Source organism: Dasypus novemcinctus, chromosome 21 (assembly GCF_030445035.2).
Source record: "Dasypus novemcinctus isolate mDasNov1 chromosome 21, mDasNov1.1.hap2, whole genome shotgun sequence".
In the NCBI taxonomy this organism is placed as follows: domain Eukaryota; kingdom Metazoa; phylum Chordata; class Mammalia; order Cingulata; family Dasypodidae; genus Dasypus; species Dasypus novemcinctus.
In genome coordinates this window covers 83,035,428-83,592,233 of record NC_080693.1, presented here as the reverse complement: position 1 = coordinate 83,592,233, position 556,806 = coordinate 83,035,428, and the positions used below count along the sequence as shown (strand labels likewise).

General features: G+C 58.7%; 6 protein-coding genes and 5 long non-coding RNA genes across 22 annotated transcripts; 6 read left to right on the top strand and 5 right to left on the bottom strand.

Moving 5' to 3' along the window:
• Positions 1–130,452: 130,452 nt before the first annotated feature.
• On the top strand, positions 130,453–319,705 carry RBFOX3 (RNA binding fox-1 homolog 3). The gene is given in 16 exon segments (XM_058284832.1): positions 130,453–130,502; positions 188,917–188,956; positions 296,605–296,709; positions 296,711–296,806; positions 296,808–296,861; positions 303,219–303,236; positions 303,238–303,357; positions 305,030–305,083; positions 305,752–305,844; positions 307,227–307,287; positions 312,267–312,320; positions 312,541–312,673; positions 313,176–313,215; positions 314,104–314,165; positions 315,024–315,102; positions 318,349–319,705. Coding segments are annotated over 14 exon segments (939 nt in total). The 5' UTR covers positions 130,453–130,502; positions 188,917–188,956; positions 296,605–296,637; the 3' UTR covers positions 318,352–319,705.
• A 700-nt stretch (positions 319,706–320,405) lies between these two features.
• ENGASE (endo-beta-N-acetylglucosaminidase) lies at positions 320,406–331,110 on the bottom strand. Of its 2 annotated transcripts, none has more exons than XM_058284830.1 (14): positions 331,019–331,110; positions 329,302–329,369; positions 328,968–329,169; positions 327,938–328,086; positions 327,226–327,383; positions 326,589–326,737; positions 326,088–326,253; positions 324,974–325,077; positions 324,499–324,607; positions 324,082–324,272; positions 323,664–323,812; positions 322,684–322,792; positions 322,344–322,458; positions 320,406–322,208 (listed from the first exon to the last, which is right to left on the bottom strand). In XM_058284830.1, the coding sequence occupies exons 1-14, from the start codon at positions 331,102–331,104 to the stop codon at positions 321,780–321,782; spliced, it is 2,184 nt and encodes a 727-aa protein (XP_058140813.1). In that variant the 5' UTR covers positions 331,105–331,110; the 3' UTR covers positions 320,406–321,779. The 2 variants fall into 2 exon arrangements, with proteins under 2 accessions (XP_058140813.1, XP_058140814.1); XM_058284831.1 differs by having other exon boundaries at positions 322,684–322,789.
• Positions 331,111–343,662: 12,552 nt separating this feature from the next.
• On the top strand, positions 343,663–346,052 carry LOC131275108 (uncharacterized). Its single transcript, XR_009182565.1, has 3 exons — positions 343,663–343,750; positions 345,720–345,812; positions 345,905–346,052. It is a non-coding gene; the product is annotated as an uncharacterized lncRNA (long non-coding RNA).
• A 1,816-nt stretch (positions 346,053–347,868) lies between these two features.
• C1QTNF1 (C1q and TNF related 1) lies at positions 347,869–366,339 on the bottom strand. The gene is made up of 4 exons (XM_004460450.4): positions 366,244–366,339; positions 353,379–353,568; positions 350,949–351,091; positions 347,869–349,863 (listed from the first exon to the last, which is right to left on the bottom strand). The coding sequence occupies exons 2-4, from the start codon at positions 353,552–353,554 to the stop codon at positions 349,313–349,315; spliced, it is 870 nt and encodes a 289-aa protein (XP_004460507.1). The 5' UTR covers positions 353,555–353,568; positions 366,244–366,339; the 3' UTR covers positions 347,869–349,312.
• A 6,947-nt stretch (positions 366,340–373,286) lies between these two features.
• Positions 373,287–376,370, bottom strand: LOC131274880 (uncharacterized). The gene is made up of 2 exons (XR_011646964.1): positions 376,276–376,370; positions 373,287–373,599 (listed from the first exon to the last, which is right to left on the bottom strand). It is a non-coding gene; the product is annotated as an uncharacterized lncRNA (long non-coding RNA).
• Positions 374,658–391,197, top strand: CANT1 (calcium activated nucleotidase 1). 2 transcript variants are annotated; one of them, XM_004460449.5, is made up of 4 exons: positions 374,658–374,750; positions 385,052–385,704; positions 387,547–387,750; positions 388,992–391,197. In XM_004460449.5, the coding sequence occupies exons 2-4, from the start codon at positions 385,074–385,076 to the stop codon at positions 389,360–389,362; spliced, it is 1,206 nt and encodes a 401-aa protein (XP_004460506.1). In that variant the 5' UTR covers positions 374,658–374,750; positions 385,052–385,073; the 3' UTR covers positions 389,363–391,197. The 2 variants fall into 2 exon arrangements, with proteins under 2 accessions (XP_004460506.1, XP_071066935.1); XM_071210834.1 differs by lacking the exon at positions 374,658–374,750 and adding an exon at positions 379,971–380,097.
• A 55-nt stretch (positions 391,198–391,252) lies between these two features.
• On the bottom strand, positions 391,253–395,397 carry LOC105746296 (uncharacterized). Its single transcript, XR_001118730.4, has 3 exons — positions 395,124–395,397; positions 392,331–392,441; positions 391,253–391,812 (listed from the first exon to the last, which is right to left on the bottom strand). It is a non-coding gene; the product is annotated as an uncharacterized lncRNA (long non-coding RNA).
• Positions 395,398–428,039: 32,642 nt separating this feature from the next.
• LOC131274879 (uncharacterized) lies at positions 428,040–430,297 on the top strand. The gene is made up of 3 exons (XR_009182200.2): positions 428,040–428,264; positions 429,000–429,184; positions 430,044–430,297. It is a non-coding gene; the product is annotated as an uncharacterized lncRNA (long non-coding RNA).
• Positions 430,298–448,346: 18,049 nt separating this feature from the next.
• Positions 448,347–497,230, top strand: LOC101446238 (metalloproteinase inhibitor 2). 6 transcript variants are annotated; one of them, XM_058284827.1, is made up of 6 exons: positions 448,347–448,504; positions 448,624–448,865; positions 479,281–479,381; positions 481,362–481,470; positions 492,766–492,890; positions 494,303–497,230. In XM_058284827.1, exons 2-6 carry the CDS (start codon positions 448,736–448,738, stop codon positions 494,498–494,500), a joined length of 663 nt encoding a protein of 220 aa, XP_058140810.1. In that variant the 5' UTR covers positions 448,347–448,504; positions 448,624–448,735; the 3' UTR covers positions 494,501–497,230. The 6 variants fall into 6 exon arrangements, with proteins under 6 accessions (XP_058140810.1, XP_058140809.1, XP_058140807.1 ...); XM_058284829.1 differs by lacking the exons at positions 448,347–448,504; positions 448,624–448,865 and adding exons at positions 460,319–460,383; positions 461,279–461,416; XM_058284826.2 differs by lacking the exons at positions 448,347–448,504; positions 448,624–448,865; positions 479,281–479,381; ... (1 more) ...; positions 492,766–492,890; positions 494,303–497,230 and adding exons at positions 460,315–460,383; positions 461,279–461,416; positions 467,297–468,746.
• Positions 455,818–459,792, bottom strand: LOC139437186 (uncharacterized). The gene is made up of 3 exons (XR_011646963.1): positions 459,702–459,792; positions 458,949–459,037; positions 455,818–458,428 (listed from the first exon to the last, which is right to left on the bottom strand). It is a non-coding gene; the product is annotated as an uncharacterized lncRNA (long non-coding RNA).
• An 8,709-nt stretch (positions 497,231–505,939) lies between the features above and the next one.
• On the top strand, positions 505,940–555,234 carry USP36 (ubiquitin specific peptidase 36). 5 transcript variants are annotated; one of them, XM_058284819.2, is made up of 21 exons: positions 505,940–506,067; positions 508,012–508,166; positions 510,187–510,448; positions 511,001–511,222; positions 522,088–522,198; positions 523,070–523,172; positions 529,602–529,669; positions 530,108–530,178; positions 531,467–531,549; positions 532,586–532,697; positions 539,788–539,928; positions 540,544–540,644; positions 541,414–541,552; positions 544,255–544,926; positions 545,791–545,921; positions 547,889–548,416; positions 548,975–549,195; positions 551,137–551,238; positions 552,302–552,417; positions 552,793–552,944; positions 553,079–555,234. In XM_058284819.2, the coding sequence occupies exons 3-20, from the start codon at positions 510,196–510,198 to the stop codon at positions 552,922–552,924; spliced, it is 3,306 nt and encodes a 1,101-aa protein (XP_058140802.1). In that variant the 5' UTR covers positions 505,940–506,067; positions 508,012–508,166; positions 510,187–510,195; the 3' UTR covers positions 552,925–552,944; positions 553,079–555,234. The 5 variants fall into 5 exon arrangements, with proteins under 5 accessions (XP_058140802.1, XP_071066934.1, XP_058140803.1 ...); XM_071210833.1 differs by having other exon boundaries at positions 505,996–506,067; positions 508,012–508,224; XM_058284820.1 differs by having other exon boundaries at positions 506,039–506,141.
• The last annotated feature ends 1,572 nt before the right edge of the window (positions 555,235–556,806 follow it).

Sequence of the window (556,806 nt, the reverse complement as noted above, 5' to 3'; positions counted from 1 at the left end):
AAGCAGCACCACCTCTCAGTCCTGGAGGCCGGAGCCAAAACCCAGAGGCCAGCGCTGCTCCTCCTGAAGCTCCGGGCAGACCCCCACCGGCCCCTCCCGGCGCTCCTCGCTTGTGGCTGCATCGCTCGGTTCTGCCTGCGTCGTCGCTGGCCTTCTCCTCTGTGTCTCTGCATCTCTGTTCTCTGTGTCTCTGCTTCTATGTTCTCTGTGTCTGAGTCTCTGTTCTCTGCTTCTCTGTGTCTTTGCATCTCTGTTCTCTGTCTCTGTTCTCTCTCTCTCTGCATCTCTGTTCTTTCTGTGTCTCTGTCTCTGCATCTCTGTTCTCTGCATCTCTGTTCTGTCTCTGCATCTCTGTTCTCTGCGTCTCTGTTCTCTCTGTGTCTCCCTGTTCCCTGCATCTCTGTCTCTGCGTCTCTGTCTCTGCATCTCTGCGTCTCTGCGTCTCTGTGTCCACGCTCCCTCTCTCACACGAGGGTGCCCTAAATCCAGGATGATGTCATCTCGAGAGCCATCACTTGACATCTGCAAAGATCTTATTTCCAAATAAGGTCACGTGAGGTCTGGGGTGGACCTGAACTTTTGGGGGGCACGGTTCAGCCCCCACAGCCAGTGGGTCTTGCCCCTGCAGAATGGTAGAGTGAGGCGCGCAGGGGCTCTGTGGGTCTGAGGCCCGGGCGTTGTCTGCGGTTAGGGCTAAATTCCGGGGTTCACCGCGCGGCTGGGGCTCACTGGAGGAAGCGGCGGTGGGAGAGGCGCCCCCTCCCTCTTGCTCGGCCCTGTCCTGGCTCGCTCCGGGCTGAGCATTTTGAAGCCAAAGGGAAGGAATCCGAACGAGAAGAGGAAGTGTTTCTCCACGGCAGCGGAGGGCGGCGGCTGAGCCCGGGGGCCTTGGGCTGTATTTGTTGAATGAAAGAATGAGGTAACCCCATGCTAGGCCCTGGGGTCCCGGGTAAACAGGTGGTCCCTTCTCTGGGGGGCCGCCTCTCTCGTGGAGGAGGTGGACGTGCCACGGCTCACAGTCCTTCCTAGGACGGGCAGTGCGGTAACAGGAAGAACAGCCGCTTTGGGAGCCCAGAAGGAGTTTCTCTTCTGATCGGGGTCTTGAAGGACCCCGTAAGAGTTTTCTGGGAGGAAGAAAACTGTGGAAAAGGCGCGGCAGGGTTAGGAGGGGTGAGCGAAGCTGGAGCTAGTTGGGGGGAGGAAGCGACGAGGGTGGGTGGGAGCTGGGGCCGTCCCCTTTCTGGGCGGGGAGGGGAGTCAGACGCAACGAGCTCACGTTTTGGAAGCGGACGTGGTGGCGCTTGGTGGACGGCAGGCTCTCGAGTCCTTTCGGGATGTTGCTGCCAGAATCAGGCGAACTGGATGAGGCTGGGCCTCAGGTGGGGGCGGGGAGGCAGGGAGCGGCCACGGGGTCGTTCTTCATGGGGTGGCGCTCACGTGGCGTAAGAGGAGCCGTCCGCAGTGGGGAGCTCGTGGCGGCGCGCGCAGTCATGGCGGTGAGCGCCCACAGCTCTGACTAGTTCCAAGGCATTTTCTTTTTTTTCAGATAAATGGTTTTTTTTTTTCTTTATTTTTTTAATGTTATATTCAAAAAATATTAGGTCCCCATATATCCCCCTCCTCCCTCACCCCACTCCTCCCCCCCATAACAACCACCTCCTCCATCATCATGAGACATTCACTGCACTTGGTGAATACCTCTCTGAGCACCGCTGCACCTCATGGTCAGTGGTCCACACCATAGCCCACCCTCTCCCCAGGCCACCCCAGTGGGCCATGGGAGGACATACAATGTCTGGTAACTGTCCCTGCAGCACCACCCAGGACAACTCCAACCCCTGAAAACACCCCCACGTCACATCTCTTCCTCCCACTCCCTACCCCCAGCAGCCACCATGGCCACTTCCTCCACACCAGTGCCACATTTTCTTCAATTACTAATCACAATAGTTCATGAATAGAATATCAGTAAGTCCACTCTAATCCATACTCTATTCCTCCATCCTGTGGACCTTGAATGGTTGTGTCACTCCACATCTATATCAAGAGGGGGCTTAGATTCCACATGGATGCTGGGTGCAATTCTCCTGACCAAGGCATTTTCATCAGAAAGCCCCGAGCCTGTGACATGGCCGCTCCCCACCCCCCAGCCCCGGCAGCCAATCAGCTGTGTCTAGTCCCATGAACAGAACCGCGCAATATGTGGCCTTTTCCAGCGTGGCGTGGCCTGGACGGCGCCTTCGTTCTCGTATGACTGCACGCTCCCCCTCATAGGCCGGGCCCCTCTGGTTTATTCATTTGTCCGTGGGTATTCGGGTTGCTCCCAGCTCCTGGCTATCGTGGGGGGCCACATTTTGAGGATTTCTGGCAATTGATACGTGGTCTGTTGAATGAGGAGGTTAAAACGCGGACCTTCTGCTCTCACCCTCAAGTGCCTTGGTGCCCCTCACAAGGGGACAGATGGCCCCGAACCTGCCACTGTGCCGGTGCCTTAGCCTAGGGGACGCAGCTGGTGGCACGGGCAGCCCAGAGTCTCTAGGGGAGAGGCAGTGGCCCTTGGTGCCCCCAAGCACAGGCCTCACTGGCGCCTTGGCCTGGGTGCCATCTGCTCCTCCGCCGGCCGCCGACCCCTGAGCTCTGTGCCCTCGGGATGCCTCGGGGTCCCTGGGTGAAGGAACAGGGGGTCTGATGTCACGGGGAGTGGAGGCCAGAGGAGGTTGGCACACACCCCACCTTCCCGCTCCACCCAAGGCAAGCGGCGAAAGGAGGCCAGCTGCAGCTTCGCCCTGTCCCCGAGACCTCCAGGAGCCAGCCATGCCGGGGGGCTGCACCCAGAGAGGGGCCCGAGGACGGTGGCCAGCGGGGGAGGCGTCAAGGGGCTGCCTCAGCCACCAGCAGCCCGGGTCTGCAGTGCTGCAGAGAGGATGGGACCGGGAGCTCCGAGAAGGCAGGGGATCCTCTCGGGGGCTGGGACGCCCCTCCCCGGCAAGGAGACCCTCTGCCCCTTGCTCCAGCGCTGGGTTTCTCACTGGACCCCAGCCTGGCTCCTGTGCTGTCTCCAGGGAAGCCGGGGCCACAGACGCAGGGAGGTGAGCGGGACGGCCGGGAGGAGGAGGGGCGCGAACGTGGCGGGGGGAGGGGGGCAGACGCCCCCTCTCCTGCTCTGGGGAGCGGCCCCGCCCTCCTGAGCCCCACCTCTGCTCTGTGCTGGAGTCCTGGACAGTGAAATGTCCCACTACCAAGCTGTCCCCAGCCCCCATCCCCAGGGAGGCTGAGCTGCCCCAACGCCCCGAGAGGCTCCCCTGAACTGATATCACTGTTCTTAGCCCCCCACCCTTTGATGGTTAAAGTGAAACATAAAAACCAAGGCTCTTGTGACGACGGATCCATCCGTGCTGACTCTTGGTGGTGGCAGGGGTCCGCGAGTCCACGCGCACGATGGAACTGTATATCTCACAGGCCGTCGGGATCGGCCCCGGGGATGGCGCAGCGTCAGCCTCCTGTGCGGCGTGTGCCCCGCGAGGCGGCCCTGTCAGGGGAGGCCAGATGTGGGGAACCTGTGATGATGGCAAAATAAAATTGCCCATGTGGCGCAGTGGGGCTCAGAGATGTGTTCACCAAGTGCAATGAATGTCCCATGATGAGGGAGGAGGTTGTGGTTATAGAAGGAGTGGGGTGGGGGGTATATGGGGACCTCATATTTTTTTAATGTAACATTAAAAATAAATTCATTTTAAAAAAAAGTGAAAGGGAACTGGGGCCATGGCTGGGGGACTGCCGCCCCTTGTGTCGGCAGGGAAGGCTGCTTTGGCTTCGCCTTGCGCCCGGCCCTGCGTGGCCCCGTGGCCTTTTGGGGTGAGCCTTGCCTGCCTCTTTCCTCTCCACCCGGCCTCCCGCTCAGGGCGGCTCCACACTGGGGTCCCACACTCCGCACCAAAGGGCCTGGCCATCCTCGTGGATGCCCCGTGCACCATGGCGTGTGGCGCTGCCCGACCGTGGGAACCTCCGGCCACCCCGGCCCTGCTATGGGAACCTCCTTGCCACTGTCCAGCTCCCCTGACCCTTTCGCCTCCCTGTCCCCGGGCCTCTCTGTTGGGGGGTAAACCCTGCCTCGCGGTCCCCGCCCTGCCCTCCAGCAGCTCCCTTCAGCCTTGCTCGCCTCTCCCCGAACCTCCACGCACCCATCACCCCACGGCCCCTGCGCTGCTGACCCCGCATCCCGCAGTCACTCCTTTGCAGCATTTGGGGATCCGCTCGTCGTTCACCAACTCCAGGAGCCGCCCACCCCGTGCCGCCAGAGCCCGTCCCGTCCCGTGGGGCTCGTTCCCCCAGCAGCCACCCGCCAGCAGGAGTGCGCCTTTGGGGCTCTTCGATCTCGCTCGTCGTCTCCCTGCCCTGGCAGCCTTGGATGTGCTTGTTACGCAGCTCTTGTGTACGAGCAGAGGCGGGTTGCTGTGTCCCGCTGTCGGTGGTGAAGCCGCTCCGCTCTCCCCAGCTGGGCTGGCAGGAGCGGAGTCCTCCAGGGCCGCCCGCAGGGGACGGTGCCCAAAGCTGTGGGAACCAGCCCCGCAGCCTCGCCGGAAGAGGCCAGCGGGTCGTTTGAAAGGACACAGGCAGGCGAGGAAGAGCCGAGCGCCCGTGTCTTGGCTGAGTAGTTTCCTAGACCTCTGGAAGAGGTGTCGTCTCTAGAAGGGCCATCCTGGGCCCAGGGGCCGTGCTGGAGCTGTGCGCCCTCCTGTTGGCGCTGCAGGGGGCCACACCCCGGGACCAGCTGCACACCTGAGCCGTGAGGCTCATCGCTTCCAGACTTGGCTTCCACAGACAGCCTGTTTTCCCACTGCTTCCAGGGCCTCCGAGGCCCTCGGCCGGCCGGCCAGCCCGAGGATGTAAAGAGGGGCTGGTGAGTTCCAGGCACTGAGCTGGCGCTGGGCCAGTGGGGGAGGAAGCCAGCCTGGGCTCTGCCCCAGAGGCTGGGGACCCGGCTGCAGGTGACCGGAAGCTGGCAGGTGCCCCTGTACCTTCGCAGGGCCTGCCCTTACACCTTTTCCCATATAAGGATGTGTAATTACACACCGTTCTAAGGGTGCTGGAGGAAACAGGGGCCACCCTACTCCAGGGGTGGCTGGCTGGGGCGCTGCGACGGCGAGAACCCAACTCTGGCCTGGCCTGCCAGGTGCAGCCCTCCCTCTGGAGCCACGGGCCTCTCCCAGCTGGACATCTGCTGTTCTGGGGTGCCCTGGTCCCTTCAGCTTCCCCGGGCTCCACCTGGACCCTGGGGCTCCTGGAAGGAGTGGGGTGCCTGGTGGGCCGGGTGGGCTGGGGTTGAATTAGAGCAGGCCGCGTTTCTGCTCGGATTCCCGCCTCCCCGGCCACCCGAGGGCCCCCCGGTGCTCTCTGGGGCCGGTGCCAGCGTTATCATTACCGTCGGCCTCTTGCTTTCCTTGGCTCCCACCCAGGGGACGAGCATCGGGTGGGTGTGCACCCGCTCTGAGGTGGGGACGTGCCAGCAGGGGCCAAGCGCGCGGGGCCAGCCCTGTGCAGATGAGATCTGGGCGAGGGCAGGGAGGGGCGTCTCCACCCGGCATCTGGGAGGAGGGTACCCCTAGCCCAGACCTCGGACCAGAGCTGTGATAGGGGACGGCATCTCATCATGCTAGGCCTCCAGGTGGGACCCCGGCCAGCCGGGGATTCCTCCAGATTCTCCAGTGAGGACGTGGCTTTGGCTTTTGCGGGGGTGGGGCTCAAGAGCCCTGGGGAAGTTGCCGTCTCTTTTAGCGAGCTGTGTGACCCGAGCAGACCACTCACCCTCTCTGGGCCGTGACTCCCTGAGGATGTTTGGGGTGACCCAGTGCTCTCCCCTTGGACCTCCTCCCGCTGTGTCCACGAATGAACCAAGGCTTTCTGCTCAAGGACAGGCTGGGGGCACGACAGCTGAGGGAGTGGGCCTGGCATGAAAACAGAGACTGGCACAGGGATTCCGGGGACCGAGGACGCAGCTCAGTGCGGCCCAGGGGCTCGGCAGGGCGTGTTCCCTGCCAGCTCGGGGGCACAAGTCAGAAAGCCGGGCATGGGCGGGGGAGGGGCCTGCCGTCCCGCCCCTCGCGGTGGCCCCCCGCCCCCCGCCGCAGCCCCCCGCCCACCTGGCCTTCTCCCCTCCTCACGAGGACCCTGGCGTCCTGGCCGCCCGCCTGCCTCGAAGCTAAGTGTGTCTCGGGACCTCTTAGGCCAGGCTCACGGGGGTGGGGGCTTCTGGGGGGGCACTGTCAGCCGCCCCCCCAGAGGAAGACAAGAAGGGAGGGCGGGCTGGGAGCGGAGCAGGGCCTCCGCGGGGGCCTGAGTGGAGGCAGCTGGGCCTGTGCTCCGGGCCGGGGCCTCAGCCTTCGCGGTCCCTGGCACCGCTGCTCCGAAGTGACCGCCGGGCGGTGAGGCATGGGCGGTGTGTTCCTGCGCGGGACGTCCCCGCCAAGGCCACTGCCTCCCACAGACCAGGGGTCCCCGCCCTGCGGCCCCCCCCCCAGGGCACGTGGCCTGCTGCCCGCCACAGCCGTAGAGACGCCAACGGGCACGAACCCGAGCTTCTGGGAGCGGAGCTGGCGCCTTCTTCCCCCACCGCCCCCATCACCTCCAGCTCGGGGGGGGGGCCGAGGCGCTGGGGGGCCGGCCTCTGCCCTCCAGGCGTCCTGGGCGCAGCTGCAGCGTCGTCCTTCTGTGTGTCCCAAAGACCCCCGGGAGGGCTGGGCACAGGCCCCGGGGCCAGAGAGGCGGCCGGAGCTCAACAGAGTGGGGCACAGCCCTGCTGGTGAGGACCAAAGCGCGTCCCCCCAAAAGATGTGTCAGGTCCTAGCCCCTCCCCACACCCCCACACCCACACACACCCATATGTCTGCACACACCCACACGCCCACACACACCTGCACACACCCACATACACCTGCACACACCCACACACACCTGCACACACCCACACACACCTGCTCATATATACCTCACACACCCCCACACACACCTGCTCATACCCACACATCTGCACACACCTGCATATGCCTGCACATTCCCACACCCACACACACCTGCTCATACCCACACACCTGCACACCCACACACCCACACACACACCTGCACCCACACACCTGCTAACCACATACACCTGCACACACCCATACACACCTGCTCATACTCACACACCTGTACACACACACACCTGCCCATGCCCACACATCTGCACACACCTGCCTATGCCTGCACCCCAACCACCACACACCCCCATATACCTGCGCACACACACACTGGCACACCCACACACATCCACATGCCCGCATGCACCCACACTCCTGCACACACCCACACTCACACATACTTGCACACACCTGTATGCACACCCACACACCTGCAGACACCGACACACACAAGCATCCACACACCTTCACACCCCCACATACCTGCATACACTCACACATGCCCACAGACCCCACACAGACATATGCCTATGCACCCCACATCCTGCACACACCTGCACACACCTAACACCCACAGGCCACACACCCCTACACTTCCACACATACCACCCAGCCACGCTCTCCCCCATGTACCTGCACATCCCCACACGCACAGCTGCACACACCCACACACACCTGCACAGCACCCCACACGCATTCACAGGCCACACGCCCCCCCACACTTGCACACACCCACGCAAACCTACACACAGCACCCTGCACACACCCACACACCTGCCCACATCTCCCTGCACACCCCATGCGCCCTTGTGCAGTGTCACGTTCTCTCCTCAGGATGGATGCGGGCCCCGAGGTGTGGAGAGTGACCGCCCGCCCCTGCCCTGCTGCCCCGCCCCCCACCGTCACCCCTCAGGCCGCTCAGGGGCGGCCAGGAGACTTGGCCCGCCCATGCCAGGAGGAGCGGCCCACCCGCTGCGCTGCCCCCGCCCCAGGCCCGCCCCGCTGGCCGCTCTGTCCTCACAAGCCAGATGGAGCCTGGCGCCAGCCGCGGCTGCTCCCTGCCCCCGCCGTGGTGGTCGCCAGCGCCGCCCGCGGGTAGAGCGGTGCCCTTCCTTGCCGTGCTCCAGCGCCGCTCGTGCCCAATTCCACGTGTAGTCACTCTTCCTGCTTGTCGTATAGATGTGCTACGGCGCTCTACCTGCAGCCAGGCGCTGCTGCAGCCCACAGAGGCAGGCCTGGGAGCATCCCCACTTTACAGGTGGGGAAACTGAGGCCCGGGGAGATGAAGGAACCTGCCCCTATTTGCACATGTCCTTCGCGGTGAGGTGGGACCTGGGGGACCTGGGCCCACAGGGAACACTGCGCTGCGTGGCTCCCTCTGCCGGCTCGGGTGGAAGGGGCGTCCCCGTGATGCCCTGGGCTGTGCCCGCCTCCTCGGCAGGGGATCTGCATGGCCCCCGCCTCCCCCGCCTTCCCCGCCCCCGCCTCCCCCAACGTCAGGCACGCACGCTCGGCAGAGGCTTCGCGCCGAGTCGGGGTCTCTCCAGCTGACCTCCACTTCCTTTCCTTGGCTCTGTGCCCCGGCCGCCCCATCTCCTCCCTGGGGTCCCGGCTTCCCCCCTGCTGAGCCGGTCAGGCCGTTGCGCTGACCATTCGTCCTCCCCCTCCTCTCCCCACTGTCCGCTCGACCCCACTTGTCTGCGTGACAGGCACGTGGGGTCACCCGTGTGCCAGACGCCCGTGGATGGGGAGACACCCAGGAAGACGGGCCCCCTCTTCGGCCAGAGCCACGCCGCTGGATGCCAGCCACTGCCCCTCCCGAGACCCCACACATCCGAGGGCCGGCGGAACCCCGTGGAGGGTGGATGCGTCTGGGCAGGGAGGAAGGTGCCCCGTGGGAGCACGTGCCGGACGGCGTTCTCACAGCCGCGGATAAGGCGGGGGCCGGGGTCGTGGCCATTTTCCAGACGAGGCGGGGGGAGGCTTGGGGAGAGCAGACGGCTCACGGACGCCCCTGGCAGCGAGCGAGCGAGCCGCGGCGTGGCCCTGGAGAGCCGCCTTGCCCGCGGCAGGCTCAGAGGGCGCCTCCCGGATCCCGTTTGGCTCCTCGCGTTGGCTGCTGGGCGCTCTGCTTTTGAAAGCCAATGGCACGCTCCCTGCCCGTTTGGATTCGAGCCTGTGCCCCACCCCACGGGTCAGCCTGAAGAGTTGTGCCGGGGTCTGGGTGAAGCGCGTTGTCCCAGGGAGGGCTTGAACACAGACTGCCCCCGCTTCCTCTGTCCCTGAGAGGACGCGTCCGAGGCGTGGGCAGGTGCACCTTCTGGGCTGAGGGTAGGGCCAAGGTGAAGCGCCTTCCCAGGACATCTCGGCCTGTGCCGGACGCCCATATGGACAGGCCCTTGACCGGGCCCCGCAGTGAGCATCAGACATCTTAACGCATAGTTTTTCTCATTTGCTCCCCAGGTGTTTAGATTTAATTTCTTCCGAATCACGCACCTACGCACGGTTCTCTCCGCCAACAATTGTGCCTTGCCACGGCGCGGCGTCCTAGCGCAGTGGGACCGGCCTCAGGACAGGCTGGACGTATCTGGAGGTGGGGACTCCCGGGGCGCCGCTGTGCTTAGGGTTGAGCTGTCGGGGCTCCTGGGTCGCCAGTGCCCTCTGGAGAGGACGCCCGCCAGCGCCGGGTTAGCAGAGCCCGCTTTGTGCGTCTGTTTTTTTTGTTTTTTGTTTTTAGTAATTGACAACTTCTTTCATTAGTGTGGTACATTCATTGCATTTGATGAGTATATTTTGGAGCATTGCTACACAGCATGGTTAGAGTTTTGTTTTGTTTTTTAGTGTGATTCCCCCAATTTCATTTTTCTTTTTCCCTCCTTAACTCTTTCCCCGTGGGTGGTCACTGGGCCTCTCCTGGCATCCGGCCCCTCTCCATCCTCTTCCTCCACCGATAAGTCGCCTTTCAAGGTGGCCTCTGCCCGCTGCCCCACACCCACCCTGTGCTGTCACCAAGGCAGGTGCCCCCAGGGAGCTCGGCCGCAGGGGCACGCTGGACAGCTCTTGTGAGCAGCAGTGAGTGAATGAATGAGTCGATCAAGGAACCAATGAGCAGGCTGCCTCAGCACCCCTGCCGCCCCGGGGCTCGGGCACAGGCCAGCTCCAAGCATGAAAGAAGGGAGAGGTTTGGCTTCTTCCAGCATTAAAGTGGAAGGGGGTTATATGCTGCCCCTCTCTGGCCCGTTCCCAGGGCACACGGCAGTGCCGCGGCTTCTTGCCCCAGCAAACGGAAGCAGGAGGGTCCAGAGGGGCTGTGCCCTCCCCCAACACAGGACCCACCGAGTGATGGACCTTAGACCACCTTCTCCAGAGAATGTGCTTTTAAAACAGTGGTTATCAGAAACGTCAGTTTTACAAGCATTACCACATTCTAATTCTAGTACTTTCTAGAATGTTCTGGGACAGTCTAGTACATTGCCCCAAAAAGAAATCCTGAGCCATGTGCTGACCCCCCATTTCTCCCTCTCCCCAGCTCCTGGAAAGCACTAGCCTACTTTCTTTCTCTATAGAGTTCCCTGGTCTGGACTTTCCTCTAGTTGGATCTACAGCATATGGTCCTTTGTGCTGACGTCTTCTCTCAACATGGTGTTTTCTAAGTCCACTCATACCGTAGCACAGGTCAGAGCTTTGAGCCTCTCCAAGGCTCTATAATGTTCCGCTGCATGGACAGGCCACTTTGTGTTTGTCCATTCATCCGTCGAGGGGCAATGGGTCGTCTACACTTTGGGGCCGTTATGAAAAGTGCTGTGCTAAACTTTCATGTACAAGATTTTGTGTGTTTGGTTGTTTTCAGTTCTCTTGGGCCTGTGTCTGGGAGTGGAATTGCTGGGTCATCTGGTCACTCGAGGTTTGTCCACCAAGAACCAGACTGTTTTGCAAAGTGGCCGCACCGTTTCCATTTCCGCCAGCAACGTACGGGGTTCCAGTTTAGCCACGTTCTCGCCAGCACCTCTCCTCGCCGGTCTCTTTGGTTCTAGCCATCCTTCTGGGTGATGCAGCATTTAACTGGGGTTTTGATTCTGAGGTCAAGCACCTTTCCATGTGCTCGTTGGCTTTCCTTGTATCTTCTTTAGAGGAATGTCTATTCAAGTCCTTGGCCCGTGTATTAAATTGGGTTCTTTGCCTTTTTATTATGGAGTTGAGAGAATTCCTTACACATTCTAGAAACTGTAAGGTACGTGCTTGAGATGAGCGCGACCGAGTTGGGAGCAAACACAAGCTTGCCAGATGCACTTCCAAACACAGGCCGTGGCTGGCGGGTGTGGGTGGTGCCCGAGCGGGCTCGGGAGGCAGGGCGCTGCAGGGGCCAGCGCGGGCCCAGAACAGCCCGGGCGTCCGTGGGGAGGTAGCGGCAAGGAGGCCAGCAGCGGCGGTCGGCGTTGGACGTGGCCTGTGAACGTGCGGCCCCGAGCCGGCAGCCTGGGGTCCCTGCTCTGGCTCCTGACATTAAGGGGTATGGGTGCTGCCCTGAGCTCGGCTTAGATTTCTTGCCTCCAGAGAAGTGAGTTCCATGGGTCTTTGACAGGTCCCCAGGGTTCCCTGGCCCCGTGGGGCTCGGCGAGGGTCCCAAGGAGCGCCTGTGTGGGACGGGGACAGCTCAGTGTGGACCACCGCGGGGGCTTCGGGACCAGGGGTCAAGCTTGGTGGTGGGCAGTGCTGGCTGGTCCCCAACCTGGCAGCCGTCTTGGTCCTTCGTTCCCACGTCTTGGGAATTGGCAATCCTCCCCTGGCTCGGGCTGGATTCTGGCAGGTGGGCTGCGGTGGGCCTGCTCTGCAGCCCCCTCCCTCCCCTCCCTTCTCTCCTCTCGGCTCTCTCCATCTCCCCGTTTCTGTCCCTCCCAGAGTGCAGCTCCTTGCGCTCGGTCTCCCTAACGTCCCTCTATGTGTGCATTTAAGCGTGGCAGAATTGCAGGGGCTGGCGGAGCCTGTCCTGCCCGGGACGAGCCCTGACTTAGCTTTGTGCCTCAGTTTCCCACCTGTGAGTGGGGGGAGTGGGCTGAGTGCTGGCCAGTTAGTGCCTGTGAGAGAGCACACGTGGCGTGTGTGAGTGAGTGTGAGCATGTGTGTGATTGTGACTGAGATGAATGGGAGGGCCTGAGCGTGCAAGCGTGCCTGGGTGGATGAGTGTGAGCATGTGTGCGGAGGGGGAGTGAATGAGCCTGGGTCTGAGTGTGCGACTGTGCGTGCATGTGTTTAGCAAGGGCGCCCTAGCTCAGACCCCAGTCTCGGCCACTGCGCGCCTGGACTGGCCCCTCCCCCCCCCGTTCAGGGGTGTTTGGCGGCAGCGACCGGGGCCCCGGCAACCAGGGGCCACGGCCCGGCCAGCGTGACAGTGGCATCACAACCAGATGTGGGTGGGAGGACGAGGCGGGCAACCTGCCCGGGTCGGGGTCCCCCTTCGTGTGTCGCAGGCCTGCGTCCATCGGAGCCTTCTCCGCAGGCCCCCCTGCCGCCACCTTGCCCTTGGCCTCAAGGGGCCTCTCCTGGAGGGCGGCCGTCTTCCGTGCAGGGGCGAGGGGTCGATGCAGGGCCGGCCTGTGCCCCGGCCTGCTGCGGGGCCCCCTCTTTGGGGATCCCGAGGGGCCGCCGGGGGCCCAGGGCTCTGCAAGCCCACCTTTCCCTGGGGCCTTGGAGTTGCTCGGGCAGGCAGAGGGGGGGCCCCGAGTTCCCGTGCTGCAGGTGCCCTTCACCCGCTCCCAGCGCCCCCTCTGCTCCCCACAGTGGTCTGGCCCTGCTCTGCCCTCACCCACTGTCTCTGCCTCCCCCCTCCCCCGGGGTGTGACCTTCCCACCTTGAGTTTTGTCCTTCAGTCTGCACTTTGCTGTGAAATGTGAACAAGAGCAGCCCCTGCCATCTGCAGCACTGGCCCCGGTCACCTGGTCACCCGGCAGCCTCCTCGGTGCCCTGACGTGCACCCTGCCCGAGGCCCTGGGCGCTGCCCCGGGGGGGGCTCCCACCACTCTCTGTGCACCTCTCTGTCCCTCCCCATCTCCTTCCCTCTCCCCTCCTTCTCTCTCCGTTTCTTCCTCCCACCCCTCTGCTTTTGCTCCCCCCACCTCAGGACCAGAGCAGGAGGGGGCTGGTTCCTGCAGCTGCTGCTGGAGGCTGAGCGAGGGCCCCCTCCCCTCCAGGCCAGCCCGGGGCCCAGTAAAGGCAGCTTGGAGGGGCTGGACTGGGGGGTCTCCCAAAGGCACCCCTTCCGCCCTAGCGCCCTTTGAGAATGACGTCTCTCCACTTGGAAGGTTCCCTGAGAGGTTGTGGCTGGAGCCCGAGGGAGTTGTCCCTCTGGATGGCCCTGCCAGGTGCTGGCCTCTCGGGCTGTCACTCGTCCCTCCCCGTGGCTGTGGGTCATCCCTTCCCGTGGCCATTGCTCATCCCTCCCCGTGGCCATTGCTCATCCCTCCCCATGGCTGTCGCTCGTCCCTCCCCGTGGCCATCGCTCATCGCTCCCCATGGCCGTCGCTCGTCCCTCCCCGTGGCTGTGGGTCATCCCTCCCCGTGGCCATTGCTCTTCCCTCCCCGTGGCCGTCGCTCGTCCCTCCCCGTGGCCATCGCTCGTCCTCCCCGTGGCCGTCGCTCGTCCCTCCCTGTGGCCGTCGCTCATCTCTCCCCGTGGCCGTCGCTCGTCCCTCCCCGTGGCCATTGCTCTTCCCTCCCCGTGGCCGTCGCTCGTCCCTCCCCGTGGCCATCGCTCGTCCCTCCCCGTGGCCGTCGCTTGTCCCTCCCTGTGGCTGTCGCTCATCTCTCCCTGTGGCCGTCGCTCGTCCCTCCCCGTGGCCATCGCTCGTCCCTCCCCGTGGCCGTCGCTCGTCCCTCCCTGTGGCCGTCGCTCATCTCTCCCCGTGGCCGTCGCTCGTCCCTCCCCGTGGCCGTTGCTCGTCCCTCCCCGTGGCCATCACTCATCTCTCCCCATGGCCGTCGCTCATCTCTCCCCGTGGCCGTGGGTTGTGCCTCCCCATGGCCATTGCTCATCCCTCCCCGTGGCCGTCGCTCGTCCCTCCCCGTGGCCGTCACTCATCTCTCCCCATGGCCGTCGCTCATCTCTCCCCGTGGCCGTGGGCCGTGCCTCCCCGTGGCCGTGGGTCGTGCCTCCCTGTAGCCATCTGCTTGGGTCCAGCATCGAGCTCTTGCACCGGCGGCCACCGAGCTGAATGTCTGGCAGGACTCTCTTGGGCTGTTGTATTTGTTTAACGCTCATCACCCCGTGAGGCCATTGTTGCTGTAACCGTCCCTTCTCCGACGAGGGCACTGTCTTGGTTCTCTGGAGTGACCGAAACAAGTGACCGCACACTTGGTGGCTTTAGACAAGAGACATCCCTCCTGGTTCTGGAGGCTGGAGGTCCAGAGCAGGGGTGGGCAGGGCTGTGCCTTCTGGAGCCCGAGGGGGCCCCTCCAGGGCCTCATCTTCGGGGGGCTCTGGCCGCTCCGACCACCCCTTGGCGCCTCCCCTCTGTCGCCGTGTGTCCTCCCCTCTCCTGAAGGGAATGTGCGTGTCAGGCGTATGGTTCCAAGTAAGGTCACGTCAGGGGCTCTGGTGGAATTGGGAGGGGGGTGCACCACTCAACTGCAGACACTGAGGCCCCCCAGGCGCCAAGCGCTGCCTTCCAGCACCTTCCGTTCCCTCGTCCGTCCTGCTCTCAGACTCCTCTCTCGGGGGGCTGCCTCCCACTCCTGTGCCCCATGCGCCCGGTGGCACAGACCCCTCCCGTGTCCCTCTCACCACTCCCTGGACGTCCCTTGCGGGCAGCCTGCTTCCTCCGTGCCTCCCATGTCCCCTGGCGTGTGGTCTGCTTGGGAAGCTGCGCTGGGGGCTGCGCAGGCTTTGGTGTTGCATTCGGCAAAGGTCCTTGGCAAGCCCCCAGCCTGCCTGGGCCCATTGTTACAAGATGGGGCGAGCCTCCCTGCCTCTGTGGTCGCAGGGGTGGCGATGCAATGCTGGCGGGAGGCCCCTCTGCGGAAAGGGGGGACCTGGAGCGTGGGGCCCCTTCCCAGGGCGCAGTTCTTCCTTTGGCTCAGGTGGACGTCATCGACTCATGACAACGGGGCGCAGCGAGCCCTGCCTCAGCCCTAAGCTGGACCGAGCTTGACCACATCCCATAATCCCAGCTGAACTGGGGGGCCCCGGGGTGAGTGGTGGTCCCTGGGGCCAGTGCTGGCTGCAGGCAGGGCTGCCCAGTGGGGTCTACCCAGATACCACTCCTCGAAGCCTCTTCCTTTGTCCTTCTTTTCCGACCCTGTTCCTATTTCCCTGTTCTCACATAGGGGCCTTTCCCTACTCCTGGAATGTTCTAGAATACACATATCAAACTCAAGGTCACCAGAGAGTAGGGAGGAGAGCCCAGGTGCTTTCCCTCCTCGCTGGCCAGCCCGGCACGTGTGTGTGTGTGTGCAGGTGGGCGTGTGTGTCTGCATGTGTGTGCACATGTCTGCAAGTGCGCATGTGCACGTGCTTTGCACATGTGCTCACATGCCTGCACACGTGTGTGCATGTGCTTGCACGTGCGAGTGTGTGTATGTGCACGTGCCTGGGCACGGTGCTTGTATATGTGTGCACATGTGCATATGCACGCATGCGTGTGTGTTTTGCACATGTATGTGTGCATTGCACACATGGGTGAGCGTGTGTGTGTGTGAAGGAGGCAGAGCGCCTGGATGTCCTGGAAACCTCTCCCCAAGCCCGGGCCGCCCCGCCAGGCACCAGCCACTGCTGCCTCCGGTCGATGGAGCCTGGGGGCCAGTTCCTGGAGATCTGGGCGCAGGAGAGGAGAAATGAAATAACTGGGAGATTTGCAGCATGTTACCCGCTTTGATGAAAAATCAATGACACAATAGAGCAATTCCACTCGATCTTACTTTAACGGCCTCGGAGCCAGGAGGGGCCAGAGGCCAGGTGGGAGAGGGATGGCACTGTGGGGGCCGCCCCGGGGGCTCCAGCCGCCTCTTCTACCACCCCCTCTGCGAAACAACCAGCTCACCTCGGGCCCGATCAGAGCCGAGATTTACGGCGGCGCAGCCCGCTGCCCACCGCACATCTCTCCGGGTTTCATTCCTACCATTTATCACCGGCCCTGCCTCGGTGCCAGGGGCGTTAATCAAGGCAGACTTTTCGCCTTGTCATCCCCGGATTCTCCCGGGAGAGAACGTGAACTGTAAAATTAGTCACCGGAGCGCAGGCATTTGTAAAGAAGCCGGCGGCTGGGGGAGGAGGGAAGGAAGCCACTCCCCCAGCCTCCTGCTAAGGCCTGCGCGGACCCCAGTCTCCCCCAAGGCCGGGGCGCCTTGAAAAGCACCGCTTCGAGCCCTGAGGCGCCGGGCGCCTCCGGCCTGCCCTCCTTCCCGCTGCCCGCTCACCGCAGCCCTCCCTTCTGGAGGAAGCACGGGTGACGGCCATAGAGGGACAGGCAGGGAAGAGGGCGTGGGAGCCCCGGGGGCTACTGGCGGGTGCACAGGCCCCAGGCGGGCAGCCTCTCCTGGCACCTGGAAGACCCTCCCTCTAACCTGTGCCCCCACTCCGGCCACGGTCCCGGCAGTCTCGGGCGACGGGAGGGAGAGGAGCCACCTCTGTGCAGCCCGATTGTGGGGACAACTGGGTGGGAGAACTGTCCAGTGGCTTCTGGAGATAGAGGGTCAGGAGCTGCATTTAGAGATGTCGGAAAGCAGAGAGCCCTGCTCGGTGAGGCTGGAGCCATCCACGGGGGGATGCGGTACTGGCAGCTTCCAGATCCTTCTAGAACCTTCCATGGAAAGGGGGGTGGGTCTTAGACAACGTTTAAAGCCATTGTTTATGGGGAGCGGATCCAGGCACACTAAACTCAGCAGAGCCCCCTGCCGGGCCTGCGGGTCTCGGGCCGAGTCGCGCAGTGGGAGCCCCGGGGACTCTTCGCCCGCAGCACAGGAGGAGGCTTTGCTTTTAAATGTGAAGTTCGCGTCAGCTCCGTTTGGCACCCTGGTGGTGGCAGCGTGTGTGTGCATCGTGTGTCGCCTAGGCGTGCTCGAGGCATTAAGGAGGGAGTGATGGGTGCTGGGACAACTGGTTTCCCAGATTCCCAAAGGGCATGGCAGCGGGAGGGAGCCCCGGCCTTCTGGAAACATCCTGTGCGGGAGCGGTGGACCTGGGGGTGTGCCAGCCCGCTCCTGCTGGAGCAGGGGGCGTTTGAGGAGCTCGGCCTTTGCGAGCGGGCTCCCCTGCGCTCGGGCTGCCTCGGTGGACCCCGGCCCGGGGCTTGGGGCCGGTGAGCCCATGGGTGACACTGATGGGCAGCGCTGCTTGAGGGGCTGCAGGCTTTCCGCTCCCCGCGCTCGTTCTTTAAGTCTTTACAATTCTAGAGGAGCTGCAGGAGAGGGGTGTGGAGGGCAGGGTTGGAGGAGGGCCGGGGTCCCCGGGTGGAGCTTGATGGACAGCTGTCAGTCAAGTCCCTGCCAGCTCTCCCGGTGTGGGCAGGCTGCCCAATTCCGCAGCCCACGGAGGCCCTCGCGGAGGGGCGGGGGTGACTGGCCTGGCTGCGGGGCCGGGGCAGCAGGGGTGGCAGGGGGAGCCGGAGGAGGCAGGGTCTAGGGCAGGTTACCCCGAGAACTGCTCCAGCTTCCAAAGTCCCTGGGAGCTGGGGGCCTGGGGAGGGAGTCAGGGCAGCGTGGGGGGTTGCAATCGCAAATGGCACAGCCACAAAAATAAAAGTCTCGATTTAGACTGCTGTCTGGAGCCCCCGGCGCTGGCAGTTGTTAGCGCACAGCAGAGCGTGCACCTGCCTGGCATTGGCTCCAGGTGGGCGTCTTCTCTTGACCCCTGGGGGGGCCCAAAGCTATCACCAGGGGCCACAAATGGAAGTGGCGCAGAGGGAGGCGGAGAACCTCACAAATGAACCCTCAGCCCTGGGTATGGGAAAGGGACTCCTGGAAGATTCCAAGGCACGAGGCCCTGGGGCTTCCACCCTCTGTCCCTGGCCTCGGACACTTGGACGCTTGGACACCTGCACCAGTCGGAGCTGACATCAGCTCGGTAATTTCAGCTGAGACCTCGGCCCTGCGACGGGGCTTCTCTGGGCTGCGGTGTCCTTGGCTGCCCAGCGCCGCTGCCAAGAGCCCCTGCTCCGTGGGTGGCTGGGGGATAAGGCCCATCCGTGCCAGCTTTTCCTTCTTAGGAACAAGCGAGGGCACTTGATTCTGCAGCCTCACCAGGTCTTCAGCCTCCTCTGCCCACTCTGGCTCTCCACCAGGCCCAGGGGTGCTTCCGGCACGTGGCCCGCAGGTGCGCTCCTTGGCACGGTATCCAGGCTCCACGTGCTTTCCCAGTGTGCCTTCCCAGCCCTCCCGTCTTTCCCCGGCTCTAGGAGCACCGGGCTGGACAGCAAGTGTGCCTTCTGCCTGGCCTCGCCACACCCTCCTCGTTCCTTAGACACACCCGTGGCGCTCAGCTCGGCGTAGCTGCACACACACGTGAACATGCATGCGCAGACACACCCGTGGCGCTCAGCTCGGCGTAGCTGCACACACACGTGGACATGCATGCGCTTCGGAATGGGCGGGCGCAGCTGTGCGGCCTTAGGGCAGTTGCTGCAGGACCTGCCCACCAAACCTCACACCCTGTCCATTGTGGCACCCCCTGCAAGGTCAGCGCACAGCAGGTGCCTGTGGCATGAATGGTTGACAGCATTTCTAGAAGCCTCTATCCGCTGTGTGCACCTGCCTGGCATGTCGAACACCGTGTGGGCCCCAGGGATCCAAACAGCCAGCTCTGCCCTGGTGCAGGCTGCCGCCTCCTGGGGAGGGCGTGGGCAGGTGATGGCTGGGGGACCGTGCGGCCATCACAGAGGGGCAGGTGCTTCTGAGGGTCCGAGATCGCTGCCGTCCCCCAGTGATGTGTCCTTGGACTTGGCACTCAGTATGCGATTCAGTCGTGGTTGTTGATTTACCTTCCTAATTATGTTTGCCTTTGAACAATGCTAAAATTGTTTTGCTTTCCCTGGGAACACGGGGGCGGGGGGTGGGGGGCTGGGGAAGCGCAAGGGGGCCGAGGGAAGCCGTTCAGGGATTTGAAGGCTGTCACGGATAAGCCACGTGCCCCGGGAAGGAACCGCCTGCGCAGAGAGAGCCTGGAACAAACAAGTGCCCGCGAACGTGGATGCCACGGCCCGGCACAGGCAGGGAAGGCCTGGGCAGCCCGGCAGCGTCCACTGAGCACCCTCTGCGTGCCACGGACCGTTTAGGCACCTGCCTTGCATTGGCTCACGTCCGTCCTGACGCAGTGGGTGCACTTGTCACAGCACGAGAGGTAAAGCGAGGCACAGACAGGGGAGGATCCAGATCCCAGGGCCTAAGGTGGCACGTGGCAGAGCGGGGGTCCCGATTCCAGAGCCCGAGCTCGAAACTTCTCCATCAGACTGTCCTGTGGCTCTGCGGAAAGGACAGGTCTCCTCCTGACCCGTGGGCAGGGTCCGAGGCCAGGAGCACGTCTCGCCCTGGCCTCCAGGAAGCGTCTTCTCCTCCCTCTCCTCCCAGCCCGGGGTCTCCTCCCTGAGGCCCTTGGGGGAGTCATTCATTTCCAAGAGGCTGCTCTGCACCTGCCGTGTGGGGGAAGCTCCGGCACATGTGAAGCATGCAGTGGGGCCAGCTGCTGGGGTCCCAAGCACACGCAGAACTGGGGGGGGACTTTGGGCCCCGTGCAGTGCAAGCCTCTCCGTTTTGCAGAGGAGAAGCTGACGTTCACAGCGGCACTGCCTTAGTCGGGTGGTTTTGTCTTTTGAGTCAGAACTGGCTTTCTAACTTGCTTGGATGAGAGCCGGTGCGGTGGTAAACCATCACTCTTTGAGAGTTTTCCCATCTTCCCGGGGATTCCAGCTGCACTCGGCCTGACCCCCTGGCAACTCAGCCCCTTCTCCAAAGCAGAACCGCCCTCCCCACCAGTGTACTTCGTCAGCTACAATGTTTCCTAAGCCCAGACGGATACGAACTTGAAGTGCTGGGGATTTAATCGTCTCTTCCTAAATGAGATACAGATTGTGGATGGGCCTCTGCGCCCTCCTGGACAAGTCCCCAAAACAAGTATCAGCCCGCCAGCCCCCTCCTGCCCAAGCCAGCTGGGTTCACGCGCACTCTTCCCGATTCCGTGCAATCTGGATATTCCGGGAGAGCGTCAGAGTGGAGTGATGCTCACGCCGACGGAGGTGGCCCGTTAATCTCGTGGCCTTCACTCGTTTCATCTCCCGGCTCTGCAGTTCTGGCGAAAATCAAGTGAGACTCCTCCGGCCAGGTCTGTGGTTTCCAAATGGGGAGGCTCCTGGACGGAGCCGCTGGTTCTGCACGGCCAAGAATCAGCGCCGGCTTCATCGTCAGCCTGGGCTGCAGCGACAGCTGTCCCTTTTCTGATCTCCGTCTCTCTCTGCGCTTGCATTCCTGCTTAGATTTTGCCTTTCACCCTGCAGTGATAAAGAGCTTGGTCACGCTCCTAGTCGGGGCCGTCTGGGACAGAGATGCTTCCACCCCTTCGAATCCTAAAAACCGAGCCTAACACCTCCAGTGGATGGTCGGAGAGCAGCTGCCGAGATGCTCCTCTCCCGTTGTCAAGGCGACACAAGGATATTGGGAACCCCTGGAGGCTCCCTGCCTTCTGCATTCTCTGCCGTGTGCTGATCTACCTGGGACCCGCCGGCAGATGTAACTCAGCTTCAGGGATGAGGAGAGACGGGTTGCCTGGGCGGCGGGGGTGGGGTGTTTCCTGCTGTGATGTGGCACTGGGGTTTTTTCCGTGTTGAGGAGTAAGGAGAACCCTGGCTTGTTTCACGCACGTTGGCCTGTCTTGGAGCTTTCTATTCTGGGTCCCAACTCAAGGGGCAGCAGCTTCCCAGGGGAAGTTCTGGCAATGGCAGGGGCCTCAGAGGGTGAGCACGAGAACAGATAAGTCTGTTAACATCTCGTTGGCCAAAGCCATGAGCCACCAAGTCACATCACGGAGGGGACACTGGGATGAACGGCTAAGGCCACACCCCGCAGATTTTACGTCTCGGTGGTGGAGGGACAGCAGGCTTCCTGGGGGGAGGGTCTCTAGGTCAGCTGAGGGAAAGGGTGGGGATGCTGCAGGGGACCCTAACCCGGCACCCCCGGTGGGGTTGGGGCCCTGGGGAGGCAGGTAACCGCGCACCTTTCCCTGCCTGCTCTGGGGCCTTCTCTGGTCAGCAGGGCTCCGTGTCTGAGTCCGTCCCAGTGGACGATGCCCTCTGGCCCCTGCACGGGTGACTCCCAGCTGGGAAGGAAAGAGGGCGGGGCTGGCTACCTGGGGGGAAGAGGCGCGGTGAGGGCGGCAGGCCCAAAGCGGCCGTGTTCCAAGTGTCTTCCTTAAGCACGTCTTTTTGCACACACCCAGCCGAGCGCAAAGCCCAGGTCTGCGGGGACCGCTCTCGCGTTTCAGCGGTTGGTCCACAGACCTTGTTTTACTAAGACAAACCGAGCAGAATTTCTAGGATCATTCCAATTAGGGCTCCTTTGAAAGCTTGTACTACGTTGGCTATTTTTTTCCACTTTTCCTGCCTGAGGGCATCTCCCTGGTTCCTTGTCGGTAAATGAATCTGTTCGCTTCTCGTCTGGGATGCGGGGCCTTTGATACAGCCTGTGTGGGAAGGCGGGAAGAATAATTATTAACAAATTAATTAATTGTCCTTTATTTCCACTTCAAACAAATAAGGTGATTTTTTTAGCCGAACAAATTGTGCACGAATGAAAGGCCACTCATGACCGTTTACCATGAAGTGGTGCTTCCGGCGAGTGCGCGGGCGTTTGCAGGCTTCCCACCCCCTCAAGGTCCAGCCCGGGTGACAAGAGCCGCTCCCGGCCCCAGAAGCCGGGCTCCACGCTGCCGTTTGTTTCTATGAAAAAGAGCGCTCTACTTCTAGCTAAACGGCTTACAAATGAGCCCCTGAGAGGCAGGTTGTCCAGCTCAGCTGGGGTTTGCGTGACTTCCAGAATCAGGCGCAGGTCAAGCTGACTCCTGCTTCCCGGCGCAAGGGCCGGCTCCACAGCCCGGAGCACTCTGTCCCACGGGAGCGCCCTCGTGTCGGATGCAGGCCGCAAGGTCGGGGGTCCCCGGACCACCTGCACGCTGTCCTGTTGCCAACAAACGCGGGTTCCACCACCCCCTCAGGGTCGCCAGGTCACTAAACACTCACAGAACTCAGGCGAGGGCTGTGCTTACAGCTGCAGTTGTATGGCAGCAAAAAGAACACTACTACTAATAAAAACCAACAAACAAAAGACTACAGGTCAGAAGGAGTCAAAAGAAGAGACGCGTCAGGTGAGGTTGCAAACACAAAGTGCCTGTGTCCTCTCCCGGTGGAGTCAGGACATGTCACCCTCCTGGCGTGTTGTGATTTGTCACCGACCAGGGAGGCTCGCCCGAGCTTCAGCATTCAGGGTTTTCGTGGGGATTTCATCGGTACGCTTGAGTGATGGGGCCAGAGCCCCTGCCTCTGGGCTGATATGAGGCAGCTCAGCTCCCCAACCCCACCGTCGCATGCTTGGCCTTTCTGGCATGGCCAGCCCCACCCTCAGACTACCAGCGTGGCCAGCCTCCACCCTCAGACTACCCGCGTGGCCAGCCTCCACCCTCAGACTACCCGCGTGGCCAGCTTCCACCCTCAGATTACCCACGTGGCCAGTCCCCACCCTCAGACTATGAGCATGGTGGCCCCCCCCCCAGGTCGTCTTAGCGTGGCCCCTCACGGGTGGCCCGAGGCCCCCTGGGGATAACAAGGACACTCCCATCTGGCCTGAGTTTTCAGGAGCGCAGAGACCAGCCAGATCCCCTGTGGAGGCCAAATGCCAGCTGTCCGTGGATCAGTTCTTCTGGAAGCCCCTCTCGGTTGGAGGCCAGCACCCGTTGCCTCAGCACCACACAGGGGTCGACGTCCAGGAGAGGAGCCCGCGGTGCCGCGTCCGCGCCTGCCAGCCTGTGGCTCGCGCTTCAGCGTCATTAGACGCACGGAGGAGAAGAGCAAGTGCCTCCCTTGCCATCGGCTGTCGCTTCTCGTCGCGTCTGATGCCGCTTTGACTTAACCAAATGTTTTCTTTCCATTAAAACCCGTATGTCTGAGTACATGAAATATCTTAAAATACGTTTTGGTTTCTGTTTGTCCTCCGGGCCCCAGTCTCCCCGTCATCTTCACGGGCTAGAACGTGGGGCCAAACATCAAGCCTGACTCAAAGTTTTCATAACTGACTGTAAAGAACGATTTTCTGATTTGATCCGGGAAATTTCAAAGTCGTCCTTCCGGCAGCGGACGTCAACTTACTTCCAGTCTCTGACGCGCGTCCGATTTGTTTCTAGCTAAAGCTCGTCAGCAGACTGTCGCCAGGCAGCTTTCCGAATGTAGAGGACGTGTTGGCACAACGGTTCTAAGCTCACGCCCGACCTTCTAATGACAGAGACTCTTGGCAGATGAAAAATATTTGTTGAACCAAGCATAAGATAAATCACGTTCGTACTTAACTTGAAGGGTACAGACTTTCAAAGCGTATTTGATCTTGAAATCGCCTTTCTGATGAAGAGACCCCGCAAAAGGAAAGTTCAATCAGCCACGGATTAGGAAGACGCCAAAAATGGAGGCGGGGCTTTTCCATTGCTTGATTTGTGGAAAGAGCTTAGGCAGGAGATGTTGAGTCCTTATTTTCCTCCTTTTTTCTTACCTGTTTTTCTTTTTCTTGGAAGATGTCTCAGACCAGGTCACACCCCCGCGGTTATTTCTTGCTCTGGTGAAGACGTTGTTGAAATCAGACACCTTCCCTCTGGAGTTGTTGTCGCAGCCGCGGCGGCTCAGGCTGCCCGGGTGCAAAGCTGGGAAAGTTCCGTTACCGGAGCCGGGTCGGCAGACGCGTCTCCCCTCAGCTTCTCCAAGAATGTCCATCCTGGGAGGGCAGAGATGTCGCTGGCTTGTCCACGAAGGCTGCGCATTGGCCATGGGGGCTGGGCTCACGCCGCCACAGGCGGCCGCGGGTGGCCACAGGTAGCCCCTGGGCCGGCCCCGTCAAGGCTGCCATCCCGGGTTCACCCTGTGGGTGTTTTTGTTTCCCAGATGCCAAAGAAAATACCAAGCCCTGAGTCAGCTTGGACGATGGGAACGTGGGGCCTTGTGGTTTTGAGGCTCAGGGTCCAAACGTCAACGTGGGGCTCCTGGGGCTGGCTGCCGGCCGGCCTCGGGCCCGGGCTCCTCTGTCCCGTGACAGTGCACGCGGCGGCTGCCCCGGCCTCTCCTTTCTCTTCCTGTCACTTCCAGCTTCTGGCGCTCGCCGTGGCTTCCTCTCTCTGTCTGAACTTCACTCTACTTATAAAAGAAAATCCTGTCAAGTGTTGGGATTCAGCCCGATCCCGATTGGGCTGGGCCACCTCGGCTGAAGCTGTCTCATCAAAAGGTCCTCCTTAGTGGGCTCCCACCACGGGAACGGGGTGCGGTTAAAAACACGCTTTCCTGGGGTGCAGTGCTCCCAACCCCACACAGGGTAGCTAGCGAGTGGCCCAACAGGGCGCCCTCAGCCCAAGGGGCTTCTGTACATGCCATGGGGACCCGCTCGCTAGAGAATGGGGGTGGGAGGGGACAGGCCTGCCGGTCCCCGGGGTCCCGGGTGCGGGCAGCGACTGGGTCGTGGGCGTGCAGCTGTGATGTCAGGAGGGAGGGAGCCCCAGGGTGGTGCCTGGGCAGCGGGACAGGGCAGGACGGCTGGGAGCAGGCGAGGCGGATGGCACCCCCCACCCAGCGCAGCTCAGCGGCTGCACCCCAGGCGAGGCTCCAGCCGGGCAGGGGCCGCCTTCCTGCCCCCGCGTCGGGGCTGAGGTCCCTGCTCAGGAATAAACTCAGGCTGCACCCTGCACACTCCACCTTCCGGGGATCCCGGGCGCCCACGCCACCTTCCGGGCGATCCCAGGCACCCACACCACCTTCCGGGGGGTCCCAGGCACCCACACCACCTTCTGGGGGTCCCAGGCACCCACACCACCTTCTGGGGGTCCCAGGCACCCACGCCACCTTCTGGGGGTCCCAGGTGCCCACACCATCTGGCTGAGAAGGGTGTGGAGAAGCTGGGTGAACCCCGGCCCAGGTGGGGAGCCCGGCTCTGTCTGTTTCTCGGTGAGGACGCCTTGGTGTGCATGCGCTGCTCGGAGAGCCAGCACCCTCGACACGCCCCAGGGAGGGTATTGGGGACGGGCGAGCGACTTACGGGGACCCAGCGGGCAGGAGATGAGGACCAAGCTGAGGCCACAGGAGGAGCCAGAGCGGGGCTGGGCGGGGAGGGTCCAGGCAGAGAGATTAGGGAGGGCCAAGTCCCCAGGCCTAGAGAACGTTCTAGAAGCTGACAGGAGACCTGTGTGCCTGAGTGAGGGGGACCGAGGCAGGCACAAAGGGCCTTGGTGGAAGAGTGGGTTTTCTTTTTTTCCCAGATGGCACGCCTTGGAGGCTTTGAGGGGGCAGTGGTCTGATGGATTGGCTCTTAAGAGCTGGGGGCGGGGCTGGGAGGCTGCAGGTGAGTGAGGGCGGGGCTTGGCCCAGGTGGTGAGGGCAGATGTACAGACAGGTGCACCGTGCAGATGTGTTCATGGACTGAATGGGGGTGGGCGAGGAGGGGGAGCTCCTAGGGCTTTGGCAACTAAGTGGATGGGGGTCTTTGCAGAGACAATGACAGAGCAGGGCTGCGGGGAGCAGGGCGTGGGGAGCAGGGCTGCGGGGAGCAGGGCTGTGGGGGGAGCAGGGCTGCGGGGGGAGCAGGGCTGCGGGGAGCAGGGCTGTGGGGGGAGCAGGGCTGCGGGGAGCAGGGCTGTGGGGGGAGCAGGGCGTGGGGAGCAGGGCTGCGGGGAGTAGGGCGTGGGGAGCAGGGCTGTGGGGGGAGCAGGGCTGCGGGGAGCAGGGCTGCGGGGAGCAGGGCATGGGGAGCAGGGCTGCGGGGGGAGCAGGGCTGCGGGGAGCAGGGCTGCGGGGAGCAGGGCGTGGGGAGCAGGGCTGCGGGGAGCAGGGCATGGGGTGGGAGCTGGTTCAGGGGCAGCTGCGCTGTGGGGAGCTTGCTTGGGGGCAGCCATCACCAGTTTGGGCAAGTTGAGGTGCAGCTGGGATTCCAGGAGCCTCGAGTGGACAAGGCCCCAGGTGCACTGGTGGCCCCTCGTCCCCGAGCTCGGCCCTGGACGAGGGGGCTGGGCGAGGAGAGGCCCGGCTGCACCCCAGGAAGTGCTGGCACTTAGAGGCCTGGGGAGGGCGCCACGGGGGTGGGGGGGCAGGAGGAAGCCCTGGAAGGGGGTGCTGCCGGCAGGGAGGAGAGCAAGTCCTGGAGAAGGGGGGGCCCAGCTGGCTGGGGCGGCCAGAGCTCAAGGGTCAGGGGTCAGGGGTCAGGGGTTGGGGGTGCCCACGGGGCGGCTTGGGGGGTTGCTCTTTCCCCCTGAATTCTGCTTTGTTTCGAGGTGGGGGGCCTGTGGGCCTCGGAGGGGGGCAGTGAGGGGCAGACGAGCTTCTCCTGCGGGGGCCAGCCCAGCTCTGATTGCCGGGAAAGGCCCTCGGGGCCTTCATTTGTTCGTTCATTCACCAAGAGTGCATGCGAAGGACCCTGTTCCTGCAGGGGGGGAGGTGCGAAATGCAACACAGAGCCTGTACCCGGGGAGGGAGCAGACGACACGGTGCCTGAAGGGGGTCAGCAGGAGCTGCCGGCCCTGACCTGTGCTCCTAAAGGCGGTGCCTCTGCCGGCGCTGCGGGAAGGAAGGAGAGGTTTCCAGGTGGGGCGCAGCAGGTGCGGTGGGGAGGGCCACGGCCTGCTCGGGGCTGCGCAGCCGCTGGGAGTGGCTGGGGGCCGTGCGTGGGGGTGGGGGCCGTGGGAAGGGACGGGGCTGGAGGACCGCCAGGGACTGGGTCACCTGGGGCCCCTCTGCGAGAGGAGGGAGGAGCCAGCTCTGCCCAGGCCGGTGGCACGGCCAGGCTGTCCCCTGCTCTCTCACCTGTTACACCTTCAGGTATAAAAATGGCTGAAGTCCCCTGTCCTCGTGGGGCTCCTGCTCCGCTGGAGGAGGCAGCACGTCACCCGCTGACTGCGCCGGGTCTTAGAGGGGGTGGGTGCTCCTGGGAACACAGGCAGGACGGGGCAGGGCCGCACCCTCGAGAGGCGGCCAGCGTCAAGCCTGTTGGGAGGTGACATCCGAAAAAAGTGCGGAGATAACGGGCCCCCGTGGCTCCCTGAGGGAGGGTCTTCTGGGCAGAGGGGAGAGCAGGTCCAAGGCTGGTGGGGGCGGCGGGGGGTGCCTGGGACCCCTGAGGCCTGAGCATCAGGGCCATGCAAGGTGACTTCTGTTTTAAAGGACTCTTCTGACCATTGTGTTCAGAAGAGCCCGGAAGGCTCCGGAGTGTAGGCAGGAGCGAGGGGTGGGCGCTGAAGGACGGAGCGAGGGCACGGCGTGGCTGGACACTGACCAGTGCTGTGCTGACCGATTGGGCCCGGGGTGGGGACGCGGGAAGAGCGAAGTGAGGCCAGGGGTCTGGCCCGAGCGGCAGAAGGCGGGGTTTCTGGGGGGGCCCGTGGGAGCAGTGGATGGGGCCGGGGAGACCAGGAGCTGGATGTGCGTGGCCTTAGGTGCTGATGGAAGCCCCAGTGCAGCCGGCGGTCACAGGGCAGGTTCCAGCTGGTGATGCGTGCCGGAAGGGGCAGCACCAAGACCCGTGAAGCAGGTGGGGTGGGATTCCTAAGGACCTAAGCGGGAGAGGAAGGACGGGCCGGGGGCCTGGGAAGGGGCGGGCAGCAGGAGGTGGCCCTGGAAGCCAGGCCCTTGGACTTGGTGAGGCGGAAGCTGCTGGTGAACTTGCCCGGGAGGCAGTGGGCAGGCGGGGCCAGGGGCTAGGGAGGGGGCAGGGGCCCGGGTCGGCAGGTGGGGGTGGGGGAAGGTGGCTGTCCAGGGGCTGCCATGGGGCCCATTAGTGAAGGGGCGAGGGCAGCGATGGAGGGGAGGAGCCAGGGAGAACCCCGGTTTTCCAGCACAGCACCCCGACAGTGGGGTGCACCTGGGCTGATACCTGCAGTTCCGGGCAGGGGAGGACTCGGCGCCTCCCTGGCCGGCTCAGCCCGGCCTTCTCGGGGCTACGTCTCTGCCCGACAGCCACACAGGGTGAGCAGGTGCAGTGGGCGGGGTGGCACCTGCACCTGGAGACCCTGGAAGGAGCTACCTTGGACCCCGTGGCCAGCCCCAGGTGGGGTGGCCCCTTGGCTTCCTGCGTGGCCCCTCCCGGGTGCAGGGCTCCCCTCTGCACACCTGAGCAGGTGGGGTGCAGGCACAGGGCCTTGAGGACGGGCTGGTTCTGCTGGGCAAGACCGAGGGAGGGGCCGAATGCGCCCTGCAGGGGCTGGGCGTTTTGATGATCACATGCCACGGGGCTGGTCGGGGATCTTAGAGGGAAAAAGCGTCTCACCCGGTGCGTGCCCGCCCACCTGCCGCAGCTGCCCCTGCCCCTGCCTTCCTTCGCCCCTGCCCAGGACCCTGCTTCCCCGGGTGTCTCACCGCCTTCTTCTCCCTCCCTGGCCCATCCCCTCCCACCTGGGGCTCCCCCAGAACCACGGGGTGCTCACCTGTTGTAAAGGCCCTTGCCCACCTTCTGGCTCTGTCCTCCCCTGCTCCCCACCGTGGCATCCCTGGCGCCCACGCAGCCCCACGAGGCCGGTGGTGTTTACCACGGAAGCCGGCCCCCTCCTCGGCCTTCTGGCCCCAGCTGGGCCCTGTGCTGCACCTTCCTGCCCCCAGAGGGGGGCCATTGGAGGGCCCTGGGGGCCTCCTGGCCGGCCCAGCACTCCCTTCTTCCCCAACGCCCCAGGCTTGGAGGGGGGTGGGTCGTGCTGGAGAGCCCCCTCCTGGGGCCTGACAATGGGGCCTCTGGGGAGTCCAGACCCCCAAAACGAGGGGACTGCTTGGCTTTGGCTCATCCTCTTGAAAAATGGGGCATATTCCTTCAACTGTTTTTTCATTTTTCTGGCCCTCCCTGGACGGGTGGGAGGGAGTCCCCTATAATTCGGTGGCATGGAAGTGAAAGCAGGGGGAGGAGGCAGCTTGCAGAGGACTGGAGGGGGGTGCAGAGGGGCATGGGGTGCTGGGGGCCGCCAGAACGCTGGGCAGCGGGGCCGCCCGGCCTCCTGCTCCACCTTTGCCGGGAGCCCCATTCCGTCTCCTCTTCTCCGCCCGGGCCTCGGCGTTGCCTGACACGTTCCTTTGTGGGTAGAGCTCCAGGGGCGCGGGGGTCACCAGAGCTGAGAGCAGACCCCCTCCTTCCCTCCAGATGCCCCTCAGATGCCCGGGGTGGGGAGCTGTGAAATCAGCGGCTGGAAAGCGGAGGGGAGCCCTGGCTCTCTGCCCCCCAGGCCAGCCCTGCCTGCGCCTTTCCAAGCCCCCAGAAACCTCTGTGGAGACCTCACCAGACCCCGGGCCACTCTTCCTGGATGGGGGGTCCGGCCCGGGTCACCTTTCACCCAGGACACAAGATGTCCTGGATGGGGCGGGGGAGGCTGTCAGAGAAGGTCCAAAGGGGCGTTCTCTGTACAGCGGGGGGAGACCACCCACGAGCGACCATCCTTGGGGACCACCGACCCGTGCGTTAATGCCCATGTCTCCTGTGGCTGGGTGATGCATTCTGGGACGGGGGACCCTGACTGGGTGCCACTTACACGTTCTGGGAAAATGTGTCGATGAGCAAGTCCACCTAAAACGGCAGAGTCTTCAAATGCACTTGGGACCTTCCTGTTTCCACGCTAAGGAAACCTGTTGGGAAGTGAACCATCAGCCAGTCTGTGTTTCTTAAACAAGGGATGTGCCTAAAAGGAGGCACCTGTTGGCAGTATTCCTCCTCTACCGTGCTCATGCTACCAGGGAAAACGGCGTCGGAACGGCAGGGGCTTCCAGAGCCGGCGCGAACGGAGCAGAGCCTCTGATTTCCCCGGTGCTTCCTACCTCTCACCGCTTTGCAGCCTCCCACCACGCCGCGAGGTGGGCTTGCAGGTGGGATCTAAGTAGCTTTTCCCCCCGTTTGGAGATGAGGACACCGAGGGTCAGGGCGTAAGTGGCTTCCCCTGAAGCATGCTGTTTAACCGTGGCAGAGCTGCCTGCATTTGTGTACCACGCCGCCCCAGAGCGTCCCTGGATTTTGCACACACGCAGGCGTGCGTGCACACACAGCGGCTCCTGTGGTTGGAACCCACGAGCAATTGTTGCTCGCTGTGCTGCCCTGGTCCTCCATTCGCATGAACCTGCACTCGCACAGGTCTTGGTGGCGCTGGCGGCTTCCACGAGTCCCGAGCTTCCTGGAAATATCTCCGATGGCCACTTGCAGGAGTGAGGCCGGCCAGGGTGGTATTTGGGGGCGGTGGGGCACGCTAGGCCTGCTCGTACCACGGAGGGTTTCGAGGCACAGGAGAGCTCCATCCATCCTGGGAGAGCCTCCCAGGAATCTCAGCGAGCAGCTGAAGTGACAGAAGAGCCATTAGCAACAACATATGCCTGAAACACACACTCAGGCGCGTGCGCACGTGTGGCAGAGCAGCCTACAGGGGCAGGGAGGGGGTGCAAGGAAAAATGAAATCACGGGTAATTGCTTCGCTGCCACGGGGCTGCTCCCTGCTCATTTACGGCTCTCGGGCGACTCAGGGTGCTTTCTTCTCTCCAGCCTGGGTGATCCGCTCTCGCGACACCAGCAGCCATAATTACCCACATTTAACTGAGGGCTGGTAAAACCTATTTGTCAAGCAGTATGTGAGTATAATTGCTGTAAATTAAATAAGTCTGCATTGTAAGTGGGCTGCAGCCCTATCCGAGTGCGCGTGGAGCAGGGCTCCAATCGCCTTTCAACCTGGTGCCCAGGCCCTGCTGAGGCCCCGCCCCCACAGCCGGTCTGCACCTGGGGCGACCGCCCTGCAGCCCGCTCGCCTGTGCCACGCCCTCCACTTTGGGGGCAGGATCTGCCCTCACAAATCTCGTTTCCACGCGGCAGGTCTGAGCAAAGTGGATTGGTTCCAGCCTTGGGGCCCCTCGGGCGCGTCTCCTCCGCCTCTCCCTGCCTGGGGCTTGCTGTCCCTCTGGTTTTCTCTCTTCAATCCTGGTCTTCCTTTTGGAGAAGTCTGGTTGCTACTGTGGGACAGAGCCACGTGCCTAACCTACCCCGAGGCGTGTGGGACCCGTGTGTGGCTTTCTTCTCGTTCTCGGCCACAGGTGGCGGCACCTGGCTGGCACATGGCGTGTCACTCACGGGGGGGGGGGGGGCAGCTGGGAGCTAACGTTCCCACTCAAGAGCCCCTAGGACAGGCTGGCATGGTTTGGGTCCTTCTTTGCAAAATTGCTTTGGGAGATTATCTGATGGAGTAAAGCTCGAGGTGGCATGGGGGTGGGGGATAGGAAACTTTCTTTCGTTAAAGAACTTGCATGATTGTTGGGTGGAAAACGTGTGTGCATATGTGTGCACACGTGTGTGTGTAAGGAGGGAGGAATCGGCAGCGGGAGGCTAGCTGGAGGACGTGTGGGGCATCCAAGTGGCCTTTGAGTCTGGACTCTCCTGTGGTAAGTTTCTCGGACAGAGACTTGGGGCACTCAGGGCCAGGCCAGGCCACTGGTGGTCCCTGGGTGGGATTGTGCCGGGGCAGGGGTGTCCTCTCTCAAGTCTTCAAAGCAAAGAACACAGCGCAGGTCCCGCCTTCCCCGGGGCCTCGCTTGCGGGGCCCTGGGCTGAGAAGCTTCTCTGCCTCTCGTTTCGCCGCCTTCTGGCCCCCATTGAGAGGACACCTGCAGGTGGATTCGCGGCCACCTCTCTCCTTTCCCAGCACCTGGCCTCGAGCCTGCCGCTCTTCCGCCCTGCTGGGAGGGAAGTGCCCACGTTCCATCAAGGTGGAGGGAGGGGGCAGGTGGGGCCGCCTCTCCTCTCCCTGTCCCGTGAGCCATGCTAAGCCACGCCAGGGCTTCTGGGACAAGCCAGGCCACTTGGCATTTCCACCTGTGTCAGGGTAAAAGGTGACTCCTGCCCTACCTGCAAGCCAGGTGAAGCAAGGTCTTTGGGATGTAGAGCCCACGGAGCAGCCAGCTTGGTGTCATCCACAAGGGCTCAGCAGCCGGCAGCCAGGGCCCTGTGGCTTTTAGAATCTGAGTGGGGCGAGGGCAGGCCTCCGTGCCCTTCCTGGAAGGCCCCTCTGATGGGTGCAGGCCCCATCCACCTGCTCAGGTGCCTCCTCTGCTGATGAGGTGACCCCTCGAGGGGTCCTTTGTGGGCAGAGGAGGCGCGGCCACGAGCCGGTGAAGCCGTCCCTGCCGTGAGTTGTGAGTGACGAGGGGGCTGGCAGAAGGGGGCGTGGGTGTGCCTGGGGGGCCTTGTCAGCCTGGTGGAGGGACGAGCAGGACGGGTGGCTTGGCAGGGGCTCCGGGGAGGCCAGCCAGCCGGGAGGGATGACGGACCCTGTTCAGGACCCGAGGGCTGCAACGCCGGCAGCTCCTCGCGGAGTCCCCCAGGTGTCCTCCGGCTTTGAGAGCACCTGTGGGCAGCCCCATCCGGCCCGCGGCCACTGCAGGGCTGCCTTCCGGGGCCCCAATATGGGACAAGAGGCTGGAGGAGCACCAGCATTTCCCAAATCCCCTTTGGAGCCCTTTGGGGCTGCAGGTCCACGGAGAAAGGATCCTCCGGGCGGGGGTCCCGCACTTGGGAGCAGCCGGCCCCACGTCAAGCCGCCGTCTCTCCTGTGGACTTGGCCCTTGCATCGCTGAGCCCCGGGCTGTGGGTGCAGCTGTGGGTGCAGCGGCTTCCTCTGCAGGGGCAGGCGGGGGGCGGGAGCCCTGGGGAAGGAGGGCCAAGAGCACTGCGCCTCCCGCTTCGGGCCGCTTGGGGCCCGGGGAGCGGCTGCTCCAAGGCACCGGGAGTTCTGGAGCTGCTGCCCTGGAGCTGTAAACCGTCATCTCCCCTGTGAGCTGAGTCCAGAGCGTGCTGCTCCCGGCTGGGCCTGGGGCTGCGCTCGGCCCTGTCCCCTGAAACACACGCCATCGCAGGCGGCCCCCCGGCTGGCCCATCCTCCATGGGGGAGGGCTGGTGACAGCGGCCCCTGCTCCAGCAGCCCGGCCTCCTGCGCCCATTCTTGCATTCTCAGAAAACCTGGAGCAGACAGGCAGACGGACAGACTGACTGAGCCCAAAGCAGGGAAGACCAGGTGGGCTGGAAGGCGTTAAAGCTCGGCTCCCACCCCCCTACCCTGGGGCTAAACGGCAGAAAGCCGCTGGCCTCCACTTGCACATTGGAGTGTCCCGGAAAGGGGCTTCCTCCAAAAAGTTCTGTGTGTTCATCCATCTTCCTATGGAAAGGAGGAAATTACTCATAATTAAAAAGTAATAATAATGTGGTGCGAAGGAGCGCAGCTGTACGTTACCCAGAAAGAGGCGGGCAGGGTGGCAATCTATTTTTAATGGTCTCCATGGCGACAGAGATCGTGTTTACGGTGATTTTTTTTTTCCTCGCTGCTGTCTTCGGGAAGGCAAGCGCGGGTTTGCATTTTATTAGAAAATGTTGTTTGCAGGTCCCTGTCGTGGCCTGGAGGGGGCCCAGAGGGGCTGGCCGAGGGGGCGAGCAGGAGGACATGGGGGGCCTCGGCTCTGCCGGGACTTCCGTTGGGGGCTCAGCAGTGTCCCTGAGGCAGGGGGCCCCCGGAAGCTTCCACCCTTGGGGCCCTTCCCCCATCTCCACCGCACCCACCCCAGGGGTCCCGGGGCAGCTCCCAGGGCAGCCCATGCGAGGCCGGAGCGGCCAGCTGTGGCGCAGATGGGACGGCAGCTGTGGGCCCCTGGACGTGCGCGGACGCTGGCCAGGCCCCCCCCCAGGCTGGCGCGGGCTGGACGCACAGGTGCTGGCGCTTCCTGGGCCGGGGGCCCGAGCGGGCCGGCTGCCAGCGAGCCGCGTCCACCTGCTGCTCCTCCCGCCGTTGCCCAGGGGTGGGCGCTCTGGGGAGAAGAGGTCAGTCTCCTGTCTCGCCGCGGTTGTGGCTCTGCCGGTGCCGAGAGCCTTCTCCCTGCGGGCTGTGCCTCGGTTTCTCAGGGCTGCCCGGCGGAGTGCCGCAAACCGGGGTCTCTCAACAACAGGACGTGAGCCTCACCATTCTGGGGCCAGAAGTCCAAACTCAGGGGGTCAGCAGAGTGATGCCCCCTCCGCGGGCTCCAGGGGAGGGGGAGGCTTCCTTGCTTCCTCCTGCTTCTGGGGACCCAGGAGGTGCTTGGCTTGTGGCCGCATCACTCCCTCCCTGCCTCCCCGTGGCCCCCCCATGGCCTTCACGAGGCCTCCTCCCCAGCAAATGCCTCTGCTTTATCTTCTTAGGATGACTCAGGCATTGCATCCAGGCCCCCCGACTCCAGGAGGGGCTCATCACACCTGCAAAGACCTTATTTGCAAAGAGGGCCACCTTCTGAGGTCCCAGTGGACGTGGAGCACGGGGCCCTTGCCGGCCCGGTACGAGGGGCTGGTTCCCTCATCCAGCCACTGATGAGCACCGCTTGGTGCCAGAGGTGCTGGCCCAGACCCACGATGCCCCACCCTGCCTGTGGGGCCTAGAGCCCAGCAGAGCAGCCTGCAGGCACAGCGTGGACAGGGGTGGCCACGTGTGGGTGTCAGGAATGGCTTGATTTGGGCTCGTTACAGCAGAACAGACGCAGCATAAAGACTCATGAAATCTAAAGACTGAAGGCCATGAGCCCAGCCCAGCTGGCTCTCTGCTGAGGGTCTCACAGGCTGAAACCAAGGGTTGCTCAGGCTGAGTTCTCAGGAGGCTCCGGGGAAAAATCTGCTTCCAAGCTCATGCAAATTGTTAGCCAGGCCCACCTCCTTGCAGTCCTTAGACTGTAAGGCACCCCAGGGTCTGCTTTCAGCGCCTTACAGCTGCCCGAGTTCCCTGCCACATGGTCCCCCACCTCCGAGCCAGCAATGGGCAGAGGCTGCCCTGGGAGGTCCTGGCCGCTGGGGTCAGGACAGTTCAAGATCGGGGGTTGCTGTTTGCATTGGAGCCAGGGCTGTGCTTCAGGGTACAAAATCCCTCCCCCCGCTTCCAAGCTCTCAGGCTTCCCCTCTACCAGCAGTTGGAGGAACCGCTGTGCTCTGAAAGGGCTCTCCTGCTTAGGTCAGGCCCACCCAAGATAATCCTCCTATTTTAAGGCCGACTGATTTGGGACCTTGATTTCCTGTGCAAAGTGCCTTCTAGCAGCACCCAGGGCAGCCTTTGACCGAATAACTGGGAGAAGGTGTTTGCACCTCAGGGGCTGGGGCCCTGGGGGCCATCGTGGAATTCTACCTGCCACAGCTGGGAGAAGGGCAGGCTCCTGGGGTGGCCGGAGACGTGGGAAGAGGGGTCCCTGTGCTGGAGGACCCTGGCTGCAGAGGCAGCCGGGCTCCAGAAGGAGCCGTGCCTGGGAGGACCCGCCTGGGATCCTAAGTCGGGCCGAGCTGGACCAGGAAGGCAAGAGACACCAAGAGGCCCGCGAGCGACGAGGTGGGTTGGGAGGGGGGCTAAGTGCGGCCGGAGGGCTGACGTCCCAGTAAAAGTCACGAGGCAAGCTTCGGTGGCATTAAAAATACTGCCCGGGACCCCGGAAGATTGCCACCCACCCCTCCCTCCCTCCTCCCACCCAAAATTGTCACCCTCTCAGCTGAGACCACTTGGCACCATCAGTGGTACACAGAGGGGTGGGGTGAGCGACGACCCCAGAGGCCAGCAGGACCCCTCGAGCCAACCACCTGGCCGACAGCAGGAGGAGGGTACAGGACCGATGTGCCCAGGTGGGTCCCAAGCACACCTGCCCTGGGGGACTGGACGTCACCTCCCAGCAGCTGCCCAGGCCTGAACTTACTCTTCCTCTGGGCAAGGGGCTTCCTGCCTGCTGCCCTCTGCGTGTCCCTTACGGGTTTTGGAAGGTCAGGATGGAAAGAGCCGGTTGGCAGAAACCGTCTTCACTCAAAGCGAGGACGGTGGCTTTACATGCTCAGGTTGACCTGCTGTTACAATCCCAGCCACCGTCGTCTTCATTAGCCGTGACTGCTCAGGCGGCTTCGGTGTGGGTGCAGCCAAACCACGTGGGCCTCGTGGCCTCAGTGCATTTGAATCATCGGCTCCCCGAAGACTCTCCCAGGGACCGCACCTTCTGCCCAGCACCCCTTAGGAGCTGCGCCCAGGAGCCAAGGGCCTGGGGTGGCAGAGGCTGTGGCTTTGGGGCTCTAGTGTGACCTGGGGGAAGCCCCCCCTGGCCTGAGCCTCGGCAGAAGAGAACGCCAACTCCTGCTCGGCGCCCCACCTCTCCAGGAGCCTCCCAGGACTGAGCGGGGTGATCCCAAACCTTTCCTGCGCAGGTTATCTTGACGCTTCCACCAAGCAGATCAGCTCCTCGTTTTCGTTAACTTGGTGCCCACGTCAGGCTCACGCACCCTTGCCATCTCGAGCTTTCACAGGGTGAGGGCAATTGTTTACCAAGGGCCCCTCACCTTGCCTGTGTGCTCACCTGGGCCAGGTGCGCTGCTGAGGGCTTCCCGGGCATCCTGGTGCATGCCCACAGCCACCCTAGGAACTAGGCGCCCTCGTCACCCCCACTGTGCAGCCAAGACAGGGGACCTGCGGATGGCGGAACGTGCCACGCTCTCTCGGCGCATGGGGGCCAGGACTGGAAGCCGAGCCAGCTACCTGGAGCCCACCTGTGCACAGAGCCACGTTGACCCCGGCGCCTCCCGCTGGGCACCGCTCCTTGGTGGTGGAGCTCTCAGATCACCTTTGCATTTCCACCCCCCAGCCCCCACCCAGGGCCTGGCATGGGTGATGCCACAAGTAAGAGCGATTCCCCGTTGCTTCAGGTTTCATCCCGTGAGACCCCGAGCGACAGGGCCTGTTCGCACACCCCCTTGGGTGCCGCGCCCGTGTTCCCCTGGTCCCCGACCATCTAGCGTGGCTCCCGCCTCCTGCTGCCTAACTCCCACTCATCGCCTGAAAGCCTGCGGAAGCTTCCCTTTATGTGTCCACCACACCCGAGGTAGGTCAGGCCTAGGACAGTCGATGCCAGTCCCGTTTCTAGAGTCCCCAGCAGCTGGGGGAACGAGGCGCAGCCTGTTGCAACCGGGAGGTCCAAGGAGCCCGCAGGCCTGGGCAGGAGACGCTCAGCAGTGGACTTAGCCCTTCTCCATCCGGTTCACATCCTCCAAGGAACAGACTGAGAAAGTGGTTGTTCACAACAGACCTGTACGAGGACGCTGGCAGCTCTACCCCTAACAGCCAGACGCCCACCCACAGCGGGCGGGTCTGCTCATCCCGGGTGCTGTGAGCCTTCTCCCTCATGCTCCATGCTGGGTGCCAGGTGCTGAGATCAGCTCAGCGATAGGTTGGCTCGAAGGGAAGGCAGTGCAGAACTTTACAGCAATAAAGGAGAGAAAGAGAGAGACACAAGAGAGGAGATAAAGATGGGACCAGGGCACTCACGGCTTCTGGAACTGAGAGCCTCGACCCTAGTTTCCACCTTGTATTTATTGGCAACTACCGAGCAGCTCTTTGCTATCAGAACTGCAACATCATCTATAATAAGGAACAACTGCAACATCCACACCAATAGAAATACAGGTGCAACATTTACGATAAGGAACAGATAAACCAGTTTCCCACAATACCATGGGCTGCTACGCAGCTATGAAAAAGGCGCCAACGACGATGCAACGGTATGGGTGACCCTCAAAAACGTGCAGAACTAAAGGGGCCAGACTCAAGCACCTTCCGCCTCCTGTGGCGTTCTAGCACAGGCAGAACTGACCAGTGGTGGGAAAATATCAAAACAGCAGTAGCTGCTGGGGCGAGCCTGAGAAGGGGCACGCGGGAACTTCCAGCGGCGAGGCTCATAGTCCAAATGTTGACAGAGTCTGGGTCGCGCAGGCGTGGGCCCTTGCCGGATTGCGCCCGCTGGAGCACTTAAGATTTCTGCGTTTCATTTTAAGTAGATTTTACCTCAAAGGAAAAGAAAAGCCGCGAACACTGAACTGTAGCTAAGGAGAAATGTGCTCAAGGGGCTGGGGGGCGGGGTGGAACGGACTTTGGCCCAGTGGTTAGGGCGTCCGTTTACCACATGGGAGGTCGCGGTTCAAGCCCCGGGCCTCCTTGACCCGTGTGGAGCTGGCCCATGCGCAGTGCTGGTGCGCGCAAGGAGTGCTGTGCTACACAGGGGTGTCCCCCGCGTAGGGGAGCCCCACGCGCAAGGAGTGCGCCCCATAAGGAGAGCCGCCCAGCTCGAAGGAGGGAGCAGCCTGCCCAGGAATGGCGCCGCCCACACTTCCCGTGCCGCTGACGACAACAGAAGCAGACAAAGAAACAAGACGCAGCAAAAAGACACAGAAAACAGACAACCGGGGGAGGGGAGGGGAAGTAAATAAATAAAAAAATAAATCTTTAAAAAAAAAAAAAAGGGGCTGGGGGGGCGTGCCCTGAGGTCTGCAACTCGCTGTCAGCTGCATTAAAAATCATACAGTAGGGAAATGGATGTGGCTCACAAGATTGGGCTCCTGCCTGCCACACGGGAGGTCCCGGGTTCGGTTCCCTATGCCTCCTAAAGAAGACAGCAAGATGGCACAATGGGCAGGCGTAGTGAGCTGACCCAAGATGACGCAACAAGAGACAAAAAAATATAACAAGAGACACAACAAAACAGGGAACAGAGTGGCTCAAGTGATTAGGCACCTCCCTCCCACATTGGAGGTCCTGGGTTCGATGCCCAGTGCCTCCTAAAAGAAACAAGGAAGATGAATAGATGCAGCAAGTGCAGACAATGAGGGGCTGGGGAGAGAGAAATAAATAAATAAAATATCTTTAAAAAAGTACCGTAGATCGATGGGCGAACAGATGGATCGAGAGATGGACAGGTACGGGCCTGTGGGATAAAGTGCTAGAGCTGGGTGGGCTGTGTTGGCCAGGGCCTTGCAGGCCGCGGGCTCCACCCTCCCCGGCTTCGCTTCAGCTCCCTCCGCCCCCGCGGGGACTTAGACCCAGCAGAGTCAGCCTCGCTGGGGGGCGGGCGGGCGGTGCTCGGCCAGCTTCCGCGAGGCGGCCGGGGCTCCCGCCTGAGCGCCCCCCGCCCGGGAGCCAGCAGCGCTGGGGGACGTGGTGCTGGGCTCGGAGCTGGGGGTCCCAGGATGCTGGGATCAGAACCAGGGGTCCCGCCTCAGCCCAGCAGCTTCCGGTGGCTCGTCCTGCCCCCCTCCCTCCTTTCCCCCAAATATGGTGTCGCCTTCTGCGTGCGGGGGCTTGGACGACCCTGGCCCACGTGCAGGAGAAGGTTGTGGAGCGCAGGCGTGGCCGGGCGGGGGGTCTGGGTGGCCTGGATGTGGGGGGACAGGCGCTAGTTACGGGGAGGCAGAGGGCGGGGTTACTGGGGGATGCGGGGATGGTTTCGTTTGCAGGCTGCTGAAACAGACCCCACGAGGCGGGCTGCCGTGACCGTGGGGGCTACTTGGCTCGCGGCTTTGAACTAGGAGGGTCCAAAGTCACGGCGTCACCAAGGCCTGCTTTCCAGCGGAGGCCGTGGCGCTCCAGGCTGGCTGCCGGCTGCCCTTGACCTCGGCTCTTCTGTCGCCTGACTGTGCGCCGGTGGCCTCTCCTGGCTGCTCCCCGGCATGGCCTTCCCTTTAGGGGCTCACCCCACCCCAAACGCACTGGGCCGCCTCCAGGCGCCTCGTCAGAGGTCCTGCTCACGTGGGCTCACAGCCACGGGAGTGGCTTGTTTAAGAGGGCGTTTTTCCGGGGTGCACAGCTCCAAGCCTCCACGGGAGTGGGGAGGCCCGAGTTCCTTAGCATTTGGAGGGGGACACGTTTATAGGGGGCTGGGGGCTGTGACTGGAGGTGGGTGCGTGTTGGGGTGAGACGCTTCCAGAGGCAGGAAGCGCTGCAGACCCACCACGTTGGGTGGGACACTGACAGGCCCCCAGCCACGGGGGCACCTGGGGGTCAAGCCGGCGCTCCCGCCTGGGGTGCCTCCTCTGCTCTGTGCAGAGGCCCCGACTGGCTGCCAAGCCCCTGCTGCAGGCGCCGTGGCCCACCTGGTGAGGGCAGGGAGGGGCCGAGGACCACGTGGGAGGGGACCCAAGAGACAAGGTGGGCAAGGGGCCGCTTCGGGCGTGCTTCCCCTCTGCGCTGCTCACCTGTCCCTCCACACTGGCTCTGCCTCCCTGCAGGTAGAGGGAGGGGACGAGGGGGCAGGTGCCTGCTGAGGGCACCCCCCACAGTCCTTGGGGGGTTCAGCTTGCACCCCAGATAACATCGGCCGGGTCAGAGCTGGAGGGCCGGCCGCTCAAACCAAGGCCCGTCCAGCTCCACCCCGGGCTCCGGTGCCCGTTGGCGCTGTCCAGTGCCCGCACCTGGGAAGCCCAGCCTCCTGCCAGGTGAGGGGACTGGGAGCAAAGCCGGGAGCCGGCCGAGGCCAAAACCACCCCGGAGCGCCGCTCGGGCCCCGTCCAGCGGCTCGTTGCGGCCCCGCCACCCGTGGGGCCCCTCCCCCGCCCATGTCCCCCACCCGCAGGCCCACGCTGGCAGCAGCCCCCCCCACGGCTTCTCGGGGAATCATTAATCCCCGTCAGAGGCAAGCAAACACCCTCCCCGCTCCATTTATTTCACAGGCTCCCAATTTAATTAGGTTTTCCAGTTTTCCGCCTGTCCTGGGCCAATCAGTCCTTAAAACAGTGGAGAATCCATTTGCACCTGCTGTCAGAAAGCATCTCTCCCCAGTTAGAAAAATAATTAAGCCATCATTGCACATCAGGAGTAATGAGTCACCATTTTTCATTCAGTTCGCAGGTCGTTTGTTTTCTTTGGCACTGGCAAAGGAGGTGCAAACTAAATTTGAGCAGCTGCCAGGCGGAGGGGCCACCTCTGCCCCGCCCCCTCCACTTCTGTTCTCCTCTGCCCGGAGACCCCGTCCTGCTTGAGTGGCCTTTGGAGACAGCGGCCTCTGGGGCCACAGAGCCCCTTCAGCCCGGGCCCCGGGGGCGGGTGCCGCCTGCCTTTGTGGAAGGGGCCCCCAGGTCTGTTGTCATCCGCCACAGCCACAACCGGGGGGTTTCCCGCAGTGGACCCCGGCCTCTCGCCGTCCTGGGGGCCAGAGGTCTGCATCAGAGGCCGGCCGGCCGGAGCCTTCTGGAGGGTGGGGGCAGAGCTCCTGGTGGCCGCTGGTCGCCCTGGCGTTCTTGGCTGCGCCATTTTTTGTTCGCTTCCTCCCGTGGCTGCAGACACGTTGCTCCGATCTGCCTCCATCTCCACGTGGCGCCTCCTCTGCGTCTGCCTTTCTCTCGTAGGGACACCAGCTGCTGGATTTGGAGGACCAGCTAGTCCAGGGTGGTCTCCTCTCGAGATCCTTAGCTTCAGGGAAGCAGACTTGGCCCAGTGGATAGGGCTTCCGTCTACCACATAGGAGGTCCGTGGTTCAAACCCCGGGCCTCCTTGACCTGTGTGGAGCTGGCCCATGTGCAGTGCTGATGTGCACAAGGAGTGCTGTGCCACGCAGGGGTGTCCCCGTGTAGGGGAGCCCCACGCGCAAGGAGTGTACCCTATAAGGAGAGCCGCCCAGCGCGAAGGAAGTGCAGCCTGCCCAGGAATGGCGCTGCACACACGGAGAGCTGACACAGCAAGATGACGCAACAAAAAGAAGCACAGATTCCCGTGCTGCTGACAACAACAGAAGCGGACAAAGAAGAACACGCAGCAAATAGACTCAGAGAACAGACAACTTGGAGGGGGGAGGAGGGGAGAGAAAAAATAAATTAAAAAAAAAAAAAGATCCTTAACTTCACTATATCCACAAGGACCCTTCTCCCAAACAAGATCACAGGCATAGCTACCGGGCGTCAGGGCATAGGCGTCCTTTTGGGGGCACACAGTTCACCCCTCTGCAGGAGCTCAAGCTGGTACCCTTCAGATGGCTGCGCCCACCAGGCACGCCCACATTTGGGGACCCCAGAGCCCTTCTGCCTACACACGCCTGACCACCTGGCCCCCTCTCCAGGGCACCTGCAGCATCTGGGGGCTTGGGGACTGGCTGTCCGGCCGCTGGGGCTAGGGCATGTCTGGGTGGGGGCGGCCTGCAGCCTGCCCGGCCGAGCGCCCCGGGACCCCCGGGCAGGGGTTCAGCCACCATCGTGGGGGCACTGAGGCTCGAGCAGTGCCCAGATCCAGGACACAGGACATAGCGGGACACGAGAAATTAGTAGGGACGGGGCCAGGGGTCACCTGGGTTTTCCTAACTGCTGGCCCCTGGGTCACCCCTTTTTTAAAAGGAAAGAGAAGGACTCGAGGTCCCTTCCCCCATTTCCTCTCTATCAAAATGGGAGCACGATGGCCTGCTCCAGGGGTCTTCTCTAGGGTGGCTGCTCCGGCTGCCCTCCAGAGGGCGATGGCCATGCTTGGAGGCCCTGGTCCTCGCTGCCCGCTGCCCCCCGAGGCAGGCGGGGGGGGGGGGGGGTGGGCAGGAAACCTGGGCCGCGAAGCTACGGAGAAACAGTGCGCTTTAGTCTCCTTCTCGGCGCAGAGGCTTCGGCTCACACCGAAAAACATGCTCCCTCTCAGGCGCTGGGGTTTCCACTCCCTCGAGGTGTGTCGCCTTTCTCTTTGCACCCACAGTTCGCGAAGGAGGCTTTTCTTTGGGACTTCTTCCCTCTGGGCTGAGGGTGGACTCCCTATTTTGAGGTGGTAGTTCCCACACTCAGCCACTGGGGGGCGCACAGAAGCGGCCGCGGAGCCACGGGGCCCCCCTGTACAGAGGCCGGGGTGTGAACATCGGTGTGAATGGGGTTTTTGTAAATGAAATCCGACCGTCTCATCAGATGCAACACAGTTTGATCATTTGAGTACAAACTTATCTGCCAAGCTGCATAGCTGTCATTCTAGAAACCGCTCCTAAGTGAGCCGCGTCGGGGCCGACTGCAGGGAAAGCAGCCCTTGGAGAAAACTCGTGTGACTTAGATGAGCACGGCCGAAGCGCTCCGACTGGAAAGGGCATTGTTTTAGAAAATGGGTGTCTGTCTGTCTGTTTTTGTTTGGTTTCAGTGAGGTTTTCTTGGCAAGGCTGGCCCCTCCCTCCGGGGTACTGTGTGCCCTCCCCCCAGCCGCGGCTCTCGGGGTCCCGGTGCAGCTCAGGCGGGGGTGGCTGCTGTGGCTTTGGCTCCAGCAGTGGCTCTAATGCAGCGAGGCTCCAAGCTCAGGGTGGGGATGGGGCTGCCAGGTTCTCAAGGGGCGCCCCGAGGTCAGTGGGCATCCAGGAGCCGCTGCACGCGGGGTCCACCACCCTGAGACCCGGCTGGGGATGGGCCGTCATCACCCCGCTTGGGGGGGGATCCCCTGCCCGTCACGAGATCTCGTCAGCCCTGGCGCACTCCACTTCCTTGGTTCGGCTGAGCCTTCTGGGTTCCTGTAAGCTGCTTTCCTTCCCACGTGCCCACCCGCTTGCCTCCAGCCTCACCGCGGAGGGGCTCAGAGTTTGAGGGAGACTCTGGGTGCTGGGGAGAGCCTGAGTTTTGGGGTCCCTTGGGGGAAACCTGCTCCAACCCTCACGCTGCTGGCAATGGTGATTACGGCTGTTAAATCTGTACTCGTTCCTCATCGTTTCCAAGATCTTTCAAGCGTCCGTGAGTCGAGGTGCGCGACGGGGCTCCTGGGGCTTCTGACGTGGGGACAGCCTCCTGCGCGCCCAGAGCTGGAGTTAGGCTTTTCCGGCACCAGGGGTGAGGCTGCGCCCGGGGACGAGCCAGCCCCCTCCCACCTCATTTCCCGGGGCCGACTAGTGTGACTAATGGGAGCGTGTCCCTCAGCTCCCAGGCCGGAAGGCCACGGCATGGCAGGGCTGTGCTCCGTCCGGAGGCTCCAGGGACGCGCCCTCCGTGCCCCTTCAGCTCCTGGTGTGTGCCGGCCGTCCCTGGTGTGTCTCGGTGTTGGGGGGTGAATCTGTACCCCACAAAAGGCACATGCACTCCACAAAAGGCCTGTGTTCCCACAGGTGTGCACCCCCGGCAGGTAGCACCTCCTGAGGACGGTAGTGCCAGCGGACGTGTGGCCACGCTGACTCGGGGCGGCCCCACCACGACGAGCTGGAGGTCAGAGGGAGCCTGGGAGGGAGATCGGGGTCATGGCCACGGGACAGAGGGTGGAGGCCGGACAGAGGGTGGAGGCCGGGATGCCACTCACCATCTAAGTGCCCGGGTCGCCCCCGCCGCAAGAGGACCCTGCCCGAGCATCCGTCCTGCTAGGGCGGAGAGGTCGGCTACCTGCAGAAGGGCCAACACCTGAGCAAATAGCAATCAGAACTGCCGCTGCGCGGGGTGTGCCGAGGCCAGGCGGGGTTGCTGTCCGTATCCCACATCTGAACTCACAATCCCCCCACCACCCGCAAGGGGGTGCAGTTATTATCTCCACTTTGTGAGTGGGGAAACTGAGGCGCTGGGATTAGGGCTTCAAAATATCTTTTGGGGGGAAACGGACTTTGGCCCAGTGGTTAGGGCGTCCGTCTACCACATGGGAGGTCCGCGGTTCAAGCCCCGGGCCTCCTTGACCCGTGTGGAGCTGGCCCACGCGCAGTGCTGATACGCGCAAGGAGTGCCCTGCCACACAGGGGTGTCCCCCGCGTAGGGGAGCCCCACGCGCAAGGAGTGCACCCCATAAGGAGAGCTGCCCAGCGCGAAGGAGGGAGCAGCCTGCCGAGGAATGGCGCCACCCACACTTTCCGTGCCGCTGACGACAACAGTAGCGGACAAAAGAAACAAGACGCAGCAAAAAGACACAGAAAACAGACAACTGGGGGAGGGGAGGGGAATTAAATAAATTAAAAATATATATATCTTTTGGGGGACACAGTTCTACCCATGATATAAATCCATGTGGCTCAAGTTCAAAAGCAGCTAACTGCAGGGTGGGTGCAGCTCAGTGGTTGGGCACCTGCCTCACACATACAAGGTCTGGGTTCAGTCTCTGGTACCTCCTAAAACAGCTGCACTTGGGAAACTTGTGCTGAGCTGCCGTTCTCCAGAGAGGAGCCACTGCTTTCCGTGTGTGTGAAACGCCAAAGTAAATGCAATGCACCCACGAGAGGTAGAGACGGCCCCTCCTGCGCAGGTGTTTCGTCCTAGGGATCTTAGAGGGTGTATTAGCCAAAGGGGTGCTGATGCCAAATACTAGAAATGGGCTGGTTTTTATAAAGGATATTTATTTAGGGTAGCAGCTTACAGATACCGGGCCATAAAGCATAAATTACTTCCCTCACCAAAGTCTATTTCCACATGTTGGAGCAAGATGGCTGCCGACGTCTGCCAGGGTTCAGGCTTCCTGGGTTCCTACGTTCCTGGGGCTTGCTTGTCTCTGAGTTCAAGGTTCTTTTCTTTCTGGGGCTGACTTCTCTTTCCTCTGTGAGCTTACTTCCTGGGACTCCAGCTTAAGTTTTCAGCATCAAACTCGAACATCAGAAACCCCCTCCTGCCATTCCTTTTATCTGTGGGTCCCCACCCACCAAGGGATGGGGGGTCAACGCCCTAATCACAACTCAGTCATGGCCAGGTGCAGATCAGATTACAAACCTAATCCAATATTTCTTTTTGGAATTCATCAATTATATCAAACTGCTACAGAGGGCTGGTGCATGCAGCTACAGGCAGGCTGCCTCTTCCCTCCTGCAGTTTGCAGGCCACCACGTGGGATTCTGTCCAAGCATGGCCAGTGGGGGAAGGGCTGCCCCTGGACCACTGCCAGGAAAAAGCTGAGAAAGATGCACAGAGCTCCCTAGAAAACAGTTAGTCAAAACGCAAACCCTCTTCCCAAGCATTAGGTGTGAGCACTGCCTCTGCTCGGAAAGGGGAACAGAACAGAGGCTAAAGTGACATGCTGTGCCCGGGGCAGCCTGTGGGCACAGCACCCTAACCTCTCCTGCAGCAGAGGCCCCACCCACACAAGCCCCGCCCAGGAGGCCCCGCCCACACAAGCCCCGCCCAGGAGGCCCCGCCCCCAGCCTCCAGCTCTGCCCTCCCACCGCTCCGCTTTCCCCTGCCTGCAGCCTTAGGCCACGTCCGGGCCGGCCGCCAGGTCCGCCCGTGTTGGGGCTTTGGTCCAGCGGGCAGTCGCGTTTCCCCAAGGTGGCCCTGTTCAGACACTGGGTGGGAGGGGCGGCCAAGGCGAGCAGAGGGGCCTCTGGGGCGTGCAAATGTGAAGAGGCCCCTAATTGGCCTGGAGGAGGAGGCCAGTTTGGGGTGCCCCGTCTCCGTAGGACGTGGCCAGGACAGAGCCGTGAGGCCTGAGCTCCGGGGGCAGCACCGAGACCAGCTCCCACCACGTCCCAGGAGCCCCCCCCCCCCCGCCAGGGCTCGGCCAGGCCCCTTCCCGCAGGGCTTTGCCCAGTCCAGCCTGGACTTTTCCAGAAAGGACGTGTGTGTCCACTGAGGTCTGGGCAGCTGGCGGCTTTGGCAGGAGATGGGAGGCGGCTTTGCTTCCTGCTCCGTCTCCCTGAGGTGTCCACTGCCCACCGCTGGTTGGGGGTCTGGGTGCTGGGCTCCCTCCCAGGGCATTGGCCGGGCTGGACGTCCTTTTGCCTGTTTAGCGCCCGCACCTCGCCGGCTCTGGACTCCAGACGCTGAAGCAGGGGCCAGTGGCCACCCACGCCCCGAGACCAGTGGCCCGGTGACAGCCTTGTACTCCCCTCCAGAACATTCCCTGCCCAGCCGGGAGGCCCTCCATGTGCTTCCCGTGTCCAGCCTCAGGGGCTCGGGGTTCAGGCTGGAGCCACATCCCAGCTGTTGACCTGGGGTGAGCAGGAGCCTCTGCCTTGGGGTTGGGGGCCGTGACCCCTGTGAAGCGCCCTGCCTGGCACCCACGGGCATCAGCGCCCCCATCAGCCATGCAGGGACTCGCTGCCTCCCGTGCCCCCTGGCCGGGCTCCAGGCCCAGCGCTGGGGCTGGCTTGGGAGAGTGGACCCCAAGGGCCCCTTTGGCCTGCGTGCCGCTCGTCTGTAACCACGGAGGCACCTGCTCCTCACAGACGTGAGGGGGGACTGACTCACGGGCCAGGTGAATGCCCACGTGACGCCAGGCACGGCGTAGGCTCCCCAGAAGTGGGAGGCCCCCGGTCCCTGGAAGCTGGTCCTGGCAGCTGTCCACTGTCCTGAAAGTGGCAGCCTCGCCCTTGCCCTGAGCCCGCCGCTGCTCAGGGCCTCCCAGCGCTGTCTCCTCCCAGCTCCCCCAGCAGGATGCCTTCTGTCCACCTGCCAGCTTCCCCCATCCTGGAGGGGAGCAGAGCTGCCCAGGTGGGAGGGAGGACCCTCGCCGGCTGCACCTGCCAGCCCGGGCTTCCGGTCATTTCCCTCGCAGTCACTTCTACTCTGCATGCCTTGAGCACCTGCTGTGTGCCAGGCACACTGTTGGCTGCCAGGTAGAGGTGCAAGGGGGCAGGGGCAGCTCACCTGGCACCAGGCCCGGAACTCTCCGTCCTAGCCCCGACCCCTGGCCAGGCTCATCTCCGCTCCCAGAAGATACTTTTTATCTTCAACATTGTGAGTGGAATATTTACCTAATTGGTAAAACAGGAATGATATTTACCTTGGTGCACTCAAGAGTTGGGCCACAGATGGTTTGTTGTGGGACGGTGAGGAGGTTAGCTGAGAGCAAGGGACCGGGGACTTTTCATGGGTGCCCGGGGGCTCGTCTGGTTGAACGGGCTAATGAGTTGCTAGCCCCGATTTGAGTCCCCAGTGGCAGGTGGTGTCACTGTGATGGCTGGAAATAAACAACCCCCTCCCCCTCCTCCTGGTCATTTGAAATGCGGGAAGCCTGGTCTCCCCACTGGCCTTAATGTGGGTGAGGTGAAGCGAAGCGTCAAACCTGCCCCCGTGAGCCTTCGGCGTCCACTGGCGTGCTCTGTCCATCTTTAAGGCTATTCCAACCCCTGGGCTGTCAGACTTGACCCTTGAGACTTGCCTACCCCCTTTACATCATCTCTTTTTTGTTTTCTCAAGAATCATAAAGTTTACTGTTTCTTTTCCATCGTTTGGCACATATCCAAGGCACGTTAGAAATTAGAAGTTACTTTGTAGAAAAATAATCAGCCCCTCCCTGCTATACATAGACAAGTATATCCAAGAACACGCATAAAAGCTTTTTCCTATTACAAAGTTATTTGAAAACGCAATTAGGAAAAACCCGTGGTTATTGCTCTAGACCAGTTAAAGTAAAAAAATAACAATGTAATCTATAGAAATTTATAAAAAGGGATAAATGGTGATAAATGCTAATGTAAAGTAACTGTAACCTGGTTTGTGTTATTATTTTTTAATTTGAATCAAAAGACTAACAAAGATGTGCCAAATGAACCTGCTAGTACAGGACCCATCCCCCGGGTGACATTTAAGGGAGGTTCTTAGCGGAAAGGGATGTTTCTAGAGACACTGCTACGGGAGCTTGCGTGCAACGGGAACGTACCTACTTAGTCGTTGGAAGAAAGATTTCCCCATACAGGTGGTGTACGGGTCTCATGTCCATTGCACCAAGGGGGACACCAGAATGGCATTAGGCATCTTTGGGTTCCTTTGTTGCTTTGCAAAGGAACAATTTTTCCAGGATCTAAGTAAGATGTGACTTTTCGACCTGGCCTACTGTCCTGTGAAACCTGAAGTGTGGCCTCCTCTTTAAAACATTGGAGCTTTCCCGTTTGCACGTGTGCCTCTCAGGCTCTCCTGGGACCACTGTGTTCCATGTCAGCCGGGCAGGGCTGCTGGAGCCAGCGCAGGACCTGAGGCCCAAGCCCAGTGCCCAGGCACCGGCCGGGCCCCGGTCTCACGTTAGTGGGCAGTTACCTGGCGCCCAGGACTTCTCAGGAGGGGGGATGAGGCCGCAGCTGCGAGGAGCGGGGGCTGGCTGACGAGATGAACTCACACGGCCCACAGGGGCGCCGCACTCTCTCACCTGGAGTGACAATACGAGCACAGTGACGTGGAGTGTGAAGACGGGGTGGGGCCCAGCGATCCAGGAGGGGCCGTTGGGCGCGGGGGCCGGTCACTGTGCCGTGGCCGCGTTTCCCGCTTGCCTCCTTCGTCTACCTGTGTTGCTGGGGCGGGCTGAGCCGCCGCATTCCTGCACCCGAGCGTCTGGGCATCTCGGCCTGGACGTGGCAGGAGCGGGCCTGGTGGCCTCACCGGAGACCCTCCTTCTCTCGCTCGGGGAAGCCCCCCTGCCCCGGGAGCCTGGCAGGTGGGCTCCAGCGGCCCCTGTCCAGGTGGTGGCGCTGAGCCGGGCTGTGGCCTCGGGGCTCTGCTGAGTCACAGGTTGCTGAGAGCAGCCACGGCGCGCCTGGCCCCGCGAGGGCCTCGGGCAGCACGTGTTGCTGGCAGAGGCTGGGCACGTGCTCTCCCAACCCTGGAGCCCGTGCTGTGCCTGGGTGGTCCCGTTTTTCCACCCTAAGCCTTCCGTCCTTTCCCCTCGGATACTGGGACCCACACCCCACCTCGGGCCCAGGAGGCAATGAATCCGATTTCTGTGATATCCGCGTCCAATGCGCTCTTGCCCTGGCCAGGAAGAGCAGGTGGCGTTTCAAGAGCTGGCTCCAAGCAGTTCCGCCCAGCGCCACCAGGTGGAGCCAGTGACTGCGGCGCCCAGCGCAAGTTCTCCTGGGGGGGCTCCCCAGCTCTAACCCCAGGCTCAGCCGCTTCTCCTTCCTGGCATGCTGCAACCACTCGGCCACTTTGTCATCTAACAACCGAGTTAGAAGGGGACTAGGGAGGGGGCACAGTGGGTGAAGAGGTGCACCCAGGCTTTTGACCCTTTAATGTTGGCTGGGGTTTTGTGGGTGGGCGGGCACTGGGGTCGAATTAGGAACCCAGAAGTCAGCCTCTGTAAAGGTTCTGGAGCTGGTGGGAGAGAAGTGCCTTGTAAATCTTTGTTTCATTTCATTTCTTATTCATCTCATAGTTCACAATGCGCTTTGAATTATAAAGTTTGCTTGTGCTCTCGCTCAGTATCCCAAGTTTGGAGAAAGGAAACGTGAGTATTCATTAATTCATGTTTGTTCATGTATAATAAGTGCACATTAAGATAAACGAGAAGGAATAATTTCTTTTCAGAAAAGCACTGGGGGAGTCATGATGTATCAGTCAATATAAGCTAGGTCATGCTCAGTAACAAACACTCCCAAACCACAATACTTGTACAAATACAGGTTGTTTCTGGCTCAGCTTACATTGTGGGCAGACTGGGGTCAGCTCTGCAGGGTTGTCACCCTCACTCCAGGTCCCAGGCTGCGAGCAACCACCGTCTGTTGGTCACCATTTAGAGGGAAAAAAGAGTGTGGTGAAGCACAGGCTGGTTTTCTAACTTCCACCAGAAGTGATGCACCTCTGCACGCATTTCATTGGCCAAGGTGGGTCATGTGATGGCACCTGACTTCAGGTGTGTGGGTAAGTGCGTCCCACCCTGATTCCAGCAGGAGAGGGGACCGGCAGGCGGGGGGCAGCCCTGATGACCACCACCGACCCTGCCCCGGACCACACAGCTGCGATTGGCCAGGTGCTTTTCTCAGCCCTTCACGAGCACTAAATCCTGAACCGCCGCTGCTCTGCCGTGCACAGGCGGGCTAAGGACTTACTCAGGATTGTGCAGCTGGTAAACAGTGGAACCAGAATTTCAAGCCGCGGGGTCTGGCAGCAGGTTCGGTGAGCTGATGTGCCTCTGCCACCTGAGTTTGCGTTCAGGAGATCGGCCAGGGAGAGGAGAAACGAGGCTGCCTGTATTTGCTCTATTTCCCCATGGTTTACACCCTTCCTTGTTTCGGTAAATATTGGCGAGGAGTGGCATAGAAGGGGAGGTTAAAATCCAACGGGAAAGCACATGCAGAGAGAGAAAGAGGAGGAAGCAAATGGACACATAAACACACTTAGCCCAGCGGCTGTTGGGTCTAAAGAACATTTTTGTTCTTCTGCCTAAATTCTCAATAATATTAAGCTGTCCTCTATCGGATGCTTCCTGTGGCCGGGAATCAGCCAGGGGCTTTTCTCGTATCATCTGGGGGACACTCAGATCAGCCCCGACAGAGGACACGTACTGTTATGAGCTCCACTCCACAGCTGCAGGTGCCCGGACTAGGAGACATAAGGGACCGTCCCCAGGTCGGGCAGCGGGGACCACGTGCCCGGGTGGCACCAGTGTCGTTCTCCAGACCAATGCCCGGATCCGCGGCCATGGCGGGGCGCGCTGCCGTGCCTGCGTCCTGCCACCAGGTGGCAGCACGTGCCCTCTCAGCAAACCCCCAGCCGCCAGCCACCTGCAGGGGAGATGGGAATCCAAGGAGGCGACTCTGGGGTTTCTACTCGGACCCCTTCTTTTACAGGTAAAGAGACTGAGGCCCAGAAAGGGGCGTGCCACCCCCAAAGCGTGCATTGGTCATCACAGAGCCCGCACCCACCTTCACCCCAGGACTCAGGCGCCCATGCGCGCCCATGGGCACACACACGCGAGCCTCCGTTTGGCCTCGTTCCTACTGCATCCCACGCCTGTGGGGTTGGCATCGAGCCGGGGGAGGAGGTGGCCTTGCGCCCGTGGGGCAGACCGACCGTGCCCTGGACACGCTGTGTGATGATGCGTGGGGGTGTTTTTATAATTCCCACCACGAAGACGAGGAAACCGAGGGTCAGAGAAGCTCAGGCCCGTCCAGGTTCTCCCCAGTCAGTCATGAGAGACCCCACTGCGCTTCCCTGAGACGCAGGCCGCTGCGTGTCCAGCGAGAGGCCGTGCCCGTCCACTCGGGGGCTGGGCCGAGGGCTGTGGGTTTCCTTCTGGACACCGGAGGGGGCCGCGGAGGGCTGGCGAGGAGGGGGCCAGTGTGAGGCGGTGGGCGCCAAGGACACAAATCAGGGCCAACCTGGGAGAGAGCGCCGGGTGCGGGGCGCCCAGGCCTGAAGGGGTACAGAGCAGCAGGCGCGAGGTTTGACGGCCCTGGCGAGGGGTGGGTGCAGGGAGGATTTGGCGAGAAAGCACAAGAGACTTCCGGGGAAGAAGCTACAGGAATTGGTGGCCACGGCGGAGGAAGGAGGCTAAGACGGCATGGGCCCCGCCCCCCCGCGCGCCGGGAGGAGAAGCCAGCTCGCACCAGGGGCTTGTCCTGAGGCCTGTGGCCCAGGGCCCCCGGCCTCAGTGGTCCCCAGTGCTCCCCCTGCCCCCCTCAGCTTCCCGTCACCCACACACCCACCCCGAGCCAGGCTTCTGGGCATTCAGGGTGAACGTTCCCTAACGGCACGCTTCCGGATTCCCAAGGGCAGCCTCCGGAAGCCGCAGCGTGTGTGTGTGACGTGGTGCTTAGTTCCCAGCCTGAGCCCCGGTGGGATGGAACCCACCGCCTGGCACGACGCTGCGCACTCACCAGGCAAAACAAAACCCACCGATCGAGACGACTCCGCAGCAGAACGAGACCGTGCCACCTTAAGACACCCCAAAGACGAGGGCTGGACAGACGCGTCACCGCGTCTCCAGGCGGGGCTCTGGGAAGGTCCCAGGTGATGGCAGTTGGCACGGGATCCCGGAGCTGGACAGGCCTCGGAAGTGCCCGAGTCCAGTCTCCTTCCTGCTGCCACACCTGCCCAACAGCAGCTGCCCCTCCGGGGTGCCCTCGGGAGGTGGCGCTCGCTGCTCTGGGGCAGCTGCAGAGCCCAAGCTTCTCTGGCCGGTCGCTAAGCCGAGCTCTGCTTGGAAGCACCTGGAGAGTGTGTACTCCGGCCTTTGGTGTCCTGGCCTCCAGAGCCCCCTCCTTCAAAGCCCTTTTCTGTCCTCTCATTGAGTAAAATAGTCAGGTATGAACTTGAGCCCCCAGTTCTCCAAGCGTGGCCCCCAGGCCAGCCTCACAGGGGAGCTGGTTAAGAAAGACAAGTTCTGGTCATGCCCAGCCCCCAAATTGGAAACTTGGGGGATCTGGTGTCTTTGAAGAGCTTTCCGCCAGGCGGTGCTGATGTGGGCCAACTTGAGCCGTGCCGGGTAGGTGGCAGGGCGCGTTGGCACCTGTTCAACAACGGACTCGGCCCAAGGACAAAGAGCCTGATGTGCACTGGTGGCCGACTGCATGGCGCCGGGCCACCGTGGTCGAGCCGCGCCTCAGCGTGCTGTCCACTGGCTTGCAAAGTTCCAAGAGCACAGGTCCCAGGTCAGCTCTGCTCACTGCCAGCGGAGGGAAGCTAACCCCAAAGAGGACTGGGGAGCCGGGCGCTGGCGCAGCCGCAGTGGGGTTGGGGGGCTGTGCCCTGGAGGACCCAAGCCGCTGCTCCTTCAGGCACTTCATCCTGGGGGTCCCAGCCTCCGGCTGTCTGTGCCCCCTTCGTCCACTTGTCACATACCCGCTGGTCGTGTTGCGCTTCCCAGAGCCCAGGGCCCCTCTGCCGTCGTCGCTAGCGCTGGCGGGAGGAGCATGGGAGGAGAGCGAGGAGGGGGCACCTCGCTGCAATGGGAGCGCGCCCACCCTCTGTGCCCACCGGCCCTTCCGCTCAGCCTGTCCTCCCTCTGCACAGCCCGAACGTGGGAAGGTGAAGTGGTTCCAAATCCAGGGGGTTCGCTTTCCCCCAGGCCTCCAGAGCCCCCCCCCACAGAGTGGATTTCAGGGGAGAATTTTTGGATTTGGAGGGCCGGCTCATATATGGCCCTGGAATTGGGAGGGGGTGACTGCGAAGGCGGGGAGCACAGAGGGGGGCAAGGCTGGGCGGCAGCTGGAGCAGGCGGGGTGAGGGGGTGGGCACGGGTGCCAAGCAGGAGGGACGGGCTCGCTGGGCGGGGGCCGCTCAAGGCCGGGGCTCCTGGGACGTGCCCCCCGTGCCTCCCAGCTCGCGGCCTACCCCCACTGAGGCCTGCCTACCCCGCCTTTGTCTTCGCCCTTTTCCTCACGATGGGAGAAGGAGAGAGGAGGGAAGAGTTTCCTGGGGCGGTGGGCAGGTGGGCGGGAGGGAGGGGCGCCGAGGATGGAGGCGGGTCTGCGGGTTTGCCCCGGTGGGTTTCCCTGAGCCGAGGACCGAGACCCGGGGCCGGGCACCTGCCGAGCTCGGAGGGCTCTTCCCCTCCAGGAAGGGAGGTGGTGGGGAGAGCCTGGGCCAGGCGGGGGCGGATGCCCCCACACAGGGCAGCTGGCTCCTGTCCTGGGGGGTAGGGGTGGGGGTCAGCCTGGAGGTCAAGGGGTTGGGGGTGGGGAGCAGGGGCGAAGGCGGCCAGGGCGTGTAAGAGGGTCCTCGGGCGGCCGGCAGGTCACTGGCCAAGGCAAAGCGCGTGCAGGGTCGAGGCCGGGGGAGGCCGGGGGGCCATTTAAGTACAGGTTCCCAGGTTCCACCTCCGGAGGCTGCATTTGGGGGGGAGGGGAGAGCGTGTGTGTTCAGCCACTGCCCCCCCAGGGGGTGCCTGGCCCCCACCTTGTCATCCGGGCCTCATCCTGGAGATGGTGGTGTGCACGGGTCCTGCCGACCTCTGCAAGAGGACGGGCCTGAGCAGGTGCAATGTGGGGCGCGCAGGAACGCACACCTGTGCACACGCGCTGGGGCTGCCTCCGAAATGCTCGTGGCAAGAGGCACAGGAGGCTAGAGCTGGAGGCCCAGTGCTGATGCTGGGGACTGGGTCGCTGGGAGGGGTGGCGGCGGTGGCGCAGATGGGGGCGGGGGGGCGGGATTTTCTAGAGGAGGGGATGCTCGGCCGGGGCCACCAGGAGGCGGCTGGCAGGACGCCCGGCGGGGACACGGCCACCAGGGGTGTGCGGGAAGGCGAGGGGCGTGGGCACCGTGGTGTTAACTGTGGGAGCCCCGGGGCAGGGGCCCTGGCAGGACGTTCCACTGGGACCCTTGGAATCCTTTAAGCCCCCAGCCCTGCCCTCTCGTGGTTGCCTTTTTAAAAGTGCCCGACTCTGGTGACTAAGGAAGGAGAATGCGGGCTCGGGGGGGCCCTCAGGGCGCAGCTGAAGACTCTGAAGACTCGCTCTAAAATGTTTTTGGAAGAAATAGAGCCGGCTCTGTGAGTTGGGGCTTTCCCGACTCCTAGCACAGCCTGCGCCCGCAGCAAACCCTCGTCATGGCGGCTCAGCCTTGCAGGCGCCGCACCAGAGCGTGTGGTCAGCATGCCTGCGACACATGGACACACGCACACACATGCACAGATGCAACGCATGTGCTCACACATGCACGACTCACAGCACATGCTCATGCCTGTTCATGCCCGCATCACACACAGTGCACGCTCACACACACCTATGCACACACATACTCACACATGTACACACTCATGTGCACATGCGTGCACATGCACAAATATGCACATATACACATGCCTGCACTGCACACATATACACACTCAGTGCATGCTTACACACCTGTGCATGCACGCATGCATACACACATACATGCACCCACACATGCACGCTTACGCACGTGTGCTCACACATGCATGCCCATATTCACATGCTGCGCTGCACACACATGCACATTCAATGTATGCTCACACAGAGATACACATAGGCTCACATATACCCACATGTATACACGTGTGCATGTGTGTTTACATGTGGGTGCACATATGCGCATGCCTGCACTGTACTCACATGCACATGCCCTCGCATGCCTGCACACACTCACACACAGGTTCGCCTGGGCATGCACTTGGGGCAAGTGTGGAAGGAACAGGCTCTTCCCTTGCAGTCCCGTGCCTGGATGGCTGAAGTGTGGTCACACCTGTCATGAGGAACCTCCCTCCCCCTGCCACGTGGAGTAGCCACCTCTGTCCACCAGCCCCATGCCCCCAGGACGTGGCCGTTCCCCCAGTGCCCGTGGGGTTGTGGGCAGAGCCACGGCATGGAGGGAGCTCGCTGGCCCCTCACTTGAGTCTAACCTGGGCCTCAGGGTCCTCATCGAGAGGACGGTGGGCTGGACAAGGTCACCCTGGGGTCCCATTTCCATTGGTGGGACACTGAGGTCTGAGCGGATGGCACCTACCCCAGACCAGGCCCTGTTTGGAGCCGCGGCTGCTTTGAAAAAGGCCCGAGACCTGCTCCTGGGGTCTGAGGCAGCCGCTCCGCGAGCGTGTTTGAGTCCCGGTACTTTGACTCACATCTGTGGTTGTCGGGATAAGTTTTGGGATGAGAAGTACCCGCAGCTACACAAACCCTCTTACAGATGACGTGAAATCCGTCTTCACGGTACAAACGCATGCTCGTTGCTGAAAGCCACAACGATGAGGGTGCAGGTGTGCGTGCTAGAGAACCTTCCAGCTCTCAGAGATGCTCCGGGGAGCCCAGGACCCCTGTGAGCTCCTGAGCCCTGCTCCCCGCTCCCTGTCCAGCACTGGCGGCCCTGCCTGGGCGAGGCATGGAGGAAGGAGATAGTTACGGGCGGGGTTCTGTCCTCAGGCAGCCCGTCCTGACCCTGAGTCCCTTCTCTTCCCTTTGCCTTCGCACGTGGACTGGGAAGTCAGAACAGGACTGGTGCCAGGGGCAGTCCCCTGCCTGCAGCGTGTCAGCCAGGACGCAGCATCAGGGCCCTGCCGGGCAGGAGGCTGGGCTGGGGGGGCTCTGTCATCCTGTCCCTGCCAGGAGCGGCTCGGGACCTCCAAGGGCGGGGTCCCTGGGGCAGGAGATGGAGAGTGGATGTGGAGCGGGTGCTCGGGCCGCCTGGAGGAGGGCCTGGCCCTGTAGGGTCTGTTAGGGGCGATGACAGCAGAGCAGGCCTCTCGAGCAAGGACATGGCTGTGGGCAGCACGGGCTTGGGGCCCGCCCGGCCATGCAGCAGGACCTGCCCTGTACGTGCTGTTGCTGGTGACCCGTGGAGGGCAGTGCAGGGGGCTGGAGGGGCCTCCCCACGTGGACCCGACACCGTGGGTGGGTGGGCGGGGACCTTCTCTAGCAAGGCCCCCACGGGACGAGGATGCCCGTCTCCCCGGGCTCATCTGCCCGGCTCTGTGCCCCGCGTCCTCCACGATGGCCTCAGGGCACCTCGTTGGCACCTTCACAGGAGTCCATTCTCCAGCAGGAGGGCGTTGCGTGGAATGCCTGACTGATGATTGGCTGGCGGTGAGCAGAGACCCTGGTGCTCCTGACTGCTGATTGGCTGACAGTAGATGGGGGGGGCCCTGGCACACCTGACTGCTAATTGACTGGCAGGGGATGGGGTGTGTGTGTGGGGAGCTGGCATATTTGACTGTGATTGGCTGGCAGTAATTGGGGGGGGGCTAGCACACCTGACTGCTGATTGGCTGACAGTAGATGGGCGGGGCCCTGGCACACCTGACTGTTAATTGGCTGGCAGTGATGGGTGTGTGTGTGGGGGGGAGCTGGCACACTTGACTGCTGTTTAGCTGGCAGTGGTTGGGGTCCCTGGCATACCTGGCTGACCCACCTTGTTGGCTCTTCCTATTTGGGGGGGCCAGCTGACCCTGGACCACATACTCCACCTCTCCGTGGGACCCTGGGGTGTCCCTTTCCTGGCCTGGCCCCCTCCAGCCCTGCCCCTTGCCAGCTCTCCCCCCACCCACACGTTTGCATTTCTGGACAAGCTGCTTGTGTGAGGCGAGGGGGCCGAAGCCACCTGAGCACTCGGAAACTCCGCCGGGTTTCGAGGGCCAGGCTGGGGCCGAGCTGGCCATGGGCAGAGCGCCTGAGGCATCCCTCGGGGCATCCTCCAGCCTCAGGCAGCCCCGGCCCGGCCGTTTCTGGAGGGTGCTCGTGGGATTGGAGGGGGAGCAGCGGGTGCATCCTACTGATGTGAGGCCTTGCTCCCTCCCCATCCCACCCCGAGATGCCCCCAGATGTGCTGTGGCCGGGGGCCGGGGGTGGAGTCCACGGGGAGCCTTCATCTCAGCAGCCAGGGCAGCACTCAGCCTGCCCACAGTCCCCTCGTTCCATGTCGGGGTGGCGCGGGTCAGCGCCCCGCCTGCCGAGCCTGGTGGACCCAGGCCCTGGCCCCTGCGTGTGTGAATTTTCTTGGTCCCTGAGCGGGGAGCTAGCAAGGCGCCCGCCTCTGATTCCCACTCCATCTCTCCACGTGGGCCTGGGGGCCGGCCTAGCAGGTGCCACTGAGAGAGGACATCCTGAGGGTCAGAGCGGCCTCAGGGTCCCTCGGTCCTGCCTGCCTGACCTAACACCTCGACTCCCGGGCAGCCTCCCCGCCTTGGCTTGGACCCTTGCCACGCCTTCCCTGAAGAGGCGGCCCCCAGCCCCTTTGTGGCGTGGAGTGGGCGGAGCTGGCCCCGCCCAGCGTCTGACGAGTGGACCCGCTCCACGAGCGTCCTGCCAAAGCGCCCAAGTGAGCACCCGGAAGCGCTGTCTCCTGGGTGAATCGTGTCTTCCTTCCCCAGCTGGGGGTCCCCCTGAGCAAGATGCCTGGAGGTCAGAAACCCTGTCTGTCCCCATGTCCACAGCAGCGTGGCCTCTCCCCACCACATCCAGATCTCTGCCTCGGCCACGGCCAGGGGCACACTGTCCTCAGCCCCCCGAGAGCACCCCAGGTGCTGTGAGAACCCCTCCTGAGTCCTGCTTTGCTGCAGGAGCCTAGCCCCGGAGACCAGCCTCTCAGACCCCACGGAGCTCCAGCCGCCGTCTCGCTTCTCGTGGATGGGCGGCAGCTTCTCCTCCCGCCTCTCCCGCGGAGCCCTGGTTCCTCAACTCCCTGGCCCTGTGGCCTCCCATGAAGGTCCACCAGGGACCACTGCACCCCTGAGATAAGAGGCCAGGACCCGCCTTGGCCTTCCAGCAGCTTCTCCAGGCCTGCAGGTGCAACTCCAAGGACGCAGGGCAGGGGTGCCAGGTTCCCACTGTCCGAGAGGCACCCCTGCCAGCCAGCCATGCTCTCAGCGCCAGGCTTACCCCAGACCTTCTGGCCCTGCTGGTGCGGGGTGCCCGTGGCAGGTTCCCAGGAGCCCCCAGGTTGCCCCATGCCCTGAATCTACAAGGAGCATGTTTGACAAGTTGGAGTCCCTCCAGGGCAGAGAGTTTCTTCAGTGATGAAATTTAATCAGCAGCAGTTCATGCTCGGTCAAGAAAACCCAAAATTTCATGCCATGAGGGAGGAGAGAAAAGTGACAGAACCTTACCGCAGACAAGAGTGGGTCCAGCTGACTTTTCCCTGGTGCTTTGCTGCTGGGCGAGCCAAGGGGAGTGGCGCCTCATCTTGTTCTTGGATGGCCTGAAGGCAGCAGCGGCCACGTGGCCAGGATGATGGCCAAACAGGGAGCCGCTGTCCCTGGGAAGTTGGACGACGAGAGCTTTAGGGAGGGCATGGGTGAAGGAGGAGGGTGGCTTGGAGCCCCTGGGCTATGCTGTGACATGGTCCGGGGACTGATAGGCACTCCCTCCTCCTCGGGCACCATCTGGGGCCCTGTCCCCTCCTGGGTGGGGGTCCCTAGGTGGAGGGCAATGAGACCCGGAGGTCTGGGCACTGGTGAGGATGGCAGTTTGACTCTGCACCCTGAGTGTGTGTGCACTAGAGAGAAACCCAGGAAGTGCCTTGACCACACAGCCCTGGACGTGCAGCCCCAGCAGCCAAGGCTGGTCGTGGAGCTCCTTGAGCGCAGCCTTGGATTAGCTGCCCCGGCCTGAACTCCTGCACACATAGCAGGGCTCCCCCACCCTCTCCAGCTCAGTGCCCCCCGGGAAATGTCTAAGGGCCCGGCAGCGGGTGTGAGGAGGCAGCAGGGGCTGCCAGGACCGCTTCAGGCGAGTGGCCTGCGCACACTGCTCGCAGGGGCCAGCTCTGAAGCCTCGGAGGTGCATGTGTGGCTGTGGGTCGTGGTCCTTCTGGAAAGGCCCTTGGGGCAGAGAGCAGGCTGCCATGGGCAGACAGGCTCGTGCCCCCACAGTGTGCTCCCCAGCGCTTCCCGTCCTTGGGAAAGCCTTTCCTTTGGCTACTACCTCGCCACAAATTAGGCCATTTGGCAACACAATCGGTAGGACATGGGGCGGGGCAGGCTGAGGAGCACACCCCAAGTGTTGCAAAGCCCCCATCCCCCCAGCTGTGCAGCGAAAGCCTGAAGCGAGGGAGCAGCCTTCTAGACAACTGCCACCCAGCAGGAGCCAGGACTTGGCCTTCCGCACAATGCTCGCTCACATAGACGTGACTCCGTCCCTGTCGATGGTGCACGACAGCCAAGAAACAAAGTCTGGGGGGCAAGGCGTATCTAGACCGGCCGTGGCATATTGGCGGACAGATGGGTAGAGCTAAATGGATGGATACATGGATGGATGGATGGAGATGGGTGGATAGACAGACCCATAGACATAAAGACACAGGTGCAGAGACAGTGGCAGAGAGCCAGGTGTCAGAGCCTGGCGGGGTCCCGTGCTTAGCCGGGTGCCCATGTGCTCCACCCTTCCGGTTCCTTCTGGAGCCCCAGGGGGCATGGGCGGGGCGCTGCCGCCCTGACGTGCTTGTCACGGCCACGACGGGAGGTGCTGGGGAGAAAGGAACTGCTGGAGAACACGTCCTGTCAGGTAGGATTCGTGGTGATAGTGAAGTTTGGGCTTTGGCTTCACTTCCTTGCTGCGCTTTCAGGTCCCTCCGAGTTTCCTCGCTTTCTCTTTGTGTTTCTAAATAACCCGCTCTTCGGGTTATTGAGCTCAGGGAAGGAGAGACCAGCCTTGGAGCCTGGAAATGACGGTGGTGAGACCTGCCTTGGAGACGTGCGATGGCTGAGGGCCCAGCGGCAGGCAACTGGGAAAGGAGGGGACAAATTCCTTAGAAGGCGAGCCCTGCCACGGCCACGCTGAGCCGCACCTGCGTGGGTCATCTAGTCATGCCACAAGCCCTTAGGAGGCGCCTCATGCCGGCTGACTGATTCCCGAGACCCACAGAGAGCCCCTTCCTCTCCTACCCCCTGGCAATCGTCCTGCCGTCTGCGGTAGCCACGGGCTGCACGTGCCGTTCGACACGCGTACTGTGGGTGGTGCGAGCTGAAAAGTGCTGCCGGGGTGACGTGTGCCTCGGATCTCAAAGACTTAGCACGAGGAAAAGGATGTAAAAGAGAATAGCTCGTCAATGATTTTCATATCGATCGCATGCCATGTTACTGCTTAGGACAGACTGGGTTGAAAGAAACCGTTAGCTCGAATTTCGTCTGTTCCTTTTTAAAATATCTTTGGTACTTAAAAATTTCACGTTTACCATAATATGTTCCTTATAATTGATAGACTTTACTTTTTAGTACAGTTTAACTTTACGGAAAAATTAAGCAGCTACTATAGAGTCCATGTGCCCCACACACACACACCGGTTCCCTATGATGAGCCCCTTGCTTTCCTGTGGTGTATTTGTTACAATTAGTGAATTGATATTGATATATTGTTATTCACCCAAGTCCACAGTTGACATCGCGTTACTCTCTGTGTTGTGCGGCTCTCAGGGTTTTGCCAAATGTGTCATGTCGTGTCCTCACCATCCCAGACTCATCCCAGACGGAACAGTCCCATTGCGTGAGAAGCGCCCCCGCTCCGCCTGCTCGCCCCTCCCCTCCCCCACCAGACCCCCGGGACCGCCACCCTTCCCCTGTCTCTGTGGCCTTGCCTTCCCAAACGCCCCGTAGCTGGAGCCTGGTATGCAGCTTTTCCAGCCGGCTCCTTCCACGTGGCAATATGCATTCAAGCCTCCTCCTTGTGTTTTCATGGCTTCATAGCTCATTCTTCCTCTTTTTTAAAAGCTGTGGTAAAATAATGTTCAATTTGCCGGCTCACCTCTCCTTACTGCTGCATAATACTCCATCGTCTGGATGTGCCACCGTTTGTTTATCCACTCACCTACTGAAGGGAATCTTGTTTGCTTCCAGTTCTGCCACGGTGAACAAAGCTGCTGTCAGCATTCGTGGGCGGGTTTTTTGCGCCCTGGGGCCGGTACCTGCAGTGCCGTGGCTGGACAGCACGGCTAGCTGTGTTCAGCTCATAGAAGCTGCAAACCGTCTTCCCGAGCGGCCGTGCCACGATGCCTTCTCGGCAGCACCCAGAGCCCCTGGGGCTCCACGTTCTTGCCAAATACAGGTGCCGTTGTGTTCAGACTCGCGCTGCCCTGTGGTGGGCCCGGCAGCTCGCTGTTGCAGCTGCATTTCCCTCCTGACGTTGGAGGCCCAGTCCTCTTCACAGGTCACTCGCCATCTGATCTTCTCTGTGAGCTGTTTGTTCAGATCTTTTGCCCATTTAAAAATCGGCTTGTTTGTTTTCTTAGCACTGAGATACAAATCCTTTATCCGCTGTGTACTTTGCAACTATTTTCTTGCAGCCTGTGGCTTGCGTCTTCATTATCTAAATGTTTAGGATAGATTAGGCCAAATGAAATAAATCATTAAACTTAATTTCACCTGTTCCTTTTTACTTTTTTAATGTGGCTGCTAGAAAATTTTAAATCACCTATGTGCTCACACACACGCACGCGAGGTAAAAGCCCGTACAGAGAACTCCAGCACACTCTCCCACCCCAGATACACAAAGCCACCAATTAAAAACTCACTTCTGGGCAGCGCTGGCCCAAAGGCAGCAGCGGGCGTGTTTGTCGATGACCGCAGGGCCTAAGAGGATGCCCTGCAGGACGGACGTGCCAGCGGAGGGGTGTATAAGGTGGGGTGGGAGCCCGTCAGGAGGACCCTGGGGGCTCGCGTGCAGGCTGGGGGCCCCTGCTCCTGCGGAAACACGCTGGAGGGTGGCGCTGCTGGGCTGCTACCTCCAGCCGCAAAGCCCCACGTGCCGCACAGAGCTGGACTTGGCAAACTTCAGGCCCCTTCCGGGGGGCCCGCCCCACACCTTTCCCATTTCAAATGGGTAAGCCCACAGCAAGCGTCCCCCCACCCCAGCCTGCTGCTGCTTGCAGCCCCCAAGGCTCCGGCTCGACATCCCAGAGGCGCTCCCGGGTGGGCTGAGGGGGCCCCGGGCTGCACCTGGGGGCCCGTGCAGCTTCCCGGCGGGGGTGGCGGGGGCAGCTTGGGGCCCCGCGCGTCCGGGGAGGCCCCGATTGAGAATGCAGCGCTCGTCGGCCACCGGCGCAGGAACCTTGGATAAAGTGTTCCAGGGAAGAAGATAATTGAAAATCAAAAAAGACTTTGTTAATTTGATTAGGCAGAGCCGTAGTTGAATTGTTCTTCATCAAAAGAGATTTAATTTTGACACGCAATTAAATCCTTCTGCGGAGAAATCCACCCAGTGCGCCGGAACTGGGCTTGGTGGCCGGGGGTGGGGGGTGGGGGTGGGGGGAGGAGGTGGCAGGTGATGGTAGCAATTGTTAGGGGGGGCCAGAAAAAAACGGAGGCGAGGCCTCGGCAGTGAGGCCAGGAAAGAGGAGAGGAGGGGGCAGGAGCGGGTGGAGGGAGAGGAGTCGGCGAGGGGGCAGAGGGCAGTGCTGGGAAGGGGCAGCGGCCGTGCGGGGCAGGGGCCGGACGCGGAGACGCTTTCCCAAGGGGATGGAGACGGGGGTCACTTCTGGGGAGTTCTGAGGGGGCGCAGATCCACGTTTGCTTGAAGAATCGCTCTGCAGTTTTAAATATGGAGAGAGGCATGAGGTCGCTGGCTGTGAAGAGTCGCTGGTGGGAGGTCTGAGTCTTGAAACCCTGGGGCCGTGCGTGGCCTGGATCGCGGTGTGAAGGGAGCTGCGTGGGGGTGCTGGCGGGCTTCTGGGTGTGCCCCTCATGGGGCAGCGCAGCGGGGCGCACGTCCAGCCCCCGGCAGACCGGAGTGCGGCTGGTGGCCCACGTGACACTAAGGCGGGGGCGTCATTCTTTTTTTTTTTTCATTTCTCTCCCCTTCAACCCCAACCCCCACCCCCGTTGTCTTCTCTCTTATGTCCGTTCGCTGTGTGTTCGTTCTGTGTCTGCTTGTATTCTCGGCGACATGGGGAATCTGTCTCTATTTGTTGCATCATCTTGCTGCGTCAGCTCTCAGTGTGTGCGGCGCCGCTCCTGGGCAGGCTGTGCTTTTCATGCAGGTGGCTCTCGCTGCCAGGAGCACTCCTTGAGCATGGGGCTCCCCTACGTGGGGGACACCCCTGTATGGCACGGCACTCCTTGAGTGCGGCAGCACTTTGCAAGGGCCAGCTCACCACACGGGCCAGGAGGCCCTGGGTTTGAACCCTGGATGTCCCATGTGGTAGGTGGACGCCCTATCTGTTGGGCCATATCCACTCCCGGGGGCATCGTTTTTACCAGTTAAAAGGAGCAGAAGAATTGCATCCATCATCCATGTGGGATCTAAGCCCCCTCTTGACCTAGAGGTGGAGAGGACATCACCATCCCAGGGTCCACAGGATGGAGGAATAAAATATGGACTAGGGCGGACTTACTGATATTCTACTATAAAACTATTGTGGTGAGTAATAGAAGAAATCGTAGCATCAAGGTGGAGAAAGTGGCCACAGTAGTTGCTGAGGGCAGGGAGAGGGTAGAAGAGATGTGATGTGGGAATATTTTTGGGATTTTGAGTTATCCTAAATGATATTGCAGGGTCAGATGCTGGACTTTATATATCCTGCCATAACCCACTGAAAGTACTGGGGGAGAGTGCGAACTACAGGGTAAACTATTAACTGTGCAGTGCAGCAGTGCCCCAGAGTGTGCTCACCCAGTGCGATGAGTGTGCCGCAATGATGAGGGAGGTTGTTGGTGTGGGAGGAGTGGGGTGGGGGCGTGGGGGGTATACAGGAACCTCTTATATTTTTTAATGTAACATTTTTTTGTGATGTATGTATCTTCAAAATTGTAATTTACAAAAATGATGTGGTGGGGGGTGGGGAGTGGGTTATATGGGAACCTCTTATGTTTTTTTTTTAATGTTTCTTAATGTAACATTCTTTGTGATCTATTAACTTTAATGAAAAAAAAGTGTTAAAAAAATAAAAAGAGCTGTGTGAGCAACTCAGCCTGGACGGAGGGAGGGCCAGGGGGAGGGGGATGGGCGCACGGGGAACGGAGGGGCTCAGAGCCCCCCCTGCCTCCCGCCTCCCCCGGTCCTGCAGCGCCCATCCCGAGCGGGCTCAGCCCAGGGTGCCAGCTGCCCGAAGCACGCCCGGTTGTCCCGAGAGGTGACCGCACCACGCAGGCCCTCTGCCCCAGGAGGAGCCGGGCACTGGGGGGGCCGTGGCCTTGGCAGAGCGCCCGCGTCTTTAACGCTCTCGGTCCTGTCGCTGTGTCATAGCCCCCACCTGTTCACAGGAGGGAAATCACGGTCTGGAATAAGCCTCCGTCCCGCTCACGAATGACACACGTGCAGCCTCCTGGCTCGGGCCTCACACCACTTGCCTCGGCCTGGCACTGCTCGGGTGCCTGTCCCCCCCCCAACCCCGTCCCACCACCCGGGACCCCTGCGCCCATTGGCCGGGGTTGGCCCAGCAGGCCGGAGGGGCTCCAGCACCTGCCCGCTCCGACCCTGGTGGAGGCGGCAAGGACGCTGCGCTGCTGGCCTGGCCGGGGCCACGGCCCCCCTCCTGGAGACTGTCGCCTCACCCCCACTTCTGGGGACCTCCCTCATGAGAGGAGCTGGTGCCAGATAAAGCTGAACTGAGTTCCAGGGCGTGCCCTATATCACCCCACCCTCACCCCTGCTGCGCCCGCAGCACTTAAGAGCTTCCTGAGCTCTTCCTTGGTGTGCGTGTGTTCTGCCTCCCAACTGGACTAGAAGCTTCCAAAGGCAGGGACCGAGCTCTCTCCCCGCTCCATGCTGACCTTCTGCAGTCTCTGCGAGGGGGGTAGGGGGGCAGCAGAGCTCGTCCACTGACCGTAGACCAGGTCCCCTCCTCTAGGCTCTGGGGTCTCCTTGGGGAAACCTGCCCTTGCGCAAGCACTCGGGTGCTGGGGGGCCGGCCCTGGCCCCTGGGATGACAGGCCCCTGCGGGAACCGGGCCCGGAGAGCACAGAGGCCTATGGGAAGAGTAGGGGCTGCACTGACAGGGGCATGGCTGGGCACTGCCCAGCGTGGGCTCCCGTGGCCGTGGGCTCCCGTGGCCTTGGGGCTCCCGTGGCCGTGGCCTCGGCTGCAGGGCTGCAGGCCTGGGGCAGCTGAGGAGGAGGGCAGCAGCAGAGGCTCAGGGCTCTTGAGAGCAGGAGGCCACTGGGATGACGACAGGAGGCTGTGGGGGAGGGGGTGGGGGCTCCAGAATGCTGCATGTAAGTAGAATTTCTAGAAATCAGATCATGTTTCCACGAACGCGGGGAGGTTCTGTCTGTAGAGAAACCTGGCTGAAAGTCTCCACAAAAACCCTGTTCTTGATGCAAAGGATCCTTTTTCACTTTGTCCATTTTGATGTGGAGTGTTCAGAAAGCAGGAAACACCTACACATTAGTAGAAAGCCGGCAAACATGACAAGGCCTCGTGTGTGTGTGTTTGGGTGTGCGAGTGTGCATCCGCGTGCAAGCCCTTGCTCCGCACACCTGGACGCAGGCAGGGGGGCTTTTCCTCGTGGCTCTAGCTCAACTGGAATGGAAGGCGGCGTTGAGGAGCCCCCCCTTCCGGGTTTTATTTGCTGGCCTAACACTTCTCCAGCAATTAATTAGCTAAATGAGTTTTCTTAATTCTCGTCTAGTAGAGAACCATGTTTCTGCATGAAAAGCCGGCCGTTTCCAAGAAGAGCTCGGCATTGTTCTACCTGGGCCCGGAGCCACCAGTTCTGCTCCCCTCCCCGTCAATCGCAGTCACCCCTGCACCGCCTACATCCCAGAGAAGGTGGCTCCTGGCATCGGGGGCCCGGGCCGCTCTCCTTTGTCTCCATGGCCTGCCCTGGCCTCACACCTGCTCTCCTGAGCTCCTGCTCTCCTCAGGGCCTGCTGGAGGCTGCACGGAGGAGGCGGCCTCTGCAGGAGCTTAGAAACACACCCAGAAATGTGGGAAAACGGAGGAAAGCAGCGTGTGCCAAGCAGGTTCCTGGGAGGACGAAGGCCACCGCCTCTGTGGCCTTCTGGGGTGCTTGTGGGTTGGCAGCAGGTGGTGGGCCTGACCCCAAGTCCTGGCACGCAGCCCCCAGCGGGGTCTCCCCTGGGGGAGGAAGCCAGTGGCCTTGAGTTGACCCGTATGAAATGACGTCCAACCTCCCCCCAGGGCTGTAAGGCGCCTGGACAGATGCAGCCAGCGCTGCGCTGTCACATCCTCAGGCGTTCTGCACGTGCCAAATGCTCCCCCCACCCCCACCCGCCGCCCCATTTCACGGAAAAAGAAGCGACTCTCGGGCATTTGGATCTGAGCCGGCTGGGCCTGAAGCGCCTCTCTACTGGGGGTCACTGGGGCTTCAGCCGAGTTAACCCCCCGCCAGTCCCGCTGGCGCATCAGCAGTGTGTGGAGAAGGGGCCAGAATCTGCTCTGCCCCCAAATCGGGGGTCTCCAGGTGGCGGAGACCAGGCCCCTGCCGCTCCGTAAGTGTCCGGCTCAGCATCCGCGGGGGTAGAGTTGAGCAGGCCTGGCCTCTCCGCCCTGGAGCTGGGCTCCTCCGGCCCCTGCAGGACCTCAGCCCGGCTGCCCGCTCTCCTCTTCTCCCCTCTCCAACTTGCCCCCCTGCCACGCCAGCACCTCCAGCCATCTCTACCCCACAGCCCTGTGTTACTGAGGTTGGAAAGCGTCCAACCTTCACACTTTCTGACCAGAAGCAATTGAGAAAGAGTCTCACATTAAATCGCCTCAGCTTGCTCCCGCCATGCCCGTCACCACTCCAGCCCCATGGCACTGCCTCTGACCCGCCAGCGGCAGGTGGGTGAGCGCCCTGGGCCGAGCACACCCCGTCTCTTTGTGTAGGAAAGATTAGAGCCTCCTCCGTGGCTTCCCTTCCTCTGTGGGCGGGAGCAAGTCTCTAAGAAAAGGTGGCCAGACTTGAGAGGGGGCTGGGCGGGTCCTGACCTGCTTGTTTTGACTGGGGGCTTGAGGTCCAAAGGACCCTCCATGAATGGGAGCTCAGGCCTGGATTTTAGAGCACCCATTGCTTAGAGGCAAAGCCATAGAATCCAGAAGGACCCTCAGAACCTGGGAGGAGCCACAGAACGTGGAAGAGCAACAGAACATGGGAGGAGCCATGGAACATGGAGGAGCCATGGAACCCGGAGGAACCATAGAACCTGGGAGGAGCCACAGAATGTGGAAGAGCAACAGAACATGGGAGGAGCCATGGAACCTGGGAGGAGCCATGGAACATGGAGGAGCCACGGAACCTGGAGGAACCAAAGAACCTGGGAGGAGCCATGGAACATGGAGGAATCACAGAACATGGAAGGAGCCATTGAACATGGAAGGAGCCACAGAACCTGGAGGAGCCATGGAACGTGGAGGAACCACAGGGCCTGGGAGAAGCCACAGAACATGGAGGAGTCATAGAACCTGGGAAGAGCCACAGAACTTGGAGGAACCATAGAAACTTGGAGGAGCCTGGAACATGGAGGAACCACGGAACCTGGGAGGAACCACGGAACATGAGAGGAGCCACAGAACCTAGAGGAGCCATGAAACGTGGAGGAGCCACAGGGCCTGGGAGAAGCCACAGAACATGGAGGAACCACAGAGTGTGGAGGAGCCAGCAAACAGGAGTCCTGCCTGAGGAAGCAGCTTAGGATGAACCGACCTTTTGCCACACAATAAGAAGACTCACTAGAGGGGTCACCATGACGGCAGCCCCCTCCATGACCCTCAATCAGCCTGGGCCTGAGGCCAGGCACTGAGCACGTGTCCACGTGGATGTACTCGCTGAGCCTGGTCTGTGGGCCTTGACTGGTCTGAGATTCTCCTTGGCCTACTGTAGAGCTTTAGCCCCAATTGTATGCTCACGTCTCTGTAGTGAATGGGAAATTCTACTTAGTGAGACTGCTGAACCCCCACATCTCAGGGGCTAAACACAATAGAGGGTTGTTTCTCACTCATGCAGAGAGTCCCAAAACGGTGTGAGTGCGCGGCGGGCAGCGCTGCTCCGAGCAGTGCTTCCGGTTCCTTCCGCCTTGTATCCTGAGCCCATGGTTTCGCATTTGCTGAGAAGAGGAAGGGAGGACAGGGGCTGCAGGGGTGGCCTGGAAGGGGTCTGCATCCCTCCAGCGCCCCCACTGCTCTCGGGTGGCCGGGAAGCATGGCCCCGCTGTGCCCCGGAGGGTGGGGTCTGCTGAGGCCCCCGCGTGCGCCCAGGGGTGGCGGGGGGGCTCGGACTCGCCCCTCGCTCCTCCATCCGGCAGTCTCTGTCAGCGCAGCACGAGAAACGCCTTGTGGAGCCCGAGCCCGCCCCTGAGCCATGACGGAGCATGCGCCAGCCTCGACCCAGCGTGTACAGGTGGAGGTGAGTGCCGTCGTCCTGAGCGTCGCACCCCCAGGGACCAGGCACAAGGAAAGGCGGGCGAGGCGGTCGGCAAGCCGCGCGCATGGCCCCCGGGTTTCTCTGAAGTTCAGCCATGGGCGGAAGCTGCCTTACTTGGTTTGAAATTGTTCACAGCCCTGTGAATATGCCCGTTTTTATGTAACACAGCAGCCTCCTCCAAAGCAGCCCTGCCCGCTGCTCTGGGCGCCGGCCACAGAGATGGGGTGGCCTGGGCTATGCCATGTGGTGGCCAGCCCGGGTCCCTGAGGGACGGGCGGAGTGGGGCCGAGCCAGGCCCATGCAGCCCACCCCGCCCCTTGCATCCCGACGTCCTCCCCCCACTCCGTGGCACTGGGAAGACATGAGCCACGGTGATGCGCGCCAGGGAAATGGGGCACGCTTGCTCTGCTTCAGCCAGAACCCCACTTCTGCACAGCAGGTGCCCGGTCTCTGAAGGAAGCGCAGGGCCAGGGCTGGCCGTCTCCCCAGGATTCCCCTAAGGAAGTGCGTGAGTCCGTGGGGGCTTTGTGAGTGTCCTGGAGAGGGGACGGGCCGGGGGATGTGCGGGGGTGGAGGGGCCTGCTCACGCCCGGGCTGGCGGTTTCTGCCCCCGGCAGCCTGGACAAGGTCAAGGCGCTGCTGCCCAATGCCCCCCAGGCGCTCTCAGGCGTGGCCCGGAGGCAGGGACACCGGCTCGTCCCCTGAGGCCCGCAGGTGCGGCTGCTGGTGGCAGCCTGGCGGAGTGGGGGGAGCGCTGATGTGTGGAAGGGACGTCAGTCAAGGGGTCAGTGTGGGCCCGAGGATACCTCCCCGTCACCTCCCCACAGCTTGATAAGGGGCAAAGGGCACGGGGAGTGGGTGGGGCGTGAGCAGGGCCCCCCTCCCCAGGAGACCCGCCGTGCTTGCTTCCCCGTGGCCGGGGGCAGGGCTGCATCTGGCCCTGCCCTCCATCAAAAGGGTTAAAAATAGTATTTCTTGATTCTGCCCACGTGAAGGAGGATGTCCTCCTCGACCCTCAGTTGTCTCATGTCTGTGGCCCGAGTGGGCCGCGGGTCGCCCCCTCGCTGCCGTGCGGGTGCCTGCCGCGCCAGGGCCTCTTGCCGCTTAGACCTCGGCCAGACGGGCTCCCGGGCCGTCCTCGGAGGGCACCGCGGAGGGGCCTTGTCTGCGCCACACACGCCTCGCTCCCGCACACGCCTCGTTCCCGCACCCGGGGGGGCCCCGCGGCCGGGAGGGGGCCGCAGCGCAGGGCGCTCCGGGCGCAGCAGCCCAGTGGTGTCTCAGGACGACGCGGCCAGCAGCCCCGTCTGCCACCCTCGGCGGGCTTGGGCTGTAGACTCCACGGGTCAACCAGGAACGAAGCCCGCAGGGCGACCCGGCAGCTTCCCGTCCGCAGGCTGGGCGGCCGCCGCGCTGGGGACTGGGACCCCTGTTTGCTCCACGCCCCAGCCGGCACGAGTGTGCCGCTCTCCTCCCGGGCGGTGGCCTTAGCGTGCCACGAGGCTCAGGGATGGTGGACACAGGGCGTGGCATAGGCAGGCGCCAGGACAGGAAGTCAGTGCCCAACTAAGAAGGGGTGTCCGGCAGCCGGCGCCCCGCGCCTCTTGCCCCCGGTGGTGGGAAGTGGAAGCACATCACGCGGGGCCGGTTCTCCCACGCGTCGAGAATCTCCCGCCAGAACCTCAGGCTTCCAGGTTGGTCTTAGACGGAGAATTGTTCCCCACCGACGGGGGCCTCTGTGAGCGGGTCGTCCGCCGAGCCCTGGCCCAGCCGGGTGTCCTCGGGGGCTGGCTCGGGCCCCCCTCCCAGCCGCCGCGGACCCCGGGGAAGAGCTCCTTGGCTCGCTGCTGCGCGCCCTGCCCTCTCCGGGGTGTGTGGGCTCTTCTCTGCTCTTCCCACGGCACGCTCCCACAAGGAGAGCTCCAGTTGCTCCCTGAGAAGTCTCATCCGTGCACCCAGCTCTGAAGCTGGGGACAGGGTCCCTGGGGACTGCGTGTCGCTTCTCTCCTGTCCCTCCCCGTGCCTGTGACTCCAGGCACACCCTTGGTGATCATTAAGTACTGGTTGGCCATCTGGGCGACAGCGTTTCCAACAAGAAGGAAGCAGAGGACGGAGATCGGGGCACCTGTGGGGAGAAAGAGAAGGAAGAAGAGCAGGAGCGGGGAGGAAAGGAAGGGAGGAGAGGAGGGGGAGAGGAGGAGGGGGAAGAGGGGGAAGGAAGAGGAGGGAGAGCAGAGGAGGGGAGAAGGGGAGAGGAAAAGGAGGGGGAGCAGAAGAGGGAGAGGAGGGGAGGAAGAGGAGGGGGGCAAAGGAGGGGAGAAGGGGGGAGGAAGAGGAGGGGGAGGAAGAGGAGGGGGGCAGAGGAGGGGAGAAGGGGGGAGGAAGAGGAGGGGGAGCGGAAGAGGGAGAGGAGGGGGGAGGGGAAGAGGGAGGGGGGGGCAAAGGAGGGGAGAAGGGGGGAGGAAGAGGAGGGGGAGGAAGAGGAGGGGGGCAGAGGAGGGGAGAAGGGGGGAGGAAGAGGAGGGGGACGAGGAGGGAGGAAGAAGAGGGGGAGCAGAGGAAAGGGAGGGGGGGGAGGAGCGGGCGTCTGGCTCAGGGCCCTCAGGAGGCAGATCTGCCTGCAGGAGGTTCACAGGAAGTGGCCTGGGTGGAAGCTGGTGTGGGGGTAGAAGCCTCAGATTTTGGGGAGCCCTAGAGCTGCCCTACCCTGAGGCAGGGGTGGGGCCCCTGTATCCCCTCACCCACCCCGTCTCGGCCGTGGCTGCCCTTGGGCGGGCGGAGCCTGCCCTTGGTGAGGGGTGATGCTCACGGGGTCCTCGCAGCTGGACGGACACAGCCCAGTCTGCGCACGGTCCCCTGCCGCTCCTGGCATGTCCCCCTCTAAACATGGGCCTGTCGGCGGCGAGGTAGTCAGTATCGCCTGCGCAGGACGAGGCCGCAGTAGGGCGTGTTGGCAGGGGACGCACCAGCAGGCGGCCGGAGCTGCTGTTGGTGTCCGGGCTCCTCTTCTGGGGGAGCCTGGCTTTGGTGGACTGACGTGGCACCTGGCCCACGTCCCACGTCCACGGCAGCTCCCGCCCAGAGGCCACTTGGCCCCTGGAGCCCGCCCGACTCCTTTAAAATGGAACGAATACGCTTAGGAGAGATGGCGCCGCGGGCCGCAGCCGGCCGTCATTCAGGAAGTCGATGGCCGTGGGTCGGTCACGCAGGAAGTGCCCATGAAGTGGCGGAGACGCCAGGGTGGCAGTACTGTGCCCGTCGCCGGGGGGAAAGCAGGCTGCTTCAGGGCATGGCCATCAGCCGTCCTGCGTCTGACTAGTGACTGCATCACTTGCTCTGTTGCTTTCCCCGCTCACCAGGCTCACACCTGACGGCTGTCCCCAGTGCAGTTGGCACATGGCGGCCCCTCCTGGGAGCAGACCTGCCGGTGGCCCCCCACTAAGCCCCTCTTCAGGGTCATGCTTTGGGGACAGCGTCCCCAGGTACTGCCTTCTTGGCACGCTGGCCCCTGCCAGAGCCGTGCCGCGGCAGAAGTGCAGCCTGCTCGTCCACACAGGGGGCCCCTCTCCACGGCAGGTGAAGGGGCACCCGGGAGGACCCTGCCCGTGCCCCCAGCGGGCACCGAGCCCCTCTGCTGGGCTTCCCATCATGCCCCCCATCACCTGGTGAATTTTATGAGCACTAAATCAGCCAGCCCTGTAAGTAGAGACTGTGGGGTAGAACTAATCTACATGGCCAGAGTGGACAAGATATATTCCTTCAGTTTTATTTCTTTAGAAGGTGTTATCAAATGTGCTAGTGATTCATTGTATGGGAAATACATCCTGTTAAAGCATTTTTCACCCACGGCCGGCCGAGCTGGCTCTCGCCGGCACCCGGTGCCTCCTCACTTGCTGGGATTCATTTATCTGGCACTCGTGTGGGACCACGGGGGCCACTGGTGGAGCACCCTGGAATGAAGTATGAATTAAATGTACCATTAAAATAAAGTGTTATCCACAGCCATTTAATGAGTGCTATTCTCTAACAGTTTCGTTTTGCGAGTTTTGATGCCCAGGCAGCTTTCAATTTCATTTTCCTCCGAGTGGACTTTCATTTAGGACTTTGTTGTATTATAAACACCAAAGGGGTGCCACCCCCCCCCCCCCAGCTGCGGTCTAGCCTCTCTGCTCTGCTGGAGTGGATATTTTGTTCATAGTAGAATAAGCATGGAAAAAGCCTAAGTTATTTCAAAAAAGGGGTTAAAACAGGGGTTCTTAATCTTTTTTTGTTCCATGGACCCCTTTGCCAGTCAGGGGAAACCACGGACTCTTGCTAAGTCCACACTACACTGTGTATTATTTAATAAATAGATCACACCCCCACCAGCACGTCCCCACAAGAAAAATGTTTTTTAAAAATTTCAATTCAAGCCCATGGACCCCTTGTTAAGAACCCCTAGGTTAAAAAGAACAAGAATTACTTACTTGAATGTGGTTAAAAGGGGAAATTTCAGGTTGTGTATATATTACTAGAATAAAAGTTTTTAAAAATTCCATGAGAGGAAACAGACTTGGCCTAGTGGTTCAAACCCCGGGCCTCCCTGACCCGTGTGCAGCTGGCCATGCGCAGCGCTGATGCGCGCAAGGAGGAGTGCCCTGCCACGCAGGTGTGTCCCCGCGTAGGGGAGCCCCACGTGCAAGGAGTGAGCCCCGTAAGGAGAGCCCACCCAGCGTGAAAGAAAGTAGAGCCTGCCTAAGAATGGCGCTGCACACAACAGAGAGCTGACACAAGATGACGCAACAAAAAGAAACACAGATTCCTGTGCTGCTGACAACAACAGAAGTGGACAAAGAAGAAGAGGCAGTAAATAGACACCAGAGAACAGACAACGGGGGCGGGGGAGAGGGGAGAGACATAAATAAATAAATAATCTTTTAAAAAAAATTCCATGAAACTGTGCAACACAAGCAGTGAGACCTAAGTTGACACCATGGCCTGTAGTTAATAGTACAGTTATAAAAGTGTCCTTTCATCAGTTGTAAGAACTGTACCATACCACTGCACGGTGGTCATAGCACAGCGGTGTGTGTGGGGACCCTGCATGTGATGCGTGAGTTTTCTGTAAACCTACAACTTCTCTTAAAAAAAAAAAAAAAGAGCATGAAGCTCAGCCTTTCCCCAGAAACGCTGTGTGTGTGCATGGTCAGAAGCAGAAATTAAAGGGTTCGGGGGTAGGGCTGGCTCCATCAGGGCTCATCCAAAGCCAGGAGGCTAACCCCCTGCCCTTAGTCTACCCACTTACTATGGCCAGACTCTCACTTCATTTAATTTACTTTCTATACTTCTGTTTCCCACTTCCTCGTCCCTCCATAGCCCCCAGGAGAGTCCAGCCTGCAAGTGACAGGGCAGCCCCGCAGGGGGCGGTCAGACTCGGGCTGGGAGATGATGAAAGGGGATCACCACCACCAGCTGAGGGGATTTCTGGCTTGGACTCAAAACCCCTCTTACAAAATCAAACCACTTAAAAATAGCAAGGAAGAAGCCCGGAGATTTCCCTCCACCATCTGTTCATTTATAGGGTTATTGATGTCAGCAATTTAGGAGAAGTTAAATTATAGCCCAGACCCACTCAGGGTACTACTGTGGAAGCTTGGAAAGAGAAACACAGATTTTAATTGAGAACAATGTCTCCAGATCCAATTCCTTGGTTGTTTTTTTTTTCAAAGAAACAGATTAAATTATGTTGGGGGCGGATGGCAATTTGAGTTTTAAATTAGTTGTGATAAAACTGAGGTATGATTGTAAACCAATCTGTGTATTGTGTATTGTGAGTAATTATTGGGTGCGAGCTGCCTGCGTCAGTCACACTGACTGCTGCTGTGCATGGAGGGAAACGACAGCTTCGTGCAAGCGAGGGCCACTACTCAGGCAAAGAGAGGAAATGAGGAGATGGGATGAGTCCCTCCAAATGCCAGAAAAAAACACTTGCTTGGCTTCTGCAAAACCCAAAGATTTGGAAGAGGGGAGACTGACAGCTGTCTAACATCCAAGCCACACCCCCAAATGGTTATCAATCTCCCACTGAACCCATAACCCCCTGCCCCCCGGTTCATCCCGCCCTTGCCTCTCCTTCTGCCCCCCCTCCCGACAGCCTGACCGTTTCCTGTTGGTCTATGCAGCGACCCACCCTCTGGTTGAGCTAATCCACGCTCTCACCCCCCACACAAGCCCTAGGTACGCATTCCAGTTTACCGGAGCTTCCTTCCCATCCCCTACCTGGAGAGAGCTGTCCACCTCCCAGGTGCTGAAAGTACCTTCTCACTAACACCCCTGGCTTCATGGGATCCCAGCATCCCCCAAACCTCTCGACCACCATTCCTGTCCCTTGTGTGCCCAGTGGCTCTCCGTGGTCGGCCCACTGCGCACGGCTGCCACCCCCCATGAGCCTCTCTTTCTTTCTGTCCTCGCAGGGCATTTCGCTTCCTCCTGCCTTTGCCAGTCCTCGGGCTGAGGCTGCGTGAGCAGGCACGTGCGTGGACGCCAGTGCCGCCGTGTGTACCTATTCATTTATTCTGAGAAGCAGAGGGAGTTTGAGGTGCTGCTGTTTCTTGCCATTTTATCTTGATTTAGTCATTTTTATATGGCTTATAAGGCATATGCAGATTTCTCTGTTTCTTTATTTGTTCATTAAAACTTCAATAAAAAACGTTATAAAAATGTCTTATTTGGGTAGTTATTTGCCATTTCCCTTTTAATATGCAAGTGGAGTCGGCCCTCCTCCGAGATTCCCTGAGTGTCCCTGTAAATAATCCAGCTGCCTCGACGAATGTTTCCCTGCCTCCTGCGTATTTACCCAGCCATCAAAGCGCAAATGCGGCTGGTGTAATATTCCTGTCTAGAGAATTTTCTCCATCACCCACACACACGCCAGCCCTCTGCTCTTGCACTCCACGGTCATGGGACGGCCAGGGCCCTGGGCCAACAGGTGGGCATCCTGCGCCAGGCCAGGATCTCCCTGCTCAGAGTGGGCACCCCAGGGCCTCTCTCTGGGTCTAAGATACTCTCTCACCTTCGGGAAAAACGTGCTTCTCTCCTTGGGCCTCCTGGAGCCCGCACGGTCAGCTCTTCACTGATTTAAGTGAGGCGCTCCAGCCCAGAGCCTGACCTGGACGGGGAGGCTGGGTGCAGCGCCTCAAAAGCTAACCGGGGCTCCACGCTCCAAGGCACAGGCAGCAAATCGCTGCCAGGGGATGGGGACGGCAGGTGGAGGCATGGGCAACCACCTGCGCAGGGCCTGGAGCTGGGCTGCGAGGGAGCAGGCTGGGGGTGCCAGCTGGAGCCCTGTGGACACCCGGTGTGGGCACGGGCAGGTGCTACGAGGTGTGAACACCTGACGCTCCTGGACAAGGAGCCTGCTGGGCGACGGCAAGGCAAGCCCAAGACGGTTCCAGGAGCACAGCCTCCACCAGCCCTGAGCTGCATATTTCAGATGCTCTCCAGGACCTGCTGAGGCCCCAGCTTTCAGGAGAGGAGCTGATTCCCACTCACCCACCCCATTGGATCAGCTCAGAGGAGGCATCCTTTGGCTGGTACCAAAAACTCAGAATTGTTCCACGGCCTGGCCTTGGGAGTGGGTCTCAAACACTCTGAGACCCCATGGGGCAGAGGGACCCTTACTCCCTCGGGGACCCCCAGACTGTCCTGCTCTATGCCTGGCCTAGGACCCCCCTGAAGGTCAGAGCGGGGCCAGCACCATTTTGCAACTCAGAGCATCCTGTCCACTTGCAAAAAGCCGAGGACTGTGTGCAATTAAAAATGCAGAGGAGCTGAAATCTGCCCAGGCCACGGAGGGAAGGAAGGGAAACTGGCTGCACGGACGCCGACGGCTGTCCCGAGGTTATTTATACCTCCAGGTGCCCGAGTCCGGTGGCCACAGTGAGGTCAGAACACCAAGAAGGGACACGGCCCACGGGCAGCACTCGGGGTCGCCATCCAGAAGACCTGGGGCAGGCGTGGGTGGCCGACATGCCGGGGATGTGGGGGTTCCCTTGCCGCGGGGACTGGCGCAGCGCTGGGCCGGCGAGGGGCTTAGGCGCTGGGCGGCAGTCTCACTGGTGCTTCCGGCAGGGCACGGGGAGGCTCCTGCCCAGCCAAGGCTGACCCACTGCTCTCCTGACTTCCAGCCTTGTTTGTTCTTGCCAGGCTGTTGGACATCACGATGCAGCTCTCAGGACTCTCGTAAAGGCCCTGGAAAGCAGGCCCCGTAGGGTCCCGGTCCTCTTGAATTTCTCGTTTCTTTAGCTCTGCGTGCTTGAAGCGCTTTTTACTAGTTGTAATAACACAGATCAGGGAGGCTGGGACCAAGCTAGGCTTCTCTCCAGCTTTTCTGAGGCTGTCGTAACAAAGCACCGCCGGCCGGGTGCCTGAAATCAAGAGCAACGTGCTTGCGGTTCCGGAGGCGGACGTCCGAGGCCAAGGGATCGGCTTCCTCGAAGGCCATGGGGGGGCTCTTCTCCATGCCCCTGTCCTGGCTTCTGATGCGGGCTCGCCATCGTCATGTCCTCCGTCTCCTCGCCTGTCCTTGCAGGACACTGTTCCAGTGGATTAGGGCCGCCCTCTCCAGCGTGACCTCATTTGACCAGCCTGTAATGATCCTATTTTCAAATAAGCTCACATTTGTGAGCCCCAAAGAGGGCCCATGTCTTTTGGGGGATAGAATTCAACTCATAACAACATCAAATCACAGAGACACTGGCAAGCAACATGAGAAAGAGAAAGAACCAAGACACCCGAAGAGCCAGATGCAGGCAAGGGGTGAAGCTGCAGGGCCCTGAGATGGCCCCACCGGGCCTGCCCTACTCGGGGATGGAGAGTTGTCTTGAAGAAGTGCTGCCTGATGGGACAGCTGTTGGCCAGCCCGCAGACCGAGGCCACAGCCAGGGACGAGGCAGGAGGTGGTGGCAAGAAGAAGTTGCCAGATAAAATAGAAGAGGCCCCTCTAAATGTGAATTTCAGATAGACAACGAATACATTTTTAGCATAAGTATGTACAAAATATTGCATGGGACATACACTAGAAATACTCGTCATTTATTTGTAAGTCGGCTGTAACTAGCATCGTGTGTTTTATTTGCTAGCCTGGGCAGCCCTGGGGGCAGGTACTGGCCAGCGCCAAGCCACCCTGTTGTGGGAAACTGGCTGTTCCCTGTTTGTTGCTTCCTGTTATTGTAAAGGTTGCCTTATTGTAGATGTTGCGGTTGCTTCCTGTTATTGTAGATGATGTTGCAGTTCTGATAGCAAACAACAGCTTGTTAGTTTCTAAATAAATGCGATGTGGAACCTAGGGTTGAGGCTCTCAGTTTCAGAAGCTCTGAGGCCCCTGGTCCCATCTTTATTTCCTCTCTTATGTCTTTCTTTTATTTATTTATTTTTCTTTTCTTTTCTTCAGTTCTGCATTGCCTTCCCTTTGCACAGACCTATTGCTGAGCTGGTCTCAGTACCACCCCTCCACCTTGACCTGGGAGGTGAATTTGGGGTGGGTGTAAGTCTACCCAACCTGTCTGAACCTGGCTTTGCTCACTTATAAAATAAAGTTGTTGCAGGATTAAGTGTTGTATGACGGGTGCGTCGGCCTGGTGCTGGCCGGAAAGGGGCGCATCCATTGACGCTGGAGTTACCTGGGCCCGAATCTCTCCCTGGACAATGGGGGAGGCACTCAGGGAGAGACCCCTGGCCAAACAGCCTTGGGCTGCTGCCAGCCACTCGCTGGTGTTTGCTCTGGGCAGGGTCTGGGGTGGGGGAGGGGGAAGGGTCTTTCTTGGTCCTCACGTTACTCTGGAGAAGGCGCTGGGGAGGTGCGGCTGAGACGTGAGGAAATCAGGGAGCCTGACTGTATTCCAAAACGCCAAGCTGGGTGGCCGAAACGACAGGTGGGATGGGAGCTCGAAAAGGGGGCGGCCAGGGTTTCGGCCGATGTGAGAGGGAGACCCTTGGGTGGGCTGGATCCACGCCACTTGAGCTCCTCAGAACAATCCTGGTGCCCAGCAGACTTCCAGCTCAGAACCCTCCCTCAGGGCTGTCCTGAAATCGCACGTGAATAAACAGGCTTGTTTGGGATCTGGCAAGTGAAGTTTCTAAAACATAGAAGGGGAAAAGCCCCTCAATTAAGATTTTTTTTCTTGTTTTTTTTTTAAGGACATACTGGGGATTGAACCTGGGATCTCATACTTGTGAAGCAGGTTCTCTCTGCTCTGCAAGAGATTTTTAAAAAGAAGTTAATTCATAAACACTTCTATTGAACTGGAAAGCAGAGAGTTAAAAAAAAAAAAAAAAAGCAAACAAAAACCAGTGGAGTTAATAAAACATTTCTCTGTTTTTAAACTCACTCAAAGCACTTCCCCCCCACCCCTTCTTTTAGCTCTTGCCTTCTAATTCAATGTGTGGAGTTAAAAAACCCCTCAGGATGTTTAAAAGACTTAAATCAAGCTTTTCTCTTGCACCTAGCAGGTGTTGGTTTTGTTTTGTGCTGGTCACTTTGCAAGCCTCTTTCCACTGAAAGGCGCACGCACGTGTGCACACTCGCAGACCGGCCTGCTCTATATTTAGAGCCTGCTTCAGTTTGCATTTCAGAAAATGCAGACACGTTTCTAGCACAGCAGCTACTGCTCCTGGGGGAGGTGGGGAAGTGCCAGGGGCTCACGCGGGCGACGCAGAGCGGGGATGCCCAGGTGCAGTCACCGTCTCCACGTGGAGCTCTCGGTGGACACGTTAGAAAAGAGCTTCTCAAGCAAGAGGCAAGTAGCTGAGGGGCCCCAGCTCAGCTCATGGGAGCCTCCTAACCAGACAAGAGCCGGATGCCCTGAGGAACGGAGGGCCGTGGGCAAGAGGCACCCAGGCCTGGGAGGGCCCGGCTGAAGTGTCTTCAGATTGCCTTTTCAATACTTATTAGCTGGGGAGGGAGAACCAACTTTCATATATACATAAATATATTTTCTTATTAGTCAAGTTGTAGTTTCACAGAAAATTCAAGCAGAAAATAGTTTCCATATACCATCCCCATTATGAAAAATTTGCATTAGTGTGGTACCTTTTATACAATTGATGAATGAATGTTATTTTAAGTGTACTGTTAACCATAGTCCATAATTCACTTTAGGATTCACCATTTGTGTTGTACAGTCCTATGGGTTTTTTTTTTAATAACCCATATACAACCTAAAAGTTCTCCTTTTAACTACACTCAAATACATAATTCGGTGGTGGTAATTACATTCACAGTATTCTGCTGCCATCACCAACATCCATTACCAATGCTTTCCACCGCCCCAAACAGAAAGTCTGCACCAATTAAGCATTGACACCCCGTTCCCTCTCCCACCCTGGCCCCTGGTACTCTGTATTCCAATTTCTGACTCTATGAATGAGCTTCTTTAAATTATTTCATACGGGTTAAGTCATACACTACTTGTCCTTGTGTATCCGGCTTATTTTACTCAACATGGTACCTGCAAGGCTCATCCACTCTGTGGCATTATCAGGAGTCTTTCCTGTTTATGACTGACCAGTATTCCTTTTTATGCACATACCACATTTTGTGTATCCATTCATCTATTGATGGACACTTGGGTTGCTCCCATCTTTTGGCAATTGCCACTATGCACATATCTATTCGAATCCCTGCTTTGAATTCTTTTGGGGGTGTGCCTAGTAGGATTGCTAGGCCATATGGTAATTCTATACTTAGTTTTTTGAGGAACTGCCAACTTGTCTTCCACAGCAGCTACACCATTTTACATTCCCACCAACAATGAATGAGTGTTCCTATTTTTCTATATCCTCTTCAACACTTGTTACTTACTGGGATTTTTTCTTTATTTTTTTAAGGTGTCTTTTTTTTATAATTAGTTTTTTTTATTTTAAGAGAAGCTTTAGATTGCATAAGTGTTACATAAAAATGTAGGGGATTCCCCTATGCCCCACTCCCTTTCCCTCCCACACTTTCCCACATTAACAACATCCTTCATTAGTGTGGCACATTTGTTACCATTGATGAACACGTACTGAAGCATTGCTACTAACCACGGACTACAGTTTACATTATAGTTTACATTTTGTCCTGCACAATTTTGTAAGTTATGGCTAAGTATATAATGGCCTGTATCCATCACTGTGATGTTATGCAGGACAAATCCAATGTCCCAAAAATGCCCCCGTATTACACCTATTCTTCCCTCTCCCATCTCTCAGAATCTCTGGTGGCCGCTGCCTTTACATCAATGATAAGAGTTCTTCCATTGCTAGAATAATAATAAGTCTATAGTAGAATAATAATGTCTACTTTAGACCATTGTTCATTCCCCAATCTTGAGGATTTTTGGATGGTGATGCCCACTCTGCTTCTAATTGAGAGGGAACATAGCTCCCATGGGGCAGATGGATGGAACTATCTTGCTTGCAGCGGCAGACACTCTTTGTTCCTTGGGATGGTTGTTGTCCATCATAATCTCCTTGTTAGTTGTCCTGGGTGAGTCCAATGAACTGGAGAGTAGGTGTTGCAGCTCTGCTGAATTTCAGGGCTCAACTGGCACATGTATAGACCAAAGATTTAAGTCTCTGGGACATATATTTACCAAGTATAGTGCCAATTATGGATTCAAATAAAGGGGCCGAAGAGCCTTGTGTAGAGAACCTATAAATGAGTCTAACTATTAAACACTGGGGAATATAAATTAAAAGTAAGGCCCACTGACAGGGGAATCCCTGAGCTGTCAGCCCTGCTTATAATTTCTGGATGTCTCTAGATTTCTCAGGAGCCCCACTATTTGAGGCACTGTTTACTGTGGTGGTCAGTGAGATCCTGCTGAAACTTGCAAAAGTGTAACCTCTGGAATGACCTCCCGATTCACTTTGAAATCTCTTAGCCATAAAAACTCATTCATATATACCATTTCCCCCTTTTGGTCAAGGTCTTTTTTCAAACACATTGCTAGTTGGTGCTTTGTGCCAGGGAGGCTTATCCCTGGAAGTCATGCACCGTGCCAGGAGGAAGATAATGTGCTTATATGCTGAGTTTGTCTTAGAGAGAGGCCACATTTGACCAACAAGGAGGCTTTCAGTAGGTAACTCTTCAGCGGTATACAGTACTAGGCTAAGTTTCAATTTCACAAGAAAAGATTCATAAGTACAATCATCAATATCAAGGGCCTGTCATAATGGTCTGTCTTCCTTCACTAGACTTTGCCTTGCACTCGGGGATTCTTGTTGTCCTATCAGAGAATGTAGCAGAACTCCCCAGGAGGGGAATTCAATATTCTTTCAATTATTGGGTGGATCTCCACCCACCCTGACAATGTCCCATGAACACTTGAACATATTCATATGGCATGCCCCAAGTGAACCCCTTCCCATGCATCCCTACATCACTGACACTCCACATTAGTGATTCTCTCTGCCACTGCTATGACCTTTCTGTAATCCAAAACCTCTCCGAAAATGAAGCCAACAAAATAATTGAATAAAATTATTAAGAAAATGAAATGTTAATTTAAAAAATAACCAATAAAAAAAATTTTTTTTTAAGATTTATTTTTATTTATTTATTTAATTCCCCTCCCCTCCCCCGGTTGTCTGTTTTCTGTGTCTTTTTGCTGCGTCTTGTTTCTTTGTCCGCTTCTGTTGTCGTCAGCGGCACGGGAAGTGTAGGAGGCGCCATTCCTCGGCAGGCTGCTCCCTCCTTCGCGCTGGGCGGCTCTTCTTATGGGGTGCACTCCTTGCACGTGGGGCTCCCCTACATGGGGGACACCCCTGCGTGGCAGGGCACTCCTTGTGCGCATCAGCACTGCGCATGGGCCAGCTCCACACGGGTCAAGGAGGCCCGGGGCTTGAACCGCGGGCCTCCCATGTGGTAGACGGACACCCTAACCACTGGGCCAAAGTCCGTTTCCCAATAAAAATTTTTTAAATGTAAACAATTTGAAATAATTAAAAAATATATTTTTAAAATTTTAGACATTGTGTCTTTCATCACTGTAAGATCTGTTATCTTGATGTACAGTGACATTTCTTCCATATACCCCCCAGTGTCTTTTTTTTTTTTTTTTTCATTTTATTTCCAAAGGAGTTTTAAAACACAGAATGTTTGACAAAATTCACCTGTGAAGCCATTTGGTCCTGGGCTCTTCTTTGTTGGAAGGTTTTTGATTACTGATTCAATCTCTTTGCTTGTTATTGGTCTGTTGTGATCTTCTATTTCTTCTTGAGTCAGTGGAGGTAGTTTGTGTGTTTCTAGGAACTTGTTAATTTCATCTAAGTTAGTTAATTTGTTGGTGTACAGTTGTTCAAAGTATCCTCTTATAATCATTTCCATTTCTGTGGGATTGGTAGTAATGTCACCCCATTCAATTCTAATTGGTTATTTGTAATCTTCCTCTTTTTTTCTTTATTATTTTAAAGGTTTATCTACTTTATTGATCTTTTCAAAGAGCCAACTTTTGGTTTTGTTAATTCTCTCTTTTGTTTTTCTATTCTCATTTTTTTTTACTGTATAATATAAAGTTTTATTTTTTATCGTCTTTTTTTTTTAAAAGATAAATAGGTCACATACAATGTTACCTTAAAAAAACATAAGCGGTTCCCATATACCCCATTCCTCACCCCACCCCTGCTCCTCCCACATCAACATTTCCTTTCATCAATAAGGCACATTCATTGCATTTGGTGAATGCACCCTGGAGCATCTGCCACACCTCATGGACCATAGTTTACATTTTAGTTCACACTCTCCCCCAGTCCATCCAGTGGGTTATGGCAGGATATACAATATCCTGGCATGTGTCCCTGCAATATCATTCTGGACAACCCCAAGTCCTGAAAATTCCCCATATCACACCTCTTCCTCCCTCTCCCTGCCCTCAGCAACTCCCATGGCCACCATCTCCATATCAATGATACAGTTTCTTCCACTGCTAGAGTCATAACAGTTCTATATAAGGGGCTTAGATCCCACATGGCTGATGGATGTGATTTTCCTGCTTGCAGTTGTAGACACTCTCAGTGTGGTGTGGTGGTTGACCATTCTCACCTCCCTGTCGGCTGACCTGGGTAAGTCCAACAAACTGGAGAGTAGGTGTTGAAACTCTGCTGAGGCTCAGGAGCCAGCTGGCACATGGACAGTCCAGAGATTCAGGTCACCTGAGCATACACAAACCTCAGCACTGCGGGCAGCGGCGGGCCTCCGGGAGGGTCGGCGGTTGGCCAGGCGGGCTCTCCGGACGGGGGCTGCCTCGCGGTCGAAGGAGAGGAGGGGGTTCGGCACGAAGCCGTTGGGCCCTCGCTCTCTCCTCTCAGGCACGGGGGATGTGCGGTGCAAGCAAGAACACCACGGAGACAAGGTCTAGGCACAAGTCTACTTTATTGTTGAAGGGGACATGGTTTTATAGGGTCTAGGGATACGTAAAGGGACTTGATTGGTGCCAGCGGGTGCTGTTGCTTGCATAGGCGGTTACTGGACAGTAAGCTGGCTAAGAGGTTAGGAGCAAGGGAGGGGAAGGGGAAAGTGTGGGCTGTCTAGATAACGGCTAGGTGGAAGACAGAGAAGGGGAGAAGGAGGGGCAGCGCCTGCTGCCAATACTGGGTGGGAAGGAGACAGGGACAAGCACCAATCACAAGTTCAGTAAAAGTGACAGAAGAGGCACAAATAAAGAGGTCACAACTGAGTCCAACTCCATCACAATCAGGAGCACAAATTCCAAAGTAGGGCTAACTGTCAAGGCAATGAGCTCCAGAGCAATCTCTCATGACTGTAGAACCTGTATGTCTCTGTAGCACAAATATCTGGGGTTGTATCTACTTTGGCTGTCTCTGGGATCCTTCTGAGAAGTGCGTAAGCGTGACCCTCTGATGACCTTCCAACTCATTTTGAAGTCTCTTAGCCATATAAACTCATTTGTCTTTACCATTTCCCCCTTTTATTCAAGGTCTTTTTCTAGTTGCATCACCAGCTGGTGATGGTAGCAATCCCTTGGCACCAGGGAGGTCCATCCCTGGGAGTCATGTCCCACGCTGGGGGGAATGTAATACATTTACATGCTGAGTTTGGCTTAGAGCAACATGGAGCAACATGGAGGCTCTCAGGAGGTAACTCTTAGGCACCCTGCAGCTCTAGGCCTAGGTGAAATTTCAAGCACACAGGTTCATAAGCATAGTCATCAGTATCAAGGGCCCATCATTGGACCATCCTTCATCACTGGTCTTTGCTCTTGCACTTGGAGGGTTGTTGCTGTTCCATTGAGGAATGTGACACAGCTTCCCTGGATGGGAACTCAGCACTCCCTCAGTTGTCATGTGTAACTCTATCCACTATGACAATACCCAATGAACATCCAAACATATCTATATGCCCTATATGCATGCCCTGGAGAAATCCCTCCCACCCATGCATCCCCAATCAATAACACCCTACACCAGTGCTCTTCCCCTGCCATAGTTGAACCCCTCTGTGATACAAAACTTCAAAAATGAAGCCTAATATTTTGCCAAATTCAATTAGTAGGAAAATGAAATAGTATTGACAGGTTTAAAGATTAGAAATAGAATACATGATAATTTAGAAAAACTAAAATAAAGTAAAAAGTAAATTGGGGTATTAAAAAATGAAAAATATCATAAAACTTTGTTTTTGACATTTTGCCTTTCATCAGAGTAATAGCTGTTGCCCTACATGTACAGTGGCAAGGCAATCTCTTCCATTCCTTCCTCAGTGTCTACATCCTGTTTTTGTTTTTGTTTTTAATTTTTAATTTTGTCTTCTAAAAAGTTTTAGATCACAGTAAAGTCACATATACAGTATAGGGAACTCCCATATACCCCAAATCTAAAATTTTTCCCCTTCCCCAACAATGAAGTTTTTACATGTGGATGTTATATTTGCTACAGCTGATGTACAGATATTGAAACAATAGCTACTAACCATGGTTCCATTATGGTTTACATTATGGTTTACATTTTAGACTATACACTTTCATAAATTTTTGGTGAAATTTAACATGTCTTATATCCATCATTGCACAATCTTGTGGCACACTCCCGTTGCCCCCCCTTCCATCTATTCTCTTCCTCTCTCCTCCTCCCTCAAGGCCCACAGTGACAACCAAGCTTCACTGCTTGAAGGACAAGATTCATAGATACTTACAACAATGCTGAAGGCTTGACACTCTAGTCTTTCTTCCCCACTTGGTAGCTGCCCAAACTCTCAAGAGACACCCTCTCCTCTTTTTGAGAATATCAGGCCTCCCCAGGATGGGGGTACAACACTTTCCCACACATTGTATAGGTCTCCACCCACTGATATAACCCAGTATGACAAGATGAGCGCTCACACACTCCTTAGAAGCCTGCCCTAGGTGCACCCACAATGTACATTTTAATGTTTAAAAGTTTTAACTCTGGAATTTAGCTCCTGGATGTCTGTTCCTTAAGCTTTTATCCAGATATTTATACGACAGAGATTTCTTTGAGTGCCAGGAGCCAACAAAAACAAACCAATGCAAAAACAAACAACCAAACAAAAGCTTTCACAGTCTTTGCAAATTGGCTCTGCATTAGCTGTTGCTCTCCTGAGTTTAACTTCTGATCAGAATTTCAACCTGAGGTGAATGCAAAGTACAAGGTCCTCTCTCTTTTCTGAGCCTGGGCTTATGCCTGCTCATGGCCTTAGGAATTCCCCCCCAATACCCCATCTACTCCCTATGAAATAGACTTTCTGTTCCTCCCAGGTGCTCTATTGTATGACTTCAAGCAAGTCATTCTATGCCCTAGTCCTCTTTGGTGTAATTGTTTCTTATAGCGCTTTAGCTCTCTGCAAGCTGTTTCTGCCCACAGGATGAGTTCTGGGAGGGTGAGCCAGAGTCAACTTTCCTTGTTCAGTTTTTCAAGCTGCCATCCGATAGAGTGGCACAGGCATACAGGCACCCCAGTTTATGTACAGGGCTAACTCTACTCCTCCATAACTGGGCCAGAAACCCACAATGGGAGTGCAGGCTGGCTCCACACTGCCTGGGGAAGGGTCGGGGAAGGCCAGCAAGGGTGCCATGTGCTCCTACTACCAGTTGTAAAGCTGTGTTTTTTTATTTGGCCTTTACCCTATTACTGCAACTCCTTGACAGTTTTCTGGAGCTTTGAGAAGGATAGCTCTGCCAGTTTCTGCTAGTTATTCAAAGATTTCTTTTGGGGCAGGGGGAATGGCACCCTGGATCCCACCATATTGGTTGACCAGATGCCTAGAACTGAATTTTCATTATTAGCCCAGAAAATTCTTACCTTTAGCCTGCTTTATAATCTTCATCTCTTTGACCATGTTTCAGAAAAATAATTGACATTTTCAAAATAGTTGTTCGAATCTACCACTAAATTATATCTGTTTAGGATGATGTTTTAAAAAATCAAAACTTTCTTGTTTAATAGCAAAGGACCACATGTCCCACTAGAGAGGCGTGCCTTGGCAGTGCCCAGCTGGAGTCAGGGTGGCTTCTATTGGTTTCCCACTTGGTCCGCAGGTCTACTAGCATTTCCTCTTCCTGGGAGAGTATGAAACTCCCAGTTTTACAAACGGGAGCATTTGGACAGTAGACAGGACAAAGATCTTGCTCAAGTTTTGCTGGCATTCAGGAATTGAGAATGCTTGAGTCTAGAATTTAATTGGAGTCTACACCCCAAATCTATATCCCCAAGTCATTCTTCAGCTCAGGGTGGAAGGGAGGAGTAATATAAACACTCAGTAATATTTGGAGTCATGAGTAAGCCAGAATGTCTGACTATGGGAACTCACCAAAGCTCCTATTACATAATTACATTCTACCTCCTGTCAAACATTTAGCAGAGCTGGAAATTTCTTGCACTTAGAAGAACCATCATTTTAAAAAGTACAGTTCATCAGTGGATTTGGGGCACATTCAGCTCTTTAGTTTCCACCACGTGTTGAAAACATTAACTAGGAGCCAGGTGGCTTGAGAAGCTGGAGAAACCTCAGTTGGGGGAGGGGACAGCCTCCCCTGCAGTCCTTCCTAGCATTTGTCTTCACTTCCAGCAATGGAAGGGTGGATCCCAAGCAGAGAGGAAATGCTTGCTTGCCAAAGTCAATAGCAGTTGTGCCTGGGTGTCTGAAAACAGGACTCGATCTGCCTTGCAAGCAGTGCCTCTTCCCAAGCTGTTCAATGCTTTCTGCAGAATGGCACATGCTTTTCCAGAGTGAGGCTTTTGAGGCTCTTCCTTGTAAACCCTACTTAGTAGTAGGAAGAGACAGGTCCAACCAGGGGTCCCCCTAACACCACTGCCCCTCTCCTGCCACATGCTGTGTAACCAAGACATCCCTCTCTACGTTTTCCCCTTAGAACACGCTAAGTCACAGGGTCACGTACTAAACCATGTAGAAGCATGTGAGGAAGTGGAAACCATGAATCTGAATGATCCCATTCAGCGATACAAGAAGGTGAGGCTGGCCAGGAGGCACCCTCGTTAAAGGGGTGCTACTGGTAATAGCATCCAGTAGTGATCTTGCCACAGGGGAGAGGAGCAAGCCATTCCGTGGCAGGAGCCAGGTGCAATTCTCTATTAAACAAGCTAATCATATCCTTTCACTTTACTTTCAAAGGATCAAAGATACCTTGTGAAAATGCAGAGCATAACTCAGATATGACCTTTCTACACAAGCCTCTTCTGTTACTTTTACCGGACCTGTGGTTGGCGTTTGGGTTGGTGTATACTCAGGAGACCTGAAGCTCTGGACTGTCCATGTGACAGCCAGGCCTTGGGCCTCAGCAGACTTGCAGCTCCTACCTTCTGGTTTCTTGGACTTACCCTGGCCAGCTGACAGGGAGATGAAGAAGGTCAGCCACCACACCAGGGAGCCAAGAGTGCCTACAGCTGCAAGAAGGAGAATTGCATCCATCATCCATCTGGAATCTAAGCTCCCTCTTGATATAGAGGGGGACTGGACATAACCATCCCAGGGTCCACAGGATGGAGGAATAGCGTATGGATTAGAGTGGACTTACTGGTGTTCTGCTGGGGAACTATTGTGATTAGTAAGGGAAGAAATTGTAGTAGTGATGTGGAGAGGGTGGCCATGGTGGCTGCTGATGGTCGGGAGAGGGAAGAAGATATATGGTGTGGGGCATTTTCAGGATTTGGAGCTGTCCTAGGTGGTGCTGCAGGGACAAATGCTGGATGTTGTGTATCCTGCTGTGGCCCACTGAGTGAACTGGGGGAGAGTGTGGACTACAATGTGGACCACTGTCCATGTGGTGCAGCAGTGCTCCAGAATGTGTTCGGCAGGTGCAGTGGATGTGCCGCGATGATGGAAGAGGTGGCTGATGTGGGAGGGGTGGGGTGGGTGGGGTGGGAGGTATATGGGGACCTCATATTTTTTTAATGTAGCATTTAAAAGAAAATAAGAAAAAAAATAATGAATCTAATAAATAATAATAATTACAATAATGATTTATAATGAAATGTGGAAATTAACCCCACTGTGGGGGGGGGGGGCTGGCAAGGAGGGGATAACCAGGAAGAGGCAGAATAACTTCTTGCCTGCATGTCTTGTATTTCCGGGGAGGAGCCCTCTCCCCCTGTCTTGCGGCAGGAGTGACAGGGACGTCCCAGTGCTGTGGGCTGTCTGCTCTGCTTCCTCTATTTCTGTCATCTTCCTTCCACCCACTCATTCTGGCATCTCTTTCCTTCCTCATCGCTGTTGTGGAAGTGAAGAACTCCCAATAGAAGGCCTCCGGGGAAAACTTTGACCACACCCGGAGAGGTGAAAGGGACTGGAGAAAGGGACAGGTGGAGGGGCATGGGGAACTGGGTGAGCCACCCAGGAGGCGCGTCGTCCAGCACCAGCGCCCAGCAGGCGGCGAGGGGGCGGGTACAAGATGGCGCCCACGCCAGTGAGTCAGTGGGACTGGCTGAAGCCGTGAACAGTCTAGGGGGGATACCGCGTGCCCACAGTGGTGGGGTGAGTGTGGTGGGCTGTGCTCGACCACGCACGCCTGGACCAAGCAGAGTGCAGGTCAGTGGGGAATGGTGGTTTTGTGGTAAGGGGCAATCTCTGTCCTTTGGAGCAAGAAGCTTCAGGTCACATCACATCAGGGTGAAGTCCAGGAGCAGTCCCCATCCCCTGCTAACTCCCTGCTCTGGCCTGGAGCTCCCAGCATCCCTGTCTGCCTGCCCCAAGAGAGGGGCTTGGGTGGAGACACCCAGGGTGCTTCCACCTGTGCGACACACTGATGTGGGTCCAGGCCCTGGAACCCATCCGTGGGCTCCCCCAGCCAAGGTGCCGCCCACACTCCTGAGGGCTCTTTGCTGAGGATCCCAGGCCCCCCAGAGCCCGGGCCTCCTGGGAAGCCCTCCTTTCACTGCAGCAGTACGGGGTTCCCCAGAAGCACTGGTCATGCTGGTGAGCCAGAAGTGGCCCGGATGGATGGAGTCTCTGCCTTCCCTGGAGGTAACCCCGTGAGGTGAGCCCCAATTGCCAGGGACGTGGAACTTCTGCTTTCCCTTGGGACCTTCCCTTGGAAAAGGAGAAGCAGAGAATGGAAAGGCTGGGGTGCAGGCAGGGCTGGCTGGTGACCCTGAGGCTGTGCTCCTGGAGAGCTGCCTAAGCGCCTTGCTTGGGGAGAAGCTTGGACCCAGGGGGTCTTATGATACCCAAGCCATCCAGATTGGCCGGAAGGGCCAGAGCTTCCTAGAAGGTTCCCCAGGAAAAGTGGCTGTCAGGCAGGCCTTGGAAAGCAGGGTGCAGTCAGGGGTGGAAGGGGAGAGATGTCCCGTGCATGTGACCTTCTTTCTCCGCGCCAACACCCTCTCTGTGCTGACTCACGTCCTGCTCAGTAAACAACCCCCAAACCTGCTGCCTGACCCCAGGTGTTTGTCAGGAACCCTGAGGACCGAGCCCCTCCCTGCAGAGCTCTGTGGAGGGTGGACACGCCACCCACTTGGGGAGTCATTAGACATTCTTGTTTTCCCAGCAACCATGGAGGGGTGGGCATTCCGTGCTGCTCAGTCGTGTGCTCCCATGCCCTGCACAACAGCTGGCACACAGCAGAGGATGATGCCCAGGATTGGGGGTCAGGGGAAGCTTTCCTGAGAAAGGGGAAAGGCAGTGGTGGCCAGAGAGTGAGCAGGAATTGGGGGGGGAGAAGTTGTTGCAGAGAAAATAGCAAGTGCAGTGGCCCTGAGGCAGCAAGGAGCTCGACAAGTTGGAGTCACTAAAAATGAACAGGCCCGTGTGTCTGGAGTAGACCCAGAGGAGAGGGTGCCAGGCAGTGGCAGGAAGCTGTGTGCAGGGGCTGTGGGGGTGCACGTTGGAAGAGGCAAGTTGGAAATGGGGATGCCAAGGAGGAATGTGCTGTCGGCAGGGTGGGGGGCAGCGGTGGTGGCGAGAGCAGGTGGGTGCCTTTTGGAGATGGAATCCACTGGACTTGGGGTGTCTTGGGCGTGGGCGAGGCAAGGCCAGCTTCCCGTGGGATGGAAGCCATGTGGGACTGGCCAGGTGACTGGGGGTGCCGTTTTCTGAGATGTGGACTCAGAGAGGAGCAGGATTTCTTGGGGAATGGAAGGTCGAGAGTTCTGCTTCGGACACCTTGGAGTACTGGCTAGTTCTGAAGCTTAACTAGAAAGACCACTGACCCCTTGCCCCGAAATCGCCCCTGCAGAAGCATAGAGGATAACTGAGGTGGCAGAGCAGGAGTAAGGGGCTTCACACTGGCTTGCGCAGCTGCTGGCTCTTCTGGGGCAGGGCCTTCAAGCGTGGCTGTGGGAGGATAACACATGGACGGGCACTGGAGGTCCACTCCTGCTCTTCCCAGCTACTGCCACCACTCGCGGCATGCACCCCTGCCCCTCAGCTGTGGCCACACAGAGTTCCAGTGCTGGTATCCAAACTCCAGTGCAGCCCAGAGCCCACTCCCCACCTGTCTCCCTCCCTACTGCCAGGAGATGCCACGAGAACCATCCAAGGTGTGTCCAGTCCTAAGGACGTTTCTCTCTCGGCCTCCTTGGGGATGACTGAGTAGGACTTCCTAGTGCTGGGTCTCATGGGGCTGGCTGGGGCTGGCCTTTCTACATGGGCACAGCCAGGTAGACCAGCAGGTATCCACCAGAGGGCAGTGAGCTCCCAGGCCAAACAGAACAGCACAAGTATAGAAAGAAAGGAAAGATCTGGGTTGCAGATTCCGTTAGAGGCAGAAATATTAAAAAGGGAACCCAATGTTTTAAACTCAGCTCAATAAGCATCCTAAAAGAGAAGGGGCATTATTAGCAATACGAAGCAAGGAGAAGAAAATTTACAAAAGAACCAAGAAGAAACATTAGGTATTAAAATAGTAGAGTTGAGATTAAGAACACAATGCCAGTGAAAAATATTAGAATAAATACAGCTGAGGAATGAGTTAGTGAATTGGAGGGCAGCTTGAGGTATATGCCCAGGAAAAAAAAAAAAAGAAAGCACATAGGAAAAGCAATTATAAAGAGAAGCTATGACATAAGGAGGAAAACCTTATATCTAGGTAATGGGAGTTCCCCAAAAAAGAGAGAAAAAATAAGAATATAGAAGAGGGAGTATTTTTTTTAATGAGGAGATAAAATCCCTGGGATTAGAAAAAGAATGAGAGACCCCAGATTGAAAAAATCTTAGAGTTCCAAAGAGGAGAGATAAGGAAAAATAATCAAACCTAGACATGACATGCAATTTAAAAATAACAAAGAAAAAAGTCCAGGAGCTTCCAGAGAGAAGATCCCGTAGAAAGAACAAAAAATCATATGAACTTGAGGATTTTCAACAGCAGCACCAGATGCAAGAAGACAATGGGTGACATTTTCAAAACCCTGAAGAAAAAGAACCTAGAACATAGACTTTCATATGCAGCCAAACTGTCATTCAGATGAGAAGGCGTAGTAAAATTTTTCATTGTATATTTTCCTAGACAGTGCAGTTGTCTTGGCTTGGGCTGCCATATCAAAATACGGCAAACCAGCGGGGCTTAAAAGAATAGAAATTCATCATCTCACAGCTGCTGTAAGTCTGAAATTCAGGTTGTCAGCAGGGCCTGCTCCTTCTGAAGGCTCTGCCGTGGCTTGCCAGGGTCTATAACTCAAGCTGCCATCGCATGGCTGTCTTCTCTCTAGACTTTCTCTTCTTATAAGGGCGCTGGTCACATTGGATTAGAACCCAACTTAATCCTGTTTGGCCTCATTGTAACAAATAACGTCTTCAAAGATCCTATTTCCAAATAGGAAATAGGGGTTAGGACTTGGGCATATTTTTGAGGAACACACAATTTAATCCATAACAGCAGTAAAGGAAGGAAAAGAAACTATAGATATAATGATGAAAAGAAAGGAAAATTATTATTTTTTGTATAATATGTCATTTACATAGAAAACCTCAACACAACTACAGAAAAAAAATTGGAAGATGGAGAGTAGAGAATGTGGGCTGGATATTAGTATATAAATATCACTTATATTCTATACATCAGCAGAAAAAAACTAGAGAAAACATAGAGAGAAGACATCATTTATAGAGGTACCAGAATATGTCAAATGCATAGGAAAAAAATTAATAATAAAAGATAATTAAGACTTACACAGTTAAAATTATAAAACCTCATTAATGTAAGTAAAGGAGTTTTAGTAAATGAATAGGAAGACTTAATATAATAAAAATTGCCATGTTTTCCATATTGATATGTATAGTCAATATAATTTCTATCAGTATCCAACAGAGCTTTTATGGAACTTGATAAGATGAATATATATATATATAAGAATAAGGGACCAGGGCCCTTAGAAGGGAACAGCAGGAAAGGACACTTTCTTACCACCTGTTAGGGTTCATTATGAATCCATAGTAATGAAGAAACAAGAGTCCGCCAGTTGACTAATTCCTAGGATTCCCAGCAGCTCATGTATTTAGGGACTTTGGACTGTGATTTAGGTAGCATGTCAAATCACTGGTGAATGGAAGGGCTGTTGAGTAAGTTGAGCTGGAAATAAAGAGTTGTTGGGCATATTTAAAAATATGACATTGGATCCCTTCACACCATATTTTAAAAATCACCTCAGATGAATGAAAAGTTAAATGTCAAAAACCTTTTAGGGAAAAATATGGATGATAATCTAGTGGCTCTTGAGTTAGGGATGTACACAAAAATTGAGTATAAAAATAGATTGACAGATTTTAGCACTTTTGAGTACAAAAGAGAGCTTTTGTTTTATGAAAATATTCTAAAGGTTTTTAAAATATGAAAAGATCAGTTATAAACTAGAAGAAAATATTAGCAATAAACATGACTGACAAAAGGGTTGTTAAGAATATTTGAAGAACCCCTACAAATCAGGAAAAAAAGTACAAACAACCCCATAGGAAAAAGGGGCAGAAGATAGACAGGAGTTTCATACAAGAAGAAATATATGACCAATAAACACAAAAAGAGATGTTCAACTTCATTAATGAGGTAGGAGGTGCAAATTAAGACCACAGTGGGTACCCTTTTGATGGGCAAAGCTTAGAAAGTCTGACAAATCCAAGTATAAAGGGTGGAGATGATCAGGTTCTCTTATTCATTACAGGCGGTCATAAATTGGTCTAACCCCTTTGGAAAACGGGCATTATCTCCTAAACGTGAGCATTCACACCCCCAGGGACCACAATCCTACACCCCCATAGGTGCCCAAGAGAAACACTTGCTCATGTCCATCAGTGGCTGAACCATGTAAGAAAGCTCATTGTAGCATTGTTCATAACAGCAAAAACCTGGAAACAACCCAAACACCCAGTGGCTGGAGAGCAAACGATTACACTGGAATTTCCATGCAGTGAAATAATACACAGAAATCAAAATAGTTGATCAACAGCAATGTGCAACAATAGGGATGAATCTTAGCTATATCATGGTAACTGAAAAAAATAATGAAGTCCTAGAAGAAGACTTTAAGCATCATACCATTTTTATAAAGTTAAAAACAATTTTGATTTTTAAAAGACATTGGCAGAGTGGATAAACATGCAGTTTACAAGAAACTCACTTCAAATATGATATAGGTAGGTTGGAAGTAAAATGATGGGAAAGAAGAAAACTTTTTTTTTTAGAAAAGCAAATTATCAGAGACAGATGAACAATAATAAGGATAAAGTGTCAATACAATGGACGATATAGCAATCCCAATGTATGTGCACCAAACAACAGAACTTCAAAATACACGAGGTGGAAACTGATAGAATTGAAAAGAGAAATAGACAAGTCCACAATTAATGTTGGGGACGTTAGCATCCCTCTTTCAGCAAATTGCTAAAACTACTAGACATAAAATTAGTAATGATATAGAAGAGCTGAATACTCCACCCAACAACAGACTAATAGACATTTTTAGAACACTCCACCTAAAACAATATTGGAATACACATTCTTTTAAAATAGGAACATTCACCACAATAGACCATATCCTTGGTCATAAACATATTTCAACAAATGTAAGGAAGAGAAATTCTACAGAATAGTTTTCTGATCATAGTGGAATCAAAGTAGAAAGAAATAAGAAAAATATAACAAAGTCTCTAAACATTGGGAAATTAAATAACACACTTCTAAGTCCATGGTTCAAAGAGCAAGTCTCAAAGGAAAAATACATAGAACTGAATGAAAATGATAACACAACATATCAACACCTGTGGGATGCAGCTATAGTAGTGCTGAGAGGAAAATTTATAGCACTAAAATGAAGAAAAAGGTCTCTAATATATAATTGAGGTCCCATCTCAAGAAACTAGAAAAAAAAGATCAAAATGAGCCCAAAGCAATCAGAAGAAAGGAAATAAAAATAAGAGCAGAAATCAATGAAATTGAAAATGGAAAACAGAGAAAATCAATTAAATCAAAATCTGGTTCTTGGAAAAGATCAATAAAATTGGTAAACCTCTAGCAAGACTGACAAAGATAAAAAGAGGGAAGACACAAAGGACCAATACAAGGAATGAAACGGGATAATGCTACAGATCAAGCAGCAATTAAAAGGACAATAAGGGAATGCTACAAATAACTCTACACATGTAAATTCAATACCTTAGACGAAATGGACCAATCCCTTCAAAAAATCAACAAAAGACAATCCATGACAAGGAGAGATGAGCTTGCAGAGGACACTGTGGAATCAAGCTCTGAGGGACTCCCGTGTTTAGAGGTAGCAAGAAAATGCAAAGAATCAACTGGAGAGGCAGAAGACAATCAGTGGTATCATGAAACAAAGACCAAAAGAAGAAATTATTTCCAGAAGGAGCATGAACCCAAGTGTGGGAAAGCTGCTGAGCAGTTAAGTAGGATCTGAGGACAGGTAAGAGACCCTGGACTTCACAGTCCGCAAGTCAAGGTGACCTTGACAAGAGAGTCTTGATGCTGTGGTGAGGATGGAAACCGGATGGGTTGAAGATTGGATGGATGGTGGCAAAGTGGAAACATCATATGTAGACACGCTTTTGAGAAACTCAAGTAAGAAGGAGAATAAAAAGAGGATGTAGATCTGGAAGATGATGGGAGTCAAGGGAGCTATTGATTTGTCCTTGTTGTTATTGCTGTTTTGAGGACTGGGTCACTGGAGCTCATTTGAAAGCTGCTAGGAAAGGTGGGTCCTTCTGAAGATGCGCCCGGGGCATTCTGGACATTTTCTTTGCCCGCACTCAAAACAACCTGCTGAAAATAGTTAGAGCTCAAGGAATCACTTAGGAAAACGTATTTTCATTGCTCTCTTTGGCCCTGGCCCCTGGAAGGCTGCAGGATGTAGGCTCAGGACCCCGAGTGGGTGGCTCTACTCTGGGAGAATGTCCTGATGTTCAGATGTCCCCCCAACCAACTTTTTAAACGTTTTGGAGAATTAGCTTGCCTTTTAAAAATAAGTGTTTTCCTTTTCCATAGAAACATTAGCGGTGTCTTCTTGGGCATCCCCCATCGCCTCCCAATATGGGTGCCTCTGGGGAGGCTCTGGCCACACGCCAGGCCTCTGCTAAAAGGCGACTGCAGTGATTCACCAGCCGCTGGCTGGGTTTGTGTTGACCAGCGCCTTCTCAGCCCCTTCTTTAACTTACGGAAGGAAAGAAAAAGAAAAACACTCAGCAGTCTCCAGTGGTGTGGGATACAGAATTGCCCGATTCTCTTTCTTCCTCTTCTTTTTGTTTAATACATGTAAAGTCATGTAAAGGGATACACATTTTAAATGCACTTAGAAGAACTACTCAAGAAATATTGTGACCATGCCTCTTGGAAAATGAGTCATTTTAACCCTGGTTTTCTTTATTGTAACGTGGATCGTCTTATTTGGAGTTTGTGTAAAGCCATGCATTACCTGGTATTTATTTGTGTATTTATTTAATTTGTCGGGATTGTCTCTCCTTTCATTTTTCTCATTTGGACTTTAGATTCCACATCCTGTCCCTCTACCCTTTATCCACACAGCTGGGCCACCCTCACCTGTGGGTGCTCTGAGCCTTGCTTTGACCCTCTCGTCTGCACAGCTCGTGTATTCATTGGACACGTGCTCCAGGGGCTGAACTCTCAGACTTGGGCAGGTGTACTTCCCTCCTAGCGCAGGGATTAGCGGGGAGCGTGGGCTCCTCCATTAGCCCAGGGCTGAGGCTGAGCCAACCTAAACTAGCCCACCTCACCCTTCCTATTCAACAAATTACCTTTCTCAGCAACCGAAGGTTCCAGCATTTAATCAAAAGGGAAAAGAATCCGACTTGGACCAGCAACCCCCAGCCGAAGAGGAGGAAGGAAAAAAAAAAAACACACAACAGACACCGACACTCAACAAAATACAAATAAATTCTCTAAAAGTGCAGTCGTCGGGAAAAAGAAAAGGCAGTTCCTCAGGCTGACATCAGAGGGTCCGCTCTCACCCTGACAAGCTGCAAAGCCTCATGTTTTATTCACCAGGCCTGAAAAATAACTTCCCAATGAGGGCCCCATAAATAAACCAGTGTGATGAATATTACACGAAATAAAAACTGATAAAGCAAGGGCCCTAAACAAGAGCTGCACAACGAGGTTAGAGGAGCACACGGTTGGCATCGCCTCTAATACCGGGTGACAGGTTCGGCCGGGTGGGGGAGGCGTTTGGGGGGGGGCGGGCGACCCCCGAGGACGCCCTCCCTTCCCATCTCCAGAGGCCGATGGCTAAATTTTGCAAATGAATCCCATTTCTCTCATCTCTTTTCCTATTAGGATGTCACCTGCGCGCACTGATACAGACATTTCCATACATTAGGAGTCACCGCCCGGCTGCGAATCGCTTTTGCCGGCGCCCTGGCCAGGGGGGCTCAGGACAGCTGCCAGGCCACGGGCCCCTCCTGCTAGTGCGACTATCATGCAAAGAGCCGGAATCCAGCGAGGGATGAGGGAAAGGCCGGGCCTCTGGACACCCCCAGGTCTGGGGCCGGGGTGGGGGGGCTGCTTCTCTGGGCAGAGAACTGGATCCTTAACGCTTTCCGGGGGGGGGCGATGAGGAGCCACCCCCGCACAGTTAACACGGTGGGTAGGACAGCTCAGCGGGGGCCCACGGCGCCGCGCGGTCCTCGCCCACCTGCCTCGGCCTGCACCGCCGGCCTCCTGGCCGCAGCCTCCGACTGCTGCACAAGGAGGGCAGACCTCGGAGACAGATTGACAGATTGAGTAAAGGTCGGAAGAAGAGTGGCGAGGATAGCCCTGAACAGAACGAGGTCACCACCAGCTGCAAAGCCAAAGTAGGCCGTGTCTTTGGACGCAGACACTTCCGTGCGCCTGTACTCAAGGGCACGTGCCTGCTTTCCCGAGTGTGCGTGACGCGCACGCGCACCCCCAAACACCTTTCTTCAAATGACGCATTTGGGGGACCTGGATGCGAAACCCAAATGAAGCCTGCCGGTGTACAGAGCCCGGGCGAGGCGAGGATGCTTCTCTCGTGGCAGAGGCACAGCAGCGCACTCGGCGCTCTGCCGCCGTGAAAGGTTTTCAGGCAGGAAGTGTTGGGAGACGTTTTCCTTTCCTTTTAAATATTGCAGTTGTTTATAAATACACCCTTTCGCAGTCCTCTCCGGCATGCTGACTCGAAGCAGTTTGCTTTGCTGGTTGGTATCAGAATCCAGATGTTCATTACAGATGTTTTCATCTTTTTCTCAATTTTTTTTTTTTCCCATCAAAGAAAGGCAGGCTGTCGTGGAAAACGGCAAGCGCTGGTGTCTCCAGGTTTCCGAATGCCAGGCCTGTGTCATGAAGCAGCCAGTAATTACAGTCTCCTCGAACGTGTGGGTTCCCCTTCATCACCCTGGATTGTGTCACTTCCCAGATGTGCAGGGAGGTCCGGAGAAGGCAGGCTCGCCGATCCAGCGGTGCTGATGGGAAGGGGACACACTCTGTCCACATTCCCTCGAGTGATCATTAGATTGAGGGCAGCTCAGACCCCAGCCCAGGGGGGCACCTGGCACCCCATGCAGAGTCTACCGTGTCCTGAAGTTTGACTTCAGTGAGGGAAAGGAGTTATGAAAGAGTGGAAAATGGGAAGACTCTAAAGTGGGGCTCTAGTTACCTCTGGATTTTTGCCTCTGGTTACTAGCCATTGCTCTATTGCAGTGGGGTCTCGATGCAAGGACAGCGTGGCTGGAAAGGACCTCCGAGCTGGTCCAATCCAAGGCTCTCCTTCTATAGGCGATGAAATTGTGACTCAAAGAAGGACAGAGCCTGGAGCGGCCAGCCCAGGGCCAGCCGAGAGCTACAGCTGGGAGCACGCGCGGAGGAGGCGCCCGCCTTCCGGCCAGCGCTTGCTCTGCCGGCCCGGGCTGCGTCTTCTCGGCTGGTGGTTCTCACGGTGTGGCCCCCAGACGAGCAGCCTCAGAATCATCCAGAACCTTGTTAGAAAGGCAAAGTTTCGGGCCCCAGCCCAGATCCACTGAATCAGAGACCCCGGGATTGAGACCCAGCAATCTGTTTTCACAAGCCCCGGTGATCACCCTCAGGTCTGAGAACCACACGTGAGAATTTGCAGTTCTGCCAAGTCCCCGGATGATGCTGGCGACTGCACTTTGAAAACCACCGCCCTAGACTGGGGAGCTCCCCAAACTTCACTGTGAATAAAAAGTCATCTCGGCAGCATCTTCAGTAGGTGATTTTCAGCTTGACTCCCCACCCAGAAATCCAGCTTCGGTCCCTTGGGGCATAGCCCTGAAATGTGAATTTTTATGCTGCTGCCCCCACTTCCTTCCAACCCGTGACTCTGATATAATGTTTCAGAGCTCACACAGCCAAAAAATGTGGAAGAACCTAAGAGTGGAGGAAATTGGAAAAGTCAAAAAAAAGCAAAGCAAGTTTCAGCCTAGCTCTTCATTTTTCCTTCAGTGCTAACAAGAAAAGCCGCAGCCATGCAGAATGCTGTCCTCCAAAGCATAAAGCCCGGCTCTTCTCATTCTGCTTTTCCCCTGATGGTGTTTGAACACTTGGGGACATGGGTAGCAATTTTAATTCCAAAAAGGATGGGCGAACAGCATACTCAGAAATTCTCCCCTGGCTGCTGTGCTTCAACCCCTTGAGTGAGGACAGCGTGCTGAAAATGAAGATGGAGAGGAACTTTTTAGTGAATAATGTTCTCAGGCTAATAATAGTGGGAGAGAGGGGGCTTTAGGGAGGTGAGTTAGGATGGATCCAAATGCAATTCTGGAAAGTCTGTGCCACAGGCACTCTGCCCACCTCTCCACAATCTGCCTGAAATCCCATGGAAGGAGAGACACAAATTACAGCCACTGAAGTGCCACAGTGCTTCTGTCTAATAAAAAGGCTGCTCACTGCAGCACCAGGGCAGCTCCCCACACTGCCATCCTGGTTTTGGAGGAAGAAATCCCAGTTCCATCCTTTCCATTAAAAAATATCGGGAGAGATGTGCCAGCAAACACAGGACATAGATGTGGCGATTTAGCAGGAGGCACACATATTTGCCGGTTTCTTTTTAGAGGCAGGCTATGGTGTGTGTGTGTGTGCCAGAGAGAATGTACAATAAACGAGTGCATTTTCTTAATCTGACTTGTGGCCCTGCGTCCCGTGAACCTGCATACGTGCGCGGGACTGCGAACACGTGCGTGCCAGCTCACGTGCAGAAGGCTGCAGGTACCCAGCTGGAGCATCAGGGGGGCTTCCCGCTAGGACCCTGCGCTGTGAGCCAGCAGTGGGGCTCCCCGAGATAATGACGGTGGCAGGATGCTGGGAGGAAGCTTGTTGGGAGGGTGGGCTCTGCCCCAGCTGCTCCTAATTTTTTTGGTCAAGTAAGCACGGTCTTTCCTTTGAAAAGTTCCAGCCCTGAGCCTGATCTTCGGGGGAGCTGGGATGCTGCAGCTCTTCCCTGTGGTGTGAGAGTCAGGATCCTTGAAGCAGGAGCTCTCTGCTTTCTCCTGCGCCTTTCTAATTGCCTCCTGAAGGCCGTCAGCCGCCAGTGAGCGCCCCAACGCTCGGCAGGGCTCTCCTTTGTTTCTCATCCTGTGCTTCTCCTGGCTCCCAGCCGCCTGCCTGCCTGGTCCTGGTGAAGGGGCCACCTCTGGGGGGCACCCAGGCTGGGGTGCACCGGGAGGAAGAGGTCCTGGGATCTACCCCAGGACCAGGCTCTTCTTTGGAGGCGTTCAACCACTCAGAACTTCCGTCTCCTCCTCCACAAGAGGAAGGCGATAAGCATGCCTGCTCCCTGGATTGAAGCAAAGCTGGATTGAGAGAATACAGAGCCTAGCCCAGGGCCTGGCGTGTGTTTAGGTGAAAATAATAATAATAAACCTTGTGCTCGAAAACGGGAATGTGCGGGCGTACATGACAGGTCCTGTCTCGGCCGTTGGTAGGGTGAAAAAGGGAAGTCATGGGCAGCTATCCCCCAACTCTGTCACAAGCACTTGCTCTTGATCGCTGGTCAGGGCATCCGCCTGTTTTGTTGACAAATCAAGCCCACATGGATTGAACGCTCCTCTGTGCCAGAACCCATTCCCTGGAAATGAGAACCGGGGCCCCGCCTACCCCGGCCTCCAGGAGCTCTCCGTCTACCGGAGGAGCGGCCGCCGCATCCATCCCTCGACTGTAGCCCTTGCATATAGACTCAGGCATAATATGGCCCCAGTAATTCCTGGAGTGCTGAGGAGGGACTGGCCCAGAGCCTTAGAGACCAGGAAGGCATCATTAAGGAAGAGGAGGCGACGTCTGGGCCAAGTTTTGAAGGAGAAGTAGGCGTTCACCTGCAGAGAATATTGTAGGTAGAGGGAATGGAATGTTCAAGACTTGATGGGGCAAAGCAGCCCACTGTGCTGGAGGAACACTGAAATGTCTGTGCAGGTAAGAGATGAGGCACCTGCCCTGTGCCGGGCACAGCTCCAGGTGACTTACACGTGCTTCTCGAGGTTCCCAAACACCCTCGGAGATGAGTCCTGTTATTGCTCTCATTTTACAGTTGCAGAGACTGAGGCTAGGGAGAGGCATTGGAGCCCGAGGGTGGTGTGAGGCTGTGCTGAAGAGTTCAGCCTTAATCTGGCGGACCTGGAGTGAGGCTCATGGATGGGCTTCAGGTGACCCAGGAGCCTCCTCTAATGTTCGCAAAGTTGAGTGTCTATTTTTCTGCAGAGAGGTATCTCGAGGTCCCCTATGAGTCTAGAGACCCTGTGCAGGTGAGGAGGAAGTGCTGAAGGTGTTCAAGCAGCAGGCTACACGACCTGCCCACCAAGGACACTACTGCAAGAACAGGTGGGGAGTCGTGGGGTGGCGGCACCAAGTCCCGGGCCCCCACGCAGCAGGAGGAGGGAGGGAGGGGCTCACGATGGAAGTGGCTGCAGCTTGTAGCCTGGACTCCAGGAGGGTGCTGAGGCTGCTGGCTGAGACAGCAGGTGCAGGAGCAGACTCAGGGGTCTGGGGAGCAGGGCCTCCAGGTGGAGATGTCTGCTGGGCAATGGACAGCACAAACTGGTATCTCTGGAGGCAGGTCTGGGCTGAAGGGCATGACTTAGGAAGTAGTCGAGGCTGTGGGAAAGGATGAGGGCATCTAGGGAAGGTCAATGTGGCAGGTGGGGACAGGACAAGAGACCGTGGAAGAAATGAAGTGCCTCCAGGAGGGGTGAGCAGCAGGTGAAAGACAGCAGAAAAGAGAAATGGGGAAGGACTGAGAGGGGCTCTTGGGTTTGGCAATGAAATCATCAGTGACCAGGTGCAGGGCATTTTGGAGGAGACCTGGGCACAGGAGTAGGATTCCAGTTCTTAGGAAGGGATGAAGTGGAGATAGGATGTAGAGTTTTGGGAGGTTTTTTTGGGGGGGAGGAGACACGTGAGTGGCAGTGAGAGAGAATGTCCAAGAAGCAAGCTTGTTGAGGCTTCGGAGGCTGGAGCTCGCTCACAGATTGAGGGAAGGGCCCAGGGAAGAGGGAGAGCTTGAGGGACAGGGAGAAGTTGAAACAAGAGGGTGAAAGAAAAGGCCGGAGTTGGTGCTGGAGAACTCGGTGCTTGTTGAGCTCTTCTAGCAGTGTGGACTGATGGCTGGTGCTCTTCAGAGAGAAGTTCTTTGCTATCAGCAAACCCTTTCAGCGTCATGGTCACGCTTCCCAGGGATAGTTCCTCTTCTTCATTTTACTTTCCCCTTTGGACGCTTTGTCTCAGAACCAGAGGTCAGGCAGGGCCGGTTAGAGGATGCTAAGGTTGGGTGGCTCTGAGCAAGATTTTTGCCTGCAGCCTTCTCCACAATGACTTTTGTCTCCTCTCTCTCTTCTTTATACTGTTCTCGGTCTCCATTTCTTTTTTCTGGTGTAAAAGTAATGGCTTTGGAGGACATGACACCAGGTATTGATTTAAGGGATGAGAATTAAACAGTTTTGTGTCTCTGGAACAAAAGAAAGTGAAACTATTGCAGCCCACGAGTCTCAGGAAGGCTAACATGGGTTTCGTGAATTAGAAGGGCCCAGGGTGGGAACTTTTTGAAAAATGAAAGTACCCAGGGAAAAGAGAAAATGTCCCCCCACTCTGAGAGATGCAGCCCCCGTGGACGCTGTGAGACCACCTGCTGCATTTTAATGGGGTCTCTGAGGGTTTCCTCCCTCCCTGATAAGGACTTGCAATACCCCCCTCCCCTTTCTGTTTCTCTCTCTCTGTCTCCCTCCCCATCTCTCTCTGTGTCTCCTCTCTCTCTCCTCCCCCTCTCCCCCTCACCTGCTCATCTCTCCTCTCTTTTGAGCGTATTGACTCAGGTGCTCAAATCGGTCCTGTAACTAGCCTTCCTCCCCAGCACCCCGGGGCTCCCTATTTATTCCCTTCCCTCTCCCCACCTGGGCAACTTATTGATTTATCACGAAACACCTCCCTGGCAGCTGTGCTCAGCCTGATCCCTGCTTTGCTCAGCAGCATAAAAAAATAAAAGCTACAAATGGCTCCCTCCTAGGGCTCAAATTCCAGTCTTGTAAGGCTGGAATGATTTCCAATTTGGAGATGGAATTCAACCCCAGACAGCAGCAGGCGAGGACGGGGAGGTGGGGGGGATGGGGGGTGGGCAGGACAGGCAGCTGGAGGGTCTGGTGCTCACCTGCTCCCACGGGCCTGCTCCCTGTGGGTGGGAGGCAGTGAACGGTCCCTCTGCATCTTAGCAGACCCTCTACCCGGGCTGGGTGAGTGAGTGCTCAGACCTGAGGTGGACCTGGAAAAGGAGCAGGCCAAGGCTTCCAGAGCACCTTGACCGCTGGGGAAGACTCCGTGGTGAATTGGGATTCTGTGATCTTCTCTTGGGCGTGGCCTGGACCCTCCAGCACAGAGACAAAGGGGGCCTGAGTTGACGGGGGCGGGGGCAGGAGATGGGATGAGTTCAATTCCAGAAGTATTTGCCAATATCAGTCATGCCCCCAACCCCAGGAGGGGTGCACTGAGGGGCCAAAAAAAAAAAAGGTAAAGCAAATGTGACTGGGTCCTGTCTTCCAGGAGCCTCCCATATCTTTATTTTTTCTTTTTTCTTCTTTATTTTCTTTTACATGTTACATTCAAAAAATATGAGGTCTCCATATACCCCTCATCCCACCCACGCCACCCCTCCCCCTTCAACAAACTCTTCCATCATTGTGGCACATCCACTGCACCCGGCGAATACATTCTGGAGAACCACTGCGGCACATGGACAGTGGTCCACATTATAGTTCACACTCTCCCCCAGTCTACCCAGTGGGCCACGACAGGACACACAATATCCAGCATTTGTCCCTGCAGCACCACCTAGGACAACTCCAAATCCTGATAATGCCCCCACACCACATCTCTTCTTCCCTCTCCCAACCATCAGCAGCCACCGTAGCCACTCTCCACATCACTACTACAATTTCTTCCCTTACTAATCACAATAGTTCCCCAGCAGAACACCAGTAAGTCCACTCTAATCCACACTCTATTCCTCCATCCTGTGGGCCTGGGATGGCTATGTCCAGTCCTGCTCTACATCAAGAGGGGGTTTAGATTCCAGATGGATGATGGATGCAATTCTCCTGCTTGCAGCTGTAGGCACTCTTGGCTCCCTGGTATGGTGGTTGACCCTCTTCACCTCCCTGTTAGCTGGCCAGGGTAAGTCCAAGAAACCAGAGGGTAGGAGCTACAAGTCTGCTGAGGCCTAGGGCCTGGCTGTCACATGGACAGTTCAGAGATTCAGGTCTCCTTAGTATACACCAACCCAAACGCCAACCACAGGTCTGGTAAAAGTAACAGAAGAGGCATGTATAGAAAGGTTATATCTGAGTCCAACTCCATCACACTCAGGAACACAAACTCCGAAGTAGGGCCAGCTGACGTGGCCCTGAACTCCAGAGCCATCTGCCTTGACCATAGAACCTGTGGGTTGCTGCAGCCCTCAGGAGAACCAGCACCTGGGTTTCCATCTACCTTGGCTCTCTCTGGTACCCTGCTGAGGCATGCTTAAGCATCACCCCCTGATGACCTCCTGACTCTTTTTTGGAGACTCTTAGCCATATAAACTCACTTGTCCTTTCCATTTTCCCCTTTTTATCCAAAGTCAAAAAGCAGTTTTTAACACCTGATATTACATGTAGGCTGAGATATTCTGCTGGTCTGAGTTGACCTCTTTGTTCATGGTCTTTTTGTAGTTATGTCATCAGCTGGTGCTTGGTAGTAATCCCTTGGTGCCAGGGAGGCTTATCCCCGGGAGTCATGTCCCACACTGTGGGGAAGGCAATACATCTACATGCTGAGTTTGGCTTAGAGAGTGGCCACATTTGAGCAACATGGAGGCTCTCAGGAGGTAACTCTTAGACACCCCACAGTTATAGGCCTAGTTCATATTTCAGGTACACAGGCTCATAATTGGAGCCATCAGTATCAAGGGCTCATCATTGGACCATCCACCTTTATTGGTCTTTGCCATTGCACTTGGGGGATTATTGTTGTTCCATTGGGGAATGTGACAGAGCTCCCCTGTCAGGAATTCAGCACTCTGCAGCTACTTGGGTGAAATCCATGATAAGCTGGACGTAACTATTTGTACAGGGAAGGGATAAAATGGAGGCATAGGGATAACTTTGGGTGGGGCTGCGTGGGCTTTAGGGGTGCTAGGGATGGGAGAATGGGTCAGATTGCCCAAGAAATTCGGGAGAGGAGGGGAACATTTGATCATGGGAGATTGTCAGGTATGTGGTTGAAATTGTGGTGCAGAGAAAACTCTTTAGAGAATGTAATATGGAAGGTTGCCTGTTTGGGATGTTTGGGGGGGGGCATCTGACACAGGGCAAGCTACTGGGGAGTGTGTGAGTGCTCATTTTGTCATAGTGGATTATGTCATTGGGTGGAGACCCATACAATGAGAGTGAAGGTATACCCACATCCTGGGGAGGACTGATGTTCTCAAATGAGAGAATTGTATCTCTTGGAGAATCAGTGGCTCCCAATGGGTTAGGGCAGTCAAGTGTGTCAAGCCCGTATCTTTAGAGATCCAGAATCTACTCTTTGTGGAGACTTTCAATACCAATACTGAGCAGTGCATGCAAACATCAAACTGCAGGCAGGAGTTTCTCTAGAATTCAGGGAAAGGAACGATCTCTGGAATTAGGGGGAGATATTTGTGTTGGTGCCATGGGGCCAGCTCAGGTTGGACCTGGGGGTTATACCCCTGGGTAGAAGCAGTGAAGTCAGCAGAGACCTTGGGTGGGGGCGTTTGTTGACGCTGGGTGCCGTGGACAGGGTGGTGAGGAAGGGACAGCAAGAGCAGCGAGGCGGAGCAGGCAGCCAGATCACAGTGGTGACCAGGGTCCAACTGTCATGGAGACAGGGGGAATGAAGAGGAAAGTGAAAATGCAAGAGACAGCGCAAGTGGATGGAAGAGTTCTCCATGAGCACAAGACAGGCTGGCAAGTGACACTGATGTCTCCAGCTGTGGGGCTCAGGCAACACCGGTGCAGATGGCAGAAGCAGGCAGCTGCGAGCACGGGCTTTGCTCTTTGCACACGTTGAGTTGGGGGACCTGGGTTGGGGGTGAGCAGGAGGCCTGTCCAAGTGGAAGTGCCCAGTGGATGGTTTGAAAGAGGGGCTTAGAGCTTGGGGGATACAGAGAGTAGTTGTCGTCCTTTCACCGCTCCTTTTTTAATGTAAACATACAACTCGGTTATTGAGTCAAGACCGCCGTGGGAGTCACCTCCACCGCTAGAGGAGACAGCGCCAAGACCCAAGCGATGGCATGAGTTGGAATGGGATGAAGGGAACAGTGACCGTCCCAGCCGGCCAGGGCTGCCAGACTGTGGGCTTGGAGAAGGGGCTTGGGTGGGCTGCAGTGGCCAGTGGGAGTCACTACTCAGGTGATGGAGTGGACAGGACCTGGTGGGTCAGGGAGGGGATGGGGGGTTTTCGGGCACCTAGAAGCGACTTCCCGACCCCAAAGCCCTCAGGGGCTGAGTTCCCCCCACTGAGAATCAGGAGCCATGAAAGTCAGGGTGGGGAGGGGCCTGGGAAATGAATGGCACGACCACTTCCGGGTCTCTCTTCCCACCTAACCCTCCGCCGCTGACCCGTGGGGAAGTGCCCCGGAACCTGGCTGTCCCCCTCTCGTTTTGAGACTGTGGGGAGCTCTGGAGGTCTTCTGAGCTAAGAGGAGACCATGGCATCACTGTGTGCAGCAGAGGGCATCAGCAGTGGCCAGTGGGGGCCATGAGGAGGTATTGGGCTGTGCCTGGGGGGATGTCCTTGGGGTCCAAAGGCATTTCCAGAGCTGCCCAGAACTGAAGGGTGAGGCCCCCGAGCAGCAGACCCTGTGTGGAGCTCTACTTTGCCATCGGAGGGTAGCTGCCTGGGACCCTCATTGGGTGCTGGGGGGCAGGAGAGCAGGACACATGGCCCAAGGCTGAGCTGACCTCAGGCGGGGCACTGAGCACATAGGCACTCCCGCCCAGAGTTTTGGGGTTCACTGATGACTCGTTTTCAGGTCAGCTCAACTCCTTAGCTCCAAGTGGAGAGCAAAGAGAGAGAGACACCCCTCCCGTGAGCTCAGATGTGGGTGCACGTTGTTTTTGACTCTGACTTAGGGGTCTGAGCAGATATGATGCTGCAATGATGTCTTTGATTCTAGAAAGGTCCGAAGGCAAAGTCAGGACTGAAGGGTCTGAAAAAGTCTAAGAAGTAACCAAACCCCCTGGATCAACATACCCACCAAATGAAAAGTGGTACTTGATGGAGATGAACAGTGCTGGGAGTCAAGGTGTCCTGGAAAATGAGCTTCGGATGAGTCTCCATGCGGCGTGTCCCTGCGTGTCCACTGCCCCCTGCCTGAGGTCAGCTCAGCCTTGTAACACCTCCTCGTCCTCCCGTCCCCCATGGCAGATCTAGAGCAGAAGGGGTGCGCCACCTCAGCATCTGTGTAGATTCTCTGCATTTCCAAGGCAGCAGCAGAGGGCGGCCGTCTGCCGAGGTGGCTTCCCTGGGCTCCGCCAGGGAGAGGCAGGGACCTGCCCTGGTGGCCCCCATCGGGGCTGCAGAGCCCCTGCCAAGGAGCAGGAGGACGGCGCTGGGTTTGGAGAGGTTGTCGGGTTACAAGTGGGGTTTCAACGAAGGACGACGGCGTTCTTCTCAGAGGTGACATGCTCAGCGTGGCTATGTGAAATCACCAGCAGTGTTTTTTACCATGGCAGAAGTGGCCTGGACGTCGAGGCACTCACCCCGCCCTCTTGCTGGGTGGACTGAGGCAAGAGGAGGAGGCAGTTTGGGGAAAGGACCCTCCTGGGAGCCCCCTGGCCGTTCAGAGTGGACTCTGCATTCTATCAAGTGTTAATGAGGATGAGGCAGGAGGGGAAACTGTTTCCATGGAGAGCCGCCTTGGGCTGGAGATAATATGGATCCATAAATTCTCCTGCATCGGAGATGCCGGGAGCTCAGCAGAAAGTCAGGACTGATGCGAATGTCCCCTGGAAAGACCCTACCCCGTGGTGACAGTGGCCCAGAGGTCAGGATGACGGGGATGTGATGGGGCGGGGGAGGCCAACCTCCCGCCCTTGCCCTCTCAAGGTGGCTCCCCGAGTTTCCTTTCTTATTTCTCCTTCCCAGCCCCTTCTCAGCAGATGCGCGGGCACCTGCTGATTCAGCGGCCACTGCCCCTGCCCTCTTGCTCACCTGCATCCCACGTGCAGCAGCTGTCGAAGGCCTTGGCGCTCAAGCCTTGGCAGCCCAGGAGCCTTCCTGGCTTCCTCCCGCCCTGTGCCCCCACTACCCCGCGCTGCTCAGTCTAAGCCGGGAATTTAATTCCACAGAGTGCAGGAGCTGGCCGTGCGTCAAGTCGATGCTGTTTTCGCAGGTAAGTGTGGAGGGAGATGCACCCTCTCCCTCACTCAGTGCTGGCAGCTGGTTCCGTTTTCCAAGCCTCAGAACACGAGGGTCTCATCAGAACCTGTGCTTGGCCAGAGCTGGCTGCGGGCAGGCGGCCCGAGAGCCTGAGGCTGACCGCTGCAGGTCCCTGCTCAAAACCGTTCAAAACAGCGGCCGCCAGTCATGTGTGGAGATGGAAATGCAACTCACTAAGATTAACTGAATTGTTAAAAGTCAAAACTTCAGTTCCTCCATCGCACTAACTGCCTCTCAGGCGCCCCAAAGCCACACGTGGCCCATGAGGCTGGAAACACCAGTGCCGGGTGGCACCGCCGTGGGACGCATCATCTTTGCCCTGGGTACCAGGTGCCGCTGGCCCTTTCTGAGACCAGCTAGGCTGGGAGTGGCTCTTGCGCCTGTGCAATCAGCAGGGAGCGGCTCGTCCTTCAGGGAGAGAGGCGTAGGGGAAGGTCTATAAACCAGAGGCCCCAGCCCCTTCGCCCCACCTGACCTCATCCCCCACCGTCCTCATCCCTGCTCTGCTCCAGACACCCCGCCGGCACGCCCAGCTCCTGCCCAGGTTTGCGTTCCGAGATACCCCTGCCACCTCCTTCCTCACCCGGCTGCTTCCAGCATCCTTCAAGGCCAGCTCATCTTAGGTGCCCTCCCCTCCAGAAAGCCTTTATTTTATTTTTAAAGATTTATTTATTTATGTCTCTCCCCTCCCCCTCCCTCAGTTGTCTGTTCTCTGTGTCTATTTGCTGCGTCTTCTTTGTCCACTTCTGTTGTTGTCAGCAGGCACGGGAATCTGTGTTTCTTTTTGTTGCATCATCTTGTGTCAGCTCTCCGTGTGTGCAGCTCCATTCCTGGGCAGGCTGCACTTTCTTTCACACTGGGTGGCTCTCCTTACGGGGTGCACTCCTTGAGCATGGGGACACCCCTGCGTGGCAGGGCACTCCTTGTGCGCATCAGCATTGCACATGGGCCAGCTCCACATGGGTCAGGGGGGGTTTGAACCTTGGACCTCCCATGTGGTAGGCGGACGCCCTAATCACTGGGCCAAGTCCACTTCCCCCAGAAAGCCTTTATGACCTCAGGGCAAGAGAAGGCCTGTCCTGAAGGCTGGCATGAATGAGTGAGTCCGTGAATAAATGACTGAGTGGGCTCAGCAACAGCAGAGTATCTTTCCAGGTGAGGGAGCCATGATAGGCTCCCAGAATGGGGCAGGTAGGACTGCAATGAAAATATCTATGTGTGTGTGTGTGTGTGTGCACACGTGTGCGCGTGTATAGAGCAGCCAAAGCTCAGTGTTGGATTCCGCTGGCCTCAGCTGCATCTGGTCGTGTCTCAATTAAGTCCTGGCTCCAGAAATTTCATCAGCTGGGTCATTACTGCTGAGCTAGGGACTGCACAGGTCCTGACTCTCCCCTCAGAGCAGGGCAGGTCCTGATATTGAGCATCTTTGGGGTCTCTTTGCCCATGCCCGGGTGCTGGAGGACCTTTCCCCAAGGGGAGTGAACAGAGCATCACATTTTAAGACCTGGTCTTCTCCGCCGTGGCTAAACAGGGTGATGATTTGTAGGAGGCGGGGTCAGGTTCAGAGGCTTGGGGATTATAGAGGGAGAGCCGGGGAGGGGGCTGCTGGGAGAGTGGCTGAGCCCAGGTGGTCCCAGTGGAGGTCAAAGCTCAAGGGTGGCTCGGAGCAGGCACCTGGAAAGGCAGGGGGACACGGGGACTTGGGCTGGATTCCCAGCTTGGTCACTGGTTAGCTGCGTGGCCTCCAGGAAGCCACCTGAACTGTTTGGGCTTTAGTTTTCTCATCTCTAAAACGAGGATGAAAGAACCTGTTTTCATCTACTGCAGAGGGCAGTGGGGAGACCCAGATTAGGTCAGTGGAAAAGTGCTTTGCAAACTGCGAAGCGCTGCAGGGCTATGCGGTGGGTGGGTTTGTTTGCAGGGATCTTTTCTAGGAGGCTGGGGTGCAAAGGAGCAGGGCCCAGAGGGTCCCCATTTACCTCTTCACACCAAGGCCATCTTGGAGGGTGGGGAGCCCTGAGCCAGCAAGCAGAAGTGTCAGGAGATGTCCTGCTGGACAGAGCCCTCAGGCAGCCCTGGGCGCTCGGGCAGCGGGCTGGAGAGGGTCGGATAAACCCAGCTCAGCCCATGTCTCCATGCACCTTAATTCTGTTGCCTATAAAATGGGAATAAGATTGCTGGGGAACCAGGCACAGAGGGCTCCTAGCACAGCACCGGACCCGGGGCCCATGTCCCGTCAAAGGGCCCGCCCTTCCTTTCTGCTGTGCACGTAAATATCAGACTGCATGGGCCACCAGGAAGACCCGGATATTTTACTGCAAGCCTCTGCGTGGTTCCTGGCAGCCAACACATCTCAGCCGGATCCCGGCAGGGGTGAGAAGGGAGGGCCACGCGGCAATCCTGTCTTCTCAACACCAGTTGCAAGAAATCAGGAGCAGCGGTGCCCCAGGAGACACCAGAAAATGCTCCTGGGAAGCCTGCTTTGTCAGGTCAGGGATTCCTCTGCCCCCACCTGTGCCCCCCACCACCCTTACCCCAACGCCTTCAACAGCCGTGCCCTGGGGCAGGGGGTACCCTGCAGAAATATGTAATTGATTTCACCTCCTGCTAGCTCCTCACCTGGGCTTTTCAGTGGTAAGAAACACTGCCTGATTAGAATATCTCTGAAGAGGGCTGGGAGTTAGAGTGACGGGCACTCTTTGAGCTGCCTCTCCTGCCTATAAATCCAGCCCACCCCCCCCCCCCCGAAAGTGCAGATGGCCCATAATCGTCCATCACGCTGGAGTTCAGCACCGGACAGCTCCCGGGTGGGTTTTTCCTCGGAGGCTCCTTTTTCTGCAAGCTCAACGGAACTGCGACTCCGCCGGCCTCTCCCTGTAATGGAGTGTGAGCAGTCCAGCCGTCAGCAGTGATTTAGGAGGGAGCGGACAATAAATATCCAAGAGGTTGGTGCTCAGAGCAGGGGGGCAGCGGAGGAGGCGGCGGGAGGGGCCGGGGGGAGGCGGCGCTGCAGCCGTGCTGACATTCTCTTCTTTTTATTTACTTTTTCGTCTTTTGGGGAGAACAGGTGATAGCACCCTGGGAAGCAGTGGGGCTGCTGGACCCCTTCAAGGAGCTTCTTTTCTGCCCTCTTGCTCCTCCTTCCCCAGGACGAGGCGTCACTATGTCCTCCCCATGCAGATGACTAGGGAGCTGCATTTTGGGGTGACCAGATCCCCACGATGGTACTGCGCTCAGTGGCAACTCCGAGGTCGCGTCTCTTTCTTTTGTCTAGATGGCCCAAGTTGTCCCCCAGATTCCTGCCACCCTTGGCCCCAGGGAGCCATATCCTTGCCTTCTCCAGGCGGGCTCTGCCCGACAGGCTGCCCATACCCCCCCGGGCATCCCCCAGGGATGAGCCTCGGAAGCTCGGGGCACATGGAGGGCGGCCCACCTGTGCCACTCCTTGCGCAACTCAGTTTCTTCCAGCTCTTCCTCCCCCGTGCCAGGGCCTGGCCGCAGCAGGAATGAGGGCTGGGGTGGGAAGGCCCGGGCTAGGAGGCTTGGCGCGGCCCTAACCTTCCCGAAGGGCTTTGACATTATCTACAAAGCGCCGTGGCAGCCTAGCATGCCAAGCGCTTGGCATGTTGAATGTGTTGCGCCTCTGCCGGCTCCCGCAGCCCGATTGCGGCATTCCTTCCCTCTTCAGCACACTGGGAATCCTAAACACCTGGCCACCTACCTCTGCATGCGAGCCTGAAGAAAGAGGACAGTCTGGGGACTGTGACTCCACCGTGGGCTGTGAACAGCCTCTCTTGGCCATCCAGCCCCCACCCCTTTCTCTCCCCACCCAGAGGCAGAGGGAGCAGGACTGAGCTGGAGGGTGATGGAGGAGCACCTGCTCCTACAGGTGCAGCCTCGCTCTGCCAGCTGGTGCCCTGCAGCTGCACTGCAGTGGGAAGGCTGCCTGCTCTCCCCTGTCCCTGCTCCCGGCTCCGAGGATCTCCCTCCCTTGCCCAGGGCCTGGCTCCCCCGAGCTCCAGGTCCAGGGGGTCGGCGAGCAGGGGCCATTAGAGCTGCCAGGCCCAGTCCAGACACCTGCGGACTCACCCGCAGAGACGCTGACCGGTGTCAGCCGCCTGCCCCCGTGGAGGGAGGAGGTGAGCCCCAGGCCCTGCCCCCAGGAAAGGGATACCGCCCACGGGAGGACCTCGCTCACTAACCCTTGGAAATGGAGTTCACCTCGGAGGCTTCCTCGGCCCCCCCCAGAGCGGTGCGCACATGCCCTGGTAGCTAAGGCTGCGATGAATGCATTGCACTTCTGCCAGATGGCAGCCAGCTCTGGGTCACCTCTGGTCGGTGGCAGACGGCTCTGGAGGCGGAGGGGAGGCGCAGCTCTGCCATTCCTCTTGTGTGTTACCGTCTTGGAGACCCCCAAGCCAGCTCCTTCCAAGCCCCCTGCAGGGCGGTGAGGGGCCCCCTTCCCTCCTTGCCCTCAGCCCCCTCTTCCTGCCCCATTGCTCCAAGCTGCAGCTCTCAGACGGAGGCCCGGAGCGGTCTTGGGACGTTCTGCACCCCCATTTGAACGGAGGCCTGACCCTGCCACCGAGCGTGGAGGGGAGAAGGGTGCACAGGAGGGCCTCGGGCAGCGGCGCCGTCCGCTGGGAGGGGCTCCGTAGGAGAAGGGGCCGCCTCTCGCGGCTGCACCCCAGCCCCACCAAAGCTCTTGAATGATTCAGCATCTCTTGGAAACGGGCACCTGAAGATTTGCAAACAGCCTGGAAACGCAAGCTCCTGTGTTTGCATCCTGCCTCCCCAGCTCGATGGCAGACCGCCGGACCGAACGATCAGTCCCCACTCGCCCACTTGCCTCCGCGTGTTAATGACGCCTCGGTTTGGGCGCACACCGAAGCAGCGTGCCACGCATCGCCGGCTGCGGGCAGAACCCGGCTCTTTTGCCAGCTCTTGGCAAGTGGTTATCTCTGGCCAAGACCGAAGAGAGCAGAGCGGGACTGCTGCCTCCTCAGTAACGCCATCGGCCGTCGGAGTCCAGTACAGAAGGTGAGGGGTGCGCTCTCCGCTGCAGAGAGGCTGGGCGAGGGGTCCAGGAGGGCCGGCTGGGGGGCTACGGCACCCTCTTGGGCAGGCTGACCCTTCCTGTCTGTGTGCAGCCTTCGGTCTTGTGGCTACGGCACCGCACTCCCCAGCATGCTTGATTAGGAAAGCGAGGCTTAAGGACTCAGTTCACAGGGCAGGTGACCCCCAGTGACTGTGTTAAACCGCCCTGGAGCCTGTGATGAAGTTGGGGGAGCGCCCGTGCAGCCCTCGCCTCCTCCACCGCCGGGTATGGCCATTGCCTCCAGACGCCGAGGGACGCGCGCTTCGCCATTCCTGAGGAAACGGGCTTCTCTGGCCGGCTTCTGCTCTTCCGCCCCCGCTCTTTCCTGCTCCATGTGGGCAGGGAGGGGCCTGCTGGGGCCGGGCCCTGGGCGCTCCCCCCACGCCACCTCGTTCAACGGCCCGGAACCCTCTTCTGAGCCCTTCAGCTCTACAGCCACAGCGGGACCCTAGCCCGTCCCTGCCTCAGCTCCACGTGCGGGCCGCGCGCAGAAGCTGCCCTCGCCGCCCCTCACCGCCCCTCTCTTTCTAGCCGGAGCACCCTCACGTCTCCCTGCTGATCTGTTTCCATCCCTTCTAGTTCCACTCTGTCCACGCCCATCTCCCCTCTCCTTGTTCCCGACACTTTTCCATAAAGCATCGTGTCTTTTTTTTTGTCAAATGCCTTATTTTTTTTTATGTTTTATGTATTTCTAAAATTAAATTGTCTTTTTTTAAAAGATACATAAATCACAAAGTGTTACATTAAAAAACATAAGAGGTTTCCCACGTACCCCACCCCCACCCCCCACTCCTCCCGCATCAACAACCTCTTTCATCACTGTGGCACATCCATTGCATTTGGTGAATACATTTTGGAGCACTGCTGCACCGCATGGATTATGGTTTACACTGTAGTTTACACTCTCTACCCGAGTCCATTCAGTGGGTTATGGCAGGCTATATAATGTCCAGCATCTGTCCCTGCAATATCATTTAGAATAACTCCAAGTCCTGAAATGCCCCCACTTCTCATCTCTTCTTCCCTCTCCCTGCCCTCAGCAACTACCATGGCCACTGTCTCCAGATCAGTGCTACAGTTTCTTCCATTGCTAGTCACAAAGCTCCATAGTAGAGCACCAGTCAGTCCACTCTAATCCATATTTTATTCCTCCAACCTGTGGACCCTGGGAGGGTGATGTCCACTCCACCTCTATATCGAGAGGGGCTTAGATCCCACGTGGTTGATGGACGTGATTCTCCCGCTTGGAGCTGTAGGCACTCTCGGCTCCCCGGTGTGGCGGTTGACCATCCTCCCCTCCCTGAACTGTAGATACGCGTCTTCTCCAGGCCACCATAGTAAATGCCATAAATTGGGGCCTTCCAACAACAGAGATGCCCTCTGCCACCGCTAGAAGCCAGAGGCTTCAATGCGAGTGCCAGCAGGGCTGCGCTCCCTCCACAGCCCAGGGCGGTCCTGCCGACCCTCTCAGCTCCTGGTGGCCGCCGGCAACCCTCGGCCTGGCTTGGCGTGCGGCTTCGCCTCCTCCTCTGCCTGGCCTGCCCCTGGGCTCCTCCTGCCCCCGGCCATCTGGAACTCCCCCTGTCGAGAATGACACCAGTCGTGTTGGATTCGGCCCCCACCCCAGTATGGCCTTCTCTGACCGAATCCCATCTTCAAAGCTCCGTTTCCACATGAGGTCCCGGTCACAACACCAGGGCTGGCACAAGAGCGTGTCTTCTGGGGGGACACAGCTCAACCCGCGGCAGCGTAAAGGTCACGACAACTGAAAGGACACCCGCTTTAACTCCCGGTTAGAAGAGCGTCCCTTAAAGCCAGGCTGTGGCTCTGCTTCCTCACTTCCTCTCCTCCTGACGGCGCTCTGCAGCCGGCGGCGCTCGGCAAGTGTTTCCTTCCTTCCCTTCTCGCTCTTTCCTTCCTCTGCCCCCGTCTCTGCTGGGGCACTGGCTAAGGCAGCGCGCCCGGCGCCATGAGAACTGGGAGACGCCGGGGTTTCCACGGCGCGCGCCGAAGGGCTTCCGGGGCCGAGAGTGGGTGCGCCCTGTGGGGCTGGGCCGGGGCAGGTGCTTGAGCGGGGCCGTCAGTTTTCTCTGAGACATGCTGCGTTTGCTGTAGTATCCTGGCATTTCTTGTTTTGTTTTGCTTTTTTATGAACAAGTATTTCAGAGCAGTTTTAGGGCTGTGGAATAGTTGCTCAGAAAGTCCAGAGAATTCCCATGCCCCACCCCCCCTGCCAGGTCCACCTGTCCCGGGCATCTTGCCGGCCTCTAATTCATTTGCTACCATGATGAGCCAGCACTACTGCGTCATTATTAACCAAGTGCCCAGTCACACTGCATTCTGCTATTGGTTGTGTGGTGCTGTGGGTTTTGACAAACGCACCCCGTCACGCATCCACCGCTACGGCGTCGTACGAAACAGGTTCACTGCCCTAAATATCCTGCAGACTCCCCCCGTTTGTCCCTCCCTCCTTCCACTGGAACCCCTGGCAACCACCCATTTTCCCTGTCTTTATACTTTTGCCTTTTCCAGAATGTTCTATTGTCGGAGCCATACAGTGGCTAGTGTCCTGGCTTTTGTTTGTTTCCTTTCCCTGACATTGAGGAGTTGGTGCTTCCATCAGGGAGACCAGCGATAGGAACCCCAGGGCCACCGGACCTCAGTGGTGGGAAGGGCCCTAGAAAACAGCCCGCACCTGTGCCCTGGACACCCACATTTCACTGTTGCCCCGGGGAGTTTTATCCCAGCTTTCTTTTAAGCCCATTTGAATCTAGAAATTAAGGCCGTCGATCGATGTATTGACCTGTGTCTGGGGGGACGTGGGGGGTTGGCGACAGGCACTGGGCCCCTGGAGGGCCCGTCTCCAGGGAACGGGCATCAGGGAACAACCTCCACCTGCCTGAGCTGCGCCAGGTTTGGCATCCAGTGTTCCTGGAGAACGTTTCATAGTGGCTGAATGTGTCGGAAGGGGGCGTCTCGGAAGCCTGGGGAATCCACTTCCACTGATTAGTTAACGACAGCGAGAACCCAGCGGCGATCGGAGCATGGGGCAGCGCCTCAAAGCTGCTTTTGCTGCAAACAGTGACAGTTCTGCTCAGCGGGAGAATCAGAACCACACGGAGGACAGGCGGGCGGCCCGCAGCGGCGGGCACGGCGTCCTACAGCCCAGGCCCGGTGGTCGGCGCAGCAGACCGCGCAAGCGGCCGTTCCCAGCCACGGACGCAGAACTGGGGAATGAGCGTATGGCTCACCGTGAAGGGTTTCAGGTAGACACGGGAAGGACCTTCTGGCAGCGAGGCTGGTTAAATACGGAAGAGGTTTGCTAAGCTAGAGAGGGCACGGGGCGCTCCTTGCTGGGAGCACACTAAAATTGCTCCAGGCCGCACTGACGGAGGATCGTTCAACAGGGGTCCGCCCGGAGGCTGGGGCATGGACTGGGTGAGGTTTTCCAAGTCTCTCTTCCAAGCAGGAAGATCTGGGGATTCTGCCAAATAGCCAAGATTTACAGGTCCCTGCTTTTGGTCACCGCTGGTCACTCCAGAGATGGCCTGGCTGCCCGCGGTGCCCGCCTGGCCCCATGAGAGTCCCGTGGCTCGGGATCAGTCCGCATCAAGAGGGACACAGTCTTGGGGGTGAATTCCAGCCATGCCGCACAGAGCCCCCCTGTGCAGCACGTAAGGGGCAAGTCCTCCTTGGCCCTTTGCCAAGCTGTGTCTGAGGAGCCAAGGGCCCTAGGGACTGCTAGCTGGACTGGGAGCAGCTGTTTCTAGAGAGAACTCTCAGGCAGAGAGCAGGCAAGGGGCTCTCCAGCTCTGTGCCCCAGGTCATTGTCACTCCGGCCAGCTGGAGCCACGTGCGAGAAGGTCCCTGTTTCATCTCAGGCGCGGAAGCCTCTGCTGCCTCCTCCCTGCCCGCCCTGCCCACTCAGCCTCCTCCTCTCCAGCCTCTCTCACCTGCCTCCCACCCCACTGCCAAGGGTCCCGGAGCCCACACCTGTGCCCCTGCTTTTGGAGACATGGCATGACTCCCCTTCCTTCCCAGCTCCAATGTGTCAAAACTTTGTGGCAGAAGAGAAAAGCAGGGAAAACCATCCAGGAAGTAGGTCACCTGAAAAAGCAGCTGCTTCCAGGGGGCTGGCTCCGAAGAACCCAAATCCCGCAGCCCGGCTTCCTTCCCCCGCCCCCACGCCTTCCCTCCTCACACGGTCGAATTTCAAAACGCAGCTCTGGGCACAAAATTTTCCAATAAAACCCCATCAGGCATATAATAAAAACGTCACAACAGTATTGCCCAGACTGTGTGACTGCGTTTTTGAGAGAGAAAGCAGAATGGTGCAGAGCTAATGATTAAGAAAGTAAACTGGGGGGCCGTCCACTAGTTTCTGCACTTAGTTTTTTGTTTTATTTCACATAATACAATGTATTTTATTATTGTTATATTTTTAATTAGTGGAGTCATGTAAAAAATACAATGTTCTCATATACCCCCCCTACTGTTGGCTTTTTTTTTTAAGATTTATTTATTTTATTTAATTCCCCCCTCCCCCAGTTGTCTGTTCTCTGTGTCTATTTGCTGCGTTGACTCTTCACATTAGTTGATGAAAGAATATTAAAATATCACTGTTAACTATAGTCCATAGTTTTCCTTAGGTATTTTTTCCCATATACAATCCTATTATGAAGACCTAGTAATAGTGTCATGTATTTGTTATAATTCATGAAAAAACATCCTTATTCCTGGACTACTAACCCCAGTCCATTGTCTATAGCAAGGATCACTGTGTGCATCTCACTGGCTCATTTGTCCTCAGCAGTTTTATTTCCTGGATTTTAACATTTGATCGGTATCATCTTCTACATCGGAGCTTTAGGAGCCCCACGCTGGCCCCCTCTTCCTTGTTGCTTCCCTTATCCTGAGCTATGTTTCCTCTTGGCCACCGGGTGAATAGACAACACCCAGAGCTTCCAGATCTGTTATTTAACTACGCAATTACCTGGAGTCATTGCAAGGGCTCCAGCCAACAGCTCTCCGATGGTAAGCGTCTCTCTACCTATGAACTTGGCCAGCATCAGTTAACCAGTTCACGGATGTGAGAACTGATTAATGATTTGCTGGAGGTCTTTTCCAATCGATAAGACAACTGTTAATTTAAAAAAAAAAAAAAGGAGGAGGGGTGTAGAAATTTCTAAAATGACAAAGTGGTAATCCTACCCTTCCATTGCCAGAAAAATCGTCATGACCGCAACTGGCAACAGACATGGAGGTTGTCTGGCATGGTAACCATCGTGTGGACATAAAGGACAAGAATGCAAATCGGATCTAATCTCTTTCCTTGCCAGGAGGATGGGTGGATAAAGAGTGAAGCTACCCTGTGATACAACCTTGGCATTGTCAAAGCTTCAATTCTAGCCACGTGGCCAGTGCCTCAACCACCCACCAGGTACCTGGGAAGCACCTAGTTAGAAAGCGGAGCCAGCCTGAGCGCTCAGAGACTCCTTGCCAATTGGTGGACAATCTCAGGTCCAACTTTTCAATCCAAGAAGGCACACCTTTTGTCCTCCTGGGTGTGCGCGGGGGGTGGGGAGGAGCCTCTTTTCTAGAATGTTCTGCCACTCGTGTCATCGCCGATCCTGATACTTACTCAGAACTCGATGACCAGCACAGTGTCCCTCGCCAAACCACCAACCCTTTGACTCAAAACCGGACGTGCTCACCCACAGCCCCACCGAGGACACTGGACGAGGCAAGCCCTCTGGGGTCCTCTCTGGATAGGTAACAGCCCCTGTTGTCTGAGCCAGGTCCTCAAATGCGCCTGTTGAATCAACAGCTACTTCCCTGTGGCCTTGTTTGGAAACATATTTCCAAAATTTTATGCATTGGGTTTGGTTTGGGGCAGAGGTGGCAGATTTGGAATGCGCCTGGCCAGGGTGTGTGAGCTCAGCAGCGCCACCTGCTGACTGCGTGGCCTTGGGGAGGGGATAATCCCGGAGCCACCGACTCTGAGTGATGGGGACAGCCCGTGGGGGCAGTGCAAGGGGGCAGCCTACGAGAGGAGCTGGGCGCACAGTCCATCCTTGTGTAGTGTTAGCTCCTCGCTGCTCACGGGGAGGGTGTGTGTGTGTGTGTGTGTGTGTAGGCTGGGCTATTAGCTGAGAGCTAAGGTTGTCAAACCCCACTAAATTTGAATTTCAGATAAACAACGGATAATTGTTACTATAAGGATGTCCCAAAGATTGCTTGGTATTACTTGTTTGTTTGAAATTCAAATTTAGCCGGGTATTCTGTAATTTTATCCGCTCTGTCTGGCAACACTCTCTGGAACAACTCATCACGGCTGTAAAGTTAGGTCTCCCAAAGCAGGTCTGAAGGCTGTGGGCCGGTGTGGCCTCGGGAATGAGTGGGGGCTGGGCGAGGAAGGGTCCCAGGCCTGGCTGGTCCGGCGCCCCACCCCCATGGGGCCGCCCTCAGCTCCGTGCGCCTGCTGCCCTGGCCCTGCCTCCCCCCGCAGCCTTCCACCGGCACCCTGCCACCTGCTTCCACGCCCTGCTCAGCTCCCCCTGCCCTCTCCAATTTTTTCTTGGCAAGTTACAGCCCGGTTCTCCCCGCCGCCTGCTCAGCGGGGGCTGCCAGGCCCTGGTGGACTCTGGTGCCGGCAGCAGGGGGCACAGACTTGCACAAAGGGGAACTAATAGGAAATAAAAGTGCTTTCCTCCCCCAAAGATCCCTCCTGGCTCTAGGAAAAGACCCATCCCTTGCAGAGTGAATTGTTTGCAATCCAATCTCGTTTTTATTGAGATTTTCTCCAGGGTTAGCTCAGGAGACTTCTCCCCCTCGCCTCTTCCGAGTGGCCTTATTTACCAGAATCCCCTCGGCATGGCATTTAAGTGTCTCCATTAACATTTTGTGCATCTTCTCGTTGAGCATGGGCCCTGCGAGACCTCCAGGGTGGCGGGCATGGCGGCCGCCCGCGGAAACACCAGGTTCATTTTAATTGGTTTGAAGCTGATGCTGCCGACCACAGAGGGGGCCCTTTCCCTGAGTAATGACCTGGAATTTGATCACGCAGCTTTTATGAGCTTGTAGCACAAAGTGGGACTGTGTGAGATCAAAGCAAGAGCCAGAGCACACCTGCCAGCCGCGGCATGCTGGAGAAAGGGAGCACACACCCGCCAGCCATGGCACACTCAAAACAGGGTGCACACCTGCCAGCCGTGGCACACTAGAGACGGGGCACACATCTGCCTAGCCATGGCACACTCGAGATGGGGTGCACACCTGCCCAGATGTGGCACACTAGAGATAGGTTGCACATCTGCCCAGCCTTGCCATGCTTGAGACGGGGCACACACCAGCCCAGCCATTGCACACTAGAGACGGGGCGCACACCTGCCGGTCTTGGCACACTAGAGATGGTGCACCTGCCTGGTCTTGGCATGCTCCAGACGGTGCACCAGCCACAGAGGCCACTGGCAAGTGTGCACGTGCAGCCCAGGAGGCAGCAGCTCTGGGGAAATCCTCTTGAATGTGTTTCTGTCCCTGGAGCACCCTGGTCTCCAGTTCTGGTCTCCAGTTTCCTGCCAGAAAGTTCTAGGTGAAGGCACCTGGGTGTCAGCCTCTTGGAACAGAAGAGCCTCTGGGGGCTCTCTGGTCTTGCGCGGTGAGGGCTCCCATCCGCCTTCCACTCCTGGTTCCTTGTCTCCTGGAAGGACAGGGAGAAGCCGTCTTGGCCCCAGCAGGCTCTGGTGTCCTCGGGCACACGGGGAAGCTTTGCCCAGGAGACCGTGGCTGGGTCTGCAGAGGCCGCGTCTTGGATTTTCCTGGGAGGAGGCTGCTGGGGAGACCTGAGCTCTTGGAGATCCGAATGGTCTAGAACTAGAGTCTGGAGGGCATGGCCCATCCCGTGCCCGGGGCCCTCATTCAGCACTTAAATCTGGGTCCCTATGGCCAAAGACTGCATGAGTAGTCTCCTGGACCCAGCTGCTGCCGAGAGGGATCCTTGGTGGGCAGTTGAAGAAACCATTCCAGACGAGTTGATTGTCCTTTAAATGAAGGGAGTGTGGGCAAGGAAGGTCTCGGTGCTTCCTTATTGGAATTACAGCCGCTCTGGCCACCAGCCAATGAGATTCTACTGAGTCCTGAGCATGCAAATACCACTCAGCAGACGGAATGGACATGCGTGTGTGATCAGCGTCATTTACTTGCTCAAGGAGCTGGCAATTTAATGATGCTTTTCTCAAAAAATGTCAAAGAAGTTTAATAATTATTAAAGTAAAATATAATAAATACATAGGTTTCTCCACCCACAATTAGCAATGGTTAATATTTTGCTAGATGGCATTGATTCTTTACAAAAAAAGAAAGAAAGGTGAAGTTCAAGTCCCCTCTGAACCATCCCCAGCTCCCTTCTCCTCCCCCATCCCAGGGGCCGTTGTGAGCATCAATTTGATATCTGTTTTTGTCCTTTGAAAAGGCATTTATGTGCACACGCAACCATACAGGATGGATTACACTGACATGTCTTTTTTAAATGTACGTCTGTATTATTCAGGGTTCTCTAGAGAAACACAACCAACAGGAGATACAGATATGATTTATGATAGGAATTGGCTCCTGAGACCAATCCCATGGGGCAAGCTTCAAGTTGGAAGCTCCAGTGAAGGTGACAAATGCTCCAGGAGAAGCTGGCTGGCTAAAGTAGAAACAGGCATTCCTCTTTCTGACTTATGAAATCTGCAGTTCTGGCTTTAAGATCGCCTGCGATTGAATGAGGAGACTCCCCTAATTTCTGAGGCTAAACTTCTTTGTTGAGTGTAGATGCATTCGGCCATAGATGCAATCCACTGACTATAGATGCAATCCCTCTCTGAAATACCTTCACAGTAACAATCAGTCCAGAGCTTGCCAAACAACCAGACACCATAAACTGGCCAGGTTGACACATGAAATTAACCATCACAGTTCATCCCTTGTCAACTTGACATCCGTACACATCTCCTTAAACCACACTTAATTCCAAATAGAGACAACAACAGCCATACTTCCACCGAAGATGAGGAAACTGTCCTGCATACAACCAAAAACACTCACTTTTTCCCAACAGAGGCTTTGCAGAACCTTGGGTGCTATTGACCCTTCACCTTGATATCCTGAAGTGACATCAAGTCAATTCAACATATGTTAGGAGAAGGGGGTGAGGGAGGTGAGAGAACAAAGCTATTTGCCTTGCGTCCGTGGACAAACATGTTCAAGGAGGAAATGCTTGTCACCTTTACGGTCCTTATCGCTGCAGCCGGGCACGTGGTTGGGCCATCTTCCACGGTCCCCTTACCCTCAGCAGGCACCGCTGCCTGGATTGGGTGGCCACTGACCGGCCAGAGTGGTCCTGAGAGATGGCCCACCGTCCTTGACCTCCACGCTGTAGCCTCGGTCCTATTTCCCCCGGCACGTCAGGACCACCCAGCCCAGCCGCCACAGTAACTTCTCAGCCTGATGATATGGAGGAGCCCAAAGTGGAAGGGAGCGGTCAACGTCCGGCTCAGTGGGACCGCCGTGTCCCGCTGGGGGCCTCCTCCTTCTGGGCTAAGACCTCTAGACGAGCAGAGCTCCAGGTTGCAGGATGCCAGAAGTGTCCCAGCATCTCACAAGGGGAAGAGTGCTTTCGTGGCATCTTCCACAGTTGGCATCATTCGTTCGGCATTAGGTTTGGGAGGCTTACGTGTTTGCCGACTTACATGTTTCCAGTTCATTCCTTTTTCCCACTGCATCAAAATCTGCCTCAGGAATCTCTTCATCCAGACTTTTATTCACGAACGTTCTGGTAATTGACCAAGTTTGGCGCCCGTGGGGAATGCTGCCACGAGGGTCTTGGCGCCGGTGCCTGAAGCTCTGGAGCTGCGTACGCAGCTGTGAACGGCTGTGTCTCAGAATGTTCCGGAACCTTCCAATGGCTCTCCCAAGGGTCTGAACCTGTTTGTGCTCCCGCCAGCTGTGTGCGCGAGCTCCCTTTCCCCTCCCAGCCTCACTGTCCTTGAGATCGCCCATCCCATTCACTTTTTGTCCACGAGAGCTGAAAGACAGCAGTTTGGCTTAGTGTGAATTGCCTGGATTCCATGAGCCTCTTACCTGTTTATGGACTCATTTGGGGGTTTGTGTACTCCTGGAGGCTTGTCTGTGACACCCCGTCTTTTACTCTCCCACTCAGCAGAGCAGTCTGGCTCTCTGGAACGGCTTAGGGGCTAACTTGAAATCACTCTTCTTGGTCAGAATTCGAAAAGGCACGCCATCCACCAACTTCAGGACTTCCTTATTAGGAAACCATTGCCTGCACCCCAATCACAAGAGGTTGCGACCTGCGGCTGGATGCTGAGGAGCCCGAGGGCCTGGGCGAGGCTCCTGGCTCCGGCTCTCTGAGCCCCCAAGTCTGGCCACAGACCCCCGGAACCCTCCCAGCAATCCGAGAGAGGAGGTGGAGACACAATTGAGATAAGAGGGTCCCCTCCCTGCGGAGCCTGGACTCTCTGCACGGGCCGTGGGGGAGCTCCTGGAGGCAGAGGAGAGGCAGGGGAGCCCCATGGCTGCAGGGTATCTGGTGGGCTCTTGAACTTTGGAGCAAGCCTCCTCCCCAGGAGGAGAGGCCACTGCCCCCGCAGACCTGCTGGGACACTCGAACCAAAGCCACCTGCCGTCAGGTCCAGATGTCCTCAGCGGCTCTTTATATCCAGGAAGAGGGGCCGAGCCGGGTCTGTGGGCTCCTTCGAGAGGCCTCCTTACCTAACGCCACGGGCCACTGGGCCCACCTCCCTCCCAGACAGGTAGAGCACTGGCTGGAGCGGGGGGTGGGGAATTGCCAGACCTGGGGTCAGCAGGGGCTCTGGGGCGAAGACCCAGGTGGGAAGAGATGAAGTGTGATGGCTAAAGGAACAAGTGAAGGAGGGAAGTGAATAAATGCACGCTTGGAGCCCAGGGCCCTGCGCTCTCCCACACTGAGCCCGGGGGCCGGTGCAGGGAACGTTCGTGGGGGAACCTGACCCTCCGCACTCCTCCCACCCTGTCCCCTGCCACACCCCGTTGGATGAGTCGTGCCCCAGGGGGTTCCTGGGGCTATGCAAGAGCCCAGGAGGGATGGAAGCCAGGGGGCAGCGAAGAAGCAGCTCACATGACAGGTCACATGAGTCACCAGGAAGCAAGGGTGGTGCCGGCCGTCTATGGATGGGCCAGCTTCCCGCTCACGGCCAACCCCGGAAGCCTGAGGACAGCGTGGGCTTCCAAGTGGGATTTCCTGGGGCCAGGTCCAATCTCTGCGTGCCTTCAGGCAAGCCGCTCAAGTGCTCGTGCCTCAGTTTCCCTTAGAATCCCTGTAGGGTAAAGCGGGTTACACTACAGAAAGGGCTTTGACTTCACGTTTTCCCCTGGCTCAGGGACCTGGACGGCGTGTACGAGGTTCTGGAGCAGGTGCTGTTGGCGGGCGGGCCGGGGTCCTCTCTGGGCGGCCTGTCTGAGCAGCCTGGGTTCCCCCTGAGCCCCCCCTGCTGCTCTCTTCCCCAGGGAGCCCGGAGCAGCAGCACAGGACCCCTGCCCTCCTCACCTGTGCGCGGGCCCAAGGACAGCCTGCTGGCAGCGGAGACACACTTTATTAAGCCAATAAAATCCTAAGTGCGCGGCCCCGGGGACACCTGCGGCCTTTTTACGTGCTCAGAAGAGCCGGCGTTTCCGCAGCCTGCACCTTGGCCAGCCCAGCACCAGCTTCTCGAACCACGTGGAACAGGTGGGGGCTCAGTAGCCACCCCCTGCGCCCCCCGCCCCCACCCCAGGGGCTGCTGACACCGAAGGGCTGGCCCCGCTGGCCCCTTCCTGGGCCGCTGGCCTGCGCCAGCTGGAGCCCTCCATCAGGCAGCGCCGGGGGCTGGCCATGCTGCCCGGAGGAGTCTCGGGTGGGGCTGGCCGTCCTGGTCCCACCCAGGGCGCCTCGTCCTGGTCAGATGTGCCGGTTGGTCGAGGGAAGCGCCACAAGCGCTGTGGCCTTTGTCCCCGGCTGGGGGCACCGTGCGGGCCCAGCCCTGATGGCTCCAGTTCTAGATCGCCCCCCTTCGTTCTCCTGGGTTGCATCCGCGCAGGTTCATCGTCCCTCTCCCGCCCTGCTTCGTCTCTTGGCACCCCTCCCGGTGCGCCTAATTCCTCCAGGCTGCGGCGGACTCGGGGACGCGCTGCGCACACAACCCTGCGAATCGATTCCGAAAACGATTAGTTACAGTACAGCAGCGCTGCTAACTGTGGCATTTTGCTTCCCAGTTATTGATACATCATCAGAATTGAGAAGCCGTCGTCAGGAAGGGGGAAGAGCGACGCATCGGGGCGGGGGACAGAGGAGGGGAGGGCAGAGGCCACGGTCCCGCAAGACCCGGGGCTCAGGTGGCACCGGTGACCGGCCAGAGCTCGTGTCCTGCAGGCGAGCCTGCCCTCCCCCACCGCCTGCCCTTGAGGCCCTGGTTTGTGACAGCCCACGTCCCCGTGCAGATGCCAGCCTCGCTCTGCCTCCTCTGCCCTCCCCTTCGTGGAGGTGCTGGGCGCGGAGCCGGGGCTGCGTGCTGGGCAGAGCGTCCCTGAGAGGGGACGTGGCGGCATTTCTGACCTGCCGACGAACAGGTCAATCTCTGGGGCCCCAAGTCGAGGGAGACCCTCGAGTGCCCCAGACCAGAGAGCCCGTCTCGGGGGTCAGTGGGTGAGCCTGGGGGCGGCAAGCTCTCAGGGATGGGACGCCGCACTGCGTGTGTTTTATGGAAATGGTCCACCACTCTCATTGCATTTTCAAAGGAGTCCGCGGCCCCCAAAAGCTGGGAGCCCGTGGTCCCCGTTCTCCACTTGTGGCGTGGGAGAAGAGCCTTGGCCCCGGGTGGTGAGGGGGCCGGGGTCACTGTGAGCCCCAGAGCATAGCCCCCTTGCTGTAATGCATGGCTTTGCTGAGTCCCCAAGTCCAGGCAGTCTCGAGGACCCACCTGATGGGAGGGCGGAGGGTCTCCGTGCTCCCCCCCTCCACGCACCTGCAGGGATTGCCCCAGTTTCCTTCGTCCCCCACTGCCAGCAAATGCAGGAGTGGGCAGTGGCTGGCAAAGAGAGGAGAAGACAGAGGAGAAAAAGGGGGGGCACTGGGAGGGCAGGGGTCCCGGGAGCCCCCCAGGGGGGATGTACGAGGACCGTCATTGAGCGCGGAGGCCACCTGCTTGGGCCCCACGGAGGCCCTGCCCTCGGCCAGAGCGGTCAGGCGAGCTGAGGTTTGGACGAGAACCTGGAGGCTGAGCGGAAGTATTGGGGGGCAGGGCAGAGAGAAAAAATGTGGAGTGGCCAGCCGAGGGGCCCGGAGCTCGGGGCCCGGCAAGGACTTGCCGTTGTCAGGGCCAGGGAGGTGTGGGAGGTGGGCCTTGGGGGTCTGGACTTTACCCCGCGGGCCTCGGGGGCCTTTAAAAACCTAACTCCAGGTAGAGAAGAAGGGGGTGCAGTGTAAGGAAGAGAGATGGAAGGCAGGGGCTCCTACAGGGGTCTGAGGGACGGGCCTGGGCATTCTGGAAAAAGCAAAACCCTAGAGACGGGCTCCGGGCGAGGCAGGGAGGGGTGAGTCGGGGGGCGCGGGGGTTTAGGGCTGGGGAACCCTGCGTGGGGCTGCGATGGTGGGTAACGACACGGCGCGCTCGTCAAAACGCACGGAGCCCAGGACACGGAGGGAGCCCTGCACACCGTGCGCTTCAGCTACGAGCAATGGGGCTCCCTGGGGCGTCGCTGGGGACGGGGGTCCCACCCGGCGCCGGATGCTAATAACGGGGGGAAGTGGGGCAAGGGCGGGGGGCTGGGAAATCCGCTGTTCACACAGGTTTTCTGTGAACACTGCTCTCAAAAGTCAAGTCTGTTGAAAGAGTGCGCCTGAGGGATGCAGGCGTTCATTTCATCCCTTCCTCGTTTATTGAGCACCTACTGCGTGTGGCACTGTTCTGGGCACACGCGGCTGACTCCACCTGCCCTCGCGAAGTGTGTGCGTTAGCGCGGTGGTGCTGAGTGAGCAAATGACCCCGACCGCGCTGATTTCGTATCACGGTGATGAAGGCCTTGAGGAAACGGGTCCGGGTGCTGGGGAGGGCAGGAGACGGGTAGGTGACTTCGGGCTGGACGGTCGGGGCAGGCAGAGCTGGGTGCAGAGACGCTGTGGACCGTTGGAGGGTCTCGGGGAACAGAGTCCGTTGAGGGGGGGAACAGCATGTACAAGGGCCTGAGGTCACGCTTGGCAGATCCAACGAGCAGCATGGCACAGGCAGACGGGACAACGAGGAGAGAGGAAGGGGACGCGGCCGGGAGGGGGCGTCGGGGTGGGCTTGGAGGAGTGGGGATGGGAGGGGAATGGCTGGTTGGGTGGGGAGGGGCCAGGAGAGGCTGAAACCCCTGGGGCTACGATGTTCCCCCTTTTCCTCTCTCCCTCCCTTCACTCCCTCATGCACAAAGCCCACAAATTAGGAACGAGGCTCGGTCTCCGCCCTCAGCGACACAGGCCACTGGTGAGTGGCTAAGAGGCCGGAGCCGGGCCCCCTTAGCACTGTCCACTCGGCGTCCAGCGGAGAGCCCGGCAATCCGAGCCGTGCGCAGCCAGCTTCAGAGCGGGCCCCGGATGAACCAGGCCTGGGCGTGGCGCTGCCGGCCGGTGTGAGGCCGTCGAACTGGAGGCCAGCACTGCTGACCGCCATGCACCGGGGTAGAGGCAGCAGGGCCTGGTGCACCCCACGGAGTGCCGATGTCTCCCCCAGAGCCCAGCCCAGGACCACCCATGGGCAGAGGCTGGCAGCCCACCCGCGGGAGGCTCTGTTTGCTGACGAGAAGCCTGGGGGCCGGGGGAGAAGGGCCAGCGGGGCTGCCAGCTGCCACGCAGCCCCCTCGCCCCCCGAGCCCCCTCCCCTCTGGTCCCAGAATGGGCTCCCACGTCCTGCTCCTCTCCCGGGGAGCAGCAGAGCCGGGAGCTTCTCTCCCTGACACCGTAAATGGGTAGCCTGGCTGTCCCTTTCCCCAGCTCACCGCTTGCTCGTTCACGCTGCTCAAAGTGTGCGGTCCCCACGGCACCCCGTCCTGTGCTATTTGAGATCAGGTGAGCGGGAGAGTGTGTCCGGTGCATTCCAGATGATCAAGATGGAAAACGGGGGTGTTCTCTTGTTTTCTTTTTCAACTGCAGCGCTTACCCAGAGGAGCCGGAGGAAGCCCTGCCGCACGTCCCTCAGCCGGTCTGCAGGCCCCTTCGAGCGGCCCCTTCTCCCACAGGTGTGTAAACCCCGCTCCCCGCCCTTTCTGCCCCCCACCCCCACCCCGCCGCCTCTCCGATCCCGAGCCCAGAGGCCTGGGGCCCAGGGGCGCCCGTGACTGCTGGGGGGACAAGGATGCCGAGGTGCCTGTCACAGAGGGGCGCCAGCGGAGGGCTCCGAGGGGCGCAGAGGCAGCGGCGACAGCCGCTCCCAGCACGGGGTGCCGGGGCCCCCCTGCTTCTCACCTGCCCTTTCCCAGTCCCCTGGCTAAAATGCAAATCAGTGAGTGCAGACTAGATAATTAATAGACTGATCAGCCAGCAAGGGAGGTGAGTAGATAAATAATTTTAATTATCCTTGGGTTACTCATAAATTCCCTCACTGCCTTTTCATTAAAGCCTCTGTTTACAGGCGTCGTTGGGATTGCATGTCGTTTGCAGCTCCCTGCCCTCCGTCCCCTCGGTGCCTCCCGCCAGGGGTGACCTGGGGGGAGTAACCCAGTGCTCCCTTCCCGGCGGCCCGGCGGGTCCAGGGTGTGCGGCGCTTTGTCCGGGCGGCCAGGCGGGGTGGCGGCCCTGCCCCCGAGGTGGCCGGAGCCCCGAGGCGGGCTGGATGGAGAAGCCTTTCTCGGACTTGGCACCCGGGTCCGTGGGGCCGCCTCGCTCCTCCTCCAGGGCCGTGGGGCCGCCTCGCTCCTCCTCCAGGGCCGTGGGGCCACCTCGCTCCTCCTCCAGGGCCGTGGGGCCACCTCGCTCCTCCTCCAGGGACGGCCCTGGCCTATTAATAGCCTTGGCTGAGACTTCCTCATGGCCCCGGATGCCAGGAGAGAAAGTGGGTTAATACCTAGGAAAGAAAACGCCCTCTGAGGTCCTTGGGGCCAAACTCACAAGCGGGTCTCACTAAGAGACGGGCGAGGGGCCCCGCACCCCCAGCCTCGCCTGGCCTTCCCTGGAGAGAGGCCCGAAGCCGAGGCCAGCTGCTGACGACCAGCGGCGGGGGGGCTCCGGGGTGACACAGTCGGCGCAGCGGCGGCCTTGCTGCTGCCATCACAGGGGCCGACCGTCCCCACCGCTTAGCAGGGAAGCAGGGCAGCCCGGCGTCGGCCACCCGCCACCTCCCCACGCACCTGCGCCCGGCTCCCTCCATTGACTTAGGTTCTTCTGCGTCCTCTCCCGTCGGCACGGAAGGCCGAGGGGGAGGTGGCCCCGGGGACCGTCGTTGGGCGAGATTCCTCATCTCCTCGTCTCCTCCCCGAATCCTCGGGTCTGTGGCCCAAAGCGGTCAGCCTGGGTGGAAAGTGTTGTCAGCCGAGAGTGGGCTCCCAGGGGACAGAGCGGGGTGGGGGCGGGGAGCTGCGAGGGTGGGTGCCCGGGGCCATTTGATGGGCTACGTCGGGGCACGTGGGGCCGGCCGACAAGGTGGCGTGCCAGCTGCCCCCGGACCCACCAAGGTGCCAGCTGGATGGCTAGGAGACTTCTAGGCTCCCAGCCTGCCTCCTTGGCTCTTTTGGAGGGGCCCGTGGCCCCAGAAGGTCACCGCCCCTGTGCGTAAGTGACAGGGCGCTGGCTCGCAGCTGAGCTGTCTGCCTGCTCAGCCCGGCTCTGGGGGACACCTCCGTGCCCCGGGTCCAGGGTCAGAGCGTTCTCTGCAGGGCCCGGCTCGAGTGGTTCCATCCCCTCTGGGCTCCGATCATCAGGAGGGACGTTAGACCAAGTGCCAAGGCCGGCCAGGTGCCCGGCGGCCGCGTCCACACTGCCGCTGCCCCGTGGCTGGGAGCCGGGCCCTGTGGGGGCACCTCTGAACTGTTGACGCCCTGTGGTCCCTTCGCCCTCGGTGGACGGAGACTGTTGGCCCAGAAAGGGTAGGGGGACCGGCCTTTTGAGTCTCACTCGGTGGAGCTCAAGTCTGCAGAACGGCCTGGCAGAGGCTCCCGCCCTTCGGAGCCTGTGGGCGCAGAGCCGCACCGCCCGCCCCACTGTCCGCTGTGCACAGGCTGTTGGGGGGACCACCCCCGGGGGGACAGATAGAGGACTGACGGGGCGGTGGGCGCAGGGCACGCGGAAGGGGTGGCACCGGGCCATCTGAGTGGTCTGTCCGGGCAGGGGGCCGAGGCCAGGCGTGGGATGTTCACCAGAGCCTGGGGCGCAGCTCGAGCACGTCTCTCCATGGAGAACATGCTGCACCTCTTTGGCTTTCCTGACATTTTGGGGCTCTTACCTGATGCTGTTTGGGAAGTTGGGGTGGATGGATGAAAGAATGATGGAATCCCGGGGGCTCCGCGGTGCTGCTCAGCTCCCCCAGCCTCCCTCCCCTGGCCACGGCACGCGGCCAAGGCCACTGTGGCTGGCCCGGGGCCACTGCCCCCATCTGGCTCTCCCTCAGGAAGGCAAGAAGGAGCCTGGGGAGGGGGCAGAGGGCAGACACTCTCCTGAAAAGGCTAGTTCAAAGCCGAGGATTCGGAGAGGTCCCGTACCTTCAGGCGCTGCCACTTTAACCCTTGCCTGACCACAATGTCCCCGTGCAGCGAGCACCCGGAGGACAGCAGGTGGGGGCTGGAGCTTGAACTCAAGCCTCTGACCCCGGGCTCAGGGCTGCTTCGTGTGTGGCATCTGGCCGTGGGAATCTGGGCTGGACTGGCCTCCTCGGGCAGGGGCCGCCCTCTGAGCACCAAGTCCAGGGGCCTGGGGAGGGCAAGGGCAAGTTCACTGGGAACCACCCGAGCCTCCACTTGGAGTCAATGCTTGAAGCCTCCCATGGAGCTGAACCGTGGCTTGTGTGCACGTGGGCATGTGTGCACGGTGTGTGCGTGCCTCAAAGGCCCCTTTCCCAGCCTGAAATCCTCAGGGAGTGGGAGGGGGGCCATTGCAGGCCAGTTGCCCTGGAGCGGCCCCACCCACAGGTCATGAAATGCCATGGAACACTGCAGTTGGGAGGCGGTGGGGACAGTGTTGTCCTACTCCTCCTGCTTAACCAAGAAGGAGGCTCGGAAATGGCTGCGAGTTGACCCGAGACCCACAGCCGATTCTGCAGGCGGCTGCTGTGAATCCAGGTCAGGAGAGGGGCATGACGGCAGCTGCTTCCGTCACCACTCAAGGAGACGCAGAGATTCCACTCATGGGGCTTCCCATGGCCATCCTGGCAGGGCTGGGCAGGTGCAGGTGCAGGGCAGGTGCAGGGACCGGTGCAGGGACCGGTGCAGGGCAGGTGCAGGGCACTTGCAGGTGCAGGGCAGGTGCAGGTGTAGGGCAGGTGCAGGTGCAGGGCACTTGTAGGTACAGGGCAGGTGCAGGTAATGATGCAGAGCAGGTGCAGGTACAGGGCACTTGCAGGTTGCAGGGCAGATGCAGGGAACTTGCAGGTGCAGGTGCAGGACAGGTGCACACTCATTCACAGGAGCCACGTATTCAGCTCAGGATCTGTCGGCCCCTTGTCTTCAGGGACAGAGCCACCAGGGGCTGCCACCAGGGACCGCCATCTGTAAGGGCTCCATTTGGGCTAGAAAACCACTGGAGCCAGGCTCCCCCCACCAGGGCTGCTAAAGCAGACCCCACCTGAGTGCAGGGGCCGTGTACAGGGGTCGGGACAGAGAATGAGGAATGGAAGAGGCAAGCAGCTCGGCTCTCCCATGGTCCTGAGCTGGTGTCAGCACTGCCCTGTTCCCAAGCGCCATTCCCAGATTCGGGAAAGACCCTCACTACTGCAGCCTCAGCAGCAGCCCCCCCCCACACCCCCTGCCACCAGCACCTTCAGGGGCGCCTGGGGTTGGAACCAAGAAATGCTGGGCCCTTGGGTGGTCTTCCTTGGTCTTTTCTCCTAACGACACTTTACCTTCCTCTCCCTGGAGTTGGGAGAGTCCGGGATCTTCAGTAGGGTTGATTTTTCTTCCTTTTTAAATCAAAACTAACTTGGTACCTTTTTAAAAAATGTTGATAACACAAGAAATAGATGTCCATGATGGAAAATATGCAGAGGAAGAATACTGGGGGAGAACACCCATATACTGGCAGTCAGAAACACCCGCTTGTTGACACTTGGCTGTGTGCCATCTTCCCGGTATTTTCCTACACACAAGGGTGTGCAAAACATTTTGCAAAACTGGGATCGTGCTGTAAATATTGTTTCATTATCTGCTTTGTTGTTGTCTGTGCTGAATTAGTATTTTAGGACCCTGTCTCTAAGCTGTCATCTCCTCATTTTTAACGGTTGGTTAGGATTCCAATGCATGGGAGGACCATACTTCACTTTCCCTCAGGCAAGTTTCCGAGGATGAAAACAGTCATTAGCCACTGACCCTATTTCCAAAGCCCCAAGCCACACCTTTGGAAACCAGGAGATTATTTTCCAGACAGGAATGGATGATCGCTCAGGTTATAAAGGCGGCTGCAGGCATGACCTGCCACAACATATGAATCCCGATTCGCACCTGGCTTCCAGAGGACACACCCCTTCCGTTCCCAGGTCAACACCTGTGCACACGTGTGGAGGCACACACATGCACACAGGCACACACACATGCCCACATACATGCAGCACTCTGCACAAGTGTGCACACATACACACAAATGCACACACACAGGATCCGGAAGCTTCTCCCCACTGTCAGCTGAAAGGTGATGCTCGTTAATTCAATTCATTATTTTATTTTATTTTATTTTTAAGATTTATTTTATTTATTTATTTCTCTCCCCTTCCCCCCCCCCCACCCCGGTTGTCTGTTCTCTGTGTCTATTTGCTGCGTCTTCTTTGTCCGCTTCTGTTGTTGTCAGCAGCACAGAAATCTGTGTTTCTTTTCGTTGCGTCATCTTGCTGTGTCAGCTCTCTGTGTGTGCGGTGCCATTCCTGGGCAGACTGAACTTTCTTTTGCACCGGGCGGATCTCCTTACGGGGTGCACTCCTTGCACGTGGGGCTCCCCTACGTGGGGGACTCCCCTGCGTGGCACAGCACTCCTTGCGCGCATCAGCACTGCACGTGGGCCAGCTCCACACGGGTCAAGGAGGCCCGGGGTTTGAACCGTGGACCTCCCATGTGGTAGACGGATGCCCTAACCACTGGGCCAAGTCCGACACCATCTCAATTCATTATTAATCACATTTATCCGGTGGTCCCCTCCCAGCAACCATTCCTGGGGAAGAAATTGTCAGTTTTCTCTAAACGATAAGGGGAAGGAGATGTTGATGAGGCTGGGCAGGTCAGTGTTCCTGGGCCATGCAGCTTACTACTTAGTGAGACAGACGGTCAAAGATAAAGAAGAAAAAGTGCTTAGGGAACTTTTAATAAAACCAGGTTAAGAAAACACAAGTCACGGGCCTGCAGGGCAGAACCTCTGGGGGATGGTTTCCTGCAGGGGCGTGAGAGGGCGCCAGCAGCACCCTCTAGAACATTCTTGCCTTGGCGCGTCCAGCCGAGGAATCCCACGGCCCCCATCGCTTCCTTGGACCCCCAGAGGAGAAGGGCAGTGACCCACGGGTGGAGTATTTGTGGGTGTTCACACAGCCACACATCATCTAAACAAAGAAGCGCCTTCTTTTCAATTCACGTGCATTTTAGATGAACTTTTAGACTTATTAAAAAAGAAAGGCTTTCCCAATTACTACCCTTTATCACCCCCTAAAAAAAAAAGCTTTAAAAACTAGGACGAGTTCAGCAGTGTAGGAAGCCTGGGATCTGGCATCATTCGTTCATTCATTTGCTCGTTCAGCCCGTTTGTGGCGCGCCTGCCAGCGGCCAGGAATACCTGAGTTTGAACCTTGGCTCTGTCGCTAATTAGCGAGGGACCTTGGGTGTCTTCCTTAAGTTGAAGCCGCAGTTTCGTAGCCTTACAATGGGATGATAACATTGTTCTTGAAGGGCTGTTGAGAGGGTAGAAGAGATATTTATTGTACATGAAGGAAACATGCAACACCTGGCACAAAGAGAAAGCTCAACATGTGGACGCATTTTTACTAATCAGTGTTGACACGAGGAAACTGGGCTAACTTGGAAACTAGCCTTCCGCTGGGGCGCTCCTCTCCCCTCTCTTCTCACATGTGCAAAGACAAAACCCCCGCACACTCCCCCCGTGGAAGCCTGCCGGTCCCGTGATCGCAGCCGAATGCGGCCGGGAAGATGCCCTGCCGGTCTGTTCAGCCACCGCTCCTGGAAGCTGGAAGCGGCAGGCCCCAGACGACAGCCTTCCCCCTGGCTGTAGGCGGGGCTCACCTGGCCGTGTCACCTGGGAGGCTGTGTCTGCTTTAACCGCTAACCCCCGAGGGGTCCCGAGTCTGGGCACCGCCCAGAGAGATGAGCCGGAGGGGCCAGGGAGGATGAGGGGACCCAGACCACGTTCCCAAAAAGTGCTGTCTCGACGCGGAAAGTGGACTAAACGGAACCCGGGAGCCCGTGGGAAGCCGTCGTCGCAGGCTCCATGCTCGGGGAGTGTCTTCCGGCCAGAACCCCACCTGCTGGGCCTCAGTGTGGTAGAGCTGCCCGAGGGGAGGAAGGGCAGTGTGGGGCCAGCACGGTTTCAGGAGCTGAGAGACAGAGAGAGGGAGGGAGAGAGAGAGAGAGAGGGGGAGAGAGAGAGAGAGAGAGAGAAAGGGGCTCATTCTCCGAAAAGGAAATGCAGGGCCTAGCAGCCTGTTCCGGCTGTCACGAACCGCCTGCTCGGTTTAGGTTGTAAATGCTCCCGGCCGCCTAACGTGGAATTTTCTGGGAAGGAAGCGCTGCCATGGCCGCTCTCCTGAGGCCCACGCACCTCTTCCGGAAACGTAAACAAGAGCGGCTCCCCTTGACATCACCGTCTCCAGCTTTAAACCACGCACCCACGGGGTTTCTGGGCTTTTCCTCAAGAGCCCAGGTCGCCTGGACTCAGAACACCCTACGGGGTCATCCCGACGGGCCAGTTATTAATAATAATCACAACCCCGGGATAAGCCCCGCCGGCAGGGCTGTCCTGAAGCTCTTCTAACTCCACGCCTGACTGTTGGGGGGCACTTCCTCTCACCCACGTTTTAGGCTTATTTTACCCACAGATGGCTCCCCCTCCTCCAGGATTTCTCCCGAGGTGTCTAATTTATATTTCATTTGTATTAAGAAGCTAAAGGCACGTTGGGAAAACTCGGGGCCGCAATTCAGCAGGCTCGTGCCTCCCTGCTCCAGAGGGGCGGTCTTGCGCCTTCCTCTCCAATGCCCCTCACCTCTACAGGACCCTCGGCGCCCCCCGGGGCAGGGTCCGAGTGGTCGGGGCCAGGCTTGACCTTGTCCAGCTTTGCGCCTGGGGGAGCAGGGTGAGGTCTGCCTGGTTTGAGGTCAGGATGGTGCCCCCTCCCCCCGCCACCGCCTCCCCGCCGTTCCGTGCGGTCATTTTCCATGGGCACCCCACACGCCCTGGCCCAGCCGCACCCGCTGCCGGCCAGTATTCCGCAGGGCCGCGTCGGAACCAGCCTCTCTGGCCGCAGGCGCTCGCCCCCCTCCTCGGGGAATGCCCCCAGCAGGACGCCGGGGCTCAAGGCAGCCCCTGCCTCAGGCCTCGGATCGACGCGGGCCACCCGGCCGGTCTGTTGGCTTCTGTCTCCCCCGCCTCCCGGTCACATTACCCCCCGTTGGAGGGCGCCGTGTGGCCTCCGCGCCCGTGAGGGCCCTCGCCCTCCTCCGCTTCCTTCGGTGACAACGCTTCGAGCCCTGGCGCTTGCCCGCCCCCAGACCTCAGGCTCAGCGTGTAAGGGTGGGGCGGCGACGTGAGAGGCTGGGCTCCCCAGGCCCCCTGGACACTGCCCGCGAAGGGACGCTTGGAGGCGACGGCAGCGGCCTCTGCCGTGCCGCTGGCTGTGAGGTCACAGCCCGCGGGGCCCTGGGCTGCAGGGCGTCATTCCCCCTGCGCGCCGTGCTCCGGGCCTTGGTGACTTCCTCCCTGCAGGCGCTTCTCAGACAGCACACGTCAAAGGACGAGGGTCCGTCACCTCTCTGCCTGCCGCTCTTCTCTTGCCTGAAGACCCCTTGGCTCAGGCCATCCCCTCTGTCCCAGCTTCCAGGGGCTCCAGAACAAACCACCGGGAGCCGGGCGGATAAAGCGGCAGACGTTTCTTGTCTCACGGTCCTGAAATCGGGAAGCCCGAAGCCGCCGTGCCAGCAGGTTGCCCTTCCTGGCTCCTGCTCCCGGCTTGTGGCAGTGGCGTCCATCTCCACCTCTGTCTCCCCATGGCCTTCTTCTCCTGTGTCCGGGTCCAAGTCTCCCTCTCCTGTCCTTTGAGGTCAAGGCCATTGAATTTGGGGCCCACTCTAATCTAGCGGGACCTCGTCTTAACTTGATTGACATCTAAAAAGACCCAATTTCCAAATAAAACCACATTCCTAGTACTGGGAGCTGGGGTGTGGACGCATCTTTTGGGGGGACATAGCGCACCCCACAAGGTCCTCCGAGGAGCCACCCTTGACATCCCCGTGCCCCCCCCCCACCTTGCAGGCGTTATTTTGGTCCTGGGCTCACAGGTTATGCTCCTGGACCTGGCCTCAGCATTGGGAGCAACTAGAAGCAGAGATTCGTTCAAGCCCGCCTTTGCCGCCACCCACACCTTCACGTCAACGGTGCACAGCCAGACACTGCTGGCCAGGTGCGCCCGGGCTCCTCCTCTGTAGAGCGCGGCTCGAGGTCGTGCCCCCAAGGCCCCAGGACCCGTCCTGCTGCTAAGAGGTTTTCGGTGCTGCAGGGCTCCCTGAGTAGCAGTGGCCCCCATCTATTTTCAACTGTGTGTTTGCCTTCAACGCTCTGCTGAGTCACATGGCCTAACCCAAGTGCATTTTAGAGCTGCTTGACGGCAGAGTCTCCCCTGGGAGAAGCTGCCAGAAGGGGACACTCATACCAATTACCTCTTCCCAGGCCCATGCTTTGTTTGGTAATTCATACACTTTTTAAAAATAAATAACCATTGGGATCGAGTACGGCAAAGAGTCTCTTCTGCTCAACTGTCCAGAATGATTTCTAAAGAGCAGTCGGGGGCGGGCGGGTGCTCCAGGCCGCTGCGTCACCCGTCGGCCTCTGCGGTTCCTGATTCCAGGGGCTCGGCTTCCTGAGGACAATCCCAGGCTGCCAGGGTCTGTGCACTGGTCACGGACCGCAGACCGGTCAGCGCGAACACATGACCCAGGCCTGGCCCTTACGCCCCCAGGGGAGGACACGTCCCTACCGTGTTCATCCACAGAAGGCTCCAGCCAGCGCCGGGCCAGAGGGCTGCGCCACCAGAGCTCCCGCTTCTGCTCCTCCTTCAGGATTCGTCACGGGGGTGAGAGCTCACCCAGCCCCCGAGGACCCCAGGGAGGGCCAAGGGTGATAGGAAGGACGCTGGTGAGGCCAGGGGCATGGCCCCGGCAGGCCACAGGGGAGGGGGCAGCGTCCGTTGCCTACTAGAGCAGAGGCTGCCTTGGGCACAGAGTGGACCGCCCCACTTCAGTGGCCTCGTTCCGTCCGACCACACGTGGACTTTCTGGGAGCTAACCCCCCCAGGAGTCGGACCCCAGGGTGGCAGAGTCTGCTCTGGGATGTTGATTCTGCTCTGGTAGGACCCCAGTTCTCCAGCTTGGGGGGGCTCTACCCAAGCATCCTGCTCAGGAAAGAAGAGGGAGCCCTGCAGCACTCCAGAAAATGAACAAGGACTTTAAGAAAATGAACAGGGACAGCTGGACACTGGCCAGGATCCGAGGAGAAGGATCACAGATGCCGAGGGCGAGAGGAGAGGAGGGGGTCGGGTGGGCTCATGAGGGGTAGAGCAGCGCCCACCCCCGAGGGCCCCAGGCCCAGCTCCCTGGGGAGGGTCAGGCTGAGAAACACCTGTCCTCCGGTGAAGGGATTGTGCCCTTTCTCACTCGAGCCCTTTCCCTGATCGCCTCATGACACTCACTCTTACCTGTCTCTATACTGTAAAGTCTGCCCACTACGTGATGCCCCATGGTGTGACTGTTCCGTATGTCATGCTGTTCCATGTGCCATGCTGTTCCATGTGCCATGCTGTTCCATAATGAGACCATACAAGAAAATCAAAATCAGATGTGGTCTTTGTGTCCGTGTGCGCTGTGCATGTCTGGGGCATTTGGGGGCGGGTGGTCGAAACTTTTAAAAACTTTTCATTAAAAGGTCCTTTGCATTTTCCTGTTGCGTCTGTGCTCTGGAGCCCCGTACCTTCTGAGCTGTGAAGTCTGGCTGTGTCAGCAGTCTGCGACATACACTGATATCAAATGCAACGGAAGTCTCTCTAATTCACCTCGTCTCTGCCCCTACCCGCCCCCAACCCCGTCTCCACACCCCCTCTGCCCACCCCCTCCCGAGCTGTAATTGAAAAGCGCTCATCATTGCCCCGTGGAATTGCAGGACTCATCTATTATTCAAAAACCTCACTCGTTGTTCACAATTAGTCACACTTTCCCACTACCCCACCACAGACAGACATACCCAAACATGCGTGGGCACTGTGGACAGCCCAGCACGCTCATAAAGTACGACACCCCGTCCCCCACAGGCGCCTGGCCCTCCCCACCCACCCCTGCGCCCCGCGTCCAGAGCAGGCAGGGGTGCCGGAGCACTCCCCAAGCTGCCCCCTGTGGAGTGAGCAGTGGCCGATGAGGAGAGGAAGAGGGGAAGGGGCCCGAGAGGGAAGTGGGGAGAATGGCTGATATTTTAGGAGAAAACAAACAAGACAAAACGTAAAGCAACACCTTCTGATTCTTCAGCCGGCACCTCCTGTCCCTGGCTGCTCAGCCCCTGCAGTTTTGAGTTTTAATGCAGGCAGTGCTTACCGCCTCCCCTTCCCTGAGCTGGAAGTCACTTGCTGGAAAGAATTGGCGCCCACCCAAAATGCACAGGGAGGCCAAGGTGGCCGGCCCTCCTCGCTCCCTCACCTTGCCAGGTTACGCATTTATTTTTTCCTCTGGCTCTCCCTACAGAGCGAGTCTTGATTTAAGAAATCAAACCTGGCAGCTGTATCTCGTCCATAATATGCTCCAATTGCCAGGATCTGGAAAATCTGCTGTGGGCAGGCAGGCTTGCCTCCAAACACACTTCTAACGTGGTGGACGTGGCTAGCACGCCAGCGGCAGAAGGCATCCTCATCCCACACCTCTGACCGGCCCGGCCACTGGGGCCAGATAAACCCGTCGCCCCCCGAGGAGATCCACAAGTCCTAGCATGTCCCGTGCTGGCCACTCTCCCCCACCCAGACCCTGGCATGGACCAAGTGCAGGGATGTGACGTGACCTCAAGGGAAGCTTAAGCGGCCGTGATCTTGGTGGAAAAGCTGGCTGTGTGACCTGGTCCCCAGTCTCGTCCACAACAAAGCTTGAGCTGACCTTCCCCCCCCACCAAGCAGAATCTGTTCCTCTTAAAGGACAAAACCTGAGGAAGACATTCAAGTGGGGAAATGAATTAAAACAAGTGACAAGTAATCATGTTGCAGATTAAATGAAGGCAGATCAGCAGTGGGACGGGGCTTTTTAGCCCTGGCTGCTGTTTTCTGGTGATAATACTTGAGTGCGGCGTGCTTGCAGGCAGGGGAGAGAGATGCCCAAGGACACCCTCTAGCCCCCTCCCCAGATGCTCAGTGGGCAGCAGGCAGCCCCAGGCTCTGGGGGGTCGCTGGCCGTGGTGCTGAAGCCGTGTGCTCCCACACCTCGTTGCTTGCTTTTTCTCCTTTTTGGAAAAGTGAAGATGCCCACTGAGATAGCGTCCAGCTATTGATGCCACGAGCTGAAGAAAGGTGTGTCCCACCTAATCTGCTCAACTGACCTTCAGGTCAAGATTCTGCTGACGGTTTTCGAGTGTTGAGAAACTGCTAATACAGGCAGCGCCTTGTTTCCATTTGCCCAGGGTGTCTACCTCCTCTAGGCAGTTGAGCACCATGGCTGGAGAACGTAGTACCCTGCCGTGTATTCACCTGCTCTGGCAGCTGGACTTGGTATGAGATTATGTCATTGCTTCCCAAGCACCAGCTGCCCCCGTGCCCGCTGCAGGCTCTTTCCTGGACATGTTCCATTTCCCGCCCCGTCACAGCAGCTGGGACTGAAACGCTAACCAAGGAGCCCCCGCTAGCCCTCCCTGCGTTGCTTATCCCCTCCCTCTGGCACGTCTGTCCTCCCGCCCCAGCAGCAGATTAATGAACAAAGAGTGACTTGGTGTGAGCAGCAGATAGGGAACTTGGGAAAATCCCTGCCAACCCCTGAGTGACCTTGGCCAAGTCATTTGACCTCTCCAAGTTTTCATTTTCCTCACCTGTTAAATAGAAATCATGTACCTGCACTGCCAGCTTCCCAAGACTGGTGCAGGGATCAGATGAAGCCATAGACTTAAGTGATTTTGAAAAACCGTGAAATACAATATAAACATAGCAGTGTCGTTGTAAAAGAGGGGAGACTTCCGGGAGCCCTGCGTCTGATGTCCCAGCCCAGAGCTCTTCAGGGGCCTCTTTCTGGGTGGTGCTTGGAGGGCAGGGGTAGATATAAGACCCCATAAAGCCAAAGCAAAGCCTGCAGGGAGCAATCATCTTTTATACCAACTCCCAAAAGAAAGGCTGGATTCCAGAATGAGGTCTGTTTGCATCTTACCTTCCTAATATAAAGACAGCAGGAGATATTTTCCCCCAAAGCTGGTTTCACGTTGGTGGAATCAGAAACACAACAGACAGAGGTCTCTGGTGGCAGAAATGAGGGGAGGAAAGAAAGCACAAGGATCTGATCAGAGCCTTTGGCATGTCGCTGTTCCTTCATTATACACCAGAACAGCCCAGCAGCGGCCCTGGCAGCCTCCAATGCGTCTAGGGGCAGTGCACGGTGTGTGCGTGAGTGTGTGTGTATGCGGTGCTGAATGTAAGTGTGAGTGTAAATATATTATCATTTTTTTAAAGATTTTTTATTTTTTATTTATTTCTCTCCCCTTCCCTGACATCCCCCCCCCCACCCAGTTGTCTGCTGTGTCCATTCGTTGTGTGTTCTTCTGTGCCCGCTTGCATTGTTATCAGCAGCACCCAGAATCTGTGTCTCGTTTTTGTTGCATCATCTTGCTGCGTCAGCTCTCCGTGTGTGTGGCTGCACTTTTTTCGCGCTGGACGGCTTTCCTTACGGGGCGCACTCCTTGCACATGGGGCTCCCCTACACGGGGGACACCCCTGCGTGGAACGGCACTCCTTGTGCACATCAGGACTGCACATGAGCCAGCTCACCAGGGTCAGGAGGTCCTGGGTTTGAACCCTGGACCTTCCATGTGGTAGGTGGATGCTCTCTCCTTTGGGCCAAATCCACTTCCCATGTTATCATTTTAGACTAACATTTTAATTCCTTCCTTCAACCAGTATTTACTGAGCATCTTCTGTGTCAGGGGCGTGCTAGGGACCGGTGCCTGAGTCCCCTTGTCCTCTGGTTCCCGGTGCAATGGGGAGGGGGACAGAGACAATCAGGACAGCATGTAACGGCTGCCACACCTGAGGCTCGCCGTGCCAACGCCCTTTCCCACTCCACGAAAGGAACACAGTCCTGGGATTCTCCCTGATTTTTCTCACTGCTTGTCTTTCCCAGTTTCTCTGAGTCCTGTCTGCCAACTTCCTTTGGTGTTTAGACAACTCCAGTAGCTTGGTTTTGTTTGTTAGAAGATTCATAACAATTTAGAGCAACCCCGATAGACCAGTCACCAACGAAAGCCTCTGAAGGAGGGAGATTGGGGATGGGGAGCCCGTGGCTGGCTGCAGGGGTTCTGAGAGTTGCAGCGGCATCTTATGTTGTGGGAGCTGCTTATGGACTAAGGCTCCTGGCCAAACCAGTGTCTCCAGCCCGGGAGTGAGATTGGGCGTTGTGAAATTCGTGATTTAGCTCCACGGCCACGGTTCTACAAGGGAATTGTCTACACCGTGTGCTGCCCCAGGTTCACAGAGCCAATCTGCAGAGCCCGTCTCTTTCTTCCCACTGAGCATCGAAGAGCTGCATGGGGCCCCTGAAAGGTTGTAGATGTGGCCATGGGAAAGGAACCATGACCTTGCTGGGCTCTCTGGTGCTGCTGCCTATCCCTGGGGCAGAGATTAATGGAAACCTCGGGGGAAATAAGGAGCTCTGTCCTGCTCCAGTGGGCAGTGAGCCGTCCTCTCTGCAGGTCCTTCTGCAGTGGCAGAAAGGGACCATTAGGTTCAGGTGGTCTCTGAACAGCAGGGGTTCCAGAAATTGCCTTCAGCCCTGTCCCTCCTGCCCCACCCAGGAGCTTTTGCAAGGCACTTCCATCAATGCCCAAACTTGGAGCAGAGTGCTGCAAATACCTACTGTATTTAATTACAAATCCACGCGGGCCGGCTAACTGAATGCCACCCCACAGCAACCTTCTCATCTCCCATGCTCCAATCCAACTAACGAAGTTACCCCAGAATCCAAAATGTGGCACTGCAGGGAGAGCTGCGGCTCCCTCCTCATATGCAGGGCACACGTGACAGAAAATAACCTCACGAAGGCAACTCCAGTGGCTATCTAGCTTAATACCCGGCCATCAGAGCTGACATTTATGCTATTAATTTTAAAGCACGTTATTTCTTCTCTATTAACCTAGGCTCATTCTTGGCCAGCTAAATGACTCTCATCCTTAACTGCAGGCTGGCATTTTATGGCCTTGCGCTTCTCCCAGCCCCCAACATCTCACCTTTAATTTGCTTTTCCCCTCCAGAAGTCCCAGGAGAGAGCTGCAAAGCCTGGGGAGAGCTCAGGGAAGCAAATCCTTCTAGAAAGGTAGACGGAGCACAGGCTGAGCTCACCTGGTGGCAGAAAAGCCTGCCTCACCCTAGCGTGTGTTTTTCTCTGAACATGCTGGCTGTGTCGGTGAGAAGACAACACACCTTAAAAAGGGCAGAGTGGCCAGAGCTGAGGGCATGGAAGAACTGATTTTGCAGATAAGGTGGAACTTCTCCATGCGCCAGTGTTCACAGCCAGAGAAGGCCCTGGCGGTGAATGAGATGCGCGTAACCCAGGTCTGCCCATTTGCCTTGTCAAAAACCGTAACATCTCTGATTTGGGTAAATCTTCATCATTAGTACAATTTATTTCCCTGGTGTCTGATCTCAGAAGGCCCTTAGCGAGACTCAGTTGTGCCAATCTCAGATTCCGTTTGCTAACCACTTGTCCTCGGGTCCCTCCCTTCAGCTTATCAACAATAAGAATGGCAATGGGGGAAACAGACTTGGTCCAGTGGTTAGGGCGTCCGTCTACCACATGGGAGGTCCGTGGTTCAAACCCCGGGCCTCCTTGACCCGTGTGGAGCTGGCCCATGCGCAGTGCTGATGCACACAAGGAGGGCCGTGCCACGCAGGGGTGTCCCCCGCATAGGGGAGCCCCACGCACAAGAAGTGCACCCCATAAGGAGAGCTGCCCAGCATGAAAGAAAGTGCAGCCTGCCCAAGAATGGCACTGCACACAGGGAGAGCTGACACAGCAAGATGACACAACAAAAAGAGACACAGATTTCCGGTGCCACTGGTAAGGATAGAAGCGGTCACAGAAGAACACGCAGCGAAGGGACACAGAGAGCAGACAACTGCGTGGGGGTGGGGGGGAAGGGGAGAGAAATAAATAAAAAATAAATCTTTAAAAAAAAAGAATGGCACTGGCCAGCTTTTATCGAACCGCCAGCATTGCCAGGCATGAGGCTAAAATCTGCACATGCACTGTCTAAGTGCATTCCCGCCGCAGCCTCAGACGACGACACGAGCGTGAGCGGTGGCGAGTCTCCGTTTTCCAGATGGGGAAACGGAGAGTCACCGAGGCTGAACGGTTGGCGCCGATCACCAGGCAGGTGCAGGATGAAGGCTGGCTCCCGGGGCTGCGTTCTAGCCCCTGAGCTCCCCTGTCCCCTCCGTCTGTTCTTTTTTGCCTTTTCCAGTCTGCATGGCACACCTTCATGGCCACCTTCGAAAGGCTTCCTCGAGGCTACCCCTAGCCCGAGCCCTTTGCCCTGCCAGGTGTGTGCCTCTCACACGGGTGAGCAAGCACCCTCCTAGAAGCAGCCCCTCGTCTCCCACCCCCTGGCTGGGGTTGCCAGGGCCTCAAAAGGACATGCTGCTTCTGCTGGCCCCCCCAGGAGCTCGCCTGTCGGGGGGTGCTGTTACAGGTCAAAGCCCCTCTCCCTCACGTGCCCTCCCCAGGTGGGAGCGGAGTGGTCTCCGGCCACCGTCGCCGGTGTTATTAGTTATTTTTAGCAATCGATGTTATCGACGCCATGTTCACTAGAGAAGGCCGCCCGAGAGCTGTTCTTCCAACTCATTATATTTAGAGCTGAACTCTCCCCTTTTTATATAAATCCCAACACATAAAGATAAAATACACCGCTTTCCGGGGAAGCTCCGGGCCAGAGGCTTTGATGATGCCCCCAAGGGAGAAGCCCGAAGGCCAGTTCTCGGAGCCGGGGCCAGGGGCTTCCCAAGGCCCCTGGGCGGTCACCAGCGCTGAAAGAAAGAATCCAGAAGCGCTGTGGGTTGAACAGAAAATACAGGGATGCTGGGGGCTGGGGCTCTCCTCGGGCGGGCCAAAGGGCCTGGGCTGAAGGGTTGGGTGTCTGGCTTCCTTCACGGCCGCGATGCCAGCAGGGCCGCTGTGACCCAGGGCCCACCGGTCAGCACGGCTGGGCCGCATCACCAGGAATCCCAGGGAGGGACGAGACTCTGCCCTTCGCCCGCCCCTGTGCCTTGAGCCCGCAGCCTGCAGTGGACGGTGACTTGGGTTGCCCAGTCATCTTGGGCATGAGATTACAAACCGGGTGAAGGGACTGCGCCAGATGGACCCACAGGCCTGGGGCCCCTCGTTCTGCCTCTGGAGGGGTTCCTTCCGGGGTGTGATAGGGAGCAGAAGGTCTGGTGACTCTGCCCAGATTCAGAAGTGATAGGAAGGGAAGCGGCTTTGGTCAAGCAAATGAGCTCCTGTTTGCCGTATGGAGGACCCGGGTTCGATCCCCGGGATCTCCTGCTGGAAAAAAAAGAGAAAAGGCATCCCAGACCTGCGTGGAGAGACATAGGCCCCATGCGGCAAAGCAACACACCAAAAAAGATGATTACACAACCAGATTTAAAACAAAAAGCGATAGCAAGATGCCCACGACCGCTCCTCTCCGGCTGCACAGCGCTCGCCCACCGCTCCTCTCCAGACCTGTCCCTGCTGCCCACCCTGCGGGTTCTCCGTTGCTTTTACTCCTCCTAAGCCACCCAGCCCCGCTAGGAGCCCGCTCCTTTCTTTGGGGACGCTGTGCTTTTCATCACGGGCTCCTTCTCTCTAGAGCATGCTCTGATGAGCTCAGAACTCAGGGAGGATGTGAGGTCAGCTATATTTTGCTTTACGGGGTCACTATCCTTTAAGGGGAGCTGTGAATAAGATCGTCCAAATTGAGTGCCTGGGTGCAGAGCCAGGCCGGGGAGCTGAGGACAGAGCCCAGAGGCAAAGGAACCTAAGAGGAGGAGCCAGAGGTTGGTGGGGGGAGCAGGGGCCCCCAGAGGGGAGGGGGCGGGGCGGAGCGGCTCGGGAGGGCGGGAGTGGTCAGGGGAGTGCGAGGGGCAAGGCGGGCCTCGGTGAGGCCCGGAGGGCGCCTGTCGCACTCAGCAGCTGGGGGGCTCGTGGCTGCTGTTCAGCCGGAATGAGGTGTGGGCGTGATGAAGGCAGAGGGGCTGGGGAGGCGGGAGCGGGCAGCAGTGGCTATGGAGCCGTGCTTTCGAGAAGCAGGGCGTGCAAAGGGGAGGGCGGGGCATGCTCAGTCGTGGAAGGACTTTCTCTGGACGGACAGATGGGGCGTATTTCTGGATTCTCACGCTGCCTTGCAGGACGTTTGCCCCCAGTCCAGCCCTCGTGCCCCGGGAGGACGTGTCCCTTCACCCACTCACTTTGCTCAGTGTGTATTCACTGCCCGGGGCCGGGTGGTGAGCAGAATAGGCCAAAAGTACGACCCTTGAGCTTCCAGGATGGGCCTGGTTGGACTGTACCCCAAGACTCACCCACACCTGACTTAGATGAGATTTGGGGCTTAGAGCTGACGCCGAGAGGAGTTAGGACTTTGGGGGCTGTTGGGACAGGGTGGATGTGTTTTGCATGTGGGAAGTACCTGGATTTTGGGGGGCCAGAGGGTGGACTTCTGTGGATGATATTGAGCCCTCTCCCCCCAAAAAATCCTAACCCGTGGCTCCGTGAATTTGACATTTTTTTCAAAGGTTCTTTGAAGATACGATTGGTTAAGATGACGCCGCGCCAAATTAGAGTGGGCCCTGATTCCACATAACTGGTGTCTATATAAGAAGAGGCACAGTTGGACACAGAGACAGGCGCTGGGGGAGGCTCCGTGACAGCAGAGGAGGCAGAGGTGGCAGCGATGCAGCCACAAGCCACGGACAGCCAAGGACGGCCGGCACGCGGCAGAGCGGGAGGAGGCCCGGCAGGGCCCTGCCTGCAGGTTTCGGGGAGCGCGGCCCTGCCGACCCCTGATTTCTGACCTCCCAGAACTGGGAGACACTAAGCGTCTGCTTTTCAAGCCAGCCAGGGTGGGGTACCTCGCCCCGCAGCCCAGCCAGGGCTCCCCGAGAGGAGAGCCAGCTCCGTATATATACATCTAGAGATTCGTTTTCAGGACTCGGCTTGCACGATGGGGGGCGGGTGCCAGCGAGTCCAAAATCTACGGGGCAGGCTGGCAGGATGGGGAGGCTGGCCAAAGTTGCCGCCACAGCCTTGAGCCCACAACCTCAGGGGAGTCTGCGGGTGGGAAGCTGCTGCTGGAAAGAGCCAGGTGGCGACGAGGAAGGGCCCTGGTCGTGGCCAGGTGGAGGCAGGAGGGGAGAGGACACGCAGGGCCAGGGAGGCTGCGCATGTAAAGAGGAGGTCGGAGCCTCAAGAGAAAGTGGCATTTGAGCCAAGGTGGGCCCAAGGGTGGACCGGCGAGGAGGCCGGTGGGAGAGAACGGGCGAGGGGCGAGGTCCCGGGGGACGCGCGCACGGGCCTTCAGAGGACCTGGCTTGGCTTTGAGTGGAGCGGGGGGCCGGATGGGAGGCGCGTCGGGGGCAAGGGCAGAGGCAGTGAGTCCAGGTAGGGGCCTGGCCTGCGGGGAGGAGGAGGTGGGATCCTAGGTCCAGCGTTTGTTGGTGGCGCGCGTGTGGAGTGGGAAGGGAGACACACGTCACCTGTGAGCCCAAGCAGCCGGAAGTCATTGGGGGGAGACGGCGGCACAGGCGGGTTGGAGTAGGGGGGCACAGGGCTTTGGGTTTGGACACGTGAGGCTGGAGATACCTGGCAGACACGCAGGCAGGGAGGCTGCGTGGGCAGGTGGAGACGGGGCCTGGGGAAAGCCTAGCACGGCGCTTCGCAGGGGGGCTCGCCGCGTGCCTGGCAAAACTCGCCCGGGCAGCTGAATGCCTCCTGGGTGGAGGCTGTCCTTCGCTCTCCGTTGCCCCTGCCCCACCCGGCCCCCGTGAGCCCCTGGTAGCTGGGCCTCCCAAAGGGCCCAGATGGCGTGGAAGAGACCGGAAATGAGTGTGAGGCTGCCAGCCCTGGGAGATGCCTTGAGCTCTGGTACCTGCTTGGGTGATGGCTCACCTTGGCACGTGTTCTGTGACTCCGACGTGGCGCCATGCTGCGCTTCCTCCCTGTGTCCGCCGCGCAGCTCCTCCCACACCCCCTCTCCATCCCCTGCCCCGTCCACATCCTGAGACTCACAGCAGCAGAGATGAGGCTGGGAGGCGAGCGCCCGCGGTGTGAGCCATCCACCCAGGAGAGGTGCCGTGAGGTCTCCCTTGGCAGAGTGTCATGCAGAACACCCACTCTTGTGGGCTGAGAACCTTCTAGATGGTTCCTCAGAACCAAGGATAGGCTGGGTGCCGTCAGCAGCTCGATGTGAAACTCGCGGGCGGGGGACAGGTGAGCGCGCATGATCCAACACAAAAGATGCCAGTGGTCCTTTCCCTCCCCGAGGCCAGATGAAGGCGTGAGAACCTTCCCCGCGGGAAGAGACGAAGGGTGAGGGGAAAACAAGACACCCGCTCCCAGCCCTCACCCCCACCTCCCCATAGCTTGTTCCTCTCGTTTTTATGGAACACTTTTTTAAAAATTTACAAAATTTTCAAACACCCCATACCCACCAAGCAAAAGCTCGCCCTTCTCCCTCCCGGGTTCCCTTTTAATTCCAAATTGACTTGCTGTCTCTATAAATGGGTTATTCTCGGTATGTCGTATAAGTGGAGTCACGTGGTATTTCTCTTTCTTGTCCCTGTGTTTCACCTGGCATCATGTTTTCAGGGTCCACCCGTGTCGTGGCGGGGACCAGAGCTCGGTTTCTTCCTGTGGCTGGATAGCGCCCTGTTGTGTGGTAGACCACATGCTCTTCAGCCGTTCAGCCGTTGATGGCTCTTGGGGTGCTTTCGACTACTGTGAACGAGGCTGAGATGACCGTTAGCATGCAACCAAATGCCCGGTCCTTTTCCCCTTTCTCCAGGTGTGTGCCAGGAGCGGAATTGCCGCGTCAAGGGGCAATTCTGAGATGAACCTTTAGAGCAGCTGCCATCATGCTCTTCACAATGGCCACACCATCCTACATTCCCGGGGGGCTCCCTCGAAGACCCCTGGACCCCAGGGTGTGTTGTGGGGAAATGAGACGAGGAGGCTTATCTCTTGACCTCGAGGATGAGCCGCAGGCTGAGTGGGTGCTCTGGGGGCCGCTCACCTGTCTGTGCAGGGACGGCCCCCCGTAGCCGTGACGTGTGACAATCCTGAGAAGAGATAAGCAGGCCAGAGCTTACCTCCAAGAAGACACTGCTTCCAGGGAACGGGGAGGTAGCAAGCAGTCGGGACAGGCAACCAGAAGTCTCCAGAAGCTTCCGAGAGGGGCATCTCTTCTTCCAGTGGTCCCTGGGGGGTCCAACCTCCACTGACGGTTCTCCCCCTTTCTCTCATCCTCCCGCCAGTGCCTGCACTGGGAGCAAGGCACAGAATCACGCTTCTCGTGGTGGATAGGGGCCTCGGCCACCTGGCCTGGCCCGTGGGTCTGGTGTCGCGTCAGAGGGCCTGGGGCTGCCCCGGGGTCCTAGTGGGGTCTCTTGTTAATGGATTTCGCCACGCGTGTCATGGAGCCCCCGGAGAGTGGAGCAGCGGGAGAACGCTAAGCAGGAAAGCAAACGGCGTCCCCGCACCCCTGCCGCCCGCCCCTCCAATGCAAACCTAATCTAGAGGAAAACAAATCAACTGAAACCCAATTTCCTTCCCTCTTTGCACAGACACTCCACTCCCCAGGGTCTCCTGCAGGAAAATGCTGTTTGGGAACAAAAGTGTGGGGCTTTCCAGGTTGTCGGTCCTCATTCCTGCCAGCAGAGAGGCAGGGAAGCCCCCACCTTAGCGTGGGGGGCAGGAATCGAGGCCCCCCCACTGCCGTACCAAGCAGGCACAGGACACAGAAACACGGAGGCCGTTGTCCATCTGATGAAGCGCATCCCGCGCTCTGCAAGAGGTGCCGTCAGACATTTTCCAACAGCGAGCTGTCCCCGTTCACGAGAACCGGCGAGAAAGGCCGCCCGCGGCACGGTTTCCCGGGGACGATGGGAAGGCACCCCCGACAGCGTCCTGCCTTGTTCCACCCGCCCAGTCCCTCTCCCCAGGCCCCGGGGTCCGGAGGCAAGGGCGGCGCAACCAGGAGCTGCTGTGGGAGCATTGTGTCCCAGGACACGCCCCTTGGCCCATGACCCACGTTCAGGCTTCTGCCAACGCCCGAGAATGTGCTAGGCCCCAGGGGGTCCTCGGGAGGCCCCCCCCCCCCAGCTGGACACTCCCGCCTGTCCCCTGGGACCAGCCTCTTTCTCCAGCTTCATTTTCCATTTCCAAGCCCAGCCTGGATTTGTCCTCCCTGCCTGCCGCTCCACCCTCTCCTTTTCTTAAAAAGATGGAAGAAGAACCGGCAGGCTGCACAGCCGGGCCCCGGCCGGGGGCTCATGCCGGCGTGGCGAGGCAGGAGCCGCAGCACGTCAAGCTCCGTCACAGACCAGGGAGCTCCAGGCCAGGCTGGGCAGGGTCCCCTCGCACACCAGTATGTAAGAGGAGCAGAGCGTACGTGCCTCCCGCGCAGCTGACTGTCCAATGGGCTTCAACGGCCTTTGGGAACAAGCCGCGGAATGAGAGGAGCTGGGCTGGGGAGGCACCCTTTAGGGAAAGGGCTATGGGTGGCAGCCGGAGGCATGAGAAAGGAGACTGCGAGAGAGGGGGAGAGAGGCACCCAACTGAGTCTAAGCCTCGCAGCTGAAAAGCCAGAGATTGCCAGGCTGCTCTAAAAAGCAGGAAGCTCTGGAAAGTTCCAGGGGGCCACTATGGCACAGGTGCCAACCAGTCTCCACATGCCAATCCACGTAGCCACAAATGATGAGAGAGGGTCCTGCAAGTTCCCGACGAGGCCAGGCAGGACCTCCAGTCCACAATGGCCACCAGCTTGCACTTGGACTCTGACCTTGCCCACCGAGGGAGGCCACGGAGCCGGCTGAGCCAAGCGAGGCACGCTGTGAGACCGTCTCGTGCCAGTGGCTTCCCTGCCCATGACATCCTCTGTAGGACAGATGAAAGGACAGCTGTAGCTGTGGACAGCTAAGGAAGCAGGTGGATTTTGGCATCATCGCCAGGACTTCGAGAAGCCACCAGGACTCACAGCAGCACTTCTTCAGCATGAATTTAAATATTTGTTTACAGATCGTTACATCCTCAGTGGAGAGGCTTAGGGGCAGCACAAATGCTATGCGCGAGTATGTGCAGCCCCTGCTCGTTGAAGAGGGCCACCGATGACGAGCAGGCGTCTCTGAAACTGGTATACGAATTAGCGGGAATACGTGGTTGTGAACCAGCAGCGTTTCACTCACGTGGACCTTCTCATCAGTGTTTGCTCCATAAACCGAGGTTGTCTTGACCACGGACTGAAAACAAGAAAGGGCAATTGGGAATTCTTGTGGGCTTATTTGTTACATCCTGGCCGTTTCCTTTGGGTGGGTCAGAAAAGGGGGCAACCCTGCCACCAGCCCGGCCATGGGCAGCTGTGACGCGGGAGCCGGGAGGGGCTCGCAGCCCAGGGGAGGGCAGAGGTTCCCTGCCGCCCTCACTGGGCACCTCTCTGCAGGCGCTTCGCCAGTGGCGTCTCCCTCCTCCTCCTCCTGCAGGGAGGCAGCCTCACGCCCACGTGCAGATGAGAACGCGGCGGCTCCTGAGTCTAGACATTTGCCTGGGGTGGCACAGGAAGTAAGTACCTGCAGCGTCTCTAGCCTGTCTGTCTGCAAAGCTCGGGTCCTCTCCTGTGCCTGCCTGAATTCCCTCCAGACGCCAGGGCTGACCAGGGATCGAAGGCCAGCACCCCTGACCTCAGAGGCCTGGCGACGGCATTGGCAGGTGCATGTCTCTCTCCCCAAGTGTCTTTCTAGCCATCGCCAGTGGCCACTGTGAGCTTTCAGCCATGGGAGGGTCCCTAACTTGACCTCCCTGTTTCTGAACAAATGAAGACATTTGAATGGCGAATTTTGGGGTAATGAACAAAACATTATTATGAGAGTTATTAAATACCAGGACTCAGACTTTACTCTCCCCAGACATTTTTTCAACCCCAAAGGGTACAAAGACTATTATCCGGAATTCTCTGGAGCACTCCTCTATGTGAGCCAGGCTATCTACTTTGGGCGGATGCCCATCAACACAGGGCCAGGATAAAAATCAACTGGCATGGAGTATGCATGTCCATTTCCAAGTACAGAAATAAGCAAAGTGAACAATACAATTTCGGGGACAAAGAGAAACAGCTTGCCTTGGCAGCCGAAGGCAAACCCGAGGGTGACAGTGGAGCTGCCCGTCCCACATGACGCGCCCCAAAGCCAGCAGGATTTCGGGTCTGATGTCGGTAAGGGCTCTTGGCTTCAGATCAGTCCAGAAACGCAGCCCTGGGTGGCCGGCTTGTCCTCCTTGCACTGGCCACTGAAGGACGGGCCACAGATGCCTGCCACCTCTCTCCAAAGTCGGCTAAAAAAACAAATCACACCTGGACGGGGCGTGGTGCTAACAGCCTGGGAAGCTCATCTCTTCTGTTCATTTTAGAAGCTATGAAATGAAATGGTGAAAGCTGTAACTTCCATGAGCACCCGCTCCTGCACCCCCTGACAGAACAGCGATGGCTTTACCAAGAGTTTTCGCTCCCCACCTTTTTCTTTCCTGGATGTGGAAAGTTTAAAACCGAAGCCACATAGGTTATTTCCTGGAGGCTGCTTGTCTTCTCCGGTGGGGGTCTGTGTCTCCTACCAGTTCGGATACAGCAGGAACCGAGGGCTGTGTTACTTAACCTTGGTCCGCTTTGCAGACACGGGGCTGGTGAGTGCCAGGCAGAGCTGAAGGGCCGTCTGGCTTTCCAGAAGCCCCCCCGGGCCTCCCTCTCCCCCAGCCCAGGGCAGGCTGCCACCCCCCACTTCGGATCGGCTCTCTGTGGCCTGAGCAGCAGGTGGCTGGCCCAGCGGGGCGCGGGCAGCGATTTGGACCGTGGTTCCCAGGGGCGCTCAGGGTGTGAAGATAGCTTGCCTCAGACAGTTTGACGTCCTGTGGGGTTCAGGCAGAGATGGGCTTTCCTGCCAGTCTCGGTCCCCGCTTGTGGGTTAAATGTGCCCCCTAGGGAAGCAGATTTGGCCCAACAGATCGAGCGTCCATCTACCATATGGGAGGTCCAGGGTTCAAACCCAGAGCCTCCTGGTTGGTGTGGTGAGCTGGCCCACGCGTAGTGCTGATGTGCATAAGGAGTGCCGTGCCACGCAGGGGTGCCCCCTGCATAGGGGAGCCCCACGTGCAAGGAGTACACCCCGCAAGGAAAACCACCCCACATGAAAAATGTGCAACCTGCCCAGGAATGACGCCACACATATGGAGAGCTGACGCAGCAAGATGACGCAACAAAAAGAAATACATATTCCCAGTGCCGCTGACAAGGATCCAAGCGGACACAGAAGAACACACAGCAAAAGGACACAGAGGAGACAACGGGGGCGGGGGGTTGGGAAGAGAAATAAATCTTTAAAAAAAAAAATTGTGCCCCCAAAGAGACATCGTCAGGTCCACCCCCAGTCCTGCGAATGTGGCCTTGTTTGGAAGGAGGATCTTTGGCGATGCCGTGGGGCCAATCTGCCTAAGTGTGGGCCTGGGTCCAGTCTGACCCGTGTCCTTCCGAGAGGACGCAGCCTGGAGGACAGGCACCCGTGAACGGCCGGCAAACCCCGCAGCTGGAGGAAGCGTGGGCCGGCGCCTCCCCTCCAGAGCTCGTGGGTTCAGCCTTCTGGGAGGAGCTGTTCTGACACCACCCCCACCTGTGGCTCTTGGCCAAGGAACCCAGAAAACCCAGCCACAGCCACCTGAGTCAGCCACCCGCCCCCGCCCACCCGGCCAGCGGGGGCTTTACACCCCGCCACGGCCCCCCACCCCGCAGGCCTCTTCTGTCCGCTCTGGCGATGGCTGCTACGTCCAAGCCAGGCCAGGGGTCCCGGTTGAGAACAACGCAAAGGGCACCGAGCCAGCAGCCCATGCTGTGCACACACTGCTTGCCCAGTTTGCTCTCGTCGTTTTTCTTCCCGCATGAAATCAAGCTCCCGAGAGCAGAAAAGAGCTCTTTTCTAAAAAGGAGCTGCGTCGCCGGGTGCCTGAGGGGAAGACGTTTTGGCTCGGGCGTTTTCCTGTACCGTCGTCCGCCGCCACGGCCCGGCCCCCGCGCCCCCCCGAGCTGCCCTGCGCGCCCTCCTCTTCCGCGGCTGGGTTCCCAGCAGCCTTCTCGTGCGTTTGTATTTGTCGGGACATCCACCTCTACCCCGTCCCTCTGCCGTCCCCAGCTGGCCCCAGAGCGGCCCGGGTCAGTAACACCTACAGGGCGTTTCGTCAGCACCATCTCAGGACGCGAATAAAGCTGCGACTCACGCGACAGCCTCTGAAGCAGTGCCATGCTCCTGCCCTCCCCGCCCCCCGTGTTCTCTTCCCAGATAGAGTGGTCTCAGCAAAGCCCACGGACCAGCTCTACGACGGTCAAGTTAATGGGCTGTGCCCGTGTTGACATGTCCGTCTTCAGCCTAATGGCTTGTTGATTTCCTGGGTGGCTGCTCCCCTCCCCAGGACCTGTGAGCACCCAGCGCCAGGGTGCGCGAGCAGTGCAAGCTCATGCAGGCATTGCCTCTTAAGAGGCTCTGGGTACCTTAGAGGTTTTAATACCTCTTCTTTTTTTTTTTTTTAAGATTTATTTTTTATTTATTTCCCCTTCTCCCGCACCCCACTTGTCTGTTCTCCGTGTCCATTGTCTGCGTCTTTTTTGTCCGCTTCTGTTGTTGTCAGCGCCATGGGAATCTGTGTCTCATTGTTGCATCATCTTGCTGTGTCAGCTCTCCGTGTGTGCGGCGCCATTCCTGGGCAGCTGAACTTTCTTTCGCACTGGGCGGCTCTCCTTACGGGGCGCACTCCTTGCGCGTGGGGCTCCCCTACACGGAGGACACCCCTGCATGGCATGGCATGCATGTGCGCATCAGCACTGCACATAGGCCAGCTCCACACGAGTCAAGGAGGCCCGGGGTTTGAACTGCGGACCTCCTATGTGGTAGACGGACGCCCTAACAACTGGGCCAAGTCCCCTCGATACGTTAAAAGCCCTTGAGCTGAAGGCACACTTCATCGGCTGTGGATCCCACCAACAGCCACCAGTTCCATTCCTGAGCTTGACCTCATCCGAGCTGGACACGCGCCCGCAGGTGAGACGTGGACGCTAGTAAAACATCCACAAGGTGACAGGGCCACCCGGCGAGCATCACAGCAGCCGCTCCTCTGGGTTTGCAGCTCCTGGGGAAGTGTCACCACGGTGCCTAATCTGCCCCTGGCCCCGCGAGGCTGTTCCCAGGTTAGAAAGGAAGAAGCGCAGGTTCCATGATGACCAGAGGGCCCGAAGGCCACGCAGCTGGTCTGTGCTGGGAATTGGAACCCGATGCGCCTGGCTCCGAAGCTCCCGCTCACTCCCTTCCGCCCAGCCACCGTTGGACGGGCCGCGTGAGGTCCACAGACGGCCCAGCTGGTCTTCCACGGAGCCCTTTGTCCTCGTGCACGCGGTTCACTGCCTCTTCTCTTCCATCCTGATTTGTGGAAGGTTCTGCCTGGAATGGAGAGCAGCTCTGTTCTAAAGTAATGCAGGGCGGATGGAACAAGCCGTCGCCCACATGCCCCAGCTGCGTTGTAACAGAAAGGCGGGGACCCTGCCCTGGCCGCGGATCCCTCCCAGTCTGACCCAGGGGCACGGGCGGCGCGGAACAGCCGCAGCGACGCTGTTGTGTTTCCCTGCTCGGCTCTGACATCGGGAAGTCACACAATGAGCGATCTGATGCCAGCACGCCGGCCACTCCGTGACCCATTGTCCCTTCGGCCCACAAACGTAACTGACCTAAAATGCAGCCACCATTTAAGTCCATCTCTAAAGCGTGCGTTGGTCACAGGCGTGTGCTCCCTCCAAAGCTGTCACCCTGTGAGGCTAATCCCTTACTTCCAGGTGCTCCCGATGGCTTCAGGGCTGTGTGGAGGTCCCTGGGGACACTCGTCATCCTTTGCGTGTGCATGAGAGATGTTCCAGGAGCCCCTGTTTCCTCAGCCACAGCCTGTGTGTCTCACTTTCATTGCACCATCTCGGGCTCACTCTTGTGTGTGCTCCCAGTCAGACTTGCACGTGTTTTCTTTTTGACTAATGCTTTCCTTAGAGAATAGTGTTTACGCGTGTGTGTGTGTGTGCTTTAGCTCATGACTTCTCCCACACCAGGAGCTGTTGCTTTGGTCTTGGGCCTGATGAATTCTTAATGATGACGTGTGCACCTTCCCTCTGGACACCAACGGCCACTTTACATGCATTTTGTAAGGAGGACACACACACACACACACACACTTGTATTCTCTTGCGAGTCCCGAGGAGTTGGTGGGTGGTGGAGGGGAAGGGTCCCTTCTGACACATACTCAGTGTCATGGCAAAGATGGACGAGCAAGTCCTGGGCGCCCAGTGGGGAGTGGGGTCCTGTCCCCCATCCAGCCCTGGGCACCTGGAAGCCCGGGCCCCAGGCAGCACGCGGCTCCCACTTGCGTCAAGGCCACTGAGTGCTGGACGTAAGAGCTCTGCAGCTGCCTGTGTTAGGTGAAGCAAAATTCTTACAATCTCACAGCAAAACCATTCACTGTTCTCTTTACTGCAATTGGAAATGGAAATCTGTATCTTCCCAAGAACCATCGGTACGTTCCAAACTCTCCCCAGTCTCCGACTTGGCCAAAACCTTTGCTCAGATGTGCCTCTCCGCTCTCTGGTGCCCACCGCCCCATGGCTGCCCACTGCCCCACGGCTGCCCACCACCCCCTGCCTTGCCTCTCAACCCTCCTCCCTCGGACCAGCACCCTCCAGTTCTCCTCGCTGGGTGCCAGGCAAGGCTGGTCCATTTTTCTGATTTCTCAAAGACAAGCACTGAAGAGCGTCCCTGCTGGGGCTGGCGAGTGGGCAGAGCCCAGCGCTCTCTCTGGGTGAGGCCCGTGTCCACCTCCGGTGCTCCTGGCACGGAATGGACAGCCCTCAGTAAGGGCCTTGCTGATCATGCTTGCCGGCACAGTGGCTGCAGTGAGCTTGCATTTATCAAAAAAATGCCAGCTGGACAGAGAAGGGTGGCAAGGAAAAGCAGGCCAGGAATTATTTGTACTGGGTTAGGTGCTGTCCATTGGTCAGGCGCCCAGCGGTCACCAAGCACCTGCTGTGTGCCCAGCTCCAAGCCCTTGCCACTTCGTCCACCTACCAGGGCCTCGGGGTCCACTCAAGGTCCCAGAATACAAAGGCTTAGAAGACGGAAGGATGTAAAGTCATATGAGATGTGCAAACAAGTGCCATGGACTCAAGGAGTAAATATGAAGCACCTATTACGTCCCTACAAAATCTGAAAGAAGTAGAGACACATTGTCCTGCCACCGAACCCCATGCCCTTTTAGCCTGCTGGTTCCCAGTGACTGTGGTCTCCTTTCATGGCGACCCCCTCCCCCTTCTGCTGCTCCTCCTCTAAGACACTCTCCGCAGTGCGGTTCAAAGTCAGGCTGACTGGACGTTAGCCACGGCTCTGCCACTTAGTAACTGGGTGACTGAAGGTGCCTCTAAGCCTCAGTGAACTCATCCGTAAAATGGGGACAAGACTAGCACATGCCTCTAAGAGTTGTGGGAGGAAGAGTGAAGGGGTGGCTTAGATGACCAGAGCAGAGCAGTGGGCGCCAGGTAAGATCTTCCTCGAGGCAGGGATGGAGTCCGGGGCAGGCCCACTGGCTGGCCCTGCACGCCTTGGCCATGTGGCCTGGACAAGCCCCATCTGCTCCCTCTCTCGCTTCCGTGTCCTCCCCGTCACAGGAGGCTGGGCCAGGCGACTGCCAGCCCCCCTCCCATTTGGCATCCTGCACCCTGGCTACTTCAGTTCCCTGGCTACTCCTGCCCCCTGGCTGCTCCAACACCCTAGATGCTTCTTCCTGGCTACTCTATCCCTGTGGCTACTCCAGCAGCCTGGCAACTCCTGCATCCCAGCTGCTCTAGCTATGCAAACCGTGTGTGTGCCCCCTGCCCCAAGCTGTGGCCATAGCTGTCATCCTGCCAGGGGGGTTAGCTGGGCAGCGCCTCTGGCAGCCTAGCTGCCAAGCCCATGGCTTCCCTCTTCTTCCCAGCTGGGGCAGGGGGCACCTGCCCGAAGCAGCCAGGAGGAGCCCAGAAAGGTCTGAGCTGGGATCCTGACCTCCGGGAAGCTGGGACTGGGGACACCTGGACATCCATCTCAGGTCGCCATGCCCTTGGCCTCTGGAGCTTTGTCCCTGACCCCAGAGCCCGGAAGTGGGTGTGTGGCTTCTCTGAGCAGGGGGGCAGCACCTCTGCTTCCTTGTGATGCTTTTCTGCAGGTCGTCTCAATAGACGGGATGGGGAGAGCATGAGGAGCTTGAGGGAGCAGGGCCTGGATGTCTGGGGCTCCCCATCTCCAGGATTGGGGGCAGGGAGGCCTGAGAACCAGGTGAAGGGTTGAAGCCCCCTCCCAGCCCACAGCCAGGCCCCGTCACACGCGGCACCTCTGCGCCCCCACCTGCAGCCCGCCGTTCGCCCCGGCACCACGCCGCCCCTCCAGCCAGCCCCTCCCGAGCCACCTGCCTGGGCGAGCGGAGCCTCCGGAGCCCCCGCTGGGCAGGTCCACGCGTGCTCGGCCTCCCGCCGCCGCGCGCAGAGCCGGGCCGCGGGCTGATTTACGGCGTTTGAGGGAGCCGCGCGTGAAGTCGCCTGGCCTTTGAATTAGTCATGAACGCTCAGCCCCAGCACAATCAGAACCCTCAGCTAATGAGTATTTATGGGGTTTGGAGGCGTATTAACCCGATTATATTAAATATTAAACCAAATCGTAACACTTCCATCTGTAGTTACAATACAAGGTGCAGGATGGGGGGCCGCCTCCGTTCCCCTCACCGGCCACGTCCGGAGCTTTGAAGGCTCCAGGCAGAGCCGAGCGGGCAGGGACCGAGACAGGGCTGCGTGGGGAGCCGGGCAGAGGCCCCGCCGGCGGGGGGCCCCCCGGGCACGGCAAGGAGGGCGCACCGGGCCCTCCTGGCTTCCTCCCGGTTCTTAGGGGCCTGTGAGGCTCAGTCTGCCCAGGGCCCCCCTCCTGCTGCCCAGCCCTTCCTCCAGGCAAAACTGAGCTCCAGCCACCTCCCACCATCCTAGCGGACACCCTCAAAGCGGGCGCTGGGGAAGCGGTGATGGCGAGCCCCACCCAGGGCTGGCTCTGGGTTCGCAGCGCCCAGGAGGGGGGACCGAGCCGCAGGAGCTGTAGTCACCCGGGCCTGGGTGCGAATCCTGCCCCACCCTCACCAGGACATGCCGAGCCTCCTCGTCCTTACCTGTGAAAGAGCGCCGTGGCCGCCGCGCGGGGCCGCTGGGAGGAGGGTCGGTGAGGCTCATTGCCTGCCTGGGACATGCCTGGTGGGCAGGACAGCCCCAGAAACACTAGCCTCGTGGAGTGCCAATCCCCAGACCCTTCAGTCCACCCACCGCAGGCTCCAGTGTCTCCCAGAGTCATGCAGCCAGGGCCACAACCCACTGCAGAGCCTGTCGTTACCCCCAAAATGAGCCTCGTACCCATCCGCGCTCACCCCCTGCCACCCTGGCAGCGCCTGTCCCCCCCTGCCCCCAGCAGCATCTGATCTACGTCCTGTCCCTGGAGAGCAGCCTGTCGTGGACGTCGTGTGTACATGGAGTCGGGCTCCTGTGGCCTTGGGTGTCTGCTGTTCCACTGAGCACCGTGCTTCCAAGGGCGCTCGCAGGCAGCGCGTGTCCCTTCCTCTTTATGGCCGAACTACGCGCCATGCGCGCACACCGCGTGGGGTACTTTCACCTGTCGACGTGCAGGTGGTTCCCGCCTTCTGGGGACGGTGACCGTGGACTAACATTTGCTAGAACATCCACTCTCGGGCCTCTGGGAGTGAGCGCGCCAGGCCGCGTGGCCACACTAGGTTTCCAGGGCCTTCTGTCCAAGCCCAACGCAGGCCCCCGCCTTGGCGCTCGCCCACGCTCCCTTAACCCCAAGCACCGCCGCGCAGTACCTGGTTACAGTGTCCAAGGTGTGCCCCGTGGGCAGCGGGTCCCCAGAGGTCCTACCTGCTTCCAGGGACAACAGGATGAAAGGACAGCTCCGCCCCCAGGCTCCGTTCCTTCAGCGCTCTCTGGCGAGGCATCCTCTGCGTGGGGATGTCCAGGGTGGGCCACAGCAGCGGGCGGCGGGCTGGACACACGCGGTGTCTGAGCTCAGGGAGTGCGCGGGCTGGCGGAGAGACCCGCTGGCCATGAGTCCACAAGTTCCCAGATGAGAAATAGCCACCGAAGGACAGATGAGTGTGAGCTGAGCTGGGATCTGGGGGCCCGGGGGCCCCCCCCTGAGACCTCAGGGGCCAGTGGAGTCAGGGGCAGAACGTGCTGGACGGCGGTGCAGCTGGGGCAGAGGTCAGAGGGCAAGAGTGAGGTGAGGGCTAGGGGCACCTGTGATGGAACCGTAGTGGGAGCCAGTGGTGGGGGGGCAGGACAGGAGACCAAGGATGGAGGGAGGTAGGAGGGAGGGAGAAGGGATAGGGGGAGAGGGAGGGAGGGATAGAGAGAGGCAGGGGAGGGAGGGTGTATTGGTCAGTCAAAGGGGTGTTGAGGCGAAATACCAGAAGTTGGCTGGTTTTTATAAAGGGTATTTATTTGGGGTAGGAGCTTACAGATGCCAGGCCATAAGCATAAATTACTTCGCTCACCAAAGTCTATTTTCACATGTTGGAGCAAGATGGCTGCCGGCGTCTGCGGGGTTCCGGCTTCCCGGGTTCCCCCCTTCCACGGTCTGGCTTCTCTGTCCTCTGTGTGCTTACTTCCCGGGGCTCCAATTTGGCTTCAGTATCAAACGCCAACATTAAGAACCCCTAACTCTGTCCTTTGCCATGTCTTTATCTCAATGCCCTACTGGCACGAGAGGTTTTCATAATTACCTAATCAAGTAAACCTATGAATCTAATATAATCTAATATGCCCAGAGGAGAAGATCAGTTTACAAACAAAATCCAGTATTTCTTTTTTGGAATTCATCAATAATATCAAACTGCTACAGAAGGAGGGAGGGAGGAGGAGGGGGGAAAGGAAGAAGGGATTGAGAAGGGGAAAGAGGGAGGGAAGAGAAGGAGGGAGAAAGAGGAGGGGGAGGGAGAGGTAGAGAGGGGGAGGCAGCCCGGCTGCAGGGCAGAGCTGAGCGGGAAGGGCTGTGTGAAGGCAATGGAAAGCTCCTCACCAGGTGGGCAAAGGGGCAGGGAGGGGAGTGGCCACAGGGACCCCGGAGGGCAGACGGGAGGGAAGGCTGGGGTTCGGGCTGTTTAGGGGAGGGCGCTGTGGTGGGTGGCCGGGGAGGTGGGCGGCAGGGGCAGGAGAGGAAGTGAAGCCAGCCGCTGGGCCTCTGGGCGGGCAGTCGGGGGACAGCAGGCCAGGGAATCAGACATGCGAGACCCCTGTTCGCTGCCCCCCACAGCCTGCAGGAGAGCAAAGGCCCCCCACCCCCAGGCCACATCGACCATGAGCAAAGCCACCTGCAGCCAGGCGCCTGAGCCCGGCCCTGCCCTGGGCAGGTGCGAGGAGAGGGAGCTGAGCCGCCCACCCCCCAGATGCCCACCCAGTGCCTCGGCCCCCCCAGCTGAGGGGGCGCCCCTCTCAGGCCCACCCTGGAGGTCGGGGAGAGCTGGAGCACCTCGCGTTTCCCTCGCTGGAGCCTCGTGGCCCGCAGCAAGGTGCATGCTGCCTTCCCCATTTTACAGGTGAGGAAACTGAGGCAGCGAGGCCCAGCTTGCCCCCGTCATGCCGGCAGTAACCGGGCTCTTAGCCTCCCCAGGACCCCCGGTCTCCTGCCCATCTTGACAGTGACCACTGGGAGGTGACAGTGACAAATGGAGCGTGGCCTGGTGGGGCTGGGAGTGCAGCTTGGCCGGCCCAGCTCAGTGTCCCCCTGGCACCTGACCACTCTTTGTGTGGCCGTGAGGTGCAGGAGCTCACCTGGGGCAGCACCTCCCGTGCTGGGTCACCAGTGCTGGGCGAGACTGACCTGGGCGCTGTCGAGTGGACCAGCCCCATCCAGCTGGGGCAGGTCAGACCCCAGCCCAGGGACGGGCCTCAGCTCGCCCCTGGAGCCCTGAGGGCACCTGCGGGCTCTTTCAGTGCCATCGGCTCCAAAGCCCCCAGGCTTACGGTGGCACCCTCACCCTCCAACCTCAGTCCTAGGGGGGCTGAGCCAGGCCAAGCCAGCACCCACCCCAGGACCCCGGGGTCACGCTGCAGCCTCCGGCCCCTCCCCAGGATCTTGTCCCCGACCATCACAAGGCTCTGGGCCACCACTGTCCCAACCGCGGCCAGCCGAGCTGAGCCTGGTTAATTCACAGGTGGCCATGGGGGCTCCGGGCACGTGGCTGCCCATGCCCCCTGCCCCGTGCTTTCCCTCTGCACAGCCTGATTCGAATCTAGCCCACGCCAAAATGCTCTCCACCCCTTTCAGAGCCTAGAGCTAAAGCATTCTGGAAAATTCTTGTGATGCCAGGTTTTGGGCAGAGGGGTCTGGTCCCAGGCTTTTCCTGGCTCCAAAGGGAAAAAACTCTGGTCCTGGGCATGGCTGGCTGGACTCTTGTGGACTCAGAGGCTGCCTGCGGTCAGCCCAAAGTCAGCAGAGCACTGAGAACATTCCAGATCTGCTCTCATAGGCATGGAAGCCCTTGCCCCTGAGCCCTGGGGGCCTCTCTGTTCAGGGCCCCCCGAGCCCCCTGGATCTGGCCCCTCCAAACCCCGGCGCCCCAGCAGCCCAGCGCATTTCCCCCTCCCCCTGCCCACGGCCCTCACGGGCTTCTGGTACAGGGGGTGGGTCTGGAGAAGTGGGGTGCAGAGGGGCACAGAGGGCCCAGCAGAAAAGGGGACGCCCAGCCCGTCAGGCGGAGCACCTTTCTGAGGATGTCAGGAAAGGACCCAGGGTGGGAGAGCAAGGGCGGGGGACGGGTGCAGACCCCGTTTCCCACGGCCGGGGGTCCTCCGTGGTACTCGGGACATGCGGGGGACAGGCCCCACGCAGATGACAAAGCCGCCGCAGCCAGCAGAGCAGAGCTGAACAGAACGCCCGGCCCAACAGCTGCCACCGACGGGAAATGCCCGCCCGGGCGGTCTGCGTTACCAGGTGAAGGAACGGAAGGTTTTCCCCTCAGGAGGAAGCGGGCCAAGGATCCGCCCGGGGAGGGGGAGACGGGGTCCCGCAGACCCCACATTGTGGGGTCTCCACCGGCAGAGGGAGAGGCCCCCAGTCCCCCCAGGCCTCCGGGTTGGGAGGAAGCGCAAAGGAGCGCGGTCCACTATCTTGTGACTTTAAGGAAGTGATGACATCGCCAGCATCTCATGAGTCGAACCCAGGTCTTAACTGAGCAGTGCAGGGGCAGGACCACGGGGCCCGGGGCAGAATCTTCCAGCAGACGTGTTACCGGATTCTATCTAGATTCTTGGCTATGCTGCAGAAATGAATCTCAAGAGCACATCGGGCAAGCAAGGCCAGTAATTTATTCAGGTAGGGAGGAAAGCGAAATGGGAGAAAATAACAGAGCAGGGGTCCCAGGGAGAGAGGAAGGGGGGGAAAGAGATGAAGGGGGCTGATTTACAGGCTACAATTCCCCATTATAGATTTTAAGTCCCTAGGGTTACTTGCATGGCCACGTGGCAGAGGAAAAATGGCGAGAGCGGGCGCACAGAGGGCAGGACAGGTCCATAGGCAAAAAAAAGCCTACGCTCCGGGCTGCGCCTGGCTTGTAAAGTGCTGATTATTCCAGCCCTTTGCTAATGGCAGGGGAGGGGGCTCCAGCTCTTTGCTGTTTTGATTGATTACCCCACCCGTCAATCCCTCAGTGGGGATCCAATGTTAAAGTTTCTAGAGAACACCCGGGCTTTTCCTTGTTCCCAGGAAGAAGTCTTTGTTCTAGATAGCAGAATCCCAGGGGTGGGGGTCCCCCAGCAGCCACCTTGGGGGCTTCTGATGTCCACGGGGACTCCCTGCCAGGTTCCAGATCCGTCTATTAATTCCCTATCCTATGAGCCTGCTTCAGGTGCAACCCGAGGGTCCCGTCGGCCACCCTGAGAACAGAACCCGGCCCCCACAGCCCAGGTGGTTTAACCAGCGGCCAGCGGTCAAGACCACGTCCGCGCACTTAGGCCCAGGGTCTGGGCGGGACAGGTTCTCTTCCATGGGGCGCTCCGTGTGTCCCCAGAGCAGACACTGACACCCCCACCACCAGCCCTTCCTGGTGGGTGAGTCCAGCATGTCCTTCCCCTCCCGGACTCGGGGGCCTCTCCTGGAAAAGGGAGGCGAGGCCAACCGGGCCCACCTGGGCAGCTGCTCGGGGAACGAAAGGAAATGTGCTATGAGAAGGTCCAGCGCAGCGTCGCGCATCCTGAGACCTCTGTAAACGCTGGTGGCAGCTACGTTCTTTGAGCCACTTGTTGGACTGAACCCTTGGAGCCCCAGTAGCTCGTGTAGTTTGGAATTCCCCCTCCCCAAAAAAGGCAAGCCTGAACCCCTTGTGCATGACCCTTGGACATGCACTTCACCTTGATGCCTTGTTGCCTCGTGTAAAAGGGAGGTATAGCCGGTGCATAATAGATGCTCAATGGGCGTGGCCTTTGTGGACAGATGCCATGGCCTCTCCTTAGCACTGTGGGTCAGCTGCTTGAGAGCACGCAGCCTCAGCCTCACGGCCGTCTTTCCTTCCTCGGTCTCCCCACCTCGTTCTCTCAGACGCCACACGTGGGTCAGAGTGTGGTCACGTGAATCTCGGTGAGAAATGACAGCGCTTGTATTGGAGAGTGGGGATGGGAATGAAGAGAAGTGGGCATATGAAAAATAATGTAGGAGGTGGCATGAGGAGGACTGGGGCGGGGGGAGGGAGGACGTGACGGGCAACCCCGTGGGTGGTGGAGGTGGAGGCTCTCGAGACGGGGGGCACAGGGACAGAGGCGGGCATTGTCTCGGGGGGCAGTGAGACAAGCTGTGGAGTCCTGGGGTATCCGTGGAACCCCAATTGGTGTACCTGAAGCAGTGGCAGGTAGATCAGAGCTCAGGAGAGGGGAGGGTTCTAGTGGGAAGGAACCAGCCTCTACCTGTTCCCAAAACCACGGCAGGGAGGCCACGTGCGTGAGGAGAGCTTAGAGCACTCCTCCAAGGAGGCTTCAAGGTTTGGGCCGAAGAGGAGCGGTGACAGATGAGGGGCGGCCACCAGAAGTCTGGGAGGAAACCACGAGAGTGAGGTCTCCAAAAGCCAAGGGCAGACAGAGGGCTGCGAGGAGGAGGAAGTGATGGAGAGAGGGCCGAGAGGTCAAGCCAGTAAGCAAGAAAGACACCGCCAGATTTAGCAGCGAGAAAGTAGTTAGTGGCCTGGTGAGAGCCCTGGCGTGGGCAGGACAGAGGCCAGTCTGCGCTCTCAGACCCCGGCGTGTGGAGGCAGGGGAGGCGGGGCAGGGGAGGAGGGGTCCGACCCTGGCTGGGACGTGACCTTGCCGGGATGCTTCTTTTTTGTTTTAAAGGGGAAGCAGAGCATGTAAATGCTAATGACAAGGAAAGGTGGGTCAAGGAGGGCTGGAGAGAAAGAAGGGGGGGCGAGGAAGGGGGAAGGACCCCAAGAGCCCGAGGTCAGGGGATGGGGGAAGTTGGGGGGCAGTGGGCACGGAGCAGATGGCTCCGCTGCCCTGTGGCAAGCTGGGGGTGGGTGGAGGGAGCAGAGGGGCAGAGCACGAGGCACAGGGACTGGAGGAGGGCAGCAGGCCTGCGGGGTGCTCCCCGGGCTCTCTAGAGTCAGGGAGCAACACTAAGCACCTACTGTATGTCAAGGAATCCAGCACATGCGTCTCAGAGTTTTCCTGGGGCTGGTCTAACAAGCCCACCAACTGGGGAACTGCGCAGACCACCGTGTCGCGGTCCTGGCGGCCAGGCGCCGCAGAGCGCGCTCCTCCGACACCCGCAGGGAGGCATGTCCTGGCCTCGTCCTGGCCTCCTCCGGCCGCCCTGGCGCCCCTGGCCTGTGGCCGCGTCACTCTGCCTCCACACCCCTCAGCCATCTCCCCTGCGTCTGGTCCCCACGCTGGGGTCCTCCCTTTATAAAGACACCAGCGTCCTGGGTTTGGGGCCCACTTAGTCCAGTAGGACGTCATCCTCACTTAGCTCATTGTAGCTGCAAAAACCCTCTTTCCAAGGGGCCTCAAGGGGGATTGGGGGGCATTCAGCCCAGGGTCACCCCTAAGCCAGACGAGAAAGCGCGTGATGACAGGGGGCCCTGAGAGGGACGGGGACAGGGGCCCAGTGAGGCTGGAGAGCTGGCCGCAGTGGGAGTGGAGCAAGGACGCTGGAGAGAGGGGAGGACGTGCGGTGGGGGTGGCCGCGGCGGGCACCTGGGTCCGAGGGCTGTGGAGAGGGAGCTGCAGGGAAACGAGGGGAAGGATGCAGGGATCGAGGGGGTCTGGGCAGTGCGGGGGGCCTGAGCACTGGGGGGACGGTTCCCAGGAGGTGGACGAGCCAGGGGGAGGCCTGAGGGCGCAGGCTGGTTTTGTGTGATGGTGGGAGGGGCCCAGTGCCGCAGAGGGGTCGCCCGGAGGGTCACACCCCTGGCGTCCAGGGAAGGGGAGACTGCGCAGCCGGCCGGTGGGGGAGCGCTAGAGGATGTGTTGTGGGGGCGGGGGAGTGGGGTGCATCCCCCTTTGCTGTTCCAGAGGGCAGAGTTCGACCAACGGGGAGATCCACCAGAGGCAAATCCCAGTCATTCTCAGGGAAGAACTAGTTTTAATAAGAGATGTTTCTGGAAAAGGAATGGGAGGTGGCCTGGGAAAGTCGGGGGTTTCACAGTCAAGGTGATTTGGCGGGGCTGGCCATGACCCCTGACAGCTGCACCTGCGGTGGGTGCCAGTATAGGTGCTGGACGGCCCTCTGCAGAGTGGGAGTTTTAGCTGGAGTGGTACCGTCCGCCCTTCCTTCCTTCCTTGCTCCCAAGCACGGCCAGTTTCTCATCCTCCTCACCTGCTATCGTCCTCTGGTGCTGCCAGGACAAATGACCCCAAACTGGGGGGCTTAGAACAACAGCAGTTTCTCCCCTCCCAGTTCTAGAGGCTGGAAGTCCAGGTGGAGGCTCTCCAGGAGGCCGTGGCAGAGCCCGCCCTGGGCCCTTCCAGCCGCTGCCGGCGGCCACCCCGTGGTGCTCCGTGGCCTGCAGAGCCACCTGTGCTGTTGTGCGGCTCCTTCCTGGGTGTCTGCATGTCTTCTCCTCCTGCAAGGGCACCTGGCATTGACTTAGGGTCCACCAGGAGATCCTTACCTCGCTACATCTGCAAAGAACCTATTTCCAACTATGGTCATACCCTGAGGTCCCAGGAGGGCATGAATTTGGGGGGACACCATTCAACCCCCTGCTCCTGCCAATAGGTGCTCCCAGGCCTCCTCGTTTTCCAGTTGGGCTTCTCGGGGTCTTCTCTCACTGAGGACGTGGAGCCAGAGCCTGAGCCCGGCTCCTCTTTCCCCGTAACGGTGGGATGAGGACAGACGACTCCACAGCGTCACAGCATTTGACAACCGCGGGGGGGCTCGAGGATCGGCCCAAAGGTCAGGGGACTTGCCAGAGAACACAAAGCCATGGACATGGAGCCCGGACCCCAGGCCCCATGACGACGGACGTGATGCCCAGTCCAGCGGCCCCCAGTGCTACTCCAGATGGTCACAGATGACACGACTGGAGCCAAATGATCACCTTTGTGGCAATGGCCAACTGCCCCCTGTGAAAGGACAGAGAGAACTCGATGCCCGGACCAACCCCAACAGAGCACAGGAGTCACAGCCAGGTGGGATGGACGACCAGGAGCTCCCGCTTCAGCCGGAGCGCTGGAGAAAGGACGAGATGGTGGCCATCTGGCCCCGGGAGGCCACACCCTTGGAAGGAGCTGTGACGTCATCGAGGCTGGCTGCCTGATGTCAGCTGCAGCCAAGACCCCCGACACCAGTGCACAGGGAGCCGGTCAGCGCTCATCGAGCTCGTTTCCGCCTCAGACAGGCTGCTGGGCCCAGGACCCTGCTCACGTGGCCGCGGAAGTGGAAACTGCGGGGAGCAGGGCAGGGGCCAGCCCGGCAGGACGCCTCCCTCGGGCAGCCCCACCTGCCCCGCCGCGGGGGAGCAGCCCCGACGGGAAGGCCGGCTCCGGGGCCCAGGCCTCGCGGCCAGGGTGGACTCCCGCGGCGCATGTGCGGTGAAAGAATCCCAAGTCCTGAGCGCTTCACCATGAGCTCTCTTGACTTGAGCTGGGGCGGGGGGTGGAGGGCACCCCAGGCCCACTCTGAATCACCTGTCCCAGGTTATCTGGCACCCCAGTGGCAGGAGACGGGGGATGAGCTCTTCCCAGGGTCGGCGTCCTTGCCCAGCCCGTGGGCGCTTGGGAAGCTGCCTGAGAAACTCCAGCCAAGTAAATCTCCAGAACAGGAGAGGGCTCACCTAATGGAATTAGAAAGTATAAAATAGCAGTGATCTTGACGGGGATTCGGAAACTAAGCCCTCCCTGGAGATGGGAGAGCAGCTAACAGCCCGGGAGGCGCTGGAAATTACAGACCTGCAGGCCCGGAGGTAATGAGGTCAAATGGCTCCCAGTATCTAAAGGGAAATTGGGCTGCCTAACTCATCCGAGGGCTCTAAAAAGTGAATAAAATGGCACAACCCAGTGGACTTCATTTACCCGAGTTTTCAAAAAGCTTTTGATGAGGCCTTCACGAGAGACTCTTGCGGAAGGGGAAGCTGGAGAGAGGACAGAGGCTGGCTGCGTGGTAAAGCCTCATCCAGCGAGAGGCCGCGGGCATGCTGGTGGCCAGCTGACCCCAGATGCGCCCACAGACAGCGGGCAATTGTGGCCCCAGGGTCCGCTGCGGGAAGGAAATGGCCATTGAGTTTGAAAACGTGAGAGCCAGCGCGGGGAGGGCGGTTGCATTTGAAGCATTTCCACGGGCGGGAGAGGGGTGTGTTTGCCGGAACAGTTCGTCTCCTGCGTTCTGTTGGCGTTGCCCGGCCGGATGTCCCAGCGCCGAGCGGCGGTCCTGGCCGAGCAGGTGGCCACAGGGCGGCTCTAAGCGCTGCTGCCTGGGCCACTCTCTAGCCGCGCTTCCCTTACTCTAGGAATTGTCACAAGGCCGCCTTCTGGACTGAGGTCCCACAGGGCAGTGGTGACAGCCTGAGTTCGTCCTGCCCTCCTCCGGGGCAGCGGCCAGGAGAAGCGCAGGGTCAGACCTCAGGGTGAACCTATCTCCTAACTCGAGGAATCATAGCCTGCATCCACCTTTGTCCAGAGCCCAGAAACCAAGCCGGGGGAGGCGGGGGGGGGGGGGCAGGAAGGAGGCGGGGAGCAGCCAGCCTGACCAGAGCCTGGGTACCACGTGGCTGCCACTGCGCCAGGCTCCGGCCTGGGCGGGGGCTCGGGCAGCATCAGGCAAGGTCCCAGAGCTCACGGAGCTTGGGTTCCGGGCAGGGGGGGTGTGGCTGGCCTGCCTTCCAGGTGAGTCTCACCTGGCCACTCCAGGAGCAGGACGGGGCTGCTCGTGGAGGATCCGAGCGGCCGCGGGCTCCTCCTCCTCTCCAAGCTCCTGCTCCCGCAGCTGCTGCAGCCGAGAGGTGTAGCTTCCTTTGGCCAAGCCGCGGGCCCTGCCTTGACAGGTCCAAACAGAACCAGGACACGAAGTCACGGGTGTCAGCAGGAAGCCTGCGCACCTTTCCATGGTCAGAATAAATAACCTACATCTAGAGTCCTACAGAACTTACAAAGCGCCCATAAAATACCAACATTCTCTTGGATTGCTCCTTAAAATACTGGCCACCTTCCAAACTGCGGGGCCGGGAGAGGGAAAAAGGAAAGAAATGAAGAAGTTCACCCCTGCCGCGTTCTCCCTCCAGCTTGCCCGTTCCCAGAGCTCTACACCTTCTGAAGGTTTGTGGCGTAAGGCTGGCAGGAAGCGCGCAGCACAGCCTCCATGGGGGTCGGAGCGGTGGGGGTCGCTTCTCGGGGTCCTAGGGCCTCTGGGACAGCTCCTCAGCCCTGGGCGTGGGACAGACCTGAGCTGACAGCTCCACACTCCAGAAGAGGCCAGGACACGTTCTTCGGGGCCCAGGGCTCTTGCAGCCAGGTCTCCGAGAAGGAGAGGATGCCCGAGCCGCTGCTTCGAGGCCGAGGAGTGAAAAGCACCCTGCCCCACAGGGAGGGACTGGCCCGTCCAGCGGGAAAAGGTGATTTGATCAGACCTGCCCAGGCCTGGCCGCCTTGCCCCCTGTGGGTACAGATGCCAGCCTTGTGCGGGGACCACAGGGCAGGGACAAAACCCCAGCGTGGACCTGCCCATGGGCCACTCCCCCGACAGGTCCAGGCAGGGGCCCTGGGGAGGCCCATGGCCCCCTCCAGCCCCACTGCCCGGGAGCAGAGCAGGGACCGAGGGCCATGCCCTGCGAACGGCGGCAGCACCGCCCCGTTTTTGGATCCTTACCAACCTCCCCTGAGTGGCTGACAGCCATCCGCCCTCTGGTTTTTCTCCAGAGGCGAGCGGACAAGGTGGACTTTGTGGGGAGACAGGCAGGTCCCAGCTAGCTGGGCAAAAGGGGGCATGACCGGGGGGCAAGTCTGGGTGGGCACCTCCGCCCTGGCTCCCGTCGACCCCAGCGTGGATGAGGCCCCGGCCAGCCCCGTCACCCTCTTCCTCCCTGACTGCCCGCTGCAGTCCTGGGGCCCCGGCGGACATCGTGCCACGTGGGTGACACCCGTGGCCTCAGGCCAAGGCTCAGAGCTGCCGCAAGTGGGGCTTGGAACTCACGGCGAGGTCTCGAAAGCCCCGGCCTGAGCAGCAGCTCCAAAGCGGTGAGTCGGGTCAGCGCGCAGCAGGCAGGGGCCGGCAAACGTCACAGGTTCCCACACGGTTCTCCTCCCCCGCCCCGGCAAGCTCAACCCACAGCGCCTCCCGCTCCACCTGGGCGAGACCCTGCGGCAGGAGGCCCCCAGGGCAGGGAGGAGGGGTCCACCTCGAGTCCCCTTGCTGGGGAGGGCGGACCGTTAATTCACTACCCTCACCCACATTCCTCTGTGAATAGGGGGCTGCCCCAGTTTCACTCCCAGGCTGGGGTGGGAATGGAATGGAATGGAATGGAATGGAATGGAATGGAATGGAATGGAATGGAATGGAATGGAATGGAATGGAATGGAATGGAATGGAATGGAATGGAATGGAATGGAATGGAATACAATAGAAATCTGCTCTCCACCTGCTTGAGGGAATGGGATACAATAGAAATCTGCTCTCTACCTGCTTGGGTACCAGCATCTACTTGAGCACCTATTCAGAGTGGGGGGGCTTTACCCCCTCTCCCCCCGCCCCCAAGAATCTGCATTTTAAGACAATCCACAGGGGACGTGCACACCTCGCAGCTCGGAAAGCACGGGGCGGGGGTGGGGGAGACTGTGGAGTCTGACAACAGACTCTGTCTGTCCTCCTGGCCCCTGACCTGTCCCCACTTTGCTGTCTGCCCTTGATGTCACCACCTTCTACCCGAGATATCACCACCTTCTACCCTAGAAAAGCAGATCTTGGGAGAGAAAAAGAAGGAAAAGCAGCAGCGTTGCGTGCAGTCCTTCCCGCAGTGCCCAGCCTGTTCCTGCACTCACCCTCTGGGCTGGACCCGTCCTGGGTTAAGAGATGGCATCAGTGGACAAAAGAGACAAAAATCTCTCGGGCGCTCAAGTCCTAGTGGGGGAGACAGCAGCCAGTGAAGTCGATGGCTACGTCGGAGGTGGGCTGAGAGCCAGGGGTGGGGATGGGGGCAGGCAAGGGCAAAGGTGGAGATGTTAGTGGAGGTGAGAGGTGGTACCAGAGCCGGTGTAGAGACCCCAGGTCGGTGCAGAGAAGGTGGGAGGGGGAGGCCGTGGGTCCAGGGGTGGGCGGGGCCGGACAGACCGCTGGGGTGGGGAGCTGGAGGCGGAGAGGAGCTGGGAGCTTTTCTAGGCAGGAATCCGTGATGCATGCTGAAATCCCTCCTGGCGTCCACTTTCCCTCTGGGCCAGGCATCCCAGTGGGGTCCCTCCACCCACCTGCAGGCGCCCCCAGTAGCTCCCGCATCCCCAGCTCTGGTCCCGGTGTGGCCACGCCTCTCTGGGCAGAGGACCCCGGGACACTGGCCTCCTGGGCAGTGAGATGCCCCCCAAGTCAGGGCCATCAGATGCCCTGCGGCCATATCCCCACACTCTTGGGGACAGCCCAGGCCCAGGCCATCTCCAGATCAGCTTTTGTCCCCACTGTGGGCAAATGGCAACTCTCCTGGGGGGTCCTTGTCTTGCAAACTTTTCCTGCCCAGAGATCCCAATTCCAAAGGGCGGGGGGGGAGGGGACAGAGCCCATCTGGGGCTCTGTTGGGGGTGCCAGGCTCATGGTACCTGGCCTGGATCTGCTGCAGGGGTGGGGAGCCAGGAACCAGCACCCTGGGGATGGCTTTGGGGCAGCCTCACCCGAGAGCCCCTGCCTGACCGGGGCAGTTCTCGTCCCAGCTCCACCCCTGCAGGCCCTGGACGGTTTAGGCCCAGGGTGTGTTTGGGGTGGGGGGGTCACTATGGAATGCTCGGCTCTTTGCAGAAGCTCCACCTGCTCCCGGCCTTTGGGCAAGATGGTGGGAAGGGGTCAGGCTCCAGGACCCCGAGCCCCCTGCCTGGCTTCACACCCCGCCGTGGACTCAGGTGACGTGGCAGCGTGCTTCGCTCGGAGCGTGATGCAGTCGGCGCCGCTGTGCAGCCCAGCCCGCGGACTGCTATGCACCCCGTTGTGCAGGCAGCACCCCAGCAAAGTGCTTGCTCCAGCCTGTCCCATGGGCAGAGAGCCTGGGTGCCCCCCTTCCTCCCGGTCCCTGCTCTGGAGCTCCGCAGGGGCGGCTCCTCTCTCAGGCCGGGGACTTTCAGGGTGTTGGCCGGGCCAGGGATGGGGTGGGACCATCTCACCTACTTACACGAGACTCCCACCTCCAACTCCCCCTATTCAGCCAAAGAATGGCGGTGAAGAAAGTTCCCGCCGGCTCCCCACCCCCTCCAGCGCGGTGACCTGCACGGCTGGCGGCCTTCCTCCTGCTAACGAGCTCCTCGCAGCTGGCAGCCACTGGCCGTGGCCCTGGGGGAGGCCCCAACACTGCCCAGCTTGGAAGGTGGTTGCCTGCCCATTGACCTTTAACCCTGGCCTGGGCACCTGCACCTGGAGGACCCAGATTGATGTGTGGGGAGCTTCAGAGCAGGCCATCAAGGGTCCAGGTGGCTCTCTGAAAGGGACCCACGTCAGGCAGGTGGAGCAGCCGCTGGGCCCACCGGCCAAGCCCTGTCCCTGCCTCTCCTCGCTCTCAGGGAGCTCAGGATGGCCACATGGGCACCTGCCTTTGGCCAAGGGAACTGTGTCTCTTCTCCTGTGTCCCTGGAAGAAGGCAGCTGGCGCTGAGCCCCCTCCCAGCTCCTGTGTCACACCTGCGGAGGCTTCCAGGCCCCAAGGCCATCTCTCTCCATGGCCCCCCAAAGGCTCCTTTTCCCTCCCTTTCCCCGCTCCTGCAGAGCCCCCTAGGTGAGGCTGATTTGCAACTTGGCTGCTTCTCTGTGAAGTGGGAGACGCCCTTTCCAGGTATTGACCCTCCATGGTGCCCCTTCCTCCCGCAGCCACCTTTTCCCCTCACCCCCCTAATCCAGGCGGTGCCTGTGGCACTTCCCGGGGTGGGTGCCCCAAACACATCATCTCACTGCAGGCTTGCAGGTTCCACCGGAGGGCAGGCTCCCCTTGGGACCAACGCTGTGACCCCTTCTGCACCCCCTCCCGTCATGGAGGGCAGAACCCCTGAAGTTGAGTCCATGGGTGCTCAGGCCGTGCCAGCCGGGTTGCTCAGGCTATCGGGAAAAAGGGCACCTACAGAAAAATTGCATTTGGCACACACCACCTCCGTAACTCTCACTCCTACAGGCGGTTCAGCCTGATGTGCAGAATGTACAAGGGAAAGAGGATTTTGACATCTCTGATTTTGAGCAATGACTTGGAGCTAGAACTGCAAATAATGAGCGACTCTGCAAAACCAACTGCAGTGGCTTGAAAAGAGCAACCTTCGCTCAAGCAGGCACGGAGGACTCAGCAGCCCTTGGGCACAGCTTGCTGGGACAGTATATAAATATGGCATTGAGCGGTAGCCCCCCCTGCCGCACTCCAGCAGGTAGATTGTGGTAGCCTGGCCATGTTCAAGACTCCATCCCTGTGGACCACAGGAACGTCCTAAACCCAGTAACAGTCTGAAGCCCCTCTGTGCAACCAGCAGGCATGCCAGTGAGTGGGGGAGGGAGCAGGTGGGATTCTGACCCAGGGGTGAGCCTTACCTGGCCAGGGGAAGCCACGTGGCCTCTGCCACAGCCCTGGGAAGCCACACCCTGTCCTCCCAAAGGGTACAACTGAGAAGAGCCTTGCCAAGTTCCCACCCTTCTCCCCTTTGGCCCTGAGGCTCAAAGGTCCCTTTAATCTGCCCTGGAGCTGAGCTGGGAATATCATTAGTGCCCCTCGCTCTGTCCCAGCCTGGGAAAAGCATGTTTGTCTGTTTAGACAGTGACCCAAGCAAGCATGGGCCAGCCTAACCCCTTCTTGGGGTTCAGTACCTGCTAAACGGTAAAGCAGCAACCTCAAGCCTGGTCTGTAGCTATGCACCTGGATTTTGAGTGGGTGAAGATTTCTCCTCTCCTCTTGCCTTCGGCTGTGGTGTAGGAGGGGTAGGGGTGGGGGAAGCCTCAGGCATAGCTTCAAATACTTCCCCACTGGGTCTGTGTCATTGGAGGCTGCTCTCAGTGCTTTGACTTTGCCTAAAAGTGCAGCACTCCCTGTACCTGGTCAGCTCTGAAAGCCAGCTTTGCTGATCTGAGTTATTCAATGCAAGAGACTCAGACCAGACCCCAGACACCCCAGCAACAAACCAAAAGTAGGTCCTTCTACATTCTCCAAGATGTCTAGAGACTTGATCCCTACTGTCTGCCCTCTTCCTGAGAACTTCAATAAGCCAACGATATTGCCTTACGTTTAGGAATTGATATCTAGTTCCAGGAAGGCCAGAATAGAGAAAGAAGACAGAATGTGTTGGGACTCCCCCAAGATAAGAAGCTATAAAAATGTGCCATTGTTGCTTTTCTTTGCCAAAAAACAGCATGAAGGCCACTGAGAAGGACTCGGGTACCCTTTCCTGACCAGCTCTGCAGCTCTTTGGCCACCTCCCCAGTAGAGGTTTCACTCTGGGCTTCTGCTCATTGTGCACCCAGCTCAGCCCTGGCTGCACCCTCGGCCATGAGGTGGCCGGGTCCCCAGAGCAGCTGCGACCCGGAGCTTCTTTCTGACCATGCCTCTGGGTGTGCAGGAAGGTGCTGAAACACGTGGAAGCCTCAGGGCTTTCACTGGCCGAGCCTGTAGATTGTGAACTGGAGATTTCCCTTTCCAATGGCTCGTCCCCACACAGGTTTCCCTGAAACGGAGGCTAGGGGCTTTGGGAAGACGCTGTCTGGAGCCCCCGCCAGCTGGGGTGTGAGGTCAACAGATGCTCCAGAGGGCAGCCTCCCCTGGCGTGGATGGCTGGCGCGTGTGGCTGCGTTCCAGGCTGTCAGGAGTTTTCCCCAGTGCCGTGGATCCGTGCTCGAGGTGTGGCAGAGCAGGGGCTTCCCACCCCTCGCTGCAGGGCTGGATTGTCTGCCGATTTCTCCACCTGGGTTGAGACCTTCTTTCTCTTTCTGAGAAGGGGGGAGCTGATACAGTGTCTTCCATCTAAAGAGCTCCTTCCCACAGCAATGGTTCCGCGATTTACATTAAGGGCTATAACGGGTCGGAGTAAATGGAGCAGGTTTGCAATTAGTTTTCAAAGTACTTATCTCATTAAAGTAAATGAATTATTGATTTAGTGACACTCAGGCTTTTAGAGAGTGGCACGGTGCCATCCTCCCTCTGCTCCTTGGCTCTCAGAGCCCGTGGCCGGCACAAGCAAACTTGCTTCGTGTAGGGATTTTTTTTTTCAATTTTAATATTTCCTTCTCGTTATTTAGCTTTGTAATTAAAGCAGATTCACATGAGAAATGAAGGGTCGGTTTATGGGAATAGAAGCCCCAGGGACGCGCTCGCATGCCTCCCCTGCAGGAAAGAGCAGGGCTAAGAGGGAACAAAAAGTCTCGACCTCAACGGTGAATGAGTGTGGGGGGAGGTGGGGAGCGGGGAGCCTCCCCTGGAGCTGGGAAGGGGTTAAAGGCGTCCTGGGAGCCTGGGGCACCCCTCTCCACTGGCACCATGGCAGGTGGCGGCTCCTGGGGCATGGTGGCCTGGAGCTAGGAGGGTGGCAGGGCCGCGGATCCCGGGGCAAGGCTAGGCTCGCCCTTGGCTCCCGCGAGGAGAGGACCCAGGAGCCCGGTGCAGAGTGCAAGATAAAGCGGTGGGGCTGGGTGTGGGTGCTGCCCTGAAGCCCTCCCAGTCGGGTCCTCTCTGGGGAGGGGCTGCGGGATGGGGAGGATGGGAAACCCAGGGCCCCCCTCGAAGCTGCGGAGCTCCTGCTTCTCCCAGTGCCCCCAGGTGGACAGCGGCCCAGGCGGCCCAGCCAAGTGGCAGCTGTGGACCTGCTGCCTCCCCCCCAGCCCGCGGTGGGGTGCTGACTCAGCGTCTTCCCAAGTCTGCCCAAGGAGCTGGGCACCACTAGGGAAGGTGGAGCACCCCAGCCAAGGGCGCTGGCTTCTGCTGGCCTTGGTTTCTGCCGGCCTTGGCTTCTGGCGGCCTCTCATCTCCACCTGGGTTCAAGTTCACCTGCCTGAGTGCAGATGGTGGGGCTCTGCGGTGAGAAAGGGTGAAGGATGGAGGCGCAAGTGGGCTGAGCCCCTCTGAGCTGCCACCTTTGGCCCCGAAGAGCAGGACAGATGCCAGATGTCCAGGTGTCCCCAGCAGTGGCATTGGTGCCTCGTCACTGGGCTGGATCCCCCCCTCGCCTTGGGTCTGGGACAACACCAGCCCCTTGAGTTGCTCTGTGCACCTTGGCGTGCCCCCAACACCCATGCACCCATGACCACACAGCCATCCGGCTGCCCATTTCCTGTCCTGGGGACAGGAGCAAGCTGGCTGGGAGAGGTGAGGGCTGGGATGGGACCTGGCAAGGGACAGCTGAGGAGGGATGGGTCAAGCAGCTTCAGCACTGGGGGCGGGGGGTCAGCGAGGTCTGCTCTGGTCTCCCATGATGGCCGTCCATCTCCAGCCCTGGCTTCCTGTCTGCCCAGGGCAGAGGATCCTGTCCAGCCCTACCCGGGCTGGAGCAGGGCTGGGGATACCTGGCGCCGTCGGCCATGCCCGCCTACAAGCCGCATCATCAGAAATTCCAGTCCACAGTGAGACCCAGAGTGGCTGTGCCCTTGGCAGTCCATCCTGCAAAGCCTTCTGGGGCTGCTCTCAGGCCCAGCCAAACAGTCACCCTGTCACCAGAAGGGCCGGCCAGGGAGAGCTGGCTTTGCACAAACATGACTGGTCCATCTTTGCCCAGAGCCTGGACCGACACAGCACGGTTCAGAAGTGGCCCCTGGGGATGGCAAGCCAGCCAGGGCTGTGGGCCCTCTGCCCAGCAGGTGGAGAATCCTGACGGTGAGCCCTGGCCACTGGCTGGAGCTTTGGGGCTCACCTTCCCAACGCTCCCTCTCTATGCTCATGTCCCATGGACGGAGTCAGATGTGGGCACAGTGACCCAGAGTCTTCCCAAGGTCAGCGTGTTTGAGTCCAGCCAGGCAGTGTGAGGCAGGGCCCAGGGCCATGTGTCCAGGGAGGTGGGACCCTGCTAAGGTGGAGGACATCTGGGGAGGAAAACTCCTCGCCTGAAGCCTCCAAGGAGTAGGGTTGTGAGCCAGGAGGGGACAGAGCTAGATGGCAGCTGGCCTCCTCCAGAACATCTGAGGACCTTTGAGAAAGTCACCGGGAAGCAGATGTGGCTCAAATGATAGAGCGTCCACCTACCATATAGGAGGTCCAGGGTTCGGTACCCAGAGCCTCCTGACCCGTATGATGAGCTGGCCCATGCGTAGTGCTGATGCGCGCAAGGAGTGCCGTGCCACGTAGGGGTGTCCCCCGCATAGGGGTACCCTGTGCGCAAGGAGTGCTCCCTGCAAGGAGAGCCGCCCTGCACGAGAAAGGTGCAGCCCGCCCAAGAATGGCGCCACACACACTGAGAGCTGACACAAGATGATGCATCTTTTTGAGACACAGATTCCTGTTGCCGCTGACAAGAAAGCAAGTGGGCACAGAAGAACACACAGCAAATGGACACAGAGAGCAGAACCGGGGGGAATGGGAGAGAAATAAATTTTTAAAAATCTTAAAAAAAAAGAAAGTCACCCTCCTTTTATCTGAGCTTCAACCCCTGGCCAGTGTTTCCTGGGGTTGCACTGTGTCTGGGGTGTCGGATGTGGCATTGAGCTTACCTCCCTGGCCCTCAGTGCATGGCTCTGGCCCAGGACCAGGACGTCAGGTGACTTCCTTGAATCATGGATGACTCAGAAGAGGTCCCAGTGGGTGTCACAGAGAAGGCGCCTTCCCGCACCCATTCTCAGCTGACCAGCTGACCAGCTGAGAAGGGGAAGGAGCATGGGTTGGGCATCTAACATGATGCCCCCATGTGCACCTCGTCCTTTTACTGACTGTGACCCGGGCAGGATGCTCAGCCTCAGGGGGGATAATATACCCCGGGGTCCAAAGACCACCAATGGGAGAATGCGAGAGGCACACAGGCACCCAGCAAACAGCGGCTGATGCCCCAGCGCTCTGCCACCCAGCTGTGCTTCTGCAGGGACTAAGCCCCTGCTGAAGGCGAAGTCCCTGGGCTCACGCTTTGGAAACCCAGACACGTCCCCCGTGGCGGTTTGATATTATTTATGAATTCAAAAAAAGACATAGATTGTTTTGCAAACCAGTCTGTTCCTCTGGGTGTGATGATCCTTTGATAGTATTAGTTTCAGCTGAGATGTCTGATTAAATTATGTTAAGATTAGGGCTTTGATTCAATTATATCATTAGAGTGCAACTCAGCGTTGAGTCCCTGCCCCTTGGTGGCTGATAAAACCGACTCTCATGTGGAAGTAGATACACAGAGAAGAACACAGAGGAAGAGACGGCCATGAGGCCCGGCAGAGGCCCCGAGAAGAGAGAAGCTTGATAGTCCACAGGTGACCTTGTGAAGCGACCAGAGCAGCCGAGCCCAGAAAGAAACGAGCCCGGGGGAGAGAGATGAGCCTTATGCCAGCCCACAGCTGAGAGCAGAAGCTGGGACCACGGAGCCTTAGGAGGAAGAGGGAGGCTGAACCCTCGCGGCGTCGCCCGCCTTCTTGTGTCAACACGAGGCCAATGACTTTGGGTGAGAAAGGACCTCTTACGGTACCTTGAGTTTGAACTCTTTAGAGCCTTGTCAATCTAAGCTTCTACCCCAGATAAATACCCTTTATAAAAGCCAAGAGAGTCCGTGTCCTTTGCATCAGCAGGCCTCTGGCTGGCGAGGACACCCCCTTCCTCAAGCGCCCTCTCTAACCAGAGGCGCCTTCCAGAGAAGCAACTCGGGGCTGCTGCCGACAGGTTCAGATGTAGCTTTTAAAATATCTCTTTCCTTGTGATACTAAAAAAAAAAAAAAAAATTCATTTAATTAAAAATGTTGACATTGTGCCTGGATATCCCGCCGGAGAGAGTGGCCGTAAATTAAACATTAAATCTTTAATGGTCCATAAAGACGTATGCTCGCCTGTTATGTATATACTGGATATAAATAGATAAAGAGAGGGCTTTCTTCATCTGGGGGAGGAGGCAGATTTTTTTTTAACCTCAGCTGGATAATCTCGTTAAATGAATGTAATTAAGAGTTAAATTAATCTGAGTCCTCCCCTCACTTTGGGGGGGTATTGAATGGAGGGGGTAGAGTTGGCTCAGTCTGACTTGAACCCCTCTTAGGAGGCCTTAGCTGTGCTCTGCCGGGGTGACGGGGATGGGCCCCTCTGAGATGCGTCCGTTGCCCCCGGAGCTCCGTGGGCTGGGGGAGGCGCTGCACGGCTCCTCAAGCCTCCGTCCTTCGCTTTTCCTCGCTCCCTTCCCACAGGCCGGCAGGCGGCTGGAGCAGCAGAGGTGGCTCCGAGGGAGACTCTGCTGCACCTCCCACTCTGAGAGAGGCCAGGCGGTGGGGAGAGGCCCAGGTGGGCTCCCCCAGGTGGGGAGAGCAGGAGGTGCCTCCCACGGCCAGTTCCTGCAGGGGCCCACTTGGTGTAGAGAATCCTCGGGCTCCCAGCCCGAGCCCTGAGGAGGGAGGGGTGGAGTTTGCAAGGACGTGAGGTCTCCCCGTTCTCTCTGTGACCCCACCCCTGCTGGCCTTTCACTGCCCTTGAGGGCATGGATGCAAGAACTCCATAGGCTTAAAATACCAGGAGACGAGGGGACGGAGGGTGGAGGAAGGAAGAAAAGAAGGAAAGAAGGCAGGAGGGAGGGAGAAAGAGGCAAGGAAGGAGGGGAGGGAGGGAGGGACAGAGCGAGAGAAGCCGGAAGGGGAGAAGGAAGGAGATAAGGAGAAGGGAGAGAGGGAGAGACAGCAGGCAGAGAGGAGGGGAGGATAGGGGAGGGGGGGACAAATAAGCAAAAGCAGCTGCTTTGCTTGCACACCCGTCGGCAGAGTGGTGGGCAGAGCCAGGGTTGGCAGCCCCAGGGTCCTCCCCCTAAGGGGCATGTACAAGTCTCCTCGCGCTGCTATAACAAATTGCTACAAACTCAGCGGCTTAAAACATGACACACAGTTTTGGAAGTGGAGGTCTGAGACGGGCCCCACCGGGCTAAAGTCAAGGTGATGGAAAGACCCCCGTTTCTTCCCAGAGGCAGGTGTGGGGGTGGGGGGAGGAGTTTCCTTGCCTTCCCGGCACCTGGAGCCCCTCCCTCACCCTCACACGGCCGCCTCGGGGGCTCTGACTCCCCTGCCCCCGCCTTCCGCTTGTGAGGACCCTCGTCTTCACATGGGCCCCCTGAGGCAATGCACGGAAGGTCGGCCCCTTAGCCACCCTCCTTCCACCTGCTCCCTCCGTTCCTCCTTGCCCTCTAGGCCACATAGCCTCGGGTTCCGGAGACTGGGCCGTGGGCATCTTGGGGGTCTGCTCCTCTGCCGGCCACAGGTCCCGCCTGTCTTGCTCCTTGGGGTGGGGGGGTTGCGGTCGCAGCCCATCCCCCCACACACGGAGAGCCCGGGCGACGCCTCAGTCTGCTGGGGCTGGAGGCGCTGGGTTACGGCTTCCTGCGGACATCTGAATTTTCTACTCCAAGGTGACCCGAGAAGAGGCCATTTCTGGAATCAAGGAGCTGAGCAGAGTCCCTAACTGGAACGAGGGGGGTGGCACGATGTGGGGGTGCCAGGAGCCTGCTGCTGGCAAGCGTCTGAGTCTCCTGGGCGACGGTAGCAAAGCCCCCACCTGAGGCTTAAAGCAGCAGAAACGTCCAGAGCGCACGGTTCTGGAGGCCAGAGGCCCGAGAGCTGCGGGGGCCTCTCCTTCCTGGCCTCTCCTGTCTTCTGGGGTGACTCTGGGGCTCCAGGACCCACTTCCCCGCCATCGCATAGCCCCACCCGGGCTCTCTGTGCACCTAATTCTCCTCTTCTTATAAGGGTGTGCTCAGGCTGGGCTCCTCACCTGGCCTCGTGCTCACTGGCCTAGTTCCATCGGTAACAACGCTGTTTGCAAACAACCCCAAGGTGCTGGGGATTAGGACCTCAGGATATCCTTTTCTTGGGGGGGCACAATTTAACCCATACGATGATGGTCCGATTTGGGCTAGCAGGGCGGGGGCGCTATTTGGGGAAAGATTGAGGAATCTGGGGAGGACCTGGGACAAGTGCCGCATGGGGAAGGGGATTTCTGGGAGCGTTCAGTGATGAGAAGGGGGCAGCGTTCAGCTGAAGCTACGAGGTGGGCCGGGAAGCCCCGTTCACTCATGTCTCAGTTTACCCAGTAGAGCAGGCTAGCCCGAGGAGAAACGGAGGTGGGGTGTGCATCCCAAGGAGGACGTGGGGGTGACAGCCCCACCCGGGCCGTTCACCTCCTCTTAGCAGCAGGGACCAGGCGTTGAAGGCCGAGAGAGGAGGAGGGAAGCCACCACGGGAGGGCTGGGAATGCTGCCCAGGGGTACGTTTGCAGCACCCCCACCACGTGCTGAGTGCTGCTGGGGGTGCCAGGGGGGACAAAACGGTGGGGTCACTGCTCCTGGAGGCCTGGAGTCTAGATGGGCCGGAATCATGGGTCCAAGACTCACCCAAGTGCCATGGGGGCGGAACTCCGGGAGACCCCCTCCCAGGGACCTGGGTGCTCTAGGCCAGGGAGGAGGCCCGGGCCGTGCTGGCTGAGGGTGGGGAGAGCTCAGCCAGCAGGAGGGCTAGCTGCAGGGTGACTCTGGCTGAGGGAGCAGGGCTCAGGCAGGAAACCGGAAAGGGGCGCACGGCTGCCAGGACGAGGCGGCCGAGGGAGGCAGGGGCCAGGCTGGGTGGGCAGGTAGGGCAGGTGGATTACGAGCCACCGGAAGCTTGAGAAGGGTTTTACACGAGCGACAAAGGAGTGGGAGAAGCTGGGGAGAAACAACGGAGGGTGCGGGGAGCAGGGAAGCATGATCAGATTGGAAAGTATGACCCTGGCAGTTGGGGGGAGAGCGGATGGGAAGCAGCTGAGTGGGTGCAGGGCCATGTGGGAGCCTTCAAGGTCCAGGTAATGGGCTGGGAGTCGCCGCCGGGTCCAGGTGGGAGGTTGGAGTTGGAGTTGTCACCGTGGTCCTCGGCCGGAGGTGGGGGTTGAGCCGTGTGGACATCTAGAAGGTGGTGGAAACAGAGCTTTCTTGGAGTGGCATGGGGGAAGCAAAGTGGGCGAAGAGAAGGGAGCCCAGGACGGCACCCACAGGCGCCAACTAGGAGAGGATGCCCCTGCCAAAGGAAAGGAAAAGGACAGGCCGGAGCAGGGAAGGAAGGCCAGGGCTGCGGCGCCAGCTCAAGGGAGCAGCTCCTGCGAGGAGCAAGTGCCCCCGTCAGCAGGCTCACGATCTGCAGAGAGACCAAGGCAGGTGAAGGCTGACTGGAGCCAGCGAGGAGTCAGTTGAGTGAGACTTTGCAGGTGGAGTCAGGGGTGGGTCTTGTCAAGCAGGAGGAGGAAAGATCTGGAAGCACGAACGAGCATACCGGGGAGACACGGGGCTCTCCTGCACCTTGGGGCAGAGCTGGGTTGGGGCAGCTAAGGGAGGCTGGGTGAGAAGGGGCTCGGCACAGGCTCCAAGTCGCCTGAAGCTCCCCACGCTGTGGACAGCCACCGAGGCGTCCAGTGGGGTCAGATTCACGGGCAGCAGACCCACTGGTGGTGAGCAGAGCTGCACCCGGGCTGCCGGGTCTCTGGGCCTGGGGTTGCTAAGCAGCTGCACAGTGTCTGGGGGAGAAAGGGGGTTCCCCAACCAACTGGGCCCGTGCGTGGTGAGAGCGGACAGGTGCAGAAGGCGTGCCCGGCGCGGGGGCGAATGGGCGGACCCGGGGTGGGGGGGAAGCGAGATGCCCAGAGGTTCTGAGGCAGAGGCCCCGTGTCCCCTCCAGTGTCACCGACTGAAGCAGGCAGGGGGTCTGAGCGGGCGCATGGGGACGGGGACGGGGGTGGTCGGCTCTGCCTGCACAGAACCGCACAGATCGTTGCTGGTAACCAGGGGGCAGAGTCCGGGCCGCTGGGGCTAGAAAAGTGAGAAGGCGGTCTGGGGGGGTTGCTAGGAAGAGGGGGCCTGGGGAGGACATCCTGGAGGGCCAACGAGGAGGCCGAGCCAGCGGGCGGAGAGGGGGCGAGCCGGGAGTGCTCTCACGTTCGCCTCCACTCGGCTTTATTACTTTTATAAATCAATGTCCCCCAAGCAAGGGCCAGGTGCGGGAAACCGTCCCCCGCGCATCTGCCTGTTGAAGCCGGTCCCCCCAGCAGGAGCCCACCCCGAGGCAGGCTCAGCCCGCGCTGCTTCTGCCCCCGTCTAGGGACCTGCTCGCTTAGCCACGCCCCTTAGGGCGCCTCCTAGAACAAAGCTCTTTTTGCCATTATTATTTAACAGTGACCTCGGGCCTCGAGGCCTCAGGAATGCGAGTGTAAACACATTCACAATTTATCATGTTTTCCTTCTCGGGGAAGACTCTCGGTGTGAGCAGAACCCGGGGAAGACAGCAGCGATCTATTATTAAATAAACCCAACTGTCGATACGGGCACAATCCGCAAATGAGCCGCCTGTCGACGTGGGCTGGCTGCAGCAGACGCCGCCCGGCACGCGGGGTGCTGGAAGCCGGGTGTTCATTTTCTACTTTGAGGCCGTTTCCAGCACAAGGCTCTGCGGCTGATGACGCGCACGGAGACCTGTGAATCCCGGAAGGTGATTGCTCAGCCCTAATCGTGTTTTCGAGGCGGCCCTAGCAGGGCGCATCGAGCTGAGCCAGCAGCTCCCAAGGGGCACCACGTGCCTCGGGAAAGCCCTCGGCTGTCCCCACTCAGACCTGGCTCCCCTCCTCCAAGACCAAAATCCCAGCAGGTGCAGCGGGGGTGGGCCGGTGGGCAGGGCTGGAGCCGAGGGGCCGCCGGAGGGGAGGGTGGAAGTTGCTCAGACGTGGCCCCACCTCTTTCGTTTGCGCTGGAAAGGACATCTCTGGGAGGGGTGAGGATTTGGGACTGGTGAGGTCAGACACAGCTCCGCGGAGAAGGGTCCAGTGGGGTCACGGGGTGGGGAGAAGGGCCCCTGTGGTCTGGGTCCCGGCTGAGGGTGGGCAACGCCGTGGCCTCCATGCCCCTCCTGCGCATTGCCTGAGGAACAAAGAAGGGCTGGGGGCTCCTGGCCTAAAGATCTAGGGAGACCGGCTAGCTCCCCCATGCCAGCACAGCGGGGTCATGGGTCCCCGGCCATCACTCGTTCTGGAGCTTTGAAGCACGGTGGCACTGAGCATTTTGGAGCTCTGGGTCTCGCGTGCCTGGACTTGGAGCCAGAGACTGCTTGGAACAAATACCAAGAAAAAAGCTAGCAAAAAGAAAATCCCCCATCACCTGAAGGCAGTGGTTGGCACAGGTGGCCCATCGATCCACCTCCTCTGAGCTGACGCTGTCACTGGGCAGTGCCTTCCAGTCGCAGTGGCCCCTCAGGGCTGAGCTGGGCTATGGGAAGTGGATCCAGTGCCAGAGTGGCCTTTGCCGTTTTGCTGTGGGCTCGGGGGGGGGCGGGGAACGATGCCCCGCTGAGGCCCGGGGGACGGCAAGGCCGCCCCGAGCCTCCCCGTGCCAGGCTCGAGTCGGCCGCCCCCGCTGGCTCTCCCTGCCGTGGCCCTGCGCCCTGCATCGGCCCAGGCCAGGCGCGGCTAAGGTTCCCTTTCATTATTCGTCCTCGTCTCCCAAGACAGGGTCCTCGTTTGCACTTGGAGGAGGGGCCTGTTGTGGGGAGGGACCTGCCGAGGGGAACGTCCAGCTGTCCCAGGGACACCTATCTGGGCTTCAGTTTTTCACCTGAAAAAAAAGGAGAGTAAGACTAGTGCCTGCCTCACAAGGCCGTGCGAGCTGCGTGAGGCAAAGCACGCCAAGCGCCCAGCACGTAAAGCGTACAGAATAAATGGCAGCGGCACCGTTCCTTGGTGGTGGTGTCGGTGAAGACGGCGGTGCTTTCTCTAGACCTCGAGGGCCGCTGGCCTTTCGACTCCAGACTCTTGGAGCTCGCCTTTATGCTCTTCATGCTACGTTTTTTTAAAAAAGGAAGCACACAATGGGGGAAGGATGGAGAGGGACTGCTGAATGGGTACGGGTCTTGAGTTTGGGGAAATGAAAACCTTCTGCAGCGACGTGGAAGTGGTTGCACAACATGGTGAATGTACTTACTGCCCCTGAATCACACACTTTCACATGCCTAAAATGGTCGATTTCATGTTGTGTGTGTTTTATGACAATTAAAGTATGTGCAAGACAGGTACACATCAAATTATGAAACAATATTGAAATAAATGAAGAAAATCTAAGTTTTCAAAAAGCACACAACACACACATACACACACCCCATTTCCAATCTCCAGCCACCTGTGCTGCCCCAAGCCCCCCACAAATGAGACTGGCCACTTTAGGCAAGTACTGCGACCTCTGGCCCCAGGACCCTCACTCACAGAATGAGGGGGCTGGTTAGGGATGGCACCTGCCAGTCTGAGCCCCTCCTGCGGATGGAAGGTTCTAGAGGCCACACGCAATCCACACGACAGGCAAGGGTTGACTCTGAAATCGCAGACTTATGATTCTCACGCTTTTCCTTAAGCAGCAGCTGCCCATCCAACTTCGTGGTGTGTATTACGTCTCGACTGATATTAAAATTAACTCGAGGGGCAGGGCGAGTCCAGTTTGGGATTCAGAATCCTCCTCAACAACCCACAAAGAGGAGTCCCCGTACGTGGGCAGCCCTGAGCCAGGGTGGAAGGAAGAGAGGACGGGACTCAGCCAGAGTTCGGGGCAAAAGAAGGAAGGGAGAAGAGACCGAAACACATATCCCCAGAGTCACAGAGAAAATGGGTTTGGGAAATCTGGATAAGATCGCAGTGTTCTCTTTCTTTGTCTTTGCCTGTTAAATAAAGCGTCGCCACGCTCGAGAGGCAGGCAGGGCGCGCGTCGACCTGGGCAGGCTCTGGAACTCCCAGGGAGCTAATGCTTCCACTTCCGAAGTGGCTAGTCAATGAGCAAATAGCAAATAGCGTCGCCGGCAACCACGAACGGATGGAGACATTGATTGTAATTCTCTCTCCTTTCTCTCTCCTTCTTTTCTTAGAGACTCCAGAGTGCCTCGGGGAAAATTGGCTGAATAAAAGGTATAAAGACTTCTCTTTCTTTGCTGAATGGCTTTGGATGGATCTGAGCGTGGTGAACGCCTTGGGAGCTGCGATAACCAAGCCCAGCGTTTCTGGGGTTTCCCATTCGCTGGAGGGAGGGAAGTTTGGGGGCTGAGGAGACCGCACAGTTTAGCGTTTAGCGCCTGCACGCCACCCCCTTCCCACTTCCAGTGGGCAGGCCCGCAATTTCCTGGGGAAGGCAGGATGGGGTGTCAGAGGAGTGATAAAGGTACGGGTCAAGGGGGTGTAACGACCTGGTTTCCATGCAAGATTGCTTAGCAACCCCAACTGACGCGAGAAGCCGTATTGATTCCCCCCCACCGGCCCCCCCCTTGTGCCCTGTGCGTGGGCAGCTTTCCCTGGACACCGCGGCCTCCAGACCCCCAGGGCAGCCCCCACTCACGGTCTGCAGTGGCCAGGCTCCCCTCCGTGGCCTGGACTTGTGGCGGAGGGGGCTGCAGAAATCAGCTCTGGCCCCGTGTTGACGTTGGCTGAGAGGCCAGGCTGCTCGGCCCGGGGTGCAGCCGTCTTCGCCCTTGGCCGCCAGTCCCCCGCCGACCCTCTGCGGCCCAGCTCCGGTGTGGAGCCACCTTCGGGGTCTTTCCCTTGGGGGCAAGAGCTTTAAAATAAAATAGTTCTATGTATTGGTTGTGAAAAAGCATTAGAAAATGCACGTTTGCCCTCTCTTCACAAACCTTGGCCCCCGCGGACTTCTCGGTGGGCCTTGGGCCTTGGGCCATGGATGGTGGGCGCACGTATCCAGCAAATGGGTGTCGGCAGGACAGAAACGGGGAGAAAATCCTTCAGGGACTGGCACGGGGAGCATGTCTTTTCTTTGATGATCTCTTTGCCTTGTTTTTTTACGGTCAACCCACCCTTGGCTCCGAAGTGGGTGCTCACCAAAAGGACCCTACCCAGAGCCCCCCATCCTGGAGGCTGCTCACTGAAGGGCTGATGTGGGGAGGACAGCTCGGGCGCTGCACTGGCTTTCCATCAGGATGGGCAGGTGGCGTGGCGCACAGGGCGTCTTCTTCCTGTGGCCGTGGGCTTTCAGTGGCACAGGCGTGTGGTGGGGTATCTCACAGAGCCGCTGTCTGGTATCTCTCAGTGTTCTATGCAGTTCTCTGGAGGAGGAGACAAAGGAAGTGCAGTTGGTGTTGATTTTGCACTTTCAGCCAACTATTCTTTTTTTTTAAGATTTTTTTATCCCCACCCCCAGTTCTCCCCAGTTGTCTGCTCTCTGTGTCTATTCACTGTGTGTTCTTCTGTGTCTGCTTGTCTTCTCATTAGGTGGCTCTGGAAACCTATCCTGGGAACTTCCGGAGTGGGAGAGAGGCGATTACTCTCTTGTGCCACCTCAGCTCCTCTGTTCTGCTATATCTTCTTATTTTCTCTCCTCTGTGTCTCTTGTTGCATCATCTGGCTGTGTCAGCTCTCCGTGTCAGCCGGCATTCCTGTGCAGGGTGGCTTTTCCCATGTAGGGTGGCTCTCCTGCGCAGGGCCACATTCCCGTGTGGGCCAGCACTCCACATGGGCCAGCTCACCGCATGGGCCAGCTTGCCCTCACCAGGAGGCCCTGGGCATCGAACCCTGGACCTCCTTTATGGTAGACAGGAACCCAGTTGGTAGTGCCACATCCGCTTCACCAGCCAAATATTCTTAACCACAGGGAGAGCCTCGCTTCACCCAGCAGCGCTCTTGAGATGCCGTCTTTGTCGACGGAGATATTTTATGGGGAAGGATCCAGGGGAGCCTTCAGGTGAATCTTTTTGTAGGATAGAGACACCATTAGTGCTCTGAGTAATTATGGCATGAGTTCCTGGTTTGTAAGCTTGGATTTTTGCACATTTGTTTTTTTAACTGCTTTGTCGAGGTATAGTGGACGTACAACAAAGTGCACATATTTGGGGTGTACAATTTGATAAGCCTCACCCTATATATATACCCATGAAGTCATCGCCTCAATCAAGATAACAAACAAGTTCATCACTCCCAAAGTTTTTCTCATGTCTCTTTATAATCGGTTCCTCCCACCACAAGCCAACCCCTGCCCCAGGCAATCACTGATCTTTCTGTTATAATGGATTCATTGTATTTTCTAGAATTTTCTAGAAGTAGAATCATATGGTATGTACTATTTTGGTTTGGCTTCTTTCACACGGCTGATTATTCACACACCTCCTGTATCAATGGCTCATTCCTCTTCAGCTGATCAGAATTCCACTGCCTGGCTGTGGCACAGTTGATTTATCCACTCACTCCTTGGATTCCACTTTGGGGTGACAACAAATAAAACTGCTTATGAACACTTGTGTACAAGTCTTCATATAGACACACGCTTTCTTTTCTCTTGGATAAAATACCTGGGAGGGGAATGGCTGCATGGGATGGTAGCACATGTTTAGCCTTTTAAGAAAGTGCCAAGGGAAACGGACTTTGGCCCAGCGGTTAGGGCGTCCGTCTACCATATGGGAGGTCCGCGGTTCAAACCCCGGGCCTCCTTGACCCGTGTGGAGCTGGCCATGCGCAGTGCTGATGCGCGCAAGGAGTGCCGTGCCACGCAAGGGTGTCCCCCGCGTGGGGGAGCCCCACGCGCAAGGAGTGCACCCGTGAGGAATGCCGCCCAGCGTGAAAAGAAAGAGCAGCCTGCCCAGGAATGGCGCCGCCCACACTTCCCGTGCCGCTGACGACAACAGAAGCGGACAAAGAAACAAGACGCAGCAAATAGACACCAAGAACAGACAACCAGGGGAGGGGGGGGGAATTAAATAAATAAATAAATAAATCTTTAAAAAAAAAAAAAAAGAAAGTGCCAAAATGTTTTCCACAGGGGTTGTGCCCCTTCACATCCCTGCTGGCTGAGTGTGAGCGCCAGTGTCCTGCATCCTTGTCAACACTTGGTATTGTCAGGCTTTATAGTTTTAGCTATTCTGATGGGTGCATGGTTTTAGTTTGCATATCTCTAATGACTAATGATGTAGAGCATCTTTTCATGTGCTTATTTGCCATCAATACATCTCCTTTGGTGAAGTGTCTATTCAAATATTTTGTCTATTTTGCTATTGGGTTGTTTAATTCCCTATTGTTGAGCTTGGGGAGTTCTTTATGTATTGTGGATATAAGTCCTTTATCAGATATATGCTTTGTAAATATTTTCTTCCAGTTTTTGGTGCCTTTTCATTCACTTAACAGTGTATTTTGAAGGGCAGAAGTTTTTTATTGTGATGAAATCTGGTTTATCAATTTGTTTGCTGTTGTACCGAAGAAATCTTTGCCTGATCAAAGGTCATAAAGGCTTTTTTCTCCTATATTTCTCCTAGAGGTTTTATAATTTTAGGTTTTATGCTTAGGTCTATGACTCATATCAATTTAATTTTTGTGTATGGTGCAAAGTATGGATTGAAGTTCATTTTTCTGCATACAGTGATTGCAGAACCCCTTGTTGAAAAGACTTTCCTGTCTTCATTGAATTTCCTTTGCATGCTTGTCAAAATTCAGCTGCCACATGTGTGCAGGACTATTTGTGGACTCTATTCTGTTTCATTGACCTATTTGTCTGTCTTGATACCAGTACTACACTGTCAAGTTTACTCTTGCTTTATAATAAGTCCTGAAATTGTTATTCCTTTTCAAAGTTGTTTTGGCTGTTTTAGGACCTCTAAATTTCCATATGCATTTCATGAATTTATGAATTTTAGAATCAGCATGTGACTTTCTATTTAAAAAATCTGCTGGGATTGCATAGAATATGCACATCAATTGGGAGGACCATTGTCATTCTAACAATATTGAGCCTTCTGACCCATAAACAAGGTTTTTCTCTCCATTTATTTAAAACTTCTTTAATTTCTGTATGTGTGCTTTGTAGTTTTCAGTAGTAGGTCTTGTACATCTTTTGTCAAATTTATCCATATTTCATATATTAAGACAATTTTCTAAGGAATTTTAATTTATAATTGTTTATAAAATAGATTTTTGTATATTGATTTTGTGTCCTGCAAACTTGCTAAACTCACTTGCTAGTTAAAATAGCTTTTATGTATATTCTATCAGATTTTCTACATAGTCAATTGTGTTGGTCAATAAAGACAGTTTTACTTCTTTTTCTCCAACACAAATGCCTTTTATTTCTTTTCTTGCCTTATTTCTCTGGCTAGAATCTCCACTACAATGTTCAACGGAAGTAATGAGAGCAGGTATTCTTGTTTTGTTCCTGATCTTCCGGGAAAAGTATTCTTCACCCTTTCACTGTTCAGTACAATATTAGCTGTTGGTTTTTCCTAGTTTTCCTTCATCAGGGTAAACAGGTTCCCTTTTATTCCTAGTTTGCTATGAGATTTTATTAGAAATGGGTTTTGAATGTTGTAAAATGTTTTTCCTGTGTCCATTGAGCTTATCATATGTTTTTTCTTTTAGTTTGTTAATTTGGTGAATTATATTGGTTGATTTTCAAACTTTAAGCCAGTGCAGGTTAGGTTTAAATCTATCTCACTGTTTTTTCCCATCTGTTCTTATTCCCTTTCTCCTCTTTTTTTTTTTTTTTTTTTGCCTTCTTTTGGATTGAGTACCTTTATCATTGTTATTCCATTTTATTTTTTGATGACTTATTAGATATAATTCTTTGTTTTATTATTTTGATTGTTGCTTTAGAGTTTATAATACACTCCTTTAGCTCATGGCATTCTACCTGGAAGTGATGTTGCACCACTTCATGCATAGTATAAGAATTTTGCGCTAGAATCTTTCCATTTCTCTCCTACTGGTCTTTGTTATGTTACTATCTTGTGTTTTGTTAGTACATAGGTTATAAACCCTTCTATGGACTGTTATTATTTTTGTTTAAATAGTCAGTGATATTTTAAAGAGATTTAAGTAACAAGAACAAGTGCTGTGCACGCACCTACAGGTAACACTCTAGCTGCTCTTTGCTCCTCTGTGGAGATCTATATTTCTTTCTGGTATCATTTCATTTCTACTAGAAGGACTCGCTTTGAATATTTTTCATTATATTGTCTGCTGGTGGGAAATTATTTCAGTCTTCGTATGCCTAACAAGTTTTTCTTTCTTTTTTTTTTTTCAAGATTTATTTTTTATTTTATCCCCCCCCCGCCCCGCCCCCTGCCCATTGTCTGCTCTCTGTGTCCATTCACTCTGTGTTCTTCTGTGTCCACTTGTATTCTCAGTGGCACCAGAAATCTGTGTCTCTTTTTTGGTTGCATCATCTTGCTGCATCAGCTCTCTGTGTGTGCAGCACCACTCCTGGGCGGGCTGTGCTCTTCTCATGAGGGGTGGCTCAATGCGGGGCGCACTCCTTGCCTGTGGGGCTCCCCTACATGGAGGACACCCCTGCATGGCAGGGCACTCCTTGCCCATGACAGCTGCATATGAGCCAGCTCACCACAGGGGTCAGGAGGCCCTGAGTTTGAACCCTGGACCTCCCATATGGTAGGCGGACGCTCTATCAGTTGAGCCATGTTCACTTCCCAAGTTTTTATTTCAACTTCGTTTTTTTTTAAGATTTATTTTATTTATTTCTCTCCCCACCCCCACCCCAGTTGTCTGCTCTCTGTGTCCATTCGCTGTGTGTTCTTCTGTGATTGCTTCTATCCTTATCAGTGGCACCAGGAATCTGTGTTTATTTTTGTTACATCATCCTGCTGTGTCAGCTCTCCATGTGTGCAGCGCCATTCCTGGGCAGGCTGCACTCTCTTTTGCGCTGGGCGGCTCTCCTTACAGGGCGCACTCCTTGTACGTGGGGTTCCCCTACATGGGGGACACCCCTGCATGGCAGGGCACTCCTTGCGTGCATCAGCACTGCTCATGGGCCAGCTTCACACGGGTCAAGGAGGCCCGGGGTTTGAACCGCAGACCTCCCATGTGGTAGGCGGACGCCCTATCCATTGGGCCAAGTCCTCTTCCCTCAACTTCATTTTTGAAAGATATTTTTGTTGGGTATAGAATTCTGGGTGGACAGTTGTGTTTTGCTTTGCTTTTTCTCTTTCAGCAACTTACAGCTATTTCCCCAGTGTCTTCTGAAATGTACAGTTTCTGCATCACCCTTAACTTTTTGCTCTGTTTATAATGTGGCTTTTTTCCTTCTGGCTGCTTTAAAGATTTTCTCTTTATTACTGGTTTTTAGCAATTGGATTATGATTTCCTTTGGTGCTGTTTTCTTCATGTTTCTTGTGCTTGGGTTTGTTGAGCTTCTTGTATCTGTGAGTTTGTAGTTTTCATCAAATTTGGAAAAGTTTTTCATCCATTATTTCTTCGATGTTTTCTGTCTCCTCTCTCCTTTCAGGGGTTCCTGCCTACAAGTATCTCAGGCCACCCAAAGGCCCCCAACTCCTTGATGTTCTTTTCATTTTTTTAGATTATTTTTCCATGTGCATTTCATTTTAGATAGCTTTTTTGTTTCTTCAATTCAACCTTTCCTTTTGCAATATCTAATATGCCATTAGTCCCAACCAATGTAATTTTCACTCAGTCATTACAGATTTATCCCACAAATTCAATTTAGGTGTTCCTTCCAAGTCTCTACTCAACTTTGTGAACATCTGGAACACAGTTGTAATAACTGTTCCAGGGTCCTTGTCCCCTGATGCTAACATCTGGGTCAGTTCTGGGTCAGTTTCGAGTGACTGGTTCTCTCTTCATTGCGGGGACATTATCCTGCTGCTTTGCATGCCTGGTATGCTTTGATTGGATGCTGGACCCAGTAAATTTTACCTTGTTGGTGCTGAATATTCTTGTATCACTAAAAACATTCTTGAGCTTCGCTCTGGGATACAATACAGTTACTTGGACACAGCTGGAACAGTTCTGAGCTTGCCTTCAAGATTTGTAAGGTGGGCAGAGCTGCATTTAGCTGAGGCCAATGACCCCCAACGTCAAGGCAGGACCCCCTGAGCACTCCCCCAGGGCCTGCGGGCGGTGTCCCCATCCTCTTCTCAGGCCTCGGGGCGTGTCCTCAAATGCGTGCATCAGTGCAGGCTGCGTGCTCAGGGGAGACCTGCGGTCGTGTGCTCTCTCCCCTCGGGGCCCTGACTTGCCGTGGCAACTCCAGCCACCTCAGGCTCTCCCAACTCTCGGCACCGTCTCCTCGACTCAGGGAGTCGGGCGGGCTCCACCTGGGCTCCCCGCCCCGTGACTGAGAGCTCTCGAGCCAGGGAGCCGGGCGACTGGGACTCATCCTGGGCAGCACGAGCCTTGCGTGGGCTTTCCGTGGGGCTGCTTCCAGTGCGAGAGGGAGTCGGCCGTCCTCCAGCACGGCTGGAAGCGGAGCCCTCTCCGTTTACAGACACGGCTCCGTCTGTGCGAGCCCTTGGCTTGCCTGGAACACGTGTGCACACACCGATGAGCCCCAGCACACACGTGTACATGCACGCAGGCCCGAGCACATGTGCACACACAGGCAGGCCAGAGCACACGCATGCACACACACACATAGGCCTGAGCACACACACGCAGGCCCAAGCACACACAGACACGGTCCTGTCTCTCCCCCCAAGCCCATTCTTGGTCCAGACCCAGGGGTGGGAAGGGTGGGGATGCCCGAGGGGCAGCGGGAGGGGGAGGCAGGCAGCGGCACCTGCCTCCCACCAGGCCCGGGACGCGCAGTCTGAGTCTAGAGACATCGGCACTGCTCAAGCTGGCTGGAGAGGCCCCACCTCCGCTAAGTGGGATCTACCCCAGGCGCTGAGCTCACAAAGGGTTCCTCCCGGAATCTCGTCTCAGGAAATCTTCAATTCTAAAGAAGGAGACTGAGTGCGAGTCCACACCTTCCAGCCTCAGAAGCCAGGCGGTGGGGAGAGCAGGAAACTGGGGAGAAGGGGACTCAGAGGCTCAGCAGCCCCCACTGACCTCCCCAGGGAAGGGACACTGTCCATCGTGTCCCAGACACTTGGAGGTCGTCAGAGCCGAAGGCCGGCCACTCTGAGATCACAGCACCCGCCCCTGCTGAGCCAGCACGGCCAGAGCCCGGTCTCCAGCACATCTCAGCCCCCACTGGACACGTGGTCACACTCCACGTCCATCCACCCTGCTGACCTCACGACAGCCGTGTGGGGGAGGCGGGAGGGATGCTGCCGTCCCATCTTACGGAGGGAGAAACTGAGGCGCAGGACAGGTGTACAGTTTGCCCAGGCTCTTGCTGTAGGTGGCCGAGGCAAGACCACAGCCCCAGCTGTCTGGGACGCATCTCAGAGAATTTCCAAGCCGACACTCCCAAGGAGCGAGCAGTCTTGGCCTTCGGAGCCGCTTCTCACTCGTGCCTCCTCCCACCACGCCGCAGGAGCTAACTGACCAGCAGGGGATGCAGAGAGCGCAACCCTTCCTGGGACACTGTCCATCCTCTGGGGAGGCCATCTCCACTGTCAGGTCACCGGCCACTTCACTTCCTGGGACCACAAGGCGACTCAGCACAGAGCTTTATAAAGGACACCAGAGGTCAGGAGCGCTTTGGGCACAAATGTGTTTGGACGAGTGCATCAGTTAGGCTGCCACGAGGAAAAGAAGCAGGGGAAGGGAAAGACCCAAAAATGTTGGCAGCAAAGCCTTCACGCCCAACTCAGGGCCTCTTCCGACTGTTGGGGCCAAAGCCGCAGTGTGCCACGTCCGGGAGGCAGGGTGGGCCCTGGGGGCCAGAAATTCTGCATTACAGACTGCAGAGGATCCCCCGTGGCTGCCTTGGTTTTCTGGGTATAGCCAGCGGGCAGTTTTGTGCTGTTAATAAAAGAAGGGGGCCATTCAAGCACGGGAGGAGGACAGAGGACAACAGAGGAAAGACTGCAGCCCATGCGTGTCTGGGTGGAAGTATGGAAAACCCTGCCCCGGAGGGTCCGTTACAGCAGAGAGGAGGCTTGTCCAGGTGGGTTCCGCTGGGGCAGAGCAATTTGTCATCCGGTTTCAGGAGGCCGGCCAAGGTGCAGAGGGCAAGCACGTCGCTCTGTGACCTCACAGCACCCGCCGGCTCCGGAGCGGACGGTTCTGCCCGAAGCACAGGCTGGAGGGAGCCAGAGGGGCAGGGTGCAGTGACCGCAGGGACACCCGCAGCCTGGCCAGGAGCATAGCAGAAGCCACCCAGTCCCCCTGGACGTCAGCCTGCGGGACTCCCCGGTGGAGGAAAAGGGCTGAAGGACGAGCTCCCCCACGCAGGCCACCTGCCCCGCCCCGTTCCTCCAGCCCCTGCGGGTCATTTCCCACAGGCAGGCAGGGGCCGAGCGCTCTCTGGAGTTCACAGGGCAGCTCTGCAAAGGAGGTGGACATTGTCCCTGGTGTGGCTAAAAGGGCAGCATGACACCGTAGCTCAGGACTTAGCAAAGTGATGTGATGTGACAGTCCCAAGGCTGGCCCAGGGGAGGGGACATGGCCAGCTGGGAGGACACACCAACACAGCGGTCCCCGCTGCGCCTCCCCCGCCTGCGCCCCTGGAGCTGGCCGGCACCTCCTGGGCACTCTGCCTCATCTCAGCCGTCACCAGGGAGGCCCCGTGCGCCGGCCTCTTGCTGCGGGCGTCACCGTGGTGTTTCTGAGAGGCTCTAGGTGGTGGCACGTAGCGTCGCGTCTGCTCCCCTCCTGCTCTTGTGTGCCCGGGCCTCCCGCGTGGCGAGAAGCCCCTGCCTGGCGGGCACCGTCCGTCTGGCTCATGGGGACGTGCGGGTTCTAGGGGCCTGGGGGACCTCTCTGGACCAAAGACGCCCGCCTTTGGGAAGCTGGGAGTCAAGACGCTAATCACCCGCTCCGTGGAGGTGAACTTGATTTCTGACCTGGAGTGGGTCCCCCCAACCCAGTCTGTGGGAACAAAGGATACCCACCTCCCCGGAGGACTGGGGAACCCGGGCGAGACCGCCACGCACGCTGCCCCTGCAGATGCCTCTCTCAGCTGCTGAAGCCGCAGCTTTAATCTCCCAGGGCCTGTCTTGTTCTTCCTCCGCTGAAACGAGCCTCCCGGGACCCTGGGCTCGCCGAAACGGCGGTCTCGGCCAAAACCAGCCAGAAATCCCCGCGGCTCCTCTGCTGGGCCCTGGCCAGCGAGCGTCATCACTGGCAACGAGGACGTGGGGGGGGGGGGGTGAGGACGGGGATGAGGAGCGACCACGGCCGCTGAGTCCGTGGAAGCTTCCGGAGCCGGCCAGACCAAGAGGCCACTGCCCAGAATGCTGCGTGGGCTCCCGGGCGCCTGCAGGTCCCACGGCCCCCTGAGCAGGTGGGCGGCCTTGCAGGTTCACCTCACCTGGTTGTGGCGAGTAAGTCCCCCCCCCCACGTGACTCCCGTGGCGGGTGCCTGCCGCCTCCACGTCCCCGGGGCGGCGTTCGGGGGAGCCGTGGTTTAGCCCCTGGAGCCAAGCCTTCGCGTTGGTTCTTCCTGAACCCCGCAACCATCCCACTTTACCGAAGAGGAAACCGAGGCTGCAAGAGGTCAAGGCAGGTGCCCTGGCTGAGCCGGGGTGTGTGCTCAGGCCTGGCGATGGCAAGCCCGGCTCGCCTGGCTTCAGCGGGTGACACTGGCGATGAGCCGGGCGCAGGCAGCCCCGCGAGGGTGCTGAGGCCAGGAAGGCCCCCGGCTCCTGCTCTTAAACCCTCAGGCTGCGCCCAGACGGTCCCGGGGTCTTGGCTGCTTCTCCCCCTTTTTGAGGAAGGTGCCAACGGGGGTGGCGATTGACTTTTTTTTTTTATTACCTCCCTCCCCTTGCACCTTGCTTGCTGTCAGCTCTCTGTGTCCATTCTCTGAGCGCTCTTCTGTGTTTTTGCTTGTCTCCCTTTTTCTCTTGCATCACCTTGCTGAGTCGGCTCTCCGTGTCACTTGCAGGCCAGGTGGCACTCTGTGGCATGCAGGCAAGCCTGCCTTCACAGGGAAGCCCCAGGATGTGAACCCAGGGCCTCCCAAATGGTAGGCGGGAGCCCAACTGCTTGAACCACAGCCGCTTCCCGGTGATTGACTTTTAAAACCTGCATGGACTGGGCCCCTGGTCTCTGTTGAATCTCCCCTCCACAGCTCCCAGATCTCTCGGAGAAATGCTGGTATCCTCCCACGACCTCCCGTGTAAGGCCTCATGTGCCCTGACTGTTTCCTCCCCCCACCTTGCCCCCCGCTACCTCCACCTTTTCACAGCTCCAGACCAAGGCCAACTGCCCCCCCCCACCATTCTCTGGACAGTCAGGCGTGTCCCCTCCCCTGACCAGCATGCCCCAGACAAGCTGCATGGAACGGGCCCTAATACAAGTGGCTGCCCTCAAGCGTTCATTTAATTCGGGTACATGAGTCCAGGTGCTTGCCAGGTTAGGGAAGGCAGCACCTGGGCTGGATGTCGCCCAGTGCTGTGGACGGGATGGGCTGAGGCGCATCCGGGGGACATGCCATGAGGCCTAGAGCCATTTGTGCAGCGGAGGAGACGTTGGGTGGCCAGGGGGCCTGTGAGTCCTCGGGGGCTGGCCCAAGGAGGGCAGGTGGCGGGGCTCAGGTCAACGTGGGCAGCCCAAGGGCGGCGGCCCTCAGGCCACCTAAAGCCTGTCCTCCACCTAAAGGAGGAACTTCCCAGCCATGGCAGCCTGTCGGCGCCGGGGTGGGCTGCCTGGTGGTGAGGGAGTGAGGACCCCGTCACTGAAGGCATTCGGCGGTGGGGAGGCTGCGGGGCGTTTCCTGGTCAAGGAGGGGGTTGGACAGGGGGCCCAGGAGACTCTTGGTGCAAGGCCACATCTCGGTGGCCACATACGTTCCTGTTGGGGACAGAAGGGTCAGCAAGCCCCTGTTAGATCAGGTCACAAATAGCGTCCTGGCCAGGCCCGAGGGAGGATGCCTCCACTTTCCTTCTGCTCCCTGCCCCCTCACCAGCGTCTTGTTCCCTGGCCCCATCTCAGTGCCAAGGTGGATTTGCCCTCCCTAGGGCCCCGTCCCTTGCTGAACTGTTTGCTCTCCTGCAGGGCGCAGGGCGGCTGTCTCAGAGCAGCCAAGCTGGGAGCATCCCTGGTCCAGGGGAGCTGTTGAATCTGGGTGGCATGCGCCCACCCAGCCCCTTCTCTGTCTTCCCCTCGTCGCTCCGTTCCCACGGCTGGCTTTTGGGGCGGAGGCGCTACATCTCACACCCCAGCCTGCAGAGCCCTGGATTTAGTGTGTGGCAGCGTCACCGCCTGGCCCAGGTGCCGTCCCCAGGCTGGGCACGAGAGCCCAGCTGAGCAGCTGCAGGGCACACGTGGAGGTGACGTGCCCACTGGCGGTCACCTGGACTTGTGTCCACGTTGGGGTGTTTATGGGGACAGGTCGGCCTGAGGGTTGTGTGTGTGAGTGCGGTGTGCGGGGAGGGACACTCGTGCACGCGCGAGCACACACGTACGGGTGCTGCGTGTGCAGCTGGGCTCCCGGATGTGCACGCGTGTGCCTCAAGGCACAGGCGTGACTGTTCCAGCCGACGCCCTGGAGCTCCAGCTGGCACAGACCCTGCCCCGAGACGCCAGCGTCTGCGCACATCTCTAGAGATGGTGCAGTTTCTTCCAGAGTTTAGGGAAAGCTGGGGGACAAGCGGCTTGCTGGGGAGAGCTGCCGTCCCCTGGGGTGTGGGGTGAAGCTCACCCGCAGCTTCCCAAACCCGCCAGACCACGCCCACTGGGCAGTGGGCTCTGTCAACAGGGAGCTGGACCACAAAGGGGGCTGAGGAGGCGGCCCCCCGACCCCCCGTACAAGGCAGCCCAGCCCGTGGCCCGCAGCACCCACGTGCCCAGCCACCCCTCCGGCCCCCATGGGCTCGGCCAAGTCCCTGCCCTCCAGGAGGCCCCGTCTGCCTGGGGCAGGCCGGCCGGACCCCAGGAGACGACGAGGCGAGTGGAGCCGCTAGGGCAGCGGCCAGAGGGCTCCAGACCACCTGCAGCGGGTGCCGCCACCCAGCTCCCGGGGCTCCCCGTGGGCGCTGAGGAAATGCCACCAAGGCGCCGAGCGCTGCAGCCGGCCCCCACTGCACGGCACTGGGCAAGGAACCGGTGCTGCGCACAGACCCGTGTGGGAGCAGGCGCCCGTGCCAGCACCCCGCCCCCGTGGGCCAGGCAGGCCCCTTTCCGCCCCCGTTCTTGTTTTGGGGTCACTCGTCCGAGGGTACGCGGCGCCGACGTCACCACAGCCGTCAAGCACCCCAGGCTCACCCCATCTTTAGAGCCGCCCTGGGAGCAAAGCGGTGCCGTCGCTCCCAGTGAGGATGCTGTGGCTCCGAGCAGCCTCCTGGCACCGCCGAGGTTGGCAGGGCTGGGGAAGGGCGGAGCCGGGGGCGGGGGGGCGGGGGGGCCCTCTGCCCTTGGCCTCGGCTGACTCGGAAGTGCCCTCAGCGGGCCTGCGGGACCTCAGGCAGTGGGAGCCGGGAGGCGGCTGCCATTTGAGCCTCCCTTTTCCGGGCGTCAAGGGAGGCTGAGACAGGGAGGCGGGGGCCGCGCGGGCGTGTGAGCTGCAGGCCGGGCTGGCGAGGCCCGTGGGCGGGAGGGCACATGGCGCTGGGGGCTGTGAGGAGGGAACGGATTGCTTTAGGAAACGGCGGGGCCTCTGCAAGCCGGGGTGTCGGGCGCATGTTTGTGCCTTGCGGGATTCAGGGGGCAGTAGTTATAAAGCTTGTGGCACAAGCGCTCGCACACCCACTCACACCTATGCACACTTCTGCTCTCCCAGCACCCCTCCCCGCTGCACCTCTACTCCCACCCAGCAGCCTTGCCAACCCTGGGGGTCCCAAGGCCCCCAGCATGGGCCCAGGGGCTGGGACATTGGCAGGGGGCCAGGGCGCTGGGCCAGAGCCGTCCCGCGCCAAACCCCACCTCCTCCTCCCCACCCAGCCCTCCATCCGGCTCCACCAGGTGCCCACGGGGCGGGGATGGGGGGAAGGCTCTCCTGGGTCGAGGGTGGCCCCCCCACGGAGGCCAATCCCAAACACCCCGGGCCCCCGCCCTCCCACACCTGGACACAGCAGGAGGGGAGGGGACTTCACCTGACATCCCTGGGCGGGGGGTGCTGTGAATTCTGAGGGGGTTTCGGGGGCCTTCGCTGTCCATCCCAGCACGTGCCCTGCTCCCGGCCACCAGCCCAGGCCAGGGGGCAGAGGCCTGAGAGCTGAGCAAATGCATCGCGCAGCCAGTGGTCCCCACCATCGGCCTCTGGGCCTCTGTGTCCCTCTTTGGAAGAAACTTTGAGAAGCAGGGAAGGAAAGGTTTCCTTTCAGCCTTTGGAAGGGGGTCTGAGGCCGGGGCTCAGGCCTTCAGGCCGAATGGTGGGCGGGTCCCCACCTAGCCGGGGTCCCTGGGGGGCTCTGTGGCCCGCGGGCAGCACGGCAGGGGCGATGGGCAGGGGGCAGGCCGGCTGGGCTGCCTCTGTCCCTGGAGCTCCTTTCTCCATCGCAGGAACGGACAGGGGTCTGCGACCCGGGGGTCCTGCTCCGGCGGTGCAGGGGTTAACCAGGCAGGCTGCTGATTCCCTGTGGACCTGCAGCTGAAGTGCTGAGGCAGGGACAGTTGCCCACAGGGCACCCCCACCTCCCCGTGAGCACCTCCCCCTCCATGGTGCCCTCAGCCTCTCCTCCCCATCACCTGCACCCAACACCCCCTTCAACTTCTGCCCCGGCTGGAGCGACCCATCTCCTTGGACTGGCCCTGGCTCCAGGGCCGGGAGAGGGCCTCCCCCACCCCTGCAGCAGGAGCCCCTCTTCCCCCTTCCCTGCTGCTTCCCAAACCCCTCCGTCCCCACCGCCCCCATCTGGCCCATTAGGAACACCAGCAAATAAAATCTCCCTTCCCCATTTTGGGGGGGTCCCTCGGGCTGGGGGCTTGGCCTCTTGCTGTCCACCCTCCCTGGTGCGCCCTCCCGGCTCCACACACGCCCTCGGGGAACCTCCCTCGGGGGCCTCCCCCAGGGCCCCTGAGTGGCTCTCGCTGGAGCGTCAGGACTCTGGGGAGCGGCTCTGGGCAGGGACGGCAAGCGTGAGCAGCTCGGGCAGTGCCAGCAGGACCTGGCGCCGACTGCGCCGCCGGGAGAGCAGGAGAGGCGGCGGGCAGGGAGGGAGAGGCCCCGAGCCAGCGGGAGCCCCAGGAGGCTGAGAGGGAGAGCGGCGCATCTTAGGACCACTGCAAGTCACAGCCCAAACTCAGCCGGGGGACAGCTCCCTGCCGGGCGCCCTCCGGCCCCAGGAGCCTCCCTGCGGCCACGGTTCCAATATGATGACATATTTTGGGGTATGTACCGAGCGTGGGCTGCCCTGTTGCTTTCCCAGCTGCGGGCAGATCGGAGTTGAGGTGTCGGGGGGTGAGGGGAGCGCAGTGTGCCCACCCCACACCCCGCCTCTCCAGCCCCGCACTGGCCCTCTGAGGTCCCCCAGGGTCTGGCCGGCTGGGTGTGATCCGGAGCTCTGGGAGGCGCCACCTGTCCCTCTCCCGGCCACGCCCCAACCATCTGGCTCAGGAAAAACCTTCAATGAACAAGTGCCCACTAGCTCAGGTGGCCCCAGTGCAGGGCCCGCGTCCCCCCACCCCGCACCCCCTTCCTCCTGCTCTCCTGTCTGCGCACCCCTCCTCTTTGAGTGACAACTCGGGTGGGGGATGCCAGGTCCAGAGAGAGAGTAACAGGGAAGGGAAGTGTGAGCAGCAAGCTGACTGCCCGAGGCGGAGCCCAGGGCCCAGGAGGCTTGCACAGGCCCAGGAGCGAACGCAGCCGGGATCGGAGTGGGGGTCCTGGCCGCCAGGGTGGGGGGCAGCTGGGAGAGCGAGGAGGGAAGGACCTGCGTGGAGTGGGGGCACCGTGTTGTTCTGGCTCAGGGGGCTGGACTGGGAGGAGGAAAGGCCTGGGGGGGTGAGCACGAGTGAGCATGTGTGAGCGTGCATGAACCTGTGTGAGCGTGTGCGAGTGTGCCTGTGAGAGCTTGTGTGTGCATGTGTGAGCATGCATGTGTAAGCATGCATACATGTGTGACTGTGAATGAACCTGTGTGAGCGTGTGTGTGCATGTAAGAGCTTGTGTGTGTGAGTGTGCACCTGTAAGCATGCACACATGTGTGAGTGTGCACGTGTAAGCATGTGTGCGTGTATGAGTGTGTGTGAGAGCTTTGTGTGCATGCATGTGCACGCCTGAGCATGCCTGTGTAAGCATGCGCCCAGGTGTGAGTGCGCATGAACCGGTGTGAGTGTGTGCGTGGGTGTGCATGTGAAAGCTTGTGTGTACATGTGTGGGTGTGTGCGTGTCTGTGAGCATGTGTGAGCGTGTAAGTATGTATGCATGCATGTGTAAGCATATGTGAGCATGCATGCATGTGTGTGCCTGAACCTGTATGAGCATGTGTGTATGTGGGAGAACTTGTGTGTGTGAGTGTGTCTGCAGGCATATGTATGTGTATGCACATGCTCATATGTGCATAAACACATATGAGCGTGCGTGTGTGAGCGTGTTTTGGAGAAGGCCGCCTCCCACAGCACTCCCTGGCCCCCATGGAGGTACCCCAGGAATCAGTGGCTCCTTTGTGATTGCCGGATGGAGGTGACGCCCCCCTGGGTCCCCCAGGCTGAGGACCTCCCCCCACTGCCCTCCAAGGCCCAGGCACAGCCCGCCCTGAGGCACTGTCCCCAGGGCCATGGCCTGTGTCCCCCACAGGGGGGGTTCTCAGAGCCTGGGGACCCCAGGACAGGGCTGACCCGGGAGCAGGAGCCAGGGCGTGGCCACTGGGCACCTGGACCCTGGGCTGGGCAGGGAGGCAGGAGGAAGGGCCCAGGCTGGAGGCGAGCGTGGCAGCCCCAGGGCTGGGACTGAGGACCCCTGGGGAGAGGACGGCTGGTGGCCACGGACTGAGCTCTGCTGAGTGTCGCCAAGCCCACTCGCCCCCCTCCAAGAGATGACCCAGGATGCCCCCGGCCACTGCCCTCCAGCCCTGCCCGGTCCCCCCAGCCAGGGTCTGCTCGGCAAAGTCCTGCCCGTTCCCGAGGGACGCCCCCGACCCTGCTGGCTCAGCAGTCATGTGCTGGCTCGGTGGCCTCCACCCTGGCCCAGGGGCCCTCCACAGCCGGGGCTCCGCTCTCAGGCCCCCAGCTCCCAGGCGCTGGGTGCCAGCTCTTCTGGGGGCCTTGCCTCCAGGACCCCCCAGCCGAGGGGCCCTGGCTGTCCTTGCCTGGGCCTGGAGCACGCGTGGACCCCCCGCTCCCAGCCAGACCCTGGGACCCTCCCCCACGAACCCTCCAGGCTCTTTTGGGGCCTGGGAACCCCGTCAGCGAAGTCTGCCCTTTTCTCCTCGGCCTGGCCCTGCCTGGCTCCCCTTCCAGCTGGGGGTTCAGGGCAGTCAAAAGATGGGGCAGCCACAGGCAGAGCCCCCCTTTCCTGGGTCTCCCCTCTCAGGCCTCCCCCCACAGCCCCGGCCATTGCCTGCTCTGCACCCAGTCAGTGGCCCCAGGTCTCCGACCACCAATCCCACTTCCCAGCTTCCTCCTACAGATCACCCCACCCACACCCCGAAATCTCTGGGCCACCCCATACCCAGCCTCCAGCTCACCCGCAGTTCCTCTGGAGGTGAGCCCACCCCCTCCCTGTGGACCCCAGGCCCAGCCTCCAGCTGCCCAAGTTACCTTCTAAATCAAGTGACCCTCCCCACACCCCTGCAGCTTGCCCCCCCAAATCCTTCCCCCCCCCACCTCCTAAGGGCAGGGAAACAGTGGGGGCGAATGAGAGCGGCTTAGACGCCGCCACCTCCAGGAAGCCCTCCCTGGCCACCCCCCTGCCACCTGTCCCCCAAAGACCCCAACTAGTCTTCCTCATCTCTGAGTGCCTGGCACGTACCACGCTCTGGGAGCGCTGAGAATGGAACGAATGGGTGGTCCTGCCCCCAAGAGGCTGGGGGGCCTGGCCAGTGCCTCTGCAGGAGCTGCTCGGCCCAGCTCTTCTGCCATCCATCCCCCACTGGCCTGGAGCTGGGCGCCCACCCAGGGAGCCCCATGCCCCCAGCCCTTGCACGTCGCTTTTCAACACAGGCAGTGGAGGTATCCATGCTCCCATTTTCAAGTGGGCAAATTGAGGCCCACGATTTCCCCCCCTTACTTGAAGGGGAAGGTGGCGAGTAGGGTTGGGGTCCAGCTGTGGCTGAGCAGGGCGGGGCTGGAGGGGAGGGACCCACCTCCCTGACCCCCCCGGCAGCCAGCAGTGGGGGAGCCCCCATCTGTTTTGGGGTATCTGCTTTGGGAAGGTCTGCCTGGGGACTCCTCCCAGAAGAGGCTCCCCACCGAGGAGGGAGGCAGGGCGGCCGAAGGGGGGTACACCAGGTTCAGGGGAAGGGCCCCAAGATCTGACCTCCACTGAGCTGCTGTGTGACCCCTGGTGAGCCACCAACCCTCTCTGAGTCTCTGGCTGCTCATCCGTGACTTGAGATGACAAGGCCCGTCGCGCTGGTTGGTTGAGAATTAGGGACGGCTTGCACATCCCGTGCCCAGAACAGAGGGCGGGGTGGGTGGGCATCTTGTCCCCCGTGCCCGCCAGGGTCCCACTTCAGCCGCATCCTCTTCTCCCCAGGCACCTCCGTGGGCTCAGGCTGCCATGCGGTGAAGCCCACCCCAGCCCCGCTGCCCTGTCCTGCCCCCACCCACAGGAGGCCCCAGCGCCCACCCCCACCTGCTCTCCCAGCCCCCACCTGCTAAGCCGTTTCCATTCCAACCTCCGCCCCGTAGGCTCCCGGCAGTCCTGGCGGGAGACCTGGCCGCTCTGGGGGCCTGGTGGCCTGTGCCGTCCCACCCAGCAGTGCCAGGGGCTGGGGACACGGTGGGCCCAGGGGCAACGGGCGGTGTGCACCGGCCTGGCCGGGGAGCAGGGCTCCAGCCGAGGGCCTGGGAGCTCTTAGGGGCACTGGGGCCCCGTGAAGAGGGCAGGAGAGAGCCGCTGTGGCCCCTCCACCCCGCTGCCGGCGCCGGGGTCCAGGTGGAGGAGAGGCTGGGGGGGGGGCAGCCACCAGTGGGTGGCTTCATAATTGACTTCTCAACAGGCGGAGATGCCGAAGCAAAACGTCTTCAAATTAGCAGTAATTGCAGGAGAAATAAAGAGCAAACAGGGTGGGCTGAATGAGGTTTTCTATAAATATTATGTTTTTTAAAGTTTGCCCTGGAGTAATAGAAGCTGTTTAAACACTAATATCCTGTCTGTGCATTTAAAAATCCTGATAATGAGGATTTAGTGCCTGTGCTTCCCTCTGCCTGGGACCTGGGGGTCCCTGGGTCTCCGGCCTCCGCTCTCCTGGCCTCGCAGGACCGGCACCTCCCGGGATCGGAAAAGCCCTCCCTCACCTGGTCCCACCACCTCACCCCTCCCTGCCTCGGGGCTCCCTCGTTCAGGCCAAGGGGAGCCCCGATGCCCCCTTGCCCGACCCACCGTAGCCCCACTTCCTTGGTCCTTCTACTAGCCTCTCTACCTTCTGGGCCAGCGAGGGCAGGCACGTTCTTGGGGCGCCATGAACCCCAAGCTCCTGCGTCACTCATCTCTAGCGCCGTCTAAGCCTTGGGCCCATCTGGCCGATGCCGTGCGCCCCCGTCCACCTGCACCTGCATGCCGGCCTCCCCCCCGCCAAGCCAGGGGACACGTAGCCACATGAGTAAGGACACAGCCTCCTCCACGAGGCAGCCCCCGGCAGGGTTCAGTTTTTATCAAAAATCATGAAGTCGAGCATTCATTCGTAGCGACTAGACGCAGCGACTCCCTCTCGTTTTAAGTGAGGACGTCGTAAGAGCTCACCCCGAGAGAGGCACGCTTTACCAGGGCCCCCCCAGACCACAGCGGGGCAGGGCCGCCCCCCAGAGTTCATCCAAGGACAAATACGGCTCCCCGGGGCGCCAGCCACATAAGCGCCCGCCCCACGCCAGGGCTGAGCGGCCCCCCGCGTTCTCAGCCACCCACGTCCCGCCGTGCTGCTTCGGAGCCAGAAACTGGTGTGACCTGCAGGGCCCGGGCGGCGCGGCCGACTTCTCAGCGTCCTCGGCGCCACAGCCTGACAGAGGCCCCCGGACTCCCCAGATGGAGCCGAAGGGGGCGCAAAGAGCCTGGAGGACGGCCAGGGGCGCGCGCGTCTTAGGTGATATCAGGCCGCTGGGCCTTCGTGGGTGCCAGGGGGCCGCAGGGCCTGGCCGTCCCCAAGGAAGGCCTCAGCAACTCCACGGAGCAGCAAAGCCACGGGGGAGGCGGCCAGCGGGGCCCCAGGGAGGCTGAGCCCGGGCCCTGCCTTACCTGTCCATCCAGGAGCTCTCGTGGTAGCTGTGGGTAATCGGTTTCCGACGTACCTTGAAATATGCCAGGTGGGACGGTGAAAACAAAGGTGCCCCGTGCAGCTGAACCGGAGGGGGTCCGAGCGGTGAACAGGCTCCCCTTCGTCGGTGAGGGGTGCCAGGCAGGGGAGAGGCGAGGGGTCCCGTTGACTCCCCAAACCTTACTTGGGTTATAAGGACGTGTGGTCAGCTTTGGTTTGCTTTTAGATTAAAAAGTTCCCGTCCAGCTGTAACGGAGGTGCCAAGGGGAGGGGTGTGGGACTGGGCAGGGGGGGGGGGCTGGCTCTGCTCCTGGCCTCGTCTTACCCCTCAGAGACGTCCCCCCCCTCTAATTTTCTCCTTCTATGACAAAAGGGGAAACAACTCAGAATTTGGGGACTGTGGGGATGTGAGATTCGAAGGAGCGGCGAAGGCAGACACCACGGCGGGCGACGGCCTCCCGCGCTGGGGAAGGACCAGGGTTTGGGGATTTTCTTAGGAAAAAAGCCAGTTCCTCTGAACCCTCCCCTTTCACTGTACTGAAGAACGAGCCAGGCAGGACAGGTGGCCAGGAGGGGGCTCAGGGCAGGCAGCCAGGGGCGACCCCGACTTGCAAGGGCTGGGCCCGCTGCACGGTTCCCAGCGTTAGGAGAAATGGGGAACAGGCTGCAGAGGAGCTGGGCCGCCGGAGGAAGGCAGCAGCCGCTGGCGGGGGGTGGGCTGGTGGGGCTCCCTGGGGCACCCCGCCTCCCTGGGGCTGAGCACCAGCCGAGGGCGCAGGGTGGAGAGTGACCGCGGTCAGGGAGCAGAGGCTCTGTGCGCTGGCCTTGGGCTCGAAAACCCAGGGTCCCGAGTCAGAGACTTTGGGGTCAGCAGGGTGTGTGGCCGGCCCCTGGCTCTCGGCCATCCTTCTGCTGGCATGTCCCTGGCAAGGTAGAGGGTCTGGGGGCGCGGTGAGGCCTCACCTTTGGTGCTAGTCAGTCCCAGCATCTCAGCAGGACCCGAGGGGCAATGTGACTCGTTCTCTAGACTGCCCCGGGGGACCAGGGCTCCACCGAGGGGCCAGAGCTCCATGAGGGCCTTCGCAGGCCAGGCTCTCAGGGGCCAGGTCGGGCGCTCTCAGGGCAAGGCCTCGTCTGTCCTGGTCACGGCCGTAGCCCCAGGCCCAGCTGCGACCCCGGCCCAAGGTGGGTGCGCCGTTTGCGTTTAGAAGGAGAGTGGTTCTGGCAAAGTTGGCTGGCGATACCCAAAGGTGGGGGGTAAAATTGGGGAGCAGGGGGGGTGGACGTGGAGGCGGGGGCTGGGAACTCTCATCCATGGTGTCAGCAGTTGCCTGTGTCCAGCTCCACTGGGGACAAAGTGCCCCCGGCCAGGTGGTGACAAGGGCCCTCTTGCGCGGCTGGCGAGCCTGGGCGTCCCTTCCCTCCAGGTCCGCGCTCCGCGCTCGCCTGGAGCCGTCGGCTCTGCCAAGAGCAGAAGCCAGGCTCAGCCTGGGGGCTTTCAGAGCCCGGTGACGGCTGCGCTGGGACCGAGGATGCTCTCCTCGATCTCCCTCCCAGTCGGGGCCTGTCACCAGCTCGGATTGGGGGGTCTGGGGGAAAGTCCAGAGGGTGAGGGCACGAGACGGGGTGGAGGCTTGCGCCACATCTCAGAGGAGGGGGCGGCGCGCGCCGACGTGGGCAGTGCCCCTGCCGGCCCCAGGACACCAAAGCCCCAGCCAGGAGGCGGCACCTCCGCTGCCCACGGGCTGCACCGCCACGCAGACCTGGTGGAAAACGGGGCTTCCGGAGCTCTGTCCATCGAGTCCCATTGTCAGCTCACGTGGCACTGGACGCTCGGCCAGCACTGAGGCCCAGGGACACGGCGGGGACAGCCCCTAAATCAGCACCCAGGGGGCGTCCAGAACCTCACACTCTCTCCAGTCAGGTGCGAGGTGGGCAGGTGGGACCGGCTCAGAGCTGGCAGAGCCCAGGGAGAGCCCCTCCCCGCCCTGGACACAATAATCCCACTCCTGGGGAGGAATCCTCAGGAAATAACTCAGAAGAAGGAAGAAGTCCCGAGCGTGGCCTCAAGCCCGATAGGCCTGGAGACTCTGTGTCTGAAATAGTAGGTGAAAAAGCAGGACACCCGACGGCAGCGTGGGTCAAAACTGTGGTTACCTGTGGATGGAGATCCGATGGAGCCGCGCAGGAGTGGAGGCGCCTGCGGGACGAGCCGGGGGTCGTGGGTCTAACGCTGGAAAAATAAGGAGAACAAGTAAATAACAGCCCGCTGCCCCTGCCGGGTGTCTTGCCTGCTGTGCTCCCTCCCCCAAGTGGGGGGCCGCCCATTCTCTTCCCATGTGCTTTGGGGGGTTGTCTCAACCAGGAGGAAGCCACGTCCATCTGTCCTATTTTTTCATAGGGGCCACTTGATGCTCCCACGTGCACACACAGAAATGCTGCTCTGATAAGCGCGGGCCCTGCACACTCGATGGGCACTTGCCTTTGGCTAGCTTTTATTGAGCAGATACTGCATGCCAGGCTTTCCCGCTCACCCCTGGAACGACGCGTAAGTCCAGGCAGTGGCCGCGAAGGCACTTCCACCAAGAGGAAGAGAAAGGCGCGGCCTCAGACAAGAGAGCGAGAAGGATACCCCGGCGGTGCCAGGGACCTTCAAGTCTGCGGAGTTGGGCACGTCCGGTGGGAGCCAGGAGGGGCCACAAGCGTCTCCTGAGCAGCTCTGCGCTGGGAACCGTGCCGGGCCCCAGAGGCAGCCGCGGGGAAGGAGGCCGCGTGGGAGCAGCTGCAGGACGGCATGCAAACACGGAGATGGGGCTGGTCATGGAGGCTCGCAGAGGGCAGAGCCGAACATCCTGGAACCGTTCCTGCAGGCAGAGACCGGAGCCAAGCCCGTCCAGGACCACCCTCAAATGAGCGGCAGGGTAGAAGTGGAGAGGAGCCCTGGGGGAGAGAGCTGCTGGGCGGGTCGGAAGCGCCGGCCCCAGGGTCTGGAATGGGAAGGAGCAGGGTCAGAGGCAGCCTGGGAAGCCCCAAGCTGGGGGGGTGCTGCTGGAGCGGTCCTCGCCTCGGGCACCACCCGTCCCCACCAGCCCGCCCTCGCCTCTGCCAGCCGGAGGGGCGCCCGCCAGCCAGGCCACTTTAACTGAGGCTGCTCGGCTCCAGCCGCCTGGCTCGACATGCCTGCGAGGAGGGCAGCAGCGACCGGGTTTTTCAGCAAAGACACCACATGGGGGAACCAGCCCAGAGCTGGAATCGGTCCAAAGAGGGAGGACGTGGGCCAATGGTCGGAGGTACTGAAGAGGAAGCAGGAGAGGGCCTCCCTCTCTTACACTAAGCCTCTTGGTGCTGCCCCCCAACTCCTACCCCCACTGTGATCCCCAGGCCCCCAGGAGCCCGAGGGGAGCCCCTTTTGTTTGCAGCAGTCAGAACCCGCCTGGCGTGTGTGTGGCACAGCCTGGCTGGGTGGAAAGGACCAAGAGCTTGGTTGCGTGCCCAGAGCCCGTCTGGAGCGGCGTGGGCAGGCTGACGGTGGGGAGCCGTGCGCGCCCGCCAGCCTCCTTCCGGCTCCCCTGGAGCCACTTGGTTATGGCGACACCAGAAGAGGTCAGCAGGAGAGTGTCTGCAGTGGCTGTAAATAAAATGGGGGGGGGGGGACAGAGAGAGATGCCAAGGGCCCCCTCCACGGTGCCCCGCCAGGGCCTCTGTGGCTCCCCGCGGCCTCTGACTTGGTGGCCCCACATTGTCTTAAAAGAAAGAGGCAAGACATCGCCTAATTGCATAGCTAAATAAATAATTGTCTCTTCAATTAAAGAGCAAGACCGGCCAGATTTGAGAGCGCTGGAGACGAGCAAGAGGAAAGGGGGCAGGACGAGGGAAAGAATCGGAGGGAGCACCCTCTTAGGGACCCTGCAATGACCCGGAGGGTCCAAGTGGCCCTTTCTCCCCAGGGACAGTGCCAAGGCTAGGGAGATGTCCCCTGGAAAGGGGGTGCCCAGCTCAGGACCTGAGGCCAAGAGGGAGAGAAGGGGTCAGACCCGCGAGAGGACTTCTTCCAGAATGTTCCACTCCTGGGTGTCGTCTCCAGCATGTCAAGGTCCTTTGCCCAGCGGGCTGACTTCACAGCCCCTAGTCTTGGGACCCAGCTCTAGGCTGGCCCCAGGGAATGGCCTGGGGGTCTTTCCCAGCTGAACTTGCAAGGGATGCTGGTTCTATCTGGAGCACCCTATGCGAACGAGAGAAAGGACAGTGCCCAGGGCAGGAGCTCAGCCCCCAAGCCAATGGCGACCGCCGGCACTCAGGCACACAAGGAGAAAGTGCCTGCCCCGGCGACAGAGGAGGACAGAGAAGTTTCCTCCCTGTTCATGTCTCACCCTTAAATCCAATGAGACCCTTAGATGGTGGGTGATGGTTTCTTCATACTTTTCTCTGTCTTCTGAACTTAAAAAAACACTACATACTAATTATAATCTCAGTAAGAAATATTTTTAACACAATAAGCATTGAAAACACTTAATAACACTAAGGGGACAGGCGAGGAGAGAAAGCTCTATGGCTCATTTTTCTTGGCATGAGAACCTCCAGATTTCAAATCTTGGCTGTCTTAGTTTAGATCTTCCCCCCAATAGCAGAGCTTAAGACAGGGCTTGCATGAAGGAGGTTTATTTTGGGAAGTGACTTGCAGGAAAGGGAGCTGGGAAAGTGAAATGGGGAAAGAGGAAAGCCGGCAGCCAGGGTGTCTTATTGAGTTGATAGCCCCGGGAGGGAAACTGAGGCTCAAACCTGTTAAGACTTCTCTGAGGAGCCCTGCCGGGGGAACCCCCAAACTGTCCAGCTGAGCAATGGAAGAGGGGGATGTTTACCCGCCAGCCCTTATGACCCATTGCTCAGACCCGTGCCGTGGCGTGCTAACTGGCAGGCACTACCAGGTTTGCTCCTGCATCGGAATGGCTGAGGTTTCTGGAGGCATCCCGCTACCCAGTGGCCGGAAAGGCCAGGCAAGGCAGGGCTGTGTGGTTTCACTGAGGCAAAGTGCTGTCAGGTACACCAGGGAACAGGTGACTGCAGTAAAAAGGAAGGCTGAGAGGGTGTGAGGTGGGCACAAGAGGTGTGGGGTTCAGTCCACCTCTCACCCCCCTAGTGTGCCCAGTCCCTTTGCCTTCGTGGTGGTGCCCGGCTCCACCGTCATAACTGACTTAACCCACAATGGCTGGAAAATGAACAAAAGTCCCAGCTACTCCCATTGCTTCCAATGCCAAATATATTATTCATTCTCTCTCTCCTCTCATCCTTCTGGATTTCTCACCTGCCAGCACTTCGGCAGGTGTTAGTTGATTTCCTCATGGGATGACCCAGACCTTCAACTCTGAGGAGTCAGAAGCTTCACACCTGTTGGGCTCCAATTGCTCACTTGTCCATTTACGGCCATCAGGGAGCTTGGCGTCACCAAGAGACCTCCCTGAAGCCCTCTGGGTCCCACACGATCTCCCCCACACTCCCATTCTGGGGCAGCAACCCTTGCTCCTTGTGATCTTGTCAATCACCCCCAGAAATATGGTCATTCCTTTCTCTGCCTTCTAGTCCACCAAAATGAGGATCTCCAAATGGCCAGACAATGGCCATGACTTTGGGTTCAGTGATCTCTTTTACCCTTCCCTATCCCCAGGGTCCAAGAATTCAAATCCAGTGGATCCTAAGGTCGTGGCAGGAATTTTTCACAAGGGTCCCTGTGAGTAATGGTGTGAGGAGACAATTCTTTTCTATCCCCCATAGATGCTATGCACCACAGACAGAGCACCATATATTGGCCATTGGTTCATTGCACATAGTGCATCTTGACAGACAGGGTGTTGTCCTCGAGCCATCATGATAGCCAAGCCTTTAATAGGCCATTCAGAGGTTCTATTAGGCCAGTTTCCTCCTGGTGATGCAGTATATGGCAGAAGCAGTCAACCCCATGCCTTGCACTCATTGCCACACCTCTTTTACTGTAAACTGGGCCCTTCACTCTGAGGCAATCTTATGAAAGGATCCCGTGTCAATAAACCGGAAATTCCATAAGCCCTTGGGTGGTGATGCTAGCCAAGCCACCATGGGGAGGAAAGGTAGGCATACCTGTGTAGCTGGTGACATTCTGGAGGAGGGATTCTGCCTTCCCTAGGTAGAAGTATTCCAATAGAGTCAACCTGCCTCCAGTGGCCGGTTGGTCTTCCTGAGGGATGGTACCACATGGACTGCTGGGTGTCAATGTCTGCATCTGTTGGGTTGAGCATTCAGGAGTAGCAATAACTAGATCAGCCTTGGGAAAAAAGGAGCCCATAGTGTTGGGCACACATTTCATCCTGCCACCATGGCTCCATCGTGCAGTCATGGCGAGAAGCGGCCATCGGCCACAGAACAAGTCATCCTGCCTACTTGGTTTTTGCAGATCTTCTCTATGGTGCACTGGCATGAACATAAACACACTTTGTGCCCATTCCCACTGTCCATCAAGATCTTTGTCTCCGATCTTCTAATCTTGTTCTTTCCAGGCCCCTGATCAACCAGCCGAGCCATTTGCTTCTGCCAAGCAGTCCGTGTATATCTGAACCTCACAGCATTTCTTCCCCTATTCAAAAAGAAAAACCAAGTTTATGCTTGTGACTCTGGCCAGTGGGAAGATTTCCCTTCATCACTATCTTACGGGGTCAGCTCTGAACTGGATTATAGCATGGTGGTGGCACTCCACTTCTCAGCAGGCACCAATATCTGTGAGCTGGGATAGGTTTTCTCCCCTTTGGTTAATAGGTCTTAAGGGCCCTCCCAAAGGCCACTGGGAAGTCGAAGAAGAGAAATTGGTGCAACAGAGATGGGTGACATGGGAGTCCTGGGTCATTTGTTCATCCAACTCAGTGTGTCTTCTGGACCTGCTCAAGCCCAATCTGTTAAACAATGGGTTGCTGCTCTGCCTACTGACCTTGTGGCTCAGCGCCCTTGGTCAAGCCTGGTCATTATGGGCATCACTGATTGTACGGTCTTTACAAGAGCCCAGTACCATACCTGGAGCTGCTTTTATAATGGTGCTGCAGAAGGCATGGTCTTGCTTCAGAACCCTTTGCAGTCAGTGCCATGCCTCTCATTGAGACTTGCTGGAGAGTCCTGACAGCATCTTTATCCACCACAGCTTTCCTCTAGCACCACTGACATGCTCCCACCACATCCTGGACCTGCTGAATTGCCCTCTCTTGCTTCAGGACCCACTCAAAGCTGGTAGCCTTTTGAGACATTGAGACAGAGCTGTGTTCCCAAGTATAATATACACTGCCTCTAAAATCCAAGGAGGCCAACTACATTCTGTGTCCCTTTTTTAGTGAATGTAGTATAAGGTGCAGCAACTTGTCTTTGCATGAATTTCAAGGGGATGTTCCCGAAAGCCCCAGCCATAAATACCAAACTGATGTGGCAAACCCCTAATTCTCCTCAGGGTTGATTTCTCACCTCCGACACTTGTATGTCTCACTCTGGGGTCCAGTATATTTGCCTCTTCCTGCTCATCCAGTCCAAGGAGCATGATTTCATCAACGTAGCGGATGAGCATGATGTTCTGGGGAATACCAAAATGATCAAACTCCCTCCAGACTGCATTTGTAAAGAGCAAGAAAATATTTACCGCCCCGTGGCAAGGCAGTACGTGCCTACCACTGTCCTTCCTGCATAAAAGCAAACTGCTTTTAACCCTCTTTACTGACGGGGATTGGAAAGAACACATTTTCCATATCAATAACCATATTCCAAGTAACAGAGACTGGGTCGATTTATTCCAGGAAATAAAGCACACCTGGCAGTGCAGTCAGTTGGAGGGAGACTCCTATTGGCCACGTGGAGCAGAGCCCACCGTCATCCACCATGACTCATCTGGTTTTTGCAGGGTCTTTGTGAGTGCATTGAACACAGATGTGTTGGGGACCTCCACACTTACTTTCTTTAAGTCCTGTGGTGGATCTCATCTCGGCAATTTTTCTCGGTTGTGTTCTTTTTGCTCGCTTACTACCCTGGGGGTAGTTTATAGACTTCTACTTGGCCCTCCCAAGTCAGGGAAGCCAGACGAGGGTTATGCCGGATGGCGAGCACATTCAACCAAAGTATGTACTCAGATACCAGGGGGAAACTATAGGATGGGTCTGTGGATGGACTGGGGTCAGGACTCCATGTGTCACTGGCTCTCCATCAATCTCCATGCTAACTGGGATACCGTGATGTTATTTCAGTTTCCCTCTTGTTAGAGTCAGCCCTGAACTAATAGCCAACAGCCTATAGATATTTTGGGCATTCCCCTTTTCCCAGTATAATTTCCCTGGTAACTGTCCACAGGTCCCCCTGGGGAGGCTTCGGGGACTCTTCATTGAACACACTTGCGCTGGCTTTGTGCAGCCCCACCTGCTCTCTCCTTTCATCATTGGCCCTGATAGGAAAAATGACTTAGATCTGGAACCGGGTAAAGTACTGCCATTTTCCATTGCAGTGACTGATGTCAGTCTTCTGCTCACTAGCTCTTGATTTTTTTCTGGCTATGGAGCCAGGCAACACCCTGTTGGCTACCGTTTTAGTCTGCTAGGCTGCCGGAATGCAATTTATCAGAAATGGGCTGACTTTTCCAGTGGGGATTTGTTAGGTTGTAAGTGTACAGTTTCAAAGCTGAGACAAAAGTCCAAATCAAGGCATCATCAGGCAATGCTCTTTCCCCAAAGACCGGCTGCTGGTGATCCTGGACTCCCCTCTCATAGGGCAAGGTACCTGGCAGCATCTGCTACACTCTCCCTTCTCTTCTAGGTTTCATTGCTTTCAACTTCTAGCTTCCTCTGACTTTCATCTCTGACCCTGTGGCTTTCTTTCTGTGCTTCTGTGAGTTTTTCTCTGAGTCTCTCTCCATCTTCATCCCATTTATAAAGGGCTCCAGTAAGAGGATTAAGACCTACCCTGCGTCATGCTCTCCTGAAGCAATCTAATCAAAAGGTCCCTCTACAATAGGCTGACACCCACAGGAATGGATTAGCTCTAAGGACATGATGTTCTGGGATCCATGAAAACCTCAAACTACCACAGCTACCCATCTTCCTCATCCCCAGGAACATGATGGTCCATCTATCACCAAGCCCCCTGCAGTTCAAGACACCTGCATGCCACTTTGGCCTTGCTTCCATTATGGAAGCAGAAAAGCCTCTGCGATGCTGGAGTGCTCTCATCCTCATTGATAATTAAGGAATTAAGGAATCCAGGTCAATGGAAGTATGTCCTAATGACAGCCACCACCAAGCTTCTCAAAGACCTTGCTGCCCCACCAGCACTTCATTTATTGTTGCCTTAGAGAATAAAGTATCCTTTGAACACTCCTGGAAAACCAAGTCAGCTGTGGGTTCTCTGGCCACACCAGAAGGGGCCTTCTGACCCCTTCTTCAATATTCTGCCAAAGTAGTTCCAGCCTCTCTTCCTCATTTAGTGAAAGCCATCAACACATCTGTGCTTCAAGGAGCCATTCCAGCTGTTTATTTGGGCTGTTCCCAGGTGTCCTTGCCAGGATATATAACTCTTTTGTGTCAAATGTCAATAATTTCTCCCCTATCCAGACTTCCATTCCGCCAACTCTGATTCACCTCCTTCAAGATCTTCTCCTACACCTGTTCCCTGGTTGCTGCTGGACCCATCTGCTGGGTCTTGCAATTTTGGGGACATCAGCTCTTTCCTCCTGGAGTAGCAGCTGTGCTCCCACTTGGACCATGCTACTCCTTGACTCTAGCTATTGGTCTTGTGTCAAAAAGGGCAGGTCAGGGCAGCCCTTGAAAAGGACAGTTTCCTCATGTGAGGTCTTTGCTATTTCTCCAGGTGAAGGGAGCCAGATGTCTTCTAGCAAGGGGGAAAGGGCTGCTTCTGCCAGCCCAGAGGATTCAGGGAAACTTGGGGGCTCAGTAGTCTCAGCTCATCCACACGAGTGTTCCCATCCCTGGGTCCCGCGCTTCCTATCAGGACTCAGCTTTGGAAAAGGAGATGTATTGCATTTGTGCATCCACCTCCTCTGTAACTCTGCTACCCTTACCATTAAATCCTGGGGCTTTGGGAGATAAGGGTCTATTTAAATTATTCCATGATGGGTGGCATGCTTTGAGTTGGGAGTCAGCTCACCTGAAACTGCCCCTTTCTTTTCACAAGGCTTCTAAAGCTAGTAACAAAAAGCAACCAAGTCCACCCTCTTTCATTACCATTGCTCCAAACATTCAAGTGTCATGGCTTCTGCATAACCAGTGCTTCACAATCCGCCTGCCCCTACCCCGGTCTGAGAATCATGAGGCTCCTTCATGCCAGGAGTTGCCACAACCCATTTGTCCTTATCAGAGAGGTCTTACTGCTGAATCCCATCCTGGCAGACTGCTTTCTAGGATGCTTCACATAAAAATTGCCTTAGTCCGGATTTACCCCCTGTGGTAGTTTGAGATTATTTATGAATTCCAAAAAGAGATATTGATTATGCTTGTAAACTGGTATGTTTCTCTGAGCATGATACCCTTTGATTGTGTTAGATACATTTGAGATGCCTTTGATTAAATTATGTTAAGGTTAGGGCTTTGACTCAACCACGTCAATAGGGACAGTTTGAGTCCCCACTCTCCTCTGTGGGCCATATATACAGACACTCGCTCAGGGAAAAGACAGAAGTATATACACAGAAAATGACACAGCAGAGGAGAGTGCTTGGCTTTGATACTGGAGCCCTGGGGAGATTTGAGCTATAGTCTACAGTTGACCCTGTGAAGAGACCAGAGCCCCTGGAAGAGAGGTGAGCCCTGGGGAGATTTGAGCTGTAGTCTACAGTTGACCTTGTGAAGAGACCAGAGCCCCTGGAAGAGAGGTGAGCCCTGGGGGGATTTGAGCTGTAGTCTACAGTTGACCCTGTGAAGAGACCAGAGCCCCTGGAAGAGAGGTGAGCCCTGGGGGGATTTGAGCTGTAGTCTACAGTTGACCCTGTGAAGAGACCAGAGCCCCTGGAAGAGAGGTGAGCCCTGGGGGGATTTGAGCTGTAGTCTACAGTTGACCCTGTGAAGAGACCAGAGCCCCTGGAAGAGAGGTGAGCCCTGGGGAGATTTGAGCTGTAGTCTACAGTTGACCTTGTGAAGAGACCAGAGCCCCAGGAAGAGAGGTGAGCCCTGGGGAGATTTGAGCTATAGTCTACAGTTGATCTTGTGAAGAGACCAGAGCCCCAGGAAGAGAGGTGAGCCCTGTGCCAGCCTACAGCTGAGATCAGAAGAGCTGGGCACACAGAGCCTTAAGAGGGAAGAGGAAGGCTGAACCCTCCCAGACATCGCCCGCCATATTGTGTCAACACATGGCAACAGATTTTGGGTGAGAAAGTACCTCTTAATGGTACTTTGAATTGGACTCTTTAGGGCCTTTTAATTCTAAGTGTCTACCCCAAATAAATACCCTTTATAAAAGTCAACAGAGTTCTGGTACTTTGCATCAACACCCCTTTGGCTGATGAATACACCCTCAGAAACCAGACCCTGAGAGAAGTGCTTGCATGTAGGTAGTTTCTCTGGGGAAGTGCACAGGACTGAGAGGCACTGGGAAGAATACAACAGGCAAAGAGGAAAGCCAATCCAGTAAGGGGTTACTGAGCCACAGACACTGGCCATTGAAGCTTTTGGCCCATGAAGGATCCTCAGAGGAGCCATGTATGAGTAGAATCATCCCCTGAAGGACTGGAAAAGGAGTAGTATTCTCCAGGTCCTTTCTCCCATTGGTCAAGGATTGCTCCAGGCAGTGTTAACTTCTCCACCCTTCCCAGCTTTCCTCTGCATGAGAGGGGCTGAGAGGGCTCCTGCAGTAGTCCCATGTGGCGGGGGTAGAGAACAGCAGGCTTGCAGTGTGCTACAGTGAGGCACCATCAAGTTACACCCAGGCACTGTGCGTGCCGTGGCAAAGGCTGGAGTGGAAAGCTGGACGTGAGGTGGGGCCTGAGAGGTGTCTGAAGCATGGGCTCAAGTTTAGTGATCCTGGGCAAGCCCCCACCTGGACCTCTCTGTCCCTGTCTGTGACACTACAGTATCAGTAGCCTCTGATACTGGGGCTAGAAAGGGAGACGCTGTTTGTCAACATCTTGGCAAACTATTAAGCTCCACCCAAGGGTAAGGGACTTGCAATTATCATGCACGGGGACAGTGCCCTGGACACAGCTCCAAAATTGTCCTGGGGCTGCCTCCTCTTCTAACAGCACTGTCGTCCCCAGGATTCTCCCCCTTTTCTGGAGACAAGAGGTCCCTGAAGGTTACACAGCAAGAAGGAGCACAGTCAGCCACACCCAGAGTTGGCGGTTCCTCTCCAGAGCCCTCCCTTGTCTGGGACCTGCCCATCTCTCTGAGGGAGCCTTGTCGTTTCCTTCACGAGCACCCTGGGGACAGAGGGCATTCTCCTGGTAATGACTGCTGATACTACAGAGACGTGTGTCACCACCGGAGACTGTGACAGCTCTGAGCGAAGCAGGCAGGAGGAGGAGGAGGCAGCTGCTGTAGAGAGGAGGTGGCGGCAGTTTGAAGCCGAACATTTGGGTTGTCTGCTGCAGGGGAGGAGACGGAGAGGAGGCCTGGAAGTTGAAGGCAACTTTCAGCAGTTTTCCCGCGGCTGCCCGGGGCTCACCGTCAGCCTCCCCAGCCTTCCGCGGAATCAGGAAAGTGTGGAGGAAAGAAATCGCGTGGGAAGGGGTGAGGCGAGGGAGAGAAGATGAGGCTCGGCATGAGCACAGCACTAGGGGAGGGTGGTGAGGTGGCAGCTCTGCCTCCAACACCTCCAAGGGGGCAGGGGGAGTTTAAATTGTGAAAAACGTGATAGGCCTGCGAAACGTATTCTGAGTGTTCCAGAATATCCAGAAGAGAGAGCATATTGTTTTGGGGACCCTGCCCTCTAAGTTTAAAAGTATTTCAAAATTGCAAGTTTGAAATTAAGAGATAGAGCTAGAGGGAGGGAGGGAGGGAGGGAAATTAAGAGCAATGGCTTGAGAGGCTGGACCAAATCACCCTGCACAGGAGTTAGAAGAAAGCACATTCCCACGGGCAGGAAAGATTCAGAACTGCGGACAGCGCCCGGGCGGTTGTGAGAGGCCTGCGTTTGGCTCCGCCCCCTGACAGCCCCACGTGTTCACAGTCTGAAGCTCAGTTTACTGGTCCTGGCAAAGTGTCCCACCCCCGGGGCTCGCTAAAAGCAGGACATTCTCTGTTTTCCCCTCTTTTCCACCTCGCCCACTCCGTACATCTCCCCCACATTCCCTTTAAAGGTATCCGGAATTCTTTCTCTTAGCACATTAATTTTGGAGCCAAAAAGGGTAGATCTATTCCAACTTGGAGAAGAGAGAGAGCACCCCTGGGTGGGGAGGAAAGAGATCCGGCCTCCACGGTTGCTAATTCTACAGCTTAGCTGGGCTCGAGGATGACTTTACACATTGCTTGATTTATGGGAAGACAGGATGATACATAAAATAAGACACAAGAGGATGGGAAGAGACGAGAAGAGGGATCTCGGGTAGAACAGAGGTGCATGAAGGAGAAGGGCCTGCAGGTGATTCAGAAACGGGGGGCAGCCGGCCCAGCCTCCCTCTTCACACAGAGACAGTCCAGGGAGGCGGGGTACCTTGAAGCCCTGGCGGGGAGGGGCCCTTTGGCCTTGGCACCCCCTATATGTTGTCTCTGGTAAGGAACGAGGCTGCCAGACCCCTCACCCAGGTAGGTTGGGGGGTTTTGTCCTCCTCTCCAGCAAAGGTTTGCTCTCTGGGCAAAGTTTCCTTTTGTTTTTTGTTACTGAGTTGGCACATGGGTTTCTGCCAACCCAGCAAAGCTTTCTTGGCATCGGCGACTCCCCACGGACGTGCTCCGTGGAACTTCACAGCCCGGTCTGCCCAGGCATCGCTCCCATGGCTCCTTCTCTGGTGCAGCAAAGAGCCAGCATCTCCTCGTCCGCTGTCATCCTTCCTGGGTGCACCTGGGCCCCTCTCAGCTCGGTGCTGAAGCCACCCTGTCTTCTGGCTCTGTCTTTGAAGCTTGATTTCTCTTTTTCTTAGATTTGCTCTCAGACTAGGGAAGGGGCACGAGTGTCCTGGGCTGGTGCCCACCATCTCTGCCAAATGATAAGGGCTTTTTGGATGTCCCCTTGGAAACTCATCCTCTGACTCACAGGGACTGGCCATGGCCACAAGAGCCTCTCCCGCAGGCTCGCTGTGCTGCCATGGGCTTCCAGTGCCTTTCTCCATTCCTGAAAGACGGAAGCTTGGGCACCAACATGTGGCCAATTGGCTCTTGATTTGCACGCTCTGCACTGGCCATCTGTCATCACGTTGGTCCTTAGACAACAGTCAGGGAAGATATTTTTCTCCCCATTTTACATAGAAGGAAACTGAGACACAGAACGCTTTCGAGCAGCACTGTCTAATAGCACTTTCTGCAAGGAAGGATGCTCCTTATCCACATTTGATAATGTAACCACCAACCACTTGTGACCACTGAGCACTTGAAATATTTCTAGTGAGACTTAAGGAACTGAATTGTTACTTTTATTTCATTTTGATTCACTTGCCTTGAAGTAACCACGTGGGGCTAGTGGCCACTCTGGTGCAGCTTTAGAGCCTCACTTAAGAGCATCTGGTCACCTCCTGAACCAGGACCAAGCCGGGCCATTCCCGGTCACTGGTCCCCACCAGGGACGCCATCGGCTTTCCTAAGTCCATTCTCGGGTTAGGACAGTCCAGCTGTCTGACCTCTCCCCCTCCTCACTCTGCTGCTCCGCACGGCGGGGTGAAGGGCAGAGCAGTCGGGGCAAGCAGGCCTTCTCCCAGCCTGGTTCTGATCCCTCTGTTTGCGAGGGGAGGAGTGGAATAAGTGAAAGCGGTGGAAGGAATGGGGAGGAGGCCCTGGGCAGGGCGGGGCAGGTGTGACGCCCACCTGGGGAAGAAGGTGGCGTGAGCCGGCCAGCCCCCACTGTCCCTTGCGGTGCCCGCCCCTGTTGCCAGGGCATCCCTTTGCTGCAGTTTCCACTCCCGGAGGCCACGCCCTACTGGCGTCTCACTGACCCAGAGCCCACCAGGTTTCCTTCACATTCCATTAAAAACCAGCTTCCAGTCAATAACCTCACAACTGAGCTGGAGCCAATTTTTCAGCTTCGGGTGCTAAGCATTTGTATTTTATCACTGGAAAATGGTAGAATTCTAGACATCAGGAGGTATGGCGGGAATTCCAGCATCCTTTAAAAAGTCCCAGCAGAGTGGCCGGGGGGCTGGGTCGTGAGTTCCAGGGCGTGGCTGAACTTCCCAGCTCCCAGGTTGTACTGCCCGGCCTCCCGGGCCTGTGGCAGTCCCAGGCTTCGTGACCGGCAGGCAGGACACAGCCACCTGTGCTACATCATGGCTTCACACGGCAAGCCTTGAGAGCTGGAGGGAGACCCCTGAGTCACCCCACCTCCATCCTGCGTGGAGGGGAGGGGAGGCAGGATGCCGGCCGGGTGGCGGCTTTCCAGGAGCAACCGCCTCTGAGGGCGTTGGCTTCCCCATCTGACTCGGCATAGAGGATGGCCAGACTTCGCACCCACAGCACTTCCAGGGTGATTGCCCGCCTTCTCCTGGCACCCAGCGAATCCGTCAGCATGCTCGGGAATTCAGGAGCACATGCCGAGGTGCAGGGTAGACGCAGACCCCCCTCACTTCCCCATCTGTAGATCTTTGAGCAGAGTCAGCTGGGGGGGCACAGAGAGACCCTCATCTTTTCTCTGGACTTCAGGGTCCCTGTCTTTCAAGTAAGGAGGGACGGCAGTTAGTTACAACCCCGCTGGCTGCTCTGCTGGAGGGAGGATGGGTCCCCATTTGGATGGAAGATAGGTCCATCGGAAGAAATATCTGTTTCCTGGTTCGCACTCAGTAGCACCAGGAGGGTGAGGGTGGAGGGTGATGGGGAGAGAGACGCTAGAGGCAGCAAGATGCAGAGGGAGCGACACAGAGAAAGGCTTTGCGAGAGGCACTGCAGGTGAAATACAGACACTCCAGCAGAGCTGCGGGGGGATGGGCGGGGGGGCGCAGCACGTCTCTGCTTCTGCCCGGCTCAGGGGACCCAGGCTGGTACCCTCAGACCCCACCTGGGCAGTCTCACCCCCTGACAGAGGCCCTCAACCTCCTGGGGCAGGGGTCTCGCAGGAGCCCAGTGCCTGTGCTTTCATTTTCAGTGCGTGTTGGTCCACCCCAGAAGAGGTGGTCCGTGGCTGGTTTCCTGAAATTCTTGCAGGGCCCACCCCTCACCACCAGTCAGCGTGGGTTCTGAAAATGCAAACACGTTTGAGCATAAGCCAGAACAAACAGTAATTAGGAAGGTAAATCCGATGCGAAAATAAGCGTAATGCATTTCAAATTCAAATAAGAATTATTTGTGGACTCTGCTCTTTCTGAATTATCAATGGAACGTTCCCCTCCATTTGCATAGATAATTGGGCGTTAACTGTCTGTACCCAGGCCTGGGAGTTGAGCAGGGCAAATTCCATCCACGTAGATGGCGAGAAAAGAACTTCCTTGGCTTTCCCATTTGGCCACTGCGGAGAGAAGAGATCTAGAACAGAGCTGGTGCTTGGAGGCATCCAATAAATATTTGTCGAATTAATGAACATGACTTACTGTGCAACTGCTGTGAGCCAGGTCCTCTGCAGACAGTATGTCTTTGAGTCCCCACGGCCCCTTGAGGGAGGTATAACTGTCCCATCGTAGAGAACAAAAGCTCAAGACGTGGAATCACTTGGAGTCACACGGCTGGTCAGGGGCAGAGATGGGCTTGGCTCCAGGTCTGTGTGACTCTAAAGCCTCAGTGTGCACCAGCTGCAAGCTCAGCTCTGCTTCTGTCCCCCGAGTAATGGAAGCGGGGCACCGGCGCCGACCCAGGCTTGCTCGCACCTTCCACCTGGAGACGCTCTTTCCCACTTCTCTATCCAGCTAAACGGAAGCCTGGCGCCCAGTCACCGCCTCTCTTCTCCCCTGCCACCAGAGGGAGCTGGGGTGTAGCATGAGGCTGAGCGGCCCCGCCTCTCTGAAATCCGGTCTGTCCAAAACATCGTTAGATGCATGCCCCCGGCATTAGGGTGGAATTTCCAAGGCCTCCTGCTCTGCGCAGGAGAGGAAAAGCTCCCCTGAGGAGCGGAATGCAGAGTTGTTCAGCTGCATGGGAGCCGGCCACGGGGACGCGTTCTCCCAGGGCCGCTCAGGAGGCAGGTACAGCCAGCACAAGCTGAGCCCCAAAGCCGAGCAGTCCTGGGGGACAGGGGGGGCACAGAAAGAAAGGCAACTCCCCCACTGGCACCTGCAGACAGTCCAGTCTCAGGGTCTGCGCTCTGCTTGCTGGCAGGACTCATCGACGAGGCCCCGTTCTTGCACCTCAGGATGGAGCAAATGAAAATCAGATGACACCGAGAGATTTCAAAGGCGCCTGTGTCTCGGGGTGGGTAAAATCAGCTGGTGCATTCTGTGTTCAGTGGGGCCAATTCTAAGGCATCACCCTGGTTGTTGAGTTTGCATCCTTTCTTGAGAAGCCCCTGTGTGCCGGACACTGTTAGAAAGTAGTAGGGATGGAGATGAGCAGAAACGGAGCCGCTGCTGGAGCCCCGAGCTGGCTACCCGACAGAAACAGAACGCAGAGCACATGTGTGATTTTTAATTCTCCAGCAGCCACATTACAAAGTGAAAATGGACCAGGTGAAACTAAGTTCAATAATACATTTTATTTAACCCAAATAGTATCATTCCAACGTGTAACCCATATGTGCTTTATTTCACCTGCTCCTGCTCACGCTAAGCCTTTGAAATCTGCTGTGTATGTTGTACACGCAGCGTAGCTCGCTGTGGACCCACCACTTGGCAAGGGCTTGGGAGCCACACGTGGCCCGTGGCTCCTGTCGTGGACAGCGCAGGTCTAGGAAAACCGACGGTATTTAGGAACTTCCTTTCTCAGAATTGGGGTCCCCTGATTACAGGCCCCTTGGCCCCCTGGGTGACAGGGCTTCTAAAGAGATGCGAGTAGGAGAAAGCAGCCCCGGGAGCAGGGACAGCGACCGCAGCAGCCGTGAAACGTGGACAACGTTGGCGTCTTCAGGAGAAAGTGACAGCTCTGGGGTTTTCCTCTAACTTTTTGTGGATGAGCCCAAAGGGCAGGGAGAGCCCCAGGTTTTCCAGCCCTGCCTTCTGCCCTGCCCCTTCTCCATCGCAGTGACCCCTGTCCCTGTTCTTCCTTCCCATTCTCTCCCACTTTCTCCAGACCCCGGGCTGGGAGGCATCAGGGCTGCGACCCCCACCCCAGCCCCTGACACCTACCCCAGTGGCTTCCAGCTGCCTTCCCATGCGCCAGCATACGCGGGTTTCCTTCTAAATGGCCTCCAGACAGGCCCTGGACCAGACTCTCATCCCTCTAGAGGAGAAGCCGGCCAGGGCAGAGCTCCACTGACCCTCGCCACGGCATTTACTCTCAACAGTATCATTCCAATACAGTAGAGATTCTAGTCTCCCGGGGTGGATTTCCAATTACCCACACTCGGCCAAGTGGCAGCCACTTCATTATAATTCTGTAATTGCCATATAGAATTCCTATAAATTTGCCGTTAATTTTTAACCGCTGCATCCTTCTCTTAGAAAGTGTAGCAATAATTTGAAAATCTATAGACGATATCTTTAAGTGGCTGGAGGCAGAGCAGGGGGAATAAATCCAGGGGAGCTCTCTGACTAGAGAAACCCGCCATGAAAAGGAAGCAGGGGTGGGCTTGGGAAGTGAGGCTGGGGCTCCTTCCAACTCCGACGCGAACACTCCTTCCTTATATACGGCATGTTGGTGGCAGCAAGAATTGATCAGACTGATCCCGGAAGATCCTGCTCTTCAAGGAGAACGGCCTGGAGCCCGGGTTCCCCGTTAACAGGCCCATTCACTGCCCCCGCTGGGAGGTAATTTACAAGCCCGGCTTGCGAGGGTGATCTTCCCGCATTGTGCTGCTCCGCCGGGCCTCCCAGATTGCTACATGGGCCGAGCCTGTAAAAGACAGTTCGCGGCGCGGCAGGCGCACAGGCGTCGGTCCCTCCCCCAGCGAGCCAGGCAGCTCAGGTGCTCCGCCGAGAAATTAGCCTGCCTTTCAGGAGATGCTAATGAGGCGCGGTGGGAGGGGATGAGGCTGAGCCAGGAAGGAAACCGGTGGGCCCCCGAGGCCCTCGCAGCCTGCCTCTCTTTAGGGAGGTCTCGAGGTGTCGGAGTAAGCTGGATGTGGAGACAGCCCAGGAGCAGGGGCCGCATTTGGCTGGGAAGGATGTTTTGGCAAAAGGGGGCCATCAGCAGGGCTGGCCGCTGGGCACTTCGGGCAAAGCACTGGGATCCCTTCCGCTCTCCCAAGAAGAAAGAGGGGCTGCGCGGGCCACGGGGCCCTGGCTGGAGCTGTCCCTGGTGCCGAAGGGCTCCCTGCAGCATGCACCTGCTGAGTCCTTACAGCTCCTGGTGGCTGTGGCCACCCACGTCCAGCCCCATGCCCACCCCTGGAAAGGGAGAGACTGGCCGCAGGCTGGGAGGGTTATCAGGCAGCAGCAGCGATGAGAATTTGGCCACAGAGCGATTTGCAGGCCCCCGTGTTTGATCTATCGCGAGGCTGGTTCCTTGCAGCTTGGAGTTGGGTGACCCGAGAGAATTAAAGCTGCCTTAAATACAGTCTCTGTTGGTTGTATATTAATCAAGCAGGAATCAAAAGTCACAGCAGCCCGGGGAAGTAGGAAAAGGAAGAGACGGCTTCCCCCACCCTAATGCAGCAACACCCAGCAGGAGGAGAGGCCGAGAGCCGCTAAGAGCAGCACAGGGTCCTCCGCCTGCTGCCAGGTTTCCCCAGAACTCCTTGCCAGTGAATTCTCAGAAACCTCATGCCTTGGAACTGGAGAGTTGTATTGGTGCCAAGACAGCACTGGACCCCAACGCCAGAGCAGATCAGGAAAGAGGAGGCCTTTCTTTTTCCCTGGAACACAAGGGAGCAGAAGGATGGGGGGCCAGCAGGGGTGGGGGCCATGGGGTAGCTTCACGCCTAAGCCAAAACATAACTCCCACTCTCCCACCAAAGACGCCCCAGTTCTCCTGCTCTCCAGCAATCTGTAAGGGGGCTAAAGAAACACATCAGCAACCAGTGCCCCTGCTCTGCTCACACTGTACTCACACTGCGCGGCAATTCACACAGCTCCCCTCGAGTGTTTTAAGCTGCCAGGCAGGGCTGATGCTGGGCACTTGCCCTCGAAGCCTGCGAAAGAGGCTTGTATTTGAGTGTATATATAGTCATGGAGTTATAGTCCCAGAGGCTGGGGGAGGTGAGGCCACAGGTTCAGGTCTGGTCCTTTGCTTCCTGGTTGACTTGCTTTGTCCCCACCCCTCTGAGTCCTGGGACAACTTCAGCCCCCATGGGGCTTTGCTGGGAGAGCCCCACACCTCCCACCCCAGCTGCCTCGCTGCTCATGGCCAGCGCCCGACTGCAGCTTGGCACTGGCCGCCCGACCCCAGGCATGGCCTCCCAGGGCCATGCTCTCTGCCAGCACAGCACTGCCTTGCTGGGCCTCCCTGGGCCTCAGGCTCCTAATGAGCTTTTAACGAGCTGATGCTTTGGCTTTAGGGGGGACATGAGAGGGCAAGGGAAGGGCATAGTGCCAGCCCAGTCACACGGTGCCCCCGTGGCCCCGAGGATACAGCCGGGGCTCTGGGCAGAGGCTTTAGGCAGCATCTTCAGCCTGGTTCAGAGTTTGGAGACCTTGACTTTCACATTCTTGAGTCCAGGGTGCCTCCTGGCCACCACTCCCTCTTTAGATTGTGGCATGGGGTCTGTGCCCTTCCAACCTCCCCTGGACCCACGCAGAAGGAAGGAGCACTGACTCCTCTGTTAAGTACGTTTGGTGGGTTTTAACTGATGGCAAGTGGACAGAGTGTGACCATTTCGGTTGCTTGCTAGATGAAGAGGCAGAACACATGGGAGGGGGCCTCGCTACCCCATGAGCAGCAGCTGAGATCCAGCCACTGATGAAAAGCACGCCTTAACCGCTCCCCCAGGCCTCAGCTCAAGGTCCTGGAAGGTTTGTTTCCTCGGTTCAATTCTAACTGAACCCGATGCTACTTTACACAGCTGGCAGCTGTGGGACATAGCCCAGTCGCTGCCTGTGCTGTGGGCACCATCTTATATTTCAAACACTCCTGCGTGGCCCCCGGGGCTCTGAACACTGGCCCCATCCAGCCCCTTCCCCAAGCACATAGCCTTGTGCTTGTTCCTCCTACAACTTCGACGGGTGACCCGCAGCCTCTCATAGGTGTGAGAAGAGGTGAGTGCGACTTTGTCTCCTGGATCAAGTAACCCCTTGGCACTCCTTTGAATAAAACTAAGGTGGAATAGGTTTCTGGGAGATACAAGGAAGAGTTTCCTGACAGTGAGGGTGATAAAGACCTGAACGGACCCCCAGAGAGAGGCCAGGGCTCCCTCAGTGGAGTGTTTCACAACAAAAAGCAGCAGCATCTGGCCCTGGCGGCATCGTGACTGCCAGCTGGAAGGACTCGGCCGGGCAGCTCCATCCCACGGTCCCTCCGGCCTCTGAGCGCTCTCCTCCCCTTCCAGGCCTGCCCTTCGCTGTGGTGCAAGCAGAAGGGGGCTGGCGCTGTCCCTGGTGCTGACCAGCCACACGCGGACGGCGGGCACCCGGGCCAGTGTCAGGGTTCCGGAGGACTGCTGTGGTGGGCTGCGTGGAGCAGGAAGCTGCACAGCCTCCCTTTCTAAGGGTGTGTAATGTTGCGAAGCTTCCAGCAGTGCCCTGTGAGCCCGCAGGCTTCCAAACCTGCATCACGACCACCGCCCCAGCATGAGCCGAAGCTACCTACCACCAGTCACGTCTGTGCCGGAGACTAAGCCATCCCAGGGTAATTCATCTGTGAGTCAGGGCCGGGGCTTAATCTCTGAGCCAATGTGTGGACGTCCTGGAGCTCTCAGGAATTGCTTCCCTGTGGTCATCTGTGGTCCTAGCATGAGGACACCAAGTAGATGTATACAGATTTGCGTGGAACTGGAGGGCTCGAGGGTGGTGGCTCAGAGTGTGGGATGAAAACCCAGGAAACAGCGTCTCGCTGCAGACCAGCTGGAACCCGTGCAAGGGCTTGCTCGGCCCGACAGCAGCTTCTCCCCTTGGCTTCATCATAGGGTTCAGCCACCCTACTGAGTTCTCGCGACCTCCTACCTAATGAGAAAGAGGAAACTCAAGATAATTGCCATGCGGACCTAGCAGCGGCATGATTAGTAAATGCCCAAGCTACTGCAAATGGCTATTAGCAGATCTGGTGTGGGGTTGGTCCCGTTAGGAGAGAGAGCCAAGGGCTAATGAGGATGCTCGCGGAAGTGCATGAGCCAAGTACAGTAGCGGGAGGGAAGCAAAAGTTCCCTGTGAATCCAGGGGTGGGGAGACTTGTTCTCCCGCCAGGCTCTGCCTCTAACTAGCTGTGTGACCTCAGGCCAGCTGTGCCAGCTCTGTGATCCAAAAAGTGTCGCCACGTACCAAACGAGCAGCATTGGACCTGGCCTCCCTACCTGGTGATGATGAGGCGAGATGAGTTGGCATGAACGTTCCTTGAAAAGCACAGAAAAGCCGAGTCAATGTTAGGCATTGTTACAGTGAGCAATCAATCGCGGTAATACATCACCACGCTTTTTCCCCTTTGTGCCCTCTTATTCCTGGGAAGTTTAAGCAAATGGCCGGGCTCTTGGGTCTTTAGATCAGAGCTAGAAAACCAAAACGCCGCCCCGCTTCCCCCTCTGGCCAATATCCTGAATGGCGGCTTGGCCGCAGCTGGCACCAAAGACCGGCACTCTGCTTCTCCACGGCTCTGCTCAGCCGACGCTGCCTCCTTGCCAGGAGCTCGTGGGCCAGATGCAGCCGGAGCCTGCTAAGAGCTTTCCAAGGCTGCAGCTGCCGAGGCCTCTTCCCCACCGAGCCCCAGGGTGGAACATCACAGTGTTGGCTGAGTTCAGATATTCCTCTCACTCTGCACTGAGCTCTCTCCCCTTTTACACAGGAGGAGAAGGGAGAAGTCCTGGGGGCTCATTTAAAATAAATAAAGCTTGGCAACAGTGCTGAGCAGAAAAAAACAGCCCAACGGCACCCACCGTCCCTTCTCCGGGAGCACTTCTCCGGCTCCCGGGTCCCCAAGGGGAGAGGAACTTGCAAAAGAAAGATGTGCTTATAACTGCAACCCTGTGCAACTTCTGGCTTTCTTTGTACATGTCGAGCATGCCCTTTGCTTTCAGTCTTCCTGTATTTATTATGTTTAATTTTGCCGGGACGGGGTTGTAAGTGAGACGGATGGACCCGAATCCGGCTGGCAAACGCCTCTTAATTAAACAGATAAATAAACTTCCTTTGCACGCCGATTTTTACTTTTGCTGCAGTCTCCGCTGGGGCTGGGGGACGGCACCAGCGGTGGGGCCCCCCCGCTGAGCTGGCGGGTGGGTGCTGGCCACGGCCACCTGAGCTGGGCCCAGCTGTCCCTCTGCATTGCTCAGCGCTGCAGAGGGGCCCTGGGGTGGGCATTGCCTCCCGCACATACGCCCCCACGGGCCTGCCCGGCAGGGACGCCTCTGGCCAGTGTGAGAGGGCCCTCTGCTGGACACCTGCAGTGCGGCCTTGTCAGCCGGAGCCGCACAGGGCAGCTCACTGCTCCCTCCCACCCAGTCCCAGCTCCTCTCCTCCTCTGCCAACTTCTCTGCTCTTCTTGGGGAATCAGATGTGCCAGAACAAGGCAGAAGCAGCTCCTCGTTCCTGAGCTAGGAAGCCGCTGCTCTTTTAAGAGAAGGCCACGAGAGCCTCCCACCCCCCGCCCCCGACATCTCACAGATGGTGTCTTCAGAGACACACCTCAAGTAGCCCTGAACTTGGGGCATTTTCCTGACTCTAGCCCCGGTCCCCTTGGCGGCCTTAAATGGACATCAATTCCCCTGGACCCATGTTCAGGTGGAAAAGTGGGGCTCTTCTTGGTTCACAGAAAAAGAGGCTTATGGGGACATCCCCAATGTTGGTCCTGTGCCTGCCACACCCATCCCATGCACGTGCACCAGCCCCTGAGCCACGCCTGCTCCGCAGCAGCCCCCCTCCCCGGCCCTCTGGGAAGCTGCTGCATACAGTTCCGCAGCTCCTGCCTCCTTGGCCCCCCCGCGCTCATGCCCAAGCCTCTGCCAAAGGCCCTGGGGTTGGGGCAGGAGGATCCTGGCTCTGCCGAAAGCATGAAGCACAGTGTATTTGTAGGTTATGGCTCAGCTTGGCTTGGCTGAGCCTCGCTGCAACCGGAGACGGTGAGCTCACCCCTTGTCCTGCGGCGCCTTTGCCAAGTGCCACTCTGTCCTCCCTTGGTAGGTGAGGCCTGATGAGGGTCAGAAGGGGAGAGAGCGGCGGGACGGGGAGTGACTCAAATGTCCCCGCCCCACCTCCCCTAAGAGGACTGGAGGAAGTCTTGTTTCCTGCTGGAATGTGCCAGTGCAGCCTGGCGATGTCCCGAACGGCAGGACCTGGAGATTGCTGTCATCGGCAGCACTCCTGCCAGTCAGAAGACACAGACCGCCTGGAGGAAATGGCATCCACTGGGCACTTTCTGGTCTGTGCCCTTTGGGGGAGAATCCTGCGTACCCATTTCACAGAGGCACACGCCGAAGAGGCTGAAGCTGTTCGGCAAGATCGCGTGGCCCGGCACGTGCCAGGGCCGACACTCTGGCCGCCCGGTCCCCTTCCTTGCAGGGCACGCCCAGGGCAGGGGGGCAGCAGCACCCGCCTCAGTGGGGCCTCCGCCAGGGAAGGTGACACAGGAAGGAACCCGGAGCTCTCCGAAGCCTTGGAACCGGGCGAACCTTCTGAGGTGCCGCCCTTGCCGGATATTTATAGTGGTGCCCAGGAGCGCAGAAATAATTACAGCTCAGTTCCTGCCTCCCTAACAAGGCCCCTCTCGGATTCAGGGCGAACGGGATATTTTTTCCTTGGCTCTTTTTATAAGTAGGGAATATTAGCAGTGGATTGACAGGCCTTCCCAGCTCGCAGCCTCCCTGCGCCCCAGGAATGGGGGCGGCAGAGCTGCCGGGTGCACGGGCTTCCCCCACCTGCAGTGCCGGGTGGGCGGGGCCCGGGGCGCCTGGAGAGCTTTGCCCCCCACGGTAGCGCCCGGCCGCGTGCCAGGCACTGGACGTCCCAGCTGGGGAGAGCCTGGCTCCTGCCCGGGAGGATGGCACTAGCGAGCCTGCACCATCGACTCAGGAATGACCCCAGGAGAAGGTGGTCTGTGCCATTGGGGGGCTGCCCGGAGGCTCCCCAGGAGCACTGCTGGGGGAGCACGCAGCACCCTACCCCTTTTCCTCCACTCTGCTACCCGTCCTCCTCTCTCACTATTGAGACAAGGGGAGTCCTGATGCCCCTGGTGGTTGGGATATCCTCTCAGGAGCCCCAATTTCGCAGCAGCAGTCTCCCCCTGCCCCCAGCCCACCAGTGCCTGGAGAAGCTGTGGCCCACCCACCTGACATCAGGATGAGCCTCGGGGACGGGCGGCCATATCCATCCCTCCGGGTGCTGTGCTGGCGTGGGGACACATGTGCGCCAGAGAGCAAGCTTCCTGCCCTGGTGACACTTAGCGTCTCGAGGGGGAGCTCGAAAGGATTCCCTGTGGGCTGCAATGTTTAGCTGTTCCGTGGCCCGAGCCCCCCACGAAACCCTCAGTGGACCGAGGCCTCCCTCGACTTGCCTTTTAGTCACCGGCCCTGCACGGAGGCAGTGGACATAGCCGTTGTCCTCGGGAATAAGCCAGACGCACACGTTGTTCAAATCCTTCTACTGGAGGTTTTATTTTAATTCTCTTTGACTGTTCTCAATTTTCTCACTAGAGCCTGGGTGTGATAAGCTGGCTGAGGGAGGCAGGTGTCTAGGCATGCTCCCTGAGCCTGGTGGCCGGGGTGATGGCCAGGTACACGGGCAAGGAGTGACGACCGAGGCTGGCACTTGCCACCGGCCTGGCTTTCTCGGGGCCAATGGCTGAGCCACGGGGTCCCTCCTTTGGAAACCTACCCAGAGCATGCCCGAATCTCAGCCCCGCTGCTCTGAGCTGCCATTGCTCCCAGCACATCAGGCTGCAATGTTGGGTCACTGGCTTGACTTCCCCCTCAGACGGTGAGCTCACTCCAGGGCCCAGACATTTATTTCTGCAGCCCCAGCGCCTAGTGCAGTGACTGCATCCAGTAGGTGCTCAAAAAGGAAAAGGAAAGGAAGGAAAGTCAAGTTCAAAGGGCAGCTTCTCCCCATCAGGCGCTGTGTACACTAGGATACACTCCTGGCTCCTCTGGTTAGTTAACAATGGAATCATTCACAGAGCGGATCTGAGCCCAAGGCTTTGGGTGAATGCTCTAGGGCTGCCCCGAATTCCTCGCATCCTCAAGGGAAGGAGCAGTGGGGGCAGTGACAACCGACAGAGGACGGAAGGAGAGGGAAGGCTGCTGAGGGCCAGGCAGCCAGGCCAGAGCGGCTCCAAGCCATCCCACAGGTCGGGAGAGCCGTCGTTACCTCTGCCTCCTGCTCCTGCCCCGACACCAGGCCACCCTCCACGAGAGGGAAGGGAGCCCCTCCGGTGGGACCAAGGGAAGAACCCAGCCTTGCCCAAGGGCAGGGGACAGCCTGGGCAAGCCCCTCGCCAAGGTTCCACAAAGCCAGGCCGGCGTCTCCATCCCCGCTCCCTGCCTTCAGCCCCCGCCCCAGGGGATCACGGAGCAGGAGTCGGGCAGAGGCTGGGCTCCGTGGCAAGGTGGGTCAGCTCTCCCACCCCCAGCCCTCCCGGGACCCTCGCCCCTTCCATCTCCCTCCCAGACTTCCCACCCCTCTTTCCTTCTCAGAGGAAGGTGAACTGGAGGCTATTCTGTGCAGCGACACAGGCTGCCTGAGAGGGGGACGTTTGGGAGCACACGCCTGCCTGCCTCGTTGAAACTGAGCTTCTCCACCTGTGCTTGGAGAAGCCAGCCTCAGCCCATCCCTCTCCCCTCCTCGCTGCTGCTTCTGGAATGGCCCGCATGCTACCTGTCCTGCAGTGGAGGTGACGAGGGGTCTCAGACATCACCCAACTGAACCTGCAGGTTAGGGGAGGGGCCTGCAGCCCAGGGCAGTTGCCACGTGCCCGGGATCACACAGCAAGTGACGGGGTCCTGCCGCCTCCCTCCAGAGGGGTGCCCGCTCCCTGCAGGGAAAGGAGGGGAGCCACCCCAGCCTGCTGGTAGCACAGGTGAACCCAGACTTGGCTCTGGGTACCCGGGACCCCTTCCTCCAGGAAGTGTGTGGGAGGGGGCGGGGAGGTTAGCTGTGTCCCCGGCTCTCTACAGCATGAAGTGGCTGACGCCATGCTCAGCAGCCAGCCTCACCTGGGGCTTGCCCCAAATTGGTAAGCTCAGCCTGCCCCGGGGACCCGCGGCAAGCATGGACGGGCGGCCAGCCCATGGGCACGTGTGGCCGGTGAACCGCAGACATGCATGCATGGGCGCGTATGTACACACACACACCTGCGCCAGGTGTGTACGGGATGGTTGTGTAAGGGACTCAACGAGGGCCTCTGCCAAGCGTGGACTGGGGCAGGGGACCTGGGCAGGCCCCTGCACTGGGCACCTGAGCACCCCAAGCTGGCATGTTTGGTGTGGGCAGGGGCGACTGCTCTGCGGCCAGGGCTCCTGCCTCCCCCCCCATTAAGTGACCACACGACCAAGCCGTGTGTCAGGGCTCGGGTGTACACAGGGGTGTGGGGCCCCAGGGAGGGCAGGAGCCGCTGCGGGGCTCCCGCGGGGTTAGCAGGCCCGGGGCAGCGGGAGAAGCCTCCCGGCACCCGGGCCTCTGCGTAGCAGCTCTCGTGACATCACGGGCACCCTCGGGAGAGGCGCTTCTCTGAACGCCAGGCGGCCCCGAGCGCCCGCCGGCAGCGGCCGCAGACTCGGCCAGGCCGCTCCTTCCGTCGCCGGGGCCGGGCGGCCAGAGCGGGAGGCCAAGGGCGCGTTCCAGACCCCAAGCCGGGGGGCGGCCGCAGAGGCGGGGGCAGGCGGGGGGCGGGGCGGCCCGGGGGGAGCGCGGCGCCGGCGGCCGAGGGGTTAAGTGCGGGATCAGCCGGGGTGCGGTGGCTCCCGCTCCTCTCGCGGCGTGCGGGGCTGTTTGAGGTTGGAGTACGCCAGGGACTCCCCCTCCCACCGCTACACACGCGCGCCCCCGCGCAGCCCGGCGCGCGCGCGCACCCCTCTTTGCAGACGCGGCTCCAGTGGCTCCAAAGTGCCCGACTCGCGCCGTCCCTGCCGGCTCCCTCTCGCCCTTTCTCTCGCGCACGGAGCCTCTCTGGCCATCTTCTCGCGCGCGCGCTCTCCACCTCCGCGCCCGGGCAGGGGCGCACCCGGCCGAGGGGCGCCGCGTCCTGCCGATGCCTCCCCCCTAAAGAGCGCCACGCGGGGGAGGGGAGGGCCGAGGAGGAGGAGACCGGGAGGGCGCCCGGGAGGCCCGGCGCGCGCACACACGGAGGGACGCGCGGAGGGTGCGAGCCGCGCAGCCAGCCCAGCGCCGCCTCGGCCGCCGCGCGCCCCCCTGCCGCCCCATGCTGTGCTCCATGGCGAACTCGGGCTGCCTCCTGCTGTCCAACTCCGGCAGCCTGCTCCCGCACTCCGTGCCCTGCCCGCCCGCCTTCCTCTACCTCCAACAGGTAAGCGCCCCCGGCCCCGCGCACGTGCGCCCCGCGCCGCCGCCCACACCGCGCTCCGCCGCCGCCTCGCCGGGGCCGCCGGCGCCGGGTGGCCCCGCTGCGCGCCCCGCGTCATGGCGCCCGGGGCCCGGGGGGACTGCGCCCCTGCCCGGCAGCCGCACGCGGGGTGACCCGCGGCTCGCGGGGAGGGGGCGGGAGTTTGGGGCGTCGCTAGCAACTTTTCCGAAGGCGCGGGAGGGGGCGGCGGGCGGAGTCTCGGGGGAAGCCCAAAGGGAAGGGGCGGGGGTGTGCGGCGCCCAGGTCACTTTGGGGAAGTTCGCGCCGGCCCGCGGGGGCGGGGAACGGGGGGCCCCCCCTCCCCGGGCGCGTCGAGAAAGCCGGGGGGGCGGCGCGGAGGCGGTGGCGGGGGCACAGAGCTCTGCTGCAGCGAGCACCGCGCGCCGGGCCCCCGGGGAGGCGGGCCGTGCTTCCAGCGGGGCTCCTGCGGGGGAAGGGGCTGCGGCCGACTTTTGGCCATCCTCGGGGCTGCGCAAAAAGCGCAGCCTGGCGGGGGCAGGGGGCGTGAAGCCCAGCGCCTCCGAGCCCCCACCCTCCCTGGAGGCTCCTTGGGGGGGCGGGGGGGGAGGGGAGGTGCGCACAGAGCTTCAGCTCCTCCCGCCGGCCCCATCAAGGAGGGCGGGGGTCCTGTGATCCCTCCCAATGCGCAATCCGAGCTGGCGGGCCTCCCTGGGGGGCAGAGTGGGGACCCTCCCGCCGCCCCTGGCTCCTCGGGCCTGGGGGCTGATGTTCCGGCGCCAGCCTGGAGGAGCCGGCCTGGCGGCGGTGCCCTGCCTCACCCCGCCTCACCCAGCCCCACTGCCCACACCCCTGGGCCTGCCTTCCCTCGGGGAGCCTCTGTGGCCGCCTGCTTTTCCCGCACCGGGATGGGCAGCTTCTGCTCGGGCCTGCCCGAAGGGGAGGAGAGGAGAGGCCTGGGCTGGAGCCGGAGGGTCAGGCTCCCAGGGAACCGCTCCTCGCCCTGGGTTGAGTGTGGAGAAGGGATACAGGGTGCCCACCCAAGGCGACCGCCGCTCAGGCCGGGCCTCGGGGTCCAAGTGGCCGTGTCCTCCCCCAGCCCCCACGCGTTGGAAGGGAGGGTCCCAGGAAGGGCGTGCGTGTTTCCCAGAGAAGATAAGAGGCTGTGGGTGCGGGGGGGCCTTTGGGGGGTGGTTTCTGGCTTGTTTGTGCCTCTCGGGGTCTCAGGGGAACCGAGAAGGGGTCCCTGGAGGTGGTTCTGAGAGGAGCCATGGACGAGGTCGAGTGTCACGGGGCCCTCGGGGCTGGACCGAGCGCAGCCGGCCTGGGGGCTGCCGGGAGCCCAGGGCTGCCCCTTACAAGGGGTCCGCGCCGCGGGAATGGCCACAGGTTAGCAACTGCAGAGGAAGGCTCCGGAACGGCACCGAGGCCAGGAGGGGCGGGTGGCCCTCCACGCCTGCCGTCTGGCGCCCCCGGCCTCTGCTCTCCCCTTCTCTGGGACCACTTGTGACATCTGAGAGTGCCAGGCCCAGCCCGGTGGCAGCAGGGGCCGCCGAGGGCCCCCGAGACCCACAGGCAGGCATGCGTCCAAGCCCAGGCTGTGGCCGATTCCCAGAATTCCTGCTGGCCAGTGGATGGCAGGCAGTCAGGGCCGCGGAGGTCAGCTTTCCTGCCCTTCCTAAGTTTCCAGAGCAGATGGATTGACTGCGGGTCTCGGGGTCAGGGTCCGACCATCTGCCTTTCTAGCAAGTTCCTGGGTGAAGCCATGCCGCAGTCGGCTTGGAGTAGCAAGAACTGCCGCCCCCCCCCCCACTCAGGGCAGGAATGCCCCTGGCTGTGAGCCTCCAGGCTGGGCAGGAAGAGTGGGGGCCCCACGGCTTCTTGGGCACAAAAACCCAGACAAGTCGCTTTGCCTCTGGGAACCTCAGTCTCTTCCTCAGAAAGGGCAAACGGTAGACGCAGGTTGAGGAAGGGGAAAGAGGGCCAAGCCTCGGCACAGTGCCAGGCAGACATCATCCTGCTGGAGTGACCCGTGGGGAGGTAGCCCTGCTGCTCCAGGGCCGGGGGGGGCTGCTTTCTCTAGGAGGGCAGCGGGAAGGCAAAGAGGCGTCGACTGAGCCAGACCCCGTTCTGAATGGGCGTCCACCAGGAGCAGAACTGTCTCCGGAAAAGCCGGGGCTTGCCCATCACACCGGGCTTCGAAGCACCCCATTTCCACCCCTCTTCTGCGCCTCTCTGCAGGGGTGACCGTGTGCCTTCACCAGCGGGGACGGGGTTTAGGAAGCGCCGTTTCCTGACTCGGTGGGTGCTAGTTTTGATAGGAGCGCATGGCTCTGCTGGCCTAGGGCTCTACAGGACAAACGCTGGCACTGGGTGTGGGACCCGCCTCCCCAACCATGTCAGGAGCGACACAGAGCCCGGCGTCTGCGGGAAGTCGTGGCCAGGTGGGGGGCAGGGGCCGTACCCCTGGCCTCCCGCGGGTGCAGGCCCGCTGCCCCGGCTCCTGCACGAGTGCTGCGGGTGTCCCCGGTCTAAGCAGCACAAGTGCTACAAGGAGCAGGACCAGCCGAGCAGTCAAGCAGGACAGGGGCCGAGCTGGAGGCGCATGAAAACGCAGCGTTGCAACAGGCAGGCTTTTGAGCCCTGCGTCTCTCCAGCTGGAAAGGAGGAATCGAAACCGCAGCCCGCGGAAGAGCCTTCTCTCCGCCGTGTGGTCTGGACCCCAGGGGCGCTGGGGCCCACCGGCACGGTCCTCCCGGGAGCAGTGGTCCTGGCACCAATGGGAGGCATCGTCCTGCAACGCCCCCCTCTCCCCTCAGCCCCTTTCCCAGCGGGGGTGCGGATAGTTGTCAACTTTATCACCACCCGAGGGACGTCCGGGCTTCCGGCGGGCCGTGGGCTGGGCTGTGACGCGGGTTCATTGCTGGGCGGGGGTGGCCCTGGCCCCCGCTCGGACTGGCGTTCTGGGGGTCCAGCCCTGGCTCTGCACTGGGAACCCCACTCAGGGACGGCCGCCGCACCCTTGCTCTCAGTGGGTGTCTCGACTCCTGCCAGGGCATGGGGACCTCGCCCCATCTGGACATGCCTGCGCATCCTGGGGAGGGGCATGGGAAACTGTCGTCCCTGGCGCAACGTGGCCAACGAGGGCTGGAGACGATGTCCCCCGACTTTCAGGGCAGGCGGGGCCTCGTTTGGAAATCCAGCGCATCAGCGAGACCCCCGCAGTCCCCTCCCCCCTGGGCTCCGTTGAGGGCAAGTGGCAGAGAGTGGGAGGACAACAGCCCACCACGTGGGATCTTTGACCCAGAAATTACTTTATTATAAAACTGCAGCGTCCGACACAAGGCTCTCATCACTAGGTCCATTTGCAAAGCAAGCGAATCACCACCCGGGAGAGAGAAGCAGGCATCAAGCTCCTTGACCGTCAGCGCAGGGGCTGGGCTGGCAGGACACCTGGTGGCAGTGGAAGAGGGACCAAGTCCTGGAGAATTTGGGGGACCTGGGGCCTTCCCTGGGGGTACGTTGCGAGTTCCAGGGGATTTGTCCTGTTCGTGTCTATTTAATAAGGTTAAATCAGGTAGTCTCGGTTGCCAGTCACCAGAAGTTTCCGTGGAGGATGCGGCGTTGCCAGCCAGCTCCACGGTGGCGAGGCGGATTGCTTCCTGGGGGAGCTGATAGGGGAGCGAGCTCCCTGGGGGCGTGGACCCCGAAGGCTCCGCAGCGGGGCCGGGACATCCTCGGGTCTGGTTGGAGATTCGATAGGAAGCTCTGTTCTTATTAATAATCTTTTTTCTTTTTTTTTTTTTTTTGCTTGAAGGTAGCAAAGCTGCTAATCACAGGAATTTCTAATGAGGATTAATTACTGTAGCGAACTTGACACTACTCCTTATACCCTGGGCACCAGTCTCCTTTCCCTGGGCTCTTGGCGTGCCGCCGTAGACTTGGACCACGGACCTCGTGGGATGCACCAGCGCCGCCAGACCCCAGGCGTGCTCGTGGCGACCCAGCGTGGTCGCTGGCAGGCACGCGGATCCGCAGGGAAGGGGCAGTTGGGGCAGCGTGCCCACCCGCCTTTTCAGGAGCGCCTGGCTGTCCAGGCCGGAGCTGTGCCCTAAAAAGTTATCCCGTGAACTGGAGATTTAGTCAGCCACGTAACTGAGGGCAGAGGACGGTCCTTCTAAATTGACCCCACCCGGTGGTGCCGGGCTCTCAGAGTCCTTGGGGACAAAGGGTAGCGCCGTCCCGGCCGCCCCCGCCTCGAGGCAGCCTTATCGGTGAAACTACTTTGTGCCGGCGTCATTGTGTCAAAGCTCACCCATCCCTGGGCGCTCTTCACCAATTTTTGCTCCTTGGCGGCTCGCCTCTGCCCCACAGTCTGCTGAGGCCAGCCCTGTGAGTGCATGTCTCGTTTTACAGTTGGGGAAACTGAGGCACAGAGCGGTTGGGGAACGTGCTGCCTCATCAGGCTGCAGAGCTGCTGGCGGAGCCTGGAGTCACACCCCAGCAGCCAGATCGTGGCTCAGGGCTCTCGTCGGCCCCGCGTTCTCATCAGTAGTGTTGTCACCAGGTCCCGGAAGCTCCATTCTCTCGAGCTCTCCGCAAAAGGAAAAGTACCTTAGGTGCAGTGCTCGTGGGGCCTAAACGCTTCCTTGGCTCCCACAGACCCTGTGCGTGGGTCTCCCCGACACTGGCTTGCTTAGGAGATGCCTGTCGGGCTGGGGACAGTAGCAGCCGCCCGGCTCGGAGACCTGCTCGTCACTTCCTGTTCTGCAGGGACATGGGTCTCTCGGAGGAGCAGGGGCGGGGAGCTCTGTCATGGCCACACGATGCACGGGGGTGATGACAGCAGTGAGGTGGAGCCTGCAGGGCCCTGGAGATGGAACACGGACGGAGGCGTCTTATCGGGGGGCCTCCCCCTGCGGGGAGGCGGGCAGCCCCATACCTGGGACCCCCCGTGTGCCTCTGCCCAGAGCTGGGGCTGCCCCGGGCTTGGCCGGGGGCTCCTCTGCCGGGCGCGCCCCTGAGGCCAAGCACTGCTTGTGGTAGGCAGCCGGGCGCGTCTCGGCAGCCAGAGGGGGTGGGGGCGAGGTGGCCCCGGCGGTCACGGGAGCTTGGTGGGTGTTGCAGAGCAGCTGCCTCTGCTCCCTGGAAAGGTGCTTGGGCGTTTCCCACTTCCACCCCATTCGCCCCCGTTGTGGCTGAGGAGCCTGAGGGCCAGGTGACCATGTCCGGCTCCTAGACTCACTGGACAAAGCATTTGCTCGGCAGCCCGGCCCCCTCCCCGCACAGCGACCGGTGCCCTGAGGCTCTGGGAAGGAGGATGGCTCTCGGGGGCTCTAAAGAGGGTTTGTCCTGGCCCGCCCCTCCTGGGGCACAGGTGTGGCCGCCCACTCGGGCAGCGGGGCTGGTAGAGCCAGCACCCGGGGCTTGGCCACCAGCAGTGGCACACAGGAGGTTCCAGAGGGCAGGCAAGGGCTCTGCAGATGTGCAGAAGTGTGCCTGGCACCCTCCTCTCCACCCTGGCACGGCAGGGTGCCCGCTGCCAGCCAGACGGGTGGACAGGCCGGGGTCCGAGACCAGCCCAAGCTCCCTCCGGTCTCCCATCCTCTGTGCCTAGGGACAGCAACCCAAGGGTGCTCGAAGGAGAATATCAGGTTCCTGCTTCGAGAGGCAGCCAGCGCAGGAGGAGGCAGTGACCCTGGGCCAGCTCTGGGGAGGGGTCGGCCACCACTGCTCCCCAACTCGGCCCAGGCCAAAGGCAGAGGGCCCCATGGCAGAGAGGTCCACAGATGGCAGCGTGGGGCCTGGGGGCAGCCTCAGGGGCCCCTGTGTCATCAGGGGAGGGAGGGCAGGTTGACCCCGTCCTGGGAAGTGACAACTGTCCCGTGGACCCCAGCAGCAGGGGGTCCTCGCACTGAGAGCAGAGCCCTGCCCCCATGGGCAGCCTGGCACGCGGCCGGCCCCCCCTTGCCTCCCTCCTCTCTCCCTGCTGCCTCCAAGGCCGCAGTGCCTTCCAGCCCTGTCCGGCTCTTCCTCTGGTATTTTCCATGCTGCTAAGCCCCTCCCCCCCGCCCACTTGCCCTCTGCTTTCCCACCTTCTTTTTCTCCTGCTTCTCCTCCTTCCTCCCTGCAGAACCCATCCCCTCCTCGGCCTCCACCCCGTGGAGCTGCCCCAGCCCCTCCGGCCCGGCCGGCCTGTCGCCCAAGCCGCTCTTGGGTTCCGCAGGACGCTTGTGGACTACAAATAGCATTTGCTCGAGATCAGCAGGGACGGCCCAGCACAGGGGGGAAGGGGTGATCGGGGAGGAGACCCAGCCGGGTGGGACTCAGGCTGGCCGGGGGCACCTGGCTGCTCACCCTGGTCCAGGGAGCGCAGGAAGCACCTGAGCCCCCGGGGAGGGCGGCTTGGAGCCAGCCGGGCCCGTGTGGGCCTTGGGGTTCCCGCCGGCAGCCACCGAGACGCCCCCACGAGGCAGTGGGAACAAGTCCTGGCACCCCAGGCCAGGAGCCCCCCAGGCGGGGCCTCTGCACACCCAGCCCGGCCGTGCACCCGCCCAGGGGTCCCCAAACGGCTCAGATCGTGGAAGGGAAGAGGCAGGGGTGGAGGAGGCCGCCGTTTCCCGTGCTCACTGCTTCCCGAGTTATCTGGCTGCCCGGGCTGCCTTTCGTGCCGGGCGCTGCCGGCGGTCCAGGTGGAGAATAACAGACCCCGGCCTGCCCTTCGGGCGTGGAAGCTGGTTTCCAGGGCAGCCAGCTCGGTGGTCCGGCTCCCGACTGGGAGGGCGTCCCCGGAGTGCGACGGATGGTCAGAGAGAGCCCGGAGCGGGGCTTCCGTGCGCACACTTTCTTTCCTTCCCCTCTGGAGAGCCTTTGGGGTGTGGTGGAGCCCGCCTGCTCCCCAAGTTCACCCCTGCCATCACCACCCAACCCTGTAACGTCCTGGGAGGTGTCCCCCGAGTGGGCAGCGACCCGGTGTGCCGGGTGGGTGTCTCGAATGGGTGAGTCAGCTTGAGCTGGAAGGAGGCTTGTCTGGGGGAGCAGTGGGAGGCAGGGACCCCAGGCAGACAGGGCAGGAGACAGGGTGACCCCGGCAGCGTTTCTCCAGGGCCCCGGACACCTCAAAACGGCAGGGGGCCTCCGCTGCCCCTCCTTGAGCCAGCACGGAGTCAGGTCTCCACCAGCACCAGCGGGCGAGGACCTGCTTCTCATCCTCCGTGCAGGTGAACGCAGGTGAGCCTTCGGGCGAGGCGCTCCTGAGAAATGACTCCTGTGCTCCTGACAGAGCCCCCAGGGAGGGTGGGGGTGAGGCAGAAAAAGCAGGGGTGCCGCTTCCCGCAGGGCCGGCTCCTCCAGCTGCGTAACCCGGGCGGGGGTGGGGGGCGGACGGCCTCCATCCTTACCTGTGCAGCCCCAGGCCCAAGAGCAGGCTGCCGGGGCTGGGGCCACAGCCCCTCCAAAGGCATCGAGCTCCCTTCCAGTGGGGAGAGGGACACAACGAAAAGTCAAGGGAGTGACAGATAAAACTGCAACGAGGGGCAAGGACAGAGAAGGAACGAGGTGGGAGGTGGAAATGGGCAGACCTGGGGGGGTAGTGGCGCCGGTCCATGAGTCTCAGGAGCGGGGAGGGGGAGGAGAGCCCCGCAGGCGCGCTCTGAGCAGGGGGGCAGCGCCACGGAGCCCACGCTGCGTTTTGGACCCCTGGGTTCCACTGTGCCACACCGCTAGCTGCCAGGGACCTCATTTCACGTAGACCAATGTTACCTGAGCAGACGCCGGGACCGAAGGGGTGAGAATGTGAGGGCGTGCATGTGCAGGTGTGCACATGTGCACATTTGCCATGTCGCATGAGTGCATGCATTTGAGTGTGCACGTTTGGCATGTGGGCTGTGCGTGCACATGCAGGTACGTGTGCACGTGTTTGTGCCACGGGGAGCCCTCCTCCCAGTGTTCAGGGACACAGCCCAGGACCCCCCCACCCCTGCTCATTCCACCTGGGTGGGAGAGGGGTGCCACTCTCCCCAATGTGGGTGGAGCTCTCATTTCCCTCTACTCCCCCCGGTGTAGATGCGCAGCGTGGAACAGCAGAAGGAATTTAACGGGACGTTCGTGGTGGCCCCAAGGAAATGGGCAAAAGGAGCATAAAGCCGGGAGCCGGGGAGGCTGACCTGGGGGTGACTCAGCTCTCACCGACGCGGCACCCACCCCAGCACTTCCACCCTCTGTGTGCAGGGACCCTCTGGGTGGTCAGGCTCTGTGCTCTGTGTGGGGAGGGGCTACCCCGCATGACACCCCTCCCGATGGAAGGTGGGTGCCGTGGAGAGTCCACGCCCTCGCGGCCGCGTGCTAGAGCCCTGGGAGCAGCCCTGGAGTGAGCGGGAAAACCCAAGTTCAACCACACCCCAGCCAGCCGCCTTCTGCCTCGCTCCAGCACGAGTCAACGAGCAGGCAGAACCCTGCACCTGCCCCAGCTGCCTGCGCGGCCGGCCACCTGGAGAGCCATAACTAGGACCGCGGGTGTGGGGATGTCGTCCAGTCCTAGGTGTTGTATTTTGGGGCGAGAGGGAAGGTTCTTCCAAACCACAGCCTGTTTAGGGCAATTAGGGAGACGAGCAAGAGGCAGGAGGGTGAGCCAGCCGTAACCTCTGCTGATTGTCTTTCAAAGTCTGCAGGGTGGCACGTGATGGAGGGTACCTCAGGGCACCAGGCCATGCTGGGAGTGGGGTGGGCAGTCAGCTGAAAGCAAAAAAAACTCGAATGTTTCTAACAGACGCCCAGTTTTAACATTGCTTGGCTCGTGGAGAGGTAAGCTCCCCGTCGCTTAGAGGGATGCAACAGGGGCTGGCCGGCTCTGTGAGGCTCGAGAAATATCATGCCAGTCTTACAGGAAAACCTCAACCTTCTAGCCATGTGAAAAAAAAAGTAAAAAAGAAGCAGGTGAGATGAATTTTAAGCATACATTTTATTTAACCCAATACATTCAAAACGTCATCGATGAGAAATAACTTACTGATGAGATAGTTTGCATTCTTGTTTTGGTACCACGTCTCTGACGTCCGGTGTGGATTGTACCCTCACGGCACATCGCCCCACGTCCCCGGGCCTCAGAGCCACGTGGGATCGTGATTAACGTAACGGGCAGGTCTAGAGGGTCCCGTCATGGTAGAAAGCTCTGCTGCCCAACGAACCCCCGCACAAAGAGCCTTGCTAGTAACGGGGGCCCTGGGGCCCTTCCCGGGTTTTAGCTTCTGGGCTGCCCCAGCAAATTCCATGCAGTGGGTCGGCTTGAACAACGGCAACTCCCTCGCTCACGGGTCCGACCTGGTTTTGAGGCTGGGAGAGGCCCCAGGCCAGGCATCATCGCGGGGTGCCTTCTCCCCCAAGACCACTCCAGCGCTGGCTTCCGGGAATCCCCGGTCCTGGGCTCCTCTGGCCCATGGCAGGGCCCGTGGCGGCCTGGCCTGGCCTCTCCCCCTCGTCCGGACTCCGTTGACCTTCACCTTCTGCCTCCTGTGACTGTCTGAACTTCATCTCCTCATGAAGGACCCCAGTAGCAGGGGTAAGACCCGCCCTGGTTGGGCTGAGCCCCTCCTCGACTGACGTCTGCTCGTCACAAGGTCCTCCTCACTGCAGGGTCACACCCCCGGGGGTGGGGTACGGTTAAGAACACGTTTTTCTGAGGTCCATAGTTCCAACCACCTCATTCTGGAGCCCCTCCCGTGCCTCCCGCGTCAGAATCGGCATTGAGCTGGGGGGCGTTGGGGGGCCATGCTGGCCGAGGCCCCTCCAGAGCACAATTGGGTGAGGGGCGCCGTGGCCCGTGCAGTGCCCAAGATTCCTAGTGGTCCCCAGTCTTGGGACACACACTCCAGGCCACCAGGGGCCCCCCGTGCCGGTGCGCAGGGGCTTCAGCTCCCTGTGGGGGGGGGGAGTAAGAGCAATGTCATTTTCCCTGAGCATCAGTCTGTTCGCTTGTTGTGTTGATGCGCCCGTTTTAGTTGAGTTACAGCGGTAGCTGCTGCTCTTTTTTTCCTCTAATGTCCTTATTTGGTAAAACTAAAGTTTGTCAATTCCAAGTAAGTTTCCCCCTTTCTAAAAAATAATTGACCGACGAGTGCTACTTGGATGTCTGTGACCACGATCTAGAGCTGCAGGGGCGGGCCAACCCTTCCCACTGCTGTTCTTGTGAATAAAGTTTTATTAGAACAGAGCCACACCCACGTGTTTGCATATTGTCGACAGATGCTTTTGCCTTAGAGTGGCAGAGGTGATAAATTGTGACCGAGATGGTATGGCTCACAAAGTCGAAAATCTTCACAGCGTGGCCCTTTACAGAACAAGTTTGCCAGCCCTGGCCTAGAGCAGTGCTGGCCACAAAAATGTAATATTATAAAAAATGGGAGCCATGCGTAATGGCAACTTCTCTAGGAGCCACACCTAAAATCGTAAGAAGCAAGTGAGGTTACCTGCAATGCTGCCTGTTATTTAACCCAATAGACCCAAAATATTTTCATTTCAACATTTAATGAACATATGATTGAGGTTATTTTGCATTTTTTTTGTTAGGCGACTTCAAAAACCATGTGTGCTTTACTCTCCCAGCACAGCTCAGATAATTCCAGCCACGTTTCAAACGCTTACTAGCGCCATGTGGCTTGTGACCACCGCGGTGGACCATGGAAGGCACGAGAAGGTGGGAGTCTGAGGGGGCTTCCAGGAGCTGGGCTCGGAGCTGGGCGTCAACAGGGCTGGGAGGGCGGGCGGCAGCCAGTAAAGGGAGGACAGAGCTGGGGGTGCAGGCAGGTTCCTGGGGCGCCCAGCTCCTAGGGTGTGGGGGAGCAAGTGGCAACTGGACGTCTTGGAGTCTAGACCTTTCAAAGGATGGGCAGTGGGGGGCACATGGGGGTAGAGGGGGACGGTTTGTAGAAGAGGCGTCGCTGGACCTGGCACCGTAGAAACCATGGGGAGGGAAGTTCATTCGGTGCAGGATCTAAGTGGTTCTGGCTTGAGGCAGCACTGATGCCAGTGGGTGGGGGGCCCCAGCTGCCTGGGACCACATGCCCCCGGCGGGAGGCCCCTTGGGCTCTGCCCCTCTGCCCTCCTTCCCGGCCCGTTTGGCTGGACCCAGCAAACGCGCTGGCCGGACGTGAAGCCTGCCTGGGTTTGGAAGCAGGCACCTTCCCTGCATTCTTTTTTTTTTCCCTCTCCCTTTCTCCACCCACCCCCAGTTGTCTGTTTTCTGTATCTGCTTGGTGTGCGTTCTTCTGTGTCCACTTGTATTCTTGTCAGCAGCATCCGGATTCTGTATCTCTTTTTATTGCGTCATCTTGCTGCGTCAGCTCTCCATGTGTACGGCGCCATTCCTGGGCAGGCTGCACTTTCTTTTGCACTGGGCGGCTCTCCTTACGGGGCGCACCCCTTGTGCATGAGGCTCCCCTACGCAGGGCACACCCCTGCGTGGCATGGCACTCCTTGCGTGCATCAGCACTGCATGCGGGCCAGCTCACCACACGGGTCAAGGAGGCCCGGGGTTTGAACCCTGGACTTCCCATGTGGTAGGTGGAGATGCTATGCGTTGGGCCAACTCCGCTTCCCTGCATTCTTTGTTAACATCTGCTCCGAGCCCAGCAGCCCCAGGCAGCCCCTTCTGGAGCCGCCGTCCCCTCCCTCGCCAGACCCGGAATAACACGGGGCAAGCTCCAAAGCTCATTTGCAAGGTAGAGGGGCCGACCAAAGCACACCAGCCCCATTCACGCACCCCAGCCCCCACTTCCCCACCTCCCTATCCACAGGCTCCTGGCCCTGTGCATCGTCAGTGGTCCAGGGGCCGGTGGGAGACCTGGGGGCATCCGCGGGAGGTGTACAGGGGTCACAGGCAAGGGAACTGTTCCTGCCAGCTCACCTCTGTGCCGCCTGAGAAGGTCAAGCTTATGGCCTGGGAAAGGGGGTGCTGGGCTGCTCGGGGACTGATGAGTGGAAGCAGGGGGTTCCCTGCAAGGGCTTACCTGGACAGGAGGATGTGTGGCTCTCCGCGGGCAGCTCCAGCTGCCAGGCCTCTGCCCGGGCCGGGCCTGGCACCCAGAGCTCCCTTGCCTACAGCCCCGAGGTGCTCTCTCCTTCCTCAGCCCCCCTTTCTCGTGCTCGACCCTGGCTAGTAGCGACCGGTTGGAAGGGGGTCAACCCCCCGCACTGGCGCTCCCGCCTTCCTTTGCTGGGTTTTCCTCCGTGGCATTTGTCGTTTCTGCCCCATGACCAGTTCGACGTGCGCATTTGTTTGCCTCTCTACAAGGGGCGCTCGTCTGTGTTGTCCACTGCTGCTTCCCTGGCACCTAGGGCAATGCCTGGTTGGTAACTGCCACTCGGTGAGTGCACACCAGGGAACGAGCCCTCACCCGCCCTCCCGTGGGCAGCCTCGGGGCAGAGTGCCCACTTACTCCTGCCCTTGCCACTGCCCGCAGTGGGGCGCCCCTGCTCCCCCAGCCCTGCACCCCCCCGGGCGGGAACGGTCTGAGTGGCAGAGACTGGGGCAGGCTGGGCCATCGCCCCCCGGGGAGCCTCAAGGCCCAAGGGGAAGGAGTGTTCTTTGGAGGAAGAGGCGAGCTTGGCTTACTCACTCCACTGCTCGCTCACTTTCTTTCTTCCAACTTTGTAGTTCATATCTGTGGATCCGTTTCTTATTATCGAGATATAATTCACAGACCACAAAAACTAACCCTCTTGAAGCATTCAATCTCACGGTTTTTTAGGACACTCACAGACTTGTGCAGCCTTCCCACCATCTCGTTCCGGAGCATTCCGTCTCCCCAAAAAGCAGCTCCCTTCTTCAGCCCCAGTAACTGCCAGTCTGCTCTGTCTCAGCGGCTTTGCCAGTTCTGCACATTCCATAGACAGGAATCCCACGCCTGGGGCCGGGGTCTGCCCACCGCTGTTTCCTGGAGGCTGCAATGGAAGGGGCTGGCATCATCTGAGCTGCTTGGCAACACCGGGCACCACCCCCGCACCCCCGTTGCTCGTGGGTGGGGGGTGAGGGGGAGGAGGTGGCCGCGTGCACCTGGAGGGGCTGCCGGCCCGAGGACGCTGGCCTCTTCCGTTGCCGGAGGCTCTGGTTGTGGTCAGCTGCACAAAGAGAGGGTTAAAATAAGGTTGCAAAGGCGTGGTTTATTCTAGGTATTTCCATTTAACGAATTAGCCACTTAAACCCAGACTCCAGCAAATGCGGTGTCTGGGGCATTCCCGGGTTGCTGGTGGGCGTTGTTGTCATTTAAGGTTGGAGGTGTGCATCTGAGGCCTCAGCCAAAGGCGGCCCTCCGCCGTGCTGCCCCTGCCCGCAGCCCAGGCTGGGGCTCCCGAGGGCCCAGCCGGTGCCGGGGTGCCTGGGTGCAGGGCCGCAGAGCCCTCTGTGCCCCTCGGGGCTGTGAGCTGAGCCTCCTGACCGGCTTGGTGGTGGCACTGCTGGTTTCCAGCTCCCGCAGGTACAGCTCTGACCACCAGCCCCCCAGTCGCCCCCCCACCCCCAGCCCCGTGGCTTGAATCCAGCCGGGAACTCCCACCCCCTGCAGCCAGAAGCCAAGGTGAGAGCTTTTAGGGGGAAAACGAAGGCCACCCACCCTCTGCCTCCCTCCTCCGTGGAAATGGCTCGAGTCAGTGGAGGGCTCTGTGCCACTCCCAGGCGGGTGGCTTGGAATGGGTCCTGGGGGGTGGGCTGCCGCCACGGCGGGGTGGCTCCCCCAGGTCCCTCTGGCTGCCACGGTTCCCAGCTCCGGCTCCAGGTCGCTGGGCACTGGGTGGGGCCGGCACAGGAGAGGCACCGAGGCTGATGGGAGAAGGAGAGATGTGCGCAGGGGGACATGGGGTCCCCTCCCGGGGAGCGTCTCTCTGGGGGTCCGGTCAGGCCTGACGCTGCCACAGACAGGCTTGGGTGCGGGTGCCAGAGCAGAGAGCGAGCGGCCGAAGACACCCGTGGGAGCTCCTGGGCTCCAGCTCTGTGCCTTCTGTCCTCATCTAAGGTGGGGCGCCACATCCTGCCCGGCCGAGAAAGGGCTTTGGGGCGCATGGAAGGCTGCGGGGAGGGGGTGAGCAGGGCAGGCAGCTCCAGACACGCAGGGTCTCAGAGCCTGGCAGAGCCGGGGGAGCATCTACTCCGGGCCTGGTGCTTCCTGCCTCGCAGCGGCCCTTGGGGACACATCATCACCCCCTCTTGCAGGGGACTAAACTGAGGCACTGACTGGCCGAGAGAGCCGCCCAGGCAGAGCTGGGTTGTGGCACGGTCCCAAGATGACGGGGCCCTGCCCCGCGGGTGGCTGCCGGCCTGGTGGCGGGCAGCTCGCCCCCACACACTGCCCGGCAGTGCCCACGGCGCCCGCGAGCTCAGCTCATTTGAGCTCCTCCTTGTTGCTTTCCGGGGGCTGCTTCGAGGCTCCTGGCAGGCACAGGCTCCCGTCTCTTTGTTTTTCTTAGCGGCTTTATTAGGTAGAATCTCGAGACCATCCCCCTCGCCCGTTTGAAGTGAACAATGCGGTAGTTTTAAATAAATGTCCAGAGTGGTGCAGCCATCACCACGAGCCAGTCCAGAATGCTGCCGTCACCCCAAAACTTGCTCCATGGCTCCCCTTTCTTTTGCTTCTCCGACGGGGTCCAGGCTAACCAGCTGGCACTGAGCTGGCTTGGGGACAGGCCCTGGCAGCAGGCTGGCGGACGTGGGGCTCCAGTGCTTCCTGCGCCTCTGGCTGGGTGGGCTGAGCCCCCCGCCCTCCCTGCGTGGGCTGCCTCCAGCAGAGGGGCTTTGCCCCATGCCCGTGGTGGCTGGGCCTCCGTGCCCTGCCTCCTGGCTCCAGGGAGTCCGGCCTGCCCTGTCCAGGGCCCTCTGATCCCCCCTGCTCCTCCCCCTCGGCTCCCCCGGGCACCTCAACCCCCCGTCCTGGCTCTCGCTAAGGCCTACTTAATTCTTTTGGTCTCGGCTCGGAAATCGGCACTTCCGTTCACTGGTGGCCTTGGGGCGGCCGAGGGGCAGCCCTGCACTGCCCACCCAGGGTGCCAGCCTGCCCAGGCACCTGCCCCGCCTGCCGCGCCCCCGCGCAGCCCCCCACTGTGCACCCTCTAGGGGGGTCCCAGGCCTGGGAGCAGCCCCGGAATGCAGCAAGAAGGGCAGAAGGCGTGCGCCTGCTGAGAGCTGCGGCTCCGGCACGCCACGTGGGGCCCCAGACCCCACCCTTTGAGGAGCAGGAGGGGCGTGGAGTGGCAGCACCCAGGCGTGTGACTGCCATGCTTGGCTCAGAATCGGCCGCAGGCAGGGCACCAAGCCTGGCAGGGCTTCCCTCTGCCCGCTGGGCCTCAGTTTCCCTGCCAGGGACTGCTGAGCGCGTGGGCCTCAGCAGCGGCAGGCGGTGTCGGCCACCTGCCCCTCTGCACCTGCTCCCCACCTGCCACACGGGACAGGCCTCCACCTGGGACCTCAGCGTCTGGGGTGGGGGGCGCTGTAAGCAGCACGAGGGGCGGCAGCGGGGCCCGGGGGCCAGGAGCACGGGCAGGGCAGCGGTGAGAGGGCGCGGCAGGGGTGGCAGCCGCGTGGGTGGCGCTGTTGGCTCTGCCCTCCCCCGTTCTCCCCCAAGAGGGGACCACCCTCAGGCCCACCCGGGGCCCACAGATGCTCGGACACCCCCCCCCCCCGTGCCTTCATCTCCTGGGGGCGTGACCCAGACCTGACAGGCCCCTTCCGCGGGGGGCTCTGAGCTCGGCCCCCCGTGACTGCCGCCTTTGTACCTTCATAACTTCTAGAAGCCGGTGGACCTGGGGTGGGGGTATCCTGAGCGCAGGCCCCCAACCGGGCGAGCAGGGCTGGGACAGGCTCCCCGGCCAGAACTAGAGGCCCCCAGGGGAGGCCCCAGGGGCGGGCAGGCGTGGGAGGCAGAAGCCCTGCCAGCCAGGCCCCAGGAAGGCAGCGTCGCCTCGGGGCCCCCACCCCCTCCCCCCCCAGAGAGCGGGGAGCCCTTCCGCCGCCCCCCGCTCACGGCCTGCCCTCCTCGGGCGCCCCCGTCTTCCCAGGCTTTCCCCGGCTCGGTCTAGAATGAGAACCAGAGGAAATGAGGAGAGCGCCGCTTAGCTGTGCGCTGCGCTGTACCGGGGGCTCTTAGCGAGACCTAATTAGACTAATTAACTTTCAAATGAGAAACGCGGACTTTTCCTGCTCTCTCCCTCTCTATTGCTTTCTCTGTATTCTCCTTTTGGAAAATAAAGCAAGGCTAAATATTTGAATGGCTCACTGCAGCCTGGGCGGGGGAAGCCAGCGCAGGGGCCTTCCTCTCAGGTCTGGGGGGCCCCTGGCCTCCCCTGCCCTGCCCATCCCTCCCCTCCCCTCCCTGCTCTGCCCTCCCCTGCTCTCCCCTGCTCTCCCCTGCCCTGCCCTCCCCTGCCCTGCCTTGCCCTCCCCTCCCCTGCCCTCCCCTGCCCTCCTCTGCTCTCCTCTCCCCTGCCCTCCCCTGCCCTGCCCTGCCCTGCCCTGCTCTCCCCTGCTCTCCTCTGTCCTCCCCTCCCCTGCCCTCCCCTCCCCTGCTCTCCTCTGCCTTCCTCTGCCTTCCCCTCCCCTGCTCTCCTCTGCTCTCCCCTCCCATGCCCTCCCCTACCTTGCCCTGCCCTGAGTTCCTCTGTTCAGTATCCGTTCAGAAGCAGATGTAGAGGAGTGACAAGGCATGCGAGGCAGGAGGCTAGGGGGCCCCCCCGCTTCTCCCACTCTAGGAAGATGAGGGTGTGGTTGGGTCCTGCCTTTGGCTGCTGACGTTCCCCCACTGGGTGGCACTGAGGGTCGAAGGATGAGTGAGACCGAGACAAGGAGAAGCAGGGAAGGAGAGGGTGGGGTGCTGCCCTGTTTCTCCCCACCCGGCTCGCCTGTGCCCTGCAGCCCCTGAAGCACTGCACCCTCCCTGCTCCCCAGCGCCCAGGCTCCCAGAGGACCAGCCTCTTTGGGGGCATCATGAGGCTCGGAGCAGGGCTGCCTGGAAAAACGGGGGACGGGGTGTCTGTGCCCTTCGTTAGCCAGGGAGTGGTGGCAACCTGTGCTCTGATCCACTCTCCTGCAGGCCACCATGCCGCCACCCAACACCCGGTCTCCCTCCATGCCAGCACCCAATGCCCAGCCTTCCACCAGGTTGGTGCCCAGTGCCCTGCTTCCTGCTAAGCCAACACCCAGCCTTCCTCCATGCCAGCACCCAACGCTCAGCTCCCCTCCATGCCAGCACCCAACGCCCAGCCTCCCTCCACGCCAGCACCCAACGCTCAGCTCCCCTCCACGCCAGCACCCAACGCTCAGCTCCCCTCCACGCCAGCACCCAACGCCCAGCCTCCCTCCACGCCAGCACCCAATGCTCAGCTCCCCTCCACGCCAGCACCCAACGCTCAGCTCCCCTCCACGCCAGCACCCAACGCTCAGCTCCCCTCCACGCCAGCACCCAACGCTCAGCTCCCCTCCATGCCAGCACCCAACGCCCAGCCTCCCTCCATGCCAGCACCCAATGCTCAGCTCCCCTCCACGCCAGCACCCAATGCCCAGCCTCCCTCCATGCCAGCACCCAACACTCAGCTCCCCTCCACGCCAGCACCCAATGTCCAGCCTCCCTCCATGCCAGCACCCAACGCCCAGCCTCTCTCCATACCAGCACCCAATGCCCAGCCTCCCTCCCAGCACCCAAAGCCCAGCCTCCCTCCATGCCAGCACTCAATGCCCAGCCTCCCACCATGTTGGTGCCCAGTGCCCAGCCTCCCACCAAGCCAGCGCCCAACGCCCAGCCTCCCACAGCGGCGCCATTTTCACTGGCGCAGGTAGCCATTCCCAAGCTGCTCAAGGCAGTTATTACACAGCACCCTCCTCCCACCCTGGAACCCGAGCCCCTCCCGCTGAGCCTGGAGGGTGAAAGGCTGCCCACCCCCAGCACTGGGGGGAAGAGGGAAGCTCTGTCCTCCAGGGTGCAGGCACCACCACCTCTTCCTTCCTGCCTCTTAGGGGTGTTGGAGGGTTAAATGCAGTAACCCCACAAAGAGCTCAGCTTCGGGCCCCACTGAGGAAGGCTCTGTGCCCCTCGCTGTCCCCAGTCCCTGCTTCTCCTGACCTCCTGCCGCCGCGCCTCTCAGCCTGCCTTCTGCGCAGCGCCTGCCGGTCCTGCCCGCAGCCCCTGCCTGTCCCATCCCACGCCTCGAGCCTCCCCGCGCGCCTCCTCCTCCTCCAGGGGAAGAATCGCCAACGCCAGCGCCCCCCCCCAGCCTTGCCGGCGCCCTCCTGCCTCCATCCGAGCTGCCCAGCGATGGCTCCGAGGAGGGCCTCGGTGGCAGAGGGGTGCAGGAAGCTGCTTCTGGGGGGCGTTCCAGAATGTGCTGCGTGCTCAGGCCATGGGGCAGGGGCATGGCCCCCCACCCCTCAGAGCCGGCCCTGCAGGGGACTGGACAGAGTGGGCTTCCCCCCCCGGGCGGGAAGCAGGCCGGGCAGGGCCTGGCACCAGTGGCCCTTGCCCTCCTGGACAACTCTGAGCCTGGCCCTCGGTGAGCTGGATGGGTGGAATGCTTCAAGTTCAAATCCTGACTCGCCCGTGCCCATTTTTATGGCCAGGGTCCTCCCAGGAGGGGGTTCTCCTGAATGGAGGCATCCTTGCAAAACAGGGGTTCCAAAACAGTCAGAAAGGGGCTGCGGAGGCTGCCCTGCGCTCCCCCTGCCCCGCAGAGCCTGCCCCAGCCTGATGTGCATCCCCTAGCCTTGTTTCTGGGGTCCCAGTTCCCCCAAGACTTGGCACCATTGCTGCACGCCTCCGAGGCTGCAGGCCCAGCTCGCCTCTGCAGGTTGAGCTGGACCGTCTCCGTGCCCTCTGGAAAGGCCCCTGGCTTCCTCTTCGCCCCCAGGCGGAGGCCGGCCGGGCTCAGACAGGGCTGAGGGCTTGCGTGACGTGGCAGGAGAGGTGGCCCAGCCACGTGGGCTGGGCGGGAGCCGTGGCTCCCCACCCCCCGCCGGAGTCCCTCTACTTCGTGGCGGTGCCAGGGTGGAGCCTGCTGGCACCGCCGTCATGGTCCCTGGCCCTGGGTCCCTGACTGTCCCCTGACCTCCGGACAGCCCCCCGCCCTGCCCACGAGCTCTCCGACACAGGCCTTACCCTTGCCGTGTGGTCCCCTCGGTGACCTTCTCCAGCTCCAGGTGGCACCAGGGGATCTCCGAAAAGACGCAGTTTGGGAACCGGCAGATCCGGAGGGCATGCGGCCGGGTGTTTCCGTCCCAGGCCCCCACGTCTGGCCTGGGCTGTCCCTGCTCCCCCGCCCTCCCGCACCTCCTGGCGAGGGTTTGCGCCCGCTGCCCGTCGCCCTGTCCGTCCAGAGCCCCGGGGCCACCTCTGTGCTCCTGCCTGCAGCACCGCGAGGGTTTGGTTAGCACAGCTCAGTTCAGATGTCTGATTAGTCCTTAGGAGAGCGAGGGGTCAATTTTCCACAGCTCCTTCCTCTCCATTTAACTAATTTAACTGCACGATTGTTACAAATTTCATTTTATTATAGCCCTGCTTCTCAGTCCAATTGAATTACTAAAACCTCATTTTCTCAGAAGTGCTGAATATGTAATTAGAGGAAAAATTATGCTCCTGCCTGCCTATTAGGCCTCTTCACGCGTGTGAGCCGTGTGGCATGGGACGGCCATGCGGCCGGCGGGCGGGCGGGGCCGGGGGCCTGGCCGCGGGCAGCGGGGACAGCGCCGGGGCCCCGTGTCCGTGGCCTGCCGTGTGGGTGAGGACACGTGTGCAGGCGGCTCATGACAGCAAAACCACACGGGCTCCCCGATGGCACGCTCGACCGTATCTGTGGGCCGTTTAATTACAGGGAAATGCGCTTCCAGCCCCCACCCCAGTGTGCCTGCGGGGGGGCGTGGACCTGCCGCTGCGGCCAGAGGGACCAGAGGCGCCCCGGAGCGCGGGCTCGGGCTGGCTCGGCCTCCCTTCTCTGGCTCCCCGTTTCTTCCTGACGCGTCCAGGCTGGGAACCCCCTCCCTTCTCCCCGGTGCCCGCAGGCCTGGCCGTGGCGGCTGGGGTCCCCAGCAGCTGTGGATGCTGTGGGCTGTGCCCGCCCTGCAGGGTGTGGATAGGGAGGGGCAGTGGCGGGAGCAGGCCTGGCCAGCTTTGGGGAGGGAGCCCGTAGCCCCTGGTACCCCTGGAGGGACGGGGCAGGTTGCACCCGAGACAGGACCGGGGTGTGTGCAGAGCCGTGGGTGTTTCCAGGTCCCTTTGGGGGGGCTGCCCTGGCAGCAAGGAACGAGCTTCTCGGCGCTCCTCGGCACCCCCTCCCCCACGGCCGTGCGCTCTAGCTCCGGCCACCCAACACCTGTGGTTCCTCAAGGCTCAGCCGAGCCACCTCCTCCGGGGAGCCGCCCCTGAGTGCCCCAGGCCGGGTGGCCCCGTCATTGCTGGGTGCGTGGTCCCCGCTTCAGGTGATCCGCGGACGCATCTGCATTTCTCACCAACCCACAACCGCCCACACACAGGACCAGGTGTCTCGTTCGCAGGGCGCCGCTGGCACCGGGCGCTGTGCCCAACGCCTGCCTGCAGCCGGGAGGAAAGGAGGAATTCCAGCACCTGCTCCCCCGCTGACCTGGGGGTCCCCGGGTGCCCTGGTCAAGAGAGTTTTTGGCCAAAGAGTCCACTCGAGGAATGGGGGTGCCCAGGGGCCCAGGGAGCCCAGGGGTGGACCCGAGGAAGGAGGGACACTGCAGGGGCTGCCGCCGGCCCAGCCATGAGGACGCAGGCCATGGCCTTCCAGGTGCCCCCCCACCCCGCAAACCAGGGGCGCAGTCCCTTCTGCTCCGGCCCCCACAGCTGGAGGCAGGGTCCCGGAGGCCCGCGTACACGCTGCGTGGCGCCTGCCCGGCCTCCGTAGGCGAGGGGGCCCCCGGGGCCCACTGGGGTCTGCCCTGACTCGGGCCACCTGCCTCGCCACGGCCGGGGGTGACCGGGGTCCCGCCAGTGGGCAGGCGGCCCAGCCTCGCCAGGTCTGAGACTGTGCCACGCGCGGGATCCCCCTCTGACCTCATCCCGGCTTCAGCTGCCCCCTCCCTGCTGGCGGGGCCCCGCGTCCCCGGGCCCTCCCCGCCAGCGCGGCCCAGGCCAGGTGGGGGGGTTCCGGCTTCATCCGCCCTGCCAAGGGGGCCGCGGGGCATGGCTGGCGGTGGGGAGGGCTCCTCACTCCTGGGCGGAGGAGCGCGCACACGTGCGCACACACGTGCACACACACAGCGCACACACTCGCGCCCTCGGCCGTCGGCTTTGAACCGCTGCTTGCCGGTTCTTCACCTCCGAGGGAGGTGGAATAGTGAGCCAGGCTGCGCCTCCCTCGGCGGCCCTGGGCTTGTGAGCGTGCACGGGGGGGGGGGGTGTGAGCAAGCGTGTGTGGGTGCACACGTGAATGTAGGTGTGCACGTGGGGGCGTGTGCAAGTTTGTCCCTGTGTCTCGGTGTGTGCTGTGTGGGTGTGTGCGTGTGTGAGCAGGTGCACCTGTGTGTGCGTGGGTGGAAGTATGTGTGCGAGGATGTGTCTGTGTGCCGAGTGTGGGCATGTGGCAGGGTGAGGGTGTGTGTGAGCTCGTGCCACCTGCTCCGGGCCGTGGAGTGTGCCGGGAGGGGGTCCCATGCTCGGCGGCGCCCCGACGCCCTCTGAGCCCATGGAGGACGAGGAGGGTCCCGCCAGCTCGTGTGGCCATCTCTTTTCTCACACAGGAAGGCATGCCCCTCCCACGTGCAGGGAGCACACGCGTGTGGCCACAGGCACAGTGGGACGAGCAGAGCCACCGCGAGGGGACCCGGCCGTGCACACCCGCCGCCCCACTCAGCCCCTGGGCCCCTCACCCCGCCCTCTTGTTGTCTTTCTGGACGCGTCCTGCCGGTTTCCTGGGCGCCTGACCCCCAGCCGCGGGGTCACGTGGGCTGGGGGGGCACCGGCCGTTCTCGCGGGGCCCTGGTGGGGGAGGGGAGTAGATGGGAGGGGCTGGGCCGAGCCGGCCCCTCGCCCCTTCACGGGTGCCACAGGTCCTGGCGGGCACCCCTGCTAGGGTGGGGGTGCCGGCAAGGGGGCGGCTGGCACCTTCGCGGCACTCGTCATCGGGTCTGAGCCCTTCCGCCCTCCCCCACTGTGCACCCGGCTGGAGGTAGAGGGGTGGGAGGGGCGGCCCAAGAGCGGGCACAGGTGGCGGTTCAGCCCCGCTGGACAGAAGGACAGATGGCAGCTGGGGCCTGCCGCGGCCCACAAGGAGGGGTCCTCAAGTTGGGCTGCCCCCCACGGCCTGGGACCCTTCAACCCGTTGCTGCAGGCACCCACCCCTCCCAGGCAGTTAGGTTAGCACCCCTGGAATCTAAAAAACGCCATCGCCTTCGCCATCCTCTGCCCCAGCCACCGCGGCGCATTCGCAGGTTAAAATGCGCGTCGGGTACAGTGGGGGGTGCAGGGGCAGTGGTGCCCAGCGGCCTCGGGCCGGGCGGCCAGTTCAGGGCCCGCACCGTCGACGCGCCGTGGCTGCACACGCGTGATCGTGGCCCCCGCTGGCCCAGCTCTGACCCCCCAGCATTGCCTCTGGGTAATAGGGGAGGGGGAAACAGTCGCCAAATTGGGGCTCCTGGTCGGTTGTGGGAGGTCCACCAAGCCTGGCCCTCCGTGCCAGGGCGGTCCCTGAGCCACTGGCCCCACCCCATCACCCCCCCCACGCCCACTCACCCGCCCACCCCCCTCCTGCCGGCGGAAGCAGCCAGCACCCGGCACCCCTGCCCTTGGCTGTGCTCTCCCCCCACATCCGTGGGCACCACCCGGCCCCCGTGGCGTCCACACACCCTCCGCGGCTGCCAGGCCCAGGGCAGCAGGGTGCTGAGTGCTGGGCGCGTCCAGTTCGGGCAGCGTCTTCGGGTGCCAGGACTGCCGGTGCCGCCAGCTCAGTCTTCTGTCTGCGAGACGAGACGTCCGTCACTGGGGCCAGGCCAGGCGGTCTCGAGTCGGCGGCCCTCGGTGCTGGCTGGCCGCAGGCCTCGATGCCATGACCTGTGCCCTGGCCCCCTGGCAGCCCGCCTCCCATGGCTTTCTCCAACAGTGCCTGCCTTTCCTGGGTCCCGTCGATTCGAGCTGTGCCCTGGAGACTCCCCCTCTGGGTCCCCTCTCCGTCCCCCCCCCCCCAAGCCACACGGCTCTGCCACCACCCTCAGGGTCTAGCCCCACGTGACCTCCCAGCCGCTCCAACCTGGATGAGGCCAAGCCCTTGGCGTCGACCGACACACGGCTGAACTCCTGCCCAGGAGCCGGCTGCAGGCGAGCTTGCGTGGGGATGCAGCTGCACGGCTCGGGAGGGGTCTCGGGGGGGGCACTGGGGGCTGGTCTCGGCCATCGCCCAGCTGGCTCTCCTGGGCCTCATTCACCTGTGCGACAGGTGACGTGCATCCACCTGGCGGCAGCGTTACACCCAAGAAGTGCGTCCCCACCGGCGTGGGCTCCTGGTCTGTTCCCAGCACTGCCCCAGCACCCCAGTGTCCCGGCTCTCGCATCCTAGCAAGCCCCTGCCTGGCACGCCCCAAAGCTGAGGAGCCCCCCTCGCTCCCTACGTGCCCTCCCCAGTGTCTGCGGAGCCCCCCAGACTTCAGGCCCTGCCCCCAGCCTCGCCTTTCCTCCCACGCATCGCGCCCTGGGAAGATCCTTTTGACCCGGGGACAGATAACACGGTTCAATCCAAAGCGGGGCCCGCCGGTTCCAGGCGCTTGGCCCGGATGCCGTGGCAAGACCAGTCGTGGTGGTCGGGGGGCGTCCCCACCCCAACCCCCCGGGCCCCTCTGGAAGGACACAGCAGCTGCTCCTTCCCCCAGAGGTTTGCCTGGGGTGCCCCTGGCTCCCACCTGCCCCCTCTCCCGGCTCCCCCCTCGCATGTCCCCAGGGATGGGCTCTTTCTCCAGGGGTCCCGCAACGGCTGGCGAGCCCACGCGCCGCCACGAGGCCACTGCGGCCGACAGAACCGTCCACCCTGCTGGGAAGCCGTGAGGGCCCAGCCCTCCCCCATCGCCCGGGTGCTGGAGGAGCGGGTCTCCGCGCGGGCGCACGGGCCCCGTTTTGGCTCCCCCCACCGACACCGGGGCCCCGCAGTGTGGGAACGGTGTCCCCCTGCCCCGGACCCCCGCCCAGGAGCCCCTGCCCCTCTCCGCCCCCAGCCTCGTCGGTTGGGGTGTTAACTCCTCCTGCCCGAGGAGCAGGCACCAAGCCTCGGACACCCTGCCACCGGCCGAGGCCAGCATCGTCCCGAGGGTGCAGAGGGGCCTCGTCTGGGGGCTCTGGTGGGGGTGGCATGATGCCTGCCAAGCTGCCAAGCTGTAGTTCTGGCCTCGGAGGCACGGACAGGGGGACGGGGCGCCGCCACGAGCAGCCTGTCTTGGCTCTGTACATCCTTAGCTCGCCGCCCCCTCACCGCAGCCCGCAAGGGGGCACAGCCGCGGTCCATCCTACAGAGAGGAAACTGAGGCACGGGGGCATCGGGGTGTGCTAGAAGGTGGCGGGAGCAGCCCCTCCCCAGCCCCTGGCCCCGTCTGAGCGCCGAGTTGTGTGCCATGAACGGCAGTGATGGCTCAAGGCTCGTTTATGGAGCGCCTGCTGTGTGCCAGGTGCTGCAGCCTTCCCCAGAGCCCAGGCACGGGGCTCTCAGCACCTCCTTAGCAAATGGGGAGACCGAGGCCAGGGCGGAGAGGTGGCTGGCTTCCCCAAGGTCATTGGCTCCCCAGAAGGAGGCCAGGAGAGGGCTTGAGCCGGCCCACCTGACGCCAGTGCACAGGCCTCCGCGCCGGCCATGCCAGGTGGACGCGGCGATATGGGCTGGTGGGCCGGGAGGGGACCTCTTGGTCACCGCGGTGGCAGCGCTCCAGGCTGGGTGGAGCACGGGTGACCCAACCCTGCGCCAGCCGCCCGAGAGGGGCCGCTCCCCGTCCGCCCCGTCTGCTCTCGTGTCACCCCCTCCCGTGCAGAGATGGCCCTCCTGGGGCTGGCGAGAAGCCGAGAGCCTCTGGGCACCGCGATGGGGCCCCTGCAGCCCCCGGACCTTGGGGAGACCCAGCCCAGCCAAACCTCTGCCTGCCCTGAGGGGCCTGAGGTGGTCATTTCAGGGCTCTGGCCAGGTCCCACCTCTGCCAGTTTGATTCAGGGGCCAGACGGGGCCTGGGCATCAGCATTTTAGCAGGTACCCTGGGGGATCCTGAGGCAAGGGTTCTCGGGCTCGTGGCGGGAAACGCCATGGTCTGTGCTTGCGGGCAGTCACGGCGTGGACGGTGTGTAGGCATTTGGTGGCCTCCGGAGTCTGGAGAGAAGGGGCAGGCGTGCGGCCTGGGAAGGGGACAGCTGGTGGCCGAGTGCCAGCAGAAAGGCTTGTGGTCAGGAGCTGGTCGGCCTTCAAGCCGCAAGGGCCAGCTGCATGCTGGACAGTGTGTGGGTGGCGGGCGCCAGCCCGGAACAGAGCAAAGAGAAGGTGAGGACAGACGGGCGGGGGCACAGGGTGGGACACTGGGGGTGCCAGGACTGAGGCCACGGGGGGATCCAAGGAGGGGGCAGTGTGTGTAAGCAGCATGGGTCCCCCCCGGGTAGGGGGGTGCCCACGAGGGCCCTTGTCCCCTGGAGGCCACACCAGCCCATGCCCCTCGGCCCCATCCTCCACCTTCCTGGCCATAGCCTGGCAGGGGCCAGCTGGGAGTGTCAGCTTGCCGGGGAGGCTGTGGACGAGACAGTGTGGCTCTGTGGTTTGCCAGGGGTGAGAGCCATCCTCACCCAGCCTCACGGGGCAGAGGCAGGCAGCCCAAGGGCACGGCGTCCTCCCTCCCTGCAGAACCTCCCAGAAGGGCCAGCTCTCGTCCGCAGAAGCCGCGAGGAATCCGGCCCCCGCGCGGCACGCTCCTGCCGTCCAGCTGTGGTCGGCACACCGTGTTGCACAGGGCCAAGGGGGCGCCTCCCGGGCTCGTGGGCCACACCGCCCGCCCAAGCTCCTCGGCTCTGCCACTGCAGCGCCAAGGCAGCCAGAGAGAACGTGTGAGCCAGCGGGTGTGCCTGGTCCCAATAAAACTTTATTCACAAACACAAGCGGCGGGCCAGATTTGGGCCGTGGTTCGCCAACCTCTGGCGTGGCTGGCGGTGGAGACGCTCGGCTTCACCAGAGTGCAGAGTGGAGGAGGCCTGAGGGCAGCGGTGCCAAGGGCCCTGCCGTGGGTCCGCTGCTCCTGGAAATGGCCGGAGCCTTCCAGGCAGGCCTTGACCTGCCAGCAGGGACGCCCGGCTGCGTAGGCAGACCGCTGCCAGTGTCCCCTCTCCTGGGGCTCATCCGAGGCCCAGGAGGTGCCTGAGGACCCCAAGAGCCTCCTGGGCACCCCTACACAGTCGCGAGTCCCCCAATGCCCGCTGCTGCCCACCTGTCAGCCAGAGGAGGGCCGGACCCGACTCTGGGACCCCGCGCCAGCAGGACCCCCACCAGGCGAGGCAGAGCCCGAAGGGCAGGAGAGGGCCGCCTCGGGGCGTTTTGGCAGGACGGCCTGGAATCCCCCAAGGGCCCTGGCTGCTCTGAGCCGGTGGCGGCTGCTGCTGATTCGGCACCCGCCCCCACCTCCGCCGAAACCCAAACCCTGTGGCCTGTGGCTGCGAGAGAGGAGGGGGCGGTGGGGGCAGCTCTGCTCCCCTCTGCGTCTGGATGGGAGGGCCTCTCGGGGAGCCTCTCCCCTGTAGGTGGGCTGCGCAGCCTCCTGCCCGGTTCTGGGGTCCTCGGGGGGTCCCACGGCCCACCTGCCATCCCGCGCCGCCTCCTTTGTCTTGCCTTCCCACTCGGAGTTGGCTGCCGTCCTCTCAGTTCCTCCAAGGGCCAGGGCTCCGGGGTGCCCCTTCTCCCATCCCCACCCCATCTTCACCCCGAGAGCTCCTCTGCCCCCCTCGAGCCCCGGCTCTCCCGATCTCGTCACCTCTGTTGCACAACATTATCATTTCATAATACTCTGAAATATACATGAAGTTGGCTGAATGCAGACAAAATTGCACCATTTACGGCATGAATATTTCATGCTGGCTGCACTCCGAGGCCGCCATCTGAGGCGCGGGGGGGCCTGCTGCCCCCGACCTCCCCGCCCGCTCACCTCCTGTGCCAGGCGGGCAGTGCCCGGCCGCCCCGCCGAGTCGGGGTGGCCCGAGCGCAAGGCCAGGGTGGCTGGAGCCCGCGGGCTCCGAGCCGGGGTCCGAGCCGCCCTGTGGGATTCCCGAATCCCACCGTCCCCAGGCGGCAACGAGGCGGGCGTGGAGCCAGGGCTCCCTCCTCCGGCCATCTGTCCAGACTGTCCCCACGGCGGCCAGCACTGCCTGGGGAGCTCTGGGGAGAGCGCGGCGTGCCCTGGCGGGGTGGCCGCCACCTCACGCCTGCCCCCCAGCCCTGCCCGCCTCCTGACGCCTGGCACGGCGGCCCAGCCGCGGGGAGCAGCCTGCGGTGCCAGGGGCCCGGGCACACCAGGGCGCGCAGGGGCCCAGGGGAGGGAGGCTTGGGCGTGAGTGCACACCCGCACACAGGCGATACGCAGGGACACGTGGGTGCTCAGAGGGCGTTCGGGGGGCCGCCACCTGCCGCTGAGCCACAACAGGCCCCCGCTCCCCCGGGCCCCTGCCCGCAGCCTGCCCCCTTCTCGCCAGAGCACGGGTGCCAGCGACTCTGAGTGCTGAGGCCGCGGGAGGCCCTGGCCGGGGGGAGGCCCAGGGCACGGGTGCGGCTGAGCTGCAGGGCCCGCTGGGCACACGCCTCGTCTCTCCCGTGCCCTGTGCGGGCCGTGTCGCAGCACCACTTCTGCCTGGGCCACCAACGCCTCGGCCGGGCCCCGGCCCCCTTCCCCCGGGCCCCGATCATGACCCTTTAACTCCACAGAGCCCCGGGTGCCAGGCACTGTCGGCACCGAGGAGGCCGCAGAGAGCCCGAGAGACGCGGCCTCGCCCTCAGGAGGCTGCCGTGCCCGGGGCGCAGAGACAAACATGAATTAGGAAAATATTTCCAAGTTGGCCAAAGAGCTATGGGAAAAGGGTCCTAGGATGGATGCTAACCAGGGGACCTGCTTTAGGTGGGGTGGTTGGGGAGGACAGCTCCGAGGGGCTGACTTTTAAGCCGAAGGATTGGAAGGAGCTGGGCGTGGGAGATGGAAGGGAACAGCGTTTAGGCATAGGGAATGGCATGTACAGAAGTCCTGGGGCAGGAGGAGCTAGGTGTGTCCAAATAACTGGAAGAAGGCCCCGGTGGCTGGCGCCGGGCAAGCAAGGCGGGTTGGAGCGGAAGGCAGGGGCAAGGCCAGCAGGCCCAGAGAGAGACAAGGTCCAATTTCTGTCTATCTTAGCTCGATCTTTCCGGTAGCTTCGGGAACTGGAGCCGGGTCCGTCTCTCCCTGGCTCTCAGGACACTCAGGGTTTGCAGTTGTCACTGGAGGGTGACGTTGACTGTGCGGCATCGAGGCAGCACCTGAGACGGAGCCCAGGGTGGCGGGAGAGGGCCGCGCCGCAGCAGCAGGTGGAGCCGAGCCGTCGCCATGATCCCTGCGGCTGAGATGTGAAGCTGGTTGTCCGCGCAGGGCGAGAAGGTGCTGGTGTCGAGGCTGTGGGGTTACAGGAGAGTCTTCTTCTTTCCTCTTTTCTTTTTCTGTGTTTCTGTTTGTGCAATAAATAAAGACCGGGAGGAAGAAAGAGGAAAAAAAGAGGCTGGAAACTCAGCACAGGTTGTCACTTGTAACTGCTGTGCGTCCTTGGACAAGCGACCTTGCCTCTCTGGGCTCTGTTAAATGAGAAGGCCCATCAGCATTAGCCATTTCGTCCTTCCGGGATTCTGCATTCTGGAGTCCCCACCCCACTTGGGGAGGGGGGATTCCTGCGGCCCTTACCCTCCCACCAGCTCCGAAACGGGGCTTCTCCCAGGGAAAGCTCATTTCCCAGGTGAGGGAAATTGGCAATTCTTTCAGTTAAGCAGGAAGTTCTCCGAACACTTTCCAGGAGGCCCCGTGCCCTTCGCCTCACGTCCCTGGCACCTCTCAGCCGGCACGGGCGCAGGAGGGAAACGGGGTGACGGCAGTGGCTGCTGCCCCCGGCCCTTCCCCCGCCCTCCAGGATCCGGGGCGTCTGCAGTTCCGTGTAGGGGTCAGGCCAGGGCAGGCCGGGAAGGTGGGCTGTGTAAAGCCAGGGGCGGGGGTGACACAGGACACAGGAGGAGAGTGACCCCTGGGGGGTGTCCCGGCCTGCACCCCCACCCCAGATACCCCACCCGCAAGGGGCCGGGCACCTGGTCCTGAGCACACCCAGCGCCCGCAGAGGGACGGACACCCCGTAGGAGGAGGACTGCATGAACGGGCGCGCAGGGCCACGCCCGGGGGTTGGGGTGCCTCTGCCGCAGCCCCGTCCTCGCCCCGCGACCCGTCTCTCCGCGTGTGTAGTTTCAGTCGCCCCCCGCAGCGCTGGGCCTGCCTCTGCCCGACTCGCGCCACCTCGCTCCTCTTTCCCACTGTCGCCACCCCCTCCGACTCCCCCGGGACCCCCCTGCCGCTCTCCGCGCGCCTCCCCCGTGGCGCGCCCCAGCCCAGCCCTCTGGGGCAGCTCGCAGCCGGGGCAGGCGGTCCGGGGCCCTCATGGGATTTCCCCTGGGCGGGCGAGGGGGCTTCCAGAACAGTGCCCCCACCCCAAGTTCGGGGTGCCCCGGCCTCCCCTCGGGAAGCTGCCGTCCCTGCCGTCGCGGGCGCTGGCGGTGACCCCTCGGGAGGCCGGCGTCCACGTCTGCCGACCCCGGGCAGCAGCGGCCCAGATCCACCGCGCCTGACCGGGTGGGAACTGCCAGAGCCCAGGCCCCCGGGAGCCGGCCGGGCCCCGCCGAGAGCCCCGCGGGAGCCGCACCTCCGGCTGGACAGGACCAGCCCCCCCACCGGCGGCTCTCGCCACCCTGGCCGCTCGCGGAGCGCCCCCTCGGGTGCGTGTTCATGAGCGAGCAGGCCCCTGGCCTTGGGGGGCAGCAGACCCAGGCCCGCAGCTGGCCCCGCCCGGTGCTCTGTCCAGCCCTCCCTGCCCTTTCCGGGTGAAATCCAGAGCCAGTGAAGGTCAACGCCTGCCGGGCCCCCGGGAACTGCCCATTGCTGATATCCTCCGAGTGTCCTGCAGCAGAGAAACGAGTTTGCGCCTTATGTTTGCCCAGCATGGCCTAGGAGGAGCCCAGAGTTGCTGCCCCGGTGGCGGTGGCAGTGTGCGGGAATGGGCGCGGCAGCGGCTACCAAGCAGGACGCGCAGCCTGCCCACCCGGGGCATGGGGGAGGCGGGCGAGCCGTGCGCGCTGTGGCGCGGGGAGCTCAGCTGCCTTGCCGGGGGCCCTTTATTGTAAGGAGGCGGCAGGTGGCCCTGTGCACCCCACCACTCCCGTGGGTCCATCCCGGGGCGCCCTCTCCTGCCTTCCCTCTGCCCCACGTCCTCTCCCAGAGGGGTGCATCTGCACCCCTGGCTCGGCGCAGGCTGGGGGGCCAATGGGGAGATGAGGGCAGGGATCCCCGGGGGGTGGCCAGCCCGTCTCCTCACTCGTGGATGGCCCTGGCCTGCCCCCGGCCCCTGCCCCTCACAGAAGACCCCTGATCCTGCCTGGCGACCTGGGGGTCCCGCGGGTTCAGCAGCCTCCTGACCTGAGGAGTGGGCACCAGGGGCAGGGGGGTGGTGAGACCCCAAGGGGAGCTCTGGCCCTGGGGTAAGCAGGAGGGGAGAGCAGCTGGACAGAGCCCGTCCCTGCCTCTAAGGCCGCACTGCCCTGCACCCCCACCAGGCAACCCCCCCAGGCCCGCAGGCCCCGCGTCCCCCTTGGTCCCCCACTTCTGAGCTGTTCCGGCCTCGGAGCCAGCCCCCTACCTCCTCTTGCCGGACATCCCCCCCCAGACCCCCGCCCGCCCCCCTCCCCGCCCGTGCCCCCCAGCGAGGCTGTGACCTGCCCCTGATGTCTGGTCGTGGGGGCCCAACAGCCTGTTCCGTCCCTTGGCAGAGTGAGCCCGAGACCCCCACGAGACCCCCACGAGACCCCGCTCAAGCCTCAGAGGGGTCTCGTGTCTCCCAGGGCCCTGGCCCCCACCGCCCCCCACCTTCCTCCAGGCCACCCAGCTCGCTCCATATCCCTCTGACAAAGTGCACTCGCCACCCCCCCCCCAGCGTGTCCCGGGAGTCCCCTGAGCGGGCAGCCAACCCGCTGAGGAGCCAGCCCCCTCCCCGCTCTGCCCGTCCCCGGAGCTCAGCGGGGAGGAGGGGGCCGCCGCCTGCATCCACGGGCCCCAGTGGGACCCGGGAGCCGCAGCGCCCTTTCGGCAGCAGTGTCACAGATGAGGGCCTGGGCTGGGGTCCTCCAGGGAGGGCTGAGGCCAGCCCCGGCCTTGTGGGGCACGGAGGGGCACCAGTCCCGGCTGGCGGGGACGGAGGCTGGCGTGTGCGGTCCTGCAGGAGGACTTTTCCATGATGCCCCGAGTCACACTTCCCGGCGGCCCCCACCCCCGGCTGCCCCGAGCGGCTCCGTGCAGCGCACCCCGAGCCTCCCGTTGCTGGCAGAGGCCCCCCTGCCGCGCGTGCCCCCGGCCCCACTAGGGTGACCCTTCCCACTTCTCGGTCCAGGAGCCCTCGGGGTACCAGGAGGGAGGGTCCTGGCAGCTGGCCCCCCATGCCCCCTGCCTTGCTGCTCCGAGCTGGACTCTGCCGGGCCCCGTGGCCTGCCGCCTCCCACGGCGCTGCAGACGTGGAGGCGCTACCCCAGGGTGTCCCGCCGTGACCTGAAGCCACCTGCTGGGGCCACTGCCTGGGACCTGGATGCCCAAGGCCTGGAGGAGCTCGTCGTTCCTGCCTGGCTGCAGGGCAGGGTTCGGGGTCTTGCCGCCGTGTGTCGAGCGGGATTCAGGGTTCAGGGTCATGGCCGCCGTGTGTCGAGCGGGGTTCAGGGTTCAGGGTCATGGCCGCCGTGTGTTGAGCTGGGTTTGGGGCTTGGGGTCTTGCCACCCTGTGTCGAGTGGGGTTTGGGGTTCAGGGTTGTTGCCGCCATGCGTCGAGCGGGGTTCTGGGTTATTGCTGCCCTGTGACGAGTGGGGTTTTGGGTTCAGGGTCATTGCCGCTGTGTTGAGCAGGGTTTGGGGTTCGGGGTCGTTGCCTCTGTGTTGAGCAGGGTTTGGGGTTCAGGGTCTTTGCCGCCATGTGTCGAGTGGGGTTCGGGGTCGTTGCTGCTGTGTCGAGCGGGGTTCAGGGTTTGGGGTCATTGCCGTCGTGTGTTGAGCAGGATTTGGGGTTCGGAGTCTTGTCGCCGTGTGTCGAGCGGGGTTCGGGGTCGTTGCCACCGTGTGTTGTTCGGGGTTCAGGGTTCGGGGTCATGGCCGCCGTGTGTCGAGCAGGGTTTGGGGTTTGGGGTCTTGCCACCCTGTGTCGAGTGGGGTTTGGGGTTCAGGGTTGTTGCCGCCATGTGTCGAGCGGGGTTCGGGGTTATTGCTGCCGTGTGACGAGTGGGGTTTGGGGTTCAGGGTCATTGCCGCTGTGTTGAGCAGGGTTTGGGGTTCGGGGTCGTTGCCGCCGTGTGTCGAGCGGGGTTCAGGGTCATTGCCGCCGTGTGTTGAGCGGGGTTCGGGGTTCGGGGTCATTGCTGCCGTGTGTTGGGTGAGTCTTTTTTCCGGCACCGTGAACCTCTTGGGGAGAGCCCCAGGCCCCTCTGCCCCACCCTTATGCTCTCAGGAGCTGATCCCCCACCGAGAAAGGAGAGGATTGGGGGAGACGAGCAGCCCCTGAGCCCCAACCCTGCCCACGGGGGTCCCACGAAGGCCCCACGTTGGCTCGGGGAGCGCAGGTGCAGGAGCCCCTCCCTCGGCCCTCGGCCCCCGGCCCTCGATCCATCCCCCGAGACAGACCCCCAGCGAGAACCGCGTCGGGACGGTCGGCCCCTGCCCTGCCCTTTAGACTTTGATTCTCCGGTGCTCGGCTGCCCACGGAGGCAGGGCCGGTCATTTCGGCCTCGTGCCAGAGACGAGGCAGCCCAGAGAGGGAAGCAGCTGTGGACGGCCCAGCCGGTGAGCGGCGGGCGTGGGCTTGGAGCGCGGCGGTGCTCGCCCCCTCCGTGGCCCTGCCCGCGCGGCTGGCTGGGAGGGTGCGGCGGGCAGGTCCGCGGCGTGAGCTCTGCCTCGGACTTTAGCCTCCGTGGGGCCACGGGGAGCAGGGCAGCATGACCTTCTAGAAACATCTATCCCACTCAGGACCAGGCCAGAAGGCATCACGTGAAACAGAGCGCTTCCCTGTGCGGCCCAGCAGAGCGGCCGTGGGGGCCCTGGGTGGGAGACCGGCTGCTGCCCCCGGGGCTGGGGGCTCCGCAGGGGCCGGATGGAGGGTCCCGGCAGGGAGCACGCCACCGACCACCCCCCTGCAAACGAGTGGCCACGTGGTCTGCAGGTCTCCGCCAGGTGCCTCCTTGCCCCTCTGCAGCCCCACAGCCACCCTCACGGGTGAGCACGGGAGCCAGGGGGCCAGGCCCGGAGGGGCTCAGGCCCCCGGGCTCCCGCACGGCCCCCTCGGGCCAGACCCTGGCCCACCCTCGGCCCCAGGCCTGCGGACGGAGCGCCGGCCCACGCCGCAGCGAGGCTGCTTTGTATGGATGGCGCGGCATTTTGGGTAATGAAATATTCACAGGTCAGTGATTCCTTGAGAAATGATGGGCATCAGTCAATTCCTTTTCAGGGAGTAATTTTCTTCCCCGCACAGCCTCTGTTTCATGTTGACAGTCATTAGCATGAGCAAGAGGCTCGATCGAAAGGCTCTCGTCAGAGCCAGGGGCCGCCTCGTCGCGGTCGCAGGCAGCCCTGGCAGGGCCCCGTGCGCGGGGGGCCGAGCCCGGTCCAACCCTGCACGGGGGTCTGCCGGGGGCCCCAGAGCCAGGGGTGTGGGGGCTGCTGGCACCCTGAGCCCTGCCCTTGCCGCCCTCCGTGCTTTGGCCTTTGCTAAGGACACAGTGCAACAAAGTCTGCAGGGGCTCATCTGAGAGGCAGGTGCACACCTGAAAGGCAGGTGCTCACCTGAGAGGCAGGCCTTCACCTGAGAGGCAGGAGCTCACCTGAAAGGCAGGTGCCCACCTGAGAGGCAGGCGCTCACCTGAGAGGCAGCCCCGCCCTCCTCTCAGGTGAGCGCTTCCTGATGGGCACCTCTTGGGGCTGCCTGGAACACTCAGCTGTCCTCTGGCCCCAGCACAGAGGTTTTCCAGGGGCTTGGGGAGCCGCCTTCCTGCGGTGAGGATTCGGGCAGGCACACGCCCAAACCCACCGGCATGCCCACACCCCCACCCCCCGGGCCTTCTGGAACCTCCTCCGGGGACACAGCTTCCTGCCAGTCCTGGCTGCGAGGACAAAGAGCAGGGGGATGGAGGGACCTGCGAGCTGGACAGGTGGGCGCCCAAGTTTAAAGAAGAAAGGTGCAGGCTGAGAACTGGGGGGACGGGGTGGGGAGGGGGCCTCAGGGTAAGCTGAGGCCGGGCGATGCAGCGAGGCTCTGGCCCCCCAGGGTGGCCAGCTGTGTCTGGAGCTGGATGGGGACCGGCCGGGCTATGCTCTGCTAAAGGGGGAGGGGGCGCCGACAGAGCGATGGACCCCCTGCCCGGCGCGCTCGGGGCCTTCGCGCACCCCTCCCACCGGGGGAAGGGCGCCCGCAGAGGCGGCACGTCCCCCACCTGAGGCCCCCGCTGTGTGGGCTCGCCCTGGGCTTCCCACCCCTCCTGGCACTGGGGATGGGCTGGGGATGGGGCGAAGCAGCTGGCAGGGGAGGAGGTGGGCGAGGAAGGGGCGGGAGAGTCTTCGGCTGAGCCCCAGGTGGGCCCACGGCAAACACCTGGGCCCTGGGCAGGGGCGTCGGGCCTTCGAGGGGCGTGATGTGATCCAGAAAGGCTCGAGAAGGGAAGATGAGAAGGCTCAGCCCAAACTCATGGGATGGGGACACGGGGCCGGGTCCCAAGAAGCCCGGCCTCGGTGGTGCCCTGGCGCCAGGCTCCTCTCGCCCAGCTCGAGGGGTGCAGCTGTGACCCAGGGGCATCGGCATTTGCTGGGGGCCTCGCCAAGAAAGCCGGTCGTCTCCCAGGAGAGGGCCATGTGGCCATGGGGTCTAGTGGGCGGGGGCCGGAGACGCTGCTCGACACCCGGCAGCACCCACGACAGAGGGTGGGCAGGCCTTAGCTACGGGAGCCGGAAGAGGCTTCTGGAAAACCAGAACCGGTCCAAGGAAACTAGGGAGGGGGCCAGGCCAAGCATCCAGACCCTCAGAGACCCTCCCCCGTGATCACATCACACAGAGGACAACTGCCGAGCAGACCCCAGGGCAGGAGAGCCAGGGCTGCGCGGGGCGGGGCCGCGCGGGGCGGGGCTGCGCCTCCAGGGCGGGAGCCAGGGCAGCTCAGAGCCCAGGGGCCCCCTTGGGCCATGGGCCAAGCCAGCGCTTCTCAAACATGGCTGCAGGTTAGACCCACCAGGGGAACTTGAAAATGTTCCTGTCCCGAGGAGTCACCCAAACGGACATCTGACTGCCCAGAGCAGTTTACAGGTGTCGCAGCTCTCCACACTTCCAGGGGATTTCGGCGTGCGGCCGTTCCTGCCACCCACACCCCCGTCCCTGGGCCATAGCTTCTGCGTCGCTGGAATCCCAGGCCCACCCCACACCTGGGGTCTCTGCGAGGTCCCAGGAGGCACGGCCGTGCAGTCAGCCCTGGGGAGAGGGCTGGCGTCGTGCAGGGGCTGGGGGCAGAGGCCGTGCCCCACGCTCGGCCGCCTCCGGCTTCCGGAGCTGCTCGTGCCCCTCGGCTTTCCCAGGAAGTTCCCGCTGGTCGAGGGAGGGTTGCGGGCAGGTGCAGGTACCTGCCTCCCGTGGGAGACGGAGGTGAGCTCAGGTGTGCTGCCTCCTGCAGGCCTGGAGCCCGGGACGCGCTTGGACCCGGGCAGGGCCCCTTGGCCCTGCTGCCAACTGAGGAAGAACCACGGGCCTCCAGCCCCGAGCAGTGCTGGCTCCCGTACCCCCTGCGACGGACACCCGCCCTGCCCTCTCCCCAGGCCGCCAACACCCCGAGGCCCAGGCCCCTGGTGCCACTGACTGCCAGGTGCCCTCCGGCCCCTTAGTGCCTCTCTCCACCCACGACAGCTCCTGGAGGCCCTGGCTGGCTCCTGGCACTTAGGTTTCCCCCCTCAAGATCGCCACGGGCAGAAGCAGCCACCGGGAGCCCCGCTGCCCCTTCCTGGGCACGGGCTGTGCAGGTCAGCGTGCCCCCAGGCCGCCCCGGTGCCCCGTGGCCAGAGGAAGCAGGATGGAGCAAATGGGTGCGGGGGCTGCAGGCAGGGTCTGCCCAGGACGGGAGGCTGAGGGAGCAGCCTCGCAGTTGAGCACGGACCCTCCGGGCTGGCACACTCGGGGGTGAGGAGGCCCAGAGGCACCACCTGCCCTGCACCGAAAATGTGCCCGGGTCGCGGGTGCAAGCCGGCTGCTGCTCCAGGCAGGGGGCGTGGGTCGGAGGGTGGCCGTCCCCTCCCTGGGGCCCGACCCCGGCGAGGCCCGCACACGTGGGCGGGTGGCCACCGGGCTGGGTCACCCGCGGCCAGGAGCAGAGGCCACCCAGGGGAGAAGGAGCCCCTCTCGGGCCCGCGGACTCCCAGCTGGTGTCTGGGACCCGCTCCGAGTGGCGGGAGGTGGTGGGGGAAACCCCTGCTGGGGGAGGGGCCAGCCCGGGGGGGAGGGGCGGGCAGCCGGAAGTCAGTGGGGGCCGAGCGCACTGGGAGGACAGAGAGGAGCCTGGGGCCCAGGGAGCCGCGCGGCGGCGGCTGGCGGGGGGTCTTCTGCGGCCCAGGGGCTGCACCCAGAAGCCTGGGAAGACGCCCCGGGTGCCCACGCAGGACGGAGGCCCTGCTGGGCTCCCGGCAGCCGCGCAGCCGCGCTGTCGCTCCACTCCCCAAGATGCAGCCTGCGCGGCATGGGGCTTCGTCCTCTTTGGCCAAAGGCCCCGGGGCAGGCTTAGTTAGCCACCCGTCACCCAGCCCCTCGGCAGGGAAGACGGGGCAGCTCCCTCTTCCTGGCCACGACGCCCCCCAGCCACAGGCCCCCCGCCTGCCAGACCCACCTCGTGCCCTTGTCCCCAGCCAACTCCGTGGGAGACCGGGTGGAGACGCTTCTGGTGTGGGTCTGGCCAGCGGCCAGCCTGCAGGCCCCGCCCCCCTGGCCTTGACCCTTGGTGAGGCAGGAATTGCTGGACAAGGAGGTGACGGCACAGCAGAGAAAGAGAGGGTGCCGGGGGCCGCCCCACCCATCTCCCCAGCAAGCCCAAACACCCCTTGTCGTGGGAGCCCCCGCCCGCCTGGATGAGCGAGAGGAGAGCCCCGCCCGGCCCCCACCCTCTCACCTGCCCTCGCAGAGGGGGGGCTCCCCACCCTGTCCTGGGAAGCCCAGGCTCCAGTCCAGCTGCTGCCCCACCGGGGGGCAATCTGCTGCCTGGTCAGCCCTGCGGGGGGCAGCAGGACAGGGCAGGCCACAGCAGAGGGGCAGCTTGGAGTGAGATTCCATTAGTGTTCAGCCAAGGGCAGCAGGGCCTGTTCAAAGAATACGTTCAATTAAAAATTGATTTTGCAGTGTAATCTCAATCTTAATGAACCACAGTCAGCCCCCTTCTGCCACCCACAGCGCCACTGTCCACTGGGCCCTGCCTGCCCACCTACCCAGCCGTCACCTGCCCCCTCACCCACCTGCCCAGCCCTCACCTGCCCCCTCGCCCACCCACCCAGCCCTCACTGTCCTCTTCCCTCTCCTTCCTAGGGGGAAGAAGTAGTAGAGTGAGGGGCGATGGCTGGGGGGGCCGACAGACCCCTCCTTCACCCCGTTTGGGAATAATTACAAATGAGGTGCACCCGGGGTTTGTTAAATGGAAGTGTCACGGTGGTAAATCTTAGTTTTATTTACTGCAAGGTTGTGTTTTCAGCATGGCTCCAGTTAAAAGCTGCAATTTTTAATATCCCTGGATCCAGACAGTATATTAAAAGCCTCGTCAAGTGAAAACAGCCCCAGCTTTTTCTCTCTTCTCTCAAACTCAGAGGCCCCGCCCAGCGCCCCGGCCCCACCTGCCGTGGTTTCGCCCCTTCCCTCCTCCCTGCGCCCCTTGTTCCTGTGAGGCCAGCTGGGGCCAGGGGCAGCCTGGCTCTCAGGGCTGCCCGGGTGTCCGGGCCGTGAGACTCTGTGCTCGCCGTCGGTGTCGGCCCCAGCACGGCACAGGCCCAACCATCGATGGGTGCCGGCCTCCGCCGCCTGCTCACCTGTGCTGACACCCTCAAGTGGGCTCTGTTAGGGTGCCATGCACAGGTGAGGACATGGGCCCAGGAGTGACCCAGAGGCTGTGCCTCCGCTGCATCCGTTTTACCTTTTATTTATATGTATATAACAAAGTTTGTCGCTTAAACCACTCCAAGTGTACAATTCAGTGGCGTCATTACATTTATACAACGTTGCTCTACCATCACCACCGTCCATCACCAAACTTTCTCATCCCCGCAATCAGAGCCTCTGTTCCCCTGAAGCAGTCGCCCCCGCTCCCTCCCCCAGCCCCTGGCCTATGAATTTGCTGATTCTAGGTGGTTCGGTGAGCGCAGCCCCCACCCGTGCTTCCGAGTCTGTGTGCTCTCACCCAGCACGGTGTCTTCGGGCGGCAGTGTGGCTCCGAGCGCCATTCCTCTTCACAGCTGCGTGCTAGCCCCTTGCCTTGCAGACCACGTGTTGCTTATCGTTCGTCTGGGCTGTCGCAGCGCGCTGCTTTGTTTTGGTTTTTGAATTGGTTCGTTATGCTGATAATGAAGTCATCCATGCTTCTCGTTTACAAATTATCAGTATGACAGAAAGGCCAGCGTGTCTCTGACCCCCTCCCCTAACCTGACCCCAGCCCCACAGGGCGCCCCACTTTGGGGGCTCTCAGCCTTGCCCCTGTCCAGCCTCGCCCCCTCTATGGCTGCCCACCTTCTGTGGCCGCTTGGAGCCTCTGTTCACCGTTTACCTGGTGGCACCACCCCCCGCCCGCATCCCAGCACATGCTCCGTCCCAGGAAATGGCCCTGACTTTGGAGGCCCAGTGGACAGCTTCCTCCTCGCCGCCTCTGCTCCAGGCCGGGGGAGCTGAGGAGGTGCAGCCCCTGCACCACCACTTGGGGGGGGTGCTGGGGTCCTTTGGCCCTTGGTTTTTCCATCAGTGGCCAGCTGTCCCGCCAGGAGACCCCAGCCCTGGTGTCCAGCTCCGTTTCCCAAGGACCTCCTCTTGTAATAGAGAAGAGTGGGCAAGGGCAGGCTCCACACAGGTAAACGCGTCTCCGTTGCAGACCTTCTCAGGGCCTTTAATAGCCTGATGGGCTCGGTAGGTCCTTGGGGTGGGGCAGCACAGGGGTCTTTCCCAGGGGAGTTTGGCCGCGGGGCACTTTCAGGAACACCCCAGGGGCCTCGAGTTCCACGACACAGGTCTTGGGAAGTGCTGGTCCCAGGGATGCCCCGGACTGTGAGCTGGCGTCCATCACACTACATCTCCACGTGCTGCAGGACCTTGCCCAGTCCTTGTGCCCTTTCCGCCTCAGTTTCCCCATCTGTCGTGAGCAGGGCAGGTCTGCAGGTGAACACTAGCACATAGTAGGCGTTCAGCACGCGTGACACTGCCGGCGGCAGGCAGGTGGGTGGCGCCTGGACTCTGGGGCTCCCTGGAGCTGCCCCGGCAGGAGTGCCCGCCCCAGCGCCAGGGCTCGTTTTCTGCTGACCCACAGGCCAATAGGAGCTCAGCCCGGCGGGATGGAGGCAGCCCCGGACTCGAGACTGGACGCTCTCTCATGCTGGGGCTGCGTGCCTCTGAGCAAGTCAGGTAGGCGCACTGAGCCTCAGTTTCCCCATTTGTAACTGGAGACAACAGCACAGGTCTCTCCGTTGCAGTGAGGAGCCCGGGAAGGTGATGGGCGGAGGTTCTGGTAAGTGGACATGGCCAAGTTCAGGCAGGCCCTGGGGGCGAAGCAGCCCGGCAGGAGCGGGGGTCTGGGCTCCGCCCCCAGCCCCGACGCTTACCGGCAGCAGGCTGAGGCCGTCGTTCAGCTTCTCGGCCTATTTCCCCTTCCCTCGTGGGAGAGTGACACCCTCCTGTCCGATGTCTCGCTGGGCACGTGGCACAGCTTAGAAGGCGAGTCCGCACCTCTGCTCTCCTTAGACGAGCAGCGATCGGCCCGCTCTCGCCGCAGCCTTTCCTGGTCTCAGAGGGTCCTGCCGCCGCGGGGGTGGGGGGGGCTCTGCCTCCTCCACCTGTTCAGCGGATGCTAAATTCTAGTCCCACCTGTGCCCTGCCCGCCTGGCGGAGACGCAGGAGAGCCCCGGCCAGGGCAGCTCGTGCCCTCGCTGGCCTCTGGGCAGGGTCTGCTGACGCCCAGCCTCGGCCCGGCCTCATGGGCAAGGCGCCCGGCGTCCTCGTCAGCAGCAGAAGATAAATGTTTTTAATTCAGGGTGCTCCCCTGAGCCAGCGAGCGGGAGTAAATCGTTCTTGCTGTCCTGGGTGACCGGAGCCGGTGCCCAGGCACAGCAGGTGGGCAGCCCCGGGCCAAGTGGGCAGCTGGGCGGGGTCATCTGGACAGCAGGTGGGCCTGGGGGTGTGGCCACCAGGTGGGCCGGGCAGGTGCCTAGGGCTGGGGGTGGGCAGTGGGCCTGGCCTGGGCTCTCTTCGCACTCTCCCGGCTCGTGGTGGCTCTGTGGGTTTGGGGCGGGGGGTGCCCGTTTGTGGGCGCGTGCAGTGCAGGGGGGAAGATGTGAACGCAGACAAGGGCGCACACCTGGGTCTGAGCCCACACCAGGGCAAGGCTGTGAGCGCGTGTGCACCACGCCCGGGGGAGGAGGAGGGGCGTGCACACGTTACCTACACATGGAGGTAGCAGGGACGTGTGTGTGCGTGTGGCGTGGGTGACGGTGTGCTGTGCACATACCTGACGTGACACGCGCACACAGGTGTGCATTGCACGCGTGGGCAAGCATGTTGCATGTACACAGGCACTGCGCAAGCGTGCCTTGCACACCAGCACGAAGAGGCTCTCTGCCTCCAGGCACCGCGGAGTGCCCAGGAGAGTGCACACGCACGCGTGCAGGTGTGCACGAGTGTGCGTGTGCCTGGCACGTCGGTGTGTGCCGGGAGCGTGCCCCCGTGTGTGTGCAGACACGCGAGCCCGTGGCTTTTAGAGAAGAACATGTTTAAAAATGGAGTTGTCAGCCCCAGGTTGACAGGCGCAATCAGCAAAGTGCAGCGTCGGCAGGAACGGCCGCGACTCCCTCAATTACCCGGGAGGAAATGGCCCCGCTTTGTGCTGAGGAGGCAGAGTGTGGCTGGAATAAAGCAAGTGGAGCAGACCCAAAAACTTCATTAATTAAAGAAACTCATTAATGAGGGACATTTAATCAGCTGAAGATTAGCTCCACGCTCGCCTCTCGCCAGGGTCCGGCGCCAAACGGAACAGGAGCCGCCCGTCCCCCCCTCCACCCCGCGTCCCTCCAGGGCAGGGCGCCAGCGGCCGCGGGTGGGGAAGAGGGTCACGGCCCGGCCGGTGGGGGCTGCTTCGGGGGAGGGGGCACGTTCCTGGGGAGGTGGATGGGGAGGGTGAGCACAGGGTCGTGGCATCTGGTGGCAGGGGCGGGGGGGCCGCAGCTGTGACCACCCGCCCTGCTCTGCGTGTGCTGATGGGGGCGGGGTGAGCACACAGCATGCGTGAGCGCCTACGTCTGCGGGCACGTGTGTGGAAGCATGCACATGGGAGGCCTCAGAGCGTGTCCGCCCGGCCCCTCAGGAGGCGGTCAGTGCAGAGCAGGGCGCCTCTGGCGACACAAGGGGGAGGTCGCCCTGGAGGAGGCCAGAGATGGTGGGGTTTGGAGGCGAGAGGTTGGGGGTGCAGTCACGGGCGGCAGGAGGCCCCGCTTCGGAGTGTGCCAAGGAGAGAACTGTCCACTCAGGTTGACAACTGTGGGAAGACACAGCCCTGTCGCGTGGCAGGTGGCCGTCGTGGCCCCAGGCAGCTCGGCCCTGACTCACGGGGGCTGCCCCCAGCCCAGAGTGGCCCCAGCTCTCAGGAGCTCTGCTTCGCCCCAGAACTAGCCGATGAGGGCACAAGCTGCCCCTGCTGCACCTGCTGCCTCCAGCTGCACCTGCAGCCCCGGTCGAGGGCGCCCTCCGAGGGCTGCGCCGGGCACTCAACAGTCGGTGGGGTGGGCTCCGGCTCAGGGAGAAAGGGCTTCTTGGGTTTGGGCTCGAGAGGCAGGCCCTGGCCAGGTGAGCGGCCTGTGCACGGCCGCCTCTGCCCCCCATGCCAGGGCCTGCCCCGACCCCCCACCGACCCCCCCCCCCCCCGCTCCAGCCCCCCTCTGCACCGGGCAGAGCTGCTGGCGTGGCCGGTTCACCCTGGCATTCCAGGCCCCGGCACTGCCCAGCCCAGGAGTGCAGGGGGCTGGCCAGTCACGCTCCCACCCGGTCACGGGGGGGAGGGGGGATCCCGGGAAAGCAGGTGGGGCCTCCCCAGGTGTGTGCTGGGCGCTTGGACGGTGAAGAGGGAGGCTGGCGCCGTGGCATGTGTGTGGACGGTGCATCGCGGCGTAGGGGCTGAGGCCAGCCCCGCACCTGCCTCTGCGGGGAGCAAATCAGAGCGAGAGGAGGTGGGCTCAGGCCACAGCAAGAAGGACTCGGTTCAGACACGAAGAAACACGACCCCCGCGGCCGGGTGGACAGAGGCGCACGGTGGTGCCGGGAGGCGGGGCCGAGCTCATGACCTCAGACGTCCTCCAGCCCAGGGTGGCGCCGGGGCTAAGTCTACAGGGAGGAGCGCGGGCTGCAGAGGTGGGGGGGGATGGGGACACGGTCCTGGGGGTCCGTCCAAAGCCCCCCAGCGTTTCAGAACCTCTGGAAGGTCGGGCACTGGGGGGTGGCCTGCCCCTTGCCTGGGACCCCTCTGTTGGAAGGTCGGCCCTCTGGGGTCCCGAGCCTGGACCAGAACCCCTCCAGAGGTGAACCCCAGACCTGGTGGGCAGCTCAGCCCACGTGGCAGGTGCGTCCCTGTGGGAGAAGCGGCTGTGGCCGGGGACAGCAGGGTCTCCCTGTGGACAGAGGGCCGCACTGGGCGGGCCGTGTCCTCAGGTCCAGCCTGGCCTCCCCGGTCCCACCACTCCTGCCCCTAGACACAGATTGCCACAGGGCTGCCGCCTCGGTCTCCCGCCGGGCTGTGCGCTGCCGAGGGCCGCCCTGTCCAGGGCTACGGGCAGGGCAGGGCTCGGGCTTAGAGGGACGCGGCTTCGGCCTGCGCCTCAGAGGTGGGCTCCTCTGCACCCCAGACCCGAAGCTGCCGGGCCCCCGGGCGGGACGGGGGGCTCGGCCTCTCCTGCGTGCCCAGAAGCTCCGCCACACCCCCAGACCCTCGCCTGCCCCGCTACCGGGCGCCGCGGTGACTCGTCCCACTGCCTGGAGGCCAGCCTCGGCTTCCCTCCCCTGGGCTCCTCCCCAGCGTCCTGCCCCACCAGGGCTCTGCCTCCGGGGCGGCGAGCAGGGGTCCTCCACGCCCGCGCCCCGCCCCACCGCCCCCTGCTTCCCGGGGCCAGCCGGAGCCCCCGCGACAGGGCAGCTCCAGACTCGGGCCTTGAGCGGCGTCGGACCCCGTGGGCACAGGCCTGTGGGCATCTGGCCCTTGGCCGCTAGACCCCGGAGCACGCCGGTGCCCACCTCCTGGGGCGTTTGACTCCTCTAGACCTCTCAGGTGTTAAAACCTTTGGGCTCGAGACCCCCTCAAAGAGGTGACCCTTTGGGCAGTTCACTTTCTTAAACGTTTGTCTCCCCTTTTTTTTTTTATTGTGTTTTTTTTTTAAGTTTTTTTTCCTCTCCCCTTCCCCCCACCCCCAGTTGTCTGCTCTCTGTGTCCATTCACTGTGTGTCCTTCTGTGTCCGCTTCTATTCTTGTCAGCGGCACCCGGAATCTGTGTCTCTTTTTGTTGCGTCATCTTGTTGTGTCAGCTCTCCGTGTGTGCGGTGCCATTCCTGGGCAGGCTGCACTTTCTTTCGCGCTGGGCGGCTCTCCTTACAGGGTGCACTCCTTGCACGTGGGGCTCCCCTACGTGGGGACACTCCTAAGTGGCACGGCACTCCTTGTGTGTATCAGCACTGCGCGTGGGCCAGCTCCACACGGGTCAAGGAGGCCCAGGGTTTGAACCACGGACCTCCCATGTGGTAGGCAGACACCCTAACCACTGGGCCAAGTCCACTTCCCTGTCCCCCTCTTTTGACCCATCTCCTGCTTGAATGTTAGACCTCTTGGGCACTTGACCCCTTGTCCTTTTGACCCCGCAGACATTTGCCCTCTAGCGCACTTGACCCCTTGGATGGCTGACCCTTCAGGTGTCTGCCCCAGGTCCTGTCGCCTCCACGTGGGCTGAGAAGGATGCCTGCTGGCGCGTGTGAACACACCTCTAGCGTAAGAGCATTAAGAAGCGCTCTCCGTTCTAAGAATTTCTATGAGGAATACACATAGAATTTTGTCAGGTGCTTCTTTTGCATTTATTAGTAGGATTTTAATATTCTCCTTCATTGTATTAATGTGGTGAATTACACTGATTTTTGAATGACGTTGAATTTAAAGAACTTCATTATGTTGTATTTTTATGTGGCATCAGATTGGGTTTCTTAGCCTTTTGTTTAGGGAATGTGCACCTAAGATCATAAGAGAGGTTGGCCAGTTATTTTCCTTTCCCAATAAGTTTTGGTCTAATTAACATATTTAAGAACTGTTTCCTTTTCTTTTCGCTAGCCTCTGGTAGATTTTTTTGTAAGAATGGTGTAATTCCTTCCTTATTTGTATGATTCTTGGTGAAACTTCCTTGACTGTATGCTCCTCTGGAGACATTTTGGGACCAGGGATTTTCTTTATAGGAAAATTTTTAATTATCTATTTTCTAAAAAAAAAAAATTCTCCCCTCTCCCTCCTTCACCCCCTCCCACAGTAACTTCTTAATCCCTTTGAATTTGCTCTTTTCAGTCACCTCTTGTAAGTGATCGTTTTTGTCTTCACTGAGCACGATGTTTCCAAGGTTCGTCCACGCTCGGCGTGTCTCAGAGCGTCACCCTTTCCTACGGCCGAGTGTCGCCCGCTGCGTGGGGGACCACGTTTGCTTTCTCCACTCATCTGTCGATGGACACGCGGGTAGTTTCCACCTCCAAGCTCCTGTAAACGGTCTGCTCCAGCATGGGGTACCCGGATCTCAGAACCTTCTTTTCATTTCTTTGGGTGTTTACTTCGAGGTGGCGTTGCAGGGTCACGCGGTCAGTCTGGGGGTGCCTTTCCACCGCAGCTGCCCCATTTCGCATTCCCACCCGTCAGGCGAGGGCTCTGGTTTTCCGCATCCTCTCCAACACTCGTTACTTTCCCTTTATTTTTAGTAATCGCTCCTTGTGGATACAGGTAGCTCCCCGTGGTTTTCATTTGCATTTCCCAGCCGGCCAGTGACCCCTGGAAGTCTGGCCCACAAGCCCTTTGACCCCTGGGGGCTTGCCGGCCTGTGCAGAGGGCAGCCCCGCTTTAACGGTGGTGCTCCCCGAACAAAGGACTGAATCCCACAGTTCTCAAATCCGATTCTGCGGGCGGCTGTTTGGCTGCGGGTCGTGTTATGCAATCTCTGTCGCCAGGAGACTTACCCTCCTAATTACATTTTACTAATTTTCCCTGGAGCTGCCTCCCCGGCTCACAGGAACCGGGAGGTGGCTGCCGGGAGCCGGAGGGCACCGTGGGAGGGAGAGGGGGGCCTGGGGCCCGAGGCTGCTCCCGAGGCTGCCCGCCATGGTGTGGGCTGCGCTGGAAGGGGGGGACCTGTGTGCCCCCCCGGGCACTTCCGCCCACCCTCACCCCCTGCCTGCCACCTCTTCTTAACAGCCTGCCCCACTTGCTAGAGGAAGAGCAGGAGCCCCTGGTAATGCTAATCTTTAGTGATGCTGATAACGCAGGGACAGAGGCTGGGGCCGGCAGAGGGTTTGTCCTGGGCATGGCAAGCAGCCCCAGCGCCTTAGGGGACAGTGGCCGGAGGCTGCCTCCGATAGCCAGTGGGTCAGCAGGTGGATTCTGGGTGGCCCCCCACCCCCTCGTGTGTTCACGAAGACACCACATGTGTGCGCGTGTTTGCACATTCGCTGCAATGCGTCAGCCAGCCTTGAGGACGGGCGGCAGAGGAGCCGGGCCAAATACAGGCGTTGTGAGGACAGAGCTCGGCAGACTCCCCGGAGGAGGTGTTCCAACACCTCCAGGGCAGGGGGAAGGTCCGGAGTGGGTAGGAAGCCCGGGGAGCAGGGAACACAAGGCCGTCCATGAGTGTGGGCACTGGAGCAGTTTTATTTCTTGCCGTGGCATCCTCAACGATACCAGGTGCTCAGCAAACCCAGTGGGGCTCAGCAAACAGTGATTGGCAGAGTGGAAGGGTAGAGTAGGGGGCGGGTGAGCCAGCGGGGTGGGAGCCGCAGCGAGGCGCCGCAGGGGGTCGGCAGGGACCCGTCGGTCGCCGCTGGCCCTGGGTCCCCCCTCAGGGACCCTTCCTCTGGTTTCTTGCCCCACCGCCCGCACACCCTGCATGAGGCCGTCTAGCCTCTCCACCAGCCCACGCCCCTGGAAGCCTGTGCTTCCCCCAGCCCTGGGCAGGCGGCTCGGCCTCTCGGGGTCCCATTGCAGGTGGAGCCCGGGCTCCCCAGGCAGGGGTCGTCTCTGAGACCCTCCCTGGAGGTGGCTGGGCGCCCCCGGTTACCCTCAGGCTTGGGGCTGAGGCCCCCCAGCCGCAGCCCATCCACCCGCGTGGCCTCAGGCCACTTGTCCAGGAGCTGCACCGTCCTCCGTGGACGGGGGCAGCCCGTGCAGCGGCCCCAGCAGGGTAGGTGAGACCACCACGGGCACTTCCCGAGGCCGACGCCCGGTAGAAGGGGAAGGGGTCTCCCCCATCCTGGGCCCTACCCCCTTTTCCGCTGTTGCTGTGTTCAGGGACCTCCCTCTGGGGGGCCCTAGGGAGAGCTAGGCTCCAGCCCCCAGCCCAGGGCCCAGGTGGGGAGGTCAGGGGCTGGCACCAGGTCGGCGGCCGAGCCCTGCGCGCTCACTGGGGACATCTGTCTTGGGTCCTGTCCTGCCCTCCCCCACCTCAGGGCCCCCGGGGGCCTCCCGCCTGACCCAGCCCCCTCCTCACACCCGGAGCTGCTGGTGCAGGAGCTGCAGGTGCAGAAGGCGCACAGCAAGGCCACGTGTGAGATGGGCTGAGGGCCCCTTCCTCGGGGACAGGGTCAGGGCCGCCCGCCCCACCACCCTGCCCCCCACGGAGACCCCACTGGGTGCTGGAGCCTGTAGCTGACCCCCAGCCCTGGTGGTCTCTGTGCAGGCCTCTGAAGCTCTATGCAGTGGCCCCCCCAACCCTGCAGACGCCGAGCGTGGGGGCCTGGGGCCGCGTCTCCCGCTTGCTCGGCCAGCAGGGCAAACCCCCTTCCCGGCACCCGCCGCCTGCTGGGCAGCCCCCTGCCAGCACCCGCTGCCTTCCCCAGGCAGTCCGGGAGTGGAGGTGAGGCAAGGGAGATTTATGAGCCACATTACTTAGGATTTGTATGCAGGGAGCTTGGAGGGAATTACAGCTTAATCGTGCGAAAATCCGTCCCTCGTCCCTCGCCTGCGGCTTTCAGCCGCATCCCACCTGATGCGGGGGAGGCGGGGTGGGGGCGGGGCCAGCGCCGAGGGGGCAGCCCTTAGAGTGGGACGGCCCCTTGGGGTCCCTCGGGGCCAGAGGGTCCCGCCATTTCTTGTGCCTCAAGCCCCCTTAGACCCTGGCAAAACCCATGGACGCCTTCTTAGGATAGCTTTGGAAATGCATAAATGATAAAAGGCCACCAGTTTTGTTGGAGAACAGTTACCAGAAGAGAGAAAATGTTGGTGAAATCGCAGCGTGGGCCTCTCGATGGGCGCGTGAAATCGCCGCTGGGCTCCGGTCGCGCCCCCGCCCTGGCCCTGGCCCCGGGGATGGGAGAAGGTGGCCACAGGGCCGCAGGGGGAGCAGGCTGCGATCGGCAGTGGAGGACGGCCACATGCCCTCTCGGAGGGGGCGTAGGGGGTGAGGTCACAGACGCCCCAAGTTCTCCCCAGAGGCCCTGGCTCCCCCAGGCGGCGCTGAGGCCCTAGGAGGGGTGACAGCTGCACACGGCGTGCGAGCCGGCCGAGACGTGGGACGACAAGGGCTGAGGGCCAGCCCTGGCCTGGCCTCCGCTGTGTGGACGTAGAGCCCAGGGAGGGGCAGCGCTGGGCCGGCCCGACGCTGGGGGTGCAGTGAGAACCTGCATTCGACCCAGGGGGTTTGGGCGTGAACTGGGCTCCACGCTCAGCGCTCCCAGCCGGGGTGACCCCGCCCCTTTGCCCACCCAGCCCCATCACCCCAGCGGGCATGCGCCCCCTCTCCCCTCCCCCGGTCTGCCCCAGACCTCCCCTGGGTGCTGGAGCGGCTCCTGCAGGCTGGGGTTGACCCCCTCCCCCCACAGGCCTCACCGTGGGAGCTTGAACCCCCCCGCCATGGGAGCATGGGACATGGGCCAGGCTGTCCCCGGCGCCTGTGGTCAGCGTTGCCAGCACACTACTGCCCGACCTTGGGGGCCCGGGGGCCGGGGTCAGCCCTTCCGAGGCCGGGGGCTTCCTGGGAACGCCGGAGGCAGCGTCACGCATGGAGGCGGGGGCCCGGGGGTCGGCAGCCCTGGGAGCTGCTAGGTTAGAGGGGAGTCTCCGAATCCCAGGTTGCAGGCACCCGTCCCGACCCCCCTCCCTGCCCTGGGTCGGGGGCACCCCTCGTCCACCTTGCTTTCCGACAGCAGTCCACGCCGGGGGGCAGCGTCGGGGGGCCAGCCCTGCCCTGAGCAGGTGACGGAGTCCCCACTTCTGCCCTGCCCCGGGCCTGGGGGGCTGGCAGTGCTCACCACGGCTCCCCATGCTCTCGAGGACTGATTGAGCGCCTGCTGTCTGCCGGGAGCTACGGCAGGTGCGGTGCACTCTGCGATGGCCGTGGAGCCTTGCCCTCGGGGGGTTCAGGGTCTGGAGCCCCACCGCCACCCTCAGACTCGGGACCCCCGGGGGGCTCAGGGCTCTCTGCCCCCCAGCATTTGCTTCAGCACCCCCTTGGCTTAAACAGGGCCACGCCCCAAGCCTCCCTTCTCCCTGCCCCCGCCCACTGGCCAGCCCGAGAGCCCAGGGACCCTCCCTCTGCATGCCCCAGCACCATCGGGGTGACACCTTGGGATGCTTATGCCAGGGGGGCGGTAGCTTGTGCTGGAGGTGAAGTCTGCCTCTGGGGGACTGGACGGGGCCTCTGCCAGCTGCCCAGGCTGGTCTGGGGTCTCTGTCCCTGGCTGGCTGGGGTGCTCTCAGCCCTGACGGACGCATGAACTTGGGGTCAGGAGCCTGTGACCCCAGGGTCCCCGGCCTGTCTTGGGGCTGAGGAAGCAGCTGAGACAGAAAGCGAAGGCTGGATGAGGGAGCGCCCCGTGGCTGCGTAGCCCCCCTTCCCTCCAGCCAGGGCCTTTCGTCCTGGGCCAGCCTGGCTGGGTCCCGGGCCACAGAGCCTCAAAGAAACCCCATAAGCGCTTTCTTTCGATTCTGGGATCTCGGCAGGGCCGCAGCAATCCTGCTGTGATTGTTTCTTTCTGGGAAAACACAGTCCTTTCCTCCGTGTTTGGGGAGGCCACTCTGAACCCCGGTGGCAGGTGCTCAGTGCCCTGCCCCACCCCGAATCACCAGCCAGGAAACCCCAGCCACACGCAACAGAGAGGGGGACCTGTCGACACCCGGAAATCTTATGTGTCTCAAGTTTAGTGAGTGCTCGTGGGGTGCCCACTGATGTGTCCACTTCCAGAATGCACCGGGGTGTCCCAGCCCCCGAACCGTGCCTGGCAGCAGGTAGGCGCTCTGCGCAGATCTGGCAGGTTCCCAGGTGCCAGTGCCACTCTACCGACAGCGCGCCAGCCCTCTCCACACGCTCCGGCACGGGACTTAGGGCATGTCCGCCCCTGTGGGCGTGGAGCTCACCGTGCTCCCCAGCTGCGGCCTGCACACTCGGGGCCCTGGCTGTCACCTCTCCCATGGTGGCAGTGTCTCGTGCAAACCGCGTGCCGTTCTGTCCTGTGCCTCGAATCCAGGCAGCACAGCTTCCCAGAACCAAACTCGACCCCACGGCTGCCACGTGGCAGCGGGAGAGAGCAAACGCAGCGGCGGAAAGGACGTGGCGGCGGGGGATGAATGCGCCCCTGGCGCGCGGGCTGCCGGGCCCAGCGTGCTGCACGTCTGTGCTTTTCCTTGCACGTTGACTCAGTTCATCGCCTTGGTTTTCCAGCCGAATCTGTGTTCCTGTTAGGTAATCTAGTCTTTTTCCTCAAATCCTCACTTTCCTCCAATTATTAGAACATTTAAAAAGAAAAAGAGAATGTGCCCCTCCCCTCCGGGGACAGGTAACCAGGTGATGGTCTGGTGGCTCCTCTGCCCTCCTCGGCTCGCTCCCAGCCCCGCGCTCTGCCACCTCTGCGTTGGATTCTACGTCGAGTTACTACCACGCACACATTCCCGCTGATACCGTCTTGCTTGCTGGCCCTCACCTGCACGTGCACCTGCCGTGCTGGACAGACGAGGCAGGACAGGGCCTCCCTGTGGGCAGGTGGGTGTCCACCACACAGAGAGGTGACGTGGCCTTCAGCCCCTGACAGAAGGACAGGGGTGGGCCCCTGGCCCTCCAGATACTGATTTGGAGCCGGCCTGGAGCCGATCCTGTATTAGCCAAATGGGTGCTGATACAAAATACCAGAAATCTGCTGGGTGTTATAAGGGGTATTTATTTGGGGTAGGAGCTTACAGATACCAGGCCATAAAGCATAAGTTACTTCCCTTGCCAAAGTCTATTTGGAGCAAGATGGCTGCCGACGTCTGCCAGGGTTCAGGCTTCCTGGGATTCTACATTCCTGGGGCTTGCTTTTCTCTGGGTTCAAGGTTCCTTCCTTCTTGGTGCTGGCTTCTCTTTCCTCTGGGTGCTGACTTCCCAGGTCTTCGGCATCAAACTCTAACATCAGAAATCCCTAACTCTGTTCTTTGCCACACCTTTTATCTCTGAGTTCCCACCCACCAAGGGGTGGGGACGCAACGCCCTAAGCATAACTCAATCATGCCCAGGTTCAGATCAGATTACAAATAATCCACTATTTCTTTTTGGAATTCATCAATTTTATCAGACTGCTACAGATCGTAAAGAACGATTTACCTTTATTTGCTCATCTGTAAAATGGGGATAAAAACAACCCGCCCCTCCTGGAGGTGCCACGAGGACCAAGGGGGTTGGTGCAGCCAGAACCGGTGTGGCCTGTGTCCTTGAAGGGTCAGCCTGTGAAGGCGACTCCGAGGCCCGTGTGCGGACACCACGGCAGGGCCGGGCGCTGGGGCGTTCTGGGGAGCCAGCTTTCTGGCTGCGCTGCCAACTCCGGACGTTCAGCATGGGACCCATTCAAGCCGACGCTGGAGAGGGGACGAGCGCCCCTGTGTGCGGGCACCTGCTGGCCTAGGAGTGAAGGAGGCTTTGGTTTCCTGGCATGTCCAGGCAGACGGGCCGCAGCTCAGGGCACCCAGGGAGGCCTATCCTGCTTCGGGGCTGGGAGCTCAGAGCCCGCAGGGAGAAACGCCCAGGGCCCTGCCTCTGCCACCAGCCCCCTCCCCTGGCAGCCTGGCCTGGGTCCCAGAGGCGCAGGCGGTGCCCTTCGGGGCTGGGGGTGAGGGCAGTGGGGGCGCCTGAGAGGCAATTAGCCTAATTGTCCTGGAGGCCTGAGGGCCAGGCGGGCAGCCAGGAAGGCCGCCTGCAGCCGGGAGGGGCCGAGGCGGCCAGACTCCTGCTCTCCCTCCCCCGCCACCACTGCTCCCAGCACCCTGCCCGCCCGTCCCCTTTCGCGCACAGGCTGCGGGCACACCCCCCCGGGCAGGAATGGCGAGCACGCTGGCCGAGGGGCGCAGGGCTCGGGCTGGGAGAGGAGGAAGCATTGGGCCGGGGATGGGGGAGGGACCCTGGGGGCCTTCGGCTCCAGATCTTGGAGGGCGGGGTCCCCCCATCCGGCCCTTGCCTCCAGGCAGGCGACCCGGACCCCGTCCCAAAGACGTCGGAGCTGAGGCCCAGAGGGATTCAGGCCACGCCCCGGGGGTCGCCCCCAAAGCGGGACAGGAGGCCAGCCAGGCCCTGCGGCAGCCGAGCCTCTCCCGGGGCCACCGGCCTCCTGTCCCCGAGCCACTGCTGGCCGGTTCTTGGGCAAAACCTGCCCTTTCACACCAGGAGCCTCGTCACCAGGTCTCGCAGGAAGCAGGGCTCACTGGCTTCAGGGTAATTCAAGGCAGTTGATTCACCAGGAGACAATTTACAGGGGTGACAAGTAAGCGGTACTTGCAGAGATCAGGGGAGGAGGCCTGGGGGGCGGCCACAGGACCTCAGGTGGAGGTGCTCCCTCCAGGCCAGGCCCACCGCCCCTCCCCAGAGCCCCCGGAGTCCCCATACCCCCACACCCAGAGAGTTGCACCCGCTCACCCCGCCCTGTGCCCTGGAGGCACACCTGACTCAGCCAATTCCAGAACCGCTGACAGGACCGGAAACTCCTTCAGGACGCGGCCTGTGCCCCGGTCATCCTCAAATATGGGCTTGGACAAGGGGGTCCACAAGTGCCACTTGAATTAAACTTAATCTTAAAATGCAGAATTCACACTTGTCCAGTAGCCATGTGCATATCGTTTATCTGCCCTGATTTCGGACCCCAGGATCAGCTCTGGCTGTCACCCGATGGTGTGATTGGAGGGTGTCAGGCAGTGGCACTCAGGTGACTGTCTGACAACCTGCACTTGGGGGCAGAAGCCAGTACTGTTTGCAGTGCTTGCCAATTCCTGTGCACTCTTGGTAGGGGTTGCTGATTCTCATGAACGCTCTCACTAGCGTTCGCTGATTCCTGGTGTAACTACTCCACTAGCGTTTGCTGATTCCCGTGGTGTGAGGACCCTTGGTAGTAGCTGCTGATTCCCGTGGTGTGAATGCTCTTGCCAGCACCTGCCCGTTTCCGTGGTGTGAATACTTCCACTACCACTCGGTGTGAATACTCTTGGTACCGTTGCCGATTCCCATGAGTACTCTCACTAGCACTTGCCAATTCCGGTGATGTGAGTACTCTCACTAGTTCTTGCTAATTCCTGGGGGTGAGCGCTCTCACGAGCATTTGCTGATTCCTGTGTTGTAAGTACTTCCACTGTGGCTGATTTCCCTGAACACAGAGCTGGGAAGAGAGGTTCCCGCCAGCTCCGAATGAGCAGCTCGCCGCTGGCAGGTCACCGCCCTCCACTCACGGGCATCACCAGCTGCCTTCCTGTCCCTCTTGTGAAGGTGGCGTGTGCCGCTGCGAGCTTGGGGTGGGGTCCTGGCTCCGTGGCCGGCCTGCTCTGTGGCCCTGGGCATGCACGCTGGCCCTGCCGAGCCTCCCTCCCCTGATAAAAACAGCAGCCATGGTTCTTACCACATGAACACACATGAGCTAAAGGAAGCTCAGGTCAGAGCACGTGCTCAACACCGCAGGGTCTCTTGGTGTTTCAAGAGTCCCCCACTGCAAGGGGGCACCCCCAGATGCGTGGGCCTTCCCCAGCTGAGGCTGCTGTCCGCCGGGTGCTATGGGAATTACCGCTCGGAGCCTCGGTTTCCTCATCTGCAGAACGAGGCCAGCACCCAGGCCGGCTTGCAGGCTTATGGTGAGGGCTGAACAAGACGGTGCCCAGAGTGCAGCTGGTGCCGCACCCATGAGGACATCTCGTAGTCTTCCATTGGATTGGATTGTGTTCGCCTGAGATGTCTTTGATTAAATTACCTGTTAAGATTAGGGTTTTGAATTGACCACATCAGTAAGGCGTATCTCGGGTTGAGTCCCCACCCCCTTAGTAGACCTGTATAAGTGGACACTCACTCAAAAAGGCATGGGCGACAGAGCGCTGTCATGTTTGATCCTGGGGCCCCCGGGAGAGATGAGCCATTCACCTGATAGTTTGCCGCAGAAGAGAACAGAGCAGCTGAGCAGCTGAGCAGGCCCAGGAAGAAACGAGCCCGACACCAGAGACCAGCAGAGATGCCCACCGTCTTGCTTCAACACGTGGCAGCTGACTTTGGTGAGAGAGCGCCTCTTATGGTACCGTGAGTTGGACTTTGCACAGCCTTGGAACTGTAAGCTTTTCTCCATATACATACCCTTTATAAAAGCCAACAGGTTCTGGTACTTTGCATCAGCACCCTGTGGCAGACTAATGTAGGGGCCCATCAACATCTAGAGGTACATGTGAACCAGTGACACAGACTTAGAAGAAACGACCTGTGGGAGAATCTGCAGAGTCACATGTCAGAGCCAAGAGAGAAGATGCTTCTAGAGTGAGGAGCAGTCGACTTGTGTCCAGGTGCTACCAAGAGGCCCAGCCAGACAAGGTCTGGAAAGTTCCCATTGGATTTTACAACACGGCAGAGGTGGAAACCTCAGCAAATGTGGTTTCAGGGAATGGGGCAAGAGAAAATGGAAACAAAGGAACCAGAGGCCTCAGGTTTAGGCTACTCATTGGAGAAGTTTTGCTCCAAAGGGAAGCTGTGCCTTGGGTTTATAGGATGAAGGTCTGTGGGTCAGGGAAGGTTTCCTTTCTCGCCCGTGGGAGGTACGGCAGCCCATCTGTAAGCTGGTGGGGAGGAGACTATGAGTGATGTTGTAGCAGAGGGGAGAATGGCAGGAGCTGTGGTCACGTGTTGGTGGGGAGGGTGACCCCAGAGCACACTTGCATGGTTGGATGGGAACACGCAGGTTCCTTCACAGGGATGGGAGGAAGGCAGAGCAGAGGCTATGAGGCGCGTAGGTAACTGGACGTTTTCCCTTCCCAGTGGAAAACAGGAAGCAAGATTGTCACCAAGAGTGAGAAAGTAGGAGGGCATTTGGAGGGTCCAGGAGGTTGTTCAGAGAGACAAACTGAGTGGTAACGCCACATCCACTGTAGGTGGCATTCTTTGGTCTTCAGTGAATCATTCAGGTCAGGGTGGTTTTGTGCTTTTCTCTAGCAGTGGGGAGTAAAGCAGGCAAGAGCTGGAGCTCACCTGGATGGAGGTTTTGCCAACAAATGTGATGACAAGAGGAAGGGACAAGTTTGTAGAGGGAGGCAGATAATGACTTGACCATGGTCTTTAGGATCATCCATCCACCTGTCCACCTCCTCCAGCCAGCCAACCATGCCTCTACCCTTCCACCTATCCTCTCATCCATCCATCCATCCATCCACCTACTCATCCATCCACCCACCCACCCACCCATCCATCCATCCATCCACCCGTCCATCCACCCGTCCATCCATCCATCCACTGCATCCATCCACTCACCTATCCACCCATCCATCCATCCGTCCATTCACCCACTCATCCATCCACCCACCCATCCACCCACCCATCCACCCATCCATCCATCCACCCACCCATTCACCCATCAAATGTAGATCAAGACTCTTCCCTGTGGCGCAGGATTCTGTGCTGAGTGTGGGCTGGGGGAAGGAAGTGTGTGAAGCAGTCCCCACTCTCTGGGAAATCACAGTACCCTGGGGAGCCTGCCACAGGAGGACCCACTCAGCCCACGTGGAAAAGCCCCAGCAGACCTGGGAAGGAGGAGAAAAAGGAAAGCCACAGACACTGCTGTGCAGACACTACTGTGTGCCAGGCACTGCCGCCCTCGGGGGGTGGCGCGGGTGCCCTTTGCAGGGCTGCCCGTCAGAGTCCCCTGGGGAGCTTGCTGTGAGGCCACTCACTCTCCAGCAATGAGCATGTGCAGCCTCCGTGCTGCCACGTGGATGCCGAGGAACGCAAGGCAGGGAAGGGGCCAAAGGCCCAAGGCGCCGCCCGGTCATGCCCTGCGAGTGGATAACCATCGCAGGTGGCAAAACCTTCAGAGAGGATCATCAGTCACCCAGGACCACCCGGGAGCTAAGAGAGGGGTCAGAGCCCTCCCTGTGCATTCTGGGGTCTACACCTGCCACTGGGCTATGAACCTCATTCCAGCTCGGAACTGGCCTCACGGGACATTGCTGTGGGCAGGTGCAGACCGGGATGGGAGCGGCAGCCTGGGTGCCCCCCCAGCTAGCTGGCCAGGTGCTCAGACCTCTGTGCCACAGTGCCCAGAGCTGGGATGGGGGAGAATAGCAATATCCATCCCATGGGTTGGGATCCAGTAATGGCGTTGGCAAGGCAGGGCGTGCCCAGGTGTGCCCAGTATGCTGTCCTGACCTCCTGAAAAGCTGCCTCTGTCCCTCCACAGACCCCCCTCCACACCCTGCCGCTCAGGGTCTCCACCAGCCCCGAACACGGTGCCCGGATGCCCCCAGCCCAGGCCCCTGCAGCTGGCTGGTCCCACGACAGCTACCTGTTAGCTCTGGGCTCCAGCCAGGCTGGAACCGCTGTTGTGGGGCTGATTGACAGCCTTCGATCTACCTCTTGTCTCTCAGCCCCAAATGGGCCTTGGGACCAGACCCAGGGAGGGGGCACACATGTCCACGCACCAGAGCTGGGGAGGGGGGAGAAGGAAGCAGGTGGAGAGGAGCCCACCATTTCTGGGGCCCTGGGGGGGGGTCAGTCAAGGCGCCAAATATTTATCTGTCCGTCGACCTCCCCCACCGCCTGAGGCTGGGGCAGCACCCTCTCCTGCACCCTGTGGCTCCCTCCTCGCCCCATCCTTCCGGGGGCTCCTTGGCTTCTCGCCCTGCCTCCCAGATGCCCCCCCACCCCCCTCCCCGCCGTCTTGAATCCGGCTGAGGGCCGGGGCTGGCCGCGCCCACCAGCGCACTTGCTGGTGCCGGGCGGGGGCTTCGCGGCTCCTCGGGGGCCGTGAGGCAGGAGTGCATGCGCAGCGCGCCCCCGCCCCGCCGTTCCGGAGCCTGGAACCTGGCCCAGTTTCAGGGTCCCTGCGGGGAGCGGGGGAGGGCTTCTGCTCATCAGACGCGGACCCAGCGAGCCGACCCAGGGGCGGCGGGCGCCGAGGCAAGCGCCCGTGAGCTGCAGAGCCCGGCGGAAGGCTGGCCCTGGGGGCCTGGGGGCCAGGGGGCCGGGCAGGGCCGGGCAGCAAGTCGGAGGACTCAGGAGGTGGGCAGCTGGATGGGCCCCAGGGGCAGAGGCCCTGGCTGCAGGCACAGCCACACGGGGGCATCGCTCCTTGCCCTGTTGTGACCAGGTAGAGCCACTGCAGGCTGGCAAGCGCCGCCCGAGGTTGACCTTTCCCCCTTGACCGTAAGCTCCCGAGGGCAGGGTTGTCCATCTTGGCCGTGGCCCCTGAACGCAGCCCCTGGCTCCCCAGATGCCTGGAAACAGTGGGAATGAGCAAGTGACCGAACGAAGGGAGCAGCGGAGAGCAGGACCGGCATCTCGGGGGGATTGCGCTGGGCAAGTGGGCAAGACGTCAAAACACCGCGGCTGGAGGAGCAGGGGCCCGTCAGGCTGGGGGGGTGGGCAGGTGCAGGCAGAGGGCGAGTGTGCAGGTGCCCCCGGGAACCAGGAGGGAGGGGCTCACGCTGCACAGTTGGTGGCTACAGGGTGTCGGGGTGGGTGGGGAGGCTCGGGTGGGCGCAGGCCGGGAAGCCCAGCTCTGCCCCCTTCAGCAAGCGCCAGTTCGCCAAGGTGGACCCTTCGAGGGTCACATCTGTCCACCTCTGGGAAAGGACCCCGGGGGGCGGGTAACAGCGAGAGGCGGCACCTGTGGGGGGACGGGGGGAGGCGGAAGAGGGGCCTGCTCCACGTCGGGGGCGGGAAGAGCCAGTCCCCTGTCCCCCGCCGCTGCAGCCCAGACCCCTCCTCTGGGCGGAAGCGCCTCCCTCAGGGCTGCTGGTGTCAGACCTGCTCAGGTCCCGCAGGGCTGGGGGGAGACTTTCTGGGTAAGGCTGCAGGGCGGGGACCCCACCCGAAAGCCCCCCGAGGTTCAGCTTCCAGGAGGCGCTCTCCCCTCCCCCCCAGCAGGCCACAGGCATCTTCTGGGGGTTCCTGAGAGAAGGACCCCCTGACCCTGGGGCCATGGGGGCGTCCGGTGCTGCAGGACCACCTCCCCGTCCTCCCCCGCAGGCTCGCCAAGGACCTTCCCGTACCCTTGCCTGCCGGATGAGAAACCTGAGTCTCCAGGCCCGAGGGAGGCGGGGGGGAGTTGGGGGGCATCGGGCTGCCAGCAGGGGCTGTGTCCTGACCCTCTCGGTGCAGATACCTGGGGGTGACGGGGGTGCAAGGCCTGGGGGAAGAGCTGGGGAAAGGGCAACGGGGAATTTCATTGCTGCCAACAGCTCGCCAGCCTACGACGGTCTCAAAATAAGGGGCTTCGTTGAGAAGTTAGATGGGTCGAAAAAGGAACGAGGGTCTGCCGCGACCTGGAGGGGGCTCAGACCCCGATGGGCGCCGGGACCTCCCTGGAGCCCCCCGAGCGGGTGCCCCACACTGGGGGAGCCGCAGGGGCCCGGCAAGAAGCGGGAGGACGCGGGGCCGGGGGCCGGACGGTGACCGCCTCTCTCTCTCCCTCCGCAGGGCAGTCAGGACGCCACGGCTCCGCCTGAAGCCATGGCCCAGCCCTACCCCCCCGCCCAGTACCCCCAGCCACCCCAGAACGGCCTCCCCGCCGAGTTCGCCCCGCCCCCCGCCGCACCCCACGCAGGACTACTCCGGCCAGACCCCGGTGCCCCCCGAGCACGGCCTGCTCCTGTGCCCCCCAGCGCCGACGCACCCCGAGCCGCCCTGCCCCCGACGCCAGCGCCCAGGCCATCACCGCGACGCAGACCCTGCCGGTAAGGGCGCTCGGGGGCGGGGCGCGGGGGGCCCCGGGGACCCCTCGGTGCTGGGAGGCAGGGTCCCCGCTGGGGGTCGGGGCTCCTCCCGGGCAGGGTGCTCCAGCCCCCACAGGCACCAGGGGTGCTCCCGCCCCAGCCGGCTTCGGGTGCGCGCACCTCCTCCTCTGGGAGACGGGAAGTGCCCTCGCCTGCCGGGCACCTATTAGTGGCAGTGGCCGAGGCCAGCGCCCAGCTCCCCGGGGTGGGCAGGGCGGGCTGGCGCAGCGGCGGCCACCCCGGCCCCGGGGACAGCACCCTGAGTGGCCGGCGCTCCTCTCAGCTGCCTGGCCGCCCTCCCGTCAGACAGCTCCAGTTACGCGGTGGTAGCGCCGCACTGACCCCGCAGCACTCAGATCCCCGAGGGCAAGGGAGCGTGGTGGGACTGCCGGCATCCCACCCGGACCTGGGGTGGGCTCCCTACACAGGCAGCCCCACCCAGGAGCCGGGACCCGCCTCTGCGCCTGCTCCGACCCCCCGCCTGCGCCGGCCCTTTCCTGCACCTTCACTGTTGCGTGCCCTGCCTGCCCCCCACCCCCGGCTCGGGGGCTCTGCATTCACCCACTCTTCCCTGACGGGGGCTGGGCAGGGGGCTCTGGCAGGGGTGGCCCACCCCCCACACTGTGCTCTCCCAGTCACCCCAATCCAGCCCCTCCCGAGACGCTGCTTCACCCCCACACCAGCTTCACCGAGCCCTCGGGGGAGCGTGTCCACCCGGGCGGCCCCGGCTGCGGCCCTGGTCCCCTCCCTGCTCTGAGCGCCACCCGGCCCGCGCCTGCCCAGAGCCCCCCCTGGAGACCGGCTCCTCAGCTGCCCCCGCCCCCGTGCCAGCCCTGGGGGACGAGCCAGGCCGCTGGGCGGCGTCGGGGTACAGCTCCTGGGGGCTCGACCCCAGGGCCAGCGTGAGTCTCCGTGCACGCGTCGTGGCGACGGCCGGCCTCGCTCTGGCACGGCTGCCATAGCCACAGTTTTGGTGGCATCTCTGAGACACGCGGGGGGGCGGTCTCAGGCCCCGGGGGACTCATCCTGGAAGATGGCGGGGGAGACAAGGAGACCTGGCGGCAGTGCCGGAGGTGGGGGCAGACAGCTAGTGACCGAGCCTGCGGCGTGGAAGCTTCCGGAGGCCGGCCGGCAGGACATGGATGAGCGCCCTCCTCCGGCGGACGCTGCCGAGCGCACACGTGTGCGGGCGTGGAACAGACTCTGGGGGCACAGCAAAGAAAACCGCCAGCCCGGCTCTTGGGGGGCATCGGTTCCCCTGAATCGAGGGCGCGGAAGTGGAAGGAGGAATGCTGGCCTTGGAGGGGGGCGGGGGCGGGCAGCAGCTGCATCCAGAGGGGCAGCGGCCCCCGCCTCGGGGCCTCCCGGGGACAGGCCTGGGGGCTCTTCCTCCCTGTCCCCCACAAAGCCCTTCCGGGGGCTCTGCCAAGGAGCCCCCTCCAGTGCCCCCTTCCTGCCCCTTCCCCAGTGGCACCTCAGACCTGAGGCCAGTGACGGGGCAGAGCGTGGCCCTGCAGCCTCTCCCTGCTCCCCCCTTCTCACCCAGACACCCCCAAACACACACTCCGCGCCTCCCTCTCAAGAAAGGTTGCGGTGGGATTTCTGGAGCCCCCGGGCCCTCTTCCTTCCCCGCCTCCCCCAGGAGACTCTCCTGAAGGCTGGGGATTCGCTCAAGGGACCCTCTCCTGATACCTCCACCACTCAGGAAGAGAGGCTCGAGCCCCCCACCCTCCCACCCCGAGAAAGGGTACGAGCCAGCCCCCAGGCCTCAGCGAAGGGGAGCGAGGAGGCATGTGGCGGGACAGGGACGCGCGGTCCTGTTGGCAACCCCGAGACCCGAATCCAGGAAAGGGGGTGCTGGGCTGGCAGGCGGGTGACTCCACGCCATCCTGCTGGGCTGGCCCCTTCGAGCACAGTGGACCCCGGCCCGAGGGCGGGAGCGTCCCTCCCCTTTGGAGGAAGGGTGAGCCCCAGGGGCCAGGGAGAGACACACCTGCAGGGCACAGCTCGGCTCAGCCCGTCATCACAGCCTCGTCTGCACTCTCCTGGCAGAAGGCAGCATGGCTGTGCGGCGTGATGGGGGCACAGGGTTGGGGCGCTGGTGGCCCACTCTGCAGCAGCGCCCCCCTCCCCGGGGTCTGGGGTTGCAGGTTGGGGACCTCTACCCAGGGGCAAGCCATTCATCCACTCATTCATTCATTCATTCATTCATTCAGCCGAGCTCCCTGGGGGCCAGCCAGACCTGCTCTCGAGGGCACCTCGGCGTGTTAGGAGACGCCTGCCAGCTGTCCACCCCACATCGTGGGACAACTGAGGGGCCTCTCGGTTCGGAACCCCCCCAGCTCTCCCCGATCTTCCACATCTTTACATCATTCCCCCCCCGCTGGCAATCGCCGCTGCGGTGGACACGCCACCCGGGCTGCCACCTCTCGTGCCCTGTGTTCTTGGCCGAGAAAAGGGGACGGGCGGGCAGTGGCCGGCGCGGGGTGGGAGAGAGGCAGGCAGGGGCTGTGCCCCCACGAAGCGCCTCCCCCACGCGGGGCTGCTGGTCCTCAGGGCGGGGTGCACGCAGACCAGCTGTCCCCCGCGGCCGGCAGGGAGGAGCGTCAGGCCACGGTCAGCTCTGCCCAGGAAAGCCTCCCCGCGGGAGGGGCCTGCCCGGCGCCCCAGCCGGTGACGACGAGGTGCCAGGGGGACGGCCCGAGGCCTGCGCGAGAACCCCTGCTCCAGAGCCGACGCCGCGGCCGTGGACGGACCAAGATGGGCAAACGGAGCCAAAGGCCGGACCGCTGTCCGCGCGCCCCGAAGGGCCTCCGAGGAAGGGGGTGAAGGGGGCGGGTCGCAGAGGAGAGGGATTTTCCAGAGCCGGCACATCTTGAGCCACGTCACGAGGCTTGGCTCCAGCCCAATGACGGGCCACCAGGCCACCAAGACAGCCTGCGTCCCGTGGTGACCCCCGCCCCGAGCAGGCCCCGCTTGGTCCTTGCTGGGCTTGGGGGCCCAGGCGAGGGGGCTGCAGGCTCCTTGGGGGGGGGGTGCATCTGAACCCCCTGAGTGGGTAGAGGAAGGAGGGGACGGTGGCTGGACGAGGCCAGAGGCAGAGCCCTCAGGACCACTTGGGGAGGCCGGGGGCTGTCACCAATTGTTTCTCCATTTCTCCCACATTTGAGTGATGGCGGGAGGGCGCCTCGTCTCCCGGCGGGGACACGGGGTGCAGCTTTTTTGTGCAGCGTCTAATTATACAGCCTGGAACCTGTGCACCCGCCCCGTCCACAGCTGAGCTCTGAGGCCTGGGAGCGGGCGGGGGGCAGAGGGGGGTGAAGAGGGGCTCTGCGCACGTGGGTGCCCACTCCCCGGCCCTCACCACACCCTGTCACCCCACTTCTCCCGCTGCTGCCCATTACGGCCTTTGGGAGGGGGCCTGGAGGAGGGGTCTCTGGACCTTGGAGACACCCAGGTGGGCAGACGAGGGCAGCTCCCTGAGCCCCAGACGCCCCAACACAGTCCCTCCCCCCCCCCCCCCCCCCCCCCCCCCCCCCCGTCGGACTGAGCCCCCTGCCAGGAGGGACCCCCGCCTCCCCCAGCCGGTGCTCGGCTGTGCCGACTGCTGCCCTCTGCTGGTTCAGCGCCAGCACTGCATGCCCCTCTCCAGGCCCGATTCCCAAATCCAGGACGATTCCACCGCGTCCAAGCCCAAGAGCCGCCGAGGGGCACAGGGGTGCCCGGGTGCGGGCGGGCGCAAGAGGGCAGGCGCCACGCGCCCCCTCCCCGCTGCACCGACTCCAGCCAAGAGGAGGCAGTGGCCACGCCTCGGTGTGGGCAGAGTGGGGGCTGACCCGGGACAGGCGGTCGGGGCGGAAGGCTGCATGTGGGCCATTTAGCCTTGATTCTGGGGTACGGGGCACCCTCTGGAGGCCTGGCACGGGCTTGTCTGCAGCAGGAAAGATGGGGCCCAAGTAAGAGCAGGAAGGGGCTGGCCCCCGGGCTTGAAGGGGGAGGCCCGGCCTTCCCTGACACCCCAAGTCCACTTCCCCTCTGCCCGGCACACACAAGGGCCAGGTACAAGCCCCAACCAGGGGTCTCGAGGGCCGAGATTGCCGAGCCGAGCCGCCTCGGGCTCTGTCCCCACCCCCACTCCCCAGGCTGCCTCCCTGCCAAAGCCCCCACCCTTGCCTGGGGGCTCCTGGGGCGGCACTTAGTGCACCCCAAGGAACAGCTGCCCAGCCCACCTCGGGGAGCGCCCGGCCTCGCCCCACTCCTCCAGCACCCCACAGCAGGCGGCCAGCGGGCCGGGCCCCCACGAGAGGCCCACCGTGCTTCCCTGCCCCTCAGATCACTGGCACCCCTTCCCAGTGCACGGAGCTGGAGTTGCGTGTACGGTATCTGAACCACTGACCCCTTCAGACCTACTTCTGGGGGGAAGTTGTGTCCTCCCCCACCACCAGGCCTCTGGTCACCCAAGGGCACCTGCTGCCCCACAGCTTCAGTCGGAGGCCTCCTGTGCGGCGCTTGTCCTTCCGGAAAGCGCGAGCAAGGTGGCTCATGGTGGAGACGGGGCCAGCACGGCCCCGTTGGACCCAAACCTGGAGGGACAGAAGAGGGAAGACTCGAGCCCAGTGAGGGGTCAGCACCCCAGCCAAAGCCCACCCCCGGGCGCCCTCGCGCAGCAGTCCGAGCTTGGTCGGTCGTGAGGCCGGACGCGGCGGGCAGCACTCTCTGGTTGCCCGCCAGCTGCCCCTGTTTCCCCCCAGGCCACTGGGCAGCCACGGCCACCTCCATTTGTCCAGTGCAGCTCGGCCCCCCCGGGGACCTAATTCTCCCCACCACCACCACCTTTGCTGCCTATGGTGCCTCCAGAGAAGGTGCAGGGGCTCCCCGGAGCCCGGGCGCCTCGGGCTTGCCCTCGAGCCTCCCGCGGACACGAAGCACAGCCCTGGCAGAGGATGCGCGTGCCAAGCGGGCACTTGGGAGGCGGTCCCAAGAGCCCAGTGGGGGCGGAGGGGGTGAAGACGGGAAGAGAAGGAAGCTGTGGGTCCCACTCAGCAGGTACCCCATGGGGCCTGAACTGGGGGGCAGTGTAGGGCGCCCCTCGGGGGACCCCGTGGGAGGAGCTGGGGTGGCTGTGCGCCCACCCCAGCCTGTCTTGGTGGGACGGCTTCCCACTTGCCTGGCCTTGGTTTCCTGCAGCCGCTGACCCAGAGCGCCACGGGGGAGGCTTGAAACGGCAGTGTCGTGGGCCCTATGGTTCTGGAGGACAGGCCACCTGACGCCTCTCGCCGCGTCCTTGGCCGCTCGTGGCCGTGGCTGCGTCCCTCCCGGCTCTGCCTGTCTGCACGCGGCATCGCCCCCTCCCTCCGAGGGTCTCTCTCCTGCGAGGACACCAGGACTGAGGCCCACCCTCATTGCCACATCCTGAGTACACCTGCAGTGGCCCCATTTCCCCCAAAAGAGCCACGTTCTGAGTTCTGGGTGGGTGTGAATTTGGGGACACTGGTGAGCCAGTGGGCCGAGGCACACGGTGGCAGGAAGGGTTTGGGTCGTGGCCAGGAGCAGCTTGCCAGTTCTGGTGAGCCATCGTCAGTCCGTCCCTTGTCCACTCCACGACCAGCATTGATTAAGTGCCTGCTGCATGCCAAGCTGCCTTGGCCCGGGGGCTCAGTAGGGAGAACCAGACCCGAGGCCATGGGCGGGGTGAGCCTGTGGTCCGGCCGTCCTCGGGGGCTCACGCCCGCTTGGGAGACCCCCGGGAGGGGCTGCGTGCCCGCCAGCCCCCCCACCCCTGCTCCCCCATGTGGCAGCGCCCCGGGCCCTTCATGAGGCCTCAGCCTCGCGGGCTCCCGGCTTTGGGATCGCCGAGCCTCGGCCTCCCTGCTGGCCAGTGCGGGGAGCCGCATTCAGGAGCCACGGTGAAGGGCTGGCTTGAGCCCGCCTCCGTCCCCTGGACAGGGGTGGGCGGGGGGCGTCCCGGGGCCGTTTCTGAGACCTCCTTTCACTTTATCATCAGTCCTGGAGGCCCAAGGTGGCCCCAAGCTCCCCAAGCTTAGCATGTCAGGGAAAAGAGGAACACTGGGCACAAGACGGACGAAGGGAGACCTCTGGGTACCTGGCGGGGGGCAGCAGGCGGGCGAGGCGCCTGGGCAGAGGCTCGCAGGGGGCACTGAGTCAGGGACACTCTGCCCTGCCACGCGAGGGGTGTCCCCCGAGTGCTGGGAGAGGCGGGACTCTGGGGACACTCTGGTTCCCAGGGGCCGGTCCCGGCCAACTGGAGGTGCCCCCGTGGGGGGTGGGAACCTCACGGCCTCCATCCTCTCCCCGCAGCAGACAGACGAGGCGGCGCCAGACAGACAGCCAGCCGCTCCATGCCCCCGACCCCGCGGAGAAGCAGCAGCCCAAGCGGCTACACGTCTCCAACATCCCCTTCCGGTTCAGGGACCCCGACCTGCGGCAAATGTTCGGGGTGAGTGCACGAGCCCCCCCTCCTGCCGAGCTGGGTGCTGGGCGGCTTCACGGGGCACCGCCCTCTTGCCCCGCCCCGTGTCCTGGGCCCGCTCTGACCTGAAAAGGGGGGACAGAAGAGGGACAGACTCAAGCCCTGTAAGGGGTCCAGCACCCCAGCCAAAGCCCACCCCTGGGGGCTCCGAGCAGCATCCCGTGGGGTCTTGCAGCCTCGTAGGCTTGGTCGTCCGGTCTCGCCTCTTGCCACGGACCCAGCAACCCGTGCGCCCCTCGGGGGGCCTCCTGGCCTCCCACTGGGCAGCCATCCCGGCCCCTGCTCCTCCGGCGTCTCCTCCAGCCCCTGGGCTGGGGGCAGATGGCATGATCGGCAGGAAGCAGATTGGCAACAGGGTCCCTCCTGGAGCCTCTGGGCCCAGTGCCTTGATTTCCCCTGCAGGGTCTGGGTCGATGCAGCGGTACCTGGAAGAGGGGGGGTGCGGGCTGGGGACCGAGCTCCCGAGAGTGCTTTGTTCTGTCGCTGAATATCGGCGCCGGCTGGGGTGCCGCTCAGCAGGTGCCGGGGGGGGGGGGCTGTCGAGTTGGGGGGTGTGCGAGCGGCGACCAGATGTTCATCCCAGGTGCACGGGGCCCCCCAGCACTGCCTGGCCGTGAGGACACCGGCCCGTGTCCCTTCCCTGCCCCCGCTGCACCCCCCACTTGGCCCACGCAGCTCAACCTCAACCCCAGCCATTCCACAGCCCCCCACCCCAGCGGGTCAGGCACGGACAGTGCCTCCAGAGCGGCCCCGGCATGGGCAGACCCCAAAACCTGCACCCCTGAGCCCCACCCCCAGATGCTGTCTCCCAGGCCCTGGGGGCCTGGCCGCAGGACTTGGGGCTCAGGCCGGGGGGAGGCAGGAGCCCGGAATCACAAGGAGCAGCGCTTGGCCTGGCTGTCCTGCCCCTGGGCTCAGGCCTGAGCAGCTGCAGCGCCCCCCTTAAAGAGCTGGCCTTGGCACCCCGCCCCCTCCTAGAGCCCTGCCACCCGGGAGGGCACGGGGAGGCAAAATGAGTCCCTAGGGGCTCGGGGTCTCCCCCCGGGGGAGGGAGGGGCAGCTGGGGCGTCTGGGGTCAGGTGACCAGGTCACGCTGCTCTGGAGTACCCCCATGGCCCCACCCCCCCAGAGCACAGGCTGTTCCCGGCAGAGGCCCCATCCCCCTCCCCACCTTCCTCCCGGCGCCCCCTCCTGCTCCTGCCCCCAGGGAGGCAGGAGGCTCACCCTCTTCCAGCCTATGCCTGTGAGCCCCCCATATCTGGCCCCAGACCTTCCCTTTTCTCCAGGACGCTTTCTCCTTTTGGGGAGCTTGGGCCTCCCCTCCCCCAGCATCCCACCTTTGGGCTGTGGGTGGACCTGCGCCCTTGGTAGTGGATGGGGGGGAGGATGTCACACCCCAGTGGTGGCTGAGTCCCAGCAGGGAGAGGAGAGGGGTCCCCGGCGGAGCCCCCGCTCCCCAGCCCCGGCCCCAGCCCACAGGTGGGACCCGTGTCCAGAGGAAAGGCCGCGTGCCTGCCGCAATGGCCCGGGCCACCCGAGGGGTCGGGGGTGGGGGCGGCGTACCCGGAGCGGGCGCCGGGAGGGGGCTGCCGCGTCTCACCCGCTCCCGTCTCCCCGCCCCTCCTCTCTCTCTCTGCAGCAATTCGGGAAAATTTTAGACGTGGAGATCATTTTTAATGAGCGGGGCTCCAAGGTGGGTGCCGCGCAGAGGCCGCCACCAGTACAGCCGCGGGGCGCGCCAGGCTAACGCGGGGAATGTGCGTTTCCTTCCTGGAGAGCTCGGAGCCCGAGGACCCCCGAGCCACACGGGTGCTTGTATTTCCCGCTCCCCCCCCCCAGCTGTCTGTCTTGTCGCCAACACCACTTCTTTCTTTCTGAGCCACAGGACCACTCTGCCTGCTCCCCGAGTCCCTGGGTCCGCTCCGGGGGGCTGCCGGCCTGGGGACTTGGAGGGGCTGCAGGGCACTCTGGGCACCCGGGGTGGGCAGGCAGGGGTGGGTTGCCCAGCAAAGACAAGCCTGCTTCCCCTCTGGGCAGGGTGACGCCCTCCAGGGGCTGCTGGGGTGAAGGCGGGGGGCTGCCCCCCCAGGAGGCCCCGACCCAGCCTCAGCCACCGCGGGGTTAGGGCGACGGCCGGCCTTGGCTGGGGAGCATCTCCCCGGCAGCTCTGCTCTGTGCCCTCTGAGGCACCAGGCACAGGCCGCCCGTCACCTCCCGGGCACGGCCAGGTAGGGCTGCCGGAACCTCTGCCCTTCCACCGGCCTGACCCGCCCCTCTCTCTCCCCCGCCCACCCCTCCCGCCTCTGCCCCCCCCTCCTGATCCTGTCTCTCTCCGTGTCTGTCCTTCTCCTCTGCTCACAGGGCTTTGGGTTTGTAACTTTTGAAACTAGCTCCGACGCCGACCGAGCCCGGGAGAAGCTGAATGGGACCATCGTAGAGGGACGGAAAATTGAGGTGCTCAGATAAGCGCGCCCCGGCAGGGAGGCCCCCAGGTCCGGCCTGCCGCCGCCCCCCCTGCAGGGCGCTGGGCCGGGGGTCCCCCGAGGCGAGAGGGGAAACAGGGGCAGGGCAGGATGGTGCTGAGGCCAGAGCCCCCTGCATGCCCCCTGTGGTGGAGCTAGACCCCAGGCCCTCCCCGGGTCTCCCCGTCCCCGCCGCCTCCCTCCGCTTCCTGGAAGAGGCCATCACCCCAACCCTGGGGGAGCCCCAGAGGTCCTGGGCTGGGGGGCTTGGCCGGCCTCAGGGGCTGCAGCCAGCCGAACCGAGCCCCCCCCAGGCGGGTCTGCCCCCCGTGGGAGCCTCCTCTTCCCAGGCTGCCCACACCCCGCAACGGCCCCTGTGCCCTGGTGCCCACTCCCACCCCATGGTTCGGGAGAAGCAGGGGCAGCAGTAGCAGACCTCGAGAGCAGAGAAGGCGCCCTGCCAGACAGCCGGCCCCTCTCCGCCCCTCCCCGGAGACCCAGGCCCAGAGAGCTGGTGGGCCGCCCCCTCCCCCAGGGCTGTGGCTCTGTGGGGAGGGCAGGAGGGGACAGGAGCCTGCGGGGCAAACGGGAGGGCTGAGGATTCCAGGAGGGCTGAAGGCACTGGCCTGGGCCAGGGTGCCAGTGCTGGGGGGCCCCGGGGCCCCAGGGGAACAGCCCGGGCAGGGGCAGCACAGCCCTGGCCCTTCGCCCACTTGCTCCCACCTGCCCTGCTCCTGTCCTCCCCCAGTGGCCGCCCTCCATCGCCACCCCAGCCTGCGCCCAGCCACCCTGCGTGGGGGCGGGGCTTCCTGCCTGGAAAGTAGGGCCACCCTGCCCCAAGGGTCTCCTTGGTGCCCACCTGCCCAGAGCTGCCCATCTCCTCCCCAGCTGGACAGGCCGGCACCGGAAGGCTCTCCGCAGGGCACGGCATCGACCAGCCTCCGGGGAGTGGGATGCCGCCCCCCGGGGAGGGGTGACCTTCTCCATGCCTGTGCCTAGAAGGCCTCGGCAACCACCCTCTTGGGGGGGCGACCCGTCAGCTGAGAGCACTTTTTAGGGAGTCCACCGGCACGCTCTCTACAGTAGGGGCTGGGGCCATCCGGTTCTTGGGAACAGTGTTGTGAAGCACAAGTGTCCCCTCGTTTGGCGGTGGTGGCCTCGGCCAAGGGCCCAGGGACCCCAGACTGGGCTGGCCATTAGCCAGCAGCACCTGGAGCAGGGGTGGCCAAGGCCTCTGAAGGGCAGATGCATGGTGGAGAGAGGAAGCCCGACTGGGCAGGCCGCGCTGGGCAGCAGAGGCTGCCACGGGCCTCTGCCTGGGTGCCCTCCGCAGGGACCCGGAAGGAGGCTCATGTGTCCTCTTTCCCCGGGCAGGTCAACAACGCCACCGCCCGCGTCATGACCAACAAGAAGACTGCAAACTCCTATACCAATGGTACGGGCCCTGGGACGCTGCGGGCACCGCTGGCCAGATGGGACCCCAGGGGAGCACTGCTGGAGGTCCACCTTCCTGCGCACCAAGTAGCCCCTGCGCCCTCCTCCCAGCTCCCCTACAGCCACTCTGCACCCTGGTCAGAGGGTGGGCTGGGGCAGGAGAGCTGGGGCACCCACCCACCCAGTTAGCCTCTCACCTCGGGGCCTCTGGCACCCAGAAAGAGCATGTGGGGTTCAGGCTCAGTGTGCCAAGGATGGGCAGAAGACCTGCTTTGCGGTGCTGGGGTTCCCTCCCTGGGCTGGCGTTTGAAGGCCTCGGTGTGTGCACAGCCTTGGGGGGAGAGAGCAAGGCGGTTAGAAGACCATGGCGAGCTTCTAGAGCTCTGCGAGGCCCGGGTACAGTGAGGCCACCTCCAGTTACGTCCCCACACGCCAGGCAAGAGAGGGGCTGAGTGTTCAGGGAGAACGGAAGGAACACTTCCCTTTGGGGACACGGGAGGGGCTTTGCGGCCGTGGGTGCAGATGCATGTCGGGAGGCAGAGGCGGCTGCGCTTCCTGGAAGATGGGCCCGCCCGGGGCGAGTGCAGCTGCGAGGGGAGACGGGAGGGAACGTGCCCTCCGCACGTGTTCACGCCAAGTGAGAGCTGCTGGCGGGAGTGGAGCTGGCAGGCGACAGGGCCTCTTCTAGGAAGAGCCTTCCCCTCGCCAGCCAGCAGCTTCTTGGCATCGACTCCTTAAATGCCGCAGTGCTGTGCAGAGTCAGGACGGGTGGGCTCCGTCAGGCCAGGTAGGTGCAGGCAGGACAGGTGGGGTAGTTGCAGGCGGGACAGGTGGGGGTGGGCGCAGACAGGACAGGTAGGTGCAGGCGGGACAGGTGGGGTGGGCGCAGACAGGACAGGTAGGTGCAGGCGGGACAGGTGGGGGGTGGGCACAGACAGGACAGGTAGGTGCAGGCGGGACAGGTGGGGTAGGTGCAGGCGGGACAGGTGGGGGTGGGCACAGACAGGATGGGTGTCCCTGCAGAACGTGGGCTTTGGTCCTTCCCCTCCAGCAGGGCCAGGTTGGGCCGAGCCCTCCCAACACTCCCCCGTACCCCCTGACCAGTTCTCATCTGGTCGGGGGATAGGCCCAAGTGGAAAGCCTGGGTCGGGTGGGGGCCTCCCACCTGCCTGCCCACGCAGGTCCTGGCACGGGGCCGCGGCTCTGGCTGGGCCCAATTGAGACGGAATGTTGTGCCCCGCCCCCGCATACTTTATGGAGCAACATCAACTACCCGATTCTTTCCGAAAAGCCAAGGGCGCCCCTGCTTTGCCCATGTCCTGGGCACACACTTGCAATGACTCGTGCTGGCCCTCAGCACTGGAAGGGAAAATGCTAGACTTAGTTTACGGAGCCAATAGCCTCTCTTCACAGAAGAGCTACGTGCCCCCACTTTCTGGGGAAAAGTGGGAAGGCTGAGGAGTATGGAAATCAGGGAGAATTCTCGCTACAGCTATTTCCTAAGCTAGTTCATATTAGGAATGTAAGTCATGCTAGTTGAATGAATGAGAATGGAGCAAAGTAAAAACCTCTGCTCAATGAAAGAAAAACATACATTAGACTACATCAAAATTAAAAACATTTGTGCATCAAAAGGCATTATCAAGAAAATGAAAAGACAACCTACAGAATGGGAGAGAATAGTTGCAAACCATATATCTGATAAATGCTTAATATCCAAAATATATAAAGAACTCTTATAACTCAACAACAAAAGGAAAGACAAAATATACAATGGATTTGAGTAGACATTTTTCCAAAGAAGTATACAAATAGCCAATAAGCACATGAAAGGACACTCAACAGTATTAGCTATCAGGGAAATGCAAATCAAAACCACAAGGAGAGGGAAGCGAATTTGGCCCAACAGATAGGGCGTCCTCCTACCACATGGGAGGTCCAAGGTTCAAACCCAGGGCCTCCTGACCCACGCGATGAGCTGATCCAAGTGCAGTGTTGATGCACGCAAGGAGTGCTATGCCACACAGGGGTGTCCCCCGCATAGGGTAGCCCCACGCAGAAGGAGTGCGCACTGTAAGGAGAGCCGCCCAGTGTGAAAAAGGTGCAGCCTGCCCAAGAGTGCCGCTGTACACATGGAGAGCTGATGCAGCAAGATGACGCAACAACAATAACAACAAAAAAACAAGACACAGATTCTGGGTGCCACTGACAAGAATACAAGCGGACACAGAAGAACACACAGCAAATGGACACAGAGAGCAGAAAACTGGGGGGGTGCAGGGAAGGGAAGAAGAGAAATAAATAAAAAATAAATCTGAAAAAAAATAACCGCAAGGAGGGAGCAAGCATGGCTCAAGCGGTTGAGCTCCCACCTCCCACATGGGAGGTCCCAGGTTCCGTTCCTGGTGCCTCCTGGAAAAAACAACAACAAGCGAAACAAATGATAAAACCTCAGGGAAGCCGATGTGGCTCTGTGGTTGAGCGCCGGCTTCCCACATACAAAGTCCAGGTTCAATGCCCAGCCCCCAGTACCTAAAAAAATAAGTGAATAAAACCACGAGGAGACGCCACTGCACACCCACAGGGATGGCTGTTATTTGAAACACAGAAAGTAGCAAGTGTTGGAAAGGACTTGGAGAAATCGGAACACGCGTGCATGTTGGTGGGAATGTGAAGGGGAACAGCTGCTGTGGAAGAGGCCGGAGGCTTCCCGAAGTTAAACACAGAAGTGCCACGTGACCTGGCCATTCCACTCCTAGGTATGCATGCAAAAGAACCGAAAGCAGGGGCTCAGACAGGTGCCTGTGCCCCGTGTCCACAGCAGCAGTACTCACCACGGTCAGACGATGGCACAACCCGTGTCCCTCGGGATGAATGAGAAGGCGGGCTTCACCGTAACACGGAATATTACCCGGCCCAAGGAGGAACGAAGTTCTGGAGCGTGTGGTCTGTAGGGTGGATGGACCTGGAAAACGTGGTGCTGAGTGAAATGAGCGAGGCACGCACAGACAAGTACCGGAGGATTCCATGTATAGGAAAGACTTAGAACGAGCAGCTCACAGAGGCAGAAAGCAGACGAGCTCGCCAGGGGACGGGGGCAAGGGGAATTGTTGCTCGGTGGGTATAAAGTGTTTGTAAATTGAGGGGAGAGAAAAAAAAGTGCTCTGCTCTGCTCACCTTTGTGGCCAGCACAGGTTCGGTTAAACACCTTCCTTGACCTGGTCTGCGGTGGAGAAGGACCCTAGAGGCTGCAAGGAGTTGAGCCCCCGGGCGGGGTGGACAGTGAGTCGCGAGCATGACTTTCTTCAACGCAGCAATGCTCCACGGTTCACTGGCGCGGGGACAGACGTGTTCCCCGTGGAAAACAGACCCGCCGGGCTCAACCAGGCTTTTCTGTTTGCGCATGGAGACAAACAGGCCGTCCAAGTGGGCGTCAGGCCTTCCCCATCCACTGGGGTCCCAGAGGATTTCAAGGGGCCGACAGGGACAGGGAGCGGCACCCAGGAAGCCAGGTGCCACAGGGAGCGGTGCCCATGCCATCTGAAGCAGACCTTCTCCTGTGAGGCCCACCTTTGGAGGGTGATCCAGGAGGGCCAGGGGAGCCCGGAGCTGGCCCCTCCCCCCGAGGCCCCGGGACTGCGTCCTCCTCGGCATTTTACCAGGAAGGGTCGCTTCTTACAGCTGGAGGTTTTCCCAGAAGATGCAACGTGTCTTGCCTCCTAATCTGAGGTTTCTAGAAGGTTCCATAGTCCCAGCAATAACATGCAGATACAAGCATCTGTGCTGGTCGTGTGATGGAGAGCCGGGGATGGAAGGCGGCTCGCGGTCTCACCGAGGAGAATAAGGACCTGGACACCTCCCGCCCACCCAGCTGTGGGGCTTTTAAAATCTGGGTTCGGGGCTCCCACGTGGAGATGGACAAGGAGCCGGGCCTGGGGGCAGGCTGCGAAGAAGCCCTGCGCGAGCTCGAGGAGGGAGCCGGCCAGGAGCCTGGTGACAGAGGGCCCCTGCCCCCACCCTTACGCCTGGGCCGCAGCCTGCTCAAAGCCCCTGGGGCCTTCGGCTCACGCCACCCCACCAGGCTCCAGGACACCTGACTGGCCACCTTCCTGGAGGGAGAGGCCGGCACCAGGTGGCCTGGGCCCCAGCGGGCCGGGATGTGGATTCGGACTCACATGGCCGCTTTGGGGTGGGGCCTCGCACCCTGGAGCTCTGGGTTAAAGGTCACCGCACCTCCGCTTCCACTTCCCCATCTGTAAAACAGGACGGTGCAGCACCCGCCTCGGGGGTCAGAGGACAGAGTGGAAGATGATCAGCAGATGTCCTCACCATGAGCATCGCCCGGAAGCCAAGGGTCCCTTGCCCCCACCTCCCGGCTCCCTGGGGGCAGCCCCCCCATGCCGAGGACAGAGAGCTGGGCTTGGCGCTGGAGAAGGGGAGCCCCTTGGCAGCACAGCCCCAGGGCCCCTGGGCGGGAGGAGAGAGATGGCTGTGGGCAGAGGTCAGCTACCCCGATGCCCCTGGAAGGCCGCGAGGTGCCCCCGCAAGAAAGAACCCCCCCTGCACTTGGGCTGCAGGGTGCGCTGAGGCGAGGGCAGCGCCAAGACCAGTCACCCCCAAAACCAGTCACCCCCGCCGGGGGCGCAGGCACTCACCAGCCGTGTTGCCCCGTCCCTGCGCGGTTCTCCTCCGTGGCTGGAGCCTGCCGCGCGGGGGGACCTGGGACCCCCGGGGAGGCAGCAGTTTGGAAAGAACCCGGGAAGACGGCAGCGGACGGGGCAGGAGCAGGTGCCCCTGCAGCTTCTGGAAAGGAGCCCGGGGCCCGTCCCCTCCGCGGGGCTCTCGCTGCCGCGGTTCTGTGCAGAGGCCTTGCCCTCGAGTGACCCCCGTGGGTGTGAGCGGGTGGCCCCGGGGCTCCCAGCGGAGGGTAAGCTGGAAAGGGTCGGGGAGCTCGTGTGGACTCGCCCGCTTGCGTCCTAGGCTGGAAGCTCAACCCCGTGGTCGGCGCAGTCTACGGGCCGGAATTCTATGCAGGTAACGGCGGGGGCGGGGGGCGGCCGGGGCCTGGCTGGGCACTGGGTGGCGGCCTAGGTGGCTTCGGGGTCAGGGTGGGGGCGCCAGGTGGGGAGGCCCTGGGGGAGGCGTGGCTGGGTGGGCGGGGGGCGTGGCCGGGGTGGGGCGTGGCCTCTGGCGGGCCTCCTGGCTCACTCTCTGCTCTGCCCTCCCCCCCCCCCCCCCCCCCGCGCCCCTGCAGTGACGGGGTTCCCCTACCCGACCACGGGCACCGCGGTCACCTACCGAGGCGCGCACCTCCGGGGCCGGGGTCGGGCCGTGTATAACACGTTTCGGGCTGCGCCGCCCCCGCCCCCCATCCCGACTTACGGAGCGTGAGTACTGGGGGGGCAGTGGGAGGGGGGCGGGGAGGGACGGGTGGGAGGGGGGCCGGGGCAGTCAGAGGAGCTGTGCAGCCTTTCCAAGACCCCAGGGCCTCAGCTGCTGTTAATGGGGCGACATCAGGTCCTGAGCTCGGGGTGGGGTCTCCAAGCCCCGCGCTTCTCTTTTTGGGGGATCCCGAGGTCTTTCGGGTCCTGGCGAGGACACTGGCCTGTGCCCCACACCACGGAGTGGGGACGACAGCTGCCTGGGTGGGGGGGAAGGGTGAGCAAGACTGCGGCCCACGGGTCCCCCGGTTCGTGGGAGGAAGGAGCTGGCCGGCAGGGGTGTCACTCTATTGTTATACCAAAACAGGGCGCTGGAGCAAACGCTCGTTAAAGTGCCAGTGCCATGGGCAGGGCTGGCCCCGTGCCCCCTCCCTCCTCAGCAGACACCGGAGCCGCCCCACCCCGCCTCTGCAGCGCTCCCACCACTCTCTTGTCCGTTTGCTTCCAGGGTCGTGTATCAGGATGGATTTTATGGTGCTGAGATTTATGTAAGTGGAGCCCCCAGGTGCGGGGGACTCAGCCATCTGTGAAAAGTCAGTCTCTGCCCCAGCCCCGCGCCACCCTGCCCACCCACTGCCCTCCAAAGGAAAGGCTGCCATCCTTGGCATCGGGAGGGGAAGGAAGTTCCTTCCCGGGACCTCGGCCCAGCCACCCACCCCCCAATCTGCACCCATCAAGGGCAGCCCTATAAGCCCAAGATGTGGGGGACCAGGTGACTCTTCATGCCCCGGGGTGGGCACAGAGGCCCCGAGAGGCCAGGAGGCAGGGCTCCCCGTGCTCGTGGGCCCAGCCCCCTGGTGGGTCCTGCCCTCCTCTCTCCCTTTGCGGGGTTGCACCATCTCCTCTGGCATGGAGCCCCCCTCCCTGCCATGCCTGGTGGCCCAGCGCACATCCTGTCTTCAGTCGTGGGCCGGCGCCACATTCAGCGGCCACCTGGTCCCAGCCCAGACCGTCTGAGCTACTGCTCCCCTGGCCCGCCTGGCCCTTGAGGCTCCTGGAGAGCCAGCCCCCAGAGTTGCCCGAGGGTCCTCCAGGCCTGCCAAAGGCAGAGGGCCACTGCCCGGGAGGCAGGTCTCCGGGCGGCCGTCATGGGCCAGGCCTCGCAAAGTCAGGCCCTTGCGCCCATGGAGGTGTGGGCACATGAGAGGCGAGACGCTGGTCAAGGACACCCCCGCCTCACCTTGACCGGTGCCAGGGGGCAGCCAGCAGTCGTCAGGCCTCCCCCAGACCAGCTCTAAGGGCCCCCGGGCCGGGCACCAGCCTCACCTCCCCGGGCCAAGGTGAAGGACCAGGGCTGGGAAATGGCCCTGACCCAGCTTCCCCTGGCTGAGCCCCGCTGAGTCCCTCTGCCATCTCTTCTCTCCTCACCCCTGCAGGGAGGCTACGCAGCCTACAGGTACGCTCAGCCAGCGGCGGCAGCGGCGGCCTACAGCGACAGGTGAGCGGCCGGGTGCCGAGCCGGGGGTCGGGGAGGAGGGCCATGGCTGGGCGCCACGCGCTGTTGGGGGCCCGGCGGTGCCTCCGCCCCGCAGGTGCAGGGTCTCGCCAGGGGACCCCAGGGCCGGCAAGCCCCCAGCCGCTCGCCTCTCTTCTGTTTGCTTGACCGGGAGCCTGTGGCCACCCTGGTCCTCGGCTAGCAGAGGGTCCCCCCCCTCCCAACCCCAAGGCTCCAAGCGAAGATGGCAATTAGGGATGCGAGCTTCCCCCCTCGTCGGGGCTTTGCCACCTCCCATGGGGTGTGGGGAGGTGGGCAGGGCCCAGTGGGAGAGCAGATGCCCGGCCCGGCCCTGAGCAGCCCGGGAGGCTGGCAGATGCCCTCTTTGTTTGGGGGGCAGGTTGTCAAGCACAGCCCCCGTGGGGGCCTGCCCCAGCGCCCTCCCCCGCGGCTGCTGGGCGGTTGGGTGGGGAGAGCAGGAGTGCCCGTCCCAGGCAGGCACCTCGTCGGGGGCGGCCGTACCCTGTCCACAGTGTCCACTGTGGCCCGGGACTGCCTGGCCTCCCTCCCAGCAGTGGGTGGGACCCTCAAGCCATGCCATCTGCCTCTCGCTCCATCTCCTTGGGCCCCTCTATGAAGCTGATATTTTAATTCTCGGAATAAATGAGCTGAGAGGAAGGTACACAGGGACACAAGTGCCGCCTACTTTGTGATCGGCCTTGCACACACGGGTGTCTCGAGAGGAGGGGCTGCTGTGTCCTGGAAACTTCCCTGCACCCAGGCAGGAAGGACTGGCAGGGAGGGCGGCACGGGGAGGGAGGAGGCCTCACCCCGCCCCCTCCCCACCGGTGTCTCCTCTAGTTACGGCAGAGTCTACGCGGCCGCTGACCCCTACCACCACACCATCGGCCCCGCGGCGACCTACAGCATCGGGACCATGGTAAGGCCCGCCGGGCCCCGGAGCCTGGGGCGGGGGGCACGACGCGGTGGGGCCGGGTGGGCTGAGGCCCGAGGAGAGGGGCCAGCACGGTGGATGCCTGGATTGGAGGGGGGCCGGGGGAGCCGTCACCCCTGGTCGCCCTGTACGGCAGCCTGCGCCCCCCTGCCCGTGGCCGGGCCTGCCCACGTGGCCTCCCTCCACGCCACGCCTTCCCACGAGGGGCCAAGCGCGGCCCGCGGTTTCTCCCAAGCCCTCGTCCTTGGCTCCCCCGTGGCTCCCCAGGGCCGAGCCCAGCAGGCACCCACCTGGGGGTGGGGGGACTGCCTGCTCTACGGCTGCCTCGTGGGGTGGGCCACAGGGTGGGGAGGGTGAGCGGGGTGCTTCTGATGTACATGCGAGGACAGAGTGTTTGTGTGTATGTGTATGGCTGGCTGTCAACACATGCAACCCAGCTCACTGCACCCCGAGATCTCAGTCTAGTGGACACCCTCCTCCCATGTCCACCCCACCCCCGGCCCCAGGAGGGGGCTGAATTTCGGTTTTCAGCTAGCGCGGCAGCCAGCATCAGAGATGAAGACCTGTTTGTGGTGGGCGGGGATTCCAAGCCAATATGGGTTTTTTTTTACCATCCCCTTTGGTTTTGGGGGCTCCCTCCCAGTTTTTTTTCTTTCTTTCTTCCTTTTTTTAATCCATCCTCAGACCGCCCCCCACCCTCAGCAGCCGCGTTGAGCGCAGGCAACTGCAGGGAGCAGGAGCCTGGGGGTCTGTGCCCCCTCGGCCGGAGCCCCCCGGCCGGCAGGGCCCCGGCTGCAGCTGCTAGCTAAAAGCTCCCGTTCGCACCGAGGGTTCCCCCTCCTGTGCTTTCAGTTTCCAGTTTTCAGGCTTTCTGTTTTCCCCACACTTCCCTTGTCTTACCCCTGCCGTTTTCTCCCCGCTCCTGGCGAGGCTGGAGGCACCTATCGAGTCCCTGCCTGCCTGGGGGAGCTGAGGGGCAATGGCCGGCAGAAGGGAGGGCAGGCCGAGGAGGGGGCCCCAGTGGGCACCAGAGGGAAAGGCCCCGATCCCAGAAGGGTGGGGTCCCCCAGGCCACAGCGCCTCTGGGATGCCAGGGTGGCGGGTGAACTCACGCCCAAACCCCCATCCCCTAAGGAGAAAGGGAGGTGCAGAGAGGGCCAGCTGGGCCAAGGGCCAACTCCAGACTTGGTGGCCGATGGCCCCCGCCCCCCTCCTGGTCCTGAGACCACCACCAGGGCAGAAGCCGGCCCAGAACCTCCACAGGTGCCCCTCCTGTTGCCATGGCAACCCAATGCTCATTCTCCCCAAGGAAAATTACCAGGGGGGAAGAAGGTGGGATTTAGCTCTTTCTCTCTTCATTTTTCCTCGTCTTTTCCCTTTCTTTCTGCCTCCCCCGCAACACACACCAAAAGACGGTCCTGACGGGCTGTTTGCCATCTGTGGCGCTGCAGGCTAGCCCCTGCTGGGGAGGGCGCCCCGCTTCACCCCTGCTAGCGAGCGACCCACCCCTATCCGCATTCCCACTGCCAACCCCAGCCCAGCAGCCCAGGCGCCAGGCACAGCCGCCAAGCAGCGGCCACCGGGGCAGGGGCTCCCCGCTGGCCCTCGCGCCGCTGACATCGTAGATTTTTATCTGCAGCCAGCTGGTCTCCCCACCCCTCCCAGGTGGCCCGGGTGTCTTTGATGCCTGAAACCTTAACTGCCGATTCTGACTTGGGGTGTTGGGCCCCTATCCCCTTTAGGGCAGACCCCACGGTGGGGTGGGGGTGTGGAGAGGCCCTGGCCCTCAGCAGGCAGCCCTTCCCGCGGATCAGCAGTCCAGCTCAGGCGGGGACATCCCGCCTCCCCAGGGTCTGCAGAGCCCCCGAAGAGCCCCGACAGGGGCCTCCAGAGGTCTCCCCGGAAGCGGCGCTCCCGGAACCCCCCTCCCCCTAGGGCTGTCGTGCTTGCACAGGCCCTTCCTGCCGGGAGCCAGGGTGGGTGGCCCCAGCAGGGTCGGAGCAGCCGTTTGCACTGACCCAGACACTGAAACAGACACTTCCAATTAAATTGTATTTCTGGCCCCCTTCACAGGGTAGTCGCTAGCCCGCGGGTGACAGCTGCGGTGAGGGCGCCGGTCTCGGCAAGCCCCTCCTCCTGTGCTTTGGGAAAGGAAAAGTCGGGAGCTCCTGGCCATGGGCGCCTGCCCGCCGCGCCCCAGGGCCACCGCCGGCCTCCTGGCCTCCTGACGCCAAGCCCAGTGCTCTGGGCCGCCTGGGAGGCGCCCCTGCCCCGGCCCCTGCTGGTGGGGCCTCAGCAGCCTGGGAAGGGGGCGCCTGATGGACGCAGGCCCTGCCTTGCCTGCTCTTAAGCTCCCGGGGCCTTTTTATCAGGGAACATTCCAGCGGAGGGGGCTCAGGGACACCCTGCACACAAGCTCCCCAACCGCTGCCGCATCCACCCAGGAGGGTTCTGCGACGGCCGGGTCTCCGCCTTCCTGGTCCTGGCCAGCGCGGCCAGCGGGTGGCAAATGCCCAGAGAACCCCAGGAAGCTGCTGGGGGGCTGGGCAGTCAGCCAAGCAGGCCGGGGCCCCTTGTGTGCTGTCCGCGGGCGCGTTTGTCCGTAGAATGCCCAGTCTCCCGAGTGCCAGGGCCGGGCTTCAAGCGTGGGGGGCATCCCAAGGATCTGGGGGTCCCCTAGCAGCCAGGGGTACGACTGGGCCCCGACCCGCTCACAGGCTCCCTGCTCCCCGGCCTCCCTCTCCCCGACCATCGTCTTCTGTAGCATCTCGTTCTCGCGCCGTCCGTGGGGCCGCCGCCTCCCTCTTGCCTTCCCACGGAGCGGCGGGGCCCCCAGGGCCTCGGCTTCCCGGCACCTCCCGCGGCCCGCCCCGCCCCTGGGCCCACCCCTTTCTGGCTCCGCCCCCTCCCGACCTCGCTCCTAGAGACCCTGCGCCCTCTGGCCCCGCCCCAGGCCCCGCCCTTCCCCTGGGCCCACCCCTTTCTGCCTCCGCCCTCTCCCGATTCCCACTCCTCCAGACCCTCCGCCCTCTGGCTCCGCCCCAGGCCCCGCCCTTCCCCTGGGTCCACCCCTTTCTGGCTCCGCCCTTTCCCCCGGCGCCACTCCAGGCCCTCCCCCCCGCCGGGTGGGCGCCGACTCCGCCGCGAGGGTCGCGCAGGCCCCCCTCGGGCTGGGGCTGCTCCTGTGACCCTGCAGGCCCTGCAAGCCCTGCCTTTTTGTTTCTCTTGTAGTGAAAGCTTCCACCGTTTCCTTCTTGGACCATGAAGGGCAAAAACAAAAAAAACAAAAAAATCACAAAACAAAAACAAAAGAAAAAAAAAGATGTTAAATCCAAGCAACACAAAGCCAACCAAACCAAGAGGCATCCAAGCAAGTGCAAGTCCACCCGCCGCCCCGCGCACCGAGGAGCCGGCCAGCAGGAGCGGGCCCGCGGCGCCGAGAGCGGACCACGCGGGCGGCGGGCGGCTGGCGGGGAAGGGGCTTCGGTGGTCGGGGCCCCGTTTTCTATCAAGTCTTCCTTCCTGGGCCCCTCACCCCCAAGGACAGTGGGGGCGCCACGGGCCGCAGCAGGGAGCGCGGTGGGGGCGCCGGGCCCGAATGGTGGGGAGGGGCCAGGAGCTTTGGTCCGGACCCCGTCGCCCGGGGCACCTCCTCTGCACCCGACCCCTCGTGCCACGCCATCCCCACCCACACCCTCAACCTGCTGCGTGGGCAAAACCACCCAGTGAGGAGTGTGCGGGCGCCCAGAAACCGTCGACCAGCAGCCATGGGTTGTCGCCCCCTCGAAAAGGGCTGGCATGGTTCCAGAACTCTGCCCCCCACCCACGCGCCTGCCGAGACTGACTGGGAGAGAGGCCCATGTGCCGAGCAGAAGGCCGGCCGGCGGGAGGCTTTGGAAGGCCTGGGGGCTGAGGACTTGCTGGCCCCAGCCGTTTCTTTTCAGGAGGGAACTCCAGGCAGGTTGGAGGGGCCTGGGGTGCTCCCAGACTTGGGGGCCATGGGGAGCTGAGCAGCGGCTGGAGGCTGGAGGCCTGGTGCTATGGGTCTGGACGTTCAGAGTGGGGGCGTCCCGAGAGCCAGGGTGGTAGGGGAGGCGCGGGCTGCCACGGCCCGCAGGTGCCTGAGCTGCTGGAGGAGCATGGCCGAAGCCCCTGCGCCGTGGTGGTGGGAGCAGGAAGAAGCCCCTGGCCAGGAGAGCTAGGGTAGGGGAACGCACACACACAGCCTCTCACGTGGCCCCACCGTCTCATGAAACTTAAAAAGTAGAAAAAACGCACCTCACTTTATATTCAGCACACGCTCCCGAGGCTCCAGACAGAACCCTCCTTTTCTATTCCTGTTGTACATAGCCCGCGGCCCTGCCTCTGGCTCTCCGTCCTCTGTACAAAGCCGCCCCACGGCCCACCTGCTGCTTGGGGTCCTTTTCTTGCGGCAGCTTCGCCCCTGACCCCGCCCTGCACCCCGGCAGGACTGCGGCCACGCCCCGGGCTTCCTTTCTTACCATTCTGTATGCTTCCAAGGCGTGACCATTCAGAGTGACGTAGTATTATACTAAGATTATTAATAAAGGTTTCTTTCTTCAAGCCAGGACAACTCTTTCTGATTCGGGCAACTCGTGGGCCCAGAGGGGGGACCCAAGCAGGGCCAGGGGCTGGTCCAGGACAGGCAGGCTCGCCCTCGGGGTGGCCCAACAGTCCGAGCCAGGTGGCCATGGCAGGCGCCAGGAGACCCTTCTCGGCAATACTCCCAAGCCCCAGCCCACCCCACCCCCCCCACGCAGGGCAGGCCGGCAGCCTCGCCTCCCCTCCCTGTGGGTGGTTTGTGACAGAAGCATTGGGCCCCGAGGCAGAGGGTGGCATCGGTCCTCCAGTCCCTGGGCCAGTGCAGTGCCGGCGGGCATGAGCCCTGCTCCACAGGCCACTGCCCATCCAACGGCCTGGCTGGGTGCAGAGGACAGACCCGCAGGCCTGTCGCTGGGGCTTTGGGCAGAGGCTCTCAGCTGCACCCTCAGGATGAAGCGACCCAGGGCCTCCCCTGTGGCCCGAGTCTCCAGGTAAACCCACTTCTCCAGCCCGTTCTGATCCCATGGACCTGGGAAGGGAGCAGGAGCTGGTGGGCCCGGTGGGGGACAGACCCCCACTCCCACAGCCTCCAGGGGGCAGGGAGAGCGGAGGGAAGGGGCAGGAGCCAGGCGCAGTTTAAAAGCCGCCCGCGCTGCGCCCCGGGCCGAGCGCTCCCTTCATGACGCCGCTATTTCCCGCGGAGAACAGTTCAGTGCACAGCCCTGTCGCCTGCGGAGAAGCTTTATTGGGGCTGTGACGGCGCCAGGCCCTGGGGGCGCAGGGGGGCTGCCCACTGCTGCCCCGCTCTGCTGAACCCCACACTTCAAACTGCCCACTCACTAGACTGCAAGAAAGTAACTGCCACTCGAAGTTTTCTCGCCCTCTGCATAAAATATTTGGGAAACCAGCACTTGGAAAAGGGGTGGCTCCAGGAGCAGAGAGCCTGGGCCGCCCTGCCCGGCGCCCGGCTCCCAGATCTGGGCACACGAGGCAGAGGCCAGGAGGAGCCCCCTCAGCTCCCCAGGCTCAGACTGGGCGAGGCTGGCTCCCGAGCTCCTGGGAGCTGATGGAACGAACACAAAGCAGCATGTGGCTCTAAGCCAGGCGCCCACCTTCGCCCTCAGCACCTACGGGGTGCTCTGAAAGAGGAGATGGCCTCAGCCTTAGGTTCAGTCAGCAGAGGTGGGTGACCCCATTCTGGGTCCTCTCCCCTCTCCTGGGCAGCAGCTGGCACAAGGAACACCCTGCCAGCTCTGGCACCGTTGCTCAGGCCATGGCAGACAGGGAGGGGGCCGCCCAGGAGCGGAGAGCACGGGCTAGGGGCACAGGGGGCAGAGGCCACCCTCCCCGGTGGGCTCCTGGCAGGCCATTCTGCTCGGCCGCAGCCTGGGCCTGTCACCTCTCTCCTAGTGCCATGTGCCCTCCACCACGCCAGGGCCGCGCCCCTGTGGACCCCCGGACCTCTGCAGAGGGCCCCAGGCTGAAGCCCAAACTCCGTGCTGGCCTGGCCGCAGCTCACCTCGCCCAGGAGGGGGTCTTCCCGGCACCTGCCTGGCCTGCAGAGGAGAGGGGCAGAGCCCACAGGCAGCCTGTCCCTCTGCCGCCTGTCCTGGGCCTCTCAGAGTGTCTGGGGCCCGCACCAAAGCCTTCCTGCCACCAGTTAGGTTCCTTTCTAAGTGCTCAGGCTGCAGGAATGAAAGACAGTCAATCTCAGCATAAAAATCTGTAAGCCTACCGGGAAAGGTCTTTACAGAGTTTTCTGGACTAAACTTTCCACATCCTGTAAATTTTACCTTGGAGTGTAAACTGTGGAGAGGGATGAGGCAAAAACAGGGGGCATGTTTACCTCAGGGATCCCAGCAAACAGGTGTCCCATCACAATAGGTAAAACTTCCTATTACCAGCGCCCCACCTGCACCGTCACAAGGCCACGACCTGTGGCCTCAGGGACCTGCGGCCTCGGGGAGCAGCCCTCCCTGCGCTCTCTGTCCCAGCCCTCGGCCCCGGCCTTCCCACCGCCTGCTGGCTTCATGGCCCAGAGGGGCCTGGGGCAGCTGGGGAAGGAGAAGTCTCAGCCTGAGGCCGGGCGCACGCTGGCTTCAGTGCCCGCTCCTGCGGGGGCTGGAATAGAGCAGGACCGCCCTGCCCCACTCGGCCTCGGGTACCACAAATCCCTCCTGGGGCACCGGCTGTACCAGGAACTGCACCCGGCCATCCTGGCCAGGCCGGGCTGCGTCCACGGACAGCTCCACCACCCGGTACTGGTTGGTAAACGCCAGGCCCAGGAGCGTGGGCTTCTCTGGCCCTGGCAGCGCCCTGCCGCGAGAGCCAGGGCCTGTCCCCGTCCGGCAGTGGATTCGGAAGCAGTGGGCTTGGGGGAGGGGGAAGGACCAGTGCAGGGTACAGCTGAGCTGGAGCCGCTCGGGGGTCCCCTCCGGGCCCAGGGCTGCTCGCTGCCAACGGACACAGGAGACGGTGACGGCCTGCACCCGGGCCAGGGGGCTCAGCAAGCTGCTTGCCCCCACCACCTGTGGAAGAGCGCGGCTTCAGCACAGGCGCCCAGGCGCGGGGGCTAGGGCCTCCTCAGCCCCCGCCCACCGCCCCTCCTCTCCCGGGGGAGGCCCCGCGGCAGGCTCCCCAGGCCTGGCCCTGGCAGGCATCACCTGGATCTCTCCAAGGCGACAGACGAAGGTCTCCTCCTCCTGGCTGCCCGGGGGCCGGGAGAAGCTCACGAAGAGGTCGTGCAGGAGGCAGCCTCGCAGGTTCACCTCATAGCAGCTGGCAAGAGGCAAAGGGACAGGTTGCCGGGGCCCAGCGTGGCCCAGCACTTTGGGGCTGGCTGTTCAGGGGCCCCGAGCCACGTGCCAAAGGGTGCCCTGGGGTTCTGGCGAGGGCCTAGAGGCCCGAAGGCCCGCAGTGAACATCCCAGGCTCGGCACCGCGACCCTGCCACCACGGTGTGCCCAGCCCCTGCTGGCAGCGTAGCAGTAAGGGGAGGACTCACCGCTGCGTCCAGCCCCTGCTGAGCGTCCGGCCACATCGGCTCGCCCATCTGGTCAGCTTGGTGGGGGGCACCCGCAGGGGCCGGGGGCTGTGCCTTGTGCCTGTTTCTGCTGGAGGGAGAGAAGGGCACTTAGTCCTAGCCAGGCTCCACAGGAGGAAGAGGAGACCCCCCAAAGAACATAACGGGGGTCAATAGCCCACCCGGCCACTCAGCAGGTTTCAGACCTGACACTCTGGTAGGGCCAAAGCTCATGGAGCAGCAGCAAGGGCTGCAGGGCTCAGGGAAAGAGGACAGGTGAGCAAGGGGAGGCGGGAGAGCAAGGGGAGGCGGGAGAGCAAGGGGGAGGCGGGAGAGCAAGGGGGAGGCGGGAGAGCAAGGGGGAGGCGGGAGAGCAAGGGGGAGGCAGGAGAGCAAGGGGAAGGGGGTAAGCAAGGGGGAGGCGGGAGAGCAAGGGGGAGGCGGGAGAGCAGGGGGGAGGCAGGAGAGCAAGGGGGAGGCGGGAGAGCAGGGGGGAGGCGGGAGAGCAAGGGGAAGGGGGTAAGCAAGGGGGAGGCGGGAGAGCAGGGGGAGGCGGGAGAGCAAGGGGAGGCGGGAGAGCAAGGGGAGGCGGGAGAGCAAGGGGAGGCGGGCACACGTGCTCTCCAGGGTGTCTGGGGTGGGCCAGGGCGCCCTCCCTGGGCTCTCCCCACTTGCCATCCCCCAGCCCTTCGCGAGTGGTGGCGGCCACGCCAGCAGAGGGCCCGCCCCTGCGCCTCTGCTGCGGCACATGTCCAGCCCCCCTAGAAGCTGCTGCCCCACTGAGCTGACCCTCCTTGCCCACTCCTGACCGCAGCTGCTCAACTCCAGCAAAGGCAGGACTTCTGTGCCCTGCCCATGCCGGCTCCCCACCCGCTCGGGCCTCTCCAGCCCTCTCTTCCCTGAGATGCCCCTGAAGCAGCAGAGTGGGCGCACGGGGGGGGGCGGGGGGGCCCTCTTCCTACCATTCAGCACTGAGATGCCTCCAATGTGGCAGTTGCTGGCGTCCCCTGTGGTGAGCTCCAAAGCCACCCTGACGGTCGTGGGCCCTTCGAGTTTATACACGAGGGACAGGAAAAGCTTGGGTGGCACTGGTACCTGCAGGGAGAACAACCTGGAGGAGAAAGGTCTATGGTTAGACCGCAGAGAAACTCTAAGTCCCCCAGGCCGGCTCCAGAGAGCTCCTGCCAGCGCGGCGCAGGCCAGGAGAGCCCTGTGCTCAGGGACGGACCCTCCCCAGCCCAGATCCTTTGGTGGGCTGGTGCACTCGAGCCTGTGCTCTAGCCTCACTTTGTTCTCTGCGGCCCTTTCTGTCCAGCTTGGCAAAGGGCAGGGAGCAAGGGGAGACACCGATGCCCGCGTGCCCACCCGTCACTCACCCACCTCACGGCCACGTGCCCCACCTCGGGGGGAATCGCCCCCCGGATCAGCAGGGAGCTGCCCCCGCTCCAGGCGTCCGCCAGGCAGCAGTGAGTCTTCACCCAGCCCCTGCCGTCCCCGCCCAGCCGGTGCTCTCCAAACAGGGGCTGGACCTCCTGGGCGCCGGGGTGGTACCAGGGCCCCACCTTCTCCTCCTGAACACAAGGGCAGGAGCAGAGCGAGGCCTCAGCGGAGGGAAACGGAGTGGCGCGCACAGCCCGGCAGGGAAGGAAGAGCGAAGCCGCCCCCTGACCACACACCCCGGGCCCCCCCGCCAAGCTGAGGCCAGAGGAGGCAGAGAGGAGGCGGCCCCTCTGCCAGGACACGGCCCCCTCAGAAAGCCGTCGCTCCCCGTCCCTCCCCATCATGTGACCCACACACCTGTCCATGGCAGATTCTTCGTGCTCCCATGCCCAGGCAAAAAGATGTGACAAAAGGTAAGGAGCAGATGCTGTGCGTGGGCAGGTAGCGTTCCAGCAAACTCCAGAACCTACAGAGGAACGCGCGGAGGCGACAGCTCAAGTCCAGGGTAACCGGGAGTCTCGACGTACCCCTCCACTCGCACATGGCTTTCCCACGTCTCTCCGGGACAGTCCTTCTGGAAGGGACTGCAGCTTCCCTGCCACGGAACTGTCAGGTGCGCGTCTGAGCACAGAGGACCCCCGGGCTCCCCGCCACACTCTCCCCTGCTTCTCCAAGAGGAGCTGAGGGGGCTGACCGCTCCCCACGCTGAGTCCCTCCTCCTCCCGTCACCACCCCCTGGAGGGGTCCCTGGAGAGCAAGACCAGGAGCTACTGTGGGAAGCTGGAGGGGCAGCCCAGCTCCCCTCCCCGCCCTCAGGGTGGGCAGGACTCACTTGTCCTGGTTCTGGAAGAAATGCTCCTTCTCCAAACACTCATACACCCAGCCAGGAGCAAACAGGGCCGCCGAGAAACCATGCTTCCGGATCAGTTCCAGCGACTAGGGAGAGAGAAGGCAGGTCAAGCGTGAGCAGGGGCCAGGCAGATGGACACCGGGGACAGAAGTGGTTCTCGCAGCGTCCAGACTGGATGGGGGGGCGGGCGCTGCACAGAATCTTCCCTCCCAACTCCACCGGGGCCTTTTAAAGCCCCCCCACCGCCGGAGTTTCAGACTGGCCCGCAGAGGGGGCCACGAAGGGCAGGAGACGCGGGTGCTGAGGTGGGGCCTCCACTAGGCTCTGCCTCTCCCTGCTCTTCACGGCCCTCACAGACTGCTCTCGTTGCACCAGCACAATCACAGCCGGGGAGGCCCGTCACGGGGTCAACTCACTCATTCACAGCAATGCAAGGTACTGGGAGGAGGGGGCAGTGTGAGAGCCCTGTACGACGTTATGCATGTTTGTTTTGAAAGTTCACAACTACTACTACTCACTCATTGTTTATGTATGTTTATGTATGAATGGGTCTACCTTAATAAATTATAAAATAAATAAATAAACCCAAATAGTTCAATTAAAAAAATACACAAATAGAATTTCAACAACAGCCAAGAACCTCCCTCCGGCCGCGGAAGGGCAGGGCTGGCCGCCGCGGGGACGGGCTGCGTCTGTTCACCGCCGGGCGCGGTGCCCCAGTCCCCGCTGCTGCCCCGGCTCGTCCCACCAGAGGGGCCCGCGGGCTGTGAAACGCGGCCTGGCGCCTTGGTCCTGAGCCCCTGGGCTGCCCACGCCCGCCAGCCCGACGTGCGCCGACGCCTCGAGGTGCCTTTCCAGGGCCCGTAAGAGAAGGTAAAGCCAGAGCGAGGAGAGCGTGGGGACAGGGCGCTGCGTCCCTCCCAGCCCCGTGGGAGCACCCGGCTGGCTTCGGTGAGGACGCGGCTCAGCCTCAGGACGGGCCGCCGCGTCTCGCTGGCGCAAGTCTGGATGCGCATGAAGCGTCCAGAAGCAACGCCAGCCCCACGGACGCAGGCAGAAGCTGAGGGCCCCCCCGGCGCGAAGCCCCGCTGCCCACCTTGTCCGTGTGGAACCCGCCCCCGACGACGTTGCCGCGGGCAAACACGTCCACGCCCACATACACGTCGGCCCGCCGCGCCCCGGCCGGCCCCAGCATCCGCGCCAGGTGCTCTTCCTGCCAGTTGTAGTTGGTGAAGAAGCCGTCGCAGGAGTCAAAGAACGCGCTGCAGGATGCGAGGGCGCGTGAGGCCCGCGCCCGGGCCCCGCTCCTCAGCCCGCCTCCCCCCACCCGCACTCCCACCCGCGCAGAACGCAGGGGCCACGGGCGGCCTCCCGGCTCCGGAACAGCGGCTGCCCAAGGAGCAGGGACCAGCCCGCACACTACGGCCGGCCGCCTCGGCTCGGGCCAGGGATAACGAGGCCCTCGGTCATCTCTTGAGATGACCAGGATGTGAGACAGCCCTCTGCCTTCCCCTCTCCACCCAGAGCAGCCATGTCTGCAGTGCCTTCTCTCCCCTGCCCACGCGGGGCCCAGGGCCACCCGGCCAGCCGTGCTCACCTGTTGTGCGCGTTCAGTTCGTCCTGCCACTTGAGCTGCCCGCTCCTCACCACGCTGTCGTACCAGAGCACCAGCCCCCCCGGGACCTGCCGGTGCAGCTGTGTGGTCAGGTACTGAAGGAACGGCGGCGTGTTCCCCACTGCAGCCAGCTGGGAAGAAGCAGAGGGAGGGCTTTCTCAGCAGGGGTCAGGGGGTGCCCCCAGCACAGGGAGGACAGAAGCACAGAAACAGCAACGGTGGCCAAAGGAGGGCCCAGCCCAGTGTGAGAAGCAGGAAGGGCACAAAAATCAGGAAAAGATAAAACGTGGTGAAAGGCAAGAGGTGGCAGTGAGAGGCATCCGGTCCAAGCCTCTACGGAGAAAGAGGAAATGTGGCCACAGAAGGAACAGGGAAAGCCAGGGCTGGGCCCAGCAAGGTTTCTAGAAACAGCTGGAGAAAGGCTGCTTCTCACTGCGAAGCACCTAAGCTTCAGAGTTGGCCCTGCTGGGAAGCCAGGAGAAGCAGCTCCTGTTGTAAAATGCAGCCAAACAGGTGGGCACATGCCCGGAGAAGGCAAGGCCGAGGACAGAGGTAGGGTCGACAGCAAAGCGGCATGGGGTTGGGGGCGGGCGCACCCCAAAAGAAAGGCTGCGCTCACACTCAGGGAATTCTCGATGTTGATCAACCAGCCATCAAAGCGAAAAAACTGGGCGATTCGGACCAGCTGATCCGCCACGGCCTGGTACGAGGGCGCGTCCCCTGCCAAGAAGGCCTCGCAGAGTTTGCCACCTTCGTTCCACTCCGTGATGAAAGTCCCTGTGAGGACAGGAGAGAAATGGGCTCAGACGTGGGCGCCATTTTCCACCAGGCCCCCGGCTCGCCTGGCCAGGCTTCTGGCCCAGCAGTGTGAGTGCCACCCAAGAGCTTGTTGGACATTCACGTTCTTGGGCCAATCCCCGGAGAGCTGATGAGCAGACACTCTGGAGGTGGCCCTAGGAGTCTGCGTCACCAGCCCCCTAAATGATTCCCAGGCGGGCCAAAGGTCCAGGCGAGAGGCACTGGTCCTACCCAGGGGCTGGCAGCCCACAGAGCCTGTTGGTAGATAAAGTCTTATCAGCCCAGCTGTGTGGTCACCCATCATCCATGGGTGCTCTGTGCTAGTTAACTGCTGGTCTGCAGAGCCAAAAACATCTGCTGCCTTCTCCTTTCCAGAAAATGTTCGCTGATGCCTGCTCCAGCCTATCGAGGCGGGGCCCGGGCAAGGAGCTTGGTTCCCGAAGGAACAGACACAGCCCGAGCCGTCTTGCCGCTGCGTCAGCTGGCAGGTGAGCTCAAGTCGGGCTCAGCAGAGGCCAGTCCTCAGCTCTTACCCAGCATGCTGACCCCATGCCGGTGGGCAGCATTGGTCCAGCCAACCGGGGGGATGGTGACCGTGTGGTGGCTGAAGTACACGAAGATGTCGATGTACTGCCAGTGGTAGAAGGAGTAGGGGCTCTGCGCAGCTGAGCCCTGAATGAACCTGCGTGAAGAAAGAGCAAGGTAGGGCCCAGGGGGCAGGGTCCCCACGTGGCCACCTCGGGGCAAAGGGGGCACCCCTCGAGCTCTGTTCAGCAAGGCTCTTGACAGCTTGCTCTGCGCCAGGCCCTGGGCAGGGACTGGAGAGAGAAGTATGAGCAGGCCACAGCTACCGTCAGAGGAACAGACTTAGGGAAATGTTCTACCGGGGTGTGGGGGCATTTGCCCCTGAATCTGCACAAAAGAAGCATTTTCAGTCCCAGTGAATGGCTGAAAAAAATGACAGGAAAGAAACAGAGGGCTCAGGAAAAGCTCTGAGTCTCCGGCCCTCACACTCGGTGCAGAGGTGAGCAGCTCCCCCCGGAGGCAGCCTCCCTGCATGGGGGCTGGGGCTGAGCGCACATGGGCGGCAGCCAGGCCAAAGCAGCCCCTCCGCCTGGGCCTTGACGGCCAGCTCCGATCAGCCTGACGTGGTCCTGTCTGCGTTTCAAGTGGCTGAGCTGATCCCAGCACCGCTGGGGGAAATGTCTTAACTGGCGGTGAGGGGCAGGACTGTAACCACCCTGAGCAGCAGAAGCCAGAAGCCAATGGGCCCAGAATGGGATCTGCGCTGACGTGTAGAAGGTTCTGGAAATGATGCAAGGGAGGCAACAAGTCCCAGGACCATGCGCTTTTGAGTTAAAGAGGAATCAAATGAACTTAAGAGCTGTTAAAGAGACAAGGTGTCAGTGTCACCTAACCCAGTTCCCGCGTCCCCGTCGTAGCAGCAGTGGCCTCCCGTCTCCCAGGCTGCTGCTCTTTCCACCACACGGCGCTTTCCCTCCACTCCTTCCCACCTGCCACCAGTGAAAACACACAACACGGCGCACAGGAGGCAGGTCTCACCTGTCATCCAGGTACCCGCCCATCATGTCATGGCAGAGCAAGGTCCGGGGCCTCTGGCTGCTCAGGGGTGGCTGGCGACCCGCTGGGGGCCCCAGGGCCACGTTAAAGTTGTCCTCCATGCTGGGCGTCCAAGCCAGGAGCTCCTCCAGCGAAGACAAGTAAAAGCTGATAGGCTGGGTGGTGTCCTTGTCATAATACCTAACTGGTCAGAGGAGGGAAGCAGTGAGGACTCAATCAGTGGGCATGCTCTGATGCTCACGGAGAGCGAGAACCTGGGCCAGGCAGCCCCAGGAGTGAGCGTGGAGACGGTGCTCAGAGCCTCAGTGCTTCTCACCTGGCAGGGGCTCCGCGGTGAAACTGACCACTTCTCGGAAGACTGCTTCTTCCTGATCCTCTTCCATTCTAAGCAAAGAGACAGGTCAAAGTACTTTTAAACAAAAGGTTTAAGAACATTTGCAAGCGCATGGACTTCTCCCCAAATTCACCAGCTTACCTTTTTTTTTATGCAAATTACAGAAATACGTTACCCAACCAAAGGAGCTGGTATGCTCTGACCTGCCCACCACAGCCGGAGTGGAGGCTGGGACCACCTTCTGCCCGGGTATCAACGAATAAACACCCACCCACCTCCAACACCTACCCGCCCTCTAACACAGCCACCCAGATACAGAGTCCAAGGACTAAAGACACACACTTCCCAGGGTGTGCAGGTTTTGCTACACCCAAGGAGCAAGGAATAATCGAAGCGCTAGATGGGCTAAGGTCCTAAGAGAGCAGGACCAAGCTTTCTCGAGAATCAGCGTCTCCCTAAGCGTTCTCCACGGAACAGGCATGAACTCCCCAGGTGTTCACGGAAGGGTGTTAGGGGGGAAAAGAGTTCCTGTGGGACATTAAGTTGGAAACCCTGGGAAGGAGGGAGGGAGAGGGAGGGCAGTGAGAAGACACCACATCTGCCGCTTGTTGGATTCCAGCTGAAATGCGCGAATTTGATCCCACTTTGTTAACTGGGGTATCATCTGCCAACACCCACTTCCAGGCAGAGGCTTTGGCAGAACCCCCTCCTAAGGCTCTCCCAGGCCTGCCCTCTGTCCCAGGCTCTCAGAATGAGGCTAGAACACCCCCCAAAACTGCAGGAATAGGCAGGAGGGCTGAGATGGGTTCAATTGGAGGTACTACTGAAAATACTACTTTTTTAATTTTGCCCCACCACCCTCCTTTATCCAAGCCACTCTTCTGTGGCCCATTTCCTTATTCCTTTGCCTCCCCACTCCAGGACCTCTCAAAGCCTTTGTCTGTCTATATCAGTCACTTTTTACTCCTCCATCAAGGAGGGAAAGAGCCGTCTCTACGTCCCTCCATCTACACACACCCTCTCCACCAGCCAGTCCCAAATGCCCCCCAGGCTCACTTCCCTGAGTTCTGAAACAAGGCTAAGGGGGGCCAGTGGGTGGTGTCTGTGTTCCCAGCTTCCCGGGGGAAGCCCACCCACCAGGGGTCTGCCCCAACCGAGAGGCAGCCCTGGCCCAGAAAGAGTGCGTGCCATCCCTTTTCAGCCTCTGTGCCCCACCCACTCTGTTCCCACCAAGCGGATACCCCTCTCCCACCCCCTCCCCATACCCTACCCCCTGAGTGCACCCTGTCCAGCGTGGGCACCCAGCTGGCAGCCACGGGGCGGTCACAGAGGCCACGCTGGGAAGCCGTCCCCCTTCCGCGGCCGCACCTTACAGGTGAGGCAGCTGAGGCTCCACGCCCACCGTCGGAGCGCAGGGAAGGGCACCCCCGGTCCCGACACCCGCAGCAAGGAGACCCCGTCCGGCGCCAGGGATTCCACTTTGGGGCGGGGGTGGCGGCGAGACCGGCAGGGGGGACAAAAGCCCCCACCCCCCGACCAGGTGGGAGGAGGGCAGGGGGAAGGTGACGCCCGCCGACCCGGGCCGGGGCGCCGGACCCCGCCCGCCCCCTGCCCGGCGCCCCCCGCCGCCCCGACCCGGTGCCCCCCGCCCGCCCGTGGAACTGGACGGCGCGCGGGCCGCCCCCGCCGGGCCTCCTACCGCCGCCGCCGCCGCCGCCGCCGCCGGGGCGGGCTCCCAGCCTGCTCGCCCCCCGCGCCCGCCTCGGGCAGCGCCTGGGTCTCCATGGCGCGCGCCGGGGCCCCAGCGTCACCAGCGACGAGGGCCCCTGGCTGTCCAATCGCAGGGCCGGGCCCGCCCCCGCGGCGCCCGCCAGCCAATGGGGACGGCGGAGCGTGGCTGCCCCGCTCGGATTGGGTCGGGTGGGACCCCCGCTCGCGCCCTCGGCTCGCGCCGCGGCCTCGCGGACTTTGTAGCCTGGACTAGGCCTGGGGGCGGGGCGAGGGCCGGGGAGGGGGCGGGGGCGGGGAGGGGGCGGGGAGGGGCGGGGCCAGGGCGGGGCCGGACCGGGCCGGACCGGGGCCGGGGAGGAATGTGAGGCAAGGAATCCGAGAGGCTCGGATTTGGGGTTCCTTCTCCATCCTCACCACACTCCTTCAGAGGCGCCACATCGAGGTCCATCTCAGAGAGGCTGGGCGATTTCCTCAAAGCCCCCAAGCCAATAAGTGGTAAAAGTGAGACTAGAACTCAGTTCGTCTGACCCCTCTTAAAAGTTAATTTTCAGGAAAAGGTAAAAAAACGAGATTCTCAAACAGATATGAATATGAACAAGCGTTTCAAATTTGGTTTCACTCGTTAAAAACACTAGGGCACCAGATGAATGTTATAACTGGCTCAAAAGAAAACAAAAACAGACACATTTAGTCATCAGGAATAGTGAAATGGACGTGAAAATGAAGGCAGAAGTGCCTTTTCTCCAGGCTGGGGTGAAGATAAAACAATTCACATGTCTACAAGGTACCTACAACTTGCAGGGAGTTGTAAAGAAGACAAGGAAGGGGAGCGGGGGTGGCTCAAGCAGAGCCCACGTGGAGCTCCCACATGGGAGGTACCAGGTTCATTCCCAGTGCCTCCTAAAGAAAACAAACAAGCAACGAGCAGACAACAAGCAAACAGACGATGGCGTCAACTCAGGGGAGCTGATGTGGCTTGTGGTTGAGTACCAGCCTCCCACACGTGAGTTTCCAGGTTCAATCCCTACCCTGATACCTCAAAAAAACAAAACAAAAAAAAAACGAAGGGCTAGGATCAGATAACCGGTGCATAATTTTCCATTCAAACACAGTTGTTTCCTACACCCCAAAACCTGCCCCCGAGCATTCAGGGCCTGCCCGTACCTCCGAGGGTGGCACCTGCCCAGCTGCTTGGGCACGGGAGATCACAATAATCGTGACCACACGAGGACTCAGCTGAGGACAAGCGGGAAGCTGGAGAAGAAGGGCTTGGGGTGTGGCTGCGTAAGGCCGGCCCCCTGGGGCCAGGGCCCAGCCAATCCCAGGCTCACCTTCTCCCAGTCGCCAGCACCCTTTCGCGCAGCTGGGAATTTCCAGCTAGTGGACCTGCAGCTGCTGCCGGAGCCAATCTGGGGCCTGCTTATTAGAGTTGCAGACTTTGGACTTTATGAGGCCCCAAGCTGCAATAAACGCTGGGGGTGGGAATATGACTAAGATTGTTGGGTATGGCCATGACTGGCCCATCAGCCAGGGAGGACAAGTCACGAGGCAGCAGGAGGCTGTGATTCCCAGGGACTCAGAGTCTGTGAAGCCAGCCTCCCGGGACTCTTTATGAGGCTTTGGCATCGGGAAGTTTATAATCAATAAGGAGGCCATACAAAGAAATAAATATAGGCAACTATATGGGTAATATAAATGCCGGCATTGCATTTTTATTTGTAACAGCACTTTTATTTTCTTTTTTTTTTAAAAGATTTATTTATTTATTTATGTATTCCCCCCCCCCCCCCCCCAGCCCATTTGTCTGTTCTCTGTGTCTATTTGCTGAGAGTTATTCTTTGTCCTCTTCTGTTGTCAGCGGCATGGGAATCTGTTTCTTTTTATTGCATCATCTTGCTGTGTCAGCTCTCCATGTGTGCGGCACCATTCCTGGGCAGGCTGAACTTTCTTTCATGCTCTCCTTATGGGGCACACTCCTGGCGTGTGGGGCTCCCCTACACGGGGGACACCCCTGTGTGGCACGGCACTCTTTGTGCGCATCAGCACTGCGCATGGACCAGCTCCACACATGTAACACCACTTTTTACTTCTTCCATCTTTTAAATTACAAACACATAAAAAAAAAAATCAGGCCCAAGTGCAACAGCAAAGATCAACAAGGAAGGATGGTCCAATAATGAGCCCCTGATACTGATGACTATGCTTAGGAGCCTGTGTGCCTGAAATATAAACTAGGTCTAGAGCTGTAGGGAGCCCAAGAGTTACCTCCTGAGAGCTCCCATGTTGCTCAAATGTGGCCACTCTCTAAGCCAAACTCAGCATGTAAAGGCATTACCATCTCCCCAACATGGGACATGACTCTTGGGGATGAGCCTCCCTGGTGCCAAGGGATTACTACCAATCACTAACTGGAGAAGCAACTAGAAAGAGACCTCAAATAAAAGTGTCAATTCAGACCAGCAGAATACCTCAGCCTACATGTTGGATCAAGTGTTAAAAACTGCTCTTTGACCTTGAGTAAAAGGGGGAAATGGCAAAGACAAATGAGTTGATATGGCTAAGAGTCTTCCAAAAAGAGTCGGAGGTCATCAGAGGATTCGCACTTACGCACACCTCAGCAGGTCCCCAGAAAAAGCCAAAGTATATACAACCTTAGGTACTGGTTCTCCTGAAAGCTACGGAGATCCACAGGGTATATGGTCATGGCAGATGGATTTGGAGTTCTGTGCCATGTCAGAGGGCCCTACTTTGGAATTTGTGCTCCTGAGTGTGACGGAGATGGACACAGATGTGACTTTTCTACACACGCTTCTTCTGTCACTTTTACGGAACCTGTGGTTGGCACTAGGGATGGTGTATACTCAGGAGACTTGAATCTCTGGACTGCCCATGTGCCAGCCGGGCCCTGAGCCTCAGCAGAGTGGCGACTCCTACTCTCTGGTTCATTGGTCTTACCCAGGTCAGCTAACAGGGAGGTGAGGATGGTCAACCACCACACCAGGGAATCAAGAGTGCCTACAACTGTAAGCAGAGGAATTGCATCCATCATCCATGTGGAATCTAAGCCCCCTCTTGATCTAGAGGTGGAGAGGACATCACCATCCCAGGGTCCACAGAATGGAGGAATAAAGTATGGACTAGTGTGGACTTATTGATATTCTACTGTAAAACTATTGTGACAAGTAATAGAAGAAATTTTAGCATCGAGGTGGAGAAAGTGGCCACAGTAGTTGCTGAGGGCAGGGAGAGGGTAGAAGAGATGCCATGTGGGGGCATTTCGGGGATTTTGAATTGTCCTTAATGATATTGCAGGGTCAATGGACTTTATATATCCTGCCATAACCCACTGAATGTACTGGGGGAGAGTGTGAACTACAGGGTAAACTATTATCTGTATAGTGTAGCAGTGCCCCAAAATGTGTTCACCAAGTCGATGAGTGTGCCGCAATGATGGGGGAGGTTGTTGGTATGGGAGGAGTGGGGTGGGGGGTGGGGGGTATACAAGAATCTCATATTTTTTAGTGTAACATTTTTTGTGTGATGTATCTGTGTGATGTATATATCTTCAAAAAAATACGATTTTCAAAAATGATATGGTGGGAGGTGGGGAGTGGGTTATATGGGAACCTCTTAGGTTTTTTGTTTTTTTATGTTTTTTAATGTAAAATTCCTTGTGATCTATTAACTCTAATTAAAAAACAAAAAAACAAAAAACAATCAGGAAAGCGGACTTGGCTCAATGGATAGAGCATCCACCTACCACATGGGAGGTCCAGGGTTCAAACCCAGGGCCTCCTGACCCATGTGGTGAACTGGCCCACACACAGTGTTGATGTGCACAAGGAGTGCCATGCCATACAGGGGTGTCCCTGCGTAAGGGAGCCCCATGCGCAAGGAGTGCGCCCCGTAAGGAGAGCCGCCTAGTGTGAAACAAAGTGCAGCCTGCCCAGGAATGGCGTCGCACACACGGAGAGCTGACGTAGTAAGATGACACAACAAAAAGAGCCACAGATTCCCAGTGCCACTGACAAGAATAGAAGCAGACCCAGAAGAACACACAGCGAATGGACACAGACAGCAGACAACTGGGGCAGGGCGGGGGGGAGGGGAGAGAAATAAATAAAAATAAATCTTTAAAACAGAACAGAAAAAATCATAAACTATGTCATTGGGAACACAATGTATAAGATGTAATTGGTGGCAAGAATAACAAAGTGGAAGGAGAACAGTGGGATATAGGAGCAGGGCGTATGTGGGCTATTGAAATTAAGTTGGTATCAATACAAACTAGATTGTCATCGCATTAGGATGCTAAATGTAATCCCCATTGTAGCAGTTTGATATAGTTATGAATTCCACGGAGAGGTCTGCAGAGATTTTGCACGACAGGAGATACGCCCTAGAAACTGAAGGGCTAGAAGCCTCGTCTCTGCCTCTTTAAGCCTCAGTGTTCTCACCTGTAAAGTGGGCGTGTGCACACCTTTCCAACAGGGTGAGTAGGAGGAGCGCCTGGAAGGCACTCGCTCAGCACGGCACCCACCCCCACCGCTGCTGCTCCCTCAGCTCGGGGGTGGGAGAGGCTGGGGTGACCCGAGTTGGTGCAGAGTGGCCCCAGGCAGGCGGCAAGAAGAGCCCGGGTGACTCCAGGGAGATGAGGCCTCCAGGGGGCCCCTGTCAGGGACGCCCCAAGCGCCCTGCCCTGGTGCCGAGGCCCGGTCCCCCGAAGCCGCCTGGGGCCATGCAGGTATCCCGAGGGTCTGCCCAGTTTGCCCCAGCCCAGCCTTAAGAGCCGTCTGGGGGTGGAGCATTTAAAAACATGCCTGCCGGGCTTCCACGGGGGTCCTCAGGAACCTTCTAAGAGCCCACCTGGGCACAAAGGCAAAAAAAGAAAAAAACATTTCAAACTATTACTGCTTCCGTATATGGTATTCCTAGATGCTCCGGAAGGACTTGGTTGGGAAGCGGATGTGGCTCAGATGATTGAGCTCCTGCCTACCATACGAGAGATCCCTGGTTCGGTTCCCAGTGCCTCCTAAAGAAGACAGCGAGCTGGTGCAACGGGCAGGCATGGCAAGCTGACGCAACAAGAGACACAAGAAGAAAAACATAATGAAAGATACAACAAAGCAGGGAACAGAGGTGGCTCAAGCAATTAGGTGCCTCCTTCCCGTATCAGAGGTCCTGAGTTTGGTTCCCAGTGCCTCCTAAAGAAACAAGGAAGATGAACAGATACGGAAAGTACAAACAGAGAGGGCGTGGGGAGAAATAAACAAAAAATTTTAAAAAAGGAAAGTCTTGGTGAGTGAGAGATGAGCGATGGAGTAGGATGTCTGGGCTCCAACGTCCCCAACTCACCTTAACACGCAATTGCAGCTCTGCTCAGGCTCTTGCTCAAGCCTGGCCCTCCCTCCCCACCTGCACCTGTCCCGCCTGTCACCCTCCATGGTGGAGTGAGCTCACTTGGTCACAATGAAATACCCCTGCCTGCAGTCCTCGCCCCACCCCCCAGCTGCTGACCCTTGTATTATAATTGTTAATTGGACAGATGTTCTCCTTTTAAAAACTTAAAGCATCGTAAATGAAACTAATGCTACCTTTAACCCACGGTCCCCTCTCAAGTTTGGTTTTCTCACCTCCTCCCCTCTGGAGATCCCCAATATTCCCCCCATGTTATCAGTTTGGTCTGTTTCCTTCCAGATACTTCAAAATACTTTTTACATCTTTATGTGTTTGCCTAGAACTAGATAATATCGCTTGTGTTTTATAAAAATGATATCATATTATACAAATGATTCTGCATCTTGCTTTTGTCACACACCTGTATTTTTGAAACCATGCCATGTTGATTTATATAGCTCTAGTTTATTCATTTTGACTAGTATTTAAAATACCATGATTTGAACCCACAGTCTACATTTTAAATGTTTCTGTTTGTTTGCTATTACTTTTTTAAAATGCTAAAATGAACGGCTTTGTATATACCTCCTTGGGCACATATATATTTTTTCTTTTTAAGGTCAAAATATAGAAGTAGAGTTGCTAGTAATAGAAGATGTGTGTTTTCAGGTTTAAGAATCACCACCAAATTGCTGCCCATAGGGTATCTCCCTCAACGTCATTGCCAGCACAGGTAAGCATGGCTTACTCCACAGCCTCCCAAACAAGGGCATTATCAAACTTGAACATTTCTTCTCACCTGGTGGGTGGATAAAGGTGACTCACTGTTGCTTGAATCTCAGGTTGCACAGCTTTTCTTGTTGAACCACCATTTGAAATTGTGTGTGTCACTCCCATGAGGCCCATAGCCTTTGACTTCTCCTTTCTTAATTGACGTGTAGGAGTCGGTCACGTGTTCTGGATACTAATAGTTTACACATATGTTGCAAATGTGTGTGCTGTGTATCTTTTAACTCTTCAAAGGTGTCTTTCGTAGCTATAGGTGTTTTTGTTTTCAGTGTGGTCGAATGTACTAATATTGTCCTTGATGACTTTGCTGATTTCTCCTGTTTATGAAGATTGTCCCTACTTCAAGGTCACGGAGATACTCTCCTGCATTTTCAGCAAGTCAAGTTCAGTTGTCTTTTGTTGGTTGGGTTGGGTTGGGTTTTTTGTTTTTTGGGGTTTATTTTGTTTGTTTTTTTAAATATTCAACCTCTAGATGCCTTTTGGGATAGTCAAATTTTTCTCTTTCTTCCTGGGCCAGTTTTGGTAATAACTGTTTTCCTAGAAAAGTGTCTGTTTCGTCAAGGTTTTCAAATTTGGGGTATCAAATTGTTCATGATCTTACTCTTTACTCTCTTGGCTATGCCCTCTTTTAATTCCAGTCTTGTTTATTTGGGTCTTCTTTTCTCTGGTGCCTGTCGCCAAAGGCCTATTTGTAAGGCTTTTCAAAAACAAGCTCGTGATTTTAGTTTTTGTTTGTTTACTGTTTCATTCACTTCTGCTTGTATTTTCTTTCCTCCTGTTTCCTTTGGATTTGTTTTGTTGTTCTTTTTGTGGGTTCAGAAGTAGAAAGTTTGGTTCAGTTATTTTTAAATCTTTCTTGTTTTCACATGAATGCAATTGAGGGGATGCAGCTCCCTGTGAGAATCCCTTTCGCTGCATCCCGCAGGTTTTGATATTAGCACTTTCATTTTCATTAAATTCTAAATACTTCATGATATCTACTTTTAGTTCCCCTTTAGCCCATTTATAGTTTCAAAAGTATTCGGTGTCTTAGCTCTTATTTTTCAGTTGATTTCTAATTTTATTGCCCTTTGTCCCTAGGCCTGTGTCTACAGGCTGCAGATAAGACTTGTTCAAGTATTTGCTGAGACAGCTTCCATTGCTTAGTTCATGTGTGTTTGAAATGCAGTGTGCAGTTGTTCAGTGACATCTTCTTGTCAAAAGTTCTCTATGTCTCTATTTCTTTTTTTTAATTTTTACTTTTTTATTAAAGTTAATAGATCACAAAGAACGTTACATTAAAAAACATAAGAGGGAAACGGACTTTGGCCCAGTGGTTAGGGCGTCCGTCTACCATATGGGAGGTCCGCGGTTCAAACCCCGGGCCTCCTTGACCCGTGTGGAGCTGGCCATGCGCAGTGCTGATGCGCGCAAGGAGTGCCGTGCCACGCAAGGGTGTCCCCTGCGTGGGGGAGCCCCACGCGCAAGGAGTGCGCCCGTGAGGAGAGCCGCCCAGCGTGAAAAGAAAGAGCAGCCTGCCCAGGAATGGCGCCGCCCACACTTCCCGTGCCGCTGACGACAACAGAAGCGGACAAAGAAACAAGACGCAGCAAATAGACACCAAGAACAGACAACCGGGGGAAGGGGGGAAATTAAATAAATAAATAAATCTTTAAAAAAAAAAAACATAAGAGGTTCCCATATAACCCACTCCCCACACCCCCACCCCCATCATTTTTGTAAATTGTATTTTTTTGAAGATATATACATCTCAAAAAATGTTACATTAAAAAGCCTAAGAGGTTCCCATGTACCCGCTGTTTCTTTTATGTTTGGTGTACTGTCAGCTTCACAGAAGTGTGCAGCATGGGTTTTTCGACTTCTCTTTCAGTTCAATTTTGTGATTTTTGGCAAATAGTTTGTTTTAGCTATGTGACATGCCCCTCCTTGTCTCCTTTGCTTAGAACCCTATTTTAATCCGTAATGACTTGCCCTACCAGCTTTTCTTTTGTTAGCATTGTTCTGGTGTATATTTTTTGCCCCTTTATTTTGAACCCCTCTCTATCGTTCAGTCCTGTGTCCATCTCGTAAACATCGTGGGTCTGGATTCCGTTTTTAGATCCAGCTGAGAGTCCCTGCTTCCTTGTAGAACGGCTCCACTGCTCACGTCGTCACTGCTGCTGGGCTTGGATTTTTTCCCACCGTCTTATTTTATCTTCCCCTTAGGTCAGCTGTTTTGTGGTCCCTTTTTGCCCTTTGGTTAATACAGTCTGCTCTGATCTAGATTTTTCTCTACTGCATTTACTCTACTATTTTGCTAATATTGTCTTGAATTTTTAAAAGATTTTTCCTTTTATTGCTATGAACTTTCTCAAGGATACAGGAAAGCATAGAAAATAGTACTGCCAGCTCTGTCAGTTCCTATAATGTTGCCAGAGTTGCCTCAGACAATTTTTAGCCCTTTCTTACAGTGAAATCTAACACGCAAACAGAAAAGTATACAAAACAGAAATGTAGCGCCCAGTGGTTTATCACGAAGGAAACACCCATTTAACCACCACCCAAGGCAAGTAGGGAAGGGCCAGAAGTACCCCTTATGCCCTGCCCAGTCGCTTCACTCTTCCTTCCTGAAAAGATAAGTGACTGTTCTGACTTTATCATAACTGCTTCATTTCTTTTCTTAATAATGCTCCTAAAAATATGTATTTTGTTTTTGCCTGTTATTGAACTTTACATAATGGACTAATGCAGTTTGCATTCTCACATACACACATGTATAACATCAGATAATATCTATCACACATGATCATTTTATTTTATTTTATTTTTTTAAGATTTATTTTATTTATTTCTCTCCCCTTCCCCCCGTTTTCTGCTCTCTGTGTCCATTCTCTGTGTGTTCTTCTGTGTCCACTTGCATTCTCAGTGTCACTGGGAATCTGTGTCTCTTTTTTTTGCATCATCTTGCTGCATCAACTCTCCAAGTGTGTGGCACCACTTCTGGGCAGGCTGTGCTTTTTTCACACGGGGTGGCTCTCCTTGCAGGACGCACTCTTTGCACGTGGGGCTCCCCTACACGGGGGACACCCCTGTGTGGCACAGCACTACTTGCGTGTGGCAGCACTACACATGGGCCAGCTCACCACATGGGTCAGTAGGCCCTGGGTTTGAACCCTGGACCTCCTATACGGTAGGCGGATGCTCTTTCGGTTGAGCCACATCCGCGTCCCATGGTCATTGTATATATGTATATAATTGGGCTTCTTTCACTTAACATTATTTTTTTGAGACTCATTCACGGTTTTGGGCGTGGTTGAGAGGTGTTCATTTTTAATGCTGTATAGTAGTCCACTATACAAAGATACCAGTCACTCCACTCTACTGCTGGCTGACAGTTGGGCTGCTTTCAGATTTGAGCTTTCAGAAGAAAAACGCTGCTATGCCATTTTTATCCAGCTCCCTCAGTGTATGATCCTCCCCTCCTGACACGTGTGTACCTAGGAGAAGCACCGCCAGGCGACGTACACGTGCAGCGGTCGGCATTTAGTAGGTGGTTGGGCCAGTCTATGCTCCCAGCAACAATTCCTTGTGTCACCCCTTCTCTGCCTGCATCCCTGTGGCTGCCATGACAGATCAACTAAGTGGCTTAAAACATTATAGTTCTGGAGTCAGAAGTCCAGAATCAGTCTCTCTGGGCTTCAGCCAAGGAGCTGGCAGGGCTGGTTCCTTCTGGGGGGTCCAGGGGAAAGTCCATTTCCTTGCCCCTTTCAGCTGCTGGTGGCCGCCTGCACCCCTGGGCTCGCAGCCCCTTCCGCACGTCACTCAAACCTCTTGCTCCCATCTTCACAGCTCCTGACTCCTCCTGCGTCCTCTGTCAATACAGGGACCCCTGTCATGGCATTGGTCCCATCTGGACAACCCATAATATTCTCCCATCTCAGGTGCTTACCGTAATCCCATCTGTAAAGTCCCTTTTGCCATGTCAGGTGACATAGTCCCAGGCTCCAGGAATTAGGATAGGGACAGCTTTTGGGGAAGGGGACATATTCCACACCATACTCTCCAGCACTTGGTATTATCAGTCTTTTAAATTTTTGGCATTCAGATGGTGAATAATGATTTAGATTAGCGTGTTCCCTGTTTGCTAATGAGCTTGAGGATCTTTTCATATCATTTTCAGCCACTTAGATATTTTCTCTTGTGAAATGCTTGCTTAGGACTCTTGTCCAAACTGTCTGGTTGGATTATTTATCATGTCCTACTCATTCATAGGAATTCTTTTTATATTCTGTGTGGGAGCACTTGTTGGTTATGTGTTGCCATGATTTTTTTCCAGTTTTTGACTTGTCTTTTCACTCCTTTGGTGGTGGTGGTGGTGGTTGAACAACAGGTAGTTTTCCTGTAGTAGAGTTCATCAGCCTTTTCCATTATGATTGGTATTTTCCCATCTTTTTCAAAAAAGATTTCTCTCCCTTAAAGTCATGAAAATATAGAATACTCCATCCTATCCTATTTTCTAGAAGCTTTCTTATTTTACCTTTCACCTTTAGATCTACAGCTCGCCTGAATTTATTTTTGTTTATGATGTGAGGAAGGAATCAAGTTCATCACCCCAACACCATTTTTTGGAAAGCCCATCCTTCCCGGAAAATCAAATGCCCATACATGTCTGGATATGTTTTGGGTTCTCTGTTCTACTCCACTAGTCTCTGTCTCTCTTTTTTTTTTAACCTCATGTGCAACACATGAATGTTGTCACTTTATAATAAATCTTGATCTTCAGTGGAGCAAGTCCCCCTACCTGGACCTTCTTCAAGATCATCTGTGCTACCTACCCTTGGCCCTTTGGGCTCCCATAGAACTTTGAGAACCAGCCTGACAATTTCTAAGAAGTCTGTTGGAATTTTGGTTGAGACTTCATTGAAACCCCAGATAGGGGAAAACTGATGTCTTTACATAATTGAGTTTTGCCATCCATGAGTATGGTATACCCTTCTGGGTGGTCATGAAAATGCAGCAGACAGATCTCCTGCTCTGGAGTGTCCAGTTGACTGAAAATCCCAGCTGCTGCCTTTGAGGTCTACCACAATGATGCACTGAGAACTTGCTTCTCACAGGCTGCTCCCAGTCCATGCCTGAGCACAGGCAGGCCATTATAATGGACAACTTTAGCTCAGGGACTCCCCTTGACTTTTCTCAGGACTGTTCTGTGATTGTTGGAAAATGTGTTTATTTCACCTTCTTTCCTGAAGCACACTTTCATTAGGAATAGAACTTTAGATTGGTAATTATTATTTTTTCAGTCCTTTAAATATACCATTCCACTGTCTTTTGGCTGGCATTGTTTCTGTTGAGAAAGCAACTGACAAGCTTTATTAATCCTTTGAAAGAAAAAAACGTCCCCTCTTTCTGTTTTATAAAATTTTCTCTGTCTTCAGTTTTCAGCAGTTTTATGACAATGTGCCATGCTGGGTGTGGACTTGGTTTTATTTAACCTGCTTGAGAGTCATTGAGTTACCTGAATCAGTCCTTAGTGATTTTCATCAGTTATTGTTTTGGCAGCATTCTCTCTCTCCTCTTATTCTGGGATCCAGATATACATATGTTGGACTTAATTGTCCCCTCCATATGGAGTTATCCTTTTATTCTGTATTTTCCATCCTTTTGACCACTAATGCTTCCTTCTGGATATTGTCTTCTGATTTATATTCCCATTCACTAACTTTGATGCTATACTCATCTGTTGAGTTCTTAGTTTCAGTTGTTTGTTTTTCACTTCTGGGATTTCCATTTGTTTCTTCCTCCTCCTCCTTCTTAGTCTTTTCATCATCATCGTCATCATCAATTCACGTTCTCTGCCACAGTTCTCAATCTTGTCTTTTATCTCCTGGAATGTAGTGAGGATAGTAATTTTAAGTTTTTATTCTCTCTACCATGTTGTTTTTCCCCAACAGGACAAGCATTCGACACATCCTTGTTGAGTATCATTGGTAAGTAGGATCTACAACCACATGGACAATTAAGAGTCGAAACATTTTCTCTGTCTTTAGGCAGGGACACTTCCAAATTACCCAGAGTATACAGACTTCTAATCCTGTTTGTGTAAGCGTCTAAGTAAAGTGGAAATTCTGTCTTCATCTGGCCATCTGCGTACTGAAAAGTAGGCTCTGTTCCTTTCTGCCCTGGGAGGGGCTGGTTTTCCAGGCCAGTTGAGGGAGAGCACTTGAGGTCAACATGCCTTTCCAAGCCCTAGTTTGGCTGTGAGGGACTTCAGAGAGAAGAAGGTAGAGTCCTCGGTGAGCCATTACTTCTGGAATGCTTCCCTTGGCACCTGAGTTAGCCTCCTGAATTTGAGTGATCTCATCAGTCAGTTGATTCCAGAATGTTCCATCGTGCTCTTGGAAACACTAACCCTGACACTCCCATCCCACCTCATTGGTCCCTAAACCCTGGCCCCATCCTCAGCCAAGCAGAGAATAATGAGACTGACTTGGAAAATTATATGTCTGAGCACCTAGACAGCTTGGCCCTCAAGGTATGGTTTCTATTTTTGTGTGTGTGTGTTTTTATAATTGTTTTATTAAGATATAATTTACATACCATATAATTCACTCATTTAAAGTGTACAATTCAATGGTTTTTAGTATATTTGCAGAGTCGTGAAACTATTATTACAATCATTTTAAACCTTTTCATCGTACCCCAAAAGAAACCCCACACCAATTAGCACTCATACCCCATTTTTCCCATCCCCCAAACCCCAGCCCCCAGCAATCACTAATCTACTTTTTATCTCAATGGATTTGCCTATTCTAGACATTTCGTATAAATGGAATCATATGATATGTGGTCTTTCCAGACTTGCTTATTTCACTTAGCATCATGTTTTCAGGGTTTATCCATGTTGTAGCATGTATCTCTATTTCATTGCTTTTTGTTGCCAAACAATATTCCATTGTAAGGACAGACCACATTTTATTTACCCAGTCATCAGGGGATGGGCATTTGGATTGTTTTCACTTTTTTGCCTCAGTGAGTAACACTGCTGTGAAATATGTACACATACTTTTGTGCGGATGTGTATTTTCATGTCTCTTGAATAAATACCTATTTATTTATGGAGTGGAACTGTTGGGTCATATGGTAATTCTATTTTAACCTTTTCAGGAACTGTCCAACTGCTTTTCCAAGCACCATTTTACACTCTCACCAGCAAGGTATAGGGTTCCAGTTTCTCCATTTGCGCACCAACACTTACTATTATCAGTCTTTTTAAAATTATGGCCATCCTGGTGGTGTCACCATGTTTTGATTTGCATTTCCCTGATGGCTAATGATACTGAGCATGTTTTCATGTGCTTCTTGGCCCTTTGCATATCTCCTCTGAAGAAATGTGTATTAAGATTCTTTGCCCATTTTCAAACTGAGTTGTCTTTCTATTATTGAGTTATAATAGTTCTTTATATATTCTATAGGTCCCTCACCATTTATGTGACTTGTCTTTTTTACTGTCTTGATAGCAGTCTTTGAAATTTTAAAAAGTTCGATGACATCCTATTAGTTTTTTTTCCTTTTATTGCATGTTCTTTTGGTGACTAATCTAAGAAAGAATTGCCTAGTTCAAGGTCACAGAGATTTACGCTCACGTCCTAAGAGTTTCAGCTCTTACATTCAGGTCTTTGATCCACTATGAGTTATTTTTGTATATGACCGCCATTGCATGAAAAAGAATGTGGTTTTTTTTCTTTTTTTTTTTTAAAGATTTATTTATTTATTTAATTTCCCCCCCTCCCCTGGTTGTCTGTTCTTGGTGTCTATTTGCTGCGTCTTGTTTCTTTGTCCGCTTCTGTTGTCGTCAGCGGCACGGGAAGTGTGGGCGGCGCCATTCCTGGGCAGGCTGCTCTTTCTTTTCACACTGGGCAGCTTTCCTCACGGGCGCACTCCTTGCGCGTGGGGCTCCCCCACGCGGGGGACACCCCTGCGTGGCAGGGCACTCCTTGCGCGCATCAGTGCTGCGCATGGCCAGCTCCACACGGGTCAAGGAGGCCCGGGGTTTGAACCGCGGACCTCCCATATGGTAGACGGACGCCCTAACCACTGGGCCAAAGTCCGTTTCCCAGAATGTGTTTTATTTAGTCTTTTCTGCAACCTTCTTTTTTTCATGGTTTGGACAAGGACATCTCATTTTATCCCAGTTACTATGGACCAATAAAACGAACCCGCCATTGTGCCGTTGAGCTCCCAACGTGAACTCTGCGGAAAGCTGTTCTTGCGGGCTCGTGTCCACACACACACACACACGCACACACACACACTACACCCCCTTAGCGTGGTCTGAGAGGTCTGGGAATGTCCTCCTGACTACCCCGCAATCCAGGCAACAAAAAATCCTGGAAATCCTAACAAGAGCAATTCTTTCCTTTGGTGGAGTCCTGCCACTTCTACGCCCTTTTCTTACAACACTAACGTTTGTGTTGCAAATGAGTTTACCAGCCCTTCTCCAGGGACAGATGGCCGATTCCTCACCAGCCAGGGCAGGGCAGGGGCAAGGACCCTGCACAGAGGAAATGGCTTGGAGAGGGAGCCGGATGGAGCAGGTAAGGGGGGACAAAGCAGAACTCCTCCGAGAAGGCTGGTGTCCGTGGCCCCCACACTTTAATAAGTCCTCTTATTTGTCATTATGCCCCAGCACCTGGCACACGGCCCGGGCAGAAAGCAGGCATGTGGAGAAGATTTGGCAAAAGAGCGAGAAACAGGGCCAGGCTGGAGGGACCGCGGGAAAAGACCTTCAAGTGCAGGGGTGTCGAAGGGGGCGTGGGCAGGTGTCCAGAGCAAACGTTGCCTCCTGCGGCCAGAGGTGGGTGGGCAGCCCATGCTCCACCTGGCTCTGCCCTGGGAGAGGCTGGGTGGGGGGCAGGGGGCGAAGCAGGCACTCCCTCCGTGCACCTTGGCGGGCAGCAGTCCGCCTCCGCCCCCACCTGGGCCGGGTGGCCTCAGCGCCGCAGAGCTGGGGAGTGCTCTCCGCCCCACCGAGAGCAGCGTCTGCCGCTCAGCTCTGGCCCCAGCCCACGGCCGAGCGTGCTGGCGCAGCCGCCGCCCCCTGCCACAGCCGAGGAAGGAGGCCGGCCGTTTGCCAACCTGCCGGCACCAGAGGCAGCTCGGCAGCTCCTGTGCTGCCCGCTGGTGGCCGGATAAGGGCCCTGGCCGCTGACCGAGTTGGCAAGGGACAGAAGGGAGAAGAGACACCTGCTCTTCCCCCCTCGGGCGCCAGGGGGGCTGCTGGGTGTGTGCACGCCCGAGGGTGGTTGCAGCGACTGGACTTGTGTCCCCCCAAAAGTCACGTTCAATCCTAGCCCCTGCTTCCTGTGAATGTGGCCTTTTTTGGGTAAAGGGTCTTTGCAGGTGGTATTAAGTTGGAGATCTTTGGGCAGGCCCCAAACCCAAGGACAGGTGTGCTTAGAAGAGAACAGAGAGGGGACGCAGAGGCGCCGTGAGAAGCCCACACGGAGACGGGGGCCGAGAGCCCAGCGGTGCCGCGCACCCGAGCGGGCGGGCACCTGAAGCCACGAGAGGCCGCGGGGCACAGAGCACAGCCTCCCCCACGAGAGCCGGTCGAGCCCTGCCTCCGACCCGCGGATTGAGCCCATGTGTGACCAGGGCCTGGACGGTGCGAGTCGAGAGGTCACACCGCGCCAGGGGGGCTTCACCCCATAGACTGGCGCCCCAGGAGCGGAGGGGATGGGACTAGGAGGAGCCGGAAGGAGGCGGCGCTGCGCCCTGGACGCCCGCAAGCGCCCGGCGCTGTGGACTGCGGGGAAGCGCCCTCCTGCGTCACCCGGGCTTTGGACTTCTCCCAAACTGGAAGACGACGGGCTCCTGCTGAGCCAGCGGGCGAGTGATGTCCGCGACAGCGGCCCTGGGGGACTCCGGGGCAGCCTCCCTCGGGCCTTCGGGGGGCGCGCCCTGCCCCGCTTTCGTTTCCGACCCGGGGCCCCCTGAACTGCGAGCGCAGACGCCTGTGGCTCCGGCCCCGGTCTGTCCTGAGCTCCAGCAGCCCCAGGAGAAGCGCACGGCCGCCCTCCAGGCGCTGCGGCCGAGGCTCGAGGCAGGGCTTCTGCTCTTCCCGGGGGGTGCGGGCCCCAAAAGCAAGCCCTGCCCTGCCGCCCCTCCCGCCTGCCTGCCCCTCCCCAACCTGCTCCCTGCCCTGCTGCCCCTCCTATCCCCTCCCCCTGCGGCCCCTCCTGCTGCCCCTCCCCCACCTGCCCCTGCCCCTCCTGCCCCTCTTGCCCTCTGCCCCTGCTGCCCTCAGCCCCTCCTGCCCCAGCCCCCTCCCCTCCCTGCTCCTCTTGCCCCCTCCCCCTCCTCCCTCTCCTCCCCCTTCCCCCCCACCCCTCCTACCCCTCCCAGACTCCCCTCCACACCAGTCGCCAGACTCGGCCGGCATCCAGCTCCGCCTGGGATGCCCTCCGGCCGCCCAGCCCGTGGGGGGGCCACGGCTCCGCTGAGTGCGGCGTGACGGTCCCGAGCCTGGCCCGTGCCTGCAGCAGCCCAGGTCCCGGGTGCAGGGCTGGGGGCTCCAGGCCTGCAAGGGCAGGGGATGGGGTGCAGGCAGCGGGAACAGGAGCCCCACGAGCCAGCGACCAGGTCACTTGCTGAAGACGCAGCTCCATGTTTAATGTTTTCTCGAGCAATCACAGCAAAAACTACAGATGGAAAAAGAGGAAAATAAAAAGCAAAGAGTGCAGCAGAGCGCCACGCGCAGGTGGGGAGGCCGCTCACGGGCCCGCCCGGAGACAAGGCAGGAACTGCCCAGGGGGTAGGCGGGGCCTAGCACCCGGCGGGGCAGAGGGCCAGGAGGCACGGAGGGGTCACCAGGGGCCGGAGGGGTCCCGTGGCTTAGGGGAGGGCCAGCGGGGTTCCCCGAGATCAGAGACCCCTCTCCGGGCTGCTTGCTGCTGGGGGCCCTGGGGTGAGGGACAGGCCAGCAGGCCACGGGTCAGCGGCAGCTCTGCTCCCAGCGCTCTGGCTCGGGGGTCCCCAACGCCCCCAAGGGCGTGACTTGACACGGACTATCCCGGCGCGCGGTTCCCCTCCCTCCCTGAGTGCTGGCGACAGGCCGCAGGGGCACCTCCCAGCACCTCCAGGGCCGTGCCAGGCTGCCGGTCAACAGCACCAGGGCGGGGCGGGGTCTGGCTGGTGCCTCTGCCCGGGTCGGAACCCAAAGGAGGGGATGCTGGGCCGGGGCTGAGAAGCCCACCAGGAAACGGGGCCCAAGGTGGTCTGGGGGGCATGAAACACCCCATGCCCGGGAAGGCCGCCCTGGAGCCTTCTAAGCCGGCCCCCCGGGGCAAAGGACAGACACCGACGTCGGGTGGCAGACGCCGGCCAGGGCTGGGGGCTTGGGCGGCACTGAGGAGGGAGGGGGCTGCAGGACGTCCTTAGAGGTAAGCCCGGGGGGCTGCCTGGCGGAGACACAGCTGAGAGCTGGCTGCTGCCCCGGGACGCCGATGGCCAAATCCCTGCACCGCTTCAACCCTCGGGCCAGCAGGACCCACGGCCGCCCCCCAAGAAGGCCCTCCCGTGGTGCATGCGTCCCCGCACCCCCAGCCCCCCTCCCGTTGCCCACGCTTCCCCATAAGTGCGTCCCTTTAAAAGGAGCCCGTGCAGCCGGAGCCGGACGGCCGTCCCCAGGCCCGCATGGCCCACGCCAAGCAAAAACCACGCGCCCGCCTTTCTCCTCCACGGTTTACTCCGCTCCTTTCTGAGCCTTCGCGACTGGCCTTATTTCCAGGGAAGCGGGGTGGGGAGGACGGGCTCGGGACACCCCCGCCCGCAGGGGGCTCCGGACGTCCCGCACTGTCCTCGCCCGCGGCCCGCCTGGGGACGCCACCCACTGCCGCCGCGGCTGTCCCCGGAGACGGCAGGGCGCGGGCCCCGCGGCGCTGGCTTCCATTCCCGTGAAGGCAGCTTGTCGGGTGCCAAAGCAGGGGGGGCGGTGGCCAAGGGAGTGGGGGGGAGAGAGGGGCGACGGGGCCGGCCCGGGGCCGCCTGTGGGGTGCCTGTGGGCACAGCGGGGGGTGCAGGGCCCGGCGGGGCGCTAGGGCTCGGTGGCGTGCTTGACCAGGTAGCCGCTGAAGGTGATGTAGGTGTCGAACTCGTCGCTGAAGATGGCATTCTCGCGCTCGCCCTTGAAGAGGCGCACCCACACCTCGTCCTGCTCGCGCAGCTCCAGCATCAGGCTCTGGCTCTGCATGATGCTGCGGTCGCTCACCTGGGCGTAGAGGATGGCCGCCTCCTCGCCGTTGCGCATGATGTGCAGGTAAGTCTCCTTCTGGTTCCAGGTGTGCACGTTGAGGCTGAAGAAGTAGATGCCGGGCACGTAGCAGTAGAACCTGCCCGTGAACATGTTGAAGTGGCCGTAGAGGTTCACAAACTCCGTGTCGAAGATAACCGTCTGGTAGTAGTCGTTGCTGTGCAGCGGCTTCTTCCGGCCCACCGAGAAGGCCGCGTAGTGGGTCTTGCAGCGGTCCCCGGGGGCCCCCATCGAGCCCTTCTGCCCTTTGGGCCCGACGTGGCCCCTGGCGCCCGCGGACCCCGTTTTGCCGTATTTCCCCTGGAGGCCTCGGTCCCCTCGGTCGCCCTTCTCCCCTGAAAGGGACAGGAAGACGCGCGCGCGTGAGGCCAGCAGCTTGGGGGTTACTGCACCCCCGGCTCCACGGCCTCCCCGGCACCCGCTCCGCTCTGCGCACGGCCGGCCTCGCGCTCCGCTCCCGCTCTCCCACGTGCCGGACGCGGGGGCGACTTGGCTCCCCGATCTGCCGAGCAAACGGACTCAACCTCAAGAATGTGTCTATTTTTATCCAGAAGCAACAATTCTTTTCCCCCTTCTGGAAAGCCCTGGCAAAGCAAAGGGGATATACGGGTTTATCCAAGAACAACAGGCATCCCAGCCGGGCCCCCGGCTCGCCTCGAGCAACTGAAGCACAGACGTGGGAGCTCAGGGCTGGGTCCCCTGCTCCCCGTTAGGTCCTGCAGGGCCGTGCCGCACTGTCTGCCCGCTGGAGCCGCGGTGGGCCGTGGCATTGCAGAAAGCAGACGCAGGAAGCGGATTTGGCTCAACGGATAGAGCGTCCGCCTACCACACAGGAGGTCCAGGGTTCCAACCCAAGGCCTCCTGACCCATGTGATGAGCTGGCCCATGCGCAGTGCTGATGCATGCAAGGAGTGCCATGCCACACGGGGGTGTCCCCCATGTAGGGGAGCCCCATGTGCAAGGAGAGCCACCCAGCGCAAAAAAAGCGCAACCCCCCCAGGAGTGGCGCCGCACACACGGAGAGCTGACGCAGCAAGATGAGGCAACAAAAAGAGACACAGATTCCCGGTGCCACTGACAAGAATGCAAGTGGACACAGAAGAACACACGGTGAATGGACACAGAGAGCAGACAATGGGGTAGGGGAGAGGGGAGGGAAGGGAAGGGGAGATAAAATGCAGGCCGGGGGCGCTGACCTGGAAATGGAGGCTGAGGCCCTGCTCTGAGTCCCGTGGGCCCCTCCCCAACCCCTCCGCATGGAAAGTACCAGAGCCACGCAAATGGCACGTCCTCCCCTTGCCCCCTCCAGGACCACCTGCTCTGCCCTGCATCCCCAGGGGACCGTTCCACCCGTGCCCTGTCCCCACCCCGGCCGCTCCACCCTCCCCCTCCTGGGGCCGCAGCCCCCTCCACGGCTGACCTTTCAGGATGGTGATGTTGATCTGCGGCAAGTGGAGCGGCGGGTACACGGGCCCCGCGGGGTCACAGCAGCGGAAGCACCGGGAGGCGGGGAGCTCCCCGTCCCCGCCGGTGAGATGGCCTCTTTCGGGGTTCTCTCCGACCCTGGAGGATAAAGGCGTCACAGTGGGGCACCAGCTCTTCCCCCCACTGTGGCCGCAGGTCTGTCTGCCCCGCGCCTTCTCCCTGCCTCGGCAGGACAGCAGGACGTCCGACCACCGGGGCACGCTCGGGCACGATCCTAAATGGAATCAGAAAGAGCCCCCTGGCCTTTGCTAGCAGCAGTTCTAGAATGAAAACAATCGTAGCCAAAAGCCATCATTTGAGGGCGGGCTGGGCAGCAGCAGCTTAGGGGGAACCTGCATTTTATTATGGGAGCGTAGGCCAGGGCTGCGACTGGTGGTCCCCATTGTGGAGCTATAAACCGAGAAAATGCAGTGGAGCAGCCTCTTTTCTAAACGAGAGGGTTCAGCTAGATCTCCAGACTCCTCGGAGCTGCAGCTGCTCTGCCATGGCTTGGCACATGAAGGACCGGCTCTTTGGCAAGAATCAGGAAACAGCTCCATGCTGTCCCCTGGTGGCACCTCCCTGCATTGTATATCTCTCTCTCCCCCTTTCTCTCCCACTCTCTCTCTCTCTCCCACCTCTCTCTCATTAGCCAACTGACTCGACAGGACCATCTTGGATGTAAAATTCCCTCTCAATGGGCCAAGTCCATATCTAACTCTGCTCCCAGTATTACTGTTAAACCCTGAAATTCAGGAAATGGCTCTATGTGCCCTCAACTCCACATCCACAAGCCCAGGACTCCCAGGGACACCAGCCCCCCCCAAGCCCTAGACCTTTATCCCAACCTCTCGTGATAAGTCAACAGCCCCAATTAAGGGGCCTCAAACGGAAACCACTGTCCTGTCCACCAGATGCAGGAGCCAAATGCCCTTGCTAGCCTCCGGGCTGGGCCTCAGCATCATTCTAGATGCTTCCCTGCCCCCCCCATACCTCCAGAATCTGGCCCCCAGCCCCCCCCCCCCCCACTGTCTCTGCCTGACATTGCCATTTTGACCACTCTCCCGGAATTTGCCCATTCACCCTCACCCGTGCCGCCCTCCCGCGTTCTTTCTAGAATGCAGGAGGATTTGCACTCTCCCCGTAGGACTGAGCGCAAGCGAGCCCCCTCACGGCCAGCCCCAGCAAGCTGCCAGGCCCCCGTCCCCTCCCATCTCCAACCTCCCACCTGCCCCCGCCGGCCCTCGCACAGCCTCGCAGTGGACATGCCGTTGCGGCCTCCCCCCTCCTCCACCTGGACCCCCAGGTGCCCTTCAAGATCCGCTTCAAAGGTCACCTCTGGGAAGGGTTGCCCAGACACACTCTACCCAGAGCCCCCTCACTGCCCTGCCCTGCTGCGCGGCGGCGCCTCCCCGGCCTGGCCCTGGAGGCCGGGGACCCTCCGTCCTTCACGTTTATGCCCCAGTGCCCAGGGGACGTCTGAGCCATAGGAGGCACTCAGTATCTGATGAATGAACGGGAGGAAGGAAGGAAGTGAAAGAGAGAAAGCAAGAGAGAGATTCAGCAAAGAGTGGAGGAAAGGGTGGAAGGAAAGAGAAAGAAAGATAGAACAAAGTTAAGGAAGACAGAATTGAGAAGAAAGAAAGAAAAGGAAGGAAGGAAGAAGGAGGAAGGAAGGAAGGGAGAGAGGGAGGGAGGGAATGGGAGGGAGGGAGGGAAAGAGGATGTTCCTACATTCAAATCCAGTCCAATTCCATTGGACACTAAGCATTGCCTGAAGGCTCAGGTGTCCAAAGCTCAAACTAATGAAACTCAAAGCCAGCCCCAGGCCATGTCCTGGGTCTCTAAGTGCCATTTGTTGAACGACAGCTTCATGTGCAATTCTGAACATTCCCTGTACACCTGCAAAATATCCCAAACGGCCTGAAGTCCGTGTACCTGAAGCAAATGTCGTTCAGAAGGAAATTGAATAACTTTTCAAGGAAACCCTACCGTTTGCTGGCAGCCCTCCCCAGCCCTCCCCATCTTCGTCTTGCTAGGAAGGCGGGGGTCGTGGAGGCCGCCTTCACACCCAGCATCTCCCCAAGGCCACTCGTCCCCAGTCCTACCTCCAGGTTTAGGGACGACCCCAGCAGACTCTGTCCAGGGACCAAGAAGAACGAAACCCAACCCGAGGCCTGGGCCGGGAGCTCGTTGCCCTGGTCAAGGACGTGGCTGCGGAGCCCGGGTTCCTGGCGCCACTTCCTGCTGAGGTCTCCAGCGACCACGAGGACAAAGGCCCGGGTCCAGCTCCCGGGGAAGAAGCTTCCAGCGTCTGCTCCGGGCGCCCAGCGCAGACCAGCCCCCGGGGAGCCCGCGCCCAGCTCCACGCGGCCGGAGCCCTCACCTCTCTGCGGGCTCCAGCGGCCGCGGCGGCTCCTTGGTCGCCTCCTCCCTGGCGTCGCCCTGAGTCTTCTCCTGGTCCCGCGGGGCCTGCTGGCCACGGGGCACCCGGCCCAGGGCTGGGCCGCAGGCGAGCGCCAGCAGCAGGCAGCAGCCCAGCGCGCGTCCGCAGGCGCCCATCTTCCCAGCGTGCCCTGGAGGGAAAGGGCCTGGGTGAGGAGCCCGCCGGGACGCAGCCCAGAGAGCGGCCCTTCCCGACAGACGGCCACCCGGAGATGCTCGAAGGCTGGCCCCACACACGCACACGCTCACAGCCACGGTCACACACTCACACACACACACACCACTCATGCACACACACTCACATTCACATACCCGTGCACCACTCGTGCACGCTCACACCCACACGACACTCGTGCACACGCTCACACACCCCCACACTCCCGCTCACACTCATATCCATGCACCACTCATGCGCATGTTCACACATAGCCACACACCACTCATGCACCTACTCACATGCTCACACTCATATCCACACACCACTTGTGCACATGCTCACACACACTCATAGCCATGCACCACTCGTACACACCCTCACACTCACATAGCCACACATCACTCATGCACACACACTCACATGCTCACACTCACATAGCCATGCACCACTTGTGCACACACATGCTCACACTCACATATCACACACTTGTGCACACTCACATACCCACATACCCCTCGTGCATACACTCGCATTTCCACATACCGCTGTGCACATGCTCACACTCCCACGCACACCTTCCCTGGAGCCTCTGCCCGGGCTGGCGTGGCGCCGCCTGTGCCCACAGACCCCCCAGGAGAGGCCGCAGCCCCTGGTCTCTGCAGACGATTCCGCGTGCCCTGTTGGGAAGGTGAGCAGACTCCCAGCGAGGGCCAGCACCCTGCCCGGGGCCCCTGCGCTGCTCGTCCCCACGTCCTTCTCCAGGTCAGCGGGTGCCAGCACAGAGTCTGGAGCATGCGACTTGGGGGCCAAGCCCGGCCCAGAGGACAGCCGTCGGGGCCAAGCCCTTCTCGGCCTCCGGCCTCCAGAACGGGCGCAGGAAAGTTCCCGTGGTGGTCAGCCCCCGGTTTGTGGTACTTTGTTACAGTAGCCCAGGAGACTAATAAAAATGTGTTTTAAGATATATTGATTTTTTGTGCTCTATGTATCTTTTTAAAAAGACAAACAAAAGTAAAAAATTTTAAAAAGTAAAATGAAAAAAATGTATTACACACCCCTCTCTATCACTCTCCATATCAGCTGTCTGTCACCTACCTATTGACACCCACCGAGCACCCACCTCCCTCTGCCTGTCAGGTCTCCCGTGACCCCCAGCAGTCTCCCAGCTACTCCTCCAGCCGCCCTTCGCCCCCGCCTCGGCCTGTGCCCCTCCAGCGTCGCCGTGCTCACTGCCCTGGACAAGTGTGTTAAAAGGCAGACGCCAGCCCGCCAGGCCTGGGGCGGGGCCTCGAGGGGCTGCGCTCTCGAAACGCCCGCAGGCGAGGCGAGGCTGCTGGAGCGCACCCTGTGCCCCAGCGCACGGCGGGGCCGCCCCTGCCGGCCCGCGCCCCCGCTTCCTTCCTCGCCAGGGGACCCCCTGCGTCTCCTGACGACCCCCAGGCTCACCCGGACGACACCCGTGTCAGATACTGCACTGAGCACACGTGCTATTTCATTTCATCCTTACGACCCTACAAACTCATGCCAATAGTATACTACTTTATAAATGAGGAAACAGAGACTTAGGGACCATCCAACCCTTAAGTGGGGGAGGCCGGATTTGAACAGCATAACCTCGGATGCCATCGAAAGCCCGCCCAGACTTCAAGATCCAGCTCCAGCGGCTCATCTTCCCTCGCGGAGCCTCGCCTGGCCCCTCAGCCGGGCTGGGGGCCTCTCCTCCTCCGTGTTTAGCTCTTCATATGCCCTCCTACTGTAGAGGCTTGTTGGGCCTGCAGCATCCCAGTCAGCAGTCCGTGACCTCCTTTGACCTTGGGGCACCGTCCTGCTCACCTTGGACCCGCCAAGCCGTCAGCAGCACCCTGAACTAAACTGGCACTCCACAAATACCCGTTACCCCGAATTCCCTGAAAGTGTTTCTTTCTCACTTTCCGTCTTTCTTCCGTTTTTCCTTGGCACCTTCATAATTACTCTTTTATTTTTCTCTTAGGCGCACGCCAGTTGGAAGGAAAAGAGGTTTTCCTCTCTTTGAGTATTTTTATTTCTGAAGCTAAAATAATCTCTGTTCGTCTTGGGAAAGCTGGGAAGTCAAGGATGGCAAAAGGAAGTCAAAAGCGACCTTGGGGTGCTCCAGGCCGAGGACCCGCAGCCCCGGCGGCCCTTCGGGCTCTTTGCTGGGGGAGAGGGGCGGGCGGCGCGCTGGGCACTGCGGGGCGCGGGGCAGCGCCTCTGGTCCCCACCCGCTGGAGGTCAGTGGCGCCTTCGCCCAGGCGTGGCAACGCTACGTCCTCGGCAATGAGGGGGTGCCCCCATTGAGAGCCATGGACCTACCCGGCCCTAAGGGCGCACCCCCTTGCCTGGTGACCGGCTATCCCTAGTGGGGAAAAGGGGTTTCCTGCGCCTTGGTCAGAAGAGACGGGGGACAAGGACGATTCAAGGGACACGTGACATCCCCGCAGAGGCGGCGGCGCCGGGGCATCTGGGGCGAGGGCGGCGGCGGGCGGCGGGTGGCGAGCCACGAGGGCCTCCTCTTTGGAGCCGAAGCAAACCCAGACAAAGTCTTTCCTTCCTGGACAACCTCTCTGAAACCATTTACCCAGCCCCACGGCCAAGTCAGCCGACGACCTCAGGATCGCTTTAGTCACTTTCGGGCAGCAACAGGATTTCCCAACATCTAATCAAACTTGGCTCGGGATGGCCTTTCAGCTATTTCCAGTGGGACCGAGTCCTCCCGCGGAGGGTGAGGTTTCGTCTCCAGTGAGGTTACTCCAAAGAATGTGCAGGGCACAGCAGAGGCGAGCCCAGAGGGGCGGCTCCGGGGACGCCCCGGCCAATGGCGCACAGCCCTCGGGGACGTGGCCCCACGTGGCCCCGGCTCCGGGCTGCGCTGCGGTCAGGGCAGCCGAAGGCAAGTCCGACGTGAGTCAAGTTCTTTGCTGGCCTTTTCCAGACCCCGTGAAGAGGAGCCAGACTCCAGGGTACTTCCATTCGCCTTCTCTTCTCCCACCCTTGTTCCTGGGGACCGGTGCCCTCCCAGCACCTCCACCACCCCATCTCCCTCCAGCTCCACCTCTTCCCAACAAGAAAGACCCCCCTTGACGGCGGCGGGAGGCAGTAAAGGAGACACCGGGCTAATTACCGGATCTGGAGGCGGCGGCAGATGAGAACTCTTCCTCGTTAATCAGTTTCATCCCGTCACAGACCTCGGCTGGACCAGGAGCACCGTGAAGGAGAGGCCGTTCACCCAAGACGCTCCAGCTTCTTCATATTGGTTGAAAATCCGTCCTGTTAGCGGATGGCTCCACCTCCACGTCGCCACGCCCGTGCTTGGCAGTAAACTCTTGAGCACAGGGACATGCATTGGGGTGTTGTTTTTTCCCTATTTATTTATGTATTTATTGTTTTTAGGTACTGGGGCTGGGGACCTCGTATGCGGTATACTGGCCCCGACCACTTGAGCCACACCGGCTCCCTATTTTTTTTTTTTTGAAAGATACTTAGTGAGTCTTGTCTTGATGCCACACCCGGCCCAGCGCCATCTGACAAACACGCCCTGCAAACGTGGTTTGCTCCGTCCTCAGCGGGCGAGCAGCTGTTCTGAGAGGCAAGAAAGCGGCCGAGACTGCTTGGATGGAGAGGAGCCTTGGGAGAAAATCCAAGCGATCACGCAACTCGGGATCCCCCGGCAACAATCTAGCCCGGGCATGGTTCCCCGACTGCGCACGGTTTGCGCCGCGTTGTTTGGGAGGAAGGTGTCCCGCCGTAATTTAATCTCCTGGCCTCAGGAACCTTACGGTCCAGTGAGAGAGGGACAGACGGGCACGGAAGCCGAGACCGAACGGCGAAGGTTGGTTTAGAGAGTTACATGCTTTAGCGGTTCAGACCCGCAGTCCAGGACACGGGCCACTGGCCACACGCGGCTATTTAAATTACAACGAAAACTAAACAAAATGAAAAAACCCCGTTCCACTGTCACTGTAGCCACAGTCCGGGGCTCGGTGGCTGCACGGAGCTAGAGGCTGCCACGTCGGGCGGCCCAGAATGGGGAGCTGCGACCACTTTGGAAAGCTCACCAGACAGCTCTGCTCTAGATTACAGCGGAGCGCGTGGGGGAGGAAGCCGGAAGTGCCAACGAGCAGGCGGCCAGGAATCTGGGAGCGGTTTAGGACCTTCCCCTCCTGCTCTTTAGCAGCCCCTGAAGGTCCCTCTCCTTTCCCCAAGGGCCACTCTCGGATGCTTCCGGGGCCCCCGGCCGCCTCCCGGGGCCTCATGGTTTCAACGTGGCCTCAGCCCTCCCTCGCCCACCGCCACCCCTTCCCCTCCACTTCTCCCCCCACCTCCCCTCCCCGAAGCCCTCTCGGGAGGAGTGGGCGCCCTGAGCCACCCCCCTCCGCTTTGACATCTGGGAGAATTATCCCAAGTTGACAAGCTCAGCGTCCCCCGGTGCCTGCAGGAGGCGTGTGCGTCCAGAGAGGGGGGCCCATGATGCATCAGAACTTCCAGCACCTGCCATCTGCCGTCCCTCTCCCCGAGGGCCACCCATCCCAGAAGGGCGCTGGCCAAAGGGCTGGAGGGGGCAGAGGGCCTCTGGGCTGACAAACGGCCACTTAAGAGCGAACTGCCCCTGCTCTAACAGGGCTACCCCGCGGGGCGCAGGCCCTTCTTGCCCCTCCCCGGTGCGGAGGCCCCGGCAGCAGGGTGGGAGCAGGGACCCCTCCCCAGTGAAGAGCTCCGGTCACCTGGAGCTGCACAGGGCCTTGCCTAAGAGGGGCCAAGGGGCCGGGGTGATTCCCCCACCCCCTTTTCCGCGAAGCCGCTCTCCAGTTACGAAGGGAGAGCTCTAAGGTCCGGGCGCTCATGTGGTCCCCTCCAACGCGCAAAGCCGGCGATGAAGACGGGTCCTTTGGGGCTCCTCGCGGGTCACCAGTCAAGGTTTCCCCTCATCTGGATATGAGCGAGGCCGGGCTTGGGGCAAACGGCCAAGAGAGGGCAGGCGGGACCCTCCCCAGCCGCCACCCTCCCTAGGGGCTCGGCCCACCTGGCGCGGAGAGCGGGGGGCCCCCGGCACAGGGGCTGCCCGGCCTGCCAACCAGGAGGGGCTGCCGGGCCTCGGCCTCCAGGCCTTCGGGGGCACCTGGCCAGCCCCGCCTGGGCCTGCACGTCCCTCCCCGTGGAAACAAAGGCGCCCTTGAGCCGAGCGGCGTCCTCAGATTCCCTCCCAGCTGTTCTGCCCCTGCGTGGAGAAGACGGGGAGGACAGGCCCGGCAGCCCGCGCAGGACCCGCGCTGCAGGTGGCCTGGCCGCCCGCCCGCCCCTCCGGCCGCCGCCCCCCTCATGGGCCAACGGCCCCGGAGAGACGGGGAGGAAAGAGCCGGGGGCGCCCGCGGCCCCGCACCCCGCCCTTCTACAAGCGTACACAGGTCTTTGCTTCCTGGGGCCTGGAAGCACCCCAGCGTTTTGCCTGGTCTCCCCTGGAAGCTTAGTAGGAGGTAGACTTTGATGCCACACCCAGAGGCGTCCTGAGCAAGAACGGTCCCCTGCCCGCGTGCTTCCCTGCGCTCTTCTCTCGTGATGGCTTCGGAGCGGCCCGCCGACGTCCCCGCCCTCCCCAGGCGCCGGCCCACCCCTGGCAGGCCGGTCTTGGGTCTGCTCCCTCTCCCTCTGAACGGCAGGTCCTCTCCGGGGCTCCAGGCCCAGCTCCCGGCTCCCCTCGCTCCCGACATGCTTCTCCTTACAGACGCCCCGAGCTCAGGTGAGTGCTGACCAGTCCCCAGGCCCTGCCCCGGCCTGGCTGCGGAGCGCTAGACGTGGGAGTATTTAAATTGCCATCAGGGAAGCGGAGGTGGCTCAACGGACAGAGCATCCACCTACCATATAGGAGGTCCAGGGTTCAAACCCAGGGCCTCCTGGCCCGTGTGGTGAGCTGGCCCACATGGTGCGCTGATGCACACAAGGAGTGCTGTGCTACGCAGGGGTGTCCCCTGCATAGAGCAGCCCCATGTGCATGGAGTGTGCCCCGTGCAAAAAGCGCAGCCCACCCAGGAGTGGCACCGCACACGGAGAGCTGACGCAGCAAGATGATGCAACAAAAAAAAACACAGATTCCCTGTGCTGCCTGACGAGAATGCAAGCAGACATGGAAGAACACACGGCGAATGGACACAGTAGACAACAGGGGAAGGGGAAAGAAATAAATAAAAATAAATCTTTAAAAAAATAGACATTAAACCAAAACAAAAAAAAAATTGGGAAGGTACCAGAGATCGAACCCAGGACCTTGTACACGCGAAGCAGGCACCCAACCACTGGGCTACACCCCCTCTGCTAAACAAAATTTTTAAAAATTCCATTCTCAGTCACATAAGTCAAATTCTAAGCGCTCATGGGGCAAGCAGCTCCCATACTGGACCATGCTGCTGATAGAGCATGTCTATCACTGCAGAACGTTCTAGAGCCGTGGGCCCAGCTCTCTTGTGCGCACCTCCTCTCCTCTTCTCTCGGCCAGGAGGCGCTCCAGCTTCTAACTAAGCCATCGCCGCCCCCCCACTCCCCAGCGCCCGGCTCCTTCCCCGTGGCTTACAGCTGAGCACGCAGGCGCCAAGGCCCGAAACCTGGGGGCGATTTAGACTCCTAACTCTCATGCTCCCTGCCCCCCACATCTCACCTGCAGACCCCCTCCCCTGCGACCCCCAGCCTCTGCCACCACTCCCTCCCCAGCGCCTGCCTGGCCCCTGGTCACCAGAAGCATCTCTTAAAAGGCACATCTGAATGCCACCCTCGCCTAAAGCGTTCTGCTCCACCACAAAGTAAACACCTGCCTCTCCCTCCAACTCCGTCACCCCCTCCCCGCCACGTGCAGCCCCCTCTGCAGCCCCCTAGAACCAACCCCAGGCCTGAAAACAAGACCCAGGGGCTCGCCCTTCGGCCTTTTCTGGACATCCCCTCCTCCCTTCTCCATCGCTGTGTCCTCCAGAGCTCAGCTTGGCACCACCTCCTCCAGGCAGTCCCCCTGGCCACCACCCTGATGTGGACACCCTCCCCTAGCGCCCAGTGGAAACTGAGTCTGTGATGGATGGCCCCGTGGTCTAGTCCCCTCACGGACAGTGGGCTCCATCTCCCCAGGGCCCCACGGCCAGCTGGAGTCCTTAAATATCGACCAAACTCCGCCCTCACCTTTCCGGCACAGCCAGCGACAGCCTTCGTCCGAAGAGGACGCCGGGGTCCCACGCTTCTTGCTACGGCCCCCAGCAGGGTGCTCAGACACGGGTTGAAAACATACATCGCTGAATGCGGTACCTGCACACACACGCTCCAGCGTGCACGTGGGAAGGCCACCCAGCTGGCTGCCAGCAGCAGTTCCCTCCAGGGGGTGAAAATACGGACGCTTGGAAAGTTCTGATTCTGGCTTCTCTGGGCCTATTTTCCTGTAACAGTTACAGACTTCTTTCACAGTAAGTGCACAGCATTTTCCACTTAAAAATGACAAATAAGCTCCACCCTGGGGACTAAGGGAGCATTTTGTTTTTTCCAAGGAACTTGTCTCTAGGCATAGAAAAGCAGGATGGGGGAGAGGGGCTCGAGTGGAGCGGTGCTGACGCTAAACGGACCCGGCGCTGAAGTCCCACGCTCTTTCATTCATTCGTTCTAGAAATATTTGTTGAGGGCCTACTACGTACCAGGCGGTGGGCCAGCTTCTAGGGACGCGATGGAACAAGGAGACACAGCCCCTCCCTCGAGCAGCGGGACCCCTGGCAGCTTCTGCGGGGGACGTTTTAGGCCGGGAAGGGCAGGGTGGCTGGGAGTCCGGCAAAGTGGCACTGACCGGAATTAGGCTCAGGCAGGCCAGAGGGCACAGGCTTCCGGGCAGTGAGGGGAAGGGTCGGGTCTGCCTTTGGCACCCCTCACCGGCCGTCCTTGTGCCCGTAGGCTGCTGACCAAGGCACGGCCGGCGGCGTGAGCCAGAAGGAACTGGAGCCTGGAGCCCACCCAGCCTCTTGCCCCAGGTCTCTGCCCGGGTGGGCGCCTTCCCCTTCGCCTCGACACATCTGCAGGGGTGGGGCTGGCGGCACAAGATGCCCTCCTGGCCGCGTGCAGCGGGCTCCCCTCCCGGCCTAGCCAGCGGCCCTTGGCCTGGGGCATCTCTCCAACCGCAGTGAGCTTGGCGCCCCGGCACCTGCCCGCTGGGGTCTCAAGCCTACTGGGTTTATGCCTTTGAGTTTGGGCACGGGCTCGCCGGCCACAGCCCCTTAAGCTGCGCAGGGTTTGGGGCGTGGCTCTGCTGAGGGGAGCAGGGGTGGGGAGGGCCGCTTCCTCCCCACAGGGCGGCAGGCGGTTTCGTCCCATGCCCTGGGAACGCTGGCTTGCAAAGGAAGCTGGGAAGGAACGGAGTAAAGAAACACACCCTGTGTTTGCCCATCCCCTGGGGGACTGCTTGGGTGGGCTCCATAGTAGGGCCCTTGGGGAAAGGGGACTGGAAGCAGGGGTGGGGAACAGGCCAGAAGGAGGCAGGGGCGGGCAGTGGGCTCAGCTTCACCCATCCCCCTTTGCCCTGGCTCGGTGGGCTCGGGGGTGGGGGGCAGGCTCCCTCCCCCAATCGGAGACTGACCACAGTCGGATAAGCGCCACGGAGAACTGGGAGGACCACGGAGCCCTCGCAGACACGCTGGCACAGCATGGGGTGCCCTGCACGCAAGAGGCTCCCCCAGCCCGCCCGGATGCCGCTGTCGCCACCAGAGCCCACCCTGGACTCTTCACAGAGAGAATGGGGCCGAGCATCGGGGCTCACCCAACCCCACCACCGAAGGCCAGTCCCGGAGACCTGCAGGGTGTGGTTTGACTGGCCCAGCCCGACTTCCGGCCTGTGCCCACCTGCACAGCCAGCCCAGCTGGTCGCCTCCCCAGAGCAGCTCCTTTTCCTTCCCCTGTCCCCAGGGCAGGGGGCAGCTGGCACCCAGAGTCCCCGCTGGGGGAGGGGTGGGCTTCGGTCGGTGGGCAGTGCAGCGTTTGATCGAGCACAGCCCCCGGCTCCCACCGGGCCGCCCCCGCCTCCCTGCCTGCTGCTCCTCACTCGGCTCCTTTCCATTTCAAGGAAAATTCCTGCAGGAGCCAAGGAGGCGGTCAGACGCACGGCCCAGCTGGCACACACCTGGGCCCCCTCCGGGACGGGGCGGCTGTGGGAGGCGCCTGCAGGCCTGTGCCCGTCTCCTCCGTGGCTGCAGAAGGGGCCGACGCAGGGAGCCCCAGCGGCAGGCAGGGACGCCCCAGTGGACGGGGGGCTCCCGGTGCCTCCGTCCACACCCCTTCCCCGCTTTCACCCTGCGTTCGGATGCCAAGCCCTGTCCCGCAAAGCAGGCCCAGGCGAGCACCGGGGACTTGAAAGGGTGCCTCCCAAGACGGGAGCCGCACACCCTACTCGCATCGCAGGCAGCTCGCATTGGCGCTCGGCAAGGAGCCGAAGGTGGTCGTTCCTTGCTAAGGGGTCCAGCGCGCCCCCTCCCACTCCCCTCCCCGAGAGGCTCAGAGGGAAGCCGACCTGCCCAGAGAGGGGGCTCGGGAGAGGTAAATGGCGAGCGTGCACCACTGGGCTGGCTGAGCCCCGGCCCCAGTGTGGACCCCCCGGGGCGGGACCCCGGCCCTCAGAGCTCAGGAGCGCGTCTCCCCTGCACCACCCTGAGAGCCAGGAAGGAAGCACATCTTGGGGGTTTTGAGCTTCTTTCCCAAATGGCTCTCTCAAGTGGACAGATAGGGAAGCGGCCGTGGCTCCACTGACAGAGCGCCCGTCTACCATATGGAGGGTCCAGGGTTCAAACCCAGGGTCTCCTGACCCGTGTGGTGAGCTGGCCCATGGGCAGCGCTGCTGCGTGCAAGGAGTACCATGCCACACGGGGGTGTCCCCCGGATAGAGGAGCCCCACGCGCAAGGAGTGCGCCCCACAAAGAGAGCCGCCCCGCACGAAAAAAGCACAGCCCACCCAGGAGTGGCGCCCCACACACGGAGAGCTGACGCAGCAAGACGACGCAACAAAAAGAGACGCAGTTTCCCAGTGCCGCTGGATAATGCAAGTGGACACAGAAGAACACGCAGCGAATGGACACAGAGAGCAGACAATGAGGGGCAGGGGAAGGGGAGAGAAATAAGTAACATAAATCTTAAAAAAAAAAAAGGAAAGTGGACGGACAATCTCGCGCCCTGCGTGGGGAGCGCTGCGGGGCGGGGGAGACGGGAGGGCCGTGGTGTTGGGGAGGCGCCTCGACTCACCCCTCGTGGACAGAAGGCAGATCAGCAGGTACAACCAGGAGCCAAAGGAAGAGCCCTCGGCCTCTGTGATGGCCGAGCCCCTACAGCCCCGAGCCACAGGAGGCGGCCATCCTTCACCCCAATATCTCGGGGTGCCTGGGGCGGGTGGACCGGGCTGCTGCCCGTGGGGGCGGTGAACCGCCAGCGGAGGCCGCCTTGGGCAGGCAGCAGCCCACGGGGGACTGGCCCGGGACCGGTTCCCGCTCGCCCTGCCCTTCTCGGCCCTTCCACTGCCACCCTGGCCCCGCCCCAAGGTTCTGGGTGCCCCGGCGGCCCCCAGACCCGGTCCTGGAGGACCAGGCTCCCGGGGGGAGCTGTGCCGGCTGAGAGCACCCGGCGGCACGGCGGCCTCTACGAAAGCCTTTTCATCTTTGTTTTGATGGATGAGGTTCGAAGTCAGAATGCTTGGTTTATGAGTCATGCTAATTAGAGCGGGGGGGGGGGGGGGGGGGGGCTCTGTTCAGCAAGAACAGAAACGAGCGTGTTCTGCAAAAAATCTTGCTTGCTGGTGCCCTGGACAGGGAGGTCACGTCCCAGGAACGGAGAGGTGCCGCAGGACCCCTCCTGGGGAAGGCAGGCTTGCTCCCCCCACTCTGAGGCTGCGCCTGGTTGTGCACACCTGCCCCAGGGGAGGGGACCCGGGCAGTGGCCCTGTTCAGCCAGGGTCCTCCCCAGCCCGTGTTCCTGCTTCCCAAACCTGAGCACCTTCTCAGGTGTCACAGAAGACGCGAGAAGGGAGCGCAGAAGGCGAGAGGAGAGGGGCCTTGGGAAGCCCGGCCGTCCTCCAGTGGGGGCCTTTCTCCACCGGCAGCTGCCAACCGGACGGGGCCCACCGGCCGTGCGGTGCTCAGGCCCCGGCCTCGGCTCGGCCATGCAGCCTCGAGCAGCAACCTCCTCTGGACTCAGTTTCCCCAGCGTGGGTAGGAGGCACACACGCAGAGCCGATGGGGATGGCGACACAGGCTCGGCCCTGGGGCCTGGCCGTGTCCCCAGACTCTCGGAACTCGTCGGGGTGACCGTCCCATCAGAACTCCCGCGAGCCGGCGTCTGCTCGGTGCCTCATTACCATCACTGCCACTGTCGTTGTCGTGACATGTCATCTCCAGGCTCCTCCGCGGGACAGAGGGGGCGCGGAGAGGGGGGCAGGAGAGGGCAGCGCGACCCTCTGGGCCGTCGCCCCCTGCCCTGCCGCTCGCCCGCCTCCCTTGCCGGGGAATCGGGCGGGGTGGTGCAGGACCACCTTCTTGGGAGCCGCACACGCCCACGGCCACGCGTGCACGTCGCTGGCACTCGATGCTGGCGCTACTTTCCTGCCCCCTAAAAAGCACAGGCCGAGCAGCCTCTCAGGATGTCACACGCTCCCCGGGGACCCGGGGCACAGCTAACCTTTGGGAAAACTCACTTTCTCAGGACTCTTCTCACGGTAAAAGCTCCGAAGAAGGAAGCTCCAAGCGGGTGCCAAACTGCCTCCCTCCCTGGATACTAGATAAGCCAGAAGAGGCAGCAAAAGGTCACAGAGAGGGACAGTTTCCCTCCGAGCCCTGGCACCCGGAAACAGTCCTCAAGTCCGTGGAGGGGCCACAGAAGACCCATGGGAATCAGCCCGGGAGGTGGGGCGCTTCCGGAACAGGTGGCAAGCACACCTGTGGGAGAGCTGGGTGGACCGCGATGGGTCGTGGAGAGGGCCGGGCACTGTCAGCGCCAGGAGCCACACTCAGTGGCTCGGCAGCCGTGGCACGGGACTCAGGACAGCCCCGGGGAAAGGACATTTGTTTTTTCCTGTCCGGGCTGGACCCCTTCCAGGAACGCCAAGGCTGATAGATGCAGGGCCCAGAAGTCAGCGTTTCCTGTCCACGTGCGCGTCCACGCCGGCAGCCACGGGCAGGGCAGGGCAAGCCTGGCCCTCAGGTGGCTCAGGCTGCAATGCCCGGGCCGAGGGGAGGGTTTGCCGCCAAGTGCTGAGGGGGCGCCCGGGTGCGTAAAGTGGGGGAGAAGAGAGAAGCAAGGAAAACGCCCCACAAAAAATGGGGGCGGGGGGCCGTTCCTGAGAACATCTGCCTGCCCAAGGGTCAGCGCGCGCGGGAGCCCAGAGGGGGACAGGCTCCCGCGCCGGGTCTGCGGGCGGGAGTGGACAGCAGCAGGGACGGGGAGCCGGCCGAGCCTCCAGGTCTTTCCGCACCTTTGCCCGACAGCCAGCCAGACCCCGCACACGCAAACACGCGCGCGCGCACGCGGCGCTCGCCCCGCCCGGGCCCGGGGTCCGCTCGGCCCTGCCGGGGGGCCTGGGGCTCGGCGGGGGGCGGGAGGCGAGCGGGGCGGCGCGGCTGCCCCCGCCCGGCCCGCGCGCGCCACGTACCTCGGAGCGGGTCCCGGAGGGCGCGGCGCCCGCTGCTCCCGCCCGGCGGCCGCCGCCTCCTAGAGCATCTCCGGGCGCCGCCGCCGCTCGCGGCCAGGGCGGCGGGCGCGCGGGCTCGGCGCGGGGCCGGGCGGGGCGGGGGCGGGCGCCGGGCGGGGCGGGGGCGGGCGCCAGCCCCCGGGGCCTGGCCGGCTCCGTCCTCGCGCGGCGCCGCGGTCCCGCCGGCCAGAAGCGGAAACGCGGTTTCTCGAAAGTCGAGGAGGCGAGGAGAACGCAGGATCGACAGGGGAAGAGCGAACCCCGCCAGATGTGCGCGGCCGGGAGCCGCCGACGCTCCCAGCGCCTCCCGTCCACACAGCAGGCGCCAGTTAACCCGGTTAACCGTGTGCGCGCCCGGGCCGCGCCGGCCGGGGAGGGCGCCGGCCGCTTCCGGGGGTCTGCGAGTCCTTCCAGACGTGCCGGCCGCGGCGAGCCCAGGCCCAGGGTGGCGCCGCGCGGGGTGGGGGGGTCCCAGGGCACCCCCCCAGCTGCGGTGGGCGGCCAGGAGCTCAGGAATCGGGGCAGCCCACCCTACGGGATCCAGTCTCCAAACGGTACCACAACCGAGACTCACCTTGGGTCAGGGGCTCCAGCTGGGGTCCAGGTGGGCAGGTTTGGGGGAGTCTGTGAACCCCCTAAAACAAGGGAAGTTTTGTGTGCGGGTGTGCGTGGCGAAGTGAGTCTGGCCTCTTGTGTGTACACATGTGGATTTTGATCCGGTGCTTTAACCAGATTTTTTTTTTTAAGATTTATTTTATTGATCCCCCCTCATCGTTTGTGCTCCCTGCCTGCCCTCTGTTGGTTGTGTGCTCTCTGTGTCTGCTCATCTTCTTTTTAGGAGGCAGCGGGAACTGAACCCAAGCCTCCCATGTGGGAAATCATTTGAGTCACCTCAGCTCCCTGCTTGTTGTGTCTCTCATTGTGTGTCCTCATTGTGTCACCTCATTGCATCATCCTGTTTCCTCAGCTCGCCATGCGAGTCTGTCGCATCAGCTCACTGTCTGCTCGTCTTCTTTAGGAGGCACAGGAAACTGAACCCGGGGCCTCCCACGTGGTAGGCGGGCACCCAACTGCTTGAGCCACATCCGCTTCCCTTTAACTAGATTCTTACCAAAGTCTGTGATCCAAAGGCAGGTACCCCAGCCTGGAAGGGGGACAGGGGCAGTGGTAGGAGGTTGGCTTCAGGGGCTGTGGAATTTCCCGGTCTCCCGCTCCTTGACATGGAAAATGGACATTTTCTCCATCTTACACAAATGTTCTAACGAGCTGCTAAGCCCCACCCCCCAACCCCACAGCTGCCCTCGGCTTCTCCAGAGCTGTCGCCAGTCGCAGCCCAGGCTCCAAACCCAAATTCTGAGCCAGACGGGCTTGTGCTGGGATCATGTTAGTAGAAGAGGAAGGATCTGGAAGGGGAGACAGATCTCTGCTGCGAGAACTGTTTTCCACTGCTTTACCCTCTTCCTGACCTCCCGCCCGGGTTCTCCCCGGCCTGCCCCCGAGGAGGGTGTCGTTCCTGGTTTTGTCATCGCATCGCCAATGGCCCCTCTCTGGCTACACCTGGACAGATGTGAAAGTGGGGATGTGGCTTGGGGTGTCCCAGGCCAGGTGAAGAGGCCATGCCTCCCGATGGCTCATCTAGGAACGCCTTTCCTCTGCCACCGCTCACACCACCCAGGGCCCGCCACCCAAAGAGAGAAGGGAGAAGATGCCATGGAGGCCTCTCGTGGCCGCTGTGGAGAGACCACGGAAGTCACATGCGTTAGAGACGCAGTTTCCGCTGCTTTGGAAGACTTGGGGACCGCGCGTGCCCTCTGGCACACTTGTCTGAGGCTTGGCAAAACCCACCTCCCTGGTAGCTTATCACGCCGGAAAACCCAGGGAAGAGCTCTTCTGCGTTCCTGCAGGAACGTGAGGAAGTTCCGCAGTCGACAAGGGAAAGGCGCAGGCACAAGTCGCCTTCCCTGCGCCACAGTGTCCTCACGCAGCCTCCCCAGCAGGAAGCGCAGCGACCGCCGCCCGCAGGCCAGGCTACACCTTCACACGGCCCCGCGGCCTTCGACTGGACGCTGGCAAATGCAGGCTTTTCTCGGGGTTCTTATGAACTGGAAACTTCCCGGATGCAAGAGGCAACTCAGGTATGGGGACGCACCAAGAGCAAAACCTAGTGCAAAATGCTGGGCGCAGCCTGGAAGGGGAAGCGAGCGGAAGCGGAGGCTGTGATCCTCCCTTGAGCCCTCGCGCGAGGGCTGTGTGTCGAGGAACCTTCCCTTTGAGACGATTCCAAGACGTGAACCCAGAGCCCAGCCCACAGCAGGGCCCCCCGCCGGCCGCCCCTCTGCAGCAGGCCGGTTCTGGCAGGCGGGGCATTCGCTGCCTGGAGCTTGCTGGAATAACGGGCCGCAAAAGGCTGAAAGGAGCAGACGTGGATTCTCGCCGTTCTGGAGACCAGAAGTCCAGAGCCAAGGGGTCCACAGGGCGGCCCTCCCTGAGACCTGGAGGGGAGCGCCATGCTGGCCGCGTCCCAGTGTCGGTGGCCTTGGCGGCCCTCCGTGTCCCCGCCCTCCACTATCCCTTGGCCTTCTCTCTGGGTCTGCTAATTCCCCATCTGACCAGTGAGACAGGCTGTGGTCCTACCTGGTGTCAGGGAGATGCTTTCATCACATGGGCCATCTTACCCCCGGGGCTCGGGGCCAGCACCCCTTCATCAGACCCCGAGCCTGCCGGGGAATGAAGGAAGGCCTTTCATGGTCCCCCAACAGCTCAGGTCGCAGTTTCCTGCCAAACTGGTTTGTGCCAAATTTAGGGGAAAACTAAGCTTCAGAGATTTTTGTGCTTTTGGGATTTGGGATAAGGGATCAGGAATCTGTAATTTCTCACACGGTTGATAAAAGGGTACATTAGAAGATACAAAGGGCTAGAAGAGAAGCCGTAACCACCATTACGGTAGCATCTTCTTTCTTCCGTTCTATTGGGCGGAGCCCCCTTTATCTCCCAAGAGATTAGAAGAGGGATTACTCATTTTTTCTTGAGGCAGAAACTGGAGCAAGGGGGAGGGGAAGGGGGTTACACTAAATGTAGCAATGGCAGCCTGGGATTTCCCAAGACATGGGCGCGAGGCGGAAGGTTCGGTGTCCTGAGACGTCGCAGAGGATGGAACGGAGCCCTGAGCCAGCGAAGGGACGCCACCACAAGCACGGGTCATGCCAACAGGCAGGTGGGCGAAGGCTCCCGAGGCCAGGCTCCCAGATGAAAGAAATGAAATATTTCATCAACCCCGAGAGCTTGCCAGGTTCCTGATGCCCTTTGTCACCAAATTCATTACTGCTTGAAAATTCCAAGTACGGAAGACGAGCATCTGGCGAGGCAGGGGCGTTCTTGCCCGCTGCTTGATTTCCTTCCGCGGTCGGCAGTAGCTCCGCCAAACAGCCTGAGGCAGAAGGATCTCTGTTTAGCCAATACCCAGGACAAGAGTCCTCATAAAAAAACGACTTCAACAAATGAAACAGAAAATAGCAGCAGCTCCTGGGGGAGATTTCATCAGCTCTGAGATGGGTCTGAGCTCAAAGCTAACGGGAAATTCAAGCTCCCCCAGGTCTCTCCCTTAGACCCCCAAATGAGCAGTAAGCCAAGCCTCCCGGGGGAGGCTGTTTGAGCTGGCGCCCTAAAGCCTTCCTGAGTATTCCCAACTGGATCCATATCCCCGGGCAAGGGCAGCTCCCTGGGATGGAAAGCCCCAGGACTCACAAGGAAGGGAACACTCCCTGGAAGCCCGGGTGGAGGAGGCTGTATGTTTCATGTCCTCCCAACTGGGCCTTCCTTCGCTGTCCCTGGACGTGCTACTCACTGGTTCTGCTTTCTCATCGCTGGGAGAAGCGATTTGACCCCAGTTAAGGTCCACCAGACACGGTTCCAGATAAGCAGAGCATGTTAGTGAGGCTCTGGGGTTTTTCCAACTGCAGCCCCAACCTCCTGCCTTTCCCAGCTATTTTGGGCTGGGCTGCCCGGCTGTCCCACAAGGGCAGAGCGCGGTATTGCAAACTCGAATTCCATTCCGAAGGGTAGCGCGGAGGCTGAGACCGTGGCCTCCCGCTGCCAAGGGGTGGGGGCGGGGAGCGTCTCCGTGGAGATTTGGAGCAGGAGCCGAGATGGAAAAGTGGAAACTTGGCAGCCAGAGCCAGCCTCGCTGGCCGTGGGCCCGCGTTCCCTCGCTTCTGGACGGCAGTGCCCACGATCGGGGAGGTTCCAGGAGGACTGCGGCTGGTGGCTGCAAGGATGGGACAGGCTAATCCGCTTCTTTGTGGTGCTCACACCTGGAGGGGACCTCGAGAATGAGCCCTTCCAGGAAAGCCAAGGGACAGGAAGCTCCCCGCAGAGTCTTTTGCCTTTGACCTGCTCCGCAGCTCTGATCCAGCCATCTACACCCCCTCTGCCCCTGTTTCTCCAGCTCTAAATGCTTCCTCCCCTGTGCTGGTAAAGAATCCTTTAGGCTGCACAGAGATAGGCATAGACCGGAGAATGATTCACTATTTTGCTTGATAAATACAATGGGAGGGCCCCCTGGTGGACTGCACGCTCTAAGCACATAACTAGGACGTGAACGGGTGAATGAATGAGTGAGGTCAACACAGGAATGAAAGGCTAAAGGAAGCAGCATGGAGGCTTTGAAGCAGAGCCATAAGAGCAAAAGGAGGGGAGAATTTCCAGAAGGCCAACTCCAGAGACATCTCCAGGCGCACCTTCTCTGGAAGGCCGTGTCTATTCACCTGAATAGGAAAATACCCTCCGTGCAGTCTTTCTCCTCGGCATTTATCCTACAGGTGGACCTACAGTTGTGCTCCAACAAATAAGTTCAAGGACATCCTCTAAAGCAGTGCTGCATTATAAAACACTCATAACTATCCCAAAAGAACCTCATTAGGACCCTGGTAAAGCACTCCCAGCCCATCCGCAGCGTGGAGTGCCACCGGCCCTTTCAAAGAACGACGCTTCTCTCTGCCTAATGACGTGGAACAATCTTCATGTTCTGAAGGGAGAAATTACAAAATTCATGGAAAAACATTAAAGAAAACTTAAATAAATGGAAAAGTAAAACATGTCCTGGGGCAGAAGTCTGAATATCATAAAAATCTCAATTCTCCCCCACTTGAGCTACAGATTCAATGCACTTCCATTCAAAATCTCAAAAGGGGATTGGGAGAGAAACTTGTCTTACCACATATGAAGGCTTATTATAAAGAAATCATAATTAAGGCAGCAGTACCGGAGCAGATAAGGATAATGATATCCATACAATATATAATAGGAGCAGATAAGGATAATGATATCCATACAATATATAATAGGAAGTCCCAAAACAAATATATATTACTATGTATACAGATATATACCACCACACCATGGAGCCTAGAGTGATTACAACTGAAAATGGGAGGATTGCATCCAGCATCCAGGTGGAATCTGAGCCTCCTCTTGACATAAAGGTGCAATGGACACAACCAAACCAGTGTCCACATAGAAGAGGTGGCATTGGATTGGGAAAAGTGGACATAATGGACAAAGGGTATGGGGAAAGGCAGGAAGAGATGAGAGGTGGAGGCGTCTTCGGGACATGGAGCTGCCCTGGATGGTGCTTCAGAGGTAATCACCGGACATTGTAAATCCTCACAGGGCCTACATGATGGAATAGAGGAGAGTATGGGCCATGATGTGAACCAATGTATATGAGGTGCAGAGGTGCCCAAAGATGTACTTACCAAATCCAATGGATGTGTCAGGATGATGGGAACGAGTGTTGTTGGGGGGGGGGGAGAGGGGGGGTGGGGGGGTGGGGTTGAATGGGACCTCACATATATATTTTTAATGTAATATTATTACAAAGTCAATAAAAAAAAATTAAAAAAAAAAAAAACAGATATATGAATACACACACACACACATATATATATATGTAAGCTTGGTCTGTGACAAAATTGGCATGGCTTATCAGTAGATGAAGGATGGATTATTAAAAACAACAGGAGGGGAAGCAGATGTGGTTCAACTGGTTGCGCTCCCGTTCACCATATAGGAGACCCTGGGTTCGCGTTCCAGGGCCTCCTTGTGAAGGCAAGCTGGCCCACGCCCTCAGATAGCTGGCACAGCAAGATGATGCAACAAAGGGAGACAAGCAAACACAGAAGAACGCACAGCGAACGGACACAGAGAGCAGACAGCAAGCAAGTGGCAAGGGGGGATAAAGAAAATCTTAAAAAAAAACAAACAGCAGTAGCAGCACTGAATTGTTGGGCATCCACAGAAGAAATTAAATGGCAAAAAAGATAAGAGAAGCTATACCACCTCTCAGGAATCAGGCCATGAGATGAGATGTAACACTACCAGTTTGGTAAATTAAAAGTCCTGATAATATCTGTGAAGCAACTGTACCCCTCATCCATTACATAGTTTTATCTCATTTTTATAAAGGTTAAAATAGGCAAAACCAAATAATATATTGCTTGGGATACATACTATGGTGCTAAAATTATAAAGTAAAGCAAGAGAATGACTAACACAACATTCAGTTTTGTGGTTCCTTCTTGGGGTGAGAGGAAGTCGGAAATGGAGAGGAATACCTAGAGGGCTTTAAAGATTCCAGAACGTTCTATTTCTTAACCTGGGAGGTATATATATGTGTAAAACTGGGAGACCTATATGTATAGATAAAGGTATATACGTGTGTATATATATGCTTAAGGTACATACGTATCTGATATATATGCCTAAGATATATATACATGTATTCATTTAAAGATAAAAGTAAATAAATTATTGAATAACTAAAAACAGTAATAACATTGGTCATCACTTCAGCATGACAAGAAACATAAATTCAAGAAGGGTTTGTCTTCCTCCAAAAACACGGTGCAGAACTGTGTGTTTGTGTATTTCCATTTGGTTAAAAAATTAATTTTGTATATGTGTATTAATCAGCCAAAGAGGTGCTGACACAAAGTACCAGAACTCTGTTGGCTTTTATAAAAGCTATTTATTTGAGGTAGAAGCTTACAGTCACAAGGCCCTAGAGTCCAACAACTCAAGGTACCATAAGAGGTACTTTCTCACACAGTCATTGGCTATGTGTTGAAGCAAGATGGCGGGCGATGTCTGCAAGGGTTCAGCCTTCCTCTTTCTTCTTAAGGCTCTGTGGTCCCAGCTTCTTCCCGTCTCAGCTGTAGGCTGACATAAGGCTCCACTCTCTCCCCAAGGCTCGTTTCTCTCCAGGCTCAGCTGCTCTGTTCTCTTCACAAGGTCAGCTTAGACTATGAGGCTCGTCTCTTCCTGGAATAGAACCATTTCTATTCCTCTGTGTTCTTCTCTGTGTGTCTACTTCTGTGCGAGAGTTATGCTGATACAGCCTACCAAGGGGGTTCAGACTCAACCGTGCATGCCCTAAAGACATGGGCTAATCAAAGCCCTAATCTTAACATAATTTAATCAAAGACATCTCAGCTGAATCTAATACAAAGGGTATCGAGCCCAGAGGAAGAGAGCAGTTTACAAACATAATCAAATACCTTTTTTTTGGGAATTCATAAATAATATCAAACTGCTACAATATGTGCTTATGATTTTGGGGGGAATGTACCAACTAACTCCAGGAGGAATCATTAAGAAACTACTCATAGCGACTGCCTCAGGGCACGGAATGGACAGCAGGGATGGCAGGGATGGTTCTTTTTCACTTTCATACACTGATTTTTCCCTCTTGAGAATCTATTACTGAATGCAGCTCTCCTGTGGCACGCTCCGCGGTCACCAGGTAGTTGTTATTTTTAAGATTCCTAAACGGACCTCACTGCAGGGCTTGGGGGTGCCAGGGACGGGGAAGGGATTGGAGGAAAGGGAAGAATCAGACACGCGTATTTGGGAGGAGGTTGTTGCTTACAAGTGAGCTTCAGGGAAACACACCCTCGGTGTGTGTACCGGCTCTAGCAAGACACCCACCTCCCCTGAGGACCTGCAGCCGGAGAGACGCGGGTCCTGATCGCTGCTTTGAAAACCTGCCGGTTGGAGGAACCACGGAGAGGGGCTCCCCGAGAATGGGGGCGGCAGAAAGGGTTGGAGAGGACCAAGCAAGGGGTCCCACCCCAGCAGCCTCTCCCCCAGCCTCCGCTTGGCCAATGTACTAGAACGAGGCGGCAAAGCCGGCCTCCGGGCCGGGAAATGAAGAACTCCACGACCCTCCCTCCCTGGTTCCTCAGCAAGTTCCTGCTCCGGGTCCCAAGCGCGGCGCAGCAAAAACTACAACTCCCATTGGCCCCCGCGGCCGCCGCCCGCGGCGCGCAGGCGCAGAGCAGAGGCTGCCGGGAGCACGTTGCCCGGAGGCGGGGCGAACGCGCGCCGGGCGGAAGTCGGCAGCCCTGCCCGCCCGGCCCTGCCGCGCCGAGGCCCCGCCGCCCCCCGGGCTCCCGGAGCCTGGTCCCGAGCAGGTGAGTGACGGCTGCGCCCGCAACCCCCGGGCCCCCCAGCCACGGCCCCGGGGTCCGCCACTGACCCGCACGCTCCCTCCCCTTCCTATCGGAGCGGCGCGCCTGACCCAGACCCCAGACCCGCAGACCAGCCCCCCCGGAGCCTGGGGCGGGACGCCTCCCTTGGTCTGTGAGCGACAGTCTGCTTCTGTCTGGTGGCGGCGCCTCCCCCTCCGACCCCGAAGAGCGCGTTCCCTTTCTGCTCAGCGCGGGACACCTATCCCTGGGACCAGCGCCCCCAGCCCCCCCGTTCCCCTGCGAGCTCAGACATCACTCTACCTGCGCTGCGCAGCTCCTGGCCAGTAAGGAGCCCTCCGCTCGCCGACTGCCACCTTGTCACACCTGCAGCAAGCCCACCTTCCCTGCTGGCCTCATCCGCCCGGGGCTGGAGCTCTTCTCGCCCCCTCTGAGCAGCCCAGCTCACCTTCCTTCCTTTGGCCCCCACCCTCTCTGCCCGCATCCCAGCCTCTCTCTACCCTGCGCGCTGTCTGAGCTGGCGACTGGCACCTCTTCTCTGGGTCCTTGTTCCCAGGACCTTCATTCCTCCCTCCACGCCCTGCGTGTCCCTGGACCTGGCAGGGAGGCACCTTTGGCCCCTCTCCCAAGCACTTTCCCTCTCTGTGTCCCCCGGGGACCCTGAGCCTGTCGGTGTGCCGCTTTGTCTCTCCTTCCTGCCTCTGGGCTGAATGTTCACATGGTTCCCTGCCTCGTTTTCCCCAAAGCGTGAGTTTGGGAAGAGGAGGCTGCAGATGCCTACTGAGTCTCGCTGGCCAAAGCTTGGGAAAAAGCAAAGGACCTTTGGAAAGGAAGCATGCTGCCCCCTTCAGAGGGGTTGTCTCTGCAGCTTCTTCTTCCTCTCCCTCTGAGGACGATCGCCCCCCGCCTGGCTCCTTCCAGCAGCCCCCCTACCCCACAGGCCTCTCAGCAGAACCAGCCCCTGAGCCTGTGGGCACGGTGGGGCCGACAGGAGCAGCGTGGCCTCCCTGGCCCCTCCCTGCGGCCTCAATGGGTCTTCTGTGCATGCCTCAGGCCCCTGCTGAAAGGCACATTGAGGGAGCCGAGGCCTTTGCCCCTCCGGACTTGGCAAGGGCTTCCCGTCCTGCGCAGCCCAGAGCATCGTCAGGGGAGGGCACTCAGGTGAAACAAGGAGTATTCGTCCAGGCACTTGTGAGGCCACCACAGGGCCCAGGGGACAGAGAACTCCGGGTTCTCTCTTACCTTTTTCTTGCCAATAATCTGGTCGCTAAAGGTGATGTCACCTCACGGAGAGCTGGACGCAATCCGCGCCCTTTCGATTGTGCAGCCACCACCTTTTGCAAACATATTATCCCCCAGTCTCGGTGGAAATCTGATAATTTGATGACCTTCCATTAACTAAAAGCCCCCTTTCTCCCCAGCAAAGCTGAAACCCAAAGGTGGTTCAAGCCACGTTGTCATTTTAGGCACTGTGTTGGCTTAAGCCATGGGGGTTGGGGGACATTTTTACCTGCCGGAGCCACAGAGGCAGTGAGGAGAGACGCAGGCTTGTAGGAGCAGCTCCCTGCTGTGGTGGCGCCTCCTCCACATCCCTGAAGGTGCCATCTGGGGGGCGGGGTTCCAGTCCTGCAAGGGGGGGGCTCCCACAAATCCACGTGACCCAAGAGGCCCTCCAGGCATGGCGTGGCACTCTCAGGACAGGTAATAAATGTTGTAGCATTTTCTAAAACAGGATATCTGCACCCTGGGGCTATTGTGATTTGCCCCAAGTTCCAAAACAGATCAGTAGTAGAACAAGGAATTCATGTCCCTGTTGAACAGACATTTGTGGAATGGTATAAAAGATATTGAAGAAACAAGACAAGGAATTATTCTTTACTCTCTGGACTGTTGAGATTTCCTGGAAAGCTCTTATTAAAAGCCAGTGTTTAAGGGAATTAAGAACATATATTGCTTTTTAAAGACTTTCATGTTGCTTTTCCTTTTCATTAGCTTAAGATGATTAGTGGGGAAAGATAATCCTGATACTCTTCCCATCTGGGAAGATGCTTATTTTTCTCTTCTTGCCCCCGTTTATGTAGACTCCTATAACAAGTACCGTAATGAAATGGAACCCGCCACTCTGTTCCCAGCCCACTGCTGCACCCGGGGTGGGGGGGCAGAGCCCACACGTCCGTGCTCAGCCCGAGAGAGGGAGGCTTGTGCCCTGGGATGTGAGAAGGAGATGGGGCCAGGCCTCAAGACAGGGTGACAGAGCAGGTGGGAGTGGGCACAAGGTGGGCGGCCAGTCCAGGCTGCAGGGACTCGCTGGGTGGAATGAAAGCCGCAGTGAGGCTGGCCGTTGTGTTCCAGAAGTCTCACGCTGAGGACGGCAGGAGAAGGCTGAGAAGGAGTGTTCCGGCAGGCCTGGCTTGACTATGGGCTGGCTCTGGCAGTTATTGTGTCCCCTTGGCTCTGGGGTTATTGCGTCCCCTTGGCTCGGTTTATTGCATACCCTTGGCTCTGGCGTTATTATGTCCTCTAGGCTCTGGGCTTATTGCATCCCCTAGGCTCTGGCGTTATTGTGTCCCCTAGGCTCTGGCATTATTGTGTCCCCTTGGCTCTGGCGTTATTGCTTCCCTTTGGCTCTGGCGTTATTGCTTCCCCTTGGCTCTGGGGTTATTGCGTCCCCTTGGCTCTGGCATTATTATGTCCCCTAGGCTCTGGGGTTATTGTGTCCCCTAGGCTCTGGCATTATTGTGTCCCCTAGGCTCTGGCATTATTGCGTCCCCTTGGCTCTGGGCACTCTGGAAGGTGGCGCAGACGACGTGGGGTGTCGTCTGGGCTGTCACTCTCAGCTGGGAGGCCGTCCTTTTTGCCAGGCTCCCTCAAGGTATACACGATGGTACAGGTCACGCTCCCGCAGCCCTGTCGTGATGCCGGCTGCGTAGCCAGAGGGCCGCGGGCCCAGCGGGCAGGGCCTTGCTGAAGGGTCCTGGCTCGGGCAGGGCTGGAGGCCCTTTCCCTCCCCCTTGTGGCCGGCAGAGTAACGGCCCCCACGGCTGTCCACGTCCTGGCCCCGGAACCCGTGAATACGTGACCTTAACGTGGCCACGGGTCATCAGAGGTGCTGGTCAGCTGGCCTTAGAATAGGGTGACCTCGGGTGGGCCATGGGTGAGCACAGGGTCCCGAAAGTGAAGGAAGGAAGCAGAAGAGAATGAAGGCGGCGGTGGCGGAGAGGCACCGGGAGGCGCACGGCTGGTTCTGAAGACAGGAAGGGGCCCGAGCCAGGCGTGTGGTGGCCCCCACAGCAGGGAGGGGCAAGGAAGTGGCCTTTGCTGTAGGCTCCCCAGAGAGGAAGTCCCTGCCGACCCCGAGACTCAGCCCAGTGGGACCCCGTCGGACTTCCGGCCTGTGAGACGGTCCCTCGGCCATGCCGGGCAGCCATGGAGAACTGCCGCTTACCTCTCGGACAGGCGACATCAGAGCCGAACCCCAGACCGCCTTGCGGCCTGCTCTGGAAGGGAACCTCAGAACCCCTGTGGCACACCCCTGCCTCCGGGCCTCACTCGTCCACTGCCCCCGTCTCCCACCGCACACCCCGTGCCCCCGTCTCCCGCCCCACACCCCATTCCCCATCTCCCACCCCACACCCTGTGCCCCCGTCTCCCGCCACACATCCCATTCCCATCTCCCACCGCACACCCCCTGCCCCCGTCTCCCACCCCACTCCCCGTGCCCCCGGCTCCCGCCGCACGCCCCATTCCCATCTCCCACCCCACACCCCATGCCCCCGCCTCCCGCCCCACACCCCATTCCCCATCTCCCGCCCCACACCCCATTCCCCATCTCCCGCCCCACACCCCATTCCCCATCTCCCGCCCCACACCCCATTCCCCATCTCCCACCGCCCACCCCCTGCCCCCGTCTCCCACCCCACACCCCGTGCCCCCATCTCCCGCCCCACACCCCGTGCCCCCATCTCCCGCCCCACACCCCGTGCCCCCATCTCCCACCCTACACCCCGTGCCCCCGTCTCCCACCACACATCCCATTCCCATCTCCCACCCCACACCCCATGCCCCCGCCTCCCGCCCCACACCCCATTCCCCATCTCCCACCGCACACCCCCTGCCCCCGTCTCCCACCCCACTCCCCGTGCCCCCGGCTCCCGCCGCACGCCCCATTCCCATCTCCCACCCCACACCCCATGCCCCCGCCTCCCGCCCCACACCCCATTCCCCATCTCCCGCCCCACACCCCATTCCCCATCTCCCACCGCACACCCCGTGCCCCCATCTCCCGCCCCACACCCCGTGCCCCCATCTCCCACCCTACACCCCGTGCCCCCGTCTCCCACCACACATCCCATTCCCATCTCCCGCCCCACACCCCATTCCCCATCTCCCGCTACACACCCCCTGCCCGTCTCCCGCCCCACACCCCATTCCCCATCTCCCACCGCACACCCCATTCCTCATTTCCCGCCATACACCCCGCACCCCCGTCTCCCGCCGCACACCCCGTGCCCCCGTCTCCCGCCCCACACCCCATTCCCCATCTCCCACCCCACACCCTGTGCCCCCGTCTCCCGCCCCACACCCCGTGCCCCCGTCTCCCGCTACACACCCCCTGCCCCTGTCTCCCACCCCACACCCCATTCCCCATCTCCCACCGCACACCCCATTCCTCATTTCCTGCCATACACCCCGCACCCCCGTCTCCCGCCGCACACCCCGTGCCCCCGTCTCCCGCCCCACACCCCATTCCCCATCTCCCACCCCACACCCTGTGCCCCCGTCTCCCGCCCCACACCCCGTGCCCCCGTCTCCCGCCCCACACCCCATTCCCCATCTCCCACCCCACACCCTGTGCCCCCGTCTCCCGCTACACACCCCCTGCCCCTGTCTCCCGCCCCACACCCCATTCCCCATCTCCCACCGCACACCCCATTCCTCATCTCCCGCCATACACCCCGCACCCCCGTCTCCCGCCGCACGCCCCACCCACATCGGGGCAGGCGTTCAAAGGAGGAGAAGCCCTTGAACCTTCCCCTTGGGTTTTCGCAGGCCGGGCCATTCGTGCTTCGCTGACCCCCGCTGACCCCTGCTGACCCCGAGTGTTTTGGGGCGCTCCGAAGGTCGGGGCGGGGGGTGGACTTCGGCCTGCCTGCCCTGCGCCGCTTCCTGCCGTCCTCCCGCCCCACCCGGATCCTGAAGGGTGGAGCTGGCCCTCCGGCTGCCTGGCTGGCGGCTCCCACAGCAGGCAGGGGAGACGCCCGGGGCTCTGGGAGCTCCCCCCACCCCAGGGCCTCGTGCGGAGCCCGGTGCGGCCTGCGGGGGGCCCATGGAGGTAAGGGGTTCCTGAGCCCACCGCTCGCCGCCTCCGGGGCAGGCGGTGCCCAGGAGGACGCCCGCTGCCCCAGGCCGGGCACTTGCCCCCAGTGGCCCTGGAGCGGGCAGCGCTGCGCCAGGGCTCCCAGGCCTGGTGGTCAGAATCCCTGGGCCGATGAGCCAGCAGGCACTGAGGCCGGGGCCGTGCCAGCACCGCCCTGAGCAAGGCGGCCCAGGGCGCTCGGGCAGCAGTGGCTCCATGTCCTCTCCCAGGACGTTGCACCCCAGTGTAGGCTGGTGCCGGGTTCGGGGGCCGCAGGGCTGCGGTCGCCTTGGCTTCCGAAACAGAGACCGTCCTTGCAGGCCACCTGAACGGGTGAGCTGGGCCAGCAGGAGGACTTGTGACTTTACTGTAGCCCCTTGGTCCTGCTTCTCCTGCTCACAGGAAATCATGCTGCAGGTGGCAGGGCCAGCAAACTTGTTGGTGACAAGAAAGCAAATATTTACACTGAGTTTGGGGAGGTGTGGCTCCTTTGTCCCTTTCATCCTCGCCTTCCTCGTTGTCTTGGTTGTTGTTCACAGCTGGCAAAAATTTTTTTTTTAATCAAAATGCCAGCTGTCACCGCACCAGCCCTCCAGCAAAAGACCCTGCAGGCAGCAGACGGGCCTCTGCCACCGTGGCTGAGCCGCCATGCGTGGTGGGGAAAGCAAGGAAGAGGCATCGGCCTCACGCTTTTCCTTCTTCTACAAAAGTAATTCTTGGGACACTGCAGGAGGAACGAAGACCCAGGGTTGGTTTTGATCCAGAGGGAAACGTGGTTTCAGTGGCGACCCTAAGAGCGTCTTCTGGAAGGAGTGCCGCTGTCTCTGACAGCAGTTGTTCTCATACTGAACAGAGGGGGATCGAGTCCCGGGTTTTTCTGGCCCTCCCGCGGACCTTGAACCAAGCACGGTGGAAGCAGGGTCCCTTCCCTCCGTGGGCTCAGCGGGGCGAGTGGGCAGGTCGCTGCAGGCTGGCGCGGTGTGCACCGAGCAGAGGCGTGTCCCAGACATGGGGGCACAGGAGAACGGGGTCCCTGCCGTGCCGGGGCGTGCACTGGTTTTCTGTAACAAGGTTCTACCAACTGGCTGGCTTAAAACAACACATTTCCCTGGGTGGAAACGTGGGTGCCGCAGGCTGCAGCCCCCCTCCCGGCTCCCCAGGTGTATTAGTCAGCCAAAGAGGTGCTGATGTGAAATACCAGAAATTGGTTGGTTTCTATAAAAGGTATTTATTTGGGGTAGGAGCTTACAGATACCAGGCCATAAAGCATAAGTTACTTCCCTCACCAAAGTCTATTTGGAACAAGACGGCTGCTGACGTCTGCGAGGGTTCAGGCATCCTGGGTTCCTACGTTCCTGGGGCTTGCTTTACTCTGGCTTCAAGGTTCCTTCCTTCTTGGGGCTGGCTTCTCTTTCCTCTGGGTGCTGACTTCCCAGGGCTCTAGCTTAAGTCTTCAGCATCAAACTTCAAATTCAAAACTCCAGCTTCAGAAGCCCTCAACTCTGTCCTTTGCCATGCCTTTTATCTGTGAGTCCCCACCCACCAAGCTCAGTCATGCCCAGGTACAGGTCAGACTACAAGCATAATCCAGTATTTCTTTTTGGAATTCATCAATTATATCAACTGCTACACCGGGGCTGTGTGGAGACAGGGCACGAAGGGACATCCAGGGGACTCTAGACGGTTCCGTGTGGCCACTAAGGTGGGCGTTCCACTTGGAACAAGCTGCACGCGCAGAGCTCCGTGCGTTTGAACCGTGCACCTCGCCCCTCTGCGCAGCGCGAAAAGCCCCAGGCCCAAGGCCTTGACCCGGGAGAGAGCCGCGACACAGTCTGTAGGGAGAGCGTTCGCCCAGGACGGCCCAGCCAGGGGCCACACGGGCCATCGGGGGGACGGCGGCCTCAGCCCTGCAGGCTCTGCCGGCTGCTGCAACACCTCCGCCCGTCGCCGGGAGGGCGACCCCTGCAGGCTGATGGCGACTGCAGCGCGTCAGGAGAGCAGCGCGCAGTGGGCAGGAGCCTGTGGCCAGTCCCCTGTGGGGTCTGCACCATCGTTATCCGCAGTCCTGGAGGGGTCGTGAGGCTGCGCAAGGCGCAGCGCAGCTGGTGGAAGGCAGGGCCGAGGGGCCTGGCGGCCTGGGTGGGCAGGCCTTGGGAGCGGCCAGGGGGCTGGGGCAGGGGTAGGGGCCGGGGAGGGCCACAGTGGGGCCCCGGGCCTGCAGGCTGTGCGTTGAGTAGGGAGGGGCGGCTGCCTTCCCCGGGACTCCTGGGGGCGGGGGGGCCGTCGCCAGCCCAGCACATTCCTGGGGGGAACCTGTTTGGGGAGGAAACTGCATGTGGGGCGTTGGGTGCCTGTGGGGACCAGAGGCTTGGCCGGCGGGGGGCCTGATCTGGAACCCACTGGAAAGGGCCGAGTTCGAAAGGCTTTCGGCAGCGCCCCACGGAAGCCGAGCCCCTGGGAGAGACGCAGGGTGGGGCAAGGTCGGGGAAGGGAGGACACGCCTTCCCTGAGGCATGCAGGGCTGGAGGGTGGGAGCAGGGCGCTGTCCCTGCGGCCACAGAGGAGGGGGTGACACGTGGGGGGCACTCGCCAGGCAGGGCAGGTGCAGGACGCAGCGGGCCGAGAGGGCAGCCAGAGCAGGGGCGTGGGGAGGGCTTTCGGGGGGCTTCCACGTTGTGTGTGGGGGTGCAGCAGTAAGCATGCGTGCTCATGGGCCGGGTGGGAGCCGGGGGCACACAGATAGGGTCCCCCACCTCCCGGTGTGCGCAGAAATCCAGGAGAGGAGTTCAGAGCCTCACACCTGGGGCTGAGGGAGGGCCGCGTGGCAGCTGCCGCCTGCCCTGGATCCTGGAGCCCTGCGGTCGGAGGAGAGCCTGAATGTGCAGGAATCGAGAGCGGGACCCACCTTCCCACCTGAGGCCCCCCTCCTCCCCCTGAGCGCAGTGGCCAGCAGGGGCGCCCTTCTTGGGGGATGGGGTGGGGGGAGGGGCCCGGCCTAGAGGGCTCCTGAGAGGCCTGCACCCGCCGCCTGCCACTGAGGTTGGCGTGGCCGTCACCACGGCCCCCGGGAGGACGTGAGGCTCCTTGAGGGCCCGGGCCTGGCCTCGTGGGCACCTCAGTCCTGGGAGGGACCTTTTCTGAACCCCACCCTGCGGGCGAAAACTTCGGGCTCTGTGCAGAGAGTGAGGGGCGAGGCTGGGGCTCTGTGCTGTGCTTTTCCATCCTTTCGGGGCCCAGTGACAGCTGCAGAGGGGAGAGGAAGGGCCTCGGACCAGCGGTCGCGCGAGCAGTGGCCCCAGGGCTGCCCCGAGCCCCGGGCCTCGGCAGGAACGGCCTCTGCCGGTGCAGTCAGGCTGTGCACATAGTCAGGCTCTGTGCGCCTGGTCAGGCTGTGAGTGTGTAGTCAGGCTGTGCGCGTAGTCAAGCTGTGTGCGTGTACTCAGGCTGTGTGCATGGTCAGGCTGTGCACATAGTCAGGCTGTGTGCGTGTAGTCAGGCTGTGCACAGAGTCAGGCTGTGAGCATGTAGTCAGGCTATGTGCGTCTAGTCAGGCTGTGCGCAGAGTCAGGCTATGAGCGTGTAGTCAGGCTGTGTGTGTCTAGTCAGGCTGCACGCATAGTCAGGCTGTGTGTGTGTAGTCAGGCTGTGAGCGTGTAGTCAGGCTGTGCACATTGTCTGTGTGCACATCGTCAGGCTGTGTGCATGTAGTCAGGCTGTGCACATAGTCAGGCTGTGAGCATGTAGTCAGACTGTGCGTGTAGTCAGGCTGTGCACATAGACTGTGAGCGTGTAGTCAGGCTGTGTGCATGGTCAGGCTGTGTGCATAGTCAGGCTGTGTGTGTGTAGTCAGGCTGTGTGCATAGTCAGGCTGTGTGTGTGTAGTCAGGCTGTGCATAGTCAGGCTGTGCGCATGGTCAGGCTGTGAGTGTGTAGTCAGGCTGTGTGCATGGTCAGGCTGTGCGTGTGGTCAGGCTATGCACGTAGTCAGACTGTAAGCGTATAGTCAGGCTGTGTCTGCATGGTCAGGCAGTGTGCACAGACTGCGTGCATGCGCGTAGTCACACTGTGAGCGTTTGTGCCAAGGGCCGGGGCCTCGCTGATGGTGTCCCCCACAGTGCCAGGGCACAGCCCCCTCCCAACAGGGCACTGGGCGGCTGCCCTGCAGACAGACGGCTGTCCACCGCAGATGGCAGAGGCTGGCCCGGCACCTCCACAGCCACACAGAGCTGCCGCGGTCTGCGCAGATATGAGCACGGGGCAGGAGGCACTGCGGTCCTGGGGCTCGCCTAGCAGGGGTTCCGGAGCCCGGCTGTGGCCTGGGAGGAGCCGGCAGCCAGCCCAGCCCCGGTGGGCCCCTGGTCCTCGGGAGCTGACACAGACATGCCGGGCTCCAGGCTGCGAGCGCAGCTCAGACTCTCCCTGCGGTCTCTCGTGGTAATAGAAGGGCACCAGGGGACAGGTGCTGCCCGCAGCAGCAGGCAGGGAAGCAAGGGCGTCTGTGCTGACACGTGGTGTTCCCAGAGAAGTCAGGACTCAGGCGCTGGGCGCCGCTGCTCATGAAGCCGGGGACACGGGAAGGCAGATGCTGTGACGTCACAGGGTGGCACGCTCCAAGGACGGGTGGAGGGGGCATTGGGAGCAGGACGGCCCCCCTTCCCCAGCCCCGCCCACTCTGGCTTCCTTCTCCCCGGGCCTCCCGTGTCAGTGGGCCGAGGACAGGACCGCTGTGCTCCGGAAGCTTGCCTCCTGCGGAAGAGTAAGCACAGACGCCGTGGTCAGGGCTCAGGTCAGCCCAGGAAGCTGCAAGGGCCGCCAGGTGGTGGACATGCCGTTTATTCCAGGGAAGTCGGGGTCCAGGCTGTCGCCCTCCGCTCGGTGGGGGGCGATGGCGGCTTTGCGGGCGCTGATCTCTCCCCTGTTTCGGACGCAGGTCCCGCCTGGCGTCCAGGCTGATGCCTGCCCCTCTCCACGAGCGCCCGGAATGGAATGAGTCCATGCACTCCCTGCGGATCAGCGTGGGGGGCCTGCCCGTGCTGGCGTCCATGAGCAAGGCCGCGGACCCTCGCTTCCGGCCACGCTGGAAGGTCATCGTGCCCTTCCTCGTGGGCGCCGCCACCCTCTGGCTGCTCTACTCCCACCGCCCGCCCCCAGGCCGGGCCCCCGCACCCAACGCCCACAGCCGCAGGCTCGGCCCGCTGCCCCCTGACCGCTACAACGACACCTACCCCCTGTCGCCGCCCCAGAGGACGCCGGGCGGGATCCGGTACCGGATCGCGGTCATTGCCGACCTGGACACGGAGTCCAGGGCCCAGAAGGAAAACACCTGGTTCAGTTACCTGCAGCGGGGCTACCTGACCCTGTCGGACAGTGGGGACAGCGTGGCCGTGGAGTGGGACAAGGACGCTGGCGTGCTGGAGTCCCACCTGGCCGAGAAGGGGCGGGGCATGGAGCTCTCGGAGCTAGTGGTCTTCAACGGGAAGCTGTACTCCGTGGACGACCGGACGGGGGTCGTCTACCAGATCGAGGGCACCAGGGCCGTGCCCTGGGTCATCCTGTCTGACGGCGACGGCACGGTGGGCAAAGGTAAAGCGGCTGGGCAGGGACCCTGGAGGCACTGGGGGAGGAGGCGGGGTGCTGGTGGGGTCCACCCTGACCCCCCAGGAAGAGCCCGGCTCCCTGGCTGGCCCACGAGCACCCTCCCCAGCAGGGTTGGGGTCTTAGGTCATCACCAGAGGCCGCTTTCCGGGGTCGGCTCGGGCGCTGGCCAGTGCCGCTTGGGCGCCTGCAGGAACCGCTGCCTTTTCTCGACCTCTGAAGACACCCTAAGGTCATGCCTGGGTTGTAGCCACCAGGTACTTAGCCCTGAAGCCTTGGTGTCAGGTTCTCGTTTCGAACCAAGACCCCACCTTCCGGTTCTTCTAAAGATAGCCGTCTCCCGCTGCCCCTCGCCCTCCTGCATGCCAGCAGGAAGAGGGCCTGGGTGCACGCCGCTGGGACCCCGCTTGGTTGAAGTCTGACCTCGGACTCCCAGGCGACCCATCCACTGTGCTGGTCACCAGAAAGGAGCCCGAGCCTCGGGCCTGGGCCGGGGAGGCGCTGAGGGCACTGGGAAGGACCGACAGGCGACTCCGCGTCTGTCCCCGCTCCTGTGGGGGCTCTGCATTTTCTAGGAGGCCACCTCCCTGGCGGGCTCTCCAAGGCCAGAGGATGGGTTGCGTTCAAGTCACTGCAGCGGTGACGTCTCAGTGTTGGCTCTAGGCCAGGGTGGTGGACAGGTGGTGCCCGCTTCCCGCTCGGTCCGCAGGGCTTTGGGCAGCCATTGCGCAGTTCTGCCCCCACCCTCTGACAAGAGGGGGTAAGGGGAGTCCCTGGGCCTGCCCTGAGGTCGCCAGACAGGGGAGGCCAGAGAGATGGAGAAGGTCTCAGGAGGGGCCGGGGGCCTGGCGGGGGCACTGAGTGGTCCCTTCCCGAAGCCCTTGCACAGCCGCCTCCCACAGGTGCCGCTGCTTCTCCCGGGCGGCGTGGGGGCGGCGGGAGGCCGACCGCGCATTCGGGAAGGCAAGCCCGGTCCGGCTGGGCGTAGGGCAGTGGGGGTCTGCCGGAAGGGCACGTGCCCCCACAAAGTCCCGCAGTTTTGGAAAGGGAGCGCGGCTGCTGCGTGAATGAGTGAAACGAGGGCTTCGGCCTCGGCGCCCAGCTCTCCCGCACCCTCTCCGGCCCCCAAGCCTGGGGACACCACGGGGCAGTGAGCCTTCCCTGCTCTGTAGGACATCTTGGAGGGCACCTCTTGCGGGGAAGCAGATGTGCTCAGGCCGTTGGGCACTCGCCTCCCATGTGGGAGGCCGCAGGTTCAGTTCCCGGTGCCTCCTGGAGAAGGCGAGCAGACAAGCAGCAGACAGAGGAGGGAGCCGTGGGGGGCAGGGGCGGGGGCCAAGTAAAACAGATAACAAGTAAAAAAATAAACCTTTTAAAAAAAACAGCTCAGGATTTGAGAAAAATCTTAAGGTTGGGGTTACGGCTTGAGAAACGGGAGGAGAGGGGTTCGGAGGTGACCCATGAGGACAAGTGGCCACACCTTTCGGAAGAGGGTGAAGCAAGTGCAGAAGGAAGAGTTTAAATTGTGTAGAGGGTGGTCCCAGCAGAGTCCCTAGAGCAGCTGCTGAAGATGACGTCTTCCCAGGAGGGAGGGGAGAGGGCCAAGGAAGCGGGGGAAGGGGCGGGCCCCCGCGCACGTGTGCGGCTCCTGAGGCCCCAGGCCGGCCCCCGCGCCCTGTCCCTTTCCACAGCCTCTGCTGTCCCTTCCCACAGCCTCTGCGGAAGTTCGGGGGTGGGGGGGCCCAGGCAGCCGGTGGGTGGGGGGGCCAGCGGGGGCCCAGGGCGGGCCCCGGGGTCATCCGGCCCCACCGTGCCGTCTCGTCGCCGCAGGCTTCAAGGCCGAGTGGCTGGCTGTGAAGGACGAGCAGCTGTACGTGGGTGGCCTGGGCAAGGAGTGGACCACCCCCACCGGGGAGGTGCTGAACGAGGACCCCGAGTGGGTGAAGGTGGTGGGCCGCAGCGGCAGCGTGCGCCACGAGAACTGGGTGTCCAGCTACCACGCCCTGCGGGCCGCCGCGGGCATCCGGGCCCCAGGTAAGAGGCGAGGCCCGGGGCGGGGGTCCCTGGAGGCTGGGCCGGCCAGGCGCTGGTTTCTGCACTTTGCCTCCTTGGTGGGGTTTGAGCACATCGGCTGCCCCCTGGTGCCGTGGGCTCGCCCCAACAGACCCAGACCCGGCCCCCCAGGCTGGATTTGGGCTCGTGGGTGACCTGTCCCCATTCCCTGGGGGGCGGAGCCGGGGACCAGCACACCTGGCCCAGGGGCAGCAGGAGGGGCGACCGGCGGGGAGAGTCGGAGCTCTGCAGGGGGCGGGCTGGTGTCCCTGGGGTCTGCCCCACCTGCTGGGGCCATGGGGGGCAGGGGCCACGAGGGGCGACCCAGCCCAGGCCTTGCTCACTCTCCGCACACGTGAAAGGGGTGGTGCCCCCCTGCAGCTGCAGGGCCAGCCCCCCCCACACCCTGACCTGTTCTTCCCAGGGCTCTGAGTTGAGCAGAAATGAACAGGCAGAGCTCGTGGGGTTTGCTTAGGGCACCGCGGGCAGGGGCGGCTCTGTGGGGCCTCAAAGCCTGCACGTGCTCGGCGCCCCAGATATTTTGAGACCAAGAACAGGTTGAACTAGGACGAGTTAAAGAAAAGCAGAGTAGGGGCGCCACTGTGGGCTGATGGGAACCCCAGGTGAGCACTGAGGTTCCCAGCACCCCAACACTGGGTGGGGGAAGGAAGCACATGAGCCCCAAAGCGGCTGGGGAGCTGGGGTCCCCTCCCCCGTGGGATGTGCACTGGGCTATGGGGTGTCCATGTGTCCCCGGGGGGGCATATGTAAGCCATGGTATGTCTGTGTGTCCCTGGGGGGCGTGCATGAGCCGCAGCGTGTCTGTGTGACCCCAGGGGGCGTGCGTGGGCCATGGTTGTCCGTGTGTTCCCAGGGGGCGTACGTGAGCCGTGGTGTGTCTGTGTATCCCCATGGGGCTTGTGTGAGCCGTCGCGTGTCTGTGTGTCCCCAGGGGGTGTGCGTGAGCCATGGTGTGTCCGTGTGTTCCCGGGGGGCTTACATGAGCCATGGTTTGTCTGTGTGTCCCCATTGAGCTTGCTTGAGCCATGGCATGTCCATGTGTCCCCGGAGGGCATGTGTGAGCCATGGTGTGTCTGTGTGTCCCCACTGAGCTTGCTTGAGCCGTGGCGTGTCCATGTGTCCCCGGGGGGCGTGCGTGAGCCATGGTGTGTGTGTGTCCCCGGGGGGCGTGCGTGAGCCGTGGCGTGTCCGTGTGTTCCCAGGCTACCTCATCCACGAGTCGGCCTGCTGGAGCGACACGCTGCAGCGCTGGTTCTTCCTGCCACGCCGCGCCAGCCACGAGCGCTACAGCGAGCAGGAGGACGAGCGCAGGGGCACCAACCTGCTGCTGAGCGCCAGCCCCGACTTCAGCGACATCTCGGTGCGCCGCGTCGGGGAGGCCGTCCCCACGCACGGCTTCTCCTCCTTCAAGTTCATCCCCAACACCGACGACCAGATCATCGTGGCTCTCAAGTCGGAGGAGGACGGTGGCCAGGCTGCCACCTACGTCACGGCCTTCACGCTTGATGGGCGCCTCCTCCTGCCCGAGACCCCCATCGGGAGGGTGAAGTACGAGGGCATCGAGTTCATCTAGGACCCCGGCGCGCAGGGCGCAGGGCGCAGGGCGGTGTCCGCCGCGGCAGGACTCGCGTTGTACCCAATCTGGAGGACTGTCCTCTTAGACTGTTCTCGGGGCCGGGCACGTGTGCAGGTTTGGAGAGCTCCAGGAGGTGGGCTTCAGCCCCCTGCCTAGCGGCAGTGGGGACGCAGGACCCTCCGAGCCAGGAAGGGGCGGGGGTCCCGCGGCGGCCCCGCGGCGGCCCACCCGGGGTTGTTTGTTGGCCCAGCGCGTGCCTCTGCGCTGCCATCTGGTGGCCACAAGCGGCCACTGCGCCCCTTAGTTTGGGCCCTCGTTTTCACGCCCTTTCTCCTACCTGTTCTTCTGTTCAATAAATACCTATTGAACAGCTCTTGGTGTCCAGCACTGTGCCCCGCCCCAGGCCACACAGCGTGGACTCCTGGGCCACCCCTTGTCCTCTGACCTTGTGAGCCCCGGCGTCCTCTGCCCCCCTCGTCCTCGGAGAAGGAAATGTTTACATAGCAGGGCCCTGAGAGCCGGGGCGTCTGCCCGAAACGGCCGCGGGAAAGAGGACCTGCCCCCCGGCTCCCCAGCCCCGCGTGGCACATCTGGACTTCAAATACCCAGCGCTCCGTTTTCTCCCTTCTGGAAACTTCTGTAGCTGAGTAGCACTTTGAAGTTTAATTATTAACTTATTTTAATTAAAGCAATTTGATTCCTTAAAAAACTGAATCACCGTATCTTATCACACAGAACAGTCTTAGAGTTATACAGATCCCCTCCCAGCTGTGGAGGAAGCTGGAATTAAGCAGTTAGTCGGTAAGGTGAGGTTTGCAGTGTCTCTAAGTCCTTGGCTCACGGATGCAAAGATAAACATTGCCTTTTCCCTGCAGCTCTCTGGAATCATCCTGCCTTTAAAGATTGCAGTGAACAACTTGAATGTTTTATTTCCCGACATGCCTCCCCCTGCCCGGCTCTGGGCTGGAGACGGCGCGTCTGGGAGCGAGGCCTGCCCTTCCCTGGAGTTTCTTCTGCCGCCCTGACCCCTCCCCTCTCCAGGGGGGATTTTGCAACCTCCTTTCCACGGAAACGCTTTACCCAAGCTTTGGCTGGCCCTAGATCCCTGCCTCCTCCTCTTGGCTCTCCAGGGTCCAGGCAGGCCGTGGGGCTTGGGGAGAGGTCAGCTGCCGGCACAGCCGCTGGGGGCTGTTGGTCAGCCCTCCGTGACCCCCCCCCCCAAAGCTACCTCATTTCTGTGTGTTCCCTCGTGACGCTGTCCCAGGAGCACGGCCGGGCAGGCGACGGGCCTCCGAGCACTCCGCCAGCGCGCTCCTGGCCGGCCCACTCTTCCTCCCCCGAGCCTTAATTCAGCCTCTTGGAGGGAACCCGGGAAGGGCTTCCTTTCTTGCGCTGGCTGTCTCTTCCTTCCACCCGAGAACAAACCGCAAACTAAGTGGAAACGCGCTGTTGAACGTGACCCGCCTACCTGGAGCTCTGCTCCCGTGGGCACCGCCCCGACGAGCCCAGGGCTTCTCCTCGGCCTGGCTGCGCCCTCGCCCAGTCCTCGACAATCGTCAGACGCCAGGGCCGCGTGTTTAACAACACGTGGCGGCAGGGAGGTGGGAGGGTCGGGGCGGTTGTCGAGTAGAGGCGTTTCTCAAGCAATCCCGTTGGCTCCTGGGCCGCTGCCGAGGTGCCCGGAAGCAGCATTTTCACCCAGGTGGTGATTTTCAGATGCTTTAACGCTAGCCTTTCCCCCTCGCCCTCTGTGTACCACTGTAAGCATTACGATGTGCCTCCTGCCCGCTGGATCCACGTTTTATAAATAAAGTGTCAGAGGGAAACGTGAACGCTCGCCTCCTGGTCTGTGCTGGCTGTCTGCGAAGGGCGCGTCCCTGGGTGACACATGGCAGGAAGGTGACAACACGCTTCCGTGGGGGGCACGGTCTGCCAGGGACCACAGCCAAGTAGAGAGCAGAATTCTGAACACGGGGTCTCCGTGGCACAGGCGCCGTGGCTGGCCGGGCTCGGGGAAACCGGGGCATCCAGCCCAGCTCTCCCTAAAGCCGCTCCCGAAACACCAGTCACGATGCTCCGAGAACTGCCGGGGGCCACTCCTCGCTGCCCGGCCTGGGGCAGACAGCCTGACCCTGCCGTCCTGTCTGTGCCTCAGTGTGCCCGTCCATAGGAGGAAGATGGCGATAGAGCCACTTCCTAGGGTTATTGTGAATTTGAAATGGATTAATTCACATAAAGCTCTTAGCAAATGCCTGCCCATCGGTAGCACTCAGTTACCCATTTTGTTGCTGCTAAGCCGAGGAGAGGCATCTGGAAGGCTGCCGGGAAGCAGGTCAAGCTCAGGCACGAGGCCTGGACTGATTGGGCATCGCCAACGCGGCTGACGAACCCGCGGGAACGCATGAGCTCGTTCCAAGGAATACGCAGAGTGGCAAGACGTCCTAAAGCTGAAACCTCGGGAGCACAGAGAGAGGCTTGAATTAGAGCGAGAGAAAAGCAGGGGGTCCGACATCTGGGGTCCCTGCAGGCTGCCACTCCTCTCCCCAGGGCTGACCTGAGTTAACTCTGGCCCTGGGGGTCCCAGGAGGTGACCGGCAGGAGGAGGGGGTGCTGCTGGGGTTGCCGGTTGCCTCCCGCAGGGTGTGGGGTGGCCTCGGGGTTCTCTCCAGGCAGCTCCTCGACCCCACCCTCTCCTGGGCTCCAGGAGCTGCGCCCGCCCTTGTCCCTGCTGGCCCAGAAGGGAGGAAGCGCCACTGTCAGCAGCCCCCGGGGACCACACCCACCCTTGTGGTTTGCCTACCCCCTGCTCACACCAGCGTAAATGGTCCCTTGATTAAGCCCCATAGATGATCCTGACCTGCGGGTGCCGTCTCTCTCCTGCTGCAGTGCAGCCAGGGCAGAGAATGTTTCAAGAAGGAGAGGATGGCCGAGGAGGGAGCTCAGGTAGGACAAGGCTGGGACATACCCGTCGGTGAGGTTGCAGGAAGGCTGTGCTGGTCTCACCCTCCCTTGGGAGAACAGCTCAGTCAAGCAGGAAGGGTGGGAGCCGGTCAAGGCACAAATAGAAGACAAGAAGCTGCAAACAGGACAAAGGGACTGAAAGTAAATTCTTGGCCATCTCTTGAAGAAGCCATTATACACTGGACTCACAAAGTAGCTCGTGGCACTCTTGTGTGTCCAGCGTGCATTTTGTTAGCAAAAAGAAAAGTCATCTCTGAGCTGTGTGGGGAAGTCATGAGATGGTGAGCTAATTTCTTTTCAAGTGTTAATCCTGTCTTAGGCACTTTAAATTGGTAAGTTTTATGGTAGGTAAATTATAACTTAATGAAACTGTTAAAAGATATAGATAAAGAAAAAATAAAATACCTTTACACAAAGAAAATCCCAGGCCCAGATGACTTCATTGGTGAATTCTACCAAACATTTAAGAGATGAACAATACTAGGCCAACACAGAATCTTCCAGAAAATGGAGGATGCTGGAACACTAGCCAGCTCATTTTGTGAGGACAAGAAAAGAACAACAGAAACCAGTAGATGCAAAAGTCCTTAAGCACAAGTTTACCAAGTTGAATCCAGCAATTTATAAAAACAAAAATACATCATGACAAAGTGGTAGGTAAATCACAGGAATGCAAGGTTGGTTTAACATTCTAAAATCAGTGTAATTTACCATCTTAGACTCAAAAGGAGAAGCTATATGATAATCTCAAAAGATGCCTAAAAAACCTTTGGCAAAATCCAACAACTATTCATGATAAAAACTTAGCAACTAGCAATAGAAGGGACTTCCTTAATCTGGTAAAAAAAAAAAAAAAAAAATCACACTTCATGGCAATAGGTTGACTGTTTTTCCCCTAAGACTGGGAACAAGACAAGAATTTCTACTCACCACTTTTTTTCATCATTCAATTTAATTTTTTTTTTCAAACAGTTTTAGACCACACAGAAGTTGTAAAAATAGTCTAGAAAAGCCTGCAGCTTCCTCCATTGATAACATCTTACATAACTAGAGTACAGTTACCAAACTCAGAAAATTGACCTGGTTCTCATCATTTTTACTCATTGTCCTATTGAATTATTTACTCCTCATCTTTAAGCCAGGACTCTAAGACAAGAGAAAGAAAAGTTCTTCAGACTGGAAAGAAAAGAATAAAATTGTCTTTATTCAAAATGACACGACCCACCAGGTAAAAAAAGAAAAGCCTAAGAAACAAGCAAAACAATAAAAACAAAAACTTCTTGAACTAATAATTGAATTTAACAAAGTTGTAGGATATAGGGTCCATAAACAAAAATCAATTGTACTTCTATTGAGCTGCACTGAACTATTAGAAGTTGAAATTTAAATAAATAGTGCCATTCACAGTATCACCAAAAAACATGAAATACTCATATACCAATCCAGCAAAATGTGTGGAAGACCTGTGTGCTAAAACTACAAAATAATGAAAGAAGCCAAAAAGACCCCAATAAATTGGATGATGGTCTTTGTGGACTGGAAGACTCAATTTTGAAAAAGAAAAACAAATTTGAAGGACTTACACTATCTGACTTGAAGACGTGACATGCAGTTACAACCACAACAGTGTGACGCTGGCCTAAGAGTAGACGTAGAGCCCATTGGACCAGGGCGGAGTCCAGAGGAAAGCTCATGTGCACATGGTCACGGATTTTCATCAAAGGTGCCGGGTAGTTCAGAGGGGAAGGATCCTCTCCCCACCCATGGTGCTGGGTCCACGCTATGCTACATGCAAGTCATATATCTGATAAATGACGTGTTTATCCAGAATATAAAAACACGCTTCCCTCAATGATAGGACAAACAACCCAATTCAGAAAACATGTACGAGATCTTAATAGACATTTCTGTTATACACAGGGAAGCGGATGTGGCTCAAGCAATTGGGCTCCCGTCTACCATAAGGGAGGCCCCAGGTTGGATTCCCAAGGCCTCCTGGTGAGGGCAAGGTGGCCTGAGCCACGGGAAGCTGGCCTGCGCTGCGGAGAGCTGACAGCCCACACCACGGAGAGCTGGTGGCCCACACCGCAGAGAGCTGGCGCAGCAACAAAGGGAGACGCAGAGGAGAGAGAGTGAGAGACACAGCAGACCAGGGAGCTAAGGTGGCTCGGGCAGTCGAGTGCCTCTCTCCCACACAGGAGGTGCCAGGAATCAGTTCCTTGTGCCTCCTAAAGAGAAAGACGAGAAGAAAGGACAAGCAGACATGAAAGAATACGCAGCTAATGGACACAGAGAGCAGACAGCGAGCACAAACAACAAGGAGGGGGATAAAATAAAATTTAAAAATTTAAAAAAGATACATGGATGGCAAGCATATGAAAAGATGCTCAATATCATTAAAACGGCAATGAGATTCCGCTACACACCTGCTAAAATGGCTAATATTTAAATGCTAGACAATACCAATTATTGGTGAGGATTTGGAACCCTGGAATGCTAGGTGAAATAAATGTCTAGTAAGAATGCAAAATGGAAAGCATTTTGTCAGTTTCTTAAAAGGTTAAATATACACCTACCATATGGCCCAATCATCCTCCTCCTCGGTATTTTACAAAAGAAATGAAAGCTTAGGTTCGCACAAAGCCTTGTATCCAAATAACCACAACAATTTTATTCGTAGCAGTAGAGCCCTGGAAATGACTCGACTATCCCACAGTGCATAAACAGAGAAAGAAATTGTGGCGCATCCATTCAGCGTTCCGCTGTTCAACAAAAGGAAACGGGAAGAATGACTGACCTTCGCGATGATGGGGAAGAGTCTCAGAAGCTGGTAAATAAAAGCAGCGGGACACGGATTGCATTCCGCATGACTCGGCTGACGGGGACTCCCAGAACCGTAGCAGGCAGCAGGGCGGTGGTTGCAGGAGGGGAGGTTATCGGCCTCAGAGGGAAAAGGGGAGCGTTCGGGGATGATGAAAACGTTCCGTATCGTGACTCTCATCGTGGTTACCACCTGCACCTTTGTCAAAATGCTGTCAGCACGTTTTTCTTTATGTCAATTGTATCTCCATAAAGCTGATCTGTTAGAAAAGGAAGGAAGGAAGCCTGTGAGTCTGAGTCCCCCTCCTCCTTCCCGTGGCACAGCCTTGGCAGCTTATCTCACCTCCCCAGGCCTCAGTTTCCCCATCTATCAAAGGGCAGCTCCTTCACCCAACACTCGGAGTATTAAAGGAATCAAATCTTGTCAAAGGTTTACTTAGCACCGGGATAAATTAATGCTCGCTTTTATTTTATTTATTTGGCAGGTGTATTAGTCAGCCAAAGGGATCCTGATGCAAAATACCAGAAGTCGCTTGGTTTTTATAAAGGGCATTTATTTGGGGTAGGAGCTTACTGTTACCAGGCCATAAAGCAGAAGTTACTTCCCTCACCAAAGTCTATTTCCACGTGTTGGAGCAAAATGACTGCTGACATCTGCCAGGGTTCAGGCTTCCTGGGTTCCTCTCTTCCCAGGTCTTGCTTCTCTTTGGGCTAAGCTCCTGTTTTCTCCACAAGGCCAGCTGGAGACCATCAGGCGAACAGCTGTCTCTTCCCCAGGGTTCCTGCCGGGTCTAAGGAGCGGGCTCTGTTCCCTGTGTTCTTCTCCTGCCTCAGGGCCTCTCTTCCCGGGGCTTCAGCTCAAAGCTCCAGCATCAAAATCTCCAACTCTGTCCTTTGCCATGCCTTTTATCTTTACCAAGGGGTGGGGACTCAACACCCTACGGCGTGGCCCAATTGAAGCCCTAATCATAATTTAATCACATTCAGGTACAGACCAGTTTACAAACATAATCCAGTATCTATTTTTGGAATTCATCGCTATATCAAACCACAGCAGCAGGGGCACGGCACCGAGGCAGAATAGGAAATCTTGCAGGCAGTTGACTGTTCTCAGCTCGGGAGACCCCAGGCCCTCTCCCAACACCGGGAGCATGACTCCTGGTTAAATTACTGTCCTCACAGTCCCACGCAGTCCAGTTTCCCAGTGTTTGAGGCTTCAACCGTCTCACTGGACCAGAGCCGCCCCCCGCCCCTCTCCCAAACACATCCTCTCGGCTCCCGGTGAACGGTCCCTTCAGAGTCCCTGGGAGCCCGGGGGCCCAGGTGTGCGCCCCGAGATCCGTGACGGAGCCTCCGGGTTGGGAGTTCCACCTGCCAGGCCCCCCGGGCCTCCCTGGGCCTCTGGGGCTCGGGAGGAAGCAAGCGTGAGCCCCGGGGTCCCCCCACCTCCTCCCGAAGGACTCCACGTCCCCGTGCAGCCTCCCCCGTCCTTCCCAGGCCGCCTCCCTTGGGTGCAAACAATCGGAGACCCCGAGAAGTGAGTGTCAGGGTCGGCCGGCCCTTCTGGTCCAACGGGGGCTCTCGACTCAGGTGGAGTTTTCAAACGCCACCGTCTCCCGTGCCGGCTCTGAAGATTGTCAGCACCGCTGCCCCTGGATGCCCAGTTTCCTCAGAGGGGACTGGCCGACCCGCACGGACTCCCGGGACCACGGTCTAGGGAAGACACCCGCTGACGCTCGCCGTGCCGGGCGCGCTAAGACTGCGCTGCCGGAAACCCAGCGTCCAGCCCCGCGGCTCGCGGCCGTGCTGCTCACCGGCACCCCTGGGCGCTCGAACTACGTGCCCGGGCCTCAGCCTCGGGGCCCTGCTCTCGCGGCCGGGGCTGCCGGGCCGGCTCTGCCTGGCCCCTGCTCCCTATCCCTCCGCTCCCGCACGCCAGCCCCCCTCTGTGGAGCGTGGCCCAGGTCGGGTGGCTGCCCACGTCTTGCTCGGGCGCCGTGCGCTGCTGCAGGCGTCAGGCCCCCAAGCCCCGGACAGAGCTGAGCAGGGAGAGGGCCCTGGGCACCCCGGTCAGCAGCCAGGCCCAGAAGAAAGGGATGCACTGTGGCTTCAGGAAATTGAAACGACTTTCCAGACCGTGTCCCAGGACCCGTCCGCCCGCGCTCCCACGGGAGGGTTTTCTCCTCGAAGGGCAGACCTGCAGCAGGACAGCCGCCCAAGTTTGCTGCAGGCAGGCAAGCACCTGCCCTTGCCCCCAGGTGGGCCCCTCTCTCTGCCTGCAGCACAAATGAGGGCTCAGCCACCCCGTCTGCACACAAGCCCGGCACTGGAGATCCAGGTCAGCTCCTGAGCCCGTCAGTGCTGCTCGCAGAGCCACAGTGCACAGTTGGGCAGGTTGCTCACTGCACAAGGGCACCCAGCCAGAGGGGTGAGTGGGGTCGGAATTGAACCCACGTCCTCTCTCCTGGCACAGGCCCATGCTCGCCCGGCCTGAGAGCGTCTTTTTCTAGTTTGCTCAGAGGTTCCCCAGGGCCAGCCTCGTCCCGCCTTCCTGAGGAAGGAGTAGGCCAAAGTGGATGGCAGCATACGCACGCCGTGCCCCGCGGGGCCACCTTCCCTGTGGCCTTGAGTGTCCGCCCTGGAGTGACCAGAGCAGGTGGCCATGGCCCTCCCCGGAGTGGGGTGGTGGCGAGAGCTTTCTGGTCCCCACGAGGCCAGCCGGCCGAGGGTTCCGGGGACGCAGCAGGCCCTGCTGCCCGGGTGGCTGACCCGGCCCTGCAGCCACGACAGAGCAGTCAGAGGGTGGCCTCTGGCCACGCAGCTCGGGGCCCTGACCGGGTGCCCTCTACCCAGGAAACCCCGAACTTCAGCTCCCGCTCGAGAAGTGGGGTGTCAGGAAGGCGTCTCTCCAGGGTCGTGGCAAGGGCACAGCCAGCACGTGGGGCGCTGCACGCCGTCACCCGGCCTGCCCTCGTCCCTGGGTGCACCCTGCACCGTCCAGCAGCCGGGACCCTTGCGGATGGCCTGCCAGAAGCCATCAGGGGCTGTCACGTGTTTCATGCCGAGCCAGGGAAAACCTACAGATGAGTGCCGTCCCACGGCGCACCCGTTCAGACGCGGGGAGGGAGGCAGGGTGGGGGCCACGTCTCCGCAGATGAACGTGAAAAGCCAGGATCGAGAACCCACCGCCGTGTGGCAAGAGCCCCAGGCCCGAAGCTGCCCCAGCCGGCCCCCTGCACCGGCCCCCCAGCCTCTTTTTCAGGCACGTGGAGGACAGCAAGCCAGCCCACCTTAAGCCCCCCACCTGCCCAGGCAGACCCCCTTCCCCATCACCCCCCCCAGGCTGAGCCCCTCACACCCTCACCCAGCCGCCCTGGCTCTGTCCATCTCATCACCATCCCTTGTAGCACCCTCCTGATAGGACCTGACCCAGATGACCTCTGTAACCACGATCTCTGCAGGGTGCTGCCGCAGGTGTCTGGGCCCCAGATAAAGCCACCTCCTTCCAGAGGCCCCGCCCTGCTGGGTCCTGCATGCCCCCACCCTCCCAATCCCACCCCCGCCGCCACGCCCAGGGCCAGGTCCCCACTGCCCACCCCTGCACCTGGCAAGCGCCTCCTCCGAGGACCTGCCCCGTCACGGGCCTCTGTCCTTGGAGGGTGGGTGGACAGATGGGTCCTGGACTCGCAGACGCCCAGTGCTGGCGCGTCACTCGGCCCCTTCCCTCCACTGCAGAATTAGGGGCTCCCCGGCCCCGCCCTGGCCCTGCCGCGGCGCCCCTGGATGTGGCTGCCAGTCGCGGGGACCCAAGGGGAGCCGAAACCCCGGGGAGGGGCCCGAGGCGGGATCTGCGCAGCTGCCGCCCCCTCTGCAGGCCCACCCCGACCCCAGACCCCTGCCCGGGAGGTGGCCCACCCAGGGCCTTCCTGCTCGAGCGCGGGCTGTCCCCAGCGGGGGGACGTGCAGGCTCTGGAGGGGCTGGGGCTCACCTGGGCCTCAGGTAAGAGGCAGGTGATGGAGGGGACCAGAGGCAAGCCCAGCGCCCCCAGCCCCGGGCAGCGAGGACGGCCCCCGAGGCGGGCGGCCGGGAGGGTCGCGAGCCTGGCGTTTGTACAGATGAACGCGAGCCTCCAGGGGCTTCCCCTTCCCGACAATTCCAGAGGCGCAGCGCAGCCCCCTGCCCGCTTGACGTGGGTGTCCCCCGAACCCGGGCGCCGGCCCACCCTGTCGGCCCTGGCAGGGCTGTGGCCCCCAAGAACCAGGATTGCGCCCCAGTGCCCCGGGGCTGCTGCAAGCCCCCCAGCCACCCCCCCAGGGCCCAAGGCCCAGCGCCCCAAGCCTCACACGCCCCCAGACGGGGTCTTCCCGGGGGGTCAGGGCGGGACGTCTTCCCTCCCCTCCTGTGGCCACCTCCACAGGGACTGCCACCTCCGTCCCCGGGGGGCTGGGGCCCCAACGCCTTCCTCTGCCCCTCCCCAATGGGGCGGAGACGAGCAAAGGTCGCCTCGCACTCGGGGTCGACATGTGTCGTCTGCTCCTGCGCCCCACCAGCAGGCTCCCCTCGAGGACGGACGCGCTGAAAAGCAAAGCCCAGGCCGCTTGCCGGCAGGTCCCTCCCTGGTGGGAGAGGACTTGGCAGCTTCCCCGGGGGCACGGGACCCCAGGGGCGTGCGTGGCCAGGCGGCCCGGCCCCCGCCCCACTGACCCTGCCCTCCCTCGTGCATCCTGCAGGCGCAAAGGACGGGGACACGTGGCAGGTCGATGGGGACGCCACCAGCAAGGGCAGCGTGGAGACCGTCCACCGAGGCCAGCGGGGCACCGGGTGTGACCGCTGGTGGGACCCGGCCGATGCCGCCGGGCCCTGGGCTTCCGGAACGCCAGCCGGGTCCTGGGCCGAGCCGCTTCCGAGCCAGGTAGGGCCTGCCGTCCCCCAGGTGCCCACAGCTGCGGAGCCGCCAAGCACAGACCTGGGGGCGGCTCCCCAGATGACCCCCCAGGGGCCAGGCCAGCAGATCTTATGCCCACCTGTGTGGCGCCAGCACACACCACACGTCAGCCAAGCCCCGGCCGAGTCTCGATAGACGTCCCCTCCCCCCAATGGCAGCAGCGCAGAGGCGCCTTGACGTTGGATTCAAGAGCTAGACCAGGGAAGCAGTTGTGGCTCAACTGACAGAGTGTCCGTCTACCACATGGGAGGTCCAGGGTTTGATGCCCAGGGCCTCCTGACCCGTGTGCAGCTGGCCCATGCGCAGTGCTGATGTGCGCAAGGAGTGCCGTGCCACGCAGGGGTGTCCCCCCTGTTGGGGAGCCCCACATGCAAGGAGTGCGCCCCGTAAGGAGAGCCCAGCGAAAAAAAAGCACAGCCCGCCTGGGAGAGGCGCCGCATACATGGAGAGCAGACGCAGCAAGATGACACAACAAAAAGAGACACAGATTCCCGGTGCCGCTGACAAGAATGCAAGCGGACACAGAACACACAGTGAATGAACAGAAAGCAGACAACTGGGGGGCATGGGGAGAGAAATACATAAAATAAATCTTAAAAAAATAAAAAAGAGCTAGACCGTGTCCGTTTTCTCTGGGCCAGAAACGCCACTCCTGGGAATTTATCTTCTTGAAACAATTTCCCCCATAAGAAAAGGCTGAGCACAGGGTTTTCACTCACACAGTGTTTGTGAATTTGGGAAGAAAAAAAAAAGGAAATAATCTGAATATCCAGCCACAGAGCTGGTTGCACAAATTATGCTACACCCACCTGAAGTCCACGGGCATCAAACTTCCTAAGGGCAAAGGTAAGTTCATGGTCTAAGGTCACCGTAAACCAGAGCCCAAACCTGCACGTCCACCGCGTGGTGGCCGAGGGGGGCGTCATCAACAGAGACGCGCACCCAAGGGCATGTGGAAATACCAAGCGCGGTTTTACTGGAATACTAGGATTGCAGTGTCCTCTTCTCTCACGTTCGCATCACATGCAGGGGATGACAGTCCCGCCCTGGCCTAGCGCCGGGACCCGCTTGCCGGCAACCCACTCCCTCCTGCTGTGCTGACAGGGCCCCCGGGCGGGTCACCGTGTCCGAGGTCGCGTGCGCGGGCAAGGGGCCCTGGCTGGCCCCCCTCCGCCGAGCCCCGGGCTGGCTGCAGACACCTGCGGGCATGTGGGGACTGCTTCAACGGGGAGGGGGCGCGCCCCCACGCAGACCACACCCCTCCAAGGGAGGGGCCGACGTCCCGAAAGCCGCTCTCTCACGGCAGAACGTTCCAGATTCCCCACCCACCCCGAACCAAAGCTGCCTCCGGAACCCGTGGCAGGACGTGCTGCTCCCGGTAATGTGATGCCTTCACGTCCGGGACTTCTCTCTTGAAGGGCCAAAGTTTGATTTTTTGCCCCGCCTGCAGGCCCCAAAATGCTTTAGGCTCTCCTTGCGGGACAAAGGCCCTGGCGGGTGGACCCGGCGCCCCCGTCTCCCCGCCGGCGCCCTCCCGCTCTGTCACACCCCACACGGCGCAGGCAGCTCGGCTCACTGGAGATCTGCAATCCACTTTTCATCGTTGTTCTGTCCTCTCTCGCCACCAGTTACCGCTTCCCCCTGCTGCTCGCACACGGGGGCCCGGGGGCACTCCCCCACCCCCCTTCCACTAGCAGCCCCCACCCTATGCGAGCTGGGGGTCAGGGAGTCCAGCACGAGGCCCACGAGGCCCATGAGGCCGGGGCGTGGGCCTGGAAGGGGTGTCAGGGGCTGGAGGGGGGGCCCGGGGATGCGGGGGGGGCACACCCCAAAGGAGGAAAGGCTGGAGGCCTGCAGCTGGGGGGCTGGAGCTAACTTGGGCCGCGCCCCCACAGTGCTGACTCAAACCTACCTGCTGGGGCGTTCCCAGCAGGCCTGGGAAGTGCGGGTGGGGGGGGGCGGGGGGGGCGCGGAGGAAGGGGGGAGGGAGTGGGGCACACCCATCCCTGTCCCACCCGGGAGCCTTGGGCAGGATTGTGCTCCAGGCCGGCTCCCCGGGGACACAGCTTTGGTTTTAGAGGGTGGCTGGGAAGGGAGACGGCTGCGGGGATTTTTACCACCGTGGGGTCAGGCCCCGGAGCCCCCACCTAGAGGCCTGCCAGGATTTCGGGGAGCAGAGGAGCGGCGAAGGAGAGATTCCTCCAGGGCCGCCCTTTCGCTGCTGGGCCACAGGTGGCAAGGCCACGCTGCCCGCCAGGACCACGACACTGGGTCAAACGCCCAAGGCCGCTGACCCACGTCTCCTAGGAGCCTTGCCGAGTGGACATGGGGGGCTAGTCCTGCAATTGAGCGGGGAGGAGACTCCTGGGGAGCCAAGGGGCTGTCCCGGGCGCACCCCGCCTCCTCACACAGTGCACCCGCTCCCACCCCCTCAGAAGCCTGCGGGGACGCGGCTCTCCCACCCTCGGCTCTCGGTTGCACCAGGTGGAACCTTCGACAGCCAGCAGGGCTGTGACCTGGCCGTCGCGCGGAGGGCGGGGGCCCGGGAGGAGGCCCTGGCACCTGCGCCCACAAGCTCATCCCCACTGCCAGCCCCAAGGCACAGGCCTGGCCCAGAGCGGCAGGGCCCCCGGGAGGAGGACGCCAAGCGCGTGCGCGTCGTCAGGGCCTCCGTCAGGCGAGCCGTCCTCGGGGCGGGGAGCGGGGGCCCAATCACACCCACCCACACACCACACAACATACGTGTACAGTGCACACACAACACATGACACGTATACAATGCACGTACAACGAACAGCACACGTCACCGCCAACGAGACCTTCTAAGGACTTGCATTTTGAAACCATCGATTTAAAAAGAACTGATTTATTAAAATTTTCCTTTCCCATTCTTGCCACCCAAAGCTCTATGGAACCGAATACGACATTTAAGAGAAAGCAGCGAGTGCAGTTAAAAACACATGGTGGCGTCTTTCTATCTGCGGGTAAAGCCTTGGAAGGCACTGGTGCCCTCCTTGCAGCTCCGCTTCTGCAGCTTTTGAGGGCAGCTGGCAGCACCCAGCCCTGCCAGCCCAGGCCTGGTCAAAGCTCAGCCCCCAGGGAGCTCGCCCCCGGCACACACACACACGCACACATGGATACATACATGTGCGTGCATGGACACGCATGCACAGACGGACACACAGTGACGCACGTATGTGTGGATGCATGTGCACATGTATGCACGCACAATTACAGGTGCACACATGCATTGACATACGTGCACCAATACATGGACAAACCACAGCATGGGCACGCGCGCACACATTGGACACGTGCACGTGTACACGACACACATGCACACATGTGCATGTGCCCACAACGACATACGCACATACATGAACAGTGCACACACAGACACCTGCATGTGCACACACGGACACACGTGCATGCCAAGCAGCATGTACGCACACACATGCGCACATGCAAGGCCACAACGAGCCGCTGTCCCCGAGCTCCTGGCCTCTTCTGGTGCCCAGAGGCCTCAGAGGCCCGGGGCACCGGCGGGCACGAGGGTAGAGCCGAGGCGGGGCCGGCAGGGCTTCTCCCTGACAAGCTGGTGGACTACCGTTGTCCCACTGCTTGCAGGGGTGGGGAGGGGGCCCAGCACCTCTTCAGGACCCTGGGCGGTGGGACACCCTGCAAGGTGGCAGCAGGGCCAAGGGTGGCACCGCCCCTGGTGCCCTACTTGGCATCAGCAGCAGGAACTGGACGGTGTCGTTAGTGCAGGAAGGACCAACGGACAGTGCCCCGGGCTTTGTGCCAGGGGGCAGGACTCGCCACCTCCCCGGGGGCTCAGCAGCCCCGGCCAGGCCGGCGCCACTTCCCCGTGGATGCAGCGCTTGGGGCGGGGCCAATGCGCAGGCTCCTCTGGGGCTTCCGGAAGCCTCCACCCCATGAGTCCCAGCGCCTCCAGCTCCGCTGGCCAGGCGGCCACCAGGACAGCTGGGCCTAGCTCCCCAGGAGCCCGTGGCAGGCAGCGGGGGGGCTGCCCCTCGAGTGGGCCCCTCACAGACATGTCCAAGCAGCAGAGCAGATCCTGACCCCGCACTGAGCTCGGAGCTGCCCACGCGGGCCCAAGGGTCAGCAGGGCACAAGGCCGGCGCTACGCAGGCCCGGCACAGGTGCTGGGAGCACAGGCACTCGAGGGAGCCCAGCGGGGGAGTGAGGGTCCAGCCAGGGGCGAGAGTGCTGGAGGGAGGGGCAGCCCTGCTCACTGCAAGCGGGTCCTGGCACCCAGGCCCTGCAGGTGCCAGTCCAGACCCACCGACCACGCCGGCCAGGGGGTGCCAGGGTGCACCCCACCTCCAGATGAGGGGGTGGTGTCCTCGGGGTGGTGTCCTCGGAGGGAGCCCTGGACCTGCCCCGTTGACAGTGTGCTTGCCCTTCAGCAGATGTGAGCCAAGAAATAACAGGCTTACCCATCAGATAAATCAGGGAGAGACTGAATGCCCCCCCAAATCCATCTCTGGATTCCTTAAAGTAGGCGACACCCCTGGGGTTCCGTGGTGGGTCGATAGGAAACGTGGAAGGTGGCTGAGAGGCGGCACGCGCCCGTGGCCAGGCACGCCGTCATCCCGCGGGCACGCAGGGGTGAGCCGGGGGTGAGCCAGGCGGTCAGCTGCTCGGCCCTCCCCAGGTGCCTCTGCCCGCGAAGGCTGGATGCCTCCCTGGGCCCGAGAAGTGCTCCCGCAAGCTCGGCCAGGCCCACGGGGCCCAGCAGCTGCTACTGCGGGCCCCTCCTCGTCATCCTCCTGCCCGAGGACCCCTCGCTCCTGCACCTGCACGCCCATGCCCGTCCATGCGGGACGCCCGGCTAGAGGGGCTACATGGGCGCTTCCTGGCCTGGAACTTCGGGGCCCTGACCCGGGCTGCGGCCTGGCCCAGCGTCCCCATGGCCCCGCTCCGCGACATGCCCCCCAGGAGCAGCCGGCCCTACCCAGCGGGCTGGCCCTGCTGAAGGCTGGGGGTCCCTGGAGCCGGGCAAGGGACGCCTCGGTGGCGGGCTGGCTGGAGCGCGCCTGCCCCGCGCTATGCAGCCCGAGCTGCTCTTCGGGTCCCTGTACCGCAGCCACAAGCTGCTGCTTGGGAAGCAGGACCCACAGGTCCGCACGGCGCCCCTCGGGCTGCTGGCCGGGCCTGGAGGCCTGGACCCTGCCTGGCACGCCTACAAGCCCCAGCTGTCCACCTCGCCCACCTGGGATGCCACCGTCACCAGCCGCTCAGACCAGGTCAGAGGACTCAGCTCCGCACACCTGCACCCGCACCCGCGCCCCCTCCGGCCACGGGTATGGCCCCCACCAGTCTTTCCAGACCCCGCATCACCCAGGCCTGGCTCCCGTCCTGGTCGTGGACCTACCTGCCCACCGTCCAAGCTGCTGGAACCTTGGGGACCTCGCCCAGGGACGGGGGCTTCGCGGGGGACGTCATCGACTTCAGGGATGGGAAGGGCCCGCTCCCCAGCGCCCCGAGCCCCTCCGGCTCCAGCAGCCCCTCCACCTGCCCCTGCCCCGCGGGGTCCTTCAGCAGCCCCCCCCGGGCGGTCACGCGCCCGTTCTGCCTGCCCCACGCCACCCAGCAGGACCAGTGGGGCCAGGGCGGTGCCCGGCACCCTCCTGGCGGCAGCCGCCGCCCGCGCACGGCCACCAGGTGTCTCCCTGCCTCCACCCACCTCGGCGCGTCAAGAAACCGCTGGAAGGTTGCAACGGGCGCGCGCCCAGGGAGCCGAGCATTCCCAGCTCTCCCACGGCCCGCATGGGCTCCGGCGGGGAAGCAACAAGGCCCGCGTGGGGGGGTCTCCCCACGCCCTTCTCGGGGTCTCGGCGCTCTGTGCTCACTGGTAACTGGTCATTAAAGTGGCCGGTCACTCGTGCGGAAAGCGTGGCTGACGCCCTCCTCCGTTCGCGGCGCTGGGGTGCTGGGCTCCGCCGTCTAGGTGGGGGTGGGGACACACCACGACGCTGCTTGACGGAGACCCAGGTCGCTGAGGCCAGAAGTGCAGGGACGGGCTCCCTAGGGAGACACGGCCCCGAAGAGGCAGGCCTTGAAGGAGGAGGGAGAATGGGCGGGGGAGCCCCGGGGGTCCTGAGACGCCCACTCCCCGCACTGCTCGCGCGTGTACGTGGGGACGAGGCACGCAGGCTCCCATTTCAGGCCTTGTTTGCAAGAACGAAAGCTTGAAGGACCCTGGATGCCCGTCAGCAGGGGCTTGACCGCACTCAAAGGGCACCCACCTTGGGTTAAGACGAGTGGGGGAGGGATGTACCTGAACAACACAGGGCGCCTGGGGTGCCGCGGGGACCATCTGATTCCAAGGTCGCCCCTGGATTCTGGGTGCCAAGCGCAGTCCCCCAAGCACTGCCCCCACCGCCAGCAGGGGCGTGACTCTGAAACTGTCCCCCGGGGAGCCATCTGCTCGGCGGAGCTTAGGGCACGTGCCCACCCCTTCTGCGCCTGGGCCCGAGGGAGGGCGTGGGGGGCGGGGGAGGCGGCACGAAGACTCGCCCAGTGGGAGGGAGGCTCACACGAGGGCAGCAAGACGGCCGCTCTCGCCCAAAAGTAGGCCCTTGGGCTTCAAAATCCGAAAACAGAAGCAGCGGTCCCCCAGCCTCACTGAGCGCAGGTTCACCCCGTCCCAAGGGGAGGCTCCCCCAGCCCCCCAGAGCCTCTGCACCCAGCTCCGGGACCACCGTCTTGGCAGCACGTCCACCGCTCTCACGAATCCCTGGACATTTAAAACTCCAGGATCGGGAAGTGGCTGCGGCTCTATCAATTGGGCTCCTGTTTGCCATATGGGATCTCTGGGTTCGCACCCCAGGGCCTCCCTGCGAGGGCAGGCTGGCTGTGCCCGCGGAGAGCTGATGGCCCGCACCCACAGAGAGCTGGCGCAGCAAGATGATGCAACAAAGGGAGAGAAGCAGATAAGCAGAAGAACACGCAGAGAGTGGACACAGAGAGCCGACAGCAAGCAAGCTGTGAGGGGGGGGAGTAAATTTTTAAAATAAATAAATAAATAAAGCCTTAAAAAATAAAATAAAATAAAACTCCAGGACCAAACTGCACCATTGACTGGCACCGGGAGCACCCATCTGGGTCTACCAGGGAAGTAGAGGAAAAAAGGAAAGTCTAGATATAGGGCACACCTCGTTTTACCGCCCTTCCCTTTGCACTTTGCAGACACCGCGTTCTTTACAAATTGAAGGCACGCGGCGACGCTGCGTCGAGCAGGTCATTCGGCGCCGTTTGCCCAGCAGCGCGTGCTCACTTGGTGTCTGTGTGCCACCTTTCGGTAATTCTCTCAATATTTCAAACTCTGTCGTTAGTACTTTATCTGTTATGGTGACCTGTGGTTGGTGATCTTTGAGGTTACCTAGTGTAGTTGTTGTGGGGGTGCCATGAACTGCGCCCGTAGAAAACGTGAGCTTAATCGATAAATGTGTGGGTTCTGACAGCTCCACCGACTGGCCACTCCCCTGTCTCTGTCTCTCCTCAGGCCTCCCTATTCCCTGAGACATGATAATATTGAAATTAGGCCAATTAACAACCGTATGGTGGCCTCTGAGGGTTCCAGCGAAAGGAAGAGTCACATGGCTCTCACTTTAAGTCAAAAGCTAAAATGATTAAGCTCAGTGAGGAAGGCAAGTTGAAAGCCGAGACAGGCCAAAAGCTGGGCCTCTTAGACCAAACAGTCAGTTGTGAATGCAGAGGAAAAGTTCCTGAAGGAAATTAAAAGTGCTACTCTAGTGAACACACGGATGATAAAACAAAACAGCCTTATTGCCGATGGGGAGAAAGTTTTAATGGTCTGGATAGAAGATCAAACCAGCCGCAACATTCTCTTAAGTCAAAGCCTAATCTAGGACAAGGCTCCAATGCTCTTCAATTCTGTGAAGGCTGGGAGAGGTGAGGAAGCTTCAGAAGAAAAATTTGAAGCTAGCAGACATTGGTTCATGAGAAAAAAGCCATCTCCATAACATCAATGTGGAAGGAGAAGCAGCAAGTGCTGATGTAGAAGCTGCAGCAAGTTATCCAGAAGATCAGACTAAGATCACTGGTGAAGGTAATTACACTAAACAACAGATTGTCAGTGTCGACTAAACAGCCTTCTACTGGAAGAAGACGCCATCCTGGACTTCCATAGCTAGAGACAAGTCAGTGCCTGGCATCAACACTGCAAAGGACAGGCTGACTCTCTTGCTATGGGCTAAGGCAGCTGGTGCCTTTAAGTTCAAGCCAGTGCCCGTTTGCCATTCCCAGAACCTTAGGGTGCTTACGAATGCTGCTAAGTACTCTGTTTGCATAGTATAGATGGAAAAACAGAGCCTGGATGAGAGCACATCTCTTGACAACATGGTTGACTGACTATTTTAAGCCCACTGTTGAGAACTACTGCTCAGAAAAAAAGATTCCTTTCAAAATATGACGCTCATTTGCAATGCACCCAAGAGCTCTGATGGAGATGGACAGCGAGGTGAGTGTTTCCATGACCGCTATCACAACATCCATTCTGCACCCCATGGGTCAAGGAGTCATTCCAACCTTCAAGTCTTATTACTTAAGAAATACATTTCGTAAGGCTCTAGTTGCCATAGAGAGTGATTCCTGTGACGGATCTGGGCCAAGCCAATTGAAAACCTCCTGGGAAGGAGTCACTGTTCTAGATGCCCTTGAGAACCCTCGTGATCCATGGAGGAGGTCAAAAGATCAACGTTCACGGGAGTTTGGAAGAAGTCAATTCCAAACCTCATGGATGACTTTGAGGGGTTCAAGACTTCAGTGGAGGAAGAAACTGCAGATGTGGAAGAAACAGCATGAGAGCTAGATCTAGAAGTGGAGCCTGAAGATGGGACCAAGCTGCTGCAATCCCACGGTAAAACTTCAATAATGGATGAAGAGATGTTTCTTAGGGATGAGCAACGAAAGTGGTGTCTTGATATGGAAACTACTCCTGGCGAAGATGCTGAGAACATTGTTGAAATGACAATAAAGGATTTAGAATATTACATCAACTTAGTCGAAAAGCAGTGGCAGAGTTTGAGAGGATGGAATCCAATCTGGAAAGAAGTTCTACTCTGAGTAAAATGCTACCAAACAGCATCACATGCTATAGAAAAATCTTTCGTGAAAAGAAGAGTCAATTGATGCAGCAAATTTCCTTGTCTTATTTTAAGAAATTGCCACAGCCATCCCGACCCTCAGTGACCACCACCCTCGTGGTCAGCAGCCGTCATCCTCGGGGCAAGACCCTCCCCCAGCAAAAAGATTACGACTCGCTGAAGGCTCAGGTGATAGTTAGCAGTTTTTAGCAATAAAGTATTTTTAATTAAGGTATGTACTTGGAGTTGTTCAAGATATAACGGTATTGCACACTTAATAGACTACAGTATAGTGTAAACTTAACTTTTATATGCGCTAGGAAACCAAAAACCTTCAAGACTTTCTTTATTGCAAAGAAAATATGGGGAAAGTGGTAGCCTTGTTTCTATAATCCATCATAAAACCATAGCAGGTCTTTATGACTTTTCTCCTCTCCTACCACTCCATGTTCTCTTTGTCTTCAACCAACATTGCGGCAGCTGGGGTGCGGGGCCTGGTAAAGTGACTGGAATCTTCCGGAGAGTTCTGAGCCCTAGGGACCTTGCCTGCCAGGGAGGCTGTCGCTGTCGCAGAACCATTGGCTCTCACTTGAGTGACGTGCTTACTCCTTGCACTTTTGATCAGCAGCCCTGTTCCCCCGTGCGCATCAGGGTCAACCTTCCCAGCCAACGCCTTCTCTCCTCTTTTCTTTACCTCGTTGTCCAAGGGCAGGAGAACTCCCAAAGTCTAGGCGCCACTCAGCTCCCAGCTCGGTGGAAAGTGGCTGCGTCCCTCGGTGGAAGCAGCCCTCTCGGGTGTGAAGCGCCTAAGCCAGCGGAGCCCCAGGGTTCCAGGGACTAGAAGCGACACGTTTGCGTCTGGTGGCAGGTGTACTCAGAGCCCCTCCGGTGGCACGCTCTGAGTTCTGGCTTCCCCTCCGTGTGCCACGACAGGGGACAGCGTTTGTTCTCCAGCAAATGGTAAATGGATGTGTTCTTCTATAGCACGCCTCCAGAGGGAGGGCGCTCTGGGACGGGGTAAGATTCTATCCGACGTGCCCTCAGACCCCAGCTCTCCCCATCTCCGCTGTCATCCTCCGTCTGCTGGCTCGGTCCCTCGTCCCTATTTAATCGGCCGCTTACGATGCAGGAGGGGAGCGGAGGTGGCTCAGGCGGTTGAGCGCCGCCTTCCCACGTGGGAGGTCCTGGGTTCGGTTCCCAGTAATCCCTGAGGGTGAGAAGACAGACAACAAGCAGAGGAAGGAGCGAGCTCGGGGGGACGATGTGGCTCAGGGGTTCAGCTCCCCTCGTGCGAGGTCCCAGGCTCAATCCCCGGCTGGTACCTCCAAAAAACAGAAAAAGAAGCAGAGGCTGCACAGAGGACATGGGACCAGGGTCTCGGCCCCGGCTCCTTGGGCACCTCACGTCCCAGGGGCGGCCACCATGGCGTCAAAGGCATCGAGGGGTAGCAGCACGGAGCGAAGCAGGAGAGGCAGGGAGAGCCCATCCAAGGTGGGAATAAAGGCCTATTCCGTGGAGACAAACTCCTGCCTCCCCACCTGGCACCTTCTCGTGCTCACAAGCACAATGTCCAGTCGGAAATGTCACAGTGAGGAAGAGGCAGAACCGAGCACCCACGGAGCCTCCTCCCTGCGGCCACGGCCACGGGGCTGAGCGGGGCAAGCCCTGCGCACCTGCCACCCCGCGTGGAGAGGGCCCGGCTGCGGGGTCCCCGCCCGCTGGCCGTGCCAGGAGGTCAGTCCTTGCAGCCCTGCTCCTTCTGCAGTCCCACTCCTCCCCGCCCCAGACTGACCGTTAGCCCCCTGCCCTGGGCGGTGTGGCCGCATCATCTTCCCTCCATCAAAACGGAGAAGAGGTGGCGGCTCGGCCCTGCCCAAAGGGAGCGCGCAGGCCTCCCCTCCCGCCGGACATGAGGCGGGGCCGTCTGAAACCAGCCTTGCACTTCTCCCTCCTCTGTCACTGGTTGTGAGGAATGGCCCGCGAGGCCAGGTGTGGCCGAGGGAGGTAGTGCAGGCTGCTGCACGCGCCTCGGGGGCCGGCGGGGTGCTTCTGAGGCTCCGGACATGGCTGGTCCCTGGCGCGGGGCCGAGGGGATGCCTGGAACCGGCACAGGCCCGGTGGCTTCAAGCGACACGGGCCTGGAGGCCAGCGGCAGGGGAGAACCTGCTGTGCGTCCGGCTGCTTGCCACCCTGGAGAGCCCTGGCGCCCTGCCCTGCCGCCCCCGGCCTTCTCCCCGGCCTTAAGTGAAGTGCGTCTCCCTTCACTTAAGAACACCTGTCACACTGGACCGGGGCCCTCACCTGAGCCTAACGCAGCACCCACCCCTGCGTGCCCTCACCTGAACCTAACTGACCCTATCTGTAAAGACCCTAGTTCCAAATGAAGTCCCACTCGGGTCCGGGGCAGCAGGGGTGCAGGAGAACTTGCACGCATCTTTCGGGGGACCGTTCAAACCCCACCAGCCGCCTGGGACCCGTGCTCAGATGTTTGAGCCAAAAGCTCGTTGTGGCCTCGAAGGAAAGGGGTTCCCTGCTGAGGAGGGCAAGACGCGGCTCCGAACCCCGGAAGTCTACCTTCGGGACCCCCCAGGCCCCTGGGCCCTCTGGGCTCCTCCGGCGCTGCTGGGTTGGTGGGTCAGAGGCTGCCCCAGAAGAGCCACCGCCCTCTGACCCCTTGGCCTCTGGGTCGCCCGTGAATGGGCTAGAGCAGCACCCCGGGTATGTCTTGCTCAAGGCTGCGCCCTGTTCTAAATGGCCAGAGGCGCCAGGGGCAGCGACTTGTCTTCGCATCAGTCCAGCGAGATGACCATGGGATGACCGAGCGGCAGGGAGGCAGACCCCAAGAAGGACTGGTGGACCTGCTGCATCCAAGCCAGCTGGATGGGACACACGCGGGTGGTGGCTGGCAGAGGCGGCCGCACTCCACGGGACCCAACACACCAGCCTGGCCACGTCCGGGCCAGCAGGTCCTGCTGGGGTGGTCACCCGGCGTGGCTGAGGATGACCTACTAGCCACACCTTTCCCCGGAGCGCAGAGCGCGGCTGCCTAGTAACGGCCACTAGCGTCTTTAAGAAAGGCCAGGAGGAAGATTCCGGAACTCGTAAGTTCCTTCCCAAAGATGCCCGTCCACCTTTCCTTCCAAAGGGCTCCGGGCGCCCCAGGAATTGGGTGAGGGGCTTTGGCTCTTCAGCAGGTCTTGCCTCTCCCGTGACGCAAACCGAGCAAGCGCTTTGGAAGCTGCGTCTCTTTGGCCCTCAGCACCTCGTCAACCGTGAGTCACGTCCTCCCGCGGCCATCGCGGGCCGGAAGTCCTTTCCACCCCGGCGTCTCCCAGGGTGGGCTGACCTGTGGGCGCCAGCCACAGCAAAGCTCCCAGAGGCTGGCATCCCGGCCTGGGGAGGAGAGCCCGCCGAGCCTGCCCGGGTCCCCACGGAGGGGCCAGGAGACGGGCTTGCACGCAGGAAGGCATCCCAGGGGCCCGGCTCCCGGCGGGGCCCTTCCGCATCATCCAAGGAATTCCTGCACCACCAGTGAGTCCGGTTTTCAGCCAGCCACTGCGGGGATAATTAGCACCTCTCCCAGCCGCTCACGCCAGCTCAGGAAGCCGGGATCCGTGACGGGTTCACCTGCGCGAGGTATTTTTAGCCTCCACATCAAGAAGCGAAACTCTAAAATAGCAGCGGCTTATGAGTGAGTCAGAGCAAACTGTGTCAGAGCGACACGCACATGGAGAATGGGTCACAGCGGTGGCCGCTTTCCAAGTGCAGGGCTGGACCTGTAGACTCCAGTCTCTCTCCTCTCCCGCCTAGGAGAGAGAAGGCAACCTTTCCGGAAGTAGGCCATGCAGGACAGGTTTGGGAGATCTGCCATCGTCTGAGACCCAGGCTCCTTCTCTTTCTACACCACCCCCTTAGCAGGTGACTGCCCGGCCTCGAGGTTACCTCGTGGTCCATAATGGCTGCTGGGATTCCAGCCATCATTTCTGCCTTTCAGGCAGCAGGAAGGAGGTAGCAGAAAAGGACCAGAGGCTTTCCCCAGACGCCCAGCGAGTGAGTGCCTTCTAAAATGTTGTGTCTAAGGCCCCTCCCTCACCTGACCTTCGTCCCAACCCTGCAGTGAATCAAACTGAGCATTTCGTCAGCAGCTTCCTCAGCATTGCAGTTGCGAGAGAACAGGGATTCCTCAGTGAGGCCATAGAAAGTCCCGATGTTGCAGTCCATGATTAGGCTGAGAGTTTAGGGATCTGACCTTGACATGGTCTTTCTTTCCTCTCTCTAGCAACAACCCAACCCTGAGCGCCTGGACACCTTTTTTCTTCCTTCTCTTCTCTGGGCAGCAACTCAGGTCCCCACATTTTGCCTCCAGCGGGCACTTCACTCCAGGAGACCACAGGCGGTAACTTAACCAGCTGGCTCACCTCCGTGTGCAGGTGGAATTTTAGTTTAGTTTTTGGTTTTTAGGAGGTACCAGGAATTGAACCCAGGACCTCATCTATACGAAGCAGGTGCTCAACCACTGAGCTATCCCCACGCCTGCCAGTGGCATTTTTAAAAGTGATTTGATGGGTGTATGACATACACACAGCGACCAAGTACAAAGCGAAGAGCTCGGTTCGCTTTTACATTGTATTTATTCACCTAAGTAGTCTCCCCTCAGACCTAGGGACTGAACATTTTGTCACCCCAGAAGATGCCCTCAGCCCTCCTCCCAGGCAGCTCTCACCCAAGGTCACTGCTGTTCTAGCTTCTGTCCATGCAGATTGGCCTTGGTTGGCCGTGAACGAATCCTTACGCATGCACTCTTTAGGGCCAGCCTCTCTTGTCCAAGTTATGTCTACACGGCTGAATTAGAATCCCAGGAAATGACTGGGCACAGCTTATCAGCCTAGCCCACACCTGAAGGGCCTTCGGGTTGTTTCCAGCTTTGGGGCTGTTTTAAAGCGTCTGTGAACATTCTCACGCATGTCTTGGGGTGGACACACGGCCCAGTTATCTGGGGCACGTACCGGGGAGGGGAATGGCTGGCTCACAGGCGTGGCTTTAGGAGACATTACCCGACACCTTTTCAAAGTGGGGGTGCCAACGCACGCTCCTGCCGGCAGTGTGTGGGCGCTCCAGTTGCCCCCACATCCTCGCCAACACTTCATGCTGTCAGTCTTTTTAACTTGAGCCGTTCTGGTGGGTCCGCACAAATGGGATTTTCTCTGCTTTCAGTCTACCGTTTCTCTGCAAACTGTTTCCAGTACCAATCTCCATACCCGTCAGAGGCCTTACTGCAAACAACAGAAACCAACCCTGGCTAACAAACAAGAGAGATTGACGGAAGGAATTAGGTAACGCGCAGGATTGGTGGGAAGGCTGGAGAGCAGGGCTTGGGAACGGAGCAGGGATCAAGTAAGTTCCAGTTCCCTTTTGCTGAGTGACAAACCACTCCAAAACTTAGTGGCTGAAAACAGGCTCCGCTGGCTCCGTCCTGGCTCTTTGGGCTGTCACCGTCTGGGCTCGGCTTGGACGGCTCGTCTTTGCCCCACGTGGGGCTGGCTCACACTGGGGCCTCCCGGGGATGCCCGGCCCCGCCCGCCACGGGCTGTCTCGACCTCGGAGCCACTAACCCTGGCGTGGTTGCGTGGCAGGGGGCTCTGGGTGGCGGGATGCCAGGCCTCTTGAACTCACAATCTTCAAGAGGCCAGCTGAGGGGAGGGGTGCTGGTTTAGGGTGTTGGATGAGGGAGGCGTGCAGGGCAGGGCACACCTGGGGCAGCTTCCAGGAGCCTGTGAGTGGTCATCCTGCTGTAGGGGTGGGATCGGTGGGTGGACACCCACGCAGTGAACCACACAATGGACGGGAAGGTGGCCTCCCCTCCCAGGGAGTCCTGCTGGGATCTCAAATGGGGGGGAGGGGGTCTCTCGAGAGCATGGGCAGTGCCTAACGGGGGGGACAGGCCAGGACGCTGGCCTCAGGGTCGTTGCAAGTAACTAGGGATCTTGTTCTTCGAGGAACGAAGGCCAGTGGCGGCCGTGGGTCTCGCGGGGAGGGGGAGGGAGGAATAGAATAGACGGAGCACGGGGCATTTTGGGGGCGCTGGAAGGGTTCTGTATGATCCTGCAGTGATGGATACAGGCTCTGTCAAATTTCATTAAAATTTGTAGAAGTGTCTGGTCCCAAATGTAACAACAACAGGAAAGGCCAGCCTCGGTCCCAGGACTGGGAAAACAGACTCCACCTCCTGGTGGGAGAGCCTGCGAAAAATCTGTGCCCATTTGGGGTCAGCCGCAGCCAGGAGGCCCAGGACGGCTGGGGTTGACGTAGCCCACATCGCTGCCCGGACACCTTTGCCGCCCACGGGACGCTGGACTCTGGATGTTCCCACCCCCCCACCCCCCCAGCAAGCCCCCTTCACCACCGCTGCCCCTTCGTGCAGTCACAAAGACCCACGGCCACCCGAGAGCAAGGGCCTGGACTCCCACTCCTACCGGGCAGGCTGCCCAAGCGCGGGAAGGAGGTTTCGGTGGGAGGCCTCCAACCAGGAAGCAGATGTCATCCAGGAAGTGTTCAAAGGGAAGTCGTGGCCCGAGGTTCCTGATGTGAAAGAGCTTCAAGGCACAACATCAGGGACAAGAAATTCAAGCTGTGGACACGCGCTCCTGACCGCTCACTGGCTGCCCGTTGATCCCGCGTTCCCCACCCTTCCCCTTCCCAAATGACCACATGTTCCTTCGGGGAACTACCCCTCCCCCACGGGTGCAGCCCTGGGCGATCCCAGGGAGGGGCCTGGTGGAACCCCACCCTCTTTGTCACCTCTTTGGCAGACCTGGTTTTGGGGAGGGGGTGGGCCGGTGACCCGGGTCGGCCTGTTACGCGAGTCTAAAGGAGGAGCTTCGTTCAATGGCGCAGCGAGCCTCCCGGTGGCTCCGGGCGGGGAAGGGCGTGGCCCTGGCTGCCCCCACGCCCTTGACCTTGACAGCAGGCCCTAGGGTGCCACCAACGCCGCCGCCCTAGAGTGGAGAAGGAAAGGACACGAGCACTCCGCGCCCTTGAGCCCCGAGGTCCATTGGCCGTGGGCGCGCCCAGCGCTGCGCCTCCCCAGACCTGGCCGCTGCGGGTCTGTGCGCGTGGATGGGACAATCTGCCATGGACTATTAGAAGCTTCCTCACTGGACAAAGGTCATCATCCCGATTGTACACACAACAGCCACGTGACAACACAGGCGTAAACAACCGTCAGTCCCCAGGAAAGGTCCAAGGGCGGCCTGGTGCACAACCACCCAGTGGACGAGAGCATGTGGCCCGCGCCATGGCACGTCCCTCGGCCGGAAGCAGGAAGGCAGCTCTGGCCCTGGCTGCAGCATGAATGGACCTTAAAGTATGGCGCCAAGGGAGGCAGCCGGACAAGGGGACAGGGGCTGCCTGGCCCCGGTGACGTGAACCAGCTGGAAAGGACGTCACAGGCACGGCAGCTTACCGGGGCTGCGGGGAGTGGCACGGTGTCCGTGCTTGAAGGGCGCAGGGGGGCTGGGGTGATGGAAGATTTGAGTAAGGGGTGGGGGTGAGGGAGCACAACACTGAGGGTAATTAAGGCCACTCAATCGTGCACTTCAAAATGGGTTAAAAGGGGCAGCTTTGGATCAAAATGAGAAACTAATTTTTAAAAAATAAAAGCTTGGGAAATACACCCAAACAGGTAACAGGGCTAACCGCCGTGGAGGGGTGGGGATGGGAGGGGGGCAGGGCTAGCTCCGCGGAGGACGCATGGACATTGGAAACGTTTCCGTCCTCCCTGCACCAGGAAATGGTCTTTAGACGCGCCTCCCCCACTCGACCCCTCCCATACCTCCCTCACCTGCGACCCCCGACCTGGCTGGAATTCCACGGGGGCTCCCTGCTCAGGGGCCCGGCCGCGAGGGCGCTGCTGGCTGGGGCCTCGGAGACCCGCTGACCTGCCCAGGCCATCCCCCGCCGAGGGGAGGACGCAGCCGCACGGGAGGAGCCTGGGGGGGGGCGGGGAGCCAGGGCGCAGAAGCCCCTGGCGGGGGAGGCTCCAGATCCAGGGATGGCTCAGGCGAGTCGGGGACCCGAGCGGCCCCCTTAGCCGCCCAGGGAGCTGGGGAGGGGCAGGGCTCGGGGCGGCCGCAGGGGCCGGGGCGCAGCGAGGACCTGGGTCTGAGCGGAGGCAGCCAGGCGCCAACCTGCGGAGCTGGGCCTCACCAAGCTCCCCCGCGCCTCCGATCCCCAACAAACTCCACCGAGGCTGGAGGGCAGAGGCCCCCATTTCCTGCCCCCTCCAATCCAGAGAGCCCCAAGGATGCTCAGGCAGACTCCTGGGGGGACGGGCAGCCGGGGCTTGTGTGGTGTCCAGGGCTGCCGAGCGCATCGCCGCAGGCCGGGGGGCTGGAGCCACAGGGATGTCTCCCCTCTCGGTTCCGGGGCCTGAGGTCCAGGCAAGACGCAGGCTGGGCCGCCCCTCCTGGCGGTCCCGGCCTTGCCTTGGCCATCCTGGGTAGAGGACGCTGCCCTCCCCCTGCCCCCCCTGCCACGTGGTCACCGCCCTGGGCCTCGGGCTCTCCTTCTTCCCCTGCCTTCGGCCTTAGCGAGCACCTGAACCCAGGGTGCTCTCCTCTCAAGACCCCTAACCTGACTCCACCTGCTAAGAGCCTGTTTCCAAAGAAGACGTTCACAGTGCGGGGGCCAGAGCACGCACGTGTCTTTTGGGGAACACATGTGTCTTTTGGGGCACACAGTTCACCCCACTCAGGGCCGCTGAGTCCGGCAGCAGTGGCTGCTCCGCCCTCCCCCAGCGGCCCTGGAGGTGGACGCCAGGGCAGCGTCCCCGTCCTGTGGGGACCTTCGTCCCACCTCAGGCTCTGGGGGCGCCCGGGGCTGGACGCTGCCTCGGGTTCCACCCCGGCCTCCTGACCCCTCCGCCGGCAGCCCCTTCCTGCCGGCTGTGGGATGACGAGCCTCCTGCCGTGTCCTGACTTTGAGCTCCAGGCTCCAGCTGTAACTGCGCAAAGCCCCCCGCGTCTGTGTCCACTGGGCCGCAGCACCTCGGAACGTCGGGGAGAGAGCCCGGGAGCTGGGCCGGCCGCCCCGGGGGCCTCCGCCGACCGCACGCGTGACCGCCCTTGGCGGCTGCCGGGGAACCTGATCCGTGTGAGGCTGTGCTTGGGGGGGTGGGGCTAGGGAGGATGCGAATGAATCATGACCGCAGCGTCTTAACAGGATCAAGAGACTGAGTCGGGGAAGCCGTTGGAGAGGTGGGGGTTTGGCTCCATGTGCGGTTCTTTTCGTGGCTCGAGTGGGACAGCGACGGAAGGGCTGGCCCGGGAGGTGGGGAGTTCCCCATTCGCAGGCGCAGGTAAGAGGGACCCACGTGGCGACCTCGGGGTGCTTAATAGGTTTAGTTACGAGGTAGAGAATAGGCTCAAGCAGTTGAGCACCTGCTTCCCACACGGGAGGTTCCAGATTCGGTTCCCAGCGCCTCCCGAAAACAAAGACAAACAAGCAAACCAACGAAAATGCCAGCTCAGGGAGCCGATGTGGCTCAGTGGTTGAGCAGCGGCCTCCACTTACAAGGTCCCGGGTTCAATCCCCGACCCCAGTATCTCAAAAAAAAAAAAGAGGCTGAGAATTGGCGCCGCGGCCCGGGATGCTGAGCTCCAGCCCTGGCTACACAGCTGAGCAGGCTGGCGCCATGAGCCCTGACTCGCCAGGGTCCTCTTGGGTAGAATGGGGGACCCTGATGATTTCTAGGCTCCTTCATGCTGAGACAAGCTCAGCAATAGGTTTGCATGAAGGGAAGGCGACGCAGAGCTGAAGAAATAAAAGGATAGAAAGAAAGACACAAGAGAGAAAATAAATGGACCAGGGGCTCCACAGCTTCTGGAACTGAGAACCTCGACCCAAGTTTCCACATCGTACTTATTAGAAATTACAAAGCAGTAGTTATCTATGTTTACTTTCAAGGCTGCTTGTTATGAAAGCTGTAGCACCGGCAATGCTAGGGAGCGGGCCGTTACAAAGTTCAAACGTCTCCATGTGCAAACAATTTTCGTGCCGACCAGACAGCGTTCCGTCTAGTCAAGGCCGGGGTTCCTAAGCCACACTTCTTATCTGCATTATGGAAAGGTTTCAACGTCAGGCCAGGTTCCCACATTCAAATTCAAGCTGTTTTCCCACGCCCTCTTCTCCTGCAGCTCACCGTTCTTAACCCCACAGGGACCAGCCTCTCGAGCGGTGGGTTCAGGGCATGGTAGCAGGCCAGGAGCACAAGGTCATTTCTGGATCATTCTACCACCACGGCCCTGCCTCGTGTCCGGCCTCGGGAGCAGGACCTCAGGGGACCACCGCCGTCTTCCTCAAATACAAATGTCCTCATAGGGTTTCATCCCAGCTTTACCCCAGCGGTAGGTCATCCACCTCCTGGTGCAGAATTCAAACTTCTCAGGGACTTCCCTGGTTGTAGCATGGAAGGTTCCAGAACCAGGCAAACCAGAACTGCTGCCCACCCCAGTAAGGGGCTGGGAGCGGCCAGGAGGGGTCCCATGGAGGTCCCCGAACGAGGAAAAGCCTCGGGGGGCCGGGGAAGACGCCTTCCTCCCTGGCCTCCAAAACCCTGGCTCTGCTCAACCAGCTTCTTCTCGCCCCTGGAAGGCGCACAGGCTGCGGCTTCTTCTGGAACCCTCTTTTCCCTTCTCTTCCTCAAGTTAGTCCTTACCACCCCTGGGCTGAGATGGGGCCCGGGCATCTGCATTTCTAACCCATCCGGGTCGTGGTCCTCGGGCCTGACTGTGGGGACCCGAGCGTAGGTGCCCCGACTTCCGGGAATGCCCCGTCTGACAGGTGCGTCCGTCCCTGTGCCCACTGCACCCCCCACGCCCCCCCAGCCCTCCCTGGGACAGCCATCCCCGCGCGTCCACCCCTGCGGCCCCCTAGATCGAGAGGTCGGCTTTCCACCGTGGCCCCCGGGAATCCTCGGCCTCAGCCACGGCGGACGCCATGAGCACTTTGGGGGGCCAGGACCCGGAGCTGACGGACATCAGGTGAGCGAGCCCTCAGCGTGCCCCGTCTGCCACCACGGCTGCACCCCGCGGGGGCGCCACACAGAGCGGAATTTCAGTTTAGAGTCACGACGTGAAAAAGCAGCGAAACGCAGGAGCGGCTTGGCCAGCGGCGCCCTCCCAGCAGAACTTTCGAAGCAGCAGTTCCCGAAGTGGGGTGCCCAGCGGCTCCTGGAAATTGCCCGTGACCTCTGGGATCACGCATCGGAGTGGGGTCTGGAACGTGGGGATTCCGGTGCCTCCGATGTGAGACCCTGGCTTGGGTGGGGGTCCCCGACGGCGGCTGCGTGCTGGGCTCACCCGGAGCCTGGGAAGCACCGGACGTCCTTGCCTGGCCACCCATTCCGATGGCAGCGGCTCTGCTGGGGCCGCCCGGGGCTCCCGCGCCCTTTGCGCTGGCGGGAGGGCGGGCAGGTACCTGCCATCGGACTGTTCAACAAAGAGGGGGAGGTGGCCACAGGCGGGGGGGCGCAGGGGGTGATCTGGAAGAGAAAACCGGCCTGCAAGCAGGAGGCCGGGCAAGAGCGGTGGCCGCGCGGCCCCTGGTCACCAGCGTGGCTGTGATTGGCGGAGCACCTGCTGCCCGGGAGGCGGCCGTGGCCTCGAAGTAGCCGCTGGGAGGAGGCTTTCAGCTGCCATCAGAGCAGGCCCGGGCGGAGGGGTAGCACAGAAGGAGGCGTTGCCGTGGCGGACACGAGGACGTAGAGGTGGCGGTGGTACCAGAGCAGCCTTTGACCTTGGCCACCTCTTGGACTTTCTCCCATCCCTGCTCTTTCCCTGGGCCGTCCCAGGCCTGCGGGACACCCAGTTCTCGGGGACCTCCTGTGTGCACCCCCCCTCCTCCCTCTGGAGGCCAGGAGCCCTAAGAAATAAGTTTCACCAGGAGGCTTAGAGGAAACCGGGGCCCATTTCTTCTAATCAATTTATTGGAACATATTATAATAATAAAGCATAAATCCATCTAAAGTGTGCAAACAATGGTATTCAGTGTAATCACATAGTTGTGCAATTCATCACTTCGATCGTTCTTAAAGCAGTTTCATTATTCCAGTAACAATAAAAAACAAACAAAACTCATTACCTCTCAATCTCTGTGCTTCCCCGGCCATACATAGCTATTATTATTTTTCCTTCTTTCTAGTATATTTGTACTCATATCTTGGAAAAAGTCTATATATGCAATATCACCCATTTTTGTGTTTTATATGAGGTTTTACTGTCATACTGTATGATGTTACCATTTTTAGCTTTCCTTCTAGTAATATACATGACATAGACTTTCCCTTTCAACCACTGTCATATCATAAAATAGCTCTGCTAGTTACAAACGCCGTGATATGCTTTCACCGTTTCTATTCATTCCCAAAGATTTACAAACAACATTTTTACCAATTCTGCACAGATTAACCATCAGCTTCCATTCTCTAACCTCCTTCTTTTTTTTTTTAGATTTATTTTATTTTCTCCCCCCTCCCTTGTTTGCTCTGTGTCCATTCGCTATGTGTTCTTTTGTGTCCACTCATCAGGCGGCACTGGGGATCTGTGTCTCTTTTTTGTGTTGGTCATCTTGCTTGTGTCAGCTCTCGGTGGTGTGTGGCATCACTCCTGGGCAGGCTGCAGTTTCATGCAGGGCAGCTTTCCTTGTGCAGGGGTCACTCCTTGCATGGGGGGCACCCTTACACGGGGGCATCCCTGCATGGGCCGGCACTCCTTGCACGCAGCAGCACTGCGCGTGGCCAGCTCACCACACAATCAGGAGGCCCTGGGGATTGAACTCGTGGACCTTCTATATGGTAGGCGACGCTCTATCTGTCGAGCCACATCCGCTTCCATAACCTCCTTCTATTTTCTGGCGACTTATCTTCTAATTATTAACTCCATGAGTTTACACGATTGTTTAGTTCGTAATAGAGCAATCAATACAGTATTTGTGCCTTTGTGTCTGGCTTGCTTCACTCAACATAATGTCCTCCAGGTTCACCCATGCTGTCATAGGCTTCACGACCTCGACTTACCGCTGCATAATACTCCATCGTGTGAATACACCAGAATTTGTTTATTCATTCAATTGATTGAAACCTGAGTTGTTTCCGTCTTTCGGCAATCATGAATAAAGCCTCTACGAACATCGGTGTGCAGGTGTCTGTGGCGCTGCTCTCAGTTCTTCTGGGTATATACAGGTATTGCAGGGTCACGTGGCAAGTCTGTATTCATCTTCCTTAGGAACTGCCACACAGTCCTGCACAGGGGCGTACCAGTCTCCATTCCCACCAACAGTGAGTAAGTGTTCCTATCTCTCCACATCCTCTCCAACACTTACAATTTTCTGACTTTTTAACAGCAGCCAGCCTAATAGGTGTGAAAGGATACCATGTTGTAGTTTTGATTTCCATTTCCTAATCGCTGGTGATGTTGAACGTTTTTTCACGTTTCTTTGCCATTTGTATTTCTTCTTTGGACAATCGTCTTTTCAAATCTTTTCCCCATTTTATAATTGGGTAGTTGTCTTTTTATTGTTGAGTTGAATGACCTCTTTGTATTTCGTGGATATTAAACCCTTATTGGATGTGTGATTGCCAAATATTTTCTCCCATTGTGTCGGCTGCCTTTTCACCCTTTTGACAAAGTGGGAAAGTGTTTAATTTTGAGAAGATCCTATTTATGTATTTTTTTCCTTTGTTGCTCACACTTGGGGCATAATGTTTAAGAAACCTCCGCCTACCAGAAAAAAAACTTTTTTTTAAGATTTATTTTATTTATTTCTCTCCCCAGCAGGGAAGGAACCCGGCTGCATGGACCGCCCTGGGACCGAGGCGGACATCCAGGCCGCCGGCCCAAACCCTGGGGCCTGGTCCAGGGGGAGAGGTCAAGGGGGCATTTCCAGGGAGGGTGCGCCCTGAGGAGCAGAACCACGCCGGCCCCTTTAAGAGTCCTGGGGCCCGAGCCGGGAAAGCGCGAGGGAGCCCTTCCAGCTGTGCGGGGCAGCGGGCCCACTGCATGGCCATGGGTGACCCGGCCACCTTCTCCGCATCCCCCTGGGAGGCCCCCCGCTGCTCCTCCCGGCAAGACAGTGAGGCCAGAGGAGGAAGAGGCTTCAGTCCCGGGGGCCGTTGCTGGCGCAGCTTTCCTCGAGCCACCCCCCAGCCAGCTGCCCGGTTTCTCCGTCCTCCGGGGCTGGACCCCACCCAGGCGTCCGCTCCCCCAATGGGCTGATGAGCAAGAGCCCGAGGCCCTGCCTGCACGGAGGTGACAACCCAGACGGCAGGCGGGGGTTACCAGGTGTTATTATATGTTTGTGTTTTCATGAAAAACTTGACTGTTCTGTACTCTCCAAGCGTCCCCGAGTGAGCAGTGGGAAGAGACATCGTCCCCGTCGCTGGGCCAAGCAGCGGAGCGTGGAGGGCGGCGTGTGCACAAACCGCAGAGGGGGTGGGGCGCTGCCTCGGAAGCGGGACAGAGAGCAGGGACTGCACAGGACAGTCCAGGGAGCAGCCTGTGAAAAGGTCCTGGGGCAGGACCCAGCTTGAGAGCCCGAAGAGCCACCAGAAGGCCTGTGGCCGTGGGACGGCACGGCCGGAGGAGACACAGTGTCCGGCTTGAGGCCCCAGAAGAAGTTCAGGGCAAGCCACCCAGGGGCTCCGGGAGGGGCGAGGGACGTGGTTTTTGTGGTCAAAGTGTAGAAAAAAAAATTAGGCCACAGTGTAGGAAATAATTTTTTTATTTAATTAATTTATTTCTCTCCCCTTCTCCCCCTACCCCCCGGTTGTCTGCTCTGTGTGTCATTCGCTGTGTGTCATTCGCTGTGTGTTCTTCTGTGTCCGCTTGTATTCTTGTCAGCGGCACCGGGAAATCTGTGTCTCATTTTGTTGCGTCATCTTGATGCGTCAGTTCTCGGTGTGTGCAGCGCCACTCCTGGGCAGGCTGCACTTTTTTTTTTTTTTTGCAAGGGGCAGCTCACCCTGTGCATGGGGCACCCCTACGTGGAGGACACCCCTGTGTGGCACGGCACTCCTTGCGCGCATCACCACTGCACATGGGCCAGCCAGCTGCACATGGGTCAAGGAGGCCCAGGATTTGAACCCTGGACCTCCCATATGGCAGGCGGACGCTCTATCAGTTGAGCCACAGCTGCTTCCCTGATGTTGGAGTTTTGATGTTGGAGTTTGATGCTGAAGCCTTAAGCTGGAGCCCCGGGAAGGGAGGAACCCAGGAAGCCTGAACCCTGGCAGCCGTCGGCAGCCATCTTGCTCCAACACGTGGAAACAGACTTTGGTGAGAGAAGTAACTTCTGCTTTATGGCCTGGTATCTGTAAGCTCCTACCCCAAATAAATACCCTTTATACAAACCAACCGATTTCTGGTATTTTGAAACGATTTCTGGTTTCTCGCCTCAGCACCCCTTTGGCAACTAACACACCGTCTTTCATCTGCTTCCCCCAGGCTCAGGCCCAGAGCCTCCATCCTGGCCATCAGGCCTCCGTTTTTTGTGCACGCTTTTCTCTGCCTGCCTTGTGCAGCCCCCGCCTCTGCCCACCCTCCAGGGGCCTGCTCAGGAGCCCCTTCCCTCAGCAGAGATCCACCCCCAGGTCGGCTCTGTCACGTCCCCAGCAGCCCCCGCTTCCTGCCCCCCTCGCAGGCTCTGCCCCTTTGCTGAACAGGCTCCACGGCCCCTCCCCGACCCTCGCGCGCTCACGTGCCTGGGGTTAGGGAGCCTTGCTTTTCCCTTCTAAGGCCCGGAAGGCGGGGCGGTGGTTAGCTTTACAGCTCGCAGAGCAGCGAACAACACAGGTAGGTGTCACTCACCACCGTCCCTCTTCTCCAGTCCCATCGCCTTGACCCTCACCTTCTCCTGCCTGGAAGTTTTGCTGCAGCCCCCTGGGTGGTCGCCGTGCCTTCTGGCTCTCTCCAGGCCAGCCCTGTAGAGCCACCGTAGCTATTGTTCTAAATTACCTGAGGGAGACATTTCCCCATGCCTAAACCCAGCTGATGACCCCCCATTAGTGACAGCCACTGTATCAGCTAGGAGGCTTGGGGTTAACAAATTTGATCCAGAGAGACTTCACCTTTGGACGGGATGCTTTGCTTTATGCTAGCTGAAAAGTCCAGAAGCTAAGTGGCTTCCTGACCAGTTGAGTCTAGAGTCCAGCCACGTTCAGAAGAGCAGGTTCAGCTCCACCTCTCTTTTTTTTTTTTTGCCTTCTGCAGCATCAACTTTGTCTTCACACTGGTTTCCCTCATGGTGGCAAAATGGCTACAGTGGCTCCGGCCTCACAGCTCTATCCAAGTCATTTTAGAGGGAGAAGTGAGCTCTTTTCCAGAACTGTTCTGGTATTCTGCTGTATAGAAAATCATTCCAAAGCTTAGTGGCTTAAAGGATCTTTCATTTTGCTTATAAGTCTGTGGTCTGGGCAGGGCCCAGGAAGGACGACTCACCCCTGCCCCATGGCCGCTCAGGGGGGAACTGGAGCCTCAGCTTCCAGGTGACTCGCTCACATCACAGGCAAATTCAGCCGTTGGCTGGAGACTGAGCCAGGGCTTGGGCTGGGCCTCGGTTTCTCCTCATACAGGCCTTTCCAGGGGCCTTCTCACAGGCGGGAGCTGGGCCCAGGAGGGCAAGCCGGAGGGCGGGGCTCTTTCTGACTTTGCCTGGAAGTCAGACCATCATTCTCCAAAGGCCTGCCCAGGTTCAAGGTCACCCTGAGAGACGAGCACAAGGCCGGGAGACACACGACGGCCGCGGGGGAACACGCAGTCTGCCTAAGCCTCTGGGCTGCCCGGTTCTGGAGCAAAGCAGGAGGCCTCAGGACACAGGCGACAGCCAGCACTCACCTCGGCGCCCTCACCACGCCCTGCCGCGCCCTCTGTTCCCCGGATCACTTCTCTCCATGCCCCAGGAGGCACATTGCAAGGCCAGAAAGCAGCGGAGGCAGAGTCAGAGGTCAGGGCTGCGTGGCTCTGAGTCTGCACTCTTAAGTCACTCTAAGTTACATCCATGGCGGAAGAAAGCAACAATCTTTTCACTACATGTGGAAGCAAGTAGCCTGGGTGCACTGGCAGCCATTTTGTGACTATGAGAGGACCCGATACGAAAAAGAAGCAGATGCACAGGGAGGGGAGAACCCTTGCTCAAGCATGTCAATGTGTGTTCTCCCTGGGGAGTCTTCAGGTAAGTGAGCCGGTAGATCTACTTCACTGTTCAAAGACTGGAGGGGTTAGTGCAAAGTGACTTAGAACTGAGAGTATCTTATATACAGAAAGCTAGATGCAATATGTAGGCTGAGATACTCTGCTGGTCTGAGTTGACCCTTTTATTCAAGGTCTCTTTCTAGTTGCATCACCAGTTAGTGATTGGTAGTAATCCCTCGGTGCCAGGGAGGCTCATCCCCAGGAGTCATGTCCCATGCCGGGGGGGGGGGGGGAAGGTAATGCATTTACATGCTGAGTTTGGCTTAGAGAGTGGCCAGGACCAGGTATTGAACCTGGGATCTCATACACAGGAGGCCAGCACCCAACCCCTGATTTGGCTCCCTCATCTATTTCCTCGTTGTTTGCTTGTTTGTTTTTTGTTGGTTGTTTGCGCATTGTCTGTTTTTGCTCATTGTTTTTTGCTCATCCGCTTGTTGTTTTTTGCTTGTCTGCTCATTGTTTGTTTTCCTTTAGGAGGCACCAGGAACTGAACCCAGGACCTCCTGTGTGGGAGGCAGGTGTTCAACGGCTTGAGTCACATCCAGTCCCCAAGGTTGACTTTATTTTTAAGTTTTTTTTATTTATTTCTCTCCCCTCCCCCCCGCCAGTTGTCTGCTGTCTGTGTACATTCTCTGTGTGTTCTTCTGTGTCCGCTTGTATTCTTGTCAATGGCACTGAGAATCTGTGTCTCTTTTTGTTGCATCATCTTGCTGCATCAGCTCTCTGTGTGTGCAGCACCACTCCTGGGTGGGCTGCGCTTTTTCTCACGGAAGGCGGCTCTCCATCCAGGGCGCACTCCTTGCACATGGGGCTCCCCTATGCAGGGAACACCCCTGCGTGGCACAGCACTCCTTGTGCGCATCAGCGCTGCGTGTGGGTCAGCTCACCACACAGGTTAAGAGGCCTTGGGTTTGAACCCTGGACCTCCCATGTCGTAGGCGGACGCCCTATCCATTGGGTCAAGTCTCCTTCCCCCCAAGGTTGACTTTTTACAGATCCACCTTTCTCCTGCTCACCAGCTGCATCCTAGAGCTTTGGCATATAAAGCACTGCTGAGCAAGATAAAGGAAAGCCTCCAAAAATAATAGATGAGAGCTCTGAGAATATTTCCGCCTCCCCTTGCCCCCGGCACAATCCGTGGGCACTCGAGGTCTCCACGGGGGCCACATCCTCTCCTTCAGACCCACCAGGTTGGAGCAAGGCCGAAGGCTGGCACCCAGAACGGTGGCCGCCCACTTTCACCAGCCAGGGAGCAACACAGGAAACTAATTTCTTCACTTACCAGGACACCTCTTGTCCAGGGCTTGTGTCTGTGTGGCTTGCATCCCACTGCAGATAAAAGCAAGGCCCGTCTTAGCCCGCTTCCGCACGGAGCATTTGGTCAAGGCCTCCCCACGGGAAGCCGGAAGTCCAGGCAGCTGCACGGTTTACTGACCCGGGCGCGGCGGGGCTGGCACAGCTGATCGCCTGCAGAAGCGGCGGTTTTCTTACCCGCTGCCCGATATTGGACATTCGCGCTGATGTGTCCTCACTGTTGGAGCCGCGGCTGCAGGGACAACCTTTGTAGCTCGTCCATCCTCAGCTACACTCAGGGTTGGTTTCTCTGGGTTGGAGTGCGATGGTTGGATCAAATTCTGGGTATTGCTCAAGATACAGAGCAATTTAGGCCTCGCTTCCTGCCACCTCGCAAATTATCGTCCAAGACAGGCCCGTGAATAGAGACAGACACAGACACCCTGTTGGCAAGAAGTTAAAAGTGTAACCCGACCACGCGGTGACTGCACTGTCTGTGGAGGTAAAATGGTTTTTGCAAAGATGACTGGATAGGTTTTTGGCAAACCTGGGAAGCTCGTTTGGGACGGTCTGACCTAAAACAGAAGGGTGGCCGAGGGCGCCTCCACGGTGGACGTCAGGCGAGTGGTCCTCCCAGAGAGATGGTGCCGGGGGGCTCGAGGACCGGGGTCTGGGAGCTGGCGATGCTCTTCCTTATGGCAGTCCCCAGGGTGCTGCCCTGCAGGGACCCCTCCGGCGGAAGCCCTAAGGCATGTGCGCGGCCGGCCCTTCCGAAGTGCCCACAAGCAGAGGGGCCCCGGGGGGGAGACAGACAGAGGTCTGGGACTGACACCCCCACGAAGTGACCAGCCGAGCCTCTGCCTCGTGGGTGGGCCGCTTCGCGCGGGCGGCTCCACGGGGCGAGGGCGAGGGCGAGGGGCCCTTGGTTTTGTCTGATTTTGCGTGGACTTTGGCCAGCAAAGCTCTGCCTCTTCCCCCCTCCTCTCCTCCGCCCACCCCCTCCCCTGCGGCTCCCCGAGCCTGGGGCCCGGCCAGCAGACCCTCGGTCCCGAGGGAATGCCCAGGGTCGGATTGTAAAAAATAAATCCGTTTTATTGATACATATTAACAAAGCATAGAATCCCTCCAACGTGCGCAGCCGTGGCATGCAGGACAAGCACAGACTCGTGTGTTCACCACGTAAACCATGACATTTTCACTGTTTCCGTAATAACCAGGGGTGAATTTCCCCTTCCAGGAGGACAGGAGGAGGAGGCGGAAGCAGGTGCTGATACCGCCGGATCGCAGCGGGGCCGGTTCTCCTGGCCCTGGCGTGGAGACTAGACGGCGTGCTACCGGGGCCACCGCGTGCTACGGGGGCCATCGCATGCTACTGGGGCCATTGCATGCTACCAGGCCCATTGTGTGGTACCGGGGAAGCAGGTGCTGATGCCGCCTGATCGCAGCGGGGCCGGTTCTCCTGGCCCTGGCGTGGAGACGAGAGGGCATGCTACTGGGGCCACCGCGTGCTACCGGGGCCATCGCGGGGGAGGGGGCCGCTCTCCCATCCAGGACAGAGCTGGACGGGCCAGGAGAGAGAGAGCCTGCTGCCCATGCGTGCCCGCATAGCCGGGGTCCCTCACGGGGGGTCGGAGAGTTTGCCCCTTCACACTCCTGCCCCTCACCCCCCTGCCCTTGACCCCCCCCACCCTTCACCCCTCCTGCCCTTCACCGCCCCCACCCTTCACCCCTCCTGCCCTTCACCCTTCCTGCCCAGGGCGTCCTCCTGACAAGCCCGGGGAGCAGTTCCACCTGAAGGAGGAGCAGGGACCAGGCCTCTGGGGGGAGGGTGGGGGTCCCCTGGGCTGGCTCTCTCTCCTCCAGCCCCAGGGTCGTGCCACGAGCCTCACTCGACCCCCTCTCCACCCGTCAGGCCGCTCCCGCCTCCTGGAAGCCCCTGTCCCTGCCTTACTTCTAAACTCAACCCAAACTCCAACACCCGGAATCCCCCACTCACATTTCCATTCTTTTTTTTTTTGGTCACAGCTTTATTGAGACATAAATCACATGCCGTACCTGGCACCCACTTGAAGTGCACATTCAGTAGTTTTTAGCATATTCATAGAGCTGTACAGCCATCACCACTGCCAATTTTAGAACATTTTCATCATCCCCAAAAGAAACCCCATTCTCGTCACCATCGCCCCCCAGTCCTCGTGCAGCTCTAGGCAGCCACGGGTCTACGGCGTCCCTGCAGGCACATCCATTCTCATTGTTTCCTACCAATGGACTCATTGCATAGGTGGCCCTCGGAGTCTGGCTGACCCCACTCAGCACCACGTCGCCAGGTCACCCCTGCGGCAGCATGGACCGGCCCCTCATCCCTCTCTGCGGCCCACCAATACCCCATCTCGTGGAGTTCTGCTTGTGCCCACTCATCACCAGTGGGCATTTGGGCAGTGTCCACCCTTTGGCCATCGTGAAGAGCCTTCCCCGAGCTCCCAGGCCATCCCATGCCTCCTTCCCTGCACAAACAGTAAAGTCTAATAACCATCACCTCCCAAGCACCTACTATGTGCCAAACTCCAAACTGGGCTCTTGCTTCTGCCCACAGATTGAATTCTCACCACACTACCGAGGGCGGGAGGCAGTCCCACCTCTATCTTATGGATGAAGAAGCGGGAGCTTGGGGAAGCATCGGGACTGGAAGGTGGTAGTGGGAATGGGACTCGCGCCCGCTCTTTCCTGCCGAGGAGCCCTCCGTTGGGTTTTCTCCATGCTGACATTTAACATTCTAGTTAGTTGGGGCATCGCTGTGGGTGTGGTTTGGTTTTGCTTTTCGATCTCTGGGTCTCCCCAACGAGGCTGTGAGCGTCTCCGGGATGAGAACCACATGTTGCAGCCCTTGCCTTTGACATCCATGGCTGGACATTCCCCCCACCCACGGCTTTAGAGCGTTCCTATTGGTTTACCGCCCCTGGGGGCCCTGCTGGTCGCCTGCTCAGCTTCCCTGCCTGGGGAAACCACTGCCGCCTTCGGCCACAGGGCTGTGCCGCCTCTCGGCCAATCAGAGCCCTCCATCTCACTGGCCAATGAATGGCTCAAGCACAGGCACAGGATCCAGGCCTGGCCAATCAGAGTCCCCCTCGGGTATTTTCCGTAGCAACGGGGCAGGACCCCCCTCTTGCTCTTTGGGACTGGGAGCGGTAAGGACCACAGAGCCTGGAGTGGCCAGTGCTAACCTCGTCCGTCCTGCCTCCTGGAGAGGGCCCAGCAGGACGGCCGGGCAGGTGCTGGAAGAGGAATTCCAGGAACGTATTTAGAGACAGAAAAGATGCTCAGGATGTATATGGGTGGGTTTAAAAAGAGCAGGCTACCGGACAGGGCAAACGACGTGGCTTGTTCTGTCGTGTTCCCACATCGACGAGAAAATGTCCGTAGGTGCCAAAATATTAGCCGTGGCTCTCTGATGGGATGAGCACGGGGTTTTTTCCTTTCTTTTTGTTTATCTGAACTTTATGAACTCAGCCTGAATCCTGCACTTTTAGGAAGGTCTTGTAGTTGTGTCGCCTTTGTTTATTTTACGCTGCAGCTCCCGCTCCCTCCCCTGAGAAGTCATTTCTAGCGCTTTCCTCTCGGGGAACATTGAGGCTCAGCCTGAGTCATTTCATGGCCCTTTTGGGGAACACGCCCCCCACCACTGCTGGCCACTTGTCCCCAACCCCTTCCAGCCATCGGTACCTGCAGTCCCCGCCGCGGCCTGCCCGCTGCCCTCCCGGGTGTCCCCTGGACTCTCAGAGGAAGGCAGGCCCTCTCCCCCGCCTTCCTGCTTGGGTGCTGTGCTTTCATCCTCCACTTATGAAGAGCTCGCAAAAAACATTCTCTTCAGGACCTGAGAAAGCGTCCAGGCCTGGGCTGTCCCTGGAGCTGTGCTGGTGGCAACCGGGAACTGCAGGAGGGGGGAGGCTGGGCACCCGGACCCCTTCCTCATCAAGGTCAGAGAGACCACAGGCCCGGGTGGGATCCCCACGGGCCCCTCTGGTGGGCAAAGCCTCTCCCACGCGGGGGGCCAGGGCCGTGGACTGTGGCTAGCCTCCGGGGACCCAGGCCTTCTCCCATTTTTGGAAACCCCTAGGCGGCCGATCAAAGACCCACCTGGCCCGGGTGAGCCTCGAGGTTGGGGGCACGGCCCTCCTCCAGGGCACTGCCCACTCCCACGCCACCTCTGAGCAGGCCTGTCCCGAGGCTCGGCCCCAGGTCAACCACTGCCCAGGGAGCCAGGCGTGGCTGTGGCCCGGTCACCTGACCTGCCAGGTCAGACCCGTCCCCATGAGGACGCAGCCTCTAGAAAGAATGAGCTAGAGGCACTATGTGGAACGGAAGGGCAGGTAGAGCTGGGGTGGGCACAGCCCAGGGGGAGAGAGGGGACAGAGAGAGGCGGCACGCGGGGCAGTTCAGTGGAGGGGGAGGGGCGAGAGGGAGAGGGCCACCTGGGAGTCTCCAGAGCCCCAGGTGCCCAGGTGTACCTCACAGGTACATGAGGGTCCCTGCATCTTCAAGTAAAGCCCGCTGTTGTTTCCTCTCTTTGGGGTGTTTACTCCTTATCACCCAGAGGTCTGGCCTGAGTAACACTGGGGGGCACCTGCCCCAGGTGGGAGGTTCAGTCCTCACCCCGCCCCCAGGGGGTGGGACATGCCCTCTGCTCATTCCTCTCCTGGCCACCATTGCGAGGCCCCCTCTGCCACCCATTCTGATTCCCAAGGGCCTTGGGTTCTTGAGAAAGTGCCTCCCTGGGGCTGGTGTCTAAGGAGACGGGACCAGGCAGAGGGACATTTCAGGTGATGCCCAAAGTCAGTGGGCAGCAGTGGTTCTGGGACTCTGGAAAGGGGAGCTGATCGGGCGTGCTGGGTCCCGCAACATCCCAGCCACATGAAGTGCTTTCCTTTCTGGACTGCTTCCCCTGTCACCCTGAGATGGCTCCCTTGTCTGTCTGCTCGTTGTCTCTGCTCATTGTCTGCTCATTGTGTCTGCTCATCTTCTTTAGGAGGCACTGGGAACCAAACCCGGAAACTCCCGTGCAGGAGGTGGGCACCCGACTGCTTGTGCCACATCTGCTCCTTGCTTTCCTTTCTTGACCATTTCTAGGCCAATAGCATCAGGACTTCCCAGGTGCTGGGGACTTGGCATTGAGCCCCTGTAGGCAGGTACTAGCGGGGCCCCGTTTTCCTAATGAGACTACGGGTTCTAGAAGGGGTTAAAAAAACGTGCAAGTGTCATGCCACCCATGACCGGAGATAAAACCTACTTTACCTGGTTCCCAAGCCCAGGCGTCATCACTCCACGGAACTCTCCCCCTTCCACTGCAGGATACCGGGAGAATTAAACTAGATAATGCATGGAAAGCAGCGCGGAGCAGGGGCTCTGTAAGCGACAGGAGTCCATTACCTCCCCAGGAAGCTTCGGGACTTCTGAGAAGTCATAAGGCCTGTAACTGTGGCAGACACCGTGGGCAGGGCCCCAAGAAGTCAGCAAAGGAGCAGGCAGAGGGACGTGGAGCCTATCGCCTACACATTCTGCCAAGTTTATTTTATTTATTTTTGGGGGCCTGAAGGCTTACCCAGGAAGGTTTCACGGGTGGGTGAGAGTTCGTGCGCATTTCTGCAGGGGGTGAGGATTCCAAGAGGGAAGTGTCAGGAAGCTGGATTTGCTTTGGGAAAAGAAAAAGTCTAGTACAAAGATAAACTCTCAAACAATAAAGGTAGCAGGCTTCTTTACCCAGAAAGAAAACTAACCCAACAAAAAACAACGACAAACTGTCCCGAGAAAATGTTCTTCTAATATTTACAGATGAATTGCAATGTCTGGGATTTGCTTCAAAATAATCCACTGGGGCGGGTGTTGATGAAACAAAATTGGATGAGTTGATAATTTTCGAAGCGGGGCGATTGGTGCGTGGGCGGGCGTTATGCTGCTCGGGCTCTTTAGCATGTGCTTGAAATTTGCATAATGGGAAGTTGGTAAAAAGCAGGAAGATGGCCAGAGCCGAGGAGCCATCCCGCGTCAATGTGAAGGTGCAGAGACGGCGCCCCCCGAACGCGGAGCCTGGAGACCCCGCACCTCCGCCCGCCGCCCCCCTCTCCCCGCGGACTCCAGAATCTTCCAGGAACCCTGGGCGCTGAGCAGTGATCGCGCCTCTCGGCGAACATGTGTTTCCAATCGCTCTGCCCAGCAGTGCGTCACCGCGACAGCTGCTGACCATCTCGTCTACGGCCATTCACCTTCAGAGCCGCCCAGCAGGCGGCCCCGCACCCCGGCCTCGGCTTCCCGGGCCCCAGAGGCCTCTCCTGCGCGAGGCCTGCGAGTGGCCGGTCCCTCCACCCGCTCCACTCGGGGCCCCGTCTGAGACGTCCCTCTCTCCTGCCGGCCTCCTGGCCACCCCCACCTCGTGGGTGCCCTCCCGGGGTCCACGGCCCCCGCGGCCTCGCTCTCCCGGGGACGGGTGCGCTGAAGTAGGGGGGGCCGCTTCTGGCTTGTTCCTCCCGTGTCCCTAGCCCCGTGGCGGGGGCTCAGTCGGAACAAATGAACGACGAACAAGCGAATGGCTGTAAGAAGGGTGGGGATTCCACGGGGGAGACGGACACGAAAACAGCTCCCCATGAGACGAAGTCGAGGAGCGTGGGCGGCGGAGCCCGGGCCGTGGCCGAGCTGTCTCTACGCGCAGCACCTGCGGCTCGGTCTGCACTCCCCCCCTGGGGCCCCAGGGCTGACCTCAACCCCACACGGCCTCCCCTGGGGGAGGGGGAGCATGGGGGCCACATCCAGGCTCAGCGGGGACGGGGCGCGGGGATGAGGCCCCCCCCCCGGCATTCTCTCTACCCCCACCCAAGAAGTCAGAAGGACGGGCACCCTGGGGGGTCACGCAGGGAGTCCCCCCACTTCTGCCCCTCGCCCTGCCCAGGCCTCGGCACCTTCCGTGCCGCACCTGCTGTCCCACGACACCTGCGGGCAGAGGAAACGCCGGTCCCTGAGTGGCGACAGGCCGCGGGCCCCGGACGCCCGGGCAGGCGGGCGGAGGCGAGGCGGTGGGACTGGGGGTACGCCGTGCTCTTGGTCCCACCTGGACGGGGGCCGGGGAACCCCGGGCACGGGTCCAGCCGCTGATGCGGCCTTGGGGTGGCCCTCGGCCTCTGGGGGGGAGCGGCTCTCTCATGGAGGAGGACGCCAAAAATGGGGGGTTGGCCAGGCGGGAAACAAGGGCCTGACAAAGCACCCCCCCTGGCTTTTTAGGGGCTTCCTGCCCTCTGACCAGGCCCCCCGCCCCCGGCCTGCTCTTTCTTCATCTGGGCTGCTGTTCCAGGAAAGGGGGCTGCCAGAGCTCTGCCCCCTCCCCCAGGACCTCCTAGGGGCTCCGGCTGCGCCCTGTGCTCTGAGGCAGGTGACAGGAGGACAGGGCGTGCCTGGGTGGGGTGGTGGGGCTCGGGGAGCAGGGAGCTTGGGGGAGGGGGCGCTGATTAGCCCAGGCAGCCCCCGAGAGGCGCAGCGACAGAAAACTAGACCGGCCCGGAAGGAGAGAGGGAGGAAGCGCCTGGGCGCAGGCCTAATCATAGGCTTGAAATGAAATTTCCTGCCGCGCTCAGCAGGGCCCCGGGCCAGGCCAGGCCGGCCTCCTCGCCGTTTGGATTAGGCGGTGACATCATAGCGTGGACTGTCGCGGCCCAGAACCAGAGGAGGGGGAGGGGGCTGCGGCGGGAAACCCGAGCCTCCCGCCCCGGCCGAGGGGAACCCGAAACCCCGCGGGGCCGCCCCTGTCCCCCCACTGGAGCCGGGGCTGGGGGCGCTCTGGTCTGCAGCCCGCCCGGGGAGGAAGCACGTGACCCGCCCGGCCAGGAGCCGAGAGCCGGGGGGCAGCAGGGAGGAGAGAGCCGGGGGGCAGCAGGAAGGAGGGGGGGGGGCAGCAGGGAGGAGAGACCCGGGGACAGCGGGGAGGAGAGATCCGGGGGCAGCAGGGAGGAGAGAGCCGGGGGCAGCAGGTCGGGGCGCGGGGCCTGTCGCAGTCTAACCAAGTGTGGGAGGATGGGGCGGCCCTGGGCACAGCTGGGGGTGAAGAAGGGGGGCGCTGGGCCTAGGCACGCCCACCCTGAGGCCCTGGCCGGGCGGGAAATGCCTCCTGGACCCTCACGCTAGAAAGAAGAGCCAAGGCCCCCCCCCCCCACAGGAGGGGACCCTCGCTGAGTTAAAGGGAGCCGGGGTGGAGTTGAGGGGGAAATGAAGGGAACGGATGAGCAAGTCGAGGCCCAAAAATTCTGCCCAGTCCAGGGTGAAACCGCTGCAGGTGGGGGTGCCCCCGGGCGCCAGGTGCGGGCTCTCCTCCAGCCAAGGCTGGCGCCCCAGGCCCCTCCCCATCCCCTGGCTTTTTGGAGCTGCACAGGCCAGGCTTGACCCTAGCTGCCCCCGTGGCGCTGGGGTTGCTGGTGGTGGTGAGGGCTGCGTCTCCCAGGGGAGGCAGGCGGGCAGGGGAGAGGCCCGGGCCTCACCTCTTTAGGGGTGGCCCATGGGATGGCAGAGAACACAGCCAGGGACACAGCCAGGGACACACAGGGCAGAGATGCTGGAGCGGAACTTTCTGGATAAAGGTCTTGCAAACCTGCAGCCAGGGGAGGCTGTGGCATGCAGGGAGCATAGAAAAATCCATAGTTCTACCCAAGGAGGTGTCCATTTTAGGGATGCACCCCCATTCGAAAATTGTGTTCCCCACCAAGGAGCAGAACAGAAAGCCTGCAACCTCCCCACGTTCTGGAGAACACCTTTGGGTACATCTGTCTCTAACCCACAAGTATGTAAAGTCACGCAAACAAGATATTGTACCTGCTCTTTCTTTTATCATGGGCACTTTCAAAAATTTATTTCACAAAGTCCTTTTAATGAGTAGTGTTTCATCCTTAAGAAAAGAGTTCTTTGGACAGCGGACTTGGTCCAGTGGTTAGGACGTCCGTCTACCACATGGGAGGTCTGCAGTTCAAACCCCGGGCCTCCTTGACCCGTGTGGAGCTGGCCCATGCACAGTGCTGATGCGTGCAAGGAGTGCCCTGCCACGCAGGGGTGTCCCCCGCGTAGGGGAGCCCCACGTGCAAGGAGTGCACCCCATAAGGAGAGCCGCCCAGCGCGAAAGAAAGTGCAGCCTGCCGAGGAATGGCGCCGCCCACACGGAGAGCTGACGCAGTGAAAAGAAACACAGATTCCCGTGCCGCTGACAAAGAACATGCAGCAAATAGACACAGAGAACAGACAACCGGGGTGGGGGGGGGGGGAGGAGGGAAGAGAAATAAATAAATAAATAAATAAATCTTTAAAAAAAAAAAAAAGATGCTCCATCTAATGAAAAAAGAAAAAAGAGTTCTTTAACCATTAGCGAAAAATTGCTTTCAAAATACTTTAAGGTGGAAAGCAGATGTGGCTCTTGGGCTCCCATTTGCCTTATGGGAGGTCCAGGGTTCTATTCCCAGGGCCACCTGGTGAAGGCGAGCTGGCCCGTGGCGAGCTGGCGCAGCAAGATGACGCAACAAAAAGAGACACGGAGAGACAATAAGAGACGCAGCAGACCAGGGAGCTGAGATGAGCACCTCTCTTCCCACTCCGGAAGGTCCCGGGATAGGTTCCTGGTGCCACCTAAAGAGAAGACAAGCGGACACAAAGGAATGCACAATGAATGAATATGGAAAGCAGACAACGGGGAGGGAAGAGGGGGGGAGGAAGGAAGGAAGGAAGGAAAGACTTTTTTTTAAGTATTTCAAAAAATTGCTTTAAGGCATTGATCTAGATACAAACATATTTTCAGCACACTGAAATTAATGAAAAGCACATTGAATGATAAGTATATAAAATAAGTAAGATTACTGTTATAACTTTATGCATAGTAATTTAGTTAGCATCTCTAAAATTAGAGCTACATTTCTATCTATCAGCTCTAGCAACAACTCTCGGGAAACTGAATGATGGTAGTTTTGAGACAGCTGCTTAGATCAAATCATCATCCACACTGAAGATGCTTACTTCTTTTCCAGTTTTCCTCCTCTTGGTAAATTCAGTCTATGTTTTCCAAAGTCAGCCTGTTTTGAGTATTAAAAACATTTAATTAATATCTATCTGTATTTTTTTTACTAAGTTTACAACTTATTAACTTTTAGGCAAAAAGCTTCAGGGGATGATTATCATTCTAGAAAACGTTCAAGAATATTATTCACATTGATGAAAGTTTTCCATTTTAAAAGTGAAGGTCATTGCTGATGGCAGGTCTCATAAAGAGCTCTCACTGGGGTCTGTAGAAAGAAACTCAGGAAAACCTCAAAATTTATCTTCTGATTAAATAATTATAAACCAAAAAATTCACAAAGGGTGAATTTTCTCTCTGCACACGTAGAACATCCCCATTGAGAGGTCCCTGCAATACTTGGAGTCGTGTATTTATTACTATGTAAGTGGAAATGATGAAATGCTTCATAATATGAAAGGCCTCTAAGAAATATTTTCTTACAGCTTCCTGTGCATATATTAACAGTCCTGTTATTTTCTACATCTGAAAGATAAGTTCATTGATTTTATCCTTCCCTCGTCGTTTTTAGAAGCACACAATTACTTTTATTCTGTTACAGAGAGGGCGCTGTGACCGCTGTACACGTTACTGACCATAAATATTGATTTTCTATTGCGTACCTGTTCACTTCTGAAGGGTAGAAAGCCCCTCCTTTTCCTCCCTCCTTCCCAATAAGAAGACGGCTTCTGCCATCTGCGAGGCGGGGCCGGCAAAGGAAGCTGCTTAAAACGGACTGCAAACAGAAGATCTAGTTTATAAGCCAGGCCGTCTAGTTCTAGCTAGGTTTCCCTTGTGCTATTCCTGAGGTTTTCATAAAAGCTTATTTAATTGTCCCAGCCTTGTCTCAGCTGTGCTATTGCAGAGAAAGCACCAGGGCCATGTCATGATTAGTTCCCAGCTAAAGGGGCACAGTCTCTCGAAGAGCAAATTACGGTGGGGAGGGTGCGATGAGGCTGGCAGCTCAGAGGTCCAGCAGCCCCCTTTCGGCGGCGAGTCTCCCCCTGCCGGTGTGAAGAACACGGGTTTCCTTCTTCAAGATGGACGCCCGGGCGCGGTTTCCCGACGCGTGGTTCTCACTTGCTCAAAACGTGCGTGGGGGATGGACGGCTGCCCAAGCGGCTCCCACGCCAAGGCCCGAGAGCCACGTTTTATCACACGCGTCCTCCCAGTGGGGCCTGGGGACCTGAGATCTTGCAGGGGGTCTACCAGGCCGGGAACTAGTTTGCTGTTCACTCTAAGATGTTATTTGCTTCCTTCGCTGTCTCATGAGGATGCAGTGGCATTTGCCAGAAACTAATGATGTGTGATATTGCAGCAGATTGAAGAGAAGCAGATATGAGAATTCATCTGTCTTCTTGAAGCCAGACGTGAAAGCTATTTCCAAACCTGGAAGGCAATGCCACTTTTCTCAGTAAATCTTTTCATATTTTGGAAAATAGCTTATTTTTTTTTTCCATTAAAATATGTTAACATGTAAGTGTCTATTATTTCGAATGGTTACATTTTTAAACAGTTTTGATCTCTGATATAATACTGATGGATATAACCCACAAAAACAAAAGGTCTTGAGACCAAAAGTTGGGGAACTGCTTTAGTGGGTTTACCCAGCACCCTGTGGACACTGCTGTCCTTGGGCCTGGGCCCCTTAGCTCCTTGGCACACGAACGTGTGCTTTAACTCAAATCTGATTCGAGAGACCATCTGCAAAAATCTTCTTTTAATTCTCAAGCAAAAGAATTTAATCTGACAGCGAGATAACTGATGTCTAACCAGTCTTGGTTAAAAGTCTAAGAAATAAGCAAAAACAAAACAACCAAAAACAAAAACCAACAAACAAGCAAAAAAGAAAAAAGTCCAAGAAACAAAGCATTTTCTTGGTGACATCAGAATGTAACAATTAATCCTTTAATGTATGCATAGGTTGACTCTGACGTATGTCATGGAAAACCATACTTTATGTGATGCAATTTTTAAAATGATCAATTAGTAATGTAGTAACATACACATTAGCATCTAAGCGGTGGCAGATGAATGGATAACAGCAAATGTAAGCTAAAAACAAAGCCATAATTTTCCAAAGAAAATGGAAAGGGAATGGGCTGGTGTTACTGGGGAGAAAAGAATTTTTTTAAAATTATGTTTTTAGAATGTAGAGAGATGTGGAGGCAGAATAATATTGAATTATACTAAACTACAAAATTTTATTGTTATATGAAAAAACATCTCAGAAACTGTTGCCAAATTAATATTTGAGTATATCTGCCTTTAGAGAATGAAGATTGAGAACTCTGAGAGGTTTAGGCATAGCTGGGGTGGAAACAGCATCACCCAGCCCTCTGATAGTAAATTTTTCATAAAATAATTACATTGATACTTTTAACCTAGAATGTGTAATTTTTTAACTTACAGCCATCTTTTTCATTTGAAACAGCTAACATGTTAATACATCACTCCTGTTTGGGAAGGCGATAGACACGGCTTTGAATGAGAAGGGTACTGTGAATGTATGAGGTGATGTGTACCATATTAAGATTCTAAACGATGCAGTTATTATAATATACCTTATACTGATTAATTGGACTAGAAATTAAGTAAATTTTTTTCTCTCTGAGCAGCCTTTGGAAAAAGTACATTTGATACTGTTTCCAGTCATATTTTCCTTTGCTAACTTGTACTTATTTGAGAAATCTCGTTGGGAGAGAGTTAAATATTAATAGTTCTTGAATCAAAAGTCCAGTGAATCTGACTTTTCCTTTCCCCCATTTTGGTTTGCATGGCTATTTACAACCTTCATTTCTCTGAAAGTTTTCTACTGTCTTTCAAAACTCAATGTTATGTGGCGTTATTCACAATTGCCAAAAGGTGGAAACAACCCAGGTGTCCATCAACTGAGGAATGGATAAACAAACTGTGGTCTATTCACACGATGGAATATTATGCAGCTGTAAGAAGAAATGAAGTCGTAAAGCATATGACAACGTGGATGAACCTGGAGGACATTACGTTGAGTGAAGCAAGCCAGACACAAAAGCACAAATATTGTATGATTGTACTATTATGAACTAAATATATTGTGTAACATATTGTATGATTCCATTTATATAAAATGCAAACATAAATCAATTTATAAAGATGAAATTAGATTACTGCTTTGTAGGGCTGGGGAAGGCATGCTAAAGGGTGTGGAGTTTTTCTTTTTGGAGTAATGAAATGGTTCTAAAAAATTTTATGGTGATGAATGCACAACATCGTGTTTATACGAAAAGACACTGATTATACCTACACTTTGGCTAGCTCATTTGGTATGTGAACATATCTCTATAAAACTGCTTAATAAATAAATAATTGTGCAGGAATAGCCAGGAAGAGCAGCTATGTACAGCAGGGAAAACAGAGAGGCGAAGAATTTTCCTGTTTATTTGTTGGTCTGTTTTTTGTTTGTTATTATTATTTTTAATTTCTCTCCCCTTTCCCCCTCCCCCCAGTTGTCTGCTCTCTGTCCATTCACTGTGTGTTCTTCTGTGACCACTCCTATCCTTATCGGCGGCACCGGGAATCTGTGTTTCTTTTTGTTGCGTCATCTTGCTGCATCTGCTCTCCATGTGTGTGGCGCCATTGCTGGGCCGCTCTCCTTATGGGGCGCACTCCTTGCGCGTGGGGCTCCCCCACGCGGGGGACACCCCTGCGTGGCAGGGCACTCCTTGCGCGCATCAGCACTGCACGTGGGCCAGCTCCACAGGGGTCAAGGAGGCCCGGGGTTTGAACCGCGGACCTCCCATGTGGTGGGCGGACGCCCTAACCACTGGGCCAAGTCTGCTTCCCTATTATTATTATTGAAACAAGGAAAATGCTATAATAATGATTGAAGTAATGAATGTACAATTATGTGATTACACCAAATACTATTGATTGTACACTTTGGATGAATTTTATGCTTCATTAATATGTACCAATAACATTGATTTGTTTTTTAAAAATCACTGCTATGGAAGTCCTCTAAAGGGCTTGGCTCTTTTGTGGAGTCTCTGGATGATTACTGCATTCTGCAAACCTGTTCTTCCAGAGCGAGTTTCATCTCACAATTTGAGGAAAGGGAGGGCTGTGATCAGAGAAAAGGGAGGACTTCTTTGAAATCCTTGGTATTTTTTGGTGACGTCTTTGATGTGGCTAGTCCTATGAAAAATGTGAAATTTCTGGATGATCCTTTTCCCATTGGCTAACAAGAGCCGTATATTAGTGATAGGTTCCACCTTGTTTAGTGGGACAGCCGACATTATTTTCTCAATACTGTGTGCTTTAGAAATCATTTTTCGTGTGGCACTTCTAAGTCTGTGACACTGAATTGAGACAGACTTTGTTGACATGCATACTTCATTTTTCTTTTTTTTTTTTTTTTAGGGTAGGCAAGGGAGTAAAGAGTTTATTAAGAAACAAGAAAACGAGAAAAGTACACGGTCCAAGGCATGGACTGCAGGTGTGCTGCAGGGTGAGTTGCGCCTCATTTTTCTTATCTTCAGCTTTAACATCCACTTCCTCTTTATTAAAAATTCCCTGTAGGGGAGCAGATATAGCTCAAGTGGTTGAGCGCCTCCTTCCCAAGCACAAGGTCCCGGTTCAATCCCCGGTACCTCCTAAAAACAAACAAGTGGGGGGAAAAAACCCTCACTGGGGAGCGGATGTAGCTCAGTGGTTGAGCTCCTGCTTCCCATTTACGAGGTCCTGGTTCAACCCCCAGTACCTCCTAAAACAAAACAAAAAAATTCCCGAGAAGCGGACTTGACCCAATGGATAGGGCGTCCCCCTACCACGTGGGAGGTCTGCGGTTCAAGCCCCCAGATCAGGAGCACCGCCACCCCGACCTCCTCTCTAGGGCACTTATGACAAACTGCCTTTTCCACGTCCCTGGCCGCCCCCGCTGAGGCCCCACGCCCTCCAGGTCAGGCGTCTGTGCCTCCGCCCCCCTTGGCCTTACTGCCTGCTCTACAGAAATGCAGCCCTGCAGCTTCTCCCACTCGGCGTCCTGTTTTTCTCCGGTTCAAAGATTTTGATCAGTTTCAGTGTTTCTCAAGGGGAGCACGTTCCCGGCCGGGGGGCGTTTGGCAATGTGGGATGTCACCCCCGGGGGTGGGGGTTGCTGCTGGTAGGTGGTGGGCTGAGGCTGGGGTGCTGCTGCACACCCCTCAGTGCCTGGGACGGCCCCTCCCCAGCAAAGAAGGACGAGGCCCAGGGCAACCGCAGGCGGCCACTTCCAGGGGGAGGGCCCACCCCGCGCGCCCGGGAGACCCGCCTCTCCCTGGGAAGGGGATTTATGGCGAGCGCAGGAGCAAGGAACTGGGGGAGCTTCCCAAAACCAGTCCAGAGAGAGGATGGGAGGATGGGAGCCTGGGGTTTCATAGGCAGAGAGAGAGACAGCGAGAGCGCTGCGCTGCCCAGGGACGGTCAGCCTGTCCTGGTCTCAGCGGCTGAAACGCCCCCAGTTCCGACGCTGCTGGGCCGCTCCCTCAGGGATGGCAGGCTGTTGCTCTCTGGAAGAAGTTACGGATTTCCCAGGTGGAGACTGCTCCTTGCACCCTCCTGTGGGGCTTTGTTGGAGACGTTGGCTTATCTCCGCCAGACCGAGGGCTGGTGAATATCCTCCAGGGAATAAGTGCACACAGGAAACTTCTAAAATTCAATTAATAGAAATCTAGCTTAATTAGCGTATTCGAATTTTCAGAGCTGCTTAAGAAAATTTAACGAGCGCCTCTCCCAGCTCTCACCAGAGGCCAAGAGGGCCAGGCTGAGCGCGGAGGAGCTGGGAATTAACGGCGAGCGCTGCGCCCAGGCCTTGCCTCGGCAGCCCTGCACCCTCGCCGCAGGGCCCGGCCCTGCCTCACTCACCTGCTTGGCATCCGCAGGACGTCCTGCAGTGCAGCGCCTGCCTGGGGGGTGCTGCAGGCAGGTATGCTGGGCTGGGTCACGTGCCCCCCACGCCCCACATCCCTTCTGAGGGCGCACATCGCACCCTGCAGCTGCCCCCCGGCCAGGCGGACGCATGCCCGCATGCCCCATCCTCCCCCCCTTCCCCCCCTTCCCCCCCTATTCCTGCCACCCCCAGACACGCCCAGGGCACGGCCAGCTCCTTCAGCGGCTCCGGGCAGGTGCCTTTGGGCCGGTCCTCCGAGCGCTCGGGCCCGTTTTAATGCCCATATGCCGACGGGCGGCCCGGGCCTCCGGAAGCTGCCAGGAAGTGTGGGGGCTTCAGCGCCGCTCGAGCTGTCTCCAGGGAGAGAACACTCCATGTTCGGGAGGAAATGGACCTCATCCAGACGGGAGAGCGGGAGATCTGCCGAGAAGAGGAGCTCCTGCTGCCCGCCGCGGGGAGGCTCGGCTGGGCGGGGGCCCGAGGCGTGGGGGCCGCAGCGGAGCGGGAGCGGAGGCCCGCTCAGGCTGCTGGGACGTCCTCCTGGAGTCACGGCCGGCCTGGGGTGGGCTTCTGAGCGCGTTCCAACAGGGAGGGGGTGAGCCGAGGGCACCGGCCAGCTCAGGGAGGCGGGGGGAGGTGAAGGCCCGGGAAGCCCCTCCTGCCCACCAAGCTGGTGCCTCCGCCCCTCCTGCCTACCCCCTGGGCAGAGCACAGCCCGCTAGGACCTCGAGCTCCCTCCCACCCACCCCCAGGACCTCTAGCTCCCCTCCCACTCCCCGCCAGGACCTCTAGCTCCCCTCCCACCTACCCCCCCCAGGACCTCTAGCTCCCCTCCTATCACCCCCCCAGGACCTCTAGCTCCCCTCCTACATACCCCCCCAAGACCTCTAGCTCCCTCCCACTCCCCCCAGGACCTGTAGAACTCCCCTCTTATCACCCCCCCAGGACCTCTAGCTCCCCTCCCACCTACCCACCCCAGGACCTCTAGCTCCCCTCCTATCACCCCCCAGGACCTCTAGCTCCCCTCACCTACCCCCCCCCAAGACCTCTAGCTCCCTCCCACTCCCCACCAGGACCTCTAGCTCCCCTCCTATCACCCCCCCAGGACCTCTAGCTCCCCTCCCACCTACCCCCTCCAGGACCTCTAGCTCCCCTCCTATCACCCCCCCAGGACCTCTAGCTCCCCTCCCACCTACCCCCCCAGGACCGCTAGCTCCCCTCCCACCTACCCCTCCAGGACCTCTAGCTCCCCTCCCACCCACCCCAATGTCAAAGTGAGAGCAAAGAAGGCCCTGATGAAGGATGGAGGAGGCTGCCCACCATGGGCGTCCTGCACCCCCCACCCTGCCCCCCTCCTGGGCAGACGTCCCGGGTTTCTACCCTGCATGGGTGAGCTCCTGGGCCGTGGAGAGAGCACTGGAGGAGCATTTTGGGGGAACCGGTAGCCATCTCGAGGGGGTTCCTTGCCTGCGACCCCAGCTTCCTTGGTTTGGGGATGGGGGGAGTCTAACTGGGGGAGCAGGTGGAGGGCAAGCATGCAGGTGGGCTCCGGGGGCCCGGCCCCTGCAGGGACAAGGGGACAGCGCAGCGGCAGGGGTGGAGGAGGGGAGCAGCAAGCCGGGAGGAGCTCTGGGCCCCAGGGGTCACCCTTTCACCTTCAAGGCTGTGCCCGTGGGGGAGTCATTTGACCCCTCCATCGGTTGTGAGGGGCCTGCGTGCGACTCGCCGCCCCATGGCCCCCACTGCAGCCTCCAGTTGTTGCCGTTTTGAGGAGCGGAAGGCCGAGGGGTGGTTTCCAGAGCAGCTGGGGCGCTGGCCTTCTGTATCAGATGCTCTGATCTGGGGGCGGAGGCCCCTCCCACCGGGGACCTCGCCCCTGGACCCGTTTTTATCACCCCTCCATGCCCATCCACACCTGCCATGAAAATCCCAGTTTATCCTTCTAGAATCCTTCCCTCCCTCCCTCCTTCATTCAACAAGTATTTAAGGAGCCCTCAATAGCTTCTAGGCCTGGGGACACAGAAATAAACAATTTTTGTCCCTATGGAGCGTCCAAGCCCGTGTGGGGAGGTAGACTAGAACTAGAAGAAGTGGAATGCAGTAGGTGATGGAGCTTCTACGGGGGGGGGGGGGGGGGGGGGCAGCTGTAGCTATGATAAGAAAGTGGGATACATCTGGTGGTGATGGAAAAGGTAGGCAGGGAGGGGTATGGGAGGAGGAGGGGTGAGCGGCAATTTTCAACAGGCTGGTCAGGAAAGGCTGTACTGTGGGGGTGACCTCTGAGCAAAGACCAGGGGGACACCACCGAGGCAGTCCCGGGACTGCACAGACTTGGCTCTACTTCCAGGACACGGGAGCCACTGCAGGACTTAGAGCAGAGGAGTGACGTGAAAGCCTCCCTCAGGCTGCTCTGTTGAAAAGACTAGAGACACAGAAGAGCACACAGCGAATGGACACAGAGCGCAGACAAGGGGCGGGGGGGAGGGGAGAAAAAAAAAGACTAGAGGGGCAGGGTGGGGTCGGGGAGAGCAGTTTGGAGGCCGGTGCAGGCACCGAGGGTCAAAGCGATGGAGTTGGTGAGGGACTGTGAAGGTGAAATCGGCAGGTGAAGGGCGTGGGAGGATGGATGCGCCATGGTTGAGGAGTGGGGTATTTGGACACGCGTGGGAGATGCAAGGGGGTGCAGAGGAGACTGGGGGTGGGGGGGAGGCATCCTGCCAGCCAAGGGAGAGAAGCTTTTGGGAGGGCTTGGGGGTTGAGCCAGGTGCCAGGTGCGGTGAGCAGGTTTGCATGACCTTGACAGTGAGCAAGGGAGGCCCTGGCGAGACACAGGCTGGATGGGAGCAGGATCCAGAGAGAAGTGGGGAGGAGAACTGGAAACTTCTGGGATAGATGCCTACTAAAAGGGGGTTGGCTGGAGAGGGAGCAGAGAAACAGGGCGCTCCGGCGGGGGAAGTGGCTGTCGGGAGACTTTGTTCACCTTTTACCAGGGGCAACTCCAGCCTGTCAGCTGTGCTGGCGGGAGTGACCCAAGGGGAGGGAAGTCCCGAGGCTGCTCGGGAGGACCAGCTCAGACCCTGTACTTCCTCCTCCTTGCCTCGCTTGGCCCCTCCTCCCCTTCCGGGCCACCGGCCAGCTCACCGGGAAGGTGCTCCCGGCACTAACGGGTCCTCACGTCCTCACGTCCTCACGCGCTCACACGCGCTCGCACTCTCGCTCTCACACGCTCGCACTCTCGTGTGGGAGACTGAGCCCCCTCGGTTCCCTGTGTCTTGCCCATGAACTGACATATCAGGTCTAGATTCCGTGTAGGTCAGCAGCCTTTTGTTCCAGTCATAGAGAGAGAAACGGGAAGGTCGCACGCAGCCAAAAGTGTGGCAATTTTCTAAATGAACTGTACTTTAAATAGTTAACGTCGAACATCATTTCATGACCCACGCAACCATATTTCACGAGAACAAAAGCCGAAAAACCGACTTTGGGTTTGCAAGGCTGCTAGAAACCACTGCTCTGCAGATGAACTTTACTCCGACTTGTCTGTTTCAAAGCATAAACAGAAAACCATTTTTTCCATAGTTCCAATATTTTCCAAAGTTTCATGTCACAAGTCAGCACCGCAGGATTTAGGAGACAATTGTTTAAGTGTGTTGTTTCCCTCCGTCCACATCTCCTTAGCTAGATGGGAAGGGGTGCAGCGAGGGCGCAGGGCAGGCTGGGGGACGGGGAGATGGGGGGGCCCTGCCCACACCCTTTCCCCCTTCTCATGCTGTCCCTCAGCCTTTCCTGGAACTCAGTACTGTTCTGGAAAGAATCCTTCAGCTCCCAAAACTGTGAGCCAGGGGCGTGAGCCGGGAGGGGGGCCAGAGAGCACCTCCCTTGAAATCCTACTGGCTCAGGGGCCCGCAGGCCCACCCCTGTCCCTTGGTGGCTGGTCAAAAATATGGCCAGTTGATGTAAAATCCTGTTTTGCTCACAGTCATCACTCCCCCACCACACACTACACTGGGCAGGGGCACTGACATTCTAAGGCCTCCATCTGCGAAAGGAACCCTCAGTAAATTGCCCAGAGGCCACCTACCCGCAGGGGACACGGCTGAGGGGGCGGCGGGGAATGACCCCTGCTCCAAAAAGCACGTCCCCTTGGCTGGAAGCAAAGGGACCCCAAGGTTGAAGGGACAGCCGGCAGCGTCCTTCCCCAGCGCCCCCTCCCCCCAGGGTAGGGGTGGTCGGCGGCCGCGCGGCCCCCCCGATGCTGAGTCAGGGCCCACTGGGCGCCGCCCGCCTCAGCGCCCCCCTCCGCCTCGGGCGATTTGGGGGGCTGCCCCGGGGGAAGGGAGCCGGGACCCCGCGCGGTGTGCGCCGCGCCCTGGGGGCCGTGGGGTGGGCGGCAGCTTCGTCCGGTCCCGGGGGCGCGGGAAGACCCCCAGGTGGGCCCGGCCGGGCACAACAAAAGCCCGGGTTTCGGGGAGGGCCCGGGCGGCGCGGGCGGCGCGGGAGGCGGGGGCGGCGGGGAGCGCCCGGAGCCCGCACTGGCCGCGCGCCACCGGGAGGAGGGGCGGGCCGTCCTCCCGCGCAGTTAAAGGCCGGGCTGGGCCCGCGCCCGCCGCACACGCAGCCCGAGCAGGCAGCCGAGCCGCGGGGAGCCAGGCTGCGGCGCGCGCGCCTCGCCGCCCCCCCACCCCGCTCCCGTCCCCGCGCCGTCAGCCGCCCCGCGGCCGAGCGCCTCCCCGCCGCCCCCCGAGACAAAGAGGAGAGAAAGTTTCCGCGGGTGAGTGGGGCCAGGTGCGGAGGGGTGTGCCCGGGCGCGGGAGGGGTCCCCGCCTCGCCCTCCCGCCCCCAGCCCGGGGCGGAGCGCGCAGCCTGAGCCCCCGCCCGTCCCCCCCACAGCCCGCCGGAGAGAAGCCGCGCGGCCCGCGGAGGAGGCGGCGGCGACCGAGCCCCGAGCCCGAGGAGCGGCGAGCAGCGCCCCGCCCGGCCCGCGCCGCGCCCCCGGCCCGCCATGGGCGCCGCGGCCCGCAGCCTGCGGCTGGCGCTCGGCCTCCTGCTGCTGGGGACGCAGCTCCGCCTGGCCCACGCCTGCAGCTGCTCCCCGGTGCACCCGCAACAGGCGTTTTGCAACGCAGATGTAGGTAAGGAGCGGCGCCCGCCCGCGCGCCCCCCGCGCCCGCCGCCCCCCGACCGCGCCGCCGGCCTCGGGGTCGCTCGGCTCCTGCTAGAAAACTGCGAGTGGAGGCCGGCCCGTACTTTCTGTTTCCCCTTCCTTCTCTCCCTTTCTTTCCCTCCCTCCTCCGAGATGCTTCTCAACCTCAAAATTCCACCGGAATTCCACCGCAGCTCCAGCCCCGGAGAAGGGAGCCAGGGCCCGGCCCGCCCGCGATTTGGCAGGCCGCGCCCCGGGCCTGCCAGCGCTGGGGCGGGGGAGAGGGGCACGCACGGCCCGGTGGGGGGTGGGCTGGAAGAGTGGGGACCCTCGAAGAAACTTTGGCAGGGGAGCAGGAGTTGGGCGCCCCGGTGCTTGGGGCTGGGTGGGGGAAGGGCTTCTCCCAGGGGCTCTATTTGGGGTGTTGCCTGAATTAAGGGGGCAGGATGGAAGCCTCCCCGCCCCTGGCAGGTTCCGTGGGCTCAGGGAGGCAGTGGATAAAGGGGGTACAGGCCCCGTGGGCCCAGCTGCTGGCCGGGTGCCCTGCCCAGGGGGCCCTCCCAACAGGGCTGGGCAGGGAGGACCTATTCGGGGCTTTGCTTGCAGTGACGGGTGTTTTTCTGGACATCGACAAAAACTAGAGACTTCTGGTGCCTCGAGGGGGCAGGCGGGGCTGGTGTGATGGCTTTAATTCCCCAGCAAAGATATACCCCCCTCAGGACTCCTTGTCCCCAGAAGGTGGGAGTGAGGGGGGAGGGGCACCGTTATTGGTTGAGATGGGGGCCCAAGTGGGGAGGACGCAGCCAGGAAGGGTGGGGAGGTCCAAGGCCACCGGGAGGTCAGGATCTTCCTGGGGTACCCACATGGGGGTACCCCCAGGTTGGCCTCTGCAGCTCCCACTGCCTTTGGGTGGATTTTCACCCAGCCCGCCAAGCATCCTGCTGCCAGGCCAGATGCGGGAGGTGGGTATCAGGGTACCCCCTAGACTGGGAGCCCGAATTTCCATTTCTCCTGTTGTCTGATGCTCCCCGCCCCCCGACTCCTTGCCTCTCTGCAGTGGGCCTTTGGGCGTGGCTGCCAGGGCTGGGCGCTTCTCAGTTGCTCCCACTGCGGGAACTGCTGTGTACGGCGCCGCCTGGGACTTGGGGCGCCACCTGGGACTTGGGGTGCCCCCTGGGACTTGGGGCGGGGCATTCTGCTTCCACGAAACCCGATGTGGGCGAAGGGAGGGCTTTTCTCAGACTTGGCGTTGGTGCTCAGCAAGATTTGGGGGAGAACGAGAGGCTCCTCCTTTCGGGGAAGCCGGGGTTCGCCTTCCCGTGGGGTGTCCACTGGGGCTGCAGACCCACGCAGGCCCCTTTGCAGAGAGGGAGAGAGAGGAGAGGAGAGGAGAGCAAAGGCGCTGCACCTCGCCAGCGAGCTGTGCGGTGGGTGTGGCGCGGGGCAGAACCGGCCCCGGCCAGAAGACTCAGGCTTTGGTCTGCAGAAGCCAAGCTGGAGGAGCTGGACCTTGGGGCCACCCCAGCCCCCTCAGCTGCCACGGGGGGAAGTTTCCAGCCAGCCACTCTGCCCCCCCCTTTCCGTGCTGATTGCCCAGATGTAGGGGCTGTTTCTGATTTGGGTTTGGATACTGGAGCTTCAGTCTGTCCTTTCTTCTCCTCCCTCTAGATTTCCTGGCATTTGTGTCCAAACCATTGCATCAAAATCATCAAAATCACCCTCTAGCCAGGGGAGCAGATGCGGCTCAGTGGTTGAGCACCTGCTTCCCATGTTTGAGGTCCTGGGTGCAATCCCTTATACCTCCTTTAAAAAAAAAAGGGCTCACTCTCTAGCCAATGCTTGACCCCCATCCCAGCTCAGAAGCTCTGTCAGCCCCCGAGTCGCGCCTCCAAGTCAGGCTGCCCTCTTGCTCCACCGTCATCCCTTCCCCGCTCGGCTGGCTCAGGGTGTGGAACCCAAGTCTACTGGAATGAGGCTCATGCCAGCCAGACCCCTGGGTGCCCTGGACTAAAGGTGGCTGGGAAGGCCAGGACCTTTCCAGTTTTCTGTTCTTCAGTGCTGGGGGTAGGGGGTGAGGGGTGGGGGGCAGGCTTTGGTGTTTTCCAGAGCTTGATTGTGGGCAGCCAGGGCTGTGACCCAGGAGTCCCCAGAAAGCGGGTGCCTGATGCACGAGGGGGAGGCCGCCTCGTGCACGTGGCACACTTGCCCTTTTGTCGTGGGCTGGCCGCAGACTTACTAAAATGTCCTGGTGCCTGCAAGAGGCAGCCGGTTTCAGCAACAGCTAGACCTCTAACGAAACGCGCCTGTCGTTGAAGGGATTTCTGGGAGGGCGCTCCTTAACTCTTACAGCTGGTGCGATTAGACTATCTATGATCAGCAAAGACAGTCCCTGGGAGGTTCTGAAATTGAGGATGAAGGGAGGGGCAGAGGTTTCCCGGCCTCCCCCAGGGAAGCCAGCCCCACATCTCAAGCAGAGCGCGCCCCTCTCCCCTCTCCCCTATCGGAGCCCGCCCCCATGGCCCCCAAGCTTGCCGAGCTCCAGAAACCCAAGCCAGCTCTGGGCTCGGAGTCACGGCGCCTGGAGCCCTAGTCGCTCAGCCGACCGAGCACCCCGGCGGGCCTGGCCTGCTGGCCGGCTCAGCCCCGGAGCTCTCTGCACCTAGAGCACCAAACCTTCCACCTGGCCTGAGTAATGGCACCCCTAGTCCCCTTACCCCGGAAGAGCTCTCAGAATGCCGGCTTTCTTGGGATGTTCCCTGACCAAGAAACTTTCCGTGTGCCCTCGGTAGGTCTCCAGCCCCAGGTAGAGAGGGGCCCCCAGCCAAGGGACTGAAGAGCCCCGAGCTGGCCCCCAGGGCAGCCTGACTTCTGGCGGGACCCAGCGGGCCCTGTGCACGCCCCACTGGGGACCGTACCGGTAGGGGTGGCAGCCCAGGAAATGTGCACCAAGTCCTCAAACATAGCTCCCCCGGCGCACGCGGCCAGAATTGGAGTCCTCGGCTCTGAACCGGGCACTGAGTTCCTGGGCAGGGGAGGGCCGCTCTCTCTAGAAACCGGAGGCCACTCCACTGCAGAGGACTCTGTTGATCTGTCATCCGCGTTTCGCCTGACCCCATTGCCCTGTCCGGCCTGTCTGTGTGTCCATGAGCACTTGCTGCAGGGATGTAAGAAGCAAGAGGGAGAAACCGAGTCTCCACACCAGGTAGTCTGACCGTGGGTTTACTACGTGTGGGTCTGGGACCCTCCCTGACTGCCCAGGCCGACCTCACGTGACTGCGGCAGATAACTGATGGTGGATAGGCTCTGCAGGTAACCAGGGTTCGGGAGTAGCAGGGTGACATTTGCGGGGTCTGGAGATGGAGAATGGGGCAGGTGCCATGGGCGCTTGTTGCTCCTAGCTCGGCTTTGGACAGTGCACTGGAAGGACACATTCTCCCAGGGGACCAGCTGGAACCTGAGTTGCTGGCAGCTCCCAGGGCTGGGAGATGGGAAGCTGGGAGAGACGTGCAAAGCGCAGCAGGTGGCCAAAGGGCTCTCCCACCGCCGCCCGCTCCAGGACACAGTGCCAGCCTGGGACCCGCTCTGGCCTTGGCCACTGCACATTCTCACAGTGCAGAGCCTGCTGTCCAGGCCTGGCCAGTGGTGGGGCTGGGGGTGGTGCACCCCTTGGAGTCCAAAATAGCTATGAGATGTGCTTTGGAGACCCCAAGCAGCCAGGAGGGTGGGGGGAAATCAGCAGGAAAAAGGGAAAAGCCTGGGATAAAAACAAGGAGAAGGTGGGCCGGGTGCGGAGAAGAGGGTGAGTGCCACGAACTCTTCTTCCCAGCCCTGGAACCCAGCGCAGGCTCTGGACTGGACACTCGGCTGCCAACACGCACGTGAACACAAACCAGGGGCCAGTTGCCTTTCTGGAGAGGGCAGGGAGTGTGGAGCTCCCTGAATTGGAGGGCAGGGCTGGGGGGACTTTTCCCCCACCGTGGTGGCAGGCAGAGGGGCACGGCCAGGCATTCTGAGCAAAGGGCTGTGGGTGCACGGCAGGCTGGGGGCTCCACGCCGCACAGGCCCGGGGGGAGGGGCGGCGGCGCTGGGGTGCGGGGCTGCCCCCTGGGTTTGTTGTGCGGAGCCTGCCTTCCATCCCAAGCCGCTGGGACCGTCTGGGGCATTTGTCTAAGGCCGACTCCTGGGTCCCCAGTCTTGGATGGGAACCTGGGGCCCGGGGCCTGGGCATTTGTGTTCTATGACTCCCTGGGTGATTTGGTGCCTGCCAATGTGGGTATCGAGAACTTGTCTCCAAAGTAGGGTACCCGGGCAATTGTGGTACGAGAAGAAGATGCTATAAGTATCTACTCTCTGGATTGCCATTTGCACTTGCACGTCACGTGAAATGAATAACAGACGTTGGGAGGCTCCATCAAATTTTCCCCTTGTTGCTAGGGTGTCCGGGAAAAAAGTGTAGAAACAGCTGTGTTTTGAGCGCCTCAGGGGCAAGGGGCGAAGGGGTGGGAAGAAGCTAGTTGGGCCATTCCCCTGGGGTTTGTGGGTGCCTGTCCAGACATAGGCTTGGGGGGTCCTGAACCCCGAGATGGTAAGCCGAGTGTGTGTCTGTGGGTAGGGCCCTGCTGAGCAGGGGGCTGGCCTACCCTCCAAAATCCACCCCCCTCCCCCGGGGTGAGAGAGCTAAACCCCAGCAGGGAGCGGGCCTCTGTAGGCTGCTGCTCTCTGTGGAATGTATTTGTTCAGGGTTTTTTTAATTGAATAGTTGCATTTGGAGTGCCAGCAGCAAAGGACCGTAGGTCATGCCTCAAGGCCTTTAACAAAAGAGCAGTACGAAGGCCCCAGGCGGGGAGGGGGGCAGGGCCAGGTCCTCCCAGTCCACCTTGTGTGGTCCTCAGGTCAGGGCGGTGGGGGGGTGGTTGGGGGCCTCCTCAGAGGCGGGGTCTGGGGGGCCTTGGGGGCCTCAGCGGTGGGGTCTGGGGGGCCTTGGGGGGCTCCTCAGAGATGGGGTCTGGGGCCCTGGGGGCCTCGTGGTGGGGTCGGCCCCGCAGGCCTGGGGAAGCAGCGTAAGCAAAGGCCAGAGTGCGGGCTGCGCTGGGGAGCGGGGGCGGGGGGGCTTGTGGGGGAGCGAGGGCAGGCTGGAGAGGGGCGCCGGGCGGCCGTGTGGCCGCCTCAAGGCGAAGCAGCGGAGCCTGGAGCCGCAGCTTGGGCACGGCTGGGGGCTGCTTCCTCCTTGTACTGTAGCCACATGGGTGGCAGAGGTCAAGTTCGCCATTGCGCGGAAGGCCCCTGCCCCTTCACGGCGGTAATTTGGGGAGGATGAGCGGTTGGCTGGGGGGCAGGCAGGGTGGGAACCAGGCTGGTGCAGTTTTGGGGCAGAGCGAGTACCTGTGCCCTGTGCCCGGGGTCGGGAGGATGCCTCGGGGGCCTGCCCTCCCCTGGCCCGGGGCAGGGAGAGGCTGTGGAGCTGTTGGGAAACGGTGGGGTCTGAGTGAGGAAGTTTCCAGCTGTGGCTTCAGCAGACGGTGGAAAATATGAGGGGCCTCAGAGGGAAGGAATGGGACACGGGACGTGAGGGGCAGGAAGGGTCAGCAAGGGTAAGGCGGATGTAGCAAGATGTAGAGATGAACGTGCTGCCTGCCTCGGTTTCCCCATCTCTGCCAGAGACGATTGTTTACCTCTTGGGGTTGTGGACCAAGGTCGAAGGAAAGGGTGCAGCAGACGCTTGGCTGGGGGCATGCCCATGGGAGGCCTCGGCTCCTTCTGTGCTGGACACAGCTCTAGAGGGAGGCTGGGGGTAGAGGGCTAGAGAGCACGGCAGTTCAGTGGCAGGAAAATGGTGGTGCTGCTGCTAACAGCTGACGGTGCTCACTGCTGAGTACCTGGGACTGTACTGAGCCGTTTACTGGCGTTAACCCATTAATTTCGCTGTTCTCCTCTATCGTCCCCATTTTACAGATGCTCAGCCCGAGGCACAGGCTAAGGGACTTGCTCAGGGCCTCACAGCTAGGAACTTGCAGGCTTGAAACAAGAGGAGGTGTTAACAGAGTGGTGCCTCGTTGCCTTGGAGACGTGGGGTTGCCTGGCCCACATGGAGGGTGGGCCGGGGTCCCGGTGGCACACGATGGGGGAAGGATGGCATGAGCAAGGAGGGAGAGAAGCCCCTGGGGCCTGCTGCCTTGTGAGGCTTGTGGGTCCTGGAGAGGAGCTAAACAAATTAAACCCTGTCCTTACGGCAAAATGATAAGCAGTCATTTTAAACAATATCGTAGATCGAGGTTTGTGACCTTGAGAAATGTTCAGGGTGTGCTCGTTTTAAAAGCCCAGTTGTGGCCCGTGTGTTCACACTTGAAGCATTGTCAAATATGGCATATGTTCCCCAAAATGCACGGCACTGGCCTGGGCCTTTGACCAAACAGGCATCACATCAGCACTCAGATCGAGAAATGGAACGGTGCCACACCCCACAATCTGTTTACCCCTCCTGGCCCCAGCCCCCTCCTCCCTGGGGGCAACTGCTATCCCAGATTTTACGCGAGGATCCCTGACTTTTCTTTATATGGCTTTACTCCCTCTGCGTGTATCTCTATCCCATTTTTAAAAGCTTTTTTTAAGCTTCTACTCTGGCAATTATTTGCCAGAGTACACGGTGTACAGTAAGTTATTTCTCAAGCATGTGAGGTCGTGACCCATCACAGAACAGATCATATTCTTTGGAGTTCTGACAGATGTGTTGTTTCGTTAGTACATAAATCTCCTTAGACTCACCTAGGAATCGTGACCCTCAAGGCTAAGTAATACTGTCTTGTTTACAATACTAAAAGTATGAGGTATTCAGACTTAGGCAACCAGAGACCCCGGAGCTTTTGTTTATACAGTGCTGTGACTATGTAGTAGACTTTCTAATAGATAGAGCTGTGCCAAAAGAGGAAAAAAGAAACCAATAGTTACAGCAGCCTCTCCGTAGAGGTTTGTGTGCAGGTGTTTATTAGGAGTGGACTTGGAATGGCACTTTTAATGAGATGAGGGAAGGAGGCTGCGCGTGCATTTAAGTGCAGTGCCGAAAAAAAGACTAGAAAGAAACTCATCAAAATTCTAGGCGGGGGGTGAGGGGTAGGTGACTTGTTCCCTTTTACTTATCTGTTTTTTCTAAGTGTTCGTGGTTACTATGGACTAGTTGTGTAATGATGTAAAAGTTAAAAAGTATTTGAGATAAGAAGAAAGGCGGGAGGCGGGGGGCGGGGGGCGGGGGGGGCTTCCTAGGACGGGGAGGTAGAAGGGAAGGTGCCGCTGAGGGGGCCGTGTCGGGGTGGGATGGGGTGCCACTGGCCCTGGGGCTGCTGGGTGTTGACTTGGGGTCCTCGGAGCTGCTCCTTGAAAACATGGTCCTCCTTCCTCCGCCTTGAGCTATTTTTCTGACAGCTTGAGATGTCGTTCACACGCCGTGCAGGTCCCTCATTTAAAGTGTGCGGGTTGGTGGTGTTCAGCATACCCGGAGTTGTGCCGCTGTCACCACAGTCAATTTTAGAACATTTTCATTACTCCAAAATAAACCCCGAACCCATCAGCAGTCCCTCCCCTTCTCTGCGCCCCCAGGCCCTGGCAAGCACCCATCTGCCTTCTGCCCCTCTAGATCTGCCTGTTCTGGACATTTGCTGTCGCTGGAGGGTGGCCTCTGTGACGGGCCTCTTCCAGGTAGCGTAATGTTTTCCAGGTTCACCCACCTTGCAGCACGGAGCCGAACTTGGTTCCTTTTTCCGGTTCAATACGATTCCGTCGCGTGGGTAGATCGCGTTCTGCTTGTCTGTTTGCGGGTGGACATGTGGGTTGCACTTTTTGGCTGTTAGGAATTTACTGCTGCTACAGACATTCACGTGTGGGTCTTGGTGTGGATGTGTTTTCCTTTCTTGGCTTTTTTTTAAAAGCAGGTGCTCAGTGCTCCTGGCATTGCCCCATTCGTCACCCATGCAGGAGGGAAAGCAGAGGGTAGCAGGTAGGGGGAGCTGAGACCACCCCAGGCTGGGGCCTGTGGGAAGGGGGTGGTCGTCCTCATGGGCTGACCCCCCCCTGCCCCGGGCGACCTCAGCACATCACGTCAGCCCTCGGGGCGACTCTTCAGGGTAAATCGGGGATGCTATCCTCTGTCCTAAAATATCCTGCTAGGTTGTGATTGGAAACTGTTTAAAAGGATCAAAAGGTGCTTGAAAAATAGGCTTCTGAGCAAATGCCTGGTGGCGGTGGTAAGAGTTGGGTAGAAGGCAGGAAACCACCCCAGCCTGACAAAAGGAAGTGGACAGAGAGGCCCCGCGAGCCTGCAAGGGCCCCGCTTCCTGCTCCGGCCGGCCTGCCCTGGAGGTGACAAGCCCTGCCGGACTGGGCCACGGGTGCTCAGGGACAGCCAGGTCCTGGGGCGCAGCCGCGCAGGACGCCGAGCCGGGCACAGAGGGAGGTCAGGCCACAGCCCAACCTGGCCACCAGGACCGTGTTGGCTTCTTTTTTCTAGAAAATGTTCTAACCTACGCAAGAGTTGCAAGAAGAGCCCAATAAACACCGTATATCTTGACCTAGATTCGCTGACAAACATTTTGCCAAATTTGTATTTTTCTTGTTCTCCTGTTATTTGTGCTGAGCCATTTGAGAATAAAATGTAGACCTCCTGGCATCTCTCCCCTAAATATTTCAGCACATGCCTCCTAAACCCCAGGATATTCTTACGTAGCGTAATATCGTTGTCAAAACCAGGAAATTCAGCGTTGACAGAGCTCACCGGTATCTTCCATGTTCAGACTTCACCATGGGGAGAGCATCCCAGATGGCTGTGGGTGGCACATCCCTCTAGTTTCCTTTGACCCGGACCGGCCTCAGCCCCTCGTCACTCTCCCCCGGTCTCAGGGCTTCCTGGCGCCACACAGAGGTGGCTGGGTGGAAGCCTTGTGTGGCCCTCTCCGCTCCGTGACGTGGGACGCGGTGGAAAATGAGGCAAGGATTCAGAAGAAAGCACCGACAGCGTTAGATGCTAAACCTTCAAGAGGAAAACTACTACAAGGCAGGTCTTGAGCGGCACACAAACCCAGTGAAGTCTGAGCCCGCGACAGCCCTGTGAGGTCGTCTGACGCCAGGCGCGACGAAGGGAACTGTTTGCCCGTGGCTGCGCGGCCGGGTGCCCCAGCTGCAAAACAGTCCCGGCCTTCCGTGCCCGGTGGAAAGATCCTGGGTGGCGTCGGTGCCACCGCACGTGATTGGTCATCGGGAGGGTGGACCGAGGGTCGTCACAGCCTTCACGTCCGTGTGGGTTGTGTCCAGAGCAGTGCGTTGGCAGAGCTGGAAATGCACGCCCGCCGCCCTCCTGCCCGGCGCCATCTCTTCTGGGGCCCGTTCCCTCCAGCCCTCCCAACATCTGACCTTCGGTCCTCACGGCCTTGGGAGGAGCAGGGCGGAGCTGTGATGAGCACCGCAGGTCCCCCTTTCTCAGACGGCACCTTGACCCCTTGGCCCAGCGGCTCCCGAGGAAGGGGAAGAAGGCGCAGATCCAAGGTGTTGGCTGTCTGTGTACCGGTTCTGGAAAGCAGAGAAAAACAGGGAACTGGTCACAGGCCACACCTTTAGAGGAGCTCAGAGGTCTGGGGCACTGCGGAGGGACTTTCTCGCCTCTTCTCATTCACGAGGACGCCGCGGGGCAGGTGAGGCAGGTGTTAGCCCCTCACTGCGTGCTTGCGGAGAGTTGGATGATTCGCCCAAGGTCACGCGGTGGGGAGTGGGTGCCAGGATTTCTGGGAATGGGATTAGACTTCACAGCCTTGGCCTTTCCGTAGCTCTGTTCCCTTTGGCCCGGAGGCTTGTTGTCCTTGGAAGCGGCCGGCAATAGGTATATTTTGTCTTAACGTTAGAAGTTTAGAGACTTAGAAGGGCCCTTTGGCAGCACAGCTCAAGGGCTTTAAAAATAACCGCTCCCTTTGATCCAGCAATTCTATATCTAGGAATTTTTCCTAGGGTCATAATTTAGGACACATGCAAGGAAGGATTCAGCTCAAGAATATTCATCTCAGTCTTGCTTATCTTAGGGTAACGGGAGAAGTACCTGCGTGTCCAGCAGAGGGGGATTGGTTAATAAATCACGGCTTTGTATAGTCCACAGGGATCAGATGCTGCAGGGCTTTTCCAACCGAACTATAAAATGTCCAGATAAATTAGGGGAAGTTAGACTTTATTTTCCAAATGTGTATTTTCTCGTTTTTCTCCAGTGGCCTGGAAGTACACATGCCATTTTGGAAGTTTGAGTTTGATAAACTGGGGCTCATTCTAGCCAACAGTTGTATGGAGCCAGGCATCCGGGGTGGGGAGCCAGTGGGGGAGGAGGGCCCAGTGAGCAGAGCAGATTAACCCAGGGGTAGGGCACTGCTGAGACAGGGTCAGGAGAGCCGGGGCTTGGGCCAACTCTCCTGAATCTGGACAAGACTGAGGTCTCTTCCCAGGGGTGGGGTGTCGGGGCTGTGGCCCGAGAGGACCGTCGGAGCCCTGCGAGCTGCCCCTTTGGCCACCGGCTTCTCCTCTCTGGAAGTCTGCCCTTCCTTGCTTACGGGTGGGTATGCACAACTAGACTGAGAGGTTAAAGGACCTGGTGATATTTTCCAGTAAAGGAGAAACAGACCCGAGACTTCATATCGACAAGGGCTGAGTAAAGAGCCCAGACAGGGTGGAGGGTGGGGGGCTGGACTGTGGTGGGAGACCCCTCCAGCCCGAGGACAATCCCCCCGGAGACCCGGCACCTCTCCAAGGGCCCTTCCCACCCAGACTGAGGCTTCTGTCCCAGTGGGGCTCCCCCCGCACAAACCTCCTTGAGATTTCCCAGGCCTCGCCAAATTGCTGCTGTGTGCGTCTCCTCTGAAGACACAAACCCCTGGGAAGCCGTGGCTTTGACATCTTGGGACTGAGAGCATGTCCCCAAACTAGATTTCTTAGTGGCCAAATCCACGCAGGCACCCCCAGGCCCTAAAGCAAGGCGAGAGTGCCCAGGTTCTTATTTGGGTGGGGAGGAGGCTTGCCAGGTTTCCTTCGCCCCGGCCTCCGGCTCGGCGCAGCAGCGGCATTCCGAGGTTTCTGGAAGCAGGGGCATCTTGGCCCGCCACCTGAGCCGGAACACCAGCTCCCGACGGGAGGAGGGGTAGCCACGTTGCCGGCGCGCCGTGACCTTGAAACGTGTCCCCTGGCAGCCTGGCAGCTCCAGGGGAGGCCGCGGACGCTGCCAGGCCCGGAGAGGCAGGGCGCGGTGGGCCGTTTCGAAACGCCGTGCCTCTGCCCAGCCCAGTGGTCTGAGCCAAATCCTTGTGCTCGTCCCCCACCGCCAGTGTCCGGAGCTGCATCCACTCCCTCTGGCCGCCCCTGACTTCACCCCTACTCTGATGTCACAGCACAGTCGCAGCCGTTCCCATGGCAACGGCCTGCCAGAGCCAGCCGGTTCGCTGCACACACTGGGCTGCTGGTGGAGGCGGGAGCTGCGATTCCAGCCAGCTCTGGTCAGTGGGCCCCGGAGGTCCTGGGCCAGCCTCTGCAGGGCTGGGTTCCCTGGCCCGGCCACCCCTTCTCCTTTGGGAGGGTGGGGTTCTTTGGTGCCCAGCTGTGTGGTGAGGCTCCCGCGAGGGCCTAGGGCCAATGAGGGGGGGCACACCCCCAGGACCCCGATTTTAAAGTTCCTGCCGCTGGGGCTCTCCATGTATGTTGCCATCTCAAAGGATGGGTGGCGGAAGCTGTCGGGACTGGCTGGGGACGAATGCTGGTTGTTGGGGGGAGCAGAGGTGGGGGAAGAGGCGCTTGTCATCGGGCAAGCACAGCCGTGGGGACTGGGACCCCCGACCAAGGCTGGGTGCCTGGGGTCTGAAGGCCGCCTTCGAGGGAGAGCAGAGGATCGACGTGGTCTAGAAACACCGGGTCCGCCGTCAGCTGGGTGGTGGCCCACTGGCCGGCCTCTTGTCCCGTCCGTCCTCTGACCTCCTGCAGGCTGGGCCTTGGCCCCTGTCTTTAGCAGAGCCTGTCGAGGAGATAATTAACCCACGTGGAAGAGACAAGACGAGCCCCAGCTCGCCGACTCAGAGGCTGGCTGGCTGCCGTGCCCGCCTTCCGAAAGTGTGGCCCCAATCCTGCCTGTGCTCTGGGGATAGCCCCGCTCCAGGATTCGGGAGAAAACACCTGTTGAAGAGCCTGGCAGAGACCCGTGCTTCTGGCCACGGCTCCCGGGGGACTCTGACCCCTCCACTCTGAACTCCATTGCGAGCAGGAAGGGGGCAGGGACCAAGTCTCCGGGCAGCGGGCCGGAGGCCACGGACTCCATTTTAAGAGGCGAGATCGTGGAGGAAGTGAGTCCAGAATACTTCTGATGTATGTTTTATCTGGCCTTTGCTTGAATGCTTCCAGTGATGGGTGTCTCACTTCCTACCGAGTCAGCCCAATGATTGCAAGACAGCCCTGTAGCGTGCTGCCTTCCACCCAGCCTCTCTGCCTCCCTGTAATGTGTTCTCTGCTGTCTAGCTCAGTCATCTGGACACGCGCACAGTAAGTACAGCCCCTCCCGCGCAGAGAGCTCGCCCGGCCGCGGGCACCTCCAGTGGGTGAGTGTTGTTATCCCTGCCTTACAGATGGGGAAACTGAGGCACACAAGTTCTGCGGCTTGCCCAGGGTCGCACAGCTGGTCCTTTTAACCACCACTCTGCCCCGTTCTGGTCTTTGCTTTCCCCTCCCCCACCCCCCCACTAAGCGGTCTTGGCTCCTTGGGGCTTTTTCTCCATGGCCTGTGGTTCTCATTTTCCTCCTGAACTCCGAGGGGAACTTCTCCCCGTCCTCCCCTCCCCCACCTTCTCTGAGTCCCATCGGGGAGCACACGTTCCTCCATTAATCTATTTTTTCCCATTACATCATTTCATTGGTCACCTGCTAGAATCTGGACACCTTTTATCTATTTAAAGTTATTCCAGCAGGCCGACCCTTGCGCGTGGGATCGGCCGCTCACCTTTCTGTCTCCGCAGTGCTTTGGGCGGTAACCACGACTTCCCTGAGGTTCTGAGGCCGCCCGCGGGCCAGCTTGTCTGCGCCTTCCGGTCCTTTCCGTGGGGACGTGCGGGGCCTCCGCGCACCTCGGATGGCCCCGTGCACCTGCCGTCCTGGTGGTGGAGGGCCACTTTCACGCTAGAGCCCGACGTGTGCCGGGGCTTCAGCCAGCGCAGGGCCAGGTCAGCCTGCCTGTTCTGGACACTTCTGTGATGCAGATAATGATCGACGGGCACGTTGGGGAGCCACGTGGCTTTGCCCACTTGGCGAGCTCGCGGCCAGTCCAGCCCTCTCGTCGCCTGCGTTCTTCAGAGCTCCGTTCTCCCGCTTGCGGCACGTGTGAGCTCTCGGCACTTGTGAGCTCTCGGTGCGTTCCTGCTCCGTTCTCCTTGTTGGTCGGCCGGTTGTTCTGGCCTGTTGGAATCTTCTGGAGCTAGGGTCTCACGTTCTTATGACTGCAGCCCATTTTCATCTCCCTGTGGATCATCCTGAGACTTGATAACCTTTGGTTCGAAAGCTGCTCGACTCAGAGACGGGCTTAGAGTTTTTTGCCAGCTGACCTGGGGGTGCCCACCCACGGCAGCTGAGAAGCCGTAGAGGGAGACGGAGGGTACAGGCCGATGGCAGTGCCCCCCTTGCCGCACCGGGAATCCGGGCCTGATGGACACTGGGACCCCTGCCTCAGTGAGCTCCCATGGCCCCTGGTGACGGCGGCCGCTGTGGCTCCCGCCTTCCCCGGGCCCCGAAAACCACGGAGTGCTGTGCGGGCTCTGGGGGAGGAACCCCGGAGGCAGGAGCCACCGCCGGTGCTCCCCGGCTGCCCGTGACAGGGGTCCCCCTCTGGTTGTGGGGCCAGGGTCTGCCTCAGGTGAGATGCTCTGAGCGGCCGTCGGGGCGAGGCCACCACCTGCTGGAGAGCCGCAGAGCAAGGACAAAGCCCCGTGGCCGCTGCGCTCAGGCTGTGGGCGGTGCCCCCAGGCCCGGCGGGTGCCCACCCGCGTCTTCTGCCGAGAGTGCAGCTTCTGTAGGGAAGGGGGCCGTGGTTTCCCCAGTGGTCACCAAGCTCCGGCCAACAGGGGCAAAAGGTTGGCAGTGGGATGGGAAGGGGAGCCGTGGGGATGACGGCCGGAGCGAGATGTCCAGGAGGCCCGGGAGGGGGACCCGAGGACACAAGGGGGTGCTGAGCGAGCGTGCAGGGGACGAAGTTGCCCTGGGACCCTCACCCATTCTGGAACATTCTGTCCAACCAAAAGAGAGGCCTGGTGACTCAGAGAGGTGCACCATGGCAAGAGGAACCCGTCACTCTTCCTGGCAATTACCCTGTCCAGTGCACCAGGCAGTCTGTCCTGCAAGGTTGGACACACCCCAGGACCCTGCGTGGACAAACCGGACACCCCAGGTAGACCTGCGCCCAGAACCGTCCCCGGGCCTGGTCCTGAGCCAGCCCCCTTGGCTCTGGCTGGGCATGGCCTGGGCAGATGTCCTGGCAGCCTGCCTCCTGGTCAGCCGGGGCTCAGCCAAGGCTGAGGGGGCCACTGGGCCCCTCGGGGTCAGAGGCGAGAGCTGGCGGGCAAGGGTGTGTCTGCCAGTGCCCGTGGGGTTACCAGTCTTGAATTATGAAGGGGCGGCCCGGACCTTTCTGGACTTTATCCCAAAGAAGCTGTGAGGATGTAGTCTGCAGCTCTGCGGGCGCCCACCCCTGCTGGCAGTCCTTGAGTGGGCAGGGGGCACCTCTGGAGTGGGCAAGGCTGGTCGGGACTGAGCCAGGGGCTCCAGGCACGAGAGGAACTTGGGAGTCTTGGGCTGCGGGGGTCCCTGTTTGGTCCAGGTGTCTTCCAAGACGGAGGAAGGGGCATTGGCCCCTCCCCAGACCTGTCCCCGCCAGCTTGGACAGCCCCCGGCCCTTCTCCGTGGTGGCATCTGGGACCCAGGTCCCAGCCTGGGCTGGGACCATCAGCCAGCCTTTGAGCCTCAGTTTCCCCATCCTGGAAACGGAGAGGGAGGCCCCCAGACAAGGGTGCCATGAGACCTCACATGGAGTCCACTCAGGCCCCCCGTGGCGGTCGTGGGTGCTGTGATTGGCACCCCAAAAGCGCAAGTCTGCCCTGCGATTCCTGGGGACGTGGCTGAGAGCTCCACAGGGTGGGGCCCGAGCAAGCCGCCTTGGGGAGCAAACTTGGGGGCCGGGTCCCGTCTCACCTCCTGGCAGGGCGTTCTCGACTCCGTGGGCTGCTGCTCCCTGGCGAGGGGGTCCTTTCCCCCTGATGCCGGAGATGAAGGTGCTTGTTAGGGAGCCCAGTGGGCACCTGTCAGGAGGGAGCAGTGTCGGACAGGGTCCCTGGGGCTCCCGCTGAGGCGGGAGGGGCACGCCCTGAGCCAGCCCGAGTCTGGGCTGGGTCCTCCTGGGCACAGAGCCTGGGTCTTGGGGGCTGGGGGCTGTGTGGAGAGGGAGAGGGCTGGGCAGAGGCGAGGGAAGGCTGGCAGCCTGCACGGCGGGGGCCCCCACGGGACCTCTAGCCGCGTTGGGGTGGGGGGTGGGTCCTCCCGTAGGTGAGCGACGGGGGCTCTAACCCTGGGGCCAAGGGCCCTCTGTCTGGGGGGAAGTGGGCAGTGTCGAGTTGGGAGGATGCCATGGGGTGGCGGGGTGGGGTGGGGGCAGTGGGCAGCTCTGAGACCGGAGCAGTGGGGGACTCTGGGCAAGGGGGGGCTCTCACTGGGGCAGTCGGCGAAGACGTCAGGTCCGACAGGCGTGTTGTCAACGCGGAGCTGCCCATTTCAAATAAGCTGTTAACAGTAAGCCGATTTTGTGTGATCGATGTATCTTTAATTAAAAAAAAAGATAAAAAAAGAATAGCTGATTTGCCAAGGATTTTCCCCAGTGGAACCATGGTTTCTTAATCATTCCTTTTTTAAAAGCAGCTTTATCCAGAGATGATTTGCTCATTCTAACTGCCATTCAGTAATTCTTGGTAAATGTTTATAGAGTGGTGTGAGAACATCACTATCATCTGATTTTAGAACATTTCATCATCCCAAAAAGAAAACTTCCCCATTCTCCACCCCCCAAACCAGCCCCTGCAACCACTTATCTGCTTCCTGGTTCTCTGGTTTTGCATGTTCTGGACATTTCATAGAAATGGAATCCTTCTGTAGGTGCCCTTCTGTGTCTGGCTTCTTTGACTTAGCACATGAGTTTGAGGTGCACGTAGTACCATGTCCTCAGTCAGTGCTTCTTTTTACAGCTGAATAATATTCTGTTGCATCGGTAGACCACCTAGTACTTCTCCAGTAAGCAATTGAAGGCCCACCTGGGTTGTTGGCACCTTTTGTCAGCTATGAGCGTTTTGTGTTCGAGGCTTTGTGTAGATGTCCCTTTTCATTTCTCTTGGGTACGTTCCTTGGAGTGGAATTGCATGGTCAGATGGTAATGCTATGCTTAACTTGTTGAGAAACTGCCACAAATGGCCACACACCCTTCGACGTTCCCACCAACAGGGTTTCCCACACCCCCACACGTACTGTCTGGTCTTTTTGATTGTCCCCATCCCAGTGGGGTGAGGCGGTATCTCACTGTGGCTTTAATTTGCATTTCCCTAATGACTCTTGATGTTAAACATCTTTTTATGTGCTTTATTAGTCATACAAAAATTGTCTTTGGTCAATGTCTACTTAAATCTTTTTGCCCATTTTTAAAACTTATTGAATTGTCTTATTATTGGGTCGTAAGAGTTGTTTCTGTGTTCTCGATTCAAGTCCTTTGATGGATCTCAAAAACTACATGTTTTTTTCTGTCGCTAGCTTGTCTTTTCACTTTCCTCAATGGTGCCTTGAAGCATAAAAGTTTAAAATTCTGATTGAGTCCAGTTTATTGATTTCTTCTCTACTGTGTGTGCTTTTGGTGGTGTATCTAATCTTTGCCTAGCCCCAGGCACGAAGCTCTCCACCTGCTTTCTTCCAAGCAGTCAAAGCTCTAGCCCTTACGCTGTGGCCTGTGATCCACTTTCAGTTCGTTTATACGTACGTGTGGTGTGACGTAAGGGTCTCTCTTTTGCATGTGGATCGCCAGCCATCCCAGCACCATTGGTTGAAAAGCTCCTCTTTCCCCTGCTGCCTTGCGTGGCACCTTTGTCGTTCGCCCTGACTCTCTCTTGCCCATTGTGGTCCTTCTGGAGGACGTCCTATGAGCGCTGTTCTGAATGTGCAAAGGGCCTGCTCACCAGAACACTGTAAGCTGAAGCTGACGCGGTGTGGCCGCAGAGGTCGGTCGTGGCTCTGCGATGCCCGAGTGTCAGAGGGCCCTGACTGCCACTTGCCAGCTGTGTGTCCGGGTCAAGTTTCTGAATCACCACGTGCCTCCGTTTCCCCACCGGTGACACAGGGACTGTAACAGCTCCGAGTTCGAAGGGTTCCCTTAAAGACGCACCAGTGCCCGTGCAGAGCTGGGAGCTGAACCCGCCCAGGCGACGTCAGCTGTTTTGTGGACGCGGCGTTATTTTCTGACTGCCGCAACGCCTGTTGGCCCAGATCGCATAGCCTGGTTTCAGACAGACTCCAGTGACAGAAGGGAAGGGCCGTTGACGTGTACTTGGTGTTGCCGCCAGCCGTCCGGCCCGTAAAGCAGGCTGTCCTTGGCATCAGCTGCAAGTGACCACAGTGACTGCAGACTCTTGGTGTAAACATCTCCTTCCCCAGGGAGGCGGGGCCCCACATGTGTCCCTTCCGAAGGCCGAGGAGACTGGAAAAGCCTTCTGCTCGGACATTGCCACAAGGAAGGAGTTGGGAATCGTGAGAAAAGAAGTAGCCCAGCTTGCCTTCCTCTCTGGTCTCTTTGCATTGGATTAAAGTTGCCAAACACACAGGCACCCCCGCCTGGCTGGCGCCTCCCGTTTACAAGGCGTCCTCCCTCCCTGTTTATTTCCACTAGGCTCTTCCCAAGACATGTTTCCAGGTGCTCTCGTTTGGGCCCTCCACCCTAATATACATCTTCTAGGGAGAGGGTCTCAAACTCGGCACTGCTGATATTTGGTTCTGGATCCTTCTGTGTGGTGGGGACTGCCCTTGTAGGGTGTTTGGCAGCACCCCTGCCTCTGTGCACTATATGCGGGTGGTACCTCCCAGTCCTAATGATCAGAAGTGTCTGCGGACATTGCCCGGGGTCTCCCGGTGGGAAAGGCATGCCCCTCCTGGAAAGCAGGTGCCCTACAGGGCCTTGAGAGAGGTTTGCAAGACAAAACTTGGTTGGGGAACGGGCCTTTGGGCATGGGGTGTCGGGGGGAGGCGTTTTAGAGTCATGTCTGCATTGAGAATCCCATGTGCAATTGTCTCCAGGGGCTCCTTGCTCTCCACGGAACGCTCCAGAAAGCGGTGTGTGTCCTCCTGTCCCTCTAGGCCAGGCGTGGACCATTCGCGGCATTGGGGCATCTGCTCTTAGCCCAAGCCCCTCCCTCCTGAAGCTGTGTCTGCAGAGCCTTCAGAAATGAAAAGAACTTTGGAGAGACCCAGTTGGTTGCAATTCATGCCCGATGACCATGCCTTGCTTTCGAGGCAAGGGCAGAGGTTGTTCCAAGTCAGAGAGAAAGGAGACGGAGCTGTGCAGAGGAGACAAGACGCCCGGCCGGGGCAAGGCCAGCAGCTGCAGCGCCTGGTGGAGCTGTTGAGGAGAGAGTGGGAGGAGGCCCCAGACCAGGGCGACAGAGACCTGGAGAGGCTGCTTTTGGCCCATCTCTTAGGGGTGTGGGGGGGACTTGCAAAGGATGGCGAGCCTGCCTCGGTGGAGCCTGTGCAGCCGGCAGCAGCAAGGTCGCAGAGGGCCAAGGAGAAGCACAGAGCAGCCCCCAGAGAGAAGAGTCCCAGGCAAGAGCCGGCCAGACAGCGGGCGTGGCTTGCCAAGTCCCGGAAGAGAGCTGCGGGCGCCGACACGCAGGCCGCGAGAGCCCTGGCGCTGCCTCCCTCTCCCCCCAGCCCCCCTGACAAGGCCAGAGGAAAGCGAGCGCCTTCGATGGCCGGGGGCGGCCGCCGGCACCCTGACCCCTGGGGCGGCAGAGGGATGGACGTAGCAAAGCCAAACCCCCTTGGGGCCGCTGCGCAGGACACCAAGCACCTGGAGGAAAGAGCAAAGGAGACCGCGCGGGAGGGGAGGAGGCAGCCGGGGAAGGGGCTGCACTGCTGGACGCATGGCCCAAACGGCACCGCCCCGCACCCGGGTCTGGAGGGCAAACGGAAAGATCCGGAAGAGCTGTGGCCAGTTGGTTCGACCCGCAGGAGAGAGGTCGTGACCCTGTGCCCTCTGTCCAAGCGGGGCGGCATGAGCCAGTGGCAGAGAGAGCTTGAGCGAGCCTTTGAAGAGCTGTTTGCCAGTAACAGAACGCTGAAGAGACACCTGAGTCTGTACCTGGAGCCCAGGATGGAGCAGCACGCCCTGGAGGAGGAGGGCTCCTCCGGGGCGCGAGGGCAGAGAGCCGGGACCCAGGGAGACGGGGAGCGCACGGGCGCAGCTGCCGCTGCCGGGCCTCTTTGGGAGTCCTGGAGTCCAGAGGAGGTGGGGGCCCTGCAGACACCACCCAGAGGCCCCCCTGAAACAGCTGCCAGGCAAGACAGAGCCCGACGCACGCAGGGGGGCCAGGCCCGCGCCGAAAGAGAGGCTCAGGAGGGCCAGGGCCGGCAGGGAGGGGACAGCCCCCGAGGCAGGGCTGTGTACCAGCCGAGGGGACCCACCCCCAGGCAGCCCAGAACCTGAAGGAGGGCCCCCCCACCCGGCCCCGCGGTTGGGGGGCTCCCTCGAGCTCATCCCCCAGGAGCGGGCGGACGGGTACGAGAACTCGGTGGCATCGAGGCAGGAGGGGGACATGGAGCAGAGGCGCCCGGAGCCTCCGGGGTGGCGGGAGCAGGCGGTTCGCCCGGACCTGAGCCTGGCGCTCTGCAAGGCCCGGCTGGAAGAGGAGACGGAGCTGAGGAGGGCGCGCCTGGGCGTGCTGCGGCCCTCCGCCCCCGGGGGCCCGGAGGAGGGCGGCGGCTCGGTGCTCAGCACCCCTTCTGCGTCTGGCACCAGCATCGTTGACGACGACAGGCAGAGTCAGATGATCCATGACCTTCAGCAGCAAATCTTAGAGCAAAACAAATTGCACAAGCAGTTTCTTGAAGAAGCCAGGAAACGCTTGCAAGAATTTCAGAAAATAAGTTAAGATCCAGAGGCACTGATAACCGAGCGGCACGCCAGCCCTGGGACCTATATCTGTAAGATCTGTGCGTCTATAAAATTGGTGATCCACATTCTGACCAGCCTTTGCAGAAAGGTGCTCATTGCTTAATCTTGTCTCTGAAACCAAGTGTTATTTGGGGAAAGCTCCTTAGCACGGAGAATAGAACCCAGCGGGGTCAGCTGCTCGTAGGTGGGCATCTCCAGTGTAATTCAGACTCCCAGGCCAGGGGCTGTTTCCATGGGCCCCAGACCCAGATGACGCTCCAGGTAACTTGAGCACTTAAGATGTTTCAGCCACATAAACGCTGGACCTTCAGGGGCCTCCACGGTCAGGTGGTTTCAAAAGAGGCCCCATTTGTTGCTTGGCCACTGGCTGAGATGTTAACACAGAGGGGTTTAACCAAATCCTCCCAGTCTTTCCAGCCAACAGAGCAACATCCTTAATAGTCCGTCGCTTAATGCATTCTCGTAAGGTGGTTAGAGAGAGAGAAAGAAAACATGAACACGGGAAAAGTGGCTCCTTGCAGGTAGGGAATGGTGGTCCCTTCCTACCCCCCAGCTTGTCTCTTACGCAGCAGCCTTGGCAGCCAGGGAGACCCCACTCTGGGTGGGTTTTTATTTGCCCGTTGCGTACTTAGGGACCAGGCCAGGGGTGGCACACTTCACCTGTAAAGAGCCAGAGAGTAAATATTACGGTCTCCGGCAACCATTCAGCTCTGCCAGGCATGGGCAGCGTGTCCATGACTGGGGGGTGGGAGTGTCCAATAAAACTTTATTTATAAAAACGGGGCGGGCTGGATTTGGCCCAGGGCTCTAGTTTTCGGGGCCCTGGAGTAGGCTATCAAGGAGGTAGTTCCTGTGCCTCCCTGCCTCTTCCCCATCTCTTCCTTCCTCCTTCTGAGCCACAATACGTTTGCATCATGGTTGAGCCACAGTATGTTTGCATCATGCCCAGGGAGTGGCCTTTTTTTACCTTCTGACAGGTTCATAGATGGTCCAATGAATGTCTGAGCCCAAACCCAAGATCCCCTTTCTGTATCCTTGTCTCCTGCTTAGAGGCCGACCCACGAGCTTGGGGTGACCACCACCCTTTATGTACATAGGCTAAATGTTATTTTGTTTAGCTGTACTTGATTTTGAACTTATAAAAAGGCATTAAGCTGTGTGTTATCTTTGGAACCTTTTTTTTTTTTGACTCATGGGGCTTACATTTTAGTGGAGGATACAGATTATAGATAAGTAAAGTATGTGATGTTAGATAGAAAACTGACGCTGTGGGTGTGACACTGCAAAACTGGAGCTGGTCTTTCCTGGTTGAGGCAGGCTCCCAGCAGCCACCAAACCCGCTCATGTCCTTGGGACCGTAGGAGCCTCCTGCCAGATCTATTTTTCTTTTAATTTTGTCCTCATTATCCAAAGCCTGGGTGAAGACCCTTCTGCCAGCTCACGTTTTTATCCTGTGGGTCTCCATATAGTCTTGTGTATGGTTTTCCCACTTTAGGTCGAGTCATCAGAAAATGTTTTCTCCCAGCCTGGTTCCTTTGCATCATCTGCTTCTGGAATGTCCCGTTTTAGAGTTGCAAAGCCACACAGCAGTTTGGTCTGAGCCCCACTTGATTAAGAAAGAAATCTTGGGAAGGCTCTTGTTATTCTGAAGCCAAATGCCAAATACTTGGTGGGAGAGGACATCGGATCCCTTGGACCCAGCCTGTGCCTGGCACGTGGTTGAGGCTCACCGCTGCTTGTTACCGGGCCACCTGGACCCTCCTCTCTGCCACCGCAGCCGCGCCACCATGAGGTGGGGAAGGTGTCATGGCGTCGCTGGGCTTAAAGCCGTGGCCGTGACGTGACTGGAACCTTGGGCGCTGGCGAGCTTTCTGATTTCTCCAGGAAGCCACAGTCTAATGACTGGGCACGTCTTCCTTGGCGTGGGCTATTTATTCTCGTTTCCACTTTGAGAGGTAGTATTTGTGTCCCATCTGTTCTAGGTGAGGAATTGTCCCCCCTTGACTGTACTGGAGCTAAAAGTAGGTGTGGCAGTCGGGCAGCGAGACGTGGTGGAGGGTGACTCATCCGTGCCCGAGGGACACACCTCCTGCACGCGTGGGATGAGACGCCTTGCCCTGCCCCTGCCGCAGCAGACTGGGGAGGGGGGAGCCTGAACTCCTTCCCCCAGGCCAGTGGTGAGTGTAATCAACTGGCCCTCCAGGGCTCTCCCCCTAAAAGATGACCCTCAAATGATTCGTTATAGAGATCTGGGGCTTCATGCTCCCCTGCCATCCACAGAGTATCCATAGGGAGGTCCCTGCCTGCTCCCCCTTGGGCTACCTCCACCTGGCTGGCCTGTGGCACAGAGGGCTCAAGGGGGCCAGCGAGAGCATGCCTGGCCCGCTGGCCCGCTGGCCCGGGCTCCGTGCCTCAGCAGCCCCTCCTGCGGCCAAGCTGGAGCCAGGCGGGGGTTCGAGCAGTCGCTTTTCTCTGCCACCTTGGTGCCCAGCTCTGTTGCTTTGGCGGGGGTGCTTTTCTTGGTGCCCCCAAATCTGCCCTGAAGCAACAGCACAACGCGGTCCCTGAGACGGCAGGCTCGGGGTCTGGCACACGTTCGGATATGGCTCACAGGCTACCCGCAGGGCCCTGAGCTGAGCCACCTGGACCAGGCCCGAGGAAGAGTGACTTACCTGAGGTCACACAGCCCCCTCCCCGGTGGTGACTCGGAGAGGCCCCTGGTCTGCGCCCTCATGGTTCTGAGACCCCCCCCCCCAGGCCCCTCTGCGCCCCTTCCTCAGTCTGTGGGGTGGGGTGGGGATGGCAGGGGTCCCGGGCCCCCTCCACACCCCAGTGCCTGGACGCTGGGCCCCGGGCCTCCCCCCGCCAGGTCCTGCTCCTGCCCCCATCCCCCGGCCAGGCCTGCAGGGCTGAGCTTGGCACCTCCGCTGGGCTCTTGGCACAGAAAGTGCCGAGCGGCAGTTCCCTCCACAAAGCCGCACTGTTCTCAGAAAATCCTCCCAGGATCGCCATGCATTTTTTTCAAATGATTCAGCAGCACGTGAGCGGGTAGGGCGGCTGCCCCGAGATCCTGCAGGGCCCCCAGGGAAGAGGGCGGAGGGCGCCGCTGGCTGGGGCGGGGGGAGGGGGAGCTGGGGGTCCTTCCAGGGCTGCAGAGGGAAGGGCTGGGGCCCGAGGGGCCGGGGAGGGGCCGTGGCGCTGCTGGGCAGTCCGGATGGCGGGGCTAAATGGCTCTCAGTGCTCCCCTGTGCTCCCCCGTGCTCCCCGGAGAGGAAGCCCACCGCCCGGCGAGGGGATGGAGCTGGAGAGCTGGTCTCCGTGGAGACGGGAAAGCGGGGGGGGGGGGGGGGGGGGGGCAGTGGCTCCCGTGGAGGAGCTAGAATCTCAGCACCCCAGGTGCCGGGCCCCCAATCTCTGCCATCGCCCCTTCTTCTCCCCGTCCCCCTTAGCCCCCCGCCCGCCCCAGTCCTCTGAGCAGCTGTCCCTCCAGGTATCTCTGCCGCAGCCCTGCCCGTCACCGTCTGGAGCTGGGGAGCTGCTGCCTAGAGCTTCCCAAGGGACTCCAGCTGTTGGGCCCCCCGCTCCCCAAAAGGCCCAGCCGCAGGCTCCGGGGGGTGGGGGTCAGGGGGCCCCGGGTGGGCCTGGGCTCCAGCTGCTGCAGTGCCGCGGGGCTGCTTTTAATCATGAATTACACACATCGCCCTACAAGGAGTGGGCTGGGAGAAGGTCTGCTCCACCGTGGTCAGGAGGGGCCAGGCGCTGGGTGCGGGGCTGAGTGCGGGACCGGGAGCACCGAGGGAGGGTCCTGGCTGCGGACGGGGAAGCCCGGGCTGGGGGCCAGGTCGGCGCTGACGCCACGGACTCCGCTCCATGGCGCCCGCGTGCACCCTCTTTGCACCGCTGTTTGGCGGGGCGGGGGGAGGGGGAGCAGCTGGGGCATCGGCGCGGGTCCGTGGCCTCATGGGTGTGGTCCCGGGGCCTTTCACAGGACACCGCAGGCCGGGGGGCTTAGGGCAACAGGAACCTGCCCTCTCGCCGTCCAAGGCAGCTCTCGCGGGCCGCGCCCGGGGGCTCGGGGCAGGCGCCCTCCTCGGCTGCCAGCGTCGGGCTTGCGGCTGCAGCGCTCGGGCCCGGTCAGCACGTGCCTCTCCCCGTGGCTAAACTGCCCTCTTAGAAGGTCACCGTTGGCTGGATTTAGGGCCCACCCTAGTCCAGGAGGACCTCATCTGATCACATCTGCGAGACCCTATTGCCAAAGGTCACTGCCTGAGGTGCCCTTGAGGGAACACGATTTGGGGGACACCGTTCAACCCGGTACTGTCTGCTTTCCAAGCCACCACTCTGTCCACCCTGCCCTTCTAGCCTGTGAGGTCAGCCCGTCATCCCACAAGCAGCAGCTGCATTTCCAGCAGAGGGGTCTGAAATGGCCTTAAGTGGGCCCCCCAAAAGCACGTAGGAGAGCGCTGGGTTACAGGCACCCAGTTAGGGATTCCACAGTGGTCCCCAAGCCTCAGAGCTTCCCGTCGGGTGGAAGGGCCCAAGGGATTGTCGTGGGGCCAAGCCACAGCCCTGCGGCTGGACACTGTCTCCCGGCAGAGGGTGTCGGAGGCTGCTGGAAGCCACCTCGCGCTCCTCTGACCTTGAGGGTTAGTGCCTCAAGGTCAGGGGGAGGTGCCCTAGTTCCAGGACCGGGTCCTCTGGCCAGGTGGTGTCCCCTTGTCCACCCAGAGGGCTGTGGGACTTATGCTAAATTGTAGCCATGGTGTATGGCCACGGACGCCAGCGAGCACTTTGCCAAGAACTCTCTGATTCGAGGTTGTGAGATGTAAAGACTTGGGGTGCCCCTTCTCTAAGTTGAGACTAAAGGCATGGACCCTTCAAGGCTCCCCGAGTCAGCCAGCCAAGCAAACCACCCCTGGGCCCATGTCCTGTCCACCCCGGCCTTGGACAGGCGCACGGAGGGGTCGGTCTGGGCCAGAAAACACTTCAAATTCCTCCGAAGGCGCTGGCGGGTCATTCTACCCGGAGACAGGCGTGGAATGGGCCGGATGCCGCACAGGAAGCGGACTCATTCCCCACGCTGCCCACCTGTGGCCCCCGCTGAACCTGTGAACCTGGGGCTGCGCGTGGGTGGAACTGAGACAAAATCACAGCAAGAGAGCTACCCCCACCCCACCTGCACCCCCGGTTTGGGCCGGGAGGGGGTTTGGCCAGTGGACCAAGATTGGAGCACGGAGGCAGTGTGCCGGCCAGCGCTCCCCTCCGGGGCAGCAGCGTGGACTGCGCAGGGCGTGCGCTGAGTCAGTGGACGCGTCAGCCACAGGTGACCGGTGGCTTGTGGTGACCTCGCACGTCCACTAAGTGCTCCCGAGCCCGGGAAGCTCCTGCGCCATTTCCGGTCAAGCATGTGATGGCCGGGGGTCTCGGGGCCACCCCGCTCCTGACTGGGCTGGCCTCGCAGGGGTGGGGCGGAGGTGGGGGCTTGTTGGGGAGAAGCGTGCCCCTGGAAGTTGCCCCTTCGTACCCCAGGCTCTCCCGGCCTCGCGGTTGGGAGACGTCCCGTGGACCTGAGTGAGTGAGGGGTTTCTTGGGCACGTGGAGAGACAAAGGGATTCCCTGAGTGCCAGCACGGCCCGACTTCCCCCCTGCTGGGCTGGGGAGACCCCCCTGGGGGCTCCCCTACGCTTTCCCGGGAACTGGCACGGACACGACAGGATTGGAAGGAGGCCGGTGGGGTGTCAGAGGGTGCCTGGAGGGCCCAGGGGCCCCCCACTCGGTTGGCAGCGTGGGGGGCGTGCAGCGAGGAGAACAAAGGAGCGCTGGGGCCGGGCCCCGGGGGCTCGGCTGGGGCTGCTGCGGACCCCGGGCTGTCCCGGGTGGTCATCAGCGCCCACGCCCTTCCTCTCTGGACCCCCTGCCCACGACTTGACTTCCTGCCTGGCTCACCTCCGTGCCCGCTCTGGCCGGATTTAATGGGCGCTGCCGTCCCAGGCTGCTTGCGGGAGGAAGTGACATCGTGCGCTCTCCCAGGCAGAGGCCCTGCGGTTGCGTGTGCTTTGAATTAACGTTGATGGTTGTGCGTTCCAGTAGCCAACATCTGGCGGTGACTTCGTCAGCCAGTGGCTCGCCCTTGATCTCAAACCCAGATGTTAACGCAGACGGGAAAGAAGGAAAAGCAAGCTGCCAGCCGCCCCGGGAGAGGCCAGGCTCGGGGGCAGAGCTGTCAGCCCAGGCCTCTCGATGGGCTCTTCCTCTGCGGCCGCTGGGGCCCCTCGGACGAGGACTGTGCAGGCAGAGGGCCCCCCGCCGGCCCCCCGCACCCAGCCCAGCATGTAGCAGGGGTCCCTTGTGCAGGGACCGGGGCCTTGGTCTGCATTTGCTTCCCAGCTCCTTTTGTCTCTGCGTTTCCCAGCCCTGTTCTTCAAGTGCCCTGGGTTTGGGGGACCCCTCGTTTGCAGTGCTCCCTTTCCTCTGTGCTCCCAGGGGTCCATGCCGAGGCTCGAGTGGACGGCCGTTGCCGTGGGTGGGGGCTGCGTTGCTGGAGGGGCCGCCTTGGCAGCTGGGAGCAGTGAGCTCTGGCTCTCGTGCTCACTATCCCGCCGCCGTCTTCTCTCCGTCCCGGACGCCCCTTGAAGGCAGGGTCTGTTCTTGGGGTCTCATGCGCACGGGCAGCCGCCCACCCGAGCCCATCTCTACCTGCCGCTCCCCATGGGCCACGCGTTGAGGGTTCACCCGGGAAGGCAGCCTGACCCCCGCGCTGAGCTTGGGGGGAGACAGCGCCCTGTTCCGGCCTCTCACCCTGGGCAGAGCGTCCATGGCCAGGGCTGGCTGGGCCACCCGGACGCTGCGCTCGTGGAGCCCACATGTGCCGTCGGATTTGCCGGCCAGGGTGGATGCATCTGCCCGAGCTTTGGCGTGCCCCCCCAGCCCCGACGTGCCTGCAGCCCTGAGGAGGTCGGGACGCGGAATCCTCGGGTCGGGGTTGGGGGGCGGACAGGTACTTCCCAGACTGTAAACCCAGCAGCTCCCCTCCACGGCGCTGCTCCCGGGAAGGCTCTGGGCCCCCTTCCTGCATGGACAGGGCCTTCGCCTCTCGAGCCTCACTTCCTTTCCTTCACATGATTCTCATTTTTCGAAGTGGGGGGGGGGCGGTTTGCAGCCAGAATTCAGAGCCCCTGGGGAAACAGAACTCTTGTTTTTCACGGACAGGCCTCCCCGCCCCTCCCCACAGTACCTGTGGACCTTCTGGGGCTGATCCCACGAGTCCACCCTGACCCCGTGGCTCGACCAGAGTCGTCGTCTCTGACGATTTTAAAAAGGAAGGTGTGTACCCGTAGCCTCAGCTGGAGCGAACGTGTGCAGTGGCCTCGGATCAGACGCCAGGGTCCCAGCCGCCTTCCAGGGGCGGGGACCTCGGCGCCGTTCTCGGCCGTGTCGCTTTACCGCGTCATCCTGAGCTGTGCCAAGTCCACGTGTCATGGGCTATACCTCTTACAGCCTCCCCGCTGCCCTGTGCGGTGCACGCTCTGTTATTTCCTCCCGTTTCTACATGGGCACCTGGGGCTCAGCTCAAGGACGTTCCCCAAGGTCACCCAGCAAGGTGGCCGCAGCAGGACACACACACGCTGCCTTTTCCAAATAAGGAGCCACAGCCTACTTGGAGCCTAAGGTGCTTTGGAAAGGGACAGATGTACGGGCCTCGATGCGCGGAGAACAGGCTTGCGGGGGAGCGGCGTCTGTTTGTCTGGACTGCCTGTCATGTGTGTTCTGAGCGCCTCTGTGTTAAGCACCCTGCAAGGTAGTGGGGCCCTCAGGAGGCTGGGTGCGCAGCCTGCAGGACGGGGGGCACCCCGGAGCCGGGTGCTGCTCTACCCCCCGCGTCTCCTGGGTTTTGCTGTTTTAATGGTATGAGCTGACGCCTATGCTCGGGGAGAGCAGACGTAGGGCAGAGCTAGTCTGGCACGTTTCCTGCAGCAACGCGTTGAGGAATAGATGAAGCAGCCGGCGAGAGGGTCCGAAGACAGAGCTCGGCTGTGCTGTCCGCTCACGTGCCTCAGGTCCAGTTGCGTTCCACGCGGCAGCCATTCAGGGAGCATCGACTGCTCCGGGGCTAGGACGTAGCTTCTGCCCGCTCCTGGGCCCTGAGGTGACAGGCAGACGGATGTGCCGCAGAATGGATAAGAGATGTGAGACGTGCCTAGTTCTGTGGGAGGACAGAGTTTCCCAGAAGAAGAGGAGAGAGGATTATTTCGGCCGGGTGTCGAGGGATGCATGCAGGTTCTCTAGGCAGGGAAGGGGAAGTGGCATTTGGAGCAGGAGGAGCTTCCCTGCTCAGAGGGGCGGGCACCCCTGCCATGTTCGGGGCAGAGGAGTAGCATGCTCTGGTGGAGCAGCAAGAACAGGAGCGGGTTGCCGAGGGCGGCAGCTGAGGGACCTGAAAAGGCAGCTCTGGCACCAGGTGGCAGAGGGTCTCGTATTTTAGGCAAAGGCCTTCGACCTGTGGGCAACGAATGGCCAAGGTGACGTGACTGTAAAGGTGGCTGGGGGCAATGGGGGGGGGTGGTTTGGGGGGGGGGGAGGCTGTGGAGACAGGGGCAGGGGGCTGCTACCAAGGGTTTCCCACCCAGGGAGGCAGTAACTTCGGCATGTCGTGACTCGCCCCCCAGTAGGACAAATAAGAACGGGGTGTGGGCCGGGACGGGGCAGTGGGCCCGCCAGGGGGGTGGACGTGCACGGAGGGCCCAGGCCAGGGCTTCCCAGGGGGGCCGAGCTGACCGCCCGTGGCGGCTTGGCGCCCTCTGCGCCTCCGTTCTCGTCTTCGCGCATCTCCGCGTTCACACAGCACCGCCCGGCCTGGCCCCGGCCAGCGGAGCCTTTGAAGCTGATGGAGCGGGCCGTGCGGTGCCGCACGTTGAGCTCAAGAGCCCAGGCCTTGGCCCGCGCCGTGGCCTGCCGATCCACGCGTCTTTGTGCCGTGGGGACTAGGACCGTCCCGCCTGAATTGACGGCAGAGGGCCTTGGTGGGGCGTGACCCCTCAGCTGCCTCTGCTCCAGCACACATTCCGGAACCTTCCAGCCGGACCCCGCTGCCCTCTCCTTTCTCTTTTCCTCTTGGCCCAGGATTGTCTTTGTGTTTGACCTCCTTCCCAGCCATGCCTGCATTTGTTCCCTAACCTGTGTTTAAGTTTAACGGCCCTGAGATAAAATGAAACTACAGAAGACGGGGCCTTCCCACAATAGAATCGGCCCTAGGAGGTTTTCTGGGGAAACTTTCCAGGTCAACGAGCAGGGTAGACCTTTTTTTTTTTTAAAGATTTATTTCTCTTCCCTTCTCCCCCCCCCCCCCAGTTGTCTGTTCTCTGTGTCTATTTGCTGCATGTTCTTTGTCCGCTTCTGTTGTTGTCAGCAGCTCGGGAATCTGTATTTCTTTTTGTTGCATCATCTTGCTGTGTTAGCTCTCCGTGTGTGCGGCACCATTCCTGGGCAGGCTGCACTTTCTTTCGCGCTGGGCGGCTCTCCTTACGGGGCGCACTCCTTGCGCGTGGGGCTCCCCTATGCGGGGGACACCCCTGCATGGCACGGCACTCCTTGCGCACGTCAGCACTGCACATGGGCCAGCTCCACACGGGGGTAGACCTTCTTGTAGACCCCGAACCTAAACGTGATGGGATTCCTCAAGGCAGGTAACGGCCCCCCGTGCCCTCAGCTGAAAAAGCCCACCTGCCAGTAGGCCGGGGCTTCCGTCCTGAACGGAACCAGCAGTGCTGTGGGCCAGTTCACCTGCGTGGCCGCTCCCCCAGCCACCAATACCTACAGCGTTGGGGTGACTCGAAGCCGGCGTGCACAGGAGACCTGCAGGCAGATCGGGCACGGCGCAGAGCCCTGGGTGAGCAGGGCCCCCGAGTCCCTGCTGCTGGCCACCGCTGACGGAGCAGGGTCCTCACTGACGCGCCGCAGTGCCAGAAGGGGCTTCCATCTCGTGCTTCACACCCGGTTTTCCCGGGGCCAGGCCATGCGGGGGGCTGGGGCCCCCTGCCCCTCACTCGGCCCAGAGAGGAGAGGTGGGCTCGCAGCTCCCCCGTCTGCCCCCCCAGCGCCCCTGCAGGTCTTGCCCCATTCCAGGGTGTTTTGGGGCTGCGCCTCACCTCCGTGTCTGTATGTCTTGCAGTGATCAGGGCCAAGGCGGTGAGCGCCAAGGAGGTGGATTCTGGGAATGACATCTACGGCAATCCCATCAAGAGGATCCAGTATGAGATCAAGCAGATAAAGGTAAGGTGGCCCTGCTGGCATCCTCAGCTGCCTCTGGTGGGTACACGGAGGGCGTGGAGAGAGGCACGTCCTTGGCAGGTCCGAAGACGGCGCGTGCCCGGAGCACAGCCAGCGGGGCGGCGGGGAAGGCCGCCAGCCCGCACGGCGGTGCGGTTTTCCTGAATCAATACCTGGCTGAGTCGATACCTGATGAATCGATACGGGTGTGGAGATGGTCTGCTCCCACTGACTTCCATTTTTCCAGGAATGCGTTATCCTTATTTCGATGACGGCGGCCCAGCCTGAGGTTTTAGTCACCGAGTCCACAATTGCTTTTGTTTTGGGGGCTCGAAGGGCAGGAACGCTTGACTGTTGCCTCTGGGAGCCTCGAACGGATGCAAGAAAATACGATCCAAGCATCCAAAACAGCAGCGAGTTGTTTAGGCTGCCCTTGTGGGCTTTAAGTTCCAGAAAAAGGGATTTGGAGAAAGGAGGCTCCCCGTGGACTGGTGTAGTTAGAGGGGCAGCTTCCCGAGAGAAGGAAACGGGAAGAAGCGAAGGCTCCAAGCCCGACGCTGGAGAAGAGGAGTTAGCCAGTTAGGACGGCCAGAGTCAGGGGCTGCCGCTGGCGGGGGGGGGGGTGTTTGTTGGTTTTTTCAGACCACTGTCCATGTTCAAGGGCATGTGGGAGAAACCTGTGTTTGAGAGAGAAAGATTGAGGCCCCTAGAGAGGCTGGGACAGGAGAGCTGCTGACGTCACCGTCGTTGACAAACTATCGTGCATCCAGAGGAGAGAGGGAAATTCTGAGCTCCCGGTACAGCGTTGGAGCACGGGAGGAAGCTTGTAGCTGTCGATGTTTAATTTTCCTACGAAAATTAAAAGCAGTAGAAAACAGATGTCGATAACATAGAGAAGCCAGCGTGATCACCAAAGAGCAATGCAATACTTAATAGTGAAGCACACGCCACTTCGAGGAGGCTGCCTGGTCTCTCGGTGCTGAAGAAGTCTTTTAATTTGTGCATCGGGGAAGAGAATCTCTGCTTTTTCAGCCTCATCAGGGGCTGTGAACAGGCAGGGTTTCAAGCCAGGACACGCCCTAGCCCTTTGGAGACGGGTCGGCTGATGCCACGCGCTGTTGCCCTTGACCCGCCTTTCCCGGTCTCCCGCGGAGCGTGGCTGCGGCTGAGCCTGCTGCCCGAGGTGTTGGGATGACCCTCTTCTAGCTGGGTTTGCTTGCCCCTGCCCCCCAAAAGGCTGTTCACCTTAGCCTTGGCACGAGTGCTAAGGAGGCGCCAGTGGAATTACGAAGCCTGCCCTGTCCTCCCGGGTTTGGACCCGCTCTTGGTGGTGCCCCGTGCTCGGGAGCCCTCGCCGCCCCCCGCCCCCGTGCCCCCCTGCGTGCACGTGCTGTCACACACACCCAGTGTCCATTGGGCTACACTCCACAAAGCCGAGGCTCAGTTCTCAGGCCAGGCCCGTCCCCAGCCTGCCTGCCACCGTCCCACCAGGGCCACCCTGGCTGAGGGTCCTCGCTCTGCGTCGCCTTGGAGCGCGCACGTTCCCGAAAGACTGCGCGTAAAGTCCGAGGCTGAGAAGCAAGTCCCCTTGCCCGCGGTTTCTGCTCTGGACAGGAGCCCGTGGCTTGTCCAAATTCCTGGAAACAGACAAGGCCGTGGTTCCCTGAGATGGGACAGAGTCACCCGGAGGTGCCCAAGCCCCTCCCCGGAGAGCCTCACCGTGTTGGGGTACAGCCGGGCCACCTGGGGCAGCCCCCTCCAATTGATGCTAACCCTCCCTCCCCCCGCGAGAACCGCCGTGCTTAGGGTCAGGGTGACCCTGGAGGGCCATTTGGTGGCCGGGACGGCCATCTCCACCCATCTCCTTTGTACACTTCTGTCCCCTTGGCGTGTCCCCCCACGGTGGAGGGTGGGCTGTCCGCGGTGTCCCAGGTGGGATGTTCCTGGGCTCGGCTCACCTCTCCTCCCCGTCTGTCCTCGCAGATGTTTAAAGGACCTGACAAGGACATAGAGTTCATCTACACGGCCCCCTCCTCGGCTGTGTGCGGGGTCTCGCTGGACGTCGGAGGGAAGAAGGAGTACCTCATCGCAGGTGCGTGTGTGAGCAGAGCCGGGGGCGGGGCCGGCGGGCCCTGGACGACCTCAGAGGGGCTCCGGGGGCGGGAGGCCGGGACGCGGCGCAAGGCGCAGCCTCTTCCGCCCCTGCCCCGCCAGGAATTCCCCGTGGATTTCCGCCAGCTGGTGGCTTCTATCCCCGTAAGATCCACCGTGACTTGCTGAGAAGAAACAGCCCAGTGTGTGACTCAGAGGCCTTTTGTTCCTCCACGGTGCAGGAGAGCCTCAGTGGAAGGTGCCAGAAAGGGTCAGAGCCCGGGGCCAGAGGGTCCCTGTTTTCCTCTATGGGGAAAGTCAAACCTCGCTTTGGTCTGTTATTAATAGATGCACGACTTCCTGGACTCCCTCGTTAGCCGTATTTCTTTCTCTCTTTGCATTTTTATTCTCACTTAGAGTGATTTCCCTCTTGCCCTTCCTCCCTCCTCCTCTGCCCGCCCGGCTGGCCTGAACCCCACGGTCTCGAGCAGGGCGTCCCAACTCGGGCGCGTGGACACAGGGGGCTCCTTCCTCGTGGCGGGGCCGTCCTGTGCCCAGGAGGGAGCTGGTGGCGTCCCTGGTCCACCAGGTGCCAGCCGGCCCTCCCAGGGGCAACAACCAAAAATGGCTCCAGGCGTTGCCAGACGTCCCCTGGGGCAGGGTCGCCCTGGCTGAGCGCCACGCGCTCGGAGCAGCCCTGCCCGGTAGGACTTTGTGTGCTGACGTCACGGCCTAATTCTGCACTGTCCATGTGGCGGCCACTGGCCCCTGTGGCCAGGGAGCCCTTGAGTGGCTCAGTGCACCGAGGAACTGGGTTTTTAACATTTTATCTCATTTAATTTGAATGTAAAGAGCCGCAGGGACAGTGGCCCCCGGGCTGGCCGGTGCGAAGTCGATCAAGGAAAATTACTCCCCACTTCCGAGGGAAAGTAAGACTCGGACCCCAAACCTAAGGAAAGAGGACAGACAGGACAGCTCCCCGGACGGATGATGCGTTTTATTCCAAATTTCAAATTTAATCATAAAAATAAATTCTCAATCCAAATATCCATGATTGGGGGCTTTCCTCCATGTTAGATTATTTGTACCTTTTGCCCCCAATTTAAAATATTCAAACGTCAACACACAGCTAGCGGGCAGGGGCCTCGCCTGCGCCGGGAGCTCGAGCGGGCTCCAGCTGTCAGGAAGCGCCGTGCGTGCCCGTCGGGGAGACGGGAAAGGAAAGCAGAGAAGACGTAGGACGGGGTTTGTTTCACCAGTGAGGGATGCTTCAGGGGTGCAAGAGGAAGTGGCGCCGGCAGGCCGAGGGTCCAGAAGACTCAGTGGTGGGTGACGGCCTTGACCTTGGCCATCGGCGTTGACCTTGGCCATGGGGCAGAGAGAGAGGCCACTGCAGGGAGAAAGGCACAGCGGGGAATACGTGGGGCGGAAGCAGAGGGGACCGGACGTGGCTCACAGCCCGCCTCCCGTGCCACGTTCACCCCCAGCCCCGCTTTCCTGGGTTTCTTGGTTGCTGCCTCCAGATCTCTGTCCCACTCCTTGGGGGTAAGCGAGAGGTTTTCTCCCTTCCTTTCTTAGAGCATTTCTCAACTTCCCAAGTGTTTTGTTTTTGGTGTCTGTTATTTTTAGCAGTTTTATTAAGATGTGACGGGCATACCATATAGCTACCCTTTTAAAGTGTACTCTCCGGGGGTTTTAGCATATTCACAGATGTTTGCAGCCGTCACCACAGCCAATGTTAGAACATTTTCACCCCCCAAAAAAGAAATCCTCCACCCTTTAGCAGTCACTTCCAATTCTTCCCCCTCCCCCCACCGGCAGCCACCAATCTGCTTTCGTCCTGATGAATTTGCGTGTTCTGGGCATTTCGTGTAAATGGAAGTGTACTAGTCAGGGTTCTCTAGGGAAAGAGAATCAACAAGAGATATCTGTCAATAGTATGCGATTCTATAAGAGTCTCTCACGTGACCATGGGGAGGCACAGGTCCAGGTTCTGCAGGCAGGAGCTCCGATGAAAGTCCAATGAAGGTTCTTGACGAGTTCTGGGAGACGCTGGCTGTCCAAAGACAAGCTGGGAAATTCTCACTCAATGCTGGAATCACTTCCCCTTTTAAGGCATTCAGTGATTGGATAAAGTGTCCCTCGTTGCTGATGGCAATCTCCCTGATTGATGTAATTGCAATCAGCTCTCTAGGATTTACTGCTGCAGTAAAGTCAATGGTGACTAAGGTCTATAAATGCCCTGTGTTACAGTTAGCCCAGTGCTTGCTTAACTAAACAGCTGGGCACAATTACCTGGCCGAGGTGGCATAAGAGCCTAGCCATCACAGGAATCATACGTTTGTCCTTTTGTGCCTGGCTTCTTTTACTTGGCATGGTATTTTCAAAGTTCATCCATGTTGCAGCATGTGCCAATACATTATTCCTTCAAACAGCCCAGTGCAATTCCACGGTGTGGCCGTACCACATTTTGTCTACCCAGTCATCCATTGATAGGCTTGTGGGTTGTTTCCACTTTTTGGCTGTTGTGAGTAATGCCTCCATGCCCGTTTGTGAACAAGTTTCTGCGTGGACACGTGTTTTCGTTCCTCTTGGGCAGACCCCTCAGCGTGGGCTTGCCAGGTCACGTGATAAGTCTATGCAGAATCGTTGGAGGAACCGCCAAACTTTTCCAAAGTGACTGCACTTTGTTACCTGCCCAGCATTAATAATTCTACTATAAGAAAATTAAAATCAAATTACAAGAAGGGTTAGGGGGAAACGGATGTGGACCAACCAATTGGGCTCCCGTCTACCATGTAGGAGGTCCAGGGTTCGAAGCCCAGGGCCTCCTGGTGAGGGCAAGCTGGCCCAAAGGGCGAGCTGGCCCGTGCAGAGTGCCAGCCCACGCTGGAATGCCGCCCCATGCAGGAGTGCCGGCCAACACGGAGAGCTGGTGCGGCAAGATGATGCAACAAGGGAAGCGGACTTGGCCCAGTGGTTAGGGCGTCCGTCTGCAACATGGGAGGTCCACGGTTCAAACCCCGGGCCTCCTTGACCCGTGTGGAGCTGGCCCATGCGCAATGCTGATGCGCGCAAGGAGTGCCCTGCCACGCAGGGGTGTCCCCCGCATAGGGGAGCCCCACGCGCAAGGAGTGCACCCTGTAAGGAGAGCTGCCCAGCGCGAAAGAAATTTCATCCTGCCCAGGAATGGCGCCTCACACACGGAGAGCTGACACAGCAAGAGCACGCAGCAAAAAGAAACACAGATTCCCCTGCCACTGACAGCAACAGAAGCGGACAAAAGAACATGCAGCAAATGGACACAGAGAACAGACAACCTGGGCGGGGGCGGGGGGGGAAGGGGAGAGAAATAAATTTAAAAAAAATCTTAAAAAAAAAAAAAGATGATGGAACAAGAGACACAGAGGAGAGAAAATAAGAAGACATAGCAGAACAGGGAGCTGAGGTGGCGCAAGAGAGTGATAGCCTCTCTCCCACTCCGGAAGGTCCCAGGATCAATTCCCGGAGCCGCCTAATGAGAATGCAAGCAGACACAGAAGAACACACAGGAGGTGGACACAGAGAGCAAGACAACAGGGGGAACGGGGGCAGGTGGAGAAATAAATCTTTAAAAAAGGGGGGTGTGGTTAGGGGATAGAATCACTGTGATGCAGAGCTCTTTCAACCTAACGATTACCATCGCTGTCACACACAGCGATGAGGAGGCGTGGCAGAACGGTGCCTGCGTGCGCACGCGAACGCACGTGCGGTCCAGCACCCTGGTACACGCTGCTGCAGCAGGAAAGGAAACCTGCCCCCGTGTTGGCGTTGGCTGCCTCCTCTTTCATTCTTTCCCGTGTTTTCTGGGTGTTTTAATTGACAGGCCTCTGTTATTTTTACAATCAGTACAATACAGTCTGGAGAGAGGAGAAAGGGGGCAGAATGGCCGTGGTGCAGGGGCTTAGACCTGAGCAAGTCCCCTGCTTCCAGTGCTCCGCATCCTCTCTGTGCTCCTTCACCGAGAGCAGGCCTTGGAAGCGAGAACTGCAGGGGCCCCCGCCTGGTCTCCCCACGTTGCCCCCTGGCGGCCTTCTGGCCAAACTGCAGCGCTGCGCCAGCGTTTACAGCAAGAGGGTGGGGGTCGGTGGCCCGGGGAGCAGCCGCCGCCGCCCCCTCCTCCACACCGAGGCCTCTTCATGTAAGGGCTTCTCCGGCAGCCCCCAGCCCCTCCCTCGCTGGGGGAAGGAGACGCTCCCTTCCTGGCCGTTTTCCAGTCGCTGATTTCACCCCATCGTCTCGCCCTGCCGGGGTGCTATTTTGAGCCCCGTGTTGCAGATGCGGAAAGCTGAGGGTCGGGGGAGAAGCGGCTCGCCCCAGGCCCAGCGTGCCCCGGCGCGGGGGAGCCTGCGGGGGAGCTCTCAGGAAGCCGGTGAGCCGGCCGCGGTCGTGCTGGCGGCCTCGGTTCTGCTGAAGTGGGAGTGTTTACACCACAGAAATGGGCACATGCCACCCTCTGGGGCTTTTCCTCCCGGTGAGGCTGTCGTCCAGCCTACCTCTGCCCGTGGCCCCCTGCTGGGGAGGGGTGCAGCCAGGCCCCTGCCCTTCACCAGGATGCCACTGCTGCGTTCGTTGAGTCCGGCTTTTGGAATTCTCACCGCCCCGCCATCGACCCCGGGCTCCTCCGCCTGGGCTGCACATTGGAACGTCCCGGGAGTGCTTAAAACTCCCGATGCTGCCTGGCTGTGTCCCAGAGCAATCCAAGCAGCCTCTCTGGGGTGGGGCCTGGGCTTCAGCATTCCTAAAGCTCCCCAGTGGAGTCCGGTGTGCGGCCAGGGTTGAGCAGCACTGCCTAGCCAGAACCTGTTCTGCTCTGGGTCAAGGGCAGAACCTTTCATTTCAGAGGTGACAAACAGCTGGTCAGCACCCACTCGGGAGGCCTGGCTCCAGCAGCGGGGGACAGTCCCCTCTCTTGCAGAGGTCCTCTCTAGACCTTAGTTTTGTCTTCTGGGGACCAATGTGGCTAGTCTCTCCCTTGGACCTGCCTCTTGTCCAGAGATTGACACCCTTTGCACTGCCCTTTAGGCCGTGAGTCGGAGGGCACAGAGAGCAGGGCCCCTGGACCCAGGGGGTGGCAGACCCCCGTGGTGGGTCGTGTCCAGCAGCCACAAGCTCCGTCCTGCGGTGGCTCCACTGAGCGTGGGGCCCTGGCACCCGCCCCCATTCTGCTCCCCCTGGAGAATGAGGACACCTCAGGGCCACTTAGAGCGGCGTGGGTCCCAAAAAAGAGTCAAGGGACTGAGTTTGCAAATGGAGGCTTTGCTGGTGACTGTTTTACTGGGAGTTGTTGTTTTATTGGGTGAGAAATAGAAGAGTATTTTTTCTTAGCCCCTTATTAGAAAGAGAAAGTGTGGGCGGTTGACTTATGTAACCCAGATAAAAACGTGACCTCAGTCTTCTGGCGTTCCTGTGGGTGTGACCCCGTTGTAAATGGGACCGTTGGAAGATGTTATTTTTGGTTAAAGTGGGGCTCAGCTGGATGAGGTTGCACCTTAACCCTGTTACGGAGGATTTACGAAGAGTAGTGGCGGCGTAGAGGAGCAGAAGCTGGAAGTGAGCGGAACCTGGAATGCGGAAGAGAAAGGAGAAGACACCGCTTTGTGCAGTGATTGCCATGCGATGGAAAAGCCAAGCACCGGGGCTCACTGGCAGCCAGCCCAGAGCGCCGCAGTCCTGGGGGAGAAAGTGTCGCCTTGATGACGCCCCGAATTTGGACTTCTCCTAGCCTCAAAACCGGGAGCCAGTGACTTCGTGTTACTTAAGGCAGCCCATTGTATGGTATTTGTTTAGCAGCTGGAAACTAAGACAGAGGGTCCTGTGTCCAAATGAAATCATGAGACACTGAATCTAGAAGGCTTGTTAGCAGTTACTCTCTAATGTTGGGATTCTCTCCCAGGCAGAAGTGCAGCCATTCGTATTTGCCGTCAAAGGCTAGTTAACGTGTTGTCTGTGTGTGTCTTGTGCTCTTCCTACACACATGCATGAAATTGTCCTTGACAAGAACCAGACCCCGATCTGAGAGAGAAGACAATTATCCAGGGGACTTCCACACACGTTTGACCGACTTGCTACACCTGAAACCAGGTTGCAAGCTTCTCTGGAGTACCGTGCAAATGGTAGCTGCATGTGTAACAAAAATTTAACACATTTGCAGATACTCAGTAACTGTGTGCCTAACATCTTTGTCCACATAACTTTTAATATCAGAAGTGACCAAATCATACGTGGCACATTTTGGTTTCCTAACTTGCCGTGGAGCATAAGGTCAGTAAAGGGCACTTCCAGGTGTATTACACACATTTTTAAGTTTCCAGGCAAGTGGGTACTCTTCCCAATTGCATTCTGTAGTGTTTTCATGTCAATATTTCCAATAACTTTATATCTCAGACGCTTTAGCACCTCAAGGAGGCCTTGGGAGGTTTTGATAATGTTGACGGAAGGTGTGTCTTAGTTTCCTGGAGCTGCTGTAACAAAGTACCACAACCTGGGTGGGCTCACAACTATGGAAATGTATCATCTCACCGTTGTATCGTGGCCAGAAGGCCCACGTGAACGTGTCGGCAGGGCCGTGCTCCCACTGACACCTGTCGTGGAGAAGCCCTCCCGCGCTCGTCCAGCTTCGGGGTTTGCCGACCATCCTCAGCGTCCCCTGTCCCCGTCGTCATGTGGCCTTCTCCCTGGGGGGCGGCTCTCTATCATCTCCCGTCTTTTAAGGACACTGGTGTTATTGGGTTAGAGCCCGCCCTGCTCCAGTATGACGTCATTTTAACTAATCACATCTGCAACGACCTGTTCCAGGTAAGGTCATATGGTGACGTACTGGGGGCTAGGAATGCAACTTATCTTTTTGGAGGGACGCAATTCATCCCACAGGCAGGTGCTAAATGGTAGCAATTTCTGTACAAAGAAAGCATCTAAGTGTAATGGAAGGATGGAAGGGGATGTCGTGCGGTGCCCAAGAGCTCCGAAATCAGACCTGCTTGAGGGTGAAGTCGTGCCCTGACACGTGATGTCCCGTGTCCCTGGGCAAGTGACACTACCTGCGTGTGCCTCCAGTTCCTGTCGGTGAGCTGGGGATGACGAGAACGGAATTGGGCGAGGACTAAACTGGAAGGCTGCGGGATGCGGGCTGGGTGGCCGTGCGGGCTCACTCAGGAGCAGGCACCCGTTATCTAGACCAGAGGTGCTGGCGCTGGGTGCCCAAAGGTCCCTGAGGTCTAGGGCAGCCCAGGTGAGAGTGGAAGATTCCGCTGCGGGGGTACCGCTGCCTTGATCTGCCAGAGCAGCTCCCGAGGAAACTGTGAAGGGGCCGCGCTCGCGGTGCTTCCTTGCAGTCTTGCGCCTTTGGGGACTGTTTCCTGTTGACAGCTCTGCTGTGAGCTCATCCGCCGGCTCTTTCCATTGCCTCTTCCAAGAGGGTGCATTGCTTCACCCGTCGCCACATTGAGCCTGGGAGCAGCGCTGAGGCCATCCTGGCCGCGGTGGCTGACGCATCCCATTGTCAGCGGGACCTTCCGTCCAAGACTTCTTCCCAGGCTCGGTCGGATGACTCCTGGTCGAATGTGTTGTTTACTTCCTGAAGCACAGGATCCTGGTCCAGTTCTCCTATAGCCCCGGGCCAACCAGAAATCACGGGGCACAGTGAACCGCCCAGCGGAGCTGGCTGCAGCCCCGGGAGTGACCGCACGGCCCGAGGCAGCCCATCCCTCCTGGGCTGGTGACTCAGCTTCACATGTCTAGTTGGACGCCACGAGATGCTCGTGTCCAGGGACTCTTACAGATTTGGCCCTGTGATTTCTTCTACAGCCCTTCCTCAGAAGGGAAAAATAAACACACCGCCCTCGGTGACGGATTTAATGAATTCCTGTTTCCTTGTGGCCACGACTCACGCTTTGCTTTTCCCCAAGACAGACAGAAGTAGAGAGTGTGACAGCAGAAGCTGTGTCACGTGTGCTAGGCCAAATTTTAATTATCTTTATGGAAAGGTCCCCCTTTTACCATTCCCAGATGCTGCAGCTTGGATACAGGACACCCAAAGGCCGTGGCAGCCCTACAGCTAGGGCCATCGAAAAGATGTCATTTGCATTTCTCCCCACTTCCTGCCTCTGCCTGCCCTTTGCAGCAGATAAAAAGGTTGGGGGAAAGGCCACAGAGGGCAGGTAGCCAGAAGAGACTGAATGCAAAGCAGATTGCCAGGACAAACACCCGTATCATCGGTAAACTTTTATTGAGCAAGTACTATGTGCAAGGCACTGAGGGAAATGGAGAGGCACAACTCTTTGTGCTTACGGTCCAGTCAGGGCGCAAGCTGCCCGCAGAGGCAAGTAACAGCAGAAAGTGGTATACGGCTGTCACTCGGGGGGGTGGGGTCGAAACCACTGTAGAAGTTGGGCGGGCGGAGGCAGGGTGGGGATGTGTGTGATGGCAAATGACCGGCTGGGCAGGGGAGGAGCTGCGGCACACCTGTACAGGTAGCAAATGTCGGAAGGAACCAGGACGTAGGAATGGATTACGTGCCACCTTTCCTTCCTTATCGACTCCAAACTCACCAAAACTGGCCTTAAGTCTAGGAGGAAAAGGCCAGTATCTATGCTTGAAGTGTTTCAGGCCGCCTGAGTAATTACCTTTTTTAGATACAGCACTCAGAATGAATGCTACAGCAGGAGTCCTGCTCAGTGGTCCTTGTGGACCATTTGTACCTCTTCTGGCTCTAACAGACAAGAAGTAGGGAAGTGGATTTGGCTCAACTGAAAACGCCCGCCTACCACATGGGAGGTCCCGGGTTCAATACCCAGGGCCTCCTGACCCATGTGGAACTAGCCCACGCGCAGCGCTGATGCGCGCAAGGAGTGCCCTGCCACGCAGGGGTGTTCCCTGCATAGGGGAGCCCCACGCGCAAGGAGTGCACCCTGCAAGGAGAACCACCCCGTGTGAAAAAAGCGCAACCTGCCCAGGAGTGGCGCTGCACGCACGGAAGCCCGATGCAGCAAGACGACACAACAAAAAGAGACACAGATTCCTGGTGCTGCTGACAAGAATACAAGCAGACACAGAAGAACACACGGCGAATGGACACAGAGAGCAGGCAATGGGGCAGGGGCGGGCGGGAGGAAGGGGAGAGAAATTAAAAACTAAAAATTTTTAAAAAGTCTTTAAAAAAAAATAAAGAAGTAAATGGAGCTCCCCAAAGACAGAGAGGCACTTAAGAGAAGTAAGAGCCCAGGAATTCAAACACGAGGGAGGTGCTTCCTGCCCCCTGCCCCCCGCCCTCTGCCCGGGACAACAATCCCGGCATACTCCATCATATTTCCCATGGTGCTGAGCCCACGGGGTCAGGGGTGCAGTTGACAAACTGCATCGTTGCCTTCTGGAGCTACGTTCCTCTTAGTGGTCCCGCGTGGCCGGCGCTGGCGTTGGGGGCACTGATGCTTTGTCAAGCGGGGTGCCTGGGGGGCTGCTGCTCGGGCACCACCCGCCGCCTCTAGTGGGCTGATGCGGCACATCCCTGGGCATTTGAGTTTCTTGACAAGGTGTCACGGTGGCAGGAGCGAGGAGTCCTCAGATGCCTTGCCAGCCCTGGTGAAGGTCATCCTCCAGAATTCTCCTGAGGCCACCACAGACCTGCACCTGCAGCACGGCAGGGAGGGGCCGAGCCGGGGGCCCAGGGACCAGACCCCAACGGTGCCTCGGCTTCGCCAAGTCCAGGGGTTTAGAGCAGATTGCCAGTTTTAAAAAATTCCATGTTTTGGCTCTTTATACTGGAAAATTTGAAAATTACAAGTTCAATACTGAACGGGGAAATGCCTGCAACAAAGCTTTAGTGAAAAACAGAAGAGGATACAGTATGATCGCCACCCAGCATGGCCTGTATCAGTGACCACGTGTGCGTAAGAGAACATTGGCAAAGAAACAGAAATAGAAAACGAAGAGAGAACACTGGCCCAGACATACCTTGTATCAGTCATGTGCAGACGTTGGAACCCATGAGCTTTAGCAGTGGGAATGGAAAACGGTGACACCGCTGGAGTTCCTCAGAGTTAAACGTGGAATTACCACACGACCCCACAATTCCACCCCTAGCACGTCCTCTGAGGACCTGCAGACAGGGTCTCCGAGCTGTCCTTGTGCGTAGATGGTGTTATGGCAGCACCATTCCCAACCCAAAGGGGAAACAACCCAAGTGTCTGCCAACCGCTGAACGGATAAGTCAAATGCGGTCCATACGTGCAATGGAATGTTATTCAGCCACAAAAAGGAACGAAGCACTGACACGTGCTGCAACGTGGATGAACTTTGAGACAAATGTTCTATGAATCCACATATGTGAAATACCTAGAATAAACCAATTAACAGAAAAAGCCGATTAGAGGTTCCCAGCAGCTGAGGAGAGGGGGAACAGGGAGCTATTGCTTGATGGGGCAGTTTTTGTTTGGGGTGATGAAAGTGTTTCAGTAACGAATGGTGACTGATGGTAGTATAACCTTGTAAGTGTAGTTAATATGACTGAATTGGAAAGTGGACATGGCTCAGCTGCTAGAGCATTCGCCTACCACATGGGAGGTCCAGGGTTCGATCCCCAGGGCCTCCTGACTCATGTGGTGAGCTGGCCAACGTGCAGTGCTGATGTGCACAAGGAGTGCCGTGCCACGTGGGGGGTGTCCCCCACGTAGGGCTGTCCCACAGGCAAGGAGTGCGCCCCACAAGGAGAGCCTCCTGGCTTGAAAACAGCACAGCCTGCCCAGAAGTGGCGCCACACACACAGAGAGCTGACGCAGCAAGATGACGCAACAAAAAGAGACGCAGTTTCCCAGTGCTGCCTGATAATGCAAGCGGATGCAGAAGAACACACAGTGAATGGACAGAGAGCTGACCATGGGGATGGAGGGGAGAGAAATAAATAAATCTTAAAAAAAAAAAAAAACTACTGAATTGTACACTTAAAATGGCAAATTTTGTGTGTGTGTGTGTATAGATATATGTTACTACAAAAACTTTTTTAAGTTCTTTAAGAAAGAAAAGACAAAATACATCAAAATACTAGCTGTAGGTAATAAAAATAGAGGAATGTATTTTCCTTTATTCTTTCCTGCCTTTTCTGAGTTTTCCACAGGCAGCACACATTATGTTTATACTTGAACCTCAGCCCAAGTTGTTAGGTGTGAGCCTCTCCACTGCTGAGCCTGGTCCACGGCAGGAGGTGACGGGGCGAAGGGGAGGTGTGACACGCCCTGAGCCTGGTGTTCTGGCCTCTCCCCAGGAAAAGCAGAGGGGAACGGCAAGATGCACGTCACCCTCTGTGACTTCATTGTGCCCTGGGACACCCTGAGCACCACCCAGAAGAAGAGCCTGAGCCACAGGTACCAGATGGGCTGTGAGTGCAAGGTGAGCCACCACCTCCTGGCCCCGCCCCCTCGGCCAGGCCCCGCCCCTCGACCAGCCCCGTCCCCCCACTGGCCTGCCTCTCGCCAGGTGGATGGACAGCCAACGGCGGTCGTTCCTGCTTCCCAGGGCTGCATGCCTTCCTAGAGCGGGGCCCCGGGGAAGGGGTGGCTTTGGTGCCTGGTCCCTGGAGAGCCCTGAGGGACAATTTGGAAAGAAGGGAGTTTGGCAGGTGAGCACAGGATCTGGCCAATGGCCGGTAGCTTCCAGGAAGGGAAGCCTGGAGCATTTTCCTGGGAGGAGCATGGGTGCTGTGGTGCTTTTCTGCCGATGTGCAAATGACAGACACGCGTGCCCCGAGAGAGAGCCATCCCCAACCGGGGGTCACTGGACACGTGTCCATGGGTCAGGAGCAGCCCGAGCGCCTGCCTCTCTCCTGCAATCCGCCGGAGGCAGTGCCAAGCCCAGTGGGGACAGTGCCCGGGGAGGCAGAGCTCCTCGAGGCCCCAGGCTGGGTCCTGCTGTCTCCCACCCCCAACCCGGCAGGCGCTTCCGGGGCCACGCCCTGCCCTGCACTGCTGGCACCGCATCTGCTCGTGTCTGACCCACACTTGATGGGGACTCTGGGATGCAAGGATGCTGGACCAAATGCTGCCCTTTGGTGAGGCTGCAGGGACCGGCCTTGGCCACCAGGGCTGCTTGGGCCACCCACTCCCCTTCCTCTATGGACCCCCCACCTTTGTTTGGAGGGTTGTCGGGTTTGAAATGTTGTAAACATGTGGCTGCCAGGTGCGCGTGTGTCAAGCAGAGCTCCTCTGTGCCCAACGTGAATGGAAGCAATTGCTTTTTGGTCACACGGCCGGGAAGGCAATTCCTTTGCAAAAACTTCTGGTTGGCAGTCACCTCCAAGCCAAGGACTGGCAGTCTGTGCTTGACAGCAAGATACAGGCCTTATTTGGCTCACACCCTTTTGTAAGACATTTAAGGTGTGATACTGTCAACATCATCGTTTCCCAGGAGAACGGGGCCAACCAAAGCTATTTTGCCCTAATCAGAGAGGACAGACAAAGTGGCCCAAAGTGGAAGAGCACCTGCCAGAGAGGGTGCAGCAGGCGAGGGGGCCAGCGCCAGAGGCAGACTGCGCAGGCTTCCCCACCCCACCACCTGCCCCTAGGCCAGCCTCCTCTGTCAGGCAGGCCACCTGCTGCTCCCCTCAAAGTGTAGACCTCAGGAAAGCAGGCTCCAGCTCCAGCCCCAACGCCCTCCCTCCCGCCTTTATTTAGTCATTCATTCAACATGCTGTGACCAGACGCCTCGGCCAGTCCCGTTGCCAGGCCCTGGGGATGCCCCACGCGCGGCCGCAGCCCCGGGAGGACCCGTACCTAAAGTGTGACTCAGTTTCCTCTCCCATCTAGATCACACGCTGCCCCGTGATCCCGTGCTACGTCTCCTCGCCCGATGAGTGCCTCTGGATGGACTGGGTCACCGAGAAGAACATCAACGGGCATCAGGCTAAGTTCTTCTCCTGCATCAAGAGGAGCGACGGCTCCTGCGCCTGGTACCGGGGGGTGGCACCGCCCAAGCAGGAGTTTCTCGACATCGAGGACCCGTAGCCAGCCCGTAGACCCCTGTGGCCAACTGAGCAGCCTCCAAGAGTTTAGACTGGTCCAGCTCTGACATCGCTTCCTGGAAACAGCATGAAAAAAAAAAAGTCATCCAAGTGGGTCCAAATTAGTGTCATTTCTACCCCCCCCCCCCCCATTTTCCTTCTAAACACGGTGTGCGTCTGGAGGGAGGGGAGGGCTTGGGATTCTCATCCCCCCCCTGCATCTGCCAGGCTTGGCACTGCGTGTCCCCGTCTTCGATCCTCAAGGGTGGGGGTAGGACACGCAAATATCTTCAGAGGCGCTGCCTGACACCGAGCAGGCGGCACTTAACGGGTCTCCCTGGCTGGTTAGGGCAGAGCCCGGAAGCGCACACTTTGCAGAAATGTTTGAGGGTCCTTGCAAGACTGTGTAGCAGGCCTACCAGGTCCCTTTCGCCTTGGAAGGGGCATGTCCCTCGTTTTGTGTGGCTTCCACCCTTTTGTCCCGAGAGAGGCAGCCCCCGCCCCTTCTCCCTCTGCCCACCAGACGCCTGGCCCTTGGGACTCCTGCAGCTCCCCGGGGGGCCCTGGAGCCCTTTGACCTGTTCTTGAAAGAGCCCCAACCCTGGCGACCCGCAGAAAGCCCGGGGAGCCTGTTTGGGCCGGGAAGAGGGGTGGGGACGGGAAGTCCCCCCAGCCACATCTTCTGCTTTGACCGAGGCATTTCGGTCCCGTTCTCCCACAGACACACACGACCCCCCTTGTGGGAGTCGGTGTGATTCTGCCCTGAGGGCAGGCATTTTGGGGGACGCTTGGCTGGCCCTTGCAGTTCTCTCCGGAGCTTCTGCAAACCCTCTGGCTTTTCCTTCCCGTTCTGGAACCAGGGGTCTAGATTGGCCTCGCCTCGCCCTGGTTGTGGGTGGCTGGCGGCAGGGGCTGGCTGTGCTCCCCACTGGCCCATCCCGGGTCCCGCCAGGTCTCCGAGTGACCTTGGAGCCCCATCTGAGCAGACGCCACAGGCTTAGTGTCAAAGTCCCCCCCAAGACTGACAATTGCCTTTCTGTAAAAGGATTTGGGCAAGTGAAGTTAGCTGAGTGTGTTACGTGGCCTGCCTGGGGAGGAGAGAATCTTGGAGTCAGTCGCTTCGGTGAAACTCTTTGCTTTCTGGGCCTCTGGGACACCGTGGCCTGTTTTAAGAGACGTCTTATTTTCCTAAGATTACTTTTCAGATGCTAAGCGAACCCAAGTTGCAGATATGCTATTCTCTGCTTGTATTTCTTCTATTACAAAGATTACATGGTCAGACTTCACAGGAAACTAGGAACCTGTTTGTGCCCTAAACATGGTCATCTGGTGCCAGGAATGGGGGTTGAAATAGGCAAAGTGTTCTCACTAAAACAATGGTGAAAAAATAGTGAAAATTCCCTCCTATTTTTGTCGTAAGGACAAACAGTTCTGAGGACATGCATGTGCATTACTCAAACACACACACATAAACCCACACACAAAATACGAAACCGAACTCTGACAGCCTATGAGTGGTCCTTCTGCAAAATGCCTCCAAAACCACCACCTTCTACGCCTGTTCTCTTCTGCGGTGACCCCAAAGCAACCCGAAGACACCTGACCTCCCAGCGGCTTGCAGCCCCCGTGCCCACCTGGGACCCGGTCAGCCCAGAGGGGGCCGCCTTCCTTCCTAGGGCAGACGAGTGTCGAGGAGTCGGCCCCTGCTCGAGGACATTTTCATGCTGTACATTGGTAGAAAGTTCGCACGATGTCATAATGGACCAGTCCCACGGGATTTATACAAGAAAAACAGACCCTCTAATCCGTCCACGATAACACCCACCCCGTTTGCTTCCTGTATGGTGATATCATATGTAACATTTACTCCTGGTTCTGCTGACGTTTGGGAAGTGCTTTGGTTTGTTTTTGTCATCAGCTATAATCATTCCTGTGCTGTGGTTTTAGTCCCCCGGTAGCTGTTAGACTTGCACTTTTTAAAAAGGTTTCTGCGTCGTGGGAGCATCTGACTGAGAGTGGAAAGCAGGCCCTGCTAGCGGACCTGTGAAGGTGAATTCCTGCAGATCTTTTCTTGACTTCTTTGATTCTCCTTGCTTTTTCTTTCTCCCATCTTTTGGTTCTCTGGTTCGAAATTATTACAGAGTAAAGAATCTGCGAGGAGGTTGGTTCTAGAAGACAGCCTGAATGTCGGGTCCACGATTGCTGGTCCTCCAACCATGAGAGCAGAAGCAAAGGAACAACAACCAAGATGAGGGAAGTGTCTGGTGGCAGTCAAGAGACGAAACCACTCCAACACCTTCCCAGTAAATAATTGCAATATATATATAGTTGATGAAGGAGCTCCATCTGGCATCGTTTAATTTATGTTATATTCTAAGCTTTCCCTCCCTTTAATTCTTTTCCTCACGCAAGCAACTCAAAATATTTAAAATAAAGTTTACATTATAGTTATTTTCAAATCTTTGCTTCGTAAGTATTAAGAAAGATCAGGCTTGCTGCCATAATTTAAAGCTTCGTTGATTCCATTTGTTTTGGTTTGGGTTTTTTGTTTATGTTTTTGTTTTTTGGGGGGGCAATATGTTTTTGCTGGAGTATGAAGCGTGAGGCCTTCTTGTGCTGGGAACACATGAAAGTGGTTGAAAAACGACAGCAGACTGCGCATGTGTCTGATGCTTTGTATCATCCTCGAGTGATCATTTGGTCATTGGACAATAAACAATATTATCAAAGAGAACGTTGGCACTGTCGGCGTGTTGCGTACCTGAGCTGCTGAGCTCGCTGCTTTCTGGCTTGGGAACAGGGTGGGAGCACCTGCCAAGGAGCATCTCCTGTCCTGGGGGTGGGGGAGGCCTCGCTTTGTCCCAGAGAAGCAGAGGCCAAGGCAGACAAAAATGACGTGGTGTTCTTAGGTGGGAGAAGAGACAGGCGCAGACAACAGGGCCCCTTCTTTCGGCAAGTGTGTCTCCAACACGTCCACGTGCATGGAGCCACGCACCGGGTGAAGCTTCAGCGGGGGTCAGTCCCTGGCTGACTTCTGTGCCCCTGTGTCCCTTCCCCTACCCGGGATGATCTGGAAACAAATTCCAGGCATCAAGCTGTTTCATACACACACCCCCAAAATAAGAACTATTTTGAACACTTTTCTAAAATACCGTTATTGTGCCTTAAAACTTTAGTTATAATTAATTCATGTCATCCGATAACCAGTCAGATGTCCTTGACTGTCTTATAAATGTTCTTGCCCATTTTTAGTTTGAATCAGGATCCAGAGAAGGTCCATACACTGCAGTTGGATGATGTCTTATGTCTTTTGTATTCTACAGATATCCCTTCCACCCCCCCGCCCCCCGCATGCTAAGATAATTCCATCATAGTTTAACCTTTAATCAAATGTCTCCTTTTATTCACGTCACCATATGAGAATTCTTTAATGGTTGAATAGTTATGCACCCTCTGGCCCACTTGTAGAATTTGTTCTTCTAGTGACAAAGGGGACGATTTATGTTTCCGATTTTGTGTAGATAGCTACTGCATAATAAGCGTGAACAAACTTATTGGTGCCTTTTTGAAGCAGTAAAGAAGCTGGCAAGACAAACTTTGCACCAATAGCTACATTACAGAACACTGTCATCCAGGTAATATCACCGACTGAGGAAATATTTGGATTGTTGTTTTGTTTTTTTCCCCCATGTGGGGAAAATGGCCCGGCAACATGTAATACAAAAACTTCCAGTGTCATACAAGCAGTCTTACTTGGTATTCGTGCCCACCCGAATCTACAGCTGCACAACCCGTTTCAATGGTTTATGTATTTAGGTCAAACATGGCTTCCTAAAAACTTACAATGAAACATTTCAAACATATACAAAAATGCAGGAATGGTATCACAAACTCCACACACCCATGGCCCAGTTTCCATAATCAGCCAGGTTTGGTCAAGTTTGGGGTAACCAGGTTGTTAGGCATGCCACCGTCGTCCTTATGGCCTTTCAGTCTTGCTCGTTCTGGGAAAGAAAAGTGAACCACCCAGCAGCAGACATGTGAGTCCAAAATGGAAATGCAGCCACAGAAACCAGCCTCAAGGGACCATCAGGGAAGGTGGCTGGAATTCACAGGCAAGGGCCCCCAGGGCTGGCTGGAATATTCTAGAGCTGATGGAAGGACTTGGGAGAGTGGTTGTAGCACACAGTAGTGGGACTATCTTTTGCCCCTAATTATTGATGGATGTTATTACCTCATCTAACTTTTTAAAAAAGTGAATCACAACAGTAGAGTTACAGATAAAATTTTATTAGTGTCCACTTCATTGTGGGTGATTTGCCGCTACCGTGGATTCTGCATGGAGAACTTGAAGTTCACGTACGACGAGGTGTATCTTTATTCTCAGGGTTAAGCCCTAGGCCCCCTCACCGCAGCTCCCCTGAATCATCTTGTGGAGAAAGGGAATGTGTTGGTTTCAAGGACTCGTTTAGCTCTGACAGCAAATTTTCTCCAAGAAAGGAATTGTGAAGAAAAGACACCAAGAAGCATAAGACAATTCTGTATCTTTTTTCTCCATAACAACTGAGAGGACTCTCCTTTTCCAGTTAAACTGGGAAAACAAAAACGTGAGACAAATTCAAGTCAGAGCCTGTGGGATGCTGGGGTGTCCGGCTGAGGTCCATATCAGAGCAGAGGTGAGCGCTGAGCAGGGTTGGGGGGTGGATTGAAGAGGGGGTGCAGAAGTAATGCTGCATGCGCTACCGGGAAACAAAGCCAAAAGTTTTCTTTTTACTTTTAGACTACATCAACATGTCCTGCTTTTGCTCCTTCGAGCTGGGTTAAATCCAGCGTAGGGCAAGTTTGATAACGAGAATAAAATAGGAAGCACTCCCTGGATAGCGTACATTATCAAGAAAAGTTGAGGTGCCCCATATACTATTTCTGAAAGTTGAGTTGAGTGCGGTACTTTCTAGCACGATTTCTAAATGCTTATGTCCCTCAAATGTTTCAGGTCTTGGCAGCTCAGTCCTCCAGGGTACAGTCCAACTTCTTGCCTAACCATCACCATAATCTGAGTCTCCGTTGGCTCAGGTGCTGGGGACTTGCCTCTCCAAGAAGTCCGGTGTGGATTTTTGTCTCTCCCAGACTCTGGATCAGCAGCTCCTCCTCGTTTTGACAGATGCTCCACCTGCTCACGGTCACCCCGGGAGGCTGCGTCCTTGCTGCCCTCATCTGGGGACCACCAGTGCCTCCCGGCACACACTCACTCCACACGCACATTCACTCACTCAGCCCACGTCCACACACACTCCACACCTCCCCCACGGCTGTGGACCACACTTCACCCGGTTTGGTAAAAGACCTTCCTTTTAATTCCCTGCAACCTGGCCAAGTCCAGATTAATTTTTTTTTTCATTATGAAAATTTTCAAACAGAAAATAGCCCATCACCAAGATCTAACTTTTAACCTTTTCCATATTTCATCTCTTTTTCTCCTGCTGAAGTGTTTTAATGGTAATTACAGACACTTTTTAAAAAAGGCATTTTCTTACATCCCAACAAATACCAACCTGGTGCCTAACAAAAGAATTGCTTGAGATCATCTAATTGTGGGTCCATATGCAAATCTTCCCAGTTATTTCGGGCTACAGGAACTGGGCCAGCGGGAGGCTAGGTGGGTGACCCCCTGTTCCCCAGCCTGAGGCCCACCTCCTGGCCCCCCTCCCCAGCCTGGTGGACCCTGGGAAGGTCTGCTCCTGCCCAGGGAAGCCGCTGACCCTCCGTCTCACAGGCTTGTGACCAGGGCCCCTGGGAGCCAGTGGGACATGAGGGCCTGACATCAAAGCTCCCTCCTCCCAGCTCTCGGCAGTCCAGGCTGGAATATCAGCATGTCATCCGGAGGGATAATGGTCTGGGCAGTTGTGCCCGGGGCCCCCAAACCACCCCCAGATTAGGTGATTGACCAGGAAAAGCCACAGGACTCAACAGCCAGACCCACGGCTGGGATTTATTACAGTGAAAGGACGCAGGACAGAACCAGCAAAGGGCGAAGGTGCGGGGCCAGGTCCAGGCGCAGGGCGTGGTTAACTCCTTCGTCGTCGTGACGACGCGGGTGAAATGTCTCCCAGGGACCCGGTTAGAGACCCAGCGCCAGGGTCCGCTCCAAAACAAAACCGAGAGGGGTGAGAATGCTGCCCAGCCAGCACGAGGGATACTCCCCTCCTGGTGCCCATCAGTTGACAGTGGCACAGTGGCCTGTCTGTCCTCAAGTGCCCTTGTGGGCGGCGGATGCCCTCCTTTTAGCTGGGCTTCTAGAACAAGGCTAATGATAGGTCTTCTGTGCACCCTGCCTGCTTCTGCAGGCTCAGCAGGGACGGGCAGGATGGCACGTGCGGTGGTTTTCCTAAGAAGACATCGCTCCCAAGCCTGGGAACGCAGGTGCAGGCCCCCAGAGAAGGTTTTACGTGAGGCCAGCGGCAGCACCCGTCACCCGGCCTGCCTGCTGGGCGGGGGTTCTGGAGGAGGAGTCGTGTCTAGGCTGCAGTGCTTCCCCTGAGGTGTGCGCCGGACCCGGGTGATACCTCTATGCCCTGGCCCAAAGGGCACAAGGCCACCTTTGCAGTCCAGAGGCGGTGTGCCCACCACAGTAGAGCCGGCGGGGACGCGCTGAGCTGGGGACTTACAGGTACCAGCTGCCTCCCAAGAAGGCAAAGTTACCCTGAGCCAGGGACCCACCCCCGGGGCCCTCGGGCATCCTGGAGCTGAGCTGAAGGAGGCCTCCTGGAACATCTGCCGAAGGAATGGGTGCCAGCAGGGCTTCCAGCTGTCAGTCCCCTTCCCAGGGGCTCCCAAGCACCCAGCTCCTGGGCACCACCCTGAGGTGGTGGTGACACGTGTGCACAGACCTTGGCTTCAGAACCCCCCGGCTCGCTGCCCCAGCGCCATCCACAATGGACCGTCTTGACAATATGTTCGTTTCCTGCAGCTGCTGTAACAAACCACAAATCGGGTGGCTCGAAACAACTAGAATTAACTTTCCCCAGTGCCAGAGGCAAGAAGTAGAAATCCAGGTGCCTGAGGGCCCCGTTTCCGGGGAGCCCCTAGGGGAGCATCCGCCTTGACCTCTCCCAGCTCCTGGTGTTTGCTGGCCATCTGCGGCCTGACCTTGGCTTGTGGCTGCCGTGTTCCTTCTCCCCCGTGTCTCTCGGAGTCTCCTCTCCTCGACATCTGGGGGCGCCAGTCGTCAGACCTAGGGCCCACCCACTGCAGTGTGACCTCACTTAACTTGGTGACATCTGCAAAGACCCTGTTTCCAAATACCGTCCCATTCGCAGGTATGGGGGGTTGGGGCTCGGACATATCTTTGGGGGGACGTGATTGAACCCACTACAGGGGGCTTCTGGCCATGGTCCCCTCCCCTTCTTCCTCGTCCCTCTCCCAAGCAGCCTCAGAGTTGGCAAGGAGAAGCCAACTGGGTCAACTACCTATATCCCACCCTAGGCTGTGATGATGGGGAACGGGGGCCCAGAAGCCAGGAGCTACTGAGACTTGAGGCTTGAAGACGTTATCATCTTGGCCTGGAGACCACAGGTTGATGAAATGCTTGGAAAAGAACAGTAAGAGAGGGGCGCAGTGCAGCATCATGCAACAAGGTGTGCTCAGAGTCTAAGGCCAAAGGAAGAAGCGCGGCCTGGCAGCGGCAGCTGTGTCCAAAGAGGCCACAGGGACGACTCGTGGGGCGCAGACGTGGACCTGTCGGGAAGGGGGGTAGGAGGCGTGACGAGGGCTGCGTGGGGAGAGGAAAGCCTCTGTAAAGAGTCAGGATTTAAGGGCCAGCAGTTGGGAATCGCTTTTCCCAAATACACAGGAGGGGACACCCCAGTGGCATTTACGTCGGGCTCATCTTCCTAGAGCAGGGGGGAAGCAGCGTGGGCGCGGCTAGCACAAGCACCGTCAGGCCTGCGGGCGGCTTTTCAGCCAAACCACCAAACATCCCAAGAGAAAGCAGGACGCGGGAGGGCCAGATCCCCTGCAGGCTGTGGGTGTGTGGAGGAGAGATGGCCCAAAGTCAGCTCCAGGACCCCAGAGCTTTTCCTGGGTGGAGTCAACCAGACCAGGGTTGGGATTTTAAGTCGGCCTCCTAGAAACGAGGGGTGGTGTAGGTCCAGCGGGACCATCTCACACTCACCAAAGGGACTGATTACTTACAATTGAAATGGGACATAGGTCTCTTCAAAAACTAGCAGAAATCTTGTGGAGGTCTCTGAACATCCCAGGGTGGGAAAGTGGGGGCCCTGAGTCCATTTTACCTCAACCTCCAAGGCAGGAACCCCCAGGTCGCTTCTGGGCAAAACGATATTCTGTTTATGCGCTTTATTTATTATCTTTTTTTTTTTTTAAAGATACGTAGATCACACAAAATGTTACATTGAAAAATAGAAGAGCTTCCCGTACACCCCACTCCCCACACCCCCCACTCCTCCCACATGGACTTCTTTCATTAGCATGGTACTGGATACTGGAGAGAGGCAACAATGCCTTCAATTTCGGCTACAGTTTTTTTTTTTTTATCAAGAATATGTTGTTCTTCCATCCTTGGCGCTTCTTTTGTTTTCTCTTTCAGGATTTAGAGATTGTTCCATTGTCTCACTGACAGCTGGAGAACTTGCTTACCGAAAATCTCTTCACTTAAGCAGCTTGGAAAATCCTAACACCTTTCCCAGATCTAGCTGAAATGGTTTTCTGTTGACCTAATCTTCGTAGTTTATTCTTTGTTCTTAGTTCCTACGACAATAACCAGAACTTCCCAGATATGCTTACAGAAATAAGAGGAATAAGATAGCGTCTCACAGCCCAACTACAGGATGGTGTCAGGAGCACCTCATGACCCAGGAAATCTGTAACTTTCCTCAGAGACAAAAAGCTAGACATCCGTAAGAGGTCAGCGGAGAAGAGTCATGGAGACTCTGTACACAATATCCACCTACAGGCAGGATTGTGGCATGCTTGAGATAACACAGGATTGAGAAATTTGCCCACAGCCTCCTCAAGGATCTTTGAAAAGTCCAGTGTCATCACCGACATGGCAAGAATGCAACACGTGGTCATCACTCGATCCTCGGCCCCTACCCCCTTTTCTTCGCCTACGAGAACCCTGGCTCCCATTTGCACTTTGGACTGGTTTGGGGAAGACTCCCCCAGTTCCTTGCCCATGTGCTCGCAACAAGTCACCTTCTCACGGAGAGTCATGTTTCTCCTTCATGGTGCTGGATCGTCATCTTCAGTGTTTCGTTCTCCATTTGACTTGGCTCCTCAAACCTTTACCACGGTGTGCCCTGCAAGGTGCCCAACCCAGAGGCGCGTGGATAAATAAGTCTTAAGGATGAGTCACAGTGAGGAGGGACAGCGAGTGGAACTTGAGGCCAGCCCTTGGCGGCACTGACCCAAGCTCATGCCAGGGATGCTAAGAATCTGGGATGACTTCTAGGAGGAGGTGGTGCCTGAGAAAGACTGGAAAGACAAGGAAGGTATGGAATGCTAGGCCACAGAACCAGCTTGAGCCTGGAGCAGACAGCCTGCGGGGTGGGGGGCATTCCATTTGGCTGTTCTGGGAATGAGGCACGGGGACCCCCAGGGGCCATTAGACCCCATAATGGAGCCTGTCTTTCCCCATCAACAACAGAGGCAGGTAAGGGTGCCAGATAGGACAGCCCCGTGTTCCAGTGTTTTTTTAAACAGAATACTCTTCTGTGTGGCAGTGAGAGCAAAGGATGTGGGCATTCTGATAGTGTGGGCAATGGTGAGGGGCTGTATTTAGGCAACTGGATGGAGAGGCACAGGTACACTGGGTAACATTTGAGAGGGAAAATCAGCAAACATTTGTTGATGGGTGGCTTCGATGGGGGAGGGAGAGAGGAGCCAGGAGTCCCAGGATGCTGGTGGATGGTGAGGCTTTTGTTTTAGTTCTGGCGCAACCAGGAGCAAGGAGCCCCTCCTTGCATGGTCTTGAAAACAGAGAGAGTGGCTGCAGGGAATGGTGATCCGCCACTGCCAGGGACGCCGTTCAAAGAAGAGACCAGCCCTGCTGCTCCTTTCCCCTGTCCTGTCTTGCCAGTGCCCCCCAGTGGCTGAATCCAGCTGGACGCCGGCTCGCAGAGGATCCTGGGAAACCAGCCGCCTGCGGTCACCTTCCTGTAGCACAGGAAAGACCTCAGGATTGGATGTGAACACCCGCACCGCCCCCCAAGCCCCAGCAGCAGTGGGCAGAAAAGGCGGGGCGGCTCTGGGGAGGGGCAGCTGCGTACTTCTCAGCCTGCTGAGTGTGAGGTGCTTGCGGGACATTCGGGGGTAGATGGCCCGCTGCAACTGCACCTATGATTCCAACGAGCAGCAGCGAGCCGCGGCTGGGCATGCAGAAACTTGATGGCCTCCATGGAGGAATTAGAGCGCTTAGAGCAATGGATGCGCTCAGAGGGTGGGTATTCCTTTCACTTCCAAGAAACATCAAAACTATTTTCCAAAATGGTTGTGTCATTTTACACTCCCAGCAGCAACAGGAGGATTCTAGCTGCTCCAGATCCTGACACTGAATCATTATCATTGTTGCAATTCTAATGCACGTGTAATGTTCACCGTGTGGTTTTAATTTGCTTTTGAAAAAAAGCAGTTTATTCCCATCCTTTGCCTCCGAGAGGCCAGGCCAGGAAGCACACACCCTCTCTCTCCACCTACCCTGGGCAGTGTGAGGAAGCCAACCAAGCAGCTTCGTGTTAAGGAGATCTGAAAAATACTGCAAAAGCAATACGTATTTGTAAAAACACAGTCAAGACCTTAAAGTAGCGATGACAAATGGAGGGAGGGTGGGGCGTGGGAAGGGGGCAGAGGTCTCCGGACGCCTTGACGGGCGAATGCCAACGCCTCCTGACCCCTTTCTCCCCCAAAGCCCCCTTGCCTTGGCATTCCCTGGGTTTTCCTGCGCCTGCTGCCCACATGACGCATGACCGCGCGCTGCAAGGAAGTCCCCCGAGGCTGGAGACCCAGCCCCTACGCCTTCGCACCCGCTTCTCCCACGAACTAGCCCGCGGAGGTCAAGAAGGGACAACAGGACGGCCAAGTGCCAGGCGGCCGCTCTCCCTCCGGACCCCCTACCAGCCGGCGAGGTAGGTCACGTGCCCGCCGATGAGCGAGGGTGGGGCTCAGCCCGAGCACCGCCCCCTGAGGAGGTGTGGGGCGTGACGTCACACGAGGCGCCAGAAGCGGGGAAGAGGCACCGAGTCCCTTGGCAGCCGGCTCACGCGCCCAGCCCGACCCGGAAGCGGCGGCCGCGTCACGTGCTCTGCGGGGGACGCCTGCGAGACGGCGTGGGCTCTGCGCGCTTGCGTCATCGCGTAGGCTGGCGGGGCCCGGGGTGGGGAGGTGACGTCTCCGGCGCGCCCAGCGGCTGCGGGCGGGACCAGGGGCCAGGGGCTGGACGTAGCTCCGCCCCTTAAAGCCGCCGGCGCCTCTGGGCAGCTGAGCCGCGCGGGCGGCGGGGCGAGGCGCCTTTAAGCGTGGCGGTGACACGTGTGTGCAGCGCCGGAGGCCCGGATGGTGAGTGTGCTGGGCCGCGGGCCGGACGGGAGCTCGGCGGCGCGCGGGCCTCGGCCAGGCTGCCGGAGGCCTCGGTAGGCGGACCCCTGTCGCGCGGCCGGGGAAGGGGAGCGGGGGTCCAGGGGCGTCCCGAGGAGCCGAGGGCGCGTCCGGGGGGGCCTGGGGAGCGGGCCGGGCTGCGCCGCGGGGGTCTCTCCGGGGGTCACGGTGCAGGGGCCGGGGGAAGCCCCGACCCAGGAGCGGGGGCGGCGCGGGGTCTGTGTCGGGCGCAGCCTGGGCGCACTGCAGCCTCGTTGAGCAGGAGCCGGGCGCGGGGGGGTCTCTTGTAACTGGGGCGCGGGAGGGCTCGGCCCCCGCGAGGCGCCTTGTTCACGGCCACGCGCGTAGGGGGCTGGGGGTATCTTAAAATGTGCGTTGCTTTTGTAGGGTAATGGTCGGTCTCTCGTGGGTGGTGCTTCCAGGGTAGCGTCCTCAAACCGAGGCAGAGCTGAGCGATGGAAGCATCCCGGGGCGCAGACTGCGGTGTCTCTAATGGAGGCCGAGAACCCGGCCCTGACGGCGAAAGATGCTCCATCTGCCCTTTTCCCAGCACGGGGTTGGCGCTCTGTGGGGGAGCCCTGGAGGCCCCGACACTTTCCTTCTTACTCCTCCCCCAGCAGCACGTGGCTGATGGTGTCAGTCTTGAGTGCAGTTTATCATGGAAAAGTGGATTTAAAGGGAGAGGGAATGTGCTTGAACACGGTGCTGGTTTTGAGGAAGTGTGTGTATATATATAAATGTATGTATACACACATATGTGTGTGTATAAGGTATAAGCCTTTCTGGACCAGAAGAAATCTGAAATGGAGGAAGTATCCTTAGTTTTTAAGAATGTCTTCGTTACCAAATGTATACATCAGAGGGTTCACAGATGATGACAAGGATGATTTTCTTTGAGTTCTTAACACCTCAGAAGAGGAAGTCATTTTTAGGCTTTTTATAATGTTTCAGGTGGAATTGCTGAAGCAAAGGTTGATCTGTTTTCCAAAAGCTTAGAAATTATGTTTGTTCAAAACCTCTGATTCCACGTTCAGGAGCAGCTTGTGGGGTAGGTGTCTTACTTCAGCTACATGTCACATATTAAGTTAGATTAAAGGCATTTAACTCCCAAATTCTAGTATCCTCTAGCTACATGTCAGACATGAGCCCATGGACCCACTCATGCCTCGACAAAGTTCTCATCTGCTGGTAGAGAGATGTGAGTTGTGACAAAAACTAGTGATATTGTAGGGAGTTCTGCATAGAGCTAAATATCTTTACAGCTTTATCCCTTATTCTGAAAGTCTGCTCAAGTCTACTACTTTGTATTAACTTGCTTTAATTCCTGGGTGAAACGATATGTCTGATTTTGCTTTAAACTAATGGGGGGGGCGAATCAAGATTGTCCCAATTAGACTTTAAAGTGGAATAGCAGGAACACTGGTTCACTGCTTTTTTTTCCACATCTGTATGTTTAAACGTTTTCACAGTAAAAGTGTTTTTTATAAAGCACCTGAATTTTGTGAAATCAGAGTGATTATAGATGGTAGAGGGAAAAATCCACACTTCAGGTAAAATTTGGCAACTCTGCTCCCTCAATTTTGTTGAGGTTTTACTGGTTTGTAAAATCTGAAAGCATGAGATTATGATTTATTGTCTCTTATTCTTTGTAAATGAGGTTTAGGCTGGAGTTGGCTGGCAAGTGAGTAGAAATTTCGTTCACTGGAATTGCCATTGCCCCGCTTAGGATACAGGGCAGGTGTGGCTCTTGGTGGGCACCATCCTTGCCATTCTCCCTGACTCCGGAGCTGTAGTTCTTTCTTGAGCCTTGGTGGTGATTCATTCCTGGAAGATGGTTGCAGTTCCCGTGTGGTGTCTGTGGGAAGGAGTCAGCCTCGCCTGATAGTCTTGCTGTTCATTCCACAGATCTGCCCACCCGTTCTGGACAAACCCCTCGGTGCCTCGGCCACTGAAGAGGCTGAGGAGCCCCTGAATGCGATCGCCCTGTGTGGCCCCTGCCAAGTCTGCCGTGGCCCCTGCCCTTATCACCTGATCCGATGCTGCAGAGGCACCTGGCGCGGGTGAGCCCACGAGGGCCGCTGTGTAATGCGGGGGTACCTGCGTGTGGTCCTTACATTGGTGAGGATCCTGCTCGAAGGATGTTTTATTTCCTCAAATCAGAACTCATGGTGTTGTGGTTTTTTTTTTAAGTTAAGCTTCTTAACATTTCTCTTTACAGAAAATTTTATAGAAAAAGAAATTCGATATGGTTTCATAATTTGAATGGCTTCATGAGGTGGTGGGGGAGGGCCTTGCTTTTGCCGGGGCAGGGTTTTGGGGTACCCCTGACGAGCTGGTTCTCTCCTCGCAGGCTGGATGCTGGGCACCAGAGTGAGTCATTGCTTTTCTGAGGTGGGCCTGCAAGTTAAGAAACACACTTTTCTAAGTGTAACTCAGATAGTTCTTGGGCTTTGGCAAGGCTGGTGAAGGAGGCACACGGTAGCCCGTGAAGCCGTGAGGTGGATACAGACGGCGCAGTCACAGCTTGACTGGAGCCTCCTCTTGGTTACAGTTTCAGTGCTGCTGGCAAGCTGTCATCTAGTGGAGATGCCGTGTGGCACCACTGTCCCCTTACCAGGTGTGCGTTGGGCTGCTCCTGACAGCCACCTGAGGCCTCCCTCTGTCCCCATTTTGCGGTGGAAGATGAGGAAGTATGGGGAAGTTAGGCGACCTCCCTAGGCTGCCTCGCTAAGGGCCGTGGGGCGACGGGTCCCAGAACCTGCCCCTGGCCCCTCCTCCACGCCGCTCTTCCTGTCCTGTTTTGAGAACTGGTCTGCGGGAAGATTTCCTTACGTGTAACCACCTTCTCTGTTCAGTAGTCCTATGACGTTCCTCTTCTTCTCTTGCATTCCTTTCTCACTTTCCAGTGGAAATATAATGCAAACCAGAATTTAAAATATCAGAGTTGCCACATTAAAAAATAAGTAGGTGAAAACTAATTTTAATAATATAATTTTTTTTCAATTCATTGTATGTAAAATATCATTTCAACATGTAGTCAGTCTCAAAATTAATGAGAAATGTTCTGTGTTTTCTTACATTAAGCTTTTGAACCCCAGTGTGTTTTATAGTTACAGCACGTTTCAGTATGGCCTGGGTTCGTTTCATGTGCCTTCTTGGCCCAGGTGGCTTGTGGCCTTGGTAGGTCAAGGTCAGCTGGGACAGGTGTCCTTACCTGACTCCCACACTGCTTTCTCGTTTCAGTGTCCTAGGGCTGCTGTCACAAATTACCACAAACTGGGTGGCTTAAACAACACATTTATTTTCTCACAATTCTAGAGATTAAAGTCCCAAATCAAGGTGTTGGCAGGGCCTTGGTTGTACCAGTCTCCTGTGGAGGATCCTTCCTTCCCTCTCCCAGCGTCTCCTGGCCCCCGACCTGCCTTGGCTCATCGCCGCGTCACTCCAGCCCTGGCCTCCATCTTCCCTCCATGTCTGTGTCTCTTTGTCCAGATCTCCTTCCTGTGAGGACACCAGTCACACTGGACTTAGGGGCATGACCTCACCTTAACTAGTCACATCTGCAGAGACCCTGTTTCCAAACAAGGTCGTGTTCTGAGGCTCCGGATGGACATGAATCTGGGGGAGGCTCCCTTCAGCCCAGCGCATCCCCTTGCACGTGAACGTGCATGTGTGTCTGTAACCGGAGCGCCTTCGCAGAATTGTTGTCCCTGGTTTTGAGTCGGCATTAGGACTATGTGTGGCCTGGATTTGCACCAAGCCTGATGTCCATAGTCACTGATGGATCTTGTTGAAGAGATGCCTGCGCAGGGCAGCCTGGCTTCCGTGGGGTCAGTGTCCATTTGTTGTCCTTCAGAGGTGCCTTCTCTTTTTGAGAGGGGATGTGTGGACTCTCCGACTTCCAGATGGTCAGCACCATGTTCCCATGTTTTCCACTTCCTCGTGGGGTTGGAAACTGATCCAGGGAAGCGTCCATGGGGAGCGCATCCGTATAACCAAAGGGGGGATTTCAAGAGAACTGGTGTTTCTGTTCCTGGGACTCAGGTGTTCATGGCCCGGTGTTCCTTCCTGTCCCCGCAGTGACGCACCATGCCGATAGTCGACAAGCTGAAGGAGGCGCTGAAACCCGGCCGCAAGGACTTGGCCGACGACGGCGAGCTGGGGAAGCTTCTGGCCGCCTCCGCCAAGAAGGTCCTTTTACAGAAGATTGAGTTCGAGCCAGCCAGCAAGGGTTTCTCCTACCAGCTGGACTCACTTAAAAGCAAATATGTGTTGCTGAATCCCAAAACCGAGGGAGCCAGTCGCCGCAGGAGTGCCGATGAGCCCCAGGCCAGGAGACAGGGTACATGTGCGCGGCAGCGGCCAGAAAGGCGCCGTGGGTGCTGGTTGCTGAGTGGATGAGCTCAGTGCACTGAAATAGGGACAAGAGCCATGTGTTGAGAGGAAGGCCCACTTTATGGGGGGGGGGGTTCAGTGATTTTAGTCGTGGAGTTTATTGGTGCAGAGTAGGAAAGAGGTCTGTGTCTTAAAAGTTCCTTGAAACTTGTTCCTCACCTGCTGTCTCCTCGAGTTTCTTAGGATCAAAAGTAGGGGTTGGAAAGTAGGAGAGAGATGGGATGGGCAGTATGGGGGCGGCGTACGGTGCAGGGTCCCAGGGCCTGGTCCCTTCAGCCCCTCAGCCTCTGGCTCTTTTCCTCGCGTCCAGGGGAGGGTCCGTGAAACTTAGACCTGAGCGATGCCGTGGGGTGATCAGATTTCCTCCCGAGCTTTCTAGGAACGTCCAGTAAAGGGGAACGGCTGCCTTCTGGTGCGGTGGCAGCACGCTCAGTATACATACATGCAATTCCTTTTTGTGGTCGAGCTGAAAATGCGCTTCCTTCCTCGTCCCGCCCAGGCAGTGAGCATGCCTCCGCGAGCTGCGGCGACGGGGTCCCAGCCCCCCAGAAGGTGCTCTTCCCCGTGGACCGGTTGTCTCTGAAATGGGAGCGTGTTTACCGGGTCGGCGCGGGACTCCACAACCTCGGCAACACCTGCTTCCTGAACTCGACTGTCCAGTGTCTGACCTACACGCCGCCTCTGGCCAGCTACCTGCTGTCCAAGGAGCACACCCGCCACTGTGAGTGGGGCTCGGGGGCGGTGGGTGGGGGGCCGGTGAGCCAGGCGGCGCCTGCCGCAGGCAAAGCCCTGCGCTCAAGGTGCAGCTCTTTCAGTCTGGGGCAGATTTAGAAGTGGGCTTCACAACACGTGTAACTCGGAAAGCCCACGCTTGAAATGTGCCTGCTCAAGACTGGGTCAGGATGCCAGAGCACCCAGAGTACAGGCTGCAGGCCTTTCTGATAATAATTACCCAAAGAGTAAAATGTTCCCCCACAATACCCCCAAAATATGTATAGTCCATTTTTTTATAAACTCATACGCGTATCAATTTCCAGTGTTTTATGTATTTTATAAACGATACTTCAAAGTAGAAACTTAAAATGGATGAGAGAAAGATGAAATTAAATATAACTTACCAAACCTGAAGAAACTGAGAAGTCCAGAGAGCTTGCCAACAAAATAACCAAATAGCTAATAGGACAATGATATAATAATGATAGTTTTAAAAATAATGAATAAAATGCAAAAAAAAAATTTCAGTTTGAAATAACTAAAAAAAAAATTTGTCATTATGTCTTTCATGACTGTAAGATCTGTTGTCTTGTATGTACAGATGTATGGTGACATTTTCTTCCATTTATTCCCCCAGTGTCTTTTTTTTCATTTGTGCTCAGAGAACCTCTGGGTTACAGAACAGCCCTGCACGGAATGTCGTGACGCCCGTATGCTGGAGTCCTCCCCCTTTCCCCTTGCTCCTAATACCATTCTACGTGTGGGTGGTATATTTGTTAAAATTGAACAATTGATGTACAGGTATTGAAACGTGGTTACTAATCATGGTCAGTGATTTACATTATGGTTTACATTTTGGACTGTATACTTTTATAGATTTTGATGACGTTTAACATGGTCTGTATCCATCATTGCAAGATCATGTAGTACAATTCCATTCCTCAAAAAATGCCTTGTGTTCCATCTATTCTCTTCCTCCCTTCCCCTCTCCTCGGTTGAAGTAGTGGTTAAAAATGTTCTCAGAAAGAAAACACCAGAAAGAAAGAAAGGGAGGGGGGTGGGGAGGGAAAAAGAAAAGCCAGGTAGGGATGATTTTACAGTGAGACGTAGGAAACTTTTAAGAAACAGGTCATTCTGACCCTTCTCAAAGCCTTCTAGCCTTTTTCTTTCTGAAAGAAAAAGAATACACCCTAACTCTCTCTGCGAGGTGTGTATACCTTGGAAAACAAAGTTTAACAAGGACAGTATGGGAAAGAAGCCCACCTTATTCATGGCTCTGGATATGAAAGTTCTCGATGTAATGCTAGCAAATTGACTTCAAGTGTTAAAATACTATGAACAGGGGAGTGGATGTGGCTCGAACGATTGAGCACCTGCTTCCCACATGGGAGGTCCCAGTTCCATCCTTGGAGCCTCCATAGAACAAAAGCAAACAAGAAGCAAACAAATGGAACAGCCAACTCGGGAGCTGATGTGGCTCAGCGGTTGAGTACTGGCTTCCCATGCATGAGGTCCCTGGTTTTGTTTTTGTTTTCAAGTTGCTATGAGCAAGTTGTGTTCATCCTAGGAATACAAAGATATTCTAAGATTAGAAACTCTCTAAAGGTCCTTTAGAGAGAGCTTAGCTCAGGAGTTAAGCAGCACAACCTCTGGCACCTGGCTTTTCAGTTCTGCCACTTAGTAGCTGTGAGTCCTGGAGAAGGTTACTTGCTATGCTGCCTGTTCCTCACCTATAAAGTAGTAATACTGTTTTCCTTATAGGATTGTTGTGAGGTTGAAATGAATTAGTAGAGTTTAGAGTAGTGCTTGGCACATGGTCAGTACTGTGTGATTGTGAATTTTGCTACCTTAATTAATTACTATTATAGTAATACATTAAAGGAGAAAGGTCACCTAAGAGTAGATGCTAAAAAGGAAAATCATGACAGAATACTCTTAGCAAAGTAACAGTAGAAGGGAGTTTCCTTAATTTGATAAAGGGTATCTAGTAGAAAAAGCACAAAGTGCATCACTGTACGTAGGGCAGTGGCAGGGGCTCCGCTTTAAGGTCCGGAGGGAGGAAGGACGGCCACTGCCAGGGCTTCTGCTCAGCTCTGCGCTGCTCCTGGCCGCCGCGGGGAGTGCTGGAGGGGAAGGAGGGAGTAGCCGTTGCTGTTGGCAGCGCCGTGCCTGTCTGCGCTAGGAGCCAAAGGAGTAGGTAGACGAATTTCTAGAAACTTGGCAAAGGAACTTTGGCAGCATAACTAGATAGAGCATCAGTACCCCAAAGTTAGTTGATGTTCTATCCAACAACATGCAACTGTTTTAATAGTTGCTGTTACAGAAAAAATTATAGACAACAAAAATGATGAAGTACCTAGACATAATTTTAGTAAGATGTGCAAGATTTATATGCAAAAAAAACCCTTTACTGAAAGACATTTAAAAATGTTGTAAATGTTAAAAAAGACATTACATGGAGCAGGTATGGCTCAGTGGTTGAGCTCGCACTTTGCATGTGCAAGGTTCCAGGTTCAATCCCCGGTACCTCCCTAAAAAAAAGACATTATACAAACTGCTTTTGGGAAGCAGATGTGGCTCAAGTGATTGCGCTTCTGCCTACAACATGGAAAGTCCATGGTTCAGTTCTTGGTGCCTCCTAAAGAAGACAGTGAGCTGGCACAATGGGCAGGCGTGGCAAACTGACACAAGATGGTGCAACAGGAGACACAAGAGGAAAGACATAATGAGAGACACAGCAAAGCAGGGAGCAGAGGTTCCTAGTGCCTCCTGAAGAAGATGAGCAAGACAGAAAAATGTTAATTCTCTCCAAATTGATGTATGGGTTTAATGCAGCTCCAGTAAGAAAAAAAAATCCCAACAGGATATTTTGTGGACCATAACGATTTGATTCTAATATTTGTATGGAAAAGGAAACCAAAGGACCAAAAGTAGCCAAGACAATTTTAAAGGAGAATGTGAAGGGACTTGCCCTGCCAACCCTACAGACTTCCTGTAAAGTCATGGAAGTGAAGATGTAATTGTAATGGGTCAGGGAGAGACATACAGACCAGTGGAATAGAATAGAGCCCAGAAATAGACCTGCATATATTTGGAAATGTCATGTTTCATAGCAACTTTTCACATATATGTGGACCTGCAGTTTTAAATAAATGGAGCTGAAAAAAATTGTTCTTCCATATGGAAAAAAATGATACCAAATACCCATTTCACAGTATATACAGAAGTGAGCATCATATGTATTAAAAACTTAATGTCGGGAAGTGGATGTGGCTCACCTGATAGAACATCCGTCTACCACACGGGAGGTCCAGGGTTCAAACCCAGGGCCTCCTGACCCATGTGATGAGCTGGCCCACGCACAGTGCTGATGCGCACAAGGAATGCCACACAAGTGTCCCCTGTGTAGGGGAGCCCCCCACACAAGGAGTGCATCCCGTAAGGAGAGCCACCTGAGCGAAAAAAGTGCAGCCTACCCAGGAGTGGCACTACACATGGAGGGCTGATGCAGCAAGATGACACAACGAAAAGCCGCAGGTTCCCAATGCTGCTGACAAGAATACAAGCGGACACAGAAGAGCACACAGCAAATGGACAAAGAGAGCAGACAACTGGGGGGGACAGGAAGGAGAGAGAAATAAAAAATCTTTAAAAAAAAAAAAAAGCTTAAAAAACTAATATCAAAAGTAAAACTTGCAGAAATACATGTAAATATCTTGCACTTTGGGGTGGGAGATTCTGAAACAAGACTTAGAAATCCTAGTCATAAAAGAAAAAATTTATATAAGATCAGGTGAATTAAAAGTAAAAACTTTTATTTATCAAAAAACATCTAAAAAGGATATTCAGCTTCTTTAAGAACCTGCTAAGTCTCCTCCACATGGCAGTGGCATCCTTCACCATTTTCCAGTCTGACCAGCCAGGAGCTGAGTGTTCCTCAGCTTTTCTCTACCTACTCTCCCAACACTTGGCAATGTATCAGCTTCAGTTGTTGCCCAGCAAATCAGTCCTTATGTGGTCAGCTAGTAATGGGCAGCTTGAGAAGAATTTCTGAATTAAAGTGGACATGGAAGATTTTGCAGTGAAATGTCTGGTACTGTGGTCTTGGGCCCTCAGCTTTCTGCATCTTGAATCTTGATCAGCATCTAGTATTAAAGTCCAGGATAAATTCATGGGATCAACCTCGTGACTGCCCGCCAATCCTTGAGTGTTGGATCCTGGGTTGTGTGCCTCTAGCCATGAAGGAGGGGGTAGGACTTCTGAAGAAGATGACCACACACACCCCTACCTGCCCTTCCATCTGACAGATGCCAGGGGTATTTGTGAGCCAACCCCTGGATGGTGATTGGTTTCACTTTTGCAACCTGCCTGTCATTGTGACCAAAGTCTGTAATGAATGAGCGAACAATTGGACCTAAAAATCTATGAATGACATGATTACTGGTTTAGTGATTCAGTTTCCATTTATGCCATAATTTGTTCTGGATCATCAAATTCCCATTTGGGAATTCTGTGCATCTTATTGGAGTGAATTATTACAGATATCAATATGCCAACTCATACTTTTATGGGGCAACAAAACTCAAAATCTTTTTCAACAATACTCCTGTGTGATCGTTATGGACCCAGATGGATTATTTTAATTAATGAGTATGCATAAGAAAGTGTAAATGAAAAATGATGTACCAAAAATATATCTCATCTGTAGGCCTCGGTCATAAAAGCAAACATTTATTTTGTATGAATAAATTTGTAGAATTTTGATCATCACCCCCCTCTTTTGATAGATATTAGAGCAACTGGAGGGAGTGAGGGAGGGGAGTGAGCCAGAGTGAAAAGAAAAATGGAAAAAAAGACCTGGAAGGTCATTGCGGATCACGAACGCCGTCAGTAGACACTTCATCGCTCAGAGTAAAGAACTCCTGCCGTTTGTAAGTGGCTGGACCTGGCTAACAGTGCCCGCAGGCGAGGGCAAAACCACTCTCAAGGAACTTGAAATAAGCATAACCAGTCCGAGGCGGTCTCAGAAGAGCGGTAAATTAAACTAGTATTCCATCCTTACGAGATCACTAGAAAACCCCCATGTTTGAAAACGGAGCTCCTCAGATCTCAGTCAGCAAAGAGTCCATGAAGAAATGATCACAAAAGTGACAAAATATTTAAACCTCAGTGGCAAGACTGTCCAAACCCAGGTCACAACACATGTATCCCTGCTTACCCAGGAATGGAAACCTGCTCAAGGAGGCTAGCCCAGTCCTCAGGCCCAGGCTCCTAAACGGCTCCCAGCAGACCAGCCCAGAATGGCAGGAGCTGGCACCCTGCCTGGCAGGGCAGCACGGGGCAAACGCTTGGAAATTCGGCCCGCCTCTCCTCCACCGTGGGGATCACCAGTGTGCACGGCCTGAACGCACCTGTGGCCCATTTTTAGGGTCTTGGGGCAGAGGAGAGGGATTCTCGTGAAAAGAATTCTCCTAGAGTTAAGGCCAGGTTGAATAGAACAGACGGGAATAAGATACAAAAGGAGCCCTTTCAAATAACAGGTCCATGAAGGTCTTTCTCTGTTTTGTGGTAGTGGTCCAATATAGAAGTAATATGTATAAATCATGAGTCAAACTTAAGAATAAGGGGGAAAAGAACACATCCCAAGCCACACAGACAAACATGCCACGCTCACAGCAAGTGTGACTTGCTGATAATGGCAGAGGATGGTCAAAGTGTGCCATGTCTACACTCCAGCCCATGCTTAGTGGTCTGATGATATTATATTCTGTAACAAACCTTCCGTCACAGTGTGGTATGTTGATGGAAGGCCGGTGTATGTGAAGATGTCAAATGTGCAAGTTCATATAACGTAATAAAAAGACATTTTAAAAAATAATAGTGTGGGTTGGGGACAAATTACAATAAATATACTGACTCTAAAAAAAACTAAAGAAAATTAACGCGACAACTACAGGGAAGTGGACTTGGCCCAGTGGTTAGGGTGTCCGTCTACCACATGGGAGGTCCGCGGTTCAAACCCTGGGCCTCCTTGACCCGTGTGGAGCTGGCCCATGCGCAGTACCGATGTGCGCAAGGAGTGCTGTGCCACTCGGGGGTGTCCCCCGTGTAGGGGAGCCCCACACGCAAGGAGTGTGCCCCATAAGGAGAGCCGCCCAGTGCGAAAGAAAGTGCAGCCTGCCCAGGAGTGGTGCCACACACACGGAGAGCTGACACAGCAAGATGACACAACAAAAAAAGAAACAAATTCCTGTGCTGCTGATAATAACAGAAGCGGACAAAGAAGAAGATGCAGCAAATAGACACAGAGAACAGACAACTGGGGTGGGGTGGGGGGATAAGTAAATAAATTTTTAAAAAGACAACTACAAATTGGTAGAAGTGTCTGTGACCATAAAACAACCAGGGGATGGGTTTCAAGAAGATAGCTAGAGCTCTAGGTCAACAAGAGAAGATGAACAGCTGCCTGCAGAGATACACAGTTGGAACCGTGCCAGGCTGCTGTTTCAGACATGGGTGAGTGAGAAAATATGCAAAAGTCTGGCAACCCTGAATGTGTCAGTGGGGGTATAGATCCCTGAGGTTCCTTTTCTACTCCTGATCTGAGTGTAAACTGTCATAACTACTTCGGAAAACAATTTGTCATTCTCTCCCAAACTTCTCACGTAGTGATTCTACTAGTAGTACCCGTGTGCCAGGAGGCCTCTGTTAAAATGTCTAATGCAAAAGCAGCCCAGATGCCCATCAGCAGAGGAATGGAGACATGAGTTACGGTCCAGTTCCACGGTGGAATACTATACAGCAGTGACAAATCTTACTACCGTAAAGGTGAATGACTGCATCCAGCATGGAGTGCTATTACAAAGTTTAAAAACAAGCACAATGGGAAGCGGACGTGGCTGAACTGATAGCACGTCCGTCTACCATATGGAGGGTCCAGGGTTTGTTCCTCAGGGCCTCCTGACACGTGTGGTGAGCTGGCCCACACGCAGTGCTGTGGCCTGCAAGGAGTGCTGTGCCACACAGGGGCGTCCCCATGTAGGGGAACCTCATGTACAAGGAGTGCGCCCTGCAAGGAGATTCGCCCCGTGTGAAAAAGCACAGCCCAGCCAGGAGTGGCGCCACACATGTGGAGAGCTGACGGCAGCAAGATGATGCAACAAAAAGGAGACGCAGTTTCCCAGTGCCACTGGATAATGCAAGCGGACGCTGAAGAACACACAGCGAATGGACACAGAGAGCAGATGATGGGGAATGGGGAGAGAAATAAAATCTTAAAAAGAAAACCAAAAAAACCAAGCATGACAAGATAATTTAATATTTAGATATTCATATATATGATAAATCCTAAGAAACACAGCAACAAATAAACAAGAATGATTGAAAACCAATAATTGAAAATCAGGATAGGGCCAGATTGAAAGGGGGGTGGGGGGGAGGATGGGAGGATCACATGTTACGGTAAAGTTTTGCATTGGAAAACTATGGGTTGTGTTAAATAATTAAAAAATATCATTTACAAAAGTGAATGAATGAAAGATGGCCTTGCAATGGAAACAATATTTTTTAGTGTCTTCCTGATAGTAATGACTTAAGGGCAGCAGTGGTTAACATCCCAAGACACGATGTAAACTTCTAAGGTGGAGTTGATTTTTCACATTGACAGTTATAATATTTACATTATATTTCAGATAGCCACCTTGGTCATTTTGAGGCTGTGTGGGACAGGCTTTTGTAAGATCTGGCCCGACTGCCTTTGTTTTTCCCTGATGTTGCATGTGGCAGTGGTGGGCTCGTTTGCGCTGCCGTCGCTTGTTCACAGTGCTTCTGCTCTCGGGCGCTCCTCCATTCTGGCTTTCTCTGCAGGAATCTTTTTGAGCCATTTGTCATCTTTGTGAGGGTTAATACGGTTAAAACTCTAGGTAGCATCGTGTGACTGGCTCGTGTAAGCTGTGGTGTGTTATGCTATATCGATGGCAAGCTTTCATTTCTTGACCTTTTTTAGAATAAGATATTTGAGGAGAAGTTTTGTACTTGGGCTTGTGTACCACTGGATCACAGTGGCCCCTAAATGAGCTGGGCTGCCCGTCCTGCTAATTACACTGTTTGCAGATTCTCACAAGTCCTCAGATGTGCCCCTAGACCCGACAGGGACCTGCTGTCCGTGGAGCACAGCACCAGCTCTTGCCACGTGGCTAAACCACTTTTGACCACCAATATTTAGCTAGAAAATACTTTATGTAAAGAAAACCCAGGAGAAACATAAAATTAAACCATGTCCTTTAGTAGACTAAAATGCTTTCTTTTAAGTGCCCACATACCACCTCAGTTAATCTCTTGTACTGTGAGTGATTTGGGGGCCCCTGTATCAGGTATTATGGTCTTAAATTTTTATTCGTTCTATTTAAGAGTAACGCCTTCTCAGGCTGAGTGATCCTCTACATATGAGTAGAGGAACAGCTTCCTTAGAACTTCTATAATAAACTTACCTGGAATTAGGAATTTGAAAATAACTCTGCTTGTTTGTTTAACATATGTTGAACTTTATGTGCTAAGATATTTTGAATAATGTGTTAGGTTTTTGCCTAATTTTGAGGGCCGCCACAAAATTGTCAGTTAAAAATAAATGTAATAGGGGAAGCGGCTGTGGGTCAATCAGCTGGGCTCCCGTCTACCATATGGGAGGCCCTGGCTTCGTGTCCCGGGGCCTCCTTGTGAAGGGGCCTCCTTGTGAAGGTGAGCTCCCCCGCACGCTGTGGAGAGCCTCCCGGCCCGCAAGTGCTGTAGAGAACCTACTCAGCAAGGTGACACAGCAAAAAAGGGGGAGGAGACAAAAAACACAGAAAGAGTGCGCAGCGAATGGACACAGAGAGCAGACAGCATGCAAAAAACCACAAAGGGGGAGTTAAAAAAAAATAGCTATGAGGTGTCTCAAGATGTTTAAAAAAATAATAAAAATAAATGTAATAAACAGTTATGGTTATGGAAGCCAAACAAGAAGAGTTCACAGTGAAAAATAAAAGCCTCTCCTTTGTATATAGGTAATCACGGGAATAGTTTTTGGGTATCTTTCCAAAGATAATTTTTTTGTGTAAATACTAGCATTTTTATATATAGTTAGTATCAATAAGCTATATATTATTCCATTATTGATTTTTTGAGATGGATCTAAGTAACTAGCTAGTTGGAAGTATTGAAAGGGGAATGATTGATGTGGAATTGTATGTCATGAGATTGATCCATCTGCGGCGATTACATACTGATAAGTATATGTAGACAGCAGCGGCTTACAGAGAGGAAATGCACTTGCCCTTTGACCCAGAGATTTATCTTGTTGGTATACACCTTACAGCAACTCACACATGCACTGGGAGACGGTTCCAGCAGCACTCTTTGCAGCCTTGTTTGAACTCAACCCGCTGCTGAAGGAACTTAGAAAATGGGATCAGAGGGGTTGTGAAGAGCGTTCAACGACTGCATAGGGAAGCGGATGTGGCTCAGGTAAACGAGCCTCTGTGTACCGTATGGGAGGACCTGGGTTCAATCCCTGGGGCCTCCTGGTGAACAGAAGAGAAAGTGTGCCTACGTGGCAAGCCAGTGCCTGCATGGTGAGCTGAGAGCATGCACGTGAGCCGAGTGCCCAGGCATTGAATCGAGTGCCCGCATGGCGAGCCCAGTGCCTGTGCAGCAAGCTGAGTGCCCGTGCAGTCAGCCAGTGCCCGTGCAAGTGAGTCACGCAGCAAGATGATGATGCAACAAAAGAGACGAAGGGGAGAGTCAAGGTGAAGTGCAGCAGAGACCAGGAACTGAGGTGGCACAATTGACAGGGAACCTCTCTCCACATCAGAGGTTCCCAGGATTGAATCCCAGTGAATTCTAGAGGAGAAAGACTAGAAGAGAAGATGAAGAGAAATAGATAACATCAAGGAGCTAATGGACAGAGACAGCAAAAACAGCAGGGCAAGAGAGGGGAAGTGGGGAAAAAAACCCACAACTTTCTAATTGTATCAGTAAAATTATAAGAAAAAACTTAAGTGGAAAAACCTAAAATTTGGTATGGTTTATTTTTTGTTTCGGTATGTTCTTTATACTTAGCTTTATGTCTAAAATATTTCACAAATATTCTATCTGTTCCACTATGTAGCTAAGCCTAAAGAGGAACGAGGAGCTTCATACATAGCAGAGATTTGCACACTGGCCCGCGGGCTAAGTCCTGCCTGCTGCCTGATCTTGACAGTTGTTTTGTTGGAGTACAGCCCACCTCTCTGTTTAGCTGCTGTCCAAGGGCTTCTGTTCGAGGCTAACAGAATTAATAACGGTTTTGACAGAGACCATCTGACCCATGAAACCAGAAATACTCACTGTCTGGCTCTTTCTGGAAGGGTTGGCTGATCCTGGTATATAACAGAGAGGACTTCGCTAGAAGCAATGAGCAGAGGTTCCCACATTTGAGGAGCAAACCAGGAAGCCCTAATTGAGTAAGCCAGCCCAGTGACCATGCAACACAACCTGGAAATTAGAAAAAACATTTTTCTATACATTTTGAAAATCAGGCATGTTATTTTTAACAAACAGTACCAATGAAATAGGAGAAGAATTTCAGGTAGGTCAAAAACATCAACCTGGACTGGTGGTGTGAGTGTTAGAAGCCCAGCTCTGTGTGGCCGTGGCCCCTGAAAGCTGTCCGCAGAGCAGAACGTGGCTGTGGCCGTGACTGAGCCGCTGGGGGAGTCTGGGCTCTGGCTCAGCCGTGCTTTTACAGACTGGTTTGCCCTTACGTGCTTTCCCTCTCTGTTGTGTCGGGGCGGGCTCTCGTCTTAAAGTTTCTTGAAAGCCCTCATGTTAAACCGGGTGCTGCTCCCGTCTCCGCAGGCCACCAGGGGAGTTTCTGCATGCTGTGCGTCATGCAGAATCACATCATCCAGGCCTTCGCCAACAGCGGCAACGCCATCAAGCCTGTCTCCTTCATCCGGGATCTGAAAAGTAAGGGTCGACCTGCTGGCGGGTGCTCTGCACGCGGAGCTGGCGGGGTGGTGCGGGGAAGGAGGTGCGTGCAGGACGTCCCGGGTGCTGCTCTTAGGAGCTTGTCTTCCTCTGGATAAATAAGCCTGCCTCTGTCCATGCAGACCGAGGCACTGCGGCTTCTGGGGCCTGCGGGGGCTGGAGTCGCTGGGGAAGGCCTTGTGGTGGGGCCTGTGAAGGGTGGGCAATTTGGGGCCAGGGGCAAGATAGGTGTTGCAGGTAGGTAGGGAGGCGTGGCCAGGAGCTGGGAGGTGGAGGACGGTGCAGTGTCCTGCTCACCAGGGGAACCAGGTCCCCATGCTGTGTAGGCAACTGTCCCTTTCACAGGGCAGAAATGCTCTGTCATTCTGCCAGTCGCTTTTTTTTTTTAAGGAGGTCCCGGGGATCGAACCTGGCGCCTCATGCATGCGAAGCAGGTGCTCAACCACTGAGTGACACCCGCTGCCATGTCGGTTGCTTTTTTGAAACCTGTGCAAATTATAGCTCGATGTCATTATTAGAATCTATTTGTGTTCTGAACGGGCTGTTTGGAAAACCAGTTTAATCAGTGGATTTTACATGCTTAGTGGCTTGATGTTCTGCGGTGTTTGTGTTTTCCTCGGGTATTGCATGTTTGAGCCCTCAGGTATTGCCGAGCAGCGAAAGGCTGTGCTGAGTCGCAGTGGGTTGCAGAGTGCTTAGTGGCACTCGTTTTCTGTACTTGGCATTGGGAAAGGTGCTCCCTTACGCTGCGACTGCTAGGGAGCATTCTAAGCCCAGCTGTGGTGCAGTGTCTGAAGGCACAGCTGAGCTCTTCCCTACTGATCCGGTGCTGCTTTCCTTCTGGTTTTAGAGATCGCCCGGCACTTCCGCTTTGGGAACCAGGAGGACGCGCACGAGTTCCTCCGGTACACCATCGATGCCATGCAGAAGGCTTGCCTGAGCGGCTACGCTAAGTATGTTCGCAGCCCGCGGGGGAGGCAGGGCGGGCAGGGCGCCGTGCTGCGCGGAGCCTGTCTGCGGGACGGTGGACAGTGGACGGTGCGATTCACCTCAGGGCACCTCACCTGCTGAAGGCCCGCGGTGGGACTGTGCCCACTTCAGGGAAAGGGCCTCCTGACTCAGTCTCCCCACCGAGGGCGCTTTGTGGTGGACAGGCCTCGGGGGTGGGCCCTCTGTCTCAGCCGCTCAGTTAAGAAGATGCTTCAGCACAACCTTCAGGAAACTCAGTGATTGCCGTGGACCTTCGCACTCTTTTTTCCTGTCACTTCACTGTTTTGCTACCGTTTTAGTTTATGGGCTCTTGAATGCATCAGCTTTGCAGGAGGCAGGGCTGGTAGGTGTTCTGCTACTCTGTAAAGTAACTTGAAAGCGTCCAGGAAATTTTGAGGTTAAGAAGTTTATAATTTTCAAAGTTTTACTTGCTCATTTACTGTTTCTTAATTTCAGGTTGGAAAGCGTGAATTCATATGTGTAACAGATAGATTACTTTATGTCCCACATTCCTTCACAAGTAGGGAAATAGACTTACCAATATTTTTGTACCATTCCTGGGTTCCTAGGTTTAGAGAGAAAAAAGTAGGCAGGAAATGTTTTGTGGTTATTGCTTAGGCTTAAATAGAACAGAATCCTTCACTCTGGAAATAATTCCTTAGACAACTTAGGAAACATCTGAAATGTTCCATAGAGAAGTTATCCAAGCTATAGCAACAAGTAATTGAGAAGGGAAAGCCCCCCGGTTTCAGTGAAGCCTTCGCAGGCCCCTCGGACGCTTCCCCTGACTCTTGCCTGACGGCTGGCTTGGCCGCGTGTTCTCCCACACAGGGACCCTACTCCCTCCCGCTGTGCAGGTTCTGGGGCGGCCCTTTCCGTGCCCTCTCCCCAGTTAGGTGGTCGATGGAATAGCTGCTGGGCGGATGTCTCCTGTGTGCCAGGCGTCTGGAGTTAGAGGGCTCCGGTGCACTTGGGGAAATGGATAAAGCCGTCAAGCACCTCATGCACCTGAGAGGACCCGCTCCTGAGGCTGAGATAGGAAGAAATGAGGCTGGGAATGGGGGGGTGGGGGGGCCCGCAGAGGCAGGCAGTGCGTGTACGGTTAGACACCCTCAGGTGTGCGCAGTCTGCTGCATGGGGTGCAGTGTCCTGGTCACGGCTGGAATCACTTGGGCAGGTTTTAGGACAACGAATGACCCCTGAGTGCCATCCTCTGGCAGCACAGCAGAATCCGTGGAGGTGGAGCAGTTTGGAAGCAGTTGGGCAGTAGAGGGAGAAGTTTTGATATGGGAATGCTCGGGTGGGGGGAGGCCAGGTCTGTGACTCGTCGGTGGAGCAGGAGGCCCGAGCCCTCCACCCGTGCAGAGCCTTGGGGGTGAGACTAGGGGTGGGAGCTTGTGTCAGGTGTATGCTGGGTGGTAGCCCGGAGAGGTGGAACCTTAGCAGACGCCAGGCTGTGAGTTCATTGCCACTGGTCTGGAGTGCGTGAGAAAAGGAGACCAGTACAGATAGTGAGTTTTTCAGAAAGCTAAATTTATTCAATTTGCAGGTGGAAGGGCCTTTTTTTTTTTTTTTAAGATTTATTTTTTAAAATTTCTCTCCCCTTCCCCACCCCCATTATCTACTCTCTGTCCATTTGCTGTGTGTTCTTCTTTGTCCGCTTGTATTCTTGTCAGCAGCACTGGGAAACTGTTGCTTTTTTTGTTGTTGTTGCATCATCTTGCTGCGTCAGCTCTCCGTGTGTGTGGCACCACTCCTGGGTGGGCTGGGCTTTTTTCGTGCGTGGCAGCTCTCCTCGAGGGGCGCACTCCTTGCGTGTGGGACACCCCTGCGTGGCACAGCACTCCTTGCGCACACCAGCACTGGGCCAGCTCATCACATGGGTCAGGAGGCCCTAGGTTTGAACCCTGCACCCTCCTTATGATAGGCAGACTTTCTATCAGTTGAGCCAAATCTGCTTCCCCCTTTTTTTTTTTTTGATTTTGTTAATTTTTAGTTTACCTTGTATTTTGATTAGAGAGTGCTTTCTACTTCATGAAACTTCCTAGTGTTAGTGACCTAATAGATGACCAGCTTTTGTGTCTGTCCCTGTGCATTTGAGAAGATGGTGCCCCACGGTGCTGGAACGTGGGGTTGCAGGTGGACACCCCTAAGCTCCAACCTGTGGACTGTCTCCTCCACGCGCGCCGCCTTCTCTGTGTGGCCTGCTTGGCACGAGAACAGCGCTCAGGTCTGCCCCCGGCGCTGCTGCGGCTCTGCCTCACCAAGGTGGTTGCTGTGCATACCCAGAACTGTTCTGTCTTCACCGAGAATCGTAGCTTTTAGCCTGACCAAGTGTCTTTCTTGGTCCAATTGAGCTCTGAGTGAGAGTTCCTCTGGGCCTGAGTGTGAGTTCCTCATGACACCCGCTTTCTTAATGAGGTCTTCCTTGGCCTGTTTTATCTTCGCTGACCTTCTGGACACACTTTTGTTTTGGGTGTGCCTGGCGTATACAGCACATAGCTCAGACCTGCTTCCTGAGCCGAGGTGAGTATCTTGTTCTGTTAGTAGATGAGTTACTTATGTGCGCAGTTACTGATATGGCGGAATGTGGTCCTGACTGTCCTGTTGCTGTGATCTCTAAGTATCACACAGAGTCTGCTTTGCTGCTTTTGGATTTTCCGTGCCCTGGGTCTCGTTCCCTTGACCCTCACTGTCTGTTTTGTCAGCTTCTCATGGGATCCTTTACCTCCAGTCTCTCTTCTTGCCATTTTTTAGTTATGTTGTTCCCTTTGGCGGGGACATGGGAGATGTATGTGTTGCTCTTCTTTCATCCTCTGCCTTTGGTTTGGTTTGAGTCTTGGATCTGTGGGTGAGTACATGCAGCCCTGGCCGTCCGCCTTCCGCTGGGGTTTCCCAGCCCTCGGGACTGGATGGAGCCCATCCTCGGATCCTCATGGATGACCCATCTTCAGCACATACCTTGGCTCTGAGAATTTTGAGGCTCTCTCGTTCTCAACCTTGTGCTATATTTGACCTTTTTGCTTAGAGGCCTTGAGGACTTTTTTTATTTTTAAAATCTAATAGTGTGGGGAGAAAATGTAGCCCAAGCAGCTGAGTGCCTGCCTTCTACATAGGAGGTCCCAGGTTCGGTTCCTGGTGTCTTTTAAAGAAGTTGAGCTGACGCAACAAGCAGGGAGTGGATGTGGCTCAAATGGTTGGGCATCTGCCTCCCACATGGGAGGTCCCAGGTTCAGTTCCCGGTGCCTCCTAAAGAAGACAAGTGGAGGGAAATGGTTGTGACTCAAGTGATTGGGCCCCTGTCTACCATATGGGAGGTCCAGGGTTCAATTCCTGGCCTTCTGGTAAAGGCAAGCTGGCCCGAGCAGAGAGTTGGCCCACACAGAATGCTGGCCTGCATGGAGTACTGGCCCTTGTGGTTTGCTGACCCAAGCGGTGTGCAAACACAGCAAGGTGACACAACAGAAAGAGACACAGAGGAGAGACAATAAGAGATGTAGCAGATCAGGGAGCTGAGGTGGCTCAGACAGTTGAGTGCCTCTCTACCACTCTGGAGGTCCTGGGATCGGTTCCCAGTGCTGCCTAAAGGAGAAGACAAGCAGACACAGAAGAATGCACAGTGAATGGACACAGAGAGCAGATAGCGAGTGCAAAACAATGAGGGGGGGACATATATTTAAAAAAAGAGAGAGATGAGTGGACACACGAGCAGAGACAATGAACAGACAGGCTTGGAAGCCATGCGGGGGCAGAATCTAATAGTTTTACAAGGATATGTCTTGGAGCTCTGTGTTGAAAACTGGTTTTCTCAGACTCCTGGCAGGCTCTTTTAGTGTGTTCATTTAGATTGGGTTTATTCCCCTGTCACCTGACCAGTGACAATTAGAAGTTGCATCTGTGACATAGATTGATTCTGGAAACATATAGACAGGTTTTTTCTTGATAGTGTAAGAATAAAACTTCAGCAGCAGTAGAGTCTGTACACTGTCATTTTTATATTAGCTGTTTAAATATCAAGGTTTAAAAATATGCAGCAGTAAATAAGGAAAACGTAAATCAGTGTGTTGTGTTACTAAATTTAGTGTTTCTTTTATGAAATTTGTACAGTTTGTAGTTAATATCATTGTTACTTTTCATTTGTTTTAAAGGCATTTTTTAATTTCTGGAGACTTTTCGGTGGTTTTCCTTTCCTTTGTCAGCCTCCCAGTTACGGGCCGTCTTCCATTTCCGCTCCTTTCTGCCTGGCTGGCCTTTCTTTGTCTCAGGGCATTCTCTGGGTTGTTCTCCCACCTTACTTCATCACCCTTTATTAAGTTTTTATTCGACCTCTTTCTCCCTCAGAGGGCTTGTAGTTTACTCATTGCTGAAGGGATCCTGTCCAAATCGTCTGTTTCTTTCCAGAGTTCAATTAACTTTCTTTTTTTCTTTAATTTTTAAATTTCTCACAGTGGCTTTTCAAATTCCCGCACGCTTGCTGAGGGTATTTAATTCATTTCGGAGCTTTTGTGTTGCCTTTTCTTCTGCTCTGAGTATTTTGTTTGAGGAGGGGGTATGAGTTTCATCCACTGAAGTGCTTTGCTTCAGGTACCTTTGCAGAGGCTGCGGCTGCCTTCAGCGCGCTGCCAGGCTCCTCGTTCAAGGGCACCGGCCCTGCCGGCACCAGGGAGTGCAGCTCCTGGAGGGCTGCCTGCACCTGCGGTGGGAGGGCTGGATAGCCTCGCTCTTTCCTTTCCTTGAGGCCCCCGAGTCCTTGCCCTGTGCTTCCTGCTCTTGGCCCTGTCTCCTAAGGACGCCTCTGCTTCCTGTTGACTCTCTGCCCCTTGCCTCGCTGGCCTTGGGGTCTGCGGCCTTGACCCCGTACCGGGAAGCCCTGTGGGTGTGTCCCCAACTCCAGCTCAGGCTCTGCCTGTGCCAGGGCCCTTCAGAGCCCTCCCGCCTCGCACAACCTGTGACTGCCTCTTCCGGGGGATTTTAGACTCCCCAGCCACCTCCTCTCTTCCTTGCTCAGTCTTCCCCGAGTGCGCAGGCTTGGGGCGGCTCCATTTCCCCTCTCGGGAAGTGTGGAGGTCGGGCTTCTCTGCTTCTGCCTCTGCTGAGAGATGGGTTCTGCGCGGTTCTGTTTGCTCTTGTTCTAAATGGCATCTGGGCACCTTTTGGGGCGATGGGGATTTTGGCTGCTGCCACTTAGGCGGCTATTCAGAAGCCTTCACTGTATTCTGAGGTCATGTCCTTGCTAGTTGCTTGGAATTAAAATGTCCTTTCTTTGAGTGAAATGGCGGTATTGGTAGGTGGTGGCAGTTGATTTTTCATTTCCTAACTTTGCAGAATAAAAATCTGGTAACCCAGTGTTGGCACCTGATATCTAGGAATTATGCTGCTTTTTGAAACCCCAAGTCTGGAGCTTGAGGATGGGAACGGAACGAGCAAGGGCTGCAGTGTGGGCCCCGTCTGCGTGGCTGCCAGTGGGGGCTGGAGCCGTGCGGGGGGAGAAGTCCAGTGGTCGTGGTGCATTGTGGCCCTGGAAGCAGCACCACACAGAGCCTGGCCCAGGAAGTGGGAGGGGAGGGGAGCTTGTACCCAGAGGGAGTGAGCCTGGGCACATGCCAGCTTGGGACTTGTGCCCTGCAGGGCAGACGTGGCTCTGAGGAAGCTGTTGAGGGGCTGGGGCAGAGCCAGACGTGGTGGACCGCAGGCGCGAGCCAACAGCAGAGCCAGGCCATTGCCCGAGGAGGGCCGGGCACGGGCTGCGTGCCTTCCACAGGCAGGGGCCCCTCTGGGGCGGCGGGCTGAGCATGGGCGGGATGACTGGGGCTTGGGATGACTGGGGCTTGGGGGGGGGGTGGTCACCGCCTCACACCAGTTAGGCAGCTGTGCTGAGGGCTGTGCACGGGCTGACCCTGAGCCGTGCCCTTGGCCTCCCCTGTGCTCTCCCAGAAGGCTGTGTGGACCTGGGGCTTCCTTTTCCGGCCTGCCCTTTCTCCCCACCTCTCCATTTTACTAGACAAGAGGCTCATGCCCGAGCAGCGGGGGAGGAGGCTTGACAGGCAGGGCAGGGGCTGGGGGGGGGGGGGTCTTGGGGGAGGTCTGGCCTCTAGGAGTTGTGAGGTCCTTATTTTGAAACGGAAGAGAATGCGTGCTACCGCGAGGCTGCAGGTGCGCTTTGTTCTCGGGTGAGGTGGAGGAACGTCCTGCAGGGCTGGAAGGGCTGGGGGGGCTGGGGGGCAGAGCCTCGGGGAGCTACTGGCCAGCAGTGCCGAGGGTCCAGCAGGGAGAGGTGATGCGCCTCCTGCCAGGCCTGTGTCGTGTCACTTTTTGGGGGCAGGGGGATGGGGTAGTGGCTCCAAATACTGTTCGTTGTTTCGTTCTCTTAAAGTTCACGGCTTCCTTTTCAGGTTGGATCGTCAGACACAGGCAACTACTTTGGTCCATCAAATTTTTGGAGGATATCTCAGATCACGTGGTAGGTGAAGGGTTTTCTTCACCCCTTTTCATCAAAGACTGGAGGATTAACCCAGGAACTCCCAAAATTCCAGGCCAGGCCGGGCCAGTGCTTGTCCTCTAACTCTTCCTTAGCAAGACCCCCCGGGCAGGCCCCTGGGCGCAGCCCCCTGGGTGGTGGCGGGGAGACCCTTGGGAGTGGCCCCAGCATGCTGAGCTGTCGGTGGCGCTGGGCCCGCCCTGGGCAGCGGCGGGTTTGACGGGTGCTCGTGGGCTCTGCTTGTGAAGGAGAGCTGTGTCTCCAGGTAGCGAGATCCGTGAGGGGCTGTGGTGCCCCCTTTGGCCAAAGCCCCGTCCACGGCAGCCCTCCCAGTCTAGTCTCAGAAGCCTGAGGCAGCTTGCCTGGCAGGGGCAGCTGACAGGCCACGCACCGCTCCCCTCCCTCTCTGTTCTGTTGCAGTGAAGTGTTCAGTGTGCAAGAGCGTCTCGGACACCTACGACCCCTACTTGGACATAGCGCTGGAGATTCGGGTACAGAACCGGGTTCTACCAGTTCATACTTGGACCGGGAAAGTGAGACCACAGGGCAAAGAAAGAAGGGGGAAAACACGGAGACCTGGTAAAAGCTCGTAGTCAGAACAGATAAGGGAGAAAAGCACTTAGAATCCTGTCACCTTAAATAGAAACCATCACTTCTGCGTATCTCTTTCTAGCTTTTTTCTGACACATAATGATTTCTGTTTAAACAAAAAATGGAATGCAGTTTTGTGCCTGAGACACGAATGGTGATGACACTGTAAGTGCAGAGCTTACAGAAGAGGGGTCCATGGCTCATTCGGGGTGCTGGCCCTCCAGTGCAGGCAGGTCAGGGAGCACAGGGCTGTGGGCTCCTCCGAGAGCAGCAGCTGCTGGATTCTGGCTCCTGCTGTGCCTGGCTGGGGCGCGCAGTCTGGGGGGTAGTGCCAGCAGCAGGCTGCGTGAAAGGGAGGAGGCCAGGCTCCCGGGGCAGGGGCTGCTTCCACGTCTCTAAGGCCCTGGAGGGCGTCACACCTGCGCCCCCCTGCGCCTTTCCCAGTCCCGCGAGGTGGCAGCAGGCAGGCAGATTTTTCTGCAAGTAGTCTTGTGATTTGTTGCCTCAGCCTGGAAACGACCTTAAGGTGGGCATTCCTTGAGTCAGCCTTTTTTTCCTGTTGTTTATTCTTTTTTATTTTTTATTTTATTTTATTTTAAAAATATTACATTAAAAAAATATGAGGTCCCATTCAACCCCACCGCCCCCACCCCCCACTCCCCGCACAGCAACACTCTCTCCCACCGTCACGACACATCCACTGTACCTGGCAAGCACATCTCTGAGCATCACTGCACCCCATAGTCAACGGTCCACATCATAGCCCCCACTCTCCCACGCTCCATCCAGTGGGCCCTGGGGGGATCCACAATGTCCCATAATTGTCCGTGAAGCACCACCCAGGACAACTCCACGTCCCGAAAACGCCTCCCCATCTCATCTCTTCCTCCCATTCCCCGCACCCAGCAGCCACCATGGCCACCCTTCCCACACCAATGCCACATTTTCTCTGTGGACATTGGATTGGTTGTGTCCATTGCACATCTGTGTCAAGTGGGGGCTTAGATTCCACATGGATGCTGGATGCAATCCTCCTGCTTTCAGTTGTAGGCACTCTTGGCTCCATGGTGTGGTGGTTGTCCTTCTTCAACTCCATGTTAGCTGAGTGGGGTAAGTCCAGTAAATCAGAGTGTAGGAGCTAAGTCTGTTCCTGCTGTTTATTCTATTCTCTGTTTTTGTCCTTCTCAGCAAACTGCAAATATTGTGCGTGCCCTGGAACTTTTTGTGAAAGCAGATGGCCTGAGTGGCGAGAATGCCTATATGTGTGCTAAGTAAGTTTCCATTTACACTTGGCAGAAGGCTCAGACCACCCGGAAAGAAAACGAGTCACCTACCCGACACCCACTCCATCCCATCCCGCCTCCCTCAGAGACGACCATTCCATTTACGTTGCATAATATGTCTTAAAAATGAAAACCTCTGGTCAGTGTGAATGACACCCTAGCTGTATGTTTTATAGCCAGCGTTTGTGTGGCTCCTGCAGTGCTCGCTGCCATCGTAAATGCTGTACGTGTATGAGTTTGTGAAGTCAGTGCTATGACTATGCCCATTTCACCAGATGGGGAAACGGGCACAGAGAGGGATGGTGGCCGGCCCGTGGCCACACAGCCAAGGCTGCCTCAGTGGACACAGAGGCTCTGCTCCCAAGCACTCTGCTGGGCTGCTGCCCCGTGAGACCAGCCTTCTCAGCTCACATCTTGGATTAACGTTGCCTTGGACATTTTTCGTTTCAACACATGTAACTTTCAGTTTGTCAATGGCACGGTCTTAGTATCTGGCTACCTTACTTTATATCCAGGTCATTTGAAAACTGTAATCACTGAAGAGTACCTTTTTAATTCTGCTTTTCAGATTTATCTTTCTTTGCCAAAACACTTCTTCATTTTTTTATCCTTCTTTATTCATTTCTCTTCGCTCTTGCAGCTGTCTCCTTTTGCCTATATTTTCTCCTTCATTTACTTGTCTTTAGCTTTGCTTAAATTTGTTTGCCACTTTCCCTTTTTGTACTTGGCCACACCTGCTTTAATTTGTTCTTTCCTGTGTTATCTCCAAGCCTTGTCCTGCATTTTGTTTGGTCTCCTACTTCGTAAATTATTTGCTTTAGAATCCCCATCTCTTCTCTGTTCTCTGTTTCCCTACGCCAGCTTTCCTTAGGTCATGTTGATTTGGTTTTGGGGGTTGCAGGTGGGAAGGCTCTTGTCTGGAGACCTGGTGGTGATGTAGTTGTAGTAAATATTTTTAACTGGGCACGAGAGCTTCATTCGTCCGAGCATAAGCTAGCACATTTCTCACTCATCTTCCTCTTAGATGCAAGAAGAAGGTTCCAGCGAGCAAGCGCTTCACCATCCACAGAGCATCCAACGTCTTAACCCTCTCTCTCAAGCGCTTTGCCAACTTCAGTGGGGGGAAGATCACCAAGGTGAGTGGGGTTCAGGCGCTGCCCAGGGTGCCTCCTGGGCCACAGTTTGCGCTAGAGCCGTTGGGGTGGCCCGTTCCAGAGCCACTGAATCAGAATTTCTGAGAGCAGGGACCAGGAATCTGAATTTTTTTTGTTTTATCTTGGTTTTGCAAAATCCCTAAATGACTGTTAAGCACAGTCGAGTTGAAGTTTGTTGTACTGCATTTCACTCACCCTCCGTGTATACATTGTGTACTGCAAAGTTTCCTTTAGTGTAAGTGTGATTGGGAAAAAAGAGGAAGCGTGCTGAACCCTGGCTGGCGGCTCTGGGCCTGCCGGGTCCTGCTGTGAGTCTGCACTGTGGCTTGGGCCAAGGCCCTGTGAGCCCCCCTTCCTCCCCAGGATGGACAGTCAGGAGCTTTCGTGGGCCAGGACCACCCTGGCCGGTGCGCTGCACGACGTCATGTTTTGGAAAAAAGTGTCCCGTGGTCCCCTGAGTTTGGGAAGTGCCAAGTTGAAGCTGAATAGGCTTGTTTTCACTGCAGAGCTCTTTAGAGCCCTTATTCAACTAATTTCATTTCGAAGCCCACGAGGGGAATTTTCCAAACTGAGGGGTTGGTGGAACCTTCCATTCATCTTACCGTGCTGCTGAGAGCGGACCGTGTGCCCGGGCCCCAGCAGGCCCTGGGAAGCCCGCGGGAGCACGGGGCCCACGTTCACCTGCACCCCCTCCCAGGACTGGTTTTCCAGGGGGCTCAGGTTCACACACGCTGGTCTGCTTGGATTTTGGGGTTCCATGTCTAGCAACGTAGGACTGGGGCTCATGCTCTTATTATGAATATTATTTTTGTTTGTGTTTTAATTAAAAAGTTGTAGGTTTACGGAAATCATGCTGAAAATACAGAGTTCCCTACCACACGCACGTGCGTGCGCACACACACATTTCCCTATTATTGATACTTTGCATTATGTGGTACTTTTGTTAAAGTTGGTAAAACAATATTATTATAAATATACCATCATCTAGAGTCCATAGTTCATAGTAAGACTTGATATTTATGTCGTATGTCCTATGGATTTTTAGTAGTTTCACATACACAACCTAAACTTTCCCTTTTCGACCCCACTCAGACATGTAGTTCAGTGGTGTTGACTCCACTCAGTGTTGGGCTGTCATCCCCCCTAGCATTACCAAAACTTTTCCGTCACCCTGACCAGAAACTGTACCGATTAAGCATTGTCTCCCCATTCCCTACCCCCAGCCCACCACTGGGAACCTGTGTTCTGTTTCTGACTCTGTCGAGTTTGCTTATTATTTTATATCAGTGAGATCATACAAGATCCATTTGCCCCTGGCTTATTTTAGCATCGTGACTGCAAAGTCTGTCTATGTTGTCTCATGTATCAGGACTGCATTCCTTTTTATGGCTGAATACTATTCCTTTGTACATATTTAACTGCATTTTGTTTATTCATCTGTTATTAGACACGCGAGTCCTTCCACCTTTTGACAATTTTGAATTAAGGTGATGTAAATATTGGTGTGCTAATATCTATTTGAGTCTCCACTTTCTATTCTTTTGGGTATATACCTCGAAGTGGGGTTGCCTGGTCATATGGTAATTCTAGATTTGACTTTCTGAGGGACCACCAAACTTTTCTACAGTAGTTGTACCATTTAACTTTCCACCAACAATGAATGAGTTCTCATCCTCTCCAACACTTCTAATTTTCCATTTTTAAGTAGTCGCCATTCTAGTGGGTATGAAGCAATATCTCCAGACTTTGATTTGCATTTCCATGGTTTCTAATGACTCTGAGCATCATTTTATGTACTTTTTGGCAATTTTTCTATCTTCTCTGGAGAAATGTCTATTCAGATCTTTTGCCCATTTTTAATTTAGGTTCTTTGTCTCTTTGTTGTTAAGTTGGAGGATTTCTTTATTCTGGATATTAAACTCTTATCAGATAGGTGGCTTCCAAATATTTTCTCCCATTGTGTAGGTTGTCAGTTGGCTTTCATGATAAAAGTAATTTGATGGACAGAAGTTCCTTATTTTGATGAGGTCCCATTTATCTGCTTTTTCTTTTGTTCATGCTTTTGGTGTAAAGTCTGAGAAACCATTGCCTAACACAAGGTCCTGAAGACACTGCCCTGTGTTTTCTTCTAGGAATTTTATTCTTTTGGTTCTTACATTTACTTTGAAGTTAATTTTGGTAAGTGATAGGAGGTAGGAGTCCACCATCATTCTTTGTAATAAGTTTTTTTTTTTTTTAAAGATTTATTTCACTCCTCCCCCCACCCCCCACCCCCATTGTCTGCTCTCTGTGTCCATTCGCTGTGTGTTCTTCTGTGTCCGCTTGGACTCTCATCAGGCGGCACTGGGGATCTTGTGTCTCTTTTTGTTGCGTCATCTTGCTGCATCAGCTCTCTGTGTGGCGCCTCTCCTGGGCGGGCTGCAGTTTCTCGTGGGGCAGCTCTCCTTGCTCAGGGGCCACTCCTTGTGCGGGGGCACCCTTATGCAGGGGCACCCTTACGTGGGGGCATCTCTGCACGGGCCAGCACTCCTTGCACACAGCAGCCCTGCACATGGGCCAGCTCACCACACGAGCCAGGAGGCCCCGGGTGTCAAACCCTTGGACCTCTCCTATATGGTAGGCAGACATTCTATCTGTTGAGCCATATCCGCTTCCCTGTAATAAGTTTTAAAATCAGGAAGCGTGAGTCCTCCAATTTCATCCTCTTTCAGGATGGTTTTGGCTTATAAGGGCCTCTTACCTTCCATGTAATTTTTCTTTTAAATATTTATTTATTAAAAAAAAAAAAGATTTATTTAGTTAGTTCTCCCCAAACCCTCATTTGCATTTGCTGTGTCTGTCTGCCTTGTTTTTTTGGAAGGTACTGGAAACCAAACTGGGACCTTCAGTGTGGGAAGGAGGCGCCTATTTGCTTGAGCCAGCTCCATTGCCTGCTTTGTTGTGCGTCTCGTGTTTTTCTTCTTGTGTCCCTTATTGTGTCATCTTGTTGCATATCATGCTGCGTCATCTTGCTATGCCTGCCTGTCACGCCAGCTTGCTGTCTTGCTCATCCTCTTTAGGAGGCACCGGGAACCTTTGGTCCCTGCTTTGTTGTGTCTCTCATTATGTTTTTCCTTGTGTCTCTTCTTGCATCATCTTGTGTCAGCTTGCCGCACCTGCCTGCTGCACCAGCCTGCTGTCTTCTTTAGGAGCCACTGGGAACTGAACCAGGAACCTCCCGTGTGATAGGCAGGAGCCCAATCATTTGAGCCACATCTGCTTCCCCCATATAAATTTGATGATTGACTTTTCCATTTCTGCAGAGAAGACTTTCGGAGTTTTGATTTGGATTGCTTTGTAAATGACTTTGGATAGAATTGACTCAATATTTAGTCTTCCAATCCGTGAACATGAATGCCCTTCTATTTATTTAGGTCTTATTTGATTTCTTGCAGAAATATTTTATTGTCCTTTATATCCTTGGTTAAACTTATTATTTGATTCTTACAGTTGCTATTATAGATGGAATTTTCTTCATTTCCTCTTCAGATTGTTCACTGTCAGTATGTAGAAATAGTACTGGTTTTTGCATGTAGGTCTTATACTCTGCCACTTCGCTGAATTCGTTTATTAGCGCCATTAATTTCGTGAATTTTTCAGTATGTTCTATATGTGGGATCATCTCTTCTGCAAGTATGAAAAACTTTACTTCTTCCTTTCCAATTTGGATGCCTTTTATTTCTGTTTCTTGCCTAATTGCTCCAGCTAGACCTTTTAGTACAGTGCTGAATAGCAGTGGTTTCAGTGGATCCTTGTTCTTTGGGGGAAAGCTTTCAGTCTTTCACCATTGAGTATGATGTTAGCTGTGGGTGTTTCATATATGCTCTTTATTGTGCTGAGGAAGTTTCCTTCAATTCCTAGTTTTGCAACTTTTTATCAAGGGGTTACCGAATTTTGTCAAATGCCATTTCATAGTCATTAGAAATGATCATGATGTGCTTTTTTTTTTTCATTTTCTTTCTGTTAATGTGGTGTATTGCATTAATTGATTTTCTTCTGTCAAACCACCCTTGCATGCCTGGAATGAATTCCACTTAATTATGGTGTATAGTTCTTTTGTTGTGCTGTTGGATTTGGTTTGCCAGTATTTTATTGAGGATTTTTTTCTATCTACATTCTTAAGAGATACTAGCCTGTGATTTTCTTTTCTTGTGGTATCTTTATCTGGCTTTGGTATTAGGATGATAATTGGCCTCACAGAATGAATTATTAGGGGATGTTTCCTCCTCTTCACTTTTTTGGAAGAGTCTGAGCAGGAGTGGTGGTAATTTTCTTGGAATTTTGGTAAAATTCACAAATGAAGCTATCTGGTCCTAGCCTTTTCTTTTTTAGAGGTTTTTGATTACTGATTCAGTCTCTTTTCTTATTATTGGGTTTGTTCAAATCATCTATTTCTCCTTGGGTTAGTGTAGGTAGTTTGCACGTTTCTAGGAATTTGTGCCTTTCATGTAGGTTTTCTAATTCGTTGGCATACAGTTGTTCATAGTATCCTCCTGTGATTCTTTTTATTTTTATGGGGTCGGTAGTAATACCCTATCTTTTATTAATAATTTTAGTTCTTTGCATCCTCTCCGTTTTAGCTTTTGTCAGTTTAGTCTATTAATCTTTTCAATGAATCTGCCTTTGGTTTTGTTGATTCTGTTGTTTTTCTAGTCTCCATTTTGCTCTAATCTTTATTTCCTTCCTTCTCCTTTTGGGTTTAGTTTGCTCTTCTTTTTTTAGTTCCTCCAGTTGTGATGTTAGTTCCCTGATGTAAGCTCTTTTTTAACCTAAGCATTTCGAGCTATAGATTTCCATCTCTCAGTATTGCCTTTGCCGTGTCCCATTAGCTTTAGTATATTGTGTTTCATTTTCATTTGCCACAAGATATTTCCTAATTTCCCTTGTGGTTTCTTCATTGACCCATTGATTAAAAGTTTGTTGATTTCCACATATTTGTGAATTTTCTAGTTCTGCCTCTGTTCTTGATTTCTGGCCTCATTCTGTGGTTGGAGAAGATAGATTGTTTAGTTTTAGTATTTTTCAATTTATTGAGACTTGTTTAGTGACCTGCCATATGATCATTCCCGGAGGATGCTCCGTGTCCACTAGAGAAGAATGTGTATTCTGCAACTGTTGGATTAAGTGTTCTGTATATGGCTGTTAGGTCCAGCTGGTTTAGAGTATTATTGTTCAAATCTTCTATTTCCTTACTGGTCTTCTGTCTAGATGTTCTGTCCATTGTTGAAAGTGGTGTATTGAGGTCTTCTGCTGTTAATGTAGCACCCTCGATGTCTCCTTGCACATCTGCACTATGTGCTTCGTGAGTTTTGGGGATCTACCAGTAGGTACATATTTATTTATATTAATAATTCTTGTCTTGTTGCATTGATCTCTTTTTCAATATATAGTGACTTCCTTTGTCCCTTGTAACCTTTTTTTTTTCCACTTAAACACTATTTTATCTGGTGGTTTTGTTATGTTTTTCTTCTTGTCTACTCATTGTTTTTGCTAGTTGTCTGTTTTTTTCTTTAGGCAGCACTGGGATCCAAACCCAGGACCTCCCGTGTGGGAGGCGAGTGCACAACTGCTTGAGCCACATCCTCTCCCCTTTCCTGGTATTAGTATAGCCACCCCAGCTCTCTTTTGATTACTTTGCATGGTATTTATATTTTGTCCCTCCTTTCACTTTCTGTGTACTTGTGTCTTTAAATTTCAGGTGAGGCTCTTATAAACAGTCTGTAATGAGGTCATGCTTTTTCTAATCCATTCTGCTAGTCTCTGCCTTTTGACTGGAGAGTTTAATCCATTTAGAATTAAATTCACTACTGATAATGCAGGACTTTCTTCTCTGCCATTTTGAGGATTTGGTCTTTGTAAGTCTTAAACCATTTTTGTCCCTCTCTTCTTGCATTTATGCCTGCTTTCGTGCTTATTTGATTTTTGTTTTGTTCCATTTTGAGTCCTTTCTCATTTCTTGTGTAGACATTTTTTATATATTTTCTTTGTAGTTACCTTGGGACTAAAACAATCTATAACAATCTAAAAATTTTATGAATCTTTAACAATCATGTTTGATTTGATACCAACTTAATTTTAATAGCATATACATATACTGTTCCTTATATCCTCCTTGTTCCTCCACGGTTTTGTTGTATTTATTACAAATTATATCTTTATATGTTGTATGTCAAGACCATAGATTTATTATTTGTTTTGCATTTGCATTTAGAACCTGTAAAAAGTGGAATTATATGCCAAAAAGTATAATACAGTAGTACTGGCATTTTCAGTTACTCGTGGTTATCTTAAGCAGAGTCTATTTCTTTATGCTGCTTCAGTCCACTGTCTACTGTCCTTTCCTTTTAGTCTGAAGAACTAAATTAGTAGTTTTTGTTAGTTGTTCAAAGATTCTGTGGGAGAAAGCTACCCTGCAGCATCTTCTGCTGCCATTTTGGTCAACCAGAAGTCTCTATATTGACCCTTGAGATTTTGAGTTTGTCGGTAAAAGGAAGATGATGTGTGTAAATCTCACAGAGATCATGTTGCTCTGAAGAAGCCCGGCACAAAAAGGCACGTGCTGTACGAGCTCAGTGATACGAAGCTCAAGAACAGGCAAAACAATCTATAGTGACAGAAATCAGAACAGTGGTGGTTTGAGATCGGGGCAGTTACCAGGCAGGGACACAGGCCATTTTCTGGGTTTTGGGAAATATTGTATATCTTGATTGGGCTGTGGGTTACATCCTTGTATACACTTGTCAAAACTCATTGAACTGTATCCTTGGGATCTGTGCATTTAAAGTATTCTTTTCCAATGAAAAATTATTTCTTTCTGGAATAAGTCGTTTCCTATAGGGTAGTTAGAAAAGACTCACTTCTCTGCTTCTTGTTTTTGAATCATTAATTAAGGGAAAATTCCACCATTGCGTTGCTGCATCACTGATTTCCCCAAATTGTTGAAAGTCCAGCTGAAACAAATATTCTGTGTAGTTGGGATGGAAAGGGCAAATTGAGCCTTACTGAGTTGCCTTTTCCTTGGCTGTTCAAACAGGAGGTCGGCTATCCGGAATTCCTGAATATCCGCCCGTATATGTCGCAGAGCAGTGGCGACGCAGTCATGTACGGGCTGTACGCTGTCCTGGTCCATTCAGGCTATAGCTGCCACGCGGGGCACTACTACTGCTACGTGAAGGTGAGGCACTCCTGGGTGCAGGGTTGATGGTGGTGACAGCAGTGGGCGAGTGCAAGGTGAGGCGCCCATGGGTGCAAGTTCGGTGGCATGTGACAACAGTGGGTGAGTTTGCAGTATCCATACAAGCCCACACTGGGCCTCTGCAGAATACTTATTCTGTGGACAGTGGTAACGTTCTGTAGTTGTATTCAGTTCCTATTTTTGTGTAAGTGCATGGAGCAGAGTGAAAAGGTGTCTTCAAAGCCCTCTCCTAGTCAGTGAAATGCCTGTATTTGCAGTGAGAGCTGGTCTGGAGAGGTCGCTGCTTTGGGAGCTTTGTCCTTCGTACCCAGGAGAAATCTTGGGGAAGGCAGAGTATTGGTGGGAGAAGTCGTGGAGGTTAGGCTTGCCGCGGAAACCTTTAGAAGAGGAAGGTTTGCATCCTAGGAAGGAACTGGGGGTCACATCACACTTCTGGTGTCACATTGAAATATTAGGCGTTATGTTGTTGTTAGTTAACTGTCACGTGGATAGATGTGGCAGCTAACAGCAAGTTTTCATTTCCTTTTTAAAAACTAAGGGTTATGGAATGTTTGCTGATTGTTTTGTTTTCTACAACGCCCCATGCTGCTTCAGGCAAGCAACGGACAGTGGTACCAGATGAACGACGCCTTGGTGCACGCCAGCAACGTGAAGGTGGTCCTCAACCAGCAGGCCTACGTGCTCTTCTATCTGCGGTAACCGGCCTTGCCTCGGTAGCTCTTCTCTGGCGCCGACTGTTCCCCCAACACTTTCCTGAGAGTTCTTAGGAATTTACAGGAGGGAAACCCTTTGGCAAACATCTCACAGCCATGCAGAATGGAGAGGTGTCAACGGGAAGGTCCTTCAAGATCAAACCCAGAGCCTCTGGGAAAGGCAGGATAGGATTCGACTCGCCCCAACATTTGATACAACTTTAAACGTAAATGGGGAAATCGCCAGTTATTTTTCGTATTTTTGCCCCAAATTGGATCCATTGCCTCTGGCCAGTGACCAGCCAGTGTACTGTCCTCTGTGGTGGAAAGGGCCACCCAGTGTGGCTTACGCTGCCGGGTGAGAGCCTGCAGCAGAGGTGGTTTGGAAGGCGAGGTCAGGCCCGCGTGGCGGTCATTGCCGTGGAGGCGGGAGGGCGTGGTGGGGGCTGCGCCTCGCGCTCAGGCACCAGGGGCGCCGCTCCTGCTTTCTGAGGAGCCGAGGGTCTGCTTTCGGAAGAGCTCTGACCACTTGCTCTGTGCGCTCTGCCTAGACCGAGGCTCTGAGCAGCACCGTCGCCCTGGCTCAAGGGCCAAGTGACGTCTCAGAGAAGCCTGCTAGGACAGTCAGGGTTCCCTCGGGCTCTTTTCCCGCCTGTGACCCTCTTTTTTCGTTTTTAAGAAATGTTTGTGACCTTGACTTCAGCTTGCTCTGATTCTTCCTCACGTTCTCTGTAATGACCTCAGCTTTCCCTGGCTGCTGTTTCTCTGACAGGATTCCAGGCTCTAAGAAGGGTCCCGAGGGCGCCCTCTCGAGGACTGTCTCCACCCTCCCCAGCCGCCCGGGGGGTGCTCCGGACCACTTCAAGAAGCATATCAGCAACGGGGTTGCTTCCTCCCCCCCCACGGGAAAGGTACTTGCTTGACAGGGTCCGGGCCGGGCCGGGCTGGTCCCCTCAGGGCCCTGGGCCCTCAGGAGCTCGTGGCGCTCCGCGGTCTTTGAGTGGCGCGAGCAGCTCAGCCCGTGGAGGGAGCTGGCTGGCAGCACGCACCAGGGATCCAGTGTTAGCTCTTGAATCTTGGGCAGCGGCCTGCGCTGGGCAGGGGGGACGGGACGGGAGCCAGCACACCTGCCCTGGGAGTGGGAACGCGGTGCCTGGCTGCGTCCCTCCCGCTCCAGGTGACCCGGGCGGGGCGCCGGGCGTGCACCTGCCTTACGCATCTGGGAGAAGCATTTTTACCCTCAAATTTTAGCACTGAAAATAGTAGTAGTTTGTATTAATGTTCATTTCCCAACCTGGGTCATTATACTGTGGCTGTGTAAGAGGATGTCCTTGTGTTTAGGAAATAAACGCAGAGGTCCTGCAACGTGCTGAAATGTTCAGGGAAAGAATGTACAGACATGCATGCATGTGTATGCACATACGTGTACACAGAGAGGGGATGATGAAAATGTCACCAGTTGAGAAATATGCTTGAATTTTTTGTGTGTATGTGAAAATTTCTGTTTAAAAAGAAATCAGAATATTACTAGCAAAGTCTTAATTTTCTTATTTACAATCCGTTTATAATTAAGTGGAATAACCCTATTATTCTGTTGTCTCAGCGATCCTCTTCCTTTAAACTAAAGTTACACCCAAACACAGCTTCAACGGTCTACGGAAGTTTTTGTTACTTAAGTAAATATCTATTCCCCTTCCAGTGTTTAAGAAAACAAAAACCCTAATTAAAAGTATTGATATTGATGTAGCAATTAAAAAACATGATCGAATTACAAAGTTGATTGTCACCATAGCCCAGCCACACACACCCTGCCATGTAGTGTGTGACCACGGCTGAGAAGTGGGTACCCAGAGAGTGAACTATTGGAAAGTGAAGAGAAAAAACTCAGAAGAAGATAGAAGTGAATGTCTATCAAACCTCTGGAAGAGGGAAGACTTTACAAGCTTAAAACTGAGAGATAAAATATAGAAAAGCAAATTCAAATGGATTAACCTAAAGTTTACATAAAATGCTACATATAAATACTTAACTTATTTTAAATATTAAAATACTTAAAGTTATAAATTATAAAATGTTACAAATGTGAAAGAAACTATCCAACTTCTAAAAATACTTGCAACACATGCAACAAAAGGTTCCCATTTGTAGCAGCTGAAGTGGTTAAAGTGGCTGCCGGCCACGGCCATCGGTGCAGGTGCAGGGGTGAGTGCCGGAGAGAGCCTGCAGGGGCAGCAGCAGGCTCCGGGCAGAAAAAGGTACGGTCCCTGTGGGAGCACGAGGTCTGAGATGTGGCAGCATGGAGCGCAGTTCCTGAAAGTTGTCATAGCCGTGTGTCTTAGTGTCCCAACTGCTGAAACAAAGACCATAAATGGTTTGGCCTAAAAATGGGAATTTATTGGCATCGGTTTTGAGGCCTTCTGGGGCTGGCTGCTACAGTGCGTGGCCCTGGCTTCCCATGGCAGTGCACATGGCGGTGTCTTTTTGTGCGTCTTCTGGGTTCCAACGACTTCTTGCTCTTCCCGGGGCCGCTGCTTCTGCATCCAGGTTCCTCGGCTGTGAGGACCTCAGCCGTTTTGGGTGGAGACCCCCATTCAACTTGGGCACCCCTTAACTCACAGCATCTTCACAGGTCCCGTTTACAAATGGATTGTACCCACAGGACCAGAGGGTGGGGTCTGAGTGCCTTTGGGGGGGCACGATTCAATCCCATCACTTAGTAATTCCAGTTCTAGAAAATTAGTATGGGGAGCTAAATACAGAACAAGCCTTACTCTTTTGTCCATTCAGCAGATATTTTTTAAGCACTTAGGGGGGAACCCTGAGCTAGGTGCGGGGGCTGTCACGTGGGCACGATGGGAAGGCCAGCGTGAGAGCATCAGTGCGGGGGCAGTTCCTTAGCTGGGACGGTAACAAGCCCTGCTGTGGGGAAGGATGTGCTAGTTAGTACCGCAGTGCTGATTTCAGGAAAATTGGGAGACTATAGGTTATATAAACAGACCTTATCCAATGAAACATTAGTTGAACATTAAAGACATTTATTGAGAATCTAAGCTATAAAAGTGCTTCAGAAAATAGTATTAAGATAAAAACTAGGGTAACAAATGTACCACGCCATTGCCAGCTGTTAGGGTGGTACATGGGAAGCCCATATTTTATGTGTGATTGTTTTGTAAACCCACAATTTCTCTAATAAAAAAAAAAAGATAGAGTAGGATGCAAGTACTGCAGGCCAAAACCACGCAGAAGAAAAACTTAAAAGGGAAAAACAGCAATATAGTAATTAACGGTTATGTTCAGGTGGTGGGATGACGGGTAGGTAAATTGTTTTTGTAAATTTTAGTTTTTTATTATTTAAATCTTGCTGAAAATAACTGCTTTCATTATAAAAAATAGTCAAAAAGATATACTCTCAGGCATACAACTCACGAAAGACCAAAATTGTTTGAAGAAATGGGATATAAAAATGTTTTCACCACAAAGCCATGTGAGTTCACTCGAGCTGCTAAAGGCCGTGCCTGCAGCATCCAGTATGCTTTGCCCTTGTGTAGGAAATTGCCTCGCTTGTACGTCCTCAGACCTTCCTGATTGTGTTTTCTGTTTTGCTCTCCTCCAGAGACAAGACCCAGTGACAATGAGAAGACTGCACAGCACAGAAGAGATTGGGGTGCCCATCTCGAGGAATGGCCTGAAGCCCCAGAATGAGAACCTTCCTCCAAAGCCAGCCTCAGGGTTCCCATCGCCCCGGGTCTCCAAAACACCCACTCACACGCCGACCGTCCTAGATGAGCCTGGACGAAGGGTCAAGAAGTCGGTTCCCGCGCAGCACCCCTCCCCACCCCTCGGAACTCCTCAGGGCCTACATGGGGCCAGCGACGCGGGCAGCAGCAGAGCCGAGAGCCGCAGGCAGGGCTCCTGGGACAGCGGGGGCGCCGTCCTCCCTACCTCACCCAAGCTCCTGGCCGAAGCCACCGCCAACGGGCACGGGCCAAAGGGGAACGCGGGGGGCCCTGACCTCCAGAGGAAGGACCCCAGGAGTCCCAGCCCGCAGCGCTCCACCAGTGGTGTCCCCACCAAGTCCCCCCAGACCCCCAAGGGTGGAGCTGCCTGTTTCTGTCACTCTCAGGAAACCAACTGTGCTGCTGGCGGTCACCCCAAAGCACTGCCAAACGGAGAGGAGGCCACGGCAGCGAGGCCGAAGGCCCCCGTCCTGAGCAACCCTGCCACCGAGCCTACGAACACCACGTCTCCTCCACCAGCCAAAAGGCTGGCCCTTTCTGCCAAGAAGGTGGGTGTCGGGGTCCCGTCCCTGCAGGGGTGTCAGTTAGGCTAGAGCACTAGGTTTGCTTGCAGTTTGGGGGTCCAGCGGGGAAATGGTTTAGGGGTGTCGGCCTCCTTTGAGTCAGAGGGATAGTCTATTTTTAGCCTTCCCAGCAGTTTGCTAAAGGGATGCCCTGGGATGAAGGAACTTGGACTGTCCGCTGAATTCTTGATGTAGCTGGCGGAGGTTTTGTCACGGGTGCAGTAGCAGCGGCATGGTTGTCCCCATAGACCAGGGGTTCGTAACCCTTTTGTTCCATGGGCACACTACACCTTTTGTTCCATACACACTATACTGTGTATTTTCTAATGAATATATTACACCCACACCAGCACATCCCAGGAAGGATGTGGGTTTTTAATTTCAGTTCAGGCTTAGGACCTCTTGTTAAGAACCCCTGCTGTAGACGATGCGCTGTGGAGGAGTTAGGTGTTGTGTTGGGAAGTCCAGGCTATATCTTCTTGGGGTGCAGTGGCATTGGGGGAGCCCTTTGGCGGGCGTGCCCGAGGCCTGGGGCCAACCAGCCTTGCCTCGCGGAGCCCAAGGGCCTAAGGAGGCGATGACCCAAGGGTGTAGCTGTGGTGGTGCTGAAATATTTGTTAAATTTCCTCCTTTTTTTTCTTTTTGTTTCTAACCAAAAACACTTTTCTGATTCTTCTTCTACCATTCCCTCCCTCCCCTTTTTTTCCTTCTGCCCCTTCATCCTTCTTTCTGGGCTCTTTTTTTTTTTATTTTTTTTTTTATTTTTTCATTTTTTGTTTTCACTTTCCCTCTTCACTCACGGAAACCTTTCTTAGACCACCAAGTTTTTATTTATGTCAATAACTGCAGGCCAGCACCCCGTGGAGGGCGACCGGCAGTGACCTCCGCTCACCTCCCCACCCACCATTCTCCGACCTCACCTACCCCATGAAAAGCACTCACCCTGTCGTCGCCTCCACTTGGCCTGTCAGTAAAACCAGGTGAGCTGCGGGCACTGGGTCCCCGGGGTGCCGGCCGGTGCCTCCCGGGGTTGGCGTGCTCTCTACCCTGACGACGAGGTGGGTTCCCAGCCTTAGAGGACGAAGACGGTGAGGGAGCTGGAAAGGTGCAGGGCGAGAGAGTAGGCAACCCCGAGGGCAGCGGCCCGGCAGGCACAGGCTGCTCTCCACCTTTCCTTCTCCCCGGCTGCCTCTGGTGCCTCCCCGGGAGAAGAGAACGAGGGATCCCGAGGGCCTCGATGCTCCAGGGAGCCTCCAGTCCTGTGGGAGAGCTCAGGGTGGCTTCTCACCTGCCACCGTCGTTTTATGGGGGCTGCAGGGTCTGTCTCCTTAACCCCTGGAGCCCCCTGCATGGGCCGGTGTGGTGTGGGGTCGGGCAGGACCCGGCTGGCGGCCTCTGTGGGCTCCTTGTCAAAACCGGCTGATGGGGCGGAGCTCAGGTGTGCTGAGTGGCAGAGTCGAGAGTCGTGATCCATGGCCGTCCCCTTGCTGGTGGGGGGAGCCTCGGCCTCTGGGGAGATCTGGGCGGGATTCGGGGAGGGAGGCCCTGCCTGCCCTGCCTTGGCCCTGCCTGTGCTGAGCCCCGACTCCCCCACGCCTCTCCCCTCCCCACTCAGCGCCCGGGAATGTCGTTGTTGTTTCTCTGTCGTCTGACCTTTTCCAAGCTTCCTAAAAAGCGAGGCGTGGCATGACTGCAGTGTGGTCACAGGACGGCTGGCCTACTGGCCTGGCCAGGGCGGGGTGGTGCGGCGTGTTCAGCGCACGCCCTGCAGCCCGCGGGCTGGGCAGGGATGGGGCTGTTCCAGGCCGCCCAGACAGCGAGAGGCAGGTGGACGGTGGAGCCGGGGGGCAGGTGGATGGTGGAGCCAGAGGGCAGGTGGACGGTGGAGCCAGGGCCAGGTGGACGGTGGAGCCGGGGGACAGGTGGACGGTGGCACCGGGGGGCAGGTGGACCGTGGCGCCCGGGGCAGGTGGACGGTGGAGCCGGGGGCAGGTGGACGGTGGCGCCCGGGGGCAGGTGGATGGTGGAGCCGGGGGCAGGTGGACGGTGGAGCTGGGGGGCAGGTGGATGGTGGAGCCGGGGGACAGGTGGACGGTGGCGCCGGGGGGCAGGTGGACCGTGGCGCCCGGGGGCAGGTGGACGGTGGAGCCGGGGGCAGGTGGACGGTGGAGCCAGGGGCAGGTGGAAGGTCGAGCGTGGCACACAGCTCAGCCTGCGAGCCTGGCTTCCTGTCTCCTGGGCCTCCCGGGACGTCAGAGGCCAGGAGTGGTGGCAGGTGCCCCGGCCTCTGTCACTCTCCTCCAAGGCTCGTTTTCTGCCCTCGAGCACCCGGGACCCTCGAGCTTGGAAAATCAAGGGCTCCTGGCAAGATTTTTTTGTTCTTACAGTTTATTGTTTTAGGGAAGTTTTTTCACATTTGTATTGAAAAACTAAAAAAATGTTATGAGTTTGTAACAGTATTTTGAAGTGCTTGGTGACTGGAAACTAGAAGGCATATGATTCTTTTTAACTTTTGTGTGTATGTGCAGTAACATAAACTTGGTCCCATTAGCCATTTTTGAAAGCGCTGTTCGGTGGTATTAGTTACATTCGCCGTCACCAGCATCCATTACCCAGACTTCACCTCCCGACGGAAACCCTGCACCCGTTACGCATTACCGCCCGGGTGCCCCGCCCAGCCCCCAGTGACCTCCCATCTCTTTTGTGACCCTTCGTGTTTGGTTCTTAATAACTCTTATCTTCAGGAGGCTTTGAATTTTATCATTAGCCTGTCTTTTTTCTTTTCTTTTTTTTTCAGCCTGTCTTTTTTCACATGCGTGTAATTTTTATCAGAGAATTCCAGGGAAAATCATTAAGATCTGGGCAGGTAGTGGGAGGTGAGGATGGGCAAGTAGGGGTTCTGCTTGGGCCCCCAGAGCTGCTCGCCTGACGCCTCCTGTCATTGCAGGGCTGCCTCGCCTGCCCCCCTACCCTGTGGCCGCCTGAAGCCTCCCCCCGCCCCCCACCCCACGGCCCCTCCATCACCCAGCAGCGCCCTGCCTCTGGGGGCATCAGAAGCGCAGAGCAGCTCCTTCGCCTCGCCACCCCGGCCTCAGGGAAGTGGGGCCTTCGTGTCCCTGCCACGCCAGCTGCCAGGGGCCAGCACTGCCCCCCCGAGCATCTCTAGAAAGAGGAAAAGGAACCGTGGGGGAGAGGTCGAGGGGCGTAGCTTGGAGAAGCGCTTGTCCCCGCCAGCTGCCCGTGTGAAGAAGAGAAAGAAGAGGAGACGTGCGGAGGACGGCGGCGCCTCCCTCCTGGTGGGGGAGCAGACGCGCGGGCCTAGCAGGAGCCTCGAGAGCGGGACGCCATGGCGTCCAGGGGACGAGGCCAGCCAGCTGCGGCAGAACGGGCAGCACAGGAGTGACAGGAGGCGGGGCCGCCAGGCAGAGGGGCCCAACGGAGAGGACTGCCCCCCCCAGGACCCCGCTCGGCCCAGGTGAGCACGGGGCCAGAGCCACCCGGGCGCCTCCGTTGCCGGGACGCCGTGAGGGCTCAGTTCCCGGCGGGCACTGCCTGGGCACGTGTTCTCTCGAGCTGGACTTTCAAAACAGGAACATGGTGTAAAACGTCTTCTGTGGCAACAGCTGGCGGCGTGGCCTTAAAGGGACAGGTGGTGACAGTAGAGGGCTGCCAGCACTCTGGGGAAGGGGGGGTCAGGGTAAGGGTCACGTGACCTGGTCAGCCCGACGTCCCTGCCACGGTCAGGATGAAATATGCAATTGTAAGGTTTTCTCCTTAGCGCCCTTCCTGCTCGAACTTGAGGCCATTGAGAGTGGGCGCTCGTGCGTCTCCACGCCCCTCATGCCAGCGAACGTCGGCTACCACGGGGGGCGCGCAGGAGGGTGAGCGGCTGGCCCGCTTTGTCCCCCTGCTCAGGGGGATGCCCCTCAGAAGCGTCAGAGGCAGGCGCTGCTTGAAATGGAACGGGTGCGGTACCAGAGCACCGTTCCTTGCTCTCCCTTTGCTGAGAGCTGGTTGTTGACTCTCCCGGCAGCTGCTCTCCCCGGGGTGAAGTGGAGCCAGAGATGGCTGCAGGGTCTCCAAGGAAAAAGAAGAAGAAGAAAAGAAAGCCGGAATCCCCGCAGGAAGTGGAAGAGAACGAGCACAGACAGGGCCAGGGGAGCGCCGGGCGCGACGCCGCTGCCGTCCCCACCCCCCACGGCGCACCGTCCCTGAACGGCCAGCAGCCGGGGGACCGCGGGGGCTTGTTCCCAGGTGAGAGAGGCCCTGGGGGCTGATGGTCGAGCCTGGCGCCTGCCCTGGCTGGGACTCGGCGGTGGCGGGGGCCAAGGCCTGGGGTCCCCGCTTCCCTCCCTGGCATTGTTACCTTGAGCCGTGCCCTCGGTGGGCGCGGGCTTTGTTCATCTTGGAAATGGAGCAGAAACCAGCCCCGAGCGGAGGACGCGCTGCACGCCCACGTCAGACGTTAGCGAGTGCCCGGAGGTCCGAGCAGGCCCTTCGCGCCCAAACCGTTGTGTTGGCTCCGGGGCCTCCCGGCCTCATTTTTTCTGTGTTGCTTGAACTTGGACAAGTTGGGTTCCGAAGTTCACGCTCCTCTGCCCCTCCGTTGCTTCTCGATGGGCAGTGGCTCCTGCCACCGTCATCGTCTTTTTTCCTTCAGGGCTGCCTGGGGTGAGTGGCAGGAGGAAGGGCGCCACAGGCTGGCGCTCAGGGGCTCCCTGCGCAGTCGGCGAGGGCTTAGCCCTTTGCAAGTAGATGGGCCCTAGGGCATCAATTCTCACTCCTCAAACTCCCGAGAAACGCATTTCTGGACAAAAATGTGATTTTTAAAAATTACATCAAAAGACACCACTGCCAGGCAACGAGGAGTGTGTTGTTTTTAAAAGACTAAACTGCAGCGACCTTAGAGCCACGTTTGGTGGCAGCAGTTGGGCCGAGGGGCCTGAGCCCTTAAAACCAGCCAGGGGCGGTGCTGGCTGCAGGTTCCACGGCGGCCCGGGCCCGAGGGGCGGGGTGGGCCGGGGTGGAGGGCCCGGCTGTGAGCGCCGTGTCCTGAAGGCCCCGAGGCATCGCTGAAGACCCTGGCAGGGAGGGTGAGGGTGGGTGTGCGTCTGGGGAGGCGACAGGCGACAGATGGGGGGCATAGAGGGAAAACTGTCGGGAACTGCAGGGGGTGTTGCTGAGCCTCCTGCCAGGTGGCTTCAGGCGGAGTGGCCCACGTGGCCTCGCGGGGTAGGGCGTTGTGCAGAGTGGCCCACGTGGCCTCGCGGGGCAGGGCGTTGTGCAGAGTGGCCCACGTGGCCTCGCGGGGCAGGGTGTTGTGCAGAGTGGCCCACGTGGCCTCGTGGGGTAGGGCGTTGTGCAGAGTGGCCCACGTGGCCTCGCGGGGCAGGGCGTTGTGCAGAGTGGCCCACGTGGCCTCGCGGGGCAGGGCGTTGTGCAGAGTGGCCCACGTGGCCTCGCGGGGTAGGGCGTTGTGCACTGCTGTGCCTTGGGCGAGGGCAGTTCCCGCGGGGCAACTTCTCTGCCTTTCTTCCATCTAATTAGAACTGCCTTAAAAAAGTATATTTGGAGAATGGATGTGGCTCAAGCAGTTGAGCGCCTGCTTCCCACATGGGAGGTCCTGGGTTTGGTTCCCGCTGCCTCCTAAAGACAGACACCAAAAAATGGGAGCCAACGTGGCTCAGTGGTTGAGCACCAGCTTCCCACATACGAGACCCTGGGTTCAATCTCTGGCCCCGGTACCTCAAGACAAACAAAAAACAACTCAGGGGAGCTGTGGCTCAGTGGTTGAGCACTGGCTTCCCACATAGGTCTGGGGTTCAATCCCCGGTCACAGTACTTAAAAATATATATATATATGTATATGTGCATACATATGTGTATGTATACATATGTGTAGTTTTTTGTTTTTTTTTTAAAGTTGGTCTGGACAACAGCCTTTTCTATTGAGTAATAAAAAATTAGGTGTTTCTCATATTGTGTAATAGCTAGCCCACAGCCCATGTCTCAGGTGTGTACTTAATTTCTAGTTTTCTTGTTTAATAAACTCTTTTCAAAAAAAAGTCATCAGCTCCCTTGGCAGGCAGGCATTACCCGTTCTTGGGTGCGTTTCCGTGCAAGCAGCAGTTCCGTTATGGAAGGCCCGTGTTTCGCAGTTCCCTCCGCGCACTGGTTTCCTCCGCTTGGTTGCAGGAAAGGGGCGAGTGCCCCTCGTCTCCTGGAACCGAGAGAGGGGCTCAGACGTGCTCCAGGAGCTGCTCAAAGACTCAGCCGACCGAGCTTACGGGAGAAAAGGTACAGTGCTCGAGATGCCTCTTCCTTTCTTCTGCCTGGGTCCCTTGGAGCTGGGCAGCACGCCACGGATCCCGGCGTTTTGTGGGTGTGGCGTGCAGGGACAGCGTGGCCTTGGAAACGGGAAGAGGAGTCGGAACATTGGCTGTAACCATCTTTGACCAACACAGCCATTTCGCAAGGCCCGGAAAGCCCTCCTGGGCGGTGGCGGTGGGGGTCCTGACTGCACGGACCTAGAGCAGGCGCTCCCTGGGTCGGAGGGCACAGCAGCACCTTTCAGGCGCTCCGGGGCCAGGAGGAGCACACATGCGCTGCTACAGGTAGGGGAGAGCCAGAGGTGTCAAAAAGCCACCCTGCGCCTGTAACGCAGTGCGAGTTCCTGTGTGGAACTTGCTGTTGTAATTCAGGCCTAGAAGAGAAGGACACTGAGCTGCGGCTTGGGGTTCAAGCGTTGGCTCCCGCAAGGGCTCTCCTGGATGGTGTCCACTGGCCGTCCTGCACGCTGGGCAGCACCCCCCGTCCTCTGCCAGTCCACTTCCAGCCAGAAGCACAGTGACTCTGGGCACACCCGTCCCGTTTATAAACCACATTCTTTTTTTTTTTTAAGATTTATTTTTTATATGTTTCTCCCCCCCCAGTTGTCTGCTCTCTGCGTGTTCTTCTGTGACCGCTTCTATCCTTATCAGCAGCACCGGGAATCTGTGTCTCTCTTTGTTGCGTCATCTTGCTGCGTCAGCTCTCCATGTGTGTGGCGCCATTCCTGGGCAGGCTGCACTTTCTTTCGTGCTGGGCGGCTCTCCTTACGGGGCGCACTCCTTGTACGTGGGGCTCCCCTGCGCGGGGACACCCCTGCATGGCAGGGCGCTCCTTGCGCGCATCAGCACTGCGCATGGGCCAGCTCCACGTGGTCAGGGAGGCCCGGGGTTTGAACCGTGGACCTCCCATGTGGTAGGCGGACGCCCTGTCCATTGGGCCAAGTCCGCTTCCCTAAACCACATTCTTGAACGCAGTCCACGGGGCCGCTGGCAGTACGCCGACGCAGCAATCCCGCATATCTGTTCTGCAGTTCTGACGTGGGACGGGGAGGTGTCGGCGGTGAGTCAGGACGCCATTCAAGACAGCAGGCTGGCCCGGACACAGACGGTGATCGACGGCTGGGACGAAGAGTTTGATCAAGGGAAGGTCTGTGCCCACGACCTGGGGCTGAGGGCAGGGGACCTTGAAACCGGCTTTTAGAGCAGTTAGTGTGAAGTGACAGCTGTGCCAGAAAGTGGCCGCGGGCATCTGGAGCCAGGCGCCTTGGTTCAGGTCCCAGCCCAGCCGCTTCCTGATAGCGCAGCACTGGTTGGTCATTTGTCTTCTTACTGTTTCAGCCCCTTTATCAGTAAAATTGGGGAGCCTAGCCTGCCTCATAGAGGTGTTGGGAAGTCAGAATTTGTCTGTATTTGTGTTGCATTTAGAATTGTGTCACAGGCACTCGATATTTACAATCAGGAGCCCTCATAATTCAGGTAGAGACCTTTTTGGGAGTTGTGACCCCTGTGATTCTTGATGTAGGAAAAGAAAATTAGAAAATTGAAGAGGGAGAAGAAGAGAAACATCAATGCCTTCCAGAAACTTCAGAGCAGACGGAACTTTTGGTCTGTGACTCACCCAGCGAAGGTCACTAGCCTCAGCTATCGCCGCTGAACTGGCCGCTGTGGAAGCAGGTCTGTGTGTGTGGGTGTGGGCGGTCACTTAGGGAAGAAGACGTCCGAGCCACAGCTGAGGGCTGCGCGCTGGCTTGCCGTGCCTCAGTGTCCGCGGCCCTGCTTCCTGCCGGTGACCATGCTCTGTGTTCCAGGCTCCCTGCACGGAGGCCCCCCTCTCCAGGCCTGATCTGAAGGAGCAGCCTGTGGACTCCGGCCCCTGAACGGGGACGCTGCCTTGGTGGGAGGAGGCTGTCCCTGCACTGCTGTCTAGAGATGACCCGAGCCAAGGCCTGTGGACTTGTGTGACCTGAGTGGGTACGGTTTTCCAAAGAGGCGCTCTTGGTGATGCTTACAACGGCACCGAGGGCAGCTCGCCCTCCAAGGCGGGGCTGTGTCCTTGTGTGCGTGGACAGGGGAGTCTCCTCCGGGCAGAGGCGCCTGGCCCTGGTCATGTGACTTTCAGAAGAGAGCACGGGGACGGGGCCCACACCTGCCAGTGTGTCCCTGCGCAGCACAAGGAGCAGGCGCTGTCGGGGTGGCAGTGGGGGTCGGGCTGCCCCTTCCCGTCTCGTTTCTGCAGTGGGGCCGCTGCGTCTGTAGGCCTCACCTCTCTGTCCCCAGAAAGTCAGAGCACCTGGGGACCCCCACTGTTTCCTCTTCCTTCCGGGCATTGGGGAGCTGGCCCGTCCGTGCTTCTGGGGAGCCTTGGGGTCGTGTGCCGAGCAGCTGCATTCCGGACTGTTCGCTCTAGGTGTCTGCTGTCGCTTCCCTCGCAGCCGCAGCACCCAGAGGTCTCGCTGAGGTGCTGGTCATAGGCAGAGGGCACCTCTGTTTCACTGCTCAGTAGAAGGCACCTGTTGTTTACGAGCCTGTGGTCCCATTAGCAGTAGGTTTCCTGTGCTCCCTAATGTGAAAATGCTGGCTTTGCTCAATTTTGTGAGTGCTTTTGGATTTAGATGATTGTATAACTCAAGAAGATAATTTTTTTATCTTGCTCAAGCTGTGCCTGCAAACTTGTAATTTAATAAATACAGGATATTCTTATAGTTATGCTGATATTTCCCAAGGAAAAACAATGACCTGCCGGTAGAAGATATAGAAGTCAGTGTGAAAAGTCCCTCGTTGTTCCGCCCCCCTCCTTTTGCTCTTGGGTGATGGCACACGTGGAGACGGAATGGCTCAGGCCCTCTCTCCAGCAGCGTTCTTCTCTGCGCTTCTCTAGGACCCGTCCCGCTTCCTTCCTGACGTGGCTTGGCTTTCTGCTCTCCACCTTATTCTGGGTCCTGAGGTGGTACAACGGTGGAAAAGGAAGAGTTGGGTTTTTTTGTGTGAGGAGGCACATCAGGGTTTTCATTCAGGTCGTTCTTTTGGCTTTTTGTATTTCTCTTTAAGAAAAGGTGGTGAGAATCATAACCTGGAGTCTGCGCCCCTCCGCTGTTGGCAGCCCCACAGGCAGTGCAGGGGCCCTGCCCTTCTCGGAGGCCTCATTTCTGAGCGCAGCGCGGACCTCGTGCAGGACCAGGGGCTGGCTTCAGCGCTCCTGTGGCCCTGCCAGTTATCATCTCGGGAGGGAAAGCCCTTGTGGGGTGACCTTCTTTCCTGTATGAACTGTTTCCCTTACCGTATTTTTCTGTAACATTCTGTAGTTGAAAAAGAAAAATTTAGTTGTCCACTGGCACAGAATTTACCTTTTTAATTTCTTCTCTTCCTGTCCTCCAAATTAATTTCTTCCTTTTTCCACCATGTAATTATAAAACCTGTTCCTCACTTCTTAACTCTGAAAATTATCTGTGACCTCTTTGGCCGTGAGGCACGTAGCCTGATTGTACAGCATTGTATCACTGTTTGGTGGAGGCTCATTCTTTCCTTTTACAAAATAATCATCGGCCAAACAGGAAAGGGAAAGGATAAGGCCCAGAAAACCACTCCAAATTCAAGGTGACGTGCACGATTCAAGTAACTACAAATACCTAAGCTTTTATAATAGCAGCCGCTTGGTTGACTTAGAATCTGTTTAATTTCACTTTGGATTCAGTGGCTGGGCTGGAGGGTTGCCAGGTGTGGGGCAGGCACGGCACCTCCCCAGCTGGCGCGGTGTCGTCTCTTCCCTGGTGAGGCCCACTCGGCACCTGCTCCATCAGCCTGGCCTTTCCCAGCCTGAGCCATAGCCCCTGGGTCACGGTCCTGTGGCTGCACCTGAATGTGTGCAGAGTTCCACGTCGCCGTGTCCTGCACCCTCCTCTTCATGGGGCTGGGGACCTTGGGTGTTGCCAAGATCTCGGTGCAATAAAATAATGAGTTTCTGTGAGCCGTGCCTGCGTCTCTTTTTTCCCTGTGATTTTTAAAGTTAAATTCTTTAAAACCCCCAGTGCAAATAAAAGGTTATCTTTGTGCTTTCAGGTAACTCAGTAATGTTGAAACTTCAGGTCTTTGTGGTGGGAGCAAGTAGAGCGTGTCTTATTTGAGAGTAACTGTAAACAGGAATCTTTGAAGCAGCCCACTAAACTGTGGGTGATGTTAGATGAGCGCTATATTAAGGGGACTTGGAAAGAATATCTTTCCTTTGAAGTTCTTTGTTGTTGTCATTGATTTTGTTCTTTTAACTTTCGTATTTTGAAATAATCTCACACTTACAGGACAGTTGCAAAAATACCACAAACCAGATGGGAATTTGGGGAAGATAGTAGAGCAGGGAGCTCCAGGAGTCAGTCCAGAAGAACTGTAAGACAGCTTTGACTCAGCTCTTCTAAAGCTCCGGGGTCCAGGAGAACACTGTGCAGTACCCAGGGAAGAGCAGGGGGAGAGGGTGGCAAGTGGTGGTGAACACCAGGAGGTTCCTGGCGCCCGCCCCCACACTCACCACAGGCAGCATTGGGGTCAGGCCCCCGGCGTAGCTTCCTGGTGCCAGAGAGGGACATAAAAATCCACTTCCCAGGGTCCAGGGGTGGCGGTGGAGGTGGTGCAGGCCAATCCCTGATTTCTGCCTTTGACTGACTCCTTCAGCTCCCTGGGGTCAGGGGACTTGGAGGTGGGATTGTTCCATCCCACCCCAGACAAATGGTAGACAGTGTACACTTCTCAGAGCCGCGGGCACCGTGGAAGGGCTACCTCAGCTGGGCAGAGGCCAAGTCAAGAGAGCGCAGCTTTGGGATCTGTGGAAGAAGTCCTGGGACGCTCTTCCAGCCCCTCCCTCATTCCCTCTGCAGGGCAGTTCAGAGGCAGCCCAGTATTCCCCTTTGGGTCCCTGACGGTGTGTTCAGCTGGGAAAGACTCGCTTGTCCCACACCCTGGATTTTCCCTCCAGGCAAAGGTAGCTGGAGACAATGAAAGCAGAGTATGAGACCCTCGAGGCAGATGGCCGGAGGCAAAGGCTTCCCTGGGGCAAGTGCTGCACTGGAATAACCAGGAGAGGGAGAAGACCTGTTTCCAGGGAAGGGGGGTAGGCATGCAAACGTGTACAGCTCTGCACAGGAGAACCAAGGCCATTAACACACAAGCCCAGGACAAGACACAGACGCAAGAGAGGACGGTGCTACACTTGGCGCTGGCCTTGGGTGGACCTGCCTGAGAGGAGGGCTGAACTCTGGAGAGCACCAGCTAACACAAAGCCAATATGCAAAGACTGTGAAAGGTTTTGTTGTTTTTTTTTTACCTTGGATTTGCTTGAATTTGTTAGCTCCCGACACTCAAGAAAATCTCTCATATCACTATCTGGTTATAAACCCAAGAAACACTTCTCAAGAAATAAATACCACAGTTAACGTTTAAAAATACAAAACATATAGCGTACAACAAAAGATTACAAGACAAAGAAACAGGAAATGATATCTATCCAAAGGGAAAGGATAAAAATCCAGAAAACATCAATGAAGAAGACAAG

Excerpts from the sequence above, each read along its gene's own strand:
- CANT1 (XM_004460449.5), top strand. The coding sequence starts at position 385,074 with ATGCCTGCCCCTCTCCACGAGCGCCCGGAATGGAATGAGTCCATGCAC. Across the intron at positions 385,705-387,546 it reads CGACGGCACGGTGGGCAAAG|GCTTCAAGGCCGAGTGGCTG; the intron begins GTAAAGCGGCTG and ends TCGTCGCCGCAG. Across the intron at positions 387,751-388,991 it reads CGCGGGCATCCGGGCCCCAG|GCTACCTCATCCACGAGTCG; the intron begins GTAAGAGGCGAG and ends GTGTGTTCCCAG.
- ENGASE (XM_058284830.1), bottom strand. The coding sequence starts at position 331,104 with ATGGAGACCCAGGCGCTGCCCGAGGCGGGCGCGGGGGGCGAGCAGGCT. Across the intron at positions 324,273-324,498 it reads GAAGAATCTGCCATGGACAG|GAGGAGAAGGTGGGGCCCTG; the intron begins GTGTGTGGGTCA and ends CCTTGTGTTCAG. Across the intron at positions 322,459-322,683 it reads AGCAGGGGCTGGACGCAGCG|CTGCTATGAGGTGAACCTGC; the intron begins GTGAGTCCTCCC and ends GCCTCTTGCCAG.
- C1QTNF1 (XM_004460450.4), bottom strand. The coding sequence starts at position 353,554 with ATGGGCGCCTGCGGACGCGCGCTGGGCTGCTGCCTGCTGCTGGCGCTC. Across the intron at positions 351,092-353,378 it reads CCGCTGGAGCCCGCAGAGAG|GGTCGGAGAGAACCCCGAAA; the intron begins GTGAGGGCTCCG and ends TTTATCCTCCAG. Across the intron at positions 349,864-350,948 it reads CAACATCACCATCCTGAAAG|GGGAGAAGGGCGACCGAGGG; the intron begins GTCAGCCGTGGA and ends TGTCCCTTTCAG.
- USP36 (XM_058284819.2), top strand. The coding sequence starts at position 510,196 with ATGCCGATAGTCGACAAGCTGAAGGAGGCGCTGAAACCCGGCCGCAAG. Across the intron at positions 511,223-522,087 it reads CAAGGAGCACACCCGCCACT|GCCACCAGGGGAGTTTCTGC; the intron begins GTGAGTGGGGCT and ends CCGTCTCCGCAG. Across the intron at positions 529,670-530,107 it reads AGGATATCTCAGATCACGTG|TGAAGTGTTCAGTGTGCAAG; the intron begins GTAGGTGAAGGG and ends GTTCTGTTGCAG.
- LOC101446238 (XM_058284826.2), top strand. The coding sequence starts at position 467,385 with ATGAAAAGAACTTTGGAGAGACCCAGTTGGTTGCAATTCATGCCCGAT.